At 44.2% G+C, this 404095-nt stretch overlaps 4 protein-coding genes and 1 pseudogene across 17 annotated transcripts in view; 3 read left to right on the top strand and 2 right to left on the bottom strand.

Moving 5' to 3' along the window:
- asz1 (ankyrin repeat, SAM and basic leucine zipper domain containing 1) overlaps window positions 1-14250 on the top strand; it is a 129009-nt gene extending 114759 nt beyond the window's left edge. For both annotated transcript variants that reach the window (XM_070901617.1, XM_070901618.1), the window contains exon 13: window positions 12624-14250. In XM_070901617.1, the coding sequence (XP_070757718.1) occupies window positions 12624-12773 (150 nt within the window). In that variant the 3' untranslated portion in view covers window positions 12774-14250. The remainder of the gene's footprint in view (window positions 1-12623) is intronic.
- LOC139225951 (U2 spliceosomal RNA) lies at window positions 8269-8448 on the top strand (annotated as a pseudogene).
- A 38313-nt stretch (window positions 14251-52563) lies between the features above and the next one.
- On the top strand, window positions 52564-81210 carry wnt2 (wingless-type MMTV integration site family member 2). Its single transcript, XM_070900332.1, has 5 exons — window positions 52564-52646; window positions 57833-58053; window positions 59499-59776; window positions 61406-61670; window positions 80981-81210. The coding sequence occupies exons 1-5, from the start codon at window positions 52564-52566 to the stop codon at window positions 81208-81210; spliced, it is 1077 nt and encodes a 358-aa protein (XP_070756433.1).
- Window positions 81211-93596: 12386 nt separating this feature from the next.
- Window positions 93597-303900, bottom strand: LOC139280710 (suppressor of tumorigenicity 7 protein homolog). Of its 13 annotated transcripts, none has more exons than XM_070900335.1 (17): window positions 303604-303692; window positions 193466-193515; window positions 192021-192148; window positions 163699-163781; window positions 157736-157895; window positions 148109-148163; window positions 144800-144927; window positions 140472-140547; window positions 132923-133077; window positions 129530-129627; window positions 126718-126832; window positions 120827-120899; window positions 119949-120051; window positions 119403-119553; window positions 112742-112834; window positions 110168-110307; window positions 93597-93915 (listed from the first exon to the last, which is right to left on the bottom strand). In XM_070900335.1, the coding sequence occupies exons 2-17, from the start codon at window positions 193504-193506 to the stop codon at window positions 93820-93822; spliced, it is 1695 nt and encodes a 564-aa protein (XP_070756436.1). In that variant the 5' UTR covers window positions 193507-193515; window positions 303604-303692; the 3' UTR covers window positions 93597-93819. The 13 variants fall into 13 exon arrangements, with proteins under 13 accessions (XP_070756436.1, XP_070756435.1, XP_070756437.1 ...); XM_070900334.1 differs by having other exon boundaries at window positions 144812-144927; window positions 192009-192148; XM_070900336.1 differs by having other exon boundaries at window positions 110168-110295; window positions 192009-192148.
- A 39183-nt stretch (window positions 303901-343083) lies between these two features.
- Window positions 343084-376544, bottom strand: LOC139280713 (F-actin-capping protein subunit alpha-2). The gene is made up of 10 exons (XM_070900346.1): window positions 376439-376544; window positions 361309-361372; window positions 358406-358457; window positions 357482-357545; window positions 356284-356490; window positions 352732-352811; window positions 352068-352146; window positions 347248-347319; window positions 345120-345182; window positions 343084-344084 (listed from the first exon to the last, which is right to left on the bottom strand). The coding sequence occupies exons 1-10, from the start codon at window positions 376475-376477 to the stop codon at window positions 343944-343946; spliced, it is 861 nt and encodes a 286-aa protein (XP_070756447.1). The 5' UTR covers window positions 376478-376544; the 3' UTR covers window positions 343084-343943.
- Window positions 376545-404095: the final 27551 nt, after the last annotated feature.

Here is a 404095-nt window from a genome sequence, read left to right on the forward strand (position 1 = left end):
CACAACAACTGGCGACGAGATACACTTAGCGAACTCAAAGATGCAGAGGACAGTGGGCATCCTGGAGAAATTTTCGGAGGGAGCTGATTGGGAAACTTTTGTGGAGCGACTCGACCAATACTTCATGGCCAACGAGCAAGATGGGGAAGAGAGCTGTGCCAAACGAAGAGCGATCCTCCTCACTGTCTGTGGGGCACCAACGTATGGCCTCATGAAGAATCTGCTCACTCCAACGAAACCCACAGAGAAATCATTTGACGATTTGTGCAAACTGGTCCGAGAGCATTTGAAGCCAAAGGAATGCGTTCTGATGGCAAGGTACCGGTTCTATACCTACAAAAGGTCTGAAGGCCAGGAAGTGGCGAGTTATGTCGCCGAGCTGAGAAGCCTTGCAGGACATTGTGAATTTGGAGCACATGTTGAGACTTTTTCGTACTTGGCATTGGCCACGAAACCATACTTCGCAAGCTTTTGACTGTAGAGAGAGACCCCAACCTTGAGTAAGGCCATAGCGATAGCCCAGGCGTTCATTACCATCAGTGACAATACTAAGCAAATCTCTCAGTACACAAGTGCTGCTCCAAGTACTGTGAACAAAGTGGTGATGTTTTTGATTCGTAACGTACAGGGCAGGTCACAGATACCTGCAGCTACACGTCTGCAGATGGTCTCTGAGCCCACTATCAAGGGTGATGAATGCAAGGCCATTAACACCTTGTTGGCGCTGCGGGGGTGATCATCGTTTCCATTCATGCTGATTCAAAGAGTACATTTGCAAGGGCTGTGGAACAATGAGACACCTCCAATGAGTGTGCAGGTGAGCTGCTAAGCCTGTTAAACCTGCAAACCACCACGTTGCAGAGGAGGACAGATCCACGGAGGATCACTACGAACCAGAGCCTCAGATAGAGGAGGCAGAGGTACATGGGGTGCACACATTCACTATAAATTGTCCCCTGATAATGCTGAATGTTGAACTAAATGGACTCCCAGTGTCAATGGAGCTGGATACGGGCGCGAGCCAGTCCATATGGGCAAAAAGACTTTCGAAAGGTTGTGGTACAACAAGGCCTCAAGGCCAGTCTTAACTCCAGTTTGCACAAGACTAAAAATTTACACTAAAGAACTGATTCCTATAATCGGTAGTGCAACCATAAAGGTCTCCTACGATGGAGCGGTGCACAAGCTGCCACTCTGGATGGTACCGGGCAATGGTCCCACGCTGCTTGGTAGGAGCTGGCTGGGAAAGATACGCTGGAACTGGGACGATGTCCAAGCGCTATCGCCCGCTGACGACACTTCGTGTGCCCAGGTCTTAAATAAAATTTCCTTCGCTGTTGGAACCAGGCATCGGGAAATTCCAAGGAGCAAAAGTGCAGATCCACCTGATTTCAGGGGCGCGACCCATCCATCACAAGGCGAGAGCAGTACCGTACGTGATGAGAGGGTAGAAATCGAGCTAGACCGGCTGCAACGAAAGGGCATCATTTCACCGATCGAGTTCAGCGAGTGGACCAGTCCTCAAGGAAGACGGCACTGTCAATCTGTGGCGATTACAAAGTAACTATCAATCGTTTCTCCCTGCAGGACCAATACCCACTACCAAAAGCTGACTATCTCTTTGCAACGCTGGTGGGAGAAATGATGTTCACGAAGCTGGATCTGACTTCAGCCTACATGACGCAGGAACTGGAGAAATTATCGAAGACCCTCACCTGCATCAACATGCACAAAGGTCTTTTTGTTTATAACAGATGCCCGTTTGGAATCCGATCAGCAGCGGCGATATTCCAGAGAAACATGGAAAGTTTACTGAAGTCGGTCCCGCACACCGTGGTCTTCCAGGACGACATCTTGGTCACAGGTCGGAACACAGTCGAGCACCTGCAGAACCTGGAGGAGGTTCTTAGTTGATTCAACCGCGTGGGGCTCAGGTTAAAATGCTCGAAGTGCATTTTCCTGGCGCCTGAAGTGGAGTTCCTGGGAAGGAGAATTGCGGCGGACGGCATCAGGCCCACCAACGCGAAGACGGAGGCAATCGAGAACGCACCGAGGCCACAGAACGTGACGGAGCTTTGGTCATTTCTGGGACTCGTGAACTACTTTGGTAACTTCTTACCGGGTCTCAGCACACTGTTAGAACCACTACATGTCTTACTATGAAAAGGGAGCGAATGGGTTTGGGTCAAAAGCCAAGAAAATGCCTTTGTAAAAGCTAGAAAATTGTTATGCTCAAACAAATTGCATGTGTTGCATGATCCATGTAAGCGTTTGGTACTAGCATGTGATGCGTCGTCATATGGCGTCGGGTGTGTATTGCAACAAGCTAATGATTTTGGGAAACTGCAACCAGTTGCTTATGCATCCAGGAGTCTGTCTAATGCCGAGAAAGCCTACAGCATGATTGAAAAAGAAGCGTTAGTGTGTGTCTATGGGATAAAGAAAATGCATCAATACCTGTTTGGGCTAGAACTCGAATTGGAAATTGATCATAAGCCACTTATATCCCTGTTTTCCGAGATTAAAGGGATAAATACCAACGCATCGGCCCGCATCCAGAGATGGGCGCTCACGTCCGCATACAACTACACCATCTGCCACAGGCCAGGCACAGAAAACTGCACCGATGCTCTCAGTAGGCTGCCATTGCCCACCACGGGTGGAAATGGCGCAGCCCGCAGATCTAGCCATGGAAGCATTTGAGAGTGAGCAATCACCCGTCACTGCCCGGCAGATCAAAACCTGGACAAGCCAGGACCCCTTATTATCTCTAGTCAAAAACTGTGTGCTTCACGGGAGCTGGTCCGGTGTCCCAGTGGAAATGCAGGAAGAGATAAAGCCGTTCCAGCGGTGCAAAGTTGAAATGTCTATACAGGCAGACTGCCTTCTGTGGGGCAATCGAGTAGTGGTCCCCAAGAAGGGCAGTGACACCTTCATCAATGACCTCCACTGTACACACCCAGGCATCGTAATGATGAAAGCGATAGACAGATCCCACGTGTGGTGGCCTGCTATCGATGCGGATTTAGAGTCCTGCGTTCACAGATGTAATACATGCTCGCAGTTAAGCAATGTACCCAGGGAGGCGCCGCTAGGTTTATGGTCTTGGCCCTCCAAACCGTGGTCTAGGGTACACGTTGGCTATGCAGGCCCGTTCTTGGGTAAAATGTTCCTTGTGGTTGTAGACGCGTACTCCAAGTGGATTGAATGTGAGATAATGTCGGCTAGCGCGTCCACTGCCACCACTGAAAGCCTGCGGGCCATGTTTGCCACACACGGCTTACCTGATCTCCTGGTGAGCGACAACAGGCCATGTTTTACCAGTGCTGAGTTCAAAGAACTCATGACCCGTAACGGGATCAAACATGTCACATCTGCCCCGTTTAAACAAACGTCCAATGGTCAGGCAGAGAGAGCAGTACAAACCATCAAGCAAGGCTTGAAGAGGGTAACTGAAGGCTCACTGCAGACTCGCTTATCCCGAGTCCTGCTTAGCTACCGCACGAGGCCACACTCTCTCACTGGGATCCCACCTGCTGAACTGCTCATGAGAAGAGCACTTAAGACAAGGCTCTCGTTAGTTCACCCTGATCTATATGAACAGGTAGAGAGCAAGCGGCTTCAACAAAGTGCATTCCATGATAGCGCAAATGTGTCACGTGATATTGAAGTCAATGATCCTATATTTGTATTAAATTATGGACAAGGTCCCAAGTGGCTTCCCGGCACTGTCGTGGCCAAAGAGGGGAACAGAGTATTTCAGGTCAAATTTTCAAATGCACTCATTCACCTGAAACACCTGGACAAATCAAATTCAGATTCACGGACTACCCTGGGCAACCCACCTTGGGACCCGACCTTTTTCGATCCCCCAACACACATACCAGTGGCAACGGACACCACGGTTGACTACGAAGCAGAACCCATCATCCACAGCAGCTCTGCAGGGCCCAACAAATGATTCAACAACACCAGCTTTCACACCAAGACGATCAACCAGGGCAAGAATAGCCCCATATCGACTCACATTGTAAATAGTTACAGTATTGACTTTGGGGGAGAATGTTGTTATATATGTGCACTTGTATTTAACCTGTACAGCCACCAGAGGGCTCATTCCCTGGGGTCCCAAGGGATCCCATGATCCCTTGGGAGCACAGGTATTTAAGAAGGCTTCACTGGTTGTAGATGCACTCTGGAGACCTGCAATAAAAGATTACGGTCACACTTTACTTTGACTCACAGTGTTCAGTCTGACTCTTTCTCCATACACAACAAGAGTGATTCCTGGGATGGCAGGACTAACATATGAAGAAAGACTGGATCGACTAGGCTTATATTCACTGGAATTTAGAAGAATGAGGGGGGATCTCACAGAAACTTATAACATTCCGATGGATTTGGACAGGTTAGATGCAGGAAGAATGTTCCCGATGTTGGGGAAGTCCAGAACCAGGGAGTCACAGTCTAAAGATAAGGGGTAAGCCATTTAGGACCGAGATGAGGAGAAACTTCTTCACTCAGAGAATTGTGAACTGTGGAATTCTCTACCACAGAAAGTTGTTGAGGCCAGTTCATTAGATATATTCAAAAGGGAGCTAGATGTGGCCCTTGTGGCTAAAGGGATCAAGGGGTATGGAGAGAAAGCAGGAATGGGGTACTAAAGTTGCATGATCAGCCATGATCATATTGAATGGTGATGCAGGCTCGAAGTGCCGAATGGCCTACTCCTGCATCTATTTTCTATGTTTCTAAAAGAGTTTGTGTGGAGCTCCATCAGATTGAAGACTGTAGAGATGAAAATTGTTTGAAATGGTTGAAGGTTGAACCCTGTTCTCTCCTCTCACTTCTGAAAACAATGGCTCTACTTGAGATCCAACGTTTAACAATATATCGACCCCTTTAGAAAGATCAGATAATGTAGGCCACTAAAGCACCCAGCAGCCTCCAGTTTCTCTGCCCCAGCACAGTACCAATAGGAATACAGCGCTATAGGCAGCCACAGTTACTGGCTTACCAGAAGGGGAAAACAATGGGAGCAATCCAGAGATTACTACCTTTTGAGGTCTTGCTTTTTAATCTCTTTCCTAGCTCCCTAAAATCTGCCTGCAGTACCTCAACCCTCTCTGCCTATTTTGTTGGTACCGATATGGGCCACAACCTCTGGTTGTTCACCCTCCCCCCTCAGAATGTTATGCAGCCGCTCAGTGACATCCTTGACCCTGGCACCAGGGAGGCAACATACCATCCTGTAATCATGTCTGCGGCCACAGAAACGCCTGCCTGCTCTCCTAACTATCGATGCTTTCACGATCTTTTCTACCCCCGCTTATCTCATGCAGCTGAGCCACCCTTGGTGCCATGGACTTGGCTCTGGCCTTACTCCCCAGAAGAATCATCGCCCTCACCAGTATACTGGTTGGAGAGCGAGATGCACTCGGGACTCCTGCACTACCTGCCTGGTTCTCCTCGTCTGTCTGGCAGTCACCCATTTCCCCTCAGTCTGCACACCCATCTGCTGTCGGGTGACCACCTCCTGAAACCTGCTATCCAAAGCCTGGAGCTTGAGATCCTCCAGTTGACAACACTTCCTGCACATGTGGTTGACAAGGACACTGGAAGCGTCTGGAGTTCCCACATGGCACAAGATGTGCATTCCATGGGACTGAGGTGTCCTGCCATGCCTCTACTTAATAGATTATTAACTAACAACAGAAATAAACTCGACTTTTTTCTCTTCAGCTCCTTCCCTTGTGCCAACGTCACTTACCTCGCTCCCTGACACACTCACTCCCTCCGAGCTCTCGGGCCTACCTTTATCTCCGGCTGCTCCTCTGGCTCTCTGCTCCTTCACCCTCTGCTCCGAATTCCCACTCTCTCCAAATTTCTAATTTAGCACTCTGTCTAGCAGCACTCCATTTAGGACCACTGCTTTCTAGATGCTAGGAGGAAGATCTACTTACAACCACCGAAGTCTGAACAAATCTTTTGAAATTATCATTCTAGCTATAATTATTTTGGCCATGTATTCGAAGAGCTGATATCTATCAAAGGATACGCTTGAAGCACTAAATCACTTTCAAGAGGTGAACTTGCAATGCCAGTGCAAAGAACCAACAGGAACGAAAAACCTCGTCCTCACCAATCTACCTGTCGGAGATGCATCTGTCTATGACAATATTGATACCCGTGACCACCGCACAGTCTTTGTGGAGATGAAGTCCCGTCTTCACACTGAGGACACCCTCCATCGCGTTGTGTGGCTCAACCACCATGCTAAATGGGATAGATTCAGAATAGATCTAGTAACTCAAAGCTGAGCATCCATGAGGCACTGTGAGCCATCAGAAGCAACAGAATTGTATTCCTCCACAATCTGTAACCGTGCTTGCAGTGTGCATCATCTTGCCAAGGCTTCAACAGCACCTCCCAAACCCACCAGCTTTACCACCTAGAAGGACAAGGGCGTAGAAACACCATCACCTTCAAGTTCCCCCCCCCACCCCCCCCCAAGTCACACACCATCCTGACTTGGAAATATATAGGGCGAGAATTTCCAGTGCTTCACTGCCCGGTTTCTCGGCGGTATTGGCTGTTTTGGGCGAGACCGGGTTGGTGCAAAATTCCACAGCTGAGTTACGCCAGCGGTTTCAAAGTACCGCTGGGGAGCGGACCACCAGCGCGCACTGTCCATATATCACCATGGCGCGATTTTTGGCTCAGCAGTGACCCGTAGGTAAGTTAGGAAAAAAACGCCCACGAGAATCAGCGGAGCTGGACAGTAGGTAAGTAGCCCTGCAAGAAAAGGTAAGTACAGGTGCAGAGTCCAAAATCTGGAGTTCCGGACCTACCGACCCTGCTGACCTCGATGTCCCGCTGCCACACGACCTTGGGTCTCACCTCCCCGTCCCTCGCCTCACCGCCGCCCAACCTTGGGCCTTGCCTTATCGCCCATCTCCTCGCTGCCGTCGCTGCCCTTACCTCGAAGCCTCCTCATTGGCCCGCCCGAACACCATCTCTGCGACGGGGCCGCCCGACCAGCTCCTCTGCGGCGGGGCCTCGCCCGACCAGTTCCTCTTCAGCGGGGCCTCGCCCGACCAGCTCCTCTTCAGCGGGGCCTCGCCCGAACACCATCTCTGCGGCGGGGCCTCGCCCGACCAGCTCCTCTTCAGCGGGGCCTCGCCCGAACACCATCTCTGCGGTGGGGCCTCGCCCGACCAGCTCCTCTTCAGCGGGGCCTCGCCCGAACACCATCTCTGCGGTGGGGCCTCGCCCGACCAGCTCCTCTTCAGCGGGGCCTCGCCCGAACACCATCTCTGCGGCGGGGCCTCGCCCGACCAGCTCCTCTTCAGCGGGGCCTCGCCCGAACACCATCTCTGCGGCGGGGCCCCGCCCGACCAGCTCCTCTTCAGCGGGGCCCCGCCTGAACACCATCTCTGCGGCGGGGTCTCGCCCGACCAGCTCCTCTTCGGCGGGGCCCCGCCTGAACGACTCCTTGGCGGCAGGGCCACATCTGACAACCTCATTGACGGGGCTGGCGACCCGAACAGCTCCTTGACGAGCATCCCCCTCCCACCCCCGCCTCCATTCTGACTTTCTGAAATCCGGAAATACCTGTACCTGGGCTCAGGTGTTTCCAGATAAGTGACGTCGAAAAGACGTTCCAAAGTCTGGAAAAACGCAGAATCCGGAACGGCCTTGGTCCCGAGTGTTCCGGATTCGGGACGCTGCACCTATAACTTTTTTTTACTAATTATTTTTAAATTCTCTTGCAGTGATTTAAGTGAAAAGGGCCCTGAGTGTTTTTCTGATTTTTTTTATTTTATGTTTTTTGGAAAAATATTTTTTTGTGTTTTTCTCCTCCTAGGCCCAACCCACAGCCTCGATGTAAAGTTTTAGTAAATTTATTAATTCTAGCCCTTTTTTTTTTTAAGAACCACCCAATTGGCCCAAGATTCCATTTTTTCCCCCGAGAATCGGCGTGTAAGGCCCACTTTTTTAGCTGGGTGGATTTTTTTCCTTTTTGGGGGCAATTGTTCACCGGCGCTAATTTGGGGAATTTTAGCGGTATTTTTGGGTGGCAGTCGGGCACTGGCGGGTTGTTTGGAAATTCTAGCCCATTGTTGTTCCTTTATCAACGCTTAATCAAAATCCTGGAACCTTCCCACTCTAACTGTACTGTGGAAGTTCCTTCACCACATGCACTGTGGCGGTTCAGGAAGGCGGCTCGCCACTACCTTCTCGAGGGCAATTAGGGATGGGCAATAAATGCCGGCCTTTGCCTTTTGGCTAAGATCAAGTGTAGTATCTGTTCTTATCAGTTTAATATCCCCTATGGGGACATGATATTGAATTGATTTTTGGACAGGGAGCTGGATCAAGGGCATGCCCTGTCCACTCCATGCACCGACCTGGTATTGCAATATTTCCAGGAACGGTGCAACTTCGCCTCTCGGCCTTTTGGCCTAAGATCAAACACATTGCGCAGTGATCTTTGGCGTTAGAGTTGATCTGGAAAGAAATTGGATTTAAAAAAAAAAAAATGCCGGCCTTGCCAGAAACGGCCACATCCCAAGAACAAATTTTTTTTTTTTTTTTTAAAGTTCCTTCAGCTTCACCTCATCCTGAACTACTTTGCATAACATAGGGTTACAGATCATCTGCAAAGTACTAACGCGAGTTAATGAGCACACCCCAGCGGGCATTATATATAGCATTGACTAAGGTTTTTAATTTCTATGAGAACTAGTTTCGTTGCTTAGAATTGATAAATTGGTTCTTCTACCAAAGATATGGTGGCTTGAGTGGTTAAAACAGAACTCTAAAGTTATACTGCAGTTTCTTTCAAAATTCTGATCGCTGATTCAAGCAGGAATTTATGTTGGATACCTTAATTGGGGAGTGAAATACAATAAGATGCACTGTTACTGAAAGTGGTACAAGAAACTAGCAAAGTTAAAATGTGCCATTTGGAGCAGGCACATTTTCCAGTAAGCATTAGAATCCTTTATCCATCAACACTCTTAAATGATGGAGAGATTTTTTGTGTGTGGCAGGAATCTGGATCGCAGCTTAATATTTTTTTGGAGTTTACATTGATTTAAATAATCACCTGTTAATATAGTATGATCTTTTGCAATTACCTGCCGAATTTTAAAGCAACAGAATTTATTTCAATTATTTTCACTACTTTATGGATCTGCAAATGACTATATGGAACATATTTATGATACAGCAGTTATATTCATGAAATTAATCCAACAGAAAAAACTTGTGGATTGATCTACATACATGATCGCAGGATAGCTCAGATGAATACGTGGCTTGAGCAGTGGTGCAGCTGGGAGGGATTCAAATTCCTGGGGCATTGGAACCGGTTCTGGGGGAGGCGGGACCAGTACAAAGCGGACGGTCTGTGTTTGCTCGTGCTGTTGGGGAGAAGTTAAACTAATATGGCAGGGGGATGGGAACCAATGCAGGGAGACAGAGGGAGACAAAAGCAAAAGACAGAAAGGAGATGAGTAAAAGTGGAGGGCAGAGAAACCCAAGGCATAAAACAAAAAGGGCCACTGAATATAAAGGGGCTGCAGGAGGGGTCAAAACTAAAAATCATGGTTTAAAAACTAGTATTAAAACACTCTACCTAAACGCGCGCAGCATTCGAAATAAAGTAAATGAGTTGACGGCACAAATCATTACAAATGGGTATGATTTGGTGGCCATTACAGAAACGTGGTTGCAGGGTGGCCAAGACTGGGAATTAAACATGCAGGAGTATCTGACGATTCGGAAAGATAGACAAGAAGGGAAAGGAGGTGGGGTAGCTCTGTTAATAAAGGATGATATCAGGGCAGTTGTGAGAGACGTTTTTGGCTCTAATGAACAAAATGTTGAATCATTGTGGGTGGAGATTAGAGATAGTAAGGGGGAAAAGTCACTGGTGGGTGTAGTTTATAGGCCCCCAAATAATAACTTCACGGTGGGGAGGGCAATAATCAAGGGAATAATGGAGGCATGTGAAAAAGGAACGGCAGTAATCATGGGGGATTTTCACCTACATATCGATTGGTCAGATCAAATCGCATGGGGTAGCCTGGAGGAGGAATTCATAGAATGCATACGGGATTGTTTCTCACAACAGTATGTTGCAGAACCTACAAGGGAGCAAGCTATCTTAGATCTGGTCCTGTGTAATGAGACAGGAATAATAAACAATCTCCTAGTAAAAGATCCTCTCCGACTGAGTGATCACAGTATGGTTGAATTTGTAATACAGATTGAGGATGAGGAAGTAGTATCTCAAACGAGCGTACTATGCTTAAACAAAGGGGACTACAGTGGGATGAGAGCAGAGTTGGCTAAAGTAGACTGGAAACACAGACTAAGCGGTGGCACAATTGAGGAACAGTGGAGGACTTTTAAGGAGCTCTTTCATAGTGCTCAACAAAAATATATTCCAGTGAAAAAGAAAGGTGGTAAGAGAAGGGATAACCAGCCGTGGATAACCAAGGAAATAAAGGAGAGTATCAAATTAAAAAATAAGGTGGCCACGGTTAGTGGGAAAATAGAAGATTGGGAAAATTTTAAACAACAGCAAAGAATGACTAAAAAAGCAATAAAGGAAAGATAGATCACAAAGGTAAACTTGCGCAAAACATAAAAACAGATAGTAAAAGCTTTTACAGATATATAAAACGGAAAAGAGTGACTAAAGTAAATGTTGGTCCCTTAGAAGATGAGAAGGGGGATTTAATAATGGGAAATGTGGAAATGGCTGAGACCTTAAACAATTATTTTGCTTCGGTCTTCACAGTGGAAGACACAAAAACCATGCCAAAAATTGCTGGTCACAGGAATGTGGGAAGGGAGGACCTTGAGACAATCACTATCACTCGAGAGGTAGTGCTGGGCAGGCTAATGGGACTCAAGGTAGATAAGTCCCCTGGTCCTGATGAAATGCATCCCAGGGTATTAAAAGAGATGGCAGAAGTTATAGCAGATGCATTCGTTATAATCTACCAAAATTCTCTGGACTCTGGGGAGGTACCAGCGGATTGGAAAGCAGCTAATGTAACGCCTCGGTTTAAAAAAAGGGGGCAGACAAAAGGCAGGTAACTATAGGCCGGTTAGTTTAACATCTAGTGGGGAAAATGCTTGAAATTATCATTAAGGAAGAAATAGCGGGACATCTAGATAGGAATAGTGCAATCAAGCAGACGCAGCATGGATTCATGAAGGGGAAATCATGCTTAACTAATTTACTGGAATTCTTTGAGGATATAACGAGCATGGTGGATAGAGGTGGATGGATGGATGTGGTGTATTTAGATTTTCAAAAGGCATTCGATAAGGTGCCACACAAAAGGTTACTGCAGAAGATAAAGGTACGCGGAGTCAGAGGAAATGTATTAGCATGGATAGTGAATTGGCTGGCGAACAGAAATCAGAGAGTCGGGATAAATGGGTCCTTTTCGGGTTGGGAATCGGTGGTTAGTGGTGTGCCACAGGGATTGGTGCTGGGACCACAACTGTTTACAATATACGTAGATGATCTGGAAGAGGGGACAGAGTGTAGTGTAACAAAATTTGCAGATGACACAAAGATTAGTGGGAAAGCAGGTTGTGTAGAGGACACAAAGGCTGCAAAGAGATTTAGATAGGTTAAGCGAATGGGCTAAGGTATGGCAGATGGAATACAATGTCAGAAAGTGCGAGGTCATCCACCTTGGGGAAAAAAAACAGTAAAAGGGAATATTATTTGAATGGGGAGAAATTACAACATGCTGCGGTGCAGAGGGACCTGGGGGTTCTTGTGCATGAATCCCAAAAAGTTAGTTTGCAGGTGCAGCAGGTAATCAGGAAGGCGAATGGAATGTTGGCCTTCATTGCGAGAGGGATGGAGTACAAAAGCAGGGTGGTCCTGCTGCAACTGTACAGGGTATTGGTGAGGCCGCACCTGGAGTACTGCATGCAGTTTTGGTCACCTTACTTAAGGAAGAATATACTAGCTTTGGAGGGGGTACAGAGACGATTCATGAGGCTGATTCCAGAGATGAGGGGGTTACCTTATGATGATAGATTGAGTAGACTGGGCCTTTACTCGTTGGAGTTCAGAAGGATGAGGGGTGATCTTTTCGAAACATTTAAAATAATGAAAGGGATAGACAAGATAGAGGTAGAGAGGTTGTTTCCACTGGTCGGGGAGACTCGAACTAGGGGGCACAGCCTCAAAATACGGGGGAGCCAATTTAAAACCGAGTTGAGAAGGAATTTCTTCTCCCAGAGGGTTGTGAATCTGTGGAATTCTCTGCCCAAGGAAGCAGTTGAGGCTAGCTCATTGAATGTATTCAAGTCACAGACAGATAGATTTTGAACCAATAAGGGAATTAAGGGTTACGGGGAGCGGGCAGGTAATTGGAGCTGAGTCCACGGCCAGATCAGCCATGATATTGAATGGCAGAGCAGGCTCGAGGGGCTAGATGGCCTACTCCTGTTCCTAATTCTTATGTTCTTATTATGAAATAACGCAAACTGATTTGATAATCTCATCATTCAGGATTTCAAAAAGTGTTGCATCTGTGCATTTTTCAAAAATACCATGTTATCACACTTTTCCATTTTAGTTACAGAATAACCAAGATCGAGCTCCCAATCGCATGCCACCATCGCAAGTTTACTTTCATCATAATCGATTCCTCAAGAAGATAGCAATTGGCCTGTTTGGAACTGGATTTATTTTTCTCCTCATAAAACTCCGTATTCTGAGAAATTAGCTGGAAATAGAAGTTTTATTTTTGATTTATTTAAAAATATTTGACACTTGTTAACATCAATTTGATGACAAAAACAAACAATGCTTTGTTATTTTTCAACAACTACATTGTATGTGAGTTTTTGCTTTAAGTTAAGTGCACTGGTACAGGTTAAAACAATATTTTAGTCATTATTACTGTAGTACCTATAGGATGAAAACATGGTTGTGAATGTTGCTATAACTCTGATTACAACATTATTCTTGCATAAAACACCTGCTGAGTATGCATAATATATTTTCTTGCATTGGAGGTTTTCAAACTTTTCCTTGTGTGAGCCCCCACCCCAGCAAATATTGAGACACTCCTGCGACTCACTGTCCTAACTGCCAAATAATAAACAGTGTTGGCTATTTGAAAAAAAAATGATCATTCAGAAAATATTTTTATTTGCATACAGTAACAGAAATGGTGTACGAGCAAGTCAATAGGAAGTCTGATGATAGACTGACGGATTTCTAATCATCATGCAGACATCCTAGAGTCTGGGAACTGAGGTTGAAAACCAATGATATAGTAGAACTAACAGACTTTTAATCTGATAGTTTGCTGTACAGTCAATAAATACTTGAGGCAGGCATGTTAAATTTGATCCATAATGTTACTAAATGTATGTTGGGCTGTAAAAATGCCAATACCTGATATTCAGCTATCTCATTAATATCAGGAATTATTCAGTCTAGCAGGGTAGAATGTAAACATGGTAGTTATGTGTTTACTTTCCAGCTATGTAAGATTAAAAAACATTCAAAAGAACTTTCAGAATGATTGCTTCCAATGTATAAGGGAAAAACATATTCGGGTCCAATTGAAATTGTTTTTATCTTGGCCATCAGATATTTTTGTTAAAAAAAAATAATGTGACTTACATTTCAAATACTTGGTTATAGAATATAAAAAGCTATTTCACAGTTATATTGATATAAATAAATAGTTGAAAACATGTTCAAATATCATATGATTTGTGTATGAGATTTCCTGAATCTCAGCCTTCACTCTGAACTTGGCAGCACCTAGGTACTGTATTGTATGTTTAAAAATATGTTCTGAGCTTTATCCTCAGTTGATGTGAAAGCTTTATGCTGGAACAGCTTTGGCCACACAGACTCCAGGAATGGTCTCCCATCAAATCTAGTCTAAAGTCACACCATTATTTTCAGGTCTTCTCCACTTACTATAGGATTAGCCTAAATGTAGAACTCCAGATAAACAGCCAGAGCAAAACACATATCACTGTCAGAACTACAGCTTTTGCAATATCACTGTAATAAATAAACTTTCAATTTCAATTCTTGGCATAACACAATCCAGCCTAAAATTGTTGTGTTACAAAATTACTAAATACTTCTAAATTCCAATGTGTAACCTTTTCTTGTTTGTTAAGCAGCACCTTTAGCCTTTAAGCATTAAATAGAGCTTTTCTAATTTCTGAACACAAGTGGTGTTTCTTTTCTTCTACTGGAACTTTACACTCACATCCTTTCAGAATTGTGAGAAAGAAAGGATGATGGAGCAGCTAAATCTGCAGCAATTTCCAGTGCTTGCTGCATCAGAGGCCGCAATGCTGTCCAGCTTACCCGAAAATTATTTTTTAATGTCTTTTCTTCTGGAATCATCCATCCATGAGAGTCGTGACGTTCCAAGTCCCGGACTTCATGTTAGAGAAGTTGAAGATGCCTGTGCGTGATTTCTTTTAACGTGGGGTGATCATTGCACGCCGGCTAGTAGCTTAATGAGATCTTGGTCCAGTGGCAAGGGGGTCCAGGACGACTGGAGACCAGGCACTGCTATATGGGCCTAATTGGTGGTAGGTGGTCCAAGGTTTGGTTGGGGGGTAGGCATTGGGGCCAGCAGTGCACTGGGGTTCAGAATGGGGGTGCAGGGGGGTGTCATAGCCATTGTACTCACCACGTGCTGGAGGAGAAGAGGAGACCAGGCCACCGGTGGGGAAGGAGAGATCCAGATGAGGGGGGAGGAGGTGGAGGCCCAATAGCCAGGTCCAGCGGGGAGGTCCAGGTTGCGTTGAGCCGGGAGGCCCAAGTCGCGGCGCGTCACCGCAGGAGGTCCAAGTCACGTAGAGTCATCCAGCCGTGCAGGAGGTCCAGCCGGGAGGCCCGAGTCGCCACAGGAGGACCAGCCGGTGTGGCGGGAGGCCTGGGGTAGGCCCGAACTTTTGGGATTCGCGGGGTTGGGGTTAGGGTGGGGATTTAAGTCTTTAAGACACCCTATTGGGGTCTGTTAGGGCTGGGGCTTGGGGAAGTTTAGACAGTGGGGGGGGGGGCGTTTGAGGGCTGGGGAGCTCCCTAGGGAGCTGCTACCCCAACGGCCTGATATAAACAAGAATGAAGGAGAAGGAACTTCATAGAAAATAGGTGCAGGAGTAGGCCATTTGGCCCTTCGAACCAGCACCACCATTCAATAAGATCATAGCTGATCATTCTCTCAGTACCTCTTTCCTGCTTTCTCTCCATACCCCTTGATCCCCTTAGCCGTAAGGGCCATATCTAACTCGATCTTGAATATATCCAATGAACTGGCATCAACAACTCTCTGCGGCAGGGAATTCCACAGGTTAACAACTCTGAGTGAAGAAGTTTCTCCTCATCTCAGTCCTAAATAGCCCACCCCTTATCCTAAGACTATGTCCCCTGGTTCTGGACTTCCCCAACATCGGAAACATTCTTCCCGCATCTAACCTGTCCAGTCCCATCAGAATCTTATACGTTTCTATGAGATCCTCTCTCATTCTTCTAAACTCCAGTGTATAAAGGCCCAGTTGATCCAGTCTCTCCTCATATGTCAGTCCAGCCATCCCTGGAATCAGTCTGGTGAACCTTCGCTGCAATCCCTCAATAGCAAGAACGTCCTTCCTCCGATTAGGAGACCAAAACTGAACACAATATTCCAGGTGAGATCTCGCCAAGGCCCTGTACAACTGCAGTAAGACCTCCATGCTCCTATACTCAAATCCCCTAGCTATGAAGGCCAACATATCATTTGTCGCCTTCACCACCTGCTATACCTGCATGCCAACTTCCAATGACTGATGAACCATGACACCCAGGTCTCATTGCACCTCCCCTTTTCCTAATCTGCCGCCATTCAGATAATCTGCCTTTGTGTTTTTGCCCCCAAAGTGGATAACCTCATATTTACCCACATTAAACTGCATCTGCCATGCATTTGCCCACTCACCTAACCTGACCCAAGTCACCCTGCAGCCTCTTAGCATCCTCCTCATGGCTCACACCGCCACCCAGTTTAGTGTCTTCTGCAAACTTGGAGATATTACACTCAATTCCTTCATTCAAATTCAGTTAGGGAAGTAGCTTTTTTGCAACTTGAAGTACAACCCTGGTACAGTTCAAGCTCAAAAGTCAATGGATTTATCTTCAAATGGAAGCATTCATCTTAATGTTAGATCTAATGAAAAGTATACTGCTTGGAATACAGCAGTTCTGATCGCTCTCTCAGAAATCTGGTGGGCAACTTGTCGGTCCATATCCTGACTTCTGCAATAGGTACACCAGAATATATTGCTCTTATACTAAATGCAAGCATAAATCCCAACCATGATTTGCACCAACTCCCCAGTAACACTGGTACTGTGGACAATATCAGCTGTTGAAATCAGTCCTGTTTCTCTGGACTGTAGAATATCACCTATAGCATGATGTGCTTTTTTCCAATTACCATGCTTAAACTTGGAAGAGTCTGAATTTTTCCATCTGTGGACGGTAAGAACTAAGAATGAACTCCAGATCTGAGAGATGTAGGTGTAATCTTTGGATCAGTAACATTTCTTTGCTGCCTTTGTAAGTCTCGGTTGAGTTGGGCAGAGCTATTACCAGAGAATTCATAAGAGCGTGATGATGATTTTTTCCAATTCAAAATATTATGGTTCCTCAGATTGTTTAAGTATCAAGCCATATCAGCTCCCTTCATGGCTCAACTGGATTCGGTAGTGAGTAGCTGAGTAATACAGACTGGAAGGTTCCAGGGTCGATCCCTGGTCCTCAGTCAGATTATCTTAACTGCTGTGGTGGCAGGGGTGCAACAATTGGCCACAGTACCACTGGATTAAGGAAAGAAACATTGTGAGGTTTCCTACTCTTGATCACTATCCACCCTAACTGCTCTAGGAAGTGTGTGCATGTCGATTGATGATGGGTTCCAATTTGGCTGGGATACCTACTGCAAGTTGGTATTCACTGTGTCATGTATTCAACTGTCATTGTAACCCACGTATAAACTGACCTAAGTTGTACACTGTGAGAACAATGACCACTAGGTGGTGAACTTGTGGGAGACACTCCTAACCTGGACTTTCAGGTATAAAGGGGGAAGCTCCACCCACCGTTATCACTTAAGTGCTAGAAATAAAGGTTACTGGTCACAGAGTGACCTTCTCTCAAGCATGGACCTCGTGTGCATTTATACTGTATAGTAAGGACATATCATTGGCGAAGGGAAACTGGGATTTAAACCACGCGAGCATGGCCACTATCAGCACAGACGAGAGGTACCGTGTTGGGGATGATTGGGACAATTTTATTGAGAGACTACAGCAAAGTTTCGTCACTAAGGAATGGTTGGGATAGGAGTCGGCCGACAAACGCAGGACTCATCTGACGGTTTGTGGATCCAGGACGTACTCCCTGATGAAGGACCTTCTAGCGCCAGAGAAGCCGGCGGACAAGACGTTTGAAGAGCTCAGTAAGTTGATCGGGGAACATCTTAAACCAGCGAGCAGCATGCACATGGCGAGACATCGGTTTTATACGCACCGGCGGTGAGAAAGGCAAAGCGTTCCAGACTTCGTGGCAGATCTCCGGCGCCTGCCGAGCATATGCAAGTTCCCAAATGCATGCAGAACGGAGATGCTGCAAGACTTTTTTATTGAGGGCATCGGGCACGCTGGGGTTGTCAGGAAACTGATTGAGACCAAAGACTTGACCCTGGAAACGGCGGCCTTGATGGCCCAGACTTTCATCTCAGGGGAGGAAGAGACCAGAATGATGTTTGACAAAATTCTGGGCTCAAATGCAGCAAATGGACAGGGAGTCAACATTGTTAATGCGGCACACAGTTTTCCAGGCAGACAAGGGTAATCGGACATGCCCCAACATGTTGTTCAACCCAGAGGAGGAATTCAACAGAAACAATGGCTAGCTGAGCGGCGATTCACGCCATCGCAAGGGACAATGGAGCCATCAACACTTGTTAATGGTGCACTTAAGTACAGTCACAGAGACAGTCAGAGACGATCGACTGGTAATGGACATTTTGTTTCCAACAACAGCTCATGTTGGAGGTGTGGAGGCACACACAGCCAGAGTTTGTAGGTATCTGCAATATTCCTGCAGAAATTGCAACGTCAGCGGTCACTTGGCGCGTACGTGCAGGAAGCCTGCAGCCAAGGTGATGTACGAGGAGGACGGGCCCGATGTAAGCCCTATGAGGCCAAATGAACACTGGGGGAAATCGCTGGAAGCTGAAGTTCAGCGAGTTCATGTGGAGTACATATACAGTTCATACACCAGGACGCCACCAATAATGATGACAGTGCTCCTCAGTGGCATCCCAGTATCAATGGAGCTAGACACGGGGGCCAGCCAGTCCCTGATGAGTATCAAACAGTTCAACAAGTTGTGAGCGTCCAAGGCCAGGAGGCCAAAATTATCGCCGATTGACGCACAGCTACGGACATACACAAAGGAGATCATTCCGGTGCTAGGCAGCGCCACGGTAGTCGTGACCCACAAAGATTCGGAGAACAGGTTGCCACTCTGGGTTGTCCCGGGGGACGGTCCCGCATTACGAGGGAGGAGTTGGCTTGCTGTCATGAACTGGAAATGGGGAGATGTCAATGCAATTTCTTCTGTGGAGCGAGTACCATGCTCACAGGTTGGACAAATTTGACTCACTACTTCAAACTGGCATTGGTACTTTCATGGGGGCCAGGTCAGTACACCACAAGGCCAGGGCGGTGCCGTACATGATGCGGGAAAAGATAGAAGGCAAATTGAACCGCCTGCTGAGGGAAGGCATCATCTCGCCAGTCGAATTCAGTGACTAGGCGAGCCCGATTGTGCCGGTGCTCAAGGCGGATGGGTCGGTCAGGATATGTGGTGATTACAAGGCCACCATCAATCGAATGTCACTCCAAGACCAGTACCCGCTACCGAGAGCAGAGGATCTCTTTGCGACGCTATCTGGTGGCAAACTTTTTTCAAAATTGGACCTGACCTCAGCTTACATGACCCAGGAGTTGGTGAGTGAGTCAAAGAAGCTGACCACCATCATGACACACACGTTTGAGTACAACAGATGCCCGTTCGGGATTCGTTCGGCCGTCACGATCTTTCAACGAAATATGGAAAGCCTCCTCAAGTCGATTCCAGGGATGGTGGTTTTTCAAGACGACATCCTCATCACGGGTTGCGATACTGAAGAACACCTCCACAACCTGGAGGAGGTGCTACGCAGACTGGACTGGGTAGGGCTGCGACTGAAAAAGGCAAAGTGCGTCTTCTAGCTCCAGAGGTAGAATTCCTGGGGATGAGGGTAGCAGCAGATGGGATCAGATCTACCGCGTCCAAGACGGAAGCGATCCAGAGAGCACCCAGACCCAGTAATACGACGGAGTTGCGTTCGTTCCTGGGGCTCCTGAACTATTTTCGTAACTTTCTTCCCAAATTTGAGCACACTGATAGAGCCGCTACACATGCTCCTACGCAAAGGTCGCGAATGGGTCTGGGGGGACAGCCAGGAAAGGGCTTTTGATAGAGCACGCAATTTGTTATGCTCAAACAATCTGTTAACGCTACATGACCCATGTAAGAAACTTGTTTTAATGTGCGATGCGTCGTCCTATGGTGTCGGGTATGTGTTGCAGCATGTTAATGCCAAGGGTCAGTTACAGCCGGTAGCTTATGCCTCCAGAAGTCTGTCCCAGGCAAAAAGGGGCTACGGGATGGTAGAAAAGGAGGCGCTTGCATGTGTATATGCAGTAAAGAAAATGCACCAGTACCTGTTTGGCAGGAAATTTGAGCTGGAGACAGATCACAAACTCCTAACATCCCTTTTGGCCGACAACAAGGCCATAAATGCAAATGCATCGGCCCACATACAGAGGTGGGCACTCACATTAGCCGCCTATGACTATACAATTCGGCACAGACCGGGCATCGAAAACTGCGCCGATGCACTCAGCAGGCTCCCACTAGCCACCACTGAGGGGGTGACCGAGCATGCTGCTGAGATGGTCATGGCTGTTGAAGCTTTCGAAAGCGAAGGCTCACCCGTGACAGCCCGTCAGATTAAAGTCTGGACAAATAGAGACCCGCTACTGTCTTTAGTCAAGAAATGTGTCCTGAATGGGGACTGGGCAGCCACGTACGGGGCATGCCCTGAGGAATTTAAACCATTTCACAGGCGCAGGGATGAAGTCTCGATTCAGGCCGATTGCCTACTATGGGGAAACCATGTAGTCATGCCCCAGATGGGCAGAGAGGTACTCATCAGAGAACTCCACAATGAGCACCCGGGCATTGTCATGATGAAGGCAATTGCCAGGTCACACGTTTGGTGGCCAGGGATAGATGCAGACCTGGAACTTTGTGTTTGCAGGTGCAACACGTGTGCCCAGCTGGGCAATGCGCCCAGGGAAGCCCCCCTTAGCCCCTGGTCCTGGCCCGCCAAGCCATGGTCACGCATCCATGTGGACTACGCAGGTCCTTTCATGGGAAAAATGTTTTTGGTTGTAGTAGATGCCTACTCCAAATGGATTGAGTGTGACATTTTAAATTCAAGCACATCCTCTGCCATGGTAGAAAGTCTACGGGCAATGTTCGTCGCCCATGGTCTACTGGACGTCTTGGTCAGCGACAATGGCCCGTGCTTCACAAGCACTGAATTCCAGGACTTCTTGGCAGGCAATGGAATTAACCATGTCAGAACAGCACCGTTCAAGCTGGCCTCAAACGGCCAGGCAGAACGAGCAGTGCAGATAATCAAACAGGAGATGCTCAGAATCCAAGGGGGTTCCCTACAAAGCTGCTTATCATGCCTCCTGTTGGCCTACAGATCCCGACCACATTCGCTCACAGGGGTTCCACCCGCAGAGCTGCTAATGAAAAGGACGCTCAAAACTAGGTTATCCTTTATACACCCTACTATGAAAGAAATTGTTGAGAGCAGGCGCCGGTTACAATGTGATTACCACGACGGGAATTCGAGAGCGCGATGTATTGATGTAAATGACCCTGTTTTTGTCCTTAATTATGCTGCAGGCCCCAAATGGCTCGCAGGCACTGTGATTGCCAAAGAGGGGAATAGGATTCTGGTAGTTAAACTTATCAATGGACAAATCTGCCGCAAACACGTGGATCAAACAAAAAGGAGGTTCAGCAACCCCATAGAAGAAGCAGAGGAAGAACACGATGTAGAGTTCACTCCATCACAGGTGATCGAACACCGGAACCGAGTGGAAGAGAGCCCAGTCACTGTGGGCAGTCCGGACAGGCCTGAGGCACCGCAAACAGCAGACACTCAGGTCAGCACCCAATAACCAGAGCCCCAACTCAGGCGCGCTACAAGGGAGCGTAGACCACCAGAGAGACTCAACCTGTGATCCCAATAAGACTTTGGGGGGGGGGGGGGGGGGAGGTGATGTCATGTATTCAACTATCATTGTAACCCATGTATAAACTGACCTAAGTTGTACACTGTGAGAACAATGACCACTAGGTGGTGAACTTGTAAGAGACACTCCTAACTTGGGCTTTCAGGTATAAAAGGGGAAGCTCCACCCACCTTCATCACTTGAGTGCTAGAAATAAAGATTACTGGTCACAGAGTGACCTTCTCTCAAGCATGGGCCTCGTGTGCATTTATACTGTATAGTAAGGACATATCACACTGTTTCGTCTCAAACATGGAAAATGAGCATTTGAACAAGACACGAGGGCATCAGTAGCTGACTCTGGTGAGGAGTCAGTCGCTTCAGAAGACAGGACAGGTACATCCTCCCAAATCCGGCAACCTTGGGACTGAGGCCGTGCCGGTTTTCGTTTTTTTGCGGACTTTGGAACGTGTTTCTGATGTCCGAAGTCCGGAAACACCTGAGCCCAGGTTCAGGTATTTCTGGATTTCGGAACACCAGAAGCGTGTCCCGAGTCCGGAAATGCCTGGGCGCAGGTTGCGATATTTCCAGTTTTTGGACGTCATCTTGTAGTTCTCTTCGCAGGCCTTGTAGTCCTCACTTCTTCACAACGCAGAGTAAGCCTCCCTCTCTTGTTTTTGCAACGCAGTAACTGTACTTAATGTGAGCTTTCCCGACCTGTATCTTCTACCATCTTCAAATTTCAAAAGCAATGTTCAGTACTCAAAGCATGAAATATAGTAAAGGTTTTTTATTTGTAAAAAAAAGTTAAATTATGAAATATAAAACAGTAAATGAAGGCTTTCATTTGTTAGAGTAAAAATAAACAGGTAGAGTTACAATTGGCTGGAGGTTGTGCTTGAGGTAGAGGACTCAGCTATGATGCCTGGGGCTGATGATGAGCCAGCAATAGGATTATCAAATGTGGAAATTGTTGGTGTAGTTGCACACTGTAGGCCTTGGGTCTTCTGATGCAACATCTTTTGAAAGATATTTAATATTGTTGTTTGTTGAAATAATTTGGGCTTTTCTTTCACTAACCTTTCCCGAATTCTATAGACCTGCAGTATTTCTTCTTCTTTTATGAAGCTTCGTTGCTCTAGGACGTGAATTAATTCTTGACAAAGATTGATTGCTTTGTCAATCGGCACTTTTTCGACTTGATCACAGGCATTATCATCCTCACTGCTTTCATCCTTTTCTTCTGGATGCAAAACCCTCTGCATGATTTCTTCATCTGTCACTGCATGCACAATGGGGGCATCGTTGTCTATGTCCATGACTTCTACGACATCGTCCTTATTCAATTCCTGCGCAGCTTCGCAAGTCAGTCTTCTTTCATAATCTAAAAGTTGAGCGATCATTGCTTTCTCCCTGGACACATGAAAGCCTTGAAAGTCCTGAGGAGCATCTACAGCATCATCGTCAGCAAACATAGTTGATGGCCAGATGTTATGCATTGACCATGGTGTCTGCAGTTACCAAGTTCCATGCATCTGCAGCTGACCATATGGCGTCCTTGATAGAGAAAGCTTTTGAGAATGCTTTTATTCCCATGCCTGTGTTCACAGCATTAAGCAAACACCTCATAAACTCGTTTTTGTAGAGACACTTCATCAATCTCAAAATTCCTTGGTCCATTGGCTGTATCAGTGATGTAACATTTGGAGGTAAGTAGATTCCATGGATATCCTTTACCAAAAGCTCAGCATCGGGATGTGCTGAGCAATTGTCTAGCAGCAAGTATATTTTGCAGTTTTCCTCAAGGCCAGCCTCCGTGCAATGAGCACGCACCTGAGGGACAAAACTCTTATCAAACCAGTTCAGAAAGATTACCTTGGTTACCCATGCTTTCTTATTGGCATAATAATGCACTGGCAATAGTCTCAAACCCTTGAAACATTTTGTACGCTGGCTTCTCCCAATGACCATAAGCTTACACTTGTGTGTCCCAGCCGCATTTGCAGCAGCAAGCACAGTCGACCTATCCTTGGCGTCTTTTACACCTGCTGGCTGTGTTTCTTCTGCTGCTAATGTCTTTCGCGGTACGTAGTGCCAGAATAGTGCTGTCTCGTCAGCATTGTACATTTGCTCAGGTGAAAGGTTTTCGTCAGCAATTAGTTTGATGAATTCATCAATATAATTTTCAGCTGTCGCATGATCTGAGGCTTTCTCACCACATACTTTCAGTTGTCTGATGCCATGACGCCTTTTAAATTTGGCTAGCCAACCAGAAGAGTACTCGCATGGAGTTTCAATCCCCAGTTGTGCATGGAATATTTTAGCTTGTTGCACACCATTGGGCCAGACAAAGGAACCTTTTCACTTCGCCTCTGTCACCACCACTCCATCACTGCTCGATCCACATCATCACACTTCAGCTTATGCATACTTTTTCTCTTACTCATTTCCTTATGAACATCACTTTCCGCATAAAACTTCATGAGCTGTTCTTTCTGTTTTCTGATATCGTGGATGGTGGAGAGTCCAACACCATGCTCCTCACTGAAGCACCTCTATCTAATCTCTGGAGTAACTCCACTTTCATGGCAATTGAAAGTGAACTATTCTTCCTCTCCTTTATCTGAACTCATATGTTGGCCTTTTTGACATGTTTGCAATGACACAACACAAATTCACAATCTTTACCTGTGCAGATCTTTAAATCGGGAAAAACACCACAGCAATGGAGTCAGGTTGGGTGGGGCCTGATCATGGGGTGTAGGTGGGTCAGCTGGGGTAGCCCTATAATGTTTAATGCCATTAATTTTTTTTAAATGCTGAATTTAAAAGTGCATGTGCAGTGCAGGTGCAGGTAGTATTTTTTATTACAGGTAAAGATGTGCAAACTTAAAATCGCAATCAGGTCGGGTCAGCTCCGCTCGGAGTCATGGGTCGTGGCGAGCCAATTGCGTGGTTGCTGCCTTGGGGAGCTGCAGTGTGCTATGCAGAGTTTAATTCTGGCCGGGGACTTGCGCGGGAGGGTGGGGGGAGACGGGGAGACGGTGGGTGGACGGGGGACTTGCGAGCAGGAGCTTGGTTGATTCTGGCCGAAGGGACTTGTGTGCTGTGCAGAATTGTTGCGGACCCAGGAGCAGCAGTGCGGTGACTGTGAAGACCTGGCCTGAAACAGGTAGGATTGGCGTTTTTATTCTTCCAATTTTTATCACTGTACAGTAGTTGGATTTCATTATTTGACTTTTCACTCGGCCCGCGCTGGCGCCGATAATGGTTTGGCAGGGTGTCCGGATTCCGGAACATTTTGCGGATTCTGGACGATCCTGCCATGGATCGTCACGGAATCCGGAACATTCCGTATTCCGGAACACTGGATTTTGCACTTGTATTAACAAAGTCAAGGCTCTAAAATAGAACAGAGATTGGGGTAAAAATAAGCAGAGTGGGACAGAGAGAGTAACAAAGGTCACTCGGGCAACATCAGGGAAAAATAAGAGTCAAAGCTCAAGGCACTATAGCTGAATGCGTAAAACATTCACAACAAAATAGATGAATGAATAGCGCAGATAGAAATTAATACATTTGACCGAATAGCCATGACTGAGACGTAGTTGCAAAGTGACCAAGGTTGGGAACTAAATATTCCAGGATACTTAACTTTTAGAAAAGATAGGCAAAATGGAATAGGGGGAAGGGTTGCCCTGATAAAGGATAGGAGAGAGAAAGGATCTTGGCTCCGAAAATCAAGCAGTAGAATCATTTTGGGTGGAGCTATGAAGAAGCAAGGAGCAGAAAACAATGGTGGGAGTTTTTTTTTATAGGCCCCCCGAACAGTAGTGGTAGAGATGCATGTAACAAGGGTAATATAGTCATTATGGGGGACTTTAATCTACATATAAATTGAGCAAACCAAATTTATGGTAATAGTGTGGAGGATAAATTCATGGAATGTTTTCTAGAACAGTATGTTGAGAAACCAACTAGAATAGGTTATTATAGATCTAGTATTGTGCAATGAGAAAGGGTTAATTAATAACCTTGTAGTAAAAAGGCCCTTTGGGAAGAGTGATCATAATATGATAGAATTTTATATTAGGTTTGAAAGTGATTTTATTAAATTCAAAACTAGGGTCTTAAATCTAAACAAAGCAAACTACGTAGGTATGAGGGGAAAGTTGGCTAAAGTAGATTGGGAAACTACATTAAAAGGTATGATGGTAGACAAGTATTTAAATAATTAATACATAATTTACAACAAATATTCATTCCTTTAAGGCACGAAAAACCCACAGAAAAAGTGGTTCAACCATGGCTAACAAGAGAAGTTGTTTATAATATTGCCAAAAAGAGCAATAAGCCTGAGGATTGGGAGGATTTTAGAATTCCGCAAAGGAGGACCAAGAAATTGATAAAGAAAGGGAAAATAGAATGAGAATAAACTAGCGAGAGACATAAAAACAGACAGTAAAATTTTCTATAGGTATGTAAAAAGGAAAAGATTAATGAAAGTAAGGTCCCTTACAGGCCGAGACAGGAGAAATTATAATGGGTAATAAGGAAATTGCAGAGAAAGTAAACATACTTTGGGGGTGAAATTCTGAAGCACCCTGTTTGGGACGGCAACCAACTCGATGGCGGCCTGGACCACGCAACGGAGCAGCCATATGGGTCGGCCAAACATTCAAAATGGCGGCACCCGTTGCTCCCCACCTCCGCTGGGAAAGCAAATTATGAGGAGGACACAAAAAATCTGCAAAGGGATATAGACAGGCTAAGTGAGTGGGCAAAAATTTGGTAGATGGAGTATAATGTGGGAAAATGTGAGGTTATCCACTTTGGCAGAAATAATAGAAAAGCAAATTATAATTTAAATTGAGAAAAATTGCAACGTACTGCAGTATCGAGAGACCTGGGGGTCCTTGTGCATAAAACACACAAAGTTAGTATGCAGCTACAGCAAGTAATCAGGAAGGCAAATGGAATGTTGGCCTTTATTGCAAGGGGGATAGAGTATAAAAGCAGAGAAGTCCTGCTACCACTGTACAGGGTATTGGTGAGGCCACATCTGGAGTACTGCGTACAGTTCTGGTCTCCGTATTTAAGGAAGGATATACTTGCATTGGAGGCTGTTCAGAGAAGGTTCATTAGGTTGATTCCGGAGATGAGGGGTTGACTTATGAAGATAGGTTGAGTAGGTTGGGCCTATACTCATTGGAGTTCAGAAGAATGAGAGGTGATCTTCTTGAAGCATATAAGATAATGAGGGGGCTCGACAAGGTGGATGCAGAGAGGATATTTCCACTCATAGGGGAAACTAAAACTAGGGGACATAGGCTTAGAATAAGGGGCCGCCCATTTAAAACTGAGATGAGCAGAAAATTCTTCTCTGAGGGTTGTAAATCTATGGAATTCTCTGCCCCAGAGAGCTGTGGAGGCTGGGTCATTGACCTACTCCTGCTCCTATTTCTTATGTTCTTATGTTTAACTTCTGCCCCACGTGCGGATGTCGGATCAGTTCGCAACCCGCGAGGATGGCGCTGGCTCCACTCGCTCAAGCTTCGCGGAACGCTGGCCGATTCCCACCACAGAACGAAAAAGGGTCGGCGCGCATGGCGATGAGTCTGAAGGATTGAAAATGGTAGATCCTGTACCGTCTGCTTGATTCAGCATCCCAATGTGGAATGGAGTTTCTATTCCCAATGTGTGAACTTTCTTGTTTCACATATATTACCAGGGATCATCATTTCTTCTGCTTGGTGTTGTGGCTCTTCCATCAAATACCCATTGTACTGCATCTTTGGTAACTGCAATGGGTAAAGACACCTACCCGCAGGATTTCCACTACAGCTCAATAGCTCCATAGGAGTATAATGTGAGGAAATGTGAGGTTATTCATTTTGGTAGAATGAATAAAGAAAGACTTGAAAGACTTGGATTTATATAGCACCTTTCACAATCACCGGATGTCTCAAAGCACTTTACAGCTAATTATGTATTTTTTGAAGTGTAGTCACTGTTGTAATGTAGGAAACGCGGCAGCCAATTTGCACACAGCAAGCTCCCACAAACAGCAATGTGATAATGACCAGATAATCTGTTTTTGTTCTGTTGATTGAGGGATAAATATTGGCCAGGACACCGAGGATAACTCCCCTACTCTTCTGCCATTGAATCTTTTACGTCCACTTGAGAGAGCAGACAGAGCCTTGGTTTGACGTCTCTTCCGATCTAGTGTCAGTCTAGATTGTTGTGCTCAAGACCTTGGAGTGGGACTTGAACCCACAACCTTCTGACTCAGGTGAGAGTGCTGCCCACTGAGCCACAGCTGACACAAGAACAATAAAAAAAGGAATATTTTTTAAATGGTAAGAAACTATTAATTATTGGTGTTCAGAGAGTTTTAGGTGTTCTCATACAGGAAACACAAAGTTAGCATGCAGGTACAACAAGCAATTAGGAAGCCAACGGGCATGTTGGCCTTTATTGCAAGGAGGTTGGAGTACAAGAGTAAGGAAGTTATTCTACAATTGTCCAGGGCTTTGGCCAGACCACAACTGGAATACTGTGCACAATTTCGGTCTCCTTATCTGAGAAAGGACATACATGACTTAGAGGCGGTGCAATGAAGGTTCATTAGTTCTTCTCTCTGGTGTTGAGAAGAATAAGAGGTGATCTCAATGAAACAAATAAGATTCTGATGGGGATTCACAGGGTAGGTGCTGAGAGGTTTCACCTGGCTGGAGAGTCTAGAACTAGGGGGCATAGTTTCAGAGAAGGAGTCATTCATTTAAGACTGAGATGAGGAGGAATTTCTTCACTCAGGGTTGTGAATCTTTACCCCACAGGGCTGTGGATGCTGAGTCGTTGAGTACATTCAAGGTTGAGCTCGAGATTTTTGGACTCTTATGGGAATCAAAGGATATGGGGATCGGGCAGCAAAGTGGAATTGAGGTTGAAGATCAGCCATGATCTTATTGAATGGCAGAGCAGGCTCGAGGGGCCGTATGGCCTACTCCTACTCCTAATTCTTATGTTCTCCCTGTTAAATGGAGATGCAAAATGGTGTATTACCATGGAAAAGGTCAATCAGTAAAACGACAACCATCTCCAAATTGACAGGTCTTTCAATACATATAATATATTGAGGGATATTTTATGTTGAAAGCACCTCCTAACCTTATTTTTAATATGTACAAGATTTTATGCGATATTTTACTATGTTAAAGACGCTCTTTAAAAGCAAGTTGGTTATTACTATAAGTCAACCAGAAGTGACTTGCTCATATACAAACAGAAAATGTTGGAAATATTCAGCAAGTCAGGCAACATCTGTGGAGAGAGAAATAGTTAACTGAAAAATGTTACAGATATAACACATTTTAAGCAAGTGCAGGGAAGGAAAGAACAAAAGGTAGGTCTGTAATAGGGTGGAAGGCAGGACTGATTAAATGACAAAAGGGATGGTGGTGCAAAGCGAAGGTGGGTGGTAACGGGATAAGTAAAGAAACAAAAGATGGGTCCAAAGGAGCAGTAAATGGCAACAACAACTTACATTTATATAGCGCCTTCTCAGAAGTGTTATTTAAAAAAATTGACACCGAGCCATATATGATGTTGGGGCAGATGATCAAATGCTTGGTCGAAGAGGTAGGTTATAAGGAGAATCTTTAAGGAGGAAAGAGCAGTTGAGAGGTGGAGAGATTTAGGGAGGAAATTCCAGAGATTAGGACCGAGACAGTTGAAGGAACGACTGCCAATGGTGGAGCATTTAAAATCGGGGATGTTCAAAAAGCCAGAATAGGCAGAGCATGGAGGTCTTGGGGGATTATAGGACTGAAGGAGATTACAGAAGTAAGGAGGGGCGAAGCCTTGGAGGGATTTGAAAAAGAGGATGAAAATTTTAAAAATCAAGGTGCTGCTTGACTGGGAGTCAATGTAGGTTGGCAAGCACAGGGGAGATGGGTGAGCAGGCCTTGATGCTAATTAGCATATGGGTGGCAGAGTTTTGGATCACCTCCAGTTTATGCAGGGTAGAATTAGGGAGGCCCGCCATGAGTGCATTGGAATAGTCAAGTCTAGAGGTGATAAAGGCATGGATGAGTGTTTCAGCAGCAGATAAGTTGAGGTAAGGCCAGAAACGGGCAATGTTATGAAGGTGGAAATGGGCAGTCTTAGTGATAGAATGGATATGAAGTAGGAAGCGTACATGTGAAAACTCAAGTTGTGTTGCCAGATGATGTCACCAAGGGGCAGCATGTGGATGAGAAATAGGAGGGGGCTAAGAATTGGTCCTTGGGGGGGGGCGCCAGAGGTGACAGTGCGGAATAGGGAAGAGAAGCCATTGCAGGTGATTCTATGTTTTCGGCTGGAAAGATAGGAATGAAACCAGGCGAGTGCAGTCCCATCCAGCTGGACGACGGTGGAGAGGTGTTGGAACAGAATTTTGTGGTCAACTGTGTAAAAGGCAGCAGACAGGTCCAGAAGGACAAGAAAGGTTAGATTACCTTTGTCGTAGTCAAGTAGGATGTCATTTGTGACCTTGGTAAGAGCAGTTTCAGTAATGTGGCGGGGCAGAAGCCTTATTGGAGGAATTCAAACAAAGAGTTCTGGAAAAGATGGGATTTGGGAAGCGACAACATGTTCAAGAATTTTGGAGAGGAAAGGGAGATTGTAGATGGGGCGGTAGTTTGCAAGGCGGGGGGGGGGGGGGGTTAAGTTTTGTTCTTTTGAGGAACAGGCTGATGACGGCAGATTGGAAGGAAAGGGGAAAATACCGGAGGAGTGAGAACTGCTAACACGGGAGCCAGGAAGCAAAGGCAACAGCAGAAATCATTACCAGCACCCGCTGTCTGAAAAAATGGGCGCTGTGGTTATCTGAAATTGTTAATTTCGATGTCGAGTCCGGAAGGTTGTAAAGTGCCTAATTAACAGATGAACTTCAGTTGAGATTTATTGGAACAGTGTAGGAGGCTGAGGACAGAGAGATCAGAGTGGGAGTGGGATGGAGACGTAAAAAAGGCAAGCAACCAGAAGCTTAGGGTCACGCTTGCAGATTTGCTCTCCGTCTCTTGGCACCTTCCCATGCAAGTTTAGGAGATGCAACAACTGTCCTTTCACCAGCTCCTTACCCACCGTCCAGGGCCCCAAGCGCTCCTTCCAGGTGAAACAGCAATTTACTTATACTTCTTTCAATGTAGTGTACTGTATTTGCTAATCACGATGCAGTCTCCTCTACATTGAGGAAACCAATCGCAAATTGGGTGATCACTTTGCTAAACACTTCCGTTAAGTCCGCAAGTGTGACCCTGAGATTCAGTTTGCTCGCCATTTTAATTCACCATGAAAGACACTGTAGCATTGTTCGAAGAGCAGGGAAGTTTTCCCGGTGTCCTGCCCAACATTTATCCTTCAAAGTTGACTTTTTAACAACTTTTAGAAACTTTTAAATTGGGGAAACTTTATAATCTATTATTGATTTACATTTTAGACTTTTTAACAACTCTTAGAAACTTTTTAAACAAATTGGGAATCTTTATCAACTTTTAACTTTTAAAATAACTTTGCAAGTCACCCTTCTAATGCCTGCCCCCCAACCAAGCCTCGGGCCATCCATCATCAATGGCGCTACTCGGCGCCGAGCGTGCAGCCAACACTTCACCGCAGGCAATTAGGCTTATAGAGCTGTGCCTGGTCTTCAGTTGTCTTGGACCCCCTTGCCACTGGACCAAGACCTTGCTCAGCTAAGCCCATGAGGTTGCCGGTGTGCAGCGGCCACCCCACGTTAAAAGAACCCACGCATAGGCATCTTCCACTTCGCTAATATGAAGTTCGGGACCTGGAATGTCAGGACCCTCATGGACAATCCCAACAGCAACAGGCCGGAACGCCGCATCGCGATAGTTGCCCGGGAACTCGGACATTTTGACATTGACATCTCTGCCCTAAGCGAGACCCAGCAGGCAGGGAAAGGCCAGTTGAAGGAACATGGTGGAGGTTATACCTTCTTCTGGAAAGGGAAACCAGAGGCAGAATGCTGCCTTCATGGAGTCGGCTTTGCCGTCAAGAATGAGCTGGTCAACCGCCTCAAAGACTCCCCAGGTTAACGAACGCTTCATGACTCTTCGTATTACCCTATCCCGGAACCAATGCACCACAGTCATCAGTGCATATGTCCCTATGCTCGTCACAACGGATGAGGCTAAAGAGGGTTTTTATTCCAACCTCGCGACGTCCTTGTCCCGCGTTCCCATAGGTGACAAATTGATCCTCCTGGGTGATTTTAATGCAAGGGTCGGCAAAGACACAGCCCTCTGGGGAGGCGTGATTTGCAGAGAGGGGATAGGGAAAGTCAACTCCAGTGGTACCCTACTCCTGACAAAATGTCTAGAACATGAACTCCTCATCACCAACATCCTGTTCCACCAGAGGGACAAATACAAGGCATTGTGGCAACACCCTCGCTCTAAACACTGGCACCTGCTTGACTATGTCATCGTCCGAGTCAGGGATCGCAAGGATGTGCGCATCACCCGCGCCATGACAGGAGCTGACGACTGCTGGACGGACCACCGCCTAATCCGATCCATCATCAACATTAACATTGCCCCAAAGCAGAGGGGACAGCAGAAGCAGTTCCGCAAAAAAGTTAATGCCAGACACTTAGAGACCTAGCTAAGAGAGCCCTATACAGCCAGCGTCTCACAGCCAATCTGGCGTGCCTTGATGACCCTGAGATGCTGAATGCCCACGGCGCTTGGTCTGCCCTCCAGGCCTCTATAACCAGTGCCTGTGAAGAGACACTTGGTCACTCAACCAGAAAACATTAGGACTGGTTTGATAAAAATGATCAGGAGATCAAAGAACTAATAGATCACAAGCGCAAAGCATTTCTGAGCCTTGAGCAACAACCCAATTCGGGAGCTGCGAAACAACATTACAGACGGCTCAAGGTTCAGATCCAACAAAAAACCCGAGACCTAAAGAACAGGTGGTGGATGGAGAAAGCACAGGAGATGCAACAACTGGCCGACAGACACAATATGCGAGGATTCTTCACTGCAGTCAAGGCCCCTACGGGTCCAAACTCCAAAGGTCCCACCCCACTCCTGGCCAAGAACGGTGAAACACTCATCAAGGACACTGAGGCTGTCAGGGCCCGATGGAAGGAGCACTTTGAAGATCTCCTTGATCGAGACTCTGCCTTTGACTCGAGTGTTCTCGACTCCATCCCGCAGCATGCGACCCGCCACCAACTCAGTGAAACTCCAACATTGCATAAGGTAGGCAAAGCCATAAAACAGCTGAAGAATAGCAAAGCTACGGTGCGGATGGAATCCCTGCTGAGGCGGAGAGGCGCTGTTGGTGCAGATACATGACCTCATCTCTCTCATCTGGAGGGAGGAGAGCATGCCGAGGGATGTCGGAGATGCAGTGATCGTGACTATTTTTTTTAAAAGGGACAAGTCCGACTGCGGCAACTATAGTGGAATCTCCCTGCCATCAGCCACTGGGCAAGTTGTCGCTGGAGTTCTCCTCAATCGACTTCTCCCTGTGGCCGAGGAGCTCCTCCCGGAATCACAGTGCGGATTTCGTCCCCTACAGGGCACAACAGACATGATCTTTGTAGATTGACAGCTGCAGGAAAAATGCAGGGAGCAGCGCCAGCCCTTATACATGGCCTTTTTCGATCTTACAAAGGCCTTTGACGCTGTCAACCGTGAGGGTCTATGGAACGTCCTCCTCCGTTTCGGGTGCCCCCAAAAGTTTGTCAACATCCTTCGCCTGCTTCACAATGACATGCAGGCTGTGATTCTTACCAACGGATCCATTCCAGACCCAATTCACGTCCGGACCAGGGTCAAACAGGGCTGCGTCATCGCTCCAACCCTCTTCTCAATCTTCCTCGCTGCCATGCTCCACCTCACAATCAACCAACTCCCCGCTGGAGTGGAACTAAACTACAGAATCAGTGGGAAGCTGTTTAACCTACGCCACCTCCAGGTTAGGTCCAAGATCACCCCAACCTCTGTCGTTGAGCTGCAGTATGTGGACGACGCCTGCGTCTGCGCACATTGAGGCTGAACTTCAGGATATAGTCAATGTATTCACTGAGGCATATGAAAGCATGGGCCTTACGCTTAACATCCGTAAGGCAAAGGTCCTCCATCAGCCTGTCACCGCCACACAGCACTGCCCTCCAATCATCAAGATTCACGGCGCAGCCCTCGACAACGTGGACCATTTCCCATATCTCGGGAGCCTCTTATCGACAAAGGCAGACATTGATGTGGAGATTCAACATCGCCTCCAGTGCGCCAGTGCAGCCTTCGGCTGTCTGAGGAAAAGAGTGTTTGAAGACCAGGCCCTCAAATCTACCACCAAGCTCATGGTCTACAGGGCTGTAGTAATACCCACCCTCCTGTATGGATCCGAGGCATGGATGATATATAGAAGGCACCTCAAGTCACTGGTGACATATCACCAACGATGTCTCCGCAAGATCCTGCAAATCCCCTGGGAGGACAGACGCACCAACATCAGTGTCCTCGACCAGGCTATAACATCCCCAGTATTGAAGCATTGACCACACTCGATCAGCTTCGCTGGGCAGGCCACATAGTTCGTATGCCAGATACAAGACTCCCGAAGCAAATGCTTTATGCGGAGCTCCTGCGTGGTAAACGAGCCAAAAGGAGGACAGCGGAAACATTATAAGGATACCCTCAAAGCCTCCCTAGTAAAGTGCAACATCACCACTGACACCTGGGAAACCCTGGCCGAAGACTGCCCGAGGTGGAAAAAGTGCATCCGGGAGGGCTTTGAGCTCTTCGAGTCTCGACGCAAAGAGGCCAAGCGCAGGTGGAGCGTGGAAGGAGCGCGCGGCAAACCAGCCCCACCGACCTCTTCCCTCGACGAATGTCTGTCCCACCTGTGACAGGGTCTGTGGCTCTCGTACCGGATTGTTCAGCCATCAAAGAAATCACTTTGGGAGTGGAAGCAAGTCTTCCTCAATTCTGAGGGACTGCCTATGATGATGATGATGATCCTTCAACCAACCTCCTATAACCAGTTAACTAGTTATATATCTTATTGCTGTTTGTGGCACCATGTTGGTACACCAGCTCCTAGTTTCTCTACATAACAGTAACTACATTTCAAAAGTGGTTTTCTGTGAGGCATTTTGAGATGCGAGCATGAGTTCTCGGACGCAATTCAATGGTCCAGAATTTGCGGTCAGGATGACGGTGATCTGGCAGCATTCATCATCATTCTGCCTTTGAAACTGACCGCAACTTCGGGATTTGGACATGTGCAGGTGCATGAGGAAATCCCGATGTTGCGGTCAGTTATCGACCCCTCCAAACTAGGCCCACCCTCCACAGAGCCGGAAATCTGTATAATCAGCCAAATCATTGAAACTGATGAAAACTTCAACTATTCCACAGTAAGTATGTCATTAAATTCTTCACTAAAAGTTAGACTCAAAGGGATTAGGTGTAACTGGGATTTTGAGTGTTATTACTGCTAAACAAATGTTAAGGGCCTGGAAAACTAACTTTTAATTTGTCCCTTTTAATTTAATAAATTTAATTGTTAAACTTTTAAAAAATAGTTTTAATTTTTTTTAAGTTTGTCCACCTTTATTTGTGAGAGCCCCAGTCTTTGGTTTGCTTTTTCTAACATTTTAGAAAAGTTAGAATTTTAAAAACTTACTTGCTTCCTTGTTTGCTGTCTGTGAGAATTGGCTGCTGAGACAGCCTGTTGACATCACAGCAGTTCACACAAGGGAATTTCCACTAACTTCCATTGATTTGAATTGAAGGTCGGAAAACCTGAAGTTCTCAACACGGGGATCACTAGAATCTTGTGCGAAGCATACTTTGGGGCCAACAGCGAACACCTTTGCTTTGATTGCAAATTCCGGGCCATTATCTTTTTTTACCAATCTTTTCGCTGAACCCACAGTTTCATATTTGATCCAAGTACACTTCCCCCTATTAAGTGCACTGAATTTTAATACCAAACATAGAAATTTCTAATACAGTGGGCCAGTTCCAGAAAAAAGTGCAGAAAACTGCTAATGTGTCACCAGTAACAGATCACTTTTCCATCCTACAGTATTTCAGAAATATCCCTTAACATTCAGAACTTCATAATTAAGCTGTCCTTTGATGAATAGAAATGCTTGAGGGAGGCAGTGACTTTAATAATCCCATAGGTAAGGTTGTGGTGCAAGAGAGAAAACAAACTCCCTTGTGTTTTGCAGATTATGCTATTGAAAAGGTCAAGTAATTGTACAGGCAAGTACATACAGCCACATCTCGGGCTATTCCAATTTTTAGTTTGAGCTTGTATCTGTGGAGCGCAGAAAATTCCAGCTTTAGGGAGGTGCTTGTGAAGCTGTGGGCACAATGCATCAACCAGAAGGACAAGCTTCTGTACAACTCCTCTTTAGAACAGTGCCATTAATCCATTAATCGATCTCAGAAACCATTTCTGCGATGTTTGGGGTCTTTGCTGGGTATATCTGAGGGGAAACATGAGATTAATTTTATGGATTACTGACTTTCAGTAATGGTCCTTTACCTGTCGAGTTCCTGTCCCTCGAGATAAATGAGTTGCATGCACTAATAGGAAAGTGAGTCTATTGAGTGTACATTATGTTGACTAGCAGCGAGGGTGTCCAGTGCCCCGACAAGCCCTGGTTTGGCAAACTGAAAGGAGCAACACATTTATGTTTGTCTAACAGCTGTAATGTGGGCCAGTGAGATAACAGGATAGTATTATATAGTATTATATAGAAAATAGAAAATGTGCACTGCTGGTTTGAACTTTAAACATTTCTCATGTAATTAATTTGTTTAAAGTTAGACTTGTTTTGGGACAAATGTATTACATAAGAAAGAAGGAAATAGGAGCAGGAGTAGGCCATTTGGCCCCTTGAGCCTGCTCTGCCATTCAATAAGATCGGCTTCAACTCCACTTCCCTGCCCGCTCCCCATAACCCTTGGCTTCCTTAATGTTCAAAAATCTGTCTCTCTCCACCTTAAATATATTCAATGACCCAGCCACCACAGTTCTCTGGGGTAGAGAATTCTACAGATTCACGACCCTCTGAGAGAAGAAATTCCTCCTCGTCTCTGTTTTAAATGGGCGACCCCTTATTCTGAAACTATGCCCCTTAGTTCTGGATTCCCTCATGAGGGGAAGCATCCTCTCTGCATCTACCCTGTCAAGCCTCCAGAATCTTCTACGTTTCAATAAAATCACCTTTCATTCTTCTAAACTCCAATGAGTATAGGCCCATCCTGCTCGATCTTTCTTCACAAGACAACCCCTTCATCTCAGGAATCAACCTAGTGAACCTTCTCTGAACTGCCTCCAATGCAAGTATATCCCTCCTTTAGATAAGGAGACCAAAACTGTATGCAATACTTAAGGTGTTTGGTCTCACCAACACCCTGTAGAGTTGTAGCAGGACTTCCCTATTTTTATACTCCACCCCCCTTGCAATAAAGGCCAACATTCCATTTGCCTTCCTGATTACTTGCTGTAACTACATACTAACTTTTTGTGTTTCATGTACAAGGACCCCCAGATCCCTCTATATCACAGCATTTTGTAATCTCTCTCCATTTAAATAATAATTTGCTTTTTTATTTTTCCTGCCAAAGTGGATAACCTCACATTTTCCCATATTATTCTCCATCTGCTAATGTTTTGCCCACTCACTTAGCCTATCCATATCCCTTTGTAGATTATTTGCATCCTCCTCACAATTTTCTTTCCCACCTATCTTTGTATCATCAGCAGATTTGGCTACATTACACTTGGTCCCTTCATCCAAGTCATTAATATAGATTGTAAATAGTTGAGGCCCCAGCACTGATCCCTGTGGCACCCCACTAGTTACAGTTTGCCAACCTGAAAATGACCCATTTATCCCGACTCTGTTTTCCATTACTCAGCCAATCCTATATCCATGCTAATATATTACCCCCAACCCCATGAGTCCTTATCTTGTGCAGTAACATTTTATGTGGCACCTTATCGAATGCCTTCTGGAAATCCAAATACACCACATCTACTGGTTCCCCTTTATCCGCCCTGCTCGTTACATCCTCAAAGAACTGCAGAAAATTTGTCAAACATTATTTCCCTTTCATAAAACAATGCTGACTCTGCTTGACTGTATTATGATTTTCTAAATGTTCTGCTACTACTTCCTTAATAATAGACTCCAGCATTTTCCCAATGACAGATGTTGGGCTAACTGATCTATAATTTCTTGCTTTCTGTCTCCCTCCTTTCTTAAATAGGGGCGTTAGATTTGTGGTTTTCCAATCCGCTGGGACCTCTCCAGAATCCAGGGAATTTTGGTCTTATGATATAAAATGACGGTATTCATCATCAGTAGACCAATTGCTATACCTTTCAGATTATATTCCTCAGTATGGTGAGGGTTAGTTTGAACAACAACTCATATTTGTATGGAGCCTTTAACGCAGTTGAGCACTTCACAGGAGCCTGATCAAATTAAATTTAACATCGAGCCATATAAGGAGATATATGGGCAGACCAGGTAGGTTTTAGAGAGTATCTTAAAGGTGGAAAGAGAAGCGGAGAGGTTTATGGAGGGAATTTCAGCTTGCCTTGGCAGCTGGCCACCAATGGTGGAGTGATTAAAATCGGGGATGCTCAAGAGGCCAGGATTGGAGGAGCGCAGACATCTCGGAAGGTTGTAGGCAATGTTCCGCCTAATTTTTAATTGTGGCCCATTCAAACTTCCGCGCATGAGTGGTTTTTCTATTGAGAAACCAGTAAGCGACCTGCGTGGGAGCTTCAGGCAGCTAGCTAACGGGAACATTGGTTGTAGGGCTGGATAAGATTACAGAGATAGGGAGGGCGCAGGCCATGGAGGGATTTGAATACAAGGATGAGAATTTTAAAAATGAGACTTAACCAGGAGCATTCAATGTTGGTCAGCAAGCACAGGGATGGCTGAACAGGACTTGATGCGAGTTGGGACAGGGGCAACCAGTTTTGAAAGACTAGTTGTCGGGACAGATAAATTAATCGACTTTAATCCTCCTTAATTGATCCAAGTGGTTGCCGGTTTTAGATTAGCCAAGCTCATACTAGAAATCAGCATTGAGTAAATTTTAAAGAAAACGGTGTGAAGTCTGAAACTCCGACAATGATGAGAATTCAACTGGGTACTTTTCCAAGACTGGGTTCAGTTCAATCGATACACGGGAGTTGGGCTTTAATGTATGTAAAAAGAACATGCTCCGTTCACCCACACCCTGAAACCGCCACCTGATGGACGAGTTATTTGAAAAGTGGCTGGTCTGATTTTTTTGTGACCTAGTTGTGCAGTTGTCTTTTTATTCTTTTTAATGTCGCCGTTTAGCTCCTTCCTGAGTCCACTTCAGTTAGTCGCTTTGTTATAAAATAGACACAGTCGTTTCAAAGCGAACGTAAACCGTTATCGGTGATCGAGCTTTCCCCTCCCTGATAGTTTTTTCAATGTTAATATTGTCCATCCATCGCACAGCATTATCTGCAAAGTGCAGGTCTGTTGACTGCATGTTTTGTTCGTCGTTTATTGCAAACTTTTCCTGGAAATGAATACATTAATATCTGCCTAATACGATATATTCTTTCGCCAAAATGCACATTTTACAAATGACGAGCGTTAGGAAAGCCTAGTAACTGGGAGGGCGAATACCAGAACTGAAGATGTGCCAATGATCTGAGTGTGGGATGAGTGCGTGTGCCGGGTGGGCCAGACAGGGGGATTTAAATGTCCTTAATTGGTCCCAGTGTTGGCATAAACCTCGTTTGTTCTTGTCAGGCCCAAATCCTTAATACGGTTTAACGCTTTTAATCCTTTATCGAAAGAAGTTCCTGACAAGTACTTTCTCCTGCTATTTAATCTGACAAAATCCGCCAAGTTACTGATAGAAGCACATGTTCCCCACTAAAGATTAAACAGGCAGAAGAATTGGCGGTTTTTGGTAGCGTTTAATGTTGAGCGGGGTTCTTTCTATGAAATAATTACTTCTATGAAACATTTATTTCTATGAATTATTACATCATTATTAGAATTTGAATCCAGGTTAACTTTAAATAAACACACAATTCGTCCACGTATTTATTTCCTGTCATGCTGTAACATGTACAACGTGCTGAGCTTGAAGAGCATAAAATCGACTCTTTATTACTGACTATGGCTTTGCGTATCCTGCAACCACATAATGTACTCATTTTATGTGCTCTGAATTTGAATATGTGCGAGTTTGTTTCGAATGTTCCATTTTGATTGACGACAGGAAAGTTTATGACTTATGGGACGACCTCGTAAGTAAAAGCTCCCCGCCCCTCAGTATCAATCGCCTCGCACATTCCCCCATTCTCGGAGCTTTCCGCGTGTGCCCTATTTCATGGCTTGTCAAAACTCACTCTCTGGTTTTAGAGCTGTTCTAAGATTGGGTAGAAGTGACAAATTGTTCCTTTCCTTGAAACCATGTTCTGTTTGAAATGTGGAAGTGTTCTCACTGCAGGCCGCCCTGGCCCGAATGCTTGTTCACAACACGGTGACATTCCAGTTAAAAATAAATATCTCTATACATTTACAACTAACCCGATGAAAATATATAAGAAAGGTGACCAATAGCAATTAATCTAAAATATCGATTGCAAATTAAGCGATTTTGGCTCCTGGAAGATGATACTTTGCAATTATTTTTTTTAGCTCGGATGGATTTGATACCAATTCCTTTCTTTACCACAGTTTGTAAGACATTTGATTCTAGATTTTTTTTTACAACTTACTGTTTTGTAGTTCCACGTGTAATTTCAGTACAGCAGTCTAGGTATAATAACTGCAAGTATAACATTAAACTCTTAAAGTTTCAGAGGATCGGGGCAAGAAATTCATTGTGCATTTCCTGTGGTTAATGACTTTAACATAAGAGGATGTGAAATTCGCGGCTCATCCTGAACATTCTGTGCATTTTGAATCCCACGGTTCAATTTATGTTCTTATTTATTCTAACGTTGAGTTAGCATCGTCATTTCGATAAGAAGTGTGTGCAAACATTTGCAGCAAATGCGTGGCGTTTAAAGATGTTCATTCCTGTTTATAAAATTGTCTTGAATTACTAGACATAGGAAGGGTTCATTAAAAGTTTACAATCAATAATTGTAAAACAGTGGTAGGCAAATCTAACTGGAAGATTACACACACAAGCCATGCAGTTAGGTATACATGGCAGCACGCTCATTCCTGGTCGGAATTTGATTATTTTCCACTCACTGGAAGCAGCTCGAATTTTAAAAACTCAAGATCAAGTAACACGTAATCCCTTGGAACAGTAGATTAGCTATGTATTAAATTATTGATGCTTAAAGGCCGATTCCAATTGCCATTATACGGGTCCTTTAAAAATTGAATATTTATATTGTCGCCAATATTGTCGCTGTTCACTGTGAGGCCTTTACAGAACTGAAGAATTTAGAGATCCGTCTGAAGAAATATCCACCGGCATATATAAAAAATAAATTGCGAAGTGTTGTACGTTTTTGAACATGAACGGGATTTGCAGAGATGGTTTCGAGTGTTTTTCGAAGGAACACGTCCAGTGATTCCGAGCAAAACTCGGATTGACTAAAAGCTTCTGATGAATAAATGTAATCATTTCGCGAGCGTAGTAAGCAGGATAATGATAGTAACCAGACTGGCAATAACGATGGCTGTGTTCTGACTGCATGTCCCAACATAATGATTCCGGTCACCTGCCTAATTTCTACTGGGCTTGGTGTCAAATGTTTATCTCATAATACTCCTGTGAAACGCCTTGAAGCGTTTCACTACATTAAAGGCGCTATATAAATACAAGTTGTTATGAAGTGATTACTCAACTACTACGCCAACTCGAGCTTTACTCAGCCAATGTATCCATTATTGCAATGCTGCTTATTTCATCCTGAATATTCTAGATTTTCGCGGGAAACCCGATCTAAGTTTCTGCAGGGGATATGCTAAAATCCAAGGACCCCTTTAAACTGTTTATTGAACTCCGAACGCCAAGTAACGCATCCAGTTAGCAGCTTTTTTATTGAAGTTGCAATATTCCACTACGTTTTGAATCTTGAAAATCTGATGGAATTATTGGACAGGAAGTTTGAAGCCGCTCTCTAAATTTAAAAGAACGCTGTTCGAGGCAGCTTGTAAACTATCTGTGAAGTACCCAAGATTTGAAAATAGCGACGCTATATTTTAGTATAAGATGCAGTAATCATGACCATCTTTTAAAAATAGGACAAGTCCAACTGCGGCAACTACAGAGAAATCTCCCTGTTATCAGGCACTGGGAAGGTCCTCGCTAGATGACGACTCAACTGTCTTCTCCCTGTGGCTGAGGAGCTCCTCCCGAGTCACAGTGCAGATTCCGTCCACTACTGGGTACAACAGACATGATCTTTACGGTACGACAACTACAGGAGAAATGCAGGGAACAGCATTAACCCTTGTACATGGCCTTCTTTGACCTTACAAAGGCCTTTGACATTGTTAACCGCAAGTGACTATGGAGTGTCCTCCTCCGTTTCAGCAGCCCCCAAAAGTATGACGGCAAACTTTGCCTGCTCCATGACGACATGCAAGCCATGATCCTGACCAACGGATCCACCACAGACCCAATCCATGTCCGTACTGGGGTCAAGCAGGGCTGCATCATCACGCCAACTCTCTTCTCGATCTTCCTCGTTGCAATGCTCCAACTCACACTCAACAAGCTCCCCGCTGGAGTGGAACTAAACTACAGAACCAGTGGGAACCTGTTCAACCTTCGTCGCCTCCAGGCCAGATCCAAGACCGTCCCACCCTCTGTCGTTGAGCTACAGTACGCGGACGATGCTTGCGTCTGCGCACATTCCGAGACTGAACTCTAAGTCATAGTCAACATCTTCACCGAGGCATACGAAAGCATAGGCCTTACACTAAACATCCTCCACCAACCTGACCCCGCCATACAGCACTGCCCCCCTCCCCCCAAGTCATCAAGATTCATGGCACAGCCCTAAACAAAATGGACCATTTTCCATACCTCGGGAGCCTATTATCAGCAAGGGCAGACATCGACGATGAGGTTCAACACCACCTCCAGTGCGCCAGCGCAGCCTTCGGCCGCCTGAGGAAGAGTGTGTTCGAAGATTAGGCCCTCAAATCTGACACCAGGCTTATGGTACAGGGCTGCAGTGATACCAGCCCTCCTGTATGGCTCAGAGACGTGGACCATATACAGTAGACACCTCAAATCACTGGAGAAATACCACCAACGATGTCTCTGCAAGATCCTGCAAATCCCCTGGGAGGACAGACCCACCAACGTTTGCGTCCTCGATCAGGCCAACATCCCCAGCATCGAAGCACTAACCACACTCGACCAGCTCTGTTGGGCGGGCCACATTATTTGCATGCCTGACACAAGACTCCCAAAGCAAGCGCTCTACTCGGCAAGCGAGCCCCAGGTGGGCAGAGGAAACATTTCAAGGACACCCTCAAAGCCTCCTTGATAAAATGCAACATCCCCACCGACACCTGGGAGTCCCTGGCCAAAGACTGCCCTAAGTGGAGGAAGAGCATTCAGGAGGGCGCTGAGCACCTCGAGTCTCATCACTGAGATCATGCAGAAAGCAAGTGCAGGCAGCGGAAGGAGCGTGCGGCAAACCAGACTCCCCACCCTTTCCTTCAACGTTCCACCTGTGACAGACACTGTAATTCCCACATTGGACTGTTCAGTCACCTAAGAACTCACTTTTAGAGTGGAAGCAAGTCTTCCTCGATTTCAAGGGACTGCCTATGATGATGAATCAATACTATGGCAACACGAGCTTTACTCAGCCAATGTATCCATTATTGCCATGCTGCTTATTTCATCCTGGATATTGTAGATTTTTGTGGGAAACCCGATCTAGTTTTCTGCAGGGGATATGCTAAAATCCAAGGACCCCTTTAAACTGTTTATTGAACTCAGAGAAAAGTAACGCATCCAGTTAGCAGCTTTTTTTTTATTGAAGTTGCAATATTCCACTATGTTTTCTTGAAAATCTGATGGAACTATTGGACAGGAAGTTTGAAGCCGCTCTCTAAATTTAAAAGAATGTTGTTCTAGGCAGCTTGTAAACTATCTGTGAAGTACTGAAGGTTTAAAAATAGCAACGCTATATTTTAGGCTTCATTGTAAGGTCACAAATGTTTAAGATCCAGTGAGTATTGACAAACAGGTCCTAATTTGACAAATTTACTGGAGTACTTTGAGGATGTAACGAACAGGGTGGATAAAGGGAAACCAGTGGATGTGGTGTATTTGGACTTCCAGAAGACATTTGACAAGGTGCCACATAAAAGGTTACTGCAAAAGATAAAAGTTCACGGGGTTGGGGGTAATATATTAGCATGGATAGAGGAGTGGCTAACTAACAGAGAACAGAGAGTCAGGATAAATGGTTCATTCTCTGGTCGGCAACCAGTAACTAGTGGGGTGCTGCAGGGATCAGTGCTGGGACCCCAACTATTTACAATCTATATTAACGACTTGGAAGAAGGGACTGGGTGTAACGTAGTCAAGTTTGCTGACGATACAAAGATGGGAGGAAAAGCAATGTGTGAGGAAGACACAACAAATCTGCAAAAGGACATAGACGGGCTCAGTGAGTAGGCAAAAATTTGGCAGATGGAGTATAATGTTGGAAAGTGTGAGGTCATGCACTTTGGCAGAAAAAAATCAATGAGCAAGTTATTATTTAAATGGAGAAAGATTGCAAAGTGCTGTAGTTCAGTGGGACCTGGAGGTACTTGTGCATGAAACACAAAATGATAGTATGCAGGTACAGCGAGTGATCAGGAAGGCCAATGGTATCTTGGCCTTTATTGCAAAGGGGATGGAGTATAAAAGCAGGGAAGTCATGCAGTTTTGGTTTCCATATTTACGAAAGGATATACTTGCTTTGGAGGCAGTTCAGAGAAGGTTCACTAGGTTGATTCCGGGGATGAGGGGGTTGACTTATGAGGAAAGGTTGAGTAGGTTGAGCCTCTACTCATTGGAATTCAGAAGAATGAGAGGTGATCTTATCGAAACGTATAAGATTATGAGGGGGCTTGACAAGGTGGATGCAGAGAGAATATTTCCACTGATGGGGGAGACTAGAACTAGAGGGCATGATCTTAGAATAAGGGGCTGCCCATTTAAAACAGAGATGAGGAGAAATTTATTCTCTGAGGGTTGTCAATCTGTGGAATTTGCTGCCTCAGAGAGCTGTGGAAGCTGGGACATTGAATAAATTTAAGATAGAAATAGACAGTTTCTTAAATAATAAGGGGATACTAAGTTATGGGGAGTGAACGTAAACATAAGAACATATGAATTAGGAACAGGAGTAGGCCATCTAGCCCCTCGAGCCTGCTCCGCCATTCAACAAGATCATGGCTGATCTGGCCGTGGACTCAGCTCCACTTACCCATCCGCTCCCCATAACCCTTAATTCCCTTATTGGTTAAACTTCTATCTATCTGTGACTTGAATACATTCAATGAGCTAGCCTCAACTGCTTCCTTGGGCAGATAATTCCACAGATTCACCACCCTCTGGGAGAAGAAATTCCTTCTCAACTCGGTTTTAAATTGGCTCCCCCGTATTTTGAGGCTGTGCCCCCTAGTTCTAGTCTCCCCGACCAGTGGAAACAACCTCTGCCTCTATCTTGTCTATCCCTTTCATTATTTTAAATGTTTCTATAAGATCACCCCTCATCCTTCTGAACTCCAACGAGTAAAGACCCAGTCTACTCAATCTATCATCATAAGGTAACCCCCTCATCTCCTGAATCAGCCTAGTGAATCATCTTTGTACCCCCTCCAAACCTAGTATATCCTTCCTTAAGTAAGGTGACCAAAACTGCACGCAGTACTCCAGGTGCGGCCTTACCAATACCCTGTACTGTTGCAGCAGGACCTCCCTGCTTTTGTACTCCATCCCTCTCGCAATGAAGGCCAACATTCCATTCGTCTTCCTGATTACCTGCTGCACCTGCAAACTAACTTTTTGGGATTCATGCACAAGGAATCCCGCTGACCTGCGGAGGATGCGTGAGTGCCAGGAGATTTACTCGGCCGTGTCCTCCGCCAGGATCAACTGGGAGAAATGTTCCGGACTCCTGGTGGGTCAGTGGCGGGTGGACTCCCTGCCGGAGGAGCTCAGGCCTTTTGCCTGGAGCACGACCCATCTCCTCTATCTGGGAGTCTACCTTAGCCCCGACGAGGGAGCCTGGCCGGCGAACTGGCAAGAGCTGGAGGCCAAGGTCGCCGCTCGCCTAGGGCGCTGGACAGGACTGCTCCGAGTGCTGTCCTACAGGGGTCGAGCGCTAGTCATAAACCAGCTGGTGGCCGCAATGCTGTGGTACCGGCTGGTCACTTTGACCCCTCCCCCTGCGTTTGTCGCCAAGATACAGAAGAAGCTGGTGGACTTCTTCTGGAACAACAGGAAGCACTGGGTCTCTGCCGCGGTCTTGAGTCTCCCGCTTGAGGAGGGCGGTCAGTCGTTGGTGTGCGTCAGCGCCCAGCTCGCGACTTTCCGTCTTCAGACCCTGCAGAGATACCTTTACGTCGAGCCCCCTCCTAGGTGGTGCGCTCTGGCGAGGTATTTCTTCCGCCAGCAGCTCGACCTCAATTATGACACGCAGCTCCTGTTTGTGAACTTGGGGGGTGCCAGGACCGCCCTCCGGGAGCTGCCTGTCTTTTACAGGGAACTCATCAGGGTCTGGAACAAAGTCTCCACCAAGCGCAGCTCTCCGCCGGCTGGAGTGGCGGCCGTCCTGCAGGAGCCGCTGCTCGGGAATCCGTACCTCCACGGCCGAGGCTTCATGTGGCGGTCGGAAGAGAGGGCTGTGGCTGGTGAGGTGACCAGGGTCAGGGACCTGCTCGATGGCGGAGGAGCGGGCTGGATGGCGCCAGACACGCTGGCGCGGCGCCTAAACTCTGCCAACGTCCGCCACGCGGCCGATGCCATCGAGTCGCTAAAAACAGCTCTGGGCCCTGACTCCGTTAGGTGCATCGAGGAGGCTCAAGCACGTGGGGAGATCCCGTCCGAACTGACCCCCGTCCGGACGGAATTCCTCATCGGCGCCAAACCCCGGAACCTCCCTCGGGGGCCGGCGCCTCACAACTTGAGCCGCCTCAGGGAAATCCCCTCCGTGCCTTTCAGTTCCGCGCGGAGGGGTTTCCTGTACGGGCTGCTCCTGCACACCCTCAACTTTGTCATCCTCGCCGGCCGTCCGGACACGCCATGGCGTACCATCTTGCCGTCCGGAGGAGGCGGGGGTCCCCGATGGAGGGCACTCTACGCAGGGGTCCTCCCACTATTCATCGGGGACTTGGCCTGGAGGGTGGTGCACGGAGCAGTGCCGTGCAACAAATTTTTAAGCCGGTTCACGGACTCCCAGGCCGCCTGCAATTTCTGCGGTCTGGAGGAGTCCGTGTTCCATGTTTTTATTGAATGCACAAGGTTGCAGCCCCTGTTCCACTATTTGAAGGGGCTGCTCCTGAAATTCTGGCTGCACTTCAGTCCCACTCTCCTGATCTTTGGGCACCCTGTGCGGAGGGGAGCGGGTAGGTCCGAAGGCCTCCTCGTAGGACTGCTCCTGGGCACGGCCAAGGGTGCCATCAGCCGGTCCAGGCAGCGGGCGGTCGAGGGGGTCGTTCAACCTGACTGCCTGCCTCTCTTCCGCTCTTACATCCGGTCCAGGGTGTCCTTGGAGATGGAGCACGCGGTGTCCACCGGTACGCTCGCGGCCTTCCGCGAGAGGTGGGCACCGGAGGGACTGGAGTGCATCATCACGCCCGGCAACCAAATTTTAATTTGATTTTACGTTTTAAAGTTAATTTGTTTTAATTGCCGGTGCTTTTAGTGTCCCCTTCCCTTTTATAGGGGGCACTGGGGAAAAATTGTGATTTTAGTGCCCAAAAAAAAAACAAAAAAAAAAAACACAAAAAAAAAACCAAAAAAAGGAAAAAAGGGCCTTGTAAATGTCTGGTGTGTCACCCAGGTCGGGTGGCACAGTTTAATGTTTATGATTTGCAGGTAGACTCTAAAAGAGTTTCATGCACAAGGAATCCCGCTGACCTGCGGAGGATGCGTGAGTGCCATGAGATTTACTCGGCCGTGTCCTCCGCCAGGATCAACTGGGAGAAATGTTCCGGACTCCTGGTGGGTCAGTGGCGGGTGGACTCCCTGCCGGAGGAGCTCAGGCCTTTTGCCTGGAGCACGACCCATCTCCTCTATCTGGGAGTCTACCTTAGCCCCGACGAGGGAGCCTGGCCGGCGAACTGGCAGGAGCTGGAGGCCAAGGTCGCCGCTCGCCTAGGGCGCTGGACAGGACTGCTCCGAGTGCTGTCCTACAGGGGTCGAGCGCTAGTCATAAACCAGCTGGTGGCCGCAATGCTGTGGTACCGGCTGGTCACTTTGACCCCTCCCCCTGCGTTTGTCGCCAAGATACAGAAGAAGCTGGTGGACTTCTTCTGGAACAACAGGAAGCACTGGGTCTCTGCCGCGGTCTTGAGTCTCCCGCTTGAGGAGGGCGGTCAGTCGTTGGTGTGCGTCAGTGCCCAGCTCGCGACTTTCCGTCTTCAGACCCTGCAGAGATACCTTTACGTCGAGCCCCCTCCTAGGTGGTGCGCTCTGGCGAGGTATTTCTTCCGCCAGCAGCGCGACCTCAATTATGACACGCAGCTCCTGTTTGTGAACTTGGGGGGTGCCAGGACCGCCCTCCGGGAGCTGCCTGTCTTTTACAGGGAACTCATCAGGGTCTGGAACAAAGTCTCCACCAAGCGCAGCTCTCCGCCGGCTGGAGTGGCGGCCGTCCTGCAGGAACCGCTGCTCGGGAATCCGTACCTCCACGGCCGAGGTTTTATGTGGCGGTCGGAAGAGAGGGCTGTGGCTGGTGAGGTGACCAGGGTCAGGGACCTGCTCGATGGCGGAGGAGCGGGCTGGATGGCGCCAGACACGCTGGCGCGGCGCATAAATTCTGCCAACGTCCGCCACGCGGCCGATGCCATCGAGTCGCTAAAAACAGCTCTGGGCCCTGACTCCGTTAGGTGCATCGAGGAGGCTCAAGCACGTGGGGAGATCCCGTCCGAACTGACCCCCGTCCGGACGGAATTCCTCATCGGCGCCAAACCCCGGAACCTCCCTCGGGGGCCGGCGCCTCACAACTTGAGCCGCCTCGGGGAAATCCCCTCCGTGCCTTTCAGTTCCGCGTGGAGGGGTTTCCTGTACGGGCTGCTCCTGCACACCCTCAACTTTGCCATCCTCGCCGGCCGTCCGGACACGCCATGGCGTACCATCTTGCCGTCCGGAGGAGGCGGGGGTCCCCGATGGAGGGCACTCTACGCAGGGGTCCTCCCACTATTCATCGGGGACTTGGCCTGGAGGGTGGTGCACGGAGCAGTACCGTGCAACAAATTTTTAAGCCGGTTCACGGACTCCCAGGCCGCCTGCAATTTCTGCGGTCTGGAGGAGTCCGTGTTCCATGTTTTTATTGAGTGCACAAGGTTGCAGCCCCTGTTCCACTATTTGAAGGGGCTGCTCCTGAAATTCTGGCTGCACTTCAGTCCCACTCTCCTGATCTTTGGGCACCCTGTGCGGAGGGGAGCGGGTAGGTCCGAGGGCCTCCTCGTAGGACTGCTCCTGGGCACGGCCAAGGGTGCCATCAGCCGGTCCAGGCAGCGGGCGGTCGAGGGGGTCGTTCAACCTGACTGCCTGCCTCTCTTCCGCTCTTACATCCGGTCCAGGGTGTCCTTGGAGATGGAGCACGCGGTGTCCACCGGTACGCTCGCGGCCTTCCGCGAGAGGTGGGCACCGGAGGGACTGGAGTGCATCATCACGCCCGGCAACCAAATTTTAATTTGATTTTACGTTTTTTAAGTTTAATTTGTTTTAATTGCTAGTGCTTTTAGTGTCCCCCTTCCCTTTTATAGGGGGCACTGGGGAAAATTGTGATTTTAGTGCCCAAAAAAAAAACCAAAAAAAGAAAAACACAAAAAAAAGGGGGAAAAAAAAAAAAAAAAGGGCCTTGTCAATGTCTGGAGTGTCACCCAGGTCGGGTGGCACCGTTTAATGTTTTATGTTTTCGCAGGTAAACTCAAAAGAGTTTCATGCACAAGGACCCCCAGGTCCCTCTGCACCACAGCATGTTGTAATTTCTCCCCATTCAAATAATATTCCCTTTTACTGTTTTTTTTCCCAAGGTGGATGACCTCACATTTTCTGACATTGTATTCCCTCTGCCAAACCTTTTTCACCTAAATTTTTCACCTGAATTTTCACCTAAAGTTCATCACCAATTTACAGAAGATAAATGAAAGATGCAAGCCTGGTGGGGAAGTGGAGCTGAGTCCATGATCAGATCAGCCATGATCTTGTTGAATGGTGGAACAGACTCGAGGGGCAGTATGGCCTACTCCTGTTCCTATTTCTTATGTTCTTAAAATGACAGTGAATTACTTTAATGTTTCGATTCAGGCTTGCATCTTTCATTTATCTTCTGCAAATTGGTGGTGAACTTTTGGTGAAAATTCATGCAATTTTACTAATGAATAAAATACTCATTGGATATATTCAAGAGGGAGTTAGATATGGCCCTTATGGCTAAAGGGATCAAGGGGTATGGAGAGAAAGCAGGAAAGGGGTACTGAGGTGAATGATCAGCCATGATCTTATTGAATGGTGATGCAGGCTCGAAGGGCCGAAAGGCCTACTCCTGCACCTATTTTCTATGCTTTGAATATACCATATTTTATATTAATCGAAGTATTGAAATCCCTGTGATTATATTATGCAACCATAGTTCAGCCAGGAGGGAAATTGAAAATTCATTATTTTTAGAGGGGAGAGCAGGGCTTCGATGAGAACTATGAAATCATTTTGCACTAAATGCCAAGTTTTTCTAGCTCTTAATAAAATAATTTTTAAAACATAATTTGGGATGTATTAAAAAATCGGCATTTGTACAGATTATGTACAGTGTATGACTAGTTTTGAACCACAACATACAAATGTTCTCGACAAAACTGGCTGATAAGAGAGGCGAGAGTGTTAAGGCAAACGGGCAGTGTTTAAATTGGCCAGTCACTGAAACATAACTGACCGGAGCCTGTGTGTTTATTCATCCTTGAATTTCAGTTCTGGACATCCAAAATTGGCGGCAACTATAAACACTACTTATTTTATTTATCCAAGTAAGTTTTAGTAAACGCGCTTTAACTTGCTCGGTTTTGCCAATCCGCCTGCACAGCCCAACAACAAAACTGCAAGCATGTCAGATTGAGTGGGAACAAAATCCTGCCTCATCCATGCCTTTGTTTCCCTCTTTAAAACAAAATGCCTGAAAGTTTATTACATTATTACAGATGGAAACCTACTAACCCAAATAAATATGAAAACATATGAACCAATACAACATTCCAGAATGTTTGTTTTTCTAATGTCTACTTGTTAGTTTCAGATCCTCGTGGGTGATATTAATGTACTTGAATGTGGGAATCGATTACATTGAAACTCCAATATGGCCATCTGACATTCACCAGCGACCAATGCTAAATGGACTATAGTAAAGAGTGCTATAATTAGAGGATAATACCAGCAAACAAATGGCATTCCAACTAAAACAATTCAGGGGTTTAGATAAGTGCTGTTAAATAAATGTTTCTGATATTGCTATATTGTGTGTTAACGCTTGGAAACATCACATCGATGCACTATTGTTCCACGGTTATATATGTGTGTGTGGGTGGTAATGGATTTATCTGTCACGTCGCTGATCAGGGCATCAACCATGGCGGTTTTGTTTGATTGGGGATAAGTGGACACTGAGTGACCAGACTGGTCGTCAGGACTGGCAACTGACCTGTATATCCCTTCCTTCCTTCAGCACTACAGAACGGAATTCTTCGAAATCTAAATGTTGTCCATTTTTCCAAAACCGAGATCAAAGACTGATCTAATGACCTGCGACAAAACCTCGGGATACTCTGCAAGTTCAAAGGATCTGGCAGCCCCATGCACTGACTGGCTGTATCACAGAAATATTGCCTCCCTTTATCTCTAAGAAGGCAAATAGTATTAATAACACGAGTATTAATTCATAGTTAGGTCTGCTGTATCCATCACGTTTACTAATTCATTAACTGTGTTGATTGTATGTATTCATGTAGCGTTCATTAACATCGGGACTTTCAAGCCGCATTGATTCGATGTACACATTTTATCAGCAGCTTTGAAGATACGATGTTTTGTCTTGTCTGCTCCGCATGATCGAACATACAATCCGACAATGTATTACGATCACAGACTTTATTCTATAATCGACTCCCTGTAAAATATGCCGGGAGTACTGCCACCTTGTCAAATGTAAGGTATTGTATGTATTGCAGTTTAGTCGCACGTTATCAGGTCTATTCTAAATCCCCGTTTCCCGATTGCATTCGAAGAAGCTTCAATTGAAGCCTCGTCCCTTGGGTCGGTTAGCAGGGGTTAATGTGGTGTCCTCTGACTGACTGGGGAAGATCCGTTCTGTGGAAGTGGTCCCGTCCAGTTAAAAGATGACGGGTTTTGTCCCTCCTATGAGAATGACGGGACTGCTGACGCCTCGGTTTGGGGTTTTTGCCGCGAGGCTGGTTGACATAATTTCAGCCCGAACCTTCATCCATCAGGACAGGCTTGCCCCACCCCGTCTCTAACCATAGGGCTGGAGGCAGCCAACAACTGCTCCCAAAACCACTGGTATGTCCAACAACAAGCACTTAGCGTTACCGCATCTGTAAGCCGGACCAGTCGCACGGCTTTTACCAAATGCTCTTGATGTCAAAGTTACAACGGAAAGTCCGAATGTCCGTGGAAAGGGATCCGTTTCGACCCCAATATTGGTGAGCTTTTGCCAAGACTCGAGGGGAATTTGAAGAGCCACTCGGTCATTGGTACTGGCGTTTGATCATCTGAAAGCGCCAATCAATGGAATTTCCTTCTCAAACCATGACCGATCTGGCCAGGATCCGGATTAAAGCGTTTTAATATGAACTCCATGCTCCGGGGGCTCTGGCTGTCCCTGCCTTTGATGGTCCTGTGGGTCGCACCTCGAGTATACTCGTCATGGTGGTAAGTCCCGCAATCAAGAATAACACAAAGTGCCCAAACAGCGACTGCTCGTGTCAAGCCCCTCCACTCACAGGCGCCACACAGCCTGCTGTTTTACACCTTCCACTTGCAACACACTCCACTTCCTCGCTCTCCTCTTTCGACAGTGCTGAAAGCAAAAACAAACACAACTCAGCCTCTGCCAGCAGCCTGGAGCAGGAAGGCACGGTTTAAATTTAGTTTTTGTGCAAACTTTTTTTTGTGGTAATTTTAACTGATTCTGCAATCTCCGCACACTACTTGAAACGTCGATAATCTATTCCAATTTTTGAATAAGAGCGGATTAAAACTTTGATATTTTATTTAGTCTCCCCCGGCGATGAACAGAGCGGCTGGTTGTGTGTAATCTCGGTGTTTGTGGCTCTGGGCTCATGTGCCTGCAGACACTCAATCCGAAAATAGAATTCTTTTCCACCAGAACCTCTCCTCTCCGAGAGGCGGATAACGTCTGCGGGTCTGGGTGTAGCGGTGGGCAGTAGTAACACTAGTAATAATATTGAATATGTTGAGAAGGACTACAAGTTACACACGTCAGACATCTCCCCAGACTTTACTCCACAAGCCGCAAGTCAAACTCCACGCAGCAGGCTGACGGAACTGTTTGTTCCTTTCTGATCATCGAGCGGCACCCTGCACAAAAACCCCGAATAAAGCAGACAGCGGCAGCATTCCCCAGACTCAAGTAAATAGTGCAATACACTGCTGTTACATTTCACGATTGGAAGTACTGGTCCTCTGTCCCCACTAGGACATCGTGAAGTGAGAAGCAGCGGTTTGCAAGACTCGGGAAATTCTTTGCCCTGCTTTTGTCGGACTTGTTTATAACCTCCCCGCCCCCGTGCAGTAGCTGTGACCATTAAAGTCAGCTGCAAATCCTCTACTGCAAGTGTTCGCTTTAATCCGTCGATTTAAATATCAATCGATGAAATTCTGAATGAAATACAAATCTGACGGCTGCAGGTAGATTGGACGTGAGCATAGGAATTAAACTAGTCGGAAGTATTCTGTGATCCATCTTGTTGAGAAGGAGCTTTGTTGCACTGGGGCCACAAAGGATCACAGCTCGGTGTCAAACATGTCGCACCGTCCACAACAACAGGTGAGAGGACCCCCTCTCTAAAGCATCCGACTGGTTACATTCACAAACTGACAATAGTTTAAACTCGCTTAACGCTAAATATAAAGTTGTGAAATAATAAAACAAACATGCTGTGTTTTAAGAACTACATTTGAGTGAAGTGCGCCTTTGTAAATGTGACCGAAGCAAGTGTTCGACTTAGCAAAAATGCAGCAAATGACCAATTTCTACAAGTGCCCTGGATGAACCAATGTTGGAGCCTTCTGAACCCTTCCATAAAAATCTTTTTAAATGCGTTGGCCTAATCCAAGTTGCACATCACAATATTTTTGATCGTCAATATTGGGAATAGCTGATTGTAAAGCGCCCAATAGCCTTGTCAGACAACGGGAATGGAGCAAACCCCAATTTTAACTCTAGTGGAGATGTCCCTCCGTTAGATGCTATATTTACATATACCTGAACTTCGAAGTTCATAGCTACAGATATTCAGTACCAATCATAAATAATGGCCTTAAAATGGTCAAATGAGAGAGGAAGGATGGAGGAAAGAACAAAAACAAACAGAATTTCACAGCTCTGTGGTATATTCTCTACTACATCATAACACACAGACTTCAAGATGGCTCTTCTAAAAGGAACTTGTCAGGTGACCTGTCATCTGATGTCTTTATTGCATTTACAGCAATTGCTGCATTACCACAGTAATCCACCAGATGGAGCAGTAGTCCATAAGGTGGAACTATAATACAAGCCCCGTATGACATCATAACATTCCTCCTTTATGTCATAGGTAAGTTTAACTTTGCAACCAGCAATCCCAGGGATGTCCTTCTAAAAGTTTTTTCAGGTAAAAGGACATAGACCTTCCTAAGTTGGGTGGCAGTGTGAGCTGCGAGGAGGATGCTATGAGGCTGCAGAGTGACTTGGATAGGTTAGGTGAGTGGGAAAATGCATGGCAGCTGAAGTATAATGTGGATAAATGTGAGGTTATCCACTTTGATGGTAAAAACAGAGAGACAGACTATTATCTGAATGGTGACAGATTAGGAAAAGGGGAGGTGCAACGAGACTTGGGTGTCATGGTACATCAGTCATTGAAGATTGGCATGCAGGTACAGCAGGTGGTTAAGAAAGCAAATGGCATGTTGGCCTTCATAGCGAGGGGATTTGAGTACAGGGGCAGAGAGGTGTTATTACAGTTGTACAGGGCCTTGGTGAGGCCACACCTGGAGTATTGTGTACAGTTTTGGTCTCCTAACTTGAGGAAGGACATTCTTGCTATTGAGGGAGTGCAGCGAAGATTCACCAGACTGATTCCCAGGATGGTGGGACTGACATATCAAGAAAGACTGGATCAACTGGGCTTGTATTCTCTGGAGTTCAGAAGAATGAGAGGGGATCTCATAGAAACGTTTAAAATTCTGATGGGTTTAGACAGGTTAGATGCAGGAAGAATGTTCCCAATGTTGGGGAAGTCCAGAACCAGGGGTCACAGTCTAAGGATAAGGGGTAAGCCATTTAGGGCCGAGATGAGGAGAAACTTCTTCACCCAGAGAGTGGTGAACCTGTGGAATTCTCTACCACAGGAAGTTGTTGAGGCCAATTCACTAAATATATTCAAAAAGGAGTTAGATGTAGTCCTTATTACTAGGGAGATCAAGGGGTATGGCGAGAAAGCAGGAATGGGGTACTGAAGTTGCATGTTCAGCCATGAACTCATTGAATGGCAGTGCAGGCTCGAAGGCCGAATGGCCTACTCCTGCACTTATTTTCTATGTTCTATGTTTCCTTCCTCAAACATACAAGAACACGCTCACATGGTACTTTTTGTTTTTCTTTTTGCATCAATCACTTGTACACTGTGCCAACAGCTGTAGGAAGAAGTTTTTGTGTTGTAATTTGTAGTGTCTAATTTCATCAATTACATCTTTTAACATGTTTTCTCTCACCTTTTAAGACTATCATTCCATGCACTATTTTTTTTACCCTTGGTTAAGGATTATGGTCTCCTCCCGCTGCCTTTTTGACAGCACTGAAATGTGCCAGAATGAACTAGGGTGGTTAGCCTTCTGATTCTTTCTCTTCCCATGGGAATGAATGTAACTTCATTCTAACATATTGATCACATTCAGGATCTTGCCTTGGGGGAGTTTTACAAGGATGAATTTCACCTTCCCATTCTCCGGCAACATGTCGGAGCATACATGTACTGTGTCGCCTGTCCATACATTTGTACTTTATGGTTTTTAAATACAGCATAAGTTTTGTTTAATATTGCGGAATACTTTTTCAATTTTGGAGGACAATTCAGGTATAGTGTAGCCAGATGCCAAAGTTCCATTTGGCCTGGGATGGAAATCCTGCTTTGAACCCTTTAACAGTGCAACTTATAGGGCATTTTTACATTTTGGAATGAACTTTTTCTACTTGTCAAGGAGGGGAAATTCAATGTTGGGGAATGGGACAGTTTTCAACATTAGAGCAGCCAGTGACAGACTCCAGGAGTCCCAGGGAGTTCAGGTACATCATAGTCAGATACAGAGTACAGGTCTCCAACTCACCCAACAATGCTTTATCCCCACCATTATTGTGAATAATGAAGTGAGACTGGCCAAACTCATTTAATTTAGGACTATTACAGTTAACAAAAAAAAGGCTTTCACCAAGATTGTATGCTTACCCACTCCTTATATTGGAGAAGGGGAAGAAAAGCCTACATTTATTTTTAGTTTTCAGTTCATTTCCAGTATTTTCCTGCAAATATTTGTATTATGCTAAGTCCTGGTTTTGAGATTTGTATTAACTACAAGAAGGGCTTTCTGCTAACCCACAACTACAAGTTGTTCTCTAGTGTGCTTTCCTGGACTATAATTTTCTTGGTGTAAATGTGTTAGCTCATTGAAGAAACGTTCAAGAAAAAAGACTCTGTTTTCTTCAAGTTATCAGATCCCTGGTTGCTGATTTGATGGTTTCTTAAAAAAAGTCAGATCTCAAGTAATCACCTTTTCACTCCCATATGCAAATTTCATCCGCGAATGGCTATCTCTACAGATTCAATGCCAAAGCTTGGAGTCTGAACCAACTCTCACTGTTTTCTTTAAAAAACAACAAAAGCGAATTATTTTAAAGGTCTGCTAGCTAGCAGTCTGATTTGGCATGGAGAAAAGATCAAATGAGGAGTCATGAAAGTGAACAAGGTTGTTACAGTGAAGCTCTTCAAGAGCACCAGTGCCTCAACGTTCACAACAAAGCCAAATGGTGAGGCAACAGAACTAATTTGGTGCAGCCATCAACTTACCTACATCTTTCTACATCGGGAGTGTGGAGGACTGAAACTCTTGGGATCCAGCTAAATGAGGTACTCCATGAGAACTACAGGTTAGTGACTGCCAAAAGAGGTCTCAATGGGTCCCAAGGTTCTATCTAAATGTAGCACCAACCATTTGGTGAACAGCTGATAATTCATTAGGTGCTATCTACTTGCCTGGAGAAAATGGAGGCTAAACTAACAACCCTCAATTGAGACTAAAAATGAGTAGAAATTCTTTCTCCTACAGGGTAGCAGATACATGGAATTAAGATTTTTGTTTCCCACTAAATGCGATAGCTGCAAAGTATTGTAAGGATTTTTTGGATGATCAGTCAAATAATTACCAGCTCTTATCAAGAATGCCACACAGATGACTATACTTCAGCTTTAAGCAACATACTTTACATAGGATACAGTAATGAGGTCCTCCTGTAAGTATATATCACAATAACTGCATAATAAATCCTATTAGCTATTTAAAACATGGGCCATGATGCTTTGAGACTTGATTATTTTTCATTCAGTGGAGGGTGAGAGAGAGGGGATGAGAAGGAGGGGAAACGAAGGGAGAAGAGGAAGGCATAAGCAGTGGAGAAGAGAAGAGGAGTGGAGTAGGAGAGGGAAGTTGAATATGTGATTTAACATCTTATTATCATCATTGGCTGTAATGTGCAAAAAAATAATCCTTCTCCAGCAATGTTCTTTTTTCGTAGCTTGAATATGACTGTCTCTGATTATTTCTACCAATTCTGGCAGGTATATGGGTGCTCTAGGAACCCGAGTGATTTGTGACAATATCCCAGGTTTGGTGAGCAGACAGAGACAACTTTGCCACAAACATCCCAATACAATGCAGTCAATTGGAGATGGGGCCAAAGAGTGGATCGCAGAATGTCAGCATCAATTCCGCCATCACCGCTGGAACTGTAACACCCTGGACAGAGACCACACGCTTTTTGGTAGAGTCATGCTCAGAAGTAGGTAAAATATGGAATCTGAAGACAAACTATTTGCTGAAATGTATTTATCTTCACAACTGCTACTGTCGGTCTATTCTATTTGGTGGTCTTTGAAGGCTGCCGTTATACCATAGCTACAGGCCTCAGAATGATACCTGAGAAGTGTAATGAAGAGATGGCAGACCAAAGTTATACTGATAGCTGTCCAGGTCACAGTAAAGTCAGCCACAAATGAACTGTATGCTCACATATGGACACATGCATAGAATTTTATTCACTGGGCTGTTAATCTTTAATGTCAGGAGATTATAGGTAGGTGATTATATGAATTAAATCTGCAGTGTAGGGTCTTATTTGTTCTGATTACAAAATGCACATTTGCATTACATGCTAACTTATTTCTATGCTTTCAGTACACTCATGTGTAGGTGCATACAAAATAAAAGCCTTCACAGGAGGACTGCCCTCTCAAACAGTGAATTATGAATACTTTTAAATGAAAAGGGCTGACTCAAGTTATTTGAGAGAATCTGGGTCCTTACTTGAAGAATAATTAAGCACAAACATGCATATTGGTTTTGTGTTTAACTCCATTTTTACAATAGAATGGTCTTTAAAATCTTCGGCTCCCTTACCAAATTGGGATTTTATGTGCATGGCATATACTTAGTTATTTATATTGCTGACCTTGGAATATTTTATGTTCTTTAATTAATAATGCAATTAAAAAAATACCTATCTGAACATTTAATTAAAGGTTATATATGTAAATTTTAAATATATGGTTCCTTTGAATGCAGGATTAAGCTCAACTGCATTATATATGAACTAAATGCAAATGTCAGGCTGGGAGTGGGTTACACGTGAATAAGACTATTGAGGGGTTCAGATAGTCAAAACAAAGAGAGAAGTCTGAGTGGTTTACAACCATACAATGCCAGACAGCTGTTGTATGTAAACTACATAATTTGCTTCATTTTCCATTGATAATTAGAAATTAGGTTTTTCTGAATCTTGATTTATAGAATAATTCTACTTCTGATGACTATTACTACATTGGTTTATACCGATACTTTTGTCATCAATTTTTATGAATCTGTGCCTCCTTTTTTCATTATTTTTAAACTATTAGTTTTTATTTTCATTGTGTGAAACCAACGCTATACCGCTAAAGCTACTCCTGACATTTAAGTACCTTTATTACTGTATTCCTGTTTGTTTCAGTATCACACTGTGTGAGCTGAAAACCTATAAACCCATTCAGCCCAGGGAGACTGGAATTTTCCTGGTTCTGCTGGAGATCCCATCATTGAAGTTAAGTGTCATTTTGTTTTTAATGTCCTAATTTTAAAGGAACAGTGATGGTAAAAATTCCTCTGGAAGTGATGTTCTGCTCTGTTTATGTTTGCTTGCCTTGTGTCAGTAGACATTTTAACCAGTCGTCTTGTGCTATCCTGGTACAGGTAGTAGAGAAGCCGCCTTTGTTTATGCCATCTCCTCGGCTGGGGTGGTGTTTGCCATAACAAGAGCCTGTAGTCAGGGAGAACTCAGCTCCTGTTCCTGCGACCCGCAAAAAAAAGGCACCTCCAAGGACAACAAGGGAACTTTTGACTGGGGAGGATGCAGTGATAACATTGATTACGGTATTAGTTTTGCGAAAGCATTTGTGGATGCCAAGGAAAAGAAAGGAAAGGATGCCAGGGCACTGATGAACCTGCATAATAACCGAGCTGGTAGAAAGGTGTGTTCATTCTTACTCTTCAGCTTATTGTAAACATGGATTGTGTACTTGTTCCATGTGATTTGGGGTTGGGAAGCGGATTTCTTCATAAAAAAAGTATTTGCTAAACCTTTACGATTTCAAAACAGAAAAGATATACATCACATTGTTACATTGTCACAGTGTCATCACATGGAAGTGATATGATGTATTTTTAAAATTTGGTGAATTGTTGTGCTTATTAATATTTTCCTCACTTCAAGCACCCAGAATCAACATCAAGGACGTTCAGCTCAGGTATAACAAGGTTAGATTAAAAGTAAAACTCGTTCTACTTTATTCCAACAATGTGTCTTGATTAACCTAATACCTTTTCTATTTCTGCACCAGCCGCACTGTGGCTGGTCGGGGTGAGATTGCCCATGATTGTCCAAGTACCATTCAGGATGTGCATTAGCAGTCATTGGCCACACTGACAGCAAAATGTAAAAGTTTCGTGCTAGACAGAAAAACACATTTGCTGCAGAAAAAGGCACCAAAATAGATTTTCCACAAGCTCAAAAAGATTGAAAGTTGGACCTTTACCAATTACCCCAATTTGATTGTGGTCCAATTCATTTCATTCCTGAAAGTGGTTTTGTATATTAACTGCACAAATAAAAAGGAAAAAAAAAACTTAAAATACTCTGAACTAAAAACATAAAATGCTGGGAATACACCAGCATTTGAAAGAGAAAGATTGTTTTGGTTGTAGACCCTTTGTCAGTTTTGATGAAGGGTCAAACCCTGAAAAGTTAACAACTTTTTTCTGATGTTGACTGATCTGCTATGTGTTTCAAATATTATCTGGTTTTATTCAATATATTAACTGCTTTGTTTCAAATCCACAGTGTTAAAATCACACTGTGGTGCTCCGAGAAGAATTAACATGTTCTCAGCTCTTGGAAAGGAGTGTGTGACTGACTTTTAGGAGACTGGCCAAGTATAACAATCAATTAATTCTCCACCTCATAGGTTAGAGAAGAGATCAGCTGCTTGTAATAAATGATCTTTCATTTTTGTGAGTGGGAATGTTGCTGATAACCTCATAAACATCAGCACAGTGGCAATAAGAATTCTTGGTGGTAACCATCCGGTTTCTCATGCTCATTATTTCCAGGATTCCAGTGAAATAACATAGACAGAAAAAAATATATACTGTCTTTTAAGTACTTCATAAATAGTAAATAAAACTAATTCCCACACATGCATTCACAAAAATTAGGATTAGAACAACATTGTACCTATTTTCGCCCTGAGTTATGACAGGAATAAAATAGGAATCGTTTTCAGCAATTATGTTTACTATCTAATTTGCAGTTGAGTTAATTAGGATCAGTTATTTACTTGCATAAGAACATAAGAAATAGGAGTAGGGGTATGCCATTTGGCCCTCAAGCCTGCTCCGCCATTCAATAAGACCATGGCTGATCTATCCTGGCCTCAACTCCACTTCCCCTCCTGCTGCCCATAAACCTTGACTCCCTTATAGTTCAAAAATCTGTCTACTTAATATTATACGGTAAATATTGCTGCTGATATCTCCAGTGAACTGATGTTTCACTGATACTGTTATTGAGTACTGAAGATATTGTGTTATTTTCCTGTTAGGCTGTAAAGCGCTTTCTGAAACTTGAATGTAAGTGCCATGGAGTTAGCGGATCATGTACTTTGCGAACTTGCTGGCTTGCTATGGCAGACTTTCAAAAAACTGGTAATTACCTGCGGAGAAAATACAATGGAGCTATCCAGGTGATCATGAACCAAGATGGGACTGGTTTTACTGTAGCAAATAAGAACTTTAAAAAGCCAACAAAGAATGACCTGGTATATTTTGAGAACTCTCCAGATTATTGCGTCATGGACAGAGAAGCAGGTAATTTGTGTCTCCACTATTTATTTCAACGAATAGAAACCCAGTCTAGTTGCTGATACTCATAGTGTGACCCAAGCTAGACTGAGCCTTTATATGTATTCGTATTGAAATTATAAAACTGTTCTTACTTTGCAGTATATATCCATCTTAGAAGTTTCCTATTAGTATCAGAATAGCTTTAAATGGGAAGCGTTATAACTAAATGGTTTGCTGTCTATACTTGGGGACTGACTGGTGCAGTCAGTTAGAGTGATGTCCTTTCTCCGGTGGGACTTGGCTTTGAATCCAACTCAAATTGATGGGATAAAAGTACTCACCTTCTGTTGGTAGTAATGCTCTTGAATGAAATGAGTTTGGGAAATTTCAATCAAATTAACAATAGATACAAGCTTATGGCTTTAATGACCTTAAATTTAACACTAATTCATATTACATCCCCACATCCCTTAATCAATATCGTAGGCAGTCCCTCGGAGTTGAGGATGACTTGCTTCCACACTAGAAATGAGTTCTCAGGTGACTGAAGAGTCCAATGCGGGACCTACAGTCTCTGTCACAGGTAGGGAAAATGATGGTTGAAGGAATGGGTTGCCACGCACTCTTTCCGCTGTCGATGCTTGGCTTCAGCTTGCTCTTGGCGAAGAAACTCTGTGTTCAGCGCCTTCCCGGATGCTTTTCCTCCACTTTGGGCAGTTTTGGGCCAGGGATTCCCAGGTGTCGGTGGGGATGTTAAATTTTTTCAAGGAGTCTTTGAGGGTGTCCTTTAAGCATTTTCTCTGCCCACCTGGAGCTCGCTTACTGTGTCGGAGCTCTGAGTAGAGCGCTTGTTTTGGGAGTCTTGTGTCAGGCATGTGGGCGATGTGGCCCATCTATTGAAGCTGATCGAGCGTGGTCAATGCTTCGATGCTGGGGATATTGGCCTGAGCAAGGACACTGATGTTGGTGCACCTATCCTGCCAATGGATTTGTAGGATCTTGCAGAGACAGCGTTGGTGGTACTTCTCCAGTGTTTTGAGGTGCCTACTGTACATAGTCCATGCCTCTGAGCCATATAGGAGGACAGGCATCACCACTGCAACCTTTGGTTGACAGAAATTTATCAATCTCAGATTTAAAATTAACAATTGACCGAGCATCAATTGCTATTTGTGAGAATTTTTACCACCCTGGCTCTAATTTTTAGACTATGCCCTCTAGTTCTAGACTTCTGAACCAGTTTCTCTCCATCTACCCTATATGTTCCCCTTAATATCTTGAAAACTTTGATCAAATCGCCCCTTAACCATTTAAATTCCAGCGAATAACTAACCAGGAAGCAGTGAAGCTACCAGAAAGCACAAATAATTAGGAACTGTTCCAATCTTTAGTGCCAATATTTCTGTTGTGAGGACATAATTTACAAAAAAATAGAAAGTATCTCCATGCTCACTACAGAATTGCTTTTTGGACTTATTTGATAAAATTGTTCATTTAATGTAGCAGACAGAAATATGTTGGTGGCAGTGCTGATGTGCTTTTACTCCAGTAAATGCCACTTTTGGCTTCCTTAAAAGAGAAAATCTAGGAAGCCAGCTTTCATGATGTTCAAAGGAAAGAATTGAATTAGGGCAGCAAACAGACCCCATATATTACTTCGGTGTCGTTTAACAGCCTAGAATTATTGAAATATTTGTGTCTGTTTTTATAAAAGCATATACTTCCATAATATTGTGCACATATAGGTTTTTTTTTAGAGCTTTTGGGATGGTTAGGAAAGCGTTGCATTCAAAATGGAGGTCAAATGATAACACGAGTATAGTCCTTTCAATCTCGACATACAGTTTTGTAGAATTTTTGCCATGATATCAGTTTGGATTCAGCGGCCCCACTTTGCAGTAGTGAGTGTCAGTTGCACCATTTCATGTATTCATTTATGAACTTTATCCCGTGGACAACTTAAGCAGTGGTTGAATTTGACCACATGCAACAACAGGTTTTCCCAGATGGTGAAAATAAAGTGCATTGTATTACTCCACAGTACAAATTCCTGTCTTTTGAATATTTTTAAATGTAGTGACTGCTGGAAAAAAAGGAAATGAGTTTGTATTTTAATACTGTTTTGTCTTGAATAACTGTGGGTGGCAGTCTTTTGACAGTGAGAACAGTATTTCGAACACTAGGTTACGTCTACATAATTCTTGGCAAAGATACACTGTTCAATCATCTCTGCAAATTTTACAGTCCTAAAGCAAACATTGGTGTTCCCTGGAAATGTTTGCATAACATCTTGCAAATTCATGCTTTTGTTTTGCTCACACTTTTTGTTGGCACACGCTTGCTTTCTTTAAAGTCCATGCGGTAATCCATCAGAATATATTACAATCTTCTGTCGAGCGTGCCAGAATGCAACTGCTACTTATGAAATGCAGGAAAATATTACTTCATTAAAAACAGTTTTTCTCACAACTTATTTTTTCTTTTCCAGCAGTGTTCTCGGTTGCCAAGGGTAGCTGACACTAAAATATACACTTTTGTTTTGCAACACCATGGGAACTGTAACTGTTCAATGATACAGACAACAGTTGGTTAGATTAAAAATATTGGGACAGTACTAAATTTTAAACAGTATACCATTTCATTCAAATATAGATATGGGTATAAAATGTATACCAACAAGATTAAAAGATAATTTATGACATTCATGAAGAGTTGACATTTATGGTCTTTTTAAAAAAAGAATATAAGTGTTGAGTCTATTTTTGTGACATCTGTTAGTTTCATTACATACAAATAGCAGTAAATGTGTTGAAAATGAAGAATGTCTGTGGAATATTTCCACCACAACATCTGCTGATGATTTTCCTTTCCTTTATACCTTTCACTTGACCTGACAGAACTGTAATGTGTCAAAGACAAATTTCACAGTCAGATCTGCTCGACACCAACACACCGAACCATGAAATGCAAAGAACTGTCAAGAATTGGCAACAATGTATTGTAGGTATAAAATAAAAGCTTCTACTGGTGTAATACCACCAACTGGACCTGACTAGAAAATGTTAATTGTAAAATGGAACATCATAGGTTTAACCCTTTCCTAACCCAAAGCTCCCATTAGTGGTTGTTAAATCCAGTTGAAAATAATGGATTTAGAAATACATAGAAGTTACAACCTGAAAATAGTCCCTGTGGCCCAACCATTCCATGTTGGCATTTACCCTCTGTCCAAGCAAAATAGTTCTAATTAAATTTACCCATATTCCCATATTCCTTCGTTCCTTTTTCCTTCATCCACCTATCCAATCTAATCTTGAATGTTGACATAGTTTCTCCTTCAAACACTAACACCGGAAGTCACAATCTCACAACTCTCTAGGTAAAGAAGTTTCTCTTGTTGACTGTTCTAATTCTCTTGCATTTAATCTTAGATCTATGGTCCTTCATTCTAGACCCTTGAATTGCTGGAAACTCTCTGTTTCTATCTACCCTGTTCCATCCTTTCATAATTTTAAATACTTCTATCATTTCACGCTACATTGTTCTAATGAAAAAAAGCCCTAACTTTCCAAGCAATATTTTGGCTGCTATATCCCAAAGAAGAATTGTTACCTGAATTCCTGCATTAGAGTGAAAGTCTTCCATTCAGCATTAAATTAAGATCACTTTCAGAATTTTAAAAATTATAGTGCAACTTGTACTCAAAATGAGACATGTCAGTGCCAGGAAATTCAACTATTTGCAACATTAGCATTGAGCACTCCAAATCAAGTGTAGCACGGGTTATATACAGTTCAAAGCTTTCTCCCTTCCATCCTAAGAATGAGAGATTTTCTGAGATTTTCCTCATAGTAATAGCTGGGCGCCATGTTACAACAATAACTCGGGATTCTGTCTGATGATAGAAGCACCAGAAATCATCTGATTTTTGATCATTTCTGAGCACTGATGGCAGAAAGATATTAAAGAGACGATGTCTGAAGGAAAAAAAATTGTAGGGCTATGGGGAAAGGAGAGTGAAACTAGCTGAAATGCTCTTGCAGAGAGCTGGCACGAGCTCGACATGCCGAATACTGACCTCCTGCACTGTAACCAGTTTATGATTCTATTCTATGATTCTATGGTGCAGAGTGTGGTCAGTAGCATCCTATATTTAGTATACTGTATTTACTTTCATCTGGTCAACTTCACTGCTGAACATTCCAATTTCCTAAAATGTCCTCCCTCCACCACATCAGATAGTCACTTACTTTTACATTGCGAGAAAAGAGAGGGTAAATAAGTTATAGAATCCTTCACTGGACAGATAACTCACTCTAATGAGCAGTAATCATAAAGAAGTCCACACATGTAAGCATTTAGCAGACCTCCGAGACTATGACTGACTTTGACATTTACGAATTATAAACATATGTTGATATTATCTACAGTATATAACCATTTTGACACCAGTTATATTGCAGGTACCAGTCCTTGGCTGATAACCACAAATAGCAACTTCATATTGCTGGCTCCCAAGTTGTGTTCTGTCTAAAGACAACAGTGCGCAATGCATCTGTGCTTGAAGAATTCCTCTCACTGATTTCTGAATGCCAGATAAATGTTATTGTTAGGGCAGGATTGGTAGGGCTGTTGACTCTCCACTAGCATTAAAACATTTAAAAGTACATATAATGGGTGAAAGCAATGTATAGGATTAAACCATGCTAATCATAAGATCTCCAGTTCAACTTTTCGTAAGTGCTGAGGTAACTCATTCCAAGCAGGGCTGCAGTTGGGGCATTGCACCTCTTGTCATAATGTACTCTGTAGTAAGATCACCAAACTGACTCTCCAGTCATACTACCAGTTTTACCTTAATGCATATTTGAAACCACTGTGAGCAGTATAACTGGCCTGTTGGACGTGTGTCATTTAATCTGTATTATTGATTTTACTGAGTGTTGTAACACCCTTTTCCATGGCCTTTGTCTCATATTTTATTCCAATGGATACAATGGAATGTCCATCATTGGTCAGGTTTTCTACATTCCTGAAAGCATTTTCTCTTAATAGTCTTCCATACAGACTGCGGGAGAGAAGAGGAGAGGCCTTTCCACCACTGCCCAAGCTATTTTTTTATTGATTTTTAAAAATTCTATGAACATCCCAAGAAGACGTAGTAATAAATTTATTGAGTTCACATAACTGATCATTTATTTGGGAGTCCGATAATAATTCTGTGGTCTGAAGTTACGAGTGATGATTAACTGTCTGATGATAATAGTGCTGTGGAACGTTAAAACAGCATCTACCCATTGATGAGATACTGCAGCCACTCGGGCACCAAGCTCTCTCAGCTTGTGCCAACGTACTCATTATTGGCAGATTTATGAACGATCAACTTTTTGAGGTTTTTTTGTATCAAAGGCTTTAATCAAAATAACAAGAGGTATATTCCATTTTTCCATTCTGTAATTTCATCAAAATAATCTCACTTGTTAAAACTCTAGTTTAATACAGTAATCTGTTTCATGGCAGTGTTATTTCAAAATCAACCCTAGCTGCTTCAGAATTCATGTCCCAGAGAGGGTGTGCTTGGGTCATTTCCCTGTCTTATTCATAAAGCTTGAACGTTTACCTCTGACTTGGCTTGGTGAGACCTCTATAGGCAGCCAGTACTCACACAGCCCTAAAGATTCCACAATCCACAGCTTCCTTAGCTTGTTTACTCTAGGCGCTCGAGCATTTATAATTTTTTTCTGTTTGGATTAAACATGAATTATTGCATTTGAGTTGAGTAGCTATATTTTTAAGTTGCCTTCCATCTCTCGATGCAGGAAAGCCATAATGAGACTTGGTGTCTCACTGATTGCTTTTATTTGTTGGCTATTAAAATGATGCTGCATCTGTTCGAAACAGACAAGAACCAAGCGAGAATACTATGTGTCACACTGGGATATTTGTTAAAGGAATAGGAAATTATAACTCAAATAATGCTGAGTTCAGCCACTTAAAGCCATGTTGTACTTTTCCAGCTTGTTACCAATCCTTCTTTGTCTGGCTCAGTTCAGGTGCAGGAGCACCAATTTAAATTCTCAGATTGCCTGCAAACTCAGAACATCGATAGGTTCTTGTCAACGACTTCAGGTTTCCATATTATGATGATTTATAACCTGGGTTGATTATTTCAGGGTTTTTATTGGCCCTGAAATCCCGGTTCTGGGCTTCTTGCGGGCGGTCGCCTGAAAAGAGAAAAGATGCGCATTTGCTCGGGCGCCCACCAGCGATTGCGGTTTTAGGCCTCTTCTGCCTGCGCATCGGAGCGCTGCATGTCTGAACGTATGTAGAGCTGGAGCTGGAGTCACGTGGGCCTGGACACCCAATCAAGGTAAAGTATTCTCATTCATAATAATGGGAACTCCGTAAGTAGGCATTCTCATTATTATGAATGAGAACCCTCCCCCACCCCCACCACCCCCCACACCAAAACACAAATAAAAAAATAGAAAAAATTCATATTTAACATTAATTTAAATTAAAGTTAATAAATGTGTTGGACAAAGTATATATTTTTTGGATTTTTTAAAATGTTTTGTAATTATGGTTTAAAATAAACTTACCTTAGTGGACAGGGTTTTTAACATAAAAATGTGTTTTTAAATTTTATTTTTATATGTATTTTATATGTTTTAAAACTCTTACGCTGGTTAAAGTAGGCTATGCACCTGCTTTTACCAGACGCAAAAGTTTTAAGGACATTTGCTGGGCAGGAAATGGGCAAATAGCACAATCTTGCCCATGCAAATGTCCTTGCTGCCGAGATGCGTTGGATCTGTCCAGCCAGAACTTGACAGATTAGAAAAGCCAGTTTTCGGTGCATGCGCGTTGGAGTACACATTCCGTACGGACCCGGGGAGGCCGGGATTTCAGGCCCAACATTTATTCGTTCACAGGATGTGGGCATCACTGGCAAATAGGATTTAATAGGATATACAGCACAGAAACAGGCCGTTTGGCTCAACCAGTCCATGCTGGAGTTTATGCTCCACTCGCGTCTCCTCCCGTTTTCCTCATCCTCAGCAGAACCCTCTATTCCCTTCTCATATGCATCTATACTATTCGCTTCAACCACTCCCTGTGGTAAAGAGTTCCGTGGTTCTCCTCACTCTATGGGTAAAGATGTTTCTTCTGAATTCACTGTTTGATTTCTTAGTGACTATCTTATATTGATGGCCTCTAGTTTTCCTCATCAGAAAATTAAATTCCTACACGCATTCCACAGATCTGTCAATGCATTCAATCACCACCACCTAGTCTGTACTTAAACTCGGGTCCACCAAATGTTGACGTTTTTTTTTAAACTTAGAAGCCTCGTGTTACCAGATATTGTGTACTTGTCATAAAGGACATTTTGAATGAAGAATTTTACAAATGTAAAATGTCAGAATCTGACACATTCTGGCAAGGCCGGCATTTATTGCCCATCCCTAATTACCTCTGAGAAGGTGGTGGTAAGCCGCCGCCTTGAACCGCTGCAGTCCGTGTTACTCCCACAGTGCGGACTTTGTCGCAGAGATTTGGTACAACTCAGAGGCTTGCTAGACCATTTCAGAGGGCATTTAAGGGTCAGACAGGCCAGACCGGGTAAGGACGGAAGGTCCTAAAGTACATTAGTGAGATGTTGGGGAGGGCATCAAACAGGAAATTAGGGGTGCATGCAATAAAGGTGCAGCAGTTATCATGGGTGACTTTAATATGCATATAGATTGGGCTAACCAAACTGGAAGCAATACAGTGGAGGAGGATTTCCTGGAGTGCATAAGGGATGGTTTTCTAGACCAATATGTCGAGGAACCAACTAGGGAGGAGGCCATCTTAGACTGGGTGTTGTGTAATGAGAGAGGATTAATTAGCAATCTCGTTGTGCGAGGCCCCTTGGGAAAGAGTGACCATAATATGGTGGAATTCTACATTAGGATGGAGAATGAAACAGTTAATTCAGAGACCATGGTCCAGAACTTAAAGAAGGGTAACTTTGAAGATATGAGGCGTGAATTGGCTAGGATAGATTGGCGAATGATACTTAAAGGATTGACTGTGGATGAGCAATGGCAGACATTTAGAGACCGCATGGATGAACTACAACAATTGTACATTCCTGTCTGGCGTAAAAATAAAAAAGGCCAGGTGGCTCAACCGTGGCTATCAAGGGAAATCAGGGATAGTATTAAAGCCAAGGAAGTGGCATACAAATTGGCCAGAAATAGCAGAGAACCCGGGGACTGGGAGAAATTTAGAACTCAGCAGAGGAGGACAAAGGGTTTGATTAGGGCAGGGAAAATAGAGTACGAGAGGAAGCTTGCAGGGAACATTAAGCCGGACTGCAAAGGTTTCTATAGATATGTAAAGAGAAAAAGGTTAGTAAAGACAAACGTAGGTCCTCTGCAGTCAGAATCAGGGGAAGTCATAACGGGGAACAAAGAAATGGCAGACCAATTGAACAAGTACTTTGGTTCGGTATTCACTAAGGAGGAGACAAACAACCTTCCGGATATAAAGGGGGTCAGAGGGTCTAGTAAGAAGGAGGAACTGAGGGAAATCCTTATTAGTCGGGAAATTGTGTTGGGGAAATTGATGGGATTGAAGGCCGATAAATCCCCAGGGCCTGATGGACTGCATCCCAGAGTACTTAGGAAGGTGGCCTTGGAAATAGCGGATGCATTGACAGTCATTTTCCAACATTCCATAGACTCTGGATCAGTTCCTATGGTGTAGAGGGTAGCCAATGTAACCCCACTTTTTAAAAAAAGAGGGAGAGAGAAAACAGGGAATTATAGACATGTCAGCCTGAGATCGGTAGTGGGCAAAATGATGGAATCAATTATTAAGGATGTCATAGCAGCGCATTTGGAAAGAGGTGACATGATAGGTCCAAGTCAGCATGGATTTGTGAAAGGAAAGTCATGTTTGACAAATCTTCTGGAATTTTTTGAGGATGTTTCCAGTAGATTGGACAAGGGAGAACCAGTTGATGTGGTGTATTTGGACTTTCAGAAGGCTTTCGACAAGGTCCCACACAAGAGATTAATGTGCAAAGTTAAAGCACATGGGATTGGGGGTAGTGTGCTGACGTGGATTGAGAACTGAGTGGCAGACAGGAAGCAAAGAGTAGGAGTAAATGGGTACTTTTCAGAATAGCAGGCAGTGACTAGTGGGGTACTGGGGCCCCAGCTGTTTATATTGTACATTAATGATTTAGACGAGGGGATTAAATATAGTATCTCCAAATTTGCGGATGACAGTGTGGCAGTGTGAGCTGCGAGGAGGATGCTATGAGTCTGCAGAGTGACTTGGATAGGTTAGGTGAGTGGGCAAATGCATGGCAGATGAAGTATATTGTGGATAAATGTGAGGTTATCCACTTTGGTGGTAAAAACAGAGAGACAGACTATTATCTGAATGGTGACAGATTAGGAAAAGGGGAGGTGCAACGAGACCTGGGTATCATGGTACATCAGTCATTGAAGGTTGGCATGCAGGTACAGCAGGCAGTTAAGAAAGCAAATGGCATGTTGGCCTTCATAGCAAGGGGATTTGAGTACAGGGGCAGGGAGGTGTTACTACAGTTGTACAGGGCCTTGGTGAGGCCAAACCTGGAGTATTGTGTACAGTTTTGGTCTCCTAACTTGAGGAAGGACATTCTTGCTATTGAGGGAGCGCAGCAAAGGTTCACCAGACTGATTCCCGGGATGGTGGGACTGACATATCAAGAAAGACTGGATCAACTGGGCTTGTATTCACTGGAGTTCAGAAGAATGAGAGGGGTTCTCATAGAAACGTTTAAAATTCTGATGGGTTTAGACAGGTTAGATGCAGGAAGAATGTTCCCAATGTTGGGGAAGTCCAGAACCAGGGGTCACAGTCTAAGGATAAGGGGTAAGCCATTTAGGACCGAGATGAGGAGAAACTTCTTCACCCAGAGAGTGGTGAACCTGTGGAATTCTCTACCACAGAGAGTTGTTGAGGCCAATTCATTAATATATTCAAAAAGGAGTTAGATGTAGTCCTTACTACTAGGGGAATCAAGGGGTATGGCGAGAAAGCAGGAATGGGGTACTGAAGTTGCATGTTCAGCCATGAACTCATTGAATGGCGGTGCAGGCTCGAAGGGCCGAATGGCCTACTCCTGCACCTATTTTCTCAGTTTCTATGTTTCTATGTTTATGACAATCATTTCATGGTTACCATTGCTAGCTTTTAATTCCAGATTTTAAAAAATTTACTGAATTTAAATCCCCCAGCTGCCATGGTGGGATTTGAACTCACGTCTTTGGATTATTACTCTAGGCCTCTAGTCCAGTAACATAACCACTGTGCTACCCTACACAGATACATCTCTGCCTCTAGCAATGATATGTGCCTTCATATATGAATCCCAATAGGCATTTTGCTTCCAGTGGTATTAAGTCATATCACTGTCTTGCAAGATAAGTAAAAATATTATACATTTAGCACTCTTATGGCAGAAAGTTGTGTTGCAAAGCGGACATTGATGATAATAACTCGCCTTTAAGTTAGGGTTGTGGTGAAAATACACTATGGAAACTGTTATAAATATGTAAACTTGTATTTACTCTGTATAGCCACCAGAGGGCTCATCCCTTGGAGTTCCAAGGGATCCCATAATCCCTTGGGAGCACAGGTATTTAAGCAGGCTTCACCGGTTGGAGAGGCACTCGGGAGACCTGCAATAAAAGACTAAGGTCACACTTTACTTTGAGCTCACAGTGTTCAGTCTGACTCTTTCTCCATACATAACAACTGGCGACGAGATACAGATAGCGAACCTAAAGATGCAGAGAACAGTGGGCATCCTGGAGAAATTCTCGGAGGGAGATGATTGGGAAACTTTTGTGGAGCGACACGACCAATACTTCGTGGCCAACGAGCTAGATGGGGAAGAGAACGCTGCAAAACGAAGGGCGATCCTCCTCACCATCTGTGGGGCATCAAAGTATGCCTCATGAAGAATCTGCTCACTCCAGCGAAACCCACGGAGAAATCGTACGACGATTTGTGCACTCTGAACCCGAAGGAATGCGTTCTGATGGCAAGGTACCGGTTCTATAACTACAAAAGGTCTGAAGGCCAGGAAGTGCCAAGTTATGTCACTGAACTAAGATGCCTTGCAGGACATTGCGAATTTGAAGGACATTTGGAACACATGCTCAGAGACTTTATTGTACTTGGCATTGGCCACGAAGCCATACTTCGCAAACTTTTGACTGTAGAGACCCCAACCTTGAGTAAAGTCATAGCGATAGCCCAGGTGTTCATTGCCACCAGTGACAATACGTAGCAAATCTCTCAGCACACAAGTGTTGCTATAAGTACTGTGAATAAAGTGATGTTGTTTTCGAATCGTAAAGTACAGGACAGGTCACACATACCTGCAGCTACACGTCTGCAGATGTCTGAGTCCACCATCAAGGGTGATGAATGCAAGGCCATTAACACCTTGTTGGCGCTGCGGGGGCGATCATCATTTCCATTCATGCTGATTCAAAGAGTACGTTTGCAAGGGCTGTGGAACAATGGGACACCTCCAACGAGTGAGCAGGCGAGCTGCAAAGCCTGCTAACCTTAAAACCACCATGTTGCAGAGGAGGACAGATCCACGGAGGATCACGCTGAACCAGAGCCTCAGATCGAGGAGGCAGATGTACACTGGGTGCACACATTCACCACGAATTGTCCCCTGATAATGCTGAATGTTGAACTAAATGGACTCCCGATATCAATAGAGCTGGACACGGGCACAAGCCAATCCATCATGGGCAAAAAGACTTTCGAAAGGTTGTAGTGCAACAAGGCCTCAAGGCCAGTCTTAACTCCAGTTCGCACAAAATTAAAAACTTACACGAAAGAACTGATACCTGTAATCGGCAGTTCTACCGTAAAGGTCTCCTACGATGGAGCGGTGCACAAGCTACCACTCTGGGTGGTACCGGGCGATAGTCCCATGCTGCTTGGCAGGAGCTGGCTGGGAAAGATACGCTGGAACTGGGATGACATCCGAGCGCTATTGCCCGCTGATGACACTTCATGTGCCCAGGTCTTAAATTTCCTTCACTGTTCAAACCAGTCATCGGGAAATTTCAAGGAGCAAAAGTGCAGATCCATCTAATTGCGGGGGCGCGACCCATCCATCACAAGGTGAGAGCAGTACCGTACATGATGAGAGAAAGGATAGAGATTGAGCTAGACTGACTGCAAAGAGAGGGCATCATTTCCCCGATCGAGTTCAACGAGTGGGCCAGTCTTTTCATCCCAGTCTTCCAGGGAGACGGCACCGTCAGAATCTGTGGCGATTACAAAGTAACTATCAATCGTTTCTCCCTGCAGGACCAATACCCACTACCAAAGGCCGGCGACCTTTTTGCAATGCTGGCGGGAGAAAAGATGTTCATGAAGCTGGATCTAACTTCAGCCTACATGACACAGGAACTGGAAGAATCATCGAAGGCCCTCACCTGCATCAACATGCATAAAGGTCTTTTTGTTTATAACAGATGCCTGTTTAGAATCCAATCAGTGGCGGCTATATTCCAGAGAAACATGGAAAGCTTACTGAAGTCGGTCCCCCACACCGTGGTCTTCCAGGATGACATCTTGGTCACAGGTCGGAACACAGTCGAGCATCTGCAGAACCTGGAGGAGGTTCTTAATCGACTCAACCGCGTGGGGCTCAGGTTAAAACGCTCGAAGTGCGTTTTCCTGGCACCTGAAATGCAGTTCCTGGGAAGGAGGATTGCGGCGGACGGCATCAGGCCCACCAATGTGAAGACAGAGGCAATCGAGAATGCACCGAGACCACAGAACGTGACGGAGCTGTGGTCGTTTCTGGGACACCTGAACTACTTACCGGTTCTCAGCACACTGTTAGAACCACTGCATGTCTTACTATGAAAAGGGGACAAATGGGTTTGGGCAAAAACCAAGAAAATGCCTTTGTAAAAGCGAGAAAATTGTTATGCTCAAACAAATTGCTTGTGTTGTATGATGCATGTAAGCATTTGGTACTAGCATGTGACGCGTCGTCATATGGCGTTGGGTGTGTATTGCAACAAGCTAATGATTTCAGGAAACTGCAACCGGTTGTCTATGCATCTAGGAGTCTGTCTAAGGCTGAGAGAGCCTACAGCATGATTGAGAAAGAAGCGTTAGCGTGTGTTTATGAGGTAATGAAAATGCATCAATACCTGATTGGGCTAAATGTCGAATTGGAAACTGACCATAAGCCACTCATATCCCTGTTCTCCGAGAGTAAAGGGATAAATACCAACGCATCAGCCCACATCCAGAGATGGGCGCTCACGTTGTCCGCATACAACTACGCAATTTGCCACAGGCCAGGCATAGAAAACTGCGCCAATGCTCTCAGTAGGCTGCCATTGCCCACTACGGGGGTGGAAATGGTGCAGCCCGCAGATCTAGCCATGGTTATGGAAGCATTGGAGAGTGAGCAATCACCCGTCACTGCCCGGCAGATCAAGCCAGGAACACTTATTATCTCTAGTCAAAAGCTGTGTGCTTCACGGGAGCTGGTCTAGTGTCCCAGTGGAAATGCAGGAAGAGATTAAAGCCGTTCCAGCGGCGCAAAAATGAAATGCCTATATAGGCAGACTGCCTTCTGTGGGGCAATCGAGTAGTGGGCCCCAAGAAGGGCAGAGACACCTTCATCAATGACCTCCATAGTACCCACCCAGGCATCGTAATGTGAAAGCGATAGTCAGATCCCACATGTGGTGGCCCGGTATCGATGCGGATTTAGAGTCCTGCGTTCACAGATGTAATACATGCTCGCAGTTAAGCAATGTACCCAGGGAGGCACCGCTAAGTTTATGGTCTTGGCCCTCCAAACCGTGGTCTAGGGTACACATCGACTATGCAGGCCCGTTCTTGGGTAAAATGTTCCTCGTGGTTGTAGATGTGTACTCCAAGTGGATTGAATGTGAGATAATGTCGGCTAGCTCATCCGCTGCCACTACTGAAAGCCTGCGGGCCATGTTTGCCACACGGCCTACCCGATGTCCTAGTGAGCGACAACGGGCCATGTTTTACCAGTGCTGAGTTCAAAGAATTCATGACCCGTAACGAGATCAAACATGTCACATTTGTGGCCCGTTTAAACCAGCGTCCAATGGTCAGGCAGAGAGAGCAGCGCAAACCATCATCAAGGCTTGAAGAGGGTAACTGAAAGCTCACTGCAGACTCGCCTATCCCGAGTCCTGCTTAGCTACCGCACGAGACCCTACTCACTCACTGGGATTCCACCTGCTGCACTGCTCATGAAAAGAGCACATAAGACACGGCTCCCGTTAGTTCACCCTGAACTACATGAACAGATAGAGAGCAGGCGGCTTCAACAAAAGTACCATGATAGCGCAAATGTGTCATACGAGATTGAAATCAATGATCCTGTATTTGTATTAAATTATGGACAAGGTCCCAAGTGGCTTCCCGGCACTGTCGTGGCCAAAGGGGGGAGCAGGGTATTTCGGGTCAAACTTTCAAATGGACTCATTCACCGGAAACACTTGACCCAAATCAAACTCAGATTCATGGACTATCCTGAGCAACCCACCTTGGACCCTACCTTTTTTGATCCCCCAACATACACCAGTGGCAATCAGCACCACAGTTGACCACGAAGCAGAACCCATCATCCACAGCAGCCCAGCAGGGCCCAACACACCAGGCAGCCCAGCAAGGCCAGCTGCACAGCAGCCCAGCGAGGGCCCAACAAATGATTCAACAACACCAGCTTTCACAGTGAGACGATGAACCAGGGCAAGAAGGGCCCCAGATTGACTCACATTGTAAATAGTTACACTATTGACTTTGAGAGGGGGGGGGGGGGGGGGGGAGTGTTTGTTGTTATATATGTAAACTTGCATTTACTCTGTACAGCCACCAGAGGGCTCATCCCCTGGAGTTCCAAGGGATCCCATAATCACTTGGGAGCACAGGTATTTAAGGAGGCCTCACAGGTTGGAGAGGCACTCTGGAGACCTGCAATAAAATACTACGGCCACACTTTACTTTGAGCTCACAGTGTTCAGTCTGACTCTTTCTCCATACACAACAGAAACGGTAATGTAATTCTTTTGTAAAATCAGTATCTAATTACATTGTTCCCTTACACATTCTATCTTCATTTTATTACATTATTTTTAATTGTTGCTTGCATGCAGTATGAGTCCAAAGTAAGGGGAATCTGGTTTTCTGTGCTTAGAACTCCATGCATTTTAAAGTATTTGGGGCTGGATTTTTGGGTTTTTCGCTTTTTGGGCGAAAACGTAAGCGATACGTGAAAATTTCCGTTTTCGCTGCATTACCGATTTAAGGCTTAACTTTCGGCCATTGGGGTCTGTGCCATATTGTAAAAGGAGGCATTGCACAATTATTCACGGCGCAAGACGCAATCCTCGCCAACTTTAGTGCGGGCTGGGAGAGGGCTGCGAGAGAGGTCCCGCACTAAAGTTGGCGAGGATTGCGTCTTGCGAGAGAGGCTTTGGGAGGGTTGGAAAAAAAATTCAAAAAACATTACCAAGACCCTTACCTAATAAATCACTGCAAAAAAATAAAAATATTAACTTAGCTTTTTTCTAACTTACTGTTGCTGGCAGAGCTGCACCACTAGGTTTTACCTGTTGGTGTTCGGAGCGCGGTGTACTAGTTGGGTGAGTGCCGAAAGTCTGACGGTAATGCAATCTGAGTCATTACCATCCGGCACAGCTTTCCCCAAGCGCCGCTGCAAACAAGGAACCGAGGATCGTGACTGGGCTTAGCAACCGGGTTTTTGCCACATACGGTCAAAACGCAGTGAAAACCCGGTTGCAAACCACTCGAAAATCCAGCCGTTGATACCACTCGTGATTTAATTTTATGACTCCAGTGTGCCCCAAAAACAAAGCACGCAGTGCTACCATGATGAGAAAATCAAGCTTATGTTATTACTTATACTAACGTTACTTTATACTAGCGTTACTTTACATGGATTTCGAAGCACAGGAAGCAATGCTCTTCAAAAGCCCCATTCTCAGACTATTTCTCTGTGGACTGTTGTCACATCACATTTGATTAACCCATGACAGCACCCAGAAGTACTGGATGTAGGAGTTAATCTGGAGTTGGCCTTTTCCTCTCATAGTGGAACCAAATTATTATATCCAAAGTGTCTGCCAAGTTTGAGATATCAGCAGGCTTATCAAAAAGGTTGAGCAATGAAGAGAAACATTACTGAGGTACAAAATGGATGTTAAAAAGACTGTCGAAACATTTCAAACATTGGCGGAACAGACGCTTTTAGCTTATGGGTTGAAAATCAGCCCAAATAGAGGAGTTTACAGGCACATTTTAATATGAAGGTTCCAATTGAATATATTTGAACAGTCAACAAATCAACACTGGCATTGTAATTTACAGTTGATATCAAAAAAATTAAATAAGATTGCAAAACCTGAGAATTAGTCCACTGTCAGAAGTTTTACATGGTAATGTCCACGATGTCTTTATAAGAAAATCTTTGATAATTTGTCAGGATGCCATAGTTGTGAAAAATGGATTCATCCTGAAAAGAAAGTAGTAGTATATGTTCTGTTGTAATATTAGCACTATCTGGCCCAGTATCTGCCATTAGAAAATTCACTAAGCAGTTAATATTAAATACAAGATTATAATTGAATGGCAATTCTCAATTCTGCTGATTTAGCAAATGCCTAATATTCTCATGTATAAATTTAAATAATTAACCAATTTGCGCTCTATCACAAAATGGCTGGAATTGTGACTAGTCATAAAGTCATAAGAACATAAGAAATCGGAACAGGAGTAGGTCATACAGCCGCTCGAGCCTGCTCCGCCATTCAATAAGATCATGGTTGATCTGATCATGGGCTCAGCTCCACTTCCCTGCCCGCTCCCCATAACCCCTTATCGTTTAAGAAACTGTCTATTTCTGTCTTAAGTTTATTCAACATCCCAGCTTCCATAGCTTTCTGAGGCAGCGAATTGCACAGATTTACAACCCACTGAGAGAAGAAATTCCTCCTCATCTGTTTTAAATGGGCGGCCCCTTATTCTAAGATCATGCCCTCTAGTTCTAGTCTCCACCCCATCAGTGGAAACATCCTCTCTGCATCCACCTTGTCAAGCCCCCTCATAATCTTATACGTTTCGATAAGATCGCCTCTCATTCTTCTGAATTCCAATGAGTAGAGGCCCAACCTACTCAACCTTTCCTCATAAGTCAACCCCCTCATCCCCGGAATAAACCTAGAGAACCTTCTCTGAACTGCCTCCAAAGCAAGTATATCCTTTCGTAAATATGGAAAACAAAACTGCACGCAGTATTCCAGGTGTGGCCTCACCAATACCTTGTGTAGCTGTAGCAAGACTTCCCTGCTTTTATACTCCATCCCCTTTGCAATGAAGGCTAAGATATCATTGGCCTTCCTGATCACTTGCTGTAGCTGCATCCTATCCTTTTGTGTTTCATGCACAAGTACCCCCAGGTCCCGCTGTACTGCGGCACTTTGCAATCTTTCTCCATTTAAATAATAACTAGTTCTTTGATTTTTTCTGCCAAAGTGCATGACCTCACACTTTCCAACATTATACTCCATCTGACAAATTTTTGCCCACTCACTTAGCCTGTCTATGTCCTTTGCAGATTTTTTGTGTCCTCCTCACACATTGCTTTTCCTCCCATCTTTGTATCATCAGTAAACTTGGCTACGTTACACTCAGTCCCTTCTTCCAAGTCGTTAATGTAGATTGTAAATAGTTGGAGTCCCAGCACTGATCCCTGTGGCACCCCACTAGTTACTGGTTGCGAACTAGAGAATGAACCATTTATCCCGACTCTGTTCTCTGTTAGTTAGCCAATCATCTATCCATGCTAATATATTACCCCCAATCATAGCCATACAAACCAGGAAAGTGCCAGGCTCAACGTTCTGTCTGTCTTGCATTTGCTAATCTCAACCCAGGATCTCTGGAGACACTCCACTCTGCTGCTACTCCTGATCACTGTCCAGTGACCACCGTTGGAAATCCCATGTGGCGTGGTTATTGGGTGAGAAAAAAGATGGGATTCAGTTGTGATGTTTTTAATGGTAAATGAGCTTATTGTGACCCACTGCCCATGTTCTTAGATGAAGAATGGCTAAATGGGTGACAGTCCAGAGGGCTTTGATGAATAGCCCAGCAAGAGGCAGTAACTTCAGGGGAGGAGGGAAGCAATTGAGGGGGAAAAAACACATACATACTCAACAACTTGTATTTATATAGCACCTTTAAAGTAGTGAAACATCCCAGGAGTATCATGAGATAAAAATTTGACACCGAGCCGTATAAGTAGAAATTAACGCAGGTGACCAAAAGCTTGGTCAAAGAGGTATGTTTTAAGGAGTGTCTTGAAGGAGGGAAGAGAGGTAGAGCAGTAGGGAGTTCCAGAACTTGGGGCTTAGGCAACAGAAGGCACGGCCACCAGTGGTTGAGCGATTACAATCAGGGATGCTCAAGAGGACAGAATTAGAGGAGCACAGACATCTTGGTGGTTTGGGGGGGGGGGGGGCTGGAGGAGATTACAGAGATTGGGAGGGGTGAGGCCATGGAGGGATTTGAAAATGAGGATGATAATTTTGAAATCGAGGTGTTGCTTAACGGGAAGCCAATGTAGGTCAGCGAGCACAGGGGCGATGGGTGAGCGGGACTTGGTGTGAGTTAGGACACGGGCAGCCGAGTTTTGGATCACCTCTAGTTTACTCAAGAATATATTGAGGCAGATTCTGGTCAAGGTGTTCTGTGTGCTTTCCTTGAACACCTTTTTATAAAACTAAGTCACAGCCTTTATTTTCCTGCATGATCAAATCACACATTGTTTTCTACCAGAGAAGATACCGTTTTACTTTATAACGAGCTTAGTAAATGTTCCATTTTTATAATGGATCACCTGTCAACTTTAACATTACAATGAAAAGTGGAGATAAATTGCCTCATTAATCATTCACAGTCAAATAGAATGACGCGGCACAGTTTGATATCTTTGTGTGCTATCATATATCACACAGCTGCATGCTAAACAGATACTGAAAACTGGACTCTGAAACAGCAGAAATATAATCTTTAGCATGGTTCATATAGCTCAGCATTCTTAAACACCCTGCAGGTTCTTCTTGTGTGAGAACATATTCTTCAATGTTAAGGGGAAATTTGTGTGTCAACTATCAGTTACCTGTTTTCAATGTCGTAAAGATCTGTGATATTTATCCCTTATTTGCCAGGTTCCTTGGGTACAGCGGGCAGAGTGTGTAACAGGACCTCTCGTGGGATGGACGGATGCGAAGTGATGTGCTGCGGACGGGGCTATGACACATCCCGTGTCATGCGAGTGACAAAATGCGAGTGTAAATTTCACTGGTGTTGTGTGGTCCGCTGTAAGGAATGCCACGAAATGACAGATGTGCACACGTGCAAAGCTCCCAAGAATGCTGATTGGCTAGATCAGACATGAATGGCAGGGAGAAACTTGGATGTTCACTATGGGACAGACAACACTCTTACCTGTTTTTCCATTATTGTTTAAACAAATTTGTCTCCAGTCTTCATTCTATCCTCTGAATCTACAACAGTGTCTACTTTTCTTAAAGTCCTAAATTATTTTTACATACTGAAGATTGACATCGTTTTCAGTGTATACAGGGTACTTGTTAGAAAGTCATTGGACCAAGGCTATTATGAAGAGGTAACTAAATAGGATGAGCTCTTTTCCTTACTAGAAATGTAGTACAGGTTGAACCTCCCTTATCCGGGACTCCCTTACCCGGCACCACCCCTTGTCCGGCACCATTCCCAGCCGCTCCGACATGAACAAATCCAAGACATTCCTCACTGCTGACTCCCGCAATCGCTGGCCTGACCCCACAATCCACCGCCCCCCCCCATGATCTCTCTGCCGTACTCCCAGCCCCAAGCCAGCCAGCCCCAATATCACCTTGCTCAGTACCTGTACCATCCAATTTAATGTGACCACCCCTCGTCTAGCAAAATCCCTTATCTAGACAGGCCAGGTCGCGAGGGTGCTGGATAAGAGAGGTTCAATCTGTATTTTATTCTTGGTAAATCATAGTTGGGTGTAAAGTCAAAAGATTTTGAAAACAGCAAATTGCTCCTGATATGGAAAATTCTTGGAAACATAAAAGTGCTGAATTGATTTTATTTTGATGGTGAGCATCTTAATTCAGGTAAATGTTTTGGCCATCATCCATGGGATATTGCGGCCCTATTTTAGATCGATCAATATGCCATGATCTGCTTTCCACAAATCTGGCCTGAAACAAGCATGTTCCCCAACCATTTACTCGACTGATTAAATTAGTTTCATTTTTGTCAATTTTCTGCATCAATTCAGGAAGACCTCGGGTAACAAACTAAATTCAGAGCCAGATTCTACATATCATGCAGCAGCATGTGAAGACACAGTCCAGGTGGCCTGGTGACCAATTTATTTTAAATGTTCTGTTGTCGTATGTTGTTGGGTCATATTCCAGTTAAACTTCTTTCACATCTGGGCTCATATACAGCTCATTGTTCCAGCAGGAATTGTTGTGCATTTCAGTCAGGTTTTTTTTCGGTGCGCTGTGATTTTGGTGCTCACTCAACATTTTGTTTCAGGTAGATCTGTTTGTTTAATGTTAAAGTTCCAATCATGAGGTCTCACAGTGCCTTTTAGGATAAATACACTAATGGCACTGAGTCATAAAGACCAATCTGTTGATTTCTGCCAGGGCAATGGTGGTGACATTTATTGATCTCAATGTTCTTGGCCTAGGGAGAAGAAAGATCATCCAGTGTTCCTGCTCCTGATTGCTATCTAGTTACTTCTGCTAGAAAGTATGTGTGCAGAGACATCAGCTGAGCGCACAATTGGGCTTAAAGACCCTCTTCCTCCTCCCACAGCAGTCAAGCAGCTCACTGCTGTTCTCTGTCTCAGCTCGCACATGAAGAAGGCCCATTATTTCAGGTACTGGGGACCCGCCACTGTCCATGGACCCATATTCCAGCTTGAATCACTGCCGCCAGGAAAGGGAGATAATATTTTAATATTGCAAATTGTGGTCACAAGTTATATAATTAATTTTACTGATAATTAAATCAGTCGCACACTAAAGCTCTGATCGCAAGCTACATTTAGAGTTCAGGAAGTTTGAATCTGCTGATTTATGGGCAAGCACAGATAAGCCAATGGTAGCTCCAGAACAAGGCAAAGGCAATCATTTCATATTAATGCACCCTCAATATTAACCCTGTAAGAGCAGTTGCTCCCCATAAACCACTCCAATGGGTGACATATTTAATATATATGAATGTAAAACCCACAAACGCACTCAGGAAATCACTCAATTACTCAATTTCCTGTAATGTTTAAATTTGATGCACGAGTTTAGAAGTTCTATTTGGAAAAATTTTCGTTGAGGAATGCAAAGACTTTTCTGCACTTAAATTTAAAAAGTAATTTTAATAACTACTATAAATGAAAAAGTTGATGCCAGTTATTGAGGGCATGGTTAATAGGGAAAATAACTTATACTGAATATTTTCTCCGGCACCAGTTGATTCTCAGCACTGTTCAATCAAACTGATGGGCTTTGTTGAAGTGAGATACTTACAGTTTTATTTCATCAGTTGTCTGGTATTGAAATCAAACAATTTTTGTAATCATGGTGATAATTTTGCTTTATATATCATTCCATATTATTCCCTATTGCTGAATAAGTAAACCAATAACACTTCAAAAATGTGTACTTTAAGTTGAAAAATATCCATAAAAATAAAGCACAGTTACTTCATAAATTTGTTTTGAAATCATTGGATTAATATTGCAATGTGCCAACATTATAAACATTTGTCATGTAGTAACTACTGTGCATATTGTATTATTTAAGAATAGTTTTGTCATTTTCAGTCTTCTCTCACTGTGGAAATATGAACAATCAAGTGTTCCAACTATCGAAACAATATTACTCCTCTCCTAAATAAACTTGTAATAGTTACTAAGAAAGATAGAAATTATTGTGTGATCAGTTGTTTTATGGAGATTTTAACCTGCCTGTTGGATGGTGGTTGACTGTGATTCTGCAGAAAATGGCTTAAAAGATTGCATTTGTTGTGTTTTTGTGCATTTTGCTATTTATGAGGAAAAACATGAAATCACAGCTTTTTAATATTCTCAAAATTCTACCAAAATGAATTTTTGAACTTCATTTAATGCAATGAAAATATTTGTTCGAAGATTGGAATCAGTGTTAAATTGATAATTCCCTGTCCCACTGCACCAAATAATCAGCAATCATTTTGAAGACTAATCTTTCCATGATATACTTGGTTTGAAATTAGTCAAAGTTATAGATTAGTGTACTTTGTACAATCTGAAAATATATTATAATTTTGATCTCAACTCTGAAGAGTTGCTTTAATTCTAAGAAGTATTGCCTATCATATGTGAGTGATTGGCAGGAACTATTTTTTGCTCACAAATGTGTTGCTTTTTTTATTTATAAATCACATGTGAACAAGTCCTGGGTCTGCAGCTAGTTGTGTATCCTTAGTTAAACAAAAATATACATGCACAAATACGGTTTCACTTTTGTAAACTGGACCTCAAATTGCAATAAAAGCACACCAACTGCTTGTTCAAGCTTCCCTGGTGTTCACAAGCTCATCTTTTCCCCCAGTATGTAAATGCAGCAAATATTTTCCAGCAAAAACAGAAACTTCCCCTTGTCCCACAACATGCACAGCACAGGCAGAATAGATTGTACTTCAAACAAATAAATAAAATCATTTGAAGAAAATCAAAGTTCAGTCAATTCCATTATAAAACTGTTTGCAAAACCCTGCAATGCCAATTCAATATAAATAATGAATAGAATATTTATACATTTGTTAGGACACCGATAAAAATTGTTACGGATTTCTGTGGGGTTTTCCTGATCATTCAGCATAAGCCCAGAAAAGAATATAATTTGGGGGGGATTCAGTCACACACATGGCCTTATCTAAATACTTCCTTGTATTCCTTACCACTCGCATCCCCTATCCAACCCCCCCCTTCCTTCTATGTCCACATCTAGAAAAAACTTTCTCCCAGGGCACTTACAATGGCACTTTCAAACTTCCACCGATCTAGCCCTGAGTCGTACATTCACCATGACACTTCTGCGGCTGTTGATCTAATCACTCCCTCATCTCGTCTTTTGATGCCTTTGGGCTGTGTAAAACCTTTGCTCTCCCCCACCCAAGTCGTTCCCCTGGTACAACCCCACATCTTTGCTCCCTTAAGTTCAAGAGGTGCAGACTTAAATGTATATGGGCGCTATCGGTTTAGCCATTCGTCGCCAGATCTGGCTGGACCACTGAAAGCACTATCGGGCCCCACTCTCTTCTGCCAAAAATGCTCACTACTCCAGGATTGTCCTGGAATGCAAAAATGAGCCCTCATTTTCTCCATTACCAAATGTATCCTGAAACCCCATTTCCCCACTCCACCCTCACCTCCAACAAGTGCAAGGAGCTCATGGGCTTCTTTGTCACTAAGATTGAGACCATCCATTCAGCTGCCTCTGCTGCATTTCCCCTTCCCCTTGTCAACCAAGCCTCGATTCAACCAAGGTTAGCCCCTCCCCTAGCCCTGAACTCACTTCTTTCTCTAATTTCTATTTCCATTCATGTCCTCTCTGATCTCATCTTGTCCATGAGACCCATCTCCTGCTCTCTCGACCCTATTCTTACTTAACTGTTGACCACCCAACTACCCATCCTGGACCCCATGCCAGCTGACATTGTAAGCCGTTCACAATCTCCTCAGGTACTGTCACTGTCCTTTTTAATCTGCCATCATCACACCCCTCAAAAAATATTCTTGATCCTTCAGTCCTTGCAAACTATTGCCCAATCGACAAACTCCCTTTCCTCTCAAAAGTCTTTGAACGTGTTGTCACCTCAAAATTCCGTGGTCACCTTTCCAGCAACTCCAGTCTGACCCACTCCAATCATTTAAAACTGAATTTACCAGAAAAATGGGTAAAATACTTTAAATTGTATACCACATTTTTCCACATTACTCCTGATACGGTATACTATCAACTAAAGGAAAGTTGATGCTATCAGTGCTGCTCATTGTTTGACCTGCTATTATTCTGTACTGTCAATTGCTATCAAAGACTCAGTAGGTATAGAACGAGATGATCATAACTCTTACCTCATAAAGCTACTCAAAACGCCTTGTCTTCATTAATGCTGAAAGTTCAAATAACTATTTCTTTCAAAATATGTTGTTTATCTCAGAATGCCCTGAACGATCCAGTTATAGGGAAAAGTTAAAGAAGATGAATGATTCCTGTCTTCCTGTGGAGAGATCGGCTCTCTATTGATATTAATACCCAGGAATATTTGTTTGAAATAAGAAACCTAGCTCTATGGGTCCTTCACTTCTGAATTCCACCCGTACTGCTCTGAAACATTTACAGTGGCACCAGCAAAAAAAATTTCAAGTGCCAGTATGAGCAAACAAAAGGCACGATGAGCTTAATTTAGCCAGGTCAATATAATCGGGTTGTGACATTCAAATGGAGATGGTCTTCAAACTGTGAGAGTGGGGAGGGAGGGAATCGGTGAAGTAGAGATAAAAAGAGAACAGGGCAGCTGTATACCGAGGAATGCATTTCCATCTACTTCTCGCACTACTGAGCAGCATTTAAAGGATTTTAATGTCCATGCTTTATTGACTCCATTTTATTTCTTGGTCTCCTCCTATAATGATGCTGTAAACTAGTCACCAACAGCATGAAATCTGCTTCCAAAGCTATGCTGGGTAGTTAGTCAAGCAGGTTAGCTGTGTTAATCTACAGACTACACTAATATTTTCTGATTAAAGGACATCGACCTGAAACACTAACTCTGTTTCTCGCTCCACAGATGCTGCCTGATCTACTGAGTATTTCCAGCATTTTCTGTTTTTATTGCACTAATGTGCTAGTACAGGGGTGGGCAATTATTTGGGCTGGAGAGCCACTGAACCAGTTTTGGTGAGCTGATGAGGGCCACCCACTAATGTTCCCCCTAAGCAACAATCGCACGGTCCCGCGTAGGCCGCTGCCCAGCTCCTGCCGCTGGAAGAGATACTGCGCATGTGCGGCTGTGTAGTGGCTGGTCGCACAACAAATTTAAAGGGACCATGCGCAAAAATATTAGAAGGAACATTGCATACACACAAACATTGCATAAACATAAATTAGATAGCAGTCAGATTGTATCTTAAATACACATGTATTTGATACTGCTTAGAAATGAATCAGATAAAAGTTAAAAATGTTATGGTATCTTCTGTTCTCTGTAAATCAGTGCTGTGAAATAAAACTGTATCCTCTTTAGAGCCTGTGCCATCATCAATTCCCCACACCGCCCCGATATTGCCTCCAATAGTGCCCGAAAACGCTGGGAAACTGTTTCTTGAACTAACAGCCGAATTTCCCGCCTCTTCCCTCGGGGCCCTAAATTTCCAGCTAATTCAAAGTGCCCTCACCAATTTCTCGCTGAGGGCAATTTCGGCCCCATATTGTACCTAAAAGTATTATCCCGTGAGACAACGAATGCTAAACCTAATAGCCTATTTTTGGGCAGTTTCATCACCACCCAAAACATTACAGGGAGAGCTTTTAAATGCTTGTCCGACATCCAGTTCTGGATAAGCAGACATTTTCTCCAATTGAATATTGGAAAGATCAAAACCATTGTTTTCGGTTCCTACCACAAACTCCACTCCCTAGCCACTAACGCCATCCCTCTCCCCAACTTCTGTCTAAGGCTGAACCAGACTGTTCACAACTTTGGTGTCCTATTTGACCCTGAAATGAGCTTTCAACCACATATCTGGAGCATAACTAAGACCGCCCATTTCCACCTCCATAACATCACCAATGTGTTCCCTTGCCCCAGCTCATCCGCTTTTTCTGCAGGTGCACCATTTTCGCACTGAGTGCGGCCCGGCAGTGCAGCTACCCTTTAGGGGAGGGCCCACTGCCGTGGCCGCAATAGAAAAATTGACTTGCCGATCGGCCGGCAAAATACAGGCCCCCTGGTTTGGCTGGGCCACCAACGGGCAGCTTGGCAACCCCTCGGGTGTCAGGCCGTTGGCCCAGCCGAAACCCTCCCTGATGGTCCAGTGGCCAAAGTTAAAAAATGATAGAATCTCTCTTCTTTAACAGAGAGGAGAGAGCGTGGTGACACACATGTGCTGTGACATCACAACGACTCCACCGCTCCGACCGACCCATTTTCAGCCAGTCAGCCTGACTTTGAATCTAAGGCCCACCCCCATCATGATCCATTTCTTGTAGGGCTTTGAAAAAATGTCAAAGTCCTGGAAATGGATCGAATTACCGTACCAGGAGTTCCAGCGGTAAGTACCACTCTAAAACTCATAGGCACGCCAGCTTTCTGGTGCACCTGAATTTCGACCCCAAAGTGTTCAAAATAAATATTTCAATGTTTGAGAACACATTCGCAGAAACTCCACACGAACATTGGCTAAAGCATTATCATCATCATCATCATAGGCAGTCCCTTGGAATCAAGGAAGACTTGCTTCCACTCTTAGATTGAGTCCTTAGGTGGCTGAACAGTCCAATACGAGAGCCACAGTCCCTGTCACAGGTGGGACAGACAGTTGTTGAGGGCAAGGGAGGGTGGGACAGATTTGCCCCATGCTCTTTCTGCTGCCTGAGCTTGATTTCTGCATGCTCTCGGCGATGAGACTCGAGATGCTCAGCGTCCTCCCAGTTGCACTTGCTCCACTTAGGGCGGTCTTTGGCCAGGGTCTCCCATGTGTCAGTGGGGATGTTGCACTCTATCAGGGAGGTTTTGAGGGTGTCCTTGTAACGTTTCCTCTGCCCACCTTTGGCTCGTTTGCCGTGAAGGAGTTCCGAGTAGAGTGCTTGCTTTGGGAGTCTCGTGTCTGGCATGTGGACAATGTGGCTTGCCCAGGGGAGCTGATCAAGTGTGATCAGTGCTTCAATGCTGGGGCCAGGTCGAGGACGCTAATGTTGGTGCATCCTAAGTGTTGCTAGTTGGTATGATTGGACAAGGATGAGGGTGTGTGGTGGCTCGTGAGATGGAGAAGTGATAATGTACATAGAGGGATGGGTGGAGGTGCAAGGTCAGTTGGTGTAAGGATGTACAGGAGTAGGGTAGGGAATGCAGAGTGATGGGGATGTGATGAGTGGCACAGCAGGATGAGTTTGAGTGTGGCTTTGCAGTAACGTTTCATGATCTACTGAGGTCATTGAAAGGTTTGCACCACTGCAGCCAGGTCCTCCTGACAACATCCCTGTTTGTGTCCTCCTGTGCAATGTGTAACCAGGCCTCATTAGTGTCCTGAGGAGGTCTCTTCCATTCATTGGACTTCGTGCTGTGATTCCCTCCTTAAGTATCTGGAGGGAGTCATGGGAGAGCCTGGCTGCAGCAGTGAACCTTTATGCAATGCTTGTCAGTGTTTGCAGCACCTCACTGCTGTAGAACACCGACATAGAAACATAGAAATTTACAGCACAGAAAGCGGCCTTTTCGGCCCATCGTGTCCGCGCTGGCCGACAAAGAGCCGCATGGCCCTTGATCAGCAGCCCTAAAGGTTACATATAAACCTATGAACAATGACGGAAAGGCAAAGAGCATCCAGCCCAACCAGTTCGCCTCACACAACTGCAACACCCCTTATACTGAAACATTCTACACTCCACCCCAACCAGAGCCATGTGATCTCCTGGGAGAGGCAAAAACCAGATTAAAAACCCAGGCCAATTTAGGGGGAAAAAATCTGGGAAAATTCCTCTCCAACACATCCAGGCGATCCAAACTAATCCAGATCACGTTGACAGAACAACTATCAAAAGAAAGTTGGCCATGGTCCCTTTAAGGAAACCGGCTGATGACGCATCATCAAATGACATCATCAGACACGCTTTCTGTTAATTGGCCAGGAACCTCACAGGGCGGGCTTATCAAGCCGCATCAATGGAAGATTGTGTTGAGAGGGCAGGATGGAGCCAGGAGCGCCTTCCCCACGTGGACATGCCACTGTTGCCAAAATTGTGGCCTGAGTGTGACTGGAGAATGAAATTATTTACACCTGCAACCAGAGAGTGGCTGAGTGTTGCTTCCGTCTCTGGAGCCTGGGCCTGTACGGTATACTGGATACCACACCTGGCTAATGCTCACAGCTTCTTGTCCTTTGTTTTCTTCTCTGTGCTACAAGAGGCAGAAACTGTGCTCAAGGTCCAAGCAGCTTAGGCAATATAATGAGTCCTTATTTCTTTAGGGGAAATAGTTGGCCAGTAAACTACTTCAAGATCAGGGAGTAGTTATAGAGAACTTTCCCTGAGATTAAATAATTAGGCAAAGTCCATGACAGGGTAGAATGTACATGGTCTGTAAATGGAGTATGGACCGAAACTTTTTTCATTACATGCTTATTTATGTTCTTCCAAAAAAATGTGGATGGCTAAGTGTGTTTTTGATGGAGAGACTTATGTATTTATTGATGGTTTATTTTTGCCCACTTACCCCTGCTGACTTACCCTGTAATGTTTTGGGTGGCCATGAAACTGTCCCAAAACAGGCTGTGTTACCCTTGAGTATTTATTGTTTTCTGAAATGTCATTGTTCACTGGGTGGCTGCTTTTGCTTTATAAAAACTAGTATATTTAATGCCTGTTTCCCTAAGGTGATTTACAAGTAGTGTAAAATAAATCAACCTGTTCCCAGGATTCTATGAATGTTGCTCTATAATTGAGTCCAAGGAGTATTAAAAAAAAGTGCTGGTGATATGCACTGATTTCCATTCCTTCCCTGCTGCGAACAGCCTAGTTTCCAGACAATACCTCCTGCTTTAATCGATTGCTAGTGGAGATCAAATTTCCGTCTTTGGTAATATAATCACTTGTTGGTCAAGTCACTGCCCAGAATGATCTTTCTGGCTGTGAATCAAATCAGAGACTTCTAATGTTTAGGTGAAGCTATAGATAGAGTTTTGCACTTAAAGAAGAATGCACATTTGCACACACCTATTTTTGGAGTATTGGGGCTGAATTTCTGTGGGGGTTTCTGCTGTTTTCCAGGGTTACCACAGCTCTATCCCCTAAAGTTATGGTGGATGAACAGAAGAGCCCCCACAATAATTCACATTTTTGACAGAAATTATGAGTGGTTTTGTGTAGCTTAAAATCAACACAAATAATGATGGTGGTCAAAGCTGGTAGAAACACTTTATAAATAATGTTGCCAAGTACTTTGATTGAGTGAAACTACCTTTGAGCCATTTCCGTTGCACCTTCTGAAAGCCAGTGTAATCACACTGCCAAGGAGGGCTTCAAAATCTCAGTTACAGTTTAACTGATATATGTCCACCTGTAAAAACACTGACCTCAAATTCTTCCACCATTGTCCGGTACTCAGTTTTGAGGCAATTTTTAAAAAACTGAAACATTTTGAACTGGGAAAAGTTAAACTAAATCGAAAAAGTAAAGGACCATTACTTTATCTCACAATTCACAACACGAAACATTCATTTCTACCGTAGTAATAGGACACATACAGCACCACGGGGATGAGAATGCTTCATTGCACAGGCAATGCAGCAGAAACTGCTATCACACTTTCTTTGAAATTGTCGCCCTTACAGGGATATGTAATCTAACCATAAAATCAGGTTAAAAATCAATTTGGTTTTTGTAGTGTTACAATTTCAGTAATGATACTATACTGTTGAATTCTGTTCAAATTAGGCCCAAGAATAGCTGGTAAAATCACCCTTAAAAGTGAAAATTAGAAGTAATTAAAAAGTAATTTATGTATGGATCCTTTCCTGAAACATGCCTCATGCTCTTTCAAGTATAAATATTAACAACTTTTTTTCTTTTATCTGATAGTTTTAGGAAGTAAACATGCAGTTTTTCTTTTAATATTGCAGCAAGTTATGATTCTGAAATTTGCTTGCATGTGTAGAAACATCAACTAAAACTGCAAGGAAATGAAAACCACCTTTTAAAAATTCATTTGTGGGATGTGGGTGTCGCTGGTAAGGCCAGTATTTATTGCTCATCCCTAACTGCCCTTGAGAAGGTGGTGGTGAGCCGCCGCCTTGAACTGCTGCAGTTTGTGAGGTGAAGGTTTTCCTCGCAGTTTGATACCACGGAGTGGCTTGCTAGACCATTTCAGAGGGCAGTTAAGAGTCAACCACATTGCTGTGGGTCTGGAGTCACATATTGGCCAGACCAAGTAAGGGCAGCATATTTCCTTCCCTAAAGGACATTGGTGAACAGATGGGTTTTTATGATAATCTGGTAGTTTCATGGTGACCATTACTGATATCATACTGCTGAAGTTAGGAGAGCATAACTCCTGCTGTGCCTTCACTCAGTATTCTTTATCCCCTTTGTACCCCCACAATGAACACTATTGAACAAAATATTAACAGCTGAATTCCTAGCGGCATGTATAGCAAGGACATTCTACAGATTACTAATAATTTAAAAAAATGATATAGGTAAATCTAATCATATTGTTGTGAAAGACATAGTTTTCAAATATTTTCATTGCGTTACAAATGTCAGCCCTTGGGTCACTAATAAACAGTAACAATACTACCTCACAAACCTGTCTTTCAGATGAGACATTAAACCAGGACCTAAACTGCCAAGTCAAGTTGATGGCAAAGATCCCGTACCATTTTTCAAAGAGCAATGACTTTTCCAAGTGTTCTGGCCAACATTTATGCCTCAATCAACATCACTAAAACAGACTAACTGGTCATTTATCTCATTTGCTGTTTGTGGGGCTTTGCTGCATGCATACAAAACAACAGAGACTACATTTTAATTCATTAGCTGTGAAGTGATTTGGGATGTCCCAACAATGTGAAGGCCACTGTATAATCTTTCTTTAAATGACCGTAATTGTTATATAAATTTCCTATTAAATGCACACCCACATTCAAAATGAGAACTCCATTCAAAATATTCACTAGTGTTTAAAAGTATAGTATCTAAGTGACATACTAGCCAATAGTCTACTAAAGTTATGACAAAGATTTGACATGAAGCTCACCATGGGAGTTATTGATCTCAGCTGTACTATGAAGGAGATTACAAGCCGAGATTGAACTGTTCTCCATTGGAATGAAGAAAATAATTGAAGGCTTGGGCAAGGAACCCCAACTCGCTCTTCACACCACCTTGTAACCTGATTAAGAGTGCCAGCGTGATAAAATAAGTAGCACAATGGTTAGCACACTGTCCTTTTAAATCCAGCATGGACTGCTGTCTATTAGCTGTTAATGTGCTACTAGAATTGGTGCTCATTTGGCATTCAAGCAGTTTCTATTGGCCAAGGGCTTACAAAACAAATCGCTCCTTAATTTCTATAAAATGCAGTCTTACTCAGAGACCATGCAGAACACTGGTGTGGTAAATAGAGATGTTCAGACTTGTGAATAGGTATAGTGAGGTGAGACTGAGATTAAGGCACAGTAGAGAGGGTTTTATTTTGCACTTGACCATGGTGATAGTTGACACTAAAAGCCAGAAATAGCGAGTGCTCCACTCCCCAGCATTGGCATCTCTATAAGCTCAAAAATGTAACCTCCCCCAAGACTGCAGTCCATTAAAGCAAAGACTGGAGTTGGCAGGGCTCAGGAGTGGCTGTCCTCCCCATCGAGTAAGACATGGTACATTGCGTGAGAGGGGAGAAAGTACAATGAACATGGCACAAAGAGATTGCACAATACAACGTCAAAGAAATGTACCATTCCACTTGTTTTACACAAAATTTAAACTTTATTTTTGGGGCCTTTTTTGTTTATTTTTGTAGAATTTTGCTAATGGCAAAATAATAAAATAGAACACACAACTTTGTTTGGTACAACAGAAAACATGTTCACATAAGAACAAAACATAACATATAGAGTCTTTAAGTCACAGATTTTCATCCTTTTTTTTCATGCTGGCTTGCACGCTGCAAGATGTGAGCTTGGCACAGGTGTCATGGTAGTCAGTCTATCACAGCTCCTCTCTTAGATCCGTGTCAGTTGATGCCACAGGCTAGAAGGTAAGATGCTTTCAACCTTTTCCATCACAAAGTTTAATGGAGCAAACAGTGTACTGAGAAACTGCGGAGAAAAGTAATGGAAAAATACTGATTGAAGGAGAGAATTTAGAATAAGTGCAGTAACTAAATGCTCAATAATACAGACAGTGAACTTGGGAGACACTGATTTAAAGGGATATTTCAGTGAGTCTTGTTCAAATAATCACAAATTACTTCAGTGCACATAAAAATTGAAGAGCTTTTACAGACGCTCCATTGGAGCTACAAAGTGCAATCTGTGTTTGTGTTTCATTCTTCAGAAAGCTTTGCAGTTCTAAGTACAATATTTCAATGGGACCCAGGTCCCAACATCTCCTTTAATGATGCAGTACTGAGGTAGTGCTGCAGCGTCAGATGTGCCAATGTTTGGATAAGCTGGCACTAATGGAAAAGCAGCGGGGAGTTGTCCTGGTATCCTGCCCAACAGTTCTTCCTTCAGCAACATCACCAAAATAAATTAACTGGCTATTATTTAATTTGCTGTTTATGTGCCCCTGATGTGCACCAACTGGCTGCTGCTTTTGCCGACTAAAACAACAGTGACTGCACTTCAAGTAATTGATTGGCTGTGAAGTGCTTTGGGATGTGATAAGCTGCTATTAAATGCAAATTATTTTTTCCTTTCATCTGATGCATTAAGGGGTAATATCTCAGATTAGTCATTATTGCCTGAGGAACAACTTTGTCAATTGTGGCACCTGCTCAGTACAACCAGATAGATACTATTTCAGATCACAAAATCAAGTTCATAAACCCACTGACAGATCAGTTTGTAAGCAGTTAATCAGTAATTACTATTATTCTACAGTAACATTAGATTTGAATGCTGATTCTGTTGAATCCAACTATTGATTTGGACCCTAATGTCCCAATTTTGCAACTCTAGCAGAACTCCAAGCTGATCCAGACCCATCTCAGATCTTGTTTTGAGACCCACCCCCAATTGGGAGAAACACTGAAGAAACTTAAAGTGTCAAAATTAAGAAAAAGCTGCAATGTGACCACCTCAGCCTCAGCTAATCTGTTGATGAAACGCTCATTCATGCCTTTGTTACCTCTAGACTTGACTACTTCAACTCGTTCCTGGCTGGCCTCCCACATTCTACACTACATAAACTTGAGGTCATCCAAAACTCAGCAGCCCGTGCCCTAACTCGCACCAAGTTACGATCAACCATCACCCCTGTGCTTTCTGACCTACATTGGCTCCCGGTTAAACAACACCTCAATTTCAAAATTCTCATCCAGGTTTACAAATTAATCCATGGCCTTGCCCCTCCCTATCTCTGTAATCTTTTTCAGCCTCACAACCCCACAAGATATCTGCGCTCCTCAAATTCTGCCCTCTTGAACATCTCTCATTATAATTGCTCAACAATCAGTGGCCGTGCCTTCAGCTGTTTGAGCCCTAAGCTCTGGAACTCCCTCCCTAAACCTCTCCGCCTCTCTTTCCTCCTTTAAGACGCTCCTTTAAACCTACCTCTTTAACCAAGCTTTTGATCATCTGCCTTAATTTCTTCTTTTGTAGCTCGGTGTCTAATTTATCTGTTTTGTCTGTAACACTGCTGTGAAGCGCCTTGGGACGTTTTACTACGTTAAAGGCGCTATATAAATAAAAGTTATTAATTATATTAGAACTAGTATGTGAGAACACAAGAAATAGGAGCAGGAGCAGGAGTAGGCCATATGAGCCCTCGAGCCTGCTCCGCCATTTAATAAGATCATGGCTGATCTGATCATGGACTCAGCTCCACTTCCCTGCCCGCTTCCCATAACCCCTATCGCACAAAAATCTCTCTATCTCTGCCTTAAATATATTCAATGACCCAGCCTCCACAGCTCTCTGGGGCAGAGAATTCCACAGATTTACAACCCTCAGAGAAGAAATTCCTCCTCATCTCAGTTTTAAATGGGCGGCCCCTTATTCTGAGACTATGCCCCCTAATTTTAATTTCTCCCATGAGTGGAAATATCCTCTCTGCATTCAACTTGTCGAGCCCTCTCATTATTTTATATGTTTCAATAAGATTACCGCTAATTCTTCTGAACTCCAATGTGTATAGGCCCAACCTATCCTCATCTCCGGAATCAATCTAGTGAACCTCTCTGAACAGCCTCCAATGCAAGTAAATGCGGAGACCAAAACTGTACGCAGTACTCCAGCTGTGGCCTCACCAATACCCTGTACAGTTGTAGCAGGACTTCTCTGCTTTTATACTCTATCCCCCTTGCAATAAAGGCCAAAATTCCATTTGCCTTCCTGATTACTTGTTATACCTACATATCATGGGCTCACTTTTCCTCAATATTTGCTCCGTTTTTTTGGAGTAGGCGGATTTTCTGGCCTATCTTAAAAATCCCCAGTTTCCCCAATCAATTTGCACCAGAGTAACTGACTTAGTTACGTTTTTTTTTAGGTAAGTTTTTTTTCCCTCAAAAAGGTGCATTACCAGCCACCTACGCCAATTTTGGCCATTTAGGCAACTTTGGCCAGCTAATAGTTACTCCATTTCTAGTTAGGCCAGCGTATGTGACCACTCAAGAAAACCCTTGTGGAAATCTGCACAGGTAAAGAAATCGGCGCAGGTAAGTGCAGCAGATGCCTGGACAGCAGCAGCAGGAAAGGTAATAGAGTGAGGGACAGAAAGGTGGGGGAGGAAGAGAGAAGTGGGGGGGGAGCCTTTCGGGTGTAGTTAGGTGCAGGAACCGGGAGGGAGGAGACCACTCTGCCTGGGCTAGGGGTGGGAGAACGCACTGGCAAGCCCTTCAGCCAGGGCTAGGGGCAGGGGAGCAGACCGGGAGGCCGGGAGGGGGGGGAGGGAGAAAACTGGCCGGCATTGGGGGCCACAGAGTGGCAGGAAGGCACCGGAGAGGCACGGAGGGGGGGGGGGGGGGCGGTGGGTGGAGAGACAGCGAACTGGCCAGCATCAGGGGCCACAGAGCGGCGGGAAGGCACTGGAGAGGCTCGGCAGGGTGGGGGAAGAGACTGTGTATTATAATCTACAGCTTCTTGAAATCTATTGCACTGTCACCTAACCATTACTTGTTGACAGACCTTGAAGGTTACTCACTATATGAAGCCGAAGGAAGTCTCCCAGACTTGGAGCTCTACTGTGCATGCGCGGCCATTTCAGCGACGTCAAGAACGTCACTTTTTCCCCCCCCTGCGCATGCGCAGAAGGCCTGGCTCCTTTTTCCAGCGCAGACTGCAGGCTCCACCACCCACGGCTGCAGATTAGAGGCCAAACATCGGGGAAATTACGAAGATTTTTTCCTGGCGTAATTAAGCAGCGCAACTCAGGCAAGTACGCCAGAAAACGGGCTCGGAGAAAATTGAGCCCTAACTTTTTGTGTTTCATGCACAAGACCCTCAGGTCCTTCTACCGCAGCACTTTCCAATTTTTCTCCACTTAAATTATAATTTGCTTTTCTATCTTTCCTGTCAAAGTGGATAACCTCACATTTTCGTGTGTCCTCCTTACACTTTGCTTTCCCACCCATCTTTGTATCATCAGCAAGCTTGGCTACATTACACTCGGTCCCTTCATCCAAGTCATTAATATAGATTGTAAATAGTTGAGGCCCCAGCACCGATCCCTGCGGCACCCCACTAGTTACAGTTTGCCAACCGGAAAATGACCCGTGGCTACACTCACAGAATTTGCAGATGTACTTTTATTTTAATGTAAAGAAACCTCAAAGGGCCAATGTTCCATTCTCCACTGTACACAACACAGGCAGCTACCAGTCTTTTCCATGCTCCGGCCTACCCGCGGAGCAAGAATACTCTGAAATTTGGGGGAAGTAAACACGACCACTGCTGCAGGCCTGAGAGATCTGCTGCCATGGTGATGGCTGCCCCGCTGGGACTGCTGTCCAAAATCAACTAGAAGGCCTCTTGCTCCGCTGATCTTTCCTACTGGCCCCGAAATGTAAAGAACTTTCTCCAAGGGGACAGAATGCAACCTCCAAGGCCCATTTTCACCTGGTCTTCTATGTTTGGCCCTCTGCCAGACAGAAACCCAGAAAAATGACACTGGATGCAGTCTGACATTAATCGCACATTTAATTTAAATGTTCCTACCTGTTTCTTAGGGAAACATTTCACCCACAGCTAGGCACACCGCTGGAAATGTGTACTAAGTGCAAGAGAGGAAGAGACCTAGCATAAATTGGTCTTTGCCCTTTTTCCTCTGCTTTGCACTGGGAAAACCTGCAATGTGGCTGCACAAAGCAGTGGAAAAGTGGCTACAAATCCTTCCAGTCAACTCTGTTCAGTAGCTAAGGGGGGAGCGGGGGGGGCAAAGCGAAGCAGGAGTGTATCAGATTGTAATCTAATTCTAGCAAATTAAGTCCCCATTGAGACACTAAAGTAGGAATAAGATATTAGAGTAAAACGACTGATCTTATTCAAAGCAACTGAGGTTTCCTCGCACGACATGCAGGCTGGAAAGCCCCACATCTTTCAGATACCATTCAAGAATGTAAGATTAATAATCAGATAATTGCTGGACCCACAGTTTGATGCTTCATGTAGCCTCAGGCAATATTGACATTCACGCCATTGCGGCTCAACACACCCAGTGTAGAAGCAGACGCTAACCTACTCGTTGTGCCAACGCCCTTTCTTGTGATGCCCTTTAAAGAAAGCAGCAAACTTTGTATATAAAAGATTGTCAAGGATTGAGAATAGACAAAGGGCTTTTCATTCTTAACACCAAATCCACACATTATAACAGTGACAACACTTCAAAAATACTTCATTGGCTCTGAAGCGCTCTGGGAAGTTCTGAGGTTGTGAAAGGCGCTATATAAATGCAAGTCATTCTTTCTTTAGAAAAGAGTCATGGTTGCACTTTGTATGTTAGCACATAACATGGTAATAATTGTGGACATAGCTCAGCGCCAAAGAGTTTAAAATAGTGAGTTGCCATATCTGGTCATTCAAATGTATCTCTTCCTTAAATTCCTAAAACCAATTTATTTTCATCACTATTCACAAGTATCTGGACCCACAATTGTGACACTTCAATTACGATCACCTGTATTTTCACCATCTCACTTGGACTTAGTAAAAACAACAGATTTGTAAACAAATTCCTCTGATATATAATTTGTATGAGACTTTGACTTTTAAGATTAAATTTAAACTGGGTTAAAAGCTGGCCCAAACTTTTGCAATTACTGTTCATTATAATTTGATTCAATTGCTCTGTCAGTAATTAAAGCTAAGTTTTAAATTGATTGTTTCTGACACCTTGCATGGTAACATTCTTCATCGTCAATAAATTAGAACAGATTAGAAATCAACAAAGAGGGTTCCCTATGTATCAGTGAATTAGCCCAGTGATTAATTTAGCCATAGCAATCAGGAAGGCCCAGCTTCAATCCCTACTTAATACTGAGCTAGTTGACTTTAGCAGGGGTGGCAGTAAGAGTGTTACAATTAGCCCCTGAGTTAAGGAAAACCACCCAAGATGGAGAATCAGCCAAGAGTCCCATTCCAAATCACGACGCAGCAGCTTCTAGTGGAAAGGTGTGCGAGTGTCAGGTGGCAGTAATGGGGTTGGTGTTGTGCCTCCATGATAAAATAGTTCCTAACACTCACTGCCAAGGATCACACAGGAATAATTGTCACTTAGTGAGGTACTGGAGAGCAACTAGCACCTGTGGAACCAGACCCTCGAAAGATATTGCTGCCTTCAGGAAAGCTGCTACAAATTTGAGGTTTTATGCTAAAGATACTGATCACTCCCATAAACAGACTTTGCATCCATGAACCAGATAGGGTTACCAACTCTAGTTTAACATATTCCTGGAGGTTTCATTACATAACCACCCAGTCAAACAACCTTTATTCCCATCTCCAATAGTTTTAGAACTAAGAAACAAAAATGTTCAAAGAAAATGAAAAAAAAATGTTTTTTTAAGCCCCCCATCAGTTTACTCCTGTGTTGCTCCAAGCCATCACCAGGAGATGAAGATCTAATTCCTGGGGGCTCCATGACAATCCTGGAGGGCTGGCAATCCTAGAACCAGAGTGTGCCTTTATTTGCCCAACATCGGGGTCAACAGAGTGAGAAAACCCTTATTCCAGCTTACTGAACATACCAGCTGCTGCCATGTGATCTCCTCAAACTTGGTAAGTGGAAGATTATATGCAATATCAGACCACTGGTCAAATTCCTCCTCAGCAGCACAAACCCTCACCCTCCCCACCCTCCCCCTCCACAGCGGCACTAACCCTCCCCACCCTCCCCCTCCACAGCGGCACTAACCCTCCCCACCCTCCCCCTCCTCAGCAGCACTAACCCTCCCCCTCCTCAGCAGCACAAACCCCCCCCCCCCCACAGACGTTGCCAGCCTGGGAACCAATGTAGGTCAGCCAATGTATGTTACTTGGATAGGTGTGGATTAATTAAGGAAAGCCAGCACGAATTTGTTAAAGGCAAATTGTATTTAACCAACTTGATCAGGTTTTTTGATGAGGTAACAGAGAGGGTTGATGAGGGTAATGCGGTTGATGTAGTGTACATGGATTTCCAAAAGGCGTTTGACAAAGTGCCACATAATAGGCTTGCCAGCAAAGTTGAGGCCCATGAAATAAAAGGGACAGAGGCAGCATGGATACGGAATTGGCTAAGTGACAGGAAGCAGAGAGTAGTGGTGAATGGTTGTTTTTCAGACTGGAGCAAGGTATACATAGAAACATAGAAAATATGTGCAGGAGTAGGCCATTCGGCCCTTCGAGCCTGCACCGCCACTCAACAAGATCATGGCTGATCATCCACCCCAGCAACTCCCCCCCCCCCTACGCCCCCTCCACACCCCCAGCCGCAAGGACCACATCCAACTCCCTCCCGAACACATCCAATGAACTGGCATCAACAACTCTCCGCGGCAGGGAACCCCACAGGCCAACAACTCCCCGAGTGAAGAAGTCTCTCCCAATCCCAGCCCCAAACAGCCCACCTCCCATCCCAAGAGCGTGCTGCCCCCCCGGCTCCGGACCCACCCAACACCGGGAACACTCCCCCCGCACCCAACCCGCCCCGTCCCGTCAGAATCCTTCCCAAATGCCGAACACCCCCGGATGTCGAGCCCCCAGCCCCGGCCACCCCGGAGCCACACCCCCGCGAAGCCACATCCACCAACCGCCATCTACGCAGTCAACCCGTCCACCCCACTCCGAACACTCCCCGCACCGAGGCACAGAGCCCCCAGGCCCGCCCCTCCAACACACTTTGCTCCCCCCAGACATTCACTGCAATGTGGCCCCTCCTGTCCCCCACCCTGGGTTTCTCTGCCCACCACCTCCACCACTCTCCCTTCCATCCCCCTCCATACAGTGGTGTTCCCCAGGGGTTGGTTCTAGGACCACTGCTTTTCTTGATATATATTAATGACTTGGACGTGGGTGTACAGGGCACAATTTCAAAATCTGCAGATGATACAAAACTTGGAAGTATAGTGAACAGTGAGGAGGAGAGTGATAGACTTCAGGAAGAAATAGACAGGCTGGTGAAATGGGCAGATGAAATTTAACGCAGAAAAGTGTGAAGTGATACATTTTAGTAGAAAGAGAGGACATATAAACTAAATGGTACAATCCTGAAATGGGGTGCACAAACAGAGAAATCTGGTGATATGTGTGCACAAATCATTGAAGGTGGCAGGGCAGGTTGAGAAAGTAGTTAAAAAGGCTGACGGGATCCTGGGCTTCATAAATAGAGGTATAAAATTACAAAAGTGTGGAAATTATGATGAACCTTTATAAAACACTGGTTCAGCCCCAACTGGAGTATTGTGTCCAATTCTGGCACCACACTTTCGGAAGGATGTGAAGGCCTTAGAGAAGGTGCAGAAAAGATTTGCGAGAATTATTCCAGGAATGACAGACTTCAGTTATGTGGATGGACTGGAGAAGCTGGGGTTGTTCCCCTTGGAGCAGAGAAGATTGAGAGGAGATTTGATAGAGGTGCTCAAAATCATGAGGGGTCTGGACAGAGTAGATAGAGGGAAACTATTCCCACTGCTAGAAGGCTCGAGAACCAGAGGACACAGATTTAAGGTGATTGGCAAAAGAACCAAAGACGACATGAGAAAAAACCTTTTTCCGCAGCAAGTGGTTAGGATCTGGAATGCACTGCCTGAAAGGGTGGTGGAGGCAGACTCAATTGTGGCTTTCAAAAGGGAATTAAATAAGTACCTGATAAGTACCTGAAGGAAATAAATTTGCAGCGTACGGGGAAAGGGCGAGGGAGTGGGACTAGCTGAGAGCCGCTACGGGCTCATCAGGTCAAATGGCCTTCTGTGCTGTAACCATTCTAAGAGTCTATAAGACAAGAGTATTGGGTGAACGGAGCTTGGTGTGAGTTTAGGACACAGGCAGCAGAGTTTTGGATGAGCTCAAGTTTATGGAGGGTGGAAGCTGGAAGGTCTGCCAGGAGAGCATTGGAATAGAAAGAAAGACTTGCATTTACATAACAACTTTCATCACCACCGGACATCACAAAGCACTTTACACCCAATGAAATACTTTTAAAATTGTTGCCACTGTTGTAACACAGAAAACGCGGCAACCAATTTGCGCACAACAAACTCCCACAAAACAACAATGTGATAATGAACAGATCATTTGTTTTGTTATGTTGATAGATGGATAAATATTGGCCAGGACACCGGGGATAACTCTCCGGCTCTTCTTCAAAATAGTGCCATGGGATCTTTTACGTCCACCTGAGAGATCAGATAGGGACTCGGTTTAACGTCTCATCCAAAAGGCGGCACCTTCAACAGTGCAGCACTCCCTTATTACCGCGCTGGAGTGTCAGCCTACATTTTTGTGCTCAAGTCTCTGGAGTGGGACTTGAAACCCCCAACCTGCTGACAGAGGCGAGGGTGCTACCAACTGAGCCACATAAAGGTCTAGAGGTAACAAAAGCATGGATGAGGGTTTCAGCAGCAGATGAGCTGGGGCAGGGGTGGAGTCGGGCGATGTTACGGAGGTGGAAGTGGGCGGTCTTGGTCATGGCATGGATATGTGGTTGGAAGCTGATCTCGAGGTGCGAAGGATCTGGTTCAGCCTCACACAGTTGCAGGGGAAGGGGATAGGGTCAGTGGCCAGGGAACGGAGTTTATGGTGGGGACTGAAGACAACAGCTTCGGTCTTCCCAATATTTAGTTGGGAGGAAATTTCTGTTCATCCAGTATTGGAGGTCGGATAAGCAGTCTGACAATTTAGAGAGTGAAGGGGTCGTGAGAGGTGGTGGTGAGGTAGAGCTGGGTGTCGTCAAGTGTACATGTGGAAACTGATGCTGTGTTTTTAAATGATATCACCGAGGAGCAACATGTAGTTGAGAAATAGTAGAGGACCAAGGATAGATCCTTGGGGATCTTCAGAGGTAATGGTGCAGGAGTGAGAAGAGAAACCATTGCAGGTGATTATCTGGCTACAACTGCATAGATAAGAATAGACACCAAATATTAAACAATCTGACCTGACCTGCAATGTTTCCAGCATTTTCTGTTTTTATATTAAACAATCTGTAATGTTTCTTCTAAAACGTCATACATGAATTGTACTTTTCAATACAATACTTTTGCACACAAGGGCGAGCTTGCAAAACTCGGCAACAGGTTTAGAAAATGGAAAGCACAGACCAAAAAGGTCTTATACTTTAAAGATAAAAGTTCAAGCGGGATTGGTGCATGGGGGGTCCAAAGCAAGGCTCGGACGAATTGAACAACCAGGCCTCAGTTTGTCGCCATTGAGGGCCCACGTGGCAAGGGAGGCTCACAAAGACACTTAACACATTTAAAAAAAAACTTAGCTTGCTGGACCTTTTCCGGTCCTTGATCTAGTTCCCAGCAGGTTTGGCCTGGCCGCGCTGCTCCCTTGCCCAGGCCGCAGGTTAATATGGCAGTCAGGCCTCAGTGAAATCATGGGATCTCCATCTGCGTATTTAAAGGAAGACCCCACCAGCTTTGGGCGCGTGTCCATGCCGCCTGCAATTTAAAATTGCAGTCAACCAGGTGGGGAGCCAATGACTAAATCTCTCACTCCATTTTAATTGCCCCACTGTCTGGTTTCCGCAAGTGGGGGAAGCGGTTGTGGTGGGAGTTAAAATTCCCTCCTCTGTGCCAGGCTAGAGAACTCTAATTATCTACAAGGTATCTGTATCTCACTGAAGCTTGAACCTGTGCCACTGTGAGCCCAAATCACTTGGTTGGTGAGCTTGGCATCTTGCTATCCATATTCATCTCCCAAATTTGGATAGTTATAAGCTATTCAGGAAACTGTAACAAAACACTGGCTTCCTCTGAAAATGGGGCACCACCACATACATATGTGTAGGTGCTACATAATACAGCATGTACCCCGTGATTTTAAAGGTTGTTGGGCATCCGACACCCAGAGAGCCAAAACAACCAGCTTGTATTATTGAGACTTTAAACAATATTCCGCCCAGGAGTCAGAGCTCACACCACAAATTAAGGATAACCATGGTACAAAGGTAAAAATCCTTTGATCTGAGTTTCCTTGATCTTTCCAACTGCCCCTTTGCATCTCTAAGTGGGATTTTATAAGGTCACCCTCATGTGAAAAAGATAAAAACAAAAATGAGAAAACAGCAATTAAGTAGTCCTGGTTGGTAAAAATCACGTGATTTTGTGGCATTTCCGTCCAACATCTTTTGCACATAAGGGTCACCTAACAAAATCTTACTTTTGCCTTCGCAAAACCGATCAGAAAGATAAGGGTAAGATCAAAAAGGACTTGCACCTTTAGGACACAAAGTAATTCTGAATTGTTTGCTGATTCTATGTTCTAATGCCATTGATCTACAAAGGTCTTGTACTTTAGACTGCACACCATTAAGACCATGTGCAAAAGCATTATTTAAAATAATCTACATTACAGTAAAATGGTGAATGATTTGTGTCCATTTCTATGTCAGAGCTATCCCATTTCTCAAGTAGACGGTCATTCTATCGCTTTGTATAATATACAAGTGCTGGTTAGATACTTTCTTAACAGCAGTGGCGGTGATTCAACAGCCATCTTTCAATACTTGTCAATGTAAACTACTACTTCAGTCACACTGCTGCAAAATCAGATCTTACCTGTCTAACTCAAAAGAGGCATGTGTGTTTAACACAGTTTAGTTCTACTGGAACTGGTGCTACCAGCCAAGGTAAGGGTCAGCGAAAGATCAAAGAATGGTGATGTTGATATGTCTACAATAGTCACAGGGGTCCTTTAGGCACCCACACACGAACATCATCACTTTGGAGTCAAGGGAACTTCTATCATTAGACTTATTGAGTAACACAATGGACGCACACTACTCCGGACAAGAAAGTCAAAAACTATGCACCCAGGGCTCAGGTGGTTCGATGCGTTAAGGTCGCAGACTTTCATGTTGTGACCTGGGTTCAGATTTTGACACAACTTTGACATCAGAGCACAGCTGTTACTCGAGATTGAAGACTATGTAAAATAAATTTGTCAGCTCAAGGTTCTCTGGTTCATATGATCTGTTCATATTATTAAAATTAGAGATCTGAAAGTTCCAGCAGCTCTTTGCAATACCTCAAGTACAATCTTTTTTTAAAGTTTCTCCCTTAGCAGGCAACCTGCTGTAGGCACTCAACTCCAGTCAGTCGTGTCTACGCAACCATCATTGTTGCAACATTGTGACTGACTGCCAAGAGTTGAAAACTCAATTTGCTTCCTTGCTCCACTCACCCAATCTCAAAAAGGGGCAATGACTAGGCTGACTATTAATCTCTGAAACTCATCCTCTCTGGAAAATAGGTTGAATCCCAGCACTATCTGCCATTCAATTTTGTAGCATGCTGCTTGAAGTCATGCACTCAACTGATTGAGCTTACTACGCTGGCAATCAACACAGGCTGGCTTTGTTCCTTTTCTTTAACATGAGTTATAAAAGCATGTATTTTTGTACGACTGGGACCTCTAAACAGTTTGCCACATTGTTGGATATTTCCATCATTCCTCCAAAAGAAACTCATTAAAAAAAATAAGCTTTATGAATACTGAAAGATTTTTTCACCTTCAAAATATAAATTCATGTTTCTTCATGCAATGTGTAAGGATGTTGTGTGATCTCTAATATATATAATGTATATAATCATGAGTTCTTGATTGTTTGAAATAATTTATATATATTAGATTGTGATGTTGAGATGTCCAGATGTTTTAGCTGTATTGCTAAAAATCTATTCAGTAAATTTACGTGAAAGAATGCCACCTATTTGGACAAAAGGCTGAATGAAGATTGGTTCCGTTCTCCTGATCTCTTGCTTCTTGAAGAAGTGTGCAGTTTTTGTGATCCAAGATTCAAACATGACACCATTCTTGACTTCTTTGAGATGGCAAAGAAATGAGTACAATTCTCATCTTACTCATCTCAAGAAACTCTCTAACCTGACCTTGTAATAAAACCAGGAGCTAATTATGTGCAGAAAAATAAAAGTGAAAAAAACCTTTACGACTAGTCATAGAAGTAAAAAAAAACATGAGAACCAGATACAACATTAACAGTCAGCTATGGCTCACTGGTAGCACTCTCTCCTCTGAGTCAGAAGGTCATGAGTTCAAGTCCAGAGACTTGAGCACATAACCATAAGCTGGCACTTCAAAGCAGTATTGAGGGTGTGCTGCACTGAATGAGATGGTGTCTTTCGGATGAGACCTTAAACCTAGCCCTCTCAGATGGATGTCAAAGAGATCCCACAGCATAATGTGAAGAAGAGCAGGGAAGTTCTCAACAACAACGACAACAATTTGCATTTATATAGTGCTTTTAATGTAGTAAAATGTTCCAAGGTGCTTCACAGAAACAAAACTTGACACCAAGCCACATAAGGAGATTTAAGGACAGATGACCAAAAGCTTGGTCAAAAAAGTAGGTTTTACGGTGCGTGTTAAAGGAGAAGAGAAGGGCAGAGAGTTGGAGAGGTTTTGGGAGGGAATTCCAGAGCTTAGGGCCTTGACAGCTGAAGGCATGGCCGTCAATGGTGGAGTAGTTAAAATCCGGATGTGCAAAAGGCCAGAATTGAAGGAGTGCAGAGATCTCGGAGTGTTGTAGGTCTGAAGGAGGTTACAGATATAGGGAGGGGGCAAGGCCATGGAGGGAATTCAAAATGAGGATGAGAATTTTAAAATTGAGGCGTTGCCAGGCCAGGAGTAGAAAGGCCACGTGAGATGTCAAGGTCGACGGGGTGGCTGTGACTATGGGTACGGGAGGTTATATGGAAGGAGAGTTTAAGAGAGGATAGGAGGGCAGTGAACTCAGAGGAGAGAGAGCATGATGAGTTGGGATGTATTTTGAAATCACTGAGAATGAGAAGTCGCTCGGTGCAGATGCTGAGGGAGGAAAGCAGTGAAAATATCTCGATGAGAAACTTGCTGTGGAACTTGGGTGGGTGGCAAAGAACGAGGATTTTAAATGAGACGAGAGGGGTGGAACAAGGTAAGAGGTACCAAAGGATTAGCAGGATAGACCAAATTGTGATTTGGTGATAAGAGCTACACTGCCACCACGGTGGTTTGGGCGGAGCAAGTGATAGCCAGGAGGAGAGACATCGTTAAAGGGGAAGGTGTCATCACCCGTTAACCTGGTTTCCGCCAAGGCCACAATGTCAATGCAATCATCCACAATAAGCTGAAGGATGGCAAGGGCCTTGTTCAAAAGTAAAGGGACATTATGATGGGAGCTGTGGAGAGGGGCTATGATAGCCGATCCACTGGCACAGTCGACAGGATCGGTGCTGCCAGAGGTGACTGGGAAAGCAAAGAGCTTGGCAAGATTAGCCCCCTGCAGGCGCACTGGGCGGGAAGGTTGGTGAGAGAGTAGAATGGGATAGTTGGGTTGTTGCTCATAAGAAGGCAGCAACATGTACCTCGATGGGCCTGTCAAGAAAGGAAGCTGCAGACTTATTTAAGGGGGAGTCAAGCCTGGGACGGCAGTAAGAGGGGAGGAGGGTCGAGAAGTGCTGAAGGGTCTGGGTAGGGATTTGAGTGTCCTGGCCAACAGTTATCCTTCAACCAACACCTAAAAGCAGATGATCCGGCCATTTATTTCATTGTTGTTTTGGGACATTGCTATGCACAATTTGGCTACTGCCTTTGCTTATACTGCAACAATGAATACACTTCAAAACTACTTAATTGGCTATAAAGCGTCTTGTGACAACCTGATGTAGTGAAATAAGCTAGTTCTTTCTTTATTTCAATACAGGCAAAAGAAAGTCAACCAAAATGACAACTACAATGTTGCACTGTGTTCCCAAAGTAATCTCAGGAGAACAGGTACATTGATTTCCTCCACAGGAGGAACAGGCTCGAGGGGCTGAATGACCAACTTCAGTTCCTCTGCTCCTACTTTCAGAATATGACGAGAACACCTCTATGTGGGGGAGAAATTGGGCTCCTCTGCATTTCCTGTTAGCGCCTCTGGGGGGGCGATAATGGGGCGTTAACAGATTGCGAGATCAGAGACTCCCGTTAATTGCAAGAGTACATTAATGATTTAGACGAGAGGATTAAATGTAGTATCTCCAAATTTGTGGATGACAATAAATTGGGTGGCAGTGTGAGCTGCGAGGAGGATGCTATGAGGCTGCAGAGTGACTTGGATAGGTTAGGTGAGTGGGCAAATGCATGGCAGATAAAGTATAATGTGGATAAATGTGAGATTATCCACTTTGGTTGTAAAAACAGAGAGACAGACTATTACCTGAATGGTGACAGATTAGGAAAAGGGGAGGTGCAATGAGACCTGGGTGTCATGGTACATCAGTCATTGAAGGTTGGCATGCAGGTACAGCAGGCGGTTAAGAAGGCAAATGGCATGTTGGCCTTCATAGCGAGGGGATTTGAGTACAGGGGCAGGGAGGTGTTGCTACAGTTGTACAGGGCCTTGGTGAGGCCACACCTGGAGTATTGTGTACAGTTTTGGTCTCCTAACTTGAGGAAGGACATTCTTGCTATTGAGGGAGTGCAGCGAAGGTTCACCAGACTGATTCCTGGGTTGGCGGGACTGACCTATCAAGAAAGACTGGATCAACTGGGCTTGTATTCACTGGAGTTCAGAAGAATGAGAGGGGACCTCATGGAAACGTTTAAAATTCTGACGGGTTTAGAGAGGTTAGATGCAGGAAGAATGTTCCCAATGTTGGGAAAGTCCAGAATCAGGGGTCACAGTCTAAGGATAAGGGTAAGCCATTTAGGACCGAGATGAGGAGAAACTTCTTCACCCAGAGAGTGGTGAACCTGTGGAATTCTCTACCACAGAAAGTTGTTGAGGCCAATTCACTAAATATATTCAAGAAGGAGTTAGGTGTAGTCCTTACTACTCGGGGGATCAAGTGGTATGGTGAGAAAGCAGGAATGGGGTACTGAAGTTGCATGTTCAGCCATGAACTCATCGCATGGCGGTGCAGGCTCGAAGGGCCGAATGGCCTACTCCTGCACCTATTTTCTATGTTTCTATGTTAAATTCAGCGGGAGTTTTGCGGCGACCATTCGGCATTGCGCCCCGATCTCCTTCACCCAGAGATTGTAACGTCATCGGCATGCGCATCGCCCCTGACCCTAAATTGCGTCCGGCCCCTGCAGCAGCGGCGAGCGAAAACACCGACAGCTACAGGAGGCGTGCATTGGGCGGCTGGCTCTTCGGGGGCAATGCTTAAAGGCAAGGAGGCCGAGGGAAGTAAAAAAAAAAAAAACAATTTACCTCCTCTCTTGCAGGTTTTTTCGCGGGTTCCAGCCCGCATCAATCAGCCTGGCACTCTGCTCGAGTGCCGGGCTGATTCGGTGGGATCGCGGCTGCCATCGCGGAGAAGGCAAGATTTGTTTCTTTGCAGAGCCTGCTGGGATGGCCTTTCCCTTTAAGGGAGAGAAGGAGCCTTTCCACTCACCGTCCCGCCTGCTGCCGATTATGCTCCAGGAAGGAAGTGGAGCTCCTTCCTGGAGCACAACCGCCAAATTTTTTTAATGTTTGAAAACATTAGCGCCTGCCGTTAATTTTTCAAACTTTTGGGATGCTCCCGAATTTCTCCCCCACAATTTCTCAAATGCTTGGAAGAAGATCAATGTCACAGTTCTAACAAATGACTATACTTGTCTATACTTGACTGTGCTGCCAACAGCATTCAAGGAAAACATCTTTTAAATTTGCAGAGCTGGTAAAGTGCAGGAGGCTAGTGTTACAGTGTTATCACTGACCTGGACCGGTACTTACAGCTTTTGCAAAGACGCCCATGAGCTCTGGAAACTGATGTGTGAGGAGGGCCAACATGGCGGTGAAGGAGCACAGGCCTGCTGTGAAGAGGATGAAGAATGGCAGCTCCTTCTTGGGATACACTGAAACTTCATGAAACGCTGGATATGAACAGATAGCATCAGATAGGCAGAGAGAAAGAAATAGAGAGAAAGAAATAAAGTGAAAGGAGACAAAAAGAAAGAGGCACAGAAATTAAAATGAAAACAGGTGCCCAGAAACAAAGTGTAGAAACAGAAACATAAAGAGAGAAAAAGATAGGAAAGAGACAGAAACAAAGACAGATATACAAGTACATCTTTACTAAATATCTTTGCATGTAACATTTTGCTGCAGAATCCTTACTGTTTTAAGTTAGTCTTTTTAAATTCAGAGACAAATAAATGGCCATCATTGGATCCAATAAACAAATCCAATACAATTTATCAGGAAAAGAAAAAGGTCAAGATAAATGTACTAAAGACATGCAGAAAGAAACTACGGTACCATTTGTATTGCATTGCATGTTCTGCATTGTCTGTACGTGTCACCTATCTGCCCATCTGCTACCTATGTCCATCTGCAGTCCTGCATAATCCTCGTTACATACTCCATACTCTCCAATTGTTCAAAACTTTGCTGCATATATTCTGTGGTACTATCCATCATCCCTATTCTCACTGAACTACATGGGCTCCCCATCTAGGAGCTTTCAACATGGAACTGAATAAATACTTAAAAGGGAGAAAATGGCATGTCTGTGGGGAAAGAGCAGGGGGGTGGGACTAATTGGATGGTTCTTTCGGTCACAGGCAAGGTGTCAAATGGCCTCCTTCTACGTTCTATGATCTCCCAACACATTCAATTTAAAATCCTTGTCCTCGTCTTTAAATTCTCCACAGCTTTCCTCTAACCTATCTTGCAATCTTTTCCAGCTCTACACCCCCCTCACTACCCCTCTGCTGAACATTCCAACGTTCTGTCTCTGACTTTTTATGCCTTCTCTCGCCCTTCATCCCATCATTCAGAATTCAGCTACCTATGCCTCACTCTTTAGAATTCATTCCCTAATGTGCTCTGCCTCTTCTCCTTTAAAATCAAATCAAAGCCATCTCGTCGACCAAGTCTTCAGTAACCCTTTCTAATCTCTGTTTTTCATAAACCTATATGAAGTGCTGTAGATATTCTTCAAATTAAAGGTGCTGTATGATGCACGTTGTCGTCACCGCCACCATCCCCATTGTGGTTTCTCCACATCCCTAAGCCTCTGCAGCAAGCAACTTCTCATCTCCATGACTTCTATCTTTGCCTAAACAACACCGCCCCCACCCCACCCCCTCTTCTATCATTTCACTCATTCAATCTCAGCCTGCACATAATCTCCTCTACAGATACCAATAGCCATCCTGTCTTGTCATTGCCATAGTTTGAATCACCAGTAAATATCCCATTTTCCCCGTAGGAAGTATTCCGCACACTAGCATATGATTAGTTAAAATGAAAGTAAACAATAAATGGAAGATTGCTTTATTAAAGAGACAAATATTTTAAGTATCCAATTCCATTTTGAAAGTTACTAGATGAGGTGCCCTATATACATTTCAGAAGTAAAACAGGGAAATGAAATACAAAATGGTAAAACTGTACATGGAATAGAAGGCCAGAGGGAACTTGGCATGTAGGTACACAGGGCATTAAAGTTGGCAACATGTGTAAATAAAGCCATAAGAAGTCAAGCATCACCCTTGGCTTTGCATCTAGAGGCATAGAATGAAAACTCAAGGAGGTAATGTTGAACTTGTATAAGACCTTAGGTTAGGCCATTGTTGAAAGTATTATGTGCAGTTTTGTGCCCCCGATTATAGGAAGAATATAAAAGCAACTGAACAAATACAGTGTGGATTCATTAGGATGTTACCAGTTACAGTTATGAAGAAAATCTTGTGAAGTTAAAGCTTTGTTCACAAGGTTAAAGGATGATTCGATAGATGTCTTAAAGATTATGAAGGGTTATGATAAGGTAAATAGTGATAGATTGTCGCTACTGCTTGGAAACATGGTAAACAGAGGACATAAATTTAAAATTATCACAAAAAGAATTAAAAAGTGAGATTTAAAAAAATCTTTACACAGAGGATGATTATAAGGTGCAATTCTCTGCCATAAACCATTCTTAAAGTAGATTCCATAAACTATTTTAAAAGAGAATTAGATAGTTGCTTTAAAAAGAATATTAAATGGATTGGGAATTGAGCAGGAGAGTGGGGTTAGACGAAATGGTGCAGAATTAGTAGCGTGAATGGCCTGTTTCTTTGCTATAACATTCTATGGCAGAACCAACTGTACAAGACAGATTGTGGGTGTCCATTCATCCTTCAGCTTTGTGTGTAGACATAGTTTAAAGGTTACTAGAAACAAACCTGATATAATGGTTAACCTTTGTTTTGCAGGTAAACAGGTTCATGTAAATTCTAAATAGGAATTTAGAAATAACTAACATAACTGTATTAAAATAAATTTCTAAGTAAATAAAAACATGTTTTTTCATGCACTTACATGGCAGCAGTTCTCTGTCTGCAGTCTCTGTGCAGATTGGATATGGATAAAAAAGATGACCTTTTTCCAAGGGATAGGGGATCATTCGGAAAGCTGAGGAAAGAATGTTTTATTCCATTATTGTTAAATGCACGATATAAAAATGAACTAAATTATATTAGTCCTAAAACAAATTCCCAGTATAATGCAGAAAGCTCCCTTACTATGTAAATATTGAAAATTCCATGCTACCCAGTAACTGATAACTTACTTGAGATACCGAAGACTACAAAGAAGGAAAGTATGTGGGATGTTCAAAAGACACCTCATGCTGTTTGTACTTTAGATCTGTTACCTGAAGCCACAGTACACCGAGTTAAAATGAACATAGGCTTTAGCTTTTTTTAACATCTAAAACTAGCTTTACATTTTAGTTTAATACTTTTCTGAGGATAACTTATTTTGATACCTTCATCTACACAATTAAATGGTTTGAGTTCAGTGAGAAGTTCAGTCTTACCCAAGAGAGCCAGCTGACTCTCAGTGCTTTTGAGGAGTTTAAATTTATCACTCTTTAGGTATCACACAATTTTAAAAAATACAGTACATTCGTTGTTTCAACCATGCATATTTATAAAATTGATATTTTGAACACCGATGATAAAAGTAGAGCTAAAAGGATTGTATCATAAGAAATAGGAGCAGGAATTTGCCATTTGGCTTGTCGAGGCACACAACATTTTCATGTTTACTGTCCGGCTCACCATTGAAAAACCTTGAGCAGTATGAAGTTGCTGTAATTGCACGGCAGGTGCTAACTAAACTCACCACAGAAAGTTAGAGCTGGACTGAAGTGGTACAAGGAGCCTGTTTTGGAACCATTTTAGGTCTGCGCATATTTAATTAAACTGGGATTGGCTGTCAGAGGTTCTTTTTAACCATGTGCTAATTGTTAATTACTGCCAATGAGTCTCGCCGTTAACTTGACAGCATGTTATGGGCCAATGTTTGCAGAAAAGCAAGTACCACTTTCACTCTTATACAACCAACAGAGCAACTGTAACCAGCTCAGGCCTAAAATTGAGTTGGTGGCTGGACTGAATTCGGTAAAGTAGGAAAGTAACCAACAGTTTGCTCTGAACAACAAGCAGAGCAGTAGCACGGAACTGTCTCTATTTAAGATCAGAAATATTACTCCAACAGGTTCACGAAAAGAAAACGAGCCTATCTGAACTTCTGTAAACAGAACTGCTTTTAAAATGTTCTCCAGGGATTGCCTGCTGGATCTGGTCTTCATTGCGTTTTGTGGTAACTGACCTATCACAATCTGGAAACACAATCTACAATGCCACCAAGTGGCTAACAGGAGAAATCTTTCACCTTGAGCAGCTTTGAGAAAAGGACACTTGACGTCCTGATTTTGAGACACCGCAATATTGGATCTATGCTCACCCACTGTATGGGTAGGCCTGCGTCAGCAATTAGGGAGGGTTTACTTCCCTAAACTTTTCAAGACAAAGCCTCCACTTCATTTGAATCATCTAACAGCGCATGGAAGTTACGAGCAGGGGATCTGGCAATGGATGGACATAAGTTGCAAAACTGAACAAGCCAGCTGCTCTTAAAGAGCTCCTCCTGGTGTTTAAAGGGCAGTGACCTTTCGTTCTTCTCCTGGGAGCAGCAGTAAAGTGTTGGCTGCAAATTGAAGGCTTGGCAAAAAAAACTTTCATGACCACTGGACATCCCAAAGCACTTTACAGCCAATGAAGTACTTTTTGAAATGTAGTCACTGTTGTAATGTAGGAAACGCAGCAGCCAATTTGCGCACAGCAAGGTCCCACAAAACAGCACTGTGATAATGACCAGATAACCTGTTTTAGTGAAGTTGATTGAGGGATAAATATTGGCCAGGACATCAGGGGTAACTCCTCTGCTCTTCTTCGAAATAGTACCATGGGATCTTTTACATCCAACTGAGAGAACATACTGAGGGGCCTCGGTTTAACGTCTCATCTGAAAGATAGCACCTCTGACAGTTCAGCACTCCCTCAGTACTGCGCTGGAGTGTCAGCCTAGATTTTTGTGCTCAAGTCTCTGGAGTGGGACTTGAACCCAAACCTTCTGACTCAAAGGCGAGAGTACTACCCATTGAACCACTGGCTGATACTTAAAAGGCATAAGTACACAGGAAGGCAATGAATGCAAGATGTTCAATGCCTCCAAAAACTTCAACATTCACTCAAACACCAGCAACCTTATTTTATTTAGTTGTCATGTGCCCATTTTATACAGGCAAGGAACACTATGGGGTGAAGTCTCACCCAAAGTTGTGGAATTCAGCATGGGACCTGATTTAATAAAAATGTTACACTTGAATGAGTCTTCTAGTCTCAAAAACCATGTGTTGCAAAATTCAGCAGCATGGTCCCATTTTCTGACCTAGGCCTGCCATCAGCAAATCTCAGAGCCACATTTAAAGCTAAAAATAAGAACAGTAATGTCTCTCAGACCCCCACATTTGACAATCATTATTAACTATAGTAATAATATTCAGAAGGCGGATCATCATATTTTATTGCTCCTATTAATTGCATATTTTACATTTAAGGTGCACATTGGAACTGCAGTGGTGGATGTGGGTTTAATTCCCCATGATTTTACTAGCTGTAAGAGTTTCGTGAGGAATTTCTGGGCAGTAGTTGGGCAAATAGTCCAGTTCTGCACCAGTGAAAGTGATTTCTCAGTCTGTTCGGTAGATCTGTCAAGGCATACCTTAACAGATCGCAAGTTCTGGGTTTTCACACATCAATTGCAACAAATTGCAGATCAAAAATGATAGAATCTTAGAATGTTACATCACAGAGGAAGGCCATTTGGGCCATTGAGCCCATGCCTGCTCTCTGCAAGAGCAATTTAGCTAGTTCTACTCCCTCTGCCCTTTCCCCATAGCCCTGCAAATTCTTTTCCTTCAGGTACTTATCCAATTCCTTTTTGAAAGCCACAACTGAATCTCCCCCCACCACCCTTTCAGGCAGTGCATTCCAGATCCTAACCACTCGCTGCGGTAAAAAGTATTTCCTCATGTCGCCTTTGGTTCTTCTGCCAATCACCTTAAATCTGTGTCCTCTGGTTCTCGACCCTTCCGCCAATGGGAACAGTTTCTCTCTATCTAATCTGTCTAGACCCCTCATGAACTTGAACACCTCTATCAAATCTTCCCTCAACCATCTCTGCTCTTAAGGAGAACAACCCCAGCCTCTCGTGTCTATCCACGTAACTGAAGTCCCTCATCCCTGGAACCATTTTTGTAAATCTTTTCTGCGCCCTCTTTAAGGCCTTCATATCCTTCCTGAAGTGCAGTACCCAGAATTGGACAAAATGCTCCAGTTTATAAAGGGTCATCATAATTTCCACACTTTTGTACTCTATGGGGCTGAAATCGAGCCCCGCCCCAAATGGGGCGCACTTCCTGACCTTTGGTTTTTCTCTGCCCCCAATCCGGCAAAATTCAGCACTTGGAATTTTTTTTCCAAGCGGGGGGCGGTGCTCTGGGCAGGTGCAGGGCAGAAGTGGCCTTCGGTCGGGTCAGCCGCTCAGCCCAGTCATCAGCGCTGCGGCAGCAGATAATGTCAGCACGATGCGGAGGTGCCGCGTTACAGTTAAAGGGGAGAGCCGCTGCGAACTCTGCATACTTTTAAATTAGGTCCACTAGGCCACCGGGGAGGGTTTTGGTTGGGCCAGCGGCCAAGAGGGTGTGCCGGGCTGCCTATTGGCGGCCTGGCCGAACCCGTGGGCATCAATGTCGGGCTGACCTGACCGCCGGCCAACAAATAAAATAACACACTGTCCGCGGCAGTGCGCCCTCCCTTTTCCCGCAGGGGAAAGCTGTCAATTTCACCGACCGGCGGCGGCGCTCCCGCGGGGCAATTTCCCGTGCGGATCGCCGAAAGGTGGTTGCCGGCAGTTAGTCCGCGCATGCCCGGCGGGGCAGGAGCAGTCGGAGCAGTAGCGATTACTGCTAGAAAACCCAGGTAGGGCATCAAAAAAGGTCTTTACTGTGCACCGACTAGGCAGAGAGTCATTACCGATTCGTGGCCGATCACGGCTCTTTTAAAAAAAGGGGCAATTTCGGCACCTATGTCTCTACTTATGAAGCCAAGGATCCCGTATGCTTTTTTAACCGCTTTCGCAACCTGCCCTGTCACCTTCGACGATTTGTGTACATATACCCCCAGGTCTCTCTGTTCATGCACCCACTTTAGAATTGTACCCTTTCGTTTATATTGCCTTCCCTCGTTCTTCCAAAATGTATCACTTTGCTCTTTTTCGCGTTAAATTTTATCTGCCACGTGTCCGCCCATTCCACCAGCCTGTCTATGTCTGCTTGAAATCTATCTCTATCCTCCTCACTATTCACTATACTTCCGAGGTTTGTGTCAGCTGCAAATTTTTGAAATTGTGCTCTGTACACTCTTGTGATCTTGCGGAGGCAGCGTTGGTGGTACTTCGCCTGTGCTTTGAGGTGCCTGTAGTTCACTCTCGGTGGCACTCTCACCTCTGAGTCAGAAGGTTATGAGTTCGAGTCCCATTCCAGAGACTTGAGCACAAAAATCTAGGATAACACTTTAGTGCAGTACTGAAGGATGGTTGCACTATCAGAGGTGCTGTCTTTCGGATGAGGTGGATGTAAAGGATCCTATTGCACTATTTCAAAAATGAGCAGGGAAGTTCTCCCCGGTGTCCTGGCCAATATTTAGCCTTCAATCAACATCACTAAAAAGAGATTATCTGGTTATTATCTCATTGCTGTCTGTGGGATCTTGCCGTGTTTCCCACATAGCAACAGTGACTATGGGCCCAAGTTTCGAGCCGCGCCTAGAACGGTGCAGTCCCGACCTGGACGCCCGTTTTTCGCGCCACAAAGTGCGCCTAAAAAAAATTTCCAGATTCTCCAGCTCCCTGCAGGTCCTCTGGCCCTCGGCGCAGCGCAGCAGGAGCTGTAGGGGGCGGAGCTAGGTCCCTGCGCTGAAAACAGTGCCGGGATCTCTGCACATGCGTGCTACAGTGGGCGCGCATGTGCAGTAGCTCCAGGCGCCCGAAACTGTGTGGGAGGGGCCGAAGCACGCAACCCATAGCCCTGGCCGAATGGCCTCACTGGGGCTACGTGAATAAGGTTCCTCCCACAGCCAGCTCCTGCTTCCTCCCGACCCGACTCGACTCCCGCTTCCCACCCCCCGCCTCCGGACCAGACCCGACACCAACATGACTCGCGCTTCCCCCCCCCCCGGACTGGACCCGACCCGACTCCCACTCCCCCGCCCCCCGCCTCCGGACTGGACCCGACACCGACCTGACTCCCGCTTCTCCCCCCACCCCCCCCGACTGGACCCGATCTGACCTCCCTCTCCCTCCCTCCCCCCGACCCAAACCGAACCGACCTCCCTCCCATCACCCCCCTGACCCGCGCCCCCCCCCGACCCGACGCCACCTACCTGTAAATCTGCCCGAAGTCTCGGGCCCGGCCCGTTCAGCCTCCCCCCCCTTCTCCTTTCCCCCCCCCTTCTCCTTTCCCCCCCCTTCTCCTTTTCCCCCCCCCCATCTCCTTTCCCCCCCATCTCCTTTCTCCCCTCCCCCCTTCTCCCTCCTCCCCCTTCTCCCCCCTCCCTCCCCCTCCCCTCGCTGTCAGAAACACAGACACTGACAGACAGAGAATGAGAGACACACACAGACAGACAGAGAGACAGAGACACACTGGGGGGGTGCATCCTAGCACACTGTTGGAGGGCTCCCGGTGCTGCAGTCAGTAAGTAGAAAATGTTTTATTTATTGATTTAAAAAAATATATTTCTTATTAATTTTTTTTGATTGATTTATTGGTTGATTTATTGATGTTTTTATCATTTATTATTGATGATGGCTCTTTATTTGTAAAACTGAAGTGTTTAATGTTTGTAAACTTCCCTTTAAACCCCCCCCCGCCCCCATTCCCTACGCCTGATTTGTAACCTACGCCTGATTTGTAGCCTGATTTGTAACCTACGCCTGATTTTCTAAAGTGTAGACAAAGTTTTTTCGAGCGTACAAAAATCTTCACTTACTCCATTCTAAGTTAGTTTGGAGTAAGTTTTCACTGCCGAAACTTTGAAAACAGGCGTAAGTGGCCGGACACGCCCCCTTTTGAAAAATAAATTCTGTTCCAAAGTGAAACTGTTCTAACTGACTAGAACTGGAGCAAACTAAATGGCGAGAATTCCGATTTCTAAGATACTCCGTTCTACACCAGTTGCTCCTAAAAATCAGGAGCAAATCATGTCGAAACTTGGGGCCTATACTTCAGAAATACTTCATTGCTTATAATGCGCTTTGGGAAGTCCTGAGGACATGAAAGTCACTATATAAATGCAAGTTCGTTCTTTCTTACAAGCAAGGCAATTTCATGGAGATGGTGGGGACATTTTCAAAGGCAACAATTGAGTTCACTTAACAGGAGTAATCTGATAAATTGGAGAATTTCATTTCAACTGGTACATTCCAATTAGCAGACTTTGGACTTGTGGCGGTCGTCAGGACTATGGTAATGACCGTAGCAATTTAACTGGGAAAGGAATACATCACAGAACTAATGAAGTACACTGGAGTGGGATTAAATAATTCAGATAAACTACTTCTAAAAGGCACTTACTTCCCTCCCAGGTACAATGTAATAGGTTGAGAGCTCCTTCTACCCGTTTCCAGTGTTGAAGATGGAAGAATGCATACGCTATTGCTTCACTGTCTCCTCTCTTCAAAATATGTTCTGGTGGCAGTATTAAACTTTTCATTTCTAATAAATACTAAAAAAAAATGTAAAAATCATTTTTTAAAAAGGCACTGTGTTGGATGAATGTGGATTGTAAATACAGTTATTAATTTTTGAAACCTGATCATGTTTCACATGAAATAATTTCTGTCATGCAAACTGACTAAATCTGCTATTAAACTTGTCAGGCATCAAATGTTTAATAGCACTATTTTAGAATTAATTTAACTGTCAGTTGTAGAGAGACAGGTCAATCACAGAGATTTCTCTCATTGCCTTCCACATCTCCACAACTAGAAACAACTCTATTTAATGCATTCTCGACTGACACATTGCAAGCCAATTATATTCCACAGAAGCATTAAAATTAGCATTTTCAAAAAAAAGCTATTAGCATGAGAGCTAATGGAGAAAATAACAACCACTCACTTTGGGTACATGTGGGTTAAATTCTACTGCCCTGTGTATTGCTTCTACAGCATTCATCTCTGCTGTACTCAGCCCTCGCCTGGAGGCAGCCTCTGGTGAGAATCTACAACAGCAAAACCGTTCATCACAATTTATATCATGAAACCACTCGGCTCTGTGAATCACTGAAGAACATACAAGATGACACACGGGGCTACCGGAAGTCTAGTAACACAGGACAGGGACTCTGTACATCTGATTGCACCATGTGGTATTGCTCAACCCTTACAGAAGTTTAAAAAATGTCATAAGTGACTGTTGCCCCAAAACAGTATCAGGGGGTAATTTTTAGTTTGAGCACCATCAGAAAACTGACGGTAGCAGATCAGCTGCCCGTTCTACAGCACGTCTGATTTTCCATTCCATTGACATGTGACTTTGCCTTTTGTTTCTCTCTCTCCCCCTTCGTTTGATCCGTCCTATAAAGGGACTATTATCTGGCCTTACTTTTTCAGTTCTGAGGACCGATCTCTATTTGAACCGTCAATCTATCAGATGGTTTATATACAGAATAAATAATGGATCCGTGGGAGAGACTGATGGGATAAATCTCATTGTCAAGTTCAGATATGTCATAAACCACGAGCACAACATTTAATGAGTTTCAGCCCTATACTGGACAATGAGATGAGATTATAGTTTTGTAACCACTCCTATATCTGTCGAATGTCCTTCACTTGTTTGAAGTGAGACATGTTCAGAATGGTTTAAATATCTATTTTGATATTTTTCACTCTGTAGAAGAAATGAATCTTACACCTTTAATCTGTTTCAGTCTTTTTGATCAGAAATTTCAATCTTGACATTACCCGAGTATTAACAGCTTTGATGATACCTACTTGTCGGAGACTGCTCGTGCTTTAAGTAGTGCCGCTGTATAACATATTGTTGCTGACTTTGGTAAGCTAATATCTGTCACAAAAGAAAGAAGAAACCATGATTATATGATCTCAGCGCACCACAAAAATCAAGATACTTAATTTCTCTAATGATAAAGTGAATTTTTCCACAAAACACTTGCTCTCAATTAATACTATTGTTCAGAAGTTCTTTTTATCATTTGTCCCAACTGGTCTAAAACACAGCACACCATGCAGAAAGAATCCAATAAATAACCCATCATAGACGAAAATGGATCATCTTGCTCACACTGACGATGTTATGTCTGTAACCCCTTGTAACCTGCATCACACCTGACTATCAGAGGGCCTACCTGTTGGAGTCCCAAGGGATCCCAGCATCCCTTGGGAGCACAGTATATAAGCAGGCCACACACGAGGTACCTGCACTCTGGAACCTTAATAAAGGAGCTAAGTTCACACCTGCTCATTACACACAGTACTCAGTCTGACCGTTTATTATGAGTGTATCAGTCATCTATTCATGGTGCCTGGATTACCTTACATGGGTTTGAATGTGTTGGTTATTTCTATTGGTTTATTGTGTTCTGCAGAGTTTCAAAATCTTTAAAGTATAAAAATAACTCTAAGTATTAAAATGAGATTGTCAGTCTGTGCTGATCATAAACTGCACTTTTAATATTTTCCCACTGTTAACAGTTTATGTGACATTGGAAATATTTTGTTTGTGAAAAAACATCTTCCGAGCCGTATATCACGACTACAGAACATCCACCAAGTCTTCAGAGACCTAGGTATCTATACCTCAACTTCTGAAATGAATGCACAACTTCCATCAATTTGAACCCACCTTAAAAAAATTAATCAAATAAAAACTTTCTTTTCATAAAACTTAAAGCTAAAATATTTTCTGTTAACTTGAACTTAAGGAGCCAGATGTTCTGATATGCCTACTGGTACTTAAGACGTAATTTTAAACATACTCAGAATTTCTGCAAATTCACGCTTGATCTAGACTAGGATCTTTAGTTTTATTTGTTCTCAGAATGTGGGTGACACTGGCAAGGCAGGATTTAATGCCTCTCCTTTATTGTCCTAAGAAGGTGGTGCCTTCTTGAACTGCTGCAATCCTTGTGGTGATGCTGCTCACAAGATGGTGTTTGGTTGGAATTCCAGGATTTTGACCCGGCAACAATGAAGTAACAGCAATACAGGTCCAAGTCAGGATGGTGTGTGACCTGGAGTGAATGTTGCTCTTGGTGGTAGGAGTCGTGGAGCTGGTAGATACTGTTGAAGATTAAGATACAGACTGGAAAATGGGGCAAATTAGAAGGGCTTCTGGTGGATCAACTCCAAATTATTTCAGTCTGAATTCAGATCGAAGTCATGAGTTATAGCCATGCAGTCCACATATTGCTAAACTCAAGCATGAACAACAACAACATATTTATAAAGCGCCTTTAACGTAGTAAAACTTCTCAAGGCGCGTCACATGAGTGTTATAAGACACAAAAGTAAATTTGACATCGAGCCAGATAAGAAGTTACGGAAGATGACCAAAAACTTGGTCAAAGAGATAGGTTTTAAGGAGCATCTTGAAGGAGGAAAGAGAGGTAGAGAGGCGGAGAGGTTTAGGGAAGAAGTTCCAGAGCTTAGGACCCAGGCAGCCGAAGGCACGGCCATCGATGACAGCAAGCATGATGCCATTAATAATCCTTTGCAAATGTGAACTGCTTGGGACTAAATGCAAAAGTTGCCCACCTGGATTCTGGAATAAAGTGCTGTTGTGTAAACAAGGTCTCCAGGTGTAGCTACGTGGTTAGAGTTCAGCCTATTAAACTCTGCTTATATTGAGAGTTAGTGTTGGAATCTGGTTTCAACAATCTAACCCACAAGGGTAGGAGCTTCCTACTAATATTGGGGCCAAAGACTACTAAATGTTTGCTTCGATTTTTCTTTTAAATACCTGGACATGTCAGACGTTCTACTGGCAGAAAGTGCATACTCTTGTACTGAATAGTTTGGTGCTTGGGTCTTGCAGTAAGCTGTCTGCTTAGTGGTCTGTACAAGCAGCCTGGGCGGCTCTTTCTCTATGCATCTTGCAGTTCTGACAATATAGCCAAAATTTCAGATAAATCTGGTCCCTTTTCATTCAATCAGTGCAATTTTAAAATAGAATGTGAGACCTCATCAGGAATCGGTACCAACTGTCCATCCAATCAAAACAATAGGTAATGAATCTATTAATGACCATTGTGGAACACAGCCGAGTAGCTCAATACTTGTAATCATCCTTTCTCTGCCAATTTTCTCCCCTTGTCTTTTTCCTCTCCTTGAGGAGATATGATTCCTTGAGTACTGCTCACCCTCTGGTACTTCACCCATGTGGCCATCAATGCCGGCATTAAACAATGAGTGTCTGCAGGCCATTCAATCACTGAGGGCATCAGAGCTAAACCCAACCCCATCCTTCGAACGAATAACCCAGCAGATTTTCCCGTCCCTGACTCAAGGGTGCCAGAGGCAATTAGAACACACCTTCCAGCACACTGCTGAGATCAGTTACCACACCAAAGATTAAGGATTGACCCAAAGACTGCCCTGGTCTGTGTCACTCGCTGCTTTAACCTGATGAATAATCATTGTTTTATATTTATAATTAAAACAGATATTGAACATTTTTCTACTCAGAAAAACATTTCTTGATTAAATACTAAAAAGCAGAGTGGAGTTAGCTGCCCAATAGCAGAATGAGGTAAAGATTAACCGATCACCTTGGCAACTAGCTCACACCAACATGGCAACAATTAATTGGCTGGCATATAAACAAATACTACATTTCAGTCCTACACTGAAATATGACACAAAAACTGCAGATGTAATGGTTTCAAAAATACAACAAAGTTTAGGCATTATAAGTGAAATAGGCAGTTCTTTTTCATATTTTGGGTCCATTCCTTCACAAACACCAAAGCTTTAAAAAGTCCCTCACCTTTCTGATACAGACTGGCCTTCAAAAATCACAGTCATTCCTGCTGATCATGACCCTCCCACTCTCACATGCAATATGAATTTAATTCGTAACTTAAAAATAACTCCAGGTGTATCCCCCCGTGGCTGAGTTGGAAAATGCACCACATGGTTCTGTACTAAGACATTCAGCCTAAAGGTTCCCAAGCTTGATCTCTGTTCTGTGCTGAGTTAGCTTCTCTCTACCACAGCAGCAAGTGGAGCACTGTATTACACTCCTGGGTTAGGGAGAAGAAAGAAATTGCCTAGATTCGCAATGCTGCTGGTTTTCCAGGGAGCCCCGCTGGCAACTTTACATTTGTGGATGTCGGGTGGGAAACATGATTGAGTTCAGCTGACATACCCTCCATGAATGAATAGCTTGCAATACTTATAGTCTGGTTTTACCTATAAGTGGGTAAGGTACTGAAAGGCTGCCAGTGTCTGTGGAGCTGTACCCTCAGCAAGGTTCAGCATCGAGGTGTATAATATTGGCCCCAAGTTTCCACATGATTTGCTCCTGATTTTTAGGAGCAACTGGTGTAGAACGGAGTATCTTAGAAATCGGAATTCTCGTCATTTAGTTTGCTCCAGTTCTAGTCAGTTAGAACAGTTTCACTTTGGAACAAAATTTTTTTTTTCAAAAGGGGGCGTGTCCGGCCACTTACGTCTGATTTCAAAGTTTTGTGAGTGAAAACTTACTCCAAACTAACTTAGAATGGAGTAAGTGAAGATTTTTGTACGCTCGAAAAAACCTTGTCTACACTTTAGAAAATCAGGCGTAGGGAATGGTGGGGTGGGGGGGGGGGGTGTTTAAAGGGAAGTTTACAAACATTAAACACTTCAGTTTTACAAATAAAGAGCCATCATCAATAATAAATGATAAATAAACCAATAAATCAATCAAAAAAAATTAATAAGAAATAATTTTTTTTTTTTTAAATCAATAAATAAAACATTCTCTACTTACCGATTTGCAGCACCGGGAGCCCTCCAACAACGTGCTGGGATGCCCCCCTCAGTGTGTCTCTCATTCTCTGTCTGTCAGTGTCTGTGTTTCTGACAGCGAGGGGAGGGGGAGGAGAGGGGGGGGAGCAGAGGGAGGGATGGGAGAGAAGAGGGAGGGATGGGGGAGAAGGGGGAGGGGGAAGAAGGGGGGGGAAAGGAGATTTGGGGGGGGAAGGGAGATTGGGGGGGGAAAGGAGATTGGGGGGGGAAAAAGGAGATTGGGGGGGGGTGAAGGAGATTGGGGGGGGGGTGAAGGAGATTGGGGGGGGGGTGAAGGAGATTGGGGGGGGGGTGAAGGAGATTGGGGGGGGGGTGAAGGAGATTGGGGGGGGGGTGAAGGAGATTGGGGGGGGGGGGTGAAGGAGATTGGGGGGGGGTGAAGGAGATTGGGGGGGGGGGTGAAGGAGATTGGGGGGGGGGGTGAAGGAGATTGGGGGGGGGGGTGAAGGAGATTGGGGGGGGGTGAAGGAGATTGTTGGGGGGGTGAAGGAGATTGGGGGGGGGGGGGGTGAAGGAGATTGGGGGGGGGGGAGAAGGAGATTGGGGGGGGGGGGGAGAAGGAGATTGGGGGGGGGGGGGGGGAAGGAGAAGGGGGAGGGAGGCTGAATGGGCCGTGCCCGAGCATTTACAGGTAGGTGGCGTTGGGTCGGGTCGGGGGGTTGGTGGGAGGGAGGTCGGTTCGGTTCGGGGGGAGAGGGAGGTCAGGTTGGGGGGAGGGAGGTCAGGTCGGATCCAGTCCGGAGGCGGGGGGGAGCGGGTGTCGGGTCCGATCCGGGGGCGGGGGGGGGGGTGCCGGTGTCGGATTGGGTCCGGGGGCGGGGGGCGGGAAGCGGGAGTCGAGTCGGGTCGGGAGGAAGCAGGAGCTGGCTGTGGGAGGAGCCTTATTCACGCAGCCCCAGTGAGGCCATTGGGCCAGGGCTATGGGCTGCGTGCTTCGGCCCCTCCCACACAGTTTCGGGCGCCTGGAGCTACTGCACTTGCGTGCCCACTGTAGCGCGCATGTGCAGAGGTCCCGGCACTGTTTTCAGCGCAGGGACCTGGCTCCGCCCCCTACAGCTCCTGCTGCGCTGCGCCGAGGGCCAGAGGACCTGCAGGGAGCTGGAGAATATGGAGTTTTTTTTAGGCGCACTTTGTAGCGCGAAAAACGGGCGTCCAGGTCGGGACTGCGCCGTTCTAGGCGCGGCTCGAAACTTGGGCCCATTATGAGGGACTTAGATAGAATGGATAGGAAGGACCTATTTTCCTGAGCAGAGAGGTTAATAACCAGGGGGCATAGATTTAAAGTATTTGGTAGAAGGTTTAGAAGGGAGTTGAGGAGAAATTCTTTCACCCAAATGGTGGTTGGGAGTTCTGGAGCTCACTGACTGAAAGGGTGGTAGAGGCAGAAACCCTCCACATTTAAAAAGTACTTGGATGTGCACTTGAAGTGCCGTAACCTACAGGGCTACGGACCAAGAGCTGGAAAGTGGGATTAAGCAGAATAGCTCTTTTCCGGCTGACGCAGACACCATGGACCAAATGACATAAATTTCTATGATTCTATGATTGAGGAGAGCTGGGGAGAAAACTGGGGATAGGAAAAATCATTTGGAAATAAAGGTAGAAATATGAACACGAATAGCACCTTCAGACCCTGACTGAGGAAAAAGCTCAAAGAAGTATTTCTGCACTTATTTGATATCAGACAATATCATTAACACTCCTGTGAAGCATCTGGGGACATTTTACGATATGAAATGCGCTGTATAAATGCAACTTATTGTTGTTGTTAAATCAAAATATTACCAAGTATTTTCTCATCTTTCCTCCAAGATGTAAAATTGCTCAGATTGTAACAGTTAACACGGACTCACCATCATATTTTGCTAAAACTGCTTGCACATCAGCATAGGCCTGGAGCTCTAAAAGTGCCTCCAGTAAATTTTCATGTATGTTGAACATGCTGAGGAGAGGGAATTCCTTCATCAACTGTAAAACAATCAGACTGAGAGTTACACTGAGAAATCGGTAATAAGCTAGAGATTTAAAAAAAATATTAAAATATTGCAAATTAAATTGACCCATTTGGGTTATGTATCTTCAAAACATCAGAACTTTTGTCCATTTGTGTTGATAATTGAAAGGGGTGAAGTTCGAGAGTGCTGATAAACAGGCAAGGGCACCACGATGCGTGATATTCTGCGCCCGTTCAAAGGGGCTCAGGCAGCACATCAAATTCGTGCTGCCTGCTAATTACAATAGTTATAGTGCACAGCCCAGAGCTAAATGTGCTGCTGACAGGCTGTGCGTTCAGCAGTGGGCCCAAGATCTTGATGTTCGTGCAAGGCTACTTTACTTAAAAGCTTACTTTGAGCACTGGAGCCAAGTCTTGTGTCACCCCCAGGATCTGGCTCCAGTGCCCAAACAAGTTTCATGACTTCATACGATGGTCAAGGTCAGTGAATGCAGCTTCAAAAGCCATCTCATACCAACTGCACCATTAGCCTCACACACTGCTCGATGCATGACACCCCCCATCACTCACCGACCAACAATCTCTATCAAACACGAGGCACACCTCACATTCCTAGCTTCAGCTCACCCCCTTGGAGGAGACAACACTGGCCATTCTTGGCAGGGGCATGGCTGAGCTCTTGGCCAGCAGCGGGGCTGAAAGATTACAAGATGCCAGTATCTCATACGTTACCCTCCTTCTCACATACCACTTCCCCCTCATCCCACAATTTCTTCTAATTTACAAGGTGCACATGGTGTAAGCATGCACCTCTTGCTTTACCCCCTCCCCTCATCACAACCCTACCCTTGTGCCTTCCTTATTTCAGACACCCAAGACATCCAGCCTGCCCAGCCAGTGGTTGACCAAGAAGAGGGAGAGAAGAGTGAAGAAGAAAAAGAAGAAACACTGTCACTCGATTTCATACTTCCAGCCATCAGCTCTTCGAGATCGTCCTGCAAGGCCATCTACAGTGTCCCCTACTGAAAGTCATCAGCATTCCACCAGCGATGCTGCAGCCACTGGGATAGCACTGCATTAACATTGCTAGGATAGGCAAAGGCACACGCAAGACAGTCACTAAGGGAATGCACAAGGGTGATTAGTTGATTTTTTGATGTAATATTGGATGCGTATATGGATAAAGTTGGATTGGAAAGTATGCTTTGTGGTGACTTTTATTTCAGCATTATGGCCATGAGGACGCTGTGATGGTCAGTGAGAGAGGTAAGGTAAGGTTGTCACTAATGGTGAAAGGGGAATTGGGGATGTGTTCACTTGTACCGCAGTCGGATCATTCCATTCTGGATATCCCGGCCAGAAAGGGGCTGTCTGGGTTGCCACCTTCTTCCGCTTCCTCCTCCTCACTCTGCAAGCAGCTTGTCCCATTTGCTGCCTCTGCTCCATCTCCATGTCATGCTGCAGCCCAAGGGGCACGACAACTAAAGCCCCCAGGACTGGGGGCAAGTGGTGTTCTTACAGGCCTTCCTTTAAGAGCCAAAGCCTTGAAAATGTCTAGCAGCTCTTCCTGCACTCCTTTCAAACTTTAACAACTTTTTAAATGTCTTACACCAAGCCACTACTCAAATAAAATGTAAAGAAACCAGTACAAAAGCAAAAATGTAAACTTACCTGAAAATTGCGCGTGCCCCTTTAAGGAGCTGGGGGGGGGGGGGGGGGGGAGGGGAGGTCTGTTGTACACGTTCTGCTGTGTGTGCTTTGGAGAGGGCATTAAAAGGAGCGGTGATGTCCAAAATAGTAGGTTCTGCGTCAATTCAGCATTGCACACTGACGTCACAATCTGGCTAATTTCCATATTTGCAGCGAGCACAGGCAAGGCAACACTGACGATCTGCTCAAAATGGCGCCGCCGGCCTTCTGCGCTGGAAACGGGCAGAAGTAAGACAGCCGCCATCTTTTCACCGAAACCGGCCTTAGCAGCCGGCGCCAATGGGCCGAATTTCACAGACTAAGTTTTTAAATCAGTAAATGCAAGTTTGATTTTGGATTCTGTGCTGATCCTGCGGCATATATACATATCTATGTTATAATTGGCACAGACTGGATTAGTCTGTTCAGCACGTTTGCTTGAGTCCCAGAATCTAACTTCAATAGATGTGAATGGTTTATTTTGCTCTTCTTTAAAGTACTTAATCTGCTGTATATAATGTTGAGGTCACAGATCAATGGCTTACTGAAGGAGACTGGTACAATATGTAGCAAAGGGCTCAAATTGTGATATTTATTGTTTTGTTGTTGTTGTATAGAGAAGCAGAACATGCTACAAAAATTATTCTGGAGGAACATTTTTAATTTGAAATCCATATGATGCCCATTTTTGGGGGCTTGCAACTGTTTGAATACATCATGATAAATAGCCCAGAAGGAGAGCATCAAGTGGCAATGATATCACATTGACTTCTGCATGTTCTCAGTCATGTGCTCTGGGCAATGTTGTTTAAATGTTATTACTGGACACGGCCTGGAATGTCCCAGAGTTCACAGCAGCCTCAAATGACTGGTGGAACTGGTCACACTATCTTCAGATTGCTGACTGAGTATGAATACTCCTCCTTTCTGATAGTCAGTTCAAGCATTTAGCCCTTTTAAACAGAGTATCACATGCAACCTGCCACATTCACAATGTTCTGACAATGTCTACTTTTACTCACATCTCGCATCATTTTCACTGCTTCTCTTGTCCTTCCCAGTTTTCTCGAACACATTGCCAATCTTCTTTTAATATAAACTAATACGTTTGTGTCCCGCCCTGAAAGACAGAACATCCTGTATGTACAAGTATGTTTTCAGAGATTAGGACAGCCATTTACCTAGAAACCCAGGAACAGGAGTAGGCCATTCAGCGCCTCGAGCCTGTTCCTCCATTCAATGAGATCATGGCTGATTGAACTGCTCCATCCTTCAGTTACTTTCCTGCACCAAAACTCAATCTTAAAAAATAACAACCATTTCTTTACTTTAGTCAAAGAATGCTGTAAATTAGCCCTAAGGGTACCTGGAAAATATTTTACACTTTCAAAGTATGGTTTTCTTTTAAAAATGTGCATTTACAAAAACATTCTCTATCTTTGTAAAAGGATAAATATTATGTTGTAATGTTAGATAAACTGACAGCTACTGAAGAGCTTCATTTGAACGACATTGGAATTTAAAAAAATGATTTGAGAAATTATTAGATTACTGTAGCCCTGAGAGAATTCATCGATTCTGTGCTTTCTTCAATTTCTCCTTTTTTTGTAACTATTACAAATTTGCACGAACTGATGTCACAGTGAATACAAAGTGTGTCTTGCCCAGAAGGCTGCAAGGGATGTATTCCATACTCAAGTGGATATATGGCTCACTTGCCCCTTGATCTGAATTAACAGCCAAGTGTTCAATAACCAGTCTGGCACTACAGAAAGGCAGGGCTTTACAAAGTCTCCATTTGACAATCTCCCTCACCTATTTACTCATTTACCGGGATTACAAAGAGTTAGAAGTGGAAACCAAAATAAATAAACGTCCCATTATATATTTGGTACAACAGCATTACTGCTCACACCAACAATGACCACTTGCTCTTGGGATAAAAATGAGGAAGCTGGAGTGCATCTTAATGTAATAATAACAAGATTATGGCCAGAGACATCTGTCAATGCTGCAGAACTCTCCATCCTACACTCTGTCATTATTTCTTTGTTTGGGATTGGTTTTTACTCACTTTGTTTTTTTCTTTTCATTTCAGCTCGTTCTATGTTACAACTCTTTTAGTTCAACCCATTATCTGACAATGCAGCTGCAGGCAGCCTACTCCCCAGACTCCTGCACATGGTGCTTTTAATTTGGTTGCTTTCAGCAGTGCGAGAGAAGACACAGGGGCTGCTTTACCCTCTAGTTTTCCCTCCTAAGTACTACAGAACTTAATATGATTGGATTTGGAACTCGCTGGTGAAATGACTTCTAGAAAATATGTTCTCATGAGCTGTTGTGAAAATACATATTTATAAAAAGTAAAATAAATACATGACATGCTGTGGAGGGAAATGAAGTAGGACATTATTTCCACAAGCGAGTTATGCTCTGACTTGTGGTGATAATATATTTACTGCTGTCTCCCTGCAGATTCAATTTAGAATACCCCAATGGTCTTACATTAACACAAAGACTATTTAATTGGGAAGCTTTATTTATTTAGTTTTAAATGGGTTATTACAAACACAGCGGGTGCTTTAATAGTCCACATTATGTCATCTGTTTCTCACCTTTCTGAAGGAATGACCAATAGCTTCCTTACAAATCTCCTAAATGAAGATTAAATGAACATGGCTATCTCAGGCCAAGATACTATTGGATACAGCTGCAGAATTGATAGGGGTAGTTAGCTCTGAGATTCAATGTATTGAAGCATTTCTTTAATGAAAAATTTCTTACATTTGTTCAGGTTCAACCCTATCGACTAAACCACTTTACATGGAGAAACATTCTATAGTATAAGCCTAGATTGCTATCCAGCCCAAAATGGAGAATATCAATGTTTCAAACCATGCCCCAATAAAGTTTCAACAAGACCCATCACCTCTCCCACCCTTTAAAACAACCCAATAAACAGGAAAATAAATGGTGCTCCACTCTATCCCTTGAAAGATTTAGTGTCCCCCAATAATAGTCCCCCTACATTTTCTGATCCCAAGAGGGGCAGTTGGATTTTGATGAAATATATATAAGGAAGTTTCTTCTTCTCAGTGAAGGAGCTCCACATGCCAGGTCTTATTTCAAGCGACTTCCTCATTCCGTCCCAGATTTGCTGGTGGAGTCTCACTCTCCTCCAATTCGAAAATGCCAGTCTCTCCAAATTCATATTTTTCAAGGAGCTCCATTCACCCAAAGGGAGTACAGTATCTTTTTAAAGTTTTCTTTGACTTGTATACAGAAAAATAGCCACTCTGCCTTCTTCAACTCTGTACAGCAGCTGACTGGGCAGTAAGTAATACACCTGCAAGCTTCTGAACTTCAAATGGTCAGCAGTGTGACTGGGAAAGTATTTTTAAATAAAAATTTTTACCCAATTTTTCTTTGCCCATTGCCGGCATCCTCCTGGCACTCACACCTCTGCTGCCAGGCGAGTGGGCACACAGTCTGCTTCACGATCACTAACAATACTCCCGGGTAGTCACTGAGGCGTGACTTATATTTCGTATTTTCTCCCCCCACCCCACCCCACCCCCCCCACATAGTGACACCTATCGCCCCTCCCCCACACAGTGACCTCTAACCCCCACCCTCCCCCACATAGTGACCGCTAACCTCCACCCTCCCCCACAGTGACCTCTATTCCCCCCTCTCCCACATAGTGACCTCTATTCCCCCTCCCCCACATAGTGACCTCTATCCCCCTCCCCCACATTGTGACCCCTATCCCCCTCCCCCACAGTGACCTCTATACCCCCCAGTGACCTCTATCCCCCCTCCCCACATAGTGACCTCTATTCCCCCTCCCCCACATTGTGACCCCTATCCCCCTCCCCCAGTGACCTCTATCCCCCCCCTCCCCACAGTGACCTCTATCCTCCCTCCCCCACATAGTGACCCCTATCCCCCTCCCCCACATAGTAACCTCTATACCCCCCAGTGACCTCTATCCCTCCTCCCCACATAGTGACCTCTATCCCCCCTCCCCCATAGTGACCCCTATCCCCCTCCCCACAGTGACCTCTATACCCCCCAGTGACCTCTATCCCCCCTCCCCACATAGTGACCTCTATCCCCCTCCCCCATAGTGACCTCTATTTCCCCCCCTCACATAGTGACCTCTATCCCCACTCCCCCACATAATTACCTCTATCCCTCCCCCTCACATAATAACTCCTATACCCCCTCCCCCACACCTTGACCTCTATTCCCCCCCTCCCCCACATAGTGACCTCTATTCCCTCCTCCCCCTCCCCACATAGTGACCTCTATCCAACACCTCCAAGAAATGAAGAAAACACAAGTGAAGCAAACTAGAAATGAGATAGCTGGTCACCATAATGGGCGGTTTTAACTCGCTGCGGAGTACTTACTGTGCTGTGCTTCATACTGCGCTCCGTGATGCTGCAGTTGTTGACTCCGTCTATAACAAATCTCCCCTGCTTTAAGTGCCTGCTTAAAAAGTCTTTCTGCTTCTACAATAGTAGTGGCCTCCTCTTCGGCCAAAAGAATGTAGGCAGTGGCACACCTGCAAAAAGATACATACCTGATTACACTTGGCCTCACTTGAAGCTATTACACTGATAAAGTTATAAAATAACATCCACAGGTAGATTTTCTTTCCTTAAATTAGTGCCTCGGTTAATAATTGCATGCCCACTTCTCTGCATCTAATAGTGTGCTGCACTTCCCACATGCACTGAACACCATAGCAGATAATCCAGTGAAGGTTCAGTGGCGTGTTATCTAAAAGACTGTAATCATCCAAGTGAAAAGATGGTGATATCATTTATTGTAAATAAGAAATGCAGAAATTATGCAAATTGGTGCCATAATGACATAATTGTGTCACCAACTATGTGAGCGCTTAAATTTGCTTTTAATTTCATGTGGACCAAAATCCACCAGGTTCGATTCCTGAGTTAGTTGATATCAAAATGGAGTAGTTGGCAAACTAGAAATAGCCTCAATGCCCCCCGGATGCAGAGGGGAAGGAAATAAAATGAGGTACGATTCCCATTCCCAATGACTAATCTGTCCCACTGTTGGAAAATACTAAAACTCTACGTGACAATCGGGTACTGGCAGGATCGCAGGCGGCTGAAATGCCCCGCATGCTAGCATACCTTGCCGACATTCACTGTCTGTGTCCTCACATAAAAAATGGCTACTTGTCCAAAGTATTGAGAACTATCTCAACATTCATGGAACTGTAGTCCGAGCAAGGGTCAGCGGCTTTGTGAAAGGAGCAGGAAAAACATTAAGATACCACAGTATTTAACAAACTTTTCATTTTAGGCCTGAGATTTCGAAAGACTGCAAATGTCTGAAAGTTCACTGATTGATTTGAGGAAAGCTTTTCCTCAGTGTGGTGACCTGACGTTAGTTGGGACCCTGAAAGGATTCCATTCGGATTGGTTAGATTTGTGACTGAAACGTAAAGCTGTCTATTGCAATAAAAGAACAGATTTCAGAATCTGAATCCAGTTTGGTATCTGAACCAATCAAGTTTACCCAGATTGATATTTGAACCAATCAAGTTTACCCATCTTTGCTTGTAACTGCAGGTTGATAAAAGTTATTGTATAATATTCAGCAATGGTTGTTTTTAAATTAGGTTAAAGTTGTAACTAAATCATGAAAACAAAAAGGAGACAAAAGCAAAAGACAGAAAGGAGATGAGGAAAAGTGGAGGGCAGAGAAACCCAAGACAAAAAACAAAAAGGGTCACTGTACAGCAAAATTCTCAAAGGACAAAGGGTGTTAAAAAAACAAGCCTGAAGGCTTTGTGTCTTAATGCAAGGAGTATCCGTAATAAGGTGGATGAATTAACTGTGCAAATAGATGTTAATAAATATGATGTGATTGGGATTACGGAGACGTGGCTCCAGGATTATCAGGGCTGGGAACGCAACATCCAGGGGTATTCAACATTCAGGAAGGATAGAATAAAAGGAAAAGGAGGTGGGGTAGCATTGCTGGTTAAAGAGGAGATTAATGCAATAGTTAGAATGGACATTAGCTTGGATGATGTGGAATCTATATGGGTAGAGCTGCAGAACACAAAAGGGCAAAAAATGTTAGTGGGAGTTGTGTACAGACCTCCAAATAGTAGTAGTGATGTTGGGGAGGGCATCAAACAGGAAATTAGGGGTCCATGCAATAAGGGTGCAGCAGTTATAATGGGTGACTTTAATATGCACATAGATTGGGCTAACCAAACTGGAAGCAATACGGTGGAGGAGGATTTCCTGGAGTGCATAAGGGATGGTTTTCGAGACCAATATGTCAAGGAACCAACCAGGGGGGAGGCCATCTTAGACTGGGTGTTGTGTAATGAGAGAGGATTAATTAGCAATCCCGTTGTGCGAGGCCCCTTGGGGAAGAGTGACCATAATATGGTAGAATTCTGCATTAGGATGGAGAATGAAACAGTTAATTCAGAGACTATGGTCCAGAACTTAAAGAAGGGTAACTTTGAAGGTATGAGGCGTGAATTGGCTAGGATTGATTGGCGAATGATACTTAAGGGGTTGACTGTGGATTGGCAATGGCAGACATTTAGAGACCGCATGGATAAACTACAACATTTGTACATTCCTGTCTGTCGTAAAAATAAAAAAAGGGAAGGTGGCTCAACCGTGGCTATCAAGGGAAATCAGGGATAGTATTAAAGCCAAGGAAGTGGCATACAAATTGGCCAGAAATAGCAGTGAACCTGGAGACTGGGAGAAATTTAGAACTCAGCAGAGGAGGACAAAGGGTTTGATTAGGGCAGGGAAAATGGAGTACGAGAAGAAGCTTGCAGGGAACATTAAGACGGACTGCAAAAGTTTCTATAGATATGTAAAGAGAAAAAGGTTAGTAAAGACAAATGTAGGTCCCCTGCAGTCAGAATCAGGGGAAGTGATAACGGGGAACAAAGAAATGGCGGACCAATTGAACAAATACTTCGGTTCGGTATTCACTAAGGAGGACACAAACAACCATCCGGATATAAGAGGGGTCAGAGGGTCTAGTAAGGAGGAGGAACTGAGGGAAATCCTTATTAGTCGGGAAATTGTGTTGGGGAAATTGATGGGATTGAAGGCCGATAAATCCCCAGGGCCTGATGGACTGCATCCCAGAGTACTTAAGGAGGTGGCCTTGGAAATAGCGGATGCAGTGACAGTCATTTTCCAACATTCCATTGACTCTGGATCAGTTCCTATCGAGTGGAACCAATGTAACCCCACTTTTTAAAAAAGGAGGGAGAGAGAAAACAGGGAATTATAGACCGGTCAGCCTGATATCGGTAGTGGGTAAGATGATGGAATCAATTATTAAGGATGTCATAGCAGCGCATTTGGAAAGAGTGACATGATAGGTCCAAGTCAGCATGGATTTGTGAAAGGGAAATCATGCTTGACAAAGAATTTTTTGAGGATGTTTCCAGTAGAGTGGACAAGGGAGAACCAGTTGATGTGGTATATTTGGACTTTCAGAAGGCTTTCGACAAGGTCCCACACAAGAGATTAATGTGCAAAGTTAAAGCACATGGGATTGGGGGTAGTGTGCTGACATGGATTGAGAACTGGTTGTCAGACAGGAAGCAAAGAGTAGGAGTAAATGGGGACTTTTCAGAATGGCAGGCGGTGACTAGTGGGGTACCGCAAGGTTCTGTGTTGGGGCCCCAGCTGTTTACATTGTACATTAATGATTTAGACGAGGGGATTAAATGTAGTATCTCCAAATTTGCGGATGACACTAAGTTAGGTGGCAGAGTGAGCTGCGAGGAGGATGCTATGAGGCTGCAGAGCGACTTGGATAGATTAGGTGAGTGGGCAAATGCATGGCAGATGAAGTATAATGTGGATAAATGTGAGGTTATCCACTTTGGTGGTAAAAACAGAGAGACAGACTATTATCTGAATGGTGACAGATTAGGAAAAGGGGAGATGCAACGAGACCTGGGTGTCATGGTACATCAGTCATTGAAGGTTGGCATGCAAGTACAGCAGGCGGTTAAGAAAGCAAATGGCATGTTGGCCTTCATAGCGAGGGGATTTGAGTACAGGGGCAGGGAGGTGTTGCTACAGTTGTACAGGGCATTGGTGAGGCCACACCTGGAGTATTGTGTACAGTTTTGATCTCCTAACCTAAGGAAGGACATTCTTGCTATTGAGGGAGTGCAGCGAAGGTTCACCAGACTGATTCCCGGGATGGCGGGACTGACCTATCAAGAAAGACTGGATCAACTGGGCTTGTATTCACTGGAGTTCAGAAGAATGAGAGGGGATCTCATAGAAACGTTTAAAATTCTGATGGGTTTAGACAGGTTAGATGCAGGAAGAATGTTCCCAATGTTGGAGAAGTCCAGAACCAGGGGTCACAGTCTAAGGATAAGGGGTAAGCCATTTAAGACCGAGATGAGGAGGAACTTCTTCACCCAGAGAGTGGTGAACCTGTGGAATTCTCTACCACAGAAAGTTGTTGAGGCCAATTCACTAAATATATTCAAAAAGGAGTTAGATGTAGTCCTTATTACTAAGGGGATCAAGGGGTTATGGTGAGAAAGCAGGAATGGGGTACTGAAGTTGCATGTTCAGCCATGAACTCATTGAATGACGGTGCAGGCTAGAAGGGCCGAATGGCCTACTCCTGCACCTATTTTCTATGTTTCTATGAACATAATTCTTTATAAATGGGTTTAGAATTTCACTACAACCTGCTCACAGAGGAAATCTTCCCCGTGCAGGCCCATTTCTAAACTGCTCCTCTTGTATCCTGCAAGGCTCGCATTAAACATACACTGATGGATAATGAATAAATCTACACACATCATGTACAGCACAAATCTAAGGGCTCAATTTTCCCCAATGATTTGCGCCGTTTATTTGGAGCAGGCTGCTCTTTTTGGCCTGTTTTTAAAAAAAACACTGTTTCCCCGATCAATTTGCATCAGTGTAACTCAGTAAGTTATGATTTTTTTAGGTAAGTTTATTTTCAGCCAAAGGGGGCGTAACCAGCCACCCGTGCCAATTCTGGCCATTTAAGCAAGTTTGGCCAGCTGAGAGTTACTCCAGTTCTTCTTAGGTCAGCGTATGTAACCTCTGCAGAAAAACCTTCTGGAGAGTTAAGGAAATCGGCGCAGAAAAGTGCAGCAGATGCCCGGACGGCAATAGCAGCAGGAGAGGTGAGAGAGGGGAAGGCGGGGGGGAGAGGGGAAGGAGGGGGGGGTGGGGGAGGGGAGGGGAGGGAAGCCTTTCGGTATAGTTATGTGTGGGGGCTGGGAGGGAGGAGGCCATTTGGCCTGGGGTAGGAGTGGGGGAGCAGACCGGGAGGCCACACGGCCTGGGCTAGGGGTGGGGTAGCAGACCGGGAGGCCACACGGCCTGGGCTAGGGGTGGGGTAGCAGACTGGGAGGCCACTCAGCCTGGGCTGGCGGGGGGCGGGGAGCGGACCGAGAGGCCACTCGGGGTCAGGGTCAGGCGGGGGAGCGGGAGGCAGGGGGAAGCAGACTGGGTGGCCCTTCAGCCTGGGATTAGAGCAGGGATCGGCTCCGGCATCGGCGGGGGGGGGGGGGGGAGGGGGGGGAGGGAACAATTTAATAATTGGAGGTAAGTTGCTGCAATGTATTTTAATGTGTTTTTAAGTTGCTGCAATGTATTCGAATGTGTTTTTAAGTTGCTGCACTGTATTTTAATGTGTTGCGAGCTGGCTGTATCTTTCACTTTGCAGCCTCAGCCCGCATTGTGTCCCTGGTTACCGTGGCAACCTGATCTTTTTGGCGCAGATCAAGGCGCCACCCTCAAATCTAAAGGACAGGTTAGGCTGCGTCAAAATGAAGAAATCCAACGAGGAAATTTAAGAACAATTTTTTTTGCGTACTTGGGTCCCAAAAAAACGGGCATAACTCTTCAAGTACGTCAAGAAAAAGCTTTGGGGAAAATTGAGCCCCATGCTTTAGGCTGGGTACATTGCAAATTTAAATGTTTAATATGTCCTGCATAGGCAAAGCAGAATCACAGCACAAGGGAGAAGTACATTCCACATGGGTAAGAGAGGTGGCAGTGAGTTGCAGTGCAGTGATTCAATTAAAACTCTCTGAACAATGGCTGAACCCCCAAGAATGACGTTTTTTTAATGCAATTATTTATTCTCAGGTTGTAGGCAATGCTGCATTTATTATCCAACCCTGGCTATTCTGAGAAAGTTACAGAGGGCACTTCAGAAAGCATGATGTATTGTAGGATTGGAGTCATATGTAGACTAGACTGGGCATAGATTACAGATTACCTTTCTGAAGGACATTGGTTGGATTTTTAGGGTTTTTTGTGGTCATTTTTTTCTGGTGCCAGCCCACAAATCATCAGATTTTATTGAATTCACTTCACAACCTGCCAGGGTGGGATTTGAACTCATGATTTGTGAGTTGTTAGTCCTGTAACATAACCGTGAGGCTACAATACCCCGACACTGCACCATACTGCTTAATTACTCACTGCCACTCTTTACAATATCTTCTATAATTGAATTTATTGGGAACATTTGTAACGCGCTTAGAAAGCGAATACGCTGAGTGTGACAGAGGCATTGTGATGTGGATAAAGGGTAATGAAGATGGCAGTGAAGATGATATATAGTACCATGTGACTAATTTTGTTTCCTGCAAAATATGACAAATATTCAGGATCTAAGACCATTCTTTTGAGTTACTACTCAAGGACCTGACAACTAGCTCCTTTTTCCAAGTCACAGACCGAAGAGATCAGAAAGGAGTAAGTTCTATTGAACATAAAAATATTAGGTCTAAGTTTGCTAAATGCCTGGGTGGGTAGCATCACAGCTAGAAAATGTGCGAACATCAGGCTGCTGAGACTCAGGCCGACTCAAGGCTAGATTTCCTACTTGGCGTTATTTTAACTCCAATCGGAAAATACAGGCTTCATTATACAGGCTCACACTTGAATGGTAACTTGAGTCATTTTAGTGGGGAAAATGATCTACTAAGCCATTTACCAGCTACCTGTAGAATGTTTGACCCTGGAATAAAACAGAATACAGGATCTCAGCAATGTTAAGAAATTTCATCTTGAAATACAAAGTGGAATAATATTCAACAGTAGGGCTGTGTCAACTGCCAACTGCTTTAGCCAATGAATGTTTGAGTGATTATTGAAACAATTAATCAAACAGGGGTCATAAAAATATTAACTCCTGTTAAATGTGCACACAGGGACATGTTGATGTCATGCCGAACAAGCTGTAGTTGGCTGTTAGTTTTTTATATATACACGTTGATGAGCAGCTAAGAAGCCAAACACTGAAACCTTTCTGTTACTGCAATGATGTCAGAAGTCTTCTGCGGAACAGGGTCTGAGTGAATTAAACGCGAGTGCCAGATTGTACAACTCTCAGACCAGCTGGTGTGATGCCAAGGCAAATAAAGTGAAATGGAGGATAAGGACACCCAGGAGTGATTAAGAGGCAGCCATTTATTTGAGTAATTCAGATAATGTCACAAATCACAAGAGCACAGCTCGAGCAGTTTATAACCACCTTTTGAACTCAGATCACAGCCTTGAAATCACTCCCAGGTAACTTTTAAGAACATACATTGTGAAGTTTATTCCATTTTGGGTCCTTCTTTTTGCTTGCAGCGGCTGTAGCAGTGGACGCCAATGGTAAAATACCCTGGGTGAAAAGTGGACAGTGGTCTGGTCAGAGCACAGCGGAAACTAGAAAACTGTACAAAAAATGATCATACTACATCAGCATTAAAATGAGTGTCCATCCTTACGGCATGTGTAAAATATATAATGCTACAAAAGGGCGGAGTGCAGAAATACCCGGTAAAAAGGACAACAAATCACTGGAATGGATGAAGAAAACCTTAATGTAAAAAGGGACTTGAATGCACAATACCAAAAAGTCACTCACTCATTTAATTCTAAGGCTTCATGTGCTGCTGAAATTCTTGCTTGCGGGTTCCTTTCTCGCCAAGCTTTCTGCATTACTGTTCAAACAAAATAAGAGCATCTGTTTTTATATAAGATTAATGACCTAGATGGCACATGTCACTGGGATTTGAAAGCTCACCTACCCTTTCCCTGGCACTAATCTACAAACAAATTCCAACTGAGATTCATCCAACGTGGCACTGACCCATTTTCATTGTGTGAAATCTGGTAAAGGTTCAGTTTTAGTAGCACTCCTCTGAATGAAAAAATAGGTGATAATGCAGACTGCAGCAAAACTCTAAAATAACAATCTCTCATGAAAAATAAACACATGTTAACCTCAAGATTAGCTTCACTTCCCTGGTTACAGCATTTCACTGAATCCAGCCACCCGGTGATGAGATAAACCAGCAGCTGTAACTAGGCTGCATCTTCATGAAGAAGACACTGCCTTGTAGGGCAGCAATTTGGAAGCGAGTACGGTCACTTTCAAAAGGTTTTATGAACCTGATCCCATTAGACAGAAATGGTTTCCACATATATTTTAGGCCATTTAGATATGTGCTGTCCTCAAAAAATATGACAAATACAAGCCAATTAGCACCCTATCAGCTTACTCCCAATTGTCAATAAAGTGATGGAAGGAGTCATCAACAACGCACCTGCTCACCAATGCTCAGTTTAAGTTCCACCAGAACCACTTGGTTACAGACCTCATTACAGATTTGGGCCAGACATGAACACAAGAACTGGACTCTGGAGGTGAGGAGAGAGTGACTGCTTTTGACATCAGGGCAGCTTTCGACCAAATGTTGCTCCAAGGAGCCCTACTCAAACTAAAGTCAAGGAGGATTGGGGGAAATCTCTCCAGTGGCTGGCACCATACCTGGCACAAAGGAAGATGGTGTGGCTGTTAGAGGCCAATCATCTCAGCCTCAAGACACTGCTGCAAAAGTTCTTCAGGGCAGTTTCCTAGGCCCAACTATCTTCAGCTGCTTCATCAATGACCTTCCCTCCATCATAAGGTCAGTACGGTTCACTGATGGTTGCACAGTGTTCAGCTCCATTTGCAATGCCTCAGATGATGAAGCAGTCCGTGCCTGAATATGGCAAGATTTGGACAATATCCAGGGTGATAAGTGGTAAGCAACATTTATGCCTCATAAGTGCCAGGGACTAACCATCTCCAACAAGAGAGTCTTACAACCTCCCCATGACATTCAATGGCATTACCATTGAGACCTCCACCGTCAACATTCTGAGGGACACCATTGATCAAAAACTCAAATGCACTAGCTGCACAATTGCCATCACTATTAGAACAGGTTGAGGTTGGGTATTATTTGCTGAGTGACTCACTTCCTGACTCCCAAAAGCCTCTCTATCACCTACAAGATATAACTAAGGAGTGTGATGGCATACTCTCCATTTGCTTGGATGGGTGCAGCTACAACAACACTCAAAAACGTCGACACCATGCAGGACAAAGCAGTCCACTTGGTCGGCACCTTATTCACTAGGATAAATATGCAGCAACGACGTACCCTTCCTGCAGTGTTTATTATAGGATGCACTGCAGCAACTCGCCAAGACTTCTTCAGCAGCACCTCCCATACCTGCAATCTTCGCCACTTGAGTGGACAAGGGTAGCAGGCAACGATCCTGCTAAACTGTGCGGCTGCGCAGCGGTCTGGAGGATCTGCGCAGGCCACTCACTGGCTTTTACATTGAAGAAACAGCGTATGCACTGTTGAGTTGTGAGTGACTTAGTCAGTCACGTGATGTTCACAAGACTCAATAAAACCCCAGCCAGTTGGGTTCAGGGGATCCACGATGAAGCAGGTGGTTCTGAACCTGGTGGATGAACTGGTAATGTGCAGTGTGATTGTTAAACCTTTGCTAATAAACCAACTAGTTCTTAATAGCAAAGTGTTGCTATAAATTCTTAAGTAAAGAACCCATGAAGCAAATACATTACATGCGCGAACATTTGAATGGGCCGTGCAGCCAGTTAAAGGGCCCGCACAGGGAAAAAAAATTAGAGGGAACTTTGGTAGAAGGGTATGAAAACACCATCACCTCCAAGCTACATACCATCCTGACTTGGGCGTATAGCAGACCATTCCTTTATCATTGCTGGGTCAAAATCTTGGAACTCCCTACCTAACAGCATTGTGGGAGCACCTTCACCCCTCAGACAGTAAAGGTTCAAGACGAAAGCCCACCACCAACTTCGCAGGGACAATTCAGAATGGGCAATAAATGTTGGCCTTGCCCGTGACACCCGTTTCCTGAGAATGAATTAATAAAAAATGTCCTCACAAAGAGAATTCCAGTGTACTGCCACTAACAAATGCCAGAAACATATAATGAACTCATAAATATTTATTTAGCAATGCAAATTGATGCTGCATGCTGCTGAATAAACTAGCAGCTTTAATGTAGGGATACAGCTCAATAGAATCCAGCCCTGTAGTTTCAATGTGGAGGTTACTTACCATCTGGTAGCTTTTCCCATTTTCATATCTCTGAGCCTCTTTCAATTTTTACAAGTAGTTTAACTTAGGTACAAGCAGTATTAAAAAAACATAAATTACTTCACATCCAGATGTCAGGGTTAGAAGGAGGTTACATTCTGCTAACACCAGTGTATATGGAATGAATAATCTGATTTTCAAAAGTTGATGGCGACTTGTGGAATTTTTCTGCTTTTGTAAACCTCAAATCCTGCTGTGTGAAATGTTCCTTTTTAAAAATCTGGGAGGGAAGTATTTACTTAACTGCATTTATTATCACCCATGATTACAAACTGCACGGGTAAGATAGAGAAAAGTTCTGACAGATATATAACTACTGATATTTATGAATTTATAATCTAATTATCAGAAAGCACACAAGATGGACCGGCATTTCAATAAATACACTATTTTTTCAGAGACATCACATAGCAAAACAAGATCACCATCAGTCACAAATAAGGAGGAGGAAGATTTTGCTGTAGTTTTAAGAGAATTAAGACATTCAGAGAATGATTTACTTGCACATACTGTAGTACAATTCTATTTGATTTCCAAGGTCTTGGGGACAGTATCTTTAGAGGGCTTGATTCTGTGATATCAGAACACACTATTACCCAACATTCTACCTTAGATTAGTTTCATTGCCCAGTAGTGTATCATTATGCACCCAAGTTCTCTTGTACGAAAATTAACCTCCTGATATACTGACCGATTACAAAGTTAACTACTCAAAACAAACTGGAGAAAGAAAGAGGAATTCTGTTGAAAGAAGGAAAACTTTTGTTTCACTTTGCAGTGTTAATTGTCACTATGAATTTGATTAATATTGAAATCATCCTCATCGTCATCATAGGCAATCCCTCGGAATCGAGGAAGACTTGCTTCCACTCTTAGCATGAGTTCTTAGGTGGCTGTACAGTCCAATACGAGAACCACAGTCTTTGTCACAGGTGGGACAGACAATGGTTGAAGGGAAGGGTGGGCGGGGAGCCTGGTTTGCCGCACGCTCCTTCCACTGCCTGCGCTTGTTTTCTGCATGCTCTTGGCAACGAGACTCGAGGAGCTCAGCGCCCTCCCGGATGCACTTCCTCCACTTAGGGCGGTCTTTGGCCAGGGACTCCCAGGTGTCAGTGGGGATGACGCAATGGCAACTTGGTAAATGCACAGACTAGAATGGCACTGAGCCATGCAGAACAGTAACAGGGTAGGTTTGCTGCCAAGTGTACGCTGAGTAACTGTTCTCACCTGCGGTGGCATAACTGGCCTAAACATCTCCCAACAAGGAAAGGGGAAGAACTGATGTGTCAAGGGTTTCCACTCAAGATCAAGATCCAATCTCCTGCAGGAAAGTGCGGATGTGTAGACATCAGGATAGGACAGAAACGGGCTTGGCTGCGATCCCCCACAGTTGAATAGCCTGCTGACTCTACTCGCATATTAAGAATGAATTTGGGCAAGGTCCCACGGGGAGCTCAGAGCCCATGGAACTGTAACCCAAAACAAGTCAGCATCTCTAGCGGATAAAATAAATATTGGAAAAACAGAGGGAGAAAACAAATTAAAATTATTTTAAAACACAGAGATGCTCCTACTTTTAAAATTCGAGGGTGTAGTGCATACTCAAGCTTAATGGAGTGAAAAGTAAGATTAATTTGCAATGCCTGAAAAGAAACCACATAAAATTATGAGGGGTTTTAGAAAATGAATTTGATTTTTGAATTACAAGTCAGACGGACTAACAATAAATAAATAAAGCAATATTCACAAATATCTGAATTCTAGATCTTACAGTCCTTCTTACTCGCGTCTGCAGGCCGTAAGTGGTCGGTCTCACACGTGAAGAAGGTCTGATGATCTTGTGCAGAAAGATTCATGTCATAATATGTCAGTGGTTCTCTTCCTGTTACCCATGTATACCTTCAAAAGAATGAAACAGATTAAAAGAGAACAATGAACAGAACATACTATATGCTACAATCAGGATTAGTTGAATACTGACAATCCTCACAATTGTGCTTCCACTTCCAGATCGAAAGAACAGAAAGTGCCTCAATCAATAATGTAAAAAGGTGATTATTGGAAATTCTGTCGCTTCCGGAAACAAACTTGAAGATTAATCATAGAAAGTGTAAAAAAAAGCACTTGGCCCAAAAATGAAAGCTCAATTATTCTCCTATCTCTTGAAGAATAAAAGCCTAATATTCTATAATGCCGTAGCAACAGAAAATAATCGATGCAGGAGACAAGTCAAATGCTTAATCGCACAATTCTTTCCTGTGGACTAAAAAAATAAATATTTGTCAAGTCAGTATCACACTCCTGGAACATAGTTATTGCACACATTTTGGGCCCAAGTTTCGGCCTCAGTTGCTCCTGATTTTTTGGAGCAACTGGTGTAGAACGGAGCATCTTAGAAATTCAAATTCTCGGCATTTAGTTTGCTCCAGTTCTAGTCAGTTAGAACAGTTTCACTTTGGAACAGAATTTTTTTTTTCAAAAGGGGGCATGTCCGACCACTTACACCTGTTTTCAAAGTTTCGACAGTGAAAACTTACTCCAAACTAACTTAGAATGGAGTAAGTGAAGATTTTTGTACGCTTGAAAAAACCTTGTCTACACTTTGGAAAATCAGGTGTAGGTTACAAATCAGGCGTAGGGAATGGGGAGGGGTTTAAAGGGAAGTTTACAAACATTAAAGACTTCAGTTTTACAAATAAAGAGCCATCAATAATAAATGATAAAAACATCAATAAATCAACCAATAAATCAATCCAAAAAAATTAATAAGAAATAATTTTTTTTAAAATCAATAAATAAAACATTTTCTACTTACCGACTGCAGCACCGGGAGCCCTCCCCCAACGTGTCTCTGTCAGTGTCTCTATCTCCCTGTCTGTCTGTGTCTTTCTCTGTCTGTCAGTGTCTGTGTTTCTGGGAGGGAGGGAGAGGGAAGGGGGAGAGAAGGGGGGGGAGGAGAAGGGGGAGGAGGAGAAGGGGAGGAGAAGGGGAAGGCGTGGAGGAGAAGGGGCGGGGGGGAGGAGAAGGGGCGGGGGGGGGAGGAGAAGGGGCGGGGGGGGGAGGAGAAGGGGCGGGGGGGGGGAGGAGAAGGGGCGGGGGGGGGAGGAGAAGGGGCGGGGGGGGGGGAGGAGAAGGGGCGGGGGGGGAGGAGAAGGGGAAGGGGGAGGAGAAGGGGAAGGGGGAGGAGAAGGGGAAGGGGGGGAGGAGAAGGGGAAGGGGGGGAGGGGAAGGGGGGGAGGGGAAGGGGGGAAGGGGGGGAGGGGGGGGAAGGGGGGGAGGGGAAGGGGGGGAAGGGGGGGGAGGGGGGGAGGGGAAGGGGGAAGGGGGAGGAGAAGGGGAAGGGGGGGAGGAGAAGGGGAAGGGGGGGAGGAGAAGGGGAAGGGGGGGAGGGGAAGGGGGGGAGGGGAAGGGGGGAAGGGGGGAAGGGGGGGAGGGGAAGGGGGGGAGGGGAAGGGGGGAAGGGGGGGAGGGGAAGGGGGGGAGGGGGGGAGGGGAAGGGGGGGAGGGGGAGGAGAAGGGGGGGAGGGGGGGAAGGGGGGGAAGGGGAGGAGAAGGGGAAGGGGGAGGGGAAGGGGGAGGGGAGGGGGAGGGGGGAGGGGAAGGGGGGAGGAGGAGGAGGAGAAGGGGAAGGGGGGGAGGAGGGGCGGGGGGGAAGGAGGGGCGGGGGGGAGGAGGGGAAGGAGGAGAGGAAGGGAAGGGGGGGAGGAAGGGAAGGGGAAAGGGGGGGAAAAGGGGATGGGGGGAGAGGAGAAAGGGAAGGGGGGGGAGAGGAGAAGGGGGAGAGGGGAAAGAGAAGGGGGGAGAAGGGAGAAGGGGGGAAGGGAGAAGGGAGAAGGGGGGGAAGGGAGAAGGGGGGGGAAGGGAGAAGGGGGGGAAGGGAGAAGGGGGTGGGGGGGAAGGGAGAAGGGGGTGGGGGGAAGGAGAAGGGGGTGGGGGGAAGGAGATGGGGGAGGGGGGGGGGAAGGAGATGGGGAGGGGGGGAAGGAGATGGGGGAGGGGGGGGAAGGAGACGGGGGAGGGGGGGGGAAGGAGACGGGGGAGGGGGGGGGAAGGAGACGGGGGAGGGGGGGGGAGGAGACGGGGGAGGGGGGGGGGAGGAGACGGGGGAGGGGGGGGGGGGAGGAGACGGGGGAGGGGGGGGGGAAGGAGACGGGGGAGGGAGGCTGAACGGGCCGGGCCCGGCCGTGTCCAAGACTTCGTGCAGGGCCCATCCCCAGCATCAGATTTACAGGTAGGTGGCGTCGGGTCGGGTCGGGTCCGGGGTCCGGGTCGGGAGCGCTGGTTGGGTCGGGGGACGGAGGGAGGTCGGGTTGGTTCGGGTAGGGAGGGAGCGCGGGTCGGGTCGGTTCGGGGGGAGGGAGTCAGGGTGGGTCGGGTCCGGTCGGGAGCGTGGGTCGGGTCGGGGGAGGGAGAGGGAGGTCAGGTCGGAGGGGGGGGGGGAGCGCGGGTCGGGTCCAGTCCGGGGGGTGGGGGGGAGGAAGCGGAAGTCGGATCGGGGTTCAGTCCAGGGGCGGGGGGAAGCGGGAGTCGAGTCGGGTCGGGAGGAAGCAGGAGCTGGGCGTGAGAGGAGCCTTATGCACGTAGCCCCAGTGAGGCCATTGGGCCAGGGCTAGGGACTGTGTGCTTCAGGCCCCTCCCACACAGTTTTGGGCGCCTGGAGCTACTGCACATGCACGCCCACTGTAGCGCGCATGTGCAGAGGTCCCGGCACTGTTTTCAGCGCAGGGACCTAGCTCCGCCCCCTACAGCTCGTGCTGCGCCGCGCCAGGCTCAAGAGAACCAGCAGGGAGCCGGAGAATCTGTAAGTTTTTTTTAGGCGCACTTTGTGGCGCGAAAAACGGGCGTCCAGGTCAGGGCTGCGCCGTTCTAGGCGCGGCCCGAAACTTGGGCCCATAGTAAACAGACTCCTTTGCATATTAAGTATGCTGAGTGAAAACCAAGGAACTCAGGAAATATATGAGGATTATAGCTCATGTCATGCATTACAAAGGTATTTATGCTTAAAGTTAATAAATATACATTAAAATGAGAAGCTTCCATACACTCTGTGGTACTAAACACTGCATACAGAATTACTCACCGATTATATTCGGCTCCTCTAAATAAATTTAGTGGATTCCGCCACACCTTGCATTCTGTCAGAGTAAATAGAAACCAATTATCTGTTTATTATCCATTGCTCTGGAGTGAATCTAACACATTATTGTTGTACATAAAACTGCATTTCATGACAGAGAGTCCATTTAGAATTTCTTAACAGCACGACTCCCAATGGGGGAAATATGTACTTGGGGGGAAAAAACAAATGGGGGAAGAGGTGGGAAAATAAACTGATTACATAACAAAGCAGGCAGCAGTTAGCAGAAGTCTACACTAATCCAACAATGATACCTTTCTGATGCACAGCTTTCCATAAACAAGAATTTAGCACCCACCCCAAGTTTTGATTTCTCTATCCTCTTTGTTGGTAAGGTTAAAAAGTGTCCAGGATTTTTTTTTTGGAACTTCAGGTCAACACTTCAAAACTGCTCTTGAGCTGTATTGTCTAAAAGATTGTTTTTAAAAGAAAAAAATCAACAGGACAAATGACGAGGAAGGATGGTGGACCAAAAAATAAATATATGATATTTCACTGTGTGAAAATAATGACAAGATATTAATTTGGAATGAGTGATTTTTAGCGCAACGAACTGAAGATACTTGATCAAGTTTGAAGAAGGAGTGGGTAAACCCTCAGGGTCCAGAAAGTTGATGGCATTTATGCGTGCAACTGGATAGTCAACTCAAGGGGAGAAAAAGAAAACAAAAGGAAAGGCAAATTTTATCCAGGGCTTTGGAGAGGAGAGCAGTCCCTCCTGGTGAGGGCAAAGCAATACTTTTTTTTAAAACTTTCCTTTTGTTTTTTTCATCATTAATCAATGTTTTGGCCATTTGCTTTCTGCGACTGGTTGTGGGGGAGAAATGTGGGTTCATGAAAGCTCGTGGCACTCGGGGTTAATAAATGCTCATGGCATTATCTCTGTTGCGGTAAGTTAAAAAGGGAAGACTGAATTCCCTCACTGTTATTTTACTGTAGTATGGAAAGGGCAACAACATTTATTTAAATTTACAGGCATCAGGGTGTTGTTTTCCCAATCACTCATTTGGTATTGAGGTTTTCAATGGAAGGATGCAATTTGAAATCTGTGACCATCAAACATTACGTTAAAAAGACACAGAATCACGTGTAATGAGGCCTAGCTTTGGTTCTGTAATTCCACACCTGCATCTCAAGCACAGTTCTGTTATTGTGGAAAGGCTTAAAGTTGGGTCTTGGCCACTCCCTTCAGAGGAAGAGGAAAAATGAGCAGGTTTGGTACATTTCTCAGAAGCCAATTCAGAGTGACACTGCAAGTTTTCTGGGAACAGGATTGCCATAGTCAGTGTACAGTGCCAGGCAACCAGGCAAAAGGGAGGGAAAGAAAGTTTCCGGAGTGTCACGCAAGGGTTTGCATTTGCAAGTTCCTTTAGACCTTTACGTGCAGAGTTGCCGAAGAGACCACAGGTTTCCCATGGGAAAAGGCAAGATGTGGAAGAGGGAAAAATAAAATGTAAAATCACCCAGGTCACTGGCGCACTCTGCTTGGCAAGTCACTCAAGCGTCCTCTCACCTGAGAAAGGGGTAGAGGAGAAAATAGAAAAACACACGGCCTAGTAATTGTAGTGCTTTCAATGTTGCAGTTTAAAAATAAATCTACATCTTATTTTCAAAGAATACTCTAAAGACCAGCTTTTCACTATTTATAAGACTTGTATTGCACAAAGAAATAACTATAGTTACAGTGAAAACAGTCTTTATTTACAAGTTGGAGCCTAGCTGTTTACAACAGATTGCTTGATCTATAGATGAGCAAGGATACAGAAGATTTGGCCTAGGTGCTAATCTAATTACATTTGATCAAAGCATTAACAGATTTACAAGGTCTAGACAAGATAGGAACTCCTACTGTTTAAGTGATTATATGTACAAAGAATGCAACAGATGTCTTTGAATTTGACTGATTGGCAACTCTTTGTTCAGAAGCCTTTTGGGCTGTGGTTTAGTGCAGACTTTTCTGAATATTTTTAGTTTAGTTTCAATAGACAGGTGGACACCATGCATCGGGCAGAAACACCGCTTCACTCACATGCACATATCACATTAAGAAGTCTACTGACGGTTGCTTCCTCCAAATGTCTTACACATTATCAGGTAGTGAAATAAATATGCTATGAAGGAGATATTACATTTGTGAACTCATTTTACCTAAGTAACTATACTGTCAGTAACTTGCTGTGTTTACATGCATCTGTGCAATTATTCTGTAAAATAAATCTGACTATTAATTTTAGCCTGAATGCAATGATCTGGCTGTGGTATTTACTGGCTTTTGGACTAGACAGGGGAATATGGTGGCAATCCCACATGGTCTCAGGTGCATTGTATCCAATGTACGTTGCAGGTTTTAGTTCGTAGCAGACTCGTTCTGCCTCTAAAATCTAGCTTTGCTGTGGACAGTAGTTAAATGTATTGAGAGAAAGCCTGAATGGTTACATCCGGTTTCAAGATCCCATTAACATTAGGTTAAACAATTCACCGAAAGAACCGCGGGAACCTAGGAAAATTATGCAAACACTGTTTAAGCTGTTTTTCTGAGGTATCAACAACTCTTCTGAAGTTATACCAAATGAGTGGAAGATTCTTAACGGAAATTCACCCTTTTATTCTAGTCTAATTATTTATGTTTCTAGGAATGGCTTGTTCTTTGTCAAATTTAGAGTTTGTTGCTTTGAAATCTCCCATGGCAGATGAGAGAGACAGCACATTCCCTTTGCTGATCAATGTTGAATGATAGTCTCACGAACAAACTAACAGCCGAGAGGAATGCCAAGTGTGAGCATTTTTGAGCATCTCACTGAAGTAAGTATCTTATCTGCACAAAATGTCTATGAACTGCCAAAAATGGAGATGGAACAACACTGGTAACTGTTAGGCATGGGGAGAATGCACTCAAACTTCCACCACCCTCCCACCTGAAAAGAATGGAGTAGGAATAAGAAAAAAGGAACATTCAATTCAGAAATTCTGGTTCGAGAGCTGCAAGTCAAAATGCAACTGCTGACTCTTTCTATGTTGAGTTGACCTCAATTATTCAAGAAATTGGCTTTTTTACAATCTCATAATTGCCAGCCTCGTCATCAACACAAACTGGACTCCTTCAGGTAATGAAGGGATAATTTTTTAACAATTACCCCACAGAAAAACTAATTTACTATTAAGTACTTGCACATTTACGGTGTTTCGGATAACATGCATCACTGATACATTGGAAATAGATCTGCAACTTGTCTCTTCATTATCTGGGGCCTCCCAGTTCAATTACTATTCAATACAAGCACCCAAGGCATTCAAACAGCCCCACATAATCTCTGTCTAAATCACTTAAACATTATAACCTGTTTCTAAGTCTTTTCTTTCACTCCAGTTGCAAGCAAAGCTGGATTTAAAAGATTAAAGGTGATCGATATGTAAATCATCGCTGCCAGTTAAGTAGCAGGCATGTCTATCAAAGCCTCCCAGATCAAGGGATTTTTGATGACTTCACTCTAGTCACGGAGCGCTACAAAAGCTACCTGATTGTTGAATTAACTTGCAGTGTAAAAATGAGCCTGGCTTTCATAATCCCAAACTAAATTGCAAGGAAAAACGAGGACCCAACAGCAGAACATCAGTGTATTGTTCATCAAGGACGCCTGGTAAAATTACATTCCAATCGGAAATTGCAGCAGCTGCAGCACTGTCCAGAAATATGAACTTTTCATTAAACTACATTAGCCTGTGAAAGATAGCTATGTTTATTTATTAAGTAGATTTATCCGGCAAAGTAAATAATATATCAGATACGCCATTAGCTTTGACAGGGTGTCGACTTAACATTTCTCTTTCACAGTCCCCTTGTGACAAAACAAGCATTTTGTAGATTTTTCAAAATAATTTTGTAGGGAGTCTGCTGCGTTATCTTAATCACTAAATGGAGCCAAAGTATAAACCTTCTAATGCTACTTTTCAAATGTGCTGAACACATACTCTGTAGATAGTACTTCACAGGACAAATATTCTTCCAGTATTTATTCACTAACAACTTTCAGGACAGTAAAACAGGACATTACCCAACAGCTGTGACCCACACACTGTTTCTCCTAAACTGTGTCCATGTCTGCTAAGGATTAAAAGGCAAAGGTCTAGATTGATAAGACTTCCAATAATGGGGATTTGACTGATATCTATACAAATGCTCCCCCTAGTGGCCAAGATTTAAAAAGCGAGGGCAGGGAACTGAAAGAATTGTTGAGGTTCCGTACCATAAATGCATAGGCATACATATCAGGAAAGGATGAACAGGCTGGGTCTCTTTTCTCTTCAAAAAAGGTTGAGAGGTCTGTAAAATTATGAAAGATTTTGATAGAGTGGATGCAGAATGTTTCCACTTGTGGAGAAGAGCATAACTCAAGGCCATCAATATAAGATAGTCATTAATAAATCCACCAAGGAATTCAGAAGAAACTTCTTAACCCAGAGAGTGATGAGAATGTGGCACTTGCTACCACAGGGAGTGTTTGAAGCGAATAGTATAGATGCAGTTAAGGGGAGGCTAGACAAGCATATGAGGGAGAAGGGAATAGAGGGTTATGCTGATAGATTTAGATGAGGAAAGACAGGAGGAGGCTCGAGTGGAGCATAAACACCGGCATGGACTGGTTGGGCTAAATAGTCTGTTTCTATGCTGTATGTCCTATGTAATTCATATGTTTTTTCTAAATAGGAATGAAAAAATGTGGATTCATAGAATTCTTAAGAAGTACTTTTCTTTTCTGTATTGTGAACTTCTTGCCTTTAGCATAAACATCTTACACAATATTGCCAGAATTTAGATATATTAGGCCTCCAATACTTATTGCTGAAAAAAACCCTTTGAGTGAAATTATAATTATATTATCAACCATTCTGACTCCATGCAAGATATCTCAGCAGTGGCCACTGTTCTCACTGTTCTGACAGACTTTGGCCTGCAAATCACACAGTGAGATATTATGGTATGCATTTAATGCATTTGTAGCAAATTCTTTTATTAACTATTTTAACCGAGACATTAATCCATTTAAAATAAACAGCTTATGCCCCGACCCTCTTCTCAATCTTTCTCGCCGCCATGCTCCACCTCACAGTCAACAAGCTCCCCGCTGGAGTGGAACTAAACTACAGAACCAATGGGAACCTGTTCAACCTGCGCTGTCTCCAGGTCAGACCTCTGTCGTCGAGTTACAGCATGCGGACGATGCCTGCGTCTGCGCACATAGAGGCTGAACTCCAGGGCATAGTTGACATATTTACTGAGGCGTACAAAAGCATCACCATCATAGGCAGTCCCTCGAATCGAGGATGACTTGCATCCACGTCAAAAAGTTCACAGGTGTTTCAATGATGGACCTAAAATTCCAGGCCCAAACTAAATCTTGAAGGGTGGAAGATGCCTGTGCTTAGATATTTTAACGTATGGTGACCGTTGCACACCAGCCACCACACGGGCTTGACAGAGCGAGGTCTTGGTCCAGTAGCAAAGATTAATCAAGATGACTGGAGACCTGCTCTGCTGCACGGACCTAGTGCGCACACATATCGCAGTGTGGGCTGGCCCGTGCTGCCCACGCCTCTTCTGGGCTCCGAACTCACGCCTCTCCTGGCCCTGATCACGTCCCTCTACAATCTCTCGCCGCTCCTTCGCCCCGACCTTGCCGCTCCAGCAGTACCTGCCCATGCTCCAATCACCGACCTGGACTTTGATGACGTCACTCTTCGCTGCCGTTGCTCTCCTGCTCCAGCACGTGTTATTCCCTGGAGTGGTTCGCCACCTCACTGCTCCTTCCGCTCCCCGGCCTGCTCCGATGGTGCTCGCAGGCCAGGGGCCGCTCAGACGAAAGCATGGGCCTTACGTTAAACATCCGTAAGACAAAGGTCCTCCACTAGCCTGACCTCCGTGCACAGGACTACCCTCCAGTCATCAAGATCCACAACGCGGCCCTGGACACCGTGGACAACTTCCCATATCTCGGGAGCCTCCTGTCAACAAGAGCAGACATCGACGACGAGATCCAACACCGCCTCCAGTGTGCCAGTGCAGCCTTCGGCCGCCTGAGGAAAAGAGTGTTTGAAGACCAGGCCCTCAAAACTGCCACCAAGCTCATGGTCTACAGGGCTGTAGTAATACCTGCCCTCCTGTATGGCTCAGAACCATGGATCATGTGCAGCAGACACCTCAAGTTGCTGGAGAAATATCACCAACGATGTCTCCGCAAGATCCTACAAATCCCCTGGGAGGACAGGCGCACCAACATCAGCGTCCTCATCCAAGCTAACATCCCCAGCATTGAAGCACTGACCACATTCGATCAGCTCCGCTGGGCAGGCCACATAGTTTGCATGTCAGACACGAGATTCCCAAAGCAAGTGCTCTACCCGGAGCTCCTTCATGGCAAACGAGCCAAAGGTGGGCAGCAGAAACGCTACAAGGACACCCTCAAAGCCTCCCTGATAAAGTGCGACATCCCCACTGACACCTGGGAGTCCCTGGCCCAAGACAACCCTAAGTGGAGGAAGTGCATCCGAGAGGGCGCTGAGCACCTCGAGTCTCATCACTGAGAGCATACAGAAATCAAGCGCAGGCAACGGAAAGAGCGTGCGGCAAACCAGTCCCACCCACCCTCATCGACTATCTGTCCCATCTGTGACAGAGTCTGTGGCTCTCGTATTGGGCTGTTCAGCCACCAAGAACTCACTTCAGGAGTGGAAGCAAGTCTTCCTCGATTTCGAGGGATTGCCTATGATGATGACGAGTCTGAGGAATTTGACATGAATGTGTGAAGCAGCCATATAATAATACTGCACAGTAATTTACAGGCTTTTAAAATACAAGAATGAAGCAATGAGATTCCAATGCACTTCATCGAGTCCTGTTTCAGGAATTGATCTGACCTTTTCCCACTGATCCTCGTTCATTCAGGAATCAGTCCAATTCCTTGGTGAACCCTTCAGATTTTACAACACGTCTATTCCGCAGGTCTACAATTGTTATTTCTAAAGTGAAGTTTAGCTTGTGGCTATTTTGTGTGGATTTATTTTGGGGTGGGAGGGGGGAAACTGCCTCCATTAAGTAGATATATTTTCTGTCAGTGCTATACATAAACCTTGGCAAGGTTTGAAATCAGAGTAGGTATTCTCAGGTAGGAACTCATTCCCTGCTGCTCTATGGCACAGTGGTCATCACACTGCAGCACTGCCACTTATTCTCATGTTTACTGCTTTCCTGGATTTACATAAAATACTTCTCCATATCAACCTTAGCCATACCTTCATTATTCAAACACGGTGCATCTGAGTATCATGGAGTGAAAGAATGGAGTATTTTTCCCCCTACCTATCTTTTTTCAAAGTTTCTGCCCTCATCTCATTAAGAAAGGAAAAAGATTTGCATTTATATAGCGCCTTTCACGACCACCGGACATCTCAAAGTGCTTTACAGCCAATGAAATACTTTTGAAGTGTGGTTTTGGTATGTTAATACCTTTCTGGAGGACAGTTCCACAGTGACCATCATGTATAAATCCTATCCAAGAGTATTGGTAGACTATTTGAACATCGGGGCACCACAGCCAAACCAGAACCTGACCTCATCCAATTGTCCAGACAAGCAGTTCAAATGGGGGTCACTACATAGCAAACAAGAACAAGGTACCTGACTGACTTATCCCCTCCCTGAACCAGGAGCTCTGAGTCCAAAAGTAAGATCCCTGCAGCCACCCGGGTAGAGAGAGATAACCCAACACAGACTAGAGATCGGGTCTGGGATTGTCCTTGTCTGCATGGGTCAGCTACTCGCTGCGTTTAATCACAGAGCCATCAGGAATGGAGGACACAGGTGAAGCTATTTGCTGAATAGTTGACCTTACCGAGAGAGCTTTAATGAAAGGCTGCCCCATGCAGGAAAGCAAAATTGGAATTGGTGTCAGTATAATATGCTCCGAAGCGTCGCTTAAGGGCACTGGAAATATCCTGGGAGGAAGCAGCCTACCCCACTTTTTCAGTTGTAGGAGTGGGTTGGCCCATTAAAAGTGGGAGGGTTCGCTGTCTGCATTCCAATTCCTGCCCCCAGTTAAAATCAGCCCTCATATTTGCAGAGGTGTCAACTTGCCACATTTAGTAAAGAGACTGAAAGGAGGACAAATTTGATATCACGCTGTTGGGGGCGCTAATTTAAAAAAGTTAGAAAAGTTAGCACCGTTTGCACTCCAAGAAGAAAGTGGAGTGTTAAATCCAGCAGGCGGGGTGGAGACTTCAGCAGGGCTGCATGCTGGGCTGTGCAGTGCTGTCGTGTTCAAAGGCTCCTTCCCTCCCTTAAAGGGAAGGGCCATTGCTGCAGGTTCAGCAATATGAAAGGGAACTACCTGGACCACCAAGGCAGCCGCGATCCCTCGCGATCAGCCCGGCACTCAAGCAGAGGGCCAGGCTGATCGATCGCGGGCAGGATCCTGCGGGGAAAAAAACTGGAACAAGAAAGTAATTTTTTTTTTACTTACCTCAGCCACCTTGCCTTTAAGCATTGTCCCCAAAGCAGCCGGCCGCCCGATACACGCCTCCTGCAGCTGCTGGTGTTTTCACCCGGCACTGCTGCAGGGGACGGAAGTCAATTTTGGGTCTGGGGTGCTGCTCGGGTGATACGCATGCCGATGACATCATGATCTCCGTGCGAAGGAGATCGGGGCGCAACGCTGTAGCGCAGCCGCAAAACTCCCACCGAATATGTCAGCGCCACGCCCAGTCGCAAAGCCATTTGCAACCCATTAGTGCACCCCCAAGTTTTTAGTAAAATCTACCCATCCTAAATTTCTCAAACTCAGAGAAACTGTGAGAAGGTCAGAACCAGCCAAACGATACAAAAGTTAGCATATTGGCATTCAACATTAAATGCCACTTATCATTTTCAGACGATCAGCAGCACTTCATTGGAGTTACATTCTATCTACTTGTACACACCAACATCTTATTCAACAGTATACCCTTAATTCTATATATTTTTACTATGGTTATTATCCGCTTAACAATATTAAAGGATATTTAAGATTCACTTGGCCACTTGTTAATTCCCTATGAACATTACTTCTCTACCATCCATCACTCAACAACTTACATTTCTATAATGCTTTCTTACATACAGAGGGACAGAGGGTTTTGCAGGACGGTGGACAAATAGTAGACCCTAAGCAAAAGAAAAAAATAGGAGAAATGGTTTGGGGAGGAGGCAAAAGCATAGTCAAGGAGAAGGGTGTGAAGGAGAGTTTTGAAAGTAGGAAGGTGCTGAGGAAGGAAGCTCTGAGGAAGAAAATACAATGCCTGAAAAAATGGCCATGATTGGTGGAATAGATGGAGCTTCCTGTCCAAGCTTTACATCAGCTGTACAGTTTGACCTCAAGTATGGTACCCTGCATCACTAACGGCTAACAGGCCTTTTACTGGGGCAAAATATCTTAACCTGGAGACTTAGGAGACACAGAAAGTGCCCAAAGCATTTAAAAATTAAACAAGGAATATTCTCAAAGAGTGGCAATTATGACTGAAGGTCATGCTGCAAGTTACCTGATACACTTTGTCTGTTGGAATCAGAATCTCCGTTATTAGAGGTGGAGTTGCTGGGGGCCGTGTTGTCCACCCCACCAAGCAATGGTCGTAAGTGGCTGACTGAAACTTGCTCAATAAATGATGTTCCATACTTTCGAAAGTACCACCATTCAAATATCTGTGGACCAATTTTAAAAAATCAATGTATTGATTAAAACCTGAAAATCCGGCACAACTTTTAAGATTGCCTCATCGTTGAGATGCACGCTAAATTTAAAGCAAATCTTTAGAATTAAAAAGTCACGCACAAAATAAAGTCAATGTAACTATTTTTAAAATGTACTCAAAGATAAAGGGTATGAGAAGAGGCTCTATTGTTTCTGCTGACTGTGAATGAGGATTAGTATATGTGCAACCAGTCAAATGAAAGTAGTTCAAGGTTTCAGGCAACAGAAAGAACATGACTCATCGCCTTGCATGAACAGGTTTAACATTTTTTTTAAAGTTAAATAGTATTACATAGTAGTTACAGCACAGAAACAGACCATTCAGCCCCACAGGTCCATGCCGATGTTTATGCTCCACACAAGCATCCTCCTTCATCTAACCCCATCAGCATATCCTTCTATTCTCTGCAGCCGCGACCGGGAGTTCCAAGGTTGAGTTGTCTGCCTGCTGGCAGGGTTAAAGACATCTCTTCGCGGCTAGAGAAAAACTTGGAGTGGGAAGGGAAGGATGCAGTTGTTGTGGTCCACGTAGGAACCAATGACATAGGTAGAACAAGGAATGAGGTTCTGTCGAGAATGTTTCAGGAGTTGGGGTCCAAATTAAAAAGTAGAACCTCAAAGGTAAAAATCTCTGGATTGTTACCCGAGCCATGCGCCAATTGGCGTAGGGATCAGTAGATCGAAGGTTAAATGTGTGGCTCAAAGAGTGGTGTGGGAGGCAGAGGTTTTGCTTCGTGGGGCACTGGCACCAGTACCGGGGAAAGAGGGAGCTGTTCCGTTGGGATGGGCTCCACTTGAATCGGGCTGGAACCAGTGTCCTGGCGAATCGAGACAGGGCTTTAAACTAATGAAGTAGGGGTGAGGAGATCCAGGAAAGAGTAAACTTAAAAGCTCACAAGATACATAGCCAGGCTTTAGAGCAGAGCAGAGTTTGGGGTAAAAATAAGCAGAGTGGGTCAGGATGGGACAGAGAGAGTAACAAAGGTAATAGGGCATCAGTGACTATGGTGACATCAGAGAAAAGTTAAGCTAATTAAGAAAAGTCAAAGCTAAAGGCACTATAGCTGAATGCGTAAAGCATTCACAACAAAATAGATGAATTAATAGTGCAAATAGAAATAGGTTCGATCTAATAGCCATTATGGAGATGTGGTTGCAAAGTGACCAAGGTTGGGAACTAAATATTCCAGGATACTTAAAATTTAGAAGAGATAGGCAAAATGGAAAAGAAGGAGGGTTAGCCCTGACTGTAGAAAGAGGTTGTAACGAGCAGATCTCTGCCAATTTTCATTGCCATTGAAGTACCAATGTTTTTAGGTGATAATGAATGGCGGAGCAGGCTCGAGGGACCATATGGCCTGCACCCGCTCCTAGTTCTTATGTTCTTATGTAGAGCAAGTGAGGAACAAGGAGGAGGTCCTCTTTCTGTTCAATGGGAACTAGGTGGGCTGGAAAATTAGCCAGCAACAATGGAGAGAGGTGGCTGAGCATAGTTCCAAGGACCTGTCACTGTGCAGGACAACATTTCAATACCTTAGCAGCATTGCCAACGTAACACTCCTCTTCACATCTCTCTTAATCTCTGTACAGCTCTAAAACACCAGACTTTAGCCCAGCCATATCAATCCTTTCCTCCCCACTTCCCAATCCTCTCCTTCAATCACAAAGGTACAGTTCACTACACTGTTCTACTTCCACTCACATACTCTAAACCTGTTACTTCCCTCACAACTAGTTCCCCCTCTTGGCCACATTTACTGGTTCTTCCTCGGCATACACGCTATGCTAAGCTATCTCCCGTATCTTCAAAACCCTTCAACAAGGCACACATTAACACACTGCCACAGTCAGAGAAGATCAACTGATGACATTTAATTTTCATCTTTTAAGTATCGCAACTATGATAGGCTTGTTTACTGAAGTAGTTCTATATATATCCACAAAATCTTAGTTCAAGCTTTAAATATTAGATGGTACAGCAACAGCAGCAAACACCAACCACTAGCCTGCAATGAGATGTTGATAATCTCAACAGTCAGATACAGCTACAAAATTCAGTACTGGTCAACTCCAGGTCAGAGATATTGGCAATTCTTTCTAGCTTTTCTTAGAATGGTATTGTTTGCAATGTACCTCTCTGTTTCGCAGTGCGTTTCTCTTTAAGTGTTAGTGTGATTTGGCCAGTCTTCATTTGGCACGAGTGTGTCCCAGACAATATTTATCCCTCAACCAACTCCACTAAAACAGGTTAAATGGTCATTTATCTCACTGATGTTTATAGGTCCTACCTGTGCACAAATACATTACAACAGTGACTACATTTCAAAAGTATGTAATTGGCTGTGAAGCGTTTTGGGACATCCTGAGGTCGTGAAAGGCGCAAGATCAATGCAAGCATGTTCTTTCTTACAAGAATTCGAATATCCCATCAAATAAAAATGTCACTTAAAAAAGAATTTATTTCTTCTCCATCTTTGACTAGATCAGCATTCCTAGCATCCTCGCAGCATGGCCATTCATATGTGGGCAATGGTACAGCAAGAGGCAATGGGGTAAAATTTCAATGGGGGTTCTCCCATATGGTCATTGTAATTTCAGCAGAAACCCAGAGATACAGTGTAAATGGTGGATTATGGTGTTTCTCAGGGGTTTCTGCCAAAGTTATGGCAGGGGATAGGGATAACAGCCATGGAAATTCTACTCCAATGGATTTACCATTGTGTTTGAAACACCCAATAGGGGATGGAAGGGGGAACGACTAGCTAGGAACGATTCTTTAATAAGATATTAAAGTTGTACAGGTACTATCTTGGTTAAAAAAATGTTTAGTAAATCTCTTTTTAGTTTGTGAGTGTGTGTTTGTGTGTGTATGCATGTGCGTGAGGTGTGAGGGGGGAGGTTTCTGGTGTCACGTCATAATATGTTTAATACATCTAATAGTAAGCACCACACTTCCACCCAACATAAATAATCCATGGTGTCGCCAGAGGGGAGGGAGCATTTACACTGTGACCATATCACTGGATCTCAGAACAGAATGTGATTCTATAATAAAACAGACATTTCAAAATCACTTTTAAAAGTATTTACACCAAAAAGATTCATGTGCAATTTCCTGACATCCTGCATAAATCAAAGAACACCCAGCAGTGTAGTAGCGATGAATTACATAAAGTAAAGCACTTACAATATCATTCACATGACATGCAAACCTGTGGAGAACACAAGTTATGAAGTCTGTCAGATGACACGGTATTATCTTTAATCCATTGCTTATGGATATGAAGCCTTTACATCGTTAGTGATGGATGTGAAATACTCCCAGGTCAAATAAATAAGTTGTATTGCACCTATCCTTCACCGCTTCTTGTGCATTACTGCCTGGCAGCCCACTTTACCACCTCTGAATACAGTGAGCTTATCCACTAACCCACTATCTGCCCCAACAAATGTCTTTACGTTTAAAAATATTACATCAAAAGAAAAGACTGCACAAAAATGGGTCTTCAACAGATATATCGCTCACCCTATGCTTCATGCAGTGAGGTGTATGTTTAGTGGAGAGTGGCTGTTGACTTTCCAAAATAACAGTAAAGCTCTTAAATCCAAAAGACAAATCATTTGTTGTTTCAAGTTATCTTTGTGCAAATCGTTTCCAAAGTAATAAAAAAAACAAGCACTGGAATGCCACAGCTTCACATTCCCTGCCCGCCTCCTAAAACCCATCCAAACAAGATTTCGCAAATGATAGTATCGCAGACCTACAAGACAAACCCACTGAGAAATAAAACAGAAGTGAAGCAGGTAAATGCAGCACAAACACAACAATACTGCCACTATCAGACCGTAAGCATGACTATTTCACTACAGGGAAACTAGACTGTGACAAGCTAGAGAATGACCAGTACAAATAAAGCAACACACCAGCCAGCGAACAAAATCCTAGCAGAGCAACGCAAGAATCCAGTGTCCTGCTCCAGAGATGGCAATAATGCCAGTGTCTTGCTCCAGAGATGGCAATAATGCCAGTGTCCTGCTCCAAAGATGACAATAAAGCCATTATCCTTTACAAGAAGGGGAGGGACATTGTGATGTGTTCAGCAGGGCACTACCGCCCCTTCTACTGCCCTGCTGAGGTGAATTACACCTCTAATACCACCCCACAGATTTTTTTGATTCAAAGACCCCAATTCCAGAACATTTAGTTGCCCATCTCGCCGGGCGCTAAGTTTTCATTTAATTCGAATTGTGTGCCCCAAACGGGACACGGGGCAATTCCGCCCTCATGGATAATTAGTACACAGGCTACTATACTAACTTCAGAATGACATCGGGAACATCTGATTACAGTAAGGTTGGTTCAACCTTACTGTAGCAGAACAGCATATATCCCTGGTAATTGTGCTAATAACCCCTTTCCTCTCCGCTATCTAGATTGGCAGAAGTTAACAATAACATTTAGCATCATAGCACAGCCTTCAGCAGTCTCAGCTCCAGTCTAGGCAGAAAGCTTCGTAACCCATTAAAGACAACCTCAATTTCTGTGGAGGAGACAGTCTGATCTCAGAAGAACTGCTGCACTGTTTGGAATAGATAGAAATGTTACATCATCATGCTTCAATAAGCTGAGGATGGAGTGCCCAGAAATCAGCAGCAGAGGTGTAAAGGGAGTACAGATAGTATAATAGTGTGCCAGTAAAATAGTGTGCTAACAGTCCTTTTGTAAACTGTACTAAATGAAATAAATACTTTCCACTGCTGTGACTTCTTCTCTTCAAATTATTCTTCATCCTAAAGCTGTTTATATTTTACTTTAGTCGCTTGTAAAATTGTCAGCCGACGCACTCTCATCTCGGTGTTGGAAAGTTGTCAAGTCCCACTCCAGAGACTTGAGTACCAAAATCTACGCTTACACTCCAGTGCAGTACTGAGGGAATGCTGCACTGTCGGAGATGCCGTCTTTTGGATGAGGCTTTAAACCGAGGCCTCATCTGTTCTCTCAGGGGGACGTAAAAGATCCCATGGCACAATTTTGAAGAAGAGCAGGGGAATCATCCCCAGTGTACTGACCAATATTTATCCCTCAATCAACATCACTAAGACAGATGATCTGGTCATTATCACATTGCTGTTTATGGGAGCTTGCTGTGTGCAAATTGGCTGCTGCGATTCCCACATTACAACAGTGACTACACTTCAAAATGACTTCATTGGCTGTAAAGCGCTTTGGTGGGTCCTGAGGTCATGAAAGGTGTTATATAAATGCAAGTCTTTCTTTCTTTTCAATTGGGAAAGAAGGCAGGCCGTTCCAGGACTCGAATCCAGGGACCTTGCAGTTCCAGTCAACAAGCAGCTCCAAGAATCCTACCTGGGAATCGTGAGTTGAGTGATAGGCTGGCCCGGAACTGCAGGTCAGGAGCATGCTCCGTTTCAGCAACAGGCAGCCCTGCGACTGGGACCCAGGGACCTTTTTGATTTCAGCAGCAGTAGGTATTCCTGGAACTGCAGCCTGGAAACCTTCTTGATTCCAGTGACATGCAACCCCACATGTTTACCATTGGAGCCCATTGGAGCTTTAGTGTCAAAACACTGGCAGAAAAATGAAGAAATTACAACTGGTGGAAGAAACTGACAAGGTTTAGGGTGTTGGACAAGCTCACCAGCTCCTTCCACAGCTGTCTGGATAATCATCCATCTGACTGTGCAACAATTACTGTGCCTACATTATTATCTGTAATGATGATATTTACTCACCAGAATTAGCCCTGAGATCAAAGATGATGTGCCTGTCAGAGCAACGTAGAATTTGGGGGTTAATGTATTCAAAAACATACTCACTGCAAAAGAAAGAAGAGAAACATGCATTAACATTCATCTTCATAGGAAGAAGCACAGTTCTACAGGATTTCCGGAAAACTGATAAAATTTCTTGTACCACAATTTTATCCAACTTCATATAATCATCAACGTACAGAATAGGTATATATGTATTACAGGTTTCATTTTATTTTCTTGCAATTTACTATTACAAACACTCTTTAGAACACCGTAATCGTCTCAGAGCTTAACTAGGTACGGTAGTGTACTGCTTCTGTTACTGCATTAGTTACTGGGTATGGTAGTGTACTAGTTCTGTTACTGGATTAGTTAAACCAGAGGCCTGGATGAATAATCCAGAGAACCTGAGTTCAAATCCCACGTTTGAGAATTTGAATTTAGTTAAAAAAAAGCCTTGAAATGAAAAACTAGTCTCAGTAACCATGAAGCTGCCAGATGGTTGTGAAAACCCAAATGGTTCACTAATTCCTTTTATGCAACTGGCTGACTCTTAACTGCCCCCTGAAGTGGCCTAGCAAACCACTCCGATGTATCAAACGCTACGGTTAAAGATGGCCCACTACCACCTTCTCAGGGCAATTAGGGGTGGGCAATACATTCTAGCCTTGCTAGTGACAGCCACATCCTGAGAATATGTTTGTTTTTAAATAAACGGATCCTTTTCAGAATGGCAGACAGTGATTAGTGGGGTGCCGCAGGGCTCAGTGCTGGGACCCCAGCTACTTACAATATACATTAATGATTTAGATGAAGGAATTGAATGTAATATCTCCAAGTTTGCACATTACACTAAGCTGGGTGGCGGTGTGGGCTGTGAAGAGGATGCTAAAAAGCTGCAGGGTGACTTGGACACGTTAGGCGAGTGGGCAAATGCATGGCAGATGCAGTATAATGTAGATAAATGTGAGGTTATCCACTTTGGGGGCAAAAACACGAAGGCAGAATATTATCTGAATGACGGCAGATAAGGAAAAGGGGAGGTGCACCCAGACCTGAGTGTCATGGTACATCAGTCACTGAAAGTTGGCATGTAGGTACAGCAGGCGGTGAAGAAGGCAAATGGTATGTTGGCCTTCATAGCTAGGGGATTTGAGTATAGGAGCAGGGAGGTCTTACTGCAGTTGTACAGGGCCTTGGTGAGGCCTCACCTGGAATATTGTGTTCAGTTTTGGTCTCCTAATCTGAGGAAGGACGTTCTTGCTATTGAGGGAGTGCAGCGAAGGTTCACCAGACTGATTCCCGGGATGGCAGGACTGACATATGAGGAGAGACTGGATCGACTGGGCCTGTATTCACTGGAGTTTAGAAGGATGAGAGGGAATCTCATAGAAACATATAAAATTCTGATGGGACTGGACAGGTTAGATGCAGGAAGAATGTTCCCGATGTTGGAGAAGTCCAGATCCAGGGGACATACTCTAAGGATAAGGGGTAAGCCATTTAGGACTGAGATGAGGCGAAACTTCTTCACTCAGAGTTGTTAACCTGTGGAATTCCCTACTGCAAAGAGTTGTTGATGCCAGTTCATTGGATATATTCAAGAGAGAGTTAGATATGGCCCTTGCGGCTAAAGGGATCAAGGGGTATGAAGAGAAAGCAGGAAAGGTGTACGGAGGTGAATGATCAGCCATGATCTTATTGAATGGTGGTGCAGGCTCAAAGGGCCGCATGGCCTACTCCTGCACCTATTTTCTATGTTTCTATTCAGCTTTATTTTCAACTTTCTTCATTGGCTCACTATGTGCACAAGGGGAGACACAGAAAGTTGTTAGAGAGAAGTTTCCAAGCAACTCATTTGATACACAAAAGTGTAAGAGCATAGAGTGTGATCATTGTCGTCGTATTTACTGGCGAGAAATACTTATCATGAGCCTTAAGGTTTGTATAGTTAATTAAGCAGTGCATGTTGATTATTTTTAGATTAAACACATTGCATAAACGGAATTTGGCCAGATGGATTGAAATGGCCTCATCTGGGCCTGTACATTCCATTGTTTCTATAATCAGGCACAAAGCTAGACACAGTTTACTCCACTCATGAGTTAGAACATCTTCTTTGCTCCAGAAATAGATTCTATCATTCTCTGTTGAGTATCCACCAAGTTTACTTCTGACTGCTACAGACTGCTTACCTAGTACAAGGGCAAAGCCAAAGACCACTTACTGACCCACCATACATTGGTGTTGCCATTTTGTTAAAGGTGCGCTGCTAAGTAACATTTGCCTTTTAAAATGCACTCAAGTGTAAACTCAGGTCAGAACTTTACAAAGTTAAAAGAGCCATTTCATGGCAGGAACTCCTGGCTTACAAGCCAGAAATTACTGAATGCAAACCAGTGAATAATTACTTGGGCAACAACAAATTTCACAAGCCAGGTTGCAACCCCCATTATACTTGCACCAAGATCGATCTATTTTAAAAGATGTAACCTTGATGCACCAACAATGCCTTTTAAATATTCCAAGGCGTTACTAGTCAGACAGTAACTAGTGTTCAACAAGGCTGATTCAAATGCATCAAATCTAGTTCTGAAGTATAACCTTCAGCAAGGTTCTTTTTATTGTTCTCATATGTCGAATGCAAGCTGCAAATGGTATTACTAAGCAATTTACAAATGGTACAAAGACCTTCTGCTTCTTTGCTGTTATTGATTGGTTCATATTCACAGCATCACATCCTCAATGTAGATTCCGGTCACTGCTTCTCATTTACCGTTATAAGGACTGGATGCTAAATGACTTGAGCCCATGGCTTATAACAAGCTGGATTAGAAATACCCAGGATTGATAAATATAGACTTTTCTTGCTGGAGCACAGTTCCATGAATCTTGGTGGTCCTCTGGCATCTCACCCAAATGGCTATTTTCTGAGCCTGGGTAGTGGGTGTCTACAAGCTATTTGATGTCACATTCAAGACCAATTCTATCCTCACTTGACACCCAGACAGGAAGCCCTGCATTGGTCATTGAATCGTGCTAAGGAGCAGGAGGCCTTGCTGAATTTTCCTAGTGCAAGGGCTGAGGCCAACTGTATCCCAACTAATATCGTGTTATAGATTAGCTAACAGCTGAAACCAGACATGGACCTTTCTGGTGTGTGTGGCTTAATATTACACTGTGTGGTATATTTAGCTTTTGGCTGTTGGAGAACAGTCACAAACTGACTTAGACTTTCACATGAAAGGACACAGAAATTGACTACAAAATAGTCTTGTCTGGCAATAGCTGCAAATTCAGACAATATTCTGAACCGATTCATCAGTAGTGAGTGCATTCTGCTCAAAGGTATAGATGTTACCAATTTACAGCATTTTGTATCGAGGCTATGTGTGTTAAATGTTCCTTAGATATTGCACTCGCCCCATAACCTCTCCATCACAAATTCTGCCTACTTCCACCTCCGTAACATCGCTCATCCCTGCTCCCGCTTCTACTCATCTGCTGCTGAAACCCTCCTCCATGCTTTTGTTACCTCCAGATGTGATTATTCCAATGCTCTCATTGGCCATCCTGCCATCTACCACCCTTCATAAATTTGAGGTACTTCAAAACTCTGCTGCACGTGTCCTGATGCAGACTTCTTGAAATACCATTTAAAAACTAGCAACATTTTGGAGATCTGAAGAAGATTGGCCACGATTGAGGTACCAACCAACATCCTGGAGAGCGTTGAGCACCTCGAGTCTCGTCGCCGAGAGCATGCAGAAAACAAGCTCAGGCATCGGAAGAAGCATGCGGCAAACCAGACTCCCCACCCACCCTTTCCTTCAACGACTGTCTGTCCCACCTGTGGCAGAGACTGTAATTCCTGTACTGGACTGTTCAGTCACCTAAAAACTCACTTTTAGAGTGGAAGCAAGACTTTCCTCAGTTTCGACGGACTGCCTATGATGATGATGACCAACCACACTGACACATCTACAACATTTATCTGGACAAATCAATTACCCGGTCAGGGCAAACTAATTGTGTTTAGTTTCTCCCTCACGAATGTGTGCTGCAACAGCTCCTGGTTCAGCTTATCCCTGTCAGGTACTGGCCACAGCCACAGCTCTGTGCCTCTCCCTGCCCACTTCGGACCCAGCAGATGACAGCTGCCATCTTGTTGTGTGCCCTGAGCCTTCAAAAAGATAATAGATACAAATTGAGTAAATCAATGAAGGAGCCTAAAAGGTAATACTTGCATATGTTTAATATGATTTTAAAGGTTTAAGATTTGAAAAGCAAACTTTTAAAAGAAAAATCTTAACATTCAATTCACAGATTCTATTATTCCCATTTGGCAATGCACTGCAGATCACATTTGTGCAATGGATTAAAATTGCTACCATCTCACTGCCAACACAAGGGGGCACTAATGATCTAATTTGAATGGGGCAAAATAATTCTCAGACTATTCCCTCTCGGCAATTCATCTTAGTAAGACATATCTCAAAACTGGGGCAGAAGCCAAAACATTACAGATCAGTTTAAACTCTGGCCACACTCTGAATGCAGCTAGTATACTAGGCAGTCCACCTAAGTGCAGATCTTCCCGCTTCAACAAAAAATAGCCAATTGTTCATATTAATTTCTAGTGGAGCCTGATTATATAAATTCTTGAACATTAAGAGTAACATCCAGTTATGTACTCAGTTCTGTACTATATACCCTTAGGCCTAGCACATTAAATGCTAGGCTACCTGCTAAACAGGCTAGCCAGTGTAAATGCCAGTCTAAATCCTTCCAGCAGACCTCAGCTATTGTTGTTGTAAATTGAGAACAATATTTTCCAAATTAGTTTCAGCCTTGCAGCAGACCTCTTGTTCACTTGTTTGCACATTTACAGGAGCTGTAAACTGCACTGATATGTTATTCTTCATTCACAATTCGTCCATGATTCGTCCAAGCCAACATCCCCAGCATTGAAGCACTGACCACATTCGATCAGCTCCGCTGGGCGGGCCACATAGTTCGCATGCCAGACACGAGACTCCAAAAGCAAGTGCTCTATGCGGAGCTCCTTCACGGCAAACGAGCCAAAGGCGGGCAGCGGAAACGTTACAAGGACACCCTCAAAGCCTCCCAGATAAAATGAGACATCCCCACTGACACCTGGGAGTCCATGACCAAAGACCGCCCTAAGTGGAGAAAGTGCATCCGGGAGGGCGCTGAGCTCTTCGGGAGCGAGAGGTCAAGCGCAGGTAGAGGAAGGAGTGTGCGGCAAACCAGTCCCACCACCCCTTCCCTCGGCGAGTATCTGCCCCAACTGTGTCAGAGTCTGTGGCTCCCGTATCTGACTGTTCATCCACCAAAGAGCTCACTTCAGGAGTGGAAGCAAGTCTTCCTCAATTCCGAGGGACTGCTTATGATGATGATTAAGCAGTACTTGAACTGCCTTGTAACCTTGTACTAATTCTCAGTTAATATCTATCTTCTATCTAAGTACCTGCTGCACTGTTACTTTTTGATATCAAAATGCTTCTAATTGAATTAGTTAGTTCGTGATCTCATAGCATTTCTCTTTGATGAATTGTGTAAGATAATAGGAGATTGGTAATGTAAATGTTAATATCATTTGGACCAGTTGATAAAAGATAGTTCGAGTAAGCCAAATTCAAGCATCTAGTGCTCTCCAAAATGTAGACAGTAGCTTCCCAGATGGCTCTTTCACAAGGAGTTAAGAAGAAGTGGTTCAGCTGATGCACTTTGATTAATATTCCTTACAAGATTTGCCAATCCTGTGTTCTTACATAGGGGTTGAGTTAAAAATCGTTTTGAAACTGCTCACATACTGCAATGGGAGCAAGAAAGTGAGAGTGATGGGGCGGGAGCTGCTGAGGGCTGTAGGCTGTGTTTACCCAGCACCCCGACAGGAACATGCAGCATACAGCAATCGGTAGCTCCTTGCTCTCCCATACAACACCCCTTCCTTCACTAGCTGCAACCCAAAAGAACAGAAAAAACATGGAGAAACAAAAAAGAACAGAGAGAAACATATAAAGAGTGAAGCAGAGAGGAAGAGAAGAGAGAGAGAGAGAGAGAGAAGCAGAAGTTCAAAGAAAGAGAAAGAAAAAGCAACAAAGAAAACAGACAGGTAAGAGCGACACGACAGCCCAACCTTATTTTGACTAACCAGTGAAATGTTGTGTGTCATTCCACAAAGTAAATATGAACAGTACACTCGATAAGAGCGAATGCTGTTTTACCCTTTGTGATTTACACTAGGGACAGCTTACAATCATTGCTGTTAGCAAAGTTTGCGTGAGTAAGATTATCAGTTGCAATTGCTGAGCTACTTCATACTGTACATATTCATTCAAGTGAGCAATTCAAAACCGACTTTTAACTCAACCAGAAATCTGTATCTCGTGTTTCTTCACTGCAGAAAAGAAACCTTATCCAATGAATTTCATTTCTCATAGTTAACATGTGATTTCGCAAGCTACGCTCTTGTTGGTTACAAAATCATGTGACCCTTTCGATCACTGCAAATCACGTGGAGTTATGCACTGCACAGATCAAAAACAGCTGCAGCATTTAGCCTGTTGCTTCTGAGTCCAGGGTTAGATACTTCTTTACACTGTCTTCTCTGGTCAGATGAGAACTTTAACATGAAGAGAGCCCTGCAGGGATCCATATCGAGATTGGTGCTGACCTTGAGGCCAACCAACAACCACTTGGACCCATGCAGTTGTGCAGGGCCTATAAAAGCTCAACATTTCCATGGGCCTATGATGCGATTAGGATGAGAAAGATAGGCTTGTTTACCCTGTAAAATACAAATGCAAGAGGGAGACCTGGTTTCCTTCTAACAGCTGCATCCAGGTATTGTAAAAACATCCATGAGATGTCACAAAGATAGCTGGTATGGAAACTGAAACAGTCACGTTGATAGCATGAGACTTCTAAGGCTGGAATTCATTCACATTTGTTGGAGCAGTGTACAGGGAGCTTTTCAATGTATCTTACTTTTGTTCTACTTAGCCTGAGAACTCTGGATACCAATTCCAGGTTAAAAATGAGGAAATGTTCCATTCCTCAATGCTAACATTCCATGCTTTGATGAGCACAAATTCATCTTCAGTGTTCGGGCCAATATTTATCCCTCAATCAACATCACAAAAACAGGTTATCTGGTCATTATCACATTGCTGCCTGTGGGAGCTTGCTGTGCGCAATTCCTACATTACAACAGTGACACCATGTAAAAATTATTTCATTGGCTGTAAAGCGCTTTGGGATGTCCTGAGGTTGTGAAGGGCGCTATAGAAATGCAAGTCTTTCTTTCTTTCCTTCTCCCACCCCGCTCTCTAGTTTGAATGACAGTGAGGGCTTAAAGTTAAACCTAGGTCCTATAACTAGGAGTTCAACTGCGATCAAGCTGCCCAGTTATTTTCTCTCCTCCCTTTCTCTTCCACCTACCCATCCTACCAAGACGGAACAGTTTAATAGACTGTTACTTTGAAACATAAGTGTCCACCTAGTAGGCTAGTTTAAAGTGCCCTCCATTGAATGCAGGCAAGCTCAAATGTCTTAAAGATAGTCCAATGTTGTACTGGTACAGCTACTGGTGCAAATAAACATTGCTCAATGTGGTGGTCTATATTTATAGAAGCCCTTTTTTGTCAGTAAATATTTGCTTTACAATACAGTCATCATCTGAACGATTCCCATTAAAGTTCTGTTAGCTATGGGCAGTCCATGGCAAACCACTCTGTAAATAGGAAGAACTTACATTTATGTAGTGCCTTTCACATGCTCAGGGCACCCCAAAGTACTTTACATCGAATTAATTACTTTTGAAGTGCAGTCACTGTTGTAATATAGGAAAATGCAGCAACAATATGTACACAGCAATGTGAGGAATTGTTTTGTTTTGATGGTTTTGTTTTAGGGGAAAATGTTGCCCAGAAGACCAGGAGAACTCCCCTGCTCTTCTTCAAATTGTGCAAAGGATCTTCTGCATCCACCTAAACAGGCAGATGTAACCTTGGTTTAATATTTCATTGGAAAGACTGCAGGGCCGAGATTCAGGCCCGCCAGAAAAGTGGTGCACCTACCTTTTTTTTTGAAGTTTTCCCCGCCGGGAGCGTTGAGGCAGCCTTTGGATCGGTTTTCGGGACTTAGTACTTTTTTTAACATTGGACGAGAAGTCGGTCATAACGGGGGCGTAAGTGCGGCGGAAAGTCATGCTGAGGGACGGAAGTTGGGGCGGGGTCGAGACTCCGCCACTGTCACTCAGCGGCAGAGTGGTGGTGACGTCACAGCTCGTGTGTGCGTCACCACGCTCTCTCCCCGCCGTTAAAAGGAGAGAGAATCGGGGATTATTTCGATTCGGCCACTGGGCCACGAGGGAGGGTTTCGGCCGGGCCAGCGGCCTGGCACCCCCCTCTGTTGGCAGCCCAGTCGAACTCGGGGGAACAATAGTCCGGCCGTCATGGAAGTCGGCGGGCAAAAATAATAAGATGGCGGCCGCGGCATTCGGCCCTCGCCTTTAATGGCCGCCGCACCGCCAGGGCAGAGAGAGAGCAGAGAAGGTGCACCAACAGAAAAAGCTGTCGAGGACACCGCTTGGTGGGATAGCAATTTTTTCAATTAAATTTCGGGCGGTGTATTTTCTGGAGGTGAGGGAGAGCGGCGCTGCTCGTTTTGATGTCGCACTTGTGGCGGTTATCAGCAGCGGAGCGGAAGTGGGGGCCGGCCAAAAATTCCCCAACCTGAATTTGGGTCGGGGCGGCTAATGGACTGCAACGCATGGGCGCCGCAACACGGCGGAAACGGGCCTTATACAGACCCAAAATTCGGCCCTGCATCTCCAACAATGCAGCAATTCCTCAGTACGTTACTGACGCGCCAGCCTAGATTATATAGTCAAATTCTTAAAGCAGGGCTTGAACCCTGAACATGCTGACTCAGAATGTGATCACAAAACCAAGCTGGTACTTAATAGTTACTTCTTAGAAAAAAGGAGACAGGAAAGGTTACTGACAGGGTCACTTTTAAATACGAAAAAAAATCGTTGATCAATTAGCTCTCGAGAAGGTTGTGCCAGGTGTATGTGAGCATGTGGCACATCTCACACAGCAGCGGAAGTCAGAGTTTATTCAGAGAATACCACAAACTCTTTACGCATATTACCCTTCCTACACTGGTTTGATTTTATCCCTTCCTACACTGGTTTCAATGGGCCCAAATTTGGCCCTCCGGTTTTTTCGGCGCACTCACGTGAGGTGCGCTGACTTCCTACGCTCAAAATGGCGCCGAAAAGAAAGCCCCGTATTCTCCCCGCTCTGTCGACTGTCCTTATGATTGGCGCAGCGTGGCAATTCCATTGGGGGGAGGGGGGGCGGAGCTAGGGCCGTGCGGCTGAAAGAGTGTCGGTGGGGGGTGGGGCTAGGGCCCAGCGCGTGTAACAGTGCCGGCAGCGTTGCGTATGTGCATTGGAGCAGTCGCGCATGCGCAGTAGGGAATAACATTGGCAATCGGCCATTTTTAAAGGGAAAGGCTTCTGATTGATTTTTGGTGCCTGAAGGAGTGCTGTGAGGAGTGCTGTGGAAGAAATCAGCTGCTGGAATCAGTGAGTGCTCAATGTTGCTGCTAAAGTTCCAGAAGGAGTGCTGCATAGGTGAAAATCATTGCAGCATGCAAAATAAGGACTATGTGTTTTGAAAAATCACTGAGTGTCAATTCAATACAGCAATGCAACAACGTGCACCAGGAACGAAGAATTTCTTGCATGACGAAGTGGAGATACTAGTTAATGTCATTGAGAAGAGAACCAATGTCCTAGGGGGAGTGTTTGCTAGTGCTGTTGGGGAGGAGTTAAACTAATATTGCAGGGGGATGGGAACCTATGCAGGGAGACAGAGGGAGACAAAAATGAGGCAAAAGCATGGGGAAGAGTGACCATAATATGGTGGAATTCTGCATTAGGATGGAGAATGAAACAGTTAATTCAGAGACCATGGTCCAGAACTTAAAGAAGGGTAACTTTGAAGGTATGAGGCATGAATTGGCTAAGATAGATTGGCTAATGATACTTAAGGGGTTGACTGTGGATGGGCAATGGCAGACATTTAGAGACCGCATGGATGAATTACAACAATTGTACATTCCTGTCTGGCGTAAAAATAAAAAAGGGAAGGTGGCTCAACCGTGGCTATCTAGGGAAATCAGGGATAGTATTAAAGCCAAGGAAATGGCATACAAATTGGCCAGAAATAGCAGCGAACCTGGGGACTGGGAGAAATTTAGAACTCAGCAGAGGAGGACAAAGGGTTTGATTAGGGCAGGGAAAATGGAGTACGAGAAGAAGCTTGCAGGGAACATTAAGGCGGATTGCAAAAGTTTCTATAGGTATGTAAAGAGAAAAAGGTTAGTAAAGACAAACGTAGGTCCCCTGCAGTCAGAATCAGGGGAAGTCATAACGGGGAACAAAGAAATGGCGGACCAATTGAACAAGTACCTTGGTTCAGTATTCACTAAGGAGGACACAAACAACCTTCCGGATATAAAAGTGGTCAGAGGGTCTAGTAAGGAGGAGGAACTGAGGGAAATCTTTATTAGTCGGGAAATTGTGTTGGGGAAATTGATGGGATTGAAGGCCGATAAATCCCCAGGGCCTGATGGACTGCATCCCAGAGTACTTAAGGAGGTGGCCTTGGAAATAGCGGATGAATTGACAGTCATTTTCCAACATTCCATTGACTCTGGATCAGTTCCTATCGAGTGGAGGGTAGCCAATGTAACCCCACTTTTTAAAAAAGGAGGGAGAGAGAAAACAGGGAATTATAGACCGGTCAGCCTGACCTCAGTAGTGGGTAAAATGATGGAATCAATTATTAAGGATGTCATAGCAGTGCATTTGGAAAATGGTGACATGATAGGTCCAAGTCAGCATGGATTTGTGAAAGGGAGATCATGCTTGACAAATCTTCTGGAATTTTTTGAGGATGTTTCCAATAAAGTGGACAAAGGAGTACCAGTTGATGTGGTATATTTGGACTTTCAGAAGGCTTTCGACAAGGTCCCACACAGGAGATTAATGTGCAAAGTTAAAGCACATGGGATTGGGGGTAGTGTGCTGACGTGGATTGAGAACTGGTTGTCAGACAGGAAGCAAAGAGCAGGAGTAAATGGGTACTTTTCGGAATGGCAGGCAGTGACTAGTGGGGTACCGCAGGGTTCTGTGCTGGGGCCCCAGTTGTTTACATTGTACATTAATGATTTAGACGAGGGGATTAAATGTAGTATCTCCAAATTTGCGGATGACACTAAGTTGGGTGGCAGTGTGAGCTGCGAGGAGGATGCTATGAGGCTGCAGAGTGACTTGGATAGGTTAGGTGAGTGGGCAAATGCGTGGCAGATGAAGTATAATGTGGATAAATGTGAGGTTATCCACTTTGGTGGTAAAAACAGAGAGACAGACTATTATCTGAATGGTGACAGATTAGGAAAAGGGAAGGTGCAACGAGACCTGGGTGTCATGGTACTTCAGCCATTGAAGGTTGGCATGCAGGTACAGCAGGCGGTTAAGAAAGCAAATGGCATGTTGGCCTTCATAGCGAGGGGATTTGAGTACAGGGGCAGGGAGGTGTTGCTACAGTTGTACAGGGCCTTGGTGAGGCCACACCTGGAGTATTGTGTACAGTTTTGGTCTCCTAACTTGAGGAAGGACATTCTTGCTATTGAGGGAGTGCAGCGAAGATTCACCAGACTGATTCCCAGGATAGTGGGACTGACCTATCAAGAAAGACTGAATCAACTGGGCTTGTATTCACTGGAGTTCAGAAGAGTGAGAGGGGACCTCATAGAAACGTTTAAAATTCTGACGGGTTTGGACAGGTTGGATGCAGGAAGAATGTTCCCAATGTTGGGGAAGTCCAGAACCAGGGGTCACAGTCTAAGGATAAGGGGTAAGCCATTTAGGACCGAGATAAGGAGAAACTTCTTCACCCAGAGAGTGGTGAACCTGTGGAATTCTCTACTACAGAAAGTTGTTGAGGCCAATTCACTAAATATATTCAAAAGGGAGTTAGATGAAGTCCTTACTACTCGGGGGATCAAGGGGTATGGCGTGAAAGTAGGAAGGGGGTACTGAAGTTGCATGTTCAGCCATGAACTCATTGAATGGCGGTGCAGGCTAGAAGGGCTGAATGGCCTGCTCCTGCACCTACTTTCTATATTTCTATGTTTCTATGACAGGAGCTGGACACCAGCAGAGGTCGCACAAAAGTGCCACCCAAAGAAATGAAGAAATGCTGGAACCAAGTTGCAGAAGATTACTGTGCAATGGTGAACACCACGAGATCTGGAAGTCAGTGTAAAAAGAAATGGCAGGACCTTGGTCAAGTAGTTAGTGTAAGTAATATTTTCATTTATTCAATGGAATTGCAATTGTAAATATGACCAGCTGTATATGTCTCACCCAGCAGAAAGAAAAGTTGCATTTTCACCATTGCAGAAGAAATTGTCCCACAACAAAAGGGAAAGAACTCGAACAGGAGGAGGCCCGGCAAATCTGCACCAACTGACACCCTTGGAAGAGAGGGTCGCTGCTTTGATGAGTCGTACCTGGAGAAAAACAATCAGTACTGCACAAGCTGGGCCCACACTCGAGGGAGAGGGTAAGTCCTGAAAATTCATCGTGGCCCTCCAAATCAACCTGCTGCCTGGCCTGCTATGTGTGAGCCTACTCATGCCACTCATCCTGCCCCCTCCTGTGCTGCTAACCATTTGACTGTTATGTTATATTTTGCAGAACCTGATGCCAATCCTGAAGATGATTCAGACACGTACAAGCCAGACCAACTTGGGGGTTGGGGGGAGGGGGTAGGCATAGAGATGTCTGAAGGGGACAATGTTGAAATTAATATGGTTGAGACCTCAGTACAGGACTTCGTGTTGCCAAACATTTCCACGAGTTCTGGTGCGACATTCCATGGTTTCACCCCGTCCCGGCCATGTATAGTGCTTTAAGTTCTGATGTGACATTCCATGGTTTCCCAAGTTCCGAGGTTGCGGGTCCCAGTGGTGGTGGGATGCAGCATGGAACACCCAGGGCCCCACTGTCCGAGGTTGCGCCTCCCAGTGCTGGTGGGATGCAGAATAGAAACATAGAGACATAGAAAATAGGTGCAGGAGTAGGCCATTCGGCCCTTCTAGCCTGCACCGCCATTCAATGAGTTCATGGCTGAACATGCAACTTCAGTACCCTATTCCTGCTTTCTCACCATACCCCTTGATCCCCGTAGTAGTAAGGACTTCATCTAACTCCTTTTTGAATATATTTAGTGAATTGGCCTCAACAACGTTCTGTGGTAGAGAATTCCACAGGTTCACCACTCTCTGGGTGAAGAAATTCCTCCTCATCTCGGTCCTAAATGGCTTACCCCTTATCCTTAGACTGTGTCCCCTGGTTCTGGACTTCCCCAACATTGGGAACATTCTTCCTGCATCTAACCTGTCTAAACCCGTCAGAATTTTAAACGTTTCTATGAGGTCCCCTCTCATTCTTCTGAACTCCAGTGAATACAAGCCCAGTTGATCCAGTCTTTCTTGATAGGTCAGTCCCGCCATCCCGGGAATCAGTCTGGTGAACCTTCGCTGCACTCCCTCAATAGCAAGAATGTCCTTCCTCAGGTTAGGAGACCAAAACCGTACACAATACTCCAGGTGTGGCCTCACCAAGGCCCTGTACAACTGTAGCAACACCTCCCTGCCCCTGTACTCAAATCCCCTCGCTATGAAGGCCAACATGCCATTTGATTTCTTAACCATCTGCTGTACCTGCATGCCAACCTTCAATGACTGATGTACCATGACACCCAGGTCTCGTTGCACCTCCCCTTTTCCTAATCTGTCACCATTCAGATAATAGTCTGTCTCTCTGTTTTTACCACCAAAGTGGATAACCTCACATTTATCCACATTATACTTCATCTGCCATGCATTTGCCCACTCACCTAACCTATTCAAGTCGCTCTGCAGCCTCATAGCATCCTCCTCGCAGCTCACACTGCCACCCAACTTAGTGTCATCCGCAAATTTGGAGATACTACATTTAATCCCCTCGTCTAAATCATTAATGTACAGTGTAAACAGCTGGGGCCCCAGCACAGAACCTTGCGGTACCCCACTAGTCACTGCCTGCCATTCTGAAAAGTCCCCATTTACTCCTACTCTTTGCTTCCTGTCTGACAACCAGTTCTCAATCCACGTCAGCACACCACCCCCAATCCCATGTGCTTTAACTTTGCACATTAATCTCTTGTGTGGGACTTTGTCGAAAGCCTTCTGAAAGTCCAAATATACCACATCAACTGGTTCTCCCTTGTCCACTCTACTTGAAACATCCTCAAAAAATTCCAGAAGATTTGTCAAGCATGATTTCCCTTTCACAAATCCATGCTGACTTGGACCTATCATATCACCTCTTTCCAAATGCACTGCTATGACATCCTTAATAATTGATTCCATCATTTTACCCACTACTGATGTCAGGCTGACCGGTCTATAATTCCCTGTTATCTCTCTCCCTCCTTTTTTTAAAAAGTGGGGTTACATTGGCTACCCTCCACTCCATAGGAACTGATCCAGAGTCAATGGAATGTTGGAAAATGACTGTCAATGCATCCACTATTTCCAAGGCCACCTCCTTAAGTACTCTGGGATGCAGTCCATCAGGCCCTGGGGATTTATCGGCCTTCAATCCCATCAATTTCCCCAACACAATTTCCCGACTAATAAGGATTTCCCTCAGTTCCTCCTCTTTACTAGACCCTCCGACCCCTTTCATATCCGGAAGGTTGTTTGTGTCCTCCTTAGTGAATATCAAACCAAAGTACTTGTTCAATTGGTCCGCCATTTCTTTGTTCCCCGTTATGACTTCCCCTGATTCTGACTGCAGGAGACCTACGTTTGTCTTTACTAACCTTTTTCTCTTTACATATCTATAGAAACTTTTGCAATCCATCTTAATGTTCCCTGCAAGCTTCTTCTCGTACTCCATTTTCCCTGCCCTAATCAAACCCTTTGTCCTCCTCTGCTGAGTTCTAAATTTCTCCCAGTCCCCGGGTTCGCTGCTATTTCTGGCCAATTTGTATGCCACTTCCTTGGCTTTAATACTATCCCTGATTTCCCTTGATAGCCATGTTTGAGCCACCTTCCCTTTTTTATTTTTACGACAGACAGGAATGTACAATTGTTGTAGTTCATCCATGCGATCTCTAACGGTCTGCCATTGCCCATCCACAGTCAACCCCTTCAGTATCATTCGCCAATCTATCCTAGCCAATTCACGCCTCATACCTTCAAAGTTACCCTTCTTTAAGTTCTGGATCATGGTCTCTGAATTAACTGTTTCATTCTCCATCCTAATGCAGAATTCCACCATATTATGGTCACTCTTCCCCAAGGGGCCTCGCACAACGAGATTGCTAATTAATCCTCTCTCATTACACAACACTCAGTCTAAGATGGCCTCCCCCCTAGTTGGTTCCTCGACATATTGGTCTAAAAAACCATCCCTTATGCACTCCAGGAAATCCTCCTCCACCATATTGCTTCCAGTTTGGTTAGCCCAATCTATGTGCATATTAAAGTCACCCATTATAACTGCTGCACCTTTATTGCACGCACCCCTAATTTCATGTTTGATGCCCTCCCCAACATTACTACTACTGTTTGGAGGTCTGTACACAACTCCCACTAACGTTTTTTGCCCTTTGGTGTTCTGCAGCTCTACCCATATAGATTCCATATCATCCAAGCTAATGTCCTTCCGAACTATTGCCTTAATTTCCTCCTTAACCAGCAATGCTACCCCACCTCCTTTTCCTTTTATTCTATCCTTCCTGAATGTTGAATACCCCTGGATGTTGAGTTCCCAGCCCTGATCATCCTGGAGCCACGTCTCCGTAATCCCAATCACATCATATTTGTTAACATCTATTTGCACAGTTAATTCATCCACCTTATTGCGGATACTCCTTGCATTAAGACACAAAGCCTTCAGACTTGTTTTTTTAACACCCTTTGTCTTTTTAGAATTTTGCTGTACAATGGCCCTTTTTGTTCTTTGCCTTGGGTTTCTCTGCCCTCCACTTTTCCTCATCTCCTTTCTGTCTTTTGCTTTTGCCTCCTTTTTGTTTCCCTCTGTCTCCCTGCATTGGTTCCCATCCCCCTGCCACATTAGTTTAACTCCTCCCCAACAGCACTAGCAAACACTCCCCCTAGGACATTGGTTCCGGAACACCCAGGGCCCCACTGTCCGAGGTTGCGGGTCCCAGTGCTGGTGGGATGCAGAATGGAACACCCAGGGCCCCACCGTCCCACCCTGCACCTTCCACTGGAGGGGTGCCGCGAGGCAGACCCAGGGCGAGGGGAAGGAGAAATCAACCACGCTCTCCTGAGATGCAGGGTGCAACAGATGTGGTTCAGATGATGGCATTGGGTGTGGAGAGCAATGACCTTACCCGATCACTTGTGCACACCATCAGTGGGGTGGGTGATGAGGTAACGGGACTGTTGGGAGAAATAACAGTAATGGCATGGGAAATGAAGGAGGTAATTTCAGAGGCACAGGCCATTAGGGAGGGCATGTGTGAGGTAGCTGCTGCAATAAGGGAGCACAGCCCGGCCAATCAACTGCCACTCCCACGACAATCCGCGCACCAGCCTCTGTGGAGACCCAAGCCGGGTCCTCCACATTAACATCTGCCCAACCCCCCCCACCCATGAAGAAGTGCACATTCACCAAGATGTGGATGAGGTGAGTGCAGCCTTTCTTTGCTGCTGTTGTTGTTGTTGTTGTTGTTGATGTTACTGTTGTAACTGTTTTCAAATTGAAAGTTTTTTGTAAGTTATGTAAATTTCCAACTTTATAAGTGATCTTAAAGTTTTTAAGTGATCTTAGAGTATGTTTTTTCAAATTGAAATGTTTTTGCAAGTTTTGTAACTTTACAAGTTTATAAGTGAACTTAAAGAGTCATAGTAAAGTAAAGTTTGAAACAAGAATTATTTTATTACACTAAAGTAAAGTACATTGTAAACTTTTCAATAAATTATATTTTACATTAAAACTGAATCATGTTCCATTAACACAACATTTAGGAACAACTGCAAAAAATAAACATGTCCATGTGGAATAGTTGTCGCTGAGCCCTCAGGCATCAGCAAAGCGTTCACAGATGAGCTGCTGGCGCAAGGCTCGAGCAATCGTTAAAGGAGCACTCCTCCGACGTTGTGCTCCGGCCTCAGGCACTTGCATGGTTTCCTGATCGTGGTCATCGTCCCCCTCCACCACCTCCTCCTGCTCGTCACCTGCATCTTCCGAATCATTATCATCAGCCACTCTCATCCGCAGTAGGGTCTTCTTCTTCCACTATCAGCTGCTGCTGCCTCATGATGGCTAAGTTATGCAGCATGCAGCACACAACAGTGAACTGACTGACAATCTCAGGGGAATATGGCAGGTAGCCTCCGGAATAGTCCAGGCATCGGAAACATTGTTTCAAGATGCCAATGGTCCTCTCTATGATGCTGCATGTTGTAATGTGCGACATGTTGTATGGATGGTCAGCTTCCGTCCGGGTTGCGTGTCGGGGCGTCATGAGCCAGGTGGCCAGGCCGTACTCTTTGTCTCCCAGTAGCCAGCTCTGCCCTTCTGGCTGCTGCTCAAACATGTCAGATATAACGCTGTCGCGTAGGATGAACGCATCATGGGTGCTGCCAGGGTATCTTGCATCGACTGACATGATGCGATGCATGTCGTCACACACGAGCTGCACATTAATGGAGTGGAAGCCTTTTCTATTCCTGAACTGCTCGGCATCCTCCACAGGTGCTTGCAAGGCGATGTGGGTACAATCAATGCAGCCCTGTACCTTTGGGAAACTAGCAATCCTTGAGAACCCCACAGCCCCGTCATGGATCGCTTGTGCGGTCATTGGGAACTTGATGAAGTTATTCCTCCGTGCATACAGTGCAGCCGTGACCTGGTGAATGGAGACATGTATTCCACATTGAGAGACGGCGCACACATCTCCAGTTGTACCTTGAAACGATTCCGAGGCATAGAAGGAAAGTGCAGCCGTAGCCTTCACTTCAACAGACAAGGCAGTCCACCTGCTGCTTCTCAGCTGTAAATCTAGTCTCAGCAACTCACAGATCTTACGGACAACTTCTCTGCGGAAACGCAACTTTCTGACACAATCTGCCTCACTCAGGTCCAGGTACAAACGCCTGACTCGAAATTGCCGAGGTGGGTAAGGCCTCCTGCCCAGCAGCCTACGGGCTCTGATGTTCCTGATGTGATGAGCTCTAATCAGTTCTCTCCTACATAGCATAATGATGCCGAACCGTTGCAAAATCCGTGGCATTGATAATTGCTCCACCCATACTTAAAGTAAAAGTTAAACTTTCAAAGGTCAAAGAAGGTGGAAAATGGCAGCACAGCAGTTTTGCACTTCTCCCTCCCCCCCAAGGTATGTATATAGACCACACCCAAAGGTCTTTTGTTCTCTCCCCTCCCCCTTTCAGTCATGTGACTTCTCTCTCCCTCCTCATCCACCACCGCCACCCCCCCCTTCACCCCACCAGCCTGTTGCAGCCTGGTTCATTCCTGCAGCCTTTGTGTCCTGCCGAGCACAGCCCCACTTTAAGTTGACTTCAGCAGCCTCTGTGTTCTGCGAGCCCAGCCTGCTGTGTGTTGTGTGTGGCCAGTTCCCTGTGCTCTCTCTCCCCCCCCCCGGGCGTCCCACCCACCCGCATCTATCCCCGGCCGAGTGGCCTCTCGCACCGGCAGGCCCGCTGACTTCCCGGGCCGAGTTATGAAGATAGGACTTAATTTTTTTTTAAATTTATTTTTGATGGTTTTTATGTTTCTTGAATGTTGTGAAGGTGTTTAGTGCTTTGCAAGGTCCTGTCCGCTTCCCTTCCACCCCCCCGTCCCTATCTCTGGCTACCTCCGCTGATTTCTTAACTCTCCGCAAGGGTTTTCTGTGCGACCACAAGTGGCCACGTACACTGGCCTAAGTTAGTTTGGAGCAGCTATTAGCTGTCCAAACTGGCTTAAATGCCCAAAACAGGCGTAGATGGCTGGTAACGCCCCCTTTTGAAAAAAAAACTAAACTAAAAAAAAATCCTAACTAACTCACTTGCACTGGCGCAAATTAAATGTGCAGAATGGGGATTTTTAAGATACTCCAGAAAAATCAAGTGGCTCCAAAAAAAACGGAGCAACTCCTGGCCAAATTTGGGCCCATCATATCCAGGATTACATACTCACGCATCTGAAAATAAATTTATGGGGCACTCTTCACTTTAGAAGAATGCAAAAGAGGAATCCAACACACTGGTGCAAGGAATTCTCCAGGATCAGACGGCTTTACTGCAGATTACAATTTATGAGCAGCTCACCGCTCCTTTACAAAATGTGTAATGCAGCTCGACGAGCAGGAACGTAATCGAAGACAAGGAGAAGTCCTTAATTGAAGGATTTCACCAGTAGTATGCAGGTTGGTGCAGCACTTGCCTCTCGAGGTCCCCGAGGCAGGATGAACAAAAATATTTAGTGAGCTTTCTCCTGACAGGCATTCAGTGACCAATTCTGTCCTTTCAACCCAAAAATAAACAACATGACAAACAAAATAATGCATCTATAATGAGGAAAATAGATTTATCTATTACCAGTCTAAATGAGGTTTGAATAATATATTATAATCCTGAAAATTGATATTGAATATATGGCTTGGAATCTCTTTCTGAAGTTCAACTACAGTACTTGTAGGAGGTATAAAACCTTTACTGAGTATCAAAACAGGAAATTGTATACATAGGGACTAATAAATTGTGAGCTCGGATGATAAAAGAAAAATGCTGCTACATAAACCAGTTTAATTAAAAAATGTCGGAAGTTTTTAAAATGTAATTTAAATGTAAGAGATTGAAAGACGTTTCTGTGGGTGTGACTTTGTTTTGACAGATTTTGTAGGCGTGTCTTCCTTTACATATGGGCTGCACACTGTGCTCCTAGCCTTCCTGATGTAATATGCTGTGCACACCACTACAGCACCGAAGCTGGGCCTCGCATCAGCTCAGTTTGTATTCTTTTCGTATGTCAGCGGTGTACTCTGTAGCTACGCCGCCAACCGCAGTTTCTGGGCCATAGTGTTAGGCTGCAGTGTGGACTTTGTAGGGGACATTATGAAACTCTTTTTTTTGTTGATGGTTGTTATACTAGAGGGCAGCAAGCTAACTTAAGCTTAAAGCTGCTAAGAGGCAAGAAACGTTTACATTCCATCAAAGGCTTCCTTCTAGTTTATTGCAGGTGATTAAACAGATTTGATGCAATTGATCCCAAAGTAAAATAATGATGCTACCCCCTGATTGGTGTTCATTTCTAAGGATGGACATTCAGCTGCCATCTTTGTGAAGCAAACGCCTGATACCCTAAACTCAGATAGTACTTAGACTGGAAGTCCCTTAATATGTCATTAAAACTTCACAAAGTCTCATACAGTAAATTGCATTTGAGGTGCACTGATTCTCATCAGGTAGGTAAATTCAGCAGCCATTATGTACTGGCAAACAAAGAAATCAATGTCCTGCTAACGGTTTTTTTGTGGATTTGGTTAAGGGATCAGTGATGGGGAGGACACCAGGAGGACTTCCTGGTCTTCTTTGATTAATGAATGAGATCTTTAACATCCACCTGAAAAAACAGGCAAGATCTCGATTTAATTTTTCATTCAAAAGATGGCACCCCCAACAGTGCAGCATTCGCTGAGTAGTGCATTGCTGAGTTAAGTTTAAATAAACATTTGTCAACGATAGACTTTAGGAATGAACTTTAAAACAAAACCAAGGTCCTTTTGCATTGCAAACTTGCAACCTCTTGTTCTAATCATCTCGGGTCCTTTTTCATTCGCTTATGGACTGCATTAAAATATTCAGATCTCTGTCATTGACACTCAAAAACCTGCCAAAATGTCACAAAATGTATTAAACCTCACTGGATATAGAATGTCCCATCTCTATTATAGAACAGTATTATCTAAAATCATAGAATAGAATCATAGAATGGTCAATGGGAACGATAGCATATGGATTATGTTATTGGACTATTAATCCAGAGGCCTGGACTAATGATCCGGAGACGCGAGTTCAAATCCCACCACAGCAGCTGCAGGATTTAAATTCAGTTAAAAATAAATCTGGAATAAAAAGCTAGCATTAGTAATGGTGACAATGAAACTACCGGATTGTCGTAAAAGCCCATCTGGTTCACTAATGTCCTTTAGGGAAGGAAATCTGCTGTCCTCACCCGGTCTGGCCTATCATCATCATCATAGGCAGTCCTTTGGAATCGAGGAAGACTAGCACCCACTCTAAAAATTAGTTCTTAGTGACTGAATAGTTCAATTTGAGAAACACAGTCCCTGTCACAGGTGGGACAGACAGCCGTTGAGGGCAAGGGTGGGAGGAACCGGTTTGCCGCACGCTCTTTCCGCTGCCAGTGCTTGATTTCTGCATGCTCTCGGCGATGAGACTTGAGGTGCTCAGCGCCCTCCCAGATGCACTTCCTCCACTTAGGGCGGTCTTTGGCCAGGGACTGCCAGGTGTCGGTGGGGATGTTGCATTTTATCATGGAGGCTTTGAGGGTGTCCTTGAAACATTTCCTCTGCCCACCTTGGGCTCGTTTGCCGTGAAGGAGTTCCAAGTAGAGTGCTTGCTTTGGGAGTCTCATGTCAGGCATGTGAACAATGTGGCCTGCCCAGCAGAGCTGTGATTGAGTGTGGTCAGTGCTTCAATGCTGGGGATGTTGGCCTGATCAAGGACGCTAATGTTGGTGCGTTTGTCCTCCCAGGGGATTTGCAGGATTTGCGGAGACATCGTTGGTGTTATTTCTCCACGGCTTGAGATGTCTACTGTACATGGTCCATGTCTCTGAGCCGTACAGGAGGGCAGGTATTACTACAGCCCTGTAGACCATGAGCTTGGTGGCAGATTTGAGAGCCTGGTCTTCGAACACTCTTTCCCTCAGGCGGCCAAAGGCTGCACTAGGGGCGGTGTTGAATCTCGTCGTCAATGTCTGCCCTTCTTGATAAGAAGCTCCCGAGATATGGGAAATGGTCCACATTGTCCAGGGCCGCGCCGTGGATCTTGATGACTGAGGGGCACTGCTGTGCACCGAGGTCAGGCTGGTGGAGGACCTTTGTCTTACAGATGTTTAGTGTAAGGCCCATGCTTTCGTACGCCTCAGTGAATATGTTGACTGGCCTGGTATAGGTCTGGTCTATATGTGACTCCAGACCCACAGAAATGTGGTTAACTCTTAACTGCCCTCTGAAATGGCCTCACAAGCCACTCAGTTGTATTCAAGAAGGCGGCTCACCATCACCTTCTCAAGGGCAATTATGGATGGGCAATAAATGCCAGCCTTGCCAGCGGCACCCACATCCCATGAATAAAATAAAAATAGTACAGCACAGAAGGAGGCCATTCGGCCCATCGAGTCAGTGCCTGCTCTTTCGCAGAGCAATCCAGTCAGTCCCACTCCTCTGCTCTTTCCCCATATTCCCGCAATTTTTTCTCCTTCAAGTATTTATCCAATTCCCTTTTGAAGGCTACTAATGAATCAGTACCCACCACCCTATTAGGCGGTGCATTCCAAATCCTAACTGTAAAATAAGTTTTCCTCATGTCGCCTCTGGTTCTTTTGCCAATCACCTTAAATCTGTGCCCTCTTGTTATCGACCATCATCCATTGGAAACTGTTTTCTTTATTTACTCTTATAAATATAAGTACAAAAATAAGTCTTATAAATGTAAATACAGGCAACTCTCGATTATCCGTACACAGATCCAACGGAAAACCGTTGTAACGGTATTTAAAATTCTGTTGCTAACAAGTGAAAAGACATCCCGAAATAATTTGGAAAAATCTCCTTCCAAACACTGTGCTCATTTGTATTTGCTCATTCTGTCTCTCACACACTCTCTCTCTCTCTCTCTCTCTTTCTCACACTTGCACATTCTCTCTCACACACATTCTCTCTCTCACACACACTGTAAAATTCACCCTCCTCTGCCCGTGCTTTGCTGGTATGTGTGTGTGTGTGCGCTGCTGCAGCCGCAGTCGCTCGCGGACGCCGCTGATGTTGGGAACGGGGGCAGTGCCGGCATCGGGTTCCAGGCACAGAACCTGTCCATGCATGCTGGTAATGTCCATCTTTTGTTACTGTTTGTAGCTGATTGTATTGATTCATTAAAGTTTTAACTTATAAATGTAAACTCGCCCTAACGATTGTATTTATTTATTAAAGTTTTAACTTTAAAATGTAGACTCACCCAAATGGAAAAATCGTTTACCCGGAATAGCCCAATCCCCGTGGGACCCGGATAATCGAGAGTTGCCTGTATAAAAATAAATCCTCTTCTACTCACACATCCTACTATGTTTTATTAAACCATAGATTACATTATCTTCCAGTACCTCGGGTCAGGAATGAATGATACAGATTCTTAGGAAAGAAGGATAATCAGATTCAAAGCTTTGAATGCGAAATATACTATCACCCATCTGATTATAAATGACACTTGTTGAATTTCGTCAATGCTAACAGCTCTTAAAAAGCAGAAATTCAAATGCTAGCTCTAATCATTTGTACTTAATTTCTTACAAGGAGAATTTTAATGGGCCAGAATTTGATGTAAAATATGCTGCAATGGCGCTCTCCGTTATTTATACATAAATGGTACAGCAACTTCAGGCGAGGAGCAGATGCGCGGTTAAATGCCAGTATCCAAAAAGTTGCTGTCCGAGTTGTGCAGTGCTGCCGTTAGCTTCACGAAAACACTGACATGCACTAAATGGCGTGAAGTTGCTATATTTGCATGGTATATACAACCTAAACCCGCTGCAGATGTCATGGGCTAGTAACTACAAGCATAACATACGAAATAGCAGCAAGAGTAAGCCATTTGGCCCCTCGAGCCTCCTTCGCTATTTAATATCATGCCTGATCTGATCTTGGGCTCAGCTCCACTTCCCTGCCCGCCCCCCATAACCCTTCACTTAAAGGGTTGACAGTGGATAGGCAATGGTAAACATTTAAAGATCACATGGATGAACTTCAACAATTGTACATCCCGGTCTGGAGTAAAAATAAAACAGGGAAGGTGGCTCAACCATGGCTAAGAGAAATTAAGGATAGTGTTAAATCCAAGGAAGAGGCATATAAATTGGCCAGAAAAAGCAGCAAACCTGAGGACTGGGAGAATTTTATAATTTAGCAGAGGAGGACAAAGGGTTTAATTAGGAGGGGGGAAATAGAGTACGAGAGGAAGCTTGCTGAGAACATAAAAACTGACTGCAAAAGCTTCTATAGATATGTGAAGAGAAAAAGATTAGTGAAGACAAATGTAGGTCCCTTGCAGTCAGATTCAGGTAAATTTATAATGGGGCACAAAGAAATGGCGGACCAGTTAAACAAATACTTTGGTTCTGTCTTCACGAAGGAAGACACAAATAACCTTCCAGAAATACTAGGGGACCGAGTGTCTAGTGAGAAGGAGGAACTGAAGGAGATCCTTATTAGGTGGGAAATTGTGTTAGGGAAATTGATGGGATTGAAGGCCATTAAATCCCCGGGGCCTGATAATCTGCATCCCAGAGTACTTAAGGAAGTGGCCCTTGAAATAGTGGATGCATTGGTGATCATTTTCCAATAGTCTATCAACTCTGTATCAGTTCCTATGGACTGGAGGGCAGCTAAAGTAACACCACTTTTTAAGAAAGGAGAGAGACAGAAAACGGGTAATTATAGACCGGTTAGCCTGACATCAGTAATGGGGAAAATGTTGGAATCAATTATTAAAGATGAAATAGTAGCGCATTTATAAAGCAGTGATAGGATCGGTCCAAGTCAGCATGGCTTTATGAAAGGGAAATCATGCTTGACAAATCTTCTAGAATTTTTTGATGATGTAACTGGTAAAGTGGACAAGGGAGAACCAGTTGATGTGGTGTATTTGGACTTTGAAAAGGCTTTTGACAAGGTCCCACACAAGAGATTGGTGTGCAAAATTAAAGCACGTTATTGGGGGTAATGTACTGACGGGGATAGAGAACTGGTTGGCAGACAGGAAGCAGAGAGTCGGGATAAACGGGTCCTTTTCAGAATGGCAGGCAGTGACTAGTGGGGTGCCGTAGGGCTCCGTGTTGGGATCCCAGCTATTTACAATACACATTAATGATTTAGATGAAGGAATTGAGTGTAATATCTCCAAGTTTACAGATGACACTAAGCTGGGTGGCGGTGTGAGCTGTGAGGAGGACGCTAAGAGGCTGCAGGGTAACTTGGACAGGTTAGGTGATTGGGCAAATGCATGGCAGATGCAGTATAATGTGGATAAATGTGAGGTTATCCACTTTGGGGGCAAAAACACGAAGGCAGAATATTATCTGAATGACAGCAGATTAGGAAAAGGGGAGGTGCAACGAGACCTGGGTGTCATGTTACATCAGTCATTGAAAGTTGGCATGCAGGTACAGCAGGCGGTGAAGGCAGCAAATGGTATGTTGGCCTTCATAGCTAGGGGATTTGAGTATAGGAGCAAGGAGGTCTTACTGCAGTTGTACAGGGGCCTTGGTGAGGCCTCACCTGAAATATTGTGTTCAGTTTTGGTCTCCTAATCTGAGGAAGGACGTTCTTGCTATTGAGGGAGTGCAGCGAAGGTTCACCAGACTGATTCCCGGGATGCCAGGACTGACATATGAGGAGAGACTGGATCGACTGGGCCTGTGTTCACTGGAGTTTAGAAGGATGAGAGCGGATCTCATAGAAACATATAAAATTCTGATGGAGCTGGACAGGGTAGATGCAGGAAGAATGTTTCCGATGTTGGGGAAGTCCAGAACCAGGGGACATAGTCTAAGGATAAGGGGTAAGCCATTTAGGACTGAGATGAGGAGAAACTTCTTCACTCAGAGAGTTGTTAACCTTTGGAATTCCCTACCAGAGAGAGTTGTTGATGCCAGTTTAATTGGGTATATTCAAGAGGGAGTTAGAAATGGCCCTTACGGCTAAAGGGATCAAGGGGTATGGAGAGAAAGCAGGAAAGGGGTACTGAGCTGAATGATCAGCCATGATCTTATTGAATGGTGGTACAGGCTTGAAGGGCCGAATGGCTTCCTCCTGCACCTATTTTCTATGTTTCTAATTTCTATTTTTCACTCCCTTATCGTTCAAAAATCTGTCTATCTCCACCTTAAATATATTTAATGACCCAGCATCCACAGCTCTGGGCAGAGAATTCCACATTTACAATCTTTGAGAGAAGAAATTCCTGCACATCTCAGTTCTTAATCGGCGGCCCCTTATTCTGAAATTATGCCCCCTAGTTCTAGATTCTCCCACGAGGGGAAACATCCTCTCTGCATCTACCTTGACGAGCCACCTCAGTATCTTATATGTTTCAATAAGAACACTTCTCATTCTTCTAAACTTCAATGAGTATAGGCCCAGCCAGCTCAACCTTTCTTCATAAGTCAACCCCTTCATCTCAGGAATCAACCTCGTGAACCTTCTCTGAATTGCCTCCAATGCAAGTATATCCCTCCTTAAATAAGGAGAACAAAATTGTACGCAGTACTCCAGGTGTGGCCTCACCAATACAGTTGTAGCAGGACTTCCCTGCTTTTATACTCCATTTCCTTTGCAATAAAGGCCAACATTCCATTTGCCTTCCTGATTATTTGCTGTACCTGCATACTAACTTTTTGTGCTTCATGCACAAGGACCCTCAGGTCCCTATGTACTGCGGCATTTTGTAATTTCTCTCCATTTAAATAATAAATTGCTTTTTTATTTTTCTTGCCAAAATAGATAACCTCACACTTTCCCACATTATACTCTATCTGCCAAATGTTTGCCCACTCACTTAGCCTGTCTATATCCCTTTGTGTTCTCCTCACAACTTGCTTTCCCACCCATCTTTGTATCATCAGCAAACTTGTTATATTACACTCGATCCCTTCATCCAAGTCATTAATATAGATTGTAAATAGTTGAGGCCCCAGCACCGATCCCTGTGGCACCCCACTAGTTACCGTTTGCCAACCGAAAAATGACCCATTTATCCCAACTTCCTGTTTTCTGTTAGTTAGCCAATCCGCTATCCATAATATATTACCCGTGAAATTTTATCTTTTGCAGTAACTTTTTATGTGGCACCTTATCGAATGCCTTCTGGAAATCCAAATACACCACATCCACTGGTTTCCTCCTTATCCACCCTGTTCGTTACATCCTCAAAGAACTCCAGCAAATTTGCCAAACATGATTTCTCTTTCATAAAACCATGCTGGCGCTGCTTGATTGAATTATGCTTTTTCAAATGTCCTGCTACTGCTTCCTTAATAATGGACTCCAGCATTTGCCCAATGACAGATGTTAGGCTAACTGGTCTATAATTTCCTGCTTTCTGTCTGCTTCCTTTTTTAAATAGAGGCGTTACATTTGCGATTTTCCAACCTCTCCAGAATCCAGGGGATGTTGGTAGATTACAATCAATGCATCCACTATCTCTGCAGCCACTTCTTTTGAGACCCAAGAATGTAAGCCATCAGGTCCAGGAGACTTGTCCACCTTTAGTGCCATTATTTTACCGAGTACTTTTTCTTTAGTGACAGTGATTGTTTTAAATTCCTCCCTCCCTATAGCTCCTTGATTATCCATTATTGGGATGTTTTTAGTGTCTTCTACGGTGAAGACCGATACAAAATATTTGTTCAAAATCTCTGCCATTTCCGTTTCCCATTATTAATTCCCCAGTCTCATCCTCTACGGAACCAACGTTTACTTTAGCTACTCTCGTTCCTTTTTATATACTTGTAGAAGCTCTTACTATCTGTTTTTATATTTTTTGCTAGTTTACTCTCAAAATCTATCTTCCCTCTCTTTATTATTTTATTAGTCATCCTTTGCTAGTTTTTAAAAATTTCCCAATCCTCTGGCCTCCCACTGATCTTGGCCACTTTGTATGCCATTGTTTTCAGTTTGATACCATCCTTTACTTCCTTAGTTAGCCATGGATGGTTCTCCCTTCTCTTAAAGTCTTTCTTTCTCACTGGAATATATTTTTATTGAAAGTTATGAAATATCTCCTTAACTGCTTATCAACCGTCTTGCACTTTAATCTATTTTCCCAGTCCGCTTTAGCCAACTCTGCCTTCATACCTTTGTAATCACCTTTATTTAAGATCAGGACACTGGTTTGAGATCCAACTTTCTCACCCTCCAACTGAATTTGAAGTTCAACCATGTAACCTTCGAACGACGTGGCAAGTGTTAATAATTGCCAATCACCATCCCTGGCACTGAAAAGTAACGATTGGAGTAACTGGCGTGTCTCATTCCTTCAAATTTTGAATTTTGTGAGGAGATTTTAAAAATGTAAAATTTTAAATTGAAATTGTTTTCTTTCTTACTTTTCCTTTTTGTCTCTCTTGTCTCTCTTTTCTCTCTCTTAATCCAATCTTTCTTTCCCTCTTTATTGCTATTTCTGTATCTAATTTGACCTTGAATTCACTCACTCTAATTCACCCTTCTTCTCAGTGTTTCCTCTGTTTATTTCCAAATCCTTAAATCTCACTGGGAAAGGAAATCCCCTGTTGGTTGCCCTGTTGACTTGGGTCGCAGCTGTGTCATTACCAGCTCGCAACATTGTGGGCAAAAATCTTTGAGTTGAAGGGTGCAGAGGCAAGTCTAACTAACGACAGACGCTGTTAGATGCCCTGCTACAGCAAAATCTGACCCATTAACTCTAATCCAGTCCACTACCTACCTCGCGGTAGTGTACTGCTGCATCCCAGAAGTCTATCAAGCCCTGTCTACAGAAACAGAATTACCCGAAACCATTTAGAAGCTGCAAAAGATTCAAAAGCTAAAAACATTAATTACTACAGCGACGCATCAGAGATATGTTTTTAAATTATTTGGTTCAAACAATAGAAATGTCTAACAAACAGGACCATCTTCATCTTAAATGTTCATCCAGTAATACGTTTTTAAGTGAGCCAATTGAAAACTCATCTGCTCTAGCTGAACACCCTGTAATTATCTGCGAATTGACAAAGCAAAACTGGCAGCACCCGACAAACACAATGCATAACAATTTAATAGATTAAAACTACTGAGGAAGTTGGCACGATTGGGGTGGTATAATAAACTGCGTTCTAGACAAACAAATGTACCAGTTTTGTGTAATAAATGAAACACTTTAGCAGGCTGCTAACAACAAAGCCTTTTGTTTGCTGCTGTCCTGTTCCGATTTCCTCAATGTGTGGCTTGACAAAAGCATTCCAATTTACAACACTAATTTGCCATTTGCTGTATGTTTCACTTCCACAGTTACCACAGCTTCTGTGGATCCTGTTTTGGCTCGAGCTTCATGGATAGGTGGCAATCTGGCTTATTATGTTTTTGAATTAACTTAGCATATCTAAACCTTTCCTCTGTAAGTGAATCTGCTCCCACTCCCCAAAGGATGCAGCCAGTCACCACCTGTTTGCCCTTGATAAGCTGGCAAGTATTATTTACACATTTTATATATAGATTTGCATTTCCAGATTATTTTTTTTGCCCTACAGCGATATATCCACTCACTCCTGAAATTACGCCTAGAACTTACATACCTGTGCTCCGACCAACGGCATGTAACCCTTTTGTTAAGCATCACAAAGATCTAAAGGAAAAGACAGATCCAGGTTATTGGCCCAAACAGCTTACCCTCCCCAACCAGAACATCTAAATGCCTCTTTCGTCACTATTATGTTGTATTTGTGCCACCAGCTCCAGACACTTATCAAAAGAATTAGTGCAGCACTACTAACATGCTTAAAGGTTTGTGCTTACAAGCCTGTTAAACAATACCAAAGATAAACTTGCCAGATTCACTAACGTTGCAGCTGTGAAGAGTTTTTCTTTACCTTTTCTATTCTGCCTAGTATAAGGCACACATTGGAAGGAAAAATAGATGTCACAAGTATACTGTGAACGGTGAAAAATTAACTAAAGATGAAGTGGAAAGGGATCCTTCAAACTAGATAGGTGAGGAGAGGAGGGCAGGGAGGAAACAAGATCCCAGGTAAGATAGGGCATAAGCTGGTCCCTAGCATTAGGGTTATGAGAAACGATTGGAGAAACATGGGCTTTTCAGCCGAGAAAGTACAGTATCCGAGAGGTGATCGTAAAAAGTTTAAAAGATTGTTAAGGGTATAGAAAAAATTACCCCGGAATATTACTTTAAATTAAATGCAAGAATAGAACAATGAACACAAGTTTAAACTAGCAAAGAATAACTTTAACACAGGTATCAGGAAATTATTATTTACACAAAGTGTAGAACAGGCTTGCAGACTGAGTAGTGGAGGCAAAAACTCTGGAATCATTAAAAAAAAAACAATTGGATGCTACAGTTGGGGATCACAGGGATTTCTCTGGATGGATGAATTAAGATGGGCTGAATGGCCTTCCTCATCTGTAATTATCTTGTGAAAGAAAAGAATGGAGTATTATTGAAAAGAGATTATGGGATAGATGTTTATTTTGCCACATGGGTGGTAATCTGGCAGCGCAGTCAATGGAATGAAAGTCAGGCGGGTTCTATGAATGGCGTGTGATGCATCTCGGTAGCTTACCGCCCAGGCAGCAAAGACGAAAATCTTTTTTTAAAAAGGTACCCAAATATTTTTGTTTAGGAAGGGAGAATGGCTAGAAGGGTGGTGTGTTATTTTCACTGGAATGAGGAGATTATATCATCATCTTCATAGGCAGTCCCTCGAACGGGGATGACTTGCTTCCCCACCAATAGGGATGAGTTCACTGATGTTTCAACGGAGGACCCGATATGCCAGTCCTGAACTCCAGGGGTGGAAGATACCTGTGCATGGATTTTTTTAACGTGTGGTGACCGTTGCACATCAGCCACCACACGGGCTTGACAGAGCTAGGCCTTTATCCAGTGGCAAGAGTAAACCAGGACGACTGGACACCTGCTCTGCTGCATGGACCGAGTGCGCACACATATCGCAGTGTGGGCTGACCCATGCTGTCCCGGAACCCTCATTTCCCGCACCTCCGCCACGATCTCTCGCCGCTCCTCCGCCACGATCTCTCGTCACTGATCTCTCGCCGCTCCTCCGCCATAAGCATTACATGCAAATGAACCAAATTACATATTTCAAAGTAAATGAATCATCGTGTGCAAAGGAAGGAAAGGCTGCCAGATGCCAGATGCTTTTCATTGAAGTGTTGTTTTAATGGAGAAACTAGTGGTGATAATGCATCAAAAATTACACAATGGCTGTTGAACTTGCTATTTAGTTGTGAAGACCCGTAGAAAACAGTAATCTGTGACCCCTGGGGCAGACATACTCAAATTGAAGAATTCCGCTCTTGAAATGTTGATCAACAAAGAAGAATTTCTCCTGATGCTCAGTGGGTAAAGGCAGCATATGGTGTGCTATTAAGTCATCAGACCAGGAAGGTTCCAGATTCAATCACTAGTGCTAAATGAGTTGATCTCAGCTGGGACAGCTTTGAGAGTATTACAACTGTCTTCAGCAACTCGAGCAAATCAGAACAAATCAGCCAGGGTTTCTGTTACTGATCAACATTCAGTGACCCCTGCTTATGTTCATGTGTGGACAGGAACAGTCTCGGCTGTGTTACTCCCCATGATGAAATAGCCTGCTAATAAAATTCAGAATGGTGATTGTAGAAATAGCTCCAAACCATATGTCCACCTTTGCTCCGATCTATAACTATCTCCAACCTCAGCAGCCTCCGTAAGGCAGAAGCAAAGAATAAACTAAAGATTCAAAGAATGAAAGTAAAGGTTAAGAAAACAAATTAAACAGAAATTAAATTCTTAAACTATTCACCAACCTCTTCCCCCTCCCTGTACTCCATTTTAATCACACCAGTTACTGTCACCCATTATTAAAAGAGTGAACGGTTGCCTGCCCATCTATTTGCACCAAAACACAGGAACTGGACTGCCACCATATTTTATAGACAAGCTCTGGAGAACAAATGTCTTTTCTAAACATGTTTCATCTTTTAGTGTCAATTCCTTCTTTAATTTTTTCCCCTTTCAAGCCCCACTGGTTTTCGTTAGATGTGCATGCATTTGAAATGAAGGCAGGGAGAGAATGGCCCATCTTTAACATTTCTGAAAACATGGCATACGATATTGTAAGTCTTCAGAATGGCCCGCTGCACATGTGCGAAAACACAGAACTTGCGATCTGTCGAGTTGCAATCCGTCCGCATCCAAATCACTTTCGCTGGTGCAGAGTTGGGTTAACTACTGCCAGTGAATGCCTATGAAACCCTTACATCTGGTTAAAGCAGGCATAGGGCCTGCTTTTGCCAGCGTAAGGGTTAAAATAAATGTTAAATTAAAAATATAACATTAGTTCATGTAAATTTTGGGCCGAATTAAAATGTTTTTATTATTTTTCAAGAAATTAAATTTTTTATTTTAAATGCTTAATCAAAAGGACTTTTAATTAATTTTGAACATAGGAATATTTATTTTTATTAGAATATTGTTAATTATTTATTTATTTAGGGATTTCTCATAAGCATATGGGGATTCCATTCGCAAATGGAATCCCTATAAGCTTATGAGGAATCTCCCTTTTTAATTGGTTGGCTTGGTCCATGTAATCCCAGGGACGCTTCCGAATGCCTGCGCCCCTGGGGTCCTTGGGACTTTACACAGGCATACGTCTGCAGGCCCAGGACCCGAAGACTATAACGCTCCGGAGACACCAGGTACTTTCGGATTTTTTTTGCGGGTTGGAGGTGTACTCCAGATATATACCTCCGACCGCAAAATCAGGGCCATTGCATTACATTGGATTAAAATTGTTACTGCGTCCTGCAACATTACAAGCTTCACCTGCTTTTGCAACGGAAAAGATGTAGGCCTATGCACATGTGATATTTGTGCAAGACACTGTTCCAAGCAACATTTCAGTTTTATTTGAGGAGGGAAATAGATGTGTATTCCTAGCTGTTTCTGGTTAGCCGGGTGTCTGTAGATGAACATTTCAGCATGTGGGAAAATGTTCTTAAATACTCACTGCTTGAAAGTGCTTGTTGTTCTTGGACTGAGCTTCAAACTCAAAAATGATATACATCTATAGAATGGAATTCACAGAAACACTAATTCCATGGTTGAGTGTTGCTCTTCAATTATTTTAATTTGATTCATAAATTTTAATAAACATAGCTACCCTATGTGCGTTACAAAGCTCATTCACTCTTGTGCAAAATCAAACATCGCACGACACTGTTAACATTTAAGGGTTGTTCAGAAAATTTTTGTGCAAATGTTGATAGTCGTCAAAATCAACATCGCTCCCAAAAGTAATTGTCTAAATGTGCTCATTTGGAATACAGAATAATTCACTACCCATGCTGTTTAATAGTTTCTCACAATGGTCATTCCATGTTCACCTGACCAATAGGTCAACTTGACAGACTTCATGTTTTCTCTCTCATATTTTGTGATTCCACAGGCATAAGGAAGAAACTTTTTAGACCTGAAACAAATAATCAGCAGGTCCAACAGAATCATTAGAGCGAACAGATGACTTGCATGTTCGACCGGAAATTTAATCAGAAGGCAGGTTGGGAACAGGGGACTAGAAAGCGGTTGAGAGCGAAGCGGACAGGAAGCGATCGGAGCCTTTGGGGGAGAGGCAATTTGGGGGGAGATAGGAAGCCTCGTGGAGAGGGATGGGAGGCTTCGGGGAGAGGTCTGAGGGGAGATCGGAGTCCTCATGGGAGGAGATCAGAGGCCATGGGGGGGGGGGGGGGGCAGGCGGCACGTGTCCGATCGTGGGACGTGGGTGCGGCAGGGATGCTGGATCCAGCAGGTAAGTGGAAAGGCACTTACCTCCTGGATCAAGTACTCCTCACCTTCCTGTAGCTGGCAGGTTCCCCCGAGACCTGGGAAACCCGACCAGTCAGAGTAAGTTTGTAGTGGTGGATCACCATGAGGCACGCCAGCCTCATTATAATATTTAAATTGATGACACATCTCCTGGGAGCGGGTTGGCCGCCCGTCTTCCATCATGCCTGTTAAAACTGAAAGTGGGCAGGTTGGAGGTGGGATTTTGCTTTTTTAAAACTCTCTAACTAGTGTATGTAGCACTCAAATCATTGACTCCACACAGTCTGGTGTTGATCTAACTGCTGTGTCCTGAGTCCTTTATTGAACAGCTCCAGAGTGCTCCACAGGTGTGGTGGGCAGCCTTTTATACTGCCTTGTGCAGGTACTTTCAGGTCTCCCACCACAGCGCCCTCTGTGGTGCACCATTGTACTTATCATACATTTAATGTACCAGAGCAATACACAACATCACTGCCCCCCACAGTTCAAAAAGCCGTTGCTTGAATCCCCTAAATCGAAAAACGCATTAACCCATTGGTAATGTTGGTCACGGATCCATGGCCCTGAATTTAAACACAGTGATATTCAGCATTGAAATATTTAATCTTGTCGTAATTTGCAATTCATGTCCATTATTTTAAACACAGTGACCACCCAGCATTAAAATATTATTTCTTGTCATGAATCCATCATCCTACATTCACATAGCACACTTCGACTCACTCTAGCCTTACAAAAGTCCAAAAGTCTTTATGTGGGGACCGCAGTGGTGTGAGGCCCTTTTAAGACTCCCGGGAGTATTTCCCTTTTAAGACGCCATCTTGTGGCTCCCACAAGGCTTCCATTGGGCGCCGCCACCTTAGGTGTTCTGCTGTCCTAGAAAGGAGAAGAAGAAACAAGGAAGGAGGGAAAGGGAATTTTGCAGTGTTTTTAGGAAGGTTTCAGGCACCCGATGCCAGAATCAATTAATTTCAGGTCACATATTGTACAGCCAACTGCGGCACAAAGTTCTCTCCATTTGTCCAAGATCATCTTCCTCTGGCGCTGCTGCTGCCGCCCAACTAAACAGAAAGAGGAACAAAAACATCAGCGGCAGGGCCGGTTTGTTTGCTGCCGCGCCCGCCGCAGCCTCCGCTCCCGCTCCCGCCGTGGCCGCCCCTCCTGCAGCCGCCGTGCCCGCCCCTCCTGCTGCCTCCGAGGCCGCTACCATCGCGGCCGCATGCCGCCGCCCGACTGCTCCATTGCGTGGGTCCCCCCGATCCGCCGGCTGTCGATGGGCCTCCCGCTTCTCGCCCGCAGCGCCCCGCCGGCCCGCACCCCAGCAATGGGCCCGCATCTGTGACTTTGGTGGAGGCTGAGGCTGAAGGATTGCTTGGGGCCAGGGGTTCTGGGCTGCTGCTGCAGCTCCAGCTCGGTTGGCGCTGCTCTTTGGAAATCCGGGGAGCAGCAGTCTGTGGAGGAGTGAAGAAGTCTTCCCAGCTCCCACGGACCTTTCCCATCCATCTTCTGCCGAGGAGCGTCGGCCCATCGCCTGCAATGACCCATAAAGGTAAACCGTGCGTCTCGCCCCCGTGAGATACCTGCACATCCGCTCTGCCGAGAACAGTCCCTCGGTGTAGATACGCAGCTTTGCCGTGACCGGGACCAGCTTGGGTCGTGCGGCCGGGTTACCCCACAGTTTATGAAAAGTTCTCTGACTCATCAACGACGGACCCAATCCCGTATCCACTGCCATACTCACTGGGACTCTGTCAATTTTTACTTCCCTTAGCACTGAGGGCGAATCGTCGGTGCATATATACAGTCCCAGCACCTCATCTTCTTCTGCCTGCTCCTCACTGAACAGTGAATCATCCCCCATCTCCTCAGCCACATGGCGAGTCCGATTTCTTTTACACATATGCTGAAGGTGGCCTTTAATGTGGCAGGTATTGCACGTGTACTCCGCAAACCTGCACCAGTGAGCCCCATGGCTTTCTCCACAGCGCCAGCATGGTGCTGCTTGATTGGCCCTCCTCAGCGGACTCTGAGTTCCAGGACCCCGAGGTCCGTGCTCTCTGCCCCGGGCAGAGCCACGTTCTGCAGTTTTGTCCATGGTGGCCGCTATCCTGTGGACAGTGCCTGCCGGGTTCGAGACTGTGTGGATCAGTTGCTTGGTGCTGCACGTCGAGGTCATATATGCCCGGCTGATGGTGATGGCCTTTATCAGAGTGACTGTGGGTTCCGTGGCTAGCAGCTTGTGAAGGAGGCCCTCATGGCCAATCCCCATGACGAAAAAGTCCCGCAGCGCCTCGTCAAGGTGTGCCCCAAAATCACACGGCGCTGCGAGTCTCCTGAGGTCCGCAGCATATTTGGTGACATCCTGGCCCTCAGATCTGCAGTGATGGTAAAATTTGTATCTGGCCGTGAGGATGCTCTCCTTCGGTTTCAACTGGTCACGAATGAGTTCAGTCAGCTCCTCATATGACTTGTCCCTGGTGCTCCTGGGTGCCAGCAAATCCCTGACGAGACAGTAAACCTCATCGCCACAAGTGGAAAGCAATATCGTCTTACGCTTCTCTCTCAGTGCGTTCGTGTCCTCCGTCAGGTCGTTTGCTGTGAAGTAGTACTCGAGCCTTTCCGTAAAGGCCTCCCAATCATTGCCCACCGTAAAATCTTTTAGCGAGCCCAGAGTAGCCATGGTTGCGTGGTGTTCATCCGCTTCCTCGTCGCCAATGTAGTGTATGTAGCACACAAATCACTGACTCCACACGGTCTGGTGTTGATCTAACTGCTGTGACCTTCGTCCTTTATTGAACAGCTCCAGAGTGCTCCATAGGTGAGGTGGGCAGCCTTTTATACTGCCTCGTGCAGGTACTTTCAGGTCTCCAACCACAGCGCCCTCTGTGGTGCACCAGTGTACTCATCATACATTTAATGTACCAGAGCAATACACAACACTAACCACCCACTCAAACCTAACCTACTCTTTTGTTGGGGTTAAAATTCTCCCCTTCGTCAGAGTTTTGATAAGGGATTTACACCTGTAACATGATCTTGCCTGTTCGCTCTGCAAATGCTGTTTGACCTGCTGAGTATTTCTAGATTTTTCTCTTTTTTTCCTGGATTTCCAGTATCCGCAGTATTTTGCTTTTTACTCTTTACACGTAGCGTGGCTTTTCTCCGGTCCTATATTTGACATCGACTTGCAGACTTCAAGTCAGAAACATCTATATTTAATCCAAAAGCCCGTCGCACAACTGCTAACCTTTCAAGTGATACATTTTTCTTTTTACGGCATACGGATATGGAAATAGTGAACTTTAAAAATCAAAGGCTTGAAGAATAGCTCACGTTGCTTCACATTAATGTACAACTAATAAGTCATGTGTTCAAGGAAATCCTAGTATAGTCTCTTCAGAGGTATAAGGCTGGATTTCCCAGGCCAAAGCCCAAAATTGACTGTTATCAGACCTCAATCTCTTTTACTTTTTGAAATAAAAATATTTTCAAACCTTTTTTTGTAATAGGCCAAGTAAATGTTTCCATCATGGAGATGGTGAAAAACTAGTTGGATCACAAAGTGTAACGGCTGAGGAGTTACCTTATAGCAGTCATGGAGACAGCCTTCGGCCCAAACCAAGCAGTTTAGTATTTTTTTTTACAAAAGACAAGGTGATGTTTGTTGCACTTTTCAGTTGTCCCGAGGGCTGCCCATCAAATTGTATTTAACTTTGGACACAGTAGGTACAAATTTGGCCCGCCGGTTAAAACGGCGCACTTACCTGAGTTGCGCCGACATTCTGCTCCCAAAACGGCGCCGATAATGTAGCTCCGTATTCTCCCCGCTTCGTGGACCGTCCTAGGGCTTGGCGTGACGTGGCAAGCACAGTGGGGGCGGGGGGGCGGAGCTAGAGATGTGCTGTTGAAACAGAGCCGGCAGGGGGGCGGCGCTAGGGCCCAGCGTCTGTAACAGTGCCGGCAGCCTGGCACATGTGCGATGGAGCGTTCACGCATCACAATGGGGGATTAACATTGGCAATCGGCTATTTTTAAAGGGAAAGCCTTCTCATTGATTTTTGGTGTCTGAAAGAGTGGAAAGCCTTCTCATTGATTTTTGGTGCCTGAAGGAGTGCTATGAACAGTATTGTGGAAGAAATCAGCTTCTGGAATCAGTGAATGCTTTGTGTTGCTACTAAACTTCCAGAAGGAGTACTGCATAGGTGCATGCAAAATAAGGACTATGTGTTTTGAAAAATCACTGAGTGTCAATTCAATACAGCAATGCAACAACGTGCACCAAGAACAAAGAATTTCTTACATGACAAAGTGGAAATACTAGTTAATGTCATTGAGAAGAGATGGCAGGAGCTGGACACCAGCAACAGGAGCTGGACACCAACAACAGGAGCTGGACACCAGCAGCAGAGGTCGCCAAAATGTGCCACGCAAAGAAATGAAGAAACGCTGCAACCAAGTTGCAGAAGATTACTGCACAGTGGTGAACACCACGAGATCTGGAAGCCAGTGTAAAAAGAAATGGCAGGACCTTGGTCAAGTAGTTAGTGTAAGTAATAGTTTCATTTTTCAATGGAATTGCAATTGTAAATGTGACCAGGTGAAGATGTCCCACCCAGCAGAAAGACACCCTCTCGACAAAAGTTATATTTTCATCTTTGCAGAAAAAATTGGCCCACAACAAAAAAAAACTCGAACAGGAGGAGGCCCGTCAAATCTGCACCAACTGACACCCTTGGAAGAGAGGGTCGCTGCTTTGATGAGTCGTACCTGGAGAAAAGCAATCAGTACTGCACAAGCTGGGCCCACACTCGAAGGAGAGGGTAAGTCCTGAAAATGCATTGTGGCCCTCCAAATCAACCTGCTGCCTGGCCTGCTACGTGTGAGCCTACTCATGCCACCCATCCTGCCCCCTTCCTGTGCTACTAACCATTTGACTGTTCTGTTATATTTTGCAGAACATGATGCCAATCCTGAAGATCCAGAAGAAGATTCAGACACGTACGAGCCTAACCCTGCAGACCAACTTGGCAGGTGGGGAGGGGGTGGGCATGGAGATGTAAGAAGATCAGAATGTTGAACTAAATATGGTTGAGGCCACGGTACAGGATTTCACGTTGCCAAACACTTCCATGAGTTCTGGTGCGACATTCTTTGGTTTCACCCAGTGTCCATCCATGTATAGTGCTTTAAGTTCTGGTGCGACATTCCATGGTTTCCCAAGTTCCGAGGTTGCGGGTCCCAGTGCTGGTGGGATGCAGAATGGAACACCCAGAGCCCCACCGTCCCACCCTGCACCTCCCACTGGAGGGGTTCCGCGAGGCAGACCCAGGGCGAGGGGAAGGAGAAATCAACCACGCTCTCCTGAGATGCAGGGTGCAATAGATGTGGTTCAGATGATGGCATTGGGTGTGGAGAGCAATGACCTTACCCGATCACTTGTGCACACCATCAGTGGGGTGGGTGATGAGGTAACGGGACTGTCGGGAGAAATAGCAGTAATGACATGGGAAATGAAGGAGGTAATTTCAGAGGCAGTGAGAACAACGGCACAGGCCATCAGGGAGGGCATGTGTGAGGTAGCTGCTGCAATAAGGGAACACAGCCCAGCCAATCAAATGCCATTCCCACTGCAATCCCCGCACCAGCCTCTGTAGAGACACAAGCTGCACCGGTTGAAGAAGTGCACATTCACCGTGATGAAGTCTTTCTCATTTCTTACAAAAATACAGATGGCGAGTTAAGATTGGAAGAGGCTTTTGCAGTTGATGAGAGGACAAGTGGTTTTAGGAGAAAGTTCCAACATGATGAGTGGAGGCTCTGCCAATGTTGGGGAAGCATGGTGGGAGCGGGAAAAGCACAAAAGTCCAGATCCAGAAAAATGGGGGGACCATACTGGGATCTAAAATGTAATGAGATGCAAAAGTCGAATGGAGCCAAGCCATGGGGAGGCATAGAAAATATCAATTACCTTTTTAAGCAGGGGATATCAATAATGGTAAAAATGAGGTAAAAGGGAGAACATTATCTTAAAGCACCTACCCTCTGCACATAAGCTCACCCTGTTGCTTCCAACTTTACCCATTACTGTACATGGTCATTCTGAGATCTTCACAGTTAATAAATATATTGTACTAATGAAAGCCAAAACTATTAGTTGCTATCTTTTTAGATTCTTCCACTAGTAAAACTCCTGTCTCCCTTTCTACTTCTTCTGCTTCCCCATTTCCTGACGTCTCACCACTTTTGTATTTTGCTCCAGCCAAGAAGCTGACAGTCTGTGCTGGGAAATTCTCCGAATATATACACGCCAAAGCTTCCCAGTGATAGGTCAGCAGGAAGAGTTGCTTCTATTCATTCTGGTATGTCCAAGTTTCTGGTGAGAGTCTGGTGCTCAACCATTTGCACAGTCCAACCCCACCTCATCGTGTGCCTCTGAAAACATTCAGTTAAAAAAAAAAGTCACAATATTCTCATTCCCGCATACACAATCTATAAAATCTGCAATTTCACAAAAATTCAAAACCATAATAAAGCCCTGGGCAAGGGTGCTTCTATCTTCTGGAGGGGGAGTAAATTCAAGAATTGGATGCATTTTGCAGTCTCAATAATTGATGTGTTGCCTCTCCGCTGTTCCTTAAAATCTACTATTTGACCAAGCTTTTGGTCACCTGTCTTAATATCAACTTATGTGGCACGGTGTCAAATTTTGCCTGATAACGCTCCTGTAAAGCACCTTGGGACATTTTAATAAGTTACAGGCACGATATAAATGCAAGTTGTTGTTGCAATGTAGTAATTTCTTAATAATCATTTGATCATCAAGAAATCCTAGTATGACAGACCTACTTTGTATTACTGGGAAAATTGTTGAATTAAGATGACACATACAAACAGAAAAACAAAATTGCTGTTCAGGAGGAATTTTTCAAACCAATTTCTAGATTTGAGTCTGGTTAGATCCCAACTACTCTTTACCCCCAGCGTAGTCAAGGTTAATCATTAAAAATCTGATCCACACCAAGCCAATTACACTGTGAGATTATCTCCTTTAGGCACATTAAAGGATTTACAGAGAATTGGGTCCTTTAATGACTGCATCAGAAGCTCAGAGTCAAATCAAAAAAATGGCACCATTTTAAAAACAGACTTTGTTCAGACACTCCATTGATTAAATAGTATTCTCCTGGCACTCCTGACTGACTAGTGGGTAAAAAACTGTTTGGTATAGGTCTAAATAATACATGTCATAACATCCCCAGGTTTGATTCTGCATTTGTGTTCAGTTACCTCATTTCAGCCAGGATAACCGTACGGTCACTCCAGTTAGTCACAGCGCCCATGAGTGGGGGTGGGGGTGGGGGTGGGGGAACAAAGAAGGGTTCCTGATCTTGGTCGATATCTAGTGATTCTTGCTGGAAAGGCCACCTATAAACGTCAGACGAGAAACATAGAAACATAGAAAATAGGTGCAGGAGTAGGCCATTCGGCCCTTCTAACCTGCACCGCCATTCAATGAGTTCATGGCTGAGCATGCAACTTCAGTACCCCATTCCTGCTTTCTCACCATACCCCTTGATCCCCCTAGTAGTAAGGACTACATCTAACTCCTTTTTGAATATTTTTAGTGAATTGGCCTCAACTACTTTCTGTGGTAGAGAATTCCACAGGTTCACCACTTTCTGGGTGAAGAAGTTTCTCCTCATCTCGGTCCTAAATGGCTTACCCCTTATCCTCAGACTGTGACCCCTGGTTCTGGACTTCCCCAACATTGGGAACATTCTTCCTGCATCCAACCTGTCTAAACCCATCAGAATTTTAAACATTTCTATGAGATCCCCTCTCATTCTTCTGAACTCCAGTGAATACAAGCCCAGTTGATCCAGTCTTTCTTGATATGTCAGTCCCGCCATCCCAGGAATCAGTCTGGTGAACCTTCGCTGCACTCCCTCAATAGCAAGAATGTCCTTCCTCAAGTTAGGAGACCAAAACTGTACACAATACTCCAGGTGTGGCCTCACCAAGGCCCTATACAACTGTAGCAACACCTCCCTGCCCCTGTACTCAAATCCTCTCACTATGAAGGCCAACATGCCATTTGTTTTCTTAACGCCTGCTGTACCTGCATGCCAACCTTCAATGACTGATGTACCATGACACCCAGGTCTAGTTGCACCTCCCCTTTACCTAATCTGTCACCATTCAGATATTAGTCTGTCTCTCAGTTTTTACCACCAAAGTGGATAACCTCACATTTATCCACATTATACTTCATCTGCCATGCATTTGCCCACTCACCTAACCTATCCAAGTCACCCTGCAGCCTCATAGCATCCTCCTCGCATCTCACACTGCCATCCAACTTAGTGTCACCTGCAAATTTGGAGATACTATATTTAATCCCCTCGTCCAAATCATTAATGTACAATGTAAACAGCTGGGGCCCCAGCACAGAACCTTGCGGTTCTCCACTAGTCACTGCCTGCCATTCTGAAAAGTACCCATTTACTCCTACTCTTTGCTTCCTGTCTGCCAACCAGTTCTCAATCCACGTCAGCACACTACCCCCAATCCCATGTGCTTTAACTTTGCACATTAATCTCTTGTGTGGGACCTTGTCGAAAGCCTTGTGAAAGTCCAAATACACCACATCAACTGGTTCCCCCTGGTCCACTCTACTGGAAACATCCTCAAAAAAAATTCCAGAAGATTTGTCAAGCATGATTTCCCTTTCACAAATCCATGCTGACTTGGACCTATGTCACCTCTTTCCAAATGCGCTGCTATGGCATCCTTAATAATTGACTCCATCATTTTACCCACTACCGATGTCAGGCTGACCGGTCTATAATTCCCTGTTTTCTCTCTCCCTCCTTTTTTAAAAAGTGGGATTACATTGGCTACCCTCCACTCCATAGGAACTGATCCAGAGTCTGTGGAATGTTGGAAAATGACTGTCAATGCATCCACTATTTTCAAGGCCACCTCCTTAAGTACTCTGGGATGCAGTCAATCAGGCCCTGGGGATTTATCGGCCTTCAATCCCATCAATTTCCCCAACACAATTTCCCGACTAATAAGGATTTCCCTCAGTTCCTCCTTCTTACTAGACCCTCTGACCCCTTTTATATCCAGAAGGTTATTTGTGTTCTCCTTAGTGAATACCGAACCAAAGTACTTGTTCAATTGGTCCGCCATTTCTTTGTTCCCAGTTATGACTTCCCCTGATTCTGACTGCAGGAGACCTACGTTTGTCTTTACTAACCTTTTTCTCTTTACATATCTATAGAAGCTTTTGCAGTCCGTCTTAATGTTCCCTGCAAACTTCCTCTCGTACTCTATTTTCCCTGCCCTAATCAAACCCTTTGTCCTCCTCTGCTGAGTTCTAAATTTCTCCCAGTCCCCGGGTTCGCTGCTATTTCTGGTCAATTTATATGCCTCTTCCTTGGATCTAATACTATCCTATATTTCCCTTGTTAGCCACGGTTGAGCCACCTTCCCTGTTTTATTTTGGTGAATAGTGACAGTGTCGTGACTTCTGGATATCATTCACTCCAACGATGTCCCTTGTAGGAGGTTGGTCTTCCCCCCACCAGTGTCTCTCCACCCCCCCACACGTGTCTCCCTCTTCCCCCCCAGCCTCTCTCTCCACCCCCCAGCCTCTCTCTCTCCCCCCCCCCCCAGCCTTCCTCTCTCTCTCTCGGGTCCAGAACCGCTGCTCTCGGCCCCCCACCAGCTGCTCTCGCCCCTCTCCCTCCCCACCCCGCCTGCTCTCGGGCCCACGCCAGCCGCTCTCGGTCCCTCCCCCCCGCTGGCCGCTCTTGGGCCCACGCCGGCTTGGGGGGGGGGGGCGGGGTGGAAGAGCATCAGAACCTCATGTCCTGCTTCTCGGCACCATGTGCACGGAATGATTGGGGCCGGGAGGAGGGCGGGGCTTGTTGTCTGTCTGTCAAAAAAGTGCGGTACAAATAGCTACATCGCTGGAAATACCAGCACGTACCGCTGACAGTGACTGTGGACCAAGAGATGATGGATGGACGTACCATCGGGAAACACTTAAAGAATGGCCAGTTCAGCTTAATACAAGAGGGCCATATCCCAGCAACAATTATCAAAATAAATCAAAAAAGGATGAAAATCAGAAAGAGCAGGAGAAAATGAATTGTTTTTAATATTTTTACTGAAAGGCAGGCTTTAGAAACATAGAAACATGGAAAATAGGTGCAGGAGTAGGCCATTCGGCCCTTTGTGCCTGCACCACCATTCAATAAGATCATGGCTAAATCATTCCCTCAGTACCCTGTTCCTGCTTTCTCTCCATACCCCTTGATCCCTTTAGCCGTAAGGGCCATATCTAACACCCTCTTGAATATATCCAATGAACTGGCATCAACAACTCTCTGAGTGAAGAAGTTTCTCCTTATCTCAGTCCTAAATGGCCTACCCCTTATCCTAAGACTGTGTCCCCTGGTTCTGGACTTCCCCAACATCGGGAACATTCTTCCCACATCTAACCTGTCCAGTCCCGTCAGAATCTTATATGTTTCTATGAGATCCCCTCTCATCCTTCTAAACTCCAGTGTATAAAGGCCCAGTTGATCCAGTCTCTCCTCATGTCAGTCCTGCCATCCCGGGAATCAGTGTGGTGAACCTTTGCTGCACTCCCTCAATAGCAAGAACGTCCTTCCTCAGATTAGGAGACCAAAACTGAACACAATATTCCAGTTGAGGCCTCATCAAGGCCCTGTACAGCTGCAGTAAGATCTCCCTGCTCCTATACTCAAATCCCCTAGCTATGAAGGCCAACATGCCATTTGCCTTCTTCACCGCCTGCTGTAACTGCATGCCAACTTTCAATGACTGATGTAACATGACACCCAGGTCTCGTTGCACCTCCCCTTTTCCTAATCTGCCGCCATTCAGATAATATTCTGCCTTCGTGTTTTTGCCACCAAAGTGGATAACCTCACATTTATCCACATTATACTGCATCTGCCATGCATTTGCCCACTCACCGAACCTGTCCAAATCACTCTGCAGCCTCTTAGCGTCATCCTCACAGCTCACACGGCCACCCAGTTTAGTGTCATCTGCAAACTTGGAGATATTACACTCAATTCCTTCATCCAAATCATTAATGTATATTGTAAAGAGCTGGGGTCCCAGCACTGAGCCCTCAGGCACCCTACTAGTCACTTCCTCCCATTCCGAAAAGGACCCGTTTATCCCGACTCTCTGCTTCTTGTCTGCCAACCAATTCTCTATCCACGCCAGTACATTACCCCCAATACCATGTGCTTTGATTTTGCACACCAATCTCTTGTGTGGGATCTTGTCAAAGGCCTTTTGAAAGTCCAAATATACCACAATCACTGGTTCTCCCTTGTCCACTCTACTAGTTACATCCTCAAAAAATTCCAGAAGATTTGTTAAGCATGATTTCCCTTTCATAAATCAATGCTGACTTGGACCGATCCTGTCACTGCTTTCCAAATGCGCTGCTATTTCAACCTTAATAATTGATTCCAACATTTTCCCCACTACTGATGTCAGACTAACCGGCCTATAATTACCAGTTTTCTCTCTCCCTCCTTTTTTTAAAAAGTGGTGCTACATTAGCTACCCTCCAGTCCATAGGAACTGATCCAGAGTCGATAGACTGTTGGAAAATGATCACCAATGCATCCACTATTTCAAGGGCCACTTCCTTAAGTACTCTGGGATGCAGACAATCAGGCCCCGGGATTTATCGGCCTTCAATCCCATCAATTTCCCCAACACAATTTCACGTCTTTCGTGAAGACAGAACCAAATTATTTGTTCAATTGGTCTGCCATTTCTTTGTTCTCCATTATAAATTCACCCGAGTCCGACTGCAAGGGACCTACGTTTGTCTTCACTAATCTTTTTCTCTTCACATATCTATAGAAGCTTTTGCAGTCAGTTTTTATGTTTCCGGCAAGCTTCCTCTCGTACTCTATTTTCCCCCTCCTAATTAAACCCTTTGTCCTCCTCTGCTGAATTCTAAATTTCTCCTAGTCCTCAGGTTTGCTGCTTTTTCTGGTCAATTTATATGCCTCTTCCTTGGATCTAATACTATCCTTAATTTCCCTTGTTAGCCACGATTGAGCCACCTTCCCTGTTTTATTTTTACTCCAGACAGGGATGTACAATTGTTGCAGTTCATCCATGTGATCTATAAATGTTTGCCATTGCCTATCCTCCGTCAACCCTTTAAGTATCATTTGCCAGTCTATTCTAGCCAATTCACGCCTCATACCATCGAAGTTAGCTTTCCTTAAGTTCAGGACCCGAGTTTCTGAATTAACTGTGTCACTCTCCATCTTAATAAAGAATTCTACCATATTATGGTCACTCTTCCCCAAGGGGCCTCGCACAATAAGATTGTTAATTAGTCCCTTCTCATTACACATCACCCAATCTAGGATGGCCAGCTCTCTAGTTGGTTCCTCGAATATTGGTCAAGAAAACCATCCCTAATGCACTCCAGGAAATCCTCCTCCACCGCATTGCTACCAGTTTGGTTAGCCCAATCTATATGTAAATTAAAGTTGCCCATGATAACTGTTGTATCTTTATTGCACACATCCCTTACTTCTTGTTTGATGCTGTCCCCAACCTCACTACTACTGTTTGGTGGCCTGTACACAACTCCCACCAGCGTTTTCTGCCCTTTGGTATTCCGTAGCTCCACCCATACCGATTCCACATCATCCAAGCCAATGTTCTTCCTTCCTATTGCATTAATTTCCTCTTTAACCAGCAACGCCACCCCGCCTTCTTTTCCTTTCTGTCTATCCTTCCTAAATGTTGAATACCCCTGGATGTTGAGTTCCCAACCTTGGTCACCCTGGAGCCATGTCTCCGTGATGCCAATTACATCATATCCATTAACTGCTATCTGCGCAGTTAATTCGTCCACCTTATTCTAAATACTCCTCGCATTGAGGCACAGAGCCTTCAGGCTTGTCTTTTTAACACACATTGCCACTTCAAAATTTTGCTGTGATGTGGCCCTTTTTGTTTTTTGCCTTGGGTTTCTCTGCCCTTCACTTTTACTATTCTCCTTTCTATCTTTTGCCTCTGTCTCCCTTGAATTTCCCTCTGTCTCCCTGCATAGGTTCCCACCCCCCTGCCATATTAGTTTAACTCCTCCCCAACAACACTAGCAAACACTCCCCCTAGGACATTGGTTCCGGTCCTGCCCAGGCGCAGACCGTCCGGTTTGTACTGGTCCCACCTCCCCCAGAACCGGTTCCAATGCCCCAGGAATTTGAATCCCTCCCTTCTGCACCACTCCTCAAGCCACATTTTCATCTGAGCTATCCTGCGATTCCTACTCTGACTAGCTTTCTGTTAGAAACATAAAAAATAGGAGTAGTAGGCCACTCGGCCCTTCGAGTCTGCACCGCCATTCAATATGATCAGAGCTGATCCTCTAACTCAACACCATATTCATGCTTTTCCCCATATCCCTTGATGCCTTTTCTAGAAATCTATCTATCTCCCTCTTGAATATATTCAGTGACTTAGCCTCCCACAGTCTTCTGTAGTAGAGATCCGCTGAGTGAAAACATTTCTCCTCATCTTGGTCCTAAATTTCCTCCCCCGTATCCTGAGACTGTGACCCCTTGTTCTAGACTTCTCAGCCAGGGGAAACATCCTCCCCGTTAATAGCTACTGCATCAGCCAATCCCAGCAGATGATTTCAGACTCATTCTGGTTGTATGATTTTGTCAAAAACAGACAGAGGTTGTGAATGTGTGCCAATCCATTTAACTTAAACACTTCTAGGAAATGCAAGGAAGAGAAAATTAGTATAATAGGTGAGGGAATCTAGCCCCGAGGGCCCTTGAGAATAGCTTGATAACCTCTCTCAATAGACATATGTTGATACAATAGTCAGTTTAATACAGCAGTCAGCTAAATCATGACTAACTTTGATTAGTTTGATCAGCAAGAGCACTCACAGTTAAGATAGAACAACAGGGAAGAATAGTATAAATACTGAGAGCTCGGGTTAGGTTTTAGATTTGCTGGAGCGTCTCTCGTTATCAGAGCAAGGCAGAGACATCTCACCAAGCTCTATAGTCTTCTACTACTTGGGGATTTAAGGTTAATATTGATGGATATCCTGCTTAAACAATTTTAGGAACTGTACTACTGTAACAACATTTAGATTTAAAAGTTAGATTCTCGACTAGAAATAGTTAGAGGATTTGAGTATATGAAATAAGGCCCAGAAATCCCAGTTGGCTGCTTCTCACGGGCGATCGGGTAAACATAGAAACATAGAAAATAGGTGCAGGAGCAGGCCATTCAGCCCTTCTAGCCTGCACCGCCATTCAATGAGTTCATGGCTGAACATGAAACTTCAGTACCCCCTTCCTGCTTTCTCGCCATAACCCTTGATCCCCCGAGTAGTAAGGACTTCATCTAACTCCCTTTTGAATATATTTAGTGAATTGGCCTCAACTACTTTCTGTGGTAGAGAATTCCACAGGTTCACCACTCTCTGGGTGAAGAAGTTTCTCCTCATCTCGGTCCTAAATGGCTTACCCCTTATCCTCAGACTGTGACCCCTGGTTCTGGACTTCCCCAACATTGGGAACATTCTTTCTGCATCTAACCTGTCTAAACCCGTCAGAATTTTAAACGTTTCTATGAGGTCCCCTCTCATTCTTCTGAACTCCAGTGAATACAAGCCCAATTGATCCAATCTTTCTTGATAGGTCAGTCCCGCCATCCCGGGAATCAGTCTGATGAACCTTCGCTGCACTCCCTCAATAGCAAGAATGTCCTTCCTCAAGTTAGGAGACCAAAACTGTACACAATACTCCAGGTGTGGCCTCACCAAGGCCCTGTACAACTGTAGCAACACCTCCCTGCCCCTGTATTCAAATCCCCTCGCTATGAAGGCCAACATGCCATTTGCTTTCTTAACCGCCTGCTGTACCTGCATGCCAACCTTCAATGACTGATGTACCATGACACCCAGGTCTCGTTGCACCTTCCCTTTTCCTAATCTGTCACCATTCAGATAATAGTCTGTCTCTCTGTTTTTACCACCAAAGTGGATAACCTCACATTTATCCACATTATACTTCATCTGCCATGCATTTGCCCACTCACCTAACCTATCCAAGTCACTCTGCAGCCTAATAGCATCCTCCTCGCAGCTCACACTGCCACCCAACTTAGTATCATCCGCAAATTTGGAGATACTGCATTTAATCCCCTCGTCTAAATCATTAATGTACAATGTAAACAGCTGGGGCCCCAGCACAGAACCTTGCGGCACTCCACTAGTCACTGCCTGCCATTCTGAAAAGTACCCGTTTACTCCTACTCTTTGCTTCCTGTCTGACAATCAGTTCTCAATCCACGTCAGCACACTACCCCCAATCCCATGTGCTTTAACTTTGCACATTAATCTCTTGTGTGGGACCTTGTCGAAAGCCTTCTGAAAGTCCAAATATACCACATCAACTGGTTCTCCTTTGTCCACTTTACTGGAAACATCCTCAAAAAATTCCAGAAGATTTGTCAAGCATGATTTCCCTTTCACAAATCCATGCTGACTTGGACCTATCATGTCACCATTTTCCAGATGCACTGCTATGACATCCTTAATAATTGATTCCATCATTTTACCCACTACTGAGGTCAGGCTTTTTAAAAATGCGCACTTACCTTAACCTGCTGCACCCACTCGAGTTCCAGGTCCTGAGGCCTCCTCTCCCTGCGCATCGCAGCGCGTGCATGTCGGGATGTGTGCAGGCCTGGAGCTGGCTCTGGGCAGCCAATCAGGTATAGTATGTTCTCATTCATAATAATGGGAACTCCATAAGTTGGAATTCCCATTATTATGAATGAGAAACAGCCCCCAAAACACACAAAATCAACAATAAACAGAAAAAATACAGCACATATTTTTATTAATTTAAACTAAAATTATTTATGTATTTTAAAAATATATTTAAAAAGTTTCTTTAATTATGGTTTAAAATAAACTTACCGTAGTGGGGAGGGTTTTTAACAATAAAATGTCTGTTTATAATTTTATTTTAAAATGTTTTGCACAAGAGTTTCAAGGATATTTGCTGGGCAAGATATGGGTAAATACTGCAATCTTGCACTTGCAAATGTCCTCGCTCCTGAGATACGGAGAATCTGTCAAGCTGACAGATCAGAAAAGCCGGTTTTCAGCGCATGCGCATTGTGATGCCTTCCCGGGACCGTACACACTCTGTACAGACCTGGGGAGGCTGGGATTTCTGCCCCTGCGTTTTTTTACCTTTTTTTTTAAAAAGAACTGTTAAGGTTGTGATTGACTGTCTCACCAGCTGTAAATTGCAGATTGGTTCTTTAATCTGTATATTTTAGAATTGTCTCTCATGGTCTTTTGTATCAGTTACTTGTGAACCACATCTCCATACACTCTTTTGGTGAAGAGGTACATTACTGAGAACTCCCTGGTCCCTTACAATAGCCGGGACATTATAATCTGGCTGGAACTTGCTAAAAGCTGCTATCTGGAGGAAGGTAACATTCTCAGATTGTCCCTTCCCTTTGAGGAGAGACCCATTCAGTGTCTTTAGGATTCAGCTACCTCAACCTTAAGTTGAGAGTGAACACCCGAGAAGTAGGCCTGATCCAGGATAGTTCCAAAGGGGCTAGGATTGTAATTCACCAAAAACGTAACGAGAGTTCGGTGGCAAATTAACTTCAAAATAGATAATTGTGAGGTGGTATGTTTTGGTAAGAAGAATAAGGAGGCCACATACTCCTTGGAAAATAAGTGTCGAAATGGGGTTGAGGAACAGAGGGATCTGGGGTGCAGATATACAAAGCACTAAAAGTAGTGACACAGGTTAATAAAGCCATAAAAATAGCAAATAAAGCACTGGGGTTCATTTCTAAAGGGATAGAACTGAAAAGCAAAGAAGTTATGTTTACCCTGGTTAGACCACACTTGGGAGTACTGTAAGTGATCTGGTCCCCATGTTATAAAAAGGATAGAGAGGTATGGGAGAAGGTGAAAAAAAGATTTACTAGATTGATACCAGAACTGAGAGATTATACTCATTGGGAAAGATTGAACAGGCTGGGGCTCTTTTCTCTAGAAAAAAGGGGTGATCTGATACTTTAGGATTATGAAAGGGTTTGCCAGGGTAGATATAGAGATGGAGTTTCCACTTGCAGGGGAGACCAAAACTAGGGGCTATAGGTATAAGATATCCAATAGGGAATTCAGGAGTAACTCCTTTATGCGGAGAGCGGTTAGAATGTGGAACTCGCTACCACAAAGAGTAGTTGAGGCGACTAGCATAGATGCGTTTAAGAGGAACACATGAGGGGAACAGGAATAGAAGGATATATTGATGGGGTTAGAAGAAGAAGGGTGGGAGGAGGCTCGTGTGGAACGTAAACACCAGTGTGGACCTGTGGGCCAAATGGCCTGTTTGTGTGTTGTAAATACTTTGTAATACTTTGTGGTGACATGGTCTACAATACAGCTTATCATGGGTGCAGACTTCATTCGCAAATTGAAAGGTATAAAATATGTTTGTGGAAATAGATTAGGAAATGGTGCCCAACACATTGCCCCACTCATTTATATCGCTCACAATTTCTCTATAAATAAACTAAGGGATCCATCTATTAAGCATGCAACTGAACACTGATAGTGAATAGTCTCACTGAAGAATGAAAGTAATTCTCTTAGTTCACATCAATAAATGCAACAAATATCAGGTCCAATGCCACGCAGCTACTTCTTCAGAGCTTGGGCCTAGCTAGGAGATCAGAGGAATAGGTCCCCTTACTGTATTTGAAAGACCTAGAAATAGATTATAGACACTACTAGATGACATTGTAAGTGTGCCAACTCTAAATGTACCGCAGGTTGAACCTCCCTTATCCAGAACTCCCTCATCCGGAACCACCTCTTGTCCAGAACCATTCCCGGCCACTGGGTGGCACATGAGCAGAACTCCGACATGAACAAATTGAAGTCCTTCCTCACTGCCGATTCCCGCAATCGCTGGCCTGACCCCGCGATCCACCGCCCCGCCCCCCCCACCCCCATGGTCTCTTTGCCGCACTCCCAGCCACAAGCCAGCCAGCCCTACTATCCCCTTGCTCAGTACCTGTACCATCCAATTTAAGGTTACCACCCCTCGTCTGGAAAAATCCCTTATCCAGACCAGGTTCCGAAGGTTTCGGATAAGGGAGGTTCAACCTGTACTTGCAACACAATAACTGCTGATGCAGTTTAAAATCTTGGTTTTATTTTATTCCAAGTAACATAGAAGCCATTCATCAGCTGAAGGTGCAATGAGAGACATAGACTGTGCCAATACCTAAAGGAAACAAAGTTTTAGGTGGAGACAGGGCAATTCCTAAATGTATAATTGAGAATTTATTGGCCCATAAACCCATATGTATCTTGGAAGACCTGTGATAGACTGCGGTCTCAACCACAGGACTAAGCTACTTAAATTGGCACTCCCCAAAAAAATCCCCTTTCCAATACCAAGATGCTGCTGCAAGGTCCAAGGCCTCCGCAGAATGGAAAAAAGCAAAACTAGAAGAGGTCTGTTATGTGCTGTTTCTCTGGCAAAAGAAAGTGTCGGCATTCTATCCCTATGTAATAGGACTGCAAACAGAACAGCAGCAATTTGACACTCACCTTCCCAACAGAAATGCTGAGGATTACAAGCTCACTGCCAGCTGTAAAATTCTGTCAGCAATGCTGAGCACATCTCTGCCACCCCGTGAATTATATGTCAAAAATGGCAGAAGGACTCAATGACCTTTCATAGTCTCGACGCATCCACAGAATATATGAGATTGCATTAATTATGCGCCCTACACCGATACCTGGAATATTATTTATTTATAAACAAATAAAAATCTGGCATTTACCATTCTATATATGCGTATCCCAATTACATCAAGACAATTATTTGCATGTTTTAGGCTATGAATAAGATGCACTCTACATGAAACTAATCAAATTATTTGCAGAACGTAGGTCGAGAGTTACAGCTCGTGCCTAATATTTACAAAATATTTATTAGTGTAATTCCTTCTTTCCCTGAGCAACAAAATTACTGTATTCCAGGGGCCAGCAAGGACTACACTGCGATAAGAGACAAAATGACAATTTACTGTGGTGCAAAATTTGCTAAATGACACTATAAGCATTGTAAATATATAGTACACATTACCATTTTTAAATTAAATTAGCCTCCAAATTAAATCATTTTAATGTACAATTGGGGAATTCTGATTATTGCTCTGCCAATATGCTAATTAGATATTAATGAATAAGGCATAAATATAATTGAGCAGAAAAGTGAGATGTGCCACACAAACTAAAACAAAACCATAGTGTAGTATGTGATAGAAGCAGGGCTCCATCAAATCTTGGAATAGAATCATAGAATGGTTACAGCACAGAAGGAGCCCATTCAGCCCGTCGAGCCCGTGCTGACTCTCTGCAAGAGCATTTCAGCTAGTCCCACTCCCCTGCCCTTACCCCGTAGCCTTGCGATTTTTTTTTCCCTTCGGGTACTTATCCAATTTCTTTTTGAAAGCCAGGATTGAATCTGCCTCCACCGCCCTTTCAGGCAGTGCATTCCAGATCCTAACCAGTTGCTGCGTAAAAATGTTTTCCCTCATGTCGCCTTTGGTTCTTCTGCCAATCATCTTAAATCTGTGTCCTCTGGGTCTCGGCCCTTCTGCCAACGGGAACAGTTTCTCTCTATCTCCCCTGTCTAGACCCCTCATGATTTTGTACACCTCTATCAAATCTCCTCTCATCCTTCTCTGCTCTAAGGAGAACAAACTCAGCTTCTCCAGTCTATCCCTGGAACCATTCTTGTAAATATTTGTGCCTTCACATCCTTCCTAAAGTGCGGTGCCTAGAATTAGACACAATACTCCAGTTGAAGCCGAACCAGTGCTTTATAAATGTTCATTATAACTTCCTTGTTTTTGTACTCAATGCCTCTATTTATGACGCCCAGAATCCCGTATGCTTTTTTAACCGCTTTCTCAACCTGCCCTGCCACCTTCAACGACTGTTCACATATACCCCCAGGTCTCTCTGTTCCTACCAAAATGTATCACTTCACACTTTTCTGCGTTAAATTTAATCTGCCACGTGTCCGCCTATTCCACCAGCCTGTCTGTGTCTTCTCGATGTTTCACTGCATAAAAGGCGCTATATAAATACAAGTTGTTGTTGTTGAAGTCTATCATTATCCTCCTCACTGTTCACTATCCTTCCAAGTTCTGTGTCATCTGCAAGTTTTGAAATTGTGCCCTCTACACCCAAGTCTACGTCATTAATATATATCAAGAAAAGCAATGATCTTAGTATTGACCCCTGGGCAATACCACCTTCCTCCAGTCCGAAAAATAACTGTTCACCACTACTCTCTGTTTCCCGTCACTTAGCCAATTTCGTATCCATGCTGCCGCTGTCCCTTTTATTCCATGGGCTTCAACTCTGCTGGCAAGCCTATTATGTAGCACTTTACAACAGTTTCCCACATTACAACAGTGACTACACTCCAAAAGTACTTTATTGGCTGTAAAGCGCTTTGAGATGTCCGGTGGTCACGAAAGGCGCTATATAAATGCAAGTCTTTCTTCTTTATCAAACACCTTTTGGAAGTCCATGTACACCACATCAATCGCATTACCCTCATCAACCACCCTCTGTTACCTCATCAATAAACTCAATCAAGTTAGTTAAACACAATTTGCCTTTGACAAATCCGTACTGGCTTTCCTTAATTAATCCATACTTGTCCAAGTTAATTTTGTTCCGTATTATCGTTTCTAAAAGCTTCCCCACAAACTAAGTTAAGCTGATTAGCCTATAGTTGCTGGGTTTATCCTTACACCCTTTTTTGAACAAGGGTGTAACATTTGCAATTCTCCAGTCCTCTGGCATCAGTCCTGTATGGAAGGAGAATTGGAAGATTATAGCCAGTACCTCCGCAATTTCCACCTTTACTTCCCTCAGCATCCTAGGATACATCTCATCCAGTCCTGGTGACTTATCTACTTTAAGTACAGCCAGCCTTTCTAGTACTTCCTCCTTATCAATTTTTATCCCAATAATATCTCAACTATTTCCTCTTTCACTATGACTTTGGCAGCATTTTCTTCTTTGGTAAAGACAGATGCAAAGTATTCATTCAGTACTTCAGCCATGCCCTCTGCCTCCATGCGCAGGTCTCCATTTTGGTCCCTAATTGGCCCCACCCCTTCTCTTACTTCCTATTTACTACTTATATGCCTATAGAAGACTTTTGGATTCCGTTTTATGTAAGCTGGCATTCTATTCTCATACTCTCTCTTTGCCCCTCTTATTTCCTTTTTCACTTCCGCTCTGAACTTTCGATATTCAGTCTGATTCTCACTTGTATTATCAAACTAACATCTGTCATATGCCCCCTTTTTCTGCTTCATCTCACTCTCTATCTCTTTCGTCATCCAGGGAACTCTGGCTTTGGTTGCCCTACATTTCCCCCTTGTGGGAATGTTCCTCGACTGTACCTGAACCATCTACTCTTTAAAGGCAGTCCATTTTCGATTACAGTTTTGCCGGCCAATCTTTGATTCCAATTTACCCGGGCCAGATCCATTCTCAGCCGACGGAAATTGGCCTTCCTCTAAATAAGTATTTTTATTCTAGATTTCTCCCTGTCCTGTTCCACAGCTAGCCTAAGTGTTATGATACTATGATCATTGTTCCCTAAATATTCCCCTACAAATACTTGCTCCACTTGACCTACCTCATTCCCCAGAACCAGATCCAGCAATGTCTCCTTCCTCGTTGGGCCGGAAACATACTGATCAAGAAAGTTCTTCTGCACACACTTCAGAAATTCTTCCCCCTCTCTGCCCTTTACACTATTACTATTCCAGTCTATATTAGGATAGATGAAGTCCCCCATTATCACTCCTCTATAATTTTGCACCTCTCTGTAATTTCCCTACAAATTTGCTCCTCTATATCCTTCCCAATAGTTGGTGGCCTATTGAATAAACTAGTAGTGTAATGGCGCCTCTATTGTTTCTCAACTCTAATCAAATAGATTCTGTCTTTGACCCCTCCAGGACATCCTCTCTCGCCAGCACTGTAGTATTCTCCTTAACCAATCCGACACCCCACCTCCTTTCTTTCCTGAACACCTTACATCCAGGAACATTTAGTGCCCAATCCTACCCTTTTTTGAGCCAGATCTCTGTTATCGCCACAACATTATATTCCCACGTGGCTATTTGCGAGTGCAGGCCACCAACCTTATTTACCACGCTTCGTACGTTTACACACATGCACTGTAAACCTATCATAGACCCTCTTTTATTCTCTCTTAGTCTGACCCCACCTAATACCTTACTATTTCTTACTCTAGTGCTACCTGTCTCTCCCAATCCTTTGTGCATCTTGTTTCTCCTCTCTTATGCTACATCCCGGTGTCCATCCCCCTGCTAAATTAGTTTAAACCTTCCCCAACAGCACTAGCAAACCTCCCCGCAAGGACATTGGTCCCAGCTCTGTTGAAGTGCAACCTGTCCGGCCTATCCAGGTCCCACCTCCCACAGAACTGGTCCCAATGTCCCAAGAATCGAAATCCCTCCCACCTGCACTATCTGTCCAGCCACGCATTCATGTGTTCTATCCTCTGATTTCCGTACTCACATTAGTAATCCGAAGATTACAACCAGAGGTCCTGCTTTTTAATTTCTTTCCTTGCTCCCTAAAATCTGCCTGCAGGACCTCATCCCTCTTTCTACCTATGTCGTTGATACTGATATGGACCACGACCTCTGGCTGTTCACCTTCCCCCCTCAGAATGTTATGCAACTGCTCAGTGACATCCTTGACCCTGGCACCAGGGAGGCAACATACCATCCTGTAATCACATCTGCGGCTGCAGAAACACCTGTCTGTTCTGCTAACTATCGAATCTCCTATCACTGGTGCTTTCCCGATCTTCTTCCTTCCTTCCCCCCCCCCCCCCATACCTTGGACTTGGCTCTGGCTGTACTCCCCAGAGGCACCATCGCCCTCACCAATATTCAGTACCAAGATACACTCAGGGAACTCCTGCACTACCTGCCTGGTCCTCCTTGTCTGTCTGATGGTTACCCATTTCCTCTCTGCCCGCACAGTCTTAAGCTGCGGGGTGACCACCTCCTGAAACGTGCTATCCACGTAGCTCTCAGCCTTACGGATGCATTGTAATGACACCAACTGCTGCTTCTCCAGCTGACGACATTTCCTGCACATGTGGTTGTCCAGGACACAGAGAAGTTGTTACAGATACTCATAATTGTTAGATGTAGTCATAAGTTAATTGCATCGGAATCTCACTCATTCTTTACATATATTATGGACTTGCAGACTCGTGTCGGAGCCAAACTACACGAGAGCAGGCAAGTGATATGACATTGGAGTTATGTGCCAAAATCAAATTAAGCCAACAGTATGACAGTTTATTGTTCACATCCTATCTGCTTGGAAGGTCAAACTGATTAATAACACTCGTCAATCTCCTGTAGTGTTGCACATAGAGAGCCACGACTAGGGAGGAAATTGGTTTTCAGCGGTAGTGCAAAATGAGCGATAGCGAATCAGCAGGCTGTTTCACACCATGGAAAATTGGCGTGGGGTATAAATTGAGCCGGTGATTTGCTAGTGTCCATTTTGTGCGACCGCCGAAGACCAATTTCACTCCGAAGTGTCACCATTAGGGGGTGGGGGGGGATAACTGAACCAGGGTGTGCAGATGTAATGTTGACCCCGTTTTAAAGTCATACATTCTGTCCTTATTTTTGGATTTGCATTATAACTTCGTATGTCAACATTTGTAATGGAAACTGTTATGTATGTAAACCTGTAATTACCATGTCTAACCACCAGAGGGCTTATCCCCTGGGGTCCCAAGGGATCCCACAATCCCTTGGGAGCACCTGTATATAAGGAGGCCTTACAGGCTGGAGAGGCACTCTGAGATCTGTAATAAAGGACTACGGTCACACCTTACTTTGAGCTCGCAGTATCTAGTCTGACTCTTTATCCAAGATATAACAGAAACATTCTATGTAAACTTGTCAGACAGTAACTGAGGGGTCTAGAATGAGAAGTCATAGATGTAAGAGTAAATGCAAGAGATTTCAGACAGACAGTAGGAGAAACATTTTTACGCCGAGGGCTGGCTGTGAAAATACGCTGCCAGAGTTACTGGCTAAAACAGAGACCATGCCAATATTTAAGAATAGTTCAAATAGGTGAATTTAGGAAAGGCGGATAAAGGGATATGTTAACAACGTGGGCACGTGGGATTGGAACTACTTCTCGTGTGGAGGATAAACATCAACATGGACTGCTTGGGACCAACAGCCTGTTTCCAAGTTGTACTTTCTATGTAATGACACCATCTTGACAGTGGTGGTGCTGCAGGCCTCCACTGGGTGGGTGGGGGGAGAGGGGGTGGAATAACAATTTGTTTCCATTATAAATGTAGAAATAGGAATTGCCCCCTTTCTGGTTATATCTGTCTCTCACACTCTCTCCTTCTCTTAACTCTTCTTTTTACTTCTCTGCGTATTTTCTTCTTTCTTACCAGGTGGGAGATGGTGGATAATATGGTATGGCATGGGATGGAGTGATGGAAAAAAGGAGCCACCAACAGTACTTTCACTCACCATCCTGAGCCCTCCATCCACTGTCTCCATTCTCACTCGCTGCCCCAAGGCAGGTAAAAAGAGGCCAGTTGCCCACTCATCCACAACCAGTATGTCTCCTTCTCTTTCCCTCCTGTGCTCCCTACCTAATTTATTCCCTCAAATAGGCTTTGTTTTCAAAATTCAACTTTAAAAAAATAAATCAAATTAAAATGAGAAAAGAAACTGCCTCTCTGCCTTTTTCTCTATTTTCTCTCTCTCTCCGCCCTCTCTGTCACACAGATGTTAGCAATTAGAATCTGTCTCACAGGTGTAAGCCATTAGCATTGATCTTTTCCAACTGTCAAAACACAGGTGAGGTAATTAGCGGACTTAAAATTCGACTGATATTTTTGATTGAAAATTGAAGTAACATTACATAAAGAAAGACATGTTCTTCCACCCCCTCTCTCTGACCCCAGGCTGTCTCTCGCTGACACCAGGCTGTCTCTCTCTGACCCCAGGCTGTCTCTCTCTGACACCAGGCTGTCTCTCGCTGACCCCAGTCTCTCTTGCCCTCTGACCCCAGTCTCTCTCTTTTACTTTTTAAAGTTTAAAGAATACAAAACAAAGATTTTATATGGGTGAGAGAAAGAAATGACAATGTTGTGACATAGCTTGCAAGCGTGATAGAGTTGTGTGTGTTATATACTAGAATAAAATAACGGACAATCATTTTATTGTTTTAAACAAAAGAAACAGAGTCTTATACTTAATAAATTAGAACATTATATGTATACAATATCTTTGCAACAGCACCATTCAGTTTTTATATAGCGCCTGTCATGACATCCCAAAGTGTTTTACACTACTGTTGAAGTGCAGTCACTGTTGTAATGTAGGAAACACACAGCAAATTCCCACAAACAGCAATGTGATAATGACCAGATAATCTGTTTCTGTTATGTTGACGAAGGGATAAATATTAGCCAGGACACCGGGCATAACTTCCCTGATCTTCCTTGAGGGAATCTTGTACATCCACTTGAGAGAGCAAACAGGGCATCGGTTTAATGCCTCATCCGAAAGTGCAGCACTCCCTCAGTACTGCATTGGAGTGTCAGCCTAGATTTTTGTGATTAAGTCTCTTGAGTGGGACCTGAAACCACAACCTTGTGACTCAGAAGGCAAGAGTGCTGCCCACTGATCCACGGCTGACACCTGACACAGAGTAGAACCAATATTTTTGTTGATCGCCACTTATAGTCAGTCCAGTGTCAAAGTTGTTGATTATCCAGTTTGATGTTGAGCATTATTATATTCTGGTATATAACACAGTACTCTATCAATGTCAGAACATTGCCATTTATTTCTCTCTTTCACCTGCACACACATATATACATATACACACACACACACATACAGACAAACACATACATACACACACATATATACACACATACACATACACACACATATATACACACACATATACAAACACACACATATACAGACAAACACACACATACACACACACATATACATAAACACATACACACACACATATACATACAAACTCACACATATATATACACACACACACATATACACACATACATTGTTTGCTTTTTTTTTAAAAAAGAAGAACACTCAATAAGAATTTATCTCAGTAAAGTTTTAGACATTTCTTCCCTAGTTTTTCTTCAAATAATTCAGAACATTTTGAGCTGAAACTGCTAGAAACAATATTCTTAAGTATAGGTGAGTGAATGGTAAGAATACATCTTAGGAAATTCAGTACACTGCACAATCTAAATTCAGCTCACAGCACGACAGCTCGAGGCAAAAATAACAACTTCAAGTTCAGGCTTTTGGGAGAGGCGGAGGTCTTCAAGTAAAAACTTTAATAAAGACATTAAAACATATAGAAGACAATTTAATTGATAACTGTAATTGTTATTGTGAAATTGTTATACTTTTATTTTAGTTAAACTCTTAATTTAGACATTAAAAAATTCAGGTACTGACAAAAAAAATGGCATTTTAAACAAAATTCATGAAGCATCTTGGAAGAATTGTAGGGTCCCAGTAACCAGAGCATGCAACCTGGTGACCAGACTGCACAATCAGAATTACAAGTTGCACAGGCATTTTCCATTATAAATGTGGACAAAGGAATTCATAATAATAAAACAGACATACCCAGAGGCCCTTGCACCTTGCTCTAATCTATATTGTTTATTCCATTTACCAAAGCAGACCAAATCCAGTTTCCCCACAGATGTCTCCCAGATCAGCCTACAGCACAAATCCGAGTCAGTTGGAGTCTGTTTGCAATACCATCAGTTAAAAGACAGGATCAAAAGATGGGGATTTAAAATAATTTTTTAATTCAATGAATATAAATAATTCTACACCTTGCATATTGCATTTTTATTTAAAACAGCTGTAACTTTGGAAAAAATTTGAAATTACTACTGAGCTACATTTCTGAATCTATTGTAAAACCAAAACTCTGACTAAAGTTTTGTTAGCCAGAAATCACTATCCACTGAGACAGAAGAATATAACTTAATCGGTTTGAAGACAGAAATACAACACAACTGCAGAGTTACAAACATCAGTCCACTCTCACTCTCGAAGCCATAACAGACACAAACAGCCGTATGATCCCACTGAAAAAAAAAGGAAAGCTGTCAAAACTATTTGGAGGAAAAGATTTTTTAAAAGGTGCAAATTAAATACGCGAGTTCCAGTTAATAAAATCAACTGCCTGTCATTTAAATAACTGAGTAAAAGGCATCAGCTGAGCCAGCCTGATGATGCTTTGACATCAATCATGGTTTGAGGTCACACTGGATTAAACCACATCCAAAGGGGGGGGGGGGGGGCGGTTTCAATTGCACAGCATTTGGCTTTCATTTTCGTCCAAAACCACTAACTTATTTAGATGTAGAACTTGGTACTGTAATGTCTTAAGAACAAATGTGAGAAAATAATGGTCAACAGTAGGTTGACGTTTAAGAGCTTCAGATTGTTGCCAGGATTTTGTAAAGAAATTTAAAAAATGAAATGTGATAAAAATAGTTTTAATGGTCTGTGTGTGAAATATCTTGTTAAACGAAGATAAGGAGAGCATTTGGTCTCCATTTAATCTCTTCGTTTAAAAAGAGTCTGTTCCCAATCTGGCAAAACTGATAAGTACAGGTATATTTTTAAATTTTATATATGTTTGGACAATAAAAACATACCAACACTACCAAGTCAAAAGGGTTAAACTCATCAAACTGATTGGGCTGGATGTCTGGGACTGTTGTCAAATTGCTTTTGGCAGTGAAGCGTGATGTGTTCAAATAGGCTTTCTCTGAAGTAATTTTCCGACATCACAACGGAGACCTTTTTTTTTTAAAAAGATAATCTCGCCAATATTATTGCGATTTTGTATTTTTTTGGAGGAGAAACTGCCTTTCATCATTAGGGTTTGAGAAAAAGAATCATAGAATGGTTACAGCACAGAAAGAGACCATTCGGCCCATCGAGCCCATGCCGGCTCTCTGCAAGAGCACTTCAGCTAATTCCACTCCCCTATCCTTTCCCCGTAGCCCTGCAATTTTTTTTCTTTCAACTTTTTCCTCATGTCACCGCCACATTAGCAATGCTTTTTAGACCTCTAATACGGCAGCCATTTGAATGCTCATAAAATAAATATCTTACTCTTAAAGTATTCACACATCCACTGGAAGGCTGAAAGGAGGAATGAAACTTCAAGTTGCTCCATATCAAATATAGCTCACTGCTGCTGTACAAGCCTCCTGATGGAATATTGAAAGCATTGAGATTTCTGGATATAAAATTAACATATGACAACTGAGTTCAAAACCCTCAACAGACAGTGCTCGAAATGGGTGATTTATCCCTCATATGGATATAGCCGTCCTTCCATCTGTCTGCTGCAACTGCTACTTCATTCCACAATGTGCTGTTTTGTGTTGTGTACTCATGAACCACTAGGACCTTTTTCGAAACAGCCTATTTTTATAACCATCAGAGAGAATAGAGATTTCCATCTTATCAATCTGGGCTGGATTTAAACTCTAGTGCTAGAAGTAACCCACATCATCATTCAGTTGTCAAGAGCCATTAAAAAAAAACAAATTAGTTGGTGTGGAACTTCAGAGTTTAGGGCAAGAGGCTGCAGATAACACTGCAACATTTGGTATGAAAAGTGTGTGTGGCGAGGGGAGGTTGGAATGGCGGATAGTTGCAGACTAAGTACAATGTAGGATGCAACTCATTGGTTGTGGGGCATGAGTGAATAAGTAGACAGATTACACATGCTCTGCCAGCACCTTAATTTAAAACTAACATGAATTGTTAGAAATGCTGATCTATTCATGATGAGAAATTTACCTGGGAATTGGGTGGGAGGGGATGCGGGTCATTGGGAAGTGGTATTGTGGGGTTCTGGGATGAAGTCCCACTGAAAACAGTATAATTAAATGCAATGGGCCATAATCTGCGGTCCCTATGGTTGCATACGAAGTGTGCACGCGCACGTATAGCCCGCGCAAGTGCTGTGTTTGGGCATGCGAAACACGCATCCCCGGGAAAAGGGCCTCTGCAGGCAGAGAGTTGGGCAATACTTCTGCCCAGCGAATGCCCGTGAAATTCTTATGCCTGTTAAAAGCAGACATAAGGCTTGCTTTTACAAATGTAGGACTTTTAAAGGACAGAATAATAATTTTTTTTCAATCATTTATACATTTTAAAACCTGTGGAATAAGACAAGTTTCTTTTTAGGCCCTTGTAAAATATGTAAATATATTTTTCAAAAAATTATATTTTGGGCTTAAATATTTAATTAAATGCCATTTTGATTAATTTTAAATATGTGATGTTTTTTAAAATTTATTTTAAGTATATGTGTATTTTTGGGGGTATTTCCATTCATACTTGTGGGAGTTCCATACATACGGAAACATAGAAACATAGAATATAGATGCAGGAGTAGGCCATTCGGTCCTTCGAGCCTGCACCACCATTCAATAAGATCATGGCTGATCATCACCTCAGTACCCCTTTCCTGCTTTCTCTCCATACCCCTTGATCCCTTTAGCCATAAGGGCCATATCTAACTCCCTCTTGAATATATCCAACAAACTGGCATCAACAATTCTCTTCGGTAGAGAATTCCACAGATTAACAACTCTCTGAGTGAAGAAGTTGCTCCTCATCTCGGTCCTAAATGGTTTACCCCTTATCCTTAGACTGTGTCCCCTGGTTCTGGACTTCCCCAATATCGGGAACATTCTTCCTGCATCTAACCTGTCAAGTCCCGTCAGTATTTTCTATGTTTCTATGAGATCCCCTCTCATTCTTCTAAACTCCAGTGAATACAGGCCCAGTCGATCCAGTCTCTCCTCATATGTCAGTCCTGCCATCCCGGGAATCAGTCTGGTGAGCCTTTGCTGCAAGTATGAATGGAGATCTCCTTTTTTTCATTGGTTGAGCCGGCCCACGTGATCCCAGGGGCGCTGGCGATCTGCATTCGCCCATGGGATACGTGGGCCTCTACGCAGGCCTACGTGTAGAGGCCTAGGACCACAAGTCCTAGACCATCCAGACCATCAGGTAAGTGCGTAGGTTTTTTGCAGGTCGAAGCCTCCGACCGCAATTTCAGGCCCAATATCTTTGGTTGTTGTTTAGCATTTGCCTCAGACAAAATTCGGGACATAAGGGCAGATTCTTAGGCCCCAAGTTTCGTCCCGCGGCGAAAACGGCGCACCTCCGAGCTGGGCGCCTGTTTCTCGCGCCGAAAACTGAGCTTAAAAAAAAGTCCGATATTCTCGAGCTCCTTGGCGCGGCGCGCTCTTCGCAGCAGGGGGCGGAGCCTAACACTCGCGCCGATTTTCTAAGTAGCAGGGGGCGGCTACAATTTAAATTAGCCTTCGTGGTGCCGGCAACCCTGCGCGTGCGTGTTGGAGCGTGCGCGCATGCGCAGTCTCAAACAAACATTGGCACTCGGCCATTTTTAAAAGGACTGCAGAAAAAGTGAAAATTTGTTTCTTGGACCCACTGACGCCGCCCCATAAGCGTGGCCGAATGGCCTAAAGAATCTTGATCAGCTGCGTGTGTCCTGTGTTCTTTCTTCGGCTGTCGGCCAGCCACTGACGCCGCTGCAATCCCATGGCCGAATGGCCTCAAGTCCGTCCGGGTGCTGCATCTTCGCGGGGAATGAAGACCTGCCTCAAGCACCGCAGCTCAGCTCGAAGGCTGCTTCCCGCCTACCGCTGCCGTCGAGACACTGACGCCACACCCCTGCCTGTCTCCAACATGAAAGGCCTGCCTGAAGCACAGCAGCTCGAATGCTGCTGCTGTTTCATACAGGTAGGAACATGGTTTATTTAATATTTTCTTTGCTTATACATTTTTATTCAGGTTTGATTTATTTGTATAATATTTGTATAAGTATAACCAAGGATTGATTGTAGAATTTAATGACTTCCCTTCCCCCCACCACCTCGTTCCCTACGCCTAATTTGTAACCTACGCCTGATTTTCTAAAGTGTAGACAAGGTTTTTTCGAGCATACAAAAATTTTCACTTACTCCATTCTAAGTTAGTTTGGAGTAAGTTTTCACTGACGAAACTTTGAAAACAGGCGTAAGTGGCCGGACACGCCCCCTTTTGAAAAGAAAATTCTGTTCCAAAGTGAAACTATTCTAACTGACTAGAACTGGAGCAAACTAAATGGCGAGAATTCCGATTTCTAAGATACTCCGTTCTACACCAGTTGCTCCTAAAAATCAGGAGCAAATCATGTCGAAACTTGGGGCCTTAGAATCCCTTTGCTTACAAGCTTGAAACAACCTGCAAGAACAAAGACTACCTGCAACTAATAGTTGCTCACTCTATACAAGAAAAATACTCTAAAAGGACAAGAGGATTCTCGTTACTAACAATTCAAGTTATTCCATACAGATTTGGTTTCTATTATTTAAAAGCACTGTGCATATACTAATGGATTTATTGGAAGTCATGGCATCTGAATATTGGCCGCCCCTGGCTGCAAATTCACCTCCTCATCACCCCCTACACTGCAAGATGAACTTCAGCAGATATTAGTTATACAATGGGATGTAAACCTCAGGATTTCATCTGCTAATGTCATTATAAATATACAGAGGCTCTTTACTTTTTTTTAAAATGAAGATGGAACAGATTCTTATACTTGCAGAAGCTTATGAATAAATTAGAATGATAGGCATGCACAATACCTTTGCAACAAGCACCAATTTTTGGCCACAGAATCTCTGTTAACTCCACTGGATGGACAAATACAGACAAGGCGGCACGAAGGGGGAGAAAAATGATATTATCTTAGACTGTTTTCAGATTTGGTACATTTGGTAAACTTAGCAGTCATAATTGAAAATTAATCTCTAGAACTTAGTTAAAGACATCTAAGTCTCAAATGTTCCCAACTTTCACTGGTTACATTTGGATAGGACGGAATGTCCATCATCTACTCTGCACACAATTAAGATTTTTTTCCCCTTTGAATCGATTTCCTCCCAATCCGCTTTATTTATTTTTCTCAACATACTTTTTAACTTCTTCTCCATATCATGCACCACACCCCTGCACCTGCCAAGTCTACAGGGCATAACTACTATTAGTCTTGAGCCTATCCCTTGGAGGTCTGTAACAGAGTTATCGACTGACTTGCTTTTGGAATTCTTCAGGCTTTTGAGAAGAGGGATGGGGAGGGAAGGAAGATGTTCTTCATCTCTGTTTGGCTACTCAAAAGGTATCGAGCTTAGCATTTGGGGATACCTAACACCATTAACTGTTCTTTTCAACCAGTATGTAACTGCCGCTTAGTGAAAATCATTTACAAAAAATACTACCATATTCTGCTCTTAGCTCCCAAAGTCATGCAAAGTTAAATAATGCAAAAGAAACACCTATGGAGTCATGGGATAGTTTGTTCACCTGACTGTACACTATGGGTCTGTGCTAATGATGAGAATGCTGAGTAACTGGGAAGGGGTGAGCGTAGGAGTGTAGGAGGCAATATCTGTCTATTGCTTCACGCCTAAAATAATTATATCCAATTATATACAACCCAACCAGTCAGCGTTGGTGTTTATTCTCCACATGAGCAATAGTCCTAATCCCATGTGGTTCTTCTGTTCCCATTTATTCCTCTTGCTCACAGTCAACATTTCTGGGATTCCCTTAATTAGATGAAAGCACTGCATGGTGTAGCATTGTGCCGTACCGTGAAGGTCCTAGGTTCTAGTTGATATCAATTAGGGTGACGGTGGCATTAGTGTACCCAGGCTAAAAAGGAAAACATTTTAAAAATCACTAGCCGCCTGGGTTTCAACTATTCGTTGCTATCTGGTAATTGCTGCTGGAAAGTGGAATTGTGTGGAGGTCTGGTTTAGGACAGGATCAGGCTTAGCTGTGATGCCCTCCATGGTCATATGTGCTGTGAACGTTCACTGACCCAGATAAAAGCAAGTAAAAGTGGCCGTGTAGGTGGGAAATAGAGACTGCTGGTGGCCTGTGCAACCATAATCTAACAACGAGTTAGCCTTAGCTCAGTGATAGTGCTCTCACCTCTGAGTCAGATGGCTGTGGGTTCAAGTCCCACTCCAGAGACTTAAGCACGTAACCTAGGCTGACACTTCAGTACAACACTGAGGGAGTGCTGCACTGTCAGATCTGCTGTCTTCTGGGTAAGACATTAAACTAAGGCTGTCTTCCCTCTCAGATGGATGTAAAAGATCCCATCGTACTATATTTATCCCTCAACTAAGACTTAAAACTTATTTTCTGGTCATGTAGCTCATTACTGTTTGTGGGATCTTGCTATGCACAAATTGGCTGTTGTGTTTCCTACATTATCACAATGACTACACTTCAAAAGAACTTTATTAGCTGTAAAGTGCTTTAGGGCATCCTGAGGTCATGAAAGGTGTTTAATAAATACAATTCTTTCCATTAGTCAGCAACTTCAGGAGAGCTGGGAAATAGCAGATTTTCAAAAAAACTTTTCAAAGCATTTCAAATCCAATCTGAACAGAAAGACAGCAAAAGGGAAACAATTTCAGTGTTTTCATCAGCTAACACTCATTGTCATTACAGCTTGAACTCTCTTAACCTAAGAGCATAGAACAAAACTTCACAAGTTTCTTCCTGGATATTTCTCACTTCTTGTTTTAAAACGCATCCGTGTCCCACCATTATTGAAACCCTTCTTCCCAACACAAAGGCAGAAGCTAAGGAAGTCGGCTTATTAAAATAAAGATCTCCCCGGCACCATCTATCATGAAGATATTCATGTTTTTGCAATGGATATCAATGCCAATGACCTCTGCTCCTGGCCCCAGGGTTCCTGTCAGCTACAGAGCCATAATCAAAAAGTCAACTTCAAAGGTCAGCAAATAGCACTGGCAAGAAATATTCAAACCGGAACATTTCCTCAACTTCTACCTGAACACTGGAAAAGTAGCAACTACTGCAAGATGCTGCAACGTTTCATTTTTATTTTTCATGGGCCTGGAATAACAATTTATGAGGCAAAAGAGTACTTACAGATCAGACAATTAAAAAGCAAACAAAAGGATTGCAAATGCTGGTTTGAGGTCCTACAGGAAGCAATTTAAAAAAAGAAAGACTTGGATTTATATAGTGCGTTTCACGACCACCGGACATCTCAAAGCACTTTACAGCCAATGAAGTACTTTGGAGTGTAGTCACTGTTGTAATGTAGGAAATGCGGCAGGCAATTTGCGCTCAAGCAAGCTCCCACAAACAGCAATGTGATAATGACCAGATAATCTATTTTTTTTGTTATACTGATTGAGGGATAAATATTGGCCAGGACACCGGGGATAACTGACCTTCTCCTCTTCGAAATGGTGCTTTGGGATCTTTTACAAGTAACAAGTATAAAAGCCAGATATGTTGGTGCAGGTCTAACTTTCAAAGAATATTTTTTGCAGACTTTATCAGACTATAAAGGTACTCATTACAAAGGAATATGAAGGTTCAAAAACAATACAATAACATTCTCTATTTAATATAGAATTAGGAGCCGACTTATATTTTTATTAAGAATCCTCCCTAGCGTAATCCATCATATGGCTATTCATATTTTTGCAGTGTATATTAATTTTAAAATTGTGCAATTCGTGTACTTAGGCTTCCAACTACTGGTGTTCACCCGAGGATTTTCCCATGTACAGTGCTAGGGTAGTTTTGTTTAAAAACTTTCTTCGCCGATTTTCTCCTCTCCTAAGCTGAAGATGTTCACTTCCCGCTCACATATTGTTCTGCAGGTAGCAGTTGCCCTCCTGCCAGCAGAGTAGTGGCAATCACAGCTGTCCATTTAAAAAATCCAGCGTCCAGTCACATGCCCTTTCAGCAGGAGTCACTAGATAGCGATCAGCAACGGGATCGCTGGTTGATTTGTCCCTCCCTGGGCTCTGAGGCCAACTGTAGCATCCAATCACCATCTCAACTGAGAGTCAGCCGTGGCTCTGTGGGTAGCACTCGTGCCTCTGAGGCAGAAGGTTGCGGGTTCAAGCCTCACCCCAGAGACTTGAACACAAAAATCCAGGCTGACGCTCCTGGGCAATACTGAGGGAGTGCTGCAGTGTCGGCAGTGCTGTCTTTGGGATGAGACGCTAAACCGAGGCTTTGTATGCTCTCTCAGATGGACGTAAAAGATCCCACAGTACTATATTGAAGAAGAGATGGGGAGTTGTGTCCTGGCCAATATTTATCCCTCAATCAACTTCAGTAAAACAAATTATCTGGTCATTATCACATTGCTGTTTGTAGGAGCTTGCTGTGTGCAAATTGGCTGCTGCGTTTCTTACATTACAACAGTGACAATGCTTCAAAAGTACTTCATTGGCTGTAAAGTGCTTTGGGACATCCTGAGGTTGTGAAAGACACTATACAAATGCAAGACTTTCTTTCTTTCTCTAACTAAGCAAAGAATAGGGATCGAACCTGGGGCATATCTGATTTTTGTAACCCAGCTACCTACTGCATAACTTCACTGTGCTATGCTATCAAAGGAACCACAATGCAATGCTTTTAAAACACTCTTAATGGCAATACCATAAAAATCATAAATTTATACGTGGAGCTGCCCCAATAGCTCCTGGTACAGAGCTATACAACCAGGAGGATACTAGTTTCAACTCCTAATCTAGATGGTGGGAAAGCTATAATTATCTTCAGCATGTCTGGATTGGGGGGGGGGGGGGCGGGGAGTAAGATGGAAATCTGAAAGGTCCCACTCCTGATCACTATAGAGTTGGAAAGGGCATGTACATGGATTTTGGGGTGAAGAGAGGATAGTGTTCAACTGTGTATCTAAAACAGACTTGAAGAACTATCTTTTGGGCAAGATATGGAAGGATTGCTGGTGCACATGGCACAGAACACCAATATGAGTCACTGTCTTCAGGAAACAAAAGAGGGAAAGAAGGAGGATGAAAAAGCTGCAGTGATACACCAGAGCTCTGTGCCATTCCCCGATTTATTCTTACTAAATTGTTTTGAGCAGGTGGCAATGCACAAATACCTCACTTAACAGCATGAGTAAACATAGACTCCCTGACTGCCAACTGTACACACACTGAGTACAGTAAATGCAACAACAGAAGCAGGTATAAGTTGCACTGCATTAAACTAGGAGCATTTTCTTGTTATACCATGGTTAGAGAACATAGCCTCAGTATATTCACAAGAATAGGACTGTAATCGTATTTCAAATTAAAGCTTTTCTGCACTAGCAGTGAAGAAGCATCTTTGGGGTTCTCCGGCAGATACTCTTTCACGGCTGGATATTCAAATCTGAATCATCCAGTCAGATGAGCAGATTTATATATACCTGCTGCAAGGTTAAGATTGTTATAAGAAAGCAATCACGTCTCACCAGGGAAGAGTACAGAAGTTCCATATCCTTAGTAACATCCTGGTTAATTTCCCCAGTGGCCCACATTACCTGTTTATTGTTTCACTAAGAGGGTTCCTTGAGATTTTTTTTCATCAATGCATGTTTGCATACAGTAGGACTGGCCACTGCAATTCCACAATCTGCTGTTATATCAATGCACAGCATCTCCTCAGCTCTTGTCCCCCCATTCCCGACTTATTCACTCCACCTACGTTGATCTCACCTCAACCCTTGCTTTTCAATGACATGCTCCATGCGTAAAGCTCACATCTATCGGAGCCTCTATTATGTAATGCCTTCTTACTGAAAATTTTCCAGGAGACAATGGCCAGAATAGTACCTTTAAGATCGGTAAGAAGCATCTAACTGGAAGAAGTTATTATCACATTTTGTTTAGACACCAGAGACTCGCAGCCATTTTAGATCTTGTTTCTAATCAATTTTCTCCCTTTCTTTTGTCTCCTCTCCTGAAGCCGTTGTTTGGGTACAGTTCCACTGGCTCCACTGATCCTCCAGAATCTTGCCACGTGGCCATTATCCTTTAAGAGCCTTGGCAGCGAGTGTCAGCAGGCTATTGACTGCAAGGAACATCACAGTCGACTGAGCCCATCACTTGACATCCAGACACATGCACTTCAGCGCAGGTCACTAAATGGTGATCACCGAAAGCAAACTCTGGTTAATTTTCCCTCCCTAACTCAAGTGGCTGAGGCAATTGTAACACCCATACTTTAGCTGAAGCCCTCTAAGCCACTGAGGAAGACATGTGGCATTTCAGATTTGAATAATCATCACCATATTTTAAGTTGATAAACACAATCCACGTCAATATTATACACTTTTCTCCAGTTTAGCAGCAGGAGGCCTACAATGTACTTTTCACCATTTCATCCAATCGTTCTGTGAATCTAATCTACAATGAATCTTCTATACCATAAGACCATGTGCACAAATTAAACTGTACTGTGGCATCATCCCGTTTATTGGCTCATATTAATATCTACCACGAAATAAAAATGTACATTTGTTCTTAGTTTATTTTATATTTTCAGTACTTATGGGAGTAATCTTTTTAATTATGATCCTCATGAAAACAAACTGGAGAACACTGCTTACTAGCTTCTTGGATCCCAACGACAGAACCAGTACTTACTGTATCACAGCCCATCGCGCCATAAGCCACTTGATTAGTCTAAGGTCACAACTGCTGTAAGTAAAGCAACAATTTGCTCAATTGCCTAAGTTCAAACTACTGATTTTCAAGCGATTCCGCAATCAGATTAATTTCTACCTATTTTAAGAATCACCCTTATGTCTTCTGCCCTGAGCTGAAGCATATAAAAATCCTGATTTGGACATATCACAAACACTAAAAATGCAGCTATTCAAATCAACTGAGAGGTAATGCTCCTCTTTGTTTCAGTGATTTGCACAATATTTGTTATATTCTTTCAGAAGCAGTTCAAGAGAAAATAACCTGTCAAGCCCTGGAAATGTATGAGGCGCCATTTTATATTAGAACAAATTATAAGTAAATCAGTTCAGAATTAAAGTACAATAATTCATTGATTCAGAGCCATTATCATTCTATTATTTTTAAAAAAGCATCAGATTGAATGCAAAAATATAAACACACAATAAACTAGGCACTGTTTCCTTCCATCTCTGTTACTGGTACCTCCATCAAGACATGAGGAGGTAATTACTGTATTTGAAACCAACTTTTAATTGGAATTTGCGTTGTTTGAAAAGGAATATGGCAGATTTCTATTTGAATGATAAAAGATAAAATGTTAGCCTCGAGAACCATTTCTCAATTTTCAGTCCAGAAACAGACTCCATATTTAATCCTTTAAGCACAGAGTGCTCGTTGCAGGATTTTAAGTATATGGAGGTGCTCATCCAATTTCTCAGAATAACAGAAAAAAAAACACTTGCTGCAAGTCTGGATAAATTAATTCTCAGCTGCAGAACTGCAGAGATGTATCAAGCCAAACCAAACCGTTCATTAAAGCTCATTCATGGAACTAAAAATGAAAGTAACCCATTGAAAACTGCCATTTTGTCACGTTGCTCCTAGACTCCTTAAAGAGGGTAAGTGTGAAGCCACCAGGATTTAACGTGAGATAAGATCCACAGATAAAAATATAAACATCTCTGCAGGGCCTCCTAATTCAATTAGGTTGTCATAATTAAAAAGAGAAGAATGATTACTAGTGTCATAATATCACATCACACCTCATGAGAAGAGCATAATATTTTTTGCTGTGTACAATATTTAAAATGCTAAAATGCTATTTTGTGTGGCAGCCTAATTCCATTTTATTTTGAATGTGAGTCACACTGCCAACAAGCAGCCAAACTCAGTCCTCCTGCATGTAAAGCTGGGGCAATACAACACCCACAGACTGCATCAAAAACCCATACTTACTATGCCAGCTTGCAAGAGATACCAATTTTCAGCCATCACAATCTGGTAACCACGGCAGCAAGAGACATCAGCAAACACAAGGGTGAACCGGGTAAAGCGTGGACAGCTTTATCAAACAAGGGAGCCCTGTAAATAACAGTTCACTTCGTGATAACACGGTCTCTCCAAGCCTCATGCAAACTATGGTGCTCTTCCAAGATGGACAGCTCGCAACAGTACACACATTCATTTGCCCAGCTGCTCAAATGATTCCATGCAGCTCAACGCTATAGCATCTTATCAGACAAGTACGGCACCAGAGCACTCAGGACCTGTATGCAGTGTCTAGATCTCCTGTCAATAGTTTCGGCAATAAAAAATTATGTATGTGGAGGGGGGGGGGGGGGGGGGGTCCTGTCCCTGTTTCCCGTCGCCAATTCTCTGCTGAGAATAATACCATTACCCCCTCCATTTATGGGAGCAGGTTACAGATCACACGGAACCATGTGGAGCTTTTAGGATTTTTAAACTTCATGAACTCTAGAACCCAGTCCTGTCACTAGGCTTCGAAATATTCAACAAAACGTATTTTAGTAAAGTCACTGTAATAATTTATGAGCAAGGAGTAGATTCTGTGTAGTGCATTTCTGTAACAAATTCAGCCATTCCACTCCGTGCTCCATGATTTATTGCTGCTGTCAGAAAGGCCTTATTTTTGTTATTCTGTCCACCTCGGTCGCATTTGTGTTGTTAACACACACCTCGTATAAAACCATCAGCAAAACCCAGAAAATAATTCTCTCAAATTCTCAAAAACAGATACAGTGACATGAATCGTTCAGAGCTGCTTCACACTGAATTCTATTCTGAGAGGAGCTGTGAATTCATTGTTTGAAGTGGCCCTGAATGAAGCCTGCATTTCATGCAATAAAACAAAGCTTTGGCACAACGCTAAAGATGCTACTAATCACTGGACTGTTGCAGTACTGTACTTACATGAAGACTCCGTGCCGAACATGGCTGGTTCAGATGCTGCAAAAAGATGAGGCAGCTACACAGCAGGGGTCATGAAACTAGACAATGCAGCCCAGGCTCTGCGGCTGCCAGCTGCCTTGTTCAAGCCTGAAAGCTGATACAACACACAGCAGTCTTCAACAAAATACTGTTTATACTAGTGAAAGCCAAAAGCTTCTGCTGGAAATTCAACAGCAATGAAAGCCCAAGCACTCCCTCGTCTTGCTGCAGTGAGTCTGAATGAAGAGCTGAGACCAGACACTGCGATACACAATACAGCTCAGAGTAAGACAATAGCACAGGCTGCATACATTGAGTGACGTCAAAGGCACTTACTGCAAAGACTGATTCCTGCTAACCAGGACCAGCAGCAGAAAGAGAATGAATGGAAGACGAGATTCAGGAGCGAGCCTTTTGTTGCAAAACCCAAAGACTATATATTCTCCTCTGGGAACCTTTGTACTACCGGACACCACTTCTGTTTCGGATTTTGTCAGTCATATAAAACCGTAACATAATGAACTGTAATGGGAATATGCAAATGACTTGCTAAAATGAAGAGAACTCGCAAGAAGACTGTAGGTGATGTGCAGCCTACAATACAATTGCACAGTGTAAGGGTTTCAAAACTCCCTTATATCATTTGCAAAACAGACCTTCTTGTCAATTTTACAAAATACGGGTATTGTTAAGACACTAAGAGAAAACCTACAAGTAAATCAATGATTTCTAAATGGTTGATTTTAAATAAATAAATACCCTGACCAAAAAGAAAAATAACTTGAGACAAAATTAGCGAGCAACTAAAAATGTATGGCTTAACCATGGATAGCTGGGACGGAACTGTTAAGGGCAAGTCAAGTCATGTGTGACAAATTTAACAGAGCTTTTTGAAGAAGTGACTAATTGAATAAAGAAAGGGAATTTAATGGATGTAGCAAATATGGTTCTTCAAAAGGCATTTGGGAAGGTGTTTCGTAAGAGTCTCGTTGGAAAAATTCAGGCATATGATACAAGAGGAAATATAGCAACGTGGACAGAGGGTTGCTTGGCAGAGAGGAAACAAACAGCCAGAGTAAATGGGAGTTGCTCAGATTGGAGGAAGGTTGGAAGTGGTGCATCCGAGGAGTTAGTGCTGGGTCCTCTTTTGCTCTATGTATATGGAGCACAATTTGGAAATTTGCCTACGACACAAAAGTAGGGAGTTTGGCAAACAGCAAAGTGACTGTCAAATATTTCAGGACAACACAGACAAGTTGGAGCAATGTTTGGACAGGTAGAAGATTCCATTTAATATGGATAAGTGCGCGTTAATACATTTTGGGAGATAAGAAAACAACGAATGGGAGTATACACTCAATAGAAAGACAGTGAAGGGTTTGGATGAACACTAGGTTTGGATGAAGATCTAGGTGTTCAAATACTGTATATAATCCCCTGAATGGCTGAGTGCACATAGATTCAGCCATAAAAAGGCCAACAGCATTAAAGTTTTATAAATAGGAGGTAAAGAATGACAGTAAAGAAAAACTGATAAATGTGTCTAAAACACTGATTGACCTACAGTTAGTGGACTGTGTGCTATTTTGGGTGCCCCATTATATAATGGACATTATAGCCATAGAGAGTTTACAGTATGGATTTGCCAGAGTTGGGAAACTATAGTTTATGAGGAAAGACTTGAGATACTGGAACTGTTTCCACCGGAGCAGAGAAGTCCATGAGGAGATACAAGGAGAGGTTTTCATCATTATGAATAGTTTTAATAGAGTGAATAAGGAAAGACTATTTCATCTGGTTGAGGATCAGTGATGAGTTGTCATTAATTTAAAATTGTCACTTGGAGAGTGAGGAGAGAGGTTAAGACATTTTCTTTTACACAGAGGGTTGTTGCTTTACTAGAGGAAGCAGTTAAGGCAGAGACCATTCCTTCTTTTAAAGAAACTTGGATAAATATTTGAAGCAGAGGAAGGTACAAGGTTATGGGAAGATCAGGGACTGTGAGATTAGTTTTGGATTTTTCTACCAAGATTCAGCACAGACATGAAGGGCCGAAATTGCCCTCCGCCCGAACCGAGGCGCACCTACCGTTTTCAATGTGTTCTGGCTGCCCCAATGCATGGGCAGCGACACCTCCCCTTTAAGGGCAGCCACACCGCCAAGCCACAGAGCGTACCGACAGCAAAAACTGTCTGGGGCACCAACCAGCGGTGGGGCCACTCCTGTGGGGCAATTCCGGGAAAGGGGCAATTTCAGGAAGGGATCACCGCCGGTCGGTAAGGGGTTGGCGCATGCACGCCGTTGTGGGAAAACGGGCGGAGCGGTCCCCTACACAGCTCAAAACCTGAGGAAGGGCAATTTCAAAAATGCCGGCCCTTCCGTAGCGACCATTCCGCACCGACCTGTGGCCGAGAAGCCTTATAGAAAGGTGTAATTTCGGCCCCGAAGAGTTGAATGCTGTTCTTTCTGTGCTATAAAATTCTATTGTTTTTCTTTCAAAACAGACATTTAGAACCAATGTTTAAGATGTCAGGTAACTCAGCAGATTCAGTGTCAGATTTGGTACCAAAAGTTTCTGGGTCCAAATCCATGTCGGGTTCATTAGCATTTCTCACAACTTTTGGACATGCTGGGGGCTGTCCTGGCAATGCACCTTGACATCCAACATCTACTTGTAAGGCGGCAGCTCCAGAAACATATCATGCCAAATGGGCCCAGAGGCAGAGGGAGGGCCCGCAGATGTCGCAACAGGAGGCCTTACCCTCGAAGGGTTTTCCGGGAGCAGTTCTCGTACATTCACCTGTCAGAAGGGCAGTGCCTTAGAAGGCTATGCCTCAGCAAGGAGGTGGTCACAGAGCTGTGCCGCCTGTTGCACCAAGACCTCGAGCCCCATATCAGGAGGATCACTTCGCTGTCAGTGGCAGTTAAGGTCACAGTAGCTCTCAATTTCTCCTTCCAGGCTACAGCAGGGGATAGAGCAAACATTTCACAGTTTGCAGTGCATTGCTGTATCTGGGGTGTAACAAACGCTCTGTACAGCAGGAAAAGGGGCTACATCTCATGGAGCATGTCCAGGGAGAAGCAGCAGGAACGCACATGTGGATTTGTAAGGATAGCAGGATTCCCCATGGTTCAGGGTGCCATTGACTGCACCCACGTGGCATTGCGAGCACACAGCGCACAGGTGTTCCGTAACCGCAAAGGCTAGCACCCTCTGAATGTTCAGTTGGTGTGCAGTCCATCCTCCCCGTCAATGTCCGCTGTCCTGGCTAAATCCACAGTTCATTCCTCCTGCGGCAGGCAACTGTCCCACGACTCTTCCAACCACCACATGGAGCTCGCGGACAGGGATTATGCACTTGCCACCTGGTTGATGACACCGCTCCGCAATCCCAACACTCCTGCTGAGCAATCATATAACGAGAGCCATGCTGTCACCAGGAACCGTATCGAACAGACTATCTGGGTGCTCAAACAATGGTTTGAATGCCTTGACCGCTCTGGTGGAGCCCTGCTGTACTCCCCTGATCGAGTCGTTGTATGCTGCATGCTGCACAACCTGGCCATTGAGTGGGCCCAGATATTGCTCCCAGAGAATGCAGGTCCACCTCAGGAGGAGGAGGAGGAGGAGGAGCAACAATGGAGAAGGGAACGTGTCGATGTTGCTCCTGCAAGAGTGGTGCGCCAACACCTCATTATGCAGCGTTTCCACTAAAGCACATATCACATGGTGATTGGGCGGCAGCAACAAAGGGCTATGTGCACAGTGGGTTATTTAACTTTTCTGCCATATTTCCCTCCTGGTCCCTTCTCCTCCCTCCCCGCTCTACTACTCCTCCTTAATGGGGCCCCAGTGCCTGCAGCAAGTCTGGTAGCAGGCTATTCACTCTGCAACACAGAAACTGCAGATGGCCTTGCAGGGCGTTCTCGACCAGCTCTGAGCCTGGAAGGCTGCAGATTGCACCACCTCAGGCTGGGCGGCAGCAGTCTCGGATGGCTGGGGTGCAGACAGCACCACGTGCAATGGCGAAGTGGCAGTAGTGGGAGCCAAATGCTGTAATCCCGGGAGAAGACAGCCCTTCCATTTCAACCGACACACTGCCACTCCCCTGGGACAGCGCCTCAGCATCCGGAGCAATCTGCTGGAGAACAGATTGCTGGCTTTCTGCAGTACTGTGAGATCCCCGTTGGACTGCGAGGAACCCAGAAACGATGGCAGCAGTTAAGTGCTTACGTGGCATCAATCTGAGTCAGCATCAGAGCAGAAATAGCTGCTGCCTGTGTTGAAATAGCTGCTGACACCTCACCCATGATACGCGGGCATGAGGTCCGGGTCCCCACTGTCTCTCTGCAAGTCTACCATGCTTTGGAAGCTACCAAAGATGGGCTCAAAGGTGTGCTGGGAGACACGCGCAATGCTGGAGGCGGACTCCTCCAAACTCCTAGCAAGTGCACCCATGCGCTCGGGCACCCTTGCCATAGCACCCAAAAGCTCGCTGTGCATGTCCGCTGACCATCTGGCCATAGCCTCCATGTCAAGGTCTTCATCTGAGTCCTGCTGAGCAGAACTTGCACGCGAACTCACCCTCCGGGAAGTAGGCCCTCGAGCTTCCCTTGCCCCATGGTGTTGCTGCATGCCACTAGGTCCCAGAGCATCACCCTCATCAAAAGCTCAGGAACATTGCTTCCTCCACCGACATCGTCTCTCCAGATTCAGGGGCAGCTTGCTGGGACAAATATAATGTGACGGTATAGAGGATACGGAATTCCTAAAATGCATTCAAGAGAACCTTTTTAGTCAGTATGTAACAAGCCCAACACGAGAGGGGGCGGTTCTAGATTTAGTTTTGGGGAATGAAGCTGGGGTAGATGGAAGGCGTATCAGTCGGAGAGCACTTGGGTGTGATAAAAAATTATTGGCAAGTAAAATCAATGAAACCCAAAGATGTTCTATAAATATATTAAGAGCAAGAGGATAACTAAAGAAAGAATAGGGCCTATTAGAGACCATGAGGGTAATCTGTGTGTGGAGGCGGATGTGGGTATGGTTCTTAATGAATACTTTGAATCTGTTTTCACAAAGGAAAGAGGCAATGCAGATACTGCTATCGAGGAGAGAGAAGGTATTAAGGGGTTTAGCAGCTTTGAAAGTAGATAAGTCCCCAGGCCCAGATGAAATGCATTCCAGGCTGTTGAGTGAAGTAAAAGAGGAACTAGCAGAGGCCTTGACCATCATTTTCCAGTCCTCTTTGGATTCAGGCATGGTGCCGAAGGACTGCTAATGTGGTACCCTTGTTTAAGAAGGGAGAAAGGGATAGGCCGAGTAATTACACACCTGTCAACCTAACTTCAGTGGTGGGAAAATATTGGAAAAAATCCTGAAGGACAGGATAAACCGACATATAGAAAGGCAAAGATTAATCAGGGTCAGTCAGTACAGATTTGTTAAGGGAAGATCGTGTTTGATTAACCTGATTGAATTTTTCGAGGAGGTAACCAGGAGGGTCGATGAGGGCGGTGCGTACGATGTAGTGTATATGGACTTTTGCAAAGCTTTTGATAAGGTCCCACATGGCAGACTAATCATGAGGTAAAAGTCCATGGTATGCAGGGCAAAGTGGCAAGTTGGATCCAAAATTGGCTTAGAGGTAGGAAGCAAAGGGTAGTGGTTGATGGATGTTTTAGTGACTGGAAGGATGTTTCCTGTGGGGCTCCGCAGGACTCTGGGTCCCTTGCTTTTTGTGGTATACATCATTAATCTAGATTTGAATATAGGGGGTATGATTAAGAAGTTTACAGATGACATTAAAATTGGCTGTATGGTTGATAATGAAGAGGAAAGTCATGGACTGCAGGAGGATATCAATCTACTGGTCAGGTGGGCAGAGCAGTGGCAAATGGAATTTAATTTGGAAAAGTGTGAGGTAATGCACTTGGGGAGGGCTAATAAGAAAAGGCTATACACATTAAACAGTAGGCCACTTAGAAGATGAACAAAGGGACCTTGGAGTGCTTGTCCACAGATCCCTGAAAGCAACAGGAATGATTGCATACGGAATGATTGCATTTATTGGCCGAGGCATAGAATACAAGAGCAGGGAGGTTATGCTTAAATTGTATAATACACTGGTTAAGCCACAGCTGGAATACTGCGTGCAGTTCTGGTCACCGTATTATAGGAAGGATGTGATTGCACTGGAGAGGGTGCAGAGGAGATTTACGAAGATGCTGCCTGGAATGGAGAATCTTAGCTATGAGGACAGATTGGATAGGCTGGGTTTGTTCTCCTTGGAACAGAGGAGGCTGAGGGGAGACCTCATTGAGGTGTATAAAATTTTGAGGGGCCTGGATATAGTGGGTAGCAAGGGCCTATTTCCCTTGGTGATGGGATGAATTACGAGGGAGCATAGGTTTAAGGTGGTTGGTGGAAGGTTTAGAGGGGATTTGAGGGGAAGCTTCTTCACGCAGAGAGTTGTGGGGGTCTGGAACTCACTTCCTGGAAAGGTGGTAGAGGCAGAAACCCTTACTACATTTAAAAGGTTCTTGGATAAGCACTTGAAGTGCCGTGACCTGCAGGGTTACGGACATATAGTTGGTAAGTGGGATTAGACTGGATAACCTTTTGTTGGCTGGTGCAGATACGATGGTAAGTATTTCAGGGCATCTAATACGGCCAGAGTGATCTCCTGGACTAGTTTCGATCGCCTGGATGGGTCGGAGAGGAATCTTCCCAGATTTCCTTGGCCTATTGGCCTGGGTTTTTATCTGTTTAATTTGCCTCTCCCAGGAGATCACATTGTTCCGGGTGGGGTGGAGTGTAAAGTGTTGCGATACATGGGGTATTGCAGTTGTGCGGGGTGGACTGGTTGGGCCGGATGCTCTTTACCTGTCCACCATTGTTCATTGTTCATAGGTTTTTATGTAACCTTCAGGGCTGCTGACCGAGGGCCGTGTGGCTCTTTGTCGGCCGGCGCAGGCACGATGGGCTGAAATGGCCTCTTTCGGCGCTGTAAATATCTATTTTTCTATGTGACTGTGTCTGAGCTGGGGTCTCCTATCCTTCGTCCTCGTCTCCCTCGGCACTCTCACTGGAAGGCTGAGGGACCCACTGCTGCTCATCATCTGAAAGCTTAAAGGCACAAGAGTGCGGTTAAGTTCAGGGGAGGAGGGCAGGAAGGGAGCAACTAATGGAGACACTACACTTTAATGCAAAATGGGAAAGGCTTGTGGTTTGAGGGGGAAGTTGCATGAGGGAAGACAGAGAGGTGAGGAACATACCAGTACTGTCCCCATGGGGTCGGCGTGGCCGCGTGCTGCAGCTCCTACCACTTGTGGGCCGATGGTCTCCTGGACTCTTCGTTCCAGGTCAGTGAGGGGCCTCAGGTCTTGCTCCTGTCTGTTATGCGCCAGTTTGGCCTGCTAAGAGGAAAAAAAAGCCTTTAGGTGACTATGCAGCTATGTGGTTGTCACATGTGGATACCGTAGTTGAATAGCTGTTAATGTATGCAAGTGCTGAGATGTGGATGTGATTTTTAGTTGGTGGACACATTGTGTGAGTGCTGGGATGCAGCAGTTTCTAGAGTGTTTACAAATAATTGTCTTGACATTGTGGCATGCAGAGGTTGTGGAAGAATGTACTCACCCTGACCACCCGAGTGAGGTCATTGAACTTCTTGTGACATTGCGTCGCTGTGCTGTTCACCACGCTGCTGGCAGACAGATATTGTGCTACCTCCCTCCATAGGCACCTGTAGGCGGCTGGCATTGGCCTCCTGTCAGTCTCAGGAAACATGGAGGCCGGTCGCCTCTCCACCGCCTCCACAAGAGCCTGAAGGACGTCGTCTTGATCCCTGAGCAGCCATGTTGCTCCTTCAACACCAACAGCAGAGATGGAATGGTGGGTTTGAGGTTGTGTGATATCATAGCCCCTCCCCTTAAAGATCCAGTTGGAGCCAGCATGTCTGATGACTGCAGACATGAGCACAGCTGAAATTAATTAGCGCTAAGGGTAGTGCTGCGCTTGACGATGCTATCGCCCTAAGAAAAGAGCTCTTTTACTCTTAGAGTGGTAAGACGCAATTTCATGATCACCGGTGCTAATTATCGTCCGGCGCTAAATTTTTTTGCCTACTAGTTTAAAAACTGCTAGTTGATAGCCTACTGGGTAAAGCATTCAAGTCCTGCTCTGTTAAACATTCAATTGCTGCCAATCAAGTAATGGGATTATTTAGCCCTGAAGTGGTAAATCCATTGACTGTGGGGAATACCACCAGCGTTGTCTCCTCAAGATCCTGCAAATCCCCTGGGAGGACAGTCCCACCAACGTTAGTGTCCTCGATCAGGCCAACTTCCCCAGCATCTATGCACTGACCACACTCGACCAGCTCCATTGGGCGGGCCACATTGTTCGCATGCCCGACACAAGACTCCCAAAGCAAGCGCTCTACTCGGAACTCCTACACGACAAGCGAGCCCAAGGTGGGCAGAGGAAACGTTTCAAGGGCACCCTCAAAGACTCTTTGATAAGGTGCAACATCCCCACCGACACCTGGGAGTCCCTGGCCAAAGACCGCCCTAAGTGGAGGAAGAGCATCCGGGAGGACGCTGAGCACCTCGAGTCTCGTCGCCGAGTGCATGCAGAAAGCAAGTGCAGGCAGCGGAAGGAGCGTGCGGCAAACCAGACTCCCCACCCACCCTTTCCTTCAACGACTGTCTGTCCCACCTGTGACAGAGACTGTAATTCCCGTATTGGACTGTACAGTCACCTAAGAACTCACATTGAGAGTGGAAGCAAGTCTTCCTCGATTTCAAGGGACTGCCTATAATGATGACAGTGGGGAGAGTGACTGCTCACTTTATGGTAACAATGTACCAATTACAGGCACAATGCAAATTGGCAATATTTCCTTTGTGTAGACAAACCATGCTATAACCTATAGGAAGAAGAATGGCAGGAAGCACTGCCATTTTGAGTGGCATTCCACAGTGCCAACATCTGGATAGTCGAACATGAATTTGCATTTTAATCTCATTATAAATTATCATAACTCTGGGGTTGTTCTTCTTGGAGCAGGGATGATTAAGAGGAGATTTGATAGAGGTGTTCAAAATCATGAGGGGTCTGGACAGAGCAAACAGAGAGAAACTGTTGCTATTAGCAGAAGGGTGAAGAACCAGAGGACACAGATTTAAGGTGATTAGCAGAAGAACCAAAGGCGATGTAAGAGGCGAGTGGTTGGGATCTGGAATGCACTGCCTGAAAGGGTGGTGGAGGCAGACTCAATCTTATCTTTCAAAAGGGAGTTGGATAAATATCTGAAGGAAAAAAATTTGCAGGGCTACAGGGAACGGGCGGGGGAGTGGGACTAGCTGAGAGTCAGCACGGGCTCGACGGGCCAAATGGCCTTCTTTCGTGCTGTACCCATTCTATGATTCTAACTTTTATTCAAATTAGCAAAAAAGCAGATATAACCCAGCCACCATTACACAACGCATCTCTAGGCTCCTCAATAGCTAAGTTGGTAACAGTACCAAGCAGCAAAGAAATGGTGTACACCTTGCATCAGGAAAACAGAAATTCTACTTACGTGAATTGTTACATTTTTAGGTCTAATCTGCCTCCATCTCGAAGTAGCCTTCTGTCATAGATGAATCTAAGCTTCCTACAGTCCCGAGAACGTTCCTGATATCTAGCCTGTCCAAAAAACCTTTTTGTTAATTATTTTAACTCCTGGTTCTACCCTGTGCCACCACAGGAATATTCTTCCAACTTCAAAAAGCAGTAGAGTATCACAACATCTGCTCTAGACTAACCTTTTTCTAACTTCTGGCATTACCATTTCAATTTGGCCCATCATCCCTTTTGTCTCTCTAATCTCTCCTGCCTTCCACCCTGTCACAGACTTTCCCTTTTGTTCTTTCTTCCCTTCCCCCTTTCAGTACTCCTTAAGATCTGTTCTTTTTGAACATTCGTCAGTTCTGACAAAGGGTCATCGACCTGAAACATTAACTCTATTTTTCTCTCCACAGATGCTGCCTTACCCGCTGAGATTTCCAGCATTTTCTGTTTTTATCACATCTGCCTTTGTTTTAGATTTTTAACTATTAAGCAAATTTGTTGAACAAAAGATGAAGCAACTAATATAACAGAAATTAGAACATTAGAAATAAGAGCAGGAGGCCATTTGGCCCCTCGAGCCTGCTCCGCCATTTAATAAGATCATGGCTGATCTGATCACGGACTCAGCTCCACTTCCCTGCCCGCTCCCCATAACCCCTTATTCCCTTATCGCTCAAAAATCTGTTCATCTCTGCCTTAAATATAATATATATATTTACAATAGAAATGATACTAACCTACTCCTCAAATTAGAAAAGCCAAAGTTTGCAATCTATAAGCCAAGTGATTCTTCTGTAGATAACTTTTATATATGCAGTTTCCTTCTTCTCAGTTATTTTTCTAATTCTAAGAGCTAGCTAGTCCAGCTTATCACTCCCTGAAGGTTCCAACCATTTTTTGGATCAAGTTCAACTTTTGAAACACTTCATCAGACACTCTTTAAAAACTGTTGCAAGGGCTTCCTGGTTTTAAATAACCATCAAAAGTGATTGGCAGAGTTACACATAACTGAGCAAATCCCGCAATATTGATTTGTTTGAATGTGGGGACTTGGCTGCTCCCTTTCAGTTAGAATACCAGACTGGTGACTGTATGGTATTCATAACACTTGTACGCTGTTAGGTTTAAAATCTACCTCTTTGACCACACCTTTGATCTCCTGTCCTAATATCTCCTTATGTGGCTCAGTGTCAAATTTTACTATGTTAGAGGCGCTATATCAATGTAAATGGTTGTTGCTGCAGGGTGGGAGATAAACTGTAGCAGACTTTGAACTCGTCCTTTTCTCTTGTGACGGAGGTAAAAAACCTCTATCAAGCTGAAACAAGACCAAAGTACTCGTACTATATTTTTTCACACAGATTTCTCAGTAGTTTATTTTGGAGATGGTGATGGTTTTCTGCACATCAGAGACCAGTTGACCCCAAAAATATGTGGAACTGAACCATACATGCATGGAAAGTTCCAGGCTCTATCCTTGAAATAGTTACCTCATCCTGAGTGACACTGGGAGGGGCAATGTGATTGACCTAGCAATTGTCGAGGATGCTGGCTTGCATCCTAGAGTCTTAAGAGAAGTAGCGGCAGGGATTGTGGATGCATTGGTTGTAATTTACCAAAATTCCCTGGATTCTGGAGAGGTCCCAGCAGATTGGAAAACTGAAAATGTAACGCTCCTATTTAAAAAAAGAGGCAGACAAAAAGCAGGAAACTATAGACCAGTTAGCATAACATCTGTGGTTGGGAAAATGTTGGGAGTCCATTATTAAAGAAGCAGTAGCAGGACATTTGGAAAAGCAAAATTTGGTCAAGCAGAGTCAGCATGGATTTATGAAGGGGAAGTCATGTTTGACAAATTTGCTGGAGTTCTTTGAGGATATAGCAAACAGGGTGGATAAAGGGGAACCAGTGGATGTGATGTATTTGGACTTCCAGAAGGCATTTGACAAAGTGCCACATAAAAGATAGGTGCACAAGATAAAAGTTCACGGGGTTGGGGGTAATATATTAGCATGGATAGAGGATTGGCTAACTAACAGAGAACAGAGAGTCGGGATAAATGGTTCATTCTCTGGTTGGCAACCAGTAACTAGTGGGGTGCCGCAGGGATCAATGCTGGGACCCCAACTATTTACAATCTTTAATAACGACTTGGAAGAAGGGACTGAGTGTAACTGAGCCAAGTTTGCTGACAATACAAAGATGGGAGGAAAAGCAACGTGTGAGGAGGACACAAAAAATCTGCAAAAGGACATAGACCGGCTAAGTGAGTGGGCAAAAATTTGGCAGATGGAGTATAATGTTGGAAAGTGTGAGGTCATGCACTTTGGCAGAAAAAAAAATCAAAGAGCAAGTTATTATTTAAATGGAGAAGATTGCAAAGTGCCGCAGTACAGCAGGACCTGGGGGTACTTGTGCATGAAACACAAAAGGATAGTATGCAGGTACAGCAAGTGATCAGGAAGGCCAATGGTATCCTGGCCTTTATTGCAAAGGGGATGGAGTATAAAAGCAGGGAAGTCTTGCTACAGCTATATGAGGTATAGGTGAGGCCACACCTGGAATGCTGCGTGCAGTTTTGGTTTCCATATTTACAAAAGGATATACTTGCTTTGGAGGCAGTTCAGAAAAGGTTCACTAGGTTGATTCTGGAGATGAGGGGGTTGACTTATGAGGAAAGGTTGAGTAGGTTAGGCCTCTACTCATTGGAATTCAAAAGAATGAGAGGTGATCTTATCGAAACGTATAAGATTATGAGAGGACTTGACAGGGTGCTGCAGAGAGGATGTTTCCACTGATGGGGGAGACTAGAACTAGAGGGCATGATCTTAGAATAAGGGGTCGACCATTTAAAACAGATGAGGAGAAATTTCTTCTCTGAGGGTTGCCAATCTGTGGAATTCGCTGCCTCAGAGAGCTGTGGAAGCTGGGACATTGAAAAAATTGAAGACAGAAATAGACAGTTTCTTAAACGACATGGGGATAAGGGGTTATGGAGAGCGGGCGGGAAAGTGGAGCTGAGTCCATGATCAGATCAGCCACAATCTTATTGAATGGCGGAGCAGGCTCGAGGGGCCGTATGGCCTACTCCTGTTCCTATTTCTTATGTTCTTATGTTCTAAGATGGGAAATATATCAACCACGGTTCTTGTTCCTGATCACTATGTTGACTCCTTGCTGGAAGCAGGTTTTTTTGAGGATGTCGGAGGTTGGCAATATTTGATGCAGCTAAGATGCATCACCATTGTTGAGGAAAATGGGATAACAAGCATGCACAATATAATTTGACCTGTTTTTAAAACAAAATCTGTCAAGTGTCCTGTATCATAGAACCTTACAACACAGAAGGAGGCCATTCGGTCCATCATCCTTGTGCCAGCTTTTTGAAAGCACTCTCCAATTAATCCAAATCCCCTGCTCTTTCCCCATAGCCTTGCAATTTTTTCTTGTTGGTAAGTATATATCCAATTGCCTTTTGAAAGTTACTGCTCAATCTGCTTCCACCACCCTTCAGGCAGTACAGTTCCAATCATAACAACTTGCTGTGTAAAATACATTCTCCTCAGTTTCCCTCTGGTTCTTTTGCCAATTATTTGAAATCTCTGTCCTCTGATCACCAACCCACCTGCCATTGGAAACAGTTTCTCCTTATCTACCCGATAAAAACCCCACATCATTTTGAGCACCTCTCTTAACTGTTCCCTTATCCTTTCCTGCCTTAAGGGGAACACTCCCAGCTTCTCTAGTCTCTCCGCATAACTGAAGTCCCTCTGGCAAATCTTCTCCCCACCCTCTTTAGAGCTTTGACATGCTTCCTGAAGTGTAGTGCCCAGAGTTAGTTACTGCTGAATACTGAAAATAGAGAATCAGCATTTCAATTTATGAATCATCCAAGGATTGGATTAATGTTTCTTCATCACAGCCATAAAATCTCAGAATCACAATTTTAAGTATTTAATCTGAGGGTGCATAAATTTCACAGACTGTTTATTTCTCATTACATTTTACAGCATTTACATGGCAGTGAATGAGCACTTTGTCAAACAGACATTTGTTCAACTACCAATAACTCCCAATCCATTCGTCACCGGCTCCCACGGAATTGTGCAGGAGTTAGCGGAGGCGCGAATGCAATGGAACTGCTGGTAGTGCCCCGGGCCGCTGCACCGGCGATGATGACGTCATCACCATGCTTGGCGATCCCTTTTCACCCCATGGCGGCCCGTTTCCGCCTCATGGGTCGCAAACCAGGCCACACACCCATCACGGGGCGAAACTTAAAGGGGAGGTGCGTTTCGCCGCGCGCCACCATCTTTTTTTTCTTACCCCCCCCCCCCCCTTACTGGTCGGGCCGTTGTCCGCTCCTTTCGTGGGGCCTGGGCTGCGGTCATGCACTCCATTTCAGTGCCAGGCTGCGGCCACGACACCCCTTAGCCCTAGTGGCCCAGTGGAGGCCATCAATGGGCCATGCAGATCTCGCAGCGTCCCTCCCCTTTCACGGACATTATGCTCCACTTCCTGAGAGGGACGGTAACAGGAATTTCACTTCCGAGATGGGACTTATCGCCGGGCATAGAATGTCCAGCCCTAGAAAGGTTACCACCCCCAACCGGAACGAGAGGGAATTTTGGCCTCTAGAAGTCAAATGTACTTGGGACTGGAAAATTATGTTTAATGTGGGAAATACAAAGTAACACATATGGGGACAACTAATATTCACGCTGCAAACCATCTGAATGGTTGTGCAATTATGAAAGTGAGGTACAGGAGGATTTGAAAGCTGTTCAAGATTAACCTTGGAGATGATCAGTTTTAGTTAAATCACCATTTTACACGAAAAGCAGATTGTTCCGGTACATTGCCAGGAGTTTAAGAATTCTGTATTACCTCTCTTAAAACATTAAAGAGGCCAAAGATTGAAAATTGCATCCAACTCTGGTCACAAAACCACCAAGGGGGCATTATGTATTATAAAGAATAGAGGAGAGCAGGAAACGGAATACCAGCGTTAGATTACTGCTCCAGGAGGATAGGCCAATGGAACAATGACAAATAAATATAAACTATTGCAAAAAGATGGTATTAAAGTTTTATAGTGTTGAGAACAGTTAAAGCAGAAGTTTGAACTGGAACACAAGACAATGGCATGCTTTGAAAATAAGGAAACATTAATTTAAACATTATCAAAAGATATAACTACTCGCTTAAGTTAATTTATGTGAGCACGCCTTTGGCGCAGTGGTGGCATTCCGCCTGAGTCAGAAGGTGCAGGGTTCAAACCACACTCAGTATAGCACTAACGCCCCAATCGGCTGGTGTAAAAAGATGGTTACAGCCATGGAAGCAGTGTCCACGTTACGGCCTGTCAGACTGCTAATCAACCCGCGAGTTTTTCCACTGCTTCACACTCTTCTCCAAGGGGTGAGTGAGAAGACACAAAAATGATGCTGAGTTAATTTAGAGAATACAGAGCCTGTAGATTCTACCTAAATAACAAACTGCAGCAGTTGTTTTGCTGCAGGACAATGTAGAAGTGTGAAAGCTTAAATATAGTGCAAGGTGGTGTTACATGGGCAAGAGACTTTGAACAACGGGGAATAATGCTGAGCTTGCTACATAAGTGCATAACTAGAATCAACAAGTTCAGACTAAACAAGCCTGACTCTGTGGATCAATAACCAAACCAAAGCGGAAAAATGGCCTCTACAAATTCTGCAGCGAGAGAAAGGAAAGGTATTTTTTATTCATTCATGGAATGTGGGCGTCGCTGGCAAGGCCAGCATTTATTGCCCATCCCTAATGGCCCTTGAGAAGGTAATGGAGAGCCGCCTTCTTGAGCCGCTGCAGTCTGTGTGGTGAAGGTACTCCTGCAGTGCTGTTAGGGAGGGAGTTCCAGGATTTTGACCCAGCAACGACGAAGAAACGGAAATATACTTCCAAGTCAGGATGGTGTGTGACTTGGAGGGGAACTTGGAGGTGGTGGTGTTCCCATGCGCCTGCTGCCCTTGTCCTTCTAGCTGGCAGAGGTTGCGAGTTTGGGAGGTACTGCCGAAGAAGCCTTGGCGAGTTGCTGCAGTGCAATCATAGCTACCCTATGTGTGTTACAAAGCTCAGTCAATCTCGGCATGGACTGGTTGGGCCGAATGGCCTGTTTCTGTGCCGTATTGTAAGAATAAAAGTGTATATTAATGATAGAATTGATATGGAGTGTATGTAATAAAGGTGAATTGTGTGTGTATGTATAAAGGGCAGAAGTGCAGATTACACAGGCAGGCTGCAGTTTTGAACTCAGGAACACAAAATGGATATTCAAGTTCAAGTCTTCTCTGGGTGGGCGGAGCTTGAGGAACAAAAGGAGTATGACTTTGAAACCCATCGAAACCAAAAGGTGCTAATTGGAAAACGATTAACCTAATCAAGGAACGGCTCCAATTCCTGCAATAAAAAACTGCCCTGGAACTAAGACCCAATCCTGGGGCCTTACCAATTTATGTTGAGAGACAATGGACCTCAAGAGATATAAAAAGGCAAGTTTAAAGCCTGTTCCCTCTTTGATGACCACGCGCGAAGCAGGAAGCCTCCCTCTACAGAACCAGAGCAAGGAGGAAGGCTGCGTGCTTTGCTTGACACAGAGGGAAATATATGTCTGTGTAAATCTGTAACTCATTACCTCACCTGCTGTAACTTAGTAGAGTCCATAGGATACAAATAGACTGCAGTTGTGTTTGATAGGCTATGTGCATAACTACAGAACCAGTGGGAAGTTGTTTAACCGACACAGCCTCCAGGCCAAGTCCAAGATCACCCCAACCTCTGTCGTTGAGCTACAGTATGCGGACGACACCTGCTTCTGCGCACATTCTAAGGCTAAACTCCAGGATATAGTCGATGTATTTACTGAGCATGGGCCATACTCTAAACATCCGTAAGACAAAGGTCCTCCACCAGCCTGTCCTCGCCGCACAGCACTGCCCCCCCAGACATCAAGATCCACGCGCAGCCCTCGACAACGTTTACCATTTTCCATACCTCGGGAGCCTCTGGTCAACAAAAGCAGACACTGATGCGGAGATTCAACACCGCCTCCAGTGCAGCCTTCGGCCGCCTGAGGAAAAGAGTATTCGAAGACCAGGCCCTCAAATCTACCACCAAGCTCATGATCTACAGGGCTGTATTAATACCCGCCCTCCTGTATGGCTCAGAGGCATGGACAATGTACAGAAGGCACCTCAAGTCGTTGGAGATGTATCACCAATGATGTCTCCGCAAGATCCTACAAATCCCCTGGGAGGACAGGTGCACCAACATCAGTGTCCTCGTCCAGGCTAACATCCCCAGCATTGAAGCACTGACCACACTTGATCAGCTCCGCTGGGCAGGCCACATAGTTTGCATGCCAGACACGAGACTCCCAAAGCAAGCGGAGCTCCTTCACGGCAAACGAGCCAAAGGTGGGCAGCGGAACCGTTACAAGGACACCCTCAAAGCCTCCCTGATAAAGTGCGACATCACCACTGACACCTGGGAGTCCCTGGCCAAAGACCGCCCTAAGTGGAGGAAGTGCTGAGCACTTTGAGTCTCAACGCAGAGAGCGTGCAGAAATCAAGCACAGGCAGCGGAAAGAGCGTGCGGCAAACCAATCCCACCCACCCCTTCCCTCAACAACTATCTATCCCACCTGTGACAAAGTCTGTGGCTCTCGTATTGGGCTGTTCAGCCACCAAAGAACTCACTTCAGGAGTGGAAGCAAGTCTTCCTCGATTCCGAGGGACTGCCTATGATGATGATGATGATGTGGATGTGTGTGGGTTTAATAAACTTATTCCAAATTGTTTTAAAAGAATTGGTCTTGCTGTCAATTTAGAAATCTTACAGTATAGCCTATGTAATCTTGTAGATGGTACACACTGCAGCCACGGTATGCCGGTGGTGAAGGGAGTGAATGTTTAAGGTGGTGGATGGGGTGCCAATCAAGCGGGCTGCTTTGTCCTAGATGGTGTCGAGCTTGTTGAGTGTTGTTGGAGTTGCACCCATCCAGGCAAGTGGCGAGTATTCCATCACACTGCTGACTTATGCTTTGTAGATGGTGGACAGGCTTTGGGAGTCAGGAGGTGATGCACTCACTGCAGAAACCCAGCCTCTGACCTGCTCTTGTTGCCACAATATTTATATGGCTGGTCCAGTTAAGTTTCTGGTCAATGGTGACCCCCAAGATGTTGATGGTCGGGGATTCGGCGATGATAATGCTGTTGAATGTCTTTGAATGGTTGACTAGAATAAAGTAGAAATAGATCAGACGTGTGATCAGAGGGGAAAAGAAAGATCTAGAAAATAGTAGCTTAAGAGGCAAAGCATGTCAGTAAGAAATCATACTGTAAATTAATCAATACTTAGAGGAAGAATCTCGCCATCTAAGAATCTTCTAAACTTTCTGCAGTTCAACTCCAGTAACTAGTTATATCAGAAACTTCTCCCATCATCACATATTATAGTCAAAATATGAGGCATATATAGAATATTTAGAGCAGCACCATCCCAGAATATTAAAATGCCCGCAACCTTCAATGTATTAAAAACAAATGTTACTTAAAATTCTGCCATTATACAAATCTAACTTAAAATATATTAAAATTAGTACTTGGGTCACATGTTTCACTGAAAAATCCTATGTAAACATTCCTATGGAGCAGGCTCGAGGAGGTCAAATGGCCTACTCCTGCTCCTATTTCTACTGTTCTATAGACATACTCATGTTAAAATGTTCACAAGCACTTGTAACTCTTCACCTGTCACATTTCCCCATGATACCAATAGGTTACACTCTAATACTGTTTCCATTGTTAATTCTATCACTCCCTGTAACCAGCAATCACTGAAGATGCTTTATTGAGCCTTCAGCGTGCAGTTGCCGATCTCCCACCACTGGCGGTGCTGTGGCACAAGCCGCCCAAGTCGATCAACCATTTTGCTTTCTGTTCCCCTTTTCCCTCCCCCTCCCACCCGTCCTTACCTCAGATGTTTAATGATATTTTAATTTTAACATTTCAATTTAACAAAAAAAATCAATTTAGCTGGCCCTGGCTTCCTCTTTGCCCACTTCTGGGACCTTCAGGCAACAGCCCTGCCCCCAGTCCCTGCTGCTTCTGCTGTTTAAGCCCACCAACTGCCTTCAACATGTGCTCCTGCCTGCTCCCTCTTACTGCTGTTCCCACTGGCCCAATGACATTCTGGCCTCCTCTTCTATTTTCAGTGGGTCCAGTTCCTGTGACTCGCACTGGCCTAACAAAGCCACCGTCCCAGGCCTCCAACTGTCATCAGCAGCTGCTCCCATTCCCACTGGCCCAATATTCCTTGACCTCCTTTTATCAGTCCTGGTTCCTGCCATTGCTACTGGACCAATAATGTCCGTGTTTCCCCTTCTTTGCTCCTGCTGGCGTCAATGTCCCCTGCCATTCTCTGTAGCCTATAATAAGTGCTTTGGATAAAATATAAGTCTCCGCAGATCCTCTTCTAGTTTTTAAGTATTTTAAGGAACTAATTTCTTCTTGAAAAGGATATGAAGGGTCACACAGAAAGGAAGGGGTGTCACAGAGAGAGGAACAGGAGGACTACATGTACAGCATATCACACTCACATAAGCAACATGGGCCTATGCGCCAATGTTCCCTGTAAGCTGCTCTTTGTTCTCGGTGGCCTGTTTCTTTTACGACAGTCCCTTTAAATTTATGCCTTCCCAATTACTGCACGGCCGCACTGGAGGGAACATTGCTATGCACTGCTGTAACCTGCTATAATAAACATTTCCAATAAGAATTCCAATGTTAGAACATCAACACTTACCGTTTACACTTATCAGTAATCATTACCTGTCACGCCACTAGGTGGTGCTGAATTATTTTTGCCGACAAATTATTTGAAGCGCTTTCAATTTTTCATGCATCACTTTTTTTTCCTCAGTAACTGAAATTTCTATTTCCGAAATAAAGTTTCAAACAATATATAAAGCTCAAAAATACATATTTCACAACTACATGAATAAATTTATCCACTGAGTTGTCATTTGTGTCTTTTTGTACCTTGATTACATTTTTTACTTCAAGGCCTCAGCTTCTCTCAAACCCTGGGCTTGGGTAGATACGAATGACATGAGTACATGTGATAATTTTAGTAAAAATGCCATTAAAAGTAAATTAGCATTCTCACTCATCCATTATTCTCTGGAAATTTCTTATGATTTTCAATAATCATTATATTAGGTTTTGTATTTCAATTTTAAGAGCTTTCTTACACAAAATTGAACACAAGCTTAAATAATAAAATATCAATATTTGCTAATCGACTATAAATTAATAGCAAACCATATCTAGTAGTCTGAAGAAAAATTGATAACAGCTCCTTTTAATTTACAAAATGTAAATTTAATTTTGTCCTGTTCCTCGAGGGCATATTTAAAAAAGCACAGATTTAATTAATGAGTTCCCAGATCCAGTCAGACTTACAGCCCTCTGGGTCAGTTGGAGTCACAGTCATGACAGTAAGCCCATTGTATCTGGGACTGTACCACGTGCTGTCTGGGGTAAAGGGTCAGGAACTTGTAGTGAAAATTCTTCAGCCCCCCCCATCTGTTATTTGACAATCCTTATGAGACAGCTGCAGTGCTTTCATTTTGAAATTTGCTAGTTGTAGAAATACAATATTAGCAGCTCTACTGATCACAAGGCCCAATATTAAGGAAATTAGCCCAAGGAAACAAGTCAACTTTATTTAATGACTAAATTTTAACGGTTTGTACTCAAACAAAATCCTTTGTCAGATATTCTGAAATGTGTTGGGGTATTTAAACAGTAGTACATAGGAGCATAGGAACAGGAGTAGGCCATTTGGCCCCATGAGCCTGTTCTGCCATTCATGGCTGATCTGTGACCTAACTTCATATACCCGCCTTTGCCCCATATCCCTTAATCCCATTGCCGTTTGCGGAAGAGAGTTCCAAACGTCTAGGAAAAATATTGATGGCATTATATGTGAAAGGAATCCAGTTTGTAATATTGCAATTCCACCCCGCACTCTCTCTGCAGCCTCCTCCTCTTCAATGTGTACTGGAGGCTCTTGCCCTTGGGTTATATTGCATATCTGTGGCTAGATAGTCAGGACATGGCTGTCCGAGCAAAATATTTCCTACAATTCTAACTTCTTAAATAGGAGTTCTTAATGGACATTGTCTTATAAGCCAAATTTCTAATGAATGTTAAATAGTACAACTATATATTCAGGCCGAGTGATGCTATCCTACCACAGTGGTGCCTTTCCTGGTAGTGAATAATATTACAAGCTGCAATTCTTCACAATGCACATAAAATGGGGTTCAACATTCTTCGCAAAGCATTTTGTTGGTGATTAAGATTATTCAAAAAGATAGAGCAGAGTTACATAGCAACATAAGAAATAGGAGCATGAGTAGGCTATCTGGCCCCTCGAGCCTGCTCTGCATTCAATAAGATAATGGCTAATCTGATCTTGGCCTCAACTCCACTTCCCTGCCCTCTCCCCAGAACCCTTGACTTCCTTATCTTTCAAAAATCTATCTATCTCCACCTTTAAATTTATCCAATGACCTAGCCTCCACAGCTCTCTGGGGTACAGAATTTCAAAGATTCACGACCCTCTGAGAGAAGAAATTCTTCCTCATTTCCGTTTTAAGTGGGCGACCCCTTATTTTGAGACTATGCCCTCTAGTTCTAGATTCCGCCACAAGAGGAAACATCCTCTCTACATCCAACCTGTCAAGCCCCCTCAGAATCTTGTACATTTCAATAAGAGCACCTCTCAGTCTTCTAAACTCCAAGGAGTATAGGCTGAATCTGCTCAACCTATCTTCATATGACAACCCTTTCATCTCAGGAATCAACCTCGTGAACCTTCTCTGAACTGCCTCCAATGCAAGTATATCCCTCCTTAAATAAGAAGACCAATAGTGTACGTAGTACTCCAGGTGTGGTCTCACCAACACCCTGTATAGTTGCAGCAGGACTTCCTTACTTTTATATCCATCCCCCTTGCAATAAAAGCCAACATTTCATTTGCTTTCCTAATGAATTGCTGTACCTGCATGCTATCTTTGAGTTTCATGTACAAGGACCCCCAGATCCCTCTATACCGCAGCATTTTGTACTCTGACCCCATTTAAATAATAATTTGCTTTTTTATTTTTCCTACCAAAGTGGAGAACCTCACATTTTCCCACATTGTACTCCATCTGCCAAATTTTTGCCCACTCACTTAGCCTGTCTATATCCCTTTGTAGGTTCTTTGCATCCTCCTCACATCTTGCTTTCTGACTTATCTTTGTATCATCAGCAAATTTGGCTACATTACATTTGGTCCCTTCATCCAAGTCATTAATATTTATTGTAAATAATTGAGGCTCCAGCACTGATCCCTGTGGCACCCCACTAGTTACAGTTTGCCAACCTGAAAATGACCCATTTATCCCTACTCTCTGTTTTCTGTTAGTTAGCCCATCCTCTGTCCATACCCCCAACATGAGCTCTTATCTTGTGCAGTAACCTTTTATGTGGCACCTTGTCAAATGCTGACAATCCAAATACATGACATCTACTGGTTCCCCTTTATCTACCCCGCTCATTACATCCTCAAAGAACTCCAGCAAGTTTGTCACACATGATTTCCCTTTCATAAAACCATGCTGACTCTGCTTGACTACATTATGATTTTCTAAATGTCCTGCTACTATTCCTTAATAATGGACTCCAGCATTTTCCCAATGACAGATGTTAGGCTAATTGGTCTACAGTTTCCTGCTTTCTGTCTCCCTCCTTTCTTAAATAGGGGCGTTACATTTGCGGTTTTCCAATCCGCTGGGATCTCTCCAGAATACAGGGAATTTTGGTAGATTACAACCAATGCATTCACCATCTCTGCAGCCACTTCTTTTAAGGGCCTAGGATGCAGGCCATTAGGTCCAGGGGACTTTTCCTAGTTTGCCCAATACTTTTTCTCTAGTGATAATGATTGTTTTAAGTTCCACCACCCCCCACAATAGCCCCTTCATTATCAATTTTTGGGATGCTTTTAGTGTCTTCTACTGTGAAGACCGATAGAAAATATTTGTTCAAAGTCTCTGCCATTTCCCTGTTTCCCATTATTAATTCCCCAGTCTCATCTGTAAGGGACCAACGTTTACTTTAGCTACTCTCTTCCTTTTTATATACCTGTAGAAGCTCTTACTGTCTGCTTTTATATTTTTTGCTAGTTTACTCTCATAAACTATCTTCTCTCTCTTTATCATTTTTTTTAGTCGTCCTTTGCTGGTTTCTAAAAATTTCCCAATCCTTTGGCCTTCCACTGTTCTTTGCAACATTGTATGCCTGTTTTCAATTTGATACCATCCTTTACTTCCTTAGTTAGCCGCGGATGGTTTATCCTTCTCTTAGAGTCTTTCTTTCTCATTGGAATATATCTTTGCTGAGAGTTATGAAGTATCTCCTTAAATGTTTGCCACTCGTTATCTACCGTCTTACCCTTTAATTTATTTTCCCAGTTCACTTTAGCCAGCTCTGCCTTCATATCTTTGTAATTGACTTTATTTAAGTTCAGGACACTAGTTTGAGACCCAGCTTTTTCATCCTCAAACTGAATTTGAAATTCTACCATGTTGTGATCACTCTTCCCAAGAAAATCCTTTCCGATGAAATCATTAATTAATCCTGTCTCATTACACCATTACCAGATCTAAAATAGCTTGCTCCCTAGTTGGTTCCACAACATATTGTTCTAAGAAACCATCCCGCATACACTCTATGAACTCTTCCTCAAGGCTATCTCTGCCAATTTGATTTGTCCAATCAATATGAAGATTAAAATCGCCCATGATTATTACCATACCTTTCTTACAAGCCTCCATTATTTCTTGATTTATACTCTGTCCTACATTGTTTGGAGGCCTGTAGACACTCCCACCAGTGACTTCTTTCCCTTATTATTTCTTATCTCCACCCAAACTGATTCTACATCTCGATTTTCTGAGCCAATATCAGTTCTCGGTACTGCACTGATCTCATCCTTTATTAACAGAGCTACCCCGCCTCCTTTTCCTTTCTGCCTATCCCTCCAAAATGACAAATACCCCTAAATATTCAGTTCCCAGCCTTGGTCACCTTGCAACCACATCTCTGTAATGGCTATCAGATCATACCTATTTATTTCTATTTGTGCAGTCAACTCATCTATCTTGCTACGAATGCTGCGTGCATTCAGATAAAGAGCTTTTAATTTTGTCTTTTTACCATTTTTCCCCACTTTCAGATGCTCTGTCCCTTCCTGTCACACTCTAGTTATCGTTACCCTTATTGCTACCCTGTACTATTGCCTTCTCCTTTCTCTTTGACTTTTGACATTTCCGCTCACCGGATCCCGCCCCCCCCCCCGCCACTAATTAGTTTAAAGCCCTATCTACAGCCCTAGTTATTCGATTCGCCAGGATACTAGTCCCAACCTGATTCAAATGAAGCCTGTCCCGACGGAACAGCTCCCTCTTACCCCAGTACTGGTGCCAGTGCCCCATGAATTGAAACCCATTTCTCCCACACAAGTCTTCAAGCCACATGTTTATCTCTGATCTTATTTACCGTATGCAAATTTGCTCGTGGCTCAGGTAGTAATCCAGAGATTATTACCTTTGTGGTTCTGCTTTTTAATTTAGCCCCTAGTTCTTCAACAAAAATCAGCACCATGGAACTGGACAACATAGTATACATCAGACTTGCAATCTTCCAGCATTTCTCGCATCCTTCGCCACACACACTTTTCATACCAAATGTTGCAGTGTTATCTGCAGCCTCTTGCCCTAAACTCTGAAGTTCCACACCAACTAATTTGTTTGTTTTTAAATGGCTCTTGACAACTGAATGATGATGTGGGTTACTTCTAGCACTAGAGTTTAAATCCAGCCCAGATTGATAAGATGAAAATCTCTATTCTCTCTGATGGTTATAAAAATAGACTGTTTCAAACAAGGTCTGCAATGAGTACACAACACAAAACAGCACATTATAGAATGAAGTAGCAGTCACAGCAGACAGATGGATGTATTGAGAGGATTTTGAACTCATGGTCATAAAATTCCGGCCTCGCTGGGCCCATACGGAATACGTACCCGGCGAGGCCCCGCAAAAGCTGGTTTTCGGCGCGCAAAACCGTTTTTTCCGATCTGTCACGGTATCTCTTGACAGATTCTCCTCATCCCCGCACCCAGGACATTCGCGCGGGCGAGACTGGGCTATTTGCCCAACTCTTGCCCAGCGCATGTCCTTCAAACTCTTGTGCCTGGTAAAAGCAGGTGCATAGCCTACTTTTACTAGCGTAAGAGTTTTAAAACACATAAAAATTAAAATAACAAACCCTATCCACTAAGGTAAGTTTATTTTAAACCTTAATAAAACACTTTAAACAAAAATCCCACAAATATTTTTTTTTTCTAAAACATTTAATGAATTCTAATTTCAATTAATTTTAATTATATGAGGTGTGTTTGTTTTTTTTTCTTATTAATAGCAATGAGATGTCGTTGATACGGAGATCTTATTGCTATTAATGAGAATACTGTACCTGCTTGGTTGTGCAATCACGTGACTGCACCTGCTGCATTCGAATGTTGAGGACTGGAGCGCGCACCGAAGATCGGGAAGAGAAGGCCTCCCCACCGGAATCGCAGGTACCTCCGGGACCACCAGATAAATTCGTAAAAAATCTCGCGCCGAAGGAAGCCTCCGACCCGAATGTCAGGCCCATTGATTTTATATCCAGAAATCTCAAATCTTTCAATATTCCATCAGGAGGCTTGAGCTATATTTGATATGGAGCATCTTTAAGTTTCATTCCTCCTTTCAGCCTTCCAGTGAATATTTTAAGAGGAAGATATTTATTTTATGAGCATTGAGCTGGCTGCAGTATTATAGGTCAAAAAAGCATTGCTAATGTGGCATTGATTTATAAGCTGGTGAAATGAGGAAAAAATTGAAGGAAAAGAAATTGCAGGGCTACAGGGAAAGGGCGGGGCAGTGGGACTAGCTGAAATGCTCTTGCAGAGAGCCAGCATGGGCTCTACGGGCCGAATGGCTTCCTTCTTTGCTGTAACCATTCCATGATTTTTTTTTTTCCCCCTTCTGGTTCAAGCCTCAATGATAATGGGCGCATGTACATTTTACCCAATTCATCTAGTCTTTCTTTACAGACATTAAATGTAGGCAAGTGTCTGAAATGTAGTTGGTTGTGGAGCAGAATGGATTATGCCACTCAGACAATGAAGAGCTCAAGCTTTTTCTTCTTATCTCCCAAGATGGAACACACTCCCCTCTATTTAAAAAAAAAATTTGATGTGGTTTGTGCTGTGCAGTGTAGTCCCAACATACTTATCATTTACAAAAATAATACAGAATCCTAGGACAGGAAATCTCTCCCTCCCCACAAACTCCTGACATTACACTCAAACTTATGTGTACTTTTAACTTGGAAGCTTAATATGGGTTCATCTTGTCTGGGGTACTGTTTAAAATAGTTAATCAGCTAATGCATACAAGTCCCACATACCCTCCACCCAACCTCTGGTTTAGTTATGGTGACTGACATCATAGTAATGTCCCTGTATTGTGAGCTGTCTGAGAACTTGTAGCCACTAATTGACTATCCCATTTATTTTTGTAACTTTCAAAAATTATGATTTGCTAATTTTATTAACCATAACACAACTTTCATTTATATAGAATCATAGAAATTTACAGCACGGAAGGAGGCCATTTCGACCCATCGTGTCCGTGCTGGCTAAGAAAGAGCCATCCAGCCTAGTCCCACTTTCCAGCTCTAGGTCCGTAACCCTGCAGGTTACGACACTTCAAGTGCACATCCAAATACTTTTTAAATGTGGTGAGGGTTTCTGCCTCTAACATCCTTTCAGGCAGTGAGTTCCAGACCTCCACCATCCTCTGTGTGAAGAAATTTCCCCTCCAATCCCCTCTAAATCTTCTACCAATTACTTTAAATCTATGCCCCCGGTTGTTGACCCCTCTGCTGAGTGAAACAAGTCCACCCTATCCACTCTATCGAGGCTGCTCATAATTTTATACACCTCTATAAGGTCTCCTCTCAGCCTCCTCTGTTCCAAAGAAAACAAACCCAGCCTATCTAATTTTTCCTCTTAGCTAAAATTCTCCAGTCCAGGCAACATCCTCGTAAATCTCCTCTGTACCCTCTAGTGCAATCACATCTTTCCTGTAATGTGATGACCAGAACTGCACGCAGTACTCTAGCTGTGGCCTAACTAGTGTTTTATACAGTTCAAGCTCTTGTATTCCATGCCTCAGCTAATAAAGGCAAGCATTCCGTATGCCTTCTTAACCACCTTATCTATCTGGCCTGCTACCTTCAGGGATCTGTGCACATGCACTCCAAGGTCCCTTTATTCCTCTGCGTCTGACCACACTCGACAAGCTCTGTTGGGCGGGCCACATTGTCCGCATGCCCGACACAAGACTCCCAAAGAAAGCGCTCTACTAGGAACTCCTACACGGCAAGCGAGCCCCAGGTGGGCAGAGGAAACGTTTCAAGGACACCCTCAAAGCCTCCTTGATAAAGTGCAACATCCCCACCGACACCTGATGTGCCTGGCCAAAGACCGCCCTAAGTGGAGGAAGAGCATCCGGGAGGGTGCTGAGCATCTCGAGTCTCATCGCCGAGAGCATGCAGAAATCAAACACAGGCAGCGGAAGGAGCGTGCGGCAAACCAGACTCCCCACCCACCCTTTTCTTCAACCACAGTCTGTCCCACCTGTGACAGAGACTGTAATTCCCATATTAGACTGTACAGTCACCTGAGAACTCACTTTTAGAGTGGAAGCAAGTCTTCCTCGATTTCGAGCGACTGCCTATGATGATGATGATGATGATGATTCCTCTACACTTCTCAATTTACCATTTAACCATTTAATGTGTATTCCCCTGCCTTGTAGCCTTCCCCAAATGCATTAACTTACACTTCTCTGGATTGAATTCCATTTGCCACTGTTCTGCCCACTTGACCAGTTCATTGATATTTTCCGCAGCTTTCTTCATTATCAACCACACAGCCGATTTTAGTATCATCTGCAAACATCTTAATCATACCCCCTATATTCAAGTCTAAATCATTGATATATACCACAAAAATCAAGGGACCTAGTACTCAATCCTGCAGAACCCCTCTGGAAACAACCATTCCACTCACAAAAACACCCATCAACCGTTCCCCTTTGCTTCCTGCCTCTGAACCAAGTTTTGGATCCAACTAGCCACTTTGCCCTGGATCCCATGGGCTTTTACTTTCGTGACTAGTCTGCCATGTGGGACCTTATCAAAAGCCATGCTAAAATCCATATACACTATATCAAACACACTACCCTCATCGACCCTCTTGTTATCTCCTCAAAAAATGCAATCAAATTAGTCAGACGCGACCTTCCCTTAACAAATCCATGCTGACTGTCCTTGATTAATCCGTGTATTTCTAAATGAAGATTTATCCTGTCCCTCAGAATTTTTTCTAACAATGTTCCCACCACCGATGTTAGGCTGACTGGCCTGTAATTACTCGCTCTATCCCTTTCTCCCTTTTTAAACACAGGTACCACGTTAGCAGTCCTCCGGCACCACACTGTAGCCAGAGAGATTGGAAAATAATGGTCAGAGCCTCTGCTATTTCCTCTTTTGCTTCTCTTAACAACCTGGAATACATTTCATCTGGGTCTGGGGATTTATCCACTTTCAAAGCTGCTAAATCCCTTATTACTCCCTTTCTCACTATGTTTATTTCATCTAATATTTCACACTCCTCCTCCCTGATTGCAATGTCTGCATCGCCCCTCTCTTTTGTGAAAACAGGCACAAAGTATTCATTGACAACCATACCGGAGTCTTCCGCCTCTACACACACATTACCTTTATTGTTTCTAATAGGCCCTACTCTTTTAGTTTTCCTCTTAATGTATTTATAAAACATCTTTGGGTTTTCCTTGATTTTACTTGCCATGCCCTCTCTTTGCTTTCCTAATTTCCTTATTAATTTCACCCTTGTACTTTCTATACTCTAGAGTTTCTGCAGTATTGAGGTATCGGTCATAAGCTTCCCTTTTTTTTCTTTATCCTAACCTGTATGTCCCTTGACAGCCAGCACTTTTTTTTCAAAAAATACACCTCAATGTTAGTAGGAGAGTTACAAGAGACAATAAAATATCAATAAACTATATCAGTTTATTTTATGTTACAGCATTAAATTTTGGGTCGTGTCTATTTGCAACACCAAATTTCTGATTGGTCCCCTTGGAGGACAAGACACAGCCAACAGCTTGACTGGAGTAATCAAGATTTCTGCAATGTGTAATTTGATCCATTCATTGTAACATTCAGGATCCCGAGCTCACAGTGCTGCTTTCAAAGGACAGGGCTCACCCTCCTGGGCGAGGAGCACTCAAGTGCTCACACTGGCGAGTTTCCATAGCAAGGGACGAGACCATAGAGGGATTTTAACATGAGGATGAAAATTTTAAAATCATGGTGTTAGTGGACATTGTTCCCCCTAATCTTTTAGGGGTACGCAGTTCCTTTAACGGGAAGGGTAAAGGTCAGCGATCAGAGATTGGTGGGGGGAGAGATTGGCCATCGTGGCTGGAGGGAGAGAGACGCTGCGATCTGCAAGAGGAAAGCTGAAGGCTTCCTTGAGGGGCCGGGGTAGGGGAGCTGGGAGCACTTCTTTCCTACTGGCCCACTAGGAGTGCTGAAAAGGCATTTACCTTGTGGAGCCGGCAGCCCCCGCCTCCCTTTCACTGCCGGATTGCACGACCCCTGGGCAACCCACGCTGCAGCAGGAAATTTTTAATTGGGCTCCCAATTCCACCGAGGGAGCCTGATTTAAATATGTTAATGAAGTGTCCTGTCTCTCCAGGGCGGGGCACTCAGACGCCACAATATCCACCCACGTGCCACTCTTTAACCATCCACCACCCCTGCCACCCCCCCCTCCCCCACTCCCCCACTCCCCCACTCCAACCTCTCATGGTTGAATCTATACATCAACTCCTAGAGTAGCAAGGGCACAGAATGTATTCTGGGTGGGAGACTTCAATGTCCATGGCCAAGAGTGGCTCGGTAGCACTATTACTGACTGAGCTGGCCGAGTCCTGAAGGTCAAAGCTGACAGACTGGGCCTGCGACAGGTGGTGAGAGAACCGACATGAGCAAAAAAATCTACTTGACCTCGTCCTCACCAATCTACCTGTCGCAGATGCATCTATCCATGACCAGCGCACAGTCATTGTGGAGACAAAGTCCCATCTTCGCACTGAGGACACCCTTCATCGTGTTGTGTGGAACTACCACCATGCTAAATGGGATAGATTTAGAACAGATCTAGCAGCTCAAAACTGGGCATCCATGTGGGCCATCAGCAGCAGTGGAATTGTATTCCACCACAATCTGTAAACTCAAGGCCCGGCATATCCCTCACTCTAACATTACCATCAAACCAGGGGACCAACCCTGGTTCAATGAGGAGTGTAGAAGAGCATGCCAGGAGCAGCACCAGGCGTACCTGAAAATGAGGTGACAACCTGCAACATTGGACTCATGCATGCTAAACAGTGGAAGCAGCATGCTATAGACAGAGCTAAGCGATCCCACAATCAACAGATCAGATCAAAGCTCTGCAGTCCTGCCACATCCAGTTGTGGATGGTGGTGGAAAATTAAACAACTAACAGGAGGAGGAGGCTCCATGAATATCCCCATTCTCAATGATGGCAGAGCCCAGCACACGAGTGCAAAAGACAAGGCTGAAGCGTTTGCAACCATCTTCATCCAGAAGTGCCAAGTGAATGATCCATATCGGCCTCCTCATGAGGTCGCCACCATCACAGAAGACAGTCTTCAGCCAATTCGATTCACTCCAGTGATATCAAGAAACGACTGAGCGCACTGGCTACTGCAAAGGCCATGGCCCCAACAACATCCCGGCTATCGTGCTGAAGACATGTTCCAGAACGAGCCGCGCTTCTAGCCAAGATGTTCCAGTACAGCTACAACACTGGCATCTATCCAACAATGTGGAAAACTGCCCAAGTATGTTCTGTCCAAAAAAGCAAGACAAATTCAATCTGGCCAGTTATGCACCATCAATCTACGCTCAATCATCAGCAAAGTGATGGAAGGTGTCGTCGACAGTGCTATCAAGCTGCACTTACTCACCAATAACCGGCTCACCGATGCCAGGGTCATTCAGCTCCAGACCTCATTACAGCCTTGGTCCAAACATGGAAAGCAGAGCTGAATTCCAGAGGTGAGGTGAGAGTGACTGCCCTAGGCAGTATTTGACCGAGTGAGGTATCAAGGAACACGAGAAAAACTAAGTCAATCGGAATCAGGGGGAAAACCTGCCACTGGCTGGAGTCATACCGAGCACAAAGGAAGATGGTTGTGGTGGTTGGAGGGCAATCATCACAGCCCCAGGACATCGCTGCAGGAGTTCCTCAGGGCAGTGTCCTAAGCCCAACCATCTTCAGCTGCTTCATCAATGACCTTCCTACCATCATAAGATCAGAAGTGGAGATGTTCGCTGATGCGAATGGTACTGCAGTGTTCAGTACCATTCACATCTCCTCAGATAATGAAGCAATCGATGCCCGCAGCAAGACCTGGATGACATTTTAGCTTGGGCTGATAAGTGGCAAGTAACATTCGCACCACACAAGTGCCAGGCAATGACTATCTCCAACAAGCGAGAGTCTAACCCTTGACATTCAACAGCATTACCATCGTCAAATCCCCCACCATCAACATCCTAGGGGTCACCATTGACCAGAAATTAAGACCAGTCACATGAATACTGTGGCAGCAAGAGGTCAGAGCCTGGGTATTCTGCAGCAAGTGTGTCACATCCTGACTCTCCAAAGCCCTTCCACTATCTACAAGGCACATGTCAGGAGTGTGATGGAATACTCTCCACTTGCCTGGATGAGTGCAGCTCCAACAACACTCAACAAGCTCAACAGCATAGAGGACAAAGCAGCCCGCTTTATTGACACCCCATCAACCACCTTAAACATTCACTCCCCCCACCACCAGCAAACCATGGCTGCAGTGTATACATAGAAACATAGAAACATAGAAAATAGGTGCAGGAGTAGGCCATTCGGCCCTTCGAGCCTGCACCAACATTCAATAAGATCATGGCTGATCATTCACCTCAGTACCCCTTTCCTGCTTTCTCTCCATACCCCTCGATCCCTTTAGCCGTAAGGGCCATATCTAACTCCCTCTTGAATATATCCAATGAACTGGCATCAACAACTCTCTGCGGCAGGGAATTCCACAGGTTAACAACTCTCTGAGTGAAGAAGTTTCTCCTCATCTCAGTCCTAAATGGCCTACCCCTTATCCTAAGATTGTGTCCCCTGGTTCTGGACTTCCTCAACATCGGGAACATTCTTCCCGCATCTAACCTATCCCGTCCCATCAGAATCTTATACGTTTCTATGAGATCCCCTCTCAGCCTTCTAAACTCCAATGTATAAAGGCCCAGTTGATCCAGTCGCTCCTCATATGTCAGTGCAGCCATCCCTGGAATCAGTCTGGTGAACCTTCACTGCACTCCCTCAATAGCAAGAACGTCCTTCCTCAGATTAGGAGACCAAAACTGAACACAATATTCCAGGTGAGGCCTCACCAAGGCCCTGTATAATTGCAGTAAGACCTCCCTGCTCCTATACTCAAATCCCCTGGCTATGAAGGCCAACATGCCATTTGAATTCTTCACCACCTGCTGTACCTGCATGTCAACTTTCAATGACTGATGAACCATGACACCCAGGTCTCGTTGCACCTCCCCTTTTCCTAATCTGCCGCCATTCAGATAATATTCTGCCTTCGTGTTATTACCTCCAAAGTGGATAACCTCACATTTATCCACATTATACTGCATCTGCCATGCATTTGCCCACTCACCTAATCTGTCCAAATCACGCTGCAGCCTCTTAGCATACTCCTCACAGCTCACACCGCCACCCAGTTTAGTGTCATCTGCAAACTTGGAGATATTACATTCAATTCCTTCATCCAAATCATTAATGTATATTGTAAAGAGCTGGGGTCCCAGTACTGAGTCCTGCGGCACTCCACTAGTCACTGCCTCCCATTCCGAAAAGGACCCATTTATCCCGACTCTCTGCTTCCTGTCTGCCAACCAATTCTCTATCCACGTCAGTACATTACCCCCAATACAATGTGCTTTGATTTTGCACACCAATCTCTTGTGTGGGATCTTGTCAAAAGCCTTTTGAAAGTCCAAATACACCACATCCACTGGTTCTCCCTTGTCCACTCCACTAGTTACATCCTCAAAAAATTCCAAAAGGTTTGTCAAGCATGATTTCCCCTTCATAAATCCATGCTGACTTGGACCGATCCTGTCACTGTTTTCCAAATGCACTGCTATTTCATCCTTAATAATTGATTCCAACATTTTCCCAACGACTGATGTCAGGCTAACCGGTCTATAATTACCCGTTTTCTCTCTCCCTCCTTTTTTAAAAAGTGGTGTTACATTAGCTACCCTCCAGTCCATAGGAACTGATCCCGAGTTGATAGACTGTTGGAAAATGATCACCAATGCATCCACTATTTCAAGGGCCACTTCCTTAAGTACTCTGGGACGCAGACAATCAGGCCCTGGGATTTATCGGCCTTCAATCCCATCAATTTCCCCTACACAATTTCCCGCCTAATTAGGATATCCTTCAGTTCCTCCTTCTCACTAGACCTACTGTCCTCTAGTACATCCGGAAGGTTATTTGTGTCTTCCTTCATGAAGACAGAACCAAAGTATTTGTTCAATTGGTCTGCCATTTCTTTGTTCCCCATTATAAATTCACCTGAGTCCAACTGCAAGGGACCCTACGTTTGTCTTCACTAATCTTTTTCTCTTCACATATCTATAGAAGCTTTTGCAGTCAGTTTTTATGTTCCCGGCAAGCTTCCTCTCGTACTCTATTTCCCCCTCCTAATTAAACCCTTTGTCCTCCTCTGCTGAATTCTAAATTTCTCCCAGTCCTCCAGTTTGCTGCTTTTTCTGGATAATTTATATGCCTCTTCCTTGGATCTAACACTATCCTTAATTTCCCTTGTTAGCCACGGTTGAGCCACCTTCCCTGTTTTAATTTTACTCCAGACAGGGATGTACAATTGTTGAAGTTCATCCATGTGATCTATAAATGTTTGCCATTGCCTATCCACCGTCAACCCTTTAAATATCATTTGCCAGTCTATTCCAGCCAATTCATGCCTCATGCTTTTGAAGTTAGCTTTCCTTAAGTTCAGGACCCTAGTTTCACCCCCGTGTCACTCTCCATCTTAATAAAGAATTCTACCATATTATGGTCACTCTTCCCCAAGGGGCCTCATACAACAAGATTGCTAATTAGTCCATTCTCAATACACATCACCCAGTCTAGGATGGCCAGCTCTCTAGTTGGTTCCTTGACATATTGGTCAAGAAAACCATCCCTAATACACTGCAGGAAATCCTCCTCCACCGCATTGCTACCAGTTTGGTTAGCCCAATCTATATGTAAATTAATGTCGCCCATGATAACTGCTGTACCTTTCTTGCACACATCCCTTGTTTCTTGTTTGATGCTGTCCCCAACCTCACTACTACTGTTTGGTGATCTGTACACAACTCCCACCAGCGTTTTCTGCCCTTTGGTATTCCGTAGCTCCACCCATACCGATTCCACATCATCCAAGCCAATGTCCTTCCTTATTGCATTAATTTCCTCTTTAGCCAGTAATGCCACCCGGCCTCCTTTTCCTTTCTGTCTATCCTTCCTAAATGTTGAATACCCTGGATGTTGAGTTCCCAACCTTGGTCATCCTGGAGCCATGTCTCTGTGATGCCAATTACATCATATCCATTAACTGCTATCTGTGCAGTTAATTCGTCCACCTTATTCCGAATACTCCTCGCATTGAGGCACAGAGCCTTCAGGCTTGTCTTTTTAACACACTTTGCCCCTTTAGAATTTTGCTTTAATGTGGCCCTTTTTATTTTTTGCCTTGGGTTTCTCTGCCCTCCACTTTTACTATTCTCCTTTCTATCTTTTGCCTCTGTCTCCCTTTTATTTCCCTCTGCCTCCCTGCATGGGTTCCCATCCCCCTGCCATATTAGTTTAGCTCCTCCCCAGCAGCACTAGCAAACACTCCCCCGAGGACATTGGTTCCGGTCCTGCCCAGGTGCAGACTGTCCAGTTTGTACTGGTCCCACCTCCCCCAGAACCGGTTCCAATGTCCCAGGAATTTGATGTCCCATCTATAAAATGCACTGCAGCAACTCGCCAAAGCTTCTTCGGCAGCACCTCCCAAACCTGGACCTAGAAGGACATGGGCAGCATGGGAACACCATCACTTCCAAGTTCCCCTCCAAGTCACTCACCATCCTGACTTGGAAGTATATCGCCATTCCCTTATCATCACTAGGTCAAAAATCTGGAACTCCCTCCCTCACAGCACTGTGAGAATACCTTCACCACATGGTCTGCAGCGATTCAAGAAGGCGGCTCACCACCACCTTCTCGAGGGCAATTAGGGATGGGCAATAAATTCTGGCCTTGCCAGCGACGCCCACATCCCATGAATGAATTTTTTTTTTTAAAAGATAGTCACTAATAAATCTTATAAGGAACACAGGAGAAACTTCTTAACCCAGAGATTGGTGAGATTGTGGAACTCGCTACCACATGGAGTGGTTGAAGTGAATAGTATAGATGTATTTAAGGGGAAGATGAATAAGTTTTGATGGAGAAAGGAATAGAATAATATGTTGATAGGGTGATGAAGTAAGGTGGGAGGAGGCATATGTGGAGCATAAACGCCTGTGCTTTAAATTCTATGTAATTTGAGGTAAACAATCCCGTGCACACATTATATGATCAGATAGCGGAATTCCCCACTGAGGAATTTTCCAAACGACATTTTAACTGAGTCATTACTATACAGAAGAACAAACACTCTTGCGACATACATGCCACATCATATTATATCACACGTATCTGTGTAGTACAACGTAATGGCAGCTGACCAAAACTGGTCAAATTAGCCAAGCAAGAAATTTATTAATTGTCCTTTATTGTTTCACAAGATTTCACTATACCTTGTTGACAGTCTGAAAATTGAAGCCATCATGTCAGTTTAAAACTGGTCAAACAGTCTGTATGGAAAATCCAACTGTTATACCTACTTAACTATGTGAAAATATGTCGGTTGCCCATTGCCAAATCAGTGGCTATGGACACTGATCTTGACCAATATATTTGGAATGAAGAGGAGCCAAGAGACATTTAGCTATTTGCTTCAATACTATGGGCTCAAATTTTCCCCAGTTACCTGCGCCGTTTTATTGGCGTGCACTGCTTTTTTTGGTGTAAATTAAAATATCCAAGTTTCCCCAAAGTTTCTGCGCCAGCGTAGCTCAGTTAGCTATGATTTTTTTTTAGGTTAGTATTTTTTTGCGTAACCTGATTTCTGCGCCAGTTTTTCACATTTAAGCAAGTTTGGCCAACTTACATTTTTCCGAGGACGGTGTATGTGACCATACTTCTGAAAAACCTTCTGGACACTTAAGAAAAACCAGCGCACATTAAAAAATCGACGCAGAAAGACGCCATTGTTTTTAGGCGAAGTTTTGGAGTGAGTCAGGAAGACAAAGAATATGCATCATGAAGCTTAATTTTTTCAAAGTCAAAAGATAGCTCCTTCGCCTGGAGACACGGGCTCAGGGCTCGGCTTCAAAAAGAAACCTGGGGGTGTGGGGGGGGTGGAAGGGATGAGCATGTAGGGTGATGGGCAGGAGGCCCTACCCACATCGGGTATATCGAGACAGGCGTTCATACCTGCACCTGAGTGATGCAGACTGTATGAGAAGGCTGCGTTTCCACAAAGAAGTTGTAACTGAGATCTGTGAGTCAGTAAAAGCAGACCTGCAACCTCGAAGCATCAGGAGAACTGCTTTGTCAGTTGAAGTAAAGGTTACAGCTGCACTTTCATTTTATGCATCTGGATCATTCCAGGCCACAAGTGATGATGTGTGCTCCATTTCTCAACATGCAGCACATATCTGCATTCGGCAGGTGACTGCTGCACTGGATGCCCGGAGGAATGTTACATAAAGTTCCCCATGACCGCCCAGGCAAAGCGTGACAGGGCTGTGGGGTTCTCCAGGATTGCTGGCTTCCCAAAGGTACAGGGCTGCTTTGATTGTACCTACATCACCTTGCAGGCACCTTTGGAGGATTCCGAGATATACAGGAACAGAAAAGGTTTCCACTCCGTGAATGTGCAGCTCGTGTGTGACGACATGCATTGCATCATGTCAGTTGATGCGAGATACCCTGGGACCATCCATGATGCGTTCATCCTTCGCGAGAGCTCTATAATTGCCATGTTTCAGCAGCAGCCAGAAGGGCAGAGCTGGGAGACAAAGGGTATGGCCTCGCCACCTGGCTCATGACAATGCTACGCATAACCCGGACAGAAGCAGAGTGTATCAGCTGGCTGCGACATTCCCTCCCTCATGTGCCCGGACAGTATTCCCATTTATTGTGAGAGAGTTGTTTCTTCTCCCGACAGTCCCGATACCTCATCACCCACCCCACTGATGGTGTCCAGCAGTGAGCATGTAAGGTTAATCCGCTCCGCACTCATTGCCATCATCTGAACCACATCTGTTAGATCCTGCACCTCAGGAGAGTGCTGTCGAGCTCTCCTTCCCCTCCTCACCCTGGATGTGGCTCGCTGCATCCCACTGGGACCCGCAGCCTTGGACGGTGGGACCCTGAGTGTGTCTTGCTGCACCCCACTGGAATCCCCAGCCTCGGACTGTGAGAAAGCATGGAATGCCCCAACACTCGTACCACTCAAGAAAGGGGCTGGCACCTCAATGGGCGGCACCTGTACCTCCTCCAGAGTGAGTATAAGAGTGGGGGCTTCATCCTCCTCCTCAGCCCCATGTTCTGGAAGGTGGGATTGAAAGATGTTCTCCTCTTCAGGCTCATCTTTGTCTGAATCTTCTTCTGCATCGGCTTCAGCCTCGTCAGGGTTGGCCTCAAGTTCTGCAAAATATAACAGAACAGACAAATGGTTAGCAGCAGAGGAGGGGGCAGGGTGGGTGGCATGAGTAGGCTCACACAGCGCAGGCAGCAGGCTGATTTGAAGGACCATGATGAATGATAGCACATTGCATCAACTGAAGCGAAGAGACATCCCCATGAACTGAAGCATGGCTAGCCCACACTGTACTTAACATTTGGCAAAGCCAGACTGTGGAATTTGCAGGACTTACCCTCTCCCTCGAGGGTGGGCCCAGCTTGTGCAGTGGTGATTGCTTTTCTCCAGGCAGGACCCATCAAAGCAGTGGTCCTGTCTTCCAAGTGTGTCAGTGGGTGCAGATTTGCTGGGCCTCATCCTGTTCGAGTTCTTTCCCTTTTGTTGTATGCCACCTTCCTCTGCAAAGATGAAAATAAAACTTTTTAGAGAGGGTGTCTTTGTGCTGGATGGGACATATACAGCTGGTCACATTTACAATTGTAATTCCAGTGAATAAATGAAAATATTACTTACACTAACTACTTGATCAAGGTCCTGCCACTTCTTTTTGCACTGGCCTCCAGACCTCGGGGTGGTCACCATTACACAGTAATCTTCTGCAAGTTGGTTCCAGCGTTTCTTCATTTCTTTTGGTGAAATTTTTATGTGACCTCTGGCCTCAATTACAGTAACTAGTGCCTCCACTTCGCCCTGTGAGAAATTCTTGGTCCTTGAGCAGTGTTGCATATTGCAGCTCCAATTTTTCCACTGAGAATAAAAGTTCTCACACACAACTGGCTTTTTAAAAATAGCCGAATGCAGACCGGGAGCTGTACTGGGCACGTCGTCCACAGCAGTCATGCAAAAAACTTTTTTTTTCTCTCGCGCATGTGCAGAAGGGGGGGCATCCTTTTTTAAGCGCAGACATTAGGCTTCACACCCCGAAGCTAAAGGACAGGCTGTGCAGCGCCAATTTCAAAAATTAGAATGGGGAAACTTGCAAGTTTTTTTTTTGGAGTAGTCAAGGCCAAAAAAAAAACGGGCGTAACTCTTGTAATACACCAAAAAACAGCACTGGGGAAAATTGAGCACTGTATTTCTGGCTTGGGGTACGCACTATAGACAACATTCAATTGTAACCTACCACACACCAGTAGTGTCCACCTCAGAATTTTCATTCAGTTTTTGCTTTGATTTAAATATACACCATATAAACAGCAATATTTGAAGTTTTAGACTGGCGAGTCAAGTTGTTTCTAAACTTGGCTTTCTTAGTGTGCTCTCAGATGGCCTCACTTTCAAATGCTGGTCATGGTCCTGAAACCCTTTTATTTTAAGTCTTGCACCCAGCTCTCTCCTCGACACAAAACCTACAATATTCCATTTGCACAATTATTTTGTGATGCATCCATCCAGCCAAGATCTTTCGAAATGTTCTCTGCTGCAGCTGCTACTTTAACCAGACTTTATGCGTGCTGCTCATTTTCAATGCAGCCGATTCATCTGACAAAGGAGCGTGCACAACTGACAGAGAATATTCAAATGAAAGCAACCGTCACCAGGCCCGATTACAAAGTGTGCATCTCTCTTCTTTCTGCTAACCAAGCATCGCCTCCAAATTATAGGCTTCTGAACTGGCAGTTTGCAGAACGAAGTAGCCAGGAGGTCGGACAAATTTAGCTTCAGCGCTGGTAGCTACAAAACCACAGCGGACTTACAATGGACTATGCGTTTATTCTCCTAGCAAACTATCTGTAATGTATGCACTACAGTGATTAGTACAAATAAATGTATTTCTAATCAATTCCATTTGATAGCAAACAGGTACATGTTAAAAGTAAGACCTGTTTTAAGAGTGCAATTTCCCATTTGAATCAAGACCAGGTCCTATGATTTAAAAACTAACACAAACCTCCAATGCAGTGGGTGTCAATTAATACTCTAAATACAAGCCACCTTACAATGTTAGAGTAGAACTTCCCCAGCAAAACATGTACTAAATACTTCTAAACAGATGTGATTCTTGGCTTGATGACTACCATTACATCAATGATTTCTGCCATTGATTTAATGATTTATTAAAAACTTACCATTCATGGAAACTTTTCCAACACAGAGAATGGCAGCCTTGTTTTTTTGAAGCAGGCTGTTGCACAAACTGAGCTGTTTTGAAACTCTATGAAAGAATGTTGATTATCCTTTAAGGTTTCAAACTAAAAGTTGATGATTAATCAAGATTGATGGTATATCCAGCTGCATGACTATTTCGATCTTCGCAGATTATCCATGAGAGTACTTTTTGTATTAGTAGAAGCATATTTTATGGAAAAAAAACCCTGGTCAGTAATATGCAAAATAACAAGTTCAGATCAAAAGCCTGAACAGGAGCTAGATTCATTGATAGGCATGGTTTAACAAATGAACTCATGACATGTTTCACAGCAACAATCTGGGGGCAAATGGTTTACAAATATCCACTTTCATGGCTCTCCTCATGGATCAGCTGGTTAATGGAAGGAGTAGCTGAATGATACAGACCAGGAAAGGTCCCTGAACTTTAATTCACTAGGTCATCTGTAAATCACAAACCAAATGAAACATCGAGCAATTCCAATCAGCTAGGCGATTAACATCCAGACATGTTTTGCCACCCCTCGGCCTTTACCTGTCAGTTTTCCAAAGAATCACTCTTGCAATCCCTATTAAACTAGCATCGGTCCCCACCCACTTACTCCAAACCTTGCCAGATTATTTTTCAGATTTACTACCCCAGGCAAATTTGTCTGTGAGGAAGTTTGAATGGAATAACAATGTCAGGAGATGACAGATTTGCCTCAGGAAAGGGAAGAAAAGAGACCGAAGCAAGTTAGGACGTGAAAAACTGAGCGTCAAGCACTGACTACATCAATCATGTCTGAACTAGGCCATCTTGAGCCTTTTTTCCCATTGCATTCTGGAAGATTCAAAATGAACGTGAAGTGTTGCCATATTAACATTTTGTCTTGTAAAGGAGCTGTGTACCTCTGCTAGGATTTCTTAGCAGCGCTATAGCTAATATTGTGATTCCATTCCAAACAGTGGATGACTCTGCTGGGTCACCCAGTTATGGCTTGGTCCAATTTTCTAGCAAGTACATAAAATAAAAGTGAGCTTATTCATCTCCCTTAAACATCCGTTAATTTATTTGAGCCTGAAGATTCTGGAACCCGAGATATGGGCCAAATCCTATTAATAATTAATGTAATAATTTTGACGTGAGGGCATCTAGAATTATTTATGTCAACAACACTGAGAAATTAGAGAAATCACCGTCGGCAGTGACAACCTTTACAGGAACACAATGTTTGAACAATTTCATAGAACTGCTTATTGGTAAAATGTAGTGTTTCTGCGTGCGGTTCACATTTCTTTGCTGTGCATGGTTAAAAAAACACGTTCTTTTAGGAAAGATACCACCCTCAAAATGGATTCTGCACTGCATGCTGAAAAATTGGCCACGTTCTATCTTTAAAAAAAAATAATTCCTGGGATGTGGGCATCGCTGGCAAGGCCAGCATTTATTGCCTCTCCCGAATTGCCATTAGGAAGGTGGTGGTGAACCGTTGCAGACCGTGTGGTGACGGTACTTCCACAGTGCTGTCAAGGAGGGAATTCCAGGATTTTGACCTAGCGACGATGAAGGAATGGCGATATATTTCCAAGTCAGGACGGTGTGTAACTTGGAGGGGAAGTTGGAGGTGATAGTGTTCCCATGCACCTGCTGCCCTTGTTCTTCTAATGTATGCACCTGTGAGTATGCTCACAGGTTTGTAGAGCTGTTGAGTTATGAGTGGCTTAGCCAATCACGTAATGTTCACAAGACTCGATAAAACCCCAGCCAGTTGGGTTCAGGGGATCCACGATGGGGCAGGTGGTTGTGAGCCTAGTGGATGAACTGTAATGTGTAGTGTGATTGTTAAACCTTTGCTAATAAACCAACTAGTTCTTAATAGCACTGTGTTGCTATGAATGCTTAAGCAAAGAACCCATGAAGCAAATGCATTACAGTGGTAAAGGTCGCAAGTTTTGGAGATGCTGTCGAAGAAGCCTTGGTGAGTTGCTGCAGCTATAAAGAAGCTAGTCAAACTGTTCAGCAAAAAGCAAGAAATCAAGCAAAAACAGAAAATGCTGGAAACACTCAACAGCTCAGTCGACATCTGTGGAGAGAAGAGCAAAGTTAACCTTTCAGATGCGTAGTCTTTGGGAAAATGTTTTATAAAGTGTGACCATACTTTTCTTCCAAGTGTGTGCCATTGGAAATGTAAAACGTTATTGTGAAAGATGGAGTGGACCAGCAGGACTCCACACAGCGATTACTGATTTTCACAATGGAGCCCCGTGCAACCATTACTGGTGCTACTAGTTTATTGTCAATTCTGCACCAGAATGCCACTTGATTCTTGAATTAATTTGTAAACCAGTTTCTCATTCTGAATACAGCATTGAATAAAACATAATGATCACGCTTTATACATGCAGTAGTTTAAAACAGTTCCTAATTGGAATAGGGATGAGGTCAGCAGTCCTTGTTCCCTTTGCCCTTTGACAGATCAATCTGCAGTCCAGGCAAACTGTTGAAGATCGTCTGTATGCCAAACTCCCGTCTTCACTAAATGAGGACCATGCATATTCGCGAGTACACTTGATAAGAGAAGTGGTTGCTAATTTGACAGCAAGCTCTGTCAGGAAGGTAATATGACTAGGGCTAAATATTAGTAGACATATTTTTGTGGTGTATAGTTATAAATATATTTAAACAGCAGATATAATAAAAATGGAGACCGATATGGCCCCTATTTTAACTCCAGATGGATTCCCCTCTCATGCTAGAGTTAAAATTACAGTCTGGTCTCAATGATGTCATCGAGCCACAACATGCATACGTAAAGAAGGACGCTGTTGGCTCCAGGCGGGTGTCCTTGTTTACTGCTCAGGAGAGCGATTATGGCGGCTTTTGGACAGGTAAGAGCCTAGCAGATTTCTGTTGTGCGAGTAGGGTTAAAATCGCCCCGCTATCATCATCATAGGCAGTCCCTCGAAATCGAGGAAGACCTGCTTCCACTCTAAAAATGAGTTCTTAGGTGACTGAACAGTCCAATACAGGAATTACAGTCTCTGTAACAGGTGGGACAGACAATCGTTGAAGGAAAGGGAGGGTGGGACTGGTTTGCCGCACGCTCCTTCCACTGCCTGCGCTTGTTTTCTGTATGCTCTCAGCGAGGAGACTCGAGGTGCTCAGCACCCTCTCGGATGCACTTCCTCCACTTAGGGCGGTCCTTGGCCAGGGATTCCCAGGTGTCGGTGGGGATGTTGCATTTTATCAAGGAGGCTTTGAGGGTGTCCTTGAAACGTTTCCTCTGCCCACCTAGGGCTCGCTTGCCGTGTAAGAGTTCCGAGTAGAGCGCGTGCTTTGGGAGTCTTGTGTCAGGCATGTGAACAATGTGGTCCGCCCAACGGAGCTGGTCGAGTGTGGTCAGTGCTTCGACACTGGGGGTGTTGGCCTGATCGAGGACGCTAACGTTGGTGCATTTGTCTTCCCAGGGGATTTGCAGGATCTTGCGGAGACATCATTACAGTTGGGCACGTGCTGTCCTTATTGCTTTCTAAACTGCTGCAGATCAAATAGGACAGTAGAGATAAAGAAAGAAAACAGGAATGAAGCGAATCTGGATGTTGCATCAAAACATGCCACTCTTACCTGCCGACTCGAGCAAAGCACAGGTCTGAGCAATAGCACAACTCATCTGAATCTTGGTGAATGACAGGTGTGCACTGCCGGGTTAGCTGAAGAAAGTCAATAGAAAACCAACTAATTTTGCTGATAATGTGTCGTGTGTAGCTGTCAAGTATTCAACTGTCATTGTAATCATGTATAAACTGACCTAAGTTTACTGACCACTAGGTGGTGAACTTGTGGGAGACACTCCTAACCTGGACTTTCAGGTAGAAAAGGGGAAGCTCCACCCACCTTCATCACTTCAGTGTTGGCGAATAAAGGTTACTGGTCACAGAGTGACCTTCTCTCAAGTATGGGCCTCGTCTGCATAGTAAGGACATATTACTGGCGATGAGAAACTGGGATTTAAACCACGCGAGCATGGCCACTAGCAGCACAGACGAGAGGTACTGTGTTGGTGACGATTGGGACGATTTTATTGAGAGACTACAGCAAAGTTTTGTCACCAAGGAATGGTTGGGATAGGATTCGGCCGACAAACGCAGGACTCATCTCCTGACGGTTTGTGGATCCAGGACGTATTCCCTGATGAAGGACCTTCTAGCGCCAGAGAAGCCGGCGGACAAGACATTCGAAAAGCTCGGTAAGTTGATCGGGGAACACCTTAAACCGGCGAGCAGCATGCACATGGCGAAACACCGGTTTTACATGCACCGGCGACGAGAAGGGCAAAGCGTTCCAGACTTCGTGGCAGACCTCCGGCGACTGGCGAGCCTATGTAAGTTCCCAGATGCATGCAGAGCAGAGATGCTGCGAGACTTTTTTATTGAGGGCATCGGGCACGCTGGGGTTTTCAGGAAACTGATTGAGACCAAAGACTTGGCCTTGGAAGCGGCAGCTCTGATAGCCCAGACATTTATCTCAGGGGAGGAAGAGACCAGAATGATGTTTGACAAAAATCTTGGTTTAAATGCAGCAAATGGACAGGGAGTCAACATTGTTAATGCGGGACACAGTTCTCCAGGCATGCCCGAGCTTGTAGTCGAACCCAAAGGGGGAATTCAACAGAGACAATGGCTAGCTGAACGGCGATTCATGCCATCGCAAGGGACAATGCGGCCAGTAATGGGGCCAACAACACCTGTTAATGGTGCGTTTAAGGACAGTTACAGAGACAGTCAGAGACGATCGACTGGTAATGGACCTTTTGTTTCCAACAACGGCTCTTGTTGGAGGTGTGGAGGCAAACATACAGCCAGAGCTTGCAGGTATCAGCAATATACCTGCAGAAACTGCAACGTCAGCGGTCACTTGGCGCGTATGTACAGAAAGCCAGCAGCCAGGTTGATGTACGAGGAGGACGGGCCCGATGTAAGCCCTACGAGGCCAAATGGACACTGGGGGAAATCGCTGGAAGCTGAAGTTCAGCGAGTTCATGTGGAGCACATATACAGTTCATACATCAGTACGCCACCGACAATGATGAAAGTGCTCCTCAATGGCATCCCAGTATCACTGGAGCTAAACAGGGGGGGCCAGCCAGTCCCTGATGAGTATCAAACAGTTCGACAAGTTGTGGGCGTCCAAGGCCAGGAGGCCAAAATTATTGCCGATTGACGCACTGCCAAGGACATATACAAAGGAGATCATTCCGGTGCTAGGCAGCGCCATGGTAGTCGTGACCCACAAAGATTCGGAGAACAGGTTGCCACTCTGGATTGTCCCGGGGGAAGGTCCCGCACTGCTGGGGAGGAGTTGGCTTGCTGTCATGAACTGGAAATGGGGCGATGTCAATGCAATTTCTTCTGTGGAGCGAATATCATACTCACAGGTCCTGGACAAATTTGACTCACTATTTCAACCTGGCATTGGCACTTTCATGGGCACCTAGGTAGTGATTCACATAAACCCGGACGCCAAGCCAGTACACCACAAGGCCAGAGCGGTGCCGTACGTGATGCGGGAAAAGATAGAAGGTGAATTGGACCGCCTGCTGAGGGAAGGCATCATCTCGCCAGTCGAATTCAGTGACTGAGCGAGCCCAATTGTGCCGGTGCTCAAGGCGGATGGGTCGGTCAGGATATGTGGTGATAACAAGGCCACCATCAATCGGGTGTCACTCCAAGACCAGTACCCGCTACCGAGAGCGGAGGACCTCTTTGCAACGCTATCTGGTGGCAAACTTTTTTCAAAATTGGACCTGACCTCAGCTTACATGACCCAGAGGAACTGGCGAGTGAGTCAAAGAAGCTGACCACCATAACGACACACAAGGGGTTGTTTGAGTACAACAGATGTCCGTTTGGAATTCGCTCGGTCGCCGCGATCTTTCAACGAAATATGGAAAGCCTCCTCAAGTCGATTCCAAGGACAGTGGTTTTTCAAGACGACATCCTTATCACAGGTTGTGATACTGAAGAACACCTTCGCAACCTGGAGGAGGTGCTACGCAGACTGGACCGGGTAGGTCTGCGACTGAAAAAGGTGAAGTGCGTCTTCCTAGCTCCAGAGGTAGAATTCCTGGGGATGAGGGTAGCAGCAGACGGGATCCAAAACAGAAGTGATCCAGCGAGCACCCAGACCCTGTAACACGACGGAGCTGCATTCGTTCCTGGGGCTCCTGAACTATTTTGGTAACTTTCTTCCCAAATTGAGCACGCTGCTAGAGCCGTTACACGTGCTCCTATGCAAAGGTTGCGAATGGGTCTGGGGGGACAGCCAGGAAAGGGCTTTTGATGGAGCATAACAAATTTTGTGCCCTAACAATCTGTTAACACTATATGACCCATGTAAGAAACTTGTTTTAACGTGCGATGCGTCGTCCTATGGGGTCGGGTGTGTGTTGCAGCATGTTAATGCCAAGTGTCAGTTACAGCCGGTAGCTTATGTCTCCAGAAGTCTGTCCCAGGCAGAACGGGGCTACGGGATGGTAGAAAAGGAAGCGTTTGCATGTGTATGTACTGTAACAAAAATGCACCAGTACCTGTTTGGCAGGAAATTTGAGCTGGAGACAGATCACAAACCCCTAACGTCCCTTTTGGCCAACAAGGCCATAAATGCAAATGCATCGGCCCGCATACAGAGGTGGGCACTCACGTTAGCTGCCTATGACTATACAATTCGGCACATACCAGGCACTGAAAACCACGCCGATGCACTCAGCAGGCTCCCACTGGCCACCACCAAGGGGGCAACCGAGCATGCTGCTGAGATGGTCATGGCTGTTGAAGCTTTCGAAAGCGAAAGCTCACCCGTGACAGCCCATCAGATCAAAGTCTGGACAAATAGAGACCCGCTACTGTCTTTAGTCAAGAAATGTGTCCTGAATGGGGACTGGGCAGCCACGATCGGGCCATGATCTGAGGAATTCAAACCATTTCTCAGGCGCAAGGATGAACTCTCGATTCAGGCTGATTGCCTACTATGGGGAAACCGAGTAGTCATGCTCCAGATGGGCAGAGAGATGTTCATCAGAGAACTCCACAATGAGCACCCGGGCATTGCCATAATGAAGGTAATTGCCAGGTCACACGTTTGATGGCCAGGGATAGATGCAGACCTGGAACTTTGTGTTCGCAGGTGCAACACGTGTGCCCAGCTGGGCAATGCACCCAGGGAAGCCCCCCTTAGCCCCTGGTCCTGGCCGGCCAAGCCATGGTCACACATCCATATGGACTACGCAGGTCCTTTCATGGGAAAAATGTTTTTGGTTGTAGTAGACGCCTACTCCAAATGGATCGAGTGAGACATTCTTAATTCAAGCACATCCTCTGCCACGGTAGAAAGTCTACGGGCAATGTTCGCCGCCCATGGTCTACCGGACATCTTGGTCAGCGACAATGGCCCGTGCTTTACAAGCATTGAATTCCAGGACTTCATGGCAGGAAATGGTATTAACCATGTCAGAACGGCACTGTTCAAGCTGGCCTCAAACGGCCAGGCGGAACGAGCAATGCAGATAATCAAACAGGGGATGCTCAGAATCCAAGGGGGTTCCCTACAAAGCCGCTTATCACGCCTCCTGTTGGCCAATAGATCCCGACCACACTCGCTCTCAGGGGTTCCACCCACAGAGCTGCTAATGAAAAGGATGCTCAAAACCAGATTATCCCTTATACACCCCACCATGAAAGAAATTGTTGAGAACAGGCACCAGTCACAATGTGACTACCATGACGGGAATGCGAGGACGCGATGTATTGATGTCAATGACCCTGTCTTTGTCCTCAACTACGCTGCAGGGCCCAAATGGCTCACTGTGATTGCTAAAGAGGGGAATAGGATTCTGGTAGTTAAACTCACCAATGGACAAATCTGCCGCAAACACGTGGATCAAACAAAAAGGAGGTTCAGCAACCCCATAGAAGAAGCAGAGAAAGAACACGATGTAGAGTTCACGCCACCACAGGTGACCGAACACCGGAACCAAGTGGAGGAGAGCCCAGTCACTGTGGGCAGTCCGGACAGGCCTGAGGCACCGCAAACAGCAGACACTCAGGCCAGCGCCCAACAACCGGAGCCCCAACTCAGGCGCTCTACCAGAGAGACTTAACCTGTGATCCCAATAAGACTTTGGGGGGGGGGGGGGGGGGAGGTGATGTCATGTATTCAACTCTCATTGTAATCCATGTATAAACTGACCTAAGTTGTACATCGTGAGAACACTGACCACTAGGTGGTGAACTTGTGGGAGACACTCCTAACCTGGACTTTCAGTTAGAAAAGGGGAAGCTCCACCCACCTTCATCACTTCAGTGCTGGCAAATAAAGGTTACTGGTCACAGAGTGACCTTCTCTCAAGTATGGACCTCGTGTGCATTTATACTGTATAGTAAGGACATATTAGTAGCGATCCCATGGGACAATTGCAACCAACATATAAAAACTGCATCTCTGACCTGTGTGTTGCCATACGCTGCTCAGTCTAGTTGTGTCTGGACTAAAAGTTAGAACGTCCCTAATGGCAGTGATTAACAGACACACTGCAGTCTCGTGAATGATACTTCACCTGCTGCTGGAGAACCACCTCAGTACATTACAGCACTGCTACTGGCAGCAGTGTTATTGCACTGCTCAAGGGAGATATTAAATCATTCTGCATCAGCTGAACTTTGATACAAGTGCAGAACGGCACTGGAGAAGTGCTGTGTGTGTTAAATGCAAGTTGACTGAAGCCTGCAGTGTTCCCTCTCTCCGCAGCTTATTAATGACTGAAAAGAGGTGAAGCTATTAATGTCTTGTAACACGACTCTGCTAGTGATTTAACAACACGAGAGTGCCAAACAGATCAGTCCATTAGCAGAGTTATATTCCTTCTGCCGTTGAAAGTGCTTGGATATGTTGTTTTTTTAACCTCACCAGCAGCTTTTCTCACAGCATCAGTGGATTTCAACGTGGCACATTTCTAGAGATTAAATAAGCCAAACTGGATCCGATATCCCATATATACTGTACATCTAATAGTGACTTCCCAGCAAATGATTCTCATGATACATGTTGTTGCCTCCCACATCTTGAAGACACACAAGTGCCAGTATCAATATCACTATAAACAGAAACAGCACAAAGTTTAAAAGTAAAGGCAGTAAATATAAAATAGCCATTGCCAGCCTGAATGATTTTGGTTCTATTCCCAAGTTTGCAGGGTGCAGGGAAGTGGGGCGGGAGCTGGGGGGGACAAAACCAAATGTCCAAATGACAGGAAAACTCCATATAATAGAAACATCATTTGACCTGTTCAGTTACGATAAATCAATGACCTTAATTATAAACAGACAAAATTGCAGAATTCAATCTCCAAAACATCCTGGAAAAATCTCATCTTATAAACACAGAATTTCATTTATTCAATCACTGGCATTTCTTATGGTCACTTGATGAATGCAAGATGGCAATGGCATGACAGTGACTTCCACACCACCACCTCCTGGCGAGAGCCTGCAACTACAGCATGATCAACGTTGCTCAAATATGAGATTTTTATTCTAAATGTTTACTTACATAGGCAGATTCAATATTAAATGTTTCCCTAAATGAATGGTCAAAGTCGTGACAACAAGAAGTTGGACAGGAAATGCACACATAGCATACATGGCCATAGAGATAATGCCCTTAAAACAAGGAAAGATTAATTTTCTCCCTTCTGAAGGTGGTGACTCACAGATCCCAGCATAGACAGTGCATCACACGTATACATGTTTTTACCGGACATGCCTTTTCCAGCAGGGTCACTGGACAGCAATCAGAATGAGGGTCCCTCATTTGATTCTTTTCCCCCTCCCAAGTGTGAGGACACAGAAGCCATCCAAAGCACCCTACCACTGTCGCAGTTGAGATTAGTGAACTGAACACAGACCAGGGACTGAACCAGAGACCTCCCTGGTATGTATGGCTCAGCACTGTACCACACCACACATTACCACACTGGCTCATCAGGGGAGACCCCTCCAAAAAATGTAATCACTAGCTTAGCAAAGCACTGGAGGCCTTAACTCCGCCAGCACTAAATTTGCAGAAAATACGTGGTCTCGTGCAAGAGAGATTTATTACAAAGTGACAACTGGAGAAAAATGAGGAAAAGAACATAAGAATTATATTCATTTACTCTGTGGATTTTCACAACAATTTAAAAGCACCCAATTTTTTTTGTGGAAGCTACTGTAATCCTCAGAGGGCTAAACATGACTTACGAGTGCAACAAGGCTAAATGTGTCTGGTTCTACAGTTGCTGTTATGACAGACTGCCCAGTATTAATTCGGTCATGTTCAAGACAGCCAGGATATCCATCCACCTAAAGAACCACAGACCTGTATGTGTTTTTTAAAACATGCATATACAGGACAAATTGACCACAAACTTCCCAGCTATGTTAGTGGTGGTACATTCAAATGTAGTGGCAGGTTTCCAACGACCTCAGGACTGAGTCAATGTTAAGTGCGAGGCAACTAACATTGACTAACAGGCACTTGCTACGTGACTGTCAGCTTTGTCCAGGGAAAAAGTGCTAGTTAAGACATTATTTTGCAACACACTCTTCTTCGTGTCTCATCGACAAGGAATGGGACGAGGATATTTGTATGCATACTTCACTGCTGTTGAAAACAAAAGGTCTTCCACTACTGCTTCACTTCAACTGCTTTTAAATAGAATAGCAAACTCTATGTTAACACAATTTATATAAGAATATACCAATATCATTTTTATTACAAAGCAACACTATTTATTTTCCTGAATTTCCTCCCTATCCTGAAAGCACCTTCTTAGGATGGACGAAGGGTCATCGACCTGAAACGTTAACTCGGTTTCTCTCTCCACAGATGCAGCCTGACCCACTGAGATTTCCAGCATTTTCTGTTTTCATTTCTTAGGATGGAGCGCAGTTCCACCTGTGCTAACTATTCAGAAATACCTTGGACATAAATGGACATTCTCCATTTGTTAGCTAAAAAAGCGATTTGAGTATGGCAGTGAGGGGGTGGACAGGAGGACAGTGTTGAACGACTGCAAGGTGTAGGCTGCCACACAGGGCTGGAGGAGATTGCAGCAGTGTAGTGGGATGGGGCTGTGGAAGGATTTGTAAATGAGAATTTCGGGTTGGGGGGGTTACAGTGGTTGCTTTTCAACGTTTCGAGGTTATATAACTCTGCAGTTGTTAAAAAGCAGCTTGTAATCCAACTTACTGTAAGCAACACAAAGAGAAATCCACGAGTTCTTTATCAAAAAGATCTGATTTGTCAGTTTACTCACAGAATCTGCTGCCAGGTGACCTGAACCAGTTATTGCTACAGGCTTTGAGTGCAGTATATTACTACTTTTGTATCGATGCAATGGTCTGGTGTACACACTGACACAAAAGTGGCTGTACTGTATAACTAAGGAATCAAATCTTCGGTTGGATTTTCGGCTTTGCCGTTTTCGCGGCGAAAACAGAGGTGGGGCGGGAAATTTACTGCCCGATTAATGTTTGTGACTTGTGAAGCAACTTTTGTCATTTGGGTCTTGCGCCGGGATGCAAAGGGAGGCGTTGTACTAGTTTTGCGGCACAAAAACGGGATCCTCACCAACTTTAGTGCGAGGCTGGGAGAGCTCCGAGAGAGGCCTTGGGAGAGGGAAGAAAAAAAATTCACAAAAGCATTACCAACACCCTTATCATACAAATCGCTGAAACTTACCTTTTTTGCAGTTTATCCAACTCACCGCCGCCAGCAAGGATGCATCGTTGTTTTTTTCCTGGTGGTCATCGCAGGGCACATTTCGCGGCATACGGGTGAGGTGATTGACGAAACTTGTGCCGCTGTCGACTTGCGAGCTGTTGCACACCCGGCGCAGCTCTCCCCGGCGGTGCTTCTAAGCGCCACCGCAAAAACCGACTCGAGGATCGCGCCCAGACGCAAAACAGCTGACCGCCCCATTTTTCGCCGCGGAGGGTCCAAACCCGGCGAAAACCCGGTCGCAAACGACCTGAAAATCTAACCTCATATGTCTTCTGAGCACACTAAAGCCAAGCAGTGCAAGACCCCCATCGGAAAGCCAAGCAGTGCAAGACCCCCATCGGGAGGCCATTTTAATGTCAGTAGAAGCTTGATGCACCCACAATCTCCAAACATTAAAACACAGCTACTTCTGTAATGGAGTAATACCTGCATCAACGTGTAGTCAGCAGTTTAATTACAACAATAACAACTTGCATTTATATAGCGCCTTTAACGTAGTTAAACATCCCAAGTCGCTTCACAGGAGCGTAACTGGACAAAATTTAACATCGGGCCACATAAGGAGGTATTAGGACAAGTGATCAAAAGCTTGGGCAAAGAGGTAGGTTTTAAGGAGATTCTTAAAGGAGGAAAGAGAGATAGAGAGGTGGAGAGGTTTAGTGAGAGAAATCCAGATACAGGGCCAGGACTGGGTTGCCAATTGAGGGGCAAAAGCAAGAGGCCAGAATTGGTCAGTGTGTTGGCTTTGCATTGCAATCCGTCTCGAGACCCATAGCTATAATACAACTTCAGCGATGAGCAGTGCTTTTATTGCATTGAATTTGTAAAAAATAAACCTTAAAACTGCTCCAGATGTGAAGGAGAATCTATTGCCTTTAAAACAAATGCCCCCAGTGGTGCAATTATCTGGGGAGTTAGCTACTGTAGCTACATAAAAAAGCCAAGGGAAGCACTTACAATACCAACAGTTTAAATTATTCCCGCCATCTTCTAGGAAATACAATATAGTGATGATTTGTATCCCATGAAGATTTGGGTCTGAAAATCAGTTCAACAATAAAGTTTAAAGCCGGAGTTTCCAACCCGTGATCTCCAGGCCCAAGGAATTTGGCCGGCCCTCAGTCCTATTGACTTTTTTGTCCTGTTTGAGGTTTAGTTCAAACTGCTTTTAGCACCATTGCCTTATTGGTGGATAAATCCTAAATCACAGCTGCATAATCATCTGCAACTTGGGATATATAGCAATTAATGGGAACATGAATTTAGGTGTGGTCCCCAAGGCCCCATGATGCACACCTATGAGGCCCAAAAAGTCAAAGGTTTGGACATCCCTGGTTTAAAGGATATGCCCCATGTGTCCCAGAGTACCTCCGTCCACTGTTGTAGAAGTGGATGCTTCAAAAGTGGCCTGTGATGAAATCTCAAGAATCTTTATTGCAGGCCGAGTACTTCTATGGGTCTACTATTACCAGTATTTCCCAGCTCAGCTGCCTCTAAGTATCATCCAGGTCAGTTAAGCACATCCACTTACATATTAGTGGATATAACTTCTCCAGGCCACTCCCAAAAATCAGGGTTTGCAATCCCAGATGATTCTGGGATTTCAGGATTCAGTTGTGGCTCTTTTTCTCATTCACCTCTGCCTCTCTAGCCAACTCTGCATCGCCCTAGTAGCACTACCAGTTAAGTTACTAAGATCTCCAATTGATGCTGTGTTTATCTAGCTGGTTATATGGAAACATCTTTACCTACAAGAATGGCTGAGAAGGTATGGGCTCCTTGTCCTAGATGCTGCAAAACCTTTGATAGTCGAGGCGTACTAATCATCAAAACTGCTGTTGAGGAAGTGGGAGGCAGTGGCAGTTTTACATACTTCGAAGGAGCCCAGGAGAGAGAGTCAAAATAAAATGTAAATAGGACAGTGAGAGTCTGTTCCATCCAACCCAGGCATTAGCAATGATATTCTCATGCAACAGCAATTCTGCACTGAGGCAGTGAAAGGTGACGGAGGTTTTTATAGCCGCTGTTAGTCATGTTCAAGATAAACAATGGGACTGTGTGTGTCTGAAGCCAACTTCACACCAGCACTGAAACTCTACCATGCATTGCCAGTAGAGTATAACATTCTATAATGGAATGGAAAGACTGTACACAAAGACTACCCATTAGTAATTCACACTCATAATGATAGGACAGCGTGGGGAAGAAGCCAGCTTCAAATCACTAAGTTGAGAACAGGTTGTATTTATTAATAAACCTCAGTCACTACACACATGCTCCGATTGATTGGTGAACATTGTTCTTACAGTTACATTACTTCTGCAATGCCATAAAATCACGGAATAACACAAAAATCCCATAAAAACCTCTTAAATCTCCACTTAGCCTCCTTTGTTTCTGGTGTCTCAAGTTGCTCCTTGTAACTATAGTTTCTCATCCCTGGCATCATCCTGATGAATTTATGCTGTACACTCTACAGCTGTAATGTCCTTTTATATTGAGTGCCCAAAACAGTACATAGTAATCCAACTGTGGCTTAACTAATGTTTTGTACAAATGTATTGCTTTTTTACTCTTGTACTCTATGCACTTATTTGTAAACAACAACTTGCATTAATATTGCACCTTTAACACAGAAATAGGTGCCTAGGAGCTTCACAGAGGCATAACAACAAAAAACTAAATACTGTTGGCCTTTTTACAGCTTTATTTATCTGCACTCGCACTTTCACAAAATGAACCTATAAATGTGCCCGTTCATCCACCGTCAGTATACTGAGTGTACACTCCCATTCTTTGTTTTTCCTCACAAAATGTATTACCTCACATTTATCCATATTAAATTGCATCTTCCACCTGATTGCCCATTCCGCTAACCTACCTTCCTGAAGTATTTTACAGCTTACCTCATTGTTTGCTATACCTCTACTTTTGTGTTATCAACAAAGTTCAAGATTGTGCTCCCTGTGCCCATGTCCAAATCATCAAAATAGAATTACATTGAATTTTTAGAGCACAGAATCAGGCATTCGGCCTAACTGGTCTGTGCCGGTGCTCAGGCTGCACACGAGCCTCCTCACATCTTCACCTCATCCCTATCACCATATCCTTCCATTCCATCCGCCCTCGTACTTAGCCAGCTTCCCCTAAAATTCATCGATGCTATTCGCCTCAACCACTCCACGTGGCAGTGAGTTCCACATTCTCACCACTCTCTAGGTAAAGAAGTTTCTCCTGAATTCCTTACTGGATTTATTAGTGATTGGACTCCCCCACAAGTGGAAACATCTTCTCTACGTCTACCCTATCTAACCCCTTCATAATTTTAAAGACCTCTACCAGGTCACCAGTCTTCTCTTTTCTAGAGTAAAGTGCCTATTTGTTGGTCCCCTTCCCCTAATTACTGGTGTCCTCCTCCAGTTCACTCATTTATTAGTGTCCTCCCCTAACAAAAGTGGAACAAGCACTAACTGCTGGGATACGCCACTTCGAAAGTTTCTCCAATCCAAGAAACTCTTTGTTTCCTGTCCATCAACCAACTTTCTATCCACACTGCTGCATTTCCTCTTATACCATATCAAGCCTTTTGAGTCTCCTGAAAATCCATACATGTTACATCATTCCCTGTCAATCAACCACTTCTTCAAAAAAGTAAACTTCAGTAAATTTGTCTAACATGACTTGTCTTTAAAAAATCCATGCTGGCTGTCCTTGCTTATCCCATGCATTTCTAAATGCTCACTAAATATAAACTGAATTATGGATTCCAAGAGTTTTTCCACAACTGACATTAGACTGTCTGATCTATTGTCACCTAGTTTATCCTTCTTTCCCTTCTTGAATAAAGGTGTTGTATTACCTGCTCTCCAAGGCATAATTTAAGGATTTAGAAAAATTGCAGCCAGAGCTTCCGTTATCTCCTCTCTGATTTATTTCAATAGCCTAGGCCATCCGGATCCAGTGACTTATCCACCAAGTCCCGTTCGCCCATCACCCTTGTGCTCCCGATTAACCTAACGGTGCATGATATAGGACGCAAACCAAAGATTAGGATCGTCGAGATACTGTTTTTCAACCTGGTGCCTAACTCCTTAAACTGCCGTTGCAAGATCTCAAATGCGCTGTATTGGTTTGAATATGGACAACCATTTTTGGCTGCTTTTCCTTCCTTTCTAGAAGTTTTTTTTGACCCATTCTGTGATGTTGTTCACCCTGGCACCAGTGAGCAAACACATTTGAAGCTGCATAGTTTTGCTCAGGGTCTCACTGCCCACCTCACATTGGTCCAACGCTATGTATTGTATTAGGACATGTCCAATAACTCAGCAGTTCCCTGGGCCTGAGTCCGCCGTCTCCCAGGATGTTTAGGCTGCAAATATTGGAAGTTCTAGATACCTGATCCCAGGATTGCAGACCCTACATGTAATCAATGTAGCTCAGTGATCAAGTAGACACTTTCCAAAGGAAATAAAATTAGCCATTGAAGATATCTCTCAGATAGATGTTTTATTTTAAAATTACGTGTGGGGAAGTATTTGGTAATAAAAATACCCCTGCCTGGCTTTCCTTGTTCTTTCATAATGGCTGCTTAATGTCATCCCGTCTATGACTTACTTCATGAAGAGGAAAAGTGGTTTCCTGATAATCTAGTGGCCATTAATATAAGATAGTCACCAAAATATCCAATAGAGAATTCAGAAGAAAATTCTTTACGTAAAGAGTGGTGAGAATATGGAACTCGCTACTACAGAGAGTGTTTGAAGCGAATAGTATAGATGCATTTAAGAAAAGGCTAGACAAGCATATGGGGGAGAAAGGAATAGAGGGTTATGCTGATAGATTTAAATGAGGAAAGAAGGGGGGGGAGACTCGAGTGGAGCATGGACTGGTTGGGCCGAATGGCCTGTTTCTGTGCTGTATATCTTATGTAATCCTATGTAATGTTTTTTGGGCTGCGTGGCCTTTTTAACGTGCTGCCCGGCCCATTCAAAATTCCACGCATTTAAAAGCTGGTGAGCCGGCTGCACGGGTCCTTATATCCTATGTAATCCTAAGTAATCCTATAATTGTGAAAATTATGTTATAGATGAGTCATCATCTCAGTACTGCTACACCATGGATCTGAGCATTTGCCAGAGGTCTCCGTTTGCCAATAAGTAACTTAAAGTTAGCATGTTGAAACAGGATCGAATTTACTTTAATACAGTGCACCCATCAACTAATAAACTGCAATATATTGATGTTCAATTTTATTTGTAGGCGCAGCTTGATTAAAATAGGAAGGAACACAATGTTCCTTGATCAACGGAAAGTACTGACTTTCCATGTGTAATAACTCACTGTGCCACAGAGTGGCAAGATAAAGATTCACAAAGATGTCTCAGGGAGGAAGAGGTGCAGAGTGGAGACAGGTTGCTTTCCCACCAGAAAAAGGAAGAAAATATACTGCATAACGATGATTAAACAAGAGGGCAACTTCTCGCACACTTGTTGGGATTAGTTCAAGAGCAGAACTGGCAAAGATATAGAAGAGGGACTAAGCCAGGCTGTGAAAAAATGTATTGCAGTATTTAGTCCTTACTGTGTATATACCAACTACAGGTGTAGGGTTTAGTCTAGGATTTAATCAACATCATATTTAAATTATTTTCTGCTTCTATTTCAAGGCAATTGTGCAGCTTTGTTTAAAAAAAGGGGGAAACTAACAATGTTATAAATCAGGGATGCCTAAAAATGTATAAAACGGATACGAATGCTGTGTTTAAATTGTTGTTTTGACCTGCAGACGGAAGTCTATTCAAATCAGAGAAATGCTTAGAAATGGATGGTATAGTTGTTTGCGAATATCACTTTTGCCATTTAACCATCTCTTGATTTCTACTCAAGCTCTTTACAGGTCGTTTTTTTTCTTTTCTTGTGTGTGTATTTTTTTTCCCTGCACTTTCCTTTTGTTCTGTCCCCTTTTTCAATGTTGTTCATCTGTAATATCCTCCAGCTTTGATGAAGGGTCCACACCCAAAATGTTAATTTCACTGTTCTCTGCAAATGCTGCTTCACTTGTTAAGTATTTCCAGCATTTTCTGTTTTTGTTCCAGATAATCATTTACTTTTACATTAAAGTACTGTAAATACTAAATATCACAATATTAATTCGGAGTTATCTTCGCATCCAAGAGCAGCCTTTATAACTCAGCTCTCAATTAGCCTTGTGTGGGAAATTAATGTCAGTTACAGACTTGTAACTTTTCAACAGCTTTGACATTTCAAATCAAAACAGAAAAAGCTGGAAAATTCTCAGCTGGACAGGCAGCATCCGAGGAGATAGAAACAGATTTAATGTTTCAGGTCGATGACCTTATTATCTTGAGACTGCCTCCTGCATCTTATTTTCGAATATACAGAATAAGACCAAAAGCAAAATGTGAGGGTCTGACAGAAACAATGGTTGAGCAATAAAAAATGCTGAATTTCAACATGTTTTTGGTTCCCACACACCACATATTGGGGCCAAGTTTCGGCCTGAGTTGCTCCTGTTTTTTTGGAGCAACTGGTTTAGATTGGAGTAGCTTAGAAATTGCAATTCTTGGCATTTAGTTTGCTCCAGTTCTAGTCAGTTAGAACAGTTTCAATTTGGAACAGATTTTTTTTTAAAGGGGGCGTGTCCAGCCACTTACGCCCGTTTTGAAAGTTTAGGCAGTGAAAACTTACTCCAAACTAACTTAGAATGGAGTAAGTGTAAATTTTTGTACACTCAGAAAAACCTTGTCTACACTTAGAAAATCAGGCGTAGGTTACAAATCAGGCGTAGGGAATGGGGGGAGGGTGTTTAAAGGGAAGTTTACAAACATTAAACACTTCAGTTTTACAAAAAGAGCCATCATCAATAATAAATGATAAATACATCAATAAATCAACCAATAAATCAATCAAAAAAAATTAATAAAAAATAATTTTTTTTTAAAAATCAATAAATAAAACATTTTCTACTTACTGACTGCAGCGTGCTGGGGCGCCCCCCCGCCCCCCACCCCCCATCCCGTGTGTCTCTATCAGTGTCTATCTCTCTGTCTGTCTGTGTGTGTGTCTCTCTCACTCTCTGTCTGTCAGTGTCTGTGTTTCTGACAGCGAGGGGAGGGGGAGGAGGGGGAGGGGAGGGGGGGTGGACTGGGGGTTGGAGGGGTGGAGGGGAGGGGGGTGTGAGGGGGTGGATGGGGGGGTGAGTGGGGGGAGGGGGGGAGAGAGGGAGGGGGAAAGAGGGGGAGGGGGAAAGAGGGGGAGGGGGAAAGAGGGGGAGGGGGAAAGAGGGGGAGGGGGAAAGAGGGGGAGGGGGAAAGAGGGGGAGGGGGAAAGAGGGGGTGAGAAGGGAGGAGGGGAGGGGGGAGAGAAGAGGGGGGGAGAAGAGGGAGAGAAGGGGGAGAGAGAAGGGGGAGAGAGAAGGGGGAGAGAGAAGGGGGAGAGAGAAGGGGGAGAGAGAAGGGGGAGAGAGAAGGGGGAGAGAGAAGGGGGAGAGAGAAGGGGGAGAGAGAAGGGGGAGAGAGAAGGGGGAGAGAGAAGGGGGAGAGAGAAGGGGGAGAGAGAAGGGGGAGAGAGAAGGGGGAGAGAGAAGGGGGGGGAGAGAGAAGGGGGAGAGAGAAGGGGGGGGAGAGAGAAGGGGGAGAGAGAAGGGGGGGGAGAGAGAGAGAGAGAGAAGGGGGGGGAGAGAGAGAGAGAGAGAAGGGAGAGAGAGAGAGAGAGAAGGGAGAGAGAGAGAGAGAGAAGGGAGAGAGAGAGAGAGAGAAGGGAGAGAGAGAGAGAGAGAAGGGAGAGAGAGAGAGAGAGAAGGGAGAGAGAGAGAGAGAGAAGGGAGAGAGAGAGAGAGAGAGAGAGAGAAAGAAAGGAGAGGGAGGCTGAATGGGCCTGGCCCGGCTGGGCCCAAGACTTCGAGCTTAGACTTACCGGATTGACAGGAAGGTGGCGTCGGGTCCGGGGTCCGGGAGCGCGGGTCGGGGGGAGCGCGGGTCGGGGCGGAGGGGGGATCGGGGCAGAGGTCGGTCGGGGGAGGGAGAGGGGAGGGGGGAGAGGTCGGAGGTCGGTCGCGGGGGGGGGGGGGGAGGTCGGGAGTGGAGGTCGGGGTGGGGGTGGTCGGGAGCGGGGGAAGCGGAGGTCGGGTCCGGTAGGGGGCGGGGGGGGAGGGGAGCGGGAGTCAAGTCGGGTCGGGTCCTGGTCCGGAGGAAGCAAGAGCTGGGTGTGGGAGGCAGCCTTATCGACGCAGCCCCAGTGAGGCCATTCGGCCAGGGCTAGGGGCTGCGTGCTTCAGGCCCCTCCCACACAGTTTTGGGCGCCTGGAGCTACTGCACATGTGCACCCACTGTAGCGCGCCTGTGCAGAGGTCCCGGCACTGTTTTCAGCCCAGGGACCTGGTTCCGCCCCCCACAGCTCGTGCTGCGCCGCGCCCAGCTCCAGAGGGCCTGCAGGGAGCCGGAGAATAGGTAAGTTTTTTTTAGCCGCACTTTGTGGCGCGAAAAACGGGCGTCCAGGTCGGGGCTGCGCCGTTCTAGGCGCGGCCTGAAACTTGGGCCCATTGGGCTCAATTTTTCCCAGTGATTTGTGCCGTTTTTTTTGGAGCAGGCTGCTTTTTTTGGCCCAAGTTCAAAATCCACAGTTTCCCCGATCAATTTGCACCAGCGTAACTCAGTTCGTTACGATTTTTTTAGGTACGTTTTTTTTTCAGCCAAAGGGGGCGTAACCTACCACCCGCGCCAATTCTGGCCATATAGGCAAGTTTGGCCAGCTGTGTTACTCCAGTTTTGCTAAGGCCAGCGTATGTGGCCTCTGCAGAAAAACCTTCTGGAGAGTTAAAGAAATCGGCGCAAGTAAAGAAACCAGTGCAGCAGATGCCTGGACAGCAGCAGCAGGAAAAGTAAGAGAGAGGGGGGGAGAGAGAGAGAGAGGTGGGGGGGTGGAAGGGGGTGTGGGTTGGGGGTGGGGGAGGAAGCCTTTCGGGTATAGTTAGGTGTGGGGACTGGGAGGGAGGCTGGGATAGGGACGGGGTAGTGGACCTGGAGGGCACTCGGGGCCAGGGTCGGGTGGGGGAGCGGACCGGCAAGCCCTCCGGCTTGGGCTAGGGGTGCATTGTGTCCCTGGTTACCGTGGCAACCCGATTTTTTGGCCGCAGATCAAGGCTCTACCCCCCGAGGAGACCGGACATGCTGCGCGGCGCCAAATTCGAATTATACATTGGGGAAAGTTTGGCAAAATATTTCTGCCGCATTTCTGGCCTAGAAAATCCGGCGTAACTATGCTAGAAAACGGGCTTGGGGAAAATTGAGCCCCATTGTTCCTAACCAAAAAGATAGGGACACAACCTGCTCCTTAGCAACTGCTCTTTAGCTCGTTCTCCGATTTCCCTCCCATACAGAATTCAGTCAGCACCTTCCACACAGAACAAAAACTCACTATCCGAGAACCAGCAGGAGCAGGCCCGCTCCCTCTGGTGTAACTAGCTGGTACTCATTTGTACAATGCTCAGGGCATAGCGTGCATGCTACAATGATGCAGAAATCAGAAGATGGTTAAATGGCAAAAGCGATATTAGCAAGAGGCAGTAGGAAACATAATGAGAGAAGTCAAAGAAAATAAATATTTAAGAGATAATAAAGAGAACGAGAGACATAGAATATGTAAATAGCTGCTACAATGATCAATAGGGGAAGATCATACCGTACGCGAAGGAAGCCATCTTTCCATTGATGCCTGCAGACCCCCCCACTTCCCGTAACAGCATTGAATTGGTCCCTCAATAATTCAAGTTTCTGCCTCCACTACCCTACTCAGAATACCATTCCAGGTTTTAAATCACTCTTTGCATGAAGAAGTGCTTCCCGATGCCGGGTCAGAATTTCCAGCTTGTACCTATGTCCAATTGTGGTTTAACCTGAAATAGTACATGGATTTGCATTTTATATACCTCTATAAAGGTCCCCTCTCATTCTAACCTTTTCATATACACAAGGTGATATGATCAGCCTTGTGACATTCTCTGTAACACTTCCCACAACTTGGATGGTTCCTTTGCATCTCAGTGACCAGAACTGAATGCAGAACTCAAGATGTATCCTGACTGGAGCACTGGACGGCTTCAGACTTTTAGTCTACTAATTTGCCAGCACTGCCCAACCTTTATACCCTTTGTTGGTAGACTGTCCCTGTTAAGTTGAGATCTCTTTCAACATCTCCCCCTACCTAGCTCGATATGATTCACTGAGAATGTCTCCCATTTTTGCTTTCAAGGTGCACCTATCTAAAGTGTTTTTTTCATAGTTCTGACCAACAGCAAATTCTGTCTAGGTCGTTCCACAGTTCCTTGGCAACTTCATCACTTCATTAACTCTCCTCTCATTTTGTATCATTTGCGAATTTGACTAATTCGGACATAATCTCCACCAGTTTTAAACTCCTGAAAGCTAACTTAAATGTTTGATAACAATGAATTCCATCCAGAGCCATAAACTTCAAACACTTGAAGAACACTGTAAACAGCATTCTACAAGACAACTCAGAAAAATAATTAAAAACATCGAAATTGTGTCAGGCAATACAGCCAAGAGCGTGCTTCATTTCAATGGTGGTACAATTTCAGTTGCGGTGCACTGTACTGCTTTATCAGAATCACAAGACGGTGAAGCATAATATTCCAAGTGAGCTTCAAAAGTTTTGTTGAACTGAAGGAAACATTGAATTGTTTAAGCACACAAAGTCTGTTGAACACTTACTGAACTGAGCCCTTCTTTGCAGAACATAATCTGTTACCATACTGTTCATAACTGCTTTACAAAGAGCATTCAACACATAGTGAAGAATGTGTACAGCAGCGGCTTTACAACTTCTTCCAAACAAACTTCAGGTAACAACTGCATATGCAACAGAGTGTGTTTAATAATAAACAGGGGCGAGGCCATGAGAGGATTTAAAAACACAGACAAATATTTTGATTTTGACTCGCTGGGGGACTGCGTGCCAATGTAGGTTGGCGAGGACAGGGTGATGGACAAGCAGGACTTGGTCTGTGATAACAACAACAACTTGTATTTATACAGTGCCTTTAACTTAGTAAAATGTCCCAAGTCACTTCATAGGAATGTTATAAAACAAAATTTGACACCGAGCCACATAAAGGAGAAATTAGGGCAGATTGATCAAAGAGGTAGGTTTTAAGGAGCATCTTAAAAGGAGGAAAGATAGGTAGAGAGGCGGAGAGGTTTAGGCAGGGAATTTCAGAGCTTAGGGCCTAGGCAGCTAAAGGCAGAGCCACCAATAGTTGAGCAATTAAAATCAGGGATGCTCAAGAGGCCAGAATTAGAGGGGCGCAGACATCTTGGGGGGGGGGGGGAAGTGGGGCTGGAGATTACAGAGATAGGGAGGGGCAAGGCCATGGTGGGATTTGAAAACAAGGATGAGAATTTTAAAATCGAGGCCTTGCTTAACCGGGAGCCAATGTAGGTCAGCGAATACAGAGGTGATGGGTGAACGGGACTTGGTGCGAGTTAGGATACAGGCAGCCGAGTTTTGGATGACCTCAAGTTTACATATGGTACAACGTAGGAGACCAGGCAGGAGCGTGTTGGAATAATCAAGTCTAGAAGTAACAAAGACAAGATAAAAGCAGCAGAGTTTTGAATGAGCTGATGTTTTTGAAGGGTTCAGGATGGGAGGCCAGCCAAGAGAGCAATGGAATTTCGAGGTGACAGAGCTGAGGATTTCAGCAGCACATAGGCTGAGCCAGGTAATGTTCTGGAGATAGAAGTCAGCGGTCTTTGTGACAAGAGTGGATATGAGGTTGGAAGCTCAGCTCAGTGTTGAATGGGACGCCAAAGTCGCAAGCAGCCTGGTTCAATCAGAGACAGTGGCTGGGGAGGGGGATGGAATCAGTGGTGGGTTTATAGCAGGGGCCCAAAGACAATGGCTACAGTCTTCCCAATCTTTAACGGGAAGAAAGGATGGCTCATCCACAACTGGATATTGGACAAGCAGTCTGACAACACAGAGGCAGTGTACAGTTAACACAGGAGATGCATTTACACAGGTGGTGTGATGACATCATTGTGGTAAGTCATCTGTGATTGACAGCCAACTTTTTACAGACCCAACATAAACAGATAATGAGCAACTTAATTTGTAAGTGATGAGACTTTTGGAACTCAGAATTCAATGCTTTGATGAAAAACTTCGAAATACAATTAAATTTAAAGGAATATGCATTTCTCAGAAATATTACCTGACTCCACAAATTCCAGTTTTAACATTCAGCCCAAGGGAATTTACTGAAAATAAACTTTACCGATAATATATAACTAGACCCTCTGTATATCAAACATCATGGCGAAGGTACAGAGGGTACGGGGCCCAGAAGAGCCGAGGGCCCAGGGGCAGCACGGACCTGCCCACACTGCGATGTGTGTGCGCACTAGGCCCGTGCAGCAGAGCAGGTCTCCATTCGTCCTGGTTAATCCTTGCCACTGGATAAAGGCCTACCTCTGTCAAGCCCGTGTGGTGGCTGATGTGCAACGGTCACCACACGTTAAAAAAAATTCACACACAGGCATCTTCCACCCCCTCAACTGGAGTTCAGGACTGGAACATCGGGTCCTTCATTGAAACATCAGTGAACTCTCGTGGAAGCAAGTCATCCTCGTTCGAGTTGACTGCCTATGAGTGGCTAGAGAGGGTGGCAGAATCAGGACCAGCATAATGCATTGTCTTCTGTTAAAAAAAATGGTGTATAATTTGACTTTCCATGTATAGCTCACAGGAAATCCACTAATTTGTCTATATAAATGTTTTGTAATTGATGCATATTCATGTGACAACATATCCGTGGGGCATGATGTATACTAACTGGTTGCTTTTTCGTAAATGTGAAATTAGGCCAATCAAAACTTTCAATCGCACAGGCCTCTTGCTTTCTGCTGTATTCCCAGAGCTACAATTTTTCAGCTGGGCTTTTGGTCCTGATATTTTGCAATTCTAACTGTGAAATCGCAATGGCCCACAGCACCAGTTTATCATGCTCGCATGCAAACACTACTTCAGCAATAGTCAGGGTCGCTCAAACATACATGACCTGAAGCCTGATCACACAGAGTAAATGAGATGTAATCAGACAGGAAAAAAATAGTATTGAGAGATGGAGAAAGTAACAATAAATATGGCTGACAAAAATAGAGCGAGGAAACAAAGAATGAAAAGAAAATATGGTGGGTAAAGGAAATTAATAAACGAGTTTTAGAGAGAAAAGATGAAAGATGTGTGACATACAGAATGAGGTAATCAGAGAGGAGAAACATAGAAATTACCAAAAGGAAGAGAAGAAAAACAATTACCAGAAGCCAGAGATACACAGAATTATTATTCCAGTGAATAAGACCAAAGATCAGGTAGTATATGGATTTTTAAAAAATGCACTGAGCAGCCTATCATCACATAAATTAAGCTTCAAAAACAATATCTAGTTGATTACATAGCTGACCAAATAAATTACCATTTTACATCTACAGAACAAATGATCTCAGGCCAGATTCCCAAGACCTTGAACTTAACAAACATTTAGAGCAGAAATCTCACAGTCAGTGTGTCTGTGTCTCTTCCCCAGGGAAGGAAGAACCACCTTCAGCACCTCTGCCTGTGTCTATCCCACTTTATCTGTAATGGAGCTAGGGAGAAGGGGGGGGTTGGTTGGTTGGCTGGCTGATAGCGGCAGGCGTTAGGACCCTGCTGATGAGTTGCAGTCTGTGCACAGCCCGATGTTTAGCAGAGTTTCGGGGCTTTGGTTGAGTTATGGGGGGCTGGGTTGCTTTGGCAGATTGCACGGCCGGCCAGGGGCCTGAATGAAGCCCAGACATGTCAGCCCAGCGGCGGGCTGTTCCCGGGGACGTGTCTCACTTTTGCCTCCACCCCCCCCATTAAAACCCAGCAGAACTAGTTCAACTTTTCCCAGCGGCGGAGCAGCGCCTCCGGATCGAGTCTGTCGCCCTCCTTTACCTGTACTCAGATTGTCGTTGATCTTCAGCGGGACCCGCAAGATGTAGACCAGAAAAAGCATCAGGAAAAACCACAGCGTCCACAAGTAGGTCCACGACCAGACGATGCAGGATTTGAGCTGCTCCAGCAAGCTACTGCCGACTTCAGCCATGTTGCAGCCGCCGCTGTCACATCACAGGCTCCAGTGTATTCTGGGATCAGTACTGCCTCCTCCAGCCCAAGGGGCCAGACCCGGGATCGATCCCGCCTCCTTCAGCCCAATGGGCCAGACCCGGGATCGATCCCGCCTCCTCCAGCCCAAGGAGCCAGACCCGGGATCGATCCCGCCTCCTTCAGCCCAAGGGGCCAGACCCGGGATCGATCCCGCCTCCTCCAGCCCAAGGGGCCAGACCAGGGATCGATCCCGCCTCCTTCAGCCCAAGGGGCCAGACCCGGGATAGATCCCGCCTCCTCCAGCCCAAGGAGCCAGACCCGGGATCGATCCCGCCTCCTCCAGCCCAAGGAGCCAGACCTGGGATCGATCCCGCCTCCTCCGGCCCAAGGAGCCAGACCCGGGATCGATCCCGCCTCCTCCAGCCCAAGGGGCCAGACCCGGGATAGATCCCGCCTCCTCCAGCCCAAGGGGCCAGACCAGGGATCGATCCCGCCTCCTCCAGCTCAAGGGGCCAGACCCGGGATCGATCCCGCCTCCTCCAGCTCAAGGAGCCAGACCCGGGATAGATCCCGCCTCCTCCAGCTCAAGGGGCCAGACCCGGGATCGAACCCGCCTCCTCCAGCTCAAGGGGCCAGACCCGGGATCGATCCCGCCTCCTCCAGCTCAAGGGGCCAGACCCAGGATCGATCCCACCTCCTCCAGCTCAAGGGGCCAGACCCGGGATCGATCCCGCCTCCTCCAGCCCAAGGAGCCAGACCTGGGATCGATCCTGCCTCCTCCAGCCCAAGGGGCCAGACCCGGGATCAGCTGGGCTGCGAGGAGGACATGCACACAGAGGAGCCCGCAAAACGGTGCAACCACTCAAATGGAGATAGCAAATGTGCATATGTAGCGAGGAGCCCAGGGATCCTTGTGCATGAAACACAAAAAGTTAGTATGCAGGTCCAGCAAGTAATCAGGAAGGCAAATGGAATATTGGCCTTTATTGCAAGGAGGATGGAGTATAAAAGCAGAGAAGTCCTGCTACAACTGTACAGGGTATTGGTGAGGTCACACCTAGAGTACTGCATACAGTTTTGGTCTCCATATTTAAGGAAGGATATACTTGCATTGGAGGCTGTTCAGAGAAGGTTCACTAGGTTGATTCTGAAAATGAGGGGATTGACTTATAAAGAAAGGTTGAGTAGGTTGGGCCTATACTCATTGCAGTTCAGAAAAATGAGAGATGATCTTATTGAAACATACAAGATAATGAGGGGGCTCTACAAGGTGGATGCAGAGAATATATTTCCACTCATAGGGGAAACTAAAATTAGGGGACATAGTTTCAGAATAAGGGGCTGCCCATTTAAAACTGAGATGAGGAGGAATTTCTTCTCTCAGGGGATTGTAAATCTGTGGAATTCTCTGTCCCAGAGAGCTGTGGAGGCTGGGTCATTGAATTTAAGGTGGAGATAGACAGATCTTTGAGCGATAAGGGAATAAAGGGTTATGGGGAGTGGGCAGGGAAGTGGAGCTGAGTCCATGATCAGATCAACCATGATCTTATTAAATGGCGGAGCAGGCTCGAGGGGCCAAATGGCCTACTCCTGCTCCCATTTCTTATGTTTCTTATATAAAACAATGCAACTACACATATAGAAAGATTCAGAAAATGTGCTAATGCAGTGAAAAGCCAGAAAACCAGTGCAATTACACAAATAGAAAGATACAGAAAATGTGCAAATGCAGAGAGGAGCCAGGAAAACAGTGCAACTACACACTTAGAAAGAGATAGCAAAGATGCCAAGGCAGAGAAGTGCAACCATACATAAGATGCAGAAAATGTGCATATGCAGAGAGGAGCCAGAAAAACAGCCATTCAATAAAATCATGGTTACATTTCTGTATCAACTCCACTTTCCTGCCCTATACCCATATCTCTTAATTCCGAGTGCCCAAAAATCTGTTGATCTCAGTCTTGAATATACTCATCGACTGAGCGTCCACAGCTCTCTGGGGTAGAGAATTCCAAAGATTCACAACATTCTGAGTGAAGAAATTTCTCCTCATCCCTAAATGACTGACTCCTTATCCTGAGACTATGTGCCCTAGTTCTATACTGTCTAGCCAGGGGAAACAGCCTCTCTGCATCTACCCTGTCAAGCCCTCGAAGAATGCTATATATTTCAATGAGATCACCTCTCATTCTTCTCCAGAGAATTCTACTCATTCTACTCAATCTCTCCTCGTACAACAACCCTCTCATCCCGGGAATAAATGTAGTGAACCTTCGTTGCACTCTCTAAAAGGCAAGTATAATCTTCCTTAGGTAAGGAGACCAAAACGCTACACAGTACTGCAGGTGTGGCCTCATCAAAGCCCTATATAATTGCAGCAAGACTTTATTGCTCTTATACTGCAACCCTTTTGCAATAAAGGCCAACATACTATTTGCCTTCCTAATTGCTTACTGTGCCTACATGTTAACTTTCTATATAAGGATACGCAAATCCCTCTGAATCCCAACATTTACTAGTCTCTCACCGTTTAAAAAAATATTCTGCTTTTCCATTCTTCCTCCCAAAGTGGATAATTTGACACTTTCCCATATTACACTCCACCTGCCACCTTTTTGCCCATTCACTTAACCAGTCTATGTCCCTTTGCATCCTCTTTATGTACTCATAGATTACCTTCCCACCTAGCGTTGCATCATCAGCAAATGTTGATATATTACTCTTGGTTCCCTCATCTAAGTCATTGATATAGATTGTAATTAGCTGAGGCCCAAGCACTAATTCTTTCGGCATTCCACTAATTGCACCCTGCCATCCCAAAAATGACCCGTTTATTCCTACTCTGTTTTCTGTTTCTTAACCAATCCTGAAATCCATGCTAATATATTACTCCCAATCCCATGAGCCCTAATCTTGTGTAACAACCTCTTGTGTGGCACCTTAGCAAATGCCTTCTGAAAATGCAAATATACTACATCCACTTGCTCCCCCTTATCTACCCTGCTAATTACACCCTCAAAAACTCTTAACAGATTTGTCAAACACGATTTCCTTTTCATAAAACCATGTTGACTTTATCTAGTCATAATCTGATTTTTCCAAGTGTCCTGTTACCACATCTTTAATAATAGATTCCAGCATTTTCCCTACTACTGATATCAGGCTAACTGGCCTATAGTTCTCTGTTTTTTCTGTCTCTCCTTTCTTGAATAGCATGGTTACATTTGCTATCTTCCAATCCACGGGGACCATTCTAGAATCTAAGGAATTCTGGAAGATCAAAACCAATGCATCCACTATATCAGCAGCCATCTCTTTTAAAACTTTAGGATGTAGGCCATCATGTTATGGGGATTTGTCGGATTTTAGTCCCATTAGTTTCTCCAGCTAATTGTCTTTACTAATATTAATTATTTTAAGTTCCTCACTCTCATTAGACCCTGGGTTCCCCGCAATTTCCGGTATATTCTTTCTGTCTTCTACTGCGAAGATAGACACAAAATATTTGTTTAATGTCTCTGCTATTTCATTATTCCTCATTATAACTTCCCCTGTCTCTGCCTCTAAGGGACAACAATTACTTTCGCTAATCTCTTCCCTAGTGAATTCTTCAACATACTGATCTGGAAAACTATTTTGCATGCATTCCATTAACTTGTTTTCCACACTATTACTGCAAATTTGGTTTGTCCAGTCTATATGCACCTCTAATTTCCTGATTTATACTCTGTCCAACAGTACAACTACTGTTGGGGGGCCTATAAACTACTCCCACCAGTACTTTCTGCCCCTTATTTCTTAGCTCCACCCAAACTGATTCTACATCTTGATTTTCCGAGCTAAGATCCTTTCTCTCTACTTTATCAAAATTCTCAACAAATATACATTCACTTGAGGAATAGAAACTCCACTGGAAAGGTGGTACAACCATGGCTAACTAGCAAAGTTAAGGACCAGAATTTATGTAGCGCCTTTCACAACCTCAGGATGTCCAAAGTGCTTTACAACCAATGAAGTACTTTTGAAGTGTAGTATTGTAAGAAATGTGGCAGCCAACTTGCACACAGCAAGCTCCCACAAATAGCAACAAAATAAATGACCAGATCTTCTGTTTTAGGTGTTGGTTGAGGGATAAATGTCAGTCAAGACACCAGGAGAATTCCCCTGCTCTTCTTTGAATAGTGCTGTGGGTTCTTTCATGTCCACCTGAGAGGACATGAAAGACCTTGGACGATGGAAACCAACAGATGACTTGCTGTTAATGTCCTATCCAAAATCTCTGGAGTAAGACTTCAACCCACAACCTTCTGACTGATAAATGAGTATACTACCACCGAGGGACGGGTGGACAGACTGATAGACTGATAGAAAATTGCATTTATGTAGCAAATATAGCACTTCACAGGAGTGTAATCAGGCAAAATTGACACTGAGCCAAAGAAGCAGACATTAGGATAGGTGACCAAACTTGATGGCGGCACCAAGATCGTCAACCATGTCGGATCCATTCACCTTGGACGAACTAAACGCAGTCCTATCGCGAACCAAATCTGAAAAAGCTGCTGGTCCTGATGGTGTTTACCTAGAATTGTTAAAAGCACTGGGACCCAAAGTGAAGAGATGGTTGACCTATTTCTTCTCCGAGGTACAGGCAACTGGTAAAATCCCACCTATTTGGAGGGAGGCTAAAATAATTGTCCTCCTGAAGCAGGGGAAGAATGCTTGTGAGGCCTCCAGCTACCATCGATCTCCTCACTTTGCACTTGTTATAAAGTGCTGGAGAGGCTACTACTCCACAGACTATCCCCAACATTGAACCAACCATCCGCTGAGGAGTAATTGGGTTTCCGGACCAGCCGTAATTGCTGCGACCAAGTGGTAGCTTTAACAACGCACATCGAAGCAGACTTCTAGTGCTAGCTCAAGACCGTCGTAACACTCGTGGACCTGTCAGCGGCGAATGACACACTATGGAAGCATGGACTGCTTTTCAAGCTCTCCGTCATTTTACCCTGCAGAAAAACAATCCATCTTCTCAACTCCATGCTTAGCAACCAAGCTTCCATGTGTACTCTGGCATCCAGAAGAGCAGATATAAGACATTGAACAATGGACTCCCACAGGGTTCTGCCTTGGCACCCATGTTATTCAGCACTTACACCAGTGACCTGCCCGAAACAGAGTCCCGAAGTTCATATACTCTGATGACATTGCCTTGGCCATGCAAAACATGAATCTGTCCATCATCAAGGAGACCCCAACAGAGGATGGAGACCTACTTCCACCGATGGCGAATCCGGTCAAACCCACCTCAACATTCCACCTCAACACCCATCAAGCAAACCAAGCTTTGAAAGTCTCCTTTTGCGACGTAGAGATAAACCATGAAAAAAAACCTTCCTATTTAGGAGTTACGCTCAATCATACCCGGGACAGCATCTACACAACCTTGGGAAGCAACTAGGGTCAACTTGATCCAGAAACTTGCTGGATCAACCTGGGGAGCAGATGCTCAAACCCTCAGTACTGCAGCACTCGCCCTGGTGTACTCTACAGTGGAATGCTGCTCTCAGGCATGGCTATTAAGTCCACATGTCAAATCCACTGACGTCCAGCTAAATTCTACTAAGAGAATTATCACCAGTACGCTTTTATCCGGTACGCTTTTATCGACATCATCACCTTGGCTGCTCATGCTTGCAAACATCGCACCACCACACCTATGGCGCGAATATGCAGTCTCCAGAGAGTACAACCGCTACACAAGCAAAGACATGTTGATCCAGGCCGACTTGAAGATTCTACCATCAACCAATCTCAAATCTAGGCGGCCACTTTGGACCGTTGCCAAGCCCTTCAGTGATCTCCCACCAACCTTGATGACCGATGATAAAATGCTTGGAAGAACTGCGACATACTGAACGGATTCCTTATAGAGGACTCCACAGCACAACCTGAAGGTTGAAGGAAACCATCAACCACCTCAGAACCGGTCATGGTAGATACTGCCACCTTCTCCATAGATGGAAGATTAAAGCATCCCCATCATGCCACTGTGGAGCTCCTAATCTGACCCTGGAGCACATCATTGAGCACTGCCCTCAGAGAAATTCGCAGGCAGCCTACAAGATATCCACGCTGTTACACTGGGAGCTTTGGCCTGGATTTCTGACTTGGATATTGACATTTGATTTGATTTGCTACTACCATATGAAAGAAGAGAACATAAGAACAGAAGAAATAGGAGCAGGAGTAGGCCATTTGGACCCTCGAGCATGCTCCGCCATTCAATAAGATTATGGCTGATCTGATCATGGACTCAGCTCCACTTCCCTGCCCGCTCTCCATAACCCTTTACTCCCTTGTCGCTCAAAAATCTGTCTATCTCCGCCTTAAATATATTCAATGACCCAGCCTCCACAGCTCTCTGGGGCAGAGAATTCTATAGATTTATAACCCTCTGAGAGAAGAAATTTCTCCTCATCTCAGTTTTAAATGGGCAGCCCCTTATTCTAAGACTATGTCCCCTAGTTTTAGTTTCCCCTATGAATGGAAACATCCTCTCTGCATCCATCTTGTCGAGCCCCCTCATTATCTTGTAAGTTTCAATAAGATCACCTCTCATTCTTCTGAACTCCAATGTGTATAGGCCCAACCTACTCTCATAAGTCAACCCCTCATCTCCGGAATCAACCTAGTGAACTTTCACTGAATAGCCTCCAATGCAAGTATATCCTTTCTTAAATACAGAGACCAAAACTGTAGGCAGTACTCCAGGTGTGGCCTCACCACTACCCTGTACAGTTGCAGCTGGACCTCTCTGCTTTTATACTCTATCCCCCTTGCAATAAAGGCCAGCATTCCATTTGCCTTCCTGAATACTTGTTGTACGTGTATACTAACTTTTTATGTTTCATGCACAAGGACCCCCAGGTCTCTGTATGGCAGCATTTTGCAATTTTTCTCCATTTAAATTATAATTTGCTTTTCTATTATTTCTGCCAAAGTGGATAACCTCACATTTTTCCATATTATACTCCATCTGCCAAATGTTTGCCCACTCACTTAGCCTGTCTATATCCCTTTGCAGATTTTTTGTGTCCTCCTCACAATTTGCTTTCCCACCCATCTTTGTATCATCAGCAAACTTGGCTACATTACACTCGGTCCCTTCACCCAAGTCATTAATATAGATTGTAAATAGTTGAGGACCCTGCGGCACCCCACTAGTCACTGCTTGCCAACCGGAAAATGACCCATTTATCCCGACTCTCTACCTTCTGTTAGTTAGCCAATCCTCTATCCATGCTAATATATTACCTCCAATCCCGTGAGCTTTTATCTTGTGCAGTAACCTCTTATGCGGCACCTTATCGAATGCCTTCTGTAAATCCAAAGGTGTCCAAAAGCTTAGTCAAAGAGGTATGTTATAAGGAGGGTCTTAAAGGAGGAGAAGAGGTGGAGCGGGAATTCCAGACCTTAGGGCCTAGACAGCGGGTGGCATGGCTGCCAATGGTGGGGCGAGGGAAGTGGGGATGGACAAGAAGCAGTTGGAGGAATAAGTGTGGTTTAACCAAGGTTCGATACAATTTTAGCATAACTTTAACAGAGAAAGTCTCCAAATAACTCCATATTATTCGTGTAGCAGGTTTTAAACAAGTACAGAGCAGGGAAAGGAGCGAGGGGTGGGGATGGGGGTTTCTGTGATAGGGTGAAAGGCTCCGTTTTCGGACAGCAGGTGCTGGTAATGATTCTGCTGCAGCCTTTTCAGCTCCTCTAAACCCATCCTTTGTTTCTTTACTTGTCACATTACCACCCCTTTGCCTTGCACCATCATCCCTTTCGTCATTTAATCACTCCTGCCTTCCACCCTATCACAGACCTTCCCTTTTGTTCTTTATCCCCTCCCCCTCTCCCCGCCTCTGTACATGCTTAAAATCTGTTACATCTGTAACATTTTCCATGTCCGATGAAGGGTCATCGACCTGAAACGTTAACTCTGTTTCTCTCTCCACGGATGTTGTCTGATCTGCTGAGTATTGCCAGCATTTTCTGTTTATATTTCAGATTTCCAGTGTCCTGTATTTCACCATCTTGCAATGACTATAAGTATGTAACTGTAACTCATGCATACTGTACCTGTAACCTTGTAATGCACATCCTGACCACAGGGAGTGAGCTCCTCACCTGGGCTTCCAGGTATAAAAGAGGAGGTCCCACCCAGGATCAGCACTCTTCAGACCTGGAAATAAAGTGAAGGTCACAGAGTGACCTTGTCTGATATATCCATGCCTCGTGTGCGTTTGTAACAAGATGCAGAGACACTACATCCAGCATCCACAGTATTTTGCCTCCACTTTATTTGGTCTCTGCCATAAACCTTTATTTGGATTTGAATAAAATTCACCTGGATAGCCTGCTTGTACAGCTCTTTGCTTACATCTAATAGTGGATATCCAAAAGTGAGATAGAAACTGCAACTTAATCAGAGAGTTCACATGATGTAATAAACATAATTTCAGCCTTTAGATCAGGTTCCCACCTCTAACACACTTAGAGTATATATGTACTGTAAATGGGACATTATAGCTAATATTTTGTAGATTTCTGTAAAAACATTTTTTGCCATTTTCCCAAGTGTTCTGATGTCTCCCTGCACTGCTGGGCCGGGATTTCTCTAACAGAGGCGAGTTTGATGCAGGCGGCATTGGTGCAGCGTGGGAAACCCGCTCCGAAGTGCAGTCCGCCCTCTACCTTCAATCTTCCGTGGCTGGGGCTTGTTAAGCCCGCCCTGCGGGTTTCCCGGCCAATTAACTGGAAGCGGGTCTGATGATGTCATCTGTTGACACATCATCAGCCTGTTTCCTTAAAGGGACCATGTCCAACATTTTTTTGACAGCTCATCTGTCAGTCTTTTGCAGCATTGAGATGCTGCAAACACTGACAGGCACAGCACAAAGGTGCATGGCTGCACCCAGGCTCTCCCATTGCAGATGCTTATGGAGGGAGTCACAGCACATAGGAAGGTTCTCTTCCATTCCAATGGACAGAAAAGACCTCCCCAGGAAACTAACACAGCCTGGTTGCACATTGTACAGGAGGGCACATGTCGTCTGGAGGAGCTGGCTGCAGTAAACCTTTCACTGATCTCAGTACATCACGAAACGTTACTGCAAAGCCACACTCAACCTCATTCTGCTGTGCCCCTCATCATATCCCCATCACTCTGCCTTCCCTACCCTTCCTTCACATCCTTACTCACACCAACTTACCTTGCAGCTCCACCCATCTCTCTCTCTATTTGCATTATCAGTTCCCCATCTCACCAGCCACTCCTCACACTCACCCTCATCCTTGTCCAATCATATCAACTAACACACATAAGGATAGGCACTTGGGTACTTTAGCCAATGTTCATGTATAGTTAATGTTAATGTGTTGTCAAACATTGAAATCTTTATTTTCAGGATGTTGCATTCTTGGACAGATTTGTGTGCACCTTTGGAAGTGGCTTAGTGAGTTGTAGTGAATGATGAGACATAACGGTAACTCTCCACAATGGTAATGAATGTGAAAGGAATGGGTTGTACATTGCAGGGATGCTTTATGACCTCCCAGGTAGCAATGTGGTCGGGTGCTGATGCCCTGTGTACTGTTGCGAAGAAGGTTGGTATTGTTGGTGGTGATGCTGGTGTGTTTAGTGATGTTGGTGTTGGGGCTGATCGTGGTGGGATTCTGAGAACCAAGATGAGAATTTTTCAAGGGCACTGATGCTGCTGGAATAGATGGCAGGAGAGGTTGAGATGACAGAAGCGCCCTGTCCATGGTGAGAGAGGTTGCTCCAAGGAGGTGAAAGTGATGAGAGAGTTCACTGCAAACACTTCCAAAGTGCATACAGCTCAAAAGTCTGCTCCAAAACCTGAAGGCTTCAGCTTCTGACATTGGAAAGTGAACAGCTATGAAATGGTAGCTTTTATACCACTTCTGCAGCTGTCAACTAGCTAAAGCAATAGAGAGTCACTGAGAACCCGATTCCACTTACCTGGCGAGTTCTAACAGGGATGGGAAACCCAACAAAAAGGTGGTAACATTGTAAGTGCCTGCTTTTAATCCTCTCAAATACCACTAAACTATTTTTTTAAATAGGTTAATGAACTGGCCCGGCACTTGCTGTCGGGTTTGCGATCGGCAGGCAGATCTGACAGCTGGGAAACTCACACGGAGGCGGGTTTAGAGCAGGATTCTGACCCGCAGTTGATCAAAGCCATTTTGACAGCGGGCCCACCTCCAAACCCGCTGGGAAGATTCCGGCTCTGCTGAATCATATTATAAAAAGGATATCCTGTTCCTTTGCAATATTTCTATGGCAAGTTTATCAGAAAATTATTTATAATAAATTACAATGAAATCAGTTCACAATACAAATATACACTAAGGAGCTGAAATTACCCCCTTTTCTAAGGCCCGTTACCGCCTCTCAGATTGTGGTAATGGGGCGGTAAGGCCTTTCCAACCTGTCCAGAATTGTCCCCGGTGCAGGGGCGGCGGACCGCGCCTCGTCTTTCCTGCCCCACCGAGCGCCGACCCCTTTTGCGCCCTTCAGGAGGAATTGTCCCGTGGGAGCGCAATCGGTGCCACCAACAGCTTAAAAGGGGGCACTGGCCGACGCCATTTTGTTTCAATTGCCGGTCGACTCCCGTGTCGGCCCGACAATGGCGGCCACTGGTTCGTCCGGGCCGCCAACAGGCAGCCAGCACCCCCTCTTGGGTGTCGGGCAGCTGATCCAGCCGAACCCTTCTCTGATGGCCCAGTGGGCACAATGGAGGCCTCACTAGACCTCGCAGCATCCCTCCCCTTTAAGTGAAGGGGAGGGACATTGGGACGCTTCAGCGCGACATGCTCAGTGCGGCGCTAAATGACAACGCCCGTTTTCCACCCCACTCCTGCCTCCAATAGCGCCCGAGAGCGCCGGGAGGCTTCCGAGTAAACAAATTCACCAATTTCTCTATTTTCCGCCCCATCTGTACAGGTGCTAAATTTTAATCTAATTCAAATTATCCACCCCATAAAGGGCAGAGGGCAGTTTCCAGCCCTAAGATACTGCTTTTTCTGCAACATCTGTGAATGAAATTCTCATGCGGAAGATTCAGGGCTAGATTTTCCATTATTTTTGCATGCATAATGCCCACTTAACGTCCATTTTAATGCTGAAATGACGTGTAACACCCAGATATCTCCCATTTAGCCACAAAATGGAAACTGACACCCATTTCTCGGTCACTTATCGGCGAGCGCTACTTTCCGCATGTGCGTAATGCCGAGAAAAAATAATACCGCTCGCCCACTTTTTTTGGGTGGAATCATCAGAATGGGCGATCCCGACATCCATAATATCACCCAGTGTTACTTTCGGCATGTAATTAATGCTGAGATTTAATAATACCGCCCACCCACTGTTTTTTGTTGTAAAGATCACATTTACCGAAACTTAGCGCCCAGTATATCGCCCATCCTTACTTTCGGCACCTCACACACATCTCGGCCACGATATCGCTCTCTGAAAAAAACGCTGGGAAAAAATTAAACTAACCGGAACTACTCACAGCGGTCTGGACGGCATGTTCTAAATCACATGTCGCATCATTTAAAAGGCTGCTCTGCTTCAACCTCGGGGGGAGTTCGGATGTACTCTGGAAGTCTTTGGAGGTGATGTGAACATCTGAACAAACATTTTATCATACTGTGGACGATTGGAATTTACTAGATGTCTTAGTGGGGACATTCATTCTTTGTGAACAATCGGTGGAAAACAGAGAGCTATTGCTTTCTCACCCTCTCTTGATGACCACTTACATGCTGCAGACTTGAGATGGCAGAAGGTATGCTCGACAGCATCATGTGCCCAATGTAAGACGTGACAGACTGATGAGGAGGACCAGACGTTGCACCCCCTGCAAGTACCGGGAGAAGCGGTCTTACCTCAAATTGTCCGACACCACCTGCCTTTGGAGACTGCGCTTTCACAAAGAAGTTATCACTGAGATATGCTAGCTCATCAGAGAAGATCTGCAGCCTACCAGCACCATCCGGACCGCACTGTCCGTCAAGGTCAAAGTCACCGCGGCACTGTCGTTCTACGCATCGGGTTCTTTTCAGGCCTCAGCTGGCGATATTTGCGGTATGTCTCAGCATACCACACTTTGCTGCATTAGACAGGTCACTGAAGCCCTGTACACATGCAGGATGGACTTTATCAGCTTCCCTAATGACCAGGGAGACTCAGACTGAGAGAGCTTTAGGATTCTACCAAATTGCTAATTTCCCCAAGGTGCAGGGAGCAATAGACTGTATGCACATCGCGATGTGGGCACCTTTTTAGAATGCAAAGGTTTTTGGAACCGCAAGGGATTCCACTCCCTGAATGTGCAACTCGTTGTCGACCACCAGCAAATTATTATGGCAGTGAATGCTCAATTTCTGGGCAGCATCCATGATGCTCACATGCTGCGTGAGAGCACTGTATCTGACTTGTTTAACAATCAGCTACAAGGTCAATGCTGGATGATTGGTGACAAAGGATATGGCCTTGCCACCTGCCCCCTGCGTGACACCCACAGCGAAGCCGAGAAGCGATACAATGAGAGCCACAGAGCAACTCGCAATATCATGGAGAAAATCATTGGACTGCTTAAGATGCCTGGACCACTCAGGAGGCGAGCTCCAATACTACCCTGAGCAGGTAGCTCAATTTGTGGTGGTGTTCTCTAAGCTGCACAACTTGGCTGTCAGGAGGGGACAAGAATTGCCTGATGAGTCTGACGGTCCAGCTCAGGAGAGAGAGGAAGAGGAGGACGAGGAGATGAACGCTGACCTCAGACCACACAATCAGGCTGACGCTGAAGCCATGCCCCCGCCCCCCTGTAGACCGCAGGAAAGGGCCCGAGGTGGCATCATAGTTGCAAGACTCTTAAATGAGCGCTTTGCCTGAAAGAACATGGGTGGTATTTACAAGGCTGACACACTGCTGGGTGTGTAGATCATATATCAATGGTGTGCATCACCTTGGTAACAGTTAAAGTTCAAGTTGATTGAAGTTAAATGTAATTATACCCTTTGATGTTAAGGAATCACCAGTGTGTAATGGTGCAGCTATCTGAGCCAATGTGCAACAAGGTTATGTTAAATAAAACACATTTAAACCGACCATTTGTCTGAAATCATAAGTATATCTGTAAAAACCAACCCTCCCCCCTCCCCCCCCATCCGCTTCTCATCCCCACCTCTACCCCTTCCCCTTCCCCGCCTGACTCCAAGCCGCCTTGCCAAGGAGCTCCTCAGGCGATGCTTCATTAGCGGGGGGGGGGGGGGGGGATGACGGCAGAACCGTTGCTTGGACAGACACGGGAGAGAATGATCCTGAGGTGGGAACACACTCCAAGCCAGAAGCAAGATGTTGCTCCTGGCTCTCATGTGTCGTTGACAATGGGGGTGCGGCACCTTGGGGTGCAGTGCAGTGCTCTGGGACCACTGGGAGCCCTCTGCCACCAGTGTTCCTGTCTACCAGCTCCAGGGCCTCCTCCATCCCTTCCATATTATATATTATTTGTTGGACAAAAACCCGGTGCCAACTACGTTCTTGGTGTTTAGTAGGCTTTTTGCTGCTGGTAAATCTCTCTCGTGCCTCCCACAACAGCTAAACAAGCACACACCACACCCACACATGTTTTCAGTCCCTCTCTGCTCCCTCTCTGTCTCTTCTGCGCATGTAATGATGACCCCTGACCTGAATCGCGGGAAACGAGCATTGCCATGCCATTGCTAAGGATGGCGACACTTTACGGCAGAAGGTCAGAGAGATTTAACGCTAACACCCATTTCATATCGCTCGCGGTAATGCCCAATTTCAAAAATGGAGACTAGGTGCTTTGAGAATGGGCAACAAGCTGGCGATCTGAAAATCCATTTTTATCGCCCATGCCGGAAATAACGTCCATTTTTGGGCGATCTGCACAAAAGTGTAAAATCTAGCCCTCAGTTCCTATACGGACACACAGACTTGCCGGACATGGATTCCAACTCAATGACCTACGCAATAAATTATGGATCCCAGCAGTCTCAATGTAACACTTCAGGACAGCATGACCTTCTGCTTATGTTGGTTCGTCTTTGGAGTGGTGTAAGACTTCTTCCTCTCCTGGGCAGCATCAAAAAATCTCAGCAGGGTTGCTGTAGTCAGAGAGAGCACGGTCATCCTCCAGCTGCCAACATTGCAATAAGTTTCTTTATCAAATTATAAAAATAACGGGTCGGAATTTGCGGTCGGAGGTGTACCTCCGGAGTAGACCTCCGACTAGAAAAACAAATCTGAACCTACCTGTTGGCTCCCGGGCTTCGGAGACTTCGGGTCCTGGGCCTGCAGGCAACGCCTGCGTAAAGGCCCACGGAACCCAGGTGGTTCGGAAGTGTCCCTGGAATCATGTGGGCCAGGTCCTCCAATCAGAAAGGAGGATGCCTCGTGTGCCATAGGGATTCCATTTACGAATGGAGTCTCCCATTAGCATGAACCCAATCCCCAAATAATTAAATAATTTACACAAATGGAATAAAAATAAATGTTCCCATTATCAAAGTTAATTAAAACTGTCTTTAATGAAGCATTTACGATAAAAATGTACTTAAAAAAAAATAATTTGAAACATTTTAATCTGGGCCAAAATTTACATAAACTCATTTTAAATGTTTGTGAATGATTTTTTTTATTTAAAATTTTTTCTTGCACTTTATCTCAATCCTTACACTGATGAAAGCAGGTCCTATGCCTGCTTTTACCGGGCGCAAGGTTTTCGTGGGCATTTCCAGGGAAGTAGCTCTGCACCAGCGAAAATGATTTATGGGTCGGTTTGGATGATCTGTCAAGGTGAACCTTGACCATAAGAAATAGGAGCAGGAGTAGGCCATTTGGCCTCTTGAGGCTGCTCCGCCATTCAATAAGATCATGGCTGATCTGATCTTGGGCTCAGCTCCACTTCCCTGCCCGCTCCCATAACCCTTGACTCCCTTATCGCTCAAAGATCTGTCTTACTCACCTTAAATATATTCAATGACCCAGCATCCACAGCTCTCTGGGGCAGAGAATTCCATAGATTTACAACCCTCTGAGAGAAGAAATTCCTCCTCATCTCAGTTTTAAACGGGCGGCCCCTTATTCTGAAACTATGCCCCCTAGTTCTAGATTCCCACATGAGGGGAAACATCTTCTCTGCATCTAACTTGTCAAGCCCCCTCAGTTTCTTGTATGTTTCAATAAGATCACCTCTCATTCTTCTAAACTCCAATGACTATAGACCCAACCTACTCAACCTTTCTTCATAAGTCAACCCCTTCATCTCAGGAATCAACCTAGTGAATCTTCTCTGAACTGCCTCCAATGCAAGTATATCCCTCCTTAAATACAGTACTCTAGGTGTGGCCTCACCAATACTCTGTACAGTTGTAGCAGGACTTTCCTGCTCTTATACTCCATCCCCTTGCAATTCCATTTGCCTTCCTGATTACTTGTTGTACCTACATACTAACTTTTTATGTTTCATGCACAAGGACCCCCAGGTCCCTCTATACTGCAGCATTTTGTAATTTCTCTCCATTTAAATAATAATTTGCTTTTTTATTTTTCCTGCCAAGATGGATAACCTCACACTTTCCCACATTATACTCCGTCTGCCAAATGTTTGCCCGCTCACATAGCCTGTCTATATCCCTTTGTAGATTTTTTTGTGTCCTCCTCACAACTTGCTTTCCTACCCATCTTTGTATCATCAGAAAACTTGGCTACATTACACTCTGTCCCTTCATCCAAGTCATTAATATAGATTGTAAATAATTGAGGCCGCAGCACCAATCTCTGTGGCACCCCACTAGTTACCGTTTGCCAACCGGAAAATGACCCATTTATCCCGACTCTCTGTTTTCTGTTAGTTAGCCAATCCACTATTCATGCTAATATATTACCCCCAACTCTGTGAACTTTTATCTTGTGCAGTAACCTCTTATGTGGCACTTTATCGAATGCCTTCTGGAAATCCAAATACACCATATCCACTGATTCCCCCTTATCCACCCTGCTCATTACATCCTCAAAGAACTGCAGCAAACTTGTCAAACATGATTTCACTTTCATAAAACCATGCTGACTCTGTTTGACTGTATTATGCTTTTCCAAAAGTCCTGCTACTGCTTCCTTAATAATGGACTCCAGCATTTTCTCAATGACAGATGTTAGGCTAACTGGTCTATAATTCCTTGCTTTCTGTCTGCCTCCTTTTTTAACTAAGGGTGTTACATTCACGGTTTTCCAATCCGTTGAGAGATTCCCAGAATCCAGGGAATTTTGGTAGATTACAACCAATGCATCCACTATCTCTTCAGCCACTTCTTTTAAGACCCTAGGATGCAGGCCATCAGGTCCCGGGGACAAGTCCACCTTTAGTCCCATTATTTTACCGAGTACTTTTTCTTTAGTGAGTGATTGCTTTAAGTTCCTCCCTTCCTATGGCCCCTTGATTATCCATTATTGGGATGTTTTTAGTGTCTTCTACCGATACAAAATATTTGTTCAAAATCTCTGCCATTTTTCTATTTTCTATTATTAATTCCCCAGTCTCATCCTCTAAGGGACCAACGTTCACTTTAGCTACTCTTTTCCTTTTTATATACCTGTAGAAACTCTTTCTATCTGTTTTTATATTTCTTGTTAGTTTACTTTCATAATCTATCTTCCCTCTCTTTATCATTCTGTTAGTCGTCCTTTGCTGTTTTTTTTTTAAGTTTCCCAATCCTCTGGCCTCCCACTAATCTTGGCCACTTTGTATGCCGTTGTTTTCAGTTTGATACCATCTTAGTTAGCCACGGATGGTTTATCCTTTTCTTAGAGTCTTTCTCACTAGAATATATCTTTGCTGAGAGTTAGGAAACATCTCCTTAAATGTCTGCCACAGCTTATCAGCCGTCTTACACTTTAATCGATTTTCCCAGTCTACTTTAGCCAACTCTGCCTTCATACATTTGTAGTCTCCTTTATTTAAGAACAGGACACTGGTTTGAGATCCAACTTTCTCACCCTACAACTGAATTTGAAATTCAACCATGTTACGATCACTCTTTCCTAGAGGATCCTTTACTAGGAGATCATTTATTAATCCTGTCTCATTACACAGTATCAGATCCAAGATAGCCTGCTCCCTGGTTGGTTCCACAACATACTGTTCAAGGAAACCATCCCAGATACACTCTATGAACTCTTCCTCACGGCTACTTTGGCCAATTTGATTTGTCCAATCAATATGAAGATTATAATCGCCCATGATTCTTACCATTCCTTTCTTACAAGTATCCATTATTTTTTGATTTATACTCTGTCCAACAGTGTAGTTACTGTTAGGGGACCGATAGACTACACCCACCAGTAACTTCTTCCCCTTATTATTTCTTATCTCCACCCACCCAAACTTGATCTTCTGAGCCAATATCATTTCTCACTACTGCACTGATCTCATCCTTTATTTACAGAGCTACCCCACCTCCTTTTCCTTTCTGGCTATCCTTCCGAATTTTCAAATACCCCTGAATATTCAATTCCCATCCTTGGTCACCTTGCAACCACGTCTCTGTAATGGCAATCTGATCATACCCATTTATATCTATTGGTGTCGTCAACTCATCTAGTTACATACATTCAGATAAAGAGCTTTTAATTTTGTTTTTTTTAAAACCGTTTTTCCCTGCTTTGACCCCACTTTCTCTTATTTTTATACATTCTGTTCCTTCCTGTCACATTCTGGTTATCATTTCCCCCACTGCTACCCTGCTCTATTGCCTTCTCCTTGCTCTTTGACTTTTTAAATTTCCGCTCACCTGAACCTTCCCCCTCACTATTTCGTTTAAAGCCCTCTCTACGGTTTGTAAGTTCCGGGTTTTCTCACATGTGGAAAAACGGAACATGCGGGGCCTTTTACAAGGCTTATGATGGCATACACTGAGTATATCCAGGCTTATGATCTGCACAGAAGAAAGAAAGCACATAAAGATATTTTGCAACAATCAAACAAAAGTTGGTGCCATATGGAGAGCTGCTATAGAACCGTAACTTGGCATTGGAAGTTATCATCCAGTTTCAACAAAAAAAATATTTTGACTTAACTACATATAAATTTTGAGGGTAATTTTCCAGGATTTCTTTTATCATTTATTATTTGTTGGGTAAGAAGATATTTTCAGGAAATGGGAAACAAATAAAGACATTTATATAGTGACACCTGTTCTATAGAAATAGGAGAACTCCAAATAAAATAATCAGCAGCAGAAACAGACTGTAAAAGATAAATTGGAAGATCTTGTGGCAGAGCGTTCTCTTCATAAATGCAGAATCTTCTAAGTCTGGCAAAGATTAGTGGAGGGAGTTAATATTTCTTAACATTAAGATTTTTTGAAACTTAGTTTGGCAAGATTATTTGTGCTTGTGTCCTTATTACAATGCATCATCAAAACCATTATTGTATTTAGATCAAGAATGTGTTGGGGTAATGTTTTTGGTCAAACAAGTCTGTAGCTTGGGAGGTGGTGGAAGCCAAGTGGTCAAACAGGAACATTTAAATTAATTGCTTTCTGGAAATTCCAAGTAAACAATTAAAATGTGTATTATTTTTATCCCATGGTACTTGCCGGTTTGCAATTTGATGCCGAGATCCTCGTCACATGTGACAAGCTGCATGCTACAAATTGAAAAGCTAAAGAAGCATTGTCCGTGCAGCATTTGAACTGTGTCTTTGCTAGACCCTTTAGCAACGTTTCCAACTGAGTATGAAATGATACGATCAAGGGCACATCACAACTTTTTTGTCCCTTTCATTCAAATCTAACAATAAAAACAAACCAAACTTTGTTAAAGCTTGCATGTTTGCCGATATAGTGTTGTCAGCTGCAACACAAAGTTACCTTTGTCAGCTAAAGTAACAAACTTCGACTGGTTTAAAGAACAAACTGTTCCAGCATTTAACCTGCCTGAGAACTCCACAACATTGCAATAGCATTATTTTAACAAAGCTCTTACATAAGAAATAGGAGCAGGAGTACCCCATACAGCCCCTCGAGCCTGCTCCGCCATTCAATAAAATCATGGCTGATCTGATCACAGACTCAGCTCCACTTCCCTGCCCGCTCCCCATAACCCTTTATCCCCTTATCATTTAAGAAACTGTCTATTTCTGTCTTAAATTTATTCAATGTCCCAGCTTCCACAGCTCTCTGAGGCAGCGAATTCCACAGATTTACAACCGTCTGAGAGAAGAAATTTCTCCTCATCTCTGTTTTAAATGGACTCTTTATTCTAAGATCATGCCCTCTAGTTCTAGTCTCCCCCATCAGTGGAAACATTCTCTCTGCATCCACCTTGTTAAGCCCCCTCATAATCTTATACGTTTCGATAAGATCACCGCTCATTCTTCTGAATTCCAATGAGTAGAGGCCCAACCTACTCAACCTTTCCTCATAAGTCAACCCCCCCTCCCATCTCAGGAATCAACCTAGTGAATCTTCTCTGAACTGCCTCCAAAGCAAGTATATCCTTTCATAAATATGGAAACCAAAACTGCATGCAGTACTCCAGGTGCGGCCTCACCAATACCCTGTACAGCTGTAGCAAGATTTCCCTGCTTTTATACTCCGCCCTCTTTGCTATCCTGCTGATCACTTGTTGTACCTGCACACTATCCTTTTGTGTTCCATGCACAAGTACCCCCAGGTCCTGCTGTACTACAGCATTTTGCAATCTTTCCCCATTTAAATAATAACTTGCACTTTGATTTTTTTCTGTCAATGTGCCTGACCTCATACTTTCCAACATTATACTCCATCTGTCAAATTTTTGCCCACTCACTTAGCCTGTCTATGCCTTTTGCAGATTTTTTGTGTCCTCCTCACAACTTGCTTTTCCTCCCATCTTTTTGTATCGTCAGCAAACTTGGCTACGTTGCACTCAGTCCCTTCTTCCAAGTCATTAATATAGATTGTAAATAGTTGGGGTTCCAGCACTGATTCCTGCGGCATCCCACTAGTTACTGGTTGCCAACCAGAGAATAAAACATTTATCCTGACTCTCTGTTTTCTGTTAGTTAGCCAATCCTCTATCCATGCTAATATATTACCCCCAACCCCCGTGAACTTTTATCTTGTGCAGGAACCTTTTATGTGGCACCTTGTCAAATGCCTTCTGGAAGTCCAAATACACCACATCCACTGGCTCCCCTTTATCCACCCTGTTCCTTACATCCTCAAAGAATTCCTGCAAATTTGTCAAACATGACTTCCCCTTCATAAATCCATGCTGACTCTGCCTGACCGAATTTTGCTTTTCCAAATGTCCTGCTGCTGCTTCTTTAATAATGGACTCCAACATTTTCCCAACCACAGATGTTAGGCTAACTGGTCTATAGTTTCCTGCTTTTTGTCTGCCTCCTTTTTTAAATAGGGGCATGACATTTTCAGTTTTCCAATCTGCTGGGACCTCCCCAGAATCCAGGGAATTTTGGTGCATTACAACCAATGCATCCACAATCCCTGCCGCTATTTCTCTTAAATACCCTAGGATGCAAGCCATCAGGTCATTAGGTCCAGGGGATTTATCTGCCTTTAGTCCCATTATCTTACTGAGTACCACCTCCTTAGTGATTGTGATTGTGTTAAGTTCCTCCCCCCCTATAGCCCCTTGACTATCCAATGTTGAGATATTTTTAGCGTCCTCTTCCTTACATGGAAGACTGATGATCCTGGTAACTTTCAGAGCCTGCTGTCACCAGTCGAATCTGATGAACCTTCTGTAGATAATGCAGTGTACTCTTTAGAACTCTTCAAAATACACTCTGGGAGTTGTAGTTCTTTTTTCATATCATACAGCATAGCCCCATATCAGAGATGATAACTAAGTATATAACTGCTCAGCTGTTTTTTATTTCAGGACCCAACTTTCATTACAACAAAAGCAACAATTTGTATATATAGTGCCTTTAATGTAGTGAAATATCCCAAGGCGCTTCACCAGAATATTATGATATAAAAAAAACTTGACACCGAGCTGCACAAGTAGAAATTAGCGCAGATGACCAAAAGCAGTTCATACCTGGAATTGTTCATTTCCAGATCTCATTTAGCTTCCAGAACACATTGCTCATGTGAACTGTTTTTTTTTAAAGTCCTGTTGTGTATTTTCTTTTAATTAACAGACTTTCTGTGTACCAAGATAAATAAATCACCTGTCTCAATGGCTTCATCATGGAGTCTCTGTTGTTTAATATTGATCTGCTCTCCCTCCTGGTTTTGCTGACCTTTCACTGTCATTGTACGCTCTTTGTAAATTCTCGATGATAATAGTATACCTGTACTGGAGTATAGACTTGCTCCTAACAACAGAAGTTGAGAACCAGGGCAAATTAGAGTCACTCTGCCTTCATTGAGACAGTTAATCAATGCTCAGAAAAGTATCTGCGATTTTAATACTTTAAGTAAATAATTACAAAATAGTGTGAACCTTTGAGTTGACAAATACAGATGGAGCTTCTGTGGAGGATATGATTAGAGTGTTACTTGTTCTGCATTACTAATGGCATAAAAGAATGATGTTGCTGTTTGAACATGTTCAGTTGTATACCTCAAAGCACTTGCATACCTGAACAACCAGAGGTAATTTTACCAGAAATCACTGCCTGACAATAAGTTGCCCCATTTCTTCCATGAGTATGCATCAACCTGCAGAGACAAGAGCCAAACATTTACTGTAGTGTCAATTCCCAATAATTTATTAGCAGCTGTTTAACCTGTTTAATATTTTTGCAAATTCAGCTACTTTATATTTACTTAGCTGTACACCATGAGATAGGATATCACAAATCCAGTAAGTTTCCATTATCTAAAGAATGAATATTTTGTCAACACACTTTAAAGTTAAATATCAATGTCATTAAAATTATGGTTAAAAAGGCTTCAGCTGGCCTGTGATCAAGACAATTATATTAGCTGACCTCAGTAAAACTGGTTTTAGCAAAAGGATCGCTTATGTTCCTTTTCATAGCATTGGCTTACAAAAGATTATACCTGTACCTCCCTTAGTGTTAATATGTCTCCCCCAGTGGAGACATCAAAACATAATTTACCCTACACAGAAGTGCAAATTAATTACATAATATATACGACACAGAAACAGGTCTTTTGGCACAACCAGCCCATGCCAGTGTTTATGCTCCCCTTACGTGTCCCTCTCATCCTTCCTCATCTAACTCCATCAGCATAACCCTCTATTCCCTTCTCCCTCGTATGTTTATCTAGCCTCTCCTTAAATGCATCTAAACTATTCGCCTCAACCACTTTCTGTAGTAGCGAGTTCCACATTCTCACCGTTCTCTGGGTAAAGAAGTTTCTTCTGAATTCCCTATTTGAGTTCTTGGTGACTATCTTATATTGATGGCCTCTAGTTTTTCTCTTCCCCACAAGTGGAAACATACAAAAGTTATGTTCATGAATATAAACACGTAAAACAGCTAATTGGCCTCCCTTTGTCCTCCTTGGCTTCTCTGCACCACTTTGCAGTGGCATCATCTTTAGGGACAGGGTCAATGACAACATGCAGCACCACTTCCCCTAGATCCAAAGCTACCTCTATGTTTTTCCAACATCATATCATGGATGAGCCAGAATTTCCTCCAATTGAATACTAGGAAGACAAATTCATCATATTCAGCCCTCATTAAAAAAAACTCTGAACTCTTACCACTGCTTCCATCTCTTCCCCCCCGATTGCTTGCTGAGGCCCCATCAGATAGTCTGCAACCTTGGAATGCTGCTCGACCCAGGAACAGAACATTAGATCCCATAACCTAACCGCCTTTACTTACTTCCACCTCTGCAACATCACCCACCTCGACCTCTACCTTACTTCCATCACAGCTTAAACTCTTATCCGTGATTTTATCAGCTCCTAACTTAATTTTTCTAATGCCCTTTTTGCCAGCCCTCAAACTCCACTCTCTGCAAACTCGTCCAAAATTCCACCAGCTGCATCTTTCCCGCACAAAGTCCCGCTTGCCAACCCTTGCAGATCTACACTAGCACCCTAACCCCAATCTGTTGACCTCAAAATCCACATCCTCATCTACAACTCCATCCATAGCCTTATTTACCCTAGTTCAATGCCCACACCGAGGTCTTCATCTGGCCTCCTGAACATCCCCCATTCTACTGTCATTGGTAGAGCTTTCTAAGTCCTTCCCAAATCCCCCGCCCCAAATCCTCTCTCCCCTTTAAATATTTTTCCAATCCTACCAATTCAAGCATCAGATAACTCCTCCGGTTACACCCTGTGTCAGTTTCTCTCCGCTGTGAAAAAAACCAGATAGTAAAAGCTTTTACAGATATATAAAACGGTAAAGAGTGACTAAAGTAAATGTTGGTCCCTTTAGAAGATGAGAAGGGGGATTTAATAATGGGAAATGTGGAAATGGCTGAGACCTTAAACAATTATTTTGCTTCGGTCTTTACAGTGGAAGACACAAAAACCATGCCAAAAATTGCTGGTCACAGGAATGTGGGAAGGGAGGACCTTGAGACAATCACTATCAGTAGGGGGGTAGTGCTGGACAGGCTAATGGGACTCAAGGTAGACAAGTCCCCTGGTCCTGATGAAATGCATCCCAGGGTATTAAAAGAGATAGCGGAAGTTATAGCAGATGCATTCGTTATAATCTACCAAAATTCTCTGGACTCTGGGGAGGTACCAGCAGATTGGAAAGCAGCTAATGTAACGCCTCTGTTTAAAAAAGGGGGCAGACAAAAGGCAGGTAACTATAGGCTGGTTAGTTTAACATCTGTAATGGGGAAAATGCTTGAAACTATCATTAAGGAAGAAATAGTGGGACATCTAGATAGGAATAGTGCAATCAAGCAGACGCAGCATGGATTCAAGAAGGGGAAATCATGTTTAACTAATTTACTAGAATTCTTTGAGGATATAACGAGCATGGTGGATAGAGGTGTACCGATGAATGTGGTGTATTTAGATTTCCAAAAGGCATTTGATAAGGTGCCACACAAAAGGTTACTGCAGAAGATACAGGTACGCGGAGTCAGAGGAAATGTATTAGCATGGATAGAGAATTGGCTGGCGAACAGAAAGCAGAGAGTCGGGATAAATGGGTCCTTTTCAGGTTGGAAATCGGTGGTTAGTGGTGTGCCACAGGGATCGGTGCTGGGACCACAACTGTTTGCAATATACATAGATAACCTGGAAGAGGGGACAGAGTGTAGTGTAACAAAATTTGCAGATGACACTAAGATTAGTGGGAAAGCGGGTTGTGTAGAGGACACAGAGAGGCTGCAAAGAGATTTGGATAGGTTAAGCGAATGGGCTAAGGTTTGGCAGATGGAATACAATGTCGGAAAGTGTAAGGTCATCCACCTTGGGAAAAAAAACAGTAAAATGGAATATTATTTGAATGGGGAGAAATTACAACATGCTGAGATGCAGAGGGACCTGGGGTCCTTGTGCATGAATCCCAAAAAGTTAGTTTGCAGGTGCAGCAGGTAATCAGGAAGGCGAATGGAATGTTGGCCTTCATTGCGAGAGGAATGGAGTACAAAAGTAGGGAGGTACTGCTGCAACTGTATAGGGTATTGGTAAGGCCGCACCTGGAGTACTGCATGCAGTTTTGATCACCTTACTTAAGGAAGGATATACTGGCTTTGGAGAGGGTACAGAGACGATTCACTAGGCTGATTCCGGAGATGAGGGGGTTGCCTTATGATGATAGATTGAGTAGACTGGGTCTTTACTCGTGGAGTTCAGAAGGATGAGGGGTGATCTTATAGAAACATTTAAAATCCTGAAAGGGATAGACAAGATAGAGGCAGAGAGGTTGTTTCCACTGGTAGGGGAGGCTAGAACTAGGGGGCACAGCCTCAAAATACGGGGGAGCCAATTTAAAACCGAGTTGAGAAGGAATTTCTTCTCCCAGAGAGTTGTGAATCTGTGGAATTCTCTGCCCAAGGAAGCAGTTGAGGCTAGCTCATTGAATGTATTCAAGTCACAGATAGATAGATTTTTAACCAATAAGGGAATTAAGGGTTACGGGGAGAGGGCGGGTAAGTGGAGCTGAGTCCACGGCCAGATCAGCCATGATCTTATTGAATGGCGGAGCAGGCTCGAGGGGCTAGATGGCCTCCTCCTGTTCCTAATTCTTATGTTCTTATGTTCTTATCTTGGGACATATTTTTACATTAAATATATAAATACAAATTTGCCGCTGTGATTGGCACTGAGGCTTCAAGAACTGAGCGAAAAGATTATAATATCTGGATTCTCTGCACACCCGTTTTTCTCTGACAGCTCCTCTACTTCAGTTATTTTAAACCCATTGGCCAAGGCCAATGTGTCCTTAAAGCCATCAAAATAAAATATTACTACAGCGCACATTTTTACAAGGTTTCTAGCAGCAACTCAAGCAAGTAAATCTGAACAGCCCGAGAATAAAATATAAGACATGTAAGCAAAATAATATGATGGCTGGATGAGTTCATGTATTTTTGTTTTCTGGAAGAGCTCTAATACAATCATTCTACTGATCCTGCGCAGCACATTTCTTTGATTTCAAAGCATGTATAAATAACCTGTGTGCAACCCATTATTAGAATCAATTTTGTAATCAACATTGCAAACCCCTCATCAGCGCAACCTCCTAGAAATGTCTCCACCCAATGCATCTACATCAAGATAGGTGAGTGGTAAGCAGTTTGAAAGACAATTACAAACAATTAACTTTGTCTTCTTCTCACAGCCAGTTAATCAATATTCAATATTTCAAATGAAAGGTACTCAACCCAAAATGTTAACTCTGTTTCTCTCTCCACAGATGCTGCCTGACCTGCTGAGTATTTCCAGCATTTTCTATGTTTAATCAGTATCAAGTGCTTCTGACACGTTGGCAGCCAACACAGTGGTCCTTCAAGACAGAAGCGATTCATCGCACCTTTGATGTGGTTTTGGCACATAAAGAAAGAATTTGCATTTATATAGCACCTTTCATGATCTCAGGACATCCCAAACCATTTTACAGCCAATTAAGTTATTTTCAAGTGTAGGCATTGTGGTAATGTAGCCAAATGCAGCAGCCAATTTGCACGCATCAAGGTCCCACAAACACTAATGAGTGTTAATTTGATTAACTAGATTCTCGGTTTTAACGATTCTGGATGAGGGATAAATGTTGGCCAGGCCTGCTCTTTTGTGAATAGTGCCATGGGATCTTTTATGTTCACCCGAGAGGAAAGATAAGGTATCAGTTTTATGTCTGAACCAAAAGACGGAACCTCGGACAGTGCGGTACTCCCACAGTACTGTCTTGAATATGGGCTTAAGTCTCTGGAGTGGACTTGAACCCATTCTTATGACTCAGAGGAAAGAGTGCTACCACTGAGCTAAATCTGATCCCATGGCACAAGACAAATAATGTGTGTTTCATGCACATTAGATGGTTTTCAGCAAGTAATAATCAAATTAAATTGTCAGCTATCAAAATCCCATAAAAATATTAAAAAGTGGTGTCCTTTCATGATTTGAAACAAAACAGATTTTGATCCATGAAGTAACAGATATTCTTTGGTTAAACAGTGGAGGGTTACATGTGGGACAAAATATTTTTGGTTTAAGGTTTGCAATATTGATCACAACATTAATCATAATAATGAGTTTCTTACAGGATATCTATTCACACATTGAAATCGAAGAGCTGTGCTGTGATGGATCAGGGAAGGTATTATGATAGAGTTCTTCCAGAAAATAAAAATACATTAAATTATCTAGCCATAGTTAAAGATATTGCTTACATGTCTTATATTTTCTCCTAAGGCTGTTCAGATTTATGTGCTTGATATGTTGCTAGAAACCTTGTAAATCACCTATAAAACATAAGCCAAAGGCTGTGGTGATATTTTGGCCTAGAATTTGGATTGCACACAAATCCAGGTCAAACTGATGCGCAAGAGCACCATGCAAAATGAGCCCTTCTGCATCATCAGAACATAACCGGTGTGCTGGTGGCACTAGTTGGCCCCAAAAGACAGTGTGCCAGTTGTGAGGAGGGCGGTTGGTCGGTGGTACTGGCACTGGACCTACACCGAGTCAGGGGAGGGGGATGGTGCAGCCGGAGTTTAATGGTGAGGGGTGGCCGGAACTTCTCCTCCTGGCTTCACAGTTGGGTAAAAAAAATTTTACTTGCATTTAGGGTGGCACCCTCCAGTGGTCCCTTTAAGGACCGCTGGTCTGGTTGCTTTAGGCATAGTGCATGCTGTGGTCAATTGTGATCCAATTTCCGAAAGAGGCCCAAAAGGCCTTCCACTTTCTAGGCCTTTATTTTCCATTTCAACTCTCTAAAAGCCACAGCTCACTGTTGCTTCCCAATGTAGTCTTATCTGGGTATGAGGAAATAATTATAAATTTTAGATTTAAGTTGAGCCCTATTGTGATTGACGGCCATGTTTAACATTCCTTTTTCTTGGTTGAAACTTCAAAGCGTAGAATATGTATAACTGTATAATTCTTTTTATCAGAGTTTCTTTACTGAATCTCTTTTACATGACAGGTAACCAAACTGGAGATAGGGAAAACCAGTTTCACATAAAAGCTTTTTAGCACACATGTCTTCCAAATTACTAGTACTGATGTTTCAAGATATGTTACTTTGAAATAGGTTTAAAATGCTGCAAAGAACTGTACGAGATCCCTAGCTTTTTGTTTTGTAACAGATTTTGCAAATTACATGAAATTAATCTAACTACTGTTTTTTGACATTTGCTTCTGCTAATGTTAATAAACCCAATTCAAAGTTGCTACCCGAGATACACCTTTTTTCAATGTCAGTCAGCTGGAGAAGCCATACACTGTTTCCAGTATACAGACTGACTGTCAAATGGGTTTATTCAATCAGGTATATTACCTCCCAGATCATTTTGTGCACAAGGTCAGGTTTTGATTCACAGGAACGTGGGCTTCCTGTGAAAGCTTTGCTTTGTACTGGGCTTGAACAAAACTATCTGGAGAGTGCCTGAATTGTGACCAACAATGGAGCATCACCTCTTCCTTTGAGATTTTAACATCTTCAATCATTGTGACATTGTCCCCTAAAATCAAGGACTTGTTCTGAACTGAAGTAATTGAATCGATCAAATAGCAAAAAGTTTCATTAGTACCAGCGCAATTGACTATTTCTGCAGTGAATATTTGAAATCTTAGATTCTTGCACAAGCTGTTTATCCCCCAACTTAGTGAACACTTTTAATTAATGTTTTATGAATGCAAGGCACATCGGTAAATTACAGAAACAAAGTTGAGTAGATTAATTTCTTTACATGATCTCAATTGTACAAGTTTAGCACAACCTGGACACACCAACAAACCAGCACTTTTATTAAAAAGGAAAATAAACAACCCTGGGCAAATTCTTCCAACCACTGCAAACTTACATTTTATCATTGAAAGTTTTTAAGTTTATAAAACAAATGCATTTGTAATCTTAAAAAGGAACTATCAAGATCAATTCAAGTAAAATGGGGTCTGAATGTAGTGGTATGTGGAAAGTGAATTTTAAAAATGACTTCAATTAATCGAAAGTGGCTATTTTCCACCTGAAGGGTTAGTTTGGTCAGGTTCAATTAATTTATACAAATGTTCCAATTCAAACCACAGGATGGAGCTGTGGTTTCAGGAGGAACAGAGGAACATAGCCCCTCAAGTCTGTTCTACCATTCCATTAGATCATGGCTGATCTGTATCTCAACTCCATTTACATCCCTCTATACCCTTACTTATCAAAATGTTATCAATCTCAGTCTTGAAAATTTAAATTGACCCAGCATCCAGTTTTTTGTGGCAAATAATTTCAGATTTCCACTATCCTGTGTGTATATAAAAGTGCTTCCTAACTTCATCATCATCATCATAGGCAGTCCCTCGGAATCGAGGAAGACTTGCTTCCACTCCTAAAGTGAGTTCTTTGGTGACTGAACAGTCCAACACAAAAGCCACAGACTCTGGGACAGATATTCATCAGGGGAAGGGGGGGGGGGGGGGGGGGGGGGGGGTGGTTGGCACTGATTTACCGCACGCTCCTTCCGCTGCCTGCGCCTGACCTCTTCACGCTCATAGCGCTGAGATTTGAAGAGCTCAACGCCCTTCCGGATGCACTTTCTCCACCTAGGGTGGTCTTCGGCTAGGGTCTCCCAGGCATCAGTGGTGATGTCGCACTTCAACAGGGAGGCTTTGAGGGTGTCCTTGCAACATTTCCGCTGCCCACCTTTGGCTCGTTTGCCATGAAGGAGCTCCGCATAGAGCAGTTGCTTAGGGTGTCTCATTTCTGGCATGTGAACTAAGTGGCCTGCCCAGTGAAACTGATTGAGTGTGGTTAGTACTTCAATGCTGGGGATGTTAGCCTGGGCGAGGACACTGATGTTGGTGCATCTGTCCTCCCAGGGGATTTGCAGGATCTTACGGAGACATCGTTGGCGATATATCTTCAGCGACTTGATGCGTCTTCTGTAAGTCGTCCATACCTCTGATCCATGCAGGAGAGCGGGTATTACAACAACCCTGTAGACCATGAGCTTGGTGGTAGGTTTGAGGGCCTGGTCCTCAAATACTCTTTTCCTCAGGCAGCCGAAGATTGCACTGGAGGCGATGTTGAATCTCCGCATCAATGCCTGCCTTTGTTGACAAAAGGCTCCCGAGGTATGGGAAGTGGTCCACGTTGTGAAGGGCCACGCCGTGAATCTTGATGACTGGGGGGGGGCAGTGCTGTGCAGCGAGGCCAGGCTGGTGGAGGACCTTTATCTTACAGATGATAAGCACAAGGCCCATGCTTTCATATGTCTTGGTGAATACATTGACTATATCCTGGAGTTCAGCCTCAGAATGTGCGCAGACGCAGGCGTCATCTGCGTACTGCAGTTCAATGACAGAGGTTGGGGTGATCTTGAACCTGGTCTGGAGGCAGCGAAGGTTAAACAGATTTCCACTGGTTCTGTAGTTTAGTTCCACTCTAGCGGGGAGCTTGTTGACAGTGAGGTGGAGCATGGCAGCGAGGAAGATTGAGAAGAGGGTTGGAGCGATGACACAGCCCTGTTTGACTCCGGTTCGGATGTGGAATGGGTCTGTAACGGATCCGCTGGTAAGGATCACGGCCTGCATGCCGTTGTGGAGCAGGCGAAGGATGTTGACAAACTTTTGGGGGCACCAAAAACAGAGCTTACTCCATAAGGCCTCACGGTCAACAGTGTCAAAGGCTTTTGTAAGATCGAAAAAGGCCATGTATAAGGGCTGGCGCTGCTCCCTACTTTTTTCCTGCAGTTGTTGTGCTGCAAAGATCATGTCCGTTGTTCCCCGCAGGGGACGAAATCCGTTACTGTGACTCCAGTAGGAGCTCCTCGGCCACAGGGAGAAGACGATTGAGGAGGACTCTAGCGACAACCTTCCCAGTGTTTGATAGCAGGGAAATTCCCCTGTAGGTGCCGCAGTCGGATTTGTTCCCCTTTTTAAAAATGGATATGATCACTGCATCTCGAAGATCTCCCGGCATGCTCTCCGCCCTCCAAATGAGAGAGATGAGGACACGTATCTGCGCCAACAGTGCCTCTCCGCCATATTTTAGCGCCTCAGCAGGAATTCCATCCGCACCCGTAGCCTTGTTATTCTTGAGCTCTTTTATGGCTTTGCCTACCTCGTGCAGCATTGGAGTTTCACTGAGGTGATGGTGGTGGGTTGCATGCTGCGGGATGGAGTTGACAACACTCGAGTCAAAGGCAGAGTCTCGATTGAGGAGATTTTCAAAGTGCTCCTTCCAGCGGGCCCTGACAGCCTTGGTGTCCTTGATGAGTGTTTCCCCATTCTTTGCCAGGAGTGGGGTGGGGCCTTGGGAGTTAGGACCGTAGGTGGCCTTGACTGCAGTGAAGAATCCTCGTATGTCGTGGCTGTCGGCTAGCTGTTGTATCACCTGCGCTTTCTCCATCCACCCCCTGTTCTTTAGATCCCGGGTTTTTTGTTGGACTTCAGCCACACCGCCATAGTTGCCCGGGAACTTAGATGCTTTGACATCGATATCGCCGCCCTAAGCAAGACCCGGTAGGCAGGGGCAGGCCAGCTCAAGGAACATGGTGGAGGTTATACCTTTTTCTGGAAAGGAAAGCCAGAGGAAGAACACCGCCTTCGCCGTTAAAAATGAACTGGTCAGCCGCCTCAAAGACTCCCCCTGCGGGATTAACGAACGCCTGATGACCCTTTGCCTTACCCTATCCCGGAACCAATGTGCCACAATCATCAGTGTGTACGCCCCAATATTCGATGCAACGGATGAGGCTAAAGGGCGTTTTTATTCTAACCTCGAGACATCCCTGTCCCGCGTCCCCGAGGACGACAAAAGTCTCCTAGGAGACTTTAATGCCAGGGTCAGCAAAGACACAGCCCTCTGGGGAGGCGTGATTGGCAGACAGGGGGTAGGGAAATCCAACTCTAACAGCACCCTACTCCTGACAAAATGTCTAGAACACGAACTCATCACCAACACCCTGTTCCGCCAGAGGGACAAATACAAGGCATCGTGGCAACACCCTCGCTCCAAACACTGGCACCTTCTGGATGGACTATGTCATCGCCCGAGCCAAGGATCACAAGGATGTGCGCATCACCCACGCCATGATGGGAGCTGACGACTGCTGGACGGACCATCGCCTAATCCGATCCATCATCAATATTAACATAGCCCCAAAGCAGAGGGGACAGCAGAAGCAATGCCACAAAAAAATTAATGCTGAGGCACTTAAAGACCCAGCTAAGAGAGCCTTATACAGCCAGCGCCTCTCAGCCAATCTGGTGTGCCTTGATGACCCTGAGATGCTCAATGCCCACAGCACTGGTCTGCCCTCCAGGCCTCCATAACCAGTGCCTGTGAAAAGACACTTGGTTACTCAACCAGAAAACACCAGGACTGGTTTGATGAAAACAGTCAGGAGATCCAAGAACTAATAGATCTTAAGCACAGAGCATTTTTGAGCCTCAAGCAACAACTAAACTCGGGAGCTACAAAGCAACGTTACAGACGGCTCAAGGCTGAGGTCCAACAAAAAACCCGGGACCTAAAGAACAGGTGGTGGATGGAGAAAGCAGAGGTGATACAACTAGCCGACAGCCACGACATACGAGGATTCTTCCTCACTTCACTCCTAAATGGCCAAGCTCTAATTTTAAGATTATGCCCTCTTGTTCTAGATTCCCTCACCATTTAAATTCAATTTCTTAACTTGGCATGGTGGAATTTGAACTCTAGATGGTTAGCCCAGTACCAGGCAACCGTAAGGAAGTCCAATAACCAACAACCTTTCATAAATAACAAAACATTGTCAATGAAAAACAAACACATTGGGCTGCTGTATTTACCAGCAGGCCCACCTGGCTTAAGTGGTTGCTATTTCTTGGCCAGCTTTCGAGGGTAGCCTGACTCGTGAGTTATCTGGGCAAGCTACACAGGTGTAAATGTACTATTACTGCCAGAGGTTTGAAAGGGACTACTATTTTGGAAAGGTTTAAATTATTCATACACAGAATCATAGCACCTGCACTGAAGATTAGCTCTTCATCTGGAACTAATCTATTCCAATCCAATCTCCTCATATCCTTCCTTTTCAAATACTTAGCCAGTTCCCAGTCAAATTATTTTTTATTCTCATCTTCAATAGCCATTTGCAATAAACTATGCATGTCTATTTACTGACTTATGGATTCCATATTCTAACAACTGCAGTTATTAGAATATTAAAATAATTATCACATGTCTAATTTGAAGCTGAGTACCAATTTTTGAGGGGGAAATAAATACAGCAAACATAGTAAAAGGTACAGGGAAGGAACAGCAAAATGGGATTGGAGTCGGTAGTTGTGGAGCCAATACAATCGGCTGAAACGGTTATCTTCTGTACTGACATTTCTATAATTCCATGATTTCAATAATTTTCCTTTGAATATCTTTTTTGGGCAGAGTGCTATTTAAGATATGTTTGCAGTTTAGGATTTTGCACCTCCAGGGATAATTTGAGGCAGGACGCAAGTATCTGAACAGATAGACAGTACGTGTATTTTTAAAGCTACAAAAGGCCTGGACTTTTACCGTGGTTGTTTTAGCCCCTTTAATTGAGTTTTGTATATACATTAAATTAAAAGAGATAGCCAAGGATTGATAAGTGGCCAATATAACCCATATTATTTAAAGTGTAAAGAAATGTACTCAAAACTATTAAGCAAGTTTTAACATCCGTTGTATGAAAATCTCTAAAAAGAGCTTGATATCTAGCCAGGATGAATATTTGGAAACGTGTAACTCGTTAAAGATCAATATGGCGGTAATAACATGGGAAATAAAAATTAATATGCAAATTAGACAACTTTTTCAGATAATATTTTGCGATACCGTATACGAATAATGAGACATAGCATACTTGTAGCCTGCTTTGGGTCCCAGATAAAGTGCAACATCCCCACTGACACCTGGGAGATCCTGGCCAAAGAGACTGCCCGAAGTGGAGGAAGCGCATACGGGAAGGCACTGAGCACCTAAAGTCTCGTAGTCGAGAGCATGCAGAAATCAAGCACAGGCAGCGGAAGAGCGTGCGGCAAACCAGTCCCACCCACCCCTTCCCTCAACAACTTTCTGCTCCACCTGTGACAGAGACTGTGGTTCTTGTATTGGACTGTACAGCCACCTAAGAACTCGTGTTAAGAATGGAAGCAAGTCTTCCTCAATTCCGAGGGACTGCCAATGATGATGAGCCTGCTTTGGGGGCAGTGAGAGGGGGCAGGCGACTTTGGACCTATAATTTCACCAGATGTCGGGGTCTGTTGTCGACTAATAGATATACGGCTGGATTTTCGGGTGGTTTGCGACCGGGTTTTTGCCACGTTTCAACCCTTCGCAGTGAAAACCCGGTTGCAATACTCCGTTCCTTTTTTGCGGCGGCGCTTGGAAGCACCCTCGGGGGGAGCTGCGCCGGGGGTAGAACGACTCGGATTGTGTTTCCGCCCGAGTTTCGGCACTCACTCGACTCGTACATCGTGCCCCGAAGACCGCCAGGTTAAAACCTAGCGGTGCAGCCCTGCCGGCAGAGCTCCTTTGGAAAACTTGAAAAAAAGTTATAAAGTATTTTTTTTTTAAAGTCTTGCTAATGTTTTTTTGAATTCCCTACCCCCACCCCTGGCCCCTCTTGCAAGGATCGTGCTTTTGTGCCATGAATAATAGTGCAACGCCTGCCTTTGTGCTGTGCCCCGGCACAGACCCCAAATGCCGAAAGCTAGGTCTTAAATCGGTAACTGAGCAAAAACGGTAACTTTCACGTATCGCTTACTTTTTTTGCCCCGAAAAGGAGAAAGCCGAAAATCCAGCCCATAGATTGCCATGATTAGTCAGCACCACCATTATTGTTCCATCATGCAACTACCAGGATGGTAGAATGTGAACTAAATAGATCCTGGCTGCCTTTGGTCTAGCACTTTCTATGTTCCTAAATACTGTATACAGATGTCCCTCAGTATAACTAGCTTTAAAAGTTAAAGAAAAATAGTAGCGGGTCATATGCATTGCTACACATTCAGGCATTTAATTGCTGATTCTTTGTGAAGGCAACATAAATATCTGCAAAAGGTGAGCAACAGCAAGAGTACTCAGCATCAGCTGGGATATAGTTCACCTGAAGGTCTTGGACTGTTGCATGTAGTAACATCACATACAAAATATAACCGCAACAATTCTTTCTCGTCGTTTCTCAAACATTTCATGTTCACTGGGTAAACATTTAAGTCAGTGACTTTCAGCAACATTTTGTGCACTTCTTGTGCACTCGTAAGAACATAAGAAATAGGAACAAGAGTAGGCCATACGGCCCCTCGTGCCTGGTCCGCCATTCAATACGATCATGGCTGATCTGATCATGGACTCCGATCTACTTCTCTGCCTGCTCCTCATAACCCCTTATTCCCTTATTTAAGAAACTGTCTATTTCTGTCTTAAATTTATTCAATGTCTCAGCTTCCACAGCTCTCTGAGGCAGCAAATTCCACAAATCCACAACCCTCAGAAGAAATTTCTCCTCAGCTGTTTTAAATGGGCGGCCCCTTATTCTAAGATCATGCCCTCTAGTTCTAGTCTCTCCTATCAGTGGAAACATCCTCTCTGCATCAAAATTGTCATGCCCCCTCATAATCTTATACGTTTCGATAAGATCATCTCTCATTCTTCTGAATTCCAATGAGTTGAGGCCCAACCTTTCCTCATAAGTCAACCCCCTCATCTCCGGAATCAACCTTATGAACCTTTTTTGAACTGCCTCCAAAGCAAATATATCCTTTCGTAAATATGGAAACCAAAACTGCACGCAGTATTCCAGGTGTGGCCTCACCAATACCCTGTACAGCTGTAACAAGACTTCCCTGCTTTTATACTCCATCCCCTTTGCAATAAAGGCCAAGATTCCATTGGCCTCCCTGATCACTTGCTGTACCTGCATACTAACCTTTTGTGTTTCATGCACAAGTACCCTCAGGTCCCACTGTACTGCAGCACTTTGCAATTTTTCTACATTTAAATAATAACTTGCTCTTTGATTTTTTTCTGCCAAAGTGCATGACCTCACACTTTCCAACATTATGCTCCATCTGCCAAATTTTTGCCCACTCACTTAGCTTATGCCCTTTTGCAGATTTTTTGTGTCCTCCTCACATATTGCTTTTCCTTCTATCTTTTTGTCAGCAAACTTAGCTACGTTACACTCAGTCCCTTTCCCCAAGTCATTAATATAGACTGTAAATAGTTGGGGTCCCAGCCACACCCCACTGGTTACTAATTGCCAACCTGAGAATGAACTTATACTGTAGAGGGATCAAGCTAACCCCACTGGACAGCAAGTAGTGTTACACTCTGGAATGTTGGATTCAGAATTTCCAACAAGTTAATTGGCAATATACACTTCAAAAAAAGTCACACCCTAATTGTTCATTTATTCAGTTACACCAGCAGCCGAGTTCATTACCAGAGACATGTTTGCGGGAGAAGTTCTCGTTAGTAGTACATGTAATCCATTGCTATGGACTTCACACTGCAATCCCAAATCTGTAATAAGGTTTGAGTGTCCAATTGAGCTTCCGATTAAACTTACAACATCCCAATCCAAGAAATTAATGGTGAGAGATTATGCATTATAACTTGGGGAGCTATGCAAAATAGTACTATCCAGAATACAATAGTACACTGAATTAGAGAGATTTATTTCGATTCTCCAATTTTGACAAGGTTCCACATCAACTATTCATGGCTAAAGAGGCACAGAGATCAAATATCGTGCTGGATAGAAAACTGACAATAAAGGGTAGCTGGAAATAAGTACTGTGCAGGCTGGAAAGCAGCTATGAGCAAGATATTAAAGTTTTAGCCTTGGGAACAGTGATATTTTAAAAATATTTGATTAAGTTGTTCACATGTAGGGCCCAAGTTTCTGATATACACTAGAACGGCACATTGCCGAGAGGCCCGCCTATTTTGTGGAATGAAAAGCGCGCCAAAAACTTACCTTGTGATTCTCTGAGTGCAGCAGGCCTGTTCAGCAGTCAGTGCGACGCAGCACAACAGCGGGGGGCAGAGCTACAGCCCTGGGCCAAAGAGAGCGCGGGCAGTTGCGGTGTGCGCAGTAGTTCCTGCCCCCAGATTCTGTGTGTGCTCTGCTGGCTGTGGGAGGAGCCAAAAGCACGCAGCCCCTAGCCCTGGCCGAATAGGCTCCTGGAGCGGGCAGAGTGCCGATTTCCAGCAGGCAGGCCCCAGCCAGGCTCCTGAACAAGTAGGTGAGGTAGGAACTTTTTATTTATTGATTTATTGAATGATTTTATTTTTTATTGATGGTTCTTTACTTTTAAAAATAAAGAACCATCAATAAGAAATAAAATGTTTTGGAAAATCACCTACCTCTGGCTTACCTGCAACTAAGTCTAAAGTGTACGTGAGGTTTTTGAGCATATAAAAGTTGACACTTACTCCGTTCTAAGTTAGTTTGGAGGAACTTTTCGGTGCCTAAACTTGCAAAACAGGTGTAAGTGGCAGGTAACGCCCCCTTTTGAAATAACTGAACTAAAGTGAAACTAAATTAACTCACTAGAACTGGAGCAAACTAAACACTGAGAATTGTGATTTCTAAAGATACTCCAAAAGAAAATAGGAGCGACTCCACCCAAAATTTGGGCCGGTAGTAAGCAAAATTCTATAAATTTGCAACAAAAAAAATACCAAAAAAGAGGCCAAGGCAAATGAGAAGCAGGGCAAATAGTGATAGTGCAATCAATTAGAGAATTTAGATAACTGGACCAATAAGTGGCACATGGAATTCAATGGTAGGGAAAAGAATTTGCAGTTATATACACGACCTTTTCCTAGTCAGAAATTCCCCAAGTGCTTCCAAGTCAATGAATGACCTTTGATGTGTTATCACTTATGTTGTTGCTGCCAATTTGCACACAGCATGGTCCCACAAACAGCAATGAGACAAATGACCAGTTAATCTATTGTGGTGTTGGGATAAATCTTTTCCAGGACTTCCCTGCTCTTTCAATGATAGCAGGGCATCTTTTATGCCTACATGAACAGGCAGACAGGACTCAGGTTGCTATTTCATCAAAAAAGCACTGAAATGTCAGCCTAGATTATGTACTTATGTTCTGGATTTAAGAACTAGGAACAAGAGTGGCCATACGGCTGCTCCGCCATTCAATAAGATCATGGCTGATCTGATCATGGACTCAACTCCACTTCCCCATCCGCTCCCCAAAACCCCTTATCGTTTAAGAAACTGTCTATTTCTGTCTTAAATTTATTCAATATCCCAGCATCCAGTATTCCAGGTGTGGCCTCACAAATACCTTATATAGCTGTAGCAAGACTACCCTGCTTTTATACTCCATCCCCTTTGCAATAAAAGCCAAAATACCATTGGCCTTCCTGATCACTTGCTGTACCTGCATACTATCCTTTTGTGTTTCATGCACAAGTAGCCCCAGGTCCCACTGTACTGCAGCACTTTGCAATCTTTCTCTATTTAAATAACTTGCTCTTTGATTTGGACCTTGAATCCATATTTCATGAAAAACAGTAGATTAAGAAAAATATAACCCAACATCCTTCAATTGGCATACATTATTATAGTGAAACCTGTAAATTAGGGACATAAGGGGCTTGTATCAGGTGTCCTCATTTTCAAAATGGTCATTGTAAACCAGATGAAGCAAATATTCCCAGATTGGCTGAATCTCCTGCAGTGTTCCTTCGCGCCCCCATCTCTTTCTCTCTCTCTCTCTCTTCCCATCTCCCTTCCCTAGAGCCCCAATATCTTAATTTGCAAGAATCTATTACAATGCAAGCTATTTGGAACGGTCAATAAGCACCCTTTTTTGGGCACTTTGGTTTGCTCAGGTTTCATTTAAAATGCAAATGTTCTTGTGGGGTTAAACACTGAACTAATAGACACTAAAGCACTTGTTATTTTGCTGTCGGTTAGCATTGATGGCCAGGGTTTTTTTTTTTTTACACACACACACACACATACATTGGGCTGTGTCAGATTATACCTGCCAGGAATGATTCTGCATGTGGGTACTATGTGCAAAGCTACACTGCCCAGTGCACTTTTTAATATATTGGCAAAGAGCAGGTACAACAACCGCTTACTTACAACATTAATAAGACGCAATACAAAGTTATAAAGTACTCAACAGATCCAACAAACCATCCGAGCTCTTTTTAGGTCCAGTTTCACTCTATAGACTAATTGATATTCCACCCAGTGTGAAAACCAAGCTCTATGATGCAACCTCTCCTGTAGGGGGTTTCATACCGATTGGCTTTAAGTTACTTGAGTCAGATGCCAAAGTCTTACTACAACTTGCGTCAAAGTGCACCCTAAACCCTTTCACAATATGGCAGTATAATTACAGCCATACTTTCCAGATTAAAATATTTAAATTGAACTATAGCAACCTTGGGAAGGGAGTACTTGGCATTGCAACAAATACCATGTCCAAGCACTTCCTTTAGAAATCTGACCTAGATTTATCAAGTGACAATTTCAGCCATCATTTACAAATTAATTATGTACAAAAAAAGGGAATTTAATGCTTAAATGTATGTCACTGAAAGGAGTAAATAAAACAGGCAGGCACACAAATTAATGAATACAGGTTTATATTACAATGTGTCTTGTTCTGGTACAGTTGTGTCTGCTTCATAAAAAATAACTCATGGGTAACTTTTAATACACAGCTCATTGGAGTTTATGTGGGCACAAAGCAGTAACTGCATTTGATGTATATTTTTGCTAGAAATATTAACTACATCTGAGACAGTGCCATGTCAGTAAAGCATAAACATTACTAACCACATTGAATTATTTACCCATTAACTCAGTGATTTTCTGTCCCATGCCATTTACCCCTTGAACAGAATGCTTTTTTTTAAAAAAATGGAGAACAAAAGCAAGTTCAGAAATTAACATGGAAGTAACTGCAATCTATGAAGGGATATATTTCAGGTATAAATGATTAGTAACCGTCAACCTTTCATCTAAATAAAAGGTACTGGGAAGAAATAGGCCCATTCTGATAAATTTAAAATTTGCTTGGATCCTCAGCAACATAACTGTACTAAGCAGGAACCAAAAGAAAAACCTAAAAAAGGCATGGTCTCACCATGGTACTGTAAACACAAGTATGGCAACTAAACATGATGGCTGTACTGGCTGTTTTAGACAGTGAACATACAGTAAAATGAAAACAGTCACATTAATGAGTAAACCAAGGAGTTAAACTATTTTAACATTGGTAGAAAGGGAAATGCTGCATTGAAAGCCATGTGCTTTGTGCACAGTAAATCTATCATGAGCGCTAATGGTGTTCAACTGAAAGTGTATTAAAAAAATGATGAGGCAATTTCCCAAATTATTTATAAATGTAATTCAACAATTTCACACGTGAGACCAGACCTTTTTAAAACAGACACGAAAATTATCCAGTCATGCAAAACTTCCTCTTAAAGGTTTTGCATTTCTTTGCCAATCTTGTAGCTCAGGATTTTGTTCCAGTCGATCTTGGTGCGGGTGACTGGCAGCTGCCGACGCAAGGCTTTAAATGTAGTGTCCGACATGGTCTGATAGTTTTCATTGATAGCAGTCTGGAAAAAGTAAACAGTTAGATTATGTTAACAGAACAAAACAAGAGCACAAGTGTCGCAAGCAAAATAAAACAATTTGCTACACATCCTTTAAAAAAGGAAGTCAAATATAAATAACGATCACCAATATCACTATTTGGTGCTCACCCATGAGTTCCTTACTTGTGCTGACGAATCAGTTTGAGATTTGCAATTTTTACTATCAGCTAATATTTTGGCTTTAAGGAAGAAAGAACTGAGCCTCAATCAGCTTACAGGACCAGTAAAAACAAATCCCCCGTCTATAGAACAGATGCCCACCACCATCCGGCACACCATCCCCATGAGCTTCAACAAACCTGGGAAAACAAAGAGTGCGCCTCTATGGGCAGGTAGCCATCAATGGCGGTATCTAACTGCCGAATTAGCTATATTGAATATGCTCACAGTAAACTGGAAAATGTGTGTTTTGAAAGTCAGGAGCATTACATGCTGTTAAAGTACAGCTGTGTGCAACTTAGCACATCTTCATTTCAATTAGAGGCCAAACTAGCTTTCTTTGTATTCTTCAACTGTGATTCCTGAAGTCAGTAAGAAGCTATATTCCATTGCAGGATGGACTTTTTCCAGTAGATTTTAAATACTTGGTTATTTGCTTTTTAAGTTTGTTTTGTGACAGTGATGGTAATGTGTTAAACTGATTCATGTGGTCCTGGCCTGAAGTCTCAGACACTGCTCAATCAGGCAATTGTGACAAGTATTTTATTTATCATACAAGAACAAAGGAATTTGAAAATCCACAAGAGAGAGACACGCACACAAAAAAGACTTGGATTTAAAAAAAAAAATCCAAAGCGAGTCTCCAGCCAAGCGAGTGCTGCATAGCTTCTCTCTCTGCTTCAACTGATCGGTTTGACAGAACGGCATCTGCCTAAGGGCAGCCATAACTGAGTGCCAAACAGATTTACATAAAACCATATAAACATAGATCTTGGAATACTAGAAATCAGACAAATATCCTTTGGGATAATCAAATCTCCATTTCAGCATTCATACCTGGTATTCATTTTCTACTGCTTCTACAAGTTTTGTGAATTCTTTTGCCATCTGGGCTTCATTCTGTAAAAGAAAGCAGAACAATTTAAATGTAAAAATATAAATTGAGTCCTATTTAGATTACAGACTGCCCTATGGCACATTGTGTACATGGATACAAGGGGAAAAAATTAACGAGCTTTATTAAAGTTTCAATTAGATTCATAAAGACTCTCCCGATAGCCAAGATGGTATAGATGCCACCTGGTGTACCATTAAGCAATACAGACTTGGTGGTCTATGCTGAGTTAGCTGGTCTAAACGTATTAAACAAAAACCAACTTGGTAGTCTATTGTTAGAAATAGCCATGTTAAGGCTATTTCTGGTCACTTCAATAAATCAGGATCAACTGTCAGAAATGAAGATGTCTCCCTTTCTGAGTTTCCCTAGCATCTAATGCCCAAGTTGAGGAAACGATAAGTAGATTAGGGGACCACAAGTGGTGGGAAGTAGCTTATAATCCCTGGGTACAAATGGTATGAGCAGCCCTAGTAATTGTTCAATGCCTGGTCTGAATAGTTCTAATTATGTCACGTTATTTGAGATGCTCGACACGCCAATTGAACCGTCGTACCAGTACTCTAGTTGGCACGGTTGGTAAAGAACTGGTAATGAGAGGTCCGAATAAAGTTTTCTCCCCCTCAAGGTGGGGAATGTGTTAGAAATCAGGGGTGTACAAAATGTATATGGTTATGCAACAAAACTGACGAAGAATGCAGTGTTTAAATGGTTAGATTTAAACTGGAGACGGAAAGTTGTCTCAGACTAGATAAATGCTTACAAGTGCTAATGTTTTGGTTTCTGGCGGAGGGTATAGTATTATGTACTATATACAATATCCCTGTTGCTAAGCAATTATCTGTTGTCGATTATCTGTTGTTTTTAAGTTAAGAGTTGAATCTTGTTTATGTATTTTATGTATAATGCTATGGTAGGAATTGAAGTTAGCTTAACAGAACTGCTTACGAAGATAATGGAAGGAAGTTAGGGAAATGAGCATAAACACAAAGCAGTTTGCTAGGTCATAAAGCAGGTGTGGGCTTCATGATTGGAATTCATCTCATCAGGTACAATGAAAAAACCTTGAGTAAGTTTAAACAGGACAAGACATGTGAACAAGATCATGAGACATCTTTAAAGGAGGGCTTTGGTTAAGATCGAGACAAAGAACTCGAAGCTCCATTGGATATTGAGTTTTTAGGGGAACCTTTATTAGGTTCTAAAGATCTGATCAATATTGTTTTTCAGGCCCAATAAAAAAAAAAGAGAATAAAAGGGACAACTAGAGATTTTCAGGGCAGACAGTGGAGGAGAGAGTGATACAGAAGTTGGGCTGGTCGAACATTCATCGAGTGTGATCCCATGCTTACCAAAAGGAGGCTCTAGACGAAAAGAAAGAGACCGCAAGCTAGAGAACTGCTCACGTGCACCAGCTGTTTGTCCGATCGGGATCGGTATCAGTTACTTGTAACAGTTGTATTTTTTTTGCTGTATAACTTGCGTTATATTCCGTCTTAAACTCTGATTAAACACAATATACCCACCATATTGGTTTACAGTCAATCCTGATTATTAAAATGACCAGAGATAGCCTTAACTTGGCTATTTCTAATACTATGCAGAGTTAGCTGGTCTAAATGGTGGCCTCCATACTCTTGAACCAACAGGGGGAAAAAAAAATCAGCTACAGTTCAAACTTCTGTTTGCTATTCAGAAATCCCTACTTAAAAATCCACATGGGGATAGGATCAGGTGAGGTTTGATGCCTTCCCCTGTACAGCAAGTCTGCCGACAAATGATGAACAGCCACTTGGACTAGGTACCAGAGAGCTGTTGGCACCTCAAACAGTACATCAACAACATTTGGTGCGGTCGGTGAAGATGTAGGGTAGAAAAGAGAAAACAGAAGGGGAAAGTAGTGAGGGGGGGAAAACTGCAAAGATGATTAATTAATACATAAAAAGAAAGCATAGAACACAATGCAAGATTTATGTAAAAGATTTGCGATTACATCAAAGATTATCATGGAACAGAGAGAGAGAAACTGCAATGTTAGTTTTCTCAATGTAGAACAGTGACTTTACTTACAGTAACAGACAGAGTTTCCTGTACATCTTTATGGCTGACCAGTTGAACATTGCCATCTTCATAATAGTGAACCTAAAAAAAAACGTAAGGTTTGGATTTGCATTTCTTTACATTTACTAAAATCTAATTCTACTGAAATTTTTTTTTTTTAAATTTCACTTAAGTTACAGTACATAGAAACATAGAAAATAGGTGCAGGAGTAGGCCATTCAGCCCTTCGAGCCGGCACCACCATTTAATGAGTTCATGGCTAAACATGCAACTTCAGTACCCCATTCCTGCTTTCTCACCATACCCCTTGATCCACCTAGTAGTAAGGACTACATCCAACTCCTTTTTGAATATATTTAGTGAATTGGCCTCAACAACTTTCTGTGGTAGAGAATTCCACAGGTTCACCACTCTGGGTGAAGAAGTTTCTCCTCATCTCGGTCCTAAATGGCTTACCCCTTATCCTTAGACTGTGACCCCTGGTTCTGGACTTCCCCAACATTGGGAACATTCTTCCTGCATCTAACCTGTCTAAAGCCGTCAGAATTTTAAACGTTTCTATGAGATCCTCTCTCATTCTTCTGAACTCCAGTGAATACAAGCCCAGTTGATCCAGTCTTTCTTGATAGGTCAGTCCCACCATCCCAGGAATCAGTCTGGTGAACCTTCGCTGCACTCCCTCAATAGCAAGAATGTCCTTCAAGTTAGGAGACCAAAACTGTACACAATACTCCAGGTGTGGCCTCACCAAGGCCCTGTACAACTGTAGTAACACCTCCCTGCCCCTGTACTCAAATCCCCTCGCTATGAAGGCCAACATGCCATTTGCTTTCTTAACCGCCTGCTGTACCTGCATGCCAACCTTCAATGACTGATGTACTATGACACCCAGGTCTCATTGCACCTCCCCTTTTCCTAATCGGTCACCATTCAGATAATAGTTTGTTTCTCTGTTTTTACCACCAAAGTGGATAACCTCACATTTATCCACATTATATTTCATCTGCCATGCATTTGCCCACTCACCTAACCAAGTCACTCTGCAGCCTCATAGCATCCACCTCGCAGCTCATACTGCCACCCAACTTAGTGTCATCCGCAAATTTGGAGATACTACATTTAATCCCCTCATCTAAATCATTAATGTACAATGTAAACAGCTGGGGCCCCAGCACAGAACCTTGCAGTACCCCACTAGTCACTGCCTGCCATTCTGAAAAGTCCCCATTTACTCCTACTCTTTGCTTCCTGTCTGCCAACCAGTTTTCAATCCACGTCAGCACACTACCCCCAATCCCATGTGCTTTAACTTTGCACATTAATCTCTTGTGTGGGACCTTATCGAAAGCCTTCTGAAAGTCCAAATACACCACATCAACTGGTTCTCCCTTGTCCACTCTACTGGAAACATCCTCAAAAAATTCCAGAAGATTTGTCAAGCACGATTTCCCTTTCACAAATCCATGCTGACTTGGACCTATCATGTCACCTCTTTCCAAATGTGCTATGACATCCTTAATAATTGATTCCATCATTTTACCCACTACCGATGTCAGGCTGACCGGTCTATAATTCTCTGTTTTCTCTCAACTCCTTTTTTAAAAAAAAGTGAGGTTACATTGGATCAGTTCCTATGGAGTGGAGGGTAGCCAGAGTACACCAGGAATGCATATTTTTCCAGGCTATTCTAATTTACAATTAAGTATTTAGATTTGTAACCAAGTTGTTCAGTTGTACCTGATTTTTTTAAAAAGCCATGCACGTCTTTCAAACAAAAAACTGTTTTAATGGACACTCAAAGCACAAGATGAACTTAAATTACTGAATATGCTCTTCAATAAAAATTCATTTGTGATTACATCTCGAACACAGTACAAGAATTTGCCAGTCACAAGAAATTAAATACATCATATTAGACGAGATAAACAGTGAGAGAGGAAATATTAAGGGGCTTAGCAGCTTTCAAAGTGGATAAATCCCTAGGCCCGGATTAAATGTATCCAAGGCTGTTGAGAAGCAAAGGAGGAAATAGCAGAGGCTCTGACCATCATTTTCCAGTCCTCTCTGGCTACAGGTGCAGTGCCAGAGGACTGCTAATGTTGTACCTTTGCTTAAAAAGGGAAAAAGCCATAGATCGAGTAATTACAGGCCATTCAGCCTAACCTCAGTGGTGGGAAAATTACTGGAAAAAAACCTGAGGGGCAGGATAAATCTTCATTTGGAAAGATATGGATTAATCAACGACAATGGATTGGTCAAGGGAAGGTCATGTCTGACTAACTTGATTGAATTTTGCGAGGAGGTAACCAGAAAGGTTGATGAAGGCTGTGCACATGGACTTTTGCAATGCTTTTGATAAGGTCCCACATGGCAGACTGATCACGAAAGTAATAGCCCATGGGATCCAGGGCAAAGTGGCAAGTTGGATCCAAAACTGGCTCTGAGGCAGGAAGCAAAGGATAATGGTTGATGGGTATTTTTGTGACTGGAAGGATGTATCCAGTGGGGTTCTGCAGGGCTCAGTGCTGGGCCCCTTGCTTTTTGTGGTATATATCAATGACTTGGACTTAAATGTTGGGGGTATGATTAAAAAGTTTGCAGATGACATTAAAATTGGCTGTGTGGTTGATAATGAAAAAAAAAAGCTGCGGATTACAGGAAGATATCAATGTACTGGTCAGGTGGGCAGAACAATGGCAAATGGAATTCAATCTGGGTAAGTATGAGGTAATGCATTTGGGGTGGTTTAACAAGGCAAGGGACTATACATTAAATGGTACAAACACTGAAAAATGTAGAGGAACAAAGGGATCTTGGAGTGCAGATCCACAGATCCCTGAAGGTAGGTCAGGTAGATAAGGTGGTTAAGAAGGCATATGGAATACTTGCCTTTATTACTCGAGACATGGAATATAAGAGCAAGGAGGTTATGCTTGAACTGTATAAAACACTGGTTAGGCCGCAGCTGGAGTACTGCGTGCAGTTCTGGTCACCACATTACAGGAAAAATGTGATTGCACTGGAAAGTGTGCAGAGGAGATTTACATGAATGTTGCCTGGACTGGAGAATTTTGGCTAGGAGAAAAGATTGGAGACGTTGGGTATGTTTTCTTTGGAACAGAGGAGGTTAAGGGGAGACCTGATTGAGGTGTATAAAATTGAGTGGCCTGGATAGAAAGGGCCTGTTTCTATTGGCATCGAGGTCAACAACCAGACGGCATGGACTTAAAGTAATTGGGGAGAAGTTTAGAAGAGATACAAGGGGAAATTTCTTCACCCAGAAGGTGATGGGGGTCTGGAACTTATTGCCTGAAAGGGTGGAATCCTCACATTTAAAAAGGTAGTTGGATGTGCACTTAAAGTGCAGTAACCTACAGGGCTACAGGCCAAGAGCTGGAAAGTGGGATTAGGCCGGATAGCTCGCCGGCGCAGACAATGGGCCGAAATGGCCTCCTTCCGTGCTGTAAATTTCTATGATTTTATGATATGCATCCTACATTTGTCAAACATATGTGCAATTTGTTAAAAGGTCATTAATTTCTGTAATTAAAGTGTCACAGGTTTAAAACTGCCAGTGAAAAATACCCATTGTTGATGATTTAGTAACCATATTAAAACACGAGACTTCCACTTAAGAGGTCAGCATTTGAATTCTAGTCTCAAACATTCACCATAGCACCAGTCAGTCATTTACTGTCTTAAGTGTTAGAATTAGGGTAAGACTTTGAATGGGGCAATTTTAATTTAATTGCCTTCTCTTGTCCCACCTTGGAAGTAGGCATATTGCAAAGGAGCCACTATCTGGCTATTTCCCTCCTTCTAGTGACTCCAGCGGTAGTGAAACACTTAAAATATTCAGTGACTTTTGTAAAGGATAAGCTTTCAGAAGGTCAATTGCTGCTCAATGATATGCTGGGAAAGGACAGGGCGGTAGGGAGACCAAACACTTCTGTTCACTGATGTGCAGCCCATCACGATTTGAGCGACCTGGGAAACAGGTCCAGCGTTCTCGTAAAACTTAAAACGTAAAGTGGCAAGCGGTCAGTCCTCAGAAAGGCCACTGAGAAAATGCTTCAGGTAAGTTTCAAAAATGTTTTTGGACGGTCAGGAGGGGCATTAATGCTCCTCTTAGCCCCACAAAAATCCACCCACCCACTGCCAAGCCCCTTGTGCCCCCCCTCAAGTTTACAGTTAATATCTGAATAAGGTTTGACATTAAAATGGGTCGAGCCTCCAGCATAATTCATTAGATGGGACAGTGGGCACATTCCACTCATCTCATGAGAAAATCAACCCTTAATAGCCAAGAGAAAGTGGTGGGACATATGAAATACACATTCACTAAAACAGTTAGTGATGAAACAACTTAAAAAAAATTGAATGAGTATCTACTTAGCAACATAATTGATATTAAATGTAGATTCAGTTAACGGAATGCTGTAAAGAACATGGTGGTTCCGGAACCCCAAGGATCATGGAAATGACAAAAAGGAAGGCAATTTGGTCTAGAATGTGTAATGTACAATGCACGATGAGAGAAATATACTAGAGTTTTGTTTTAACAGATACAGGTTAGACAGGAGGGAGGAGTTTAGCATATCGTTTTCTCACTCAGCTAGCTTTAAAAAAAACTATTTGGTAGAGCCTACAACAGAGCAGATTGTACACGGTCTGGGGAAGGGGAAGGTTTAGAGTCAAGTGATCTTTTTCTGATTCCTGCTTTATTTAGCAGAGAAAATCAGTAGGAGCAAACTAGTTTAAAAAAAGATTGAGGAGTTCAGTCATGTGGATTATGCATGATCCACAGCCATCAAACAGTTATTACAAACCTGAATCTTCAAAATGCCTTCCACCTGAGTTGATGAAGTAGTGATAGTAAACTTCCACTCTGATCGCCAACGGCCATTCCTTTATTCAATTGACAGAAATTAAAGATGGTTTTCAAACAAAAAAAAAAGTGTCACAAACATGCAATGTCATCACAATTGGTATTTCTCTTGCAAATAAATAAAGTAGTTTGGATCATATTTTGATTTGTCAACATGATATAATTTCTGTTTTCAAAAATACATTTGTGTAATACTGACTACTTGGTTTGCATTAGATAAGTTTAATTTACCGGATAACGAATGTTAAAATCCCAGGTGAGTCATTGCAAAAGATTGCAAGTCTAATGGCATATTGGCTGCCATGTTTGTTACATCACAACAGTGATTATACTCAAAAAAAAAGTACTTCATTGGCTGTGAAGTCTGGGGCATCCCGAGGTCATGAAGGGGTTATATAAATACAAGTATTTTTCTGGCCATCCGCCTTTTGGTTTATATGCCTCAAATCAGAACGTGGCAACTGTGTCAATACCTTCCACAATGTCATTTATAACTGATAGCGTATCTGTGGCAGTCTAGTTTTAACAACACTGGTGACTTTATCTTCTCGGGGATTTAATTTGAAAAATATCTTCCAAAGTACTATAAGAAAAGTTTAACATACCAGAAATTTTTGGGTTGAAACTGATGACTCTCAATGCATACTATGATGGTTTGATGTCCTTCAATGGTCTTCCCATATACCTGGAAAGAGATTACAGAATAATGTACAAATACAGAATAAACTTAGGACGTTCCAAAAAGAATGCGAATACTAGATGAAGTAATGTTTTACTAAAAACAATCTGAGGCTTCCCTCATGATTTAGCGAATTTCAGGATCAAGTATTAAATCAAAATCTGCTGGGGTATCAGGAATAGATTTTCAAGTTCCGGTGATAAAAATATAATTGGATGTTCCCCAAGCAAATCATCATTCGATGATGACAAGGAAAGCAGCAGCTGCAAAACATCCCCTGAAGGAATGAGATTTCACTTCCAAATTAAGGGCCCAAGTTTCGAGCCGCACCTAGAACGGCGCAGTCCCGACCTGGACGCCCATTTTTCGCGCCACAAAGTGCGCCTAAAAAAACCCTCCAGATTCTCCACCTCCCTGCAGGTCCGCTGCGCAGCACAGCAGGAGCTGTAGGGGGCGGAGCCAGGTCCCTGCGCCGAAACCTCTGCACATGCGTGCTACAGTGGGTGCGCAAGTGCAGTAGCTCCAGGCGCCAGAAACTGTGTGGGAGGGGCCGAAGCACGCAGCCCCGAGCCCTGGCCCAATGGCCTCACTGGGGCTGCATGAATAAGGCTCCTCCCACGGCCAGCTCCTGCTTCCTCCTGACCCGACTCCCACTTCCGGACCGGACCAGACACCCGCTCCCGCCGCCTCCACCCCCCCCGGGACTGGACCCGACCCCCGCTCCCCTCCCCCGGACCGGACCCGACCCCCGCTCCCCTCCCCCCGACCGGACCCGACCCGACACCACCACCCCCCCCGCCCCCGGACTGGATCCGACCCGACCTCCCTCCGACCCGAACCGAAATCCCTCCCACCACCCCCCCCCCCGACCCGACGCCACCTAACATTAAATCTGGTGCTGGGGACGGGCCCTGCCCGAAGTCTCGGGCCCGGCCCGTTCAGCCTCCCTCCCCCCCAATCTCCTTTCCTTCCCTTCTCCTCCTCCCCCCCCCCCCCCAATCTCCTCCCTTCCCCCCCCCCCCCCCAATCTCCTCCCTTCCCCCCCCCCCCCCAATCTCCTCCCCCCCCCCCCCAACCTTCTCCTCCCCCCCCCAACCTTCTCCTCCCTTCTCCCCCCCCCCCCAATCTCCCCCCCCCAACCTTCTCCCTTCTCCCCCCCCCAACCTTCTCCCTTCTCCCCCCCCCAACCTTCTCCCTTCTCCCCCCCCCAACCTTCTCCCTCCCCCCCCCCCCAACCTTCTCCCTCCCCCCCCCCCCCCACAACCTTCTCCCCCCCCCCCACAACCTTCTCCCCCCCCCCCCACAACCTTCTCCCCCCCCCCCCACAACCTTCTCCCCCCCCCCCCCCCACAACCTTCTCCCCCCCCCCCACAACCTTCTCCCCCCCCCCCACAACCTTCGCCTCCTCCTCCTCCCCCCCCAACCTTCTCCTCCTCCCCCCCCTCCTCCCTTCCTTCCTCCCTTCCCCCCCCCCAACCTTCTCCTCCTCCCTTCCCCCCCCAAAATCTCCTCCCTCCCCCAATCTCCTCCCTCCCCCAATCTCCTCCCTCCTCCCCCCCCCCAATCTCCTCCCTTCCCCCCCCCCCAATCTCCTCCCTTCCCCCCCCCCCCAATCTCCTCCCTTCCCCCCCCAATCTCCTCCCTTCCCCTCCCCCCCCCCCCCCAATCTCCATCTCCTCCCTCCCCACCCCTCTGTCAGAAACACAGACACTGAGACAGAGAATGAGACACACAGACAGACAGAGAGATAGAGACAGACAGAGACACACCGAGGGGGGCATCCCAGCACGCTGTTGGAGGGCTCCCGGTGCTGCAGTCGGTAAGTAGAATTTTTTTTATTTAATATTTTTTGATTGATTTATTGGTTGATTTATTGATGTATTTATCATTATTGATGGCGGCTCTTTGTAAAACTGAAGTGTTTAATGTTTGTAAACTTCCCTTTAAACACCCCCCCCCACCACCATTCCCTACGCCTGATTTTCTAAAGTGTAGACAAGGTTTTTTCGAGCGTACAAAAATCTTCACGTACTCCATTCTAAGTTAGTTTGGAGTAAGTTTTCACTGACGAAACTTTGAAAACAGGCGTAAGTGGCTGGACATGCCCCCTTTTGAAAAAAACTTTCTGTTCCAAAGTGAAACTGTTCTAACTGACTAGAACTGGAGCAAACTAAATGACGAGAATTCCGATTTCTAAGATACTCCATTCTACACCAGTTGCTCCTAAAAATCAAGAGCAAATCATGTGGAAACTTGGGGCCTAAGTGTTGGTGATTTCAGATCAAAAGGACTTCAATATGCCAGAGTTCCAGGTAGCTGACAAGATGATATATTTTCTCTTGGTGGCATAATCATCATTAAAGTTTCCACCACACAAGGCAAAACCCCTCCAGAGTATAGGTTTTGCCTACTTCTAGAATCAACCCAGCGATAACCTAGAAACTTTGCTGCTGCCCTTCATAATCCAGCAGTTCCTCAACCGGGCTACCAAATAAGCCCTTAACAGATAGCATCCATTTCAGAGCAACATCAGCAAGGTAGTTGGTACATGGCCTGGAAGAAAGAGCAACAGTGGGGAAGGAAACAATCTGAAGAGGATCTCCAAGTATATTTTGCCAGACAGCAACAGAATGTCAGCCAGTACCAAAAACGACTGACATTAGTTGTCTGATGCTGATGGCTGGACCAACAAGCAGAATTTGACTGATGAGTAGCAATGGCCTTCATCTACCAAATGGAGACACAAAAGCAGAGGAGTGCAAACTCAGATTCATGCTTCACGGGCATTTGCTCCTTTGTTTTTAAGAGGCAAACAAAAAATTCGGGCCGAGGGCCATCAATTTAGCATATAACCCACTCAGTCTTTCTTGGAAGACTGCCTCCCATACATGCATTTAAGTCTAGTACCCAAGAAAAATCCTATATATTATATAGCACAACATATTTGGACTGTAAATACTGTTAACATAAGGAATGGCCATCTGCCATCCATGAAGGGCCAGTTGAATTTAATTTGAATGCTTGAATCCAGACATGATTGTTTAAAAGAAAAAAATGAATGTAAGCTAAATTTGAGTGAGGAAGAAGAAAATGTAGCAGCATAATCACACAAAATTGTAGTAAGGAGCAACCAAGTTGTTAACAGAGATTAAAACAGGTCAGCCAAGGAGAAGAGAATCTTTATATGGAACGGGGCAGGACAGTAACAGACATTATCCTAGAATGAAAACAGCTGTGTTGGATGAAGCATGTGAAGAAAACCACATCACCAAGAACATAATCTTTAGTGACAAAAACCAGGAGAGATGAAGGAATATACTCAAATGGATACCCAATATCTTCATCGTAGAAAATCACTGACAAAGTTCCAGATGGGTAAGTTTCAAGACATCGGTAGAAGTACAGCAAAAGGGCCATAATACACGAATAAATTTTTTGGCCCTACTAATTCAGAGTAAATTCAGAATGAAACACTTACAGTGCAGACACCATTTGCGTAATGTTCTTTTACATATGCTCTCATAGCATTATCCACAGCACTTCTCCAAGATTCCAATGCATTCTCAACATCATGGGGCTTGGGATCACTTGCTTCTTTTCGTAAATGGTCAAATTTGAATGAAATCTTGTTCCTGGGATCCAAGAATCTACCATTACCAAGATCACCATGCTCTGTTATTAAGACCTATAATATAGCATTAACAAACAGCACAATGTTAAAACAGACAGGAAAATTGAAGCATCTTATTTTTGAACTACATGTGAAATGGATTTTATTTGTGAAATAATATCCATAGCAAGATCATGCATCAAAATGAATAGGCCAAAGTTAATCTAATACTTTTCATTACCACTTATGATGCAATTACTGAAAATATTTGCAACCTACTTATAAATTACATAACTAGTGGCAGTTATGCATGAATTAGGTTTACTGTAAATTCTGTAATTTGGCCATTTTTAATCTGCTCGGAGACTGAGTTAGCAGAGTTGGTAACCAAAATAATTTAAGTTACCACCACTGTGATCAGAATAAAATTAATTTTATTAACTTATTACAAGATTCAACTATTCCAGTTTTCAAAAACAAAAACTAAAATGGACAACAGAATAGGAAATAATGTTTTAAATAGTTTTAAAAAGTCATCCACTTCCAGTTAAGAAATAGCAGGTGGTAGATAAATGATCTTCTCTGCACGAATACAAAATCAGCAAGCTGCTATAGGAATGGTTATAGACCTCACTATCACAACACAAATTAAATGCAAAATGCTCAATAGCTTGGTCATTTATTCTGGAAACAGTATAAATGAAAAAGATTTTAGCTTCATTTAGTATCAGAGAAAATTTGCAAAAAAAAAATCAAAATAAATATCCTATTGAAGTACTTAACTGGTTAAACAGATATTAGATCTGGAGCTCACCATCTGGGAACTGCAGGCTCTCAAAAGCAACTTATAAAGGCCGGTGACCGCAGCTCTAATTCTGTTGCCAAGACAGAAGCTGAACTTGCTCACCTATAGATCTCCTATTCTACCCTCCCCGCAAGACATGAATTGGTATACTTGCTTTGGAAAGTACAGCACACAGATATGCAATGACATTAGCAATTACAGTACATGCGCTATCATGACATGTTCATATTAATTTCAAGCCAACATTCACATAATCCATACCTGATCATCATACCCATCAATTTTTGCTGGAGTAAACTGGTCCACATTATACTGTGCAAAGGCACTGAAATTAGATCAAAATATTAGATTACAAGGTACAGAAAGTCCACAATACCCAAGTATAGCACAATTAGCTAAAATAGTCAGTTCCCCAAATAATCAAATTTTAAAAACTTTCATGAGCTCTATTGATGGAAAACATTTAACAAATTCTTGTAACATTAAGGATTGAATTTTTCACTTTTAGAACACTAAAATGATCATCTGCATGACAGTGGTGAAATACTTTTATTCTAAATACAAAAAGGAGAGAGAGAAATACTGCTGGAACTGTACGTGTAAAATCAGACAGGGGTGGATTCAGGCCGAGCTGTGATGCTCAATTGCCTGTCATCATTCAGGATCAGTCAATGCACATTACGCATTCAGCAACAAGACAACGCCTTGAGGGTAGAAAAGTGCCGCCAAAGCCATGTTACTCACATTTTGCTGGCTTTCGTGTATACTTCAAACAGTATTCCTATCACAGGCACTGCATTTTTTTTTTTCACGCCACAGTATCCTGGGTAGGGCAGTGACTGATCTGGTCACCAGGACCCTGTTTTATGCAGAGAATTTACTACACACTGTAATTAAGTGCATAAAAACTTTGTAGATCTTTATGCCTCCTAGCAATTGGTCAAAAGCCAGTAAATGCCTGTAAGCAAGACACCTGACCCACCCGTCTCATTGTAGAAGGAATATAGGAAAATAATTGGTGTCGAGGAGAATGCAATTAATCCTGAAAAAAAAATTCACTATATTTGAAAGGTTGTATCTTATGCAGTTCATATTTGATCACATTTTTGGCAAAAAAAAAATGTAGAAGCTTTTTCTATAATTACTGCAGGTTGGTTTGAACGGTGAAGCCTGAACTCTACTTACTGTGCTGTCCCCTCTCGGAGAAGATTGTCCTCATTGAGTAGCAACCGCACATCTGGAGGAAAATTTAACAGAACAGTGCAGAGTCAAGTAAGGGTGGAAACAACATTTCCAGGTATAATTGAGCTATGCTAACTGTCAACATGTACTGCAATAGCAAGCCTTCAAATCAGTATTGTGAAATTATACATTAAAAAAATTAAAGAATTATTTCACTTTTTTTAAAAAAAGTGTTCGAGTTAGTGTGGGAACTGTAGTTATTAAGAATAAATCAATCTAAAAGCAGTATCTTCGAAAAAAAAACACAAGTACTTTACATGGTCTGTATGCCCATCTGGTATTTGTCATGAGCATAACACCACGTTATTAAAATAATGTAAGGGCCATAGGAACACAAGAATTAAGACTTAGCCTTTCTGCATGCCCATCCCAACTGCCATGGACACAAAGATGACATCGGGGAGGGGGATGAAGTGTGGAGGAAGATATGTACAAGAAAACTCAAATAGACAACACATTTTTGGGGAGGAAGAGGTGGTCGCAGGAAAATAAATGCACAAATTACACTATGCAAGAGAAGGCCAATCAGTAACTGTACACTCACTGGAAAGGAACTCTCCACCAATCAATGACATGCTTGTGCAAATTTGGCAGTTAGTTTAACTCTGGTTACATGCAAAGTAGAGTCTCCTGCTCTAGCTTTTTGTCGTCATACATCTGGATTTTGTTCCTCTTTCATTGCTGGAGGTACCCAATAGCTTTTGTACAAATTGGCAAAAGCTTGAAATTGCTCAAATCCAGTGTTGTCAGATTCAGCCACTTGCCAAATGAGGCTAATTGGCAATCCAGATGTGGAAAATTGATTTCTGATTAATAAAAAAAATAGTAATGGACACCATCGTTGGGGTATAAGCGCTCAATACTCATTCACGGTTTAACCTTTTTTAACCTTGCATTTGTTGGTAAAATGGTAAGACGAATAGCAGAGTGTGCGAGTGCTTTCTGATCGTTGAGTTCTTTACATCCTTTGTTACTAAATAATATAGTGGTTCTGTTATTGGACTAGTAATCCAGTGGCCTGGACAAATAATCCAAAGAATGAGTGCTCAAATCCCAAAATGTCAGTTTGAGAATCTGAATTCAGTTTTTTTTTTTTTTTTAAATCTGGAAATATAAAGCTGGCTATCAGTAAAAGTGACATCGAAGTTGTCAGATTGTTGTAAGGTTCCAACTGATTCACTAATGCCCTTTACGGAAGGAAACCTGCCGTCCTTACCCAGTCTGACTATGTATGATCCCAATCCCACACTAACTGAGTGGCCTAGCAATCCACTCAGTTGCATCAAGCCACTACAAAGAATTAACATTGTGAGAGCACCTTCAACATACTGACTGCATAAGTTCTAGAAGGCTACCCACCACCTTCTCAGGGCAACTAGGGATCAGCAATAAACGTGTACCTTGTTAGTGATGCCCAGATCCCAGAAATTAATTTTTAAGCTGTTCAGCAAGTACACATATTGTGTGTATAGTGTTTGCAACTAAAATTAATGTATGTGGCTAAAACGATGTCACAGTAGCTACACTTGTGGCTAGTCAGCAATTACTATTGGACAACATTGCAATTCCAGATACACACCGGGCTTTTCGAGTAGCTAATTACTCTGTCCATCGGTCACCATCGAAAGAAATCAGTGGCCCGGAATTTGCATTAATCATAAACGCTCAGCGTTATTATAGAGTAAATCGGACAGCAACCTCTGGAGTCCGCGTGGTTAAATGTGGAAACCTCAAAGTTGCGGTCAGAGTTCCCTCCACAGGCTGCGCTATAACAGAACTTCGCCGATGAACTCGGCATTGAAATACATGCAACAGCATACATGCAGGTACTTGCCCACTAAACACACCAGCAAGTGAATTTTCAACAATGTGATAAGTGATAATTACTGCCAAGCCACCTCTCTGGCCCTGAAAATTTAATTTTACAAGTGCGGTGTCTCATTCTTGTAGAAGTTAATCAGTGTTGGTGATTTAAAAAAAAATGAAATATATATATTATATTTTAAACTGTCTCATCCCTCTTTCTTAATCCCATCTGTCTTTCCCAATCTTTATTTTGTTTTTTGTACATGATTTAAATCTAATTTATACTTCCTGATTAGACTCTGCACGTCTCAGTGAGGATTCTTTAATTTGATTGGTTGAAGAGCTTTGCTGTTTCTTGCGCTGTTCGCGCCACAAACGCTGTGGATAAGGAGCAAGACTCAGCCCAAAAGCCCACAAGATTTTGTGGGCAGCTGTCAGCGTAGAACGGTGAATGCCGTTCCTCCGCCACTGAACGCAAAATCCGGACCAGTGAGTTATGAGGGAATAAGCAAGACATATGATGCTCCACCACAAGGAGTTTCTGTTGAAGCATAGCCCACTTAAAGTGGTACAAAACAGACCAGTTCAGACACTAGTGCAACAATAAGTCTAGTTGCTACGGTTGCATGAATAACCAAGCACATGAACAAAAAGTAGAACAGATGGAACATACCTCTTGATCAGGAGAGCAGAAAACCCGTTCCCAGACGTGCAATATTGATGAACTACCAAGACAAGAATAGCACAGCCCACATTCCCTCCCTCTTCTGAAAAACTATGCAGTTTCCCTTCACACAAGTACCTTGAAATGCATCTGTGTGGTGCAATATGCTGACATGCAAACATTAGGTTACCATGCTGTACTTCTACAATCTTACATGCTCACTACTGCAAATACAGAATGGCCATGCTGTGGTTTCCTGCAAGCTTTAATTCTCAGCCATAATTAAGAGTTAACAATCAGACTCTCACACTGTAGCCTTGCAAACAAAGAAAATGAAACAGTATAGTCACCTTATAAGCAATTTAACAGAACTTACCATTAAAAACTTCATTGAATTCTCCTGGTGGAGCATGAATAATGAAGTTTGCTGCTATGCGCACCTGTAATTAAAAGAGAATTTCTAATTAATTTTCATCCACAACTTGCAGTCAAGTCTAAAATAGCTTAACTTTTATGTTTCTCCAAATTATAATCTAGGGGAAGTAGAGCTGAGTCCATGATCAGATCAGCCATGATCTTATTGAATGGCGGGGCAGGCTCGAGGGGCCAAATGGCCTGCTCCAATTTCTTATGTTCTTAAATAGTAGCTGTGGTTCCTTTGTTTTGGTCAATCTGATTCAGAAACTAAGTGATTTATTTTTACCACCATATATACGCATGCATAACACAACCTCCTCTACAATTCCATCCAAAAAATGGGTAAACATCACTAATTTATCCCCCAAAATCAGCATCTTGATATCAGCTGGCATTCACAATTACATTTCCTCTGTTGCTTCTCATTTCAACCAATGCATTCCTACACAAGAACATAATAGGAGCAGAAGTAGGCCATCTGGCCCCTCGATACTGCTTCGCCATTCAATAAGATCATTGCTGATCTAAATTGGCCTCAACTCCACTGCTCGACCCTTTCCCCATAACCCTGGAATCCTTTATCCTTCAAAATATTTCCACCTTAAAATATATTCAATGACCCAGCCTCCACAGATCTCTGGGGTAGAGAATTCCAAAGATTCACAACCCTCAGAAGAAAGTCTCATTTCCGTTTTAAATGGGCGGCTCCTTATTCTGAGACTGTCCCCTAGTTCTAAATTTCCTGCACGAGAGGACACATCCTCTCTGCATCTACCCTGTCAAGCCCCCTTGGAATCTTAAGTTTCAATAAGATCACCTCTCAGTCTTCTAAACTCCAATGAGTATAGGCCCAACCTGCTCAACCTTTCTTCATGACGACCCCTTCATCGAGAATCAACCTCGTGAACCTTCGCTGAACTGCCTCCAATGCAAGTATATTTCCTCCTTAAATAAGGAAACCAATACTTCACGCAGTATTCCAGATGTGGTCTCCCCAATGACCTGTACAGTTGTAGCAGTCCTTCCTTACTTTTATACTCCAACCCTCTTTCAATAAAGGCCAACATTCCATCCGCTTTCCTAATTACTTGCTGTACATGCTAAGTTTGAGTTTCATGTACAAGGACCCCCAGATCCTTCTGTACTGCAGCATTTTGTAATCTCTCCCCATTTAAATAATAATTTGCTTTTTTTATTTTTCCTACCAAAATGGATAACATCACATTTTCCCACATTATACACCATCTGCCAAATCTTTGCCCACTCACTTAGCATATTTATATTCCTTTGCAGATTCTTTGCGTCCTCCTCACAACTTGATTTCTCACCTATCTTTGTATCAGCAGCAAATTTGGTTACATTACAGTGTCCCTTCATCCAAGTCATTAATATAGATTATAAATAATTGAGGCCCCAGCACTGTGGCACCCCACTAGTTTGTTTGCCAACCTGAAAATGACCCATTTATCCCGACTCTGTTTTCTGTTAGTTAGCCAATCCTCTGTCCATGCTAATATATTACCCCCAACCCCATGAGCTCTTATCTTGTGCAGTAACATTTTGTGGCACCTTATCGAATACCTTCTGGAAATCCAAATACACTACATCCACTGGTTCCCCTTTATCCACACTGCTCGTTACATCCTCAAAGAACTCCAGCAAATTTGTTAAACATTTTTCATAAAACCATGCTGACTCTGCTTGACTGCATTATGCTTTTCTAAATGTCCTGCTACTACTTCCTTAATAATGGATTCCAGCATTTTCCCAACAACAGATGTTAGGCTAACTGGCCTAGTTTCCTGCTTTCTATCGCCCTCCTTTCTTAAATAGGGGCGATGCATTTGTGGTTTTCCAATCCACTGGGACCTCTCCAGAATCCAGGGAATTTTGGTAGATTACAACCAATGCATCCATCTCTGCAGCCACTTCTTTTAAGACCATATGACACAAGCCATCAGGTCCAGGGGATTTGTCCACCTTTAGTCCCATTAGTTTGCCTAGTACTTTTTCCTCCAGTGATAGTTTTAAGTTCCGCCCCCACCCTCCCCCCACAATCGTCCCTTGATTATCAATTTTTGGGATGCTTTTAATGTCTTCTACCATGAAGACAGATACAAAATATTTGTTCAAAGTCTCTGCCATTTCCCTGTTTCCCATTATTAATTCCCCAGTCTCATCCTGTAAGAGACCAACATTTATTTTAGCACTTTTTTTTTTTTTTAAAAAACATACCTGTAGAAGCTCTGTTTTTATATTTCTTGTTCGTTTACTCTTTAAAAAAGTGATAGATAGCTTAAATCGTCCTTTGCTGTTGTTCCTCCCTTCCCATTGCTGATTTTAATCCTCGCTTACCCATCAGATTTTAAAATCAGCAATCTGAGTTTGGACTGAAATCAGGAATGAAAATTGCCAATTAAATATCACAGTCCAGAGGAGTGAAGTAGAGCAACACTTATATAGCTATTAGGAATGCATGGCTATGGTGCTACTACTAGAGAAGAAAAAAAGAACTTGCATTTATACAGCACTTTCTAACCAATAAATTGCTTTTGTAATCACTGTTTTAATGTAGGGAAGTGCAGCAGCCAATTTGCACACCAAGTCCCACAAAACAATGATAATCAGATAATCTATTTTAAGTGATGTTGGTTGAGAGATAAATATTGGTCAGGACACCAAGAAAACTCCCTGTTCTTCAAATAGTGCCATGGAATCTTTTATGCCCATCTGAGTGGGCAGACTGGGACTCAGTTTAATGTCTGATCTGAAAGACAGCATTCCCTCAGTATGGCACTGTAAGTGTCAGTCTAAATTATGTGCTCAAATCTCTGGAGTGAGACTTGAACCCACAACCTTCAAAATGCAGTTCACTGGACCAGTTTTATATTGTAATGTTAGAAAAGCTGAAGGCTGGCAGTGGAATGCTGCTCAGTGTTCTAAGAATGCTTTTGCAGAGCTCTACTTTCCCCCTATTGCAGACCAATATGTAGCTAGCAGTATCGCATGATGCACCAGTCAAAGCAGATATTGGTCCCACATGGTACCTGTATTATAACTACAGAATAATATACACATTTAGAGACTCAAAACCGACATCTTGATGAACCAGTATCAAACACTCATTATCCTTGAGAATATTTTCAAAAGCAGCTTTGACCAAACAGAACAGGCAAGTCCCAAGACTCCTCTATGATGAGTTACTAATCGCAGCCAGGATACCAGCAAAGGTGTGCTAACCAGCCTAAACAACCTGGGTTAAAGTGGGTGGTAATGGATCAGGTGTACAGCAACCGTTATCCAGTAACCTGCCTTGCTATATGCATATATGGACTTTCGTTGAGCAAAGGATCAGGCTCATCTGCAACGCTCCTTGCTAAATAGTCCACTGATGCATAATGATCACTTGGATGAAACCACTGAAATGCACCATGCTGATAATGATGTGAATAGTGTCATATAACTTACCTCTGCAACACCCACTCTCTCCCTTTCCAGATCAAGTAAATTACCTGTCCCCTCCTTGGTAAAAACTGAGGTTAAAAAAAAATATTTAGCACTTTTGTAGCCTGTGTGGCATCAGTTGATGAGCCTCACCCGACCCCACTCCATCATTAGTTTTTCTCTTAATATAAAAATTATCCTTCACTTTTCTTGCCATATACAATTCAAAAATTCTCTGCCATTCTGGTGCCTTCTTTATACACTCGGCGTGCTTTTTGTTATTGCATCTCTCAATCAGTGCCATTTTTCTTCATGGCCTTAAATGCATTTATTTTCTTCTTTACAAGTTGTATGGTCATCTCTTCAACCAGGCAGGAGTGCCTTTAAGCTCAGTACCGCTGATTTGCATGGTTACACACTGGTCTATTGCATTCAGAACAACCTTGAAGGAACTTGAGTTTCTCCACGACCCTACCCTGCCTATATTCAAACCTGCCAAGCCTATTCTGAAGACTACTCAAACATGTAACATTTGTCCTCTTTAAAATATGGCAATTTTGTTTGGGTTTCAGAATCACTCCAATCCCTGGAATGTCAAATGTGATCACATTGTTCGCTGGTATTTAAAGTCTCACCCACCTTTGTGCTGGAGATCTGATTGCCCAATTACTCGATAAAATTCAGGGGGTTTTCTCCTCATTGACACTTTTACAAAGTGATTCATAAAACAGCCTTTCATTAACCCCTTCCCCATCTTGCCTGTACAGATATTATTGTCCCAGTCAATTTTTGGCAAGTTAAAATTTCCACTACTATAGTTGACCACTTATTTGTCGCCTTTATCTCATTCCACAATCCCAAATCAAGACGGCTTTCACTCTGGCCTGGTATATAGCATACCCCTAGTAATAGTTTACCTGGGTTACCAGCTATTAATTCTACCCAATGTGATTGTGTCTGCTCTTTCCTTTTTTTAATATCCTCTCAATTGTGCCTCAGTGCTGGAATGTATATACTGCCATACCATCTCATATCCATCCCCATGAGACCATCACACCACTGCAAACACAAATATTCAAAACATGAAACAAAGAAAATTACTCAAATTAAATTAATTCTTTAGTTATTTATGGACACTTGCTCAATAGAGAGAGAGAGAGAGAGAGAGAGAGAGAGAGAGAGAGAGAGAAACGTTAACAATTCCAATGCACATCAGGGTTCTGTGCCATTTTGAGTACATATGACAGCAGTGAAAGAACTCAAGTACATTTTTCTGATTTCAAAAACATTCAACTGGAGCCAACACCCAGGAAGAGGGAGAAATCTGGAGATCCCCTCCCCCACTGCTAGTGAAAAAATGTAAGATGGTATAGAAGAAAATTCACTTGAAACAAGCTTCCCAAATATGTAGGAGGATGTGTCCTCTCATGCCCGAAACAACTTTAAAAGGAAACAGTTTCAAAAATGGGAAGAATCACTTACAGGTTTGCTTTCAACTACAGGTTAAACCTCCCTTATCCAGAACCATTCCGAGCCACTAGGTGGCACATGCACAGAACTCCGACATGAACAAATTGAAGTCCTTCCTCGCTGCCGACTCCTGCAATCGCTGGCCTGACCCCACGATTCCGCCCCCACAATGTCCTCTCTGCCGCACACCCAGCCCCAAGCCAGCAAGTCCAGATATCCCCTTGCTCAGTACCTGTACCATCCCTCGTCCGGAAAAATCCCTTATCCGGAACAGGCCAGGTCCCGAGGGTTCCAGATAAGGGAAGTTCAACCTTGTACAACATACTCATTACTTGGGTATAATGTTGCAGTGACAACTAAATCTACAATATCCCACAACCAGATTTTCTACCTTGAAACTATATTAAACTTTCTTAAGGAACATGCATTTATATAGTGCCTTTCATGATCTCAATGTGCTGAAGCACTTCATACCCAATTAAATATTTTTGCAGTATAGTCACTGTTGTAATGTAGGGAAACGAGCCAGTCAATTTGCACACAGCAAGATTCCACAAACAGCAATGAGATAATGACCAGATAATGAGATTTTGTGGTGTTAACTGAGGAATAAATATTCACCAGAAAAATGGGAGCGCCCCAAGCTCTTCGAATATTGACGTAAAAGATCCAATGGTACTAATGTGTTGTAAACACCATCTGTTTAACGTTTAAAAGGAAAATCCAAACACCAAAGCACATTCCATAAACACTTCCAATATTTAGACTAGATGCTAATTCTGGATCATTTAATCATCATAACCAAACTAAGATTGATCAGCAGCATACACGTCATATTTTGGAGACTGCTAGTCAGATTAGCCATGGATAAAGCCCATCGATACCCTGGCATTGAGGCAGAAAGAAAGACTTGCATTTATATAGCACCTTTCATGACCACCGGACATCTCAAAGCACTTTACAGCCAATGAAGTACTTTTGAAGTGTAGTCACTGTTGTAATGCAGGAAACGCAGCAGCCAATTTGCACACAGCAAGCTCCCACAAACAGCAATGTGATAATAACCAGATGACCTTTTTTTGTTGTTGATTGAGGGATAAATGTTGGCCAAGACACCGGGAACAACTTCCCTGCTCTTCTTCGAATAGCGCAATGGGATATTTCACGTCCACCTGGGAGAGCAGGTGGGGCCTCGGTTTAACGTCTCATCCAAAAGACAGCACCTCCAGCAGTACTCCTTCAACACTGCACTGGAGTTTCAGCTTAGATTTATGTGCTCAAGTTGCTGGAGTGGGATTTGAACCCACAACCTTTTGATTCAGGCAAAGGTGATACCCACTGAGCCACAGCAGACATGGCAATTCCTTCCCCTCATTGAGGCCTCCCTACCTGATACTTCCCATTATTTGTCCCATCCAAATCACCATGGTGGTGGTGTAGCCTCAACCACCAAAACACAGACTTCCCCCCCCCATTCCTCTGCTACCACATTCTCCTCCAGCATCTCAACCTGTTCCATCCTTCTCAACTCAAAAAACCTTGTTTACCACCCTTCCAAGCTCAATTCCAACGTGCTCTCAGAAATATTTTCTCCTTTTGCCTTTGCATTGAGCAACTCCTGATCCTTAGTGACTTAAAGCTCCTGACCCCACTCTCCACTCCTTGGACTCCTCCGCCCTAGTCATGTTTTTGGGTTTGTATACCAGTTATCTCCTCATGTTCAGTGTGACCAGACACTGCTGTCAACAGGCCTCACAATGTGAAGTACACCCTTTCCCACCTGATGTCTAGGTAAATGATGGCGAGACCCAGGCATCGAACAGAATCCTTACTCTAGAACAACTATTGGAATGTACCACGTTCTATTGCGTGATTCTCCTCTCTTCCAGAGGATTGGATTATGCACTTACCAAATCGAGACAGGTTTTGGACCAAAGTTTTAATTACATAAAACAAGTGATCAGTAGTTAAATACATTTTTTTATCTTCCACCCTTCATTACATAAAGAATCCACACTTAGTGCACGTTTTGCACTCCGAAGTCAATGAATCACTAAATACTTTCTGGGATCTAGCCAACTATATTTTCATATTTTATACCATTGCCCATTTAGTGCCTCCATCCATATATATCTAGCCCAAATAACCTGTAGTCAAACAGAATATATTCCCTTTATCATTTAAAAAATTCAAATCACATTACCTTCAAGTCTATACCTCTAATGCACAAAGCCCACTTCTCTGCACTTGACAGTCAAGCACCATAAACTTAGTTATCAGTCTGTTGGACCTTCTCTTGGGTACCCATTTCCCCGACCACACAAGGCCCTGCCCTCTAGAATTTCCTCTTGAAACCTCCACTTTTCTAATTTAAAAATCTTCTCAAAACCCATCTTCTCACCCAAGCTTTTCTTTACCTTAATTTCTCTTTCCTGACTTGAGGTCCCATTCCTCTAAGTGCTGTGGAGAGTTTTGTATGTTAAAGGCACTATATAAATACACACTGTTGTTCGATCATGTTGCTCTGCTACTACATGGAGTAGTTGAGGCAAATAGCAAAGAAGCATTTATGGGGAACCTAGATAAGTAAATGAGAGAGAGAAAGGGATAGAAGGATATGTTGATAGGGTGATGAAGTAAAGTGGGAGGAGGCTCACGTGGAACATAATCAGCATGGACCTCACGGGCTGAATGGCCTGTTTCTATGTAATTCATTCCTTACAAAGTATTTACAACACAGAACCAAGGCCATTCAGTCCAACAGATTCATGCCAGTGTTTATGCTCACAAGCATCCTCTCACCCTTTTTCATCTAACTCCATCAACATATAATTCTATTCCTTTCTCCCTCATGTGCTTATCAAGCTTCCCCTTGAATACATCTGATATTCACCCCAACTACTCCTTGTGGTAGCGAGTTCCACATTCTAACCACTCTCTGGGTGAAGAAGTTTCTCCTGAATTCCCTAATGGATTTATTAGTGATTATCTTATATTTATGGCCCCTAGGTTTGGTCTTGCCTGCAGCCTCCTTGATAAATATACCACCTCACACTTAGCGATATTGAAGCTAATTTGGCAATTATACGCCCATTCTATAAGTTTATTAATGTTTTCCTATATTTTGTCAGTCCCCCTCTGTATTAACTGCACCCCTAATTATGTTAACATGTGCAGATGCAATCCACCCGGACTAAGGGGTTGATCCTCTTCAAGTTTGATTAGTTTATTATCTACCCGCCCCATAAATAAATCAAGGAGGCTCATCTCAGTTAGCTAATCTCATGAGGGAAATGGTCAGCATGCAACAATGTTTGAGCTTTCTGGATGCTGGGGAAGGAAGGAAAAGATTCCAGATCAATAAACAAGAACTGCAAAGTGTGCATATATGAGCATTAGATAAAGCTATGATGCCTGCCCCAACAATCAAATCAACTGACATTCATTGTCGAGGTTTATAACCGAAGAACGAGCATTTAAGCAAGATGTCTGCATGAATGGAACTATAACTGAACAGGAGTTACCACTTTCATGATACAACGAAAACTGCATGGGTGGTGGGGGGGCGGTGGAGGAATGGATTCTTGGACACTTAAAATTTTCCCTTAGTGTATTTTGACCAGCAATAGCAAGTAGTGATATCTGAAGACAACACTAATAATCCTACTTAAGAGTCACATTTGCAGTGTACTATTTGGTCATTTTCATCACCTCAAAATCCTCCTGACAGTACCACTATCTGTGTTAAACCCAGAATATCACCTCAGCACACCAAGTTTGGAAGGACAGTATATAAACACTGCTGGATGGTTCACCATATTTCAAGTGAACATAGTATGATTTTTTTTTTTCTGATCTCCATTGCCTCCCCATCATATCTGCAAACCCCTTGATAGCCTCCCTACTTACCAACTTCACTAGCCCGATGCCTTCTTCTTCTTCTAACTATAGTCTACTGCACATCTTTCTCCCAACCACACCCGACTCAACTAATGGCAGCAGAGCCTGCAACCATCTTGCGCCTTCACACTCTTCCTAAATGCCTTTGTCTACATCACTTGCAAAAATGCACCTTAAAAAAATACCTTCTCAGCAGCACTGTTGACCACATCCCATCACCTGTCCGATTTAAGCCGCCCCTTCCAAAACACAAGTTACTGTTTTGCTCTGGTCATTTTTTGTGTGGTGTGAAGTACAAAGCAGCGCTGCCTCAGCTGAAAGCCATCAAAACTTTTGTAGCGGCATTTTTATTATGCAAGAATGCACCTTGGGGGAAAAAAAAAGTGCAACACTTACTCTGTTTACTCCTTTCTAACCAATTTTAAAATTCAGTTTTCTACCCCCCCCCCACCCCACCCCACCCCAATTTTATATCCCTTAATCTTCTCTATTATTCTCTTGTATGGTACCTTGTCAAAGGCTTTCCTAAAGTCCATGCACAGTGCATCCACTGCATTCCCCCCCCCATCTATGACATCTGTTAATTCAAAGTTTGTCAAGCACCAATGTCCCTTTTGAAATCCATGCTGGCTACTTTTATTTAAAAATCAAATTATCTGGTAATTTCATCCTTAATTAATAGACTCAAATTTTTCCTACCACAGATGTTAACCTAATTCATCTCCTGGATTAGATCTATTTTCCTTTAAAATACAGGTTTTACATTAGCCTTAACTTGCTAGTAACCATTTATTTTCTCTTTCTCCTCTAGTTATTTCCATTATTCTTAAGAGCCGTCATAGGCCCTCCAACTTGAATAGCTTCCTAACCTCTTGCTTTATCCAAGACATTGTAAAACTTGTAGAATTTTATGTTAATGAAATACACTATCCTGTAACTTAGCAATCTCCTTTTTAAAAAAAGCCACTGTTTCTTTCGAGTCACGTATGCCAATTTATCCTTCCACCTTACTTCAGCTAGTGCACTTAACTTTCTAAAATCTATCCAGATCCAGTCTGGTGTTCTAGTTTTTGTAGTAACTTTTTCCTTTCCTAGTTGGACCTTAAACCATGTCATATTGTGTGGTCACTACTCAAAAGGTGCTCACCTTTACCTTATCTACTTCATTACTCATAACCAGATCTAGCAACACCTCTTCCTTTATTGGCTACTGACATACTCCTTGAGGAAGGAATCCTGCACACACATTAAGAATTCCATTCTCTTTTCTCGATTTCCTCTGTCTCAATTAAAAACTCAGAATAAATTTAGTTATACCTGCGCATCTTCCTAATCTAACTGCATATTTCCTTCCATTTCATTCCCACAATCTGTATGTCCGTCATACGTCCCTACTAATATAACAAGCACTTTAAAAATCCTTGAGCTCCAACCATATTGACTGTTGGGTTTCTGTTAATGCTATAAAGTCTAGATGTTTCATTAAAATAATTGCTTCCAGTTCCCCCAGTTTATTGTAACATGCATTTTAACCCTTTATTTTTTTTTTAAAAAAGCTAATTTTCCCATGCTTTTTATTGCCTAAGCTACCTTACTTCAGTCAACCCCATTTATAACTCATCCATTTGATTTTATTCCTCTACTCCACATCCTTCTGGCTAAATTGTTTTCTGCATTATCATCCTCATCTGCTAGCTGATCCTGGTTGGTTTTATTTTCCCAGCTTAGTTTAAATACTTAGTCACTTCCTTATTTAACCATGTTGCCAGTACATTAGCAACATGCCACAGACAGGCTACATCATCTTCACTCAAAGTTGTTAACCTGTGGAATTCCTTGCCGCAGAGTTGTTGATGTCAGTTCATTGGATATATTCAAGAGGGAGTTAGATATGGCCCTTACGGCTAAAGGAATCAAGGGGTATGGAGAGAAAGCAGGAAAGGGGTACTGAGGTGAATGATCAGCCATGATCTTATTGAATGGCGGTGCCAGCTCGAAGGGCCGAATGGCCTACTCCTGCACCTATTTTCTATGTTTCTATCAGAATAGGTTGCATAACTGGTGCCAATATCCAACAAAGTGGAATCTCTCTCTCGGACACACATTAGCCATGCATCGATTTCTCTAATTTTCCTGCCCTATCCTATTCTAGCACATGGTTGGGGAAATAAACTCAAGACCACCCATGAGATCCTGCTCCCGAGCTTATTTTCTAATCTAAATTCATCCTGAAAGATTTCAGACCTGTCTTTCCTTACATGGACCATGATAACTAGTGGCACACTACATAATCTTTTCCAGTCTACTCAATGCATCCCCTACCTTAGCACCTAGGAAGCAACGAAGCATCCGGGACGGTCAGTCGGGACTGCAACAAACTGTGTCAGACACTCTTAACTATGGAATCTCCTTCACTACTGCATTTCTAGCTGTGCTGCTAATCTCTCTCCCTTCAGCCTCATTTGTTGGTGTCATTGATATTAACTGAAAGCTGAAACATCACAAAACAATATTATGGATTCATCAGATATCAATTTCCAAAATAGTATTGCCCATTTAAATAATGATCTAAAATAAATGAATACCATTTAATATATAACAAAATGCTGCAAGAATCTATTTTTCAGAAATTAGGTCAACAATGCTCAGAAGGACTATAAATGTCACATGATGCACACCAGACCAGACACAGAATATTGTTCCATTACTACAAATCTGATAGCAATTCTTAGAAATAATTACAGTAAGTAGGAGAAAGGTTCCTAATTAATCTTTATAAAAAAAAGAGAACACAACAGCCAGGAGTAAAGAGAACAATTCTTCTGACTGACTTCTATTAAATAAAAAAAAAGAGATTCAGTTTAAAAAAAAACCTGAAGGGATGCATTTATACAACTCGCTGACTCGAGGGACGGCAGTCTCTCCATACTTGGCTAGGACACTGCAGGGAGTAGAACCTGTGTAGATTAGATTTATTTAGTTGATTTATCCCCCAGTCATCATGGGCTCCTGGAATATGCAGAATTGCCTTTGGGGAAGTGGGGGTAAAATTTCCCACTTAAATTGGCGTATGTCCGTTTCTGTTTTTTATTGCCTCTCCAGAGATTTCTTGGTTGTGTGGGAGAGAAAGGGAAAATGGTGTGTAGAAGTTCCACCACACCAGGATGAGACAGACTCAAGCTGATCTTTCTATACTTGTCCTTTTCCATATATTTTGTAAAAGTTGTTTCAGCATTTTGTTTTTCGTGCTACATGGAGTTACAATTTTTCAAGCATAAAGTATTTTGCTTAAAATTTTGTAAAATATATAGAAATCCAGGAGAAGTTTTTTTCCACCGTTAGCTCTAAATCGATATTAAAAAGATTGGGGAAGTTGTGCTTGCGGCACATTTAGAATAGATTCCCCCATGAAGAGAATACGTGATGCAACAGATCATAAATGAAGCATATATCAATCAATATTTGCGAGTGCTGCTCCAATAACACAAGAAGCTCGACACCATCCAGGACAAAGCAGCCCGCTTGATTGGCACCTTAAACATTGACGAGATGGCAATTTTAGACTAGGAAGCAGTCCTATATATTTCAGCATGTGATCCAGATCATGAAATATAAATAAAACTTCGGGAGCATCCATAAATCCTTTTAAAATCAGCAAGAAAAAAAACATTCTTCCATCTCAAAATACTAAATATAGCTTCATTATGTGCGTTAAACTAATCAGCCCTGGCACACTACAAATTACAAATGGTATGATATGCTTTTTAAAAAAAAAGGAGCGTGGTACATCATTTGGTCCTTCTCGAACTACATAGAGTTTGTTGAATATTAGTGGGGCAAAAATTACCGATGTCACGCAGCAAGTGAAACTGCTCTATAACAGTGATTAAAGCCGTTTTATTCTTGCTGAGTACAAATGAAATCATGCGCATGAAACTATATTTCAAAGACTGGAAAAAGGACAGAAAGGGTAGAAAATGTGTGACATATATATAAAATGCCAGGCAGCACACCCACAATTTCAGTCTACCAAATTCTTAGCAACAATCTTGGACAGTGCTCCATTGCAATACACAACTAACATTTATTCATCTGAATATTCATACAAAAACAATAGTTATGCCCAGCAACTTATAACTTGATTTTGAAATTTCTGTATTGACGTATTCTTATCACAAACCAAGGACTATAAACTGTTAAATGATTGTTTTTTTTTGTAAAGCAAACCAACATCCTGTAGGACTTCAGACATGTACATAACATTAGTTAGTCACAAATTTACAGGTGCAGTGAACAAAAACAGTACTGTTTCACATTCTAGCAATCTAATACAGTACCAAGAAATTTAAAGCTTAAACAATTCAGCTTTTTAAAATATGGAAAACAGCCATTATGTTGATCTTGGCTAACCAGTTAATCCTTTTAACCTTCTCAGAGACCATTATAATATTAAGCTCTCCTGCTCCCTCCCGAACGATTAAGGAAGAGTCAATTAGATTTGCTACTGTCCTGCTCTGCGTGTAGATGTCACAGAAAATCTGTGTTACAGCGGGAGCTTATTAAACCACAAGTAGGAGGAAAATATCTTCAGTACACTCAAACTACTTTTAACAAAACTGAAATATCACAGATCTAGTTTGGTTCCCTTGTGTGAAATTCACCATTCTATTTACATCATGTGACAGGAACAAGTGTACAGGGCTCTGATGAAGACCAAGTGTAAAAAACAAAGTGTTACTAGGAAAACTGAAATTAACTATCTTGATATTTACTCTCTAGATCTTAAAATAATTTATGACTGGCATCAAGTTGCAAAAATTTTACTTAAGTGGCCAATGACATTCTAAATAATGCAGGCGATGCTCAGTGAATTTCTGATCCAAAGCAAAATTTGAGGTATATGGCAAAGTTTAACAAAAGAAAAATTTACATTTATATAGTGCCTTTCACGACCAAACATCCCAAAGCACTTTACAGCCAATGAAGTACTTTTGAAGTATAGTCACTATTATAATGTAGGAAATGAGGCAGCCAATTTGCACACAGCATGTTCCCACAAACAGCAATGTGATAATGACTAGTTAATCTGTTTTACATTTGTTGATTGATATATGTATTGGTTCAGACACTGGGGAGAATTCCCAAGCTCTTGTCCAATATAGTGCCATGAGATCTTTTACATCCACCCGAGAGAGCAGATGGGGCCTCAGTTTAACATCTAATCCAAAAGACGGCACACCTCTGACAGTGCAGCACTCAGACAGTGAGGCACTGGAGTATCAGCCTAGATTTATGTGCTCAAGTCCCTGGAGTGGGATTTGATCCCACAACCTTCTGGCTCAGAGGCAAGGGTGCTACTTACTGAGCCACAGTTGACTCCGTTCTATTTTTGCAGGCTGTTTGGCAGAGCACTCCTCCAGAAGTTAACATGATTCTGATGATATGGTGCCTATGGGTGGGAGGGGGGAGGGAAGAGGAGACAGCTTTCAGCAAAGCTGTTACTTCTGGTAACTAGGGACAATAGACAACAAGCCCAGCAAGTTTAGTGGAGCAGAACTTTGTAATCTTAACCAGCAGGAAAAGTATTAAAAAGGTAAGAAAAAAGCTGAGGGAAATGCAGCCTGGATATTCTCTTCAGTACTTGCTGACTATGCTACCCTAAAGAAGCTGCTTCTGGTTCTTCGCCGATAGAAGCGGGTAGGTATCGGAGTGACGATTTGTACAGAGATTACAAAGTGCTGCAGCAATGGGAAGGGCACCAGCGGCCGGCCAGGCGAGAGCAGGCGGACACCGGCCATCAGCGGGTGCTGCTCGGTGCCACGCCCCGACTGCCGGTCACTGGCCCCTCAAACGGACCGGTAGGACCTCGCCCCTTCACCAGCTTTCCCCAGCCCGGATTCCCGAATGCAGCAACCCCGGGACCTGGCTGGCTCAGTCTCTCAGCAGAAGGCGAGGAGGGAGAGAGGTCAAGGACCCCGCCCCGCCCGCCCTGGCCCCAGGCCCTGCTTCAGACCAGACAGGCCCTGCCCTTCGCTTTTTTGGGGGCTGCCCAGGCGTCCGCTGTACGACGACCGTACAAGGACTGCGTCCGGCTGCCCGAAGCTAAAAATAAAGTGGTTCTGGCCCAAAACCACCCGCCCCGGGCAGGGCCGAGCCGAGCCCACAGCCGCCGGTGTTCCTCGCACCTTTCACCGGGAGCGAGCAGGGCCCGAGAGTAAGTGAGTGAGTGAATGACCACGGCCGGAGAGGCCAGACACAGCCCCAGCCGCTCTTACCTTCTCGTCCTCCGATACCTGCTCCTCATGATCCGCCATCTTGGGCCGGGCTGTAAATAACTGAGTGCGGCGCGCGGCCCCGGGCTCTCCCGCCGCATTCTGGGTAAGGCTCCGGCGCTCGCGAGCGCGGGCACGCACACCGCGACACTCGTGCACGCGCGCGCCTCTCCTGGAACGAATCTGCGGAATGGGCCGAAAGTACAAGGGCGCCCTCTACAGGGGGTGAGAGCACTATCTGGGGTGGGCACACGGAGGGGCAGTTTGTGCCGTTGGGCACAGTCAGGAAATTGCGCTGGTCAGGTTTACGGTTCAAGTTTCTGCTAAAAAAGCATTTGCATTATCACAAATGTAAAGGCCCTGAATTTGCGGTGTCTGGAACATAAGAAATAGGAACAGGAGTATGCCATATGGCTCCTCATACTGCCATTCAATAAGATCATGACTGATCTGATCTTGGCCTCAACTCCACTTTCCTGCATGTTCCCCATAACCCTTTGGTTCAAGATTCTCTCGATCACAGCCGTGAATATATTCAATGAGCCAGCCTCCACAGCTCTCTGGGGTAGAGAATTCCATAGATTCATGATCCTTTGAGAGAAGAAATTCCTCCTCATCTCTGTCTTAAATGGGCGACCTTTTACTTTGAGACTATGCCCCCCAGTTCTAGATTTCCCCACGAGGGGAAACATCCTCTCTGAATTTACCTTGTCGAGCAATAAGATTACCTCTCATTCTTCTAAACTCCAATGAATACAGGCCAAACCTGCTCAACCTTTCTTCACAACCCCTTCATCCTAGGAATCTGAGAGAATCTTCTCTGAACAGCCTCCAATACAAGTATATCCCTCCTTGAGGAAACCAAAACTGTACGCAGTACTCTAGGTCATTCATCCATTGGCAGACCCTCGAAATCGAGGAAGACTTGCTTCCACTCTAAAAGTGAGTTCTTAGGTGACTGAACAGTCCAACACGGGAATTACAGTCTCTTGTCACAGGTGGGACAGACAGTCGTTGAAGGAAAGGGTGGGTGGACTGGTTTACCGCACATTCCTTCTGCTGCCTGCGCTTGTTTTCTGCATGCTCTCGGCGACGAGACTCGAGGTGCTCAGCGCCCTCCCGATGTACTTCCTTCACTTAGGGTGGCCTTTGGCCAGGGACTCCCATGTGTCGGTGGGAATGTTGCATTTTATCAAGGAGGCTTTGAGGGTGTCCACCTGGGGCTCGCTTGCCATGTAGGAGCTCTGAGTAGAGCGCTTGCTTTGGGAGTCTTGTGTCAGGCTTGCGAACAATGTGGCCCGCCCAATGGAGCTGGTCGAGTGTGGTCAGTGCTTCGATGCTGGGGATGTTGGCCTGATCGAGGATGCTAACGTTGGTGCGTCTGTCCTCCCAGGGGATTTGCAGGATCTTGCGGAGACATCATTGGTGGTATTTCTCCATGGGTTTGAGGTGTCTACTGTATATGGTCCATATGTGTAATAGAGCTCCACCTAGTGCACCACTGTGGTAATGCAACTGCTGATGTAAATAGAAATAAAAGGGACATGATAACAAGTTCCTGTGGAGCCATCTTGTGTATATGTGTTGATGATGTCGTAAAGAATATATCATGGTACAGTCTCACCACCGCCCTGTACAACGCCCTGGCCGTTCCCCCGGTACAGCCCTGATCTTTGCTCCCTTATGTCCAAGGGGCGCAGACTTGAACGGATATGGCAGACAACTGGTTTAATTCTGGAATGTAAAGATAAACCCCAACTTCCATTCCCACTGCTAACAGTCTTTTTAAACCCCTCTCCCCAGCCTCCACCCTCATCTCCGACAATAAGTGTGAGGAGCTCATGGACTTCTTTTCACCATCCGTTCGGCCACCTCTGCCTCTTCTCTACTTTCCCCTAGCTCACCGGGCCAAATTTCCTCGAAGGATCCCCTCTGCCCTTGCTCTGACTTCATATCAGAGCAAGGGCAGAGGTCCTTGCAAACCACTGCCCCATCTCCAACATCCCTTTCCTCTCCAAAGTCCTTGAACGTGTTGTCGCCTCTTAAAAATCCGTGCCTATCTTTCCATGTTTGAATCCCTTCCAATCCAGTTTCTGCACCTGCCACAGTACCGAAACAGCTCTCATCAACGTCACAAATAACATCCTTTGTGACTGTGACAAAGGAAAACTGTCCTTCCTCGTCCTTCTTGTCTTGTCTGCATCCTTTCACATGGTTGACCACTCTATCCTTCTCGAACGCCTCTCCACCATCATTCAGCTGGGTGGGACTGCACTTGCCTGGTTCCATTCTTATCTATCTAATTGTAACCAGAGAATCATCTGCAATGGCTTCTCTTCCCATCCCAACATTGTTACCTTTGGTGTCCCCCAGGAATCTATCCTCCTATTTCTCATCTACATGTTGCCCCTTGGCGACATCATCCGAAAACACAGCATCAGTTTTCACATGTACGCTGATGACACCTAGCTCTACCTCACTACCACTTCTCTCAACCCCTTCTCGCTCTCTAAATTGTCAGACTGCTTGTCTGACATTCTGTTCTGGATGAGCAGAAATTTTCTCCAATTGAATATTGGGAAGACCGGAGCCATTATTTTCGGTCCCTGCCACAATCTCCGTTGTCTAGACACTGACTCCATCCCGCTCCCCGATTTCTGTCTGAGGCTGAACCATTCGCAACCTTGCTGTCATATTTGACCCTGAAATGAACTTTCGACCACATATCCGCAGCACAACTAAGACCAACTATTTCCAGCTCTGTAACATCGCCCATCTCCACCCTTGCCTCAGCTCATCAGCTACCGAAGCCCTCATCCATGCCTTTGTTACCTCTAGACTTGATTATTCCAACGCACCCCTACTTGGCCTCCCACATTCTACCCTATGTAAACTAGAGGGGATCCAAAACTCGGCTGCCCGTGTCTTAACTCGTACCAAGTCCCGCTCACCCATCACCCCTGTGCTCGCTGACCTACATTGGCTTCCGGTTAAGCAATGCCTCAATTTCAAAATTATCATCCTTAGTTTCAAATCCCTCCATGGCCTCGCCCCTCCCTATCTCTGTAATCTCCTCCAACCACACAACCCCCCCCCCGAGATGTCTGTGCTCCTTTAATTCTGTCCTCTTGAGCATTCTTGATTATAAATCGCTCAACCATTGGTGGCCATGCCTTCTGTTGCTTAGACCCCAAGCTCTGGAAATCTATGCCTAAACCTCCGCCTCGCTACCTCTCCTCCTTCAAGACACTCCTTAAAACCTACCTCTTTCACCAAACTTTTGGTCACCTGCGCTAATTTCTACCGATGTGGCTCAGTGTCAATTTTTTTTATCTCATGGGACATTTACGTTAAAGGTGCTATGTAAATAAAGTTTTTGTTGTTGTAGTAGCAAGATTTCCCTGCTTTTATACTCTATCCCATTTGCAACAAAGGCCAACATTCCATTTGCCTTCCTGATTACTTGCTGTACCTGCATGCTAACTTTTTGTTTTTCATGTACGAGGACACCCAGATCCCTCTGTACCGCAGCATTCTGTAGTCTCTCTCTATTTAAATAATATTTTGCTTTTCTATTCTTCTTACCAAAGTGGATAACCTCACAATTTCCCACATTACACTCCATCTGCCAAAATTATGCCCAATCCTTTGCAGACTCTTTGTGTCCTCCTCAGAACTTGCATTCCCACCCATCTTTGTATCGTCAGCAAATGTGGCTACATTACACTCGCTCCCTTCATCCAAGTCATTAATATAGATTGTAAATAGTTGAGGTCCCAGCACTGATCCTTGTGGCACCCCACTAGTTACAGTTTGCCAACCTGAAAATGACTCATTTATCCCTACTCTCTGTGTTCTGTTAGTTATCCCATCCTCTGTCCATGCTAATATATTACCCCCAACATGAGCTCTTATCTTGTGCAGTAACCTTTTATGTGGCACCTTATTGAATGCCTTTTGGAAATCCAAATACACTGCATCTACTGGTTCCCCTTTATCCACCCTGCTCATTATATCCTCAAAGAACTCTAATAAATTTGTCAAACATGTTTCCCTTTTCATAAAACCATGTTGACTCTGCTTGATTGTATTATGATTTTCTAATGTCCTGCTACTACTTCCTTAATAATGGATTCCAGCATTTCCCAATGACCGATGTTAGGCTAACTGGCCTATAGTTTCTTACTTTCTGTCTTCCTCTTTTCTTGAATAGGGGATGTTACATTTGCGGTTTTCCAATCTGCTGGGACTTTTCCCAAATCTAGAGAATTTTGGAAGATTGCAACCAATGAATCTGTTATCTCTGCAGCCAATACTTTTAAGACCCTAGGATGCAGGCCATCAGGTCCAGGGGACTTGTCCACCTTTAATCCCGTTGGTTTGCCTAGTACTTTTTCTCTAGTTATAATGATTGTTTTAAGTTCCTCCCTCCGTTTTGCCCCCTGATTTTCTATTATTGGGATGAATTTAGTGTGAAGACAGATACAAAATATTTGTTCAAAGTTTCTGCCATTTCCTTGTTTCCCATTATTAATTCCCCAGTCTCACCCTCTAAGGGACCAACATTTACTTTAGCTACTATCTTCCTTTTTATATACTTGTAGAAGCTCTTACTGTCTGTTATTTCTTGCTAATTTAATCTCAATCTATTTTCTCCCTCTCTATTAATGTTTTAGTCTTTCTTTGCTGGTTTCAAAAAATGTTCCCAATCTTCTGGCCTACCACGAATCTTTGCAACATTGTATGCCTTTTCTTTCAATTTGATACCATCCTTAACTTCCTTAGTTAGCCATAAATGGTTCATCCTTCTCAGAGTCTTTCTTTCTTAATGGAATATATCTTAGTTGAGAATTATGAAATATCTCGTTAAGCGATGGCGTACTGTCCATCGTACTCCCTTTGAAATGCCTGCAAGTTCCAGATTTCGGCATACACATGCTCAAGCGCGAAATCCGGACCTTGCAATCTGTTAAGGTACGCATTGACAGTTCAACGGAACCACTTGAAAATTGAGTAATTATGGCGCATAGTTGGGCTATTTGCCCAGCGATTGGCCAGCAATTGCCCAAGCAAGTCTTAGGGTCATCAGCGTAAGGGCATATCTAAGGCTTAAATTAAACATTTAAAAATCCAAAATTGTACACATACCCCTTATTAAATGAGTTTATGCAAATATCGGCCTGGATTACAGTGTTAGTGATGTTTAAAATTTTTTATTGAGTTTGATGCAATGAAGGAACTTATGAATAAAATTGCAATTCTGTGCATTGTATAATTATTAGATTTGGGGGTTCCATTGTACATCATTTGGGGATTCCTTTCGTAAATGATTGCAATGCAATTTTCATTGGAGGATCAGGCCCACTTGATCCCAGGTATGCTTCCGAACTGCCTGTGTCCCTGGGCCATTACGCTGCCCTCCACCTCAAGGCCTGAGACTGCAATTCTTTGCAGTCTGGGTGTTAGCAGGTTATTTCATAAATGTTTCGCGGGTCGGAGACGTAGTCTGGAGGTATGCCTCCGACTGCAATTTCTAGGTCAAAATCTTCCACGAACCAGCGCAATCGAATAATAAAATGTAATCATTTTATTCTTTGCATTAAAAACTACTCATTGATGCATTTAAGAGCGGTAACCTGGTGCAGTTTTAACAATACAGCTGTAAATGGGTTTATCACAAGAAATTTAATAAGAGTGTCTAGTTTGCCACCTGTGAGTAACCTGATTTTGAATAACTGAAAATGACTTAAAAAAAATAAACTAAACTATTTATAGAGCACTTTCTATATACATGCATTCTAAGCGTAAAAAGATGTATTTGTTGTTTCTCCTACTCCCTTTTTTTCTCTTTAATTTTCCAACATTTCTTAAATACAGCTGTACTTACTTACAGCTGTGGCTCAGTTGATAGCACTCTTGCCTCTGAGTCAGAAGGTTGTGGGTTCAAGTCCCACTCCAGAGATTTGAGCACAAAAATCTAGGCTGACATTCCAGTGCAGTGCTGAGGGAGTCCTGTACTGTCAGAGGTGTCATTTTTCAAAAGAGATGTTAAACCAACCTGCTCGCTCAGGTGGGTATAAAAGACCCCAGGACACTATTTTGAAGAAGAGCAGGGGAATTTTCCCTGGCGTCCTAGCCAATATTTATCCCTCAATCAACATCGCTGAAAACAAATTCTCATTGTTGTTTGTGGGAGTATGCTCTGCACAAATTGCCTGCTGCATTTCTTACATTATGTGTACATTCCTACATGTCATATATGTATACTCTATACATACTATGCTGGTACCACTAGAGGGTGCTACTGTGGGAGGCCCAGGCAGCAGCTGTATAAAAGGCTGGTCACCACATTGCTGCCTCACTCTGCAGTTTGAATAAAGAGCTGAAGGTCACAGCAATTCAAGCACAGCACTTGGCCTCGTGGAGTTATTTTACAGATAAGTAGAGACACATTAACTGGCGACGAGAACAGATCATGGGCTTACACGCAGAGATGGCTGCCGTTGGTAGTTTAGAAAAGTTTACAGAGGATGAAGCCTTTACTCAGGTTTTGCTGGCCAGGTATCGCTTCTACACACACTGCCGCACCGAGGGCCAGGATTTAGTGGAATATGTCGCAGACCTACAAAGGCTCGCGGAACCGTGCGAATTTGGCGAACTCCTCAACAATGTGTTGCGGGTGTTTTTGTGACGGGACGGGACGTGAAGCGGACCATCACCTTAAGCCAGGTATTCATGACCTCAACGTTGAGATTCTCCCAGAATCAAAACTCACTGGCAAGCACTGTGCAGAAAATAACTGTTGATCAAAGAATTAATCCGACTCAGAGTCCGCCAAGGAGTGTAAATGTGAATCATTTAACATGCTAGCATTGCAGGGGTAACCATCGGGCCCATCTGTATCAATTCAGACACCATGTGTGCAAAGGCTGTGGCCAAAAGGGCTACCCACAGCGACTGTGCAGAAGAACTGCAACTCAAAAATTGGCAGAGGAGGTTTCCGATCCTGCAAGGATCACAAAGTACAAGCTAGAGAGGCGACTCAGCCTGAGGAAGCAGTGCACAGGGTGCACACCTTCACTACCAATAGTCTCCCCATGATGATGAAAGTCAAGATAAATGACATTTCTGTTTCCATGGAGTTGGACACGGGGGCGAGTCAGTCACTTATGAGCCAGAAGGCATTTGAGAGGCTGTGGGGCAACAAAGAACAAAGACCCAAGCTGAGCCCAATTCAGATAAAGCTGCACACTTACACCAAAGAACTGATCCCAGTTATCGGCAGTGCGAACGTAAAGGTATCCTATGATGGAGAGATACACGAATTGCCACTGTGGGTTGTATCAGGCGACGGGCCAACGCTGCTTGGCAGAAGCTGGTTGGGGAAGATTCTGTGGGACTGGGAAGACATCACAGCACTATCTTTAGTGGACGATGTTTCCTGTGCTCAAGTGCTGAGCAAGTTCCCATTCCCTATTTGAACCAGGCATCGGCAAATTCACTGGTGCCAAAGTGCAGATCCACTTGGTCCCCGAGGCACGGCCTGCTCATCACAAGGCTCGAGCGGTCCCTCACACGATGAGGGAGAAAGTGGAAATCGAATTGGACAGACTTCAACGCGAGGGAATCATATCACCAGTCGAATTCAGTGAGTGGGCCAGCCCGATTGTTCCGGTACTAAAGAGCGATGGCACGGTCAGAATCTGCGGCGACTACAAGGTAACGATCAACTGAGTTTCATTACAGGACCAGTACCCGCTACCCAAAGCTGATGATCTCTTTGTGACATTAATAGGGGGAAAGGCATTCACCAAGCTGGATCTAACCTCCGCTTACATGACCCAGGAGCTGGCTGAGTCGTCGAAATATTAACGTGCATTAACACGCACAAGGGACTGTTTTTATATCACAGGTGCCCATTCAGGATATGCTCGGCTGCAGCCATCTTCCAAAGGAACGTGGAGAGTCTGTTGAAATCGGTTCCACATACCATTGTATTTCAGGATGACATCCTAATCACTGGTCGCGACACCACCGAACACCTGCACAACCTGCAAGAGGTTTTAAGTCGACTAAACAGAGTCGGACTCTGGTTGAAATGATCCAAGTCTGTCTTCCTGGCACCAGAGGAAGAATTCCTGGGGAGGAAGATTGCAGCAGATGGCATCAGGCCCACGGACTCAAAGACAGAGGCCATCAAGAATGCACCCAGACCAAGAAATGTAACGGAGCTGCGCTCGTTCCTAGAACTGCTCAACTATTTTGGCAACTTTCTTCCAGGGTTGAGCACCTTGCTCGAACCATTGCACAAGTTGCTACGCAAGGGAGACGACTGGGTTTGGGGTCAAAATCAAGAGGCCGCCTTCAAAAAGGCCAGAAACTTGCTGTGTTCGAACAAGTTTCTTCTATTGTATGACCCAAGCAAACGTCTAGTTTTAGCATGTGATGCGCCGTCGTACGGTGTCGGGTGTGTTTTACAGCAAACAAATGTAGCATGCAAACTCCAACCGGTTGCATATGCATCTAGAAGTCTATCCAAGGCTGAAAGAGCCTACAGTATGGTCGAGAAGGAGGCTTTGGCCTGTGTCTATGGGATAAAAAAATGCACCAATATTTGTTCGGACGCAGATTTGAATTAGAAACTGACCACAAGCCCCTAATCTCATTGTTTTTGGAAAGCAAAGGCATAAACACCAATGCTTCGTCGCTAATCCAAAGATGGGCACTAACACTGTCGGCCTACGATTATATGATCCGCCACAGGCCAGGCACTGAGAACTGCGCCGATGCCCTCAGCCGGCTATTGTTGCTCACCATTGGGGTGGAAATAGTGCAGCCCGCAGACCTGTGCCTGGTCATGGACGTCTTCGAAAGCGAAGGGTCACTCGTAACGGCCTGCCAGATCAGGACCTGGACCAACCAGGATCCCGTGTTATCTCTTGTAAAAAGTTGTGTCCTCAATGGGTGCTGGTCAGCGGTCCCAAGAGAAATGCAAGATGAGATAAAGCCTTTTCACCGTCGTAAAGACGAAATGTCCATCCAATCAGATTGCTTCTTATGGGGCAACCGCGTCGTCCTGCCAAAAAAAGGCTGGGCAACCTTCATACGCGACCTACACAGTGCCCAACCAGGCATAGTTATGCTGAAGGCTATCGCCAGGTCCCACATCTGGTGGCCCGGCATTGACTCAGACTTGGAGTCGTGCGTGCGCCAGTGTAATACTTGCTCACAATTGAACAATGATCCCAGGGAGACTCCACTTAGTCTGTGGTTCTGGCTCTCAAAACCATACTCCAGGATCCACGTAGATTATGCAGGCCCCTTTCTAGGAAAAATGTTCTTCGTTGTAGTGGACGCCTGCTCTAAGTGGATTGAATGTATAATAATGGCATCCAGCACGTCCACCACCACCATTGAAAGCCTCAGGGCCATGCACGCCACCCATGGCTTGCCCGACATTCTGGTCAGCGACAATGGTCCGTGTTTCACCAGCTCCGAATTCATGACCCGCAATGGCATCAAGCATATCAGGTCTGCCCCGTTCAAGCCCGCATCCAACGGCCAAGCAAAGCGGGCAGTCCAAACCATAAAGCAGAGCTTGAAACGCGTCACGGAAGGCTCCTTACAAACCCGCCTATCCCAGGTGCTGATCAATTACAGGACACGACCCCACTCGCTTACCGGGGTCCCCCCTGCAGAGTTACTGATGAAATGTGCACTCCTTAGTCCACCCTGACCTCAACGATCAGGTGGAAACCAGGCGTTATTGGCAAAACATGTACCATGATCGCGAGGCTGTATCACGCGACATCAATGTAAACGACCCGATGTTTGTGCTGAATCATGGGCATGGCCCCAAATGGGTCACTGGCACTGTTTTAGCCAAGGAGGGGAATGGAATGTTTTTTGTCAAACTGCTTAGCGGACAAACGTGCAGAAAGCATTTGGACCAGACCAAGTTGCGATTTACAGGTAACCAGGAACTACCGGGAGAGGACCTTACCATCAGCGATCCACTTACACATGCACAATCAGCAACAGACCTAGCTGCCAACCACAAGGATGATCCCGCCATCTCCAACAGTCCAGTCAGACCAACAGTGCTGCAAGATAGCAGTGGCCCGGCCAACTCACCCATGCTAGACGATCAACCAGGGAGCGCAGAGTTCCGGATCGCCTCAACCTGTAACTAACTCATATCAAAGACTTTGGGGGGGAATGTTGTCATACATGTATACTCTGTACATACTATGCTGGTACCACTAGATGGTGCACTACCATCTAGTGGTACCAGTGACATTAATCGGGGGAGGCCCAGGCAGCAGCTGTATAAAAGGCTGGTCACCACATTACTGCCTCACTCTGCAGTTTGAATAAAGAGCTGAAGGTCACAGCAGTTCAAGCACAGACCTAGACCTAGACCTAGACCTAGACCTCATGGAGTTATTCTACAGATAAGTAGAGACACATTACTCCATAATGAAGAAAACTATGAAATGAGAATAAAGGTGTGCCCTACTTCAAGAAGAAAAGCAGAAACCCATCTGACTCTGCCTCCGCGATTCGAAGTGCCGGACCGATGTTAAACCATCCCTCCTGGCAAGCACTGTTTTGGGAAGTTGAGAAAATCTTTTTTCACCTAGAGTGATGGGGTCTGTAATGCACTGTCAGAAAAGGCGGTAGAGGCAGAAACCCTCATATTGGATACTTGGACATGCACTTGAAGTGCCGCAACTTGCAAGGTTATGGGACCAAAAGCTGGAAAATGGGATTAGGGTGGATAGCTCTTTTTTTTGACCGGAGCAGACATAATGGGCTCCTCTGTGCTGTAAATTTCTATGATTACAACAGTGACTAAACTTCCAAAGTACTTCATTGTCTATCAAGCACTTTGGAATGTCCTGAGGTTATGAAAGGAGTTATATAAATGCAAGTCTTTTTTTCCTTAAGGTTTCAATTTTGATGAAGGGTACAATCTAACTCAAGTTCCTATTACTGTGGCACATGACTGATACTGAAATTGAGGGAAAACCCTGCTCAAAAATGTGAACTTTGTGAGTGAGACGATGGGGGGAATTGTAACCTTAAAAAAAATGGATAGACTTGGATCGTGCGGGTAGTTAAATTGTTAAAAATCAGAATCCTGACCTGAATCTGCCTTCAACCCTGTTTTAACGGAGGCGGGGCGGGAGCGGGCAGCCAATTTAATTATTTTAGTGAGGCTGGAAGTATAATATAGTGCTCCACCTAGTGGACTACTGTGGTAATGCAACTACTGCTGTAAATATAATAAGTCACATGATGTATTGGAGCCATCTTGCAGAATGTATGTGTTAGTGATGTCGTAAAGAATATATCACATTGGCGAAGTAGATAGGATTTCTGGATACCCTAGCTGAAATTTTTGTTGGTGAATGATCCAGCTAACCAACAGAGCGACTTTGAGAGGTTCTTTGTGTCGCAGCACAGCTAAAAATCCACGGTAAATTACAAGCACACTTAGCTGAACTGTCGGAGTCCAGATGGCCACGCCTATGGGAATAATAGAGTATTTGGGTGAGTTCCATCGCAATGAGAGACTTTGAGTGTATGTGGAGCGGCTAGAAATGTTTTTCACCGCAAATAGTATCGTCGAAGTTCCCAATGATGAAAACTGTAACCGGGTGGTGTTAGAAAGAAAATTAGCTATTTTCCTGATTGAAGCAGGTGTATCAAACCCTGAAAAATGTGCTTGTTCCCACCAAGCTGAAGGACATTCCACTGACAGAGATTCTCAGCACTACAGTCCTGAGCCCCGGAAATTGCTGAACGTTATCGTTTTGGAATACGAGATCAATGAATTGATGAGAGTATCACTGTCATTCCGGAAACTTTCAGGACCGAGCATTGTGTGACCGCTTTGTTTGTGGGATGAAAAATGCAGCAATCAGAAGGAAGTTGTTGACAACTCCTAACTTGACTTTTGAGTTAGCTTGTCAGACACTATGTCAATGGATATGGTTGACCAATACTCCTGAGAATTTCACACCATTTCCAGTCATCAGACAACTGAGGTGAATCGTCTTCAGGTTAGAAGTAAAAGGTAGTTAGGCACCAAGGCCTCAGCAACTGGCCAAGGTAACAGCACATTGAAGTCATGCTATCGGTGTCTGGGACAACACCTCGCTCAAAGCTGTCCATATATGAAGGCAGAGTGTTTCTTCTGCAAGAAAACTGGACATCTTGCGAAGGCATGCCGACTGAAGTATAAATCGATGTTCAATGCTAGAAGTAGAAATTGCCAGAGACTACATAGCATTGAAGAGAAGCAACAAGATGAGGAGGTTCTGGAGAAACATGTCATCAGGAGCACAAGGGTACATAACAACGATTTGCAAAGTATTATCATCCAGGAAGATGTTGCAGGAACCAGGATGCCATGGAAATCGACACTGGTTCATCCATGAGTGTCGTACTGGAATCGCTATATCTTGACAAGTTGAGTGATTTTCTAAAGATAGAGCTGCGAGGCTACTCAGGAGAGCAAATTTGTGTTGCAGGATGCATCACTACCAGTGAAATACAAGGATCAGTTTCAGAGCTTGCCTCTCATAGTAGTGGCAGAAGACAAGCCTGCCATAATAGGTAGAAATTGGTTGGGATCACTGAAGCTGGATTGGACTGAGATTCTTCGTGTTGAAACGAGATTTGCATTGAAGGATGATGTCATCAAGCAGTATCCGAAGATGTTTTACAAAACTGGCAGTTCGATCCAAGGTTTCAAGGCGAGTGTCAGGGTACAGAAGGGCGCTAGACCAGGTTACTGCAAGCCACGTCACGCACCATATGCACACAAGGAGAAAGTTGAGCAAGAACTCAAAAGACTAGAAACAAGTCCAAGAGAATGTCAGAATTTAAGTCCGAGTCCGAGTCAGGCAGACAAACAGTCTGAAGTTGTAGGAGAGTCAAAATGTAGTTCAAGGATTGCCCTTGGAGAAAGACATTCCTCAGGCTCAGCCTAGAATGAGTCTAAGTTCGACACCAAATTTGGAAAGTTCTGTTCAAGAGAGAAGGTATCCTCTTTGAAACAGAAAATAAGCGGTTAAGTTTGATTTGTAAATATGGCAAAATAAGTCCATATCTTTTGTGTATACCATGCACGTTCTATATGATGATTATTTTGTTATGATTACTTCATCATTAAGGAGGGAGAAATGTAATATAGAAGCTTCACCTTGTGAACTACTGTGGTAATGCAACTACTGCTGTAAATACAATAAAAGTCACATGATGTATTTGGAGCCATCTTGTAGAATGTGTGTGTTATTGATGTTGTTGTAAAGAATATATCACAGGAAGCTTCTTTTTTAACTTCTCTTTTGTTTTTAATTGTAGCTGGTCAGGTTTTTCACACCGTGTAAAACCCCGTAGTTACAGCAAGGCAATAACTGCTGGATCCAGGAGTTAAGTGCCTTTATACCTACCTTCTGGATCCAAGGTCACTGCTGAGCCTACCTCCTGCGATCAGGGAGCCCCTCGCAAGGTCTCTGATTGCCTTCCTGGACCTCACCCCCCCACCGATGAAGCTGAGGCCAGCCCTGATCCTCCGGTAACTGGCAACGATCTTCCCACCCCCCTGATCATCCTGAGACTGGCCCTGATCCTGTTTTGGTCTCCTAATCTGAGGAAGGACATTCTTACTACAGTGCAGCGAAAGTTCACCAGACTGATTCCCGGGATGGCAAGACTGACATATGAAGAAAGACTGGATCGACTAGACTTATATTCACTGAAATTTAGAAGAATGAGAGGGGATCTCATAGAAACATATAAAATTCTGACAGGTTAGATGCAGGAAGAATGTTCCCGATGTTGGGGAAGTCCAGAACCAGGGGTCACAGTCTAAGGATAAGGGGTAAGCCATTTAGGACCGAGATGAGGAGAAACTTCTTCACTTAGAGAATTGTGAACCTGTGGAATTCTCTACCACAGAAAGTTGTTGAGGCCAGTTTGTTAGATATATTCAAAAAGGAGTTAGATATGGCCCTTACAGCTAAAGGGATCAAGGGGTATGGAGAGAAAGCAGGAATGGGGTACTGAAGTTGCATGATCTGCCATCATATTGAATGGTGGTGCAGGCTCGAAGGGCCAAATGGCCTACTCCTGCATCTATTTTCTATGTTTCTATGATCCTCTGATGGCTGGCCCCGATCTTCCCTCACCCTTGATCCTCCTGAGGTGAGCCCTGATCCTCTGGTGGCCGACCACGATCTTCTCCTCCACCCCCACCCCCCCCCCATCATCCTGAGTTACCGCACGAGATCCCACTCGTTCACTGGGATTCCACCTGCTGAACTGCTCATGAAAAGGGCACTTAAGACAAGGCTCTCGTTAGTCTATCCTGATTTACATGAACAGGTAGAGAGCAGGCGGCTTGAACAAAGTACATATCATGTTAGCGCAAATGTGTTACGCAAAATTGAGATTAATGATCCTATATTTGTGTTGAACTATGGACAAGGTCCCATGTGGCATCCCGACACCATCGTGGCCAAAGAGGGAAGCAGGGTAGTTCGGGTCAAACTTTCAAATGGACTCATCTACAGGAAACACTTGGACCAAACCAAATTCAGATTCACTGACTATCCTGAGCAACCCACATTAGACCCTACCTTCTTTGACCCCCCAACATACACACCAGTGGCAACCGACACCGCGGTTGGCCACGAAGCAGAACCCATCACCCGCAGCAGCCCAGCAGGACTCACCACACCAGACAGCCCAGCAAGGGCCCAACAAACGACTCACCAAAACCAGCATTTGCACCGAAACGATCAACCAGGGAAAGAAAGGCCCCCAGATCGACTCATCTTGTAAATAGTTACACTGTTGACTTTTTTGGGGGGGGGAAAGAGAGGATTATTGTTATATATGTGACCCTGTAAATACCTTGTTTAACCACCAGAGGGATCATCCCCTGGAGTCCCAAGGGAATCCCACAATCCCTTGGGAGCACCTGTACTTAAGAAGGCCTCACAGGCTGGAGAGGCACTCTGGAGACCTGCAATACAAGACTAAGGTCACACTTTATTTTGAGCTCACAGTATCTGGTCAGACTCTTTATTCATACACTACAGTAATGTCCTTTTCCAACTGTTCTTGGTTGTCAGAATAGCAGTTTTGTCTGATTCAAATGCTTTCTGCATGTTTGTCCATTCAAAAGTTTGACAACAAACACTCTATTCCCCTCCTTGGCTAAAACAGTGCCAGCAACCCATTTGGGACCATGACCGTAATTAAGAACAAACACAGGGTCATTAACCTCAATGCCACGCAATACAGCCGCTTGAACGTGGTACACGTTATGCCGGTGACGCCGGGTTTCTACATGATCATTGAGATCCGGGTGGACTGAGGAGTGCTGGTTTTGAGTGCTCTCTTCATTAGCAATTCTGCCGGGGGAACACCAGTAAGTGAATGGGGTCGCATCTGGTAGCTGAGTAGAACCCGAGATAACCGGGTCTGCAGGGAAGCATCCGTCACGCATTTCAAGTGCGCTCGATAGTTTGGACTGCCCGTTCCGCTTGACCATTGGATGGGGGCTTAACGGGGTAGACCTGACATGCTTGATGCCATTGCGGGTCATGAACTCGTTGAATTCCAAGCTGGTGAAGCATGGTCCATTTACACAAACAAGGATGTCGGGGGAAACCATGGGTGGCGAACATGGCCCAGAGGCTTTCAATGGTGGCAGTGGACATGCATGACGACATTATTATACATTCAATCCAGTTAGTTAGTAAGCGTCCACTGCTACAAGGAACATCTTTCCTAGAAAGGGGCCAGCGAAATCTACGTGGACCCTGGACCATGGTTTGGAGAGTCATGACCACAGACACAGTGGGGCCTCCCTTGGTGCATTGCTAAACTGTGAGCAAGTGTTACATTGGTGTATGCATGACTCCAATTACAAGTCAATGCCAGGGTCACCAAATGTGTGATCTGGCGATAGCCTTCATCATGACTATGCCTGGGTGGGTATTGTGTAGGTTGTGTATGAACGTTTCCCTGCCTTTTTTTGGCAAAACCACGCGATTCCCCCATAGACAATCCGAATGGAAGGACATTTAATCCTTGCGTAGGTAAAATGGCTTAACTTTGTCTTGCATTTCCCCGGGAACAGCCGACCAGCTCCCATTAAGGGCGCAGCTTTTTACTAGTGATAGCACAGGGTCCTGGCTAATCCAGGTCCTGATCTGGCTAGCCGTGACAGGTGATCCCTCGCTCTCAAAAACATCCATTACAAGAAGCAAGTCTGTGGGTTGCATCATTTCCACCCCGGTGGTGGGCAATGGTAGCCGACTGAGGGCATCGGCACAGTTCTCAGTGCCTGGTCTGTGGCAGATTACATAGTGATATGCAGATAATGTTAGTGCCCATCTTTGGATGCGAGACGAAGCATTGGTGCTAATACCTTTGCTTTCTGAGAACAGCGAAATGAGCGGTTTGTGGTTGGTTTCGAGCTCGAACCAGAGTCCAGATAGGTATTGGTACATTTTCTTAACCCCGTTTACACATGCTAATGCTTCTTTCTCAACAATACTGTAGGATCTTCAACCTTAGTTAAACGTCTGGACGCATATGCAACCGGTTGCAGTTTGCCTGACACATTGGCTTGCTGTAATACACAACCGACCCTGTATGAAGATGCATCACAAGCTAGTACTAAACGTTCACACGGGTCATACAATACTTGTTAGAACATAGCAGGTTTTTGGCCTTATTAAAGGCTGTCTCTTGAGATTTACCCCAAACCCCAGTCATCACTCTTACGTAGCAATAAATGCAAAGATTCCAACAAAGTGCTCAACCCCGGTAGAAAGTTGCCAAAATAGTTGGGGAGTCCCAGGAACAAATGCAGCTTCATCACATTCTGTGGTCTGAGTGCATTCTTGATGGCCTCTGTCTTTGAGTCCATGGGTCTGAAGCCGTCCGTTGCAATCATCTTTCTCCCCAAAAATTCGACCTCTGGGGCCAGGAACACATAATTGGAGCGTTTCAGCCCGAGTCCCACTCTGTCCAGTCGCTTTAGAACCTCTTCCAGGTTGTGCAAATGTTCGGTGGTGTTGCGGCCAGTGATCAGGATGTCATCTTGAAACACCACTGTGCGCGGAACCGATTTCAGCAGACTCTCCATGTGCCTCTGGAAGATGGCCAAAGCCGTGAGAATCCCAAAAGGGCATCTGTGGTATATGAACAGTCCTTTGTGCGTGTTGATGCACATCAATCTTTTCGAAGATTCAGCCAGCTCCTGTGTCATGTAAGCAGAGGTTAGATCCAGCTTGGCGAACGACTTTCCCCCCTGCTAACGTTACGAACAGGTCCTCCGCTTTGGGTAGTGGGTACTGGTCCTGTAACAAGACTCGGTTGATCGTTACCTTGTAGTCCCCGCAGATTCTGACCGTCCCATCGCTATTCAACAACGGAACAATTGGATTGGCCCACTTGTTGAACTCGACTGGCGATAAGATTCCCTCTCGTTGAAGTCTGTCCAGCTCAATCTCGACTTTCTCTCGCATCATATATGGAACCGCTCGGGCCTTCTAATGAATGGGCCATGCATCAGGGACTAGATGGATCTGCATTTTGGCGACTGTGAAGTAGCCGATGCCTGGGCTCAAGTAATGACGGGAATTTGTTTAGCACTTGGGCGCACGAGGCGTCATCCACCAAAGACAGTGCTTTGATGTCATCCCAGTTCCATCGGATCTTTCCTAGCCAGCTTCTGCCGAACAGCGTTGGGCCATCGCCTGGTACAATCCATAGTGATAAATCATGTACAGTTCCATCGTACAATACCTTCACTACCGCACTGCCAAATGACTGGTATGAGCTCTTTGGTGTAAGTGCGCAGCTTTGTGTGAATCGGGCTTAATTTTGGCCTTTGTGCCTTGTTACCCCACAGTTTGCCAAAAGCCGTCTGGCTCATAATTGACTGACTCACTCCTGTGTCCAATTCCATGGAAACTGGAATGCAGTTTAATTTGACTTTCAACATTATCAGAGGGCTTTTGGTGGTGAAGGTGTGTACCCCAAACACTTCCTCTTCAGCCTCGGGTTGAGTTGTCTCTCTTACTCATTCAGTGTGATCTGCGCCGGATCAGCCATCTTCTGCCTACTCTGCCACGTGGTGAGTCGCAGTGCGTTTGTACCATCGCTGGAGGTGCCCCATTGTTCCACAGCCCTAGCACACGTAGTGCTTGAATCGAAATTGATGGGCTCTATGATTACCCCTGCCGCGCCAACATGGTGTTAATGGATTCGCATTCACGCCCCACAGCAGACTCTGAGTCATCCTAGGCCTGGCCTCTGCAGGCGTGTAGGCCTTGCCATGTACAGTTCTGCCTGCTAAAGGCATTATTTTATGCACAGTACTTGCCGGTGAGCTTTGATGCTGCAAAGATATCTGTTTATCATCATAGGCAGTCCCTCGGAATCGAGGAGGACCTGCTTCCACTCCCAAAGTGAGTTCTTTGATGGCTGAACAGTCTGATACGAGAGCCACAGACCCTGTTACAGGTGGGACAGACATTCGTCGGGGGAAGGGTTCGGTAGGGCTGGTTTGCCGCGCGCTCCTTCCGCTGCCTGCTCCTGGCCTTTTCATGCTCCTTGCGCCGAGACTCAAAGAGCTCAACGCCCTCCCAGATAGACTTTTTCCACCTCGGGCGGTCTGCGATCAGGGTCTCTCAGGTGTCAGTGGTGATGTCGCACTTTACCAGGGAGGTTTTGAGGGTGTTTTTATGACGTTTCCGCTGTCTTCCTTTGGCTCGTTTACCATGAAGGAGCTCCGCATAAAGCATTTGCTTTGTCGGTGCTAGCAGACTTTTGACGAGGCCATATATTGTGGACTCACAAACGGTGAGGAGAATCGCCCTGCGCTTGATCGCGGTATCTTCTGTATCCAACTCATTGGCCACAAAGTACTGGTCATGACGCTCAACAAAGGCTTCCCAATCATCACCCTCAACAAATCTCTCAAGAATACCAATGGCAGCCATAACCGTTTGAACATTCGTGATCTGTTACTCGTTACCAATTGTTATGTTCAGAATAACTCCACAAGACTGTATACTGGAAGCTCAAACTGTTGTGACCTTGGTCTCTTTAATGTAACTCCAGAGTGAGGAAGCAGCCTGGTAGACTGCCTTTTATATCTGCTTGCCCAGGATGTGCAGGTGACCCTTGGGTCTCCAACAGGTGCACCCCCTGGTGGCATGTCTTACACACTAGTAAAGTTTACATACATAATAGATGTAGCTGTCTGTCATGCACATGTGATCTATTATTCCAGCCTTCAAAACAGCATATGGGGAATTTGCTGGAAATGTGCACAGTGCTACCATTTCTGTTCATCCTGCTACATGACTGATAAACATGACATTGGGTGTTCTTTCTATAGGATGGTAACTCCTACATCTCAGTGGTAAGCTGACTTTGTTTTGAAGTTTTACTATATAATGTAGAACAACATTTTTCAGGGAATCTGCAATAAGAATGCTGCTGACCTTCATGTGGCAGCTTTGCTTTTGTTTCATGCGATGTTGAATTTTATCACCATCTCAATAAAACCACCCTAGTGCTGAGGTAACCACCTGAAGTATCAAATATCTGAGCTAAGCTTTTTTATAGCTCTGAGGAGTTTCCAGGCAGAATCAGTTCTTGGAACCAGCTGCTGTGTTGCTATGTTGGCAACTGCGGTAGAATTTCACTGTAGGCGACACTATTTACTATTTGCTACAGTATAAACTTTTGCAATACCTTTCTTCAATTAAAACTAAGATACATGACACTGATTTCTAATGGCCACATTTCATTAATGCTCTGATCCTTGGCAACATTATTCTATGCCCCCATTTTCTTCGTTCTTCTTCTACAAGCAGTAACCTTTGTTGTGCGTACCAACAACTCTCTTACACCTTGTCTAGGTGAGTCATCACGTAAACCCAGAGCAGGCTATTCAGCTATTGAGGGCAGCACAACCGAGCCTGATTTTGTACTCAGTCTTGTCCAAACATGAACATTTTACACCAAGAGTCACCGGATAGTGATCAGGAATGGGTCTCCTGGTTGATTTTCCCTGTAAAAGTTTATGTCCAAGGGTTGCTGTGAGCAATTCTGCATTCAGCTGGCTTAATGCAGGCCAACAATCAAATCTGAGATCCTTGTGATATAAATAGATCAGGATTACATCACACAGTCCAGTTACCCAGTGAGGCCTTGGTTTAGGGGTAGTACTTGTGCACAGGATTTCCCCAGTGTCACTGATGACTTGGCCATCTAGAAATTAATTCAGACCATTTCATTTTACCCTATGACATTTTTTTTTTAGTCACATGTTTGGAAGTGCACCACCGTCCCCTTCGAGTCTCCAAATCAAGCAACTGAGAAATGCACACACGCTCTGTTTCTCCACACTCCCACCTGAAGTATCAAATATCTGAGCTAAGCTTTTTTATAGCTCTGTGAGGAGTTTCCAGGCAGAGTCAGTTCTTGGAACCAGCTCCCACACTCCCACTTACCTAAGTTCAGAGAGCTTTGATATAGGTTGGCAAAAGTCAGAGGGCCCCCAAGTGTGTGCAGGGATGCTGCTGGAGTTTAACCAGCTAACTCTGTGTTGCCTACCAGCACGGAGCAGTAAGCATTGTTTGTCCAGTCATGAACACCCTGGGAGTAATTTTGACTTTGGGTGACTTTAATGGAAATGAAAATTGGGGGAGAGGTATAACGGGCGGCTACATCAATATCACCCGTTTTTACACTATTCCCCCAAAGTCAAAATTACCCCCATCTTTGAGCATTGAGTTGGAGGATTATCCGTAGCTGAGTGGAAAGAATTCCAGTTTCCCATAACAGACCCACCCCTCCAAGACCCATCAACCAGCAAGGCTGGTTGGTAAATCAACAGCATTCTGGAGTAGTCAGCAGACGTGCCTGAATCACCATATAGATGATCAAATCTGTCATAAAGGGATGCCCTGGTTCTGGTCTTTGATTACCAGGTAAGTCACCATAGCACCAAAGGGACCGCACTAGCCTACCCCTCCAAGGAGGATAGTCAGAAGCTGTCCAAGAAATGAGATGTGCGCTACCATCATGGTGGTCTGAAGACTATACACAATTGCTGGTCAATCAGGACTTTCAGGACGAAGTAGCAGGGGTGAACTAAAGAATGAAAATGCCAGGACAACATATCTCAGAGCAGAAATCATTTAAACAAAATAAGGTTTAAAGAGAACAGAAAACAGGCGAATCTTGAGGATAGCCAATGGTGTCATGATTTTCAATGGGTACTCACCTGCCCCTGTGGGTGTAGGGAGCGAAGGCAAATATAGTTTATTCTTACAGGAGAACATACTTTAGATTCTAAAATTATCAGCAGAGCTCCCAGTATTGCAAATTGATCACGCATCTTGTGCTTAGACCCAAGCCTAATGATCATCAGCATCCTTAGCCTTTGTACAATTTAGCTGCCTCATTGGCCTACTAAATCACAATGACTACAAGACTACAGTGACTACTCTGCAAAAGTAATTAATTGGCTGTGAAACACCTTGGGATGTCGTGTGGTTGAAAAGGCGTTATATAAATGCAAGTTCTTGCTTTCTTATTTGCAGCTATGTATGGGGGACCTGGGTGATCGCATGACCTAGTTGGAGATCTCTCTCCATGCAGCCAGCAGTATCTAAGCTTTAATAGAGGAGCCCTCTTTTGGTACACCTTCCGCAGCAGGACTTCCATCTCTACAGGTCAAAGAGAGCAGTTTTGTACCACTGTGAACAATGAGACCATTTTTTCTCACTGCCACAACTTCACCTTTTATGGAGAGTGGCAGCGTGTCATCGAAGGTTTAACTGTCCAGTCCCAGTGTACCTCAGGCAGACTCATTGGGGACAGGGACTCCCATCACCAAATTCAGTGCCGGCCATGCACTGAGCTTCCAGTGCTGTACCATCAGCCAGCACAACTACTTTTTAGTCCAACTCACAAAATCTGGGGCTCACGGGTTTGCCAGAATAACTCCATCAAAGGGGTCTAAAAGGATGTTCATTGCCTCACCCTATTCCTGGTGTCGGCATTTAAATATCATCAATTTTCTTCACACGAAGACAACAATATAATGAAAATCTGTTACAAAGATAGATTATTTTGTTGCCAAGTTATTTTTTATGCTTTGTTCTCCCATGAGGTCTTCCTGTACCATGCACTTTCCCCTCCGAGAGGATGAGTTACAACCCGCTGTCAGACCTCTGTCAATACCATTCTATAACTGAATGCAAGGTAGTTCAGGCAAACGACCTGGAATGACTGACAATCTGATTTTCTCACTCTCTTTATTTTGGGGTGGTAGAAAAAGTGTCAGGCCTATGCTTGGAAACATCCCACAACAACATAATGCATATAATCATTGCCAGCACAGCCTTCGGTCACCTAAAGAAGAAAGTGTTCAAAGATCAGGCCCTCAAATCTGGCACCAAGCTTATGGTCTACAGGCCTGTAGTGATACCCGCCCTCCTATATGGCTCAGAGACGTGGACCATATACAGTAGACACCTCAAATCACTGGAGAAATACCACCAACGATGTCTCTGCAAGATCCTGCAAATCCCCTGCGAGGACAGACACACCAACGTCAGTGTTCTCGATCAGGCCAACATCCCAGCATCCGAAGCACTGACCACACTCGACCAGCTCCGTTGGGCGGGCCACGTTGTCCGCATGCCTGACATAAAACTCCCAAAGCAAGCGATTTGAGGTGTCTACTGTATATGTCCACGTCTCAGCCATACAGGAGGGCGGGTATCACTACAGCCCTTAGACCATCAGCTTGGTGCCAGATTTGAGGGCCTGATCTTCAAACACTTTCTTCCTTAGGCGACCGAAGGCTGCGCTGGCACTGAGTGCCTTCTGGTACCTTGCCCCAGTGACTATTTTCATGGGTGAACTGCAATGATTATATGCACTCCTACATGGCAGACGATCCCCAGGTGGGCAGAGGAAACGTTTCAAAGACACCTTCAAAGCCTCCTTGATAAGGTGCAACATCCCCACCGACACCTGGGAATCCCTGGCCAAAGACTGCCCTAAGTGGAGGAAGAGCATCCGGGAGGGCGCTGAGCACCTCGGGTCTCGTCGCCGAGAGCTTGCAGAAAACAAGCGCAGACAGCGGAAGGAGCATGCGACAAACCAGACTCCCCACCCACCCTTTCCTTCAACGACTGTCTGTCCCACCTGTGACAGAGACTGTAATTCCCGTATTGGACTGTACAGCCACCTGAAAACTCACTTTTAGAATGGAAGCAAGTCTTCCTCGATATCGAGGGACTGCCTATGATGATGAGTGGCCAACTGTGAAATTGCAACCCCCCACCCCCACGAGTCTCAGCAAAGGAAACATTTGGTGAGATTTTTTTAAAAACATTAGATCAGTTGTATTTAATGATCAAGTACGTAATGTATTCAGTCTGACCCATTTACTATCCTAAGGAAAGGTTCTGCAAAGCTTCTCCAAGTCCTCCAAAGGTAAAGCAAGTAAAACTCCAGGATACATTACATTCAACATGATACTGTACGTTTAAAACCAATTCTCCTTGCCAGCATGATACTGTCCATATTTTTAATTGCTCAAGTGTCACTATGCACCACCAGCATTTCATAAATTCTCTCTATACTTATCCTTGTATCACATGTCTTCAATGATCTGTCTCAAGTTCAGAATGCAGTAGACTAAATAATTCAATAGACAGTAATTTAGGCAATATTCTGCCGAACAGATTTTCAACCAGTAGATGGATCAGTGAGCAGCAGCAACAACATACTGTAGATCTATAGTAGTTGCGCAATGTTATTTTGTGACCCCATTTTCTCTTGAAGTCTATAGACAAGAAAATCAGACAGGGTGTATAATGGGTAGCTGATCCATTTCCTCCAGTTTTCCATCCCCGCCGAAGTTGAAGGTGACCCCCAATGCTGCTGAATATTAACCTTTTTGTAGCAGTTTGTTGCTGACTATCTAGGAGTATCTCTAGCCTATTTATATCTCTCTGTTGGTTTCAGATGGATGACTCAATTTGAAGAAGACAGGTTGAGAAATACTTTTCAAAATGACAAACAAAATTTAAATACATGGCTCTCATTAAAAAGCTGCCAATCATATATAAATAAAACTGACAGGATGTCTGTATTTGAATTTAATAGCTTAGTCCCACTTTCAGACACCTGTCCAGACACAATGGATAACCCACGAAAGCAGGTGCAGAGATTGAGGTACATGATTAACCTGGGCCTGTTCACCGCGATGCAGCAGCACATTAAATTCGTGCTGCCTGCTGTTTTAAATGATTGCGGCGTGCAGCCAGCGCTCCCTGTGCTGTTTATTGGCTGCACACATCAGCAGGAGGCCGAGTGCTACTTCAAGGCAGCCTGCAGCTCTTAAAGGGGGGTTGCATTGTGGCAGGGATAGGTGCGGGAATTGATTCAGAAGCAAATATTTCCTGTGAAAGAGTGAAGAATGGCTGACCATGGTAGAGAGCGTGCACCAAGATTTTCGGATAATGATCTCGAGACCTTGATGGACGAGGTGAAAAGGAAAAGAGGTGTGTTGTATCGGCAGGGAGGCAGGAGGCCCTCCAGACACATGCCGAGGGGGGATATCGTGAAGAAATAACAGCGGGCGTTAATGCCAGGAGTGTTGCTCCTCAAAGATGGATGCAGTGCAGGGAGAAGTTTAATGATCTTACCCGAGTTGAGTGGGTTCATCTTCAAATGGCATATTCTACCAACTGCACCATTAGCCTCATCCACTGCTGAATTCACTACATCCATAGGAACACATTGAGCCCCTCGAGCCTGTTCTGCCATTCAATGAGATCATGGCTGATCTGTGATCTAACTCCATATACAAACCTTTGCTCCATATCCCTTAATATCTTTGGCTAACAAAAATCTATCAATCTCAGACTTAAAATTAACAATTGACATAGCATCAGTTGCCATTTGTGAAAGAGAATTCCAAACTTTTATCACCCTTTATGTGCAGAAGTGTTTCCTAATTTCAATTCTGAAAGGCCTGTCTCTAATTTTGAGACTATGCTCCCTGGTCCTTGACTCCCCAACCAGCGTAAATAGTTTCTCTCTATCTACACTATTTGTTCCCCTTAATATCTCGCAAACTTCAATCAGATCTCCATCTCCATCACTCATTTACCAACAATCTCTATCAATCAGGACTCAGTCCTACCATTTGTATGCTCCACCTCACCCTCACACACTTAGCACTGTTACAAGCCTCACACCCACAACTCACAGCTCGCACAAACTGGCAGCAACTCTTCCATGATAGCCACAGCACCCAAACATATTGCACAACACTCACTGACACACTTCTTTCTTTCCTGTAGGAGAAGGTGGTGCATAACAGCAGGCAACAGCAAAGAACTGAAGAAGAACAGTGCTGGCCATCATGGGAAGGGACATCACTGAGGCCATGGCCACTGACGGTGCTGAAGCGATTGATGCTGAGGGTTCTTCTTAGGTAGTCCCTCGGAGTCGAGGATGACTTGCTTCCACACTAAAAATGAGTTCTAAGGTGACTGATGAGTCCAATTCAGGATCTACAGTCTTTTTCACAGGTGGGGCAGACGGTGGTTGAAGGGATGGGTGGGTGGGGTACTGTGGGTTGTCGTGCGCTCCATCCGCTGTTTGCGTCTGGCTTCCGCTTGCTCCTGGCGAAGAGACTCGAGATGTTCGGTGCCTTCCTGGATGCTTCTCCTCCACTTTGAGTGGTCTTCGGCCAGAGATTCCCAAGAGTCAGTGGGGATGTTACACTTTTTCAAAGGGACTTTGAGGGTGTTCTTGAAGCGTTTCCTCTGCCCTCCTGGGGCTTGTCTGCCATGTCAGAACTCCGAGTAGAGTGCTTATTTTGGGAGTCTCGTATCGGGCATGTGGACGATATGGCCCGCCCAACGGAGCTGATCAAGCATGGTCACTGTTTCGATGCTGGGGATGTTGGTCTGAGCGAGAACACTGACATTGGTGTGCCAATCCTGCCAGTGGCTTTGCAGGATCTTGTGGAGGCAGCGCTGGTGGTACTTCTCCAGTGCTTTGATGTGCCTGCTGTATATAGCCCACTTAGCGCCCATATAAGAGCTGAGATGCAGGCTAGCGCCCATATTTGCTAAAAAGTGGAAACTAGCATTCTATTATAGCCCATTTATCGCTGGATCAACTTTGGGCACACATGAATATGCTGCATTGCCTGGCCTAAGTTTTTTTTAAAAAGATGACGTCATCCATGTGCAAGGCCGAGAATAGTGCTGAAAATGGAAACTTGCGCCCATTGTCGCCGACCACTACTTTTAGCATTTCGCCCACAATTCGCCGAAATGATCATTGGCTGAAAAAGCTGCTGAAAAAAAGCTGCACTCTCCTGACCTTAAGTCGGAACTACTCGCCAGCACTCGGCACTATTGATGCTATTTTGAAACTCGGAGGATCTGTACTGAAAGGCTGCTTCAAGTGCTTGTGAGGAGAATCAATTTGTGAGTGATTTTTAAGGGCCTGTTTGAATCTTGCCAATTATCTAATCACATTTGTATCTGTTGAAGACAAATTAAGAGCATTTATAGCGATTTATAGTGATGGGGCCTATAATTTCTCAACCAGTATTGATCACTAATCACATGCTGAAAAATAGAGATGGGAGAAGATATATTGAGGAGCATTATGTGCCCAATCAAAGAGATGGCAGACTGCTGCGGAGGAGGAGATGTTACACCTAACGCATTTACAGGGATAAGCAGTCATACCTGAACTTGTCCGATAACACGTGTTTAAGGTGGCTGTGCTTCCGAAAGGAGGTCATCAGTGAGATATGCCAGCTAATTAAAGGAGATCTGCAGTCTGCCAGCACCATCAGGACTGCACTGCCTGTTGAGGTTAAGGTTACTGCGGCACTTTCCTTCTATGCATTGGACTCCTTTCAGGCCTCAGCTGGCGACATTTGCAGTATCTCTCAGTACGCCACACATTGCTCCATTCGACAGGTGACTGAAACCCTTTACGCACGCAGGATGGACTTTATAAGCTTCCCTATGACCAGGGAGGCACAGTCTGAGAGGGCTTTGGGTTTCTCGCGAATAGCAAACTTCCCCAAGGTGCAGGGAGCAACAGACTGTACGCACATCGCCCTGCGAGCAACTTTAAAGGATGCAGAGGTGTTTCCGAACCGAAAGGGATTTCACTCCCTGAATGTGCAGCTCATTGTCGACCACAAGCAAATAATCATGGCAGTAAATGCAAATTTTCCAGGCAGCATCCATGATGCGCACATCTCGCATGAGAGCGATGTCTCTGACTTGTTTAACAGTCAGCCACAAGGTCATGGCTGAATGCTGGGGGATAAAGGATATGGCCTTGCCAGCTGGCTCATGACTGCCCCCCCCCCCCTCTGCATAAGCCCCAGACAGAAGCCGAGATGCACTACAATGAAAGCCATATAGCTACACGTAATGTCGTCGAAAAGACAATTTGGAGTCCTTAAGCAGCGCTTCAGATGCCAAGATCACTAAGGAGGCAACTTACAATACCACCTCCTGAGCAGGTCGCTGAGTTCATTGTGGTGTG

Source organism: Pristiophorus japonicus, chromosome 15, assembly GCF_044704955.1.
Source record: "Pristiophorus japonicus isolate sPriJap1 chromosome 15, sPriJap1.hap1, whole genome shotgun sequence".
In the NCBI taxonomy this organism is placed as follows: domain Eukaryota; kingdom Metazoa; phylum Chordata; class Chondrichthyes; family Pristiophoridae; genus Pristiophorus; species Pristiophorus japonicus.

Bases quoted from the DNA above. Each gene is read 5' to 3' on its own strand.
- wnt2 (XM_070900332.1), top strand. From the start codon at position 52,564: ATGAACTCCATGCTCCGGGGGCTCTGGCTGTCCCTGCCTTTGATGGTC. The intron at 58,054-59,498 runs GTAGGTAAAATA...ATCCTGGTACAG, and splicing joins TGGTAGAGTCATGCTCAGAA to GTAGTAGAGAAGCCGCCTTT. The intron at 61,671-80,980 runs GTAATTTGTGTC...CTTATTTGCCAG, and splicing joins CGTCATGGACAGAGAAGCAG to GTTCCTTGGGTACAGCGGGC.
- LOC139280710 (XM_070900333.1), bottom strand. From the start codon at position 193,506: ATGCTTAACAAAAGGGTTACATGCCGTTGGTCGGAGCACAG. The intron at 157,896-163,698 runs GTGAGTAAATAT...ATTGGTCCACAG, and splicing joins TGATCTCAGGGCTAATTCTG to ATATTTGAATGGTGGTACTT. The intron at 93,916-110,167 runs GTAAGTACCGGT...TTTTCTCCGCAG, and splicing joins TGGGCGTCTTTGCAAAAGCT to TTTCTCAGTACACTGTTTGC.
- LOC139280713 (XM_070900346.1), bottom strand. From the start codon at position 376,477: ATGGCGGATCATGAGGAGCAGGTATCGGAGGACGAGAAG. The intron at 345,183-347,247 runs GTAAGTAAAGTC...TTTCTTTTACAG, and splicing joins AGGAAACTCTGTCTGTTACT to AATGAAGCCCAGATGGCAAA. The intron at 344,085-345,119 runs GTATGAATGCTG...TACTTTTTCCAG, and splicing joins CAGTAGAAAATGAATACCAG to ACTGCTATCAATGAAAACTA.